Raw genomic sequence first — 478,685 nt, forward strand, 5'->3', positions numbered from 1 at the left:
CTGACCTGACCTGTCTCACTTCAGTTCTTTTCCTCACTGTGCCTTCTATATGGATTCATGAAATCACGTGACTTGAACATCTTAATTTGGTCTGTGCAGCACTCTTCTGTTTGTGAGCTCTGCAATAGCTATGCTTGCAGTACACTTGGAGGCTTCGAAGTTAATTTCCCACGCAGTCCCATCAGGTGTCACAGTACAACAAAGACTCATGTTTAGCATGGGAAGAGGATGACAATGTAAAGCACTCATTTGTTTTATTTCTTAAACTCCTTTTTTATCACATAAATATCTTTGAGTTGTTAAGCAACGTGTTGAAAAGTGACAGGTGTGGCAATCATTTGAGGCATGACTGACGTGATCCCATAACACAGGGCTGGAAGAGGTGCCAGGGCAGGATTCAAGGAGAATGGAAGTTGATGTTAGGTGAACCAAAGTTGGATGAATGGGAACTAGTACATGGTCAGTTAATTAAAGTTTATTGTAATTTTATTAGAACCTGGGGTTAATTATACAATCTCAGATAAAGTCTTGTGTGGGTGCCAAGACCCCATTGGCTGTACCTTTAGAGTCAATGGATTCAAGTAAAACCCATTTTGGTTAAGAAAAGGAAAAAGTGGTATTTTTGAGAAGACAAGTTGCATTTGATAACTTGACCATCACACAACTGTTAATTAGAACCCAAATCTCCAAATTTAAATAGTCTCCATCAATAAAATGTGGTAACATTGTTCAAAAATGATGGTTTATTGCACTACCATTAGACCATGCAACATCAAACAGGTGAATTCAGCTATAAATATTCGTCACAAACAAAAGCATATAAACTTTGCACCAAATGCAAATCAACAACTTCCATCTAGTACAATTTAAATGTTGGAGGAAAACTTGGCTCTGTGGGATTAGCACAATATAAGATAATACACACACAAACATAGTTCCTCTACTTTATGAGTACATAGAATGTCAAAGGTATTTGAGCTACATATCACAACTTTAAAGCTGATCCTATTTAAATGAGGCTCTGATCTCTCTTCAAGGGGTTTATAGGAGGAGAAGGCAAACCCCAAGTTCTGAGCTCCCATTTCCACATTTCTGGTAAGGAAACCAGAAGTTAGACCACCTCTTTGGCTTCTCAGCCAGTGTTGTTGAGAGCTCACTGTGCAGGCTTCTCCCTGCTTGAGAGCACCAATTAGGATTAAGGGATGGAAATACAGTCTCCATCAAACTCTCCTTTTGTAGGAGCTTGAGAAGATTCTGCACTAACTTTAGGAGGCTATAGGAAAGCTGTGGTCATGAAGGATTTCGATGAAGTTGAGGGATAAATTATATAAGTACTTAATGAAGAAGGTGGAATGTCAAATCGCAACAAAAATAGAATTCAATCTGTAAAATTATACATTCCTGTGGATTGAGTTATAAGAGCTTTTGGGAAAATTAGAAGGTTAGTAATTAGAGAGATGGAGCTAGGAATGACTTTAAAAATCCAAGGAGTTGCTTGTTCTTTCATTCCCTAGGCAATAATCATCGAACACCTTTTATGTACAGCTAGCATGTTATTGGCATATTAAGTGCATTATATTAAAAAGAAAAAATGTCAGGTGTGACTGTAGGCACAGCTACTCAGGAGGTGGAAGGAGGAGGATAAGGAAGGAAGGGAGGAAGGAAGGAAGGAAAGAAGGAAAGAAGGAAGGAAGGAAAGAAGGAAAGAAGGAAGGAAGGAAGAGAGAGAAAGAGCTGCCACTTTTCTTCCTCCTAACATGGCCAGAGGATGAAGAAGAATGCAAGCAGAAGAAGTGGCCTATATAGAGCATCCTTTAGCAGTATTTTGAACTGATATATATTACAGTCTCTCAAAGAATGAAAAGGAAATCACTAAAATTGTTTATACAGTTTGAATATCCCTTATCCAAAATGCTTGCAACCAGAAGCATTTCAGATTGCAGAGTTTTTTCAATTCATAGGCCTTACTAGTTAAGCATCCCTAGCCTGAAAATCCAAAATTTGAAAGGCTCCAAAATCTACATTTTCAGATTAGGGATGCTCAACATGTAGTAAAAGACCAATGGATATGGAAGGCAATAAATGCATATAAAGAATTTCCTAGATTTGGTCTGGATTTTTAAGACAAGGATCATGGCAAACAGCTGAATGATCCAGACTCAAGACTAAGTCTGTGGCAGTGAGCAGTTTTATTTTAGGAAGACTTTTCCTCATATTGGTGTATCGCCAAAAACAGAGCTGACTCAGAGCTACATCTCATTAACCTTCAATAAACCTTTGTGTGCCCTCAACATGTCTATATTACAAGTTGTGAAAAAAACTCATGCTGAAGATAGCAAATGATTTTCACATATAAAGGTCATTATTTACTGATCTTTAATTATATGCCAGCCAACTGAGGGTTTACTTTATTTCATGTTTTTAAAAAATCAAAATTCTCACATTCTTAAGTTTTAATTAGTGTTTTTTTTTTTAAGTATTAGGAATGGAACCCGGGGCTGTTGCATTGAGTTATACCCAGCCTTTAAAAATTTTTATTTTTTATTTTGAGACAAGGTCTTGAATTTGTGATCCTCCTGCCTCAGCCTCCCAGAATGCTGGGATTACAGGTGTACACCACTGTGCCCAGCTAGGTTTTAAAATCTTAACATATTATTTTCCCTCAAACATGAGAAGTATTTGAGGATTTATTCCCTGTGCTCACACTTTAGCAGGCAGCCCTGTTTCTGGCCTGCCTCTCAGGGCTGTTCTCGCTGTCCCTCTATCACACTAATGAAGTAGCTACAATATTCATATAGCTTTATTTTTAAAGCCATCTCCTGAAGTGAAAGCTGCTTGAAAGTTAGACAATGAATTGATAATTACACAGCAGAGCACATACAAAGGCTTTCTACTGTGCTTTGGAGTTACTGTCCTCGCCTAACAAATTTGGGATTCTAATCCACAACAGCTTTAGGACCCTGGACCAACTTCTTATCTTTCTGTTCCCAATTTTCTTTTATGATGAAAATCTTTTAGAAAACAGGGAATATAATAATAGTGACTTCAAAGGGTACCTTGGAAATTGGATTAGGATGATGGACTTGGACGTCAGTACTATTTGGCTTTTGCTTTTCCCTCTACCATATCTGTGGTTGTAATCCACCATCTCAGACTAGACTAAAAGTTACGCAAGGCACTAGGGTTTCCAGTTATCGCCATCTTTTAGATTAGTAACCTTTTTGCCAGATTCCAAAAGAAGTTGTCAACCAGTGTCCGCTCAACCTCCTCAAATCAGATTTATTTTATAGCTCATTGTACGAATATGGTGAATACAAGAGGAAAAAATACATTTGTTTTCAATTTACATGAATTTAACTTAGTCTAGTGGAAATAAGATGAGTTTAAGTTAAAACAAATCAGAAATAAAATTCTAGCTCCTCTTTTTACACTTTCCCTAAGCCTTAGCTGCCCTGGGTATAAAAGTGGGTGTAACATACTTTTTTCTTTTCTTTTTTTTTTGGTACCAGGGATCAAACTCGGGTCCTTGTGCTTTCAAGACAGGTGCCGGAACCACTGAGCTAAATCCCTGGCCCTTTTCTTTTCTTTTTTAAAAAGAATATACAGTATATTGGGAGTATTAAAAAGCAAGAAGGAATTGAACTTTTCAAATTTCACATCTGGGCCAGGGATTTAGCTCAGTGGCACCGCACCTGCCTCACAAGAGCAAGGTTGTGAGGTTGATCCCCGGTACCAAAAAACAAAAACCCCAAAAAACCCCTCACATTAAGTTGTGCATGGTGGTGTATGCCTGTAATCTCAGTACTTTGGGAGGTTGAGGTAGGAAGTAGATTAAGTCCTACCTGAGCAGTTTAGCTAGACTCTGTCTCAAAATTAAAAACAACTAAAGCAGCTGGCAGCATAGCTCAGTGCCGGAACACCTATCAGTTGGATCCTAAGTACCACAAAAAAGAGGAGCTTTTACCACCTGATGGGGTCGTCAAGCAGTGTGCACACAATTTCCTGCAAGGCCCCCTTGACTTTTAGTTCCTATAATACATGACTGTGTTCTGAATTCGGACCAGCCCTACCCTGAAGCTGACAGTGTAGATTGTGGGATTTGCCAACTCTTAATTTCCAAATGGGCTTTCCTCCTCTAGCTCTTTCTACCTTAGAAGTCCCCTTGGTGGGAGCTATTGATTTTGAAGCAGTTCACACAGGGGTGTGAATCCCATCTCTCATTTTTGTTATCAGTCTGGAACTCCATGTGTGAGGAAAGCTTATTTTAGCCTCTCCTCCTCTGTACTCTGCTATCAGCCACAGCCTCCTCCTTCACACCCACTCCAGAGCCCCTTTGCAGATGTCTTCCCAGTGCTACCTGTCTTCCCTTCTTTCCACTCCCCCAACACTCCCAAACACTCTTAGAGTGCCATTGCTCTCTTACTTCTTCTTTCTATGTCTATAGCACTCACGAGAATTTCTATAAGAAGCGTCTAGAAGTGCAGCCATTGGCCTCTAGAATTTTTGCAGGACTTGGAGTTATTTCCACCAGATCCCCTGAAGCCACTGAGCCCGTTTAGAAACTCTGTTGGGTGCCGCCCTCCTAGGCCTCCTTTTGACCTCCTCCCTCCTTCCTCCCGTTCACCTATGAACACTGAACACATTGGTCTTCCCATAAAATCTCCTGCCAGGCTCTGACTTTTCCCGACCATGATCTCAGCCTGCTGTGATTTCTTGTTGTTGTTGTTTTTGGTACCGGGTATCAGACTCAGGACCTGGTGCTTTCCAGGTAGTCACTGTGCCACTGAGCTATATTCCTGGCCCAGCCTGCTGTGATTTTGGACTTATTGCCAGCTCTTCTCACTGGACAGAAATGAGGGAAAATGGAGCTGGCTCATGGTGAGCCTTGGTGTGCATTTCCACCTGTAAGTGTCCCCCAGTCTTTTCTGCAAACAGATGCTTTTAGCCTTTGTGTTTCACTCAGTGCTGAGTATAAAATAGGTTGTGGAGGGAGAGAGAAAATATGCAGCAGATTACCGTGTCAAGCAGAGCCCCACTCGTGTTTTCTGGAGTAATTTTGAGTCCTGAGCAATGCTTCTACCCTTCAGTAACTCTTCTTCCCTAGCATTAGCTCATTTTCATTCATTCTTAAGGTGTAATAGTTTACCCCAGGAATCTTTCCTTGTGTACTTCAAGGCAACTGACCATCTGAATCACAAATGACTAAAGATAGAAAGGCTACTCCATGTTCTGTGGCACTTATGTGTCAGGCCTGAGAAGGGCTAATGTTCAGTCCAGTATTCCGGTATCTGCTGTGTGTGAAATGATCCGTGACACACATCACGATGGGTCTTGGATACACTGGCTGCTGCTTCTCCTTAGACATGTGAGCTGTCTGCACTCCCTGGCTGGGAAGACCTGGCATCCCCACAGAGAGCTAAGGGCTGCATTCACAGTGACAATGAAAGGCTCTGTGTCTCAGGAAAGCTGTGAAAAGACTTCCCTCCAGGTGAGCCCAGGCAGGGTCTGGCTAGGAAGGAGGAATGAGAAAAGGGAGATAACAGGAACCTCCCTCAAGGGTTAAAGCCTAAAGGAGAGGAGGGGTATTCAGAAGATAATCAGACTTGGGAAATCAGGGAGTGCAGTCACCCCGGGGACTACAGTAACCCCAGGAGACCTGACAGGTCTTCTGCCTCAGACCAAAAACTGAGGCTTCTAAGAAATGGAAACAGCCCAAGGGAGCAAAAGGCCTGCAACCCAGGCCTTTGAGAGGAAGTCAGGACTGCCAGAAACCCAAAACTACAGCAGAGAAATAAAATCTCTGAGAGGCAGTAAAACCCAGAAGTGACATTGAGGTTAATTGACAGAGCGGTGTGGGAAAAACACTTCACAAGCCAATGAAACATATGAAATGTGCAAAAGACCTGAGAAAGGAACAACATGGGGGAGAAGGCAGAAGAAGTCAAAATAGGCAGGGGTTGAAACCAGGGATAGCCTCTGAGGTATAGAACAGAATAGCCAGAAACCCTGGCCAGATGCAGATCAGAACTGTAGAGACATGGGCAGAGCAGTGCTCCCTGCATTCCAGGAAGAAGAGTGAAAAAGGACCTTCACATGTCCATGCAGGAGGACCTTGGGAGCTGTGATTGAAAGCTTGAGTATCCAGCCAGAGAAGCCCCCAGCTGCCCAAATCTAGACGTTAACAGAGTTCTTCTCCGCAACCTTCCATTCCAAGTTGCAGGGACCAGAAGTGCTTTAGCTTTAGGGAGAAATGTTACAATTCCAAACTTTTGTCCTCACTAGCTTTGTTGGTTTTGAATATGTGAACTCCTGTCACTAAACCAACCAAGCACCTTCCAGTGTGATAAAGCCCAGGGCTCACAAAGCCGTCAGTAAGGAGCTCATAGCTACTCATCCAGTGCCATTTCTGTGGTGTGCAGCCCTTTGCAGCTCAGCATGGCCCATTACGAAATTCAGATGACAGTGTGGTGGCCTTCTTCCAGTTATCTCAGTGATAATGAGCATTGCAGCGTGGGCCCCTGTAACTAGAAAGAAACTTTAAAAAATGTGTCTTCTTTTCTGCAAACTACCCCAAACAATCCAATGGCCTTTTAAAAAATTCCAGCATTGAAGGTCTAAAGTTATGCAACTTTAAAAACAATAACCAAAGTCACTAGTTTTCTTTTAAAGGAAAAGATAAACCAACTGGTCATAGAATTATTTGCTGTTGAGCAGCCTTTATGTGTCATTTGTAATCTAGGACTTTGTGAACCACTAGTGTTAAATCTGCTCAATTACTCTGGGGGAAAATGAAATGGGAAAAGGTGAGGAATGAACACTAAAACCTGAGCCTGAGAGGGGATGGGGCTGGAGGGCTCCATCTTCACATATAAGTAGATGTGAATGCTGGTTATGCACTGATGAATATCTAGTATATCCTACAACAGGCACACATTACATACTTAGAAAAGAAATATGTGTTTTTCTTTCTGAATGAAAGGTCAAGGCACAGGATACTGTCTTCTCCTCTGGGTTGGCTTTGTGCCTGTGTGAGACTTTATGTGCAAAGGTACAAAGGGTTTTCTCATCTGAGAAGGTTTGAGCCAGGGAATCCTGCATCTCTGGGAACTGAGGTGTGTGTATACTAATGTTTCCTAATTTTTTTGTTAGGGAGACAGCTACATTTCAGATCACAGCCATGAGACATTTCCCCTATTATATTCTGATATGATTGAGCTTCCTCAAAAGAGGTAGACCTTGAGGAGAAGTGAGACTTGCCAGCCCCCTCCTCCCGCCCAAGGAAACGTGTTATTAGCTGGGAATTCTTTACAGCCTGGCTGGAGGAAGTTTTTGGCTGTAAACTGTCATGCACTGCAGCCTTCCTTGAAAAGGCCTAGGGAGTGGACCTGGTCCTGAGAACCCAGGAGAGAAGATCAGAAATCAGACACAGAAGGGTGGGGGGTTGGGATGTGAAAGGAGACTCCACACTTGGACCCCTGCACCAACTTCCAAAGCCACCTTCTTCTGGATTGTGCGCTTCAATACTTGGGATGTCTTCTGGAGCATAGAAATATAGGATCATTTCCTGCTTCAGTTTTATTCTTAATTGGCTGTGCCCCTCCCGCTCAGAAGGCCGTTTGTAGAAGAATCTTCCTGAGTTTCCCGGACTTCAGGAAAATCGACCACCACGTTACCCTGGCGTTCCGAAGGCGGCTCCTGGAAGGGGTGTAGAGAGAGACAAGAGCTTCGGACTCGCTCTCCTTCTGTCTCCACAGCCCCTCCGCTTTGCCCCTTTATTTCAGGTGCGGAGATTCAGGGGTCTCAGGCCACAGACACTCCTAGAATGGAAACTGAGTTGCGTCCATAAGTTTCCTGGGAGCTGGTGGCAGGCTGATGAGCTGGCTGCAGGAAGATCTGGAGGGTCCGGTGTCGGGAGCAAATGAGGTCCTTTTGGTGTCTCTGCCATAGGAAACTCCCCCTCTGGACAGCCCCCTGGGAATTTCCATCCCTCCCAGACAACAAAAGACACCCAGCGCGGTGGAGTGCAATGAGGTGCTCTCACCTCCCGACTCCACTGGTCAATTTCCGAGTAGAAGAGGGGCAGGAGGAGTCGCAGGAGGGTTTCCAGTTCATCTGAAGGCCTCAGGACCAGTCCGGGGGCTGGCTCCTGGGCGACCTTCTCCCAGGAGGGAGACAGGCAGAACCCGAGGGCCCCGACAACTTCCCTGGGGAGAGAGGCCGGTTACCCGGGCACAGCTCCCTTACTCAGGCTTAGGGCTGGCAGAACCGGGGCCCACCTGAGGCAGTGGCGTCTTTCCCAGGGCGTGGGACTGGGGTATGCGCGGAGTCAGGGCTGGGCCTCAAGTCCTTGTTAAAGTGCCAAGCACCGTGTTCAGAGTGAGCTCAAAGGGAGCGCTGGCGGAGCCTCTGCTTCCTTTCCCCTGGTCAGGCTCCCGTTTTAAAGGAATGTTATTGTTTAAAGAGACCCCATTGAACTACTTCCTGCTCATTGTCACCTTCTCCTCGCTCTCCCCGCGGAAGTTCTCACCGAAAGGTAATAAACCAGCTGCTGCGGACACCGCTTGGCGCTGCGGCCGGTGGGGCGACGCGCCCACCCTCAGCAAAAGCCTTTGCAGGACAACGGAGCCCAGCGCACCCCGGGCCACTCCATGCACTTGCGGACCTCTCCGTCAAATTCCTGTTCGTATGTGGGAAGCGAGGAAGTCTCCTCGATCGGGTCCTTACCCCCGTCCGTTTCCCTCCCTCTCTGGACAGGTGAGGGCTGCCGGCCCAACGACGCCAGGTGGGCTGATCTGCGGTGCCGCGCGCGAGTGGAGCCCGCCAAGGCGCAGCGGGTGGAGGGACGCGGCCAGAGAGGGCCGGGGAAGCAGCTCGACTGCAGGGCTGCGCTTCGGGGAGAGGCCGACGGGATGCACCAAGCACGAGGGCGGCCTCGGCCTGAGCGCAGGCGTTCGCCTGGGACCCGCCCAGCCGGACTAGGAGGGGTCGCTAGCGGCCGGACGACCCTCGACACTGCGCCTCGCTCCCCGCCTTCCTCCCCGGCCCGCCCCGCCGCTTTGATGGAGGTGCAAACATTTGTGGGAGGGCGGGGGTGTAGGGCCCGGCCGGCGCGGAGGCTGGGGCTCAGGATTTACAGGAAACGGCGCTCGGGGGTCATTGTTGGGCCCCGGGCTCCCGGGCCCGCCCGGCCGGGTCTGATATGGCCGCGCGCGGCCAATGGGCGGCTGTCCCGCACTTCAAAGGATGCGCGGCCCAATCCGCCGCGCCCCCCTCCCGGGCCGCCGCCGCTCTATTTATGGGGAGGGGACAGAATTTCTCTCCCCAGAGACCTACTCTAGTCGCGCCTCGAGGGAGTTCAAGTGGAACCACCTCTCCCCCAACCCCTCTCCCCTACCCCGCCCCCTCCCCCCGCATCCCGGCCCGGTCCCTTCTCAGGCTCCGAGCTGGGACCCGGTGTGGTCCCGGGTCTTGGCCCAAGAGACTCTTTTTCTCGGAAGTCGGCGGCCGAGAGGGGTGAAGGTGGCTGTAGGGTAGCGAATCCGGGTCGGGAGCGGTGGGGAGGGCCCGGGGAGGATGAACTCCCCGGGCGCGGAGAGCTCGGGGAAGAGCCAGCAGTACCGCGTGGACCACCTGCTGAGCGCCGTGGAGAGTGAGCTGCAGGCCGGCAGCGAGAAGGGCGACCCCACCGAGCGCGAGCTGCGCGTGGGCCTGGAGGAGAGCGAGCTGTGGCTGCGCTTCAAGGAGCTCACCAACGAGATGATTGTGACCAAGAACGGCAGGTAGGTGCCTGCCGAGACCCGCGCAGGGAGTCGGAACGCCTCGCCCCGAGGACACTATTTCTGCCTCCGGGGAGGGCTTTTGGTTCCCGCTGCGTTAGCCACTACTGGATCCCTAACCTTCACTCTTCTGGGGCTTCCCCTGGAGAAGTTTAGGGAAGGTAGGACTCAGAACGGTCTCCAGGACCTTGAGCCACGCCTGGGTCCAGTTCGTCCCCACTGGGTTTGGCCTCCCCATCCGAAAGGCTAGCCAGGTCCTCTCCACTCTGCCTCAGGCCCTGGATATGGAGGGTTCAGACAGGGGCCCTTTGAGAGACCCCTGTGAAAGTTCGCAGGGTGGCTCCCCTCTGCCAAGGTTCCCGCGCCTACCTCATGGTTTAGATCCAGGTCCTCCTGCTCGTCCCTGTCTTCTGCAGGAGAATGTTTCCAGTGCTGAAGGTGAACGTGTCCGGGCTGGACCCCAATGCCATGTACTCCTTCCTGCTGGACTTCGTGGCGGCCGACAACCACCGCTGGAAGTATGTGAATGGGGAGTGGGTTCCTGGGGGCAAGCCTGAGCCGCAGGCGCCCAGCTGCGTCTACATTCACCCCGACTCGCCCAATTTCGGGGCCCACTGGATGAAGGCCCCCGTCTCCTTCAGCAAAGTCAAGCTCACCAACAAGCTGAATGGAGGAGGCCAGGTAGGCGCCATGGAGCCTGGAGGGGCTGGGACAGAGGACACTGCGCCTGTATTGCTGCTCCAGAGGGATCTCTTGGCTGGGACAGGAGGCCACCTCTGCCCTGGAGAAACTGCCACTGCCCCCCCCCCATTAAATCTTTAGTAGCTGTTTATATTAAGCTGATAAAGGTCACACCAAGGCCTGGAGAACAGGAGTGGGAGCCCTCATCTTTGAGGATTTCCTGCAGGTCTGGAGTTGGAGAACCTTTCTGTTCTAGCCCATCTCTCCTGAGGGTGAAGAGAAGGGCTTCAATGGTAAAGTCACATTAAAGCTAATAAACACATGTGGTGGGAATATTTGCGGAAGTCTGAACAAGTTTGGCTCCTTTTCCAAAGAACATTCTTTAGTTCAACACTTTCTGGAGGACAATCGAGCTCAGGCTTTTGAAGGTGCCTGCAGCTGTCCTGGTGTCCTGGGCACCAGGGCAAAGGATTTTGTCATGGGCATTCACTGCCTTTAGTGGTACTGGCAGCTCACAGCTGTGGGAAGCAGCAGGTCTTAGCCAATGAGAAATGTCACCTGAGGACTCCCTTGTCCATCCCTCAACAGTAAGACACTTTCTTGGGAGCTGTAGGATTTCTGAGGCTTGGATGTGTTTTTCTCCTTGGCAGTAGGTCGAATGGATATTTTGCTGTTTTAAGTGGGACTTAGGTTGCTGTGTGTGTCTCCTTCAGATCATGTTGAACTCCTTACATAAGTACGAGCCTCGGATTCACATAGTGAGAGTCGGAGGTCCGCAGCGCATGATCACCAGCCACTGTTTTCCTGAGACCCAGTTCATAGCAGTGACTGCTTATCAGAATGAGGAGGTAAGAGTGTCAGGGAGGAAACTTTCTTAGTGTGTGGCCCTCCAGGGAACCTGGGGATGAGTAGATGTTTGGGGGACAACAGTTTGGGGGACACCAGTGTTCAGTGCCTTTTCTGATTTACCACCACAACCTGAAGTCAGGACAAAGGGGAGAAAGGTATAAAATAAACCCTCATTCAAAAAAATTCTCTTTTAAATTTTCCATAAAAGTGTCTAAACTAGAAATATATACCAGATGCTTGAAATAAAGAATGCATGAAACATTTCAGTTAAGTGCTTTGAGAATTTTTGAGTGAAAGATTTCCGCTTTGGAAACCATCCTGACAGGATGGGTCATAGGGTCCTGCTTCTTTATGCACTGTGAAGACTCCACTGCATACCAATGCTGGCTAGATGCCTGTACAGAAAACTTGTTCAGTAGTCAGTGTTGACCACCAACAGGCAGCAGATAAGTATTTCTTTGGCAGCCCTGGTTATGGTTTGAGTCACTTTGATTTATACACATGGAATATTGGTGGTAGGTTAAATTTATTGTGAATTTCACTTAGAAAATTAATATTCAAAAGTTTTCATAAATGTACTCTTCTTTGCAATTTCTCAGCTACATCAGACCCAAACCAAAAAAAGACACCTTGAAAGAATTCTGTTAGGTTTTGAATATTCCAAGATGATGCTTCTCAATTTCTTGGTGCCAAGAAATGGTTAATGATAAATACAATAGTAAATACAATTATAAATACAATTTCTTTTTTTCAGATCACAGCTCTTAAAATTAAATACAACCCATTTGCAAAAGCTTTTCTGGATGCAAAAGAAAGGTGAGAATATCCAAACTCTGCCCCTTGGCCAAAGAAGTAGGCATAAAGAAGACCTATTATTACACATTCTTAATTTCTGATGTTTCTCCTTGACAATGTGATACGCTTTTTTGACAGAAGTGATCACAAAGATGTGATGGAAGAAGCAGGGGACAGCCAACAGCCTGGATATTCCCAATGTATGGTTTGTTGCACCCTGTGCCCCCTGGGTGCTTTGTTTCAGGAATAATCTTGCTGATGGCAGCCAGTTTCTGGGTATGGCGGGGGGAGCAGAATGCCCTGGTCTGTGTGCCAAGGCCCATGGCCTCTGATGGAGCGGTGACCGGCCACTAACTGGGGTGTGGGTGCTTACCCTGTCTTGAACAACTCACCTAGGCTCTTTTGTTCTATGCTGAGGCAACTGCACTGTACCTGAGGCAGAGATCTCTGGGACCTTGGGGGGCATTTAGGCTTGGTAGGAAAGAAGAGAGTCTAGCTTGTCATATCTTCTTCAAGATGATTTCTACTTTTGGCTGTAGTTGAATGCTGAAAGCCTATCTTGGGTTGATGCTTATGAATAGTTTGTTACCCTGAGCCTGCTTTGGTTCTGGGGATGGATCATGAATTCTGGTTTTGGTAAAAAACTTGGCTAATAAGATGGGTACTTCTGCTTCAAGACTGGCTTCCTTTAGGAGATCCATGAGTTTGAGCAGGTGCAGGTCTCTAGGGTGTTGTCTATGAGGAAAAATCCTCCACTCAGGGAGGGATGTGGAGATGTTGAACTATCTGTAGGGGTGGAAAGGGCAGTGCTTGCTGTACCTTCAAAGGCTTCTGGAACCAGTCTAGCATTCTCCTCCAACTATCCTCTTCCATTCTGAATGGGTGTTTTTAAATAATCTTCTAGGTGAGTCTAACAGCTAATTTAATAATCAGGTCCCCACAATGACTCAAGGGCAGCCACATGTAGGGAAGGTGTACAATGCAGGTGAGGGGCTCTGCAGTACAGCCACATAGTTTCCTTCCCTCCTTTAAGTATTGTCTGCAAAATTCATTAGTTTAAAGCAGAGTAGTTCTCTCCCTAAATATTGTTTTTCAATTAAACAAATTTTTAAAAAGAACAAAGAAGAAATTGGGATTTTAGAGGATGATGGGATAGTCTCCTAGCAACTTTCTGATGCTTAGGAGGGAAGAATGTGGGGAGGCGTTGGGGAGCTTGAAGCAGAAGAGGAAGCAGGAAGTGTTCCACCCCAGATGGACCCACAGAGCAGGAGCCTGAGTGGGCAGCAGAATAGCAGAAGAGGAGGAGGAGGAGGAGGAGGAGGAGGAGGAGGAGGAGGAGGAGGACCACCCACAGCCTGTAACCCCTTGGGCTGTAGACTGTGCACTGAATATTGAAAGCTATTTCCCAAGGACTGTGAGGAAAAAACCCAGTTATGGGTTTTTGCTGTGCCCTCCTTGGAATATACAGTCCTTACCAACACCAGTCACTCAGCATTCTCTCCTCACAGCAGGGGGCTGGCTTATTCCTGGAACCAGCACACTCTGCCCACCCGCCAGCCCCCACCCTCAGTTTGGAGGAGCCCTCTCTCTGCCTTCCACACATGGTTGTGAAAGGTACCCATCCCTGAGGAGCCACCGAGCAGCACCCTACCCCAGTCCCTACTCTCATCGGAACAACTCTCCAAGTAGGTCACAAGTTTAAGTCCCCTGGGCCAGGTGGGTGGCTGGAAGCCCCTTCCCCAAAGGCATTCTGCAAGTACCAGAACCAGAAAGGAGACCCTCTTCTGGAAGCCAGTTCTGTGGCTCCAGAAAGACGTGCATCTCATGTTCACACGCCTGCTGGGTCCACCTCAGAGGTCCAGGTGGGAGCTTGTCATGCCCAGGGTGCCTTGGAGTGATAGTTTTCTCTGGTTCTCTCCAAAGAACTGTAGGTCTCCAGAGTGGAGCAGGCCTGGGTGCTTAATAGCCCCCTGTAAAGTGGTTGCTTTGGGCCAGACAAGCACAAGAACTTTTCACTAGACATGACTTTCCCCGTGTGCTCCTCTGAAGCAGTGGCATCAGCATCACTGAAAACTGGCTGGGGTCTTGTCTCAATCCCCACCCAGATGCCAGGGCCAGGTAGGGGGCAGCCCTCCAGGTGGTCTGATGCCTCCAGTCACGTCCTGAACCCTGAGCAGCCCGTAAAGACCCCAGGCCTAATTCTCTCTGACACTCTGTTCCCAGACTTACTTTTGTTTCCTCCAAAAGAAGGAAAATAGCTAAAGAACACCATAAAGCAATTAAGCAATTACGACTGATTTGAAATGAAAGGAAATAGCTCTTGGGACTTGTTCAGCCAGCAGCTAGACTCTGAGGCTGGAAGATCATATTTTTAATTTGCCTGGAGTAATTGTTTCCATAACCCATTTAACTTATGAAATAATCCTTGAGGACAAGGCAGATTAAAGTGATATTTATTTTTGTTTTTAAAGGTAAATAATTTGGGCTGGGAATGTAGCTCAGTGGTAGGGCACTTGTCTAACATGCCCAACGCCTTGGGTTTGATCTCCAACGTGGAAAAAAACCCAAGATATAAAATCTCCGTCCTCAAGTGACTAGAATTCATTTTTTATAGATCATCCACTGGTCTGATGGTAAAGGAAAAATCTTGGGTTTACAGGGATAGATTTTCACATAAATACATTTGGCAATAAACTTGTGCATTGGTGACCAGTGAAGCTGGCTGATAGATTGTTTCCCATGTTTAATATCTCATATACCAGTTGTTTTCAGTGTTGAGTATTTCAGTTATAGTAACATTTCAATGTATATTGTTGCTCTTGGAAGACCCCCAACTAGTAACCATGCTCTAATGTTCCTAAGCCTACTCAGACAATTCATCTGCATGCCTGTCTGTGCTGCAATCCCATGACAACTGGTCCAGCCTTGGAGTACCCAGCCACACCAGTATGCTCCCCATGAGTCATAGTGCCAGCCCTTCCACTGGCCCTAGGTATGTATGTGTGAAAAGTGATGTACACCCTCTTGTGACCTGATGCTGGTTCCATTCCTCCTGCCTTTTCTCTTTAATCTACCTTGTATGTGTGGGTGGTTGGATGGATTTATTTATTTATTTCAGCACTGAGGATTGAACTCAGGGTCTTCGGACTAAGCTACAACTCCTATCCCTTTTTAATTGTTTTTATTTTGAGACTGGTCACCCTAAGTTGCTAAGTGGCCCAGGCTGGGCTTGAAATTGCAATTCTCCCACCTCAGTCTCCCAGAGTGCTGGGATTGTACACCATGCATCTTGGCTTGGGTTTTTACTTATTATTCTACTAACAGCTGGGTATGTGCAGGGGCACCTGGTTCCATGACTGCTGAGTTTCTGCTTGAAATCTATCCCCTGAGCTGGCCTCAATCATATTCTAACAAAACCAGGGCCTCTGTCTTTGCTGTTCTGTGTGCTAGTTCTATGATGGACAATCTCTTAACTTCTCTAAGCCAGGAATTCTCCATATGTAAAAAGACACTTAGTAACCCCAACTTCAGCCTGGTCTTACAGGGTTGTTGGGACCACTGGATGCTGTGTAAAGAAATGTTATAGAAACTTATCCAGCAGGAGCTGCCTATTCAGTTAAGGAAATAAATTTGCTGGCTTTTCTGTGGATATAGGATCAAAGTCCTTAACACATTTGCTGGATAGCAGGTAACGAATGATGGCTGCTTTATTAATCTGCAAATTATGTAGAGGAGAATGACTTAAAAACCAAGCAGCTGACTGAAAAGTGATACATTTCCTTCATTTACAAAGTCAAATGCAATTGAAGTATAGGACATAGCTTGGTACATAATATAGCAATATTATGCTTATTATTCATTTATAGAACTCTATAACTTTTATCCATACAAAATTTTCATGCCCTGTAACAGCGTTCACTTCTAATGTTCTCAGACCAGCCGGTACAATACTCATTTCCAACTTATTTATACATTGGGAAATGGCTTAGAAACAGTCAAAGGCCCAGTCTAATGCAGGACAGCTACTGAAAGGGAGAGCTAGGGGTGAGCCCCTGGTCCAGCTCGGTGGTCCCTCCCTGGACTGTCCATGCTGGCACCAACCCACTGAGCAGGACAACATGCAAGCAGTGGCACACTGCTAGAGTTCTCCAGAGGATGTTTCTCCACCCTCCAGTCTAGGAACTCTGGTCGTGGTCATGAGAATGATTGTGGTGGGGGCAGGGAGGTACTAGTTAAAAAGCATGTACTTCAGCCCATCCTCTGGAAGGTACTATTCTGCATGTCTGAGAATTCTGCATTCTTAAACACTGTCTCTAGCCTAGTTTTAACAGTGCTCTGCATGAGCTATGTATATGCAAACCATCTTTAGTTTACTCCCTAGTGATTTTTGTTCTTGTTAATAAATATAACAACAACTTCTATATACCTCAGAAAGTGGTTGGGAGTTACAAAACAGAGAAAATGACCTGTTTGAAAGCTGTATAATGTTGTAATGCAATCATTAGGGATAGATTCAGAACACTGGTTTTTCCCTGACTTCTGTTTTCCCTTCCAGCCAGTATCCCAGCTTGTGGTCTGTGAGCAATGGCACCATCACTCCTGGCTCCCAGGCAGCAGGAGTGTCCAATGGGCTGGGGGCCCAGTTCTTCCGAGGATCCCCTGCACACTACCCATCCCTCTCGCATGCAGTCCCAGCTGCCTCATCCTCGAGCTCACCCTTGTATGAAGGGGCGGCCACTGTCACAGACATTCCTGATAGCCAGTATGACGCCTCGGCCCAAGGCCGCCTCATAGCCTCATGGACGCCTGTGTCGCCTCCTTCCATGTGACCCAGCCCTTGTCTCAGAGGCTCAAGGACTTCTCCACTGTGGTGACCAGTGTTGATCTGCTCCACCTCTGAGGCACAGATTGCAGGCTCATGGGTGCAGGGACAGAAACCAGGAGACAAAGCCTGGTTGACCTCATTCTAAAGTAAGAGGAGGAATACATGCTTTGCTATTTGCTGAGTCCCACCAGCCCAGCTTGCTAGAATCTGTATATGGGGGACAATTGGCCCCATTCCCCAAGATTCACAGGCAAAAATTGTTTGCCAGGGTCCTAAAACTCCTCATACAGCATGTAGGTGATTTTGGCACACCTGAATTTGTAATGTCCACTGGTTCTACTTTAGTAAGACACAAAGCACACTTTTAATTCTCTTCCCTGTTGCTTAAGAGTAGTTAGAGTTGAGCTGTTAAGGACAGAGTAAAGTCATAGGGAGAACAGCAGATTTTAGTTGAACTGGTGATTTTGACTCCTGCCCACTAGGTTTTTATTTTAAGCATATTCAGCTAATCTCTTGTATTGTGAACCAATTGTTTTATATTTTTCTTTTGACAAAATAGCCAAAGACAATCGGCAGAAAGCATTTTCTGCAAAATAAAGGCAATATTCAAGATCTGATTGGTCTAGTTATTCAAACCTCTCTTTTGGGGTGAGTTTATTTTTTGCTGTTTATTATAGCTTTCTCATTAAGCATTTTAATCTATTGTGAACTTTGATGTTTATATTTAATCTGTTGCAGGGCTGGGACCGAAATTTGAATATACTTAGTGCTAATAGCTGCAAAAATGGAAATGATGTTAAATGATTTTCAGGAAGTTTAAATAACACTGAATCATAGATGAATGTGGATAATGACAGGATGTAAACATTCAGATGTCATAAAAGATTAATAGTGTCCACCGGATGCCAGTGAAAGTACACAAAATGAGTTGATAAAAAGTTACTGTTTATCAGCATAAAGCATAGTTGCCATAGTAACCTGAACAAACTTGAATTTGTAAGTATCTTTGCTGCTCCTTGTTTCCATCAGTAGGACAGACCGGTGGTTCTGTTGGCTTGGGGTAATTTCTCCATCTAGTGGCAGAATCCTTAACATTGACCCCATTTCCAGCTGACTATTCTACTTTCTAAAAGCAGAATGCATGCAATTGGAATTCAGTAATGCCAGAGTGGAGTGGTACTGACTACATGCGGTAATGTGGACATTAAAGGTAAAGTTGGGAATCGCGGAGGGGCTCTGGAACTTCCAAAGCATAGGACAGTTCATTCTTCCATGCTGGCATTGCTGTTCACCACTTAGTCCAGTCCTGGTTTCTTCAGACTAACATTTCTAGGACATGAAATAATATTTTTTGCCTTTTTGAGAACAAATCTAGAATCTAAGAGTAGTTAAGGGATTCTTATTGTAATCTGTGTCTGCTTTTCCAGAGTAATGTGTTAATTGTAAATTACAACTTATTATTACTTAGGTAGAAGCACTTCCATATGCGGAGGTTTGTTGATAGTATGTAGGAAGAACATTTTTTGAGTAAATCCACTGTCTGGGTAGAACTGAGAAACAAAACCTGCCCAGGTGTCTAGACTAGTGGTCCTCACCAGAGTGGGTGCTGGTTCTGCTGGAGAAGGAATGGGGACACTGGGGAGGAGCCAGGTGAGGCAGGTGCCACCTTGTGGCCTCATAGAGTTTGGTGCCTCCCTCACTATAAGCCCCTCCTTGCCTGTTGGGATGGGGATCAGGGTTTTATACTCAGGGTCTCTGGAGCCCTTCAGTGGTATGAATATTGTGGAATGAGGAGGTTTACTGAGTTGTTTTTAGACGATCCTCTGGGGATGGAATTCAAATCCAGAGAAGTAATATTTTAAAAATCTGAAGAGTTCCCAGTGATGTTGTGGAGACAGTGGGAATATAAAAAGGAAAGAACATGGAATTTGGTGTAAAAGCCCTGCATTTGAATTCAGTAACCTCCTTATCCAAGACCTCTATGGATGTCTGAAATGAAGCAGACAGCCCCCAACCCTGTATCACTCTCTTCCCTGATGCATACACATGATAAAGTTCAATTCATAAATTAGGCATAGCAAGAGATTAGTAAAATAACTAATAATAATGATAATAGCAGTATACTGTAACAAATTGGCCAACGTCACTAGTCCTATGCTTGGGGGCCATTGTTAAGTAAAATCACAGTTACTTAAAACAGTGACCATGATCTAATAAGATGGCTACTCAGTGACCAGAGGGCAGGTGCAAACTGTATGCCATGGAGAGCAGAAGGTACATGTCCCGTAGGTTTTGATTTTGCCCTAGCCAGAAGTGGAGAGTATGTATGCTCATTCATAATGTTACAGTTTACTTAAAAAATTTCCAGCCAGATTGAAAAGTAAAGTCATCAACTTTTGTTGCAAGAAAAGCTGAGACTCTGGCTCAGAGATGATATTTTATTAAAAATAACAAAGAGGATCATATAAGGCATTATAATTTGTTCTTTTGTTACAATAATACTGATGAAATAGTCTTTCAAATATATCACCAAAGAAGTCCATAAAGTCCGTGAAGCTGAAATGTTGGACAAACAATGCATAATGTATATATAAAGTCAAAACTGGAAAGTAAATTCTGGTGAATATTATAAAACCAACAAACCTTATGACCAAAGAAAGAAATTGGAAAATAAATTTTTATTATTTAACTTCCTCTAAAAGACAATTGACTGTTAAACAAAAATGACAATAATGTTGGATTTATCATAGGTTTAAGCAAATATATGACAAAAATAACTGACTGTGGAAGAGAAATTTTAATATAAGGTTCTTAACACTATAGCTACATATAGAAGTATAATACTTTAATTTAGTGGTGGTGCTGGTAACACAGTAGGGACTTGGAGGGTATAGGATAGAACACAGGGCCTCACACATGCAAGGTGAGCACTCTACCACTGAGACACACCTTAGGGCAGGTACAATATCTTTTTTAGGTGCATACAGTGAGAAACTATAAGATAGTGATTAGTTCATAAATGAAGCAGCCAGTTTATACATAAAATTTAGAAGGAATGTAGGTAGTCCAGAACTTGCTGGAAAAATAAAATGATTTCTTATTTTCAGTCTGTAGAGACTGGGGGCAAAAAGCAAATCAAGAGTACCGCCAGGCATTTCAGTTTCAGGATAAAGACTAAAAAACTGAGAAGGAAATGACCCCTACCATGTCTGAAATGGATGATGGTAGATTCTAGAAAATGCTCTGTCTGGAAAAAAGCTCTCCTAAAAGTCTTAGGGGCACAGTCTCACAATGGCCTGAGGTATCCGGGTGGTCACAGTCTCAGAATCCCTCTTGTGCTGGTGTTTTCTGGGGTAATTGTTTGTCATGGGACTGAGGTGGTGATGAAGAGGGTGTGAGGGAGAAGCAGACTGGAGAAGCAGCCACTCATCCCACCCCAGAAATATTCTATATCTCTGACTCTTCCTGAAGGAGGAACGTGGCACAGAGCTGCACTGGGGTCGAGGTAGAGAGAGAGGGGGCAACCAGAGGGATGTTCGTGATCAACTTTCAAATCAGTGTTTGCACTTGTCAAAGCCACTCATCGCAGATTTAGCAAGGAAGGTGTCAGGTCCCAATTCTGGAGTGGGGATGCAGGACCCACGAACAAGTCTGACTTGGGGATGCACGCTCTGCAGTGACAGGTAAGGTCTGTCCTGCCGGTGAGGCCAACAGATAGGTGCTGTGAAATCTTATCAATAATATGACAAATAACCTAAAAGTCACTAGTTCAATCAACAGTGAACAAAGAAAAAGAGAATTGTCTGATAGCAGAGGAAGAAAACAGAGTGTGAAATTGAGAGTGAGAAGTAGAAATGCTAATAGAAATAGAATCGAAAGTGAGGGGACCTGCCTCACAAGCACAAGGTCCCGAGTTCGATCCCAGTACCAAAAAAAAAAAAAAAAAAAGAAAGTGAGGGGAGAAGATTTTGGATGTAGAGGAGGCTCTCAGACTAGACTTAGGAGGGCCATCTACATTCAATATTAGAGTAGTAACTAAATATAAAATAAAATAAATCCCCATGTGAAATGGAGACATCAACCATGACTCTTAGATGAAATGGTGGGGCTTGTCTTTGGACTCAATGCTCAGGTCATGAAGAATTCAGTCTGAAGCTGATAGAAATGTGCTGCTTTCCATGTCAGATCCCACAGCTGATAAAGTGAAGGGACAGCGAACAGTCAAAAATCTGTAGAAATGTTACCAGTCTATAAAGAATTCACTAACTCTGAAAAACTAAAGCCACTTTGATGAATTAAAAGAAGAGAAAGCCAAATGTGAACTTCTTTGGTACCAACAGAGAGAGAGAGAGAGAGAGAGAGAGAGAGAGAGAGAGAGAGAGAGAGAGAGAGAGAAAGACAGAGAGAGAGAGAGAGAGTGCAAAGGGCACAGAGCCATAGCTACCAAGAACAGAAGGCAGAACAGAACAAGCTCTGGGCGGAGAGCAGGTGGCCAGGAAAGACTCGGAATACCAAGGAGCCTGCCTTTCACTGAAGGGAAAATGGACGGGTCCAATCTTAACTTCTAGGGCAGGGGGAAAAATTGTGCCAGTGGAATGAATGAGGCAATGAAGACTGCTGATCACTAGAATGGGAAATATAAATTCTAGAAGAAAAAGCGAAAATATTTTCTGGGTCAATCATATCAACAATAGAAGCTAAGAGAACATGCAGTCAGAACTGAGTGAGGAAAATTTTCATTTAGGTGAGACCCTGGTGAATTCTGTCCTGGTCAGTTGGCAGAAGCTCCTCTGACAGTGAATGGCAGCACCTGAGGCTGAGAATGGATTTTTTTTTTTTTTTTTTTAATGAAGTTCATGAGAAGAGAGCACTGTCTTTGAAGAATCACTAGGGTGGAGGCTTGAAAAGGGAGACACAGAAATTCAAAATGTGTTTTCCAATACCTTTCAAAATGGAGATTTTAAATCATTAGGTATTTATTTTAATAAGAAGTAATAATAAGAGAGGGTGATTCCTAGACTGCTCTTTGTATTGTAAGAAAGAAGAGTAGTGGGCAGATGAAGCCAGAAATGATTTAAGACCAGAGCCAGAAATGAATCCAGCTAAGACATTGCCACTTGTCAGCGATCAGACTGTGACTGACCTCACCAAGTTCCAATCAGCAGGTCATTCCAGGAGAGAACTTCTCAGTCACAGCATGGGCAAATCCTCCTGCCTGAGCCTCCTAGAGTGCTGGGATTGCAAGTGTGTACCACTGTGACCAGCTGATGTTTTTCTGTCTTCAGTCTTCATGGTTTGGCCTACTTGTGTTAATGGTAGGTAACTTTCAGGCTAGAAGACCAACCTAATCTTTTCAAGGTCTTGTTTCAGAAAGGACTTTGTTCTGATATTCCCTCTTTCCTTTGTAGAAACAGCAAATAATTCACCCCTAATGAATGAGGAAATCACTTTGTGGCACCCTCTTCTACTCTGCTTCTAAGAATAAAGCTTACATTCACACCTCAGTAGTGGGATTGGGATCCCTGATCCTGTGGTGTCCTATGTGATATCTCTACAAACATTTGGCCCATGTCCAGCCTCTATGTACCTTTGCCAGGTATGGGACTCTGAGTGTTCTATTTATACGAAGAATTTCATGAGCTTTGAGGCTGATAGTAAGTTTCATGTTGCATGCTAAATTCTCCATTTTGTAAAACTTCCTTCTGCCTGTGAGCTGTGTGAATTGGGTTTTGATGTGCTCATGCTGTTAAACAACCTCCAGATTTCAAGAGCTCCCAGAACAAATACTGGGTTCTCCCTCCCATGGCAGGTTGGCAGCTGTGGAGAGGAGGGCCCTGGCTCCAGTCTAGTGGGGTGATCGCACCTGAGTCTTTTCACTGAAGACCAGGCTTAAGGAACCTGGCATCTGGGTACCCTGTACTGGTGTGGAGGGTGGGAACTGGAGGGCAACTGGCAGAAGCTTGCTGTACTTCCTAAGTCTGGGCTCAAGTTGGCAGGTTTTCATGTCTACCCATTGGAGTGGCAAGAGCAAGCCACATAGCCAAGAACTCCACATGGGATTTGGAGAGAGAGTGAATATTTGGAGGACAATAATATAATATAATATAATTTATCGCCAACTGTTCAACTTAGAATCACACAATTCAGTCCCAAGTACAATGCAATTTTTTTCTCACTGTAAGTGGGTGCCACTTTTTAAGGGGTAGTTTACAAAGCTTTTAATGTGTGTAATTAAAAAAATACTCAGTTTAACTCGGTGTAGTAACACATGCCTGTAATCCCAGCACCCTGGGAGGCTGAGGCAGGAAGATTGCAAGTTTGAACACAGTCTGGGAAACTTAACAACTTAAGGAGACCCTGCCTCAAAATAAAAAAATAAAAGGTGTAGCTCAGTGCAAAGGCTCTGGCTTAAATCCCCAGTACTAAAAAAAAGATTTTCAGTTTAAGTTCTAAGTAATGCAAGCCATGTATTTGGTAATGACTTTAAAGTTATTTAATAAATGACTTTAAATGTCATTAAAATATACTATTTTAAAAATCATTATAAAACACAAAGAACACAGGTAAATTTTGGAGGTGATGGATGTATTTAGTATCTTGATTGTGGTGATGATATCTCAAGGTGTCGGCATATGTCCAAACTCACTGAGAAGTGTACATTCAGTAAGTACAATTTTTGTATCTTATTTATGCCTCAATAAAGCTTTAAAAAGTCCTCATAAAAGGAAAGTCCATCCTCTTTCTTATTCTTTCTTTAATTTTTAGCCTGTAATTGTATACTACTGATTTATGGAGGACCGGTAAAAATAAGTATTATTCTCAGAATAAGGTTTGGTTTCCAAAACATGGAAGAAACATTTAATGACAAAAACATTTATTAATATTAATAGCATTGGCCGGGGATTTAGGTCAGTGGTTCTGCCACCTGCCACACAAATGCAAGGACTGGAGTTCGATACCCAGTACAAAAAAACATATTGATAGCAAAATCCCTTAGAAAATAATGCAAACCAAATAATACTTGAAGCTGGAGGCTGTGTGTGGGAAGGCAGATGTTTCTTGGGACATGCCCAGGAAGGGAGGCTTGGCACTGTATGTCATCTACACAGTGGCTGAGGTGGGGGACCTCACCCACTTTTCTCTGCAGGGGTTTTTTTCTGATGAAAGGTTGATGAAAAGGGTTTCTTAGGCCCTCAGCATTCATATGTGCTCTTTCCTAAGATGAATATGCCTGAGAGGTCCCTAAGGTGGAGGCTCTCCCCTCTAGTCCATCATGCTCCCTGCTGCTGTCTTCCACTTGCAGAAGACTCCTGCAGACCCTCAGGAGCTCGCATTGGCTCACAGGTAAGCATCACTGAACTGCAAACACAAGGATAGTCAGGGAACTCCAAGGCATTATGAAGGCCCCAATAAATCCTAATAAGAATCCGTAGGGTAGGGGATGCATACACTCCAGCACCTGATTGTGTATAGCTTTAGTTCTGGTCACCCCTAGAAGTAAATCTGTTGATCTGAATCTCTATTTTTAATTCTGCGGACATAATAACAGCTATTGTTTTGGGTGGTTATTGTGTGCTTGTCACTGTTCTAAGTATATCACATACATTGACCAACTTTAGAGGGGCCTATTCTTGTTCTATAGAAGAAGGAGCTCAGAGGGGTAAATGTCTTGTCCAAGGCCAGTGTGAGCTTCGGTAACTGGATCTCACACTGTCTACCAGTATGAATTTGACTCAGAAAAAATAAGATGGGCAGACTTCCCTGATGTGGTCATATGTGAAGGCAGCAAATCCAAGCAGATGCAATGTGATTGCATGGTTAGAGGAAGAAGGCCCGGTGGGTTGCTAAAATCCTAAGAGGTATCCAGTACCTCAGAAAACAGCCTGAGAAAACCTAGGACTGGCTGCTGGTGTGGAAGGAGGTGGTTGGAGGAAGAGGTAGATGGAGGTGGGAGGGTTTGGTGAAAGTGAAGGAATAACAAGCTACTGACAGTGTGAAAGGTTGAGGTGGTGCACAGAAACCCCAGGGCCTTTGCTGCATGTAAGTGCAGCTCCCCGAGACTCCCTGGGGCTGCTGTTGCCTTGGCTGTCCTGCCTCCACCCCCAGTGTATAATGAAGACATGTTATGGGCTGGCCACCATGTTGTGTGTCAGGGGCAGAGAGGAATAATGGCAGTGTTGTTTATCCCACTCTCTCTGTATTGTCCAACCCCAGTGGAGACCCACACTCAACATTCAGATCATGGTAAGTGGGAAGGAGAAAATGAGCACTGTCCTGGGGAAGAGAGTGACCTGGAGAGGGGCACATTCGTGACAGTTATCAGGAAGGGCTTCTCTGAGGGGGTGATGTTGAAGCCGACACTTGAAAGGTGAAAAGATGAGACCTGTGGAGGTCTGTGAAAGAGCATTCATGGGGTGAAGGATGCTGGGAGGAGGGGGGAGGAAAAGGAGGAGGACTGGCTCTTCAAGGTCAAAGACCTGGATGTCAGATGTTCAGGGTGGAGAGAGACAGGAAGGGACTGGGTTGGAAAACGGTCAGCAAGGGCAGAACCAGCCCAGCCAAGCATCAGTACTTTGCAGCTGGTGCCTCGAAATTGCGTGAAGCTGTTTTCTTTTTTTTTTGATATGGGGGATCGAACTCAGGACCTTGTGGTTCTGAGGGAGGCTTAGTGCCACTGAGCTAAATCCACAGCCCTGAAGCTGCTTTCTGCAGGCGTAATGATGAGAATTCTATAGGATGTACCCCCCGTTCCTTCCTCCTCTCCATTCTCCCTCACCACACTATTATTTCTGGAACACCTTGGTGGAGGGAAGTAGGCACAGGGGACAAAGTTAGGAGGTTACTACTATTTCTCCTGAGGTATGTCAGTGCTGTAACCAAAGTTCAACAGATGTTTTTGCCTGCCCTTCAAATAGTTATAAAAACTTTATAGTCTCTTGAACATTTTTTAAATTGGCAAGTGAGAATCTGATTAAAAGCTTTTATTGTTGTGAAGGTTGTTATTTCCAGCATGTATTTCTACACTGACATTTAAAATAAAGAGGGTACAAAGCTTCAAATGTATCCAGTGAAATCTAGTTTTATAAAAGACAATTATTCCATGGATTGGAGGAAGGGGATGGTTTCAGGATGATTCAGATAAATTACATTTATTGTGTACTTTTTTCTATTATTATTACAATATTATAATATATAATGAAATAATTGTACAACTCTCCATAGTGCAGAATCAGTGGGAATCCTGACCTTGTTTTCGTGCAATTAGATGCTCTCATCTGGGGATGATGGCAGTGACACCCAAAGTATTTTACTTATGTCCAGTCCACTCATTAATCTCATTTTCATTCCTATCACTGCAGAAAACCCTGCTTCACAAAGGCATGGTGTTGGAAATGGAAGCAAGCTTGGTAGTGCTTTTGTGGCAATCTCAGAATATTCTGCTTGGATTTTAATTCAGATCATATAGAAACTTGAAATTGTCTCACACATACTGTTAAGGCCAACATCATTTTCTGTCTTAAGCACTTGATCCTCTTCTAGCAAGGACAAAATCAGTTTACCTGGCTTATTCACAAATGGGTCACAGGCCCATTCCTTCCCAGATAGGAAGGAGGGGGTTTTTCATAGGTAGTAGTGCTTAAACTCTTGAAGAGTGAGAGATAATCACATACCAGCTGGGAGAAAGAAGGCTCAATCTCCTTCAAAATCTCTACTAATGTCTGAAACATGTAAAAAATTCTAACGTTTTCTCATTGCCCCTATAATTAAGTTTGGCTTTGAATATAGCCACTTTATCTGCCAACTTGAACATAATTGTTCTTCCCTGAAGGACAGATTGAGTTCATTGAGCAGGTTGAATATGTCAGATGGGAAAGTTTTGTGACCCATTCTGTGTCACTGAAATGTGCTACTAGCGATGGCTGTTTTTCTAAAAGAAATCTATAAAGCAGCTCTTGTAACTTAAAAACTCTGGCCGGTGATATATCTTTAGAAAGCTATCTCATTTCTGTGTATAAGAGAAAATGTGTGCACTCTGTGTCCATCTCTTTCAGAGCTGCATGGACAAATGTGGTTAAGGGGATGTACTTCAATGTTGTTGATAATTTGAATCATATCCTCCAAAATGTTACGTTCAAAAGACATTTTTTGAGTAGCCCACATTTCTATGTGGATGATACAGTATGTAGATTCACATATAGAAATATCTTTGACTCGAGTAGTGAAACCAGAAAGCTATCTGGTCATGGCAGCCATGTATATACTGACATGTTCTCTTCAGTTTCTGGGTCAGGATAAGGCTTCTCTTACGAGTGCTTTGTAAAATCTACTGGTGAAGTCATATGGACCTGAAATTCTCTTTATGGCAAAGCTTTTGATTAATAATTTACATTTCTAAGGAACCTCTTCGGATTTTATTTCTTCTTTTTTTTTTTTTGGTACTGGGGATAGAACTCAGGTCCTTGCACTTGCAAGTCAGGCAGCAGAACCACTAAGCTAAATCCCCAACCCTTTATTTCTTCTAAATATGGTTACTTGGGTCTTTTAAAAGATTTGTCCATTTACTGTAAGTTATTGGATTTGTAAAATTTTTCATAAGATTCATATTCTTCTGAGTATTGAACTCTGGAAATATTGCTTCTTTGACTACTAGACTTGCCAATTTGTGCATTCTCTTATTATTTTGATCACTGTAGAGATAACTTCTCCCTGCTGCAGGTGGAATCGTACATATTGATGTTATCCTCAATTCTTTTTCATTGCCTTGAAGTTTTACCTAGTTTCTTGAAACCAAACACTCTATCTTATTTTTCTTTTTTAATTCTTTTATTAGTACATTTTAGGTATACAATACATTTACATTTATCATTGGGTGCTTGTACATGTACATGATGTATCTTGGTTCTTATTTTTTCCCCATTACCTGTGTGCCCTTCACCCCCTCCACCCTTCCCTGTTTACATAGATTTCATTTTCATTTTTTTCTTTTCTCATAATTTTTCCTTTCCCTTCTTCCCTTTCCCCTTCCCCTCCCACCACCCCTATACCTTTGGACCTTTTCCTATTTCAAATTATCAATTATTCATTTTAATAATTTTAATCCTTATTTACACTTTCAATTTCTCACACTAGAGAAACTGTTTGGTATTTATACATGTGTGTCCTATTTATTTCACTTAAGAGTATGGTCTCAATATGCATCCATTTAGCCATAAATGTCTCTAGTTTCTCGTTCTTTATGGCTGAGTAGTACTCCATTTTATAAAAAACCCACACCTTCTTTATCCAGTTTCCATTGATGGGCACTTGGGCTGTTTCTAAGCTTTAGATATTATCTATCTTATTTTTCTACCAGTAACTTTCCTTAATAATATCCTAAGAGGACAAATCAGAAATGACTGGAGACATCATTACATGAAATGTTGAGACAGGTTTCTTTAATGTCCTTGCCCTTAGAATAATTTCCTCTAAACCAAGTAGGGTATCTAAAAATGCCTGATTCTACTGTGATTTTTGGGGGGTGATTTTCCCTATAGGAAGCATGTAAGGTTTTTCTGGCATAATATGTTCATGCTACTTTCAGGTCAAAGATCAAGCTTTTGTTAAAATCATTTGGTTTGCACTACAGGAGTAAGAAAACACCTCCCAGACACAGAGCTGCAGCCTCCTCTGGGAGGCTTTGCAGATCTTCACCCCACAGTAGCACACACGGGGGAATGTGATGCAGGCTACAACCCTCCGAGGCTTTTTCTGTTCACTCTGTTCTTAGAGACCAAGTGTTGGAAATGCATGCCATTCCTCACCTAGGTAGGAGAATGTCCTCATCGAGAAAACACAGTTCAGACGAGCCTGAGGAAAATTCCTCCAGTCTAAGTGATTGATGGCAGAGGGAACAAGAACTAGGAGGTTGTGTGTATTCCAATTAAATGGTGCAATATTTGAAGAAAGTGACACATCTTAATAGTATCTTAAGGACTTTTTTTTGGACATGGATCATTAACTTGGTGTGAACCATGCCATATTTAATTTCATTGTAAAGTGTCTCTGATGGAAACAACTGACATTCATGTGACTTGCTTTTAATTTTTACTTTCATGTTGGTGCAAAGATTTTGAGGCACTTGCATATCTTTAAGTACATAGCTAAAGAACAATATTTCATTAACTGAAATGCTTGTAATTTGATTATACATTGCAATGTATTGTGATAAAATTAAAGAAAAACATATTAAATAATATTAGAATAAAAACATTAGTTACGTTATTTAAAAAAAAGAATACTGCTATATTATATTAAAAAGCAAGAAAGAATTGCATTTTAACAATCCTATTTTAACCAAGGTATGGTGGTACACCCCTGTAATCCTAGCAGTGAGTGAGGGTGAGGCAGGAGGATTACAAGTTCAATCCCTCCTGGGATACTTAGCCAGGCCCTATATCAAAAATAAAAAACAAAAACAAGGGGCTCAGTGATAGAGTGCTCCTTGCAGAAAAAATCTTACATTAAGAATATTATTGTAGTGTGTGCAGATCCTGGTGAGCAGCGGTGTGGACCAGAGGGGTGCAGCTGCAGACAGGTCCAGCCAGGGCCTCACCCTAACCCCAGCCACTTGGGCACACAGGCTCAAGCCAAGGGCCCACCTGGAAAAGAGATGAACAGGCTCACAAGCAGCAGCCTGTGGCTCGCCCTGATACCATCTGCAAGTGTGTGGAGACCCTAGTCAGAAGATTGCTCAGACACCGGGGACTGGGGTGCACAGCCCCCAGCCAGAGGCACACCTAGATACCATCCCAAGTGTGCACAGGCCCCAGCCAGAAGCCCACCCAGACAACAGGTCAGCTCTGCGATCCAGAAGGCCATCATTCTGAACCCAGGAATTGGTGCACTGGTGAGCAGTAGACAAAAGGCTGCTCAGTGGCTTGCTGAGCATTGAAGGCCAGTGGGTGAGCAAAAAGTTGCCTCAACAAAGGCTCAGCAGGCTGCCTCTTTTGAAATGAGAAGACATGGAAACAAGTCTCAAAATCAGACTTCCAGATCACCTAAGGCAACCCTGAAGGGAAACAAGATGGAACAACCTGATGCTCAACCACTTGGACTCCCTGAACTGGCAACAAAAGAGCTGGAAAAAATGAAAGCAGAAATAATTTTTCAGATAACAACAGAGATTGTGCCCATAGTGCAAGACATGATTAATAAATCTAGAACAGATACAGATAAAAAAAATAGAGGAGCTGAGGAACATGATGGAATCCCAACACAGGAAACAAATGGAATCCATAAAACAGATGCAAATATTTCTAGGAGATTAAAAATTCCATTGAAAGTTTACACAGCATAATGAGCCAATGTGGACAGAATTTCAGATATAGAAGACAGGATTGCAATTAGTTACCAGGAAAAGAAAAATTTCTTAAAAATAGTAAGGGACCATGAGAATCCAATTCAGCAGCTGCTAGATGATGCAAAGAAGAATAACATAAGACTTATTGGAGTCAATGAAGAAACAGGAGAGAGTGCAGATGACATAAGAATATTTTAAGCACTCACTAAAATTGTTATAATATTTAATTTAATATGGTATCAGAAGTGTTTTATGTTTTTTAGGATGAAATCCAGGGCCTTGCAGTGAGAACTACATCTCCAGAGCTTTTTATTTTTTATTTTGAGACAAGATCTGTCTAAGTTGTTCAGGCTGGACTTGAGTTTTTGATCCTACTGCATCAGCCTCCAGAGTAGCTGGGACTACAGGTATATACCACCATGACTGGGATCAAATCAAATATTTTGAGTGTTACTTAATTAAATGCTCCAATTCTTGATTTTGAAATGATGATCACTATATATGTTAAGTTTCACAAGAAACGTAAAAGTGTGAATCTGAATGAATTGTTTCACATACCTTGTTTCATTTCTGTATTGGCACCATCATGGACAACTACACTAAATGTACTCACATGCATTCTATTTCATTAGTCTTATTCCTTGTCTGAATATCTTTCAGTGATATGGATATTTCCCCCTCTTCTTCTCTATCTTGTCATCTCCTGTTCTTTTCAGAATGCCTTTTTCACATCTTCAATTTTTTGTCTATTATTGATCTTGGCTCTTCAAAAAAATCTGATAGGACCTTGAAAAAATGTTGATGATAGCTAACATGTAAGGACTTCTGATTCTGGAATCTATGCAACAAGGCCTCTCTGTTTTATCTCTTTAGGAACCTGTTGAGACAGATGTTATTACTGTTTATTATGAAAGTGCATTTTATAAAGCAGAAATAGTGGGAGCTATAAGAGGGACACCATGTTCCAAAATTCCAGATGTGTACTTTCCAAATACTAGGGAAAAAGGTGGGATATCAACAGATTAGCATTATGTCAAGCAGGTGCTTCCCCAAAGCTGTTTTCCCCCACCGCATCCTGGATGAGAGAGATGCCAGATAGCTCTACTTTTATAGTGAAATGAGAGCTTAGAGAAGTAGATGCTTGCCCATGCTTAACTTGTTAAGGTCACACCCAGATATGTTTGTCCACAAGTAATTGGAAACAATAATAAAGAAATATACCTTTGGATACCCATCCAAAAACTCCTAAGTAATCTGTACAGAAAAACATTAGCCCGCCGCTGCAGTGATTCTGGACATTTGTATTTGTTGTAGCAGTTACTTTTTTGACTGTACATTTCTACTTTATGGTGCATTTCTTTATACTCACAAACAACAGTTTAGTGGGTGGAGACTCCGCTGGCCCCTTAGTGAATGTTCTCCTTTTTCAGGTCCTCTGTAGACAGTGTGATCTATCTCCAGAATCCTTTTCAGTGGATGTAGTGGGCTTTTCAGTCTAAAGAGTACATTTAAAAAGTATTATAAGCATGTAACCTATAGCTGCTGCTGCGGCTTCTCCCTCCCCCTCCCTCTCATTCTCCTCTCCCTCTCCTCCTCACCTCTCTCCCGCTGCTTCTATTCTTCCTTTTTCTAAATTGCAGCTTGACCTCCTGTTCTGTTATGCAGGTTCTCCTTTTGGGAGCATCCATTAAACATTTATTTGATTTCCTTGGGATGTTTTTGAATATATCCTTTTTACATTTAATTTTTTAAGGTATTATTCTTTTTGGTTTTATTTTACTAGCTTTTCTCCTAGTCCTGTGGTAAATTTCTTCCACTGTGTTTTAAGCATTTTTCTTCCCACCCACCATCCTCTCCCAAGTTTATCTGTGGATGAACTGATGTTGACCTCGGAAGTCTTTTTGACCATGGATAGAATTGATAAGTTTTATGGAGAAGAAATGTAGAACTTGGGCTCTAACACCATAGTGGATCTTCCAAACATAACTTAAACTGTCTCCTTCAGGATTTTTACATTAGAGAAAATCCAACTGCAATCTTTTAGCTGACTCCAATTGGAGTTTTCTATTTTATTTTGTAATATGTGTCTCCTACATGATGTAACATGGACATAATTTATATTATGGGCATTTACTTTATCCCTAATACAGTTCTGCAAAACATTGTTCAGGTAAATAATTGAATATCTAGATGAACATATAGTATGTTCATGGACTAATATTGTTAAGATGTCTAGTCTCTTCAAATTGACCTATAGATTCAAGAGAACTCTAATAAAATCCCAGCAGATTCTTTCTGTTATCGAGAAGCTAATTCTAAAATTTAAATGGAAATGCAAATGACACACTATGATCAAAATAACATTAAAAAGAATAAAGTTAGATAATTTATCCTATGTAATTTGAAGACAGTATAAAATGACACAAATCAACATTATATGGCTTTGGAATAAAGTTAGAAAAAGAAATCAATTAAATAGAAAGTAAAGGAATGAGCATACATACCAAAGATGAATTGATTTTTGACAAAGTTACCAAGGCAGTTCAAGACAAATCTCTAAAAACGTTGTTCAGTCAATTGGATAGCTATATGAAAATCAAAAAGCAAACCTAAAATATAGATCTTTACTACACAAAATTTAAAACATCATCTTGAAATAGGTCATAGGCTCAAATGTAGTAGAACCCCCCCCCACAAAACTTCTAACTATAAAACTATAAAATCTCAGTAATGCAAAACTACAAAACCTAAAATTAAAGACCCAGTCAAGAAATGGGCAAGAGAAATGAACAGACCTTCAGAGAGGAAGAAATACAAATGGTCAACAAATATATGAATGCAAATTAAAACAATCCTAAGATTCTGTCTTACTCCAGAAAGAATGGCAAGCATTACAAAATCAAATAGTAACAAATGCTGGCATGGCTGTGGTGAAAAAGGAACACTTCTTTATTGTTGGTAGAATGTAAATGAATATAACCATTATGGAAATCACTGTGGAGGTTTCTCAAAGAATTGAAATTAGAAATTCCATATGACCCAGATAGTCTCCCTTCTAGATATCTTCCCCAAAGATCTTAAGACATACTACAGTGTTGTACATGCATGCCGATGTTTATAGCAGCACAATTCATAATAAATAAATCCTGGAAGCAGTCTGTATATCCATCAATAGACAATTGGCTAAAGAAAATGTGGTATCCATCTAAAATGGAATACTACTCAGCTATAAAGAATGACAAATTTGAGACATTTGTAGAAAAATGGATGCACCTTGAGAGTATAATGTTGAGTGAAATAAACCCGACACACAAACTTAAATACTTTATGGTATCTCTCAATTGAGTGAGGCAAAGTACAAACAAAGAGAATAATAAAGGAGAGATTGAAGGGGGCCAGGGGATGTATGTCTTATAATACAGAAGAGGACCAAGGGAACAAGGCTAGGGGTTAGGAGAAGGGAGAGAGGAAAGAAGAAGAATAAAGATAGCCATGCACAGGAACCTAATAACCTCAATTAATGTAGACATTATATGCCACAGATGAGCCAAGATTAATAATATCAACAAGAATGAAAATTGGGATAGAGGAATTAGAGGATGAAGGAGGGAGGGAGGAGGGAAGGGGAAGGGGATTGAAAAAAGAAACAAGCTGTAGTATGTACATGTACCCACTCCCCAAGATGACTGTAAACTGCATGTACTGTAAACGTGTACTAATAAAATAAAATTTAAAAATCAAAATTTAAAAAAGAGAAAAATCTGAGGGATTTTTGGATTTGGAAAAAAACCTTCTCTAACAAGACCTCAAAGCCACAAACTAAAAAGCACACAAAAAAATCAATAAATTTGGCTTATTCAAAAATTAATCCTTTTCTTTTCAAAACACATGGCTATGAAAATTAGAAGGTGAGCCAGAGAACTGGAGTGAACATTTGCTTTGTTTTGTTTATTCATAAAGTTTATTGGTACATTTTACGTATACAATATGATGACATTCATCACTGGGGATTTGTACCTTTATATGATAAATCTTGGTTCTTATTTTTTCCCCATTCCCCTGCCCTCCCTTCAACCCCTCCACCCCTCCCTATTTACAAAGATTTTGTTCCCGTTTTTCCTTTTCTCATATTTTTTTCCTTTCCCTTCTTTCCTTTCCCCTACCCCTCCCACTTCCCCTTCTCCTTCCCCTTTGGACATTTCCTTCCTATTTTACCTTATCTATTATACATTTTGATCCTTATTTACACTTCCAGTTTTTCACACTAGAGAAACTATTCGGTATTTACACATGTGTGTCCCATTTATTTCACTTAAGAGTATGGCCTCCATGTGCATCCACTTAGCTATAAATGTCTCTAGTTTCTCATTCTTTATGGCTGAGTAGTACTCTATTTTATAAAAAAAAAAGCACTTATTTTTTATCCAGTCACCAGCTGATGGGCATTTAGGTTGTTTCTAAGATTTACCTATTACAAACTGTGCTGCTATAAACATGGGTGCACATATATAGCTGTAGTATGATACTTTTAATTCTTTTGGGAAGATACCCAGCAGGGGAATAGCTAGGTCAAATGGGACCTCTAATCATAGTTTTTTCAGGTATTGGAGAGAACATTTGTAAAAATATTTACACACCTTGGAAAACATATACCGAACAAGAATTCTTACTACTAAATTATAAAAAGAAATCAACCAAGAAAAATGGGCAGATGATTTAGATAGGCCAGGGAATAAGATAAAATAGATAACAAAGAAGAAAACAAAAAAATCCTAAACATAATTATTATAGAAATGCAAATTGAAAAGAGAGAAAACACTACATATCTACTATACTGGCTAAAATTAAAAAGATCGATCACATTAAGTGTTGACAAAGATGTGGAACCATGGTAACATTTGCACACTGATGGTAGCAATGTAAAATTCCACACCTACTTTAGAAAATGTTTGGTGATTTCTTTAAAAATTAAAGCTATATCTGCCGTATGGTCTAACCTTTTAATTCTTAGATATTCTTAGATACTCAAGAGAAATGGAAATTTATTTCTTGAAACACTGTAACAGAAGTGTTTAAAGAAGCTTTGCTCATCATACCTACTTATCTAAAACAGCCCAAATATCCATCAACAGGTGAATGCATAAGCATATTTTGATATATCCACACAATACAATAGTACTCATTGATAGAAAAAGAACATATTTTTGATACATGCTGCAATACTGAAGAATCTCAAGATAGTTATGTTGTGTGTAAGAAGACACAAAAATACAGTGCATTGCCAAGTTTATATTTTAATATTTAGTTAAGAAAGCATGCCTGTGGTTGTCTGCAGGTTGGGAGGTTCAGAGGAGACATGGACCCCAAGGTGTAGGAGGAAACATGTGCATGAAAGGATTCATTCATTGTCTTGACTTTGGTAATAACTTCCCAGAAGTATACCTATGTCAAATTCACAAAAGTGTACAAGAAAATATGTGAAGTTTATTGTCTATTTCTTATGTAACAATAAGGCCATATAAACTTAAATATAAAGGGGATGATCATTTGTACAGTGGGAAAGTGGCAGATTTGGGAAGGTGCATGGCATAGATGAGGCTCTGGGCAATGACCACTGGGATGACAAGTGAACAGGATGTCTGGGCTAAAAGGACCAGTTATGAGTATCTGTGGGGGGAGGTTGGTGGTCTGTTCAAGGTGGATCACCTGGTCACACGGTACACATTCTTTCCCACAATCACTGCTGTGCCTACCAAAAGATAGCATGACCTCCATCAGGTACGGTCTCTTAGAGGAAGGCAGGACTGGAAGAGCTTTCTCTACCTGCAATGCCTTGACTGATGGGGAGCTTGGCCACTTAGGACAGGTAACAAAGAAGTGATCATGTAGTAGTCATTTCACATAAACCTATTCATATTTATGTATGTGCACATACATGTCCACACAGCACAATTTGCATTTCACACACACATGTACAAGTCACACATGTGCATACACATATACATATAACACCCACATAGGCACATACATATCACACATGTACATGACCTAGCAATACATATATACATATCCACACAAGTGTACATGCACAATCTACATATCCATATATACATACATTATAACATTCATATTTGGACACACCCATTTACATTTTCAAATATGTATTCATGTAACATGCACATATGCACATAAGCACACATAATAGTCACATGCATGTTAATATGTATACAAAATATTACATCTGTATATTCATATGTAATATTCATATTCGATATTTATATTCACATGAGTAGTCATACTCATGATATACATATATAGATATATACATCATACACACACACTTGTATTTGCTTCATATCACCATTTTGCCAATGAGAGAAACATTTCAGAGTTAGTTTGCTCACTAATAATGCATAATCAATACTAATCAATTGGTAATTCATGCATCAGTTTGATCTCCCTCTTCAGTGTATGTAGAGCTTCCCTATGTGAACATTTTAGAAGCCACATCCTGAGCATTCTGGTGGCACATATCCTGTTCTCCTGGGGTGCAGCCAGCTTAGCTATTCCTGCTCATGAAGGGACCCTTGTGCCTAGGCTTTGGGGCCATGCCTATTCCCTGCTCTGTCTTCAGCCTTCCCACCTCTCTTGTACCTCTTCCTCCCAGCTGTGACTCAGCTTCTCCAACTCTGGGCTCCACAGTGGCCATCAGGGTTTGAGGGTAAAATCTGTCATTTTATCCATGGCCTCTTCCCACAGCAGTGTGGCTGGCGAGGACAGTGTGGGAGATCTGGGTTTTGAGAAAGCAAATGAGCTTCCGTATTGCATTTTTTAAATTTACCCTCCCCTCCTCTTAGAGTGTGGGCAATTGACTCAGCTGTTAGGGAAGGTGGTAGTTACTCTTCTCACCCAAGCGGCTGAGAGTCACAGGCAGAAAAGTATCTTAGCATGCAAACCTGAGAGATGACCATGTATAGGTGGGAAGGGAAAGGTGCTGACAGGAGAGAAAAGACAAACTGTAAGGCCAATGAGCTGAAAGATGAAAAAAGAATCCTTCAATAAGGACGGAGGGATCCACTGTAAGAAAGACAACATTGTGATAGATGAGGACTAAACTTTTGAGCCAATCAATAAGAATCTCATTGTTATGGCTGTGTCTAGATGTCCCCTCAAAGCCTCATTCAGTCATAGGTGGGGCTTTTTCAGAGGTGGCTGGATGTAGAGTGTATGATGCTGGAATTGATTCATGGTGCAATGCTAGGATCAAGGACCCTAGGATTAAGGGTGTGAATACTACTCGCCCCAAGTAGCCTGGATAAAATATAATGGATAGAAAGAGCTGTTGTTCCTCTATGTTACTTTGCTACCTTCTGCCCTCCATAAACTGTTTCTCCTCTGAGATGCCTTTCTGCCTTGCCACCCTGCCTTGGAGCCAGCTGGCTATGAACTGAAACCTCTTCAAACTATGAGCTGAATAAACCTTTTCTCCTTTGCCTTTGTGTGTTGGATATTTTGTCTCAGCAATGAGAAAGGTAACTAAGACATTGGTTTAGCCAGGTGTGGTGACATGTCTATAATTCCAGCACTCCAGGAGGCTGAGGCAGGAGGATCTAAAGTTAGAGCACAGCCAGGGCAACTTAGTGAGATTCTGTCTCAAAAAATATTTTTGTTTTTTAAGAGCTGGGGATGTAGCTCAGTGACAAGGCCTTAAGCTCAATTCCTGGTACTGAAAAAAAGAAAGAATCTCATTTAAATTAAAGCTTGCTAGAATTATCTACTGTCCTCTCATTCATTCTTATTTATTTGCACATCAGCCATTGCTATTAATCTTGCTTTTTCTCTGACATCTTCCTCAGGATGTTCTACATCAGCATTAAAAACCAGGAAGCCATGTATGCTCACCAGCTTACCAATTCCAATTCTGTGGGGACTAAGCATGGTTATCATGAACTATCAGGAAGCCAGTTAGTTTCTGCTATATTTTTAAGGTTTTAAAAGCACAAAGGTAGTCTGGCTATCTAATGCCTCTGGGTCCATGGCTGCTTCCTGGCTGTGATTTTGGCTCAGTCTACATGCACCAATGCTGATTAGATGGTGGAAACATCCTGAAGTTTTATTTTTTTGTGTATGATGTGCAAAGATTGAAGCAAGAAGTAAATAACAGTCTCCATAGGAATGCAGAGAAACTGGAAGTGTCTGGGGAAAATGATGCAGGGTTGCTAGGGACTAGCTACTGTTTCCAGTGGAAGTTGTGAGTCACCAAGAACCAGCAAAACCTTCACAGTCCTGTGTGAGCCAGGGAGAGAACCTGGCTATACCTTCTCAGATGGGCAGATGGCATCTCTCTGTGAAACAACAGCCCTAGTCACAGAACAAATGGCCATCGCAGGGCTTCATCTCTCTGCATTCCATCTGATTCCCTGCCCATCCATCCCAGGGAGAGCAGCACCCCAGCAGGAACACTCTCCTAGTGGATCCCATCCTGTCACTGGCTGAAAAGAACCTTTGGGAGCACTTGCATTTACTAACATTATAAAGTTTTTCAAATCAGTAGCTTTAACCCTGAGACCCACTGATGGATTAAGGGAGATTTGTAGACTTGTGAGAGCACATCAAATGGGTGATCTTTTTTCCTGTGTACTTATCTTCAAATAATTTATTATAATATTAATATATACAAAAATTTCAAAGAATTATGTAATAAACACCTGATAGCATAAAAGTGGACTAGAAGTGTAGTTGAAGTCACTAATGCATATTTGCTCTGGTGTATTCTCTGTGGTTCTGATCATTCTCCTGAATTTGGGGCTCATTTTCATTTAAATAGCTATATACACATATTTATTCTAAATCTGTATGGTATTTTAATGTTTTATTTGGTAATAATTTTAGACTTAAAATTATTGCAAATATAGTACAGAGTTCCCATATATGCTTTACTGAGGAAGCTTAATACATATTAATACATTAATATTAACAAATCAAGAAATCAACATTAATACCATACTATTAATTCAACCATAGGCCATATTCAAATTTTGTCATTCAATTTGTTTTATAGATTATTCCATATTAACTGTGATAGTTAATCTTTATTGGCTTGGGAGATGGCCAGGAAATTATTAAAGCACATGCCTCAGCGTATCTGGGTGGGTCATGGGATCATGGTCATGAGGAGTATATCTGGTCCTTGGCCCTTTTCTCTTGGACTCTCCTGCACTCTACTTCTTGGTTGGTGTGAGGGGAGCAGCTTTTCTCCACCACACCTTTCCATCATGTGTTTCTGCCTTGGAGCCACTTGGTCATGGACTGAACCCTCTGAAGCCATTAGCCTAATAAACCTCTCCTCCTTTAAGTTGTGTCAGGTATTTTGTCCCAGCAACAAAAAGGAAGCTGATACATTAACACACATAGACTTGCCAAATATTTATCCTATCTATCTATTTATTTAAATTTTAGTAGTAGAAAATTTTTTGTAAATGCAGAAATTCTGGATCATATTAAATATAATAGCAATTATAAGATTCCCCCTGAAAGAGGTTGTGCAATTTGCACAACCTCCTTCAGTAGAAAGGATACTTAATTACCTACTACACTTTTGTCAATACTATGTATTATAAAACTTTTAGACATTATTGTTCTGATAGTAAAAATTGCTGCCTCTTTCTGTCAATAACTACTTTGTTGAAAAAATATTCACATATCTTAAATTTGATCTTTTTATATACACAATTCAGCAGAGGTTTTTTTTTTTAGTATATTCAAGGTTGTACAATCATTATCCCTATCTACTTTTAGATATTTCATCACTCATTCTGATTGGCAGTCACTCCTCATTTGTCCCTCCCTATGCTCTGGAAGTCACCAATCTGTTTTCAGTCTCCATGTGCCTATTCTGTACATTTCATATAAATAGAATTTTGCAGAATGTGGTCTGGCTTCTCTCATTTAACAATGCTTTAAAATTCACCCAAGTTGTAGTGTATCTGTATTCATCCTTTTGTACTGCTCAATAGTATTCCACTGGATGGCTGTATTACAATTTGTTTCTCCATTTATCCTCCAATGAATGTGTAGGTTATTTCCACTTTTCAGCTATTATGATAATGCAGCTGTGGACATTTGTGTACAAATTTTAATATGGAATATATTTTCATTTCTGTTGGATATATTCCTAGGAGTAGCACTGTTGCATCATTATAGTGACTTTACCTTTAATATTTTGAAGAACTGCCAAGATGTTTCCAAAGTTGCTGCACCTTTTTACAATAGCATCTGCAATGCATGAGGATTCCAGTTTATCCAGATCCTCACCAACAATTGCTATTATTTTTCATTCTTCTTTTAGCCATTCTTCTTAATGTTAAGTTGTCTATCACAGTTCTTCTGAATTGCATTGCCCTATTGACTAATTATGTTGACTCTGCTTCATGTGCTCATTGTTTATTTCTATACTTTCTTTGGAAAAATACCTCTTAAATCCTTTGCCTGCTTAAAAAAGTTGGGCTGCTTGTCTTTTTATTGTTGTTAGGTTTCTTTATATATTGTGGATACAAATCCTTTGTCAGATACATGATTTTCAGATATTTCTTTCATTCTGTAGGGTATCTTTTACTTTATTGGTGATGTCTTTTGATGCACAAATTTCCCAATTATAATGAAGTCCAATTTTTCCATTTTTTGTTTATTTTGGTGTCATATTACAGAATCATTTTCCAACCCAAAGTAATGAAAATTCACTTCTATGTTTTTTAAGAGGATTTTTTTTAGCACTCCTATGTTGATCTTAGATACATTTGAATTAATTTTTGTATAGAGTGTGAGGAAGGGTTCCAATTTTATTCTTTTAGATATGGATATTATTTCCTCATTTTGTTTTCTTGGTATAAATAAAAAGGAATGTCACTTTATTTCATGTAGTTTTCCAACTTTTTACTCTTCTTCATAAATTACTTGCTATTGTTTACTTTTCAGAGTACACAAGCAGTTATCCATTATGTTTTATCCAGAAATTTTGTTTTTAATCAGCAGGAGATTAGAAAGCAGTGGCCACATGATATTACTGCAGAATTTCACCAGAAAGATGCACAGAAAAAGGTCCAAAAAACACCTGCATATACCAAGTGCATTGGCACACACCTACAATTACAGCACTCTGGGAGGCTGAGGCAGAAGTATCACCAGCAAGAGCCCAGCATGAGGAACTTAGTGACTTAGTGAGACCTTGTTGAAAGATATAAGAGGGCTGTGAAGATGCTGCTCAGTGTGAAGTGTCTGGGTTTCAATGTTCAGTACAGCAAACAAACAACTCCCCCTGTCCTCAACTACAAAAAATTTATATATTATTGCCAAAGCTTGAAAACAACCAAAAGGGTTTTCAGGCAGGTCCCTGAGAAAGACTCACTCACACGGCTTATTTGATCCAGTTCAGGGCTTTTAGAGTGGCAATATGGGGACATATGTCAAAGCAAATAAACTATAATTGTATAATATCACAATCGCCCGAGATGACATTACTAGTTTAAACAAACAAGCCAAATAAGGGAATTTCTAATTCTGCTTTTGAACTTGGACAGCCTGTTATTATACCTCCGTTGTGAATGGACAGAACAAGTTCAAGGAACTACAAGAAAAGCTTTGAGAATGGAACTGAAATTGGAAACTGCCCACAAGAAAGTAAGACTAAAGTTGGGGTTGGATCTAACTGTGTTGGTTGTCTTTTATGAGTATCAATATTCTCCAGAAAATTATAATGAGGAACAGAGTTAATATAATGCAACACTTACATTTCCATGATACAACCCCAAATTAATATATAAAGAATCAAGAAAATGTGACCAATTTTAAATGAAAACACAATCCACAGATACTGAACCCAATATATCAGTGTTGGCAGTATTAGACCAGGACTTTAAGGCAGCAATTATCACTAAGCTCCATGCAGAATAATGATAAATGCATTTGAGATAAACTGAGTGATGGGAGTTGACAGCAGAGAAATATAAATGATTCAAAGAAACAAAGTGAAAATTTGTATTTGGCAAATAAAATGGGCTGAAGTTAAAATCTCACTGCATGGGCTCAATAGAATGGAAAAGATAGAATAAAATGTCAGCAGACCTCAAAGTTAAGCCCCCTTTTTTTTAAAAAAAATGAAGACTAGAGAGAAATGTTATTTAAAAAAAGACAACCTTAGTGAGCTGTGGATAAGTATTAAAAGTTCTAAAATAAGTGACAGTGAGGTTCTAAAAGATCAAAAAGAGATCAATACAGGAAAAATGATGTGAAGAAATAGTTGAAAATTACCTAAATTTAGTGAAGGATATACTCAAAGAAAACTATTCTTAGTTACATTATAATCAAATTTTTGAAATGAAAAGATAGGGAACACCTCAACACAGCTAGAGAAAAACAAATTACATAAAGGGGACAATAATTTGAATTATCACGGATGTTGCATTAGAAACCATGAAAACTAGAAGACACTGGAATGACATGTTTAAAATGCCAAGACAAAATAACTTCTTATCTGGAATTCTATATTGACCAAACTAATCCTTTGGGAATGGAGGACAAATCAATGTTGCCTCAGATGAAGGAAAACCAAAAAAATATCACCAGCAGACTTGCTCTACTAGAAAGAGAAATGCATTTTTTTCATGTTGATGAAAAATGGCACCTAAGGGAAATTAGATTTGCACTGCCAGAGGCAAAGCAATGATAAATAGCATAGGTAATGTAAGTTCTTATTTTTTCTTCTTAGGTTCTTTAAAATGTATATGATTATTAAAAACAAAATGATAGCATTGCCTGCTGGGGTCTCAAGGTGCTGAAACATGATACTGGGACTGCAACAATAGGCCACTAGGGGATGATGGTGGTGGAGGGTCCAATATATCTGCAAGTTTTCTCTATTTTTACTCAGTGGGATATAAAGACAAAGACATATAGAGAGAAAAGAACCAAAAAAGATGTCCAGGAACAAACAGCAAGCAGGAGAAAGCTGGAGTGGTTGCTGCAGCATCAGAACATCACTAGAGACATTACTCATGACAGTGGCAATTCATCAGGAAGATTTTGAAATTATATATACATATGTGACTAATAACAGGGGGTTAGCTCCATAGAACAAACATGGGGAGAATTGGGAATAACCTCACAATTATAGCTAAGAGTTTTTCATATACTTCTTTCTACATCTCATAGAGAAAACAGACAAAACAATCAGTAAACCCGCCGTTCTCCATTGCACATGATTCACTCGCTAAGAGACAAGATGCTGAGGCATCAAACAAGTTTCATTAAAAGTTTCAAAAAATTTTGAAGTACATACTCTGAGCACAATGAAATTCAATTAGACATTAATAACAATAAGATATTCCAAACAGGGCCGAGGATGTAGCTCAGCGGCACAGCGCCCGCCTGGCAAAGACAAGGTCCTGAGTTTGATCCTCGGTACCGAAAAACAACAACAACAAAAGATATACCGGACAGTTCTCACATATCTGGCAATTATACAATACACTTTAAATGGTCTGTGAGCCTAAGATGAAATCAAGGGGAGATGGGAAAATATTTCAATCTGCGTGACAACAAAAATACAACACATCAAAATTTGTGGGCTACAACCAAAATTTGTGTTTGGAGAGAAGCTGGTCTCTTGAAAGACTTTTAGGAGGAGGGTATGCCGCGGAAAGAGATTCAGGCCTGAGATACAGACTTAGCAGGTGTTAGCTTCCAGCCACCATGGCCTAAGAAAACTGCAACATGGGAAGGCAGAAGCCAAAGTCAGCCTCAGGGAAGCACCACTTTAAGGGGACTAAAACGATACAGACAGAAAGACAGGTGTGAAAGGAGCAGGTAAACGTAGCAGGTTCTATTTGCCTTGTACTTAATTCTACCAGGAAATAAAGCAAGCGCAATCATCGAATTTATGTGGACCAACATAAATACTACTAAAATACTACGCGAGCTTCTAGATGCAATAGTCAAAAAGGCCACAAGATGGCAAGGTCGCATCGTCAAAGCTTCCTAGCCCTTACGGATTTTAGTTTTGCGACGTTAGCGCGCTCTCGCCCGAGCGCAAGCAAAAGATGTGTCCCTCCTTCCCAGTCCGGCGCTACGGGGTTGACCCTGTGCCAGAGGCTGGCTTGTCCAGGGGCGCCGTTGCGTTGCAGACAACAACCCCAGCAAATCAAAAAGGATGTTTAAGAGCGTGGTCCACGGTTTAAGAACAACAGAACTGGCACTGCTGAGCGCAAGTTGGCTGGTGGAAGCCCGGGACCTAGCCAGGACACGAGGTCTCAACCTTTGCCCTTCTCTGGGCTGCTGTGGGACTGACAGGAGCACTTATCAGAGCACCTCTGAGCAAACCCACATTTTGGCTTCTTGTCACCTTCCTGAGCTGAAATAAATGGCATTTGGGGGCCTGTTAATGATTTTATACTTTCTTGTTATGGAGCCACCTCCTTCCTTCCCCTCCCCCTCCCTCCCTCCTTCCCATCCATCCATCCATCCATCCATCCATCATCATCCTTCTATTCTATCAGCACTTTCTCATCAGCTCCCAGAGAGCTCACTGAGCTCCTGGGCCTCACTCCAGCCTAGACTCACCACGCCTGCATCTTCTCTGCAGCCAGCAGGGAGAGGGCCCAGATCTATTACGCACAGATCATTGGAGCCAAGCACACTAGACTTTCTGGGTGGACGACCCAGCATTGGGTGGTGACAGGAGTGGAGAGGCAGATACCCACTGATGAATTGAGTTGAAGGAGCTTGGGGCTATTGTCTAGAGAGAAGAAATCTCAGGGCCATGGGAGATCAGAGAGTCTCAGTGTATCCCAGGTCTGTGATCCCAAGGGGCAGGGCTGAAAAAAGCTGCAGGAAGGCAGTGAGTAAAGTTATGCTCCTCACACATGAGGGAAAGGAGAGTCCATTACCACTGCCCCAGAGCCTGGAGTGGAAATTGACCATGGACATGGCGGAGGCAAATACATGGGGCTGCAATAGATAAATGCTGAGAACCCCTCACCCTAAAATTCTCAGATTTCTAAGAGACATTGAGCAAGTCAGTACACAGTAGGAAGAGGAGCCAAGGAAAGAATGTAGATGAATTGACAATGTTGGAGCAAAGCTGAAAGAGTAAGCCTGGGGCCTGACAGTCAGGGAGGAGGCCCAGGAGCATGGGTCCTCAGTGTGCTTAGCGTTGCCACATTAGGGGTTGGAAGATGGTGCATTCATCCCAGAGCTTAAGGAAGGATTGAAGCCAGATTGCCAGGGGCCATGGAGAGTGTGCTGGTATTAGGATGGGTGTGGGACATGGGCTGTCTGGGGCACAAGAAGGAGGAAGCATGTCTCACTTGCTGAAGAACTTTGCAAGTGGAAAGAACTCACCTAGTCTGTGAGGTTGACCAGGAATCATTGAAGACCTATGTAATATGGAAATACTCAAATTTTCATGGACAACACCATTCTTCAAAGGAACACTGTTGTCTGTGATACTGCCATGGTGAGACAGAAGGGAGTGGAGAAGCAAGCTGGAATTTAAAACAATGCCACATCTTGACTCCAGCCTTTCCTCCACTATCCCATTGTCGGGACCACGGACAGGTCATATATTTGAAGGATCTTGGATTCCCATTCACCAAGGGACAATTAATTGATGCTACCATTCATGGAATGTTTACTAAGCCCCAGCTCTGTGTGGAGAAGGTGTTTTATTGAGTGGCCACTGAATTCTTATAAAAGGACTCCCTGAGACCATAAAACTGATGTAGTGGCTGGTGTTCTCTAGTTGGAATCCAGGCTTCTCTGGTTGCCTGCCTCCCTTGAACTTATTTTAAAGATTAACAGTGACTATCAAAATAGTTGTGATTGTCATAGTGGATCATGGCCTCCATGGTCCAGTAAATATACCAGTTTGAATATAGCCTAGTATTCTTAGTAACTATGCTTCATAGTAAACATATGATCAACTTCACTTTGGGGGCATTAGGTTGATTTTAGAACAGTTCTGTGATAATTCTATTATAAATCACTTAGAAAGGAAAGAAAATAATCTTCCTCCTTTAAAAAGTGTATGATGCCACCTCAACTTTTAAGCAGACACAAAATAAAATGCCCTTAGTTGAAAAGAGAATTTGACTGCCATTAACTGGACTCTCATCACCTCTTCCCTCCACTCCCACATTTTTCTTGGGCTGTTTTGTTTTCTTTCAGTCATTTGGCAGTGCTATACCCTGACTTCTAAGGCAATTCCCTGAATCTTCCCCTCTGTATTTGAGAAGTGACAACATGCTTGCTCTGTCCCTGCTCCCTCGTCTTCAAAGCAGGGACTGGGATGATCCTGACCTCAGGGTGTCTTGTTTTGGGAGCTGCTGTGATTATATGCAATGGGCACATTAGCTCACAGAGCTGAGACTGGAAGGTTTCTATCCCCCCAGTGTGCTTCTGGCTGACCTTAAATATCTCCCAGGCCTGTTGATGGTCTACAGTGGGAGCCATGCTAAGTTGCGAGCTCCTACCTGCAGTATGCCTCAAAGGAACCAGCTGTCAGCTTCCAAACAGAGGGCCTGGCAGGTTCCACCTTTTCTTGAGATAGATATCTGTGCATGGGCTCTGGTTTTCTCCCAGGGTCTACAGGGTCTTAGGCTACGTAACTGCCAAGGGAAAAGTTGGGAAGGGTTTATTGTTATAAGATTGTTTTTGCAAAGCAAAAAGTCAAAGAGCAACTTCAAGATCAAGAAGTAGTTGGTGTTGAGCCAAGTGTAGTAGTATACCCTTGTAATCTCAGTTCTCTGGGAGGCTGAAGCAGGAAGATCACAAATTACAGGCCAGCCTGGGCAAATCAGTGACTTAGTAAGAGCCTTTCTCAAAATTAAAAATTTTTAAAAGGCCGTGTATGTAGCTCAATGTGAAGTCCCTGGGTTTGTTGCCCAGTAACACACACACACACACACACACACACACACACACACACTCACGAGGTAGTTTATTATTCCACAGTTTAAGGGTTGTAATTACAAAAATGTGCTGTGGCACTTTGAGATATTCACTCACATGTATTTTTTGAGTCTCTAATCTGTATCAGTTACCTTAGCAGATGATTAGGATAAGAAGGTGAGCAAAAGGTAAAAAGTTAAAAAAAAAATCACAACAGTCTACCTTCATGAAGCCCACAGTCTGGTGGAAAAGGCCAGCCTCTGTCAGATAATAACAAAGGAAACACCCTATTGCGTTTGTGGCAAGTCACACAGAGCAGAGGTAGCAACAATTTCTCAGCGTGGAAACTGCTACCGGGAGACAACTGAGAGCTGAGGGAGGAGAATGGCACATCCTTTCAGAACTTTTGGACTCCACTCTTGGGCTTGATTTTTCTAGTTTATTCCTCACTGGTCTCTGAGTAGACTACAATCAGGAACAGACATAAAAACCAGAATTTATCTAGTTTTCTAGTTTCTGCTCCATTTTCCTCTGCCTCCTTCCCTTCCTTCCTCCCACTTCTTTCTCTGCTGGAACTTGAACCCAGGGCCCTGCACATACCAGGCATACATACCCCAACGAGCAGTACCCCAGCTGGAATCCCTACACTTTTCTGTACAACTTTCCCCTACTGTTACACCCTTAGGAATACTTTATGAAGATTGTATTTTTAAATTTTAAATTAATGAAAACAACTTTATTTCTAATTATAGAGATAGCACTGTTTTTAGAACATCCAAGCCGAGAAAACCCAAGAGGAGAAACTAAAATTACTTAAAACAACTTGTAACCCCTGGCTAACATTTCAGCAAACCCTTTTCAAATCTCTCTGCCCTAACACAGATACATGGGCCCCTGTGGCCTCTTGCCGGGTGGGCAGGTGTCTTCATGCCACCATATGCCACGAAGTGCAGGCCTGGTGGGTCACGTCCCACCATGAGGACAGGTTCCTCCAGTGGGACCCCATCCCATGTGAAGGACACAAATGAATTTCCAGTTTCCTATTATTTTTAAGATTGCTAAAATGAAAAGCTTTGCCTAGATATCTTTGTCCTCTTGTTTATCTCTTACAAGTAAATCAATAGATTCTTACTCTTAGTAATTAAACACATCCAGAAGATGACAGCAGGCTTTGAAGACTTTGATGAGGCTTCACAAGGGACCTTTGCCCTCGTGGCTTGTGGCTCCGGAGCTCTTGGAGTGGAGCCGCTGCTGCTGTCCTAGGGGCTGTGTTGCGGATCCTGGAACCCCATTCCATGGTCTCCTCTCTGGGGCCTTCCTGTTACTTGGTGAATCATTGTCTGTGTTCTTGCTCCCTTTCCATGTGGCAGCAGATGAGGAATGTCAGAAGGAATATTAGGAGAAGCAGAGGAGTTCCATGAGGAGATTCAGCCAGGGCACCTTGACCCCCAGAAGGAGGAGGACGTCCTGTCCTGGGGATCTCAGGGGTCACAGGTACTTGGAAACCTGGCAGGGATGTGTTCCATTGCCTTGGTGCTGGGCAGGGCTCCTTGGCTCAGTCCTTCTGATCGCCTGTGACAACCATCTGTGCTGCTTTGTTCTCTACACAGTCAACTGGTAAACAAAATAATAATAATAATGATAATTTTGTAACACTTGGGATTGAAGCCAAGGCCTTCACTCTGAGCTACATCCCCAGCCTTTTTTATTTTGAGATAGGCCTCACTAAGTCATCAGGTTGCCCAAACTAGACTTGAATCGAATCCTCCTGCCTCAGTCCCCCAGAGTGCTGGAACTGCAGGTGTATCCCACTACACCCAGCTGACAAAATACTATTGATCAATCACTGTATCATCATTCGTCTTGTCACTTTTTCTGGGCCACAGGCCTTAGATGGGTTCTTTCCTGTGTCTCAGCTGGACTCCCACCTGCTTTTGTTGCTTCAGACACTGTGGCTTGGACTCAGTGTGACTCTAAAGCACCACCAGAGGCTGTACCACCCACCTCCCACCCTTAATGTGCTCTGGGAGTGGGCCCCAGGATGCCTGCAGAATTTGCTGGTCAGAGCCCACACCTGTGAGGCCTTCTCCAAGGGATAACCTGAAGCACCATATTATTGCTATTGTAATTGTAAAATAGAATTAGGAGGTTGGATTTTTAGTTGTATTAAAATTTTCTGTTTTATAGACAGGGATTGTAACTCAGATTTAAAGGGGAAACAGGAAGAACATGGACTAAGGGAGAACATGGAGTTTGCTTTGTGTGCTCTGTTGAGGAGTGTGATGCGCTTTTCTTTAGGTTCCCTAGGGTTTAGGAAGAAGAGCTTTGCCAGTACTTCTCATGGGACTGTGTCAGAGTTCCAGTGCTGACTCTGCTTCAGATGAACAGGGACATTTGCCCCGTCTGCACATCATGGGAAAGGGCAGCCTGCAGGTGCCCCAGACAGGGTCTCCAATTGAAAGCCAACTGTCCTCTGAGACCTGGCTGTGACCAAAGTGCATGCAGAGATGAGCCCAGAGTTAAGGTCAAAGTCATCACTGTCTTGTATAAAACTTGAGGTAGATGACAGTAGTCAAATAAAGTCAAGTTTGGGGTTCTTTAGTCTTTTGAAAAAGATATATTTTATCTCAAAAATTACATATAGTAATGTCACAGGCTGAGCCTGAAGATGGCCCTTTGTCTCCTCCCTACTCCCTTTCTCCTCCATAGGCTAGGTAAGTCAAACAGAACAATCTGTTTGACTAAGATTGTAGACCCTGGATGGCACAGCCCCAGGAGACAGTGACATTATGTATCCTTCTTCCTTGTTCCCTTTCTGTGCATGCCCCAATCACAAGACAATCATGCTACATTCAGCCTAGGCCACATAGGCCACGTAGCATTAGTTACCCCACCTTCTCTTCCTGTTTGTCTTACATTATAAACAAAGAGCGTGCTGGACTCCAGGCAGCCATTAGCTTTTGACAGGCTATGGTTCCACCTGGTCCCAGCTTTCAAGCATAATCTTGGTGTTTTTCATTTTTCTTCATCTCCCACTGCTCTCCTGGCTTCCAATCCTGCACTATGTGGGTCGTGGCACAGTAAAATTTTTGGTGCATACTATTCTAGGGTGTTACACCTACATGGATTGTGTAACCAACACAAAGGGGGTCTAACACCAGCACCCTAGGAGTCCCTCTTGCTGCCGCATCCAGTCCCTGGCAACCACTGGCCTGCTCTGACCCTAGAGCTCTGACCTGGACCCTGTTGCAGAACATCACATGAAGGGAGTCTTCGGCGAGAGAGGTTTTGAGGCAGACTTCTCCCAGTCAGCACAACACATGTGAGGTCTGTTCAGTGTTTGTTTGAAACCACACTCTCTTTGTGCTCTTCTCTCAGGTCCTGCTCTTTCCCACAGCCCTCCATGCCACCTGCCTGTGGAAAAGGCACAGTTCTATCTCCAGCTTAGGGATTTCTTTAGAAATTCAAGTCTATTATATTGCCTTATGAATATCTCTTCTTAGACATTTCACAGGCAATTCAAATGCAACCCATCTAAAATATAATTTTAAAATATATATTCTTATTTCTAATTGACACCTAGTAATTATTCATATTTATGGGGCACAGTACGACATTTCAGTACATGCATACAACGTGTAATGATCAGACCTGGGTAATTGCCATATCTGTCACTTCAAATCTTTGTGTTAGGAACATTCACAATCCTCTTTATGAGCTATTTTAAAATATTCAATTAATTGTTGACAAATACAGTTATCCTACTGTGCTACAGAACACCAGAAGTTATTCCTCTTATCCAACTGTGCCCCTTTACCCATTAATCAACTTCTTCTCATGACTCCCTCTCATGCTTTCTTAGACTCTGGTAACTACTATTCTATTCTATATCTCTTTGATATCAACTTTTTAGCTTCATGGATAATAAGAACATGTGCCATTTGTCTTGCTGTACCTGGCTTATTTCAGTTGTTATAATGTCCTTCAGTTCCATCTATGTTGCTACAAATGAAAGAATTTCATCATTTTTATGATTGCTTAATATTTCACCATGCATACGTGCCATATTTTCTCTATCCATTCACCCGCTAATAACTACCTGGGTTGATTCCATCCACACCCTGGCTATTGTGAATAGTGCTGTGATAAACATAAGAGCAAGGTGTGACTTCAACATACTGATGTCATTTCCTCTGGATTTATACACAGGAATGGGATCTCTGAGCCTTAAGGAAGTTCTACTTTTAGTTTTTTGGGGTTTTTTTTGAGGAATCTCCATACTATTCTCCATAATGGCTGGACTGGCTTACATTTTCACAAAGTATATTGGAGTTTTCTTTTCTCCACAATCTCACTAGCATTTATTATTTTCTTTATTTTTCATTGTAGGTATTCTTCTTGGGATGAGATAATAGCTTATTTTGGTTTTTATGTGCATTTCCCTAATGATTAGTGATACTGAGCATTTTTTCATTTATTTGCTGGACATTGGTATATCCTCTTTTAAGAAATGTCTATTCAGACCATTGCTTATTTAAAAATCAGATTATCATCCTCCTCCTCCTTCTCTTTCTTTGCATCTTCATCATTTGGTTGACTTGTTTGAGTTCCTTATATATTTTGGATAGTAATCCCTCATCAGATGGATAGTATGTAAATATTTTTCCCATTCTGTAGGTTATCTCTTTTCTGTTGTTTCCTTTTCTGTACGGAAGCTGTTTATATGGTTTGACATAATTCCTTTTGTTGACTTTTGCTTTTGTTGGCTGAGCTTTTGGAGTCATATATAAAAATCATTGCTCAGACCAATGTTCTGAAGCATTTCCCTTATGTTTTCTTTTCTTTCTTTCTTTCTTTTTTGGGGAAGCAGTAGGAGGAATTGAGACAGTCTTGCTATGTAGTTGAGGCTGGTCTTGAACTCACTGTGTAGCCCAGGCTGGCCCTGAATTCAAACTCGTGGCAATTCTCCTGCCTCAGCCTCCTGAGTGCTGGGGTTACAGATGTGTGGCACAATATCTGGCTACCTCTTAAGTTTTCTTTTAGTAATTATTTTAGTCACTTTTTCTCATACTGAGACAAATACCCAACACCCACAAGTTAAAGGAGGAAAGGTTTATTTTGGTTCACTGTTTTAACCTATGGTCAGCTGGCACCAATGCAGAGAAGGTGTGGTGGAAGCATCCAGCAGAGGAGAGCTACTCATTTCATGGTGATCATTAGTCTATATATATGTTTTTATGCCAGGACCATGCTGTTTGGTTACTATAGCTTTGTAGTATGTTTTGAAGTCAAGCAGTTTGATGTCTTCAGGCTTGTTCTTTAAAAAAAATTTTTTTTCTGGTACCTGGGGTCAAATTCAGGACCCTGCACTTGTGAGGCAGGCGTGGGGCCACTGAGCTAAATCCTCAGTCCTAGGTTTGTTCTTTTCTTGCTGAGGATTTCTTCAGCTATTTTGGGTCCTTTGTGGTTCCATCCAAATTTTACAAGTTTCATTGTATTTCTGTGAAGAATATCATTGGGATTTTGGTAAGATCGTAGGTTATTTTAGGAAGTAAAAAGAGCATCTTAAGCATAGGACATTTAGGGTATTTAAAAATAATAATAATTACAATCAATGAGCATGAGATATCTTTCCATTTGTTTGTATATTCTTCAATTTCTTTCATCCATGTTTTGTAATTTTCATTATAGAGGTAATTTACTTCCTTGATTAAGTTATTCCCAGGTATTTTATTTTATTTTTGTTGCTGTTGTGAGTGGGATTGCTTACTTGATTTCATTTTCAGCATTTTTGTTATTGGTATATAAAATCTACTGACTCCTGTTGATTTTTTTATCCCATAATTTCGGTGAATTTGTTTATCAGTTCTAACAGTATTTTAGGAGAGTCTTTCAGTTTTCTACAAACAGGAGTATTTTGAACTCCTCATTTTTATTTGTATACACTTCATTTCTTTCTTTTGCCTTATTGCTCTGGCTGAGAATACTATATTGATAAGGATGATTGGAGTGGATAGCCTGGCCTTATTCCTGATCTTAGAGGAAATGATTTCAACTTTTCTATATTCAGTATATTGTTGGCTGTGGGTTTATCATATACAGCCTTTCTTGTTCTGAGGTGTGTTCTTTCTACACCTGGTTTTTTGAAAGCTTTTATCATTAAAGGATGTTGAATTTTTTTTACATGACTTTTCTGTTAGTATTGAGATTATCATGTTTTTTTCCTCCATTAAGGCAATGATTACAGTCATTGATTTTTGTTTGCTGAACTCTCCTTGCATCCTTGGTATAAATACCACTCAATCATGACGTATTATCTTTTTGATATGCTGTTGAAATTGATTTGTTAGCATTTTTAAAAAATTTTGCATCTATGCTCATCAGGGTTACTGGTCTGTAGTGTGTGTGTGTGTGTGTGTGTGTGTGTGTGTCCTTGTCTGATTTTGATATCAAGATAAACTGGCCTCATGGAATGAATGTGGAAAGGTTTCCTCCCTTTCAGTTCTTTAAAATAGTTTGAGAATTAGCCTCAGTTCTTCTTCAAGGCTTGGTAAAATTGGTAGTGAAGTTGTATTGTTCTGGGCTTCTCTTTCTTGGGAAACTTGTTATTTGTCTGTTCAGATGTTCTACTTCCTCATGGTTTAATTGTGGTTGGTTGCATGTGTTCAGAAACCCCCTTTTCTGCTAAATTTTCTAATTTGTTGGCACATAGTTGATAATAGTTCTTAATGATCCTTTGTATTTCTGTGGTATCCATTGTAATGTGACTTTGCTGTATAAATTACCCCTGACAAAGGGCCTTGGTGGCCACCCATTCAGGGCCTCTCCTGGAAATCCAGGAGCTATTCTTTTTTCCAATCAAAACTCACCTAACTTCCTCCACTGGCTCATGATTTGATTCCTCAATGTGTGAGACCACAGATTTGGCACATCTGACATCTAGCAGGTCCAAAGTTATATTTTTCCTATATCACCATGAAGTGTGCTAATAATTTTCCTTTGCTCTTTGAATATTTATCATGTGCCTACTATATAGCTGAGGTGTTGTGCCAGGTGCTGGAGCCAAGATTAACTAAAGTAATCTAAGTCCAACCCTGCTGGGACTCACTCCTGGGCAAACAAATGGGATTCTCATGACAGAGCAGAAAAGGGAACTAATTTCTTATGGTGTGATATATTGTTAGGACCTAAAGTGTGAGAAGACTTCTTCAATGAATAGTTTAGATAAGAGGATTCCAGTCAGAGAAAGCAGTGTGTGTGAAAGGTCATTAATTTAAAAAATAATTTGGCATATTCTAGGAACTGATGAAATGTTCCTTGAGTGAGCTGGAGAAAGAGTAAGTCATGAGTTGGAAGGAGAGAGGGGAGGGCTTGTAAGATATGCAGTGTCTAAAAGGCCAGGGTGAGGAATTTACAAAACCACTGAATGGCCATTCAAAAAGACAAAGAGGTTGACTGGTCAACCCAGAAAGACAGGTGGCACATTCTGGAAATCAATGGGCTAGGTTTGCTTTGAATTGGATGGGAGAAGGGGACTTGGTACAGTGCTGATTTCTGTCGGAGTGACAGGGGAAGGAGGCCTTGTGGACCGAACAGGAAAGACTGGGTGTCAAATGCACGTTTCAGAGAATTTCCTTGAAGACATACTGCCTTTGAAATGTCTGATACCAGCTGAAGCTTGGAAGAAAATCTTGGTTTGCGTTAATCTGTGGAGCCCAAAGAATAAAGGCAGTGATTGGATTCCTAGGAGAGATGAGGAGGTGGGTTAGCACCGCACAGCACTCAGGGCTCAGGAAGGGGTGGAGAATCTTGCGGAAGGATGGAGAAGGAGTAACTACCCTGGTGGAAGGGAACCCGGAGGAGTCCTGGCCACGTGGAGGAGGTCAGGGAGGAGGGAGGAGCGCTACTCCAGGGACCACCAGGACAGAAATGTAACAAAAGGGAAGCTGCGTCTGATGTGATTACACAAGACATCAGCCGCATAGTGCGGGTAGAATGTAGACTGAAGGTGGAAAGACATAAATAGGTAAAAATAAAGGCAGCGTGTGGAAAGGGTTGCTTAGGGAGAAAGCAGAACTGAGATGTAAAATCAGGTGGAGCCTTTTACAGAGAACTGACTGGTGCAGGGGGTGGAACCACCGAGCCCAGCCCCCCCACTCCCCTCTCCTGGCTACGCACGTGCTGGTGCCGTCGCGCGCGCCCCCTGCCGGAGGCTGGTCCTCAATGAGAGCTGCTCATCAAGAGGAGGAAACGTCTGACCCCGAGGTGAAAGGCTGCGCCCCGCGCGCGTGGAAAGCAGGATTCAGAGCCAAGGTGCCGGGGGTCCGTGTCCTCCACGCAGGATGCGCCCCGAGGGCACGGTGGCCCTCACTGCGAGCGTGCCTGCCTGGCGCCTGGTCCCAGCCCCACGCCGCACCGACAGCGGGGGACACTGGGGCCGGGTGTCGCCGCCCTCATTAATCACACTGTCCATGGCCGAAACAGAGAAGGGTGAGGCGCGCATTTCCTCCGCTGCCTGCTCAGGGCCGCAGCTGTCTGCAGAGGCGGAGGACGCGCGGAGAGCACTCCCCCAGCTTGAGCCCTGGGCGAATTCCAAACTGAAATGGCTTCAGTACAATGACAAAAGAGCAAGGTGAACGGATTAAAATTCTATTAACACACATTAATTACACATATGAATGGAATTCAGTGTGATAATGCCATACATGCGTAAAATGTACACGGATCAAATCCAACCTCCCTTATCACATCCTCTCCCTTCCAAGCTATGGTTACCACTCGTCTACTTTCAGGTTGATATTTTTAGCTTCTACATATGAGAGAGAACATGGAGTACTTGCCTTTATGTCTGTGGCTTATTGCTAAAATAAGTAACTGTTTTTGTTTTTGAGGGGCTGGAACCCAGGATCTTGAGCCTTGTAAAAACAAATGCTCTACCATTAAGTTACAGTCTCAATAAGGTAAGTGGACTTTAAATTCCCCTCTTAATACTTTTTCAAGCTTGTAGCTACTCTGCTTAATTCTTGGGTACTTTATAAATACACCTATGATTAGCATTGTGTGTGTGTGATTTTATGGTGACCTTTGGAAAATATGTCCCTCCCTCCATCCTTTCTTCTAGATACTCCTCTCATTCCTCTTTCTCTGGCCAGCAAAAAGGTACAAATTGGACACTTGGGGAACTGAGTCTACAGTTTATCTTTGTAATCTCTTGGCCCATCAAAGTTTTCAAAGTCCGTATTTGTAATGGTAAGATATTCCAGGAAAAAAGGATAATCCCAAGTCCTTACCAGAAAAAAGAAAGAAAGAAAGAAAAAAAACAACTTTGAAAGCTAACGCTTATGGTAGTCTGTGTTCCCCACTCAGCACTTACTTATTTGTGTATTTGTTGTAGTAGGGATTTGAATCAAGGGCACCATGCAAATATTCTCCCACTGAGCTCCTTTCTCAAATATTTTTGTTTTTGGGACAGGGTCTTGTTAAATAACCCAGGCTGGTCTACATCTCCTGCCTCGAGAGTGACTGACCCTACAGGCACAACTACCAAAGCTGGCTCCCCTTCATTTTTCAGAAGTGGTAGGCAGGTGTCATCTCTGCAGGCAGGTCTGTGGGTGACAGAGGAACAAAGCCACACATGGGACTGCCCTGCAAAATCTTTTGTCTGGTCCTGTATTTCCAATGGAGACTGTTTGTGGTTAAACCATTTGCTAACTTTTGGATGTTACCTGAGATTTTCCAAAAGCAGCTGACTTTCTGCAGGATATAAATTAAATTTCCAAGGTGGGCACCTCCCCTCCACACGTTGGCTCAGTTCTTTCAAGTTCAAGGAAATAAAATCATTGTTAGCCTGCTCATGTCATTTTTAAAATAGCAGGGCTCTTATTTCACACACAAATCCACACAGACTGAAAACATAATTAGAATCAGGTTCAATTTTAGACTTCAGTAAGAAAGGAAGACCATGTTCTCATGAGGAGGGAGTTCTGTGCTGGGCCACAGACTCACGGCTCAGCATCGTCTTTCCTTGAACTGAAGCAGGAAATCATGTCCTGTGTGCTGGCATTCACAGGCACAGTGACCCTAAGCTACACAAAACCCCATTTTGGTATTGTCAATGAATGTCCCATATGGCTACTGGCATGGTATTGAATGTGTCCCTCAAAAGCCTGCCTTGCAGAGTTGTATCTTTGCGGCTGTGTGGGGAGGTGGGGCCTCCAGGTGGGCTGAGCCAGGAGGGCTCTACTCTCAGGACCTGTTAGCGCTGAGAAAGGCCTCAGGCTGTATACTCTGGTTCTTGTCCTTCTTGCCCATGGCATGCCTTCTGCCATGGAATGACACAACAAGAAGGTCCTCACTCGATGTAGCCCCTTGATCTTGGGGTGAAGTAAGGAAGTAAGTGCTTTTCTTTATAAACTACCCAGTTTGTAGTATTTTGCTATAGCAATATGAAACAGATGAAGATAGCTATATTTTCTATACTCAAGTGAAAAAAATTGGGGGAAACCTTGGTGATACTCATATCCTCTGTGTATCATACACTTTCACTGTAAGCAGCCTCTCCTGTCTTTCCTGGACCTAAAATACACACTTAAGCACCGCCCCCCCCGCCCCCCCGCCCCCCCCCCCCCGCCACGCTATGCAATCTCAAGTACCTGTGTGTGTACCCCTCTCTGGGCAGACTAGACTTTTTTATTTGGTAGTATTGGCAATTGAATCTAGGGCATTTGCACTGAACTACACCCCTAGCCCTTTTTAATTTTTAAATTTTGAGACAGGGTCTTGCTAAGTTGCCCAGGCAGGACTCCAAATTGTGATCTTCTTGCCTCAGTCTCCCCAAGTGCTTAGATTATATGCATGTGCCATGGCACTTGGCTTAGAAATGTTTAATAAGAACTTCCACATCAGGAGGGCAATGTGATATTAGTCAGGCACTGGTGTGAAACAGACCTTTGTGATCTTGGCTCATCTTCTGACCAACAAGTTATACTTTCTGACTTTTAATATCTTTAACTATAAGTGGAGGATCCTATCTAGCTGGTGGGTCATTGTGCAATTCCCTTACTGGACCTTATTAGTAGGCCTCCCTCATTTCTTGCATGCCATGTGACTGAGAACTGAAGGTTCTCTGAATGCTTCCTTTTTGGGCAGGAGGTGGGACCCAGAACATGTCTCACTGTTTGCCACATTGCTCATAACTGTTCAGTCTTCAAGTCCAGTGTCTTAGTCACCTTCCTGTGATAGAACAAAACACCTGACACTTACAGAGTTTAAAGTCAGAGAGGTTTATTTTGGATCATAGTTGCAGAGGGTTTAGTGCATGGTCAGCTGGCTCCAAGGCAGAAACAGCATGTTGAAGAGCCTGGTGGAGGAAAGCTGCTCACCTCATGGCAACCAGGAAGCAGAGAGGCCGAGAAAGAACTGGAACAAGAATGTACTCTTCCAGGTTACATCCCCAGTAATCCTCCTCCAATCAGGCCCCAGCTCCTAACAGGAGATTTAGCTATGAGCTTGTGGATCAATACACTGATAAGTATAGCACCCTACAATTCAATCACCTTCCAAAAGCCCCATCCTAAACACAGGAGTCTTTTGAGGCACATTCTACATCTAAAAGTAAATCCCCTATTTTTCAGACATACTTGGCCATAACAAATCATTTGTGTAGCAATGACTGGGAGGCCATGGCACACATGATACTGTGTTTCTTTCCCTCCTGGTCTCATGGCTTGCCCTGCAAGTCAGGAGCCATGTGATGGGGTACACACCAGTGGACAGATGCTACCCACCACTTTAGGCTTGGTTTCTAACTGTGACATTTTTCCTGACATCTGAATGAATATCGAGGGGCAGGAGCTTGAAGCTCAGGGCAGGTGTGCATTGAGGAGGAAGGAGCCTGCCCTTAACAGCAGATAAGAAGCCCATGTCCATGACCACAAGTGAGGACTGCACTGCAGCAGGAAGGCTGGGTGGACCCCATAACTAATGTGAATCACAAACTTCACATGAGGTGCTAAAATGAACAAGGAGGTGGTCTTTGAACTCACACCTATTCTAGAGAATCCAGGGCATAACATTTAAGTATGGTGGATTTAATAGTATTCTTGGCTGCCCTCGCTACTGGAGTATAAACCAGAAGAAATGAGCCATATGTGAATTATGGGGAAACTCAGTGAAACCTGAAAAACACAACCCAGGTCCTCCTCATTGCTCTGTCCTATTTCTGATCAAAGAATTGAATGCATTTTCCCTCTCAGTAGTGATTTTGGCAATGGCATTTGATTCCTCTCTAAAGTGCATTCACTCTCCTTTGTTCTCCTGGTGTGCCTTGCTCAGTGGCCATTGCAAGCCTAGAGAGCCCTGCTGCCTAGGGTTAGCATCCTTGCTGCACCTGTGTCAGCGTGGTTCCCAGAAGGGTGGAATCAGCCCCTCCCCCCAGGAGCTGGTTAGGTAGGTGGCATCTCTGGTCCAGACCTGCTCCATCAAAATCAACACTTTAACAAGTGATTTGGATGCACATTAACCTTGGAATTTTGATTTTTTTTTCCTGTTTTACAACATGCTATCATGTACCCGGTCATTTGTGTTGTAGATTAAGAAATTGAAGCAATGAGAAAACATATTTCCTCCCAAGAATGAGGTTTTCCTTGAACTCAAGGTACTTTGATTTTATTTCTTTTCATAAAACACAGCCCCTGATTTATTAGATTGCATGTTTGATGTAGGCTTAAATCAAACTTCATTGTGCACTGAAATATAAAACCTATACATATACGGACAATATCAACATAGCAGGCCACATATAATTTGGGAGAAATACTTAAATCTAGGACCTTCGCACTGAGCTACATCATCAGCTTTTTTAAATTTTCATTTTGAGACAGGGCCTCAGTAAATTGCTGAGTTCTCCATTCTGGGCTTGAAAGCACAGTCTTCCTGCCTCAGCCTCCCAGAGCGCTGGGATTACAGGCCATTGTGCCCAGCTATCACAAAATATTGATAGATCTGTATTTCTGAGAGTCCTTTAGTGGTTATTCTGAGTCTCACCATCACCTCATTACCTTTTCTCTAACTCTGAAGTGCTTCTCTGACCCAGCCCGGGACAACCTGATTTGTGCTGCTTTCGTCAAAATGTAGAATGTTCTGGAAAGGCAGATCTTGTCACTCAGTGATCACCTGAAATGCAAACGGTGTCACTTGCCTACTTTGCATTATTTTCTACTGGCAGCAACTGCAGGCCTGGGACACCTCACTAGGAGCTGAGCCCTTTGCGCATGATCTCAGCCTACCTGTGTCTGGGACAGGAGAGGCTTTCTCTGCCCTCACTCTCCTTTAAAAAAAGGTTTAGGCAGTCGCCACTTTCTACCTCTAAACTGGCCCTGAAGATGTACTGGGAAGTTTGAGAAAATGGCCAGTCATATGACACAACTGATGGGGGAAGGGAAAGTTGAGTTGTTTGCTTTTGCAAGTGGAGAATGTACCCACATTCATGGAAAAACTCACAGCTGTGTCTCTTAAAGCATAGGGCCTCTTTCCTCCACCAAAAGGGCATGTGCCAGCCCCTTCCCCAGCCGTAATAGCTATGGGCGAGCTTTCAGAGTGTAGAGAGGCAGTGCATTTTATAGTATTGATTCCAAAACTCAGACTTTTTCCTAGGACATCTCAACAGCCAATAAAATTTGTCAGAGGAGGCTGCTCAGGAGCCCAGCAGCATTCTTAAGGATATGGGAGGGTTTAAAAACAGATGCAGAAGATAATAAAAAGGAGAAAACTAGAAGGCTAGAGAAGGCTTATATAATTTGAGGCTCTTGAATTTAGGATAGCACATAGGAAGAGATGTTGTGGAGATCCTATAACAAGCATGACAATGGCTTTTTTTTTTTTTTGCTACCGGGGATCGAACTCAGAACTTTGCACTTGAGAGGCAAGAGGCAGAACCACTGAGCTAAATCCCCAGCCTGACAGTGGCTTTCTTGACCTGACATTTCTCGTCCTCTGCCTGTGTTGACATAGCACTTTGTGGGCAGAATTGGTTTCACTTCCAGTATTGTTTTTGTTGCTTGGAGTCATTTTATGAGTGAGGAACTGATAATTTGCAGATGAGCCAACAGTTTTAGAGGATGCGCACTGCCTGTTTCCGGGAGTAGCAGTCTGCATACGGATTTGGTACTTGAGGTGTGTGGTTTTGAACGATCTGCCACCTCCTACAGTCAGCTCCAGAATCTGGCTGTTGGTGAGCATGTGGAATGCCTCAAAAAAATGAAGGCAGAGTATTTCACGTGTTTATGAACATTTAAATTTCTTTTAATGTTTGATATTGGTAAAAATGATCTCTTAGAAAAAAAGAATCAGATGGATGTTACTCTATTGCTAAGCAGTACTAATCCCGTTTCTCTTTTTAATGCAGAGAATGTGCTATAACTAAAGATAAATTTTTATTGACTTTGAAAGGCTGAGAATAAATATGTGAACACATGTATGTACTCATGTATATGTGCATTATACACATATATGAACATTGTATATGTATATTATATATGTATATGTATATTTACATGTATTTGTTGCATATGCATATATTGTATATGCATTTACACAATGCATATGTATATTTTATGTAAATGAGCACATGCATATTCTATGTGTATGTGTACTTGCTACATATAAGCATATTGTTTATGCAAGTGCACGTTTATTATACATGCATATTGAAAATGTATTAATATTTATATGAAACAGAATCATGCACTTACATATTGATGCAAACAGTGAGAATCATTGCCACATAAAAGTTACCAAAACTTGAAATCTTAGATTAATCTTACTACCTTGGAGATTAATTTATTCAATATGTAGAAATGTGATTTTTAGCAAGCAATGCAGCAACTTAGTGGAGAAATCTGAACCCAAATAGCTTCTTAGTGTGTTTGCCATGGCATTATTTTTTGGCTGGTACCTACACTGCCTGTTCCTCTGCATAGTTTGTATGTTTCTGTCATGGACTGTGTTCATTTTATAGGCCATTTAAAACCAGCAACCTATGCCCGGAACTCTACCTGGGACAACATGGCACATAGGGAACTTGTGATGTTTTCCATGAGAATTGAAGTGTGGAAAGCATGCTAAATCTCCATGTCTCAGGATAATAGGAGGTGGAGAACCAGCCTCAAACTGATTTTGCTCCTTTTCCTGTCTTTTCATGCTTTTTCTACATTTCCTTCTTGTTTTTATATTTGAATGTCCTAATTCTTCTACTTCTCATGAAACTTCATCAAATTTGGAGGGTTGTCTTTTGAAAGCATTGTAAGGATTCCAAATTGTAAAACAACTTGGAAAAAAGATCTGTGTTTATGTGGGCTTTAAAAAGTTTATAAGGCCATGTTGCTAAGTGATATTAATTCATCTATGAGTTTGAATATATTGGGTCTTACCAGGAGCTGTTCTGAAGGACACTGGCAGGAAGAGGAGGGTGCATTTTACCCTTAGGGACTAACAATTTATGGGATACGCTGGTAAGCAAAAGCCTTGACCATGAACAGTGTTGCTTGAGGGTGAAGGAAGCACTTCAGGCCACACTGAGCCAATGTGGTCACTTCTACTGGCAACCATGACCAGATGTGTTTCTCTTGCTTTGTGTGAGGCACTTGAACTTTCAACATGTGATTTGAGTATCAAGAATCTTGGAAGATAGATGTTATTTTCAACCAAATTTATAGATAAGGGCAGAGAAGATTGTGAAGTGATGCCATGTCAGTTAGCTAGTAGGGACTGAGCCAAGAGCTAAGTCCTAGCCTAAAATGATAGTCAGAACTTTACATTTTTATTATTTTACATATTTAATTTTATTATAGAACTGAAGATGTTCATCAAAAATTTCAGGAAAGTATAAGGAAGAAATAATTAAATTTTCACCAGACAAATTTTCTTACCCCAGTTTCTTTTTCTTAAGTTTGAGATAAGGTCTCACTAAGTCACCAAACTGCCTAGGCTGGACTGGGGCTTGAGATCGTCCAGCCACAGTGTCTCGGGGTGCTGGAATCACAGGCATGTGCCATCATACTCTGCTAGTCTGTTTTTTGGGGGGGAGGTGGGGGGTCCTGATGTTTCACTCAGCTAGCTTTTGCAGAGACTTTTAATGTTATAAATTTATATTCAAAGCTTTTTAATTGTGGTGTCCATGGGGCCCACTTGCATTCAAAGAAGCACAGTCTAACAACCAAGAATAATTTGCAAAGAAGTTCAGTGTCTAGAAGTTTCCTGAAAGTACGCTAGAAGAGGTCACATCCTGCCCCACAGTAGCACTGGTCTATCTAGAAGTATCCTGGTGTTGCCCATTGCTCATTATCATGGCTTGGGAGATGCTGCTGTGCCTGTGTTGGGTCCAGAAAGCACAAACACATTCAAACTATTTACTTGTGTGCAGCCTTGGGCAGCCCTCAGAAAGTCTGTATTCATTCTTTTTTTTTTTTTGTATTAAATTCTTTTATTGGCACATTGTAGGTATACAACACAATTACATTTCTCCTTGGGAATTGTACCTTTACATACTGCATCTTGGTTCTTATTTTTTCCCCATTCCTAGCCCTCCCTTCACCCCCTCCACCCTTCCCTATTTACAAAGATTTTATTTCCATTTTTTCCATTTCTCATCATTTTTCCTTTCCCTTCTTTCCTTTCCCCTGCCCCTCCCACTACCCCTACCCCTTTGGACCTTTTCTTCCTATTTTACATTATCGATTATTCATTCTAATCATTGGTACATTTTAGGTATACAATATAATGACATTCATCCTTGGAAATTTGCACCTTTACATAGTCTCTCTTGGTTCTTATTTTTCACCCTTGCCCAGACCTCCCTTCAACCCCTCCAGTCCTCCCTATTTACAAAGATTTTGTTCCTATTTTTCCATTTTCTCATATTAATCCCATTCCCTTCTGTCCTTTCCCCTAGCCCTCCCACTTCCTTCCCCTTTGCCCCTTTTCTTCCTATTTCACATGACCTATTATACATTTAGTCCTTATTTACACTTTCAGTTTCTCACACCAGAGAAACTATTCGGTATTTACACATGTGTGTCCTATTTGTTTCACTTAAGAGTATCGCCTCAATGTGCATCCACTTAGCTATAAATGTCTCTAATTTCTCATTTTTTATGGCTGAGTAGTACTCCATTTTATAAAAAAACTACATTTTCTTTATCCAGTCTCCAGTTGATGGGCATTTGGGCTGTTTCCAAGTTTTAGCTATTACAAACTGCGCTGCTATGAACATGGGTGCACATATATCACTGTGGTATGATTCTTTTAATTCTTTGGGGAAGATCCCCAGCAGTGGAATAGCGGGGTCCAATGGGACTTCCAGTCCTAGTTCTTTGAGGTATCTCCATACTGATTTCCACAGTGGTTGCACCAGTCTACACTCCCACCAGCAGTGGAGCAGGGTTCCTCTTTCCCCACAGCCCCGACAGCATTTGTTATTGGTGGATTTCATGATAGCAGCCATTCTTTCTGGAGTGAAGTGGAATCTCAGTGTTGTTTTCATTTGCATCTCTGGAATGACCAGTGATGTTGAAAATTTTTTCATGTATTTATTTGCTGTTTCTACTTCTTTGTCTGAGAAATGTCTGTTCATTTCAGATGCCCATTTTTGTATTGGGTCTTTAAATTTGGGAGGTCTCATCTTTTAAAGTTCTTTATAGATTTGAGATAGTAGACCTTTGTCTGAGGAAGAGCAGGTGAAGATTTTTTCCCACATTGTGGGTTGTCTCTTCACACTGCTGATGGTTTCTCTTGCTGTGCAGAAGCCTTTTAATAAGAAGGGATCCCACTTGTTGACTGTTTGTGCTAGTTCATGGGCAACTGAGGTTTTGTTCATAAAATCTTTTCCTACATCGATGTCTTCAAGGGTTCTACCTAACCTCTGTTCCAACTGGTTCAGAGTTTCTATTTTAATATTTAGATCTTTAATCCATTTTGATTTTAGTTTAGTGCATGGTGAGAGATACAGGTCTAGTTTTAATCTTTGGCAAGTTGAAGCCCAATTTTTCCAGCACCATTTATTAAAGAGGCTATCTTTCCTCCAGTGAGGGTGTTTGGCTCCTTTGTTGAAGATGAGATGGCTGAGTGTGTCTGGCGTTGTTTCTGCATCTTCTAATCTGTTCCACTGGTCCTGAAGTCTGTTTCTTTGCCAGTACCATGCTGTTTTTATCACAGTAGCTTTGTAGTAGAGTTGCAGGTTGGGGATTGTGATACCCCCTGCCATGTCTCTGTTACCTAGAATTGCTTTTGCTATTCTGGGTCTCTTCTTGTTCCGAATGAATTTTTGGATTGTTTTCTCAAGGTCTATGAAGTATGCTGCTGGGATCTCAATTGGAATTGCATTAAATCTATATAGCAGTTTTGGAAGTATGGCCATTTTCACTATATTAATCCTTCCTACCCAGGAGCAGGGGATGTCTGTCCATTTTCTGATATCATCTTCAACCTCTCTTTTCAGAGTGCCATAGTTTTCAGAGAAGAGGTCTTTGATTTCTTTCATTAGGATGATTCCTAGGTATTTCGGTTTTTAGGATGCTATTGTGAAAGGAATTATTTGCCCTATTTCTCTCTCAGTGAGTCTATCATTGGTATAGAGGAAAGCTATTGATTTTTGTGTGTTGACCTTGTAACCAGCTACTTGACTGAATTTGGTTATTAAGTCTAGAAGACTTTTGGTGGAGTTCTTGGGGTCTTCTATATAGAGCATCATGTCATCTGCAAATAATGACAATTTGACTTCTTCATTTCCTGTCTTTATTCCTTTTATTTCTTTCTCTTGTCTAGTTGCCATGGCTAATGTTTCCAGAACTATATTGAACAAGAGTGGTGACAGTGGACATCCTTGTCTTGTTGCTGAGTTTAGTGTGAAGGATTTCAGTTTTTGACCATTTAGTATGATATTGGCTGTTGGTGTTTCATAGATGGCTTCTATCAGTTTGAGGTAGAGACCATCTATTCCAATTTTTTGGAGGGTTTTTATCACAAATGCATGTTGGATTTTGTCAAATGCTTTTTCTGCATCTATGGAGATAATCATATGGTTTTTGTCCTTGCCTCCATTGATATAGTGTATTACATTGATTGATTTGCGTATACTGAACCATCCCTACATCCCTGGAATGAATCCCACTTGATCAGGGTGTATGATCTTCTGGATGATCTTCTGCATTCTGTTTGCCATTATCTTATTAAGGATTTTTGCATCTATGTTCATTAGCGAGATTGGCCTATAGTTCTCTTTTTCAGTTGGGTCTTTCTCTGCTTTGGGGATCAAGGTGATGCTTGCTTCCAGGAATGAATTTGAGAGTATTGCTTCCCTTTCAATTTCACTGAAGAGTTTAAACAGTAGTGGCAGCAGTTCCTCTCTAAATGTCCTGTAGAATTCAGCCGTGAAGCCATCAGGGCCCCGGCTTTTCTTAGGTGATAAGTTTTTAATTACACTTTCAATTTCATTGGTTGATATTGGGTTGTTCAGAATTTTTAGGTCTTCTTCGTTCAACTTGGGTAATTCATACATGTGTAGGAATCTGTCCATTTCTTCTGTGTTGTCCATCTTATTGGCGTATAGGTTCTGGAAGTAAATATTGATGATCCTCTGGATTTCTGCTGGGTCTGTTGTCATTTCACCCTTTTCATTCCTAATTGCATGGATTTGGGTCTTTTCTTTCCTTTTCTGACAAGGTTGGCTAAAGGTATGTTAATTTTGTTGATTCTTTTGAAGAACCAAGTCTTGGCTTCATTGATTTTTTGTATCATTCTCTTAGTCTCCATTGCATTGATTTCTGCTCTGATCTTTATAATTTCCTCCCTTGTATGAGCTTTGGGGTTGTCCTGCTCTTCTTTTTCTAGAAGCTTGAGGTTCAGCATCAGGTTGGTTAATTGGGCTCGTTCTGTTTTCCTAATATGTGTATTCACTGCTATGAATTTCCCTCATAAGACTGCTTTCATTGTGTCCCATAGATTGCGATATGTTATACTGGCATTGTCATTTAATTGAAGGAACTGATTTCTTCTTTAATTTCCTCTGTGACCCATTGGTTATTCAGAAGTGTGTTGTTCAATTTCCACGTGTTTATGAAATTTTTTGAGTTTCTACTGCTATGGATCTCCCATTTCATCGCACTATAGTCTGATAATGTACAGGGCATAACTTCAATTCCTTTGCACTTACTTAAACATGTTCTATGTGTGAGTATGTGGTCTATTTTTGAGAATGACCCATGTGCAGCTGAGAAGAATGTGTATTCTGATTTTGTGGGGTGGAAGACTCTGTAAACATCTGTTAAGTTCATTTGTTCAAGAGTTCGATTGAGTTCTAGTATTTCATTATTTATGTTTAGTCTAGTTGATCTATCTATTTGTGACAGTGGGGTGTTGAGGTCCCCCACTACAATTGTGTTAGTGCATATATGACTTTTCATGTCCGTTAGTCTTTGTTTTATACAGTTGGGTGCACTAGTGTTTGGTTCATAGATATTTATGATTGCAATCTCTTCCTCTTGGATTCTTCCCTTTACAAGGATGTAGTGTCCTTCTTTGTGTCTCTTAATCAGTGTTGGTTTGAAATCTACTTGATCTGCAAAGAGGATAGCTACTCCTGCTTTTTTTCTGTTCCTGTCGCATGGAGTATTGTTTTCCACCCTTTAACTTTCAGTCTGTGAGTTTCCTTTTGAATTAAGTGTGTTTCTTGTATGCAGCATATTGTTGGATTTTGCTTCTTGACCCATTCTGCCAGTCTATTTCTTTTGATTGGTGAATTGAGACCATTAACATTGATGGTTATAACTGAAAGGTATTGACTTGTCATTGCCATGACTTTTTCTTTTTCTTGGGTTCTCCCCCTTTCCATTTAATTTCTTGTCATGCCAGATGGGTTCATTCTGCTTTGCTTCTTGGGGTTGTGATCCTCAATGTCTGTTCCTAGGATATTGTGTAAAATTCTTTGGAGTGCTGGTTTGGTATTCACGCAGTTCCTAAGGTGCTCTTTGTCATGAAAGTATCTTATTTCTCCATCCATTTTGAACGAGAGTTTTGCAGGGTACATCAATCTGGGTTGGAGGCTGTTTTCTTTGAGGGCTTGGAATATGTCCCTCCAAGCTCTTCATGCCTTGAGGGTTTGTGTTGAGAAGTCTGCTGTGATTCTGATGGGCTTTCCTTTGTATGTGATTTTGCTTCTTTTCTCTGACTGCTTGGAGAACTTTGTTCTTCTGTTGTGTTTCTGGAATCTTAACAATTATAGGCCTATGTGTAGAGTTTTTTTGATCAAGGCTATTTGGAGTCCTATATGGGTGACTTATCTGTATGTCAAGCTCTTTTTCCCTGCTTGGGAAGATTTCTGCCATTATTTCTGTGAAGAGATTTTTTTATGTCATCTCCACTCTCCCCTGTTTCTTCTTTGAGCCCAATCAGTCTTATGTTATTCTTTTTTGTATCACCTAGCAGCTGCTGGATTGATTTCTCATGTTCCCTTTTAATTTTGAAGCAATTTTTCTTTTCCTGGTCACTAATTGCAATCTTATCTTCTATATCTGAAATTCTGTCCTCACATTGGCTCATTCTGCTGTGTAGACTTTCAATGGGGTTTTTCATGTCCTGGAAATCTATTTGCACCTGTTTTATGGATTCCATTTGTTTCTTATGTTGGGATTCCATCATGTTCCTGAGCTCCTCTCTAGATTTATTAATCATGTCTTGCACTAGGGGCACAATTTCTCCTGTTATCTGAGATTATTTCTGATTTCATTTTTTCCAGATCCCCTTTTGTTGCCAGTTCAGTGGGTCCGGGTGGTTGAGTATCAGAGTGTTCCATCTCATTTCCCTTTGGGGTTGCTGTAGTTGATCTGGAAGTCTGGTTTTGAGACTTATTTATGTGTTTTCTCATTTCGACTGGGCCAGGGGGCTGTTAGTGCCTGCACGGATTACCTCCTCCGAGCTGGGTGAGGTGGACCAGGGGCCGTGAGCAGCGGTAGGGATGATGACCCAAAAGCCCTGTCCTGTGGGATTGAAGCAGCCGGAGGGATGGTGGCTGGGAAGCCCCGTCCTCTGGACCAGGAGCAGTGGGACGACGCCTCAGAAGCCCCTATCTCTGGTCCGGGAACAGCGGGACTCAGTACCTTGGTCTGGTGGTCTGGTGTCTTCTGCGTTTTTGTAGTGTGGAACCAGGTGGCTGCCTGTCTGCAGCAGGGTGATTCGGTGTCTTACGCGTGACTCAGGACCTCGGTAGGGCGTCACAGACCTGCCTGTCTGTAGCAGGCTGATTCGGCATGTTCTCCAAAGATATAATTTATTGCAGTTCTGAATGCCAGCAAAGGAAAGAGATAGACGAGACACCAAGAGCAGCAGTCCTCCTTCTGTAGTCTCCTTCTCGGGTTCGGGCAATCCTCCAGTGGTGAGTGGATCTCTTTGTCTTGTTGGGGAGCCTAGGAAATTAGTCCCAGGGGTGCGCCTTTCCTCTCAAGGAGACAGAGAGCCGCTCCCTCCGTTGGGGTTCAGGCCGATGCCCAAAAGGGCTATTTCATTCCCGATTCCCGGCTAATGCACCAAATGTTGTGGAAATCTCTGAAAGAAATACACAGAGACACAGAATTCAGATAAAATAATAAAATTTCTTCTCCCGAGCAGACAGGAATGCCAGTCTGGTCAATATCTGTCTGTATTCATTCTTTAAGAGGGGTCTAATGATGCCTAATGGGATAATGTGTGAATAATGCCTGACTCAAGCTACATAAATAAATAAATAAATAAATGTTCTGTTTTGGTTTTTCTTTCTCTCTTGCTCTCCAAATGCTTTTCACACTAAAAATACCTATTTCACAATACACTGATGAGAACAAGGTAGGACCCAGAAATTCTAGTTAAGGAGAAAAGACCCAAGTACCCGAGAGTCAAAGGCAATGAAGAGAGTTTGGCACAGGAGAAAGGAGGCTAGTGGTCATGTCTCTGTCCAGGGAGGTCCCGAGATGTCATCCTTACCCCAGTGACTCATGGAACTCCCCACCCCAATGGTTAGTTGCATGTGAAAAGAGTCTAAGGATTTTCAGCTGGAGTTGAAGGTTACACTGGATTGAAAAATGTCCTCCCCAAGCTCATGCATACCACAAACCTCAGAATGAGACCCACCTTGAAATAGGATGTTTGCAGATGTAATCAGTCAGTTAAGGTGAGGTCATACTGGAGTAGGGTCGGCCCTAATCCAATGCCTCAGTGTCCTTAGGAGAAGAAAATTTTGATACAGACAAACAAAAAGACCCAGAACATACAACGTTGATCCAAACCTTCATTCTAGGCAGTTTTTAAACCCAGACTTGACTTAGTGGGACTGCTCAGTTTACTAAGCTAAACTCAGCTTGGTCAGCTTTGCTTTCTCAGGAAAATCTTGGCTCAGTCCTCAGAATTTCCCGTGGGGGCTCAGTAGCCTTGACCTACCCAGAGGATGGCAGCCAGCCTGCATGTTGCCTAAATGTGTGCAGCCCTCCAGGTCCTCCTGCCAGAATATCAGGCAGCAGGGGAACTCTGTTGCATTATTTTGACCCCAAATAGATTTCTTTCACTAAACTATGCAATGGCTGTTGTACCTTAAGTCTACATCAAAGTCTACCTTGAATTTTCTGTGCAAGTTTTTCTTAATGTGTAGATATTGCCAAGGACATTGTTTATTATATCACAAAGAATTATTGGTATGTACTGGTAAAATATGATTCAGTTAAATTAGTTTGTGTTTCTTTGGAAAAATGAATTTTTCTTATTTTGTGTGCACTGATTACGTTTTTCTCTTTTCATTGAATGACTGGGAGTACAAAGTCAAATTTCTAAGTGTTGGTGCCTTGCAGTCTCTATTTTGTGTACTTGCCTCACTCACCACCTTTCTTATGTTTTCTCTCTCATTGTTTCATGTCCTCACATGCCTATTATTCATTTCTAGTTGTATGCATATTTTTCTTTGCCTTTGTGTTCTCATAGCTTCTAGTATTTTTCTTTTGTCATAATGAGTGCTTTATTGAACATGTTCATTTTCTATCAAAGCACGAACTGTCCTCCACTCTCCTGAGTCTTCTACAAAAGACTTTTGTGCCAGAGAAGTCCTCCTCTAGCTTAGCTTCCTGGAAAATTTTTAATTACTTTTCAAGACTCAGTTCAAAGATGGTGAATAACTTTGTAAGTCTCTGCAGCCTTTAAGGAAAATTCAAGTGTGCTGTTTCTGTACCTTCTGTTGTTATCCTTTCCCTTCCAAACTGAATGTCTGACCTGTCTTTATTGCATAGCAAGTGTAACAGAATGATGATGGAGTGATTACAGTTTCTGCTGACGGTAGTTTACACATGTTCTATTTCTCACTAACAGGGCTGTGTTATCTTTTTATTACTGATGGCAGCTGTTCATTTCCTTGTCTCCCAGCTGCCCCACCTAGACCGTAGCAGGGAAATTCTGTATTTTGTCAATATCTATGTCCGCACACACCAAAGATGCTCAATAGTCTTATGTTTAACCAAGGATCTAGTAATAGTTTTGGGTTGTTTTGTATGTTCCTAAAACTGTGACCCAAATTACCAAAAAGAAGCTTTTAAAATGTATTGTAGTCGAAATTCATGATTACTTTCAGTGAGCAGCTTCCTGGTTTTGGTTACTAAGGAGCCAGTGTGGATGCTTACAGTGCAGTAAGTTACTCAGAGCTAGGAGTTTCCTCGGAGATTTGGCAGGGAATTCTGGTCCTTTTACATGTGCAAATACTAAAATTGTAGAATGTGCAATATTTGTTACCCTAGTTATTTCTACATGGTACTGAAATAGCATAATTCCTAAGTTACAGCCTATAAACTGAGACCATTTGCATGCCCACCACATTCTACATGTCCTTGTGTTCTTATAAAAATTGTTTTTCAAATGCTGGAGGAGAAGAAATCCAAGAAATTGAAGATACCAACAAAATTTGGTTCAGAAAAATCTGTGGAACAAATCACTTGGTGTTTGAAATTTTTAGCATTCATACATCTAAGCATTTATGATTTTAACGAGGGTCCATTTCACAAGACTCATAGCACCTCATGAATGCTTATGAGACATTATTGTAGGATGTATGGTCTAAGATTATTTTCTAAGAAGAGAGGTAAAACCAAAGAAATTGTTTGTTTTATATAATGGCTGTATTAGTTAGCTTTTCTATTTCTGAGACACAATACCCAATACCACAAACTTAAAAAAAAGGAGACATTTCAGCTCATGGTCTGGGGGTGGGGATTCAGTCCATGGTTAGATGGTTCCAAAGCAGGAACATCACAGGTAAAGCTCTTCAGTTCATGGTAGCTGAGAAACAGAGCAGGGGAACAGCTCCAGAGAGAAAGGATGAGGGAGAGTATATAGTACCCAAGACCACCCCTACAGATACACCGGAAGTACACTCTACTAATCTGCTATATGTTTCTTAATCCAATGAAGTTGACATATTAAGTTTAAAGATCACAATGGTATTCGCTGAAATTTTCAGTTTGTGTTGAAGTCCTGGAATTTTTAGTATAGGAAAACACTTCTAGAAGAGTGTAAAAGATAGTCATTATTTCAAGAGTAATGTTTTAGAAAAATTACAGAAGTTTTACTATTTGGTTAACAGAGAATGGGGGAAGAAGTTGAAGATGTGAGTTTAGCCTGTTTGGCCATTGTCTTTTGAGAGTAGATAAAAGGCCTTCCAGACTTGTCCCCTTTGGACATTCTCTCGATTCTGGAGATAGGAGTGTCTCCTTGAGTGCAATCTACTTCTTTTTCTTCTCCCCTCCAGTATTGGGGTAGAACCCAGGGCCTTGTACATGCTTGGTGAGTGCTCTGCCATTGAGCTCACCCCAGCCCAATCTCTTCGTGTATCCTGATTAGGAAAATTGGGTGCAGATACCAAGGATTCTTGCTTATCAAAGAAAGGTACAAATAGAAACTAGGTAGTCCAGGAGTTTGCAGGCATCCTTATGACAGTAACCCCCAAACTCCTGGCACCCTGAAGCCACTCAGCCTCTGGATCCAAGTTACCGGCTTTCCGTCCTACTAGAGATCAGTACAATAAGCAAGTTGGCTCCTGAGTGGAAGGACACTGCACCAGTGTGTGTTGAAATGCGTTCTGGGTTTAAAATGTCATCAGGGCTAGCAGAAGCTATTTCTCACATTCCAGATGAAGATTTAAAAAAGACAAAAACTCAAAATAAGTGGGAGACTTTGTGGGCCAAATTCCTTTTAGGGGACTTGTTTATAAATACTGCAATTGCTGGGTGTATTTGTTTTTTGTTGGAAATAAAATTGAAATTAAGATGCTGTATGTATTATAGAAGTTAGACTCAGATCTGAGTGTTCTTTTAGGACAATAACTTGCATGCAGTGTAAGGGAAGAAAGTATACAGAGTATTCCCTATGATGAATGTGATCATTATGTTTATCAAGAGTGTGCCAATAAAATTAATTAAAAAAAAGAAAGTTGAAGGTTCAGGAGGTGAAGGTGTGTAGCTTAATACAGTAATTAAAAGATTTTATTAAAAGCTTTGCAGGACTTCAGATGGGGTAGAATTCATTTTTCCATCTTGTATGAATTATGTTTTGTGCTTACTAAAGGATTCTAATCTTACATCATTTTGGGTACATAAATGAGAAACAAGTGGAATAAGTTCTAAGAGTATTTCTACAAAAAAGCTAAAATTAAAAAGCAGGGGGGGGGGCTGAGGATGTAGCTTAAGTACTGTGTTTAATCCCCAGTGAAAAAAATTACCATGTACCGTACCAGAAGAAAGTATCTAGTAAGAAACCAAAGCACGAACACAAGCAAACAAAACCCTTGCTATTTTTTCTAGGGCAGAACATGGAAAATAATACATTCACTACTGGAACACAGCTAGTTGCTTGAACTATCTTCTTATCATGACTGTGTTCTTCCAAATCTGATCTCTCTTCAGCCCCTACCCCATTACTCTGTTAATCATAAACTATGTGCTGTGTTCAGGCACAATGTTTTCTTCTGATTCCCAAATTGTCAACTGTATGCTTTGATCAACATCAAATAAAAATAAGGTGAGGAGAAAAATTGGTTCTTAGAAAATATACTTTTATCTTCATTGTGATGTACTTATTCAAAATTTCTGTTTGTATTTCAGTAAGTTACTTTGATTTCAAATTTTAACAATAAGCAAAGCAAGCAAAAATAAACTTCATAAGTTCTTTGATCAGATACTTTCAATATTTAGTCTTTATCATTTTTTATCTATGTCTGTCATTTATAGGACATTCTCTGACTTTCAATCAGAGTAAATTGTTCTAGCTAAACTGATCTTAAGCAAATTCCCACTCAATCAAAGCATGTTGTTTAAAAAATGTCTTTTGAAAGTTGTACAGGACAAACACTTTTTTACAAAATCAAGGTCAATGAAAGACAAAGAGAGACAGAGGAGATGTCCCAGATTAAAGGAAGCTGAAGAGATGAGACCACCAGCTGCAGACAAAATGCTAGATTGGAGCTTGGCTGGAATCCTGTCTGCTTGTTTGTTTCTCTCTAAGGAACATGAGTGGGACATTTAGGAACATTTGAGAAGTTCTACCGATTAGATGTAAGTGCTGCATGAGATTAGGTCCTTGTTCTAATCATTGCACTCTGGATGAAGGACAGCATATGCTTGTTTTAGGAAATGCACACTAAGGTGTCTGTGGGTGAAATATGTTGAATCTGCAGCCTCCTGTCCGTAATGTGGAGGGAGGATTTAAAAAATGAGCACAGTTAAAGAAGGAAGACTCAAATACATTAGGTTTGCAGTTTGAGAATGCTATGTAATCAAAGGCAGAGAAGAGATTGAAAAAGTATAAGCATATGTTCTGTACAGTTCTATAATTAAAGCTAGGAAATTAGGTCACATTATCAAGTCAGACTCACAAGAGTCAGAAATTCCTCAGTACACTTTACTAGTCATTCTGAAAGTACAGGTCATTGAAAGACCTTGGTTAAGTTAGATGAATATCACTACTTCAGTTCCCAGGTTCTTGCTTGCCTGGATTTTTCATACAAGGTTCTAGTCCTGGGCAGCTCCATTTTATACCTGAATAATAGCATAATTGACATAGACACTTTCCAGGGGCTCATGTGCAGTGTAAATCTATAAACCATATGTTTGTTTACAATAAGCAATTCAGATCAACCAGGTACAGCCTGCCAAACAGGCTATACATGAGGACTGTTCTATACATGAGGACTCTCAATGATCTTTCTACTGGCAAATATCATGAGGAAGTTTGCTTAGCATATGTACCAAGAAATCTTTTTCCTTCACCTTCTCTGGGTCTCTAAGAGAGAAGGGGTTGCAGCAGCAGCTAACACTTTCCTTCTTAAGGTCTACAACATCCCTGGCTTGTCTAGGAGTGTCTTGTTTTATATTTGTTTACTTGATATTCATCTAGTTAGTGCTGACTTTTATACTCAAAAGTGCTCTGCTTTGGAAAATAAATTACTTGGTCATTGTACCTGTAGTCATGACATAAATAAATAAATGGCACCAGGCCTAGGTAGTTTTATGCAAATAATTTCAAAAACTTAAAGAAGATTATTGTGAGTTATGTATAAGTTCAGAGTGTCATAGATATGACAGAAGTTTTTTTTAATAGTTTGCTTTATATAACAAGAACAGCCTTGACACTGTGATAGGACAAATTGCACAAATAAAAATTACTCTGGATCAATCTACATTTATTGGTTCTTGTAGCACAGCTAGATATAGAGAGTGATTGATCAAATAAAGAGTCAGTCTTGGTTGTGTAATTTGCTGCCAATTTCCTTTGTATTGGCTGCATCCTATGGGTTATAATCCTCATGAATGTACCAATTACCTAATGCATATAAATAAGAGAAATATTTATCTTGAAAACTATCTGCCACCATCCACCTCAATGTTTCCTTTTGTGTTAATAACATAACTCCATTTTGAACCTTCTTAAGATCATAATAAACATATAAAGGCAATAAAGGCAAAGTCAATGGCCACTCTGAAATCTTGGTCACATAATGTTTTGATAGCAGTAATTCTCATTGAGCAGACAGTAAACTCCTTAGCTCCTTAGGAACTCTGGCAACATATCTGTATCTACATTTAACTATTTTTATGTATGTCTCTATTGCATCCCACACTGCCATTTATCATGAAAACTTCTGAAGAAGGTGATCTGTCTACTGGATTGTGCATCTTCCAGGAAAGGAGGCAGTTTTTTTTAACCCAAATGTTTAAATCTGCTTTATGAAGAAGACGGTATCATCTCAAAAGTGGGAAAAACCCAATTAAAAGTCCCCCAGGAATCACACTGTCACTTACAATTTATGTTCCGTAACATGTCAAATAAAATGCCTATTCAGGGAGAACTGAGGGGTGGTTGGTCTTCCAGACTTTAAAGGTCAAGGCTTTCTGTGTCAATCAGTATCCACTAGAGAAACAAATATAACACAAGATTCACAGACATATAAGAATTTGCAAGATTAGCTTAGAGTGGTCACCCACAGAGTTGGATGAGGAAGAGTCCAGAGGGTCTGTCTGCACACCACAGATCCAAGGATTTAGCTGAAGGTCTGGAGCTCAGTGTAGTGTCCCATGCAAGTCTATATCAGGAGGCTGATGGGTCTGTGATGGAAGGCTGAAGAGTCTACAGCAGAAGGCTGAAAGATCTCCACTGAAACCTGAAGAGTCTGTGCTGGAAGCCAAGAGATGTCGTCTAAGGTGAAGATGGGAGCTCCTCCAAAGGAACAGAAACAGCCGCATCCTTCCTCATTTCCCCTTTATAACATCCAGAGAGGAGCCACCCTAGGGTGGACTCCATGCCCTAGGGTGTGGAATTGCTGAGCCAATTTAGCTATGCTTCTCTTAACCAAACTTCTCAAGTTGACACAATCAATCAACCATCACAATCCATCCCTTGTCAACTTGGCAACCAGACACATTTCTTTAAACCAGTCTTCAGATATGAAGATGAGCTCATAATTACGCCAATGTTCAAGTTATGAAATGTTAGGGTAAGAGTATCACTCAAAGAAAACTTGTCTTATATTCTAGGGAGGCAATTAGTAGGTTTAAGTTTTTGTCTCCCCAAATGCTCTTTACACACAGGCAGCAGATATATGTTTATGCAATGAATGAATGAATCTGTCATTCATATATATGAAGCATAGATACTAGAATCTTGAAAAAAGTTCTTATAAGTCCAGGTGGGCTCTGCTTAAACACAGAAATAGTTTTTCAGAAAGAATGTACCTTACTGAATGAGGGAGAGCTGCTAAGACACTCTCATCAGGTTGAGAAATGGATGCACGTGAGCAGTCGGTTTGTAGAAGGTCCTCACTAAATATTTCTCATGTTTTGACCTATGACTGAAATCAGGCTAAGAAGAAACCAGGTCTACTATGGCCACTGGCCACTCACCCCACAGATCTAAGGCGTAGCCCACATCTAGCAGGTTCCAGTAGCTCTTGGGCTCCCTCGTTCCTGGCACTGGCCTTATTTTTGCTTACTCTGTTATTCCTCCTACCCATTGTCTCTTTCTCTGGGCATGGCCTTGAGATTTGCTAGGAGGGCCCACTCCCTGTACCCGTCTCCCTTCTGCTACCACCTTAGACTGACTCCTGTCCCTATTTCATAAGAAGAGGTGTCAGTGGTAGCTCCAATGGTCCTACTGCCCTAGGCTCTGTGGTAGACACTTACCCTTGAATGAGGCCCAATCCCGGTGTGGCCTATTGGGGTCGAGGTGAGGTTTCTATAGTGTAAACTATAGCATAGCAAACAGCTTTCAGAGTCTGTTGGTAACATGGTTATCATTAGTGATAGGAGATGGGTTACCATCTCTGCAACCTGGCACCAGGTAGACTGTTGTAAAAAATGGCTACAATTAACTTCTACTCACATACAAGGACTGATTAAAACATACAGTATGCCTTTAAACAAAAACTTATTACAGTAAAACACACATTGCCATTAATCTTGCTCAAAATACTCCCCTGGTTTCAAGCACATTTATCTCATCCTTCTTGCCACTTTCTGAAGCATTTGTAGAAGTCCTCTTTGTGTCTTTATAAGGTGTGATAAAAAAACACAACAGTGAATGTTGCTGCCTAGTGCCATCCAATGTAAAGGAAGCCTCATAAAAATAGTATGGTGTGTCCTTATCCATTGCATTCATGGGATCTGGAACCATAACATTTCTGATTCTTCTCCAAAGTCAAAATGACCACAATAGATAAAAGTTTTGAATTGATTCAGGGCATCAAGGCAGCCATGACAGAAAAATTGGCACTCATGAAAGAGGACTGCTTTCAGAAAGTGGCAAGAACAATAGGATGTGTGTCCAAAGTGAGGAAGACTGATGGCAGCACATCTTTTCTGTAATAACTTTAAAAAATGTAAACATGCACAGTAGTTTTCAATCATACTTCATATGTTATTAACAAACAGACCCTAAGCAAGATATACAACTGGTTTTGTGTTTCTGATGGAGTCCTTTCTTTATGTCCTCAGTTATAAGTGATGATCTCAATAATTCCTCAGTGTCAAGATCAGTCCAGTGTTCTCTTGGATGAGGACAGGGAGCCACTGTCCTTAGCCCTTGTCAGATGAAGAATTTCAGACCTAGAACCCATTCCATATGTCTCAGGTGACCAGGTATACCAAATCTTTATACCTTGACCATGCAAAGGCAGTCAAACCTACAAAACCTTCTTACTGAATTGCATTTGTTGAAAATTGTTTATCATACCAAGCAAAGTTTGTTAATTAAAGACATTTCTGTGGCATATTTTTGTAACAATGTTTTCTATCTGATTATAGCCACCTCTGAATTACAGATTTCTGATGAGCTAGTTGCTTGCTAAGTATCCTTAGGCATTAAGTTAAAATTAGCTTTCATGCAAACGCACATACCACTCTTTATTATGAAGTAGTTAAAAACTTGTTATGCATGGTGATCTGTATGTCAGGTGCCATGTTTAGCTGCTTTTAGTATTCTTGGGGAGGGAAAGAAAAAAAAGGAAAGGAAAGAACAGAAAAGAAAAGGAAAGGAATGGAAAGGGGAAAAAAGGAAAAGAAAAGAGAATGATAAAAGGCACTGTAAGAGTTTCATCATGTACCAATCCTGTCCAAAAAGGAAATGAAATGATCAAGACATGGTTGATTACTGAACTCAGTGGAACTAATGTGAACAAATGCACTAATAGTTCAGGAGAGCACTGGGCTAAGATCAAGTGACTCACAAATCTACCTTGTCTTTTGTCATTTTGAAAATAGAAATCTGACAAATATGTTCTGTTTTTCTGACTTCTAGAATTTCCCAGGTGATATACAGTTTTCCATCCATTTTATACAGAGGTATTTTCCACACTCTTAGAAATAGTTTGTTTAGTCAAAGAGCCTCAAATTCACTTACAGTAACAATTTTAAGAGTCCTTTCTCTATGTTGAAACTTGCTGCCATTTAACTCTTCCTTCGTAGTTTTACCAGAGGACAGTTCTGGGTATCCATCATTTAGAAGATGGGTACCTGAGTGGGCAGCTGAGTGTGCAGGAGTGGCCGCCACCCCAGTTTCCTCTCCTCTCTCTGTTGGCACTTGCTGAGCACCTGAAGCTCAGAGCAGACAGAAAGAGAGTCCAAGAAATCTCTAAGCCAAACAAGAGGCCCACAGAGTCAGGCGCATCATTACTGAGCAGCTTTTTTCTCCCAGATGAAATTATTCTGATATAAAGAAAAAACAACCGAGTGCTGAAATGCTAACTACACAATGATACCTATTTAAAAGGAGCAGTGTTCTCAATTTAAGTTAAGGAATTTTCTATTTCTACGATGAGAAGCTGGTCCCACTGCTGTGCGTGTGGACTGTCCGGTCTCCATTGCCTGTGGGTTTGCCCTCCCAGAAGTGTGGACACCTGTAAGCAAGAGCCTTGGGCAGAGGCTGGGAACTCACACAGCTTGAACAATACAGGAGTCTAAGGGCAAAGCTTTATCCCCTGACCAAGGAGGAATACAATAAAACTGAGCCGTTTTCCATGGGCTGGGCAACGGTGACTCACTATTACCATTACTATGCTTTATTTCTGACACTTGCAATTTAGGGTGCTAAAGGGCAATATATATTAGGTGTAAAAATGGTCACTGCATAGAGAGGAGGCAGATAGGTTTCCTTGTGGCCTCCTAGCCAGGAAGGAGACCAATGATGACAGATGCCTGAATTTGATAAGTTCAACCAAAAACTGCCTACACTACCAGGCAGCATGACTCATATAGAAACAGAAATAAAAAGGTGGGAAGCAAGTGGAATTTGAGAGAAAGAGGAATAGAATTCTAAAAACAGTTATGCCAAAAATAAGTGTTTCATTTACTCCTTTAATCAAAATCTTTGAAACTGTTTTATCCATGTATTTAATTGGCATGCATTACATACATGCAAATATAACATTTGAAAATATGTCTTTTTCCTCAACAGAACTCCAAGACTCAGACAGTTTTATTGATGAGTTCTACTAAACTTCAAGAAACAATTAATTCTGACTTAATGCCAGTAATTTTTTTCCCAGAAAATAAAAGGACCCCAAACTGACTTTCCATTCTATACTAAATGAGGACAATCTAAGAGAAGAAAATTACATACATAGTTCATTTTGAACATAGGTGTCAATATCCATGTAAATAAGACCTAAGAAAAATCCTATAGTATGCTAAAAAGACAATAAGTAAATATGATTTATTTATAAATGGACAGTATACTATCTGAAAATATGCCAATGGATTCATTATATCAACTAAGAATAAAGTATAAAGTCCATGATTATCTGAATTGATGTAGAAAATGTTCCTGACAAATTCAACATGTATTTATAGTAAAAATTGTTAACAAGCTAGAAATAGAAAGGAACAACTTCAACTTGTTAAAGTTATATGCTCTAAAAGTTACAGCACACATTACAATTATTAAAGGAACTTAAACATTTTTCTCTAAAATTTTGGTCAAGGTAATGACATTTCCCATCAGTCTCATTATTTAACATTTGTATATATGCTCCTGACCAATGCTGTAAGGAAAGAAAATGAAATCAGTGATATTAAAAAAGGAGAGATGTAAAAGAGTAGATAAAACTGTTAAATATAATTTATTTATGGAAAATATAATTATCTACATCCCCAAATCCAAGTATTAGAATGAGTAAAATAGTTTATAACCTTTTCAGATAAAAGAACAATTTGTAAAATCATAGAAGTACATTGACAATATTAACCAGAAAGCATAACACAAATACTATTCTAAATAGCAACCATCACTCCAGGGCATTTAAGAATTGATAAAATTATTGATCCATAGGGACTTTTATTTAAATTTTTAAAAAATGTTAATGAGTGTCCTATAATGATATGGAGATACAACCCTATGCTATGGCATAGGACATATTAATGTAAAGATGGTAGATTTTGCAAGTTTAATTGTAAATTCAGGGCAATTCCAGTGTGAGTTCTAGTTGAATTTTCTTGCGGGGGGGGGGGATGCAAAGTCTCATCATAAAATTTATATGTGAATTTAAAAGTCCACACAAAGATAAGTAAAGTTTGGAAAATTGTATAAATAGATGAGATCTATCCTAGCAGATATGAAGACACACTCTACTGTTAAAGATAATAAAGAATGCATATTTTACCAAGAACAGATAAAATCCAGTGGAAAAATAAAGTGTGTTCAGAGATGGATCCATGTCTGAGCATTTAGTACATAATCAAGCTGGGGACACAAACCAATTGAAAGAGCAGATTATTTGGTAGATGGTGTTTGGAAAATTGGCTCACAATATGGAGAAAAATACAGCAGGATCCCTACCTCACACCATTTTCTTTTTTCTTTTTTCTTTTTTTTTTGGTTTTTGTTTTTTGGTGCCAGGGATCGAACTCAGATCCTTGCGCTTGCGCAGCAGGAGGTGAAACCACTGAGCTAAATCCCCGGTCCCCTCACACCATTTTCAAAGGTGGATTGCAACTGAGTAAAGACAAATGTTAAAGCTTAAATTACAAAGATAATATAATTATTATGATGTAATGTAATATAATATAATATAGGAGATTATCTTTGTGACATGGAGCTGGGGACAAAATTGTTAAAAACTCAAAAATACAAACTACCAGGAAAAAAAATGATGAATTTACTTCATTTAAAGGGCATCAGAGATAGTGATGACAGATGTGTAAAAGATCTTGGTAATATCTAAAATCATCAATAGCTATGATAGATAGTATTTCTTGGAGTTGACTGAGGCAACTCCAAACTGGGCAAAGACACTTAAAATAGGCAGTTTTCAGAAAAGGAAACCCTAAAGTTTGACAAGCATATGAAGAAGAGCTCAAGCCCATTTGTGATCAGAAAAGTGCAGCAAAGAGAAACAATAATCATCCCTGGGCATTTTGGGGGAGGTGGTTCAAGGCCTCCCTTTCACTCCTGGAAACACAATGTAAATAGCTGTTACCACATTGTATTGTTTAGGGAACAATGTCAATGTAAAAGTACATGGTCAGCACAGATTCAGGTATTTCTCTATTTTCTAAATAACTTTTGAATGTTTTCTACACGAGTAGAAGATTGAGTCTGTGGATACAGAACTTATAAATACAGAGGGCTGACTGCATATCATTTGATACTTATTAGATTACAAAATTAAAAATGTAATAAATAGTGCCAGAATGGAATATAGGAGATCCCAGGCATCAACTGGAATAATCAGTTTGGAGAGTGGCCTGGCAATGTTAATGAGATTAATATGTATTTCTAAAGACATTCTCATGTACATACAGGGTGGGACACGCCTAAGGATGTTCACTGCAGTGTTGTTTACTGGGGCAGGAGTTTGGAAACAGTGGTTGATAAATACAGTGTAAACACATGATGGTGTAAAAGGTGTAGTTAGAAGTGAAATGAATAGATCCTAAAAACATAGGAGTAATTAATTAAGAGAAGAAACAGAATAGGAGCTATAGTACTACCCCTTACCTGTAAATTAAAATACACAATACAACACACATGTGTGCACACATATCAAATTGTTCACATTTCATGGAAAGATATGATGCACAAAATAATACATTGTATTAGAAATATTGAACAACTTCAGTAATATAAATTCATATAGAGCCAGAAATAGAAGCCCCATTTGCATTTACTCTTTTTTTTTTGTATTAAATTCTTTTATTGGTACATTGTAGGTATACAACACAATTACATTTCTCATTGGGAATTGTACCTTTACATGATGCATCTTGGTTCTTATTTTTCCCCATTCCTAGCCCTCCCTTCACCCCCTCCACCCTTCCCTATTTACAAAGACTTTATTTCCATTTTTTCCATTTCTCATCATTTTTCCTTTCCCTTCTTTCCTTTTCCCTGCCCCTCCCACTACCCCTACACCTTGGGGCCTTTTCTTCCTATTTTACATTATCGATTATTCATTCTAATCATTGGTACATTTTAGGTATACAATATAATGACATTCATCATTGGAAATTTGCACCTTTACATAGTCTCTCTTGGTTCTTATTTTTCACCCTTGCCCAGCCCTCCCTTCAACCCCTCCAGTCCTCCCTATTTACAAAGATTTTCTTCCTATTTTTCCATTTTCTCATATTAATCCTATTCCCTTCTATCCTTTCCCCTAGCCCTCCCACTTCCTTCCCCTTTGCCCCTTTTCTTCCTATTTCACATGACCTATTATACATTTAGTCCTTATTTACACTTTCAGTTTCTCACACCAGAGAAACTATTCGGTATTTACACATGTGTGTCCTATTTGTTTCACTTAAGAGTATCGCCTCAATGTGCATCCACTTAGCTATAAATGTCTCTAATTTCTCATTTTTTATGGCTTAGTAGTACTCCATTTTATTAAAAAACCACATTTTGTTTATCCAGTCTCCAGTTGATGGGCATTTGGGCTGTTTCCAAGTTTTAGCTATTACAAACTGTGCTGCTATGAACATGGGCGCACATATATCAATGTGGTATGATTCTTTTAATTCTCTGGGGAAGATCCCCAGCAGTGGAGTAGTGGGGTCAAATGGGACTTCCAGTCCTAGTTCTTTGAGGTATCTCCATACTGATTTCCACAGTGTGTGCCCCAGTCTACACTCCCACCAGCAGTGGAGCAGGGTTCCTCTTTCCCCACAGCCCCGCCAGCATTTGTTATTGGTGGAGTTCATGATAGCAGCCATTCTTTCGGGAGTGAAGTGGAATCTCAGCGCCGTTTTTCACTTGCATCTCTCAAATATCCAGTGATGTTGAACATTTTTTCATGTATTTATTTGCTATTTCTACTTCTTTGTCTGAGAAATGTCTGTTCATTTCAGATGCCCATTTTTGGATTGGGTCTTTAAATTTGGGAGGTCTGATCTTTTTAAGTTCTTTATAGATTCGAGATAGTGGACCTTTGTCTGAGGAAGAGCAGGTGAAGATTTTTTCCCACATTGTGGGTTGTCTCTTCACACTGCTGGTGGTTTCTCTTGCTGTGCAGAAGCCTTTTAATAAGAAGAGATCCCACTTGTTGACTGTTTGTGCTAGTTCATGGGCAACTGAGGTTTTGTTCATAAAATCTTTTCCTACACCGATGTCTTCAAGGGTTCTATCTAACCTCTGTTCCAACTGGTTCAGAGTTTCTATTTTAATATTTAGATCTTTAATCCATTTTGATTTTAGTTTAGTGCATGGTGAGAGATACAGGTCTAGTTTTAATCTTTGGCAAGTTGAAGCCCAATTTTTCCAGCACCATTTATTAAAGAGGCTATCTTTCCTCCAGTGAGGGTGTTTGGCTCCTTTGTCGAAGATGAGATGTCTGAGTGTGTCTGGCATTGTTTCTGCATCTTCTAATGTGTTCCACTGGTCCTGAAGTCTGTTTCTTTGCCAGTACCATGCTGTTTATATCACAAGAGCTTTGTAGTATAATTGCAGGTTGGGGATTGTGATACCCCCTCCCATGTCTCTGTTATCTAGAATTGCTTTTGCTATTCTGGGTCTCTTCTTGTTCTGAATGAATTTTTGGATTGTTTTCTCAAGGTCTATGAAGTATGCTGCTGGGATCTCAATTGGAATTGCATTAAATCTATATAGCAGTTTTGGAAGTATGGCCATTTTCACTCTATTAATCCTTCCTACCCAGGAGCAGGGGATGTCTGTCCATTTTCTGATATCATCTTCAATCTCTCTTTTCAGAGTGCCACAGTTTTCAGAGAAGAGGCCTTTGATTTCTTTCATTAGGATGATTCCTAGGTATTTCAGAGTTTTGGATGCTATTGTGAAAGGAATTATTTGCCCTATTTCTCTCTCAGTGAGTCTGTCATTGGTGTAGAGGAAAGCTATTGATTTTTGTGTCTTGACCTTGTAACCAGCTACTTGACTGAATTCGGTTATTAAGTCTAGAAGACTTTTGGTGGAGTTCTTGGGGTCTTCTATATAGAGTATCATGTCATCTGCAAATAATGACAATTTGACTTCTTCATTTCCTATCTTTATTCCTTTTATTTCTTTCTCTTGTCTAATTGCTGTGGCTAATGTTTCCAGAACTATATTGAACAAGAGTGGTGATAGTGGACATCCTTGTCTTGTTCCTGATTTGAGTGTGAAGGATTTCAGTTTTTGACCATTTAGTATGATATTGGCTGTTGGTGTTTCATAGATGGCTTCTATTAGTTTGAGGTAGAGACCATCTATTCCAATTTTTTGGAGGGTTTTTATCATAAATGCATGTTGGATTTTGTCAAATGCTTTTTCTGCGTCTATGGAGAGAATCATATGGTTTTTGTTCTTGGTTCTATTGATATAGTGTATTACATTAATTGATTTGCATATATTGAACCATCCCTGCATCCCTGGGATGAATCCCATTTGATCAGGGTGTATGATCTTCTTGATGATCTTCTGCATTCTGTTTGCCATTATCTTATAAAGGATTTTTGCATCTATGTTCATTAGTGAGATTGGCCTATAGTTCTCCCTTTCAGTTGGGTCTTTCTCTGCTTTGGGGATCAAGGTGATGCTTGCTTCCAGGAATGAATTTGGGAGTATTGCTTCCCTTTCAATTTCATTGTGAAGAGTTTAAACAGTAGTGGCAGCAGTTCTTCTCTAAATGTCTTATAGAATTCAGCAGTGAAGCCATCAGGGCCCGGGCTTTTCTTAGTTGATAAGGTTTTAATTACATTTTCACTTTCATTGGTTGATACTGGGTTGTTCAGAATTTTCAGGTCTTCTTCCCTCAACTTTGATAATCCATATGTATGTAGGAATCTGTCCATTTCTTCTGTGTTGTCCATCTTATTGGCATATAGGTTCTGGAAGTAGGTATTGATGATCCTCTGGATTTCTGCTGGGTCTGTTGTCATTTCACCCTTTTCATTCCTAATTGCATGGATTTGGGCCTTTTCTTTCCTTTTTCTGACAAGGTTGGCTAAAGGTTTGTCAATTTTGTTGATTCCTTCGAAGAACCAACTCTTGGCTTCATTGATTTTTTGTATCATTCTCTTAGTCTCCATTGCATTGATTTCTGGTCTGATCTTTATAATTTCCTCCCTTGTATGAGCTTTGGGGTTGTCCTGCTCTTCTTTTTCTAGAAGCTTGAGGTTCAGCATGAGGCTGTTTAATTGGGCTTGTTCTGTTTTCCTAATATGTGCATTCACTGCTATGAATTTCCCTCATAAGACAGCTTTCATTGTGTCCCATAGATTCTGATATGTTGTATTGTCATTGTCATTTAATTGAAGGAACTGTCTGATTTCTTCTTTAATTTCCTCTGTGACCCATTGGTTATTCAGAAGTGTGTTGTTCAATTTCCACATGTTTATGAAATTTTTTGAGTTTCTACTGCTATGGATCTCCCATTTCATCGCACTGTGGCCTAATAATATACAGGGCATAACTTCAATTCCTTTGCACTTACTTAAACATGTTCTATGTGTGAGTATATGGTCTGTTTTGGAGAATGACCCATGTGCAGCTGAGAAGAATGTGTATTCTGATTTTGTGGGGTGGAAGACTCTGTAAACATCTGTTAAGTTCATTTGTTCAAGAGTTTTATTGAGTTCTAGTATTTCATTACTTATTTTTAGTCTAGTTGATCTATCCATTTGTGACAGTGGGGTGTTGAGGTCCCCCACTACAATTGTATTAGTGCATATATGACTTTTCATGTCTGTTAGTCTTTGTTTTATACAGTTGGGTGAACTAGTGTTTGGTTCATAGATATTTATGATTGCAATCTCTTCCTCTTGGATTCTTCCCTTTACAAGGATGTAGTGTCCTTCTTTGTGTCTCTTAATCAGTGTTGGTTTGAAATCTACTTGATCTGCAAAGAGGATAGCTACTCCTGCTTTTTTTCTGTTCCTGTCGCATGGAGTATTGTTTTCCACCCTTTAACTTTCAGTCTGTGAGTTTCCTTTTGAATTGTGTTTCTTGTATGCAGCATATTGTTGGATTTTGCTTCTTGACCCATTCTGCCCGTCTATTTCTTTTGATTGGTGAATTGAGACCATTAACGTTGATGGTTATAACTGAAACGTATTGACTTGTCATTGCCATGACTTTTTCTTTTTGTTGAGTTCTTCCCCTTTACATTTAATTTCTTGTCATGCCAGATGGGTTCATTCTGCTTTGCTTCTTGGGGTTGTGATCCTCAATGTCTGTTCCTAGGATATTGTGTAAAATTCTTTGGAGTGCTGGTTTGGTATTCACGAAGTTCCTAAGGTGCTCTTTGCCATGAAAGTATCTTATTTCTCCATCCATTTTGAAAGAGAGTTTTGCAGGGTACATCAATCTGGGTTGGAGGCTGTTTTCTTTTAGGGTTTGGAGTATGTCCCTCCAAGCTCTTCTTGCCTTGATGGTTTGTGTTGAGAAGTCTGCTGTGATTCTGATGGGCTTTCCTTTGTATGTGATTTGTTTCTTTTCTCTGACTGCTTGGAGAACTTTGTTCTTCTGTTGTGTTTCAGGAATCTTAACAATTATATGCCTATGTGTAGAATTTTTTTGATGAAGGCTATTTGGAGTCCTATGTGCCTCACTTATCTGTATGTCAAGCTCTTTTCCCCTGCTTGGGAAGATTTCTGCCATTATTTCTGTGAAGAGATTTTTTTATGTCATCTCCACTCTCTCATGTTTCTTCATTGAGCCCAATCAGTCTTATGTTATTCTTCTTTGCATCATCTAGCAGCTGCTGGATTGATTTCTTGTGTTCCCTTCTAATTTTGAAGCAATTTTTCTTTTCCTGGTCACTAATTGCAATCTTATCTTCTATATCTGAAATTCTTTCCTCACATTGGCTCATTCTGCTGTGTAGACTTTCAGTGGAGTTTTTCATGTCCTGGAACTCTATTTGCATCTGTTTTATGGATTCCATTTGTTTCCTATGTTGGGATTCCATCATGTTCCTGAGCTCCTCTCTAGATTTATTAATCATGTCTTGCACTAGTGGCACAATTTCTCCTGTTATCTGAGAAATTATTTCTGATTTCATTTTTTCCAGATCCCCTTTTGTTGCCCGTTCAGTGGGTCCGGGTGGTTGAGTATCCGAGTCTTCCATCTTATTTCCCTTTGGGGTTGCTGTAGGTGATCTGGAAGTCTGGTTTTGGAGTTATTTACGTGTTTTCTCATTTCGACTGGGGCGGGGGGCTGTTAGCGCCTGCATGGATTACCTCCTCTGAGCTGGGTGAGGTGGGCCAGGGGCCACGAGCAGAGGTAGGGATGGTGACCCAAAAGCCCTTTCCTGTGGGCTGGGAGCAGTGGGAGGGATGGTGGCCGGGAAGCCCCTTTCTCTGAACCAGGAGCAGTGGGATGGTGGCTCAGAAGCCCCTCCCTCTGGGCCGGGAGTGGTGGGAGGGATGGTGTCCTGGAAGCCCCTTCCTCTGGGCCAGGAGCAGCGGGACACAAGGTTGCCCAAACGCCCTTTCCTCTTGGCTGGGAGCAGCGGGAGGGATGGTGACTGGGAAGCCTCGTCCTCTGGACCAGGAGCAGTGGGACGACGGCTCAGAAGCCCCTACCTCTGGTCCAGGAACAGCGGGACTCAGTACCTGGTCTGGTGGTCTGGTGTCCTCTGTGTCTTTGTAGTGTGGAACCAGGTGGCTGCCTGTCTGCAGTGGGGTGATTTGGTGTCTTCCATGTGACTCAGGACCTTGGTAGGGTGTTCACAGACCTTCCTCTGTGCAGCGGGCTGATTCGGAGTGTTCTGTACGACTCAGGACCTCGGTAGGGCGTGCCCAGACCTGCCTGTCTGCATGTCTGCCCTGGGCTGATTTGGCGTGTTCTGTGCGACTCAGGACCTGGATAAGGCATGAGCAGACCTGCCTGTCTGCAGCGGGGTGATTTGGCGTCTTCTGCGCTACTCAGGACCTCGGTAGGGCGTGGGCAGACCTGCCTGTCTGCAACGGGCTGATTCGGCGTGTTTTATGCGACCTACATTTACTCTTTAACTGAATGATATGTCCTATTCAACTGTTCATCAGGTGAGTTTCTGTGAGTGACATTGAACATTTAGCGTCCTTGACCTCCCTTGCTCTACAGGGGACATGAGATACAGGTCACCAAGGCAGTGGTTGGTCAGGTACCAGCTACAAGATGAGAAATGCAAGGGAAGAAAAGAATAGAGGAAGACAGAGACACTAGGTATGCCTTTGCCTGAGACAGATGGGCTTCCATTGAGGCTCCATCTACAGGTGAGGGGGCAGGACAGCACTGGGAGGACAAAGCCCAGCACTGGGCTTCCCATCCACTGAGGACTAAGGCTCCCAGATCCAGATTTTTTGTCACACACTGGAGGCACAGCCAGATCCTGTCACGACATCAATAAATAAATAAGGCCCAGCTCCTCACACTTATCAGAGGACTGTGACCACACAGAGACACTTGTGTGTGCCCAGGGCTTCTGTGCCCAGGGCTTCTGTGCCCCACCTCACTTCTCCCACCTTTTTACAGCCAGGCTAGATCTATCTCAGGGAAGTTTCCAGAACAAGTCTTCAGCTCAGCAGTATGGGCCCGATGTTTCTACCTACAGCTGTTGAAACTAGAGGCAGTGCACCAAACATGAAAGGTGGAAAACCTCTCCTCTGCTCTGTCCTCTGGGGCTCACTCCAGGAAGATGCCTCAAAGTCACACAGTCTGTGTCTGCTGGGCAAAACAGAGTTCTCTAGAGAACTGAACCAATAAGGCATATATCTGTCTGCCTACCTATCTAAAAAGTAATATATATAAATACATACAATTTTTTTTTAAAGGAATGGCTCACATGATTGTAGGGACTGGTAAGGTCAAAATTTGTAATATGAGCCACTAGGCCAGAAAATCAGATGCAATTTCTGTGTTGCAATCTGAAAGCAGAATTTCTTCTTTCCAGGTAAAACTCAGCTTGTTTTGTTTTGTTTTGCTTGTTTTTACTTTTTTTGTCTTTTCGACCTTCAACAACTGAGTGCACTAGGGTCACCCACTTTAGGTTAATCTCTTATACTTTAAGTGGAATGATTATAGAAATAGATCTATACAATGGAATGATTGTAGAAATTAAATAGATCTACAAAGTATCTTCACAGCAACACTAGATTAATGTTTGATTAAGACAATGGGTACTGTCAGCACATAAAATTACTATCACACTAACTAAACAACATTTATAGTATTAACTAGTAGATTGCTTATATTGGTAACTATTATGTTATTTGCCAGCAAGTATGGAAGTATTCCAGTGAGCTCCCTTACAGTCCTGGATCCATAGCTAAATATCACTCCTGGACTCAAGTTGAATGTATGAAATTATAAGGCAGGGAAAGGATGTGGAGAGTGGGGATGAAAAGAATACATAAATAAGTAAATAAATAAACCAAGGGCTTTGCATGGGTAATGATGATATAGTGCCAAGAACTAAGCACATTGATTTGTGGGGGGGAATGGGGAGATGTTCTTAACCTTGTATACTTGATGTCCCAAACAGAAACTTAAAAAAAATTCCGGTATGACCCTAGGCATTTATTTAGAAAAAATGCTGATCAGTGACCTGGGGATATCAGGATCTGATGGCATTGACATTGGAAACAAAACTTTTCTCTTTTTACTACATTAAAATCCTCAGCATTTGACAATAGTTATTATGTCTCCTTTTTGGTTCCTTAAGCTGAATGTCACCAGTTTCTTTAGCCTTTCCCAATAAACAACATTTTAAAAATTCTGCTTCTTTCACCTGGCACCAAGTGACCTATAAATGGACTTGGCTGTGTTTTCCAATATCCCCTTTAAAATGTGCCTACAGACCCCACAATAGTTCTGAGTGGAACAGAGTCAAGATTCATCTCTTTTTTCTCTTGGACCTCTTCTGAGGTGCCCCAGGAGCACACAGTCTTGGGTTTTTGGTCAGGGAATTATTCTACAAGTTCCCTAGGAATTTCAAAATTTTTAAATCCTAAAATTCTTTAATCACAAACTACTGCTAAGTAGTGCTATTCTAATGAAGGATTCAAGTGCCACATTTCATACAATCTTTACCAAGCTTTGTTGTTTGGGATTTAGACCACCAGCACGGATTACTGAGTTTAGGGGGTATGCACAGATTACTGAGCTTGGTTTCTAATCAATCTACATATTCACTGTCCATCAGAGATTTCTATCTTGAATAAACATGACAAGTGGACCATTTTCTTTCAGGACCTATTCCTAAGACTGCTCTCAAACTCTGCGGTATCCCACAAGGGAGCTCCTTCCATGTGATTCTATTCCATCCATCACTATACTGAACTTGTGATCTACCTGGTCCTGACCTCACAATCACCCTACTTATGTGGAAAGAGTTTCTGTCTATAAATAAGGATTGTAAACTTAAAAATATCAAATATGCCAAGAGGCAGATTTCATGATTGTTAATGTGAATTTTATTCTTCTTTTGTACAAATTTTCTTTCTGTACAAAGGTATGTCTGAAATTACCATTGAAATTAATGAGAAAATGTGACTCTGATACCCTTCATTGGCAGATATGTTTTCAGAAAAAGCTAGGTGATGACACAGACAAGATTTGGCTAAGGAGGGGCTGTTGAAGCCTCGGAGTCTCCTTGGAAAGGTTTAGATGAGTCAGATGTGCAGAACTCAGGAGTGAGCAGTAGAGTCAGAGGCAGGACGTGTGTCGCTCTGTCCTGCTGTGAGTCCTCAGGGGCTGGCTTGCTGCTGTGCCTCCATGATGCCTGGGAGCATGATCCAATCAGTGCTCTAAGCAGTGCTTGTCCAGTTCCTTTTCCAGTGACAGGACTTGGGACTGGATCCATGCGAGAGGACTGAGGCCAGGAGTGAAGGATGGAGGAATAACATGGAGAGTGATTAAAATCAGAGGCTTCAAAGAAATGAAGGATTGGGCCGGGGATTTAGCTCAGTGGTTCTGCTGCCTGCCTTGCAAGTGGGAAGTCCTGATTTCGATCCCGGTACCAAAAAAGAAAAAGAAAAAAAAGAAATGAAGGATTGGTGTGAGTGCCCCTAGAGGTGGAAGGGAATCAGGGCTAAAAAGACACACAGAAATGGGGAGCCCAGGCAAGCTCAGAGTCCAACACTGAGGGAGGAGAAAACAGGAGAAACCAGGCTAGGTATTATTAACTTTTATCGAAGTTAAAAACTAGTGAAGCCTGTGAGAGTCCAGGAGTATGGTGAGAGTGAACATACATGAGGAAGTTGAGGGAGAGGTGAAGCAGCAGTCACTGTTACTCAGAATGTAGGAAAGAGAATTGAGGAAAAAGACAGTTACTCCAGCACCTCACAGAAAGGCTGAGATTGTAAGAATCCAGAGCTGTGCCTGGTCAGCAACATAGCTTTTCACCTTGCCTTTGTCTACTTTTGTTTTTGGAGTGTAGGTTCTGGCCTCCGTATCTTGTGATTAAATTGGATTGCCAATGTGACAGGAGAAATTTTAGATGAACACAAATGCTTGCATAAGTCTTCATTCTAAGAAAACATTTCCTATTTACATAATGAATTGTTCTAGTCTTGTTTTTCTCACCCAATGATATACTACAATGTCATGAGTTTCCCTGTGTGCTTTTATTTATGTGGTCCCTTTGCACATCCTAGTGGCCAAGAGGTGCATCATTTCATATACTTGAATGAGGCAGTGCTGGGTCTTCACAGGCACACTGAAAACAAAGGGCAACATCCTGGACCTCAGTGCACAAGCAGAAGGAATTGATAAATCAATTGCAATGTCTGCAGTCAAGTGCTTTGTTCTGCCTGATAGCTCTGTGTGAAAATTTCCACTTTCCTTTCTGATAAAAAAAGTGAAATTACAATGGAATGGATTTAGAAGTTAAAAAATTAATCTCTTGAGCAATAAATGTGTAACTAAAAGTGTCATCAATTGGAATAGTTCCACTTAATTCCTGTATTTTTTTTTGTTGGCATAGGCAAAGGTTGAGAAGAATACAACCCAGGAGTTTGTAAAGGCCACGTGCTTCCTGGTGAAAAAACACCCAAAACGGTAGAAGATGAATGTGAACACTGAGAAGCAGAAGTTGGTTGATAACACTGGATGGGAATGAGAAGTGTGTGGGAGGCAGGCTGAGTGTGAGCTTCTTCCCGGGGGCTCTGCCAATTGACGTCAGCCGTCGAAGCCTCCCCCAGATCCTGCAGACCAGCTGGGCTGGCCAACTGTGCAGCCTTCAGGAGAGGCCTGGAATGTTTGGCTGTGGCCACTGAGAGCAAACGGAGTTAGAATCACATACTGGCTTCAGCACTAACAGAAGCCAGGGACAGTAAACACCCATGAGAGAAAGTGTTCTCTTGGATTCATTGTCATCAGTCTTACAAGTCAGAAAAGTTCTTCATTTTAAATCCGGTTTAAGCAGATTGATAAGATCAATGAATTCACAGCTTTTGAAACCAAATTATTTCATAAGTCACATTTAAATGGTGAGAAATATGACTTTCCAGTGTGTGGACGAGAATCAGGAGACCATTAAAGTTGGGAGGCACATTTTGAGGAAGCTCAGGGTCTCTAAGTCACTGATGGACTCCACAGGTAATCCTTGTGCACTTATGATAGGACAAGCCACCTTCTAGGCACTTGAGCACACCCAGTGCATGATACAAACATAATTCCCTGCTCTCATGCAGTTGGCAGCCCACGGGAGGAGCCAGAAAATAAAATCTGGACACAAGTAAACTATTTAGCATAAGATGGAAATATTCTGAAAACAGAGCAGAATAGGGGATTTGGAGGAGGTAGATGAGGAGGGGCAGAGGGAATCAGAACAGGAGGGCACAGGTGCAGATCACCTTGAGAGAGAGCTACTCAGGCAGTGCAGAAATCTGGGAAGAGTGTGCCAGGTGAGGGGGGCACAAAGGCCTTGGGTTGGGCCCACACAATGAAGAGCTGGTGCTGCCAGAGGTGGAGAGGAAAATGTGATCAGAGGCTGTTGGGAAGAACTGCCAGGACTCAAGGGCCTTCATCAAGCCTTGTTCTTTACTCTGAAATGGAGAACAATGAGAAGAGTTTGAGTGCAGGAGTCAGAATGATGTGAGCCAACTTATATTTTTAAAGGGTCGTTTTGGTGGAAGTCAGGAGACTCACGCCAGTGAGGGCAGTGGTGGTAATGGGAATTGGTAGAGTCTGGATACATCTCGCTATGAAGGGGCACCAGCCAAGTGAGGAAGGGTATGCATGTGGCATGGGAGATACGTTGAGTGTACCTCGATATTTGTGTCCTGAGCTACTTAAGAGAAGTGGCGCCACCCCCACCCACAGAGATAGGTGGGGCCTGGAGCACTATTCTGTCACCCGTCATGTGGCAAGCACAGAGCCAGGCACTGACTCTCTGAGCACAGGCCAGCTCAGTGCCATTCCATTTCCAGTTCATGACTAATTAGGTTATCAAAATGCAGTGATTCTCCATTCAGTTTTAAAATATAAATGGGACAACTCGAATATTTTGGTGTTCTACCAGTTCCCTGAAGGGAGTACTGTGAAAATTGATGCCCACCAGTAGCATCTGTGACCGCAGGGGCCCCTTGCCGGGGAAGGAGAGCAGCCAGTGCTAGCTAGTGGGATGCAGAAGGCTGGGCCAGAGTGAAGAAGAGGTACAGCTTCCTCTTCTGGAAAAGAGACAATGGTGACAGCTGTTGAAGTCCAGCTAGGGGTGTGGCTGGAGTTGCTGGGAACAGAGAACTGTGTGTGGATAAGAAAGAGAAAGAGAATGTAGAAAATGCAGGTCCTAAAGCCTGCACAAAGCAGGGAGTGATGTGGGACTTCGAATGTGGCTGCCTGAGACTCTCATTTCTGTGCACACACATGTCACTGGCTTGGAGGACTGCTGGGGTCTCTGAATGAGGTGTAGGCTACCTCATGTCACAGGGGTAACATGGGTTATGACAAATCTCCTTCAACATCCAGATGGTTGCATGGCTCATGTGACATTTTCCAGGGAATTCTACAGCATAAATCTATAGATTTTGGGTTGATCACAGGCTTACATTCATCCCAAAACATTCAGTATATACAAACTCGTCTAGAAATGAAAACTTGTCAGGAGGTTCAGCTATCCATATGCTAAGAAAGAGACTAGACTGTGTCATCTATCTAACTTCTTTCCTGAGTCTCCCTCTAATCTCCTACTCTCCCTGGAGCTCTGTTCAGGACACAAGATGTAACACCGTGGCAAGAACTCCAAAAGGTAATGCAAAAATAAATCTAGGCTGACTCAGAACTTGGGAAATGAGGGCTTTTTCTATTAAGTGAAAGAGGAATTCCAAAACTTATGTGTTAAGTGGTGGAGGGAGGGAATCTTAGAAAAGGAATGAACGAATATACTACCTAAGTGCAGAAAACCCACAAGCAGTTTTTTGGAATTCTCATCTGCTATGTTAATGCAGATTGTGAGGGGAACACCCACTCCCAGCCCAGATGAGGTAACAGTGACTAGATTTATTCTCTCATTTTTGATAACTATAAGCCCAGACAAAATATAGAACAATGGTTTATAGACATTGGACAGCAGGCAATATAAGGATGAGGTCATTGGAAGGAGGAAAATCAATGAAAGCACTCTGTGCATATTTCATAACAGCCCAGATGCAGTTTCCAGTCTTCAGGGCTGAGGTGAAACGAGTCATAGGCTGCAGTCCTACAAAGTGTAGAAGACATCTATTGGGTTTTAGGTAAGTCGAAGAGGCCAGAATTTGTAGGTGCTGCTATAGTTTGACAGTGGCACATTCTCCAAAGTTTCATGTGAAAGAAGATTTGGTCCTCAGGGTGTGTAGTTGGGAGGTGGTAGAACCTTTAAAAGGTGGTGTTTAGAGGGAGGTCTTCAGGTAACTGAGGGTTTACCCTGAAAGGGGATGATGAGATTCCAGTTCCCTTCTCTTTCTCTCTTTTGCTCCCCAGCCATGAAGAGGGAGGTTCTGTTTATCACACTCCCATACCATGAAGAGCTACCACAGGCACAGAAACAAAGGGAGCAAGTGGTCATGGACTGCAGCCTCCAAACAGTGAGCCAAAACAAAGCTCTCCTCTTCATAAGTTAATTATCTCAAGTATTTGTGATAATGAGAGGAGGCTAATACAGGTACAAAATATGAAAGGTGATCAAAATATATGGTGGCTGTTTAAATAAAAAAACAATAAAAGACACATTGCCATTAATCCTCCTCAAAATTCTCCTCTCACTTTGAAAACGCTTGTCACATTGATCTTGTCACTTTCTGAAACAGTTCTGAGAGTCCTCTTTTGTGAGTGTCTTTACAAGATTTAATCAAAGAAATAGTGAATGCTGCTGCCTTGTGCCATCCAGTGGAAAGGCAGGTTCATAAAACATTATAGTGTGTCCTCATTAATTTTATTCATCAGATATGGCACTATGCCACTTCTGGCTCTTTCCCAAGGTCAAAATGACCATGCAAGATAAAAATTTTGAACACATTCAGGACGTGAAGGCAGCCATGACAGCACAATGAAAGACACTCCCCAAAGAGGACTTCCAGAACTGCTTCAGAAATGGCAAGAATGATGGGATGTGTGTTTGAAGTGAGTAGGAGTATATTGAGAGGGACTAATGGCAATGTGTCTTTTACTCTAATAAGTTTTAGAAATTTAAACATTCACTATATAATTTGATAACTCCTTGTATTGATGAAGGTAGAGGTAAACATGAGTGTGAGGAAGAAATAAAAGACATAAAAGAGATAGAAGTTGAATTCCTACAGATGACAAATACAGTATCAGAAAGTAATGATATATTGGATGGGATTGATAATTCTATTCCATAAAATGGAATTATTAAAATTCCTTTAACCCAAAAGAAAAGAAGGACTAGGACAAATAGCAACCACATAGCAAAGTGGTAATTTTTAGTCTATCCATATTGATAATCATCTGAAATATAAATGATCTAAGCTCTAATTAAAATTAAATGTCAGAGATTGACACATTATATTGAAAAGCAAGGTAAAACTATATGTTGTCTACAAGAAACTCACTTTGAACATAAAACTACAAGTTAAAAGGAAAAGAATGGAATATTGTATCTCATGAAAGCCCAAATCAAAAGAAAGTTGGAATGGCTATGTTAATGACAAAGTGATCTCATTAACTAGAGATCAAAAGGGACATTTCCCAAGGAGGAAAGGGACAATTCATCAAGAGAACACACTAGGGTGAAACATACAACAGAAGTACAACTGACAGAGGTACAAAATACATAAACTGAAAATGGCTAGAACTGCAATAAAAAAAAACTAGAGTTACAGTTATAGTTGGAAACTTGACATCCTTTCATTCATGAATAAATGGACAAACTAAGTAACACTTTATCTGTATAACAACTGAATTCTAGTTAAATACATTCCCACAGACAAACAAAACCCTCCAGGCCCAGAATGTGGCTAGTGGTTTGAGTGGTAAAGTTATTTACTTAAGGAGGTTTGGGAGAGTCTGCATTGCCAGAAATAGACTTGAATGCTAACTCCTAGGGCCAGCACCACATCTTTCGATGGTCTCTCGTCTGGGTAGCAAGTCCTGGAATGTGAATCATGCTTTCGAGCTGGCCTATATCACCACTAGCTGGCTACCACTTCTTTACATCTCTAGAATGCACTAAGTTACCCACCTCAAGGGGATTTAGTGAGAAAAAAAAAAGGAAATAGATGATTATTTGAAAGTTCTCAAATGAAAATTGTCCTGCTGAGTCAGATATGATTATCATTGTTATTGATATTATAGATAGTAATTTACATGCATGACATAAAATGTGACACTTTTGTTTTAGTTTAAATTTAAATTGCACATTTCTATTTTTATGACTTATGCTAAAGGGAAAGTTTCTTCTCTAAACAGAATTCAATGGACACGAAATACTTGGGCATTTTATGGTAGATTTTTTTTAGATGACATTTCTATTGGGAACATTTTTCTTTTTGGAAAAGGCTTTAGAACGAAGGAGAAGACCATATAGGCTTTTTTTTCTTCTGAGAAAAATAAGATATTTGCAGGTAGCTTCCAGTTGACATTTCAGCATTTTCCTCAATTTCAATGGAAACACATCTCTGATGGCTCCTGGTGTTACCAGTCAGGAACACAGATTCTTGATGCACTAGATGGTGCCCTGTGTCTGAGATCCAGGTACCAAACAGTAATTACTCATGATGAAATAATGTGGTGGTACTTTTGTTTAATCTAAACTAAGGAAGAAATACCATCCTGCTTAATGTAAAATAAGGAAGAAAGAGATTTAAATATGATATGGCCCACTGCTTGGTTTTGCAGATCACAAAGTCGAGGTTCAAAGACTTCAGCTCCTTCCTTCAGTTCATCCTTCCCTTTCTTCTTTCCGAAGCTACTCTGCCATACTTGGTCTCCCCAGTGTTCGCTCTTCCTTATGTCCATTTCTGATGTGAGTGGAACCAAATTGCACCACAGAAAATGTAGGATGCATCACATGTGAGTTCAGTTTGACCCTCCCTGTCCCACTGTCACGGTGTAGGCACTGGTCTGTACCCCACTGGAGAAACACCCTCAAGCCTTCTTCTTTGTTATGGAATTAGCTCCCCTGGTCTGGTCTGGTCTGGTCTGGTCTGGTCTTGTCTTTCCCTCCCCTCCTCTTCTCTCTTCTCTTCTCTTCTTTACTTCTTTTCTTTTTGTACCAGAGATTGAACTAGGGACCTTGTTCTTGCCAGGCAGGCAGTGGCACCACTGAGCTAAATCCCCAGCCCTGGCCATTTCTTTTTTCCTGAATGCACCCAAACAAGGAACAGCTTCAAGCTCTCTCCCTGTCCCAACTCTCACCCCTGAGGATGCTATTGACCTCATTGGATGCAACCCCCCACCCCCCACCCCACCCCCCACCCCCTAACTCCTCAGCCTGGAGCGAGATGGCTGCCAAACCACTGACTCTTGCTCTGAAACGATTCTGGGCTCCTCGTGTCTCAGGAGTCTTTATTTATTTATTTAGCGTAAATTCTTTTATTGGTACATTTTAGGTAAACAAAACATTTACATGTATCATTGGGTGCTTGTACCTGTACATAGTGCATCTTGGTTCTTATTTTTTCCCCATGTCTTGTCCTCCCTTCCCTATTTACATAAACTTTGTTTCCATTTTTTTCTTTTCTCATAATTATTCCTTTCCCTTCTTTCTTTTCCCCTTCCCCTCCCACTCCCCCTACCCCTTTGGGCCTTGTCTTCCTATTTCAAATTATCAATTATTCATTTTACTTGTTTTAATCCTTATTTACACTTTCAGTTTCTCACACTAGAGAAACTATTCAGTATTTACACATGTGTATCCTATTTATTTCACTTAAGAGTAGACCTTGGGCTGGGGATTTAGCTCAGTGGTTTCGCTGCCTGCTGCGCAAGCGCAAGGACCCGAGTTCAATCCCCAGTACCAAAAAAAAAAAAAAAAAAGAGTAGGCCTTGATATGCATCCATTTAGCTATAAATGTCTCTAGTTTCTCATTCTTTATGGCTGAGTAGCACTCCATTTTATAAAAAAACCCCACATCTTCTTATCCAGTTTCCAGTTGATGGGCACTTGGGCTGTTTCCAAGCTTTAGCTATTATGAACTGTGCCACTATAAACATGGGTGCACATATATCGCTGTGGAATGATTCTTTTAATGCTTTGGGGAAGATACCCAGGGAATAGCTGGGTCAAATGGCACCTCTAGTCCTAGTTCTTAGAGGTATCTCCATACTGACTTCTACAGTGGTTGCACCAGTCTGCACTCCCACCAACAATGGAGAAGGAAGGGTTACTTTCTCCCCACACCCCTGCCAGCATTTGTTATTGGTTGATTTCTTGATAGCAGCCATTCTTTCTGGGGTGAGGTGGAATCTCAGTGTTGTTTTCATCTGCTTCTCTTGAATGACAAGTGATGTTGAACATTTTTTCTTATGTTTATTTGATGCTTTTACTTCTTTGTCTGAGAAATGTCTGTTCATTTCAGATGCCCATTTTTGAATTGGGTCTTTGAATTTGGGGGTCTGATTTTTTTCAGTTCTTTATATATTCTAGATAGAGGTCCTTTGTCTGAGGTACAGCTGCTAAAAATTTTTTCCCACATTGTATGTTGTCTGTTAGCTCTGCTGGTGGTTTCTCTTGCAGTGCAGAAGCTTTTTAATAAGATGAGATCCCAGTTGTTGGTTCTTTGTGCTAGTTCTCTTGCTACTGAGATTATTGTTCATAAAGTCTTTTCCTATGCCAGTGTCTTCAAGAGTTCTACCTAACTTATCTTCCAGCAAGTTTAGTGTTTCTGTTTTAATATTTAGATCTTTAATCCACTTCAATCTTAGTTTAGTGCATGGTGATAGGTATGGTCCTAGTTTTAATCTTTGGCGGGTTGAAATCCAGTTTTTCCAACACCATTTATTAAATAGGCTATCTTTCCTCCAATGAGGGAGGTTGGCTCCTTTGTCAAAGATGAGGTGGCTGAGTATGTCTGGAGTTGTTTCTGCATCTTCTAATCTATTCCACTGATCCTTGGGTCTGTTTCTTTGCCAGTGCCATGCTGTTTTTATCACAGTAGCTTTGTAGTATAGTTTCAAGTTTGGGATTGTGATGCCCCCAGCCATGTCTCTGTTGCCTAGAATTGCTTTTGTTGTTCTAGGTCTCTTCTGATTCCAATTGAATTTTTGGATTGTTTTCTCTAGTTCTGTGAGGTATATTGTTGGAATTTCAATTGACATTGCATTAAATCTATGTAGCAGTTTTGGAAGTATGGCCATTTTCACTATATTGGTTCTTCCTACCCAGCAGCAAGGGATGTCTTTCCATTTTCTTATATCCTCCTTGATCTCCTTTTTCAGGGTGCTGTAGTTTTCAGCATAGAAGTCTTTTGCTTCCTTTGTTAGATTGACTCCTGGATATTTCATTTTTTTGGATGCTATTGTAAAAGGAATTGTTTCCCTAATTTCTATCTCAATGAGTCTGCTATTTGTGTATAAGAAGGCTATTGTTTTTTGAGTGTTGACCTTATATCCAGCTACTCTACTGAATCTGGCAATTAAGTCCAGAAGTCTTTTGGTAGAGTTTTTTGGGTCTTTTATGTAAAGTATTATATCATCGGCAAATAATGAAAGTTTCACTTCTTCCTTTCCTATCTTTATTCCTTTTATTTCTTTCTCTTTTCTAATTGCTGTGGCTAATGTTTCCAGAACTATATTGAACAGGAGTGGTGATAGTGGGCATCCTTGCCTTGTTCCTGATTTTAGAGTGAAAGTTTTCAGTTTTTGACCATTTAGTATGATGTTGGCTGTTGGTTTTTCATAGATAGCCTTAATCAGGTTGAGATAAAGACCTTCTATTCCAGTTTTCTGTAGGGTTTGTATCATGAATGGGTGTTGGATTTTGTCGAATGCCTTTTCTGCATCTATTGAGATGATCATATGGTTTTTGTCCTTGGCTCTGTTAATATAGTGTATTACATTTATTGATTTATGAATGTTGAACCATCCTTGCATCCCTGGGATAAATCCAACTTGGTCAGGGTGTATGATCTTCTTGATGACTCTCTGTATTCTGTTTGCCAGTATGTTGTTGGGGATTTTTGCATCTATGTTCATTAGGGAGATTGGCCTGTAGTTCTATTTTTTTGGTTGAGTCTTTCCCTGATTTTGGAATCAAAGTCACACTTGCTTCCAGGAATGAATTTGGAAGCCTTGCTTCCCTTTCAATTTCCTTTATGAATTTAAAGAGTAATGGTGGGACCTGCTTGCTCTGGCTTGCTCCAGCAGCTTGCCACCAGGACAGGGTGAGGAGGACCCTCCCCACACATGGGCAGGCCCACCAGCTTGGCCATGCAGGTGCCTCCAACAACACCCCTCCCCCCCGCCTCTGGCCTTTTGGCTATGCAGCTACTTGGTTACACACTGCAGAGGCACAGGAGGACATAAAAGCCATTGTCCTGAGTGCCAGAAGTGAACAACAGAGAGAGCACCTGTCTCAGGCTCCCTGATGAAAACAAGTCCACTGGAAAAGTGAAGGGAATCTCTGCAATAAAGGCCCACCAGACTACCGTGATTGGTAAGTTGGAGGGATCATCAGCTCCCATCAGAAACTAGACTTTCTTCAGGAGAAAAGCAGCTGAAACCTGCAGTAGAAACTTACAGAGTACAACCCTGATGGAGGACAGGGAGCTCAACTTGGGACTTGCAACCAGAAACCTGACCGAATCTCATGGGTCTGGGGCTAGCTTACTGAGACTCATTGACTTACAACTGCACACTGCTGCCCATGTTGTCTATTGTGACAGCAGAGACATACCCTGAGGGAGGCCCTTTATTTTTTAAAGATGATAGATTAATAACTACCACAAAGTGTCATTCTCTAAGAGGTATTTGATGCTATGTTGTTGTTGATTGTATCATTTGGGTTAAGGTGTTGTGATTAATCTAAACAGTTTTCCTTCCTGGTATAATGAAAAAGAGATAGCCTCAGAGTCATTAGAAACTCAAAACTTAAAGACCAGCTATATCTGGAAGACACCTCTGAAAAACAATCAATCCATAAGTGTTTTAAATACATCAACAAAGATATTTACAATAAACAACTTCAAAATATCAACCCAGGAACTAAACCAAGGACAGTACCAAAAACAAAAATGAGAAGGCATTTAAGCAAGTCACAAACCCAGACTTCCACCCCACAAAAGGCAATTTCTGGGGGAAAAGAGGTGCAAAAAGCTGATAATCAACCACCTGGACAGCCTGAACAGATAGCACAGGAAGTAACAAAACAGATGAATGAGGCTCTAGAAAAATTCAAAGCAGAAATAGTCTCCCAGATAACTACAGAGATGGTGAGCAGAGTGAAAGACATGATTAGAGGCTCTAGAACAGAAACTGATAAAAAAAAAATAGATGAGCTCAGAAACTTGCTGGAAGCCAGGAATGCCCAGCATAAGAAAGAAATGGAAACCATGATCGCCCAACATAAGAAAGAAATGGAATCCATGAAAGAGATTCAAACAGATATTCAGGAGATTAAAAACTCCATTGAAAGCATGCAGAGCAGATTAAGAGAATCTGAAGATAGAATATCACATATAGAAGATAGGATTGTGGTGAAGGACCATGAAAACAGAGATTTCTTAAAAATTGTAAGGGACCATGAGAAATCAATTCAACAGCTGCTAGATGATGCAAAGAAGAATAACATAAGACCGATAAGAGTCCACAAAAAAACAGGAGAAAGTACAATTGACATAAAAAAAACTGTTCATAGAAGTAATAGTAGAAAACTTCCCAGAGAGAGGTGAATTGGACATACATATAAGTGAGGCATATAGAACTCCACCAAGCCAAGATAAAAAAAAATCTACACCTAGACATATAATAGTCAAGATCCCAGAAACCCAACAGAAGAACAAAATCCTACAGGCAGTTATAGAAAAGAAACAAATCACCTATAAAGGAAAGCCCACCAGAATCACAGCAGACTTCTCAACACAAACCCTCAAATCAAGGAGAGCCTGGAGTGAAGTATTTCAACCCTAAAAGAAAATAACTTCCAACCCAGACTATTGTATCCTGCAAAATTATCTTTCAAAATCGATGGGGAAATTAGATACTTCCATGACAAAGAACACCTGAGAAATTTCATGAACACCAAACCAGCACTCCAAACAATTCTAAGCAGTATCCTAGAAAAAGGCAATGAAGGTCACAACTCCATGAGGCTCAACAGAGGGAAGCCACCAGGAAAGGCAAGAAACTAAAGGGAAAGGGGGAAAAAGAAATAAGAGCCAACAACAGTAAAACATCATGACAAGGATGAGTCAATATCTGTCAATTATAACTATCAATGTTAATGGCCTCAATTCACCAATCAAAAAAAGTAGACTGCCAGAATGGATTAAGAAGCAAAATCCAGCAATATGCTGTATAGAAGAAACACACTTAACTCAAAAAGAAATTCATAGACTGAAAGTAAAAGGATGGAAAACGGCTCTACACTCAACAGGAACCCACAGAAAAGCAAGGGTAGCAATCTTATTTGCTGACAAAGTAGATTTCAAACCAAAACTAATTAAGAGAGACAAAGATGGTCACTACATCCTTGTGAAGGGAACAATCCAAGAGGAAGAGATGACAATCATAAATATATATGCACCAAATACGAATGTCCCCAAATAAACAAAACAAATATTAATGGACATGAAAAACCAAATAATCACTAATATGGTTGTAGTGGGGGACCTCAATACCCCACTATGACAAACAGACAAATCATTTAGACAAAAAAAGCTTCCAAATTCATTCCTGGAAGCAAGTGTGACTTTGATTCCAAAATCAGGGAAAGACTCAACCAAAAAAATAGAACTACAGGCCAATCTCCCTAATGAACATAGATGCAAAAATCCCCAACAACATACTGGCAAACAGAATACAGAGAGTCATCAAGAAGATCATACACCCTGACCAAGTTGGATTTATCCCAGGGATGCAAGGATGGTTCAACATTCATAAATCAATAAATGTAATACACTATATTAACAGAGCCAAGGACAAAAACCATATGATCATCTCAATAGATGCAGAAAAGGCATTCGACAAAATCCAACACCCATTCATGATACAAACCCTACAGAAAACTGGAATAGAAGGTCTTTATCTCAACCTGATTAAGGCTATCTATGAAAAACCAACAGCCAACATCATACTAAATGGTCAAAAACTGAAAACTTTCACTCTAAAATCAGGAACAAGGCAAGGATGCCCACTATCACCACTCCTGTTCAATATAGTTCTGGAAACATTAGCCACAGCAATTAGAAAAGAGAAAGAAATAAAAGGAATAAAGATAGGAAAGGAAGAAGTGAAACTTTCATTATTTGCCGATGATATAATACTTTACATAAAAGACCCAAAAAACTCTACCAAAAGACTTCTGGACTTAATTGCCAGATTCAGTAGAGTAGCTGGATATAAGGTCAACACTCAAAAAACAATAGCCTTCTTATACACAAATAGCAGACTCATTGAGATAGAAATTAGGGAAACAATTCCTTTTACAATAGCATCCAAAAAAATGAAATATCCAGGAGTCAATCTAACAAAGGAAGCAAAAGACTTCTATGCTGAAAACTACAGCACCCTGAAAAAGGAGATCAAGGAGGATATAAGAAAATGGAAAGACATCCCTTGCTGCTGGGTAGGAAGAACCAATATAGTGAAAATGGCCATACTTCCAAAACTGCTACATAGATTTAATGCAATGTCAATTGAAATTCCAACAATATACCTCACAGAACTAGAGAAAACAATCCAAAAATTCAATTGGAATCAGAAGAGACCTAGAACAACAAAAGCAATTCTAGGCAACAGAGACATGGCTGGGGGCATCACAATCCCAAACTTGAAACTATACTACAAAGCTACTGTGATAAAAACAGCATGGCACTGGCAAAGAAACAGACCCAAGGATCAGTGGAATAGATTAGAAGATGCAGAAACAACTCCAGACATACTCAGCCACCTCATCTTTGACAAAGGAGCCAACCTCCCTCATTGGAGGAAAGATAGCCTATTTAATAAATGGTGTTGGAAAAACTGGATTTCAACCCGCCAAAGATTAAAACTAGGACCATACCTATCACCATGCACTAAACTAAGATTGAAGTGGATTAAAGATCTAAATATTAAAACAGAAACACTAAACTTGCTGGAAGATAAGTTAGGTAGAACTCTTGAAGACACTGGCATAGGAAAAGACTTTATGAACAATAATCTCAGTAGCAAGAGAACTAGCACAAAGAACCAACAACTGGGATCTCATCTTATTAAAAAGCTTCTGCACTGCAAGAGAAACCACCAGCAGAGCTAACAGACAACATACAATGTGGGAAAAAATTTTTAGCAGCTGTACCTCAGACAAAGGACCTCTATCTAGAATATATAAAGAACTGAAAAAAATCAGACCCCCAAATTCAAAGACCCAATTCAAAAATGGGCATCTGAAATGAACAGACATTTCCCAGACAAAGAAGTAAAAGCATCAAATAAACATAAGAAAAAATGTTCAACATCACTTGTCATTCAAGAGAAGCAGATGAAAACAACACTGAGATTCCACCTCACCCCAGAAAGAATGGCTGCTATCAAGAAATCAACCAATAACAAATGCTGGCGGGGGTGTGGGGAGAAAGTAACCCTTCCTTCTCCATTGTTGGTGGGAGTGCAGACTGGTGCAACCACTATGGAAATCAGTGTGGAGATACCTCAAAGAACTAGGGCTGGATCTCCCATTTGACCCAGCTGTTCTCCTGCTGTCTATTTTCCCAAAAGAATTAAAGGAATCATACCACAGTGATATATGTGTACCCATGTTTATAGTGGCACAGTTCATAATAGCTAAAGCTTGGAAACAGCCCAAGTGCCCATCAACTGGAAACTGGATAAAGGAGATGTGGGGCTTTTTAATAAAATGGAGTACTACTCAACCATAAAGCATGAGAAACTACAGTCATTTATAGCTAAATAGATGCACATTGAGGCCATACTCTTAAGTGAAATAAATAAGACACACATGTGTAAATACCATATTGTTTCTCTAGTGTGAGAAACTGAGAGTGTAATAAGGACTAAAAGGATTAATAACTAATAATTGATACTTTGAAATAGGAAACGGTCTAAAGCAGTAGGGGTGGTGGGAGGAGATAGGGAAAGGAAAGAATGGAAAGGAAAAATTATGGGAAAAGAAAAAATAATAATGGAAACGAAGTATGTAAATAGGGAAGGGTGGAGGGGTGAAGGGTGCACAGGTAATGGGGCAGAAATAAGAACCAAGATACATCATGTACAGGTACAAGCACCCAATGATAAATGTAAATGTATTGTGTACCTAAAATGTACCAATAAAAGAATTTAAGCAAAAAGAAAAATAAATAAAGAGTAATAGCGATCGTTCTTCTTTAAATGTCTTGTAGAATTCATCAGTGAATGCATCAGGACCTGGGGTTTTCTTTGTTGGTACATTTTTTATTACATTTTCAGTTTCACTGATTGTAATTGGGGTGTTTAGAATTTCTATATCTTCTTCATTTAACTTTGGTAATTCATATGTATCTAGGAATCTGTCCATTTCTTCTGTGTTTTCCATTTTATTAGAGTACAGGTTCTCAAAGTAGGTATTGATGATAATCTGGATTTCTGCTGGTTCTGTTGTGACTTCCCCTTTTTTGTTCTTAATTGCATGGATTTGAGCCTTTTCTTTCTTTTTTCTTTTTGATAAGGCTGGCTAAAGGTTTATTGATTTTATTTATTCTTTCAAAAAACCAACTCTCTGATTCATTAATTTTTTTTTCTCTTAGTCTCCATTGCATTGATTTCTGCTCTGATCTTTATAATTTCCTCTCTTGTATGAGCTTTGGGTTTGTTATTCTCTTCTTTTTCTAGGAGCTTGAGGTTCTGCATTAGTTTATTTATTTGAGTTCTCTCTGTTTTCCTAATATGGGCATTCACTGCTATGAATTTCCTGCATAGAACTGCTTTCATTGGATCCCATAGATTCCTGTATGTTTTACTGGCATTATCATTTACTTGTAGAAACTGTCTAATTTCTTCTTTAATTTCCTCTGTGACCCATTGGTTTTCCAGGAGGGTGTCATTCAATTTCCATGTGTTTGTGGGAGTTTTGAGGTTTTTTATGTTATTGACCTTCAATGTTATTGTACTCTGGTCTGATAATATACAGGGGGTAACTTCAGTTCTTTTACATTGACTTAGACATGTCCTGTGGGCTAGTATGTGATCTATTTTGGAGAATGACCTGTGTGCAGCTGAAAAGAATGTGTATTCTGATTTTGTGGGGTGAAACACTCTGTAAACATCTATTAAGTCCATTTGTTCAAAAGCTTGGTTCAGTTCTAGACTTTCATTGTTAATTTTTTGTCTAGATGATCTGTCTATTTGCAACAGTGGGGTATTGAGGTTTCCCACTACAATTCTATTAGTGCTTATTTGGTTTTTCGTGTCCATTAATATTTGTTTTGTATAGTTGGGGGCATTTGTATTTGGTGCATATATATTTATGATTGTCATCTCTTCATCTTGGATTGTTCCCTTCACAAGGATGTAGTGACCATCTTTGTCTCTCTTAATTAATTTTGCTTTGAAATCTACTTTGTCTGCAAATACTATTGCTACCCCTGCTTTTTTGTGGGTTCCTGTCACATGTAGAACTGTTTTCCATCCTTTTACTTTCAGTCTATGAATTTCTTTTTAAGTTAGGTGTGTTTCTTGTATACAGCATATTGTTGGATTTTACTCCTTAAAATGCATTCTGCCAGTCTATTTCTTTTGATTGGTGAATTGAGAACGTGAACATTGATGGTTATAATTGATAGATATTGACTCATCCCTGTCATGATGTTTTACTTTGTTGGCTATTTTATTTCTTATTTTTCCCACTTTCCCTTTAGTTTCTTGCCTTTCCTGGTGGCTTTCCTCTGTTGGCCTCATGGAGCTGTGACTTTCACTCTCTTTTTCTAGGATATTGTTTAGAATTATTTGGAGTGCTGTTTTGGTGTTCATGAAATTTCTCATGTGTTCTTTGTCATGGAAGTACCAAATTTCCCCACTGATTTTTGAAAGGTAATTTTGCAGGATACAACAGTCTAGGTTGGAAGTTATTTTCTTTTAGGGTTGAAATACTTCACTCCAGGCTCTCCTTGATTTGAGGGTTTGTGTTGAGAAGTCTGCTGTGATTCTGATGGGCTTTCCTTTGTAGGTGATTTGTTTCTTTTCTCTAACTGCTTGTTGGGTTTCTGGGATCTTGGCTATTATATGTCTAGCTGTAGATATTTTTTTTGATCATGGCTAGTTGGAGTTCTATGTGCTTCACTTATCTGTATGTCGAATTCTCTACCTCTGCCTGGGAAGTTTTCTACTATTACTTCTATGAACAGTTTTTTTAATGTCAATTGTACTTTCTCCTGTTTTTGCATTATCTAGCAGCTGCTGGATTGATTTCTTGTGGTTCCTTACTTTTTTAAAGAAATCTGTTTTCATGGTCATTAACCACAATCCTGTCTTCTATTTCTGATATTCTATCTTCACATTCCCTTAATCTGTTGTGCATACTTTCAGTGGAATTTTTAATCTCCTGGATATCTGTTTGAATGTTTCATGTATTCCATTTCTTTGCTATGCTGGGCATTCATGGCTTCAAGCATGTTTCTGAGCTCATCTATTTTTTTTATCTGTTTGTGTTCTAGAGCCTCTAATCATGTCTTTCACTCTGCTCACCATCTCTGTAGTTATCTGGAAGATTATTTCTACTTTGAATTTTTCTAGAGCCTCATTCATCTGTTTTGTTACTTCCTATGTTATCAGTTCAGGCTGTCCAGGTGTTTGATTATCAGACTTTTCCACCTTGTTTCCACCAGAATTTGCCTTTTGTTGGGAGGAGGAGTCTGAGTTTATGCCTTGCTTAAATGCCTTCTCATTTTTGTTTTTGGTATTGTCCTTGGTTTAATTCCTGGGTTGATATTTTGAAGTTGCTTATTGTAAGTATCTTTGTTGCTTGTAGTTAGAACCCTTATGGAATGATTGCTTTTCAGAGGTGTCTTCCAGATATAGGTGGTCTTAGGTTTTGAGTCTCTAATGGCTCTGAGGCTATCTCATTTTCATTATACGAGGAAGGACAACTGATTAGATCAATCACAACACCTTAGCCCAAGTGATACAGTCAGCAGCACCATAGGATCAAGTACATCTTAGAAAATGACAATTTGTGGTAATTATTAATCTATCACCTTTAACTGTGTGAATTAAAGCAAAATTGAGGACAAACCCAACATATGTTTATAGTGAATAAACTCTTCAATATAGCAACTTTACTCTTCAGGATGGGGAGTTGGAAGGAATTGGGGAGGGAGCGATAGGTAGGTAGAAGGATAGGGGAAGGTTAGCAGTGAAGCCAGAGGACCCAGGTGAGAGAAAGAAAAATGAAGAAGAAATACAAATTAGGGCCAGAACAGGAACACAAAGGGAGGTGAAGAACAATATGGGACAGCACGGGAGCTAGTGAGAGAGAGAGAGAGAAAGAAAAGGGAAAAGAAAGAAAAAAAGAGAAAAATAAAAAATTGAAAAGAGTAGGAAAAAAATTAAAAATAAGAGTGAAAAATACTAATAATAATTTTGAAAATAACAAATAAAAGATAAAAATGAAGGGCCTCCTTCAGGGTATGTCTCTGCTGTCACAGTAGACAACATGGGCAGCAGTGTGCAGATATAAGTCATTAAGTCTCAGCAAGCCAGTGTCAGACCTGTGAAATTCAGGCAGATTTCTGGCTACAAGTCCCAAGTTGAGCTCCCTGTCCTCCTGCAGGGTTAAACTCTGCAAGACTCTATTGCAGGTTCCAGTTGACCTTCCCCTGAAGATAGTCCAGGTTCCTACGGGAGGTGATGTTCCCTCCAACTTACCAAGTATGGTTGTCTGGTGTGCCTTTGTTGTAGAGATTCTCTTCACTTTTCCAGTGGGCTTCAGTTTTCATCAAGGCGCCTGAGAGAGGGCCTCTATCTGTTGTTCACTTCTGCAGCTCAGGACAATGGCCTTTATGCCTCCCTGTGCCTCTGTAGTGTGGAACCAGGTATTGGCACACCCAGGAGGCCGGGGTGGGGGGCGGGGTTTGCTCGTTGCTGGTGGGAGTGCAAAGTTGTTCTCACTGTCTTGCTGGTCGCAGGTTGGTGTGGTGAGCCAGCCGGAGCAGGGCTCCAGACAGCCAGGGACCTCTCGGCCCATGCGCCACTCAGGCTGCTTTAGAAATACAGTTCCTCCAGTCACCAGTGTTTCTAAAAAAGTTTGGTGAAAAATAATCCCAAGGGGGCCAGTCAACTATAGAAGGCTGACAGATGGGGTCTTCCTAAGGTCCCACTGCCTTTGTGCCAGGCTCTGCCCTGATGGAACAGCTACTCCATAGGGTCACTTGAACATACGTCCCCTGTGTACCCTATAAATTAAGGGTCCTTTCCCTGAGAGTAAAGGAGAGAGCAATAACTTTGGCAAGTTTTCAGTAAAGGTGCCATTTTTGGTGAAAGAATACACACTGACATTCAACTCAGAATTCTCCCCTCTCTATGAAAACAGTGCATGTCACATGACTTTTCTCACATTTAGTTACCCACAGGTGTGCATCCACGTGAGTCATAGAAAGTAGACTTCAGTGCTTAGTGAAAAGACGTGTCTGTAAGGTGAAGGGTAATCTGAATTCCTAAGGGTAACAACTCCTAGGCAACAGACATGTGACCCTTTGCTTTTAGCTAACCACAGGAGAAAGAGAGGAAGCATTTCCTAAAAGGAATCAGAGGGAAGCTCCCACCAGAGTGAAAGACTAAGCCCAGCCAACAGGACAGCTTGAGTGGCTGTGGTCACCATACAGAGAGGCACTTGCACTCAATCAAAAGGTCCTGGGCCTCCACTGATGACTCACAGGAAAAACTGGGAAAGGGAGGAGACCCAGGCACTTCCCTGGGTGCTGCATATAGGCCAAATGCCAGAAGGAGCAGCTGGGGTGCCACCTACTTCCCTATACCTTGCAAAGCAGAAGTCTAAGCCCTAGAAGAGTGGACAGAAACTCTGTCTCCTCCAGGACATGGGCAAAGACCCACCATAGTTTAAGGAAGGGAGGAGGACATTTTCTTGCCTAAGGGCAGAATGCTCTGCTGATAACACTGCTGCAGTGTTATCAGGAGATTTTTCAATTCAAGGGAGAGGCAGATGGTCCTTCCAAGAATCTTCTACAGATAACTGGTTTTACTGCCTGCAGAGGGAGGCAAGGATGTGGAGGAAGGCTTGTCCCCAGGCCCTAGCACACAGTTCTTCTCCACCTGAAATGGGATCAGGACAGGAGAGGAACCCACAGTCCCACAACAAGGCAGCCCTGCTTAGGAAGGGGAAGTACTGAATGGGAAATTTCTCTCTCCAGGCAGATGATCAGGGACAGTTGACAGCTGGAGAGGGAACTGTGGAGTAGCAGGCCATCTTGCACATACCCTGTGTGTCTGTAGAGATTTATGGTCACCAAGAGGACAGCTTTGGCTCCGGTGAGTCTCTCTGTGTGGCTGGTTGAGGGTATCTAGTCTCTCTTGTTTTGGTGTCACTCTGCTGATTTTCTAGCCAGTTGCTGGCTGCTCTGTCAATAGTCCTGCTCAGGCTGGCTGAACTGCTGCTCTTCTGCATGTATGTTTGTCACTGCTATATCTGACAATGTCCCTGGGATTGGAGTTTCTGTTGTTTGTTTGCTTACTTTGCCCTGCACTCCAAACTGATCCAGTGCTCTCTCCCCTCAGAAAAGCTTCTAGTTCCATGGTGTGATAGTTAACTGTGGTGGCAATTTGAATAAAAAACACCTGACAGAATTCTAGGTGAGACTGGATGACTGACTCACTGCAGAGGGAAGGCACACTCTGGGTGGGAGTGGAATTAACCAATAAGGTTGTAGCCTGGACGGAATAAAAAGGGTAAGAAGCAAGTCATGCTTCTGCTTCTTTGTTTTCTAATTAAATTCTTTTATTGGTACATTGTAGGTATACAACACAATTACATTTCTCATTGGGAATTGTACCTTTACATAATGCATCTTGGTTCTTATTTTTTCCCCATTCCTAGCCCTGCCTTCACCCCCTCCACCCTCCCCTATTTACAAAGATTTCATTTCCATTTTTTCCATTTCTCATTATTTTCCTTTCCCTTCTTTCCTTTCCCCTGCCCCTCCCACTATCCCTACCCCTTTGGACCTTTTCTTCCTATTTTACATTATCGATTATTCATTCTAATCATTGGTACATTTTAGGTATACAATATAATGACATTCATCATTGGAAATTTGCACCTTTACATAGTCTCTCTTGGTTCTTATTTTTCACCCTTGCCCAGCCCTCCCTTCAACCCCTCCAGTCCTCCCTATTTACAAAGATTTTCTTCCTATTTTTCTATTTTCTCATATTAATCCCATTCCCTTCTATCCTTTCCCCTAGCCCTCCTACTTCCTTCCCCTTTGCCCCTTTTCTTCCTATTTCACATTACCTATTATACATTTAGTCCTTATTTACACTTTCAGTTTCTCACACCAGAGAAACTATTCGGTATTTACACATGTGTGTCCTATTTATTTCACTTAAGAGTATCGCCTCAATGTGCATCCACTTAGGTATAAATGTCTCTAATTTCTCATTTTTTATGGCTGAGTAATACTCCATTTTATTAAAAAACCACATTTTCTTGATCCAGTCTCCAGTTGATGGGCATTTGGGCTGTTTCCAAGTTTTAGCTATTACAAACTGCGCTGCTATGAACATGGGTGCACATATATCACTGTGGTATGATTCTTTTCATTCTTTGGGGAAGATCCCCAGCAAGGGAATAGCAGGGTCAAATGGGACTTCCAGTCCTAGTTCTTTGAGGTATCTCCATACTGATTTCCACAGTGGTTGCACCAGTCTACACTCCCATCAGCAGTGGAGCAGGGCTCCTCTTTCCCCACAGCCCTGCCAGCATTTGTTATTGGTGGATTTTATGATAGCAGCCATTCTTTCTGGAGTGAAGTGGAATCTCAGTGTTATTTTCATTTGCATCTCTGGAATGACCAGTGATATTGAACATTTTTTCATGCATTTATTTGCTATTTCTACTTCTTTGTCTGAGAAATGCCTGTTCATTTCAGATGCCCATTTTTGGATTGGGTCTTTAAATTTGGGAGGTCTGATCTTTTTAAGTTCTTTATAGATTCGAGATAGTAGACCTTTGTCTGAGGAAGAGCAGGTGAAGATTTTTTCCCACATTGTGGGTTGTCTCTTCACACTGCTGGTGTTTTCTCTTGCTGTGCAGAAGCCTTTTGATAAGAAGAGATCCCATTTGTTGATTGTTTGTGCTAGTTCACGGGCAACTGAGGTTTTGTTCATAAAATCTTTTCCTACACCAATGTCTTCAAGGGTTCTACCTAACCTCTATCCCAACTGGTTCAGAGTTTCTATTTTAATATTTAGATCTTTAATCCATTTTGATTTTAGTTTAGTGCATGGTGAGAGATACAGGTCTAGTTTTAATCTTTGGCAAGTTGAAGCCCAATTTTTCCAGCACCATTTATTAAAGAGGCTATCTTTCCTCCAGTGAGGGTGTTTGGCTCCTTTATCAAAGATGATATGGCTGAGCGTGTCTGGCGTTGTTTCTGCATCTTCTAATCTGTTCCACTGGTCCTGAAGTCTGTTTCTTTGCCAGTAGCATGCTATTTTTATCACAGTAGCTTTGTAGTAGAGTTGCAGGTTGGGGATTGTGATACCCCCTCCCATGTCTCTGTTACCTAGAATTGCTTTTGCTATTCTGGGTCTCTTCTTGCTCCAAATGAATTTTTGGATTGTTTTCTCAAGGTCCATGAGGTATGCTGCTGGGATCTCAATTGGAATTACATTAAATCTATATAGCAGTTTTGGATGTATGGCCATTTTCACTCTATTAATCCTTCCTACCCAGGAGCAGGGGATGTCTGTCCATTTTCTGATATCATCTTCAATCTCTCTTTTCAGAGTGCCATAGTTTTCAGAGAAGAGGTCTTTGATTTCTTTTGTTAGGATGATTCCTAGGTATTTCAGATTTTTGGATGCTATTGTGAAAGGAATTATTTGCCCTATTTCTCTCTCAGTGAGTCTGTCATTGGTGTAGAGGAAAGCTATTGATTTTTGTGTGGTGACCTTGTAACCAGCTACTTGACTGAATTTGGTTATTAAGTCTAGAAGACTTTTGGTGGAGTTCTTGGGGTCTTCTATATAGAGTATCATGTCATCTGCAAATAATGACAATTTGACTTCTTCATTTCCTATCTTTATTCCTTTTATTTCTTTCTCTTGTCTAATTGCTGTGGCTAATGTTTCCAGAACTATATTGAACAAGAGTGGTGATAGTGGACATCCTTGTCTTGTTCCTGATTTGAGTGTGAAGGATTTCAGTTTTTGACCATTTAGTATGATATTGGCTGTTGGTGTTTCATAGATGGCTTCTATTAGTTTGAGGTAGAGACCATCTATTCCAATTTTTTGGAGGGTTTTTATCATAAATGCATGTTGGATTTTGTCAAATGCTTTTTCTGCGTCTATGGAGAGAATCATATGGTTTTTGTTCTTGGTTCTATTGATATAGTGTATTACATTAATTGATTTGCATATATTGAACCATCCCTGCATCCCTGGGATGAATCCCATTTGATCAGGGTGTATGATCTTCTTGATGATCTTCTGCATTCTGTTTGCCATTATCTTATAAAGGATTTTTGCATCTATGTTCATTAGTGAGATTGGCCTATAGTTCTCCCTTTCAGTTGGGTCTTTCTCTGCTTTGGGGATCAAGGTGATGCTTGCTTCCAGGAATGAATTTGGGAGTATTGCTTCCCTTTCAATTTCATTGTGAAGAGTTTAAACAGTAGTGGCAGCAGTTCTTCTCTAAATGTCTTATAGAATTCAGCAGTGAAGCCATCAGGGCCCGGGCTTTTCTTAGTTGATAAGGTTTTAATTACATTTTCACTTTCATTGGTTGATACTGGGTTGTTCAGAATTTTCAGGTCTTCTTCCCTCAACTTTGATAATCCATATGTATGTAGGAATCTGTCCATTTCTTCTATGTTGTCCATCTTATTGGCATATAGGTTCTGGAAGTAGGTATTGATGATCCTCTGGATTTCTGCTGGGTCTGTTGTCATTTCACCCTTTTCATTCCTAATTGCATGGATTTGGGCCTTTTCTTTCCTTTTTCTGACAAGGTTGGCTAAAGGTTTGTCAATTTTGTTGATTCTTTCGAAGAACCAACTCTTGGCTTCATTGAATTTTTGTATCATTGTCTTAGTCTCCATTGCATTGATTTCTGGTCTGATCTTTATAATTTCCTCCCTTGTATGAGCTTTCGGGTTGTCCTGTTCTTCTTTTTCTAGAAGCTTGAGGTTCAGTATGAGGTTGTTTAATTGGGCTTGTTCTGTTTTCCTAATATGCATATTCACTGCTATGAATTTCCCTCATAAGACTGTTTTCATTGTGTCCCATAGATTCCATTATGTTGTATTGTCATTGTCATTTAATTGAAGGAACTGTCTGATTTCTTCTTTAATTTCCTCTGTGACCCATTGGTTATTCAGAAGTGTGTTGTTCAATTTCCACGTGTTTATGAATTTTTTTCAGTTTCTATTGCTATGGATCTCCCATTTCATCGCACTATGGCCTGATAATATGCAGGGGATAACTTCAATTCCTTTGTACTTACTTAAACATGTTCTGTGTGTGAGTATGTGGTCTGTTTTGTAAAATGACCCATGTGCAGCTGAGAAGAATGTGTATTCTGATTTTGTGGGGTGGAAGACTCTGTAAACATCTGTTAAGTTCATTTGTTCAAGAGTTTGATTGAGTTCTAGTATTTCATTACTTATTTTTAGTCTAGTTGATCTATCTATTTGTGACAGTGGGGTGTTGAGGTCCCCCACTACAATTGTATTAGTCCATATATGATTTTTCATGTCCGTTAGTCTTTGTTTTATACAGTTGGGTGCACTAGTGTTTGGTGCATAGATATTTATGAATGTCATCTCTTCATCTTGGATTCTTCCCTTTACAAGGATGTAGTGTCCTTCTTCATGTCTCTTAATCAGTGTTGGTTTGAAATCTACTTGATCTGCAAAGAGGATAGCTACTCCTGCTTTTTTTCGTGTTCCTGTCACATGGAGTATTGTTTTCCACCCTTTAACTTTCAGTCTGTGAGTTTCCTTTTGAATTAAGTGTGTTTCTTGTATGCAGCATATTGTTGGATTTTGCTTCTTGACTCATTCTGCCAGTCTATTTCTTTTGATTGGTGAATTGAGACCATTAACGTTGATGGTTATAACTGAAACGTATTGACTTGTCATTGCCATGACTTTTTCTTTTTGTTGAGTTCTTCCCCTTTACATTTAATTTCTTGTCATGCCAGATGGGTTCATTCTGCTTTGCTTCCTGGGGTTGTGATCCTCAATGTCTGTTCCTAGGATATTGTGTAAAATTCTTTGGAGAGCTGGTTTGGTATTCACGCAGTTCCTAAGGTGCTCTTTGTCATGAAAGTATCTTATTTCTCCATCCATTTTGAAAGATAGTTTTGCAGGGTACATCAATCTGGGTTGGAGGCTGTTTTCTTTTAGGGCTTGGAATATGTCCCTCCAAGCTCTTGTTGCCTTGATGGTTTGTGTTGAGAAGTCTGCTGTGATTCTGATGGGCTTTCCTTTGTATATGATTTGTTTCTTTTCTCTAACTGTTTGCAGAACTTTATGCTTCTGTTGAGTTTCTGCAATCTTAACAATTATATGCCTATGTGTAGATGTGTTTTGATGAAGGCTATTTGGAGTCCTATATGCCTCACTTATCTGTATGTCAAGCCCTTTTCCCCTGCTTGGAATGTTTTCTACCATTATTTCTGTGAAGAGATTTTTTTATGTCATCTGCACTCTCTCCTGTTTCTTCATTGAGTCCAATAAGTCTTATGTTATCCTTCTTTGTATCATCTAGCGCTGCTGGATTGATTTCTCATGTTCCCTTATATTTTTGAAGCAATTTTTCTTTTCCTGGTCACTATTTGCAATTTTATCTTCTATATCTGAAATTCTGTCCTCACATTGGCCCATTCTGCTGTGTAGACTTTCAATGGAGCTTTTCATGTCCTGGAAATCTATTTGCATCTGTTTTATGGATTCCATTTGTTTCCTATGTTGGGATTCCATCATGTTCCTGAGCTCCTCTCTAGATTTATTAATCATGTCTTGCACTAGTGGCACAATTTCTCCTGTTATCTGAGAAATTATTTCTGATTTCCTTTTTTCCAGATCCCCTTTTGTTGCCAGTTCAGTGGGTCCAGGTGGTTGAGTATCAGAGTGTTCCATCTCATTTCCCTTTGGGGTTGCTGTAGGTGATCTGGAAGTCTGGTTTTGAGACTTGTTTACGTGTTTTCTCATTTCAACTGTGGGGGCAGGGGGGATGCTGTTGGTGCCCATGAGGATCACCTCCTCTGAGCTGGGAGAGTTGGGACAGGGGCCGGGAGCAGCAGTAGGGATGGTGGCCCAAATGCCCTTTCCTGTGGCCTGGGAGCAGCGGGAGGGTTGGTGGCTGGGAAGCCCCTTCTTCTGGACCAGGATCAGTGGGACAGTGGCTCAGAAGCCCCTACTTCTGGGCCGGGAGCAGCGGGACTCAGTACTGTGGTCTGGTGGTCTGTTGTCCTCTGCGTCTTTGTAGTGTGGAACCAGGTGGCTGCCTCTCTGCAGCAGGGTGATTCAGCATGTTCCCCGTGACTCAGGACCTTGGTGGGGCATGCACAGACCTGCCTGTCTGCAGCGGGCTTGCTTCTGCTTCTTCAGAGGAGCTCTGGTCTTCATTATGTCTTTGGATGTCTATTTCCAAGCTTCCAGTGCAGACTCTTCAACCTTCAACTGCAGACACTTCAGCTTTCCAATATGGATTCTCATAGGACTCTGCACTGAGCTCCAGGCCTTTGACTTTGACTAGCTCCTCTAGCTTTTCAGAGCACACATGGGCTTTTTTCATTCATGTATATTAATCTGTTTCTCTGGTGAACCTTAACTGATGTGGTTTGCCTCAAATTCACTATTGAGAGAAATGGGAAAGGGTAGGATCAGTCTCATGCAAGATTGTCAGTCTCCCACAAATTTTACCTGAGGCTCAATAGGTTTTCATAAATATTCACTTTTGAACTTGTTACATACCTTTGGTCAATTTCCAGAGTCCTAAAAAAAAAACAAAACAAAGAACTGTGTCCAGTATTGTTTCTTTTGGGGACAGAATTTGTTATATTAAGGAAAATTTCAGAATTAAACAATAAATTGTATTCATCCTTTTTTATCTCCTCTTTCATAATTTTGAATAATTCAGCTGTGTGACTTTTGATTTCCTCCCCCTCTATGCCCATGGATCAGCTTTGGGGAAGTTGGGAGCTTTGGAAGGCATTTTATTGGCTGGTCTTCTCATGTTTCTTTTATTTTTGTTTTTTTTTTTGGTGTGTGTGTGGGCACATGAAGAAGTTTGTGAATTGATCATAATGGAAAGACCTTGTTGCTAGTATGGAGACCTCTTTAGTTAGTGTCTGCTTTTCACTGATGCATTATAAGCATGGCTACCTATGGGCCTTTGCCTCTGCTCCAAGATCCAACCACCTCCATTAATTTGGGAAAGGAGGCTGCAGTATAATTGGCCAGGAACCCTGAACTGTGATACTGTTAACAACACAAAGGCAATTCAGATATTGACATACAGAGAAAATAATTTAATAGCAACAAGTGTGCCACCCTGGCAATAAAAACAAAATCAGCAAACATAATAGCACCAAAGACAAATTTGATTTTGATATACCATAAAAACTAATAATGGAGGGCCAGGGATGTAGCTTAGTGGTGCTGTGTCAGCTTGGCAAGTGCAAGGTCCTGAGTTTGATCTCTGGTACCAGGAAAAAAAAAGAGAGAATTAATAATGGACTACCCTTAACCATAGAAAAGAGATCTACAATTATAATTTAAGTGCTAAGACAAACCAAATATTGGCATGTAGTAAACATCTACTAAATGCAATAACTATACTTCCACTAATAATATAAAAGAATTTAACAGTAATAGCACATAGTTAACAATCTAAAGATTAATAAAGCTTAATGGTTATACTAAGGGGGTGGGGAATGGTAGAATAAAAAAAGTAAAATTTGAAAAAGTAAGCAATGAAAGATGACAAGGAGGAGAAAAAAGTGAAATAAAAGATCCTATTAAGTAGTAAAAGGAAATTAATAGAATTAGATAAAAGTAACAGAAAATAACAACAATAAAAAGAGGAAAAATGAAAAAAACAAAGAGCAAAATAAAGAGAAAAAATAAAATAAGAAAGAAAAAATTCAAAGAAAAAAGGGGGAACCCCTAATCCCCCACAAACCAATGAAGGAAAAGAAAAAACAAACAAAAAAAAACAAGGCCAAAAAAGTTTCCTCTGTGCTTTTGGATGAGTTGTTTCTTTCCAAGATCTACAGTCTTGGAATTCAGCAGTCACAGTTTTCTCCACCTAGCTTTATGAGCTGTGGGTTTGTGAGGTGGGCCCCTGCTCCAGAGATCCTTCTATCCATACACCCCAGGTTATGGAAATTGTCCAAACCAAGGTGTGTCCTTGCTCATGTTGGTAGGTGGGGAAAGCAAAGACCAGCAGTCTGGGTAACACTGGAAACCCTAAAGTTCAATTGTTCTGAGACTCAGTCATAAACAATTAACCCCTTCCCCAAATGGTTCCTAATTAAACTCTCTCAGATATGGAAGGTATTGCACTGGATTTCTTCTCCAACTCTAGTCTGCTGTGTGGGAGGAGTCACTTTTGGAGTAAAACCCCATGCTGTTTTTGAAGTTTACAATATCATAAGCTCTTCTTGGAGCTATTGCCGCTGACGCAGTCTGTTCTTTCTCCCTGGAGCTGCTGATGCTCTGGGCTTACCTTCTCTCCCTAGGTTTTGCCCTTGTCCACTGTTATGGTTTATATCTAGATAGCCCTCCAAAGCCTCATGTGTTTATAGCTAGGTCATGCACCATGACTTGATCATGGGTGTGTGATACTCATCACTGGATTAATCCACTGATGAGTTTACAGGTAATGTGATGTTGGCAGGTGAAGCCTGCTGGCAAGAGGTAGGTCGCTATAGGTGTGGCCTGGAAGGGTGCGTATCCTTCCTCCTCACTTGATCTTCCTCTACTTCCTGCCTGGCATGCCATAGTTCTCCTCTGCCATGCCATCCTGCATTGGAACCAGCTGACTATGGACTGAAACCTCTACAAACCTTGAGCCAAAATAAGCCACTTCTCTTTGAACTCGCAGGTGTTGAGTATTCTATCCCGGCAATGAGAAAGTACATAAGATATACACAATCAACAACATATTTTAAATTGTCTTTTTGAGTAGTGTGATGAACCCTGGTTCATCATACTCTGTTCCACCTGCATTGTGAGTCATCTTTTTGTCCTGAGTATACATGGTGTATATACTACCCATCCCATGGCAAATGAGAGACACACTGTTTGCATAACTTATATTATAGTATAATGTTATAATTGTTTTATTTTATAATTACTATTTAGCTTTATTTATATTATTCGGCCTTCCCATTGCTGAACACAATACCCAATACTCACAATTTAAAGGAGTATACATTTAATTTAGCTCACATTTATCAGAAGATTCAGTTCACGGTTGGTTTCATGGCAGAAGGGCATGGAAGAGAAAAGCTTACCTCATGGCAGCCAGGAAGCTGAGAGAGAGCCAGGGAGGGAGATATACCCTCCAGGGGCATGCCAAGGTGATACACCTCTTTCAATCAGACCCCACCTCCTAACAACATGCTTAGCTATAAGTTCATTAATGGACAAATCCACTGATGAGTATAATGCCCCCATGACCCAATCACCTTCCAAAAACCTCCCTCTGCACACATGAGACTTTGAGGGCCATTCCAGATCTACACCATAATATTATCATAAGTATGTATGTATAAGGAAAAACAGGATCTATAGCTGCTCCTTAACTACAATGGGGTTATGTCTTCATAAACTCATTGTAAATAAAAAATGCATTTAATACACTGATAAACACATCAGAAAGTTTGGAAATCTTAAATTGAACCCTTGTAAGTCCAGAGGTTCCTCAGTTTAGAATTGGTAAACACATCTTAAAGTGAAAAACAAGTTAGTTTAAACCAACATGGATCAAAGACTATCCACAGTTTCAGACTTGGAACCCATTCCCCATGGATAAGGAGAGACTAATGTGAATCTTGCCCTGCTTAGGATAATTTTTATTGGTGTTCTAAAAATGATTTTCCAATATTTTAGTATTAGCATCTCTGAATATATATACCATATATAGTATATATTATAGCTCTTTTAACTGAATTATTTATAACTATGGCCCCTAACCAAATACCACTACCTGGTTTTATAAAAAAATTTAATTTCACTGGAACACAGCCTTGCCAATTCATTTGTGAAATGCCTATGCCTGATATTTTGCTGCAATTGCAGAATTTTTATAGTCACAGCAGAGATTATGTTACATAAGAGATGATACAAGGCATAAAATGTTTATTATCTGGCTTTGACAGAAATTCTTGATTGCTTGCATTTACTCAGGTTATCTATGGATTTGTGTTTAAATCTACTGTCTTGCTATCTGTTTTGGCTTTATTCCCTCTGTTACTTGTATTTTCCCCTCTTTTTGTCTTCTTTTGCACTCAATATTTTTAAATAATTCAGTGTTACTGTCACAACTGGCTTCTTAGCTCTACTTCTTCCTGGGTATGTCTGGAAGCTCTGAGGTATACTCTATATCTCAAGTTCATCAAATTCACTACTTTTAGTATATTATACACTTTGGGAGAAACTTTTGACAATTTCTTGTTTCTATTCCTTGCTCTTTTATACCTGTTCTGCCACATTTCACTTTGTCGAAAGTTGTTAACCTCCATATACATTTGTTATTCCTGTTTTAAACAATCAATATCTTTAAATCTAATTTTAAAAAAAGAATTCAACTTTATTCATCTTTTCAATTTTCTAAATTGAAGTGTAAACATAGTCACCATCTCCTAGTATGATTTTTAATGCTAAATTTTGATAACATTTCAAATTCAAAATCCACAAATAAAAATTTCATATCTGTAATATCCAGACACTTTCTGGGCTTTCCTCACACAACATGACATATAACCCTTCTAGGAGGAGTGTAGAGTCACTCATAGTTCCTAGATCAGAGGCTGAGCATGTCTATCATCAGCCTTGTGAGGGCATTGATACTGGATGAGGTTCACTGTCAATTTCAATGATTCCTATAGGATTGCTGTAAAAATTTAATATTCAATGGAGAATTGTGAAGGATCCAGGATTTTCTCTACTTTCAAGGTAAAAAATAACCATCTCTGGATGCTGGTTTAGACCAAGGACAGTTTTTCACTCACAGCATCTGTGATAGCCAAATTATTTTTGCTTCAGGAACATTTTCTATCTGAAATGCTGATTTTTTGACATCTGGTTGGCATCTGTCTTAAGATTTAAGAGCACTGAAGGAAAAGATCCAGATGAGTTAGATATTTTATCTCTAGATTTGTTACAGTTGTTTGCATTTATAAAACTCAGTTCTTTATAGTTAAAATTTGTTCTTTCTAGTTAAAATTTGTTTGTATGTTTGTTTTGGCAGTGTTGGGGATTGAACCTAGGGCCTCATACATGCTAGGCAAGTTCTCAGACCATTTTTAGTTTCAGTTAAAACTTATTTTGGATTTTCCTTTCATAAGCCATCACTCAAGCTGTTAGGACTCACTCCTTAGTGCTGTGACTTGTAGGAGGGCATGCAGCTGAGAGAGTGATTGGCTGAAATCCTAGGATATTTACTTTGGCCTTATCCTCTTTCTCTGATACTTTACATCTCTTTTGTGTGGGCCCACAAGAGGTAATTTATTGTTATCTGATAGCAATATTCATTGGGATTTCATCTCATCCAAGATGTAGTACAGTATCATTACCATCAGATATCAAATCAAAGAGGACAGTTAAACTGCAAATCCTAGATTTTTTTAAACTCAAGCATCCAACTTGGTGTCTATATTGACAAGCTTATGATAAGAGTTGAATCACAATTTCTCATCTTTTTTCTCAGATATGTTTATAGTGTCTATCTGTGGAAAACAGACTTGCATTTTGAATTATTTTGTATGAAATAGCATCAAACACAGCTCAAGAATTTTATAGTAACTTAGGAAATGCATGAAATCAATACCTGCTCTACCTCCTTGGCCTTTCTCCTGAGAACAGCTGGAGAATCCTGTGTGGCTTATTGGCTATTTAGTAGTATGATAAACACATAATTCATCTCATATAGATCATTTTGTTTTAGGGTGATAATTGCAAATTAAAATATTCTAACACCTCAAACAAAACTCTGAAGTTTAAATTATACTGTGCTTTTTAAGGAAAATGTAACAAGCTGTGTATATAAAAACATTTATAAGACCTCCTATTACCCAAGCTCTTAATTTTTCCTGCATACATAGAAAGTCTCCAGAGTGAAATTGCCCTCGAGATTATTTCACTCATACACATCTTAGTATAGACACCAATCTATATCAACATTCACCTTACTCCCCAGCCCCTGTGGTCAGAGACCATATTACCATATGCTCACGGTGTCAAGAGAAGATCTCTTTTTTTCATTGTAAATACTCGGGAGGACATATTAAAGTGTAAAGTAAAAGGAACACACACAGAGAGACACATAAAGACACACATGATCTTCCTTCTGCAGAACAACCACAGTTGACACAGGCTACGTTAGAGAAAGTTGTTCTTTTTGGTAATAACATGAGAAGGAGATAGATAAGAATTTACCCTTAGTCTCTTCCTGGACTGAAGCCAGAGTAGAATCTGGTCGTTTTACTTTCTTGTTGGAGTTTGAGTAACTGCATTTATCTGGAGACATGTGGGGAACTGGCATGAGAAACACTGACCTGGCCCTTAGTCCTTACCAGCACCAGAAGGTACAGGAGATTCTAAGAAAATTAGTGCTCAGATCATGCACCCCATGTTATCTGCCACTGCCCTTCCCCAGGGTCATACCTGCCCACAGCTCACTGTGTACAATGTGGGGTTGCAAAGAGCTCTGTTCTGCAAAGTGAATTAGAAGGAAGAGGGTACCCTTCACTAAACCCTGGTTCTTGGATCCTGGGGGATATTGTGGTGCAGCTGCTACGCCCTGCTTTGAATTATAATTGTGAGGTCAGGTGTAAGTGTACCATTCTGAGAGAAGCATTACATAAGGGCATATGAGCCTGTGTGTACCACAAGTACCCTGGTGCATGGAGGAGGGTGAGAAATACCCCATAGATGCTCACTCATGGACAAGACTCAAAGCAAGTGAAATACTGGCTAAAATACATACTGGGATGCATTTGAAATCCGTGGAAAGCTTTGGAAGTTACAATTGTCCTAGATGTGGCTCTTGGAAATCTATTGTGGAAGAAAGGTCTCTATTTGATGTGGACACCATAAGAACTGGCTTTAAGAGTGCTTCTTACAGTGTGAACCTCAGACCTGCTGCTCTTGGGGGAGGAGCCATGAATAACGAGGTCCCCTTCACTATACCAGAGCTCCTGTAAATGTCTCAATTCTGTGCCCTGGGGACAGCTACCCTGAGTAGTCAGGGAACTCTTAGCCTCCTGCCTCCATCCAGGATGGGCTCGGCGGCAAAGGCTTGCTCCTGAGCCGGGGCAGAACTGATCTGCAGCTGACATGCATCTTGGCTTCACTACTCTTCTACCTCGAAGCTTCCTCTGGCAGCCTTTCCTCATTAACCTCACCAGTAGAAACTGGGAGCAGGAGCCCTGCCTGAGACCACAGGCTGCACCTGGGAACTGGTTAGAAATGCAGCCTCCCACTGCTCATGAACATTGCAGGTCCTCAGGTGATCTATCTGTACCTTGGCTGAAGAGGAGCAGGGCTGGGAGGCTAAGCTCAGAAGTGCCAGGAGACCGCTTCTCAGCACAGGTGCACACGACCAGGTGTTTGTGGTCAGGGGTCCACCAGGATCTCCCCACATCATTCTAGTTCTCTGTAGGTGAGCTCCTTTTAAACGAAATAGATGCTTTAAAAACAACAACAACAACAACAACAACAACGCAGCCAGAAGCATGTGTGTGGAAAGATCATTTCATAGAGCAGATGGCAGGGTAGGGCAGGGCCTACTGTCCTAGAGGTTTGAGCACTTTAGAGTTTACCAAGAGAGGTTGGGAAAATATGGAAAACTTGATGTAATTAGAGATTTAACTAAATGCCAACAAAACATGACATTACTTCTACCGGTTATCTGCAATTTAACTAAGCCCATATATATTTAACCCCATTTACTGTCGGATGTAGTGAATTTTGAATCTGTTTGCTCTATTGGGGTTTACAGCCTTGATAACTAAGAATGCCCAAAGGTATGAGACACTAACACGGCTCTGGGAAGAGTTAACGCAGGACCTGCTTTGCAGTTGGGAGGGAGAGCTGCACCTGTCACCTGTCCCTCTTCCCCAGCTTCAGGCTATGAGGAGCCCCAGACAAGAGGCAGATCTAAGAGCTTGGGGCAAGATGCACAGGGAGGGTAGCAAGAGGCCACCAAGGGCTTAGTTTTTCACTGTCTTGCCGCTTTCAGAGGTGCCAAGCAGAAGGGAGCTGCATGGTATGGAGCCCTCTCTGCATTCTCAGCTTCTCTTTTGTTCTGTTGCTTCAGGTTGCCCCTGACTGGTATGTCCCTTCTCTTCCACTAAGTAGTAATGTCAGGGTCACCTGAAAGAATCTAGGGTGCTTTCTACAAAGCATGGCCCATTTGAGGTGCACAATGACAGGTTGCTTCTGGTTGCCCCTCCCAGCAGGCTCAGTATAGATCCAAGAGTTGCCATTTGGTTTGTTATTTACAGCCTGTTGTGGTAACTCACACTGTTTAACTTCACTTTCCTTTTATAAAAATTCACTTTATTAACTTTATTTTAACTTGGTTAAAGTAAATTTTCATACACAGCAACAGACCCCAGCAAACTGTACAGTCTGATTAGTTTTGACAAATGCATATAGCAGAGCAACCACCAGCATAATCCAATTATGGGATATTTCCATCGCCCTAAAACATTCCTTAGCAATCTGCTCTTTATGACAAGCAGGGATTTATCTGCTTCCAGGAGTTGGACTTTTTTTCTCTAAAATTTCAGAGAAATGTAGGCATACATTTTATACTTAGTTATATCAGGTGTCTTTGCCAATGCAGAGTGCTATTAAAATTAATCCATTGCTATGGACTGAATGTTTCTATCTTCCCCCACACATTCATATTTTGAAGCCTAATCCCCAATGAGATGATGGTATTCAGAGGTACAGTCCTTGGAAGTAATTAGGCTATGGAGTTGGAGCCCTTATGATGTGGTTAGAGCCCTCATTCAAAGAGGAGGGAACAAAGGATATCTCTGCCCTCCACACAGTGAGAGTACGAAGGTAGAGCATGGGTTACATGCAAACCAAGAGTTGGGACCTCACCAGACCCTGGATCTACAAGCACTTTGACCTTGGACTTTAGCCGCCAGAACCATGATAATGTAGTTTTGCTGTTTAAGCCATCAGCCTATGGTATTTGTAATATAGCAACCTGAACTAAGACATCTGCATTGCTGTATTTCCAAGTAATTTCCTCTCATCTGATGCTGAAGCTGAGTACTGTACACACAGACCATAACTTGTTTATTCTATCATTCATTCAGGCACAGTATGATTGAGTCTAGCTTTGGCTAGTTATAATTAAGCATGCTAAGAACATTTCATCTGTAGATGTACTTTCATTTCTCCTGGGGAAACACCAAGTAGTGGAATAGCTGGGTCATATGTGTGAACACTCAACTCCTCTATATTTTGAAAAAGTTTATGGAAGACTGGCATTTACTTTTCCTTACTTCACCCCTTATCTTTCTTCCCAGAGCTGATATTTTGAGTTCTCTTGCCAACTCGAATAATTTCTTTGCATAGTATAGCTCTATAGTTTACTTTACATATGAATTATCATAGATGTGACCTGAGGATTGTTTCCTTCCTTCTGCTGTTTTTTATATTTCTTTTGCTAATTAGTTTCTCTTGAGTTGAGATCCTGCATGGTGCAGGCTAAATGCATATGTATAATGGATTTCTTCTAGTTGAAATTTGATACTTGTGATCATTATACATTTGTGGTATTGCTATGGTGGGATATGTTATCAGTGATGTTGCACCTGAGAGCCGAATTATGTGTAGTGAGCAATCTTCTGATGCTCATTATCCAGAAGATCTCAATGGGTCTATCTGCACCATTGCTTGTCAATCAAAATTGAGTGTGAGGATCTACTCTACAAGCTATTTCTGATGTGCTGTCATGTGCTTTCTGGTAGCTGTCTCATTTAATTACACTGTATTTGAAGGCTGTCCTGGATCACAGTACCTGAGGGTTTCCTAACGTCTGCTTTATGGGTTTAGTTTTTGTTTATTTGTTTGTTTTTCTTTTTGAGATAGGATCTTCCTCTGTAATTCAGGTTGGCCTTGAACTCACTATATAGCCCAGGATGGCCTTGAGCTGATGGTGATCCTCCTGCCTCAGCCTCTGGAGTGCTGAGATTCCAGGCATCCACCACCTGGCATTATGGGGTTAGCTTGTAAGTGAATTGTTCTTAGTATTTCTGTCAATAGTCCTGTTATTGTAATAGAACATAGTTTGCCAAATTGATGTCAATAGTGCCATTACTGAGTATGCTGTTGATAGCTGGAAAGCATTTAGCTTCTCTTTGAAGTTAAATGTTTGTCTTAAGATCCTGAGTTTTTGCCCCATATAACCTCATAATTGCTAAATTTTCTAGTATGACTCCAAACAATTGTAGGGGTTTTCTTAGGTATATTTGCCAATGAGTGGTGGTTCAGGTAGGTTGTATGGAGTTGTATTATATTCTTTAAACATTGCACAAGGTGGCATCACTTTTGCTGGGACAAAATCATCTTCTCTAAATTTTATGTAGATCACAGTTGGTATTGGTTTATAGATAGATTATTTTGATTGAGAATTGCATCGGGGTTCACATAGATTGGGTTTATAAAGTTTTGGTGTAGGATCTATAGTGAGGTGTCTGTTCAGGTCTTTTGCCCAGTTTTAAATCTAGTTGCTAGTTTTCTTTTTGTTGAGTTTTAAGCGTTCTTTGCATATGTTGTGTAGTAGTCCTTTATCAGACATGCCTCTCATAGTTTTCTCCCAGTCTATGGCCTGTCTTCTCATTTTCTGGACATTGGCTTTCACAGAATATTTTTAATTTTACTTAGGTCAAACTTGTCAATTTCACAATTTCTTTCATGAATTGTCCCTTTGGTATTGTATCTAAAATTTCACCACCCCACTCAAAGTTATCTAGGTTTTTTTCCTAGATTGTCTTCTGGGAGTTTTGTAGTTTTATGTTTTACATTTATCTCCATGATCCATTTTGAGTTAATTTTGTGGTGGGTTTAAGACTGGTATCTTGATTTTTTTTTTTTTAGTGTAGATGTCCAATTTTCTAATACTGTTTTTTTGGAAAAAGCTGTCTTTACTACTGTACTGCCTTTGTCCCATAGTAAAGACCAGCTGACTATATTTCTGGGAGTCAATTTCTGGGCTTTGTATTCTGTCCTGATTTTCTTGTTTTTAGCTGTTCTTTCATTAATACTAATTAACTTGATCACTGCAGGTTTGTAGCAAGTCTGGAAGTCAGATTGTGTCCCATAACTTTGTTCTTCTCCCTTATCAATATTGGGATAACTATTGGCTATTTTGAATCTTTTGTCTCCACGTAATTGTATCCAAATAGTTACCACTCCACTCAAGGTTATTTAGGTTTTCTACTGTATTGTTTTCTAGGAGTTTTATAGTTTTATGTTTTACATTTAAGTCCATGTAGTATCCACATGTCAACATTCCAAAAATAACCTGCTGGGATTTTGATTGGGATTTCATTGAAGCTACAGATTCAATGGGAAGAATTGTCACTTTTACAATATTGAGCATTTCTCTCCATGAACAGAATCTATTTAGTTTAATTTATTTAGTTCTTTGATATATTTCACCAGAGTTTAATTTTTTCCTTCACAATCCTTCCTTTTAATTTCTTACTACATTACCGAGGGCATCTGGTATGATATTGAAAAGCAATGGTGAAAGATGAGATCTTTGCCTCATTTCTGATTTTAGTGGGATAGCTTCTAGTTTCTTACTATTAGACCTGTAGGTTTTTGGTGGTTGTTATTATGGAGTTGAGAAAATGTCCTTCTATTTCTAGTTTTCCGAGACTTTAGAAAAATCATGTATTTAATTTGACAAAATTTTGCTTAGGATATTTGCATCTATGCTCATTAGAGGTATCAATCTACAGTTTTCTTTTCTTGTAATGTGTTTGTGTGGCTTGGGTACTAGGATACTTCTGGTCTCCTAAAATAATTTAGGAGGTGTTCCTTCTGCTTCTATCTACCAGAAGAAATTGTAAAGAATTAGTAAAATTGTTTTCTTAAATATTTGGTAGAATTTATCAGTGAACCCATTTGGGCATAGTGCTTCTATTTTGGAAGATTATTATTATTTATTCAATTTCCTTCATAGACATAGGCTTCTTCACATGATCAGTTTCTTCTTATGTAAGTTTTGACAGATTTTGCCTTTGAAGGAAATGGTCCATTTCATTTAGGTTACCAAAATTATGAGCACAGAGTTTTTCAAAGTATCCATTTTTTATCTTTTTAATGCCCATGGGAGCTACAATGTTCTCTCTGTTCTTTTCTGATATTAGTAATATATGTTATTGCTTCTTTTTCTCCTTAGTTGACCTGATTAGAGGCTTAAAATTTGACTGATTTTTCAAAGAATCACCTGATCGTTTTGCTTTGCCAATTTCCTCCTTTTAACTCCATTGGTTTCTGCTCTTAATTTTCATTATTACTTTTCTTTTGTTCACTTTTGACTTAATTTTCTTTCTCTAGTTTCTAAAACCAGAAGCTAAGGTTATTAGCTCTAGATCTTTCTTGTTTTCTGATATATACAATTACTGCTATGAATTTCCCTTTAAGCACTGCTTTTGCTATATCTCACAAATTTTAGTAAGTCTTATTTTCATTTAGTTCAAAATATTTTAAAATTTCTCTTGATATTTCTTTTTGTCCCGTTTTATAAGTATGTTGTTCAATCTTCAAGTATTTGAAGATTTCCCAGCTATTTTTTTCTGGATTGGCTTCTAGTTTACTTTTATTGTCATCTGACGTAGTTTAATGTGTCCCTTTAGAATTCAAGTTGGAAGCTAAAACCCAACATGATGGTATTAAGTGGGAAGCTCTTTAGGAAGTGATTAGGAAATGAGGGCTCTGCCCTCATAGATGCCTCCGAACCTTAAGAGTGCTGTAGCACATATTGCCTACCTGACAAAAGCTCAAAATTAAACATCTGAAGTACTGTTTATTTTAAATGTGTATCACTTTCACACCATTGTAAATTTAAAAACTGTTAAGTTGAAACTTCATAAACTGAGGACCATCTAGAATTAATTCAGCATACATAATATATATCTTTCCAAAATTTCTTCTTCACCTAGGGTTAGTTTTATGATTTGTGGCTTTCAAGGAATTTCTTCGCTTTATATTATTTGTCAAATTTCTTGTCATAGGTTGCTTTCAATAATCCTTTGTTATTCTTTTAATGTCTGTATGATCTTCATGGTACTGCTTTCACTCCTGATATTGGTAATATTATTCTCTTCTCTTTCACTCATTAGGATGGGTAAACATTTATCAGTTTTAAATGATCTTTTTAAAGAATCAGTTTGGTTAAATTGATTTTATTTCTTTCTTTCTTTTCTTTTTATTCCCGGTACTGGGGATCGAACTCAAGACCTTGTGCTTGCCAGGCAGGCGCAGCTCCACTGAGCTACATCCCTGGCCGTGGTTAGAGTGTTTTCCACTCTTGTTTCTACATTTCACAGTTTGATCTCTAATAATATTCCTTTTTGTAGTCTATTTGTCTGGCAATACTTTAACTATTCCAGTTTTCTTATGTTTGCTGTTTGTATAATATATCTGTCCTTAATTTTGTACCTTCTATATATGTGTGTATATGCACATATGTATGCACAAATGTTTGAATTAAAGTACATTTCTTGTAGAACACATAAAAGTAGGTCTTGCTTTTTCATCCAGTCAGATAATCTCTACTATTTGACTAGAGTGACATTTGAGATTTGACATTTAATATAAATATTAATATGGTTACATTTAGATCTGCCATGTTGTTTTTAATTTTTAATATCTCATTTGCTTTTATTTTCTTAGTTCCTGCTTTCTTTTGTGTTAAATGTTACTTCTAGTACATAATCTTAAAATCTGTGTTGACATTTTTCCGTTAATATATTAGTACTTATTCTAAGGAATAAAATATGCAACTTCCATAAATCAAATAGCCTCTAATTTTTATTATGAATGCTATTATTGAAAATGATAATTGTACACAGTGTTTCTCCCAAGGGTTCATATGTTGGAAGCTTAGTCCCAGCATAAGAGTGGTGAGGTGGGGCCTACTGGAAGGTCATTTGATCATAGAAATTCTCGGTCCTCATGAGTAGATTAACAGTGTCTTGAGGGAGTGGGTCAGGTCTTGTGTGAATGGATTAGTTCTCAGAAGACCAGGTTGTTACAGGGTGAGGACACCTCATGGTTGACTGCTTTTGTATATAGCTGGTACCTTTTTCACTTCTTTGCCATGTTGTAATGCAGATGGGGCCCTTACCAGAACATTTATTCTATTTTGTTCTAGCAATACAAAACAGACTAAGACAGTACTTCATTATATATACATATCACATTTTAAAAATCCATTCATCCATTGATGGACACTTAAGTTTATTTCATTTCTTGACTAGAGAATAATGCTTAAAAAAACATGGTTGCACAGACACTTCTTTGACATTAATTTCAGTTCCTTTGGAACACATTCCTTTGGGTATATCCTCAGAAGTCTGATTACTGGATCATATTATAGTCTTAAAACATTCTCTGACTTAACACTGACTTGGTTTCAGTAAAATATAAGAATTCTACATGAATATAATAGTGACCTTGCTACTTTGTGTTAATATTGTTATATACAATGTCTTTATTTACCTTATAACCTTAATAATATAGTGTTTAAAGTCTTGTCCTATATAGTAATATGAGAGAATACACATATAAAGATACACACATGTACACAAACAGTATTATCTGTTATATTTACCAGGTAATGTTTTTTTTGGTACCGGGAATCAAATTCAGGACCTTCTGCTTGCCAGGCAGGCATGGCACTGCTCAGCTAAATCCCTGACCCTACCAAATAATTCTTATCTAGTGTTATTTTTAGTTGGAAAGTTTCTTTTGGAACTTACTGTAGCATAAGTGTCATAGTCACAAGTTTTCTGAGCTTTTATTTATTTAGAAATGTCTCTTTTTTCACCTTCATATTTGCCAGTTTCTTCAGGAATATAATTCTTAGTTGTTTGTATTTTACTTCAACTCATAGAATATATCATTCCAACATTTTTTTATCTTCCATTATTTCTGATAAGAAATCAGTTATTAAATATATCATTTTCTCAGCGTATGTAATGTGTAATAATGTGTAATTTTCCCCTTGGTGATTCAATATTTTTTCTTTGCTTTTGTCTTTCAGCAGTTTGACTACAAAATGTTTAAGAACAGTTGGGTTTTGTCCTATTTGTGGTTTAAAGTACTTATTGGATGTTTGATTTAATGTTTTTTCCAAAACATGAATACACACACACACACACACACACATATAAAATTTTCTCTCAGGAATATGAGATATGAAGACCTATTATACTGCATTTGATAGTGTTCTATAAGTCCCTGAGACTCTGTTCATTTATCATTAATCTTTTATTGCTCTTCTTCAGATTAGGTAATTTCTAAGTTCTCTTTATGTTCACTAATTTTTCCCCTGGCATTCCTAATAAGTGGCTTCAAGCTTTACATTTCAGTTATTACACTTATTGCTTGTAGAATTTTTATTTTAATAGTTTATTTATTTTTTATATATTTATATTTATATTTATTTTATATTTATATATATTTATTTTTATATTTTTATTTATTTTTATTTTTTCTGGTACCGGGGATTGAACTTGGGTCCTTGTGCTTGCAAGGCAGGCAGCGGAACCACTGAGCTAAATCCCCAGCCCTTTTATTTGTTTTTAATAGTTCTCATATTTATGTTGAGATTTTTTACTATGTCACTTATTCCATATTTTGTCTTAGCTTTTTGCACATACATATTCATGATGTCTGCTCTGAAGTTTTTGCTACGCAATACATCATCAAAATAGACATAGATAATGTGTTCCATCAATTCTGTTTTGCTCTTTTGAGGGTTAGGTTTTCTCAGTAGGAATAACGCACCTGGAACTGAACTATCATCTTTGCACTATGTAGCCACTGATTGCTCTGATAAGTTCCTTATTAGTGTGGTGTCCAGTTGTGAACTAGTCATGTGCAACAGGAAACCTGCAATAGTGTAAGATAAGTCTGTCAACTTAATTATATAGTATATGAAAATCTAAGAGATGTGAATATTTATTTCCCCTTCTTTTACAATCACACCAATTCTTAATCAAGCCTAATTTTAAAATTTAGTTTAATGTTATTATCTAAATTAGAGAAGTGAACTTTTTTTTGTACTGGGAATCAAACTCAGGACCTTGAGCTTGCCAGCGCGACACCACTGAACTACATTCCTGGGCTGTTACTTATTTTTACTCCCAAATTTTTAGTGATATAATAATCTTCACTGGATTTTTTTTTTATGGAATCAAGTTATTTGAACCTTTTGAATGCAGCTTTAGGAAATCCCAGTGATGAAAATGGGAGTTGGTCTAAAGATGTGAACGCCAAACTATCACCAGTATTACATGTAATAAAATTAAAATTAATAAATGCATTAATTATTTAATTTGTTCAGTACTTTCTCCCAGTGAAATCCTTACAAAATTCATGTATAGCCAATATAAATAACTAATTTTTGATTTTTCAATGGTTTCAGTTTGTTGTTGTGTTGTCATAATCAGTGGTTAAGTGCTAAAATCAGAGAGTACTTTTTGCAGAGATCCACTGCCTAACAAGGCAATGAAGCCATCTAAACTCTAGTGGCCCTTACATGCAAAATAAAACAATGAAGTCTAAAAACCCAAACAGAACTCCTTGAAGGAAAGAGTATTAGAATTAAAATTTAACAGGAGCAGATACTCAGTCTGGTACAAATAACACTGGTGCATTGTAGGACTTCTTGCAAATGGACAAAGTGATGGACAAAGATAAATGAGACTACAGATGTGGCTTTTCTACCAAAGTATGATAGGCTTAAGCTATCCATGAATAAGTTTGAGAAACAGCGGAAAGAGAGAATGGGAAAGAGAGAAGAAGAAAGAATGAGTGGTGAGGACAGAAAACATAGGCACCACGGCAAATAGTAATCACATGTACTCTTACTTCTGCAAGGGCTTTGACTTCAGCCTTCACCTCTGAGGGAAATGCAGACTCAACTGATGGAGCATGGATCAGGGGAATGATGTGATCTGGTTTACATTTCCAAAGGATGTCTCCAGCCAACGTGCAGAGAATGAGCTGGAGGAAAGCAAAAGCCATGGCAATCACCAGCATGGAGAGCAGCTGGAGCCATGGATAACAGGTTGGGAGGTTTGAGAGCAACTTACTCTTCGATCTCATAACTAATCCAACATGTTGTCCTGTTAGTCCAGCTGTGCTTTCCACCTTAAATTATTTATACTACAAGGCATATTGTGGATGATACAATCCTCCACAGTGTTACACAATTCAGAGCTAGTTGTGTTTGCTGGAAAGGAAGCCAAAAGAATTCATTCATGCCACCATTGTGTTCAAATCACACATGTACTGAAAGGTTGCCAGACTGGTACTGCACATGCTGTCATCAAGTTGCAATAAAAAAATTCTACTAAGGATTATCTTCCTGAAGTTTATTTTCCATAGCATTAATTAGTTTCTGAGTATGTGGTTCTACTAGGGCTTATCAAAATATATAGTATGTGTTTATATCTTTAAAAATGCTTGTATAATGAAAGACACATGGCCATTAATCTCACTCAAAATGCTCCTCCTTACTTTAAACATACTGTGCCATCATTTTTGTCACTTTCTAAAGCAGTTCTTGAAGTCCTCTTTACTGACTGTCTTTATGAAGTGTGATAAAAAATATGGTGAATGCTGCCCCCAAATGCTACCAACAGAAAGACAGCCCCATAAGAACATTACAGTGTGTGCTCTGGAGCTATGCCACTTCTGACTCTTCCCTAAAGCCAAATGACCATGAAAGAGGAATGTTTTGAATAGACTCAAGACATTGAGGCAGCCATGATGGCACAACCAAAGACACTGAGGAAAGAGGACTTCCAGAACTGCTTCAGAAAGTGTCAAGGACTATTTAAACATTAACCATAATTTTCAATCACTTTGTCATTGACAGGTGGGACATGAGCTACCTTATTTGACAGATCCCCCAGCATTTCCAGGCACACCTCTCTGATGCCGGCTTTCCCTAGTGTTTCAACAGAAGCACAGGATGCTTCAGTCTCATCCATCTAGTACTTCTTTGCAAGTGAAAGCAAATACAAACACACATGAGATGTAAAAATGCCTTGCAGAAATCATGGAAAAAAATAAAATGTAAGGATTGCTATCATGTTTAAAAATAATTTTCCCCAAAGTTTCAAACAATGATATACTAAGAGAGGCAGGAGTGTCAAGAGATTTATGTCTTTTAAGAAATAAATACTGACATAATTCCACAGAACTACATTTGACACTTCTTTTAGCAAAAACATTTGCATCTGCAGCCATGAGATCTTTCTAGTCTTTCTGTCTCAATATTTCATTGGAGAAAAGAACTTTTACAAAACAGTTATAAAATGCTTTCATGCTTTGTGTGCCTTTTCCTCCTCTTTAGTCCTTCCTCTCAATTAATAAAATTGAAATATATCAAGACCATCTAGCTAGAGTCATGGCAGGGCTGGGGACTTGCCTAATCAGCAGTGCCCAAAAGAAGCAGGGAGCATCCAATCCGTTTGATTTATTGCAGCAGAACAAAGCATGAGGTGAGGTACAGACGTCAGCAGAGCTGGAACAGAGACTTCTAATGCACAAATCACATCTTTGGCTCCAAGGTGCCCTCTCTTCCCACACTGAGGGGTTTGACAGGAATCCAGATGCTAGAGGATACAGGAATAAGGAAAACACAGAGATGCATTGGAGAATGAATTATAGACAGGGGATGTTTTCTAGACTCAGTCTTCACACAAAACTGTCGCATGTTTCTGAGTGTGTCTGTGTGTAGGGTGCACTTCCAGGGTGCGCGCGCCCGCGCGCGCACACACACACACACACACACACACGCAGTTTATGGTCCTCCTGAAAGGAAAGAAAAGAAATGAGCACATTTAATTTCTCCCTTGTAGAGCACAGTTTTCTTTCACGTGTTCCTGTTCTGAGGGCACTGCTGCAAACCTCGTTTGTTGCTTCCTGGGCTCCTGGCGTGCACCCGGGCAGCCCCCGCTAAATAGAGCAGCGCATCCTGCAGTGAGCACCGCCGCTGCGACTAGTGGCTGTTCTGGTCGCTCTCAGTGCGCAAAGGCTAAGGTGGCTCCCCAGGCAGGGAGTAACAACTGCGACAATGACGCTGCTGTTAAGCAGCAAGGGGCGTGGCCGGCTGCAGGCGGGAACCTCCCATCCCGTCCTGTCCTTGGTGAAAGTCAGCAGAAGGACCCACTCCTCTGCCCTTACTAGACTCTTCACTTTCTTCAAAATGGGCCCTAGTCTTCGGTCTCTTCGAGGAACACATGGACACCAACATCTGTACGTACTGCAAAAATGTGTCATTTTGCCCCTGTTTGCAATGTGAAGAAAAGAAAGGAGACTAATATTTTCTAGCAGAATTCCTATGTCAGCCTCCTTAATCTTGTCTAAATAAATAGATTGGAATAGGATAAATTTTAACTTTTATGTAATGTGCAGGCTGCATAAAATGGCATCTTCTACTGATGTCTGTCCCTCAACATTTTAATAAGTGTTTTGTATTTATTAGAGCTAATCTCCTTTTGCTGAGTGGTTATCATTCTAATGAGCCCATGGGCTCAGGCCTGATATGGGGACAGTCCCTTAAGACTTCCATGTGCTCATGCTAATTTCTTTTTCATTGTACACCCGAGATGGCCAAGTATCAATATAAAAGATCATCCTCAGCATCAAAGGGTCACATCTTGATGATGTATTAATTTGTCTTTTCCTGTCTCCTTGCTCCAACCCTTCCTGAGCCTTGGACTCTCCCTTTTCCAGCACCTCATCCCTCCTTCTTGCAAGGGTGGAAGAATGTGGAGAAAGGTGGCCAGCTGATGGTTTATTAAAATATATCACCCATCTCCTCTAACTTGACTTATTAACCCCTATGAAAAATGTTCCTACAAATCCACAGGACTTGCCCTGATGTAAAAATGCAGTGAGAAGCAGATGAGGTGGTTGGAGCAGTACTGCTCTGAGGCAGCCAGGTGCCCATTCTGTGGTAGCCAAGCCAGGTCAAGGTCTTCAACTCAGGCCTCTGTTGCTTTAACCCATTACAACCAGGACTCCAGACAGATTTCAAAGAACAGAACTGCTTCACTTGCTCTCTCTTTATGATCTTGGAGGGAATGGGGGGGGGGTGGAATAGAAAACACAGGCTGGAGAAAAGGAGTTAATATTATTAAAAGTTTATGATAATGAGGCTACCTTCTACAGATACTTTATTCTGAGGTCTAGATGCTCTCTGTTCCTGACAGGTGGGCCATATATAACTGACAGCTATGGCTTGTGCTCTGCAAAGTTTCTGGTGGGCCCAGAGGTTCCCAAGGAGATAGCCTAATCACAAGCAGAAGAGTTTCATCAGGGGAGCCCCTGCAGCCAACCAGATTACCAGTTTGCAGACCTTCCTGTAGGACAATCCCCCAAGAGTACAGGCTGCTTCCAAAAAGTGGTTCCTGAGAGAAGGAACATGTTTTCTGTGTCCACCTCTGGGAGTTGGGACCTTCCTCTCCCAGGTGCCTACTCTGCCCACCTAGTCCCTGGGCTTCCTTTGACAATGCTGGGGGTCCACTCTATGGTTGAGTTGGACAGAAATAGGGGAGGGGCTCTTGTGATATTTGGGGGCAGAAGTGTTGATAATCTGGGCTTTCCACCTGCCAGGGATGACAAGGGCTAAACAACTTGGCTGTTGGAGGACAGCCATGAAGATTTCATTGAAGATTCATCTTATTACATATCTGCATGTATGTCACATTAGAATGCAAAACACTTAGGATTCCTACTGCTTCAGATTGCTTTGCCAGCTGACGTCTTTGCACCTTGATTTGCATTCATAGATAGGGTTTTGTTTTGTGTCAATAACACACTCTCACCAGCATAGGAGATGCTGCAAAATATGCATGAACACGACCCACCAATCCACCTGATACTGCATGTAGCCCACTTCTGTTGCACCAGCCTGAAACATCTGCCAGTCCCTTTCAACTACCCTATTTGCCTGAAACCCCCATTTGTTTTTTTTTTTTTACCCCAAGCTCTAATAAGGGAGGTATTTGCATAACAGAACCATTCTTGAGCCACCATTCCCTTTGACCAGGGGGTCTGGCTTTGCACTTCTTTTTAACTGTGCCAGCTACTGCAGCTAGCGTGCTCGGTGCATATCTGCAGTTCTCCAAATGTAAAGATAAAATATTTAAAGTTTTTTCCAATAAAGAAAGAAAGGCAACTCTAGCTCCCCCTCCCATCCCTTTGCTGCAGGGGCTGGGCGGGGGTGTTGGCCACGTGCCCAGCCTGACGGCCTAAAGGTTTGATTTATGAGTCTGATAATAAAAATCCCATTAGGCTCCCCTCATTGAGAAAAAGGAGCAGGAGAAAAAAGCTGCCTGTGTCACCAGAGCAGCATTGACGCAGGGAGCTCTGACGCCAGCAGCCTAGAAGGGGGTGGGGGCGCAGGGGGTCTTCGAGGGGCGCGCGAGGGCCGACAGCCCAGGAGCAGGGCCCGCTGGCCGTCCCTGCATCGTCCCCCTGCCGCCCCACTGCAGCCACCCTGCCACCCTGATGTGGCACTGCCTCTCCTCTGTCGCCCTTCTGTCTCCAGGGTCCCTTCCCCACCCTGCAGCCCCTCTGGAGTGTGCTACCCCCATGGGACCCTGGCAATCCCTAGAGCCCTCCACCTCCTCGCCCCCCCCCCCCGCCCCAGCTCCCTCTGCCCCAAAAGTAAATGGAGCAGGGCTGGGGGTTGCAAGTTGCAGCCACAGAGGAAAAAGTGTAGGGCTGGGTGCTCTGGAGAGCTCATGCAGGGGGGTGGGATGTGGGGCTGGGTATTCTGTTCTCAAAGGACCTCAAGTTGCCACCCAGGGAAACTCCCCCCACACAAACACACATGGATCCCCCAGCCCCCTTCCCTGCAAGCTCCCTTGTTCACAACCTGAGAACACACTGGAGTCAGAGTTAATTTTCTATTTAAAATTTAAGACTGGAATAAAAGGTTAGTGTGGTATGTCAGGTATGGGCAGCATGGATCCAGGCTGCTGTCTGTGCCCCAAGCCTGGAGAGAGGCTTCCTGGCAGCTTGCAGACCTGGGCATCTGACAGCCCAGACTGGTGGATGCACTGCTGTGAATGCTGTAATGCAAGTGGATGCAGCTTCCTGTATCAAAACTGAACAAGCTGGGACAGTGCATGCATACCTGGATTTCTCACTGTCTCCTGAACAGAAAGATTCTGGACAGATACACTCCTTCCGGAGTATGGCTAGAAAAGCAGTGTGATAGCGTCAGCCTGAACTCGGGAGCTAGCACTGAGCCCTTGGTCCTTAAATTCCCTCCTCTACATTCTCACATGCAGAAGGTGATGTCCTGTGTAAAAGACGTTAACCCATAGCAGCAGGTAGCACCATGTTAGGGGAACCTCTTGTTATAGCTCCCTTCTCATTTCCACTGGGCTCTGCATCCCTAGAAAACCACAAATGTCTGAGTCTCCTAAACCACCCTTTGTGGCAGCCAGTGGTGGCAAACCTGTGGCACACATGTTGTTTGTTTTTCTTTTAAGACAAAAGATGGTAATGTATATGCTGTTTTTTCTAGACTAAAACCTCAGTATTAGGTTCAATTGTTGTGTTGGCACTTTGCAATAAATACATAGGTTTTGGCTGCAGTTTGGCCACGCATCTCTGAAAGGTTCACCATTATACATAGCAGCTGGAGGTGGAAACCACCCAAGTGCCCATCCACCCAATGAAGGATGCACCCAATGTTGCTTATCCATGGGCCAGATGTTACCCAACCATGCAAAGGAATGACACACTGACACTAGCTGCCAAGGGGATGAGCCCTAGGACATTCTGCCAAGGGAAAGGAGCCAATCACAAAGGGACAAATCCTGAAAGATTCCACTTGTATGAGGGAATCTCCCAGTGTCAAGTTCATAGACTCACAGTGTAGACTGGAGGCTGCCAAGGCCTAGAGGAAGGAGGGGAAGTAAGAAGTCACTATTGAATGGAACAGTGTTTCTGTTTGGGATGATGACAAAAATTTTAGAAGTAGATAATAGTGATGTTTTCATAATATTGTGAGTTTAATCCGGGTGACCAAATTGTATACTTAACAATGGCTAAAATGGTACAATTTTTGAGATACACATATATATGTAAATTATAGATACATACATATATATTATATACACATATATATATCTACCACTATAAGCACAAGCATGGATACCTGTTGGAGTGTTTTTAGCCATTAGGAAATGGAAATCTAAGCAACACTGAGACTCTATCTTATTCCATTAAGAATGGCCATCAGGGACTCAATAAACACCAAATGCTGGCAAGGATGTGGGGGAAAAGGAACCCTTCCATATCAGTGGTGGGAATGTAAACTAGTATAAACTACTATGGAAATTTGTGTGGAGATTCTTCAAAAGCTAAGGACAGAAATTCTCTTTAACCCAGCTATAACTCTTCTGGGTTTTTTCTTGAAAAAGTTAAAGTCATCATATTACAGTGATACATATACACCCATATGTATAGCAGCTCAATTCACAATAGCTCAATTATGGAAGTGGCTTATATGCCTATCAACAGATGAATGGATAAAGAAAATGTGGTATATACACACAATGAAGTCTCATTCAATCAAAAAGAAGGATAAATTTGAGTCATTTGTAGGAAAATGGATGGGTCTTGAGATCATAATGCTAAGTCAAATAAGTCAGACATGGGTTAAATATCTCATAATTTCTCTAATATGAGAAACCCAAAATATAAATAATTTAAAGAACAAAATAAAGAGAGATAGGAAATAGGAAGCTAGACTCTGTGGAAACAGGAAAGGGATTTGGGGAAGGAGTGAGAAAGTAGGGTAGGGAAAAGGGGAGTAAAAATAATTAAGATGCAACATGTGTATGTACGAAATCCCCAAGATGAATATACTTATTATGCACTGTAAGCATACTAACAAAAAGAATGGTATATTCACCCAGGTTTCCTCTTCAAAATCGATTCTGGCAGCTGTATCTTAGGACTTAGTGTCAGCTGCAGACACCCTGCTCAAAGGAGCCTCTGCTTCCTTAGAGACAAGTGAGATAGATGCCCCAAGTCAAGGTGACAAGGTGAGATAAGATGTCATGAGTCACCAAGGGCCTCTTGCCCTTTCACACTTGCCCAAAATATCTTCTCATCTATGAGAATGTTTGAGCATGGACTAGCTTCCTATATTCTGTGGTCTTTTCTTTGGTATGCCTTACCATGAGCACCCCAAAGCCCTTCCTCTAACATTATCACAGGCACATTAATACAATGGATTTTTGAGAATAAAGATAATTTTAATACTCTTGGTAACTGCTAACTTAAGCATATTCTTTTTCATTTGCTGCTGTAACAGATAACAACAAATTTGGTGGCTTAAAACAACAGAAATTTTTTTTTTACAGTTCCAAATTTCCCCTGGCTACATTCCTTCTGGAGAGTCTGAGAAGAGTTTGTTCTCCATCTTCTTCTGGCTTTGAGAGGTGCTGCATCCCTTGGCTCATGGCGTCTTCCTCCACCTTCAGAGCCAACAACTCTTTGATTCTCTGTGACTACAGTGGGGAAAGGTTCTTTTCTTTTCAGTGTTTCTGGGTTTAGGGTGGAGTGGTCCAGTTTAGGCTGGTCTCTCTATTGAAAGATTCATACCCTTGATCAAATCTGCCAAGTTTAAGTTCCCTTTGACATGTTAGGTGACATGATCCCAGGCTCTGGTTATCTTTGGGGTCATCTTTCTGCCAACCATATTAAGGAACCTGTTATAGTTTATGATTTTATAGATATTGCTCTCCAGGAACTCAGAAGCATCCAAGCCAGCTTGCTCAAAATTCATAAATATTCAGGGAAGGAATTAACCAAAGCTCTCCTTTTTTTTTTTTTTTTTGGTCTTTTTAAAGTAGCTTGATCTCATTGTAGAATCCTGGCATGGTCAATTTGCCCCCTGTCTCCTCTGAGTAAGTTTCCTTGTTGGCTAGTCACTCTTGTCATCGTGGCCTGTCTTAGTTACTTTTCTTGTTGGTGAGACAAAATACCTGACAACTAAAGTTAAAGGAGGAAAGATATGTTTCAGCTCACAGTTTGTAGAGATTTCAGTCCATATTTGGCTGGCTTAAAGGCAGGGCTGCATGGCAGAGGGGCATGGAAGAGGAGAAATAATTCACGGCATGGCAAGAAGAAGACAATGAGCAGCAAGCAGCAGCAGAAGCGAGCTTGCTCTTTCTGCCCCTTTATATTCCATCCAGGCTACCTATTGATTGGAGCCACCCACATCCAGGGTGGGGCTTCCATTTTATACACCCTTAATCTCAGTATCACACCCTTAATCCATATTCACATATCCTAAATCCAGCCACCTCTGAAAAGCACCACCTATGACCATATGAGGCTTTTGGGGGACATTTAGACACAAGCCATAACATAGTTACTCTCATGGAATGAGCAGTGAATCATGATCATGGCTTCCTTTTGCAGCTCAGACCCTGATGAGCATCAGAGTACAGCTTGCTTATGGTCAGGGGGAGGTATAGCTGCCCAGGCACAAGCTTAGTACTGCTGGGGAATGCAGGGTGGATGAAGGTGAGCGTCACGGGCCTGTACCCCAGGACTCCAGGGCCTCAGGCTTGCTACTTGGAGCCACCTTCTTGAAATTCTCATTCTCTCTCTGTCTCTGTCTCTCTTCAGTGCTGGGGATTAAACCCAGGGCTTCATATATGCTAGGCATGTAAGCTACCACTGAGTTACATCTCCAGCCTGAAACTCTTAATAATTTTTGTGTAAAGGCCTTGAAGTTCTATGCTGGTCCTGGGTGGACAGATGCACTGCCTAACTGGGGATTATTTCTACTTGGGGTGGCAAAGTTCCTGCAGGTTCTGCTGTGGGGCATCTAAGAGCCAGGAGGATACAGCTGGCCATTCCTCTGCCCTTGTCACTTAGCACCAACAGCTCTGCTGCTATCATAGGAAACCCTGAAGTGAAGTGACTCACCATCCTCTCACTGGTTGTGACCAGTCCTGAGTCCTGGCAGCCCAAGGTTTCCAAGTCTGTGCCCATCAGAGGCACTGCAGGCGGCAGGGACAGGACAAAAGCTCAGCTAACACCAGACCTTGGAACTTCTGTCCCCATGATTTAAGAGAACTTGTTGTGGGGTGGCCACATCTCACTTCAAGGAAGCTTGGACACGCATTGCCTGTACCAGCTCTAATTGGTCTACTGAGGCAGAAGAGAAGGAAGACTTTGTGGCCTGTCTTGGCCATGCCAGCAGCTTCCCCCTCCTGCTCTAATATGTCACTTTTGGGCATGTTACCCACACAGTGGGTCCTGCCCTTGTTCCCTTCCCATTCCCACAGACTTTGCAGCATCCTCGCATTCTTTTCCTTTGAGTGTGGACGTAATTAGACTCTTTTTAAAAAACTTCTCATGTTTTAGGGTTTGGTGCAATCCAGAGAGACTGCCAGGGATTCTGTGTGTTCTCTCAAAACATCCAAAGATAATACTGGATTGATTACATGGATAGAAGAGAGAAGAGACCACAGGGCCTTTGGAGAGCAGAAAGTAATTGATACTTTTGAGCTGAAAGTCTTTGATGACCACCAGGTGCCTTAGGCTAGGTCTAATCCTAAGGGCCTCTGTCAAGGCCTGCACTCTCCAGTCTTTTCCCTTCCTCACCATGTCCTACCCTGTTCTCTGCTCACCTTCTTTCAGCACCTATATGCCTTTCCTCCCTTCTTCCTGCTGCTCATTGTTTTGAAAGATCACTTTAAAGAAAATTTTTCTTGCCATTTCCACCCCAACCCAGCACACAGCTTTATTGTGATCCACGACTGCACAATATAATTTCCCTTCACAGCATGCTATTTCAACTTGCATTGACTGTATCCTTCCCTTCACCCCAGCCCATGTCCCAACCCCCAGAATGGTCTACTCCACCAGGCTCTGGCCAGGCTCTTTTATTCTAGCCATCCCTGCATCTTGCCCAGCTCTCTGCCTAGACACGGGTGGTGCTCAACAAATATGTTTTCTATGACTAAATGAGTAACAGAAAGATCTGGAGGCCCCTAGGATGAGCTCAAACTCGGGCATCTGGGGGAGAGGTAGAGACAGATAGAGATACAGATGAGAGAAAGAGAGAGAGAGAGAGAGACAGAGAGAGAGAGAGAGAGAATGAGTGTGTTCTGATCCCAGCCCTCTGTCAGTCATGGTTACTATAGAAAGATCAATCCTATCCCTTTCCTTCAGGCTGCTCTAATAACATCTGGTCAAATGTCCCACTTTCTTTTTTTGCATCCTCACTTTTCTTCCTACGTACAGTGTGTTTCACATTTTCTGTCATCAAAGAACTCTGCTAAGTATATTATTTCCTTTTACAATTACTTGCAGATGAAATATTTTATTGGCTATTTTCAGCTTGTATTGATGATAAACATGAATCAAAATATAAAAGACAATTAGTAGGCCTAGGCAACTTTTTAAAAAAGGAACTTAGAGATATTTAAAATAAATTAAACATATTAATTGCTACCCTTCCTTGATTTATATAGTTTCCTCAAACATGTGGTTGTGTAAAGTTTTCCATCTCTCACCAGGTTGACCATATATATATATATATATATGCATGCTATATTCCTCTTACAAATTCATTGTATACATTTGTGTTATAGTAATATTGCTATGCTTACCAAAAGGAGTAACTGAAAAAAGTTTTTTTGATCAAAGGTCAAGTTGTAAATAAGTTCCATGCCGTGACAGTATGTTTTTTTTATTTGTATATTAGTAAAATATCTTAGCACTTCTCAATGGAAAATTCCAGATTTGCAAGAGATTCTACAATATTTCAAACCTTAGACAGTGTTGAGAACCATCTCTAATCTGTGAGAAATAACTTCACAACTTTCAATGACATATTCATTTATGTTTCATGTAAGAGAACCCGTATATTGAGTTGCTCAAAGACCATGGGGGAAGTGAATCAGAACACTGAAAACCTTAATAAATAACAGAGATGGTGCATATTTCCAACTAGCTCCAAGTTTTAGTACGAATTTACATGTGTGTGCTACTTACACTTTATTAAAAACCTAATTCATTCCCCAGAGGCACTATGGTCAAACATTGTAGTCCAATTTAAATTTGAGTAAAATTTTATCTTTTCTCATCTACAGAAAGAGACACATTGTTATGCTAGCTAGCATTTAACCTAGCACTTTTTACTTTTTTGACATTTCTGTTCCTTAAGACATTTAGCCTCTAATTTATCAGTGGTGCTTCTGCTGTGTCATATCAGTGGCTATTATAACAATCAAGGTGTTTTGAAATATGATAGCTCTTTCTTATCACAAATTGGTCAAAATTTTCAGTCACTATTGGAGACTAAGAGTGAAATCTCATGAGGAAATTGAAGTCATTGGAAAAATACTTTATGCCAAATGAAAACATGTGGAGCATAATGAGCACAATGTGTGTGGTATGTAACTCAGGCCTGGCAACCATGTGAATATTATTTCATTCCAAGATAGGTGAAAATTTAAGTGGTAAAACCATAAGCCCCTTTAGCTTTGATCTGACCAGCTTTGATTTGCTATCTCTTGTGAGCCAGGACTCAGACTGCTGGAGACAAGTACTTGAGGTGGACTTAATGGGGAACAGGATTGGTTGCATGTCCAAGTTCTGCTCTCTCCTTTCTCTTTTTAATAGATCATTGGCTCTTGTACTTATCTCAGTGAAGAAGTGATTTTACCTCCTATGTCTGCAACACAGTCCTGGCCAATCAGGTGTTAGCAGTCTTTTAAAAGTCTCTGGATCCAGGTGTGGTGGTGCATGCCTATAATCCTAGCACTGGGGAGACTGAGGCAGGAAGATAGCCATGAGTTGGAGGCCAGCCTGAACAACATAGTGAGACTCTGCCTCAAAAAAAGTCTCTGGAAATATTTAATTTTTCTCGTAAGAGCTAGAGATGTCAGTCGATGTGTCTCTCTTCACTTATCGCCAGATCTTGAACTCAAAGTGACACTGGATCCTTCCAGTCAGTTTTGCTCAAGGAGGGATAGAAAAGGGAGGAGGAAAAGGCAAGGGGACCCCAAGGGGAAGGAGCTGGCTTAGGCCTTTCAGAGACTCTGACCAGCAGCAACAAGTGCCTACTTTCAGACTTACTGTTCTTCATGACTTGAGGCTGGGGTTTCTGTTACTCATAGCAGATCACATTGTTTACACATGCATGTACACACACACACACACACACACTGATTGCAACAATGCATTGAGAAAAAGCATGCCAACGTGCTCTCCTGACTTCATGCCAAGGAGGAGGACAGAGCATGAGAACTTCCAGAACCGAGCCCCAAAGAAGGAAACAGGACCCGCTGGCAGGAGCAGAACATATGCTAAGGTAGAGGCCATAAGGAGTTGGTGTGTCTGAGGAAATTCAGGTGCTTGATATGGCTGGAGAAGGAGATATTCAAGGCAGTTGGAGAAGGACCAAGCTGGAGAACTGAGCATGAGCCAGTTTGAGGGGCTTTCTGTCCTTATAACAGCTGGAGATTCTCTTTACGGGTCTTATCTGATGGTGTTGAAGCAACCCTATTTTGTTGTTATGCAACCAAATAGTCCTGGGCTGGGGCAAGACAGAGGAAGGCGATGTTTTAGATGGATTCCACGGGGTCTAAGTTGAAAACAGATTCTAAACCAGGTCAGTGGTGTTGAGCATGTCACTGACTTGAAAGTCAGGCTTGGTTTGTGATGGGTCAGAGGTAGATAGGAGAGAGAGAGGCCTCTATGCGCTATGGCTTCCCAGTTGGGCATAGAGTGAGAAGTTCTGTGGGAGTCACTAGGAAAGAGAAGGGAGGGAACATATAGGCGGTACTCAGGGCTCAGCTAGGATTGAAGATGTTAGACCTCTGTATGGCACAGGACCTGAGAGTGAAATCCCATGGGACTGTAATGGCAAGCAGATGGCACATGCGCCACGGCAGTGTTCAGAGCCCTCTCTGTGAGGAAGTCACAAGTTGTATGAGTTGTTTTTTTCTAAGCTAAAGCCTCACTATTCAGGTTTAACTGCAGTATTGGCACTTTGTGGTAAATAGGTGGGTTTGGGGTTGCAGTTCAGGCACTCAGTGTCTAAAACATTTGCCATCACTGTCATGGGCATCCAAAGCCAGAGCTCGTGGGTTTGGTAACATGGCTGGGAAGCCTCATTCTGGAAGAGGGCACCTCTTTAGAATCAGGACTTTGAAATCTCTGGTGAAGGCGAATTTTAAAATTACACATAAACCGTATCCATGTATTCCCTCTAATTTCCAACTTCACCTTCACATTCTTCCTCTTTCCTAAAAGGTAATGAGAGGAAACATCCAGAATATCCCCTCAACACTTTTTCAGTACAGCCTTTTTTTTTTTTTGCCAGCCAACTGTATTATTTGCCAGCTTTCTGTCACAAGGTGCAATACCTGACACCCAGACATTAAAGGAGGAAAGTTTTAATTTTGGCTCATGGTTTATGGTAAACTGGCTCTAAGATAGAAACATCATGGTAGAATGGCATGGTAGAGCAAAGCTGCTCAGTTCATGACAACTGGGAAGCAGAGCAGGGGAACAGTGCCAGAGAGGAAGAGGTGAGGTGAGGGACCAGACATAGTCTCCAAGGTGATGTCTGATTGACCCACCCAGCAAAAACAAACCAAACCAAGCCAAACCAAAACATCAAGGTTTCCTAGATCTCGGTTAACTGTTCTTTCTCTTCACTGTCTTTGAAGTAGGATATTTCAAAGAGTTTAGACATGTAGAGACATAAGTTGCTGGGAGAGAAGTGTGTAGATACAAGGGAGAAAGGTAGATAGATCATGAGTAGATGGATGGATTAATAGATGAAATATAATAAATGATAGATAATGTATAGCTAGAAGATTGATAGATAATAGAATGATTGATAGGTATTTAGATGATAAATATATAGATGTCAGAAAGATAGATGATAAGTAGATAGTAAAACATTGTGATTCGTGCCTATAAATGATGTAACTGATTCTTACAATAAACCTGTTGACTAATTGTAGAAAATATTTTTAACTCCATTTGACAGTAAAGAACACAGAAGCTACGGTCACATTGAATAACTGCCAAACTCACAGATCAAGAACCTGATGTAATTGAGAAAAGAAAACATATCTGACTCCAATTTATTTATTTCTATTATATTTTATTACACACTGTAGAGGATACTCTGTTGAAATTTTACCTGCTCAATTTAGAGACAGTATTATAGAAACGTATTTATAGTATATCTTGTTAAGGTCACCATGTCCCAAGCTGCCTGGGGATGAAGTATCCCCTAGACCACAACCATTTCAGCTTAGTGGATCAAATAACAGTCTTAAAACTCATTATACATTTTTTAATTAATGGAAATCTGTTCATACTTTGCAAACTTTATTCAATGTGCTTTAGGAAAGAAGATCATTGTGAATAATAAATGGCTACAAACCTTTTGACTAAGAATTTGACAACATCTAATAAAACTATTTGTTTTGAATTATGCCCCAGCACCTCCACTTCTGGGAATTTACCAAGGTTGTACCTTTCATAGTGTGAACATATGAAGGCACGAAATAATTGAGGCATTATTTGTAGTTGTAAAATCTTTGAAATTAGCTACTAAATGCTTCAGCACAGGAACTTGGCTGGCTAAAGTGTCATCCACATGCACAATGGAGCACTATGCAGCTGTGAAACAGAAAAGAAGAGGACCGTACTGATAAACTGAAGAGAAACTATTCCCAGGAAATGGCATTGAGTGAAAAACAGCAAATTGCAAAAGAGCATGTAAATAGCATTCTGAATTTTGTGAATGAAAAAGGGAAAATACAAAAGCAAACATACATCTTCTCACTTTGATAAAGAGAAATGAAGTTGAGATATACTTGAAAATAGTGAAATTGGTGTCCTGCCGCCTCAGGGAAGGATGGAGTGAAAACAAGCAGAAGAGAAGGACTTTTCTCCCTGTTGATCTGAAAGGACAGTTTTGACTTTTAGAAGTGTATTCGAACATACATATTTGAACAATGCAATTAAATCACTAAGTGTGTGGAAAAGAAAACATCACAGAACCTAAAGGAAGCTGACACATATGAACCCAGTCATTCCAAAGAGAGGCAATGGAAGGGAGACAAAGATGAAGGAACCAATCCAAGTACCTCTGACCACAGACTCTGACTGTGGAGCCTCTGGATTTTGCATCACATGGTGAGAGGGACTGAGGACTGGTATAAACAAAACTGACCTTTTCCTGGTAGTTAGCGTCTTGCACTGGTCTGGACAAAGCAATAAAGACATGATTTTAGATACTTTATAGACTCAATCAGGGGAAAAATACACTGATATTGCTGAAACCAGAGATGTCACTCTGATAAAAAGGACATAGACAGTTGTAATAGACACAGGCAAGAAAGAGTCCTGGTTTTCAAATATGTAAATGTATGTTATGTGCACCATGAGTCTGTTTGAAGCTGTGTGTGTGTGTGTGTGTGTGTGTGCACGCCTATACAGGGTATGTACATGCATTTAGTGCCTCTATCTGTCTGCTGCGGGGTGACACAGGAAAGACGTCCAGAAGCAATGGGCACACTCAGTATTTAGAGCCTGACTTCTAATCCATTAAAAGGAGCCAACATTCTCCCTAAAAAGGGCTGATTCCAGGGCTCGGTAAGTTAGGTACAAGATGATCCTGAAGTGTCTTATGAAAGAAAATAAGGAAGTGCTCACAAGTGATTGGAGGGCACTCAGAGGAGCCAGCTGGAATGGATTCTCACTGTATCTTTTAAGAGATCAGATATGAGCACCGAAATAATTACATAAAGGAATGGATTGCAGGATATTAAAAATAGGAATTGATGAGTCTATATACTAATACTGCTAATACATAGATAAATAAATTAGTGGATGAGGGGAAGGGAAGAAGGGAAGTTTTATCCTGATATGGAGGAAGTGCTGAGCTCAAACATCACTGAATAGGAGTGGACCAAGCAAGTCATCAGTGGGTGCTGACTCTAGGAGGGAATTGGGATGAGAAGTAGAATATTGCCTCACAAATGTATCTCCTCATAGACTGGCTATTAATTGCAAGAAACAAAAAAGGAGCGGAGAAATCAGGCCACACCTTGATCAGAGTTCACACTGTGCCAGTAGGGAGCAGAAGGACAGAAGCTCTGGAAGTGGCATTCTTCAGAGAACACAGCCCTGCCTCTGTCAGCACCAGCTGAGATGTTCCACCTGGTCTGGCCATGAGGCACAGCGAGCGGCCCACATACAGACATGCTTGTGAAACATGGAGGGAGGAGCTGTATTCTTCAAAAACACCCAGGTCATAAAGACAAAGATTCTGGAAATTCTATAGGTTGAAGGAAATTCTATAGGGGTCTAAAATTAAGACAATTAAATGCACTGCTTGGCTCTAGATTGCATTCCATTCTGGGGGTGGGGTACCCTAAAATACATTATTGGGTTAATTGACCAAACAAACATGTGCACTAAAGGACTGTGCCAATGATATAATTAGCTGATGTTGATAACAGTACTGTGCTTTTGTAAGAAAATGTCTTTTTTCTTAGGAAATACACAGTAAAGTGTTTTGGGGAGTAAAGGGCAAAGAGGTATGTATCTTACACTCAGCTGATTATAAAATAGAGAAGTGGGCGGGGAAGTGATGAAGTAAAGGGGAATAAAATGCTAACAAGGTGACTCTGGAAACAGGTTATGGGAGTTTTAGCTACTAATTTTATCTTGTAACTCTATCGTAAATTTGAAATTCTTTCCAAATAAAAAGTACAAAAATGTAAGAGACGAAATCTAAACAGATATACATATTTAGGATAACTAAGATATGACACTTTGGGCAGCAGAGACATAGTTAATGTTTCTGGACTATACAATTGGCTTGGAAATTGGAATAGTGGGTATCTACAGTATCTCTCCTTTAACAAAAAAGCTACCTACAAGCCCACCACCTGCTTCCTGTGGTGTATAATTTGCCCTAATTTTCCCATTTATCATGGTATCTGAGGGCTAGAAGATTACACTCTTTAAATAATGTAATGTTTCTTTCAACTCTAAGAATCAATTATTAGATTTTGAATCTATATATTTGAATTTAACCCACTCACAACTTTAAGTAAACTACTTTCAGGTGGTCTGTGTCTTCTATACTCATTTGAAAATAATTTCCCACATCTTAGAAATTCCCTTAAGTATACAAATTATTGTGCTAAGATCATCAGTGTAATGTGGTGTCTTAGTCCATTTTGTGCTGATATCACAGAATACCTGAGTTTGGGAAACTGCATAGAATAGAAACTCATTTCTTACTATTCTGGAGGCTGAGGAGTCCAATGTCAAGATGCCAGTATTTGGTGAGGGCCCTCTTGCTTCCTTGCGCGGCAGAAGGCAGAGGGGCAAACCACCTGCAAAGTCCTTTTTATGGCAATATTAACACATGCACAAGGGTGGAGCCATCCTGTTAGGCCCACCTCCCCACACTGTTGGGTTGGGGATTAAATTTCCAGCACATGATGAGGGGGCATTCAGACCTTAGCATGGCAGAAACATCAGCTTTTCTAAGGATGGATAGAAGATCAATGGATACTGTTCATAGGGCAATATTCTTTGTCAAGCTACTTTGTTTTTCCCTATCTTTTCTGCACTGTTCTTTGAAAGGGGTCAGAAGATCTCTCTTCACAGAGTGAGAAGAACCTGGAAATTTTCTTTTGAAGAAAAGAGCAAAGGAAAAGTTCAGGCCATGGGAAGCAGCTCTCATACCAAAGCCAAGTTCTTTTCAGTGTCCTCAGGGTCTTTTATTTTTAAAGATCTTATTAAAATCCTGGGCAGTCATTTAGCCAGCAATAACATGGGGGTGAGGAAGTGACCTGGGGGTGAAGAAGTGAGGAGAAAGTCAAGAGGAGGCTGTTGCAGGCCAGAGGAAGTCAGCTGTGACCACTCCTGTGGGTGCCCCTGGCCTCAGAGTATCAAGGTGACATCATTTGGAAAACTGCACACCCCTTCTAGCTCATGTCAGTAACTTGTCCTTATCCCCTTCACCCCTTCGGGGGCCCTGAAGTGTAACTTGTTACCTTGACACAGGGATGGGTGTTTGGAATAAAGGAAGACCACACTCTAGTCCTCACAAAGACCTAGCCTCACTGTCAAGAAAGGAGGTGATTCCGGCTCACACATCATTCAGTCATGGTCTCCACCTATGCTCCTCCACTCTCTATCTGCTGAGATTTGATTAGAAAAAGGAGTTTGCAGCACTTGGCTGTGGGCCCATACCTCTCCTTCACTGGGCTGGGAGATTCCGAGCCAGATGCCAGGACTTCATGCCAAGGGCCCTAGAAGAAATGTTTGGCTCATAGTTTGGGCATCCACAGCTTCAGGAATCTTTCTTTTCTGGGTGAGAAGGGGTGAGAATCCACTGAAACAGAACTGTAGGGAAGGGGCAGTGCCGGCAGGTCCCTTGATATCCAGGGCAGCCTCAGGCTTGGGCAGAAAAGGCCAATAGAGAGAAGAAAAGAGAAAAAAAAAGGAAAGAAGGAAGATGAAGAAGGGATTGAAGAAGAAAGTAAGAAAGATAGAGAGAATGCTACAGTATTTCTTGAGAATCACCAGAGATGTGATGAACCTCTGGCAGAGGGTTTTGCATATATATATATATATACATTTATATATATAAATGTATACATATATTTTAATTTAAGAGACTGCTATGGCAGAGAAGGCTGTCCCCAGCCCCAAGCTCATCTTGTTATTTGCCAGAAGACTAGGCAGCCTCTCTGGAACATGTGGTGAGAGGGAAGGACTTTGCATGAGGTTGAGTAGTTTTTATGTAACTGAAATTGAAGGCAAAAATCCTTGTGATCCGGATGCTGACAGTTTACAGGAGAAAGAATAAGCAAGGTGAATAAGGGGCCCATGAGCCATGAATGGAGAGAAATAGAGCAGGAAAGGGGTAGGAGTGCTAGGGTGGACTCTGGAGGAAAGGGGACAGATGTTGAAATAAAAGAAGATAGCTCCACAGACAATGGAATATTTGGGGAGAGGAACCAGCCACTGCAGAGGCCTTGAGCTGGGAGGGAACTTGGGGGCTCTGGAAAGGCCCACGTGGCTGGGGACACAAGCCAGGCAGGAGTGAGAGGGACAGGGCTAGAGAGATGTCAGGACATTGCAGGTCAGTAGAGGACTCTGGCTGTCACTGGGTAGTGAAGAAGTTGAGAAGCATCATGATCATATTTTAACAGAGCGACCCTGGGTGTTGTGAATGGTGTGGCAGATGTAGGCAGAGCGGGGAGCCCAGACAGACACGAAGGCATCAGTGTCAGGTGGGGTCAGTGGGGATCATGACAGGCACCTGGAACCTATGTAAGGAAGGAACGGGTGTTAAGACCGAAGAGTCAACCTTGTTCCTATGGTTTTGACCAAAGGGCAACAACAAGCAAGCATTTCTACCTACTGGATCTGTGTTGGGTAACTCCAAGAGATGCTGCCTTCTAGGAACCCAATGAGAGCTGGTGGTGAGCCTGAGTCTAGAGTTTAGGGGAGAGGTCTGAGCTAAACTTATAAATCAAAGGTCATCAGCATTGAGATGGTATTCACAACCATGAGGGTGAGAAGGCCAACGGAGGAAGTCGTGATTGAAAATGGAGAGGTTCATGGATGAGTCCAAAGGCAGGACCTAGTTTAGGAGGGCAGTGTGCTGAAGCCTCCCGAAGGTGGGTTTATTTATAGGAGGAGGAAGGCTGAAGCATGTCTTCTACTGCAGTAAGTCATCAGGGAGGACCAAGAATTGACCCAAGGATGGAGCGGAATGGGGTGAATGGCATGGAAACACCTATTTTGCAAAGCTGCAGAAGAGGTTCCGAGGGCAGTGTTGGGGAACTGGCTCCGGGGCCAGTGAGAGGGAGAACTCAGAACTGGACCTGGACAATGACTCCACTCTCCAACTCAGGCGTCTGTTGTGAAGGAACATGGAGAAAGGGAGTCAGGAGTCAGGAATGCTTTCTTCTTTTCTTTTTCAGGGGAGAAGTACTCTGTGTATGCCAGGAGGGGATCTAGCCCAGGACGGCAAAGGGCTTCTCTCTGACAGCACAGGGGTAGAATCCAGAGCCAGCTGGCCATTTCTGGGGCCAAGCACCAGGTGGAGGCCAAAGAAGTGGCACCGGTGGTACAGCTTTTCCCTCCTACAGGCTGCTCACGGAGGGCTTGTTGCCATTAGCCACAGCGCTCCTGGACTCTGCTGTCCCTAGCTCCATGCACCAGCCCGATGCTCTACGAAAGCCTTTGGAGGCGTCTGCCCGCCGCTGGGCCCCTCAAGGTTTTAGGTTTCCCAGTGATAAGTGGGGCCCATGTCCAGAGGAGGTGTGGCACTGGGATCCTCCAGGACCCTACAGGCTCTCCAGCTGAGCGAGGGTGGGGACCTGGCACCAAGCTCCCCTGCACGGCCCTCCTCTCTCGGGGAGGGAGAAGCACCCCTGGATACTCAGGAGAGGTGGGGCCCCGGTGTCCTGGGAAGGAGTGCGCAGAGACGGATACTCCTGTCCTTAGCCAATGCCTCGCGGTTGCTGCTGTTCCGGATGCAGAAGGGTCCAGGTTCCACCTGGCTTTCCGTGGTGCGGGGGCTGAAAGTAACTACCAGCTTTCTGCCTCCTAGAACCGCAGGGGAAGAGAAAATAAAACAAAAACACCCTGGAGTGGATCGGAGGGGAGGGAGAGGTCAGGCCTTTGGCCTCTTAAAGGTGATCCTTTGGGGTCCCCTCCCACCCCTAGGCCAGAGTACAAGTCACCAGTGGGAAAGGCGCCCCCTCGCCGGCGCCTGCGAGCCTTGAGGACCCAGTGGTCCCCGAGCGCGGGCATTCATCCATTCATTGCGTTCCCAGAGCGCGAATCCGCGACTCCCACCGAATCTATGAATGGGGAGAGGAATTCGAGGCAACGTCTGTTTCCGCCCTGCTTCCCCGCCCCCTCCTCCCTTCAGGCCAAGCAGCTCCGTGCAAAGAGACAAGGGCGGGGGCGGAGGCCCTGGGGGGGGGGGCGCACGAGAAGGTGCGGGTCTGGCTGGAAACCGCGCTATTTATATACCCCGGGGCTCCTGGATGAGGAGACAGGTCGGAGTCACTCCTCCCCCAGCCCCAGCGGCTCCCCCACCCCGCCCCCGGCTTGGCAGGTGCGGGGGTGGGAGCCCGAGGTCCGGCTGCTGACGTCCGAGCGCCTGCTCTGTCAATGAACGGCAGCAGCAGCCTGGGGACTGTTCTGGCAACGAGGCTACAGACGTCATCGCCTCCTGTTGGACTCGGGGGGGTGTCCAGGCAGCGTCGCCGGCTTAAAGGAAAACTCTCTAAGTTCAGGCAGCCAGAGAGTCGTTCCTGAGAGTGCATGCACCCTCAAATGTCAAGCGCGCGAGCACACACACACACACACACACACACACACACGCACACACGCGTGCACCCACGCACACACAGGCGCTCAGTGCACTCCTAGGTGTGTGGGTCCAAAGTTTGCTGCGGCTTCGAGTTTGGGCTGAGATGGACCGGTCTTCTTGGCCCCTGGAGCACTAGGGGCTGCCTTCCTCGGGACTCCCAAATGGAAAGGAGGGGACGTCTGTCACCTGTCTTTCAGGGTAATGCCCCCCTGCTGCGAGAAGATCAGCGCGGAAGCGCAGAGTGCTCAGAGCCCTTGGAAGGTGCCTGCTGCCTGGAGCAGATGCCAGCGTCCTGGACTGTTTCCGAACTTGGGTCACTCCGGCTCGGCAACTTATTTTGCACCGTTCTGGTTGGACCCTGGACGCCCTGGTCCGGGCGTTTTGTCCTTCCACCCGCCCCTTTTGAATGTATGAACTGGAAATGAAGCAGAGAGCAGATAGGCGCTTCAGTATACTTTGGCCGGTAAGTTGATAATTCATTTTACCTATCATTTAACCCTTGAGAGTCCAGAAAAACTTAATTCCAACTGCTCTTTATACTTAAAAAAAACTTTCCAGCGTTTTCCTCCATCCTTATTGGCAATAAGAAAATGCGTGCGCGCGTTTTATGTTGGTGGATCTGACTGTTTGGGGGACCGAGGGATAAGCAAGAGGGACAAAGAGGAAACTGGAGTTTAGAAGGCTGGGGACTCTGGGCTTTGCAGAGGAGGTAAGACCACCGCCGACCCCAAGGCCTAGCGATTACCTAGGGGTGCAGACCTGACGGAGGAGTTTCCAGCTCCAAGTTGGAGAAGACAGCGCGCCAGCTGCAAACCGCAGCGCCGCCGCGCCAGCCCGCAGGTGCCTCTGAAGGCGGCCTGCAGAAGGGCTGGCCTCCCTCAACTTCCTTCCCCCTTCAGCTCGCCCTTCTCGGCTTCCCAATGGGGACAAGACCTCCCCGCCCTTGCCATCCTCCCTGCTTCTGCCTCCTCTCTCTTCTGTCCTCTACCTTCAGCCTCTCTCCAAAAAAAAAAAAAAACAACCCTATGATGTCATAGGAGGAGGGGGTCCTGAGTCCCTAGGGCCCAAAGCCTCGCTATGTGGCATTTTGCAGCATTTTATATTCTTCTTTCCATCCAAATTTTCTTGCAATCCACTGAAAACATAACCCTACCAAGCACTGCACACATCATGGTCCCCCCACAGCCAAAAGCCAGGCTGCTTCTAACTAGACAGGGCTAGGAGTCCTGACAGAGAGCAGCCCAGCCACCCCGGCCCCCTCCCAAATTAGGAGGAAATCCACTGAGGGGGCCAAGGAGCCTCTTCTCTCTGGTTGTGATCTCTCCTCCCCTCTTTGCTTAGTCTTTTTATTGAAGGAAAAAGAGGAAGAGGAGACAAGAGAGAGGAAGAGGGAGAAAGAGGAGAGAGGAGAGGAGAGGAGAGGGGAGGGGAGGAGAGGAGAGGGGAGCAGAGGAGAGGGGAGGAGAGGAGAGCAGCCCTAGACCTAGAGCTGCACTGATGGAACTGATTGTGGATTTCTGCACCCAGTCCTGGCCCCTCCTGCCTTCCTGCCACTCCAGTGTCCCTTCCCCTCTTTCAGCTGCAGTTTCTTTCCATCTCCCTCCCTAATCTATTTTCCCCACCCCTTTCCTCTCCTTCTAACCCCCTCCACTCCACCTAACCCCACCTTCACTCTCCTCTCCGAGGGGGGAGGGCCAGGGGGTGGGGAAAGAAAACCCCAAACCCCAGCCCTGGGCAGAGATGTCGAAGAAACGCAAAGCTCTCGAGGGTGGAGGAGGTGGAGGAGAATCCCGGCTCCCAGAGGAGGACCCCACTGCCTGGTTTGGGGGCAGCAGCGAGGAGCAAGGTAGGGGGAGGAGGAGGAGGCAAAGGACCGATCACAGGCAGGAGAGGTTGGGAGTGGAGATCCTTTGCAAGAATGCCCAGCTGCCCTCATCACAGCTCCCTATGGCAAGACAACTCCAGAAGAATCCCCCCCAACAAATGGGATTTTACGTGTCTCCAGGAAATTGGGGGTGGGGTGGGGATGAGCTGATTAGGCCAATGCTGGAGACCCGGATCAGAGTGCTCCTGAAGCTGTGTAGGAAGAAGGGGAGAGAGGGGTGAGATAGAGAGGTGGCAGGAGGAGGCCTGGGGGTACTAGCTGGGGATAGCTGGCCTTTTTCCCTCCCTGCCTGCCTTGTCCTGTGCTCTGGGGTAGATGAACTGTCCTATGGATGTATGGCCTGTGTCGATGTCTGTGTGCAGGACCCCTGTGTCCAGAGGGTAGGGTGCTGGTGATGTCCATGTCCTCCTAGTGTCTGCTGCCGATGAAGGGCAGCAGGCAGGGCCATTGCCTTCTTCTGTGCTTCTCCAGATCAGGGATGCTGAGTTTTGTCATGAGGAATCTTCATCCCCTGCCCAGGCATCTTCCTGAAGTTGGAAGTGAGGGTTGAGCCAATGGAATGATGTGTTTGATTCAAGGGGGGATGGAATGAGAAAGCAGTTGGGTGCTTCTTTGCCTGGAATGATACCAGTAGAAACGTGAAGATGGAAAATTTCCTCGGGAAACAAAAGTGATACTTGGAGATCTGATTTCCACATAAAAGAAACCCAGACAGACACCTTTTATTTTACTTAAAGCATTCTGGATTTGGCTGAAAGTAGGCCCAGAGGAAGTAGTCAAGTCTTTTGTGGACTGTAGTTAAAATGCAGAAGAAAAATGAACTGGATGGAAAGGTTCTGTTGTTGGTTAAACTGTGGAAGATTAGGTGCTAGGACACGAGGGGAATGATCAATGATCAGAACCCAGGTAGGCAGGTAGGTGGGAAGAACGGTTGTGTGTGCTGGCTTTCCTGTCTGCAGCCAGCCTATGGCCAAGGCTGGTGGCAGGACTGGGAAGAGCCTCAGGACCGAAGGCCGGTGTCTCCAAAATGGAGCCAGTGGTTCTTCTTCTTTGACGTCACAAGAGACACAAAGTCACAAGAGTCCTTTGCTCATGGAGAACATGCATCTCTGTGTGCACTGGGGGTCTTTAGCATGCCCTGCATGCATTTTAAACAAAGGCGTGGTTTCAGCAGAAATAGTCTAGTGCAATGGTGCCTGCTTACCTCAAATGAGGTGGTATTTAAATAACTCTATTTTAACTTTCTTTGCTCAGTTATAATTTTAGAGCAAACCAAGGCATATATTAAATTAATTTTACTGATAAAAAGATATTTGGTAAGAAATTCAGATATTGCAAATGGCTTTATTTGTATGGTTGATATTTTTCCATCTTTGGGGGGAACAATTTGCCATGAGTGTCTGGCAAATTCATCATCTCTATATACAGTACTGGTTTTGACCTGGGTTGATCTGCAAAAGTACATATCTTTTCCTTTGGCATAAGAACTAATTAAGTCTATGGGAACCGGCACACCACTATTAAGGTAAATAACAACTTAAATATATGATTTGCTATTTTCATAATGAATGTATAGCCGCAAGTTCTAAAACAAGAAATAAGTATTGTGTTTTAACCAACATTTCTCATCTTGTTTTTGTGGAAAATGTGGTATTAGAACAAAATAAAAAGCTAGGCTATAGGGGGCCTGTACTATCAAGTAGGAAATACTTCCTGCCTTCCCCAGGTACTAGGACTGTGCAGAGAATAGTGTGCAAGTCAAGATAGGCAACAATAACTACTTATATTCACAGGTTATCATAATTTTATAATATCTTATACAAATTGAGGTTTTTAGAACTAAAGATTTGACTGTAGACTTTATATTTGGCAAATACAAATTCTACTTTATAATTGGGAATAATGAACTGTAGGAACTATTAAGGGGTAAACACTCAACCACCATCCTGTTGTGAATACATTTGTTTGGAAGATGGAAGCCACCATCCATGTCTAGTGTGATACAAATACATCTGTATGTACATGTGCATGGCTGTGCATGGATGAGACTCTCCCTTTGATGATGAGAGAAGGGACACCAAGTGGGTGCCATTGTTTGACTGGGACTGATGGTGACAGGGGATCTTTACACATGAGTAAGAATCGGGAGCTCCTCTACCTCTATGACGCAATGCTATTGCTGTTTCTTCATTGTTCTCTGAGCCAAATTAATACCCTGCATGCTGAAAAATAGAGAGAAGGGCTTGCTGACCTTCACTACCAAAGGGGGCTTCTTTCAAGTTCCAACAATTTGGAAGGTGATATGTTTGTTCATTTCAACAATTGCAACTATATTAAATTAAGGAAATTGGAAATTGAATTTCAGCTATAGTCTTTGATTTCAAGACCTCCTATCAGCAGCTTGATCTGATACAAAGTTTTATATAGCTGATAAACATGTAGGCCGCTGGAGAAGAGTGTGAGGGGGAGTTAGAACCCCCAAACTCCTTGATGCTTTTCATGGCCTCACCTGCCATCAATCCACATCAGGTGTGTGGAGCCCATGTTGTGGCTGGCAGGTGCATTCAAGGTCCTGTGCCGATGTCTCTTTGTGATGGTCTTGCGGTGGCATTTCTTTAGTGTGTATTAGTTTTACAGAATGATGGGCTTCATTTTGGCATATTTAATGTGATGTAACTTGGATCATTTCGGCCCCTATTACCCTCCTTGCCCTTCTTTTACCCCTCCTCTCATTCCCTTCCTCTTTTCTAGTAGTTCCTCTTCTACTTTCTCTTTTCCCTCTCTAGATTTTATGCATGAGAGAAAACATGTCTCATTTGCCTGAGTCTGGCTTGTTTTGCCTAATGTAATGATCTCCAGTTCTACCAATTTTCCTTCAAATGATAGGATTTCATTCTTTATGGCTGAGTAATACTCCACTGTGTATATATGCTGCATTTTCCTTATCATCTCATCAGTTCACAAGCACAAAGGGTATATCAATATCTTAACTATTTTGAATTGCACTGCAATAAACATGGGTATACAGGTTTCTCTACAGTATGCTGCCTTTAATTATTTCAAGAATATGCTGAAGAGTGATATAGCTGTATCAAATGGTAACTTTATTTTTAATTTCTTGAGGAGCCTCTGTGCTGATTTGCATAGTGGCTATACTAATTTAAATTCCTACAAATATTAAAGATTCTTCCCCTCCTGCATTCTCACCAGCATTTATTGCTTTTAATATTCTCAATGATAGCCATACTGACTGGGGTAAGATGGATTTCACTGTAATTCTTTATAATTTAAAAAATTTTTAACACAGAATACAATTTATTAAGAACTTAACAGACAGACAAGACAGAAGCCTGTCTCAGGCAGCAGCAAGACAGGATTGCTAGACTCTGAGACAGGAGGAAGGGGCATATATATTAAGCTAGAGACAGGTATGTATGAAGGCTTTGTCAAAAATGAATAACATATAGGAGAAATCAGTGAAGAAACAGTTCGGGCATCAGTGGCTGGCAAAAGATCCTCAGTTGAGTGTCTTCAGAATTTTACCTGGTAGAATTTAGGATGTGAACCAGGGACACCTGATGGGCAAGATGGTAGTTAAAGATGCAGAGCCAGAAATTCTAAGATTTCTTCCCTTGAGTACTCTCAACATAATGTGAGTCACATTTCTCTGAGGCCAAGCTGTTGAACATTTTTTCATATACTTATTGGCCATTTGTATTTCTTCTTTTGAGAAGTGTCTGCTCAATTCATCTGCCAATTTATCACTGATTGGATATTTTTGGGTGTGTTTTGAGTTCTTTATGTAGTATGGATGTTACTTATATGTTGGAAGAGTAGATGGCCAAGATTTCCCCCTTCAGACTGTCTCCTTTGCTGCACAGAACTTTTGCTTGAGGTGTCACAATACCTGATTTCAAAATATACGACAAAGCCATAGTAACCAAAACATTATGGTGCTGGCATAAAAATAGACATGTAAACCAGAATAGAAGAGAGGACATAGAAACAAACCCACACAACTACAGCCATCTGATTCTTGACAAACATGCCAAAAATACATGTCGGAGAAAGGACAGCCAGTCTTTTTAACAAGTAGAGCTGGGATAACTAGATATTCACATATAGAAGATTGGAACAAGATCCTTATCTCTCATGCTGTACAAAAATCAACTAAAAATGGATCAAAGACCAGAAACTTTGAAACTGCTAGGAGAAAACAGAGAAACATTTGAAGCCATAGGCACAGGCAAGGACTTCCTGAATAGGACTCCAATAGCACAGGGAATAATAGTAAGAATCAACAAATGGGATTGCACCAAATTGAAAAGCAGTGGCATTCTTGTTAGCTTCTCTTAGGAAATTCTTTATGAAGTTGGAAGCGGGATAAAAAATGGGTTATTGAGTGCTCCCTTTGGCAGCACATATGCTAAAAATGGGTTATTGAACACACACCAGATGATTTTAGTTTCTTCTTTGACCTTGATACTTTTATTTTACCTAACTGAGTAAAAGGGAAAATGAAGTATGTTATGATGCATTTGAGTGAACATTTATTTTGGTGTATCATTAAAATTATTTAACACGTGTGTATATATGTATGTGTGTGTCTATATAAATGGTCACAGTATGGTCTTTATGGACCACTTACAGATCTACAGCTGGATCTGTGTCTGGCTTGTGTGAAGACAATATTAATGGGAAATATTTGTAACTATGTTAAACTTATAAAGGTTTCATCTTTATAACTTAGAGAAATTGGTGTGCAAATGGACAATGTCAACCACAATTTTCATTGTTTCTACTTTTCTTCATTGCTTTGAGCTTGGACGTATGTAACAATGTTCAGTGAACTGTGTAGACAGTGGATATGGTGAAGTCTGTAGGGGAAGTGTCTGTGACAAAAACATTGAATGATTTATCTCACAGCTTAAGAACAGACTACAAAAACTTTTTCCCCTTTGTGTTCTTTTCATAGTAGTCTCTTTTCAAAGCATTATTCCTTAAGAACTTTGGTTTAATCACAGGGTACCTCACTCACCTCTGTATGTTCTCTGCAGTACAATTTTAATTTCCCCAACCCTACCATAATTGGTCTATATGGTTTTGTCTTCAAGCCCCCCAACTCCCATTTCTTTTAAGATGGATTTTGGACATGAAATAATATCAGTTTTCCATTTTCATATTAAATTAATATAATGAGTGTTTTAAAAATAGGTAGTTTCTGTTTTGGAGAAATTAGTTAAGCTGCTCTGTGGCTCAGTTTTCTGGGTTCCTGCCATTTAGTGTTTAAAGTCAAGTAAAGAGGAGCCTCTGGCCTAATGAATCCAGGAAAGGTTTGAATAGGACCTATTCATAATTTTCATTGTTGGTATTTCTTGAACCATAGTGAACCCTTGCATAAGTAGCTTTTCCATGTCCCATGAATCAGTGACCTGCATAAGCAGATGGTTAATTATGATGGTGTACCTCTCTCATATTAGAGTAACACTTGGATTTGGGGGATATTCTGGTATCATTAATGGGTTGCAGGCTCTGGAGGAAGAGGCTGAAATGGGGATGTAGGAAATAAGATAAATTGTTGCTTCTGAAACTATTTAAAAGTGAATGTGTAAATTCACTAGAAGTGACTTATATCTAGACCATTCCCTGAAATTAGCTGGGCTGATCTTTCCAACAGATTAATGTTTTAAATAATTAATTTAAAAATTAATTTAATTAAAAAATTAATCAGATGAACCATTTTTTATATATTAAGAAAAAAATCTCTTTTTCATAATATATAAAAATAGGTGATTTATAATCATTAATATTCAGGAATGGTCAGGACCCTTGGGGGGAAAAATCAGTGTTAAAAAAAAACAACCACACACATTCTCTGTTTACTGTATTTGATTAAAAAAGAGTTATAATCCAAGTATATCTTTTTTAAGTCTTTGTGTTAGATTCTTTGGCTGATACAAGAATGTCCATTGTCACTGAGTGGGTCAAAGAAGGTGGAGAAGAGAGATAAGTTTGAAGGAAAAACAATGAAAGAATGGAGGCTTAGTCCTCAAACTTGGACCTGATCAACTTTTTGATTCACACAGAAAGGAAATTGTATCCACAAGACAAGAGGCACCCCATGTGCCTCTCTCCTCATCTGTGAAATAACAAGTTGAGTTAGATGACCTTGATAATCAAATTTGATCACCTTGATTATGATTGTGCAAAGAATGGATAAACCATTACCACACTCTAACCTAAATGGCAACTGACAAGGAAAGCAAAAGAGGAGCAGTTATCAGAAAAGCAGGAGCAGGAAGGATAATTTCTTTTGGATCCAGCGGTATCTCTGAGCATCTCGGGGCAATGATACAGGGCACCTTTTGACCTACAGTTTAGCATCAACCCATTTTTACATGGCAGAGAGAAGTGGAAAGCCTTTGCCATCCCTCTTCTGTCCCCAGAAACATATTCCTGTCCCTGATCCACCAAGTACACAGGACTGCAGATAAACAGAGCTGAAAGTTATGTAACATCACTGCCTCCTAGCTCTTCTATGGCTAGACTGAGTAATACAAAGGGAACATTTGCTTCTCAGGTAAGTAGAAATTATCTTCACCTTCTTACTGGAGGAGCATTTAAATAAAAGAACAGCTCAACCATGACCAACAGCATCTTTGTTAAAAGTTCTTTAGCTTTCTTTTTTCTTCCTTGATGAATACAAGATGGCAATCACAATGACCAATATAATGATTACATATCTTTATACAATATATGATATATAATATGCACACATTAATTCACATAAAATCAAATATCATAAGAAGATGCACAAAGATGTGTAGTCCATCTTCTCTACCTCCATTTACTTTTCCTCCATTTACTTTTCCCTCCATTTACTTTCACCACTGTCAATAAAGTTACAGGTGACTAACTAGAAGTATCCTGTGGTTTGCAGATCTTTATATGTGATGCCCTGTCTTATTTGTGCACAAGCACCCATGCACATTTTTCTCCTTGAACCTTGCTTTATTCACTGACCTGTATTTTACAAATTTATCAACATATACAAATCTACTTTAAAAATTTTTTCTGTATAATATCACATGGTACAAGTACTATAATACATTCAGTTAATCCTTTTAATATTCAAGATACTAATCTATTGCTTTAACAAATAATAAGCAACCACACAGTATGTTTTGAACACCTGTGGACATTTACATGCTGATAAAGTTCCAGATAGAGAACTTGAGTCAAAGAGGTGATAAAAATTAAAACTCCTCCAAAGGCCAACTTTCCCACATGTGTCCTGGTTTTTTGCTAGTTTGAGTTAGTTTGAGCTGTTCTTAGTATAGACACCACATCTTGGAGACTCAAAATTAGGGTATACGGCAAATATAAGCATGTTCTTCAAAATAATGCCTAAAATATTTGACATGTGAACTGCCTTTGTTCCTTTCTTGTTGCTCAGACAAAATACTGGACACTCAAAATACTGGACATTGAAAGTTAAAGGAGAGAATGTTTATTATAGCTCAGCTTGTAGAAGTTTCAGTTCATAATTGGCTGATTCCAAGACATGGCATGGCGGAGGGGCATCACAGAGGAGAAACAGTTCATGGTGAGCAGAAGGGAGCAAAGCAGCAACATAGTGAAGAAGCAGCAGTTGAGGACAGCAGCCCTCTTTCTAGCCCTTCTATTCAGGCTACCCACCCTTAGGGTGGGCCTTCCTATTATCCACACCCAGAACTATGCCAAACCAATCAGTGGACTAATTTAGTAATCACACACCCTTAATCCCAGCATCACACACTTAATTCCACCATCACACATTCTAGATCCAGCCACCTCTGAAAAGCCCCACACATGACCACATGAGGCTTTAGGGGAACATCTAGACACAAGCCATAACATAAATAGTCACAGATGTATGGTGATCACACCTACAGTGGATTTTAGAGTTTATGAAACTATTTTTATTCTCCTACTCTCTGGTTAAAGTAGATGTTGGGTTGACAAATATTATTTTCTACTCCTTTTGCTTATGATAAATAGGTACAACTTTGTGATTCTGCTATAGAATGAACTTGAGGGAATTTAAGTAATGATATAGAAAGAATTGCAATATTAAAATGTGTATTATTTTTAACATGTGATATTAATATTCTTTATGGAGAGTTCTGAAAATTTCAATTAGTATAAATATTACTCTTGAATTCTCACATAACCTAACGATAAGTCATGGTGTTATGACTTTTCCAAATTTTATATGTTTAAGAATTCTTAATTTTGTCAGTCAGAATATAAAGTCACAAAGGGCTGGGGTGAGTAGTAATTGATCAATTCACATGCCTTCACCTGGGAACTGGACAACTGTCTTGTAAATTATTTTATCCCTACCTTAATATTGTGCCAAGACATAGTGGGCAGTTGGTCATTTCTTGTTGAATGAAATGGTGAATATTTTCTAAGTGAAGCAACTTGAGTGGCTAAGTACCCTATTTAATAGTAGTCATAATATTTCTACTTATAAATGGCCATAGATAAGAAAGAATAGTCACATTAAGCTGTAAAAGTTTTTATTCATGAAAGAAAATCTGCTCTGATATTTAATCGCCCACAGGTGTTTAAAATATAGCATTGTATATCTGTGAAAGTAGATTTTCCTTAGGACTGAATTTTAAGGTTTGTATGCTTGATATGAATGGGTGAGACAGTAGAAATAGATTTCTCAACTACCTTTATCCAGGGGTCATAGCTGTCACATGGTCCTTACTTTGGTGCCAATTGAAGTCCAGTCCACGCTGGGCCTGTCCCATGCTCAGAAACCCTCCCCCACCACCTCCCAACCACAATAAATCCCAAGCCTGTCTCTATCTCTCAAGCCATTTCCAGATATGCTCAGGAGTAAACTCTACTGTCCTTAGAGAGCCTCATTATGTGTACAATAAACTTCTCATATTCTCTGGGTGGATGTATCACTTGTCTTAACATCTGAACTACATATCAGTTGGAGGCCATCTTGCTGTAGTTGGAGTGTTAATGGCAAATGCATTGCTACATCCTCTAAGATCAAGGCATTGCTTGACTGGACCACAATCCAACCTGCACAGAGAATAGTAACACTGATATAGCAACATTATCTAGTGTGAGGTTGTATTTGTGTTTTCCAAATAGTAGCCTATTTATTATTTATTATAGTAGTTATTTCCTCAATGTGGGATCCAATCAAGAATTGTATATGGCATTTAGTTGTCATATATTTTTTAATCCAGTAAAATTTCATGATATTAACATTTTGAAGCATGCAACCCATTCATCATTCAGAATTCCCCCATTGGATTCATCTGATATTTCACAATGATTAGGTTCAAGTTAAATATATTGGAGAAGGGCATTACATGGGTGACACCATGTGCCACTTGGCATATCACATCAAAAGACACATGATGTCAGCTGGTCCCATCATTGGTGATGGGAAGTTTGATCTCTTGGTTAAAGTGCTATCTGCCAGGCTTCTTGACTATAAAGAGAAAAATCATCAGACTTTTATTATTCATTGCCTGTACCATGGCAAAATCTGCCCCAAAGTGTATAATGTTGAACACTAAAATCTACAATAAAAGTCAGTTCATAATTATATAAATTTAGTTTTTGTTTACATGTCAGTATTTTTCTTATTCATTAAGCTGTCATGGTTTTAGAAAGTTTGTAGTCTGAAGTGAATAGCTCAGGTAAATTTTAGGGGAACAACTTAATGGGTTCTAACATAATTCACATACCCAGATCAAGGGGTCTAACATGCTAGCACTCCATGAGGCTTCCTTGTCCCTCCATAAAGCTGCTCCTCAGAGGGAACTATTATTTATCATTCGGACTTCTGTCACTCAATTCATTGCTTGCCTTTGGAATCAAGTAGTACATAAGAGATATGATTGAAAAATAGTTTGTGTTTAAATGTTTAAAATTGATTATAGTAAATGACATATTACTTTTCAACAGCACCGTCAAGTCTTCACTGGGTGTTCTGGGAAGAAGCTGTGACCATTAATCCTAATATGTCATCTTCATTGGATTAAGAAACACCCAGCAGATTAGTAAATCATGCTCCTGGGTGTGTCTGGGTGGGTCATGGGGGTGTACTTTGGGTACCACATACGCCTTTGTCCCTTCCTCTCTGGCACTGTTCCTTGCTCTACTTCCTAGCTGCCATGAATTGAGAAGCTTTGCTCCACCATACTCTTCCACAGTGATATTTTTGCCTTGGAGCCAGTTGACCATGGATTGAATCCCCCCGGATGTGAGCCAAATTAAGGCTCTCCTCCTGTAAGTTATAGGTATTGTGTCCCACTGACAGGAAAGTGACTAATACAGAAGCATAAAAGTGTCCCAGAAATAACTTTTCTTTAATGACTGAAGGACTGGAAAACAGATGAGGTGGAGTGAGAAGAGAAGAAGGTCCACCTTGGGTGCTTGTCCATGCAGCAAGCTCCAGGTTCATGGGACAGAGTCCCTTCCTTGTCTTTGCAGGTAGCGATCCCACCAGTGACTAAGATTCTTATCTCCCTGCAAATAGAACAGAGCAGGACAGAATGTTCTCCATCTGCCTCCATGACATCAATTTTATGCTCTCAAAACTTTTCACACCTAATCCCAGATCTTTATACCAATGTGCTTGGAGAATAATTATGCTCTTTTTCTTTGAGTGAGAGTCTTTTGGGCTTCCTTTGTTCCAGAGCATAGCTTTTCTTTTCACCCCCTCACACCTTAGGAGTCTGGACTGTGGCTTCTATTATTTCTGCCTTGATTGCTACTTTCTGAGGTATCACTCTTTATTTTATACTTTAACATGCTTAAAGTTAAACCTGAATCAAAATGAGAGTACATATAGTTCTTTTATTTTTTTCCCATCATGAGTGAAATCTGGTTAGTCTGTATTTGATAGGTAGAGGTAAAATAATGAAATAAATAAAAGCTCTATGACTGCCTACATAACAATTTGCAAAAATTAATGCCAAATTGTTTTTGGAAATATCTAGCACAGGTGTGTTTTTAACTGCTTCAATTACCGGGCCTGATAATTTAAACTTTTGTAGTTCTCTTTTTAAACATTAGAAGCACTAAATTACTATTGTCTTACCACCTTTCCTCCCATCATCAGTAAAATATATATGTAAAGCCTGGTGCTTAGTTGGCAAGGCACCATTAACAACGTAGGTCTGGGAGTGGTCAAAAGAGAAATAAAAGAGAAAGAATATTTCACAATCACATGTTCACTATGTGCAAAGCACCAGAGAATCAGAATGACTGATGTTCTCTCTTTCTCTCTCTCTCTCTCTCTCTCTCTCTCTCGTATTTCACTAAGTAGATCAGGCTCACCTTGAACTCAATGTGATCCTCCTGTCTCAGTCTCTCAAATTCTGGGATTATAGGCCTCTGCTATCATGTTCAGCAGGGAAGTTTCAATCTTTTAGGAAGATAAGAATGTGTTGCATGAACTAGTAAGGGAGCAGCTTTAGGGGAGTCATGCAAAACCGTACAGACGATTCTAGCAGGGAGTGATCCATTTAACTGGGTGAGTCTTGGACAGCCTTGAACTTCCAGCTTGACCTGCTTCTGAGTCACAAGGTACCCTCAGTCATGTTTAGCATGGTGGATTTTACAACCAGAATCCATTTCTGCACAGTGTTTTGTTTTATGGCCTTAATTTTTGTTATTCTCTTTAATAGCAATTTTTATGCATTCAACAGGGCCCCCTGAAAATTCCTTTTTCATTATCAGATTATGAATGGGGTTTGATTCATCTTCTGAAAATGCTTTCTTCAGTGCACTGTTTTCACTGATTTAATCTTATTTATTTTGGGGGTAAAAATAAATGCAACCGATAAATATTCAAAATACAGAACATATGTATTGTTTCATTCAATAATATTTTCTTTATGGAGATCTAGCCCCTTTCCTCTAAGTTTATCCTGAGGTGTGTTTATCTCTTTTGTATTCCCCTTAATAGATGAAATAATTTGTTTCATAAACTCTTTAAATGGCATTTTTTTGTATCTGATGAATATTATGAATATTTTTATAAACAAATTTTTACATTTTGAAACAATCTCAAATTTGACAAACTTTTCAAGAATGTTTTTTTTTCTTGAACCATTACACCAAATATTTAGAGTCTTTTCTGCAAACAAGGGTGCTCCCTCACTAGACCGAAATATAACTACCCAGATCAGGACATTAGCCTTGATGTGTCTCTATCATCAAATCTTCAGATCCTGCTCAAGTTTTGCCAGCCTCCTTGGGAAGGAAAGTATCTGTCCCAGGGCTACACACTGCACTGGTCTGGAGAAATTTTTGTCCTTCATAGTTTCATAACTTTGTCGTGCAATTGATTTTATAGGTTGTCTCTTGGCTTGAGGCAGTTTTGGTGTGTGTTTATGTTTGATCAGGTTGTACCCTGGGGGGAGAATACCACTGAAATGATGCAGTGTTTATTTGTCCCAATACAGGGGCAGCGCTCACTTTGATCACCTGATCACTTGACAAGGTCGAGCCTCCCATGGCTTTCCATTACAAAGCCATACTCTTCTGCCTTATGGTTGTTAAAGAGTTTGGGAAAAGTTACTCTGAAACACTAGAAATATTCTCTTTCTTTTCAAACTTTCAATTATTCCTTTGTTGATTTACATGGAATATTTTCCTATTTTATTCAGTGGGTTGCAATACATTATTGCTGCTTATTTTGAAGCTTAAATTGTCCTAGATTTGGTAGTAGATATCTCTTGCAAGTGGCTTCTGTGTCTTTTGACCTAGTTCTCTTCCTCTCTCCTCTCTGCATCACTACAAAGACTGAGCCACGCATGTTCAAACACATTTGCAGGTGTTTTATTTCTCTATTTGTTTTGATTAAAAATTGGAATATCATACCAAGCCCTCCACTCCAGACCAGTGCCATCAGATTTTCTCCTTTCAGAATCTGTAACAGTCTTCCCTGATGACAGGACATCCAGTTACAGGTACTGCTGAATCTCGCTTGCTCAGTGTTTCTGTGCAGGGCCCTTTTGCTATAATGGCTGCCTTCTTCAGTAATTTCTTGTGTCACTTGTGTTTGTTCTTTGAATTATTTTTTCCAAGTAGCTCACAGCATACTTTGCATGATAGTAACTTTCTTTTCCAAATGTTATTCCTCATGTCTTGCTTATCTCATTGTATTGTCTGAAACTTCTAGAATTCCATTAAACAATAATCGGAGTAATAACTTTATGGGAATGCTTCTTGGGTTTCCCATTTATCTCACAGGTGACTTTTGGGGAGAGAGGTGAATAAATTTCATCAAGGTGACAATTCTGAAGTGGAACCTCACCCCCTTGCACCCCAGTGTTAAACTTCTATTTGGACTCCTGTTGGTCTTGAGGAGTCCTTAAGTCTCTTCATGTGGCCTGGGAGACCCCGCTTATTCCCATTTCTGCCTTCTCCAGCCTTGACTCAACTATTTTGTTAATCAAGAGTAGATGTTGAAAATAGAATGTTTATCAAGTTGTTTTCCAGTTCCTATAGAGATGATAAAGCTCCTTATTTACCAGGAAACCACAGATTAGACACACTGGAGTTTTTCACATCACTTGGTCAGGATTAAGGAATCTCAAAGGATTGAGTTCACTCCTCCTCTTTCTGTGTCAGTTGTAACCCCTTGCCACGTGACACTTTGGTGTAGCATGTCTGATTTTACTCCTCCCTGGCCAAAAGAAAATCAATTTCTCCAGTACCTTTGGCCCAAGTTCTAGAAATCTGTTTTGGGTAAGGGGCTCACTTGTGCTGGAACAGACCTCTGGAGTTGTTCTGGCATGTTGATAAGGCTGTCTTCATGCTTGCCAATGAGAACTGCTTCACCGATTGTGCCTCAGTGGGTTTAATATTGATTCCTTACACATAAAACCAATGCCTTTGCCTTAGGTACACTGGGTTTAGTGCCGGCCCAGCTGTAAATTCCTGCAGCACCCTAGATGTCTTGCCTCCCCATGAGTCCTCTTGGCCTGTTTCTTAAACAGCCCCTTAGAGCAGATGGCTCTGTGATTTTCTCTTGGAGCAGGAGCTCTCCAAGACTGCTCCTCTTTGTCTTGGCCTTTCTGTGCCACCTTCCTGTTGCTTCTGAATGATGACCAGCATCCTTACCTGCATCTCCCCTTAGTTTTTGAAGTCTCTGATGCTCTTATTGCCTGGCCTCTGCACCAGATAGCTCTCATCTTTTAGGGAGGGCAGCAGAGCATGGCTTTGAGGAAGGCCATGTGAGATCCAGGAGGAGACATGTGTGGAAGCAGGTGCTCATCTGCTTGTTCCTTGAATGGGACATGGCACTTGCTTCTCTTTTCTGTGACCAAGTGGAAGCTGGTCAGGCTGGGAACAGTAGCACCTGGGCAAGCACTGCAATGTTTCTATGCAGCACAGCAACCAGAGCCATAGTTCAAAATCAGATGCCTGCTGTCAAGGAGGATGCTCAAGACAGTTTTCTTCTTTCTGTCCTATGTCCTTCCTGTACGCTTGCTCATCCCTGATTTAAATTATCGCTCTTTTCCTCGTTTGTTGATAAAAGACTTTTCTATAGTTTAGGGGAAAAGAGGTCAATACCAGTGGTTTTCAAAATTTTGGAGGGCTAAATAATTTGATTGTTTAGAGTCAAGATTCCTTTTCTACTAAATGTTGCAGCTTGTGACCCAGGCTCAGAGGTGATAATCAAAACCCAGGACCTCTATGCAGATCTCTGGGACCCAGTGGGGTCAACGGGCACATTGTTCCCTTATATTTTCTGCTCCCTCTTGTTCTAGGAGCTCAGCACTCCCATTTCGGTCTCTTCTCTAGAGAGTCTCAGGGCTGCTGAGGGCTCCCCTACCACATCTGGTTTCACTTCATCTCACCTCCACACCCTCCTGGGTTTAGTTTTTCTTATCTATTTATTTTAGACCTTATTTTTTCTTGCTCTACTGTGTACATTTTTATAAGCTGCCTACAATCTCTTTTGGCCTAGAATCAGAGTACAGAAACACGAATACCCACAGGGAAGAGAATAAGAACACTGGACTTGTGGTCTCCTCTTTCACTCAGGTATGTGCTGGTTGTCCCTGCATCCCAGGCCCGCAGCTGGCAACACTCATAGACACAGGACAGTGCCTCAGACTGCAGTGAGAAGCTAGTTAAGGACATGGATGCAAAGGAGAGAATGAGCAGAGTGGTGTTAACTCAGTTGGGTGTGAAAACCACACCCGCTGCTTGATGCAGTGTGCAGGAGACCACTATCCCTGACAAGCATAGCCCACAGTGACCCTGGCTCCCTCAAGCCACCCCTGGGAGCAGAGTGGGAAGGCAGCATTCATTTTTTAAACATTCTTTTATTGGTACATTTTAGGTAAACAATATGTTTACATTTATCATTGGGTGCTTGTACCTGTACATGATGTATCTTGGTTCTTATTTTTCCCCATTACCTGTGGGCCCTTCCCTATTTACATAGATTGCATTTCCATTTTTTTCTTTCTCATAATTTTTCCTTTCCCTTCTTCCCTTTCCCTTTCCCCTCCCACCACCACTACACCTTTGGACCTTTTCCTATTTCAAATTCTCAATTATTCATTTTAATCATTCTAACCCTTATTTACACTTTCAGTTTCTCACACTAGAGAAACTATTCAGTATTTACACATGTGTGTCCTATTTATTTCACTTAAGAGTATGCTCAATATGCATCCATTTATCTATAAATGTCTCTAATTTCTTGTTCTTTATGGCTCAGTAGTACCCCATTTTATAGAAAACCCCCACATCTTCTTTATCCAGTTTCCAGTTGATGGGCACTTGGGCTGTTTCCAAGCTTTAGCTATTGCAAACTGTGCCGCTATAAACGTGGGTGCACATATATCTCTGTGGTATGACTCTTTTAATTCTTCTGGGAAGATACCCAGCAGAGGAATAGCTGGGTCAAATGGGACCTCCAGCCCTAGTTCTTTGAGGTATCGCCATACTGATTTTCACAGTGGTTGCACCAGTCTGCACTCCCACCAACAATGGAGAAGGAAGGGTTACTTTCTCCCCACACCCCTGCCAGCATTTGTTATTGGTTGATTTCTTGATAGCAGCCATTCTTTCTGGGGTGAGGTGGAATCTCAGTGTTGTTTTCATCTGCGTCTCTTGAATGACCAGTGATGATGAACATTTTTTCTTATGCTTATTTGCTGCTTTTACTTCTTTGCCTGAGAAATGTCTGTTCATTTCAGATGCCCATTTTTGAACTGGGTCTTTGAATTTGGGGTGTCTGATTTTTTTCAATTCTTCATATATTCTTGATAGTAGACCTTTGTCTGAGGTACAGCTGCTAAAAAATATTTTCCACATTGTAGGTTGTCTCTTAGCTCTGCTGGTGGTTTCTCTTGCAGTGCAGAAGCTTTTTTAATAAGATGAGATCCCAGTTGTTGATTCTTTGCGCTAGCTCCTGTGCTACTGAGGTTTTGTTCATAAAGTCTTTTCCTATGCCAATGTCTTCAAGAGCTCTACCTAACTTATCTTCTAGCAATTTTAGTGTTTCTGTTCTAATATTTAGATCTTTAATCCACTTTGATTTTAGTTTAGTTCATGGTGATAGATATGGGTCTAGTTTTAATCTTTGGCAGGTTGAAATCCAGTTTTTCCAACACCATTTATTAAATAGGCTATCTTTCCTCCAATGGGAGTGGTTGGCTCCTTTGTCAAAGATGAGGTGGCTGAGTATGTCTGGAGTTGTTTCTGCATCTTCTAATCTATTCCACTGATCCTCGGGTCTGTTTCTTTGCCAGTACCATACTGTTTTTATCACAGTAGCTTTGTAGTGTAGTTTCAAATTGGGCATTGTAATACCCCCAGCCATGTCTCTGGTTGCCTAGAATTGCTTTTGCTATTCTAGGTCTCTTCTGGTTCCAAATGAATTTTTGGATTGTTTTCTCCAGTTTTGTGAAGTATATTGTTGGAATTTCAATTGGTATTGCATTAAATCTAGTTTTGGAAGTATTGCTATTTTCACTATATTGGTTCTTCCTACCCAGGAACAATGGATGTCTTTCCATTTTCTTATATCCTCCTCAATCTCTTTTTCAGAGGCAGCATTCATTCTTTCTGCAGACATTGCAGTCCCATATTCCCTGCCCTCTCCTTACCCTTGGTTCTTACTGGAGGCTGGAGTGAAGTTCCAGTGTCCCAGATGATAGCTCTTGAAAGGTAGGCCCTATTTCTGCAGCTTTCTGGTTTGGTGAAGGAGGCCTGTGTGTGCAGGTGTTTGGCCATGTTTTCTAATGACCATGATGCCCCTAAACACATTTATCAAATAGAATGTAACAGAATTTACATTTTATACCTGATTATATAGTTTACTGAATATTTTACATCATCGTGACCAAAATTCACGAAAGGACCAAAGCTGTTAATCCCAATTCATTTAGACTGTAGTTGGGTCCCCCTTCAGGGCCATATGCTGAAATCAGGGCACACTCCAAAGCTGTGTTCAGAGAGGTCACCATTGCCAAGTCAGCATACACCTTTGTGTTGCTGTTTAAAATCAGGCCTAGACCAGCTCACGTAGAGACATGGAGTTTTCAGTTGGGAATACAACCCTCAAGCCAACAGTATGTTCTATTTCCTGTGCAGTAAAATGTTCCACAAACCTGTTAATGACTCAGAAAGAGAAGAACTCAAGAAGGAGGGTGATGGGATGTCCTAGGAACCAAACCCAAGAGGTGAGAGTATAGACTGAAATGAAGTTCCATCCCATTTTGATGGAATGGTAAGACCTTCACTCCAGAACCTACTTCAGCTCCACATCCCTAAATGAATGCCCTCATTGTATACCTTCACCCATATTTTCACTCAGACTCATTGAAAGTGCACTGGACCTGTGTCAGCTTCTTCTGTGGTCTCTCAGCACCAGAACCTGACCATACCACTTGCCATGTTACCCATCCAGACCTGGGAGCATCCCTTCTGCACAGTGGTGTGATCTCTGCCTCCTCTCTTCCTCGGTCTCTTACATCTTTCCCATTGCTAAAGTTTTAATTCCGATCCATATCATCTCTCATTTAGAAGATTCAGGTTTCCTTTTTGGCTTCATATGCTTTTCATGCAATCTCTATACTACTTCTTGCAAAATAAAAGATGATCATATCACATCCTTGTTAGACACTTTTATGTTGCTAGACTTCAGGGTTAAGTTTGGCAAAGGGGTCCTTCATTTACCCCTCCCCCTCAGCCACTACCTCTAACCCAACTGAGTATTTGATGCTTCTTTGCCATGATTCCACTCTTCTCTGCTCTTTGATCCTCCTTTTTGGCCTGGAGAACTTCTCTTCTTTAATAACCATGTTTGTGTCTTCTTTATAAAGTGGTGCTTGACTTTTCTCAAGCAGAGATTCCACTGTTTCCTGTGTGTTACCTTACACACGTTTCTTATCATCTCACGGTTGACTGGTGTGTCCAGGATGTTGTAAAGGCTTAAGATATACCGGCATTGGTTTCTTCATTTGCATATCTCTCTGGGAATGATCTTCACGTATACTTGGGCACTACTTCCTCATGGGCTTGTATCTTACTCTAGCATAGTAGCTGGCACATGGGAAGTGTTCCAGACATTTTTGATGATGATGGACAGACACAAAGATTATAACTTGTCTCATGGTAAATTCCACTAGCATCACTCAAGTAGAATTGATTGGAAAATTTTGTAAAATTATGACTAAAATATTATGTCCAGGTTTTATCTCCACATTTTCAAAAAGTGCAGTCCAACTGGTAATGACAAAAAAAGAACAGGCAACAAACAACTAGGCTAAAGAATATACATCAAAGAGAAAAAAAGAGTATTTGAGTTTCCCTTACCCTCTCTACGTGTTACTTTTGCTGCTGCTACAGAATGAGGGGATGACAGTTGTTTGCTATGTTTTCTTCCAGTCTGTAACAACTGATGCTGGCTGGCTGACAGGACAAGGGAAGATGAATATTTAGAGTAGACACCTGCAATTTGGTCCTTATGGCTCTAATGTTGATAACGAAGACACAGATTGAATTTTACAGAGAGGACTTATATATAAAGTGAAGAATTTCTTGGCAGTAAAAGAGAAAATAATGTGAATAGCTGGCTAAGCAAAGCCTTTGTTTCTGTACATTTTAAATAAAGAGGTTCTTGTTTTTGAAGGCACCTGCAAGGGGCCAAATACCTTTGTTCTTGTGGGGAATCCCTGAGTTCGGTGACTCCTGTTCTCCTTCCTACAGGCTCTGATGGTGGCTGGGGCCCAGGGGCTGAGTCCAGCACATAGCAGCAGTGGAAGAGATTATAGGAGCCACCTCCCGCCATGCTGTGACAGGGATGCCAGCAGCTAGAAGACATGTGGGTGCCCAGGTGGCCAAGGGGCAGGGCCTGCACTGGGTAGCAATGCTAGCAGAAAAAGGAATGCAGGTGTCTGTATATGGGGAGCACAGGGCAGGTGCCTCGCTTTTCTGCAGTTAGCCAGCAGCTTGAGTTGGGGTGACCTTTCCCGTTTCTACCACGTACAGATGGGAAAGCTCCAGATTAGTCACACTTTTCTTTATTAGAAAAATCACCTGTCTGTAATCAAATGCATCCTGAGTACTTTCTATAAAATTTTCACCACAGTCCTCTGGTAGTAGATTTTGTCCTCCCATTTCAGATGAGGAAAGTATAACCGAACGATGTTAAATATTTTTGAAAGGTCACATGGCTAGTGGAGAGTGAAGCTGGATTTGAAGCCAGAGCTGTATGGTTCCTGCTATTCTTAAAAACATCAACTTGGGGGCCGGTTTTTTAGCTCAGTGGTTCCGCCACCTGCCTCACAAGTGCAAGGTCCAGAGTTTGATCCCCGGTACCAAAAAAATAAACAACAACAATAAAAAACCCCATCAACATGGGGTTTGTAAAAATGAGGATGACCATACATGCCAGGCCTATGTAAGAATCAAGTGAGAGAGTGCTGAGAAGCTATTTGTAAAACTGTGAAGCATTATTTTAAGGTAAACTGTTAGTAAGTTAGCCAGGTGTGTGTCATAAGCAGAGATTTCAACCTGCCCAGAGACTGGTTCTGTTTCCTTGTGTAGGTGTATATGTGTGTATGTGTGTGTATGCTGGCTCATGTATGAATACGTATATGTGAGTGTGTTAGTTTATATGTGTTGCATGTGTGTGTGTGTGTTAGTTTATATGTACTGGCTGTTAGAACATTCCCTGAGGATGACCACAGGCCTGGCCCAGCACAGATGGACTTCTTCTGCCCCATGAAGTGTTAGAATAGTCCCAGTAGCCACTGCCTGGCATCTCACAGAGTTTATGATGGAAACTTAAAGACATAATGAGAAGGACAGTTAGTGTTCCTGGCTAGTTTGGGACTGCGTTTGATATAACCACAGCCATGCAGAGGCTTACATTCTTAGTGGAGTCCTGTCGTTGCTTTATAAAATGAACCAAAATGTGCATGGCTGACATTGTGCCAGGCGATTAGAGAAACAGAGACCCAGACCTTATCATACCTTTTCTGGCCAATGGAAAACTTCTTTCTCCATGGTTTTGTCAGAATGTTCATTCCCATTTGAGTTCTGCAGGGTGGTAAAGCTGAATAGCCAAGTGACTGAACCACCATGAGCTGGACCTGCAAGTTCCTGAGGGCAAACTGTGGAATGAGTCAGAGTGTGTGGACTATATTCCTGCTGCAGCCTTATTATGTCCCCATCCAAGCTACCCCCATACACTGGTCTTTGTGATGGTTAAGCCTAAATGGTTGACTTTAGAGTTGCCTCAGAGATTGGTGAAGCATATTTCTGTGTGTATCTGGGTGTGTCATGAAGTGTGTCTTGTCCCCTTCTTCTCCGACACTGTTCCTCTCCTTTGCTTCCTATCTGCCACAAACTGAGCAACTTTCCTTTGTTATGCCTTTGTGTCATGACGATCTTTCCTAGGAGTCAGCTTTCCATGGACTGAATCCTCTGAAACCATGAGCCAAATAAATCTCTCCTCCTTTAAGTTGAGGTGGAGGGTTGACTTTGGAGACTATGCTAACACCATGAGTAAAGCATTCTAATCTTGAGGGAGCCAGAAAAGTCCTGTCCTCTCCATGGCTTTTGTATACCAGAGTAGTAAACTATGGCATGTTTTTCAGGCCTGGTGAGGGATATCCAGCTTCTTTACAATTTGCTTTATTTAATCTGACTCCCTTGTGAAGTAGGACATGACAGTGTAGAAACTATTATCCTAGTTCTATACAGAAGGAAGATTCATGATATGCTTGAATCATATATTAGTGATCTCATCATGGGACTTGTAGGCAGAGCCAGAATTTGATGCAGTGATTTCCTAGTCATTCTGGGGGCACTGACATTCAAAGGGTGCAAAGCTTTTAAGTGCTAGCTTGAAAAGACAAGACTGAACTGTGAGGCTCTCAACAACTGCATTTCTGTCCAGGTCTCTTGGCCTGGGCTGGAGATTGATGGGTTGGGAAGAAGCCAGAAACCTCAGGTTGCCAGCCCCACAGTGGACATGGATCTGAGCAGCCCCGCCTGGACCAAGTGTACTTTCCTTCATGGTGATGCTCCCACTTGTGTTTTGCCTGCATCTTGTCTTCCATGGATTTCAGGATGCAGCTGTTTCTTTGCCCTCATCTCCAGTGTCTCTTCATTTGCTGCCCTCATCCCTTCCTGGATCAATATGCTTAGTGGCTGTCTGTTTTGTAAATTACTCCCTGGGCAGTGCAGCCCTTCCCAGCTGCTTCCTACCACTCCCTGCACCACAGCCCAGCTTCTCCTTGTGCTTGGGGTGCTAAAACCTGAAGGTAGCCTGTCCAGGTGTGGGCTGACAATGTTATCCTGCTTGGAATTCCTTGAGCTCTTAGTTTTCCTGTCTGGGAGATCCAGTGCCTAGCCCCTCTACCCTCTCCCTGCTGTCCTGCTGATGGTGTCTGATGGGTCCTGTATATATTTATAGCTCTGTGTATAATGTTCTTCCAAAACTTTGTGCTGTGTTCTGAGGGAGTTACTTTGCAAGAACTGCCACTGTATTAATTTGATCTCGGTGGCTACTCTACATTTAAGAATTATTCTATTGTAAGGCTAGAACTTTCCTCTCTATAACCCCTGTTGATTCTTGTTTATTATGCCTTTTCTCATGGTTTTAGAGATGCAGTAGCTACTTTAATCTCTGAGTAGGTTAGACAGACTAACATAAAGTCCCTGTTTCGGTCCTCAGTGGCTCTCGCTCTGTTTTACACGTCAGGTTTGTTGTCTCTATGTGATGTGACCCCTACCAGGCCATCTTTTGCTCAGGCAGTCTGCTGGAGGGACCTGGAGATGGAGCAGGTAGCATATGGGCATGTGCTCTGCCTTGATGTCAATGCAAGGGGAAGGGTCAGGGTGTGTGGTGGCAGAGTATTTGGGGTTGGCTGCTCTGATCACCTCCTGGGTTGCCATCCCCATGCAAGGACCTGGGCAGCCCCCAGTGGAAGATGCAGGGAGGATGGAGAGGTGGGTGGATGTGCTGGCCCTGCTCCTGGGGTCCTGGAGCGTGGCCTCTCCCTGGGTGTCAGGCTAAGCTCTCTGTCACCCACAGCTCTTATTCCCCACCTCATGTTCTTTTTTTCCAAGGACTGTGGAATATCCCCCAGGACATTGAGTTTTAGGCTGACTTTCATGAATCTTCTAAAAATAGTCAGTTCCTGAAATTAATGCAAAAACTGGATGTAAATTGCTTTGCAGCTCTGATTCCGTTCATATAGAAATGGTATGTAATACTGTTCATAGGGAGGGAAGTGGCTCACCATGTTTTTTAGGATTAAACACCATACATTTTCCCACATTGACACACATCATCATTAAGCTAGATCTTAGGCCACTCTGCTTTCTTCTCCACCTGGTCTTCATCCCTTGCCTTGTCCTTCCCTACTCCACTCCACTCCAAGTGAAACTAGTTTCTGATAAGCCCATATGGAAAGCATTGCTTGGAAATGAGGAGCTGAACATTTTTGAGAAATGGCCTCACCCTGGCTTCCACAGGACATATTGCAAATATTTCCCTCTGTTCTATATGGATGGTATTTGCCAAGAACAGCTTGGGGCAGAGGTGTTGAGCCTCAAAGTCTACTGGTTCAGGATCAAATGGTGACACATTGCTATTTTCCACATCATATAGCCTGTTGGGAATCTGACCTGCTGGTCTAGGGACCCCAGCCCTTGGGATAGTGAAAGTGATGGGAAAGAAGCATCCAGAAAACAGAACCCTACAGTTTTGGTAGGAGGTGAGACTGTCCCTTTTTATTTTATTTATTTTATTTTTTGGTGTTGGAGATGGAATCCAGGAACTCATCCATGTTAGGCCAGTGCACTACCACTCAGCTACAAACCCACCCTGGCTGTTTTGCACCTTATTTGCATGGCCAGCATGTGAATGTCCAGCCTTCATGTCTGTTGCAGCTCAGTTTTATTTTATGAAGTGGAGAACCTGGGAGGCTACAGTGAGACCTGTTGGGATTCACAGGCAGTTCCTAGAGATTCTGGGTCTCTGCTTGTCAAACCTTGGCAGCGGACTTTTTGCTTTTCTTGCTAAGTGAGACAGTCACTCTGGGAGTTCTCATCTTGCAAAGAAGGATCAGAGGTATGAGTTCTAGTGGTTTCCCACTGGGGCCATTGCTGAGAAAGACTTTTAACAGCAGGCATGGAACCCAACCCACCACCCACCCCGGAACAGAAGCCTGTGTCACTGTGGTAGAGAAATCAGGACATGCCACAGAATCAAAGGGCCAGTGGGATCCCGAAACACCTGCAGGCCAATGATTTACCTCCAGACCCATCCTCTGCTAAAAGGCAGTTTACTGCTTGGGTCACAAGCCCGTTCCACCCACACATAGTGCAGGACGTCATAGGGCTGTGTGGAGGTGGGTGGGTGAATCCTTGGAGTGAGGGAGGAGTGCTGTGAGCTGAGCTGGGGACAAATCCCCGAGCAGTGTTGATGAGGCTGCATATGAGAGTTTTAGGACAATGACTTTCATCTGTATAAGCTCCATCATGGTGGATACCCACCCCTGTGCACTCAGCAAAACCCACAGAGCTACACAATGCACAGAGCAAACTCCAATACAAAGAGTGGACTTTAGTTTGAATAGTGTGGGTTTGTCACTTATAGTAAATGCATAGTGCTAATGCAAGATGTAAGTAATAGGGGAAACTGGTGACGATGAGGTCATATGTGGGGACTTTGCACTATCTGCTCAATCTTCTATCAGCCTGTAACTGCTCCAAAAATAGTCCATCAAATTTGTAAGGAAGTATTAACAAAAAAAATCCTTCTTGTGTCCCTTAGAGCAACAAATATGCTAGGAATTAATATTTTATCTATCATATACTTGAAGGGATGGGGAGGCAACGTTGTTAACAACAGTTTGGATGTCCTGCCATAACAGCAGGGAGGACAGAGGACCAAAGCCACAGAGCTAGAGGTAATAGCAAAATCTAATATGTACATTTGAATCACTAAGTTTCAACTGATGCAAAAATGGCAGTTAAATAGCAGGCTCCCAAAACCGATGTTCATTTTAGAAGTTCCATTCCACAATTTCCACTAATGCTGGATTTAAAACATCCATTCTGGGTGGGACCTCAGAGAAGTTGCAGTGGTTTCACAGTTGTGAGAGGCAAGAACCCACAGCCTGTAGTCAGAAATTCACTTTGGCCATTCTTCCTTCTTACAAAAATAAGAAGTGGCCAAGGACATGCATGTGGAAAACTGACTTAGTGTGAGATGGAGCCAAGTGTGACAGAATAAGGCCTGTGAGCTGGAAGCAGTAGATCAAGGGCTGGCCTGAGAGGTTGGGCTGGACGCCCAGGCCTGAGTTGCTGAGACAGCGACCCCAGCTTGTGGTTTGCCACTTCTCCCAGTTTCTCAGACATCAAGGGGACTTTTCTCCACGTCTTATGAAAACAAAAGTAAAGGTTAGAAATTTTATGGCCTTGGTAATATGTGAGCAGCCACTCCAGTGAAGCCTGCAGGTTGTAGAATTGAGGTGGCCAGTGAGTATATGTGTGTGTGTGTGTGTGTGTGTGTGTGTGTGTGCGCGCACGAGTGATGTGGGGCTACCCTGCCCCAGAGTTTCTCCACAGCGCATGAAAGTTAAGCTCATGTCCTTGGAAGCATGGCCAAGGTTCCAGAGTCTAACTTCGGCAGAAGTTGATTGTGTTGACACTCAAACTAAGCATGGCCTGCAGGAGCTGTGTTCTGTCACAGACAGAGTATCTGAAAGTAAATTTGGGAAACTCAATGTGCATTAGTGGAAGAGTCTAAAACAGTGAAGAACAGTTACTGGCACTAATGCCATAGAGCAGCTCCAGCCCAGAGGTACCTGGATGTCACCTTCCAACCCTGGCCAGACACGGTTCAAGTGTGTGGCCTGGGAAGGTTGTTTAAGTTCTCCACACACACTGCTTCACAGGAGAAGGGAGAGATAATAATAGTTACTGTCTTGGAAGGGTGTCGGAAGAAGTGAACTGCACACATGCTGGATAACACCGACAACATTGCTGGGCACTGGTGCTCTTGATGAACATTAGCTGTTTGTTATAAATTAACAGAACAAGTGTGTGGTGAAATGCCAGCTAAGTAGTCCTGACAGCTAGCAGGAACAGTGCCCAGCCCGACAGATCCTCCAGTTCAAGTTTGTGAGGTGAATAAAAAGGAAAATGGATGGTAGGAGAGCAAGGCTACCACTTGTGTGGAAAGTATGCCTTGGCTTGGATTGAGAGATTCAAACTGTGGGAGGTGAAAGGAGAGTGAAAAGCTAAACTAGAAGAAATGGCACACAGAGGACATTGCTGAGAGTTGCTCCCCAGACCCATCTGAATAGAGATGTAGGATCAGCAGGCGATTCGGCAGGCAGGGAGAGCTGGAGCAGTGGAGGAGGACTTTTCTTGAGTGTTCAAATGAGGTTCCTCACCACACATCTGTGCCTGCTGCATAGCAGCTCCATTTAATACCACCGAGCCAGTGAGGACCAGCCAGAAAGGAAATTGGCATTGAGACTGGGTGGAAACCAGCAGGGCAGCTGCGTGCTTCTGTGGGAGATACGTGGAAAGGAAATGAGGGTGGTTCGAGTTTAAATCAGAAACATCTTGAGGTCAGGTCTCAGGCTGTTTGGAACAAAGTGTGGAGGAGTGACTCAATCTAAACTGGAGCTCTGCAGAGCTCCAAGTGAGAATAGAGCCAGATCTGGTGACACATGCCTGTAATCTCAGCAATCACTGAAGCTGAGGCAAGAGGACCACAAGTTCCAGTTCAGCCTGTGCAATTTAGTAGAATAGTGAAAGCCTGTCTCAAAATACATATAAGAGAGTCCTGGGGATGTTGCTCAGTGTTCTAACCCTAGGTTCAATTCCACACACATACACACACACACACACACACACACACACACACACACACACACACACACACATACACCCTAGCAGAGGATGCAGGATGATTTGGAAATGGTGTGAATATGGTCACATTTGTTATGTTGACTGTGACCGCAATGATTTACTTTGCCACTTTCCAGGACCTATAAATCCAGGGTGATTCCATGTCAGCTCAGATGTGAGTTTCTGATCCCTAATTGCCAAATATTGCTCAGGTTATTCTGGGCTGGCACAGTGACCTGTGGCCTTTCCCCATACCATGGACTAACAATGTGTGACACACAAGAAATAAGACAATCCTGCTTAATCATTCCCATTGTCTTAGGCACTTTTCTCATTGCTAGAACAAATACCTGATACCTGAAAATTAAAGGAGTGGAGGTTTGTTTTGGCTCTTGTTCATAGCTGGCTCCATCCAAGGCAGGAGGGCAAGGTAGAAGGATCTGGCGGAGGGGAGGTGCTCATGTCATGGAAGCCAGGAAGCAGAGTGAAGGGAGGAGTTGGGGAAGGGAGATATGCCTTTCAAGGTGACAACTCCAGTGACCTGCCTCTTCCAACCAAACTTTGGTTCTTAACAGCAAGTCAGTGACACCACCCCCATAATCTGATCACCAAAACTTTGGAGGTCATTTTAGATCCAAACCATAATACCTACTGATAAGAGAGATTAATATTCAATGAAATCACTACCATACTTTCCAGAAACATGTACATTTCACTAAATCAGGGTGAGATTGGATCTCCCAAATTGTTTGCCTATTTGACATTATTTCATTGCATGTTGCCCATGGGTTTTGTTTACATGGGATTCTGCTTCAAGTCCGGGCATTTAACCAGCTCAGGGCTGAGCCATTCCTTATGCAGACTTCCCCTTTCACTGCTTTGGACATCCAAGTTTTTGCTGAGACCAGTGTAATTAAAGGTCTCCTTATGTTGGTCACTGTCCCCAGGTTGCTTCTTTCCTTCTGACTTGAAGACACTTTCTACATCCTACTGGGCCTGGTCTTCTGAGTATTAGGGTGTCCTGGGAATGGCCTTGGCCTGGTTCACTAGGTGTTGGAGTTTCCCAGGAAAGGTCACTTGCCATGTATCCTGTGTGGAGCAAAGGGTGGTCCTGAGAGAAGAGCAGGCTGTGGGAAGGCCTTGTGTGAACTGAAGCTCTGGCCAGGAGTCCTTCCTAGGGCCCTTGTAGACAAAGGACAGGTAGATCTCACACATATACCGCCCCCCTTAAGACAGAGTTCAAAGGAAGCCAGCTTGTCTCTCAGTCTCTTGGCAAACATCATAAGCTAAAAATGACAAGAGCTCTCAGTGTGCAAATATAAAATGTTAAATGCTCCTGCAGACCATGTTTCTGTGAGTGAATTACGTTGGATTAAAAACATAAATTATCAGCCATAAGCCATTAAAACATAGCCAAGATGGCACTGTTGTTTATGTAGGAAGGATAAATATTATAGTATTTTCTGGGTTCTCCAGTTTAAATTATAGAGTATATTCCATTTTATTTTTATTTTAGTCAATTAAAATATGTGAAACAAGTCATATTTTTCAAGTCAATTTAACTGGATCTTTAAGGGAGTTAATACAACTACAATAAAGAAATCCAGTTTCATAAAGGTAAAGGAAAAGACATGAGACTGGACTAAATTCATTAAAATGATAATTATTTCACCTTCACAGTTCATTCCTGTATCATATTTTATTTTTTGATTTCCCATTTTTCCTAAGGTCACTTTTACTTCCTATCAACAACAAAAATATCTAGGATGATGTTGGAACTCAAGAGATAACTGCAAATGACATATTTGTTCTTTGGATGAGTTTGATTTTCTTCTTCTTGGTGCATTTTTCTTCTTGGTGCATTTCTGGACACTGCTAATGAAACACTGAAATAAATACTTTTATTTACTATTCCCCCTAACAGTTTTTAAGACACAATTATGTGATCTGTAGCTCACAATGAATGTGTACCATATTTGTAGGAAATAAGGTTCTTTAAAAAATATTTCTTCAGTATTTATGTGTGAACAGTTTTTTATGCAGGGTATTCCCAGGTGAGGCGACACTTTGTAAAGCCTGCTGGCATCTCTCCCAATAGCTATCCCATGCATTGCACCAGTTCTACCTGTGGTTAGCTTGTGATGCTGCTCCCCTTACAGGTTTGTGCTCATAGATGGCTGCCATATGCATCATTTGAAGCAAGATACCAAGAGAGTCAAAGAATTGAAGAATGGGCCGGGGATTTAGCTCAGTGGTTCCGCTGCCTGCCTTGCAAGCGGAAGGATCTGAATTCAATCCCCGGTATCAAAAAAAAAAAAAAAAAAAAAAAAGAATTGAAGAATAAATTCTTACTTCTGGTCTCAAAGTATTATTTTTAAAAAGTAGAAAAAGATTTTGCAGTTTAGAGATCTTTTTTCTTTTTTTTTCCAGTACCGGAGATTGAACTCAGGACCTTGGGCTTGCGAGGCAGGCGCAGTGCCACTGAGCTAAATCCACAGCCTAGAGATCTTTTTTCTACCTAGAGAAGACTTGGCTTTCATGACCACTATTTTTCCAGGGACTAAAGAACGATGATTTTGAGATTCAGAGTTGACCAGTGGCCTCCTTGGTCTGGAAGCTTCTTCTGTTGTGACACAGTATGAAGTACACATATCAGCAAATGTTTAGCTCGAGTCCATCCAGCCTATAGCCCTGCCTTCCACTGTAAAGGAGATATGGGAGACTGAGCAGCAAACTAAGTGGCTCCATGAGAAAATACTTAGGCAAATCCACAAGATCGGGGCGGTCTTTTCCACCACTTAATGCCATTACAAAAGGTTTTGTTAGATTAAAAGCAACCCAACGTCCAACAACTCATTCATGATTGGATACTGATTTGGAAACCAATTGTCAAAAGTATTTTGGGCAACTGGGTAAATCTGAACATAGAGTAGGTATTAGATAGATAAGATGAAGACTGATTGAAATGGAAATATGAAACATGTTAATTGAAAAAAGTATTTACAAAATAGGCATTCAAAATAATTTTTAAGTATGCATGTGTGTGCATACATGGAAAAGATATGCATTATATTCAATAGTATTTACAGTAGTGAAATCTGAATATCTTTATTTTAATCAACAGATAAAATTATTATCTGTTTATCATGTACAATATGTTTTGAAATACATATACATTGTCATTGCCCAAATCAAGCTTCAACATATGTCTATCATTTTTGTGGTGAGAACACTTAAAATCTACTCCCTTAGCATCTTTTGAGAAGACAGTGCAAAAAACCAAGTTGGTGGTTGTCCTCTTGAACTTATTCCTTCCATCTAACTGAAATTGGGTAAACTTTGACCAACATAGAGGAAATGCTCAATGGTACTAGTCTGAACAGTGATTTTTGGAAAAGATCTCAGAAAACACAGGCAACAAAAATCAAAATAAACAAGTGGGATGATATCAAATTAAAAAGCTTCTGCACAGCCAGGGAGATAACCAACTGAATGACACTGTAAGGGCAATAATAGCATATTGTGGTTGTTTGGCATTTTACAGTCATTACAATGCATCATATACATTTCTTTGCTTGTTCAGAATCACTTCCTTATAAAGTGAATGGGGTAAATATCATGCCTGCTTGCTACATAGAGAGAAGTACAGTGGACCCTCAAATTACCACCAGCCCGACATATGAACAACTTGGGTTAATTAGGGTAATGGAAGATTCATCTGCCTCTTGTTATGCATAGTGTGTACCCAGGTAAACATCCAGATCTCAGCCATATTGACTTACAATCAATTTGAGTTACAACCAGCCCTCAGGAGCCAATCGAGTTTGTAAGTCAAGGACCTATTGTATATGACTAAATAAATCTATTGCTGCCTTAATAAATGTCTTAGTCTGTTCCTATTGCCATAATAAAATCATAAACTGGATGGCTTATGAACCACAGACATTTATTTCTCATGGTTCTAGAGGCTAGAATTCCAAGATCAAAGACTTAACAGATTTCATGTCTGATGAGGGCTGCTTTTGGGTCATAGGTGGCAGCTTCTCAGGGTGTCTTCACATGGCTGAAAGGGCAAACAAGCTTCTTTGGGCTTCTTATATGCTTATGCATGAGGCTCCACCCTCCTGACTTAACCACTTCCCAAAAGGACCCACCTCCTAATAGCTTCACCTTGGGGTTAAGATTTCAATATGAATTTGTGCAAGGCACAAACATTTAAAGCATAACCACACATTACCTCCCAAAACTTACTGACATAAAACAAGAAGTATTTATTATTTCCCAATTTCTGAGGGTCAGGGAGTGACCCTCCCTGACAGGAGCAAGGAACTGGATAACTTGAGGCTCAGGGTCTGTGATGAGATTTTTCTCACCAGGGTGCAGCAGCACTGTCACTGGATGCTCTGGTGATGGCGCCCTCACACACATGCTGTCAGGGGCCCTGAGCTCCTCCCCAGGGCCCTCTTCACAGGGCTGGTTTCCTAAAGAAAGACCAAGAAGACTAAAGATCATCAAAGGAGAAGGCCTGCCATGTCTTTAGATCCTACTCTGGAATGGCACACCATCACATCTGCTGGGTTCTATTGGTCACACACCAACCCTGTGCAGTGTGGAGGGGATCACACAGGGCTGTGAGCACCAGGACTGGAACTCACCACAGCCACTGTGCAGCTGGCAGCTGCATTCAAGAATGAGCCAGCTGGCTGAGCCAGGGATGGGACCCAGTTACTCTGGCACAGGCTGGATGATTTCATCCATACACTTTAAAGGAATTGAGCCTCCTTAAGTCTGGAGGGATTTTTCTTTTCCTTGGAGGGTAGTTAGTTCAGAATAAAGCCTACTTAGACTGAATCCACTTCAAGTAGGTACAATTTTTCCTAAAAAAGAGGTCACAATGCTGACAGTTATGGTTTTCAGATTTATTCCAAAGGAAACTTCCTAGAACTCAGAATCTGATCCACCTGACTTACCAGTTGGATGAGAATAAAGAGGATGGGATTTTTTCCCTCTTAATAAAGAGGATGGGTTTTTTTCCTCTTAATAAAGAGGATGGATTTTTTTCTTAATGGTTCTAGGGAATGAACCCAGGGCCTCATGCATGCTAGCGCATATTCTACCTCTGAGCTATATCCCCAGCCTGAGAATTTGTTAGAATCTAAATTTTAAAAATAAAAAGCATAGAGATGTTTTATTTTATTTATAACAAAATTACATATGAATGTCTTGAATAAACAACACAAGCAATTCATTGTAATTTTCATTTAGTATTTTTTTCAACAAAATTATATGGCAACATCTGTCTTTCTCTGCATTTATATAGTGTCATTTTGATAAAAATTCTGTAGGGTTTTATCATTTTCTTAGTACTATTAATAATGTGTTGATATTAAAATCATCTCATGAGAAGACTGTCTGTCGTTACCTTTCACTCTTGAAGTGGTCTGTGAAGCAGACCTCTGCCAGCCACCGAAGCAAATGGTGAGTCCATTCTGAGGCCATCTTCCTGAGACCCATCTCTCAAGACAGCAGCAATATCACTGTGCAAATGATTGGCATGGACTTTGTCCTAATGTGCCCACACTGGTGAGAGCAAAGCTGGCAAGCAGAGCCCTGGAGGTGCAGCTGGGGCAAGTGTTCCTATTAAGAGGGCTCACTAAGCATTCAGTTCACAGGGGAAAGTGTGTCCTGAGCATGTTTGATTTCTTTCCCAAACTTGGAACCCAGGGGAATCAGGCCCTGAGTTCTAGGAGTATTTCTCTTAGAATGACTCTGAAAGTGGTAAACACCAGCCCTGACCTCAGCAGGAAGCAAATTAATACTGTCACCCCAAGGAGAGATCAGCTTCAATCTTCCCCTTGTTCAGAAGGCTGTGACCATGACATCTAAGGAATCCTTGCTCCAAGGCAGGCAGATGGGCAGGGTCACTGTCAGTGGGCCTGTGTTTTAGGCCCTGACCTGATATTATTTCCCTTTGTATTTAATAATTTCTTCACACTCTCTTTCCTTACTGGGTCATTTTCTGTATGAACATGTTGTGGACTAGGGCTTCTTTTATCCTGGTATGTCCAGGTCTTCCCTGAGGGCTAGGTTAGAACACATGCTGGGGTGGCACCCAGAACTCCACATTTCTAACCAGCTCCCTGATGAAGCCAATCAGTGGGTTTGTGGTCTGGTCCCTGGAAATCCTTTCCCAAACACTCTCTCCATGGCTGATTTCCAGTGGCCAACTTGACATCACTAAAGGCAGAGTTGAGAATACATACAATCTGTTCTTCCCAGTAAGTTGGGAATGAGTGAGCCCCAGCATAAACAAGTAGTTAGTTCTGCAGTAAGACAGTGTGTCAGTCAGCTTTCTATTCTGTAACAAAAAACTAAGATGATTAATTTAAGAAGAGGGGAGATTCACTTTGACTCATAGTTTTAGAGTTTCAATGTATGGCCAATTGGCCCCATTACTTTTGGCCTGTAGGGAGGTAGTAAATCATGGTGGGAGTGTGTGGCAGAGCAGAAATTCTTGCTTCATGACCGGGAACCAAAGGAGAAAAGAAAATAAAAAATGAAAAGGGGTTAGGGCTCTCTGAGTGACCTATGGAACCCCACTAGGCCCCACCTTTAAAGGTTTCAGTACCTGGCAAGAGTGCCACCTTTAGGACTAAGGCTTTAATAGGACCAAGGAGCCAGTAGGGGACATTCCTGATCCAAACTATAGCAGATGAAATGTGCATTTATAATACTTAATATGTAATGCAAAAGTAAGCATCAAAACCACAGGGTTTGTAGGAAAATTGGCGAGTGACACAAAATTCAAAAACTTTATTAGTGACACATAATGAAAGGATAAGACCCCAATAATGATAGCAGAGTTTATACATGTTATGCAGAAATACTGCAATAAAGGTGTCACTTTGAAAATGTCACCTGGGAAAAGACGTTCATTTTGTTGTAGATGTGAGTGGAGACATACATGCCTGGCCCACCTTGCCCTCCACCTGGCTGTTAGAAGAGGAGAACAGAAGCAAGATAGAAAGAGGAAAAGGGCAGAAAATAGAAGGAGAAATATGAAATAGGAGAGAGAAAAGAGAGGAAAAGAAAAGTGAAGAGAAAACATGGGACCATGCATCCAGGCTGGCAGTTGAAAGGGTTGTAGCCTGTGTCACAATGAAGGGCTGGAAGGACCTTGATAGTTAATTTCAGGTGCCACCTAGAGGCAAGAGGAGGTGATTCAAGGCCCAAGGGCTAGAGCACAGGAGCCAGCACTCATAAGCAGACAGGTATGGGACCCACTGTAGAGAGAGACCTGAGTAGAATCTTCTAGAACATATCTAATCACCTTCAAAGTACAAAGAAACTTTAAAAATAATGTGCTGCAAATTCTTAGCATCTTTGGTGGTTATTTTCAAAATGGAAACAAAACAGAACAACAGGACACTCTATTGAGACTACTTATTTTGTGAAGGCACACACATATCTTTTCATCATCATTTGGTGAAACCCCACCACCCTGCCCATGGCCCCTCCATGCACATATGGCACTCCCTACTGCAACTGAAGTGCTTATTTTCAGTGGGTCCCACCTTCCAATAGAAATGGTTTTGATGGGTTTTCCCTGATGATACTATAAACTTGGTCTGGGTGTTGGCAAGTAGCCTGCCTAATGTTTGTGTGCTCTCCAAGTTAGCTTACATCTCACATGTTTCAATGTAGTGTTCCCTTTCCACATTTATTCAGGCTCAGCCTGTCTGCAAAGATGCAGTTAATACAAATGTGAGTCTGGGTACCTCAGGCTGGAAGCCAGCTAAAGACACTACAACATGTTGCTGAAAGAATCTTTATTTTGAATGCAAAGTAGCCAACTAGTAAATGATTCTTGAATAGTAAAACAACCTACATCCCTATGCTCAGTTGAAATGCTCCCATTCTGAAGCTTAGCTGCTGTCCCAGCGTTAGGTTTCCAGGTGCCTCCATGCCCCCCCACCATGTGGGGCTTTCCAGAACTGGGAATCTCAGTGCCAGCACCTCCTCTGCTGCCCCAGCACTTGGTAGTGAGTGGAACCAGAGGAACCCAAGTGTATTTTGTAGCAGTCTCACAACATGGAGAAAATTCACATATGGCAGAAGCCTTCTGTGAACAGTGAAAAGGATTTTGGAGTCAGATAGAGTCAAGCTACAGATCCAATCCTGTGGGCTATGAGTTAAGGAAGCTTAAGCAAGTGACTTCTCCACAGGGAGCACTGTTTTTCTTATCCACGTCTCCTCTCAGGGTTAGTACAGGACAAGGTAATGCATGTAAATGTCAAAAGCTTTGTCTAATGTGCAAACTGTGAGCACAGGAACAAAAATACCAGAAGAAACCAAGGGGTGCAAATTTAAAACAGTTCACTTCTTTCATCTCTTTATTAAATTGTACAGAGAGATTTATTATATGTATTTACACAAATATTTAGTAAATGCAAACATGAGATCTCACAATGCTGATTGACAGACATGAGTGCCTATGTGTAGACTTGTACATGTGCAGCATCCCTGGCTATGTGAAATCTCACTATTTGAACCTGCTACTGAACTGGAGAGCAAGAGGATTTAGAGTGAAAAGATACTTGTGTGCAGGTGTGCATTCACATATACCCACACCCATATCTAAACACACATTATCTGCATGGTTTGTTTTACAAAAGAAAGATGCTACACATAGTTTCTGTACAATGGCTCCATTAAGAGAGCTTCCTGAAGTGTCTTGAAGCCAGCTGGCATATTCTAACCACCTCTTTGCACAGTATTCTGCAGTGTAACTGCACCATATGTTACTCAGCCTTCTCTCTATCAGTGGGCATTAAGTCACTTTCCAGTTTTCTGATGCTACCTGTGACACTCCAGTAAATATTCCTGTTCATAAATCCAGTGTACTGAAAATTTCACTTCTCTAAATAGAATTTCATTTTCCATTTTATCCAACTTGCCCTTCTAAATACTCTTGTAGTCATTCGTCAGCTTCTTTGAGGTACTCTGAGGGCCTGAATGGGACCCAAGGATGAGGCTTTGTTGTCCAATGAGCTTTTGTCCCTAGGCACCTTCACCAGAAACTCTTCCTAACTTTATCATACTAAAGCCCAAAGTCAGCTTTACTGCATTATTTCATTAAAAAGTTACATCTGATAAAATAAGCTATAAATAGAATAATCATCTTAATTAAAACATCAAGATATGAGTTGGTATTTCCTGCCTGTATTCCAGTTAGAGACTGACCACATATCTATGTGTTCAGAAATGCCATAATTATCAATTCCACCTTGCCAAGCCTCCCTGCTTCTTCACAAAGATTCTTGAATTATTGGGAAGGTAAAATATGATGCATGTACACTTCTGATACTTGTGGTCTGAAGCCTGTGAGATCTGTGGCGATGTCTGGAGTTTAAGACATTCTGTATCCGCGTTATACATCAAGAGCCAAAGGTACAATGTGAAGCCAAAGGTGTGTAGAGACCCCCGAAGTTTGGAGAAGCCAGGAGCATGGATCATCTGAGGAAAACTGCAAGGAAGGAGCAGCCAGCCCCAGAGAAGAGCCATGGGAGCTACCACCTCAGGCAATGCCACTGGGGCGGAGCCACTCGAACCCCTTGGAGTTCACAACTTGCCACAGATTCCCGGCACACTAGAAGTAGAACTGTGGGATGTTATGTTTGCCCTGATGGATCTTGGACTTGCTTTGCTCTCATTCCTTTGCATCCCTGTTTGTAGCTTTTGGAATGGAAATGTCTATCTTGTGCCATTAAATGTTGGAAGTGTTTAACTTTCTTCTCATTTGTACAGGGGCTTGCAGCTAAGAATTTGCCTTAAATCTCAGCAGACTTCAGAGTTGGACTTTTCAGCAATGTTGAAACTGTCAGGTCTTTGACAGCTCTTGGAGATGGACTAAATACCTTTTGCATAAAGGGATATGCATGAGTCTTTGGGGGGTCAGGGGAAGAATGTTATGGCTTGCGTTTTAGATGTCCCTCCAAAGCCTCCTGTGGTTCTAGGTGGGGCTTTTTCAGAGGTGGCTGGATCTAGAGTATGTGTCACTAGAATTGATTCACGGTGCAATGCTAAGCTCAAGGACACTAGGATGAAGGGTGTGAGTGATACCTGCCCTAAGTAGCGTGGATACAATATAAGGGACAGAAAGAGGCCCATCTTCACCCTTGTTTCTTTGCTGTCTTCCACTGCTATAAACTGTTGCCCCTCTGCCATGTGCCAGCCTTCCTTGGAGCCAGACAATTATGGACTGAAACCTCTAAAAACTGAGCTAAATAAACTTTTCCTTCTTTAAATTTGGGTACTGGGGTTTTTGTCTCAGCAAGGAGAAAAGTAACTAAGACACATGGGTACAATCCTCAGTACCACAAAATAGAAAAGCCAAACAGAAGAAAAAAGAAAGGTGCCGGGGATAGTGAGAGTCCTGCTGGGATCTCCACACATCTCCTCCACCGGCTGCCCTCCTGTGGGCCACGTGGCCAGCTCTCGCTCTGATTTAGAGTGTGGCAAGCTCATTCTTCTTGGTCACACTCATCCTCCTCTCCTTTTCTTTCTCAGATAGCCACGATAGTTATTTCTACTTCTTCCTAGCCTGCGCCAGTCCCACCACCACACTGTATATACAGCCAGTGGCAAGGGCACACTCCTCTTGTGATACCAGACCCGGTGTCTACCAGAGGATCATCTGTTTGATTCTCACATCCATCTCTTTCTTCTCAGGTGTCTCTCTTGGGTTCCTTGGCATCCTGGAATTCTCTTGCTTGTTCTCCTTCTCCCTGTCTGTGTTCATTACTTTCCTTTTTCTGCCCAACTTCAATGAGGGTCCTGTACTACATCTTACTTCTCACTTTGTGTTCGTCACACCCAATCCTCTGCCTTCAACAACCTCAATTCTACATCCCCAGGCCACTACCACCCGGTCCACCTAGATCTGCCAGAGGCACAGTATATGAGGAGTGCGTGGAACTAAATGTGTATTCTCTCTTTCCAATGGCCCCTCTTCCCCGCTGTCTCACCATCTGCTTCTCTTCTCTGGTATTAAAGGTGTTATCATCCTGAAACCTTCAGGAGTCGAAAACCTGGAATCCATCTTGATAATTTTCTCTCATCACCTATACCCAAACAATCCCCAAACACTATTTTTATTTTGCCATTAAAAGTTTCCTTGCATATCCCTTCCATCTCTGCTCCCATGGTTCTGGTTGAGTTTAGGCCCTAATCATCTCTTTCAGGGCTTCCTGCCCACATTCTCCTTCCTTGGAGAGCCTTCTCTTTACTGTCAAAAAGTAAATTTGCTAAATAGGGAAGGGTGGAGGGGGTGAAGGGAGGGCTAGGAATGGGGAAAAAATAAGAACCAAGATGCATTATGTAAAGGTACAATTCCCAATGAGAAATGTAATTGTGTTGTATACCTACAATGTACCAATTAAATAATTTAATAAAGTGCAAACAACAACAACAGCAAAAAAGTAAATTTGGCCCTATCGTTCTCCCAGTTAAAGCCTGCAGTGACTCCTCAGCTGGCAGCAATGCCCTTTACCCTTCAGCACTGTCTGCTATCCCATTGAGTCTGGCATAAACTTCCACTTCTTGGGTGTCTCTATGCTTTGCACACATATTTTCTTGTTTTGGAGTCACTTCCTCCTACTCCTTCCCTTCTTCCCTAAGCCCCTACAGTCTTCTTATTCTGCAGAGAGTCCACCCAAAGACAGCTCACTCACAGTGCTCTCCAGGGTCCTCCTGCTAGGAAAGTGAGCTTCTCCCTTCCCTGCAACCTTCCCCAGTCCTGGTGGTCCTTCTTAATGGAACTGCACCTGCTGGCTTCCATGTCTGTAGCCACCTGTCATCATGAGCTTCCTGAGGGAAGGGCTATGTCATACTCATCTTTGCATCTTCCTGGCAGCAATGTCAGAACACAATTGTCATGTCCTGTCATGCTTTCTGGCAACCTGACTGGGGTTCATGTTCTTCCCTTTATAGTGGTATGGAGGTAATACTACCTGCCCCATCAACCACAAAGTTATGTGACACTAAATGTGACAGTGTACATGGAAATTTCACTCAGACTAAAGCTCTTATCTAAAAGCAAGATATATTGTTAATCATCTTGTTCTGTCCTACTTTCTTGTGTTGGAGCCAAACACACATTGAGAGGCAGCCATGGTGTTGCAGAAAGTGTCAGCTATGAAAATCCCACCACTCTGAGAGACAGCTGAGTTAGGAAAGTGCAGTACCACACAGAATCCTTCTTTTGCTTTCAAATGAGTATTTGCTTTAATAACAATTTGTTTATAGCAATTCAGAGATGCCAACAATAAAGCAGAGCATAATAAGTACACTATCAGAAAATGTGGTACAAAGAGAAAATGAAAATTATGGAGAAAGATGGACCCAGAGTCACTGTTGTCTCTAGTTGTGAAGATTGATGGTAGTGTAGACAAGTCAGGGGATGAAGCCCCAATTTCAGGAAAGGTAGTAATCCAGCTTTCTGAATTTGGTGTAGCTAAAGACACCTTTGCAAGAAGACAATGAGAAATAAAAGAAGTGATGGGACATTTCAACATGAGAAACTGAAAAAGGAAGCTTTGCTTGTGTCCCAAAGTTTATGTTCATCAGTTTCCCAGGCAGTCACAACCACCACAGTCCTGAGCTTGTGCTAACCATACCTGGAACATAAGCCTGAGGCTACCTTATTCTGGAATGTTGTATTGAATTTTTGTTGGATATTAGTTTTTCCTATATAAATACTAGTCCAAAGTGTTGTATTGAATGATCTGTACATTCCATGGAGTACAGGCTGTAAACATCAAGAAGCACACTAGTGACAATTCTTTATCTAGGGGGATCTTCCTTAGAGAGAGTTCCTTTAATCCTATCTATCTCTCTATCTATCATCTATTTTTGCAATGCTGGGGTCAGAAACCAAAGCTTTGCACGTGCCTGGCAAGTGCTCTACCACTGTGCCACACACACCCATTCCTATATACACTTATTTATTTATTTATTTATTTATTTGGTACCAGGGATCAAACTCGGGTCCTTGCGCTTGTGCAGCAGGGGGCAAAACCACTGAGCTAAATCTCTGGCCCCCTATATACATTTTAAAATGAATTCTCAGGTCTTAGCATCCATCCTCTATAAGTTTAAATGAATGTGCATAGGAAGTGGGAAGTGATATTTTATTTTTGTTTCCATACAGGTGGCCTATATTTTTCAGGAAGGAATATCAAAGATCCTCTTGCTTTAAGTTCTTTTGTCCTCCACTGATGCCTAGAACACTGAAATACAAACACCCAGGCCTCTCCAGTAATAAACAGGTTCATTGCTTGTTGGATGTGTGCAGTGTGCTAGACACTCACAGGGTGCCTAAAAAGATAAGTAGTTTTTAGCATCTGTCCTAAAGGAATCCACAGCATACAGGCTGGCATGTGAATGCCTGAGGAACAACTTACTCCTTGTGTGGCCCTGCTCATGGGGATGGAGAAGACAGAGCCCACTTGCTATGAGAAATCAAGGAGCAGGTGTGTGCAGAAGTGATGGGTTCTTCCTGGTAACCTCCCTCCACCTCCCTCCCCTGTTGTTCACCCCCCTACGGGGACTAGAGACACTGGGTGCACAGGCCAGGCCCCAAATGGCTGCACAGAGTACGTGCCAATCTTTTCTGTCTGATCAGGGAAACTTCTATGGGGCTGTCACCTCATCTTGAGATGCTCTCTTATCTTTTGCATATGAAAACTCCTCATTTTGCTACTCCTGCAAACAATATCAGCACTGACTGAGTGAAGGTCGAAGTAGGGACTCACAAAGAAAGAGCATGAAGCCTACACCTTTAGTGTTCAATAGCTGAACTTAGTATGATCTTGAGCTCCACTCCCACGAGCTATTCTCACAAATTCCAAGCCACCATATGCATGGTATCGGCCAGTGCAGCACATCCTCTGGATGGTGCACAGCACAGGGAGGAAGGTGGGTGATGGGCTTGAGTCCACAGTTGCTGGAGAGCACAATGTCTTTCTTGGTCTTCTGCCTTCAGACTCTTCCCACTGAATCACAGATTCCCATGGCTGCTGGTATGAGGAATATCTTTTCAGTGTCTTTGGTCACTAACCTGTGCTTTGGGCACCCTTCCTTAAGGATGGGAGTTATGTCATTACCTGTTGTCTTAACCTGGTTTCTGCTGCTAAAACAAAATCCCCAACACTGGGAACTTTATAAACAAAAGAGGTTTATTTTCATTCATTCTTTTGAGTGTGAGGGAGTTCAAGAGCATGGTGTCAGCCTCTGTGTTGTTTCAGATGAGAATCCTCTGCTTAGTCATAACGTGAAGGAGCAGAGGGGGAAGTAAGGGTGTGCAAAGAGGATCCACACATACAAGAGGGAGCACAGGACACTAGATGCCCTAGCAACAACCCACTCTCTGGGAACCACAGTGATCCCTTCATGAGGTGGAGCCCATGATCCTGTTACACCTAAAATGTCCATCACCTCTTAGTACTGTTCCATTAGGGATTAAACCTCTAGCACATGAATCTTTGGAGAACACACCACTTCCAAACTGTGATGCTGGGCAGGGCTGTATTACCACACAGCTGGACCATCCCTGTTTGGTGACTGTTCACCTGCTCTTCCCAGGACTGCTCTGTGTCTCCACTCACCTGCCTCTCTAAGGGACTCAGCCTATCTTCCACCACATGCCACTGACCAGAACTGTGGGGACTTAGCCTCCCAGTGGCCTGGCTCACCCTCAACTAGCTCAGCCCTTGTTCCCAGCCATCTCCTGGAGCTCTTTCCTCTGCTAAAGCTCCTGTGTTTGGAAGGGTGGCTCTACATAATTTTCTGTACAGTAGCACCTGGGTTCATGAATTTAATTCTCAGTTCACGATCTGCAAGCAAATTCGGTTGTAACCAGAATCATGGGACGAATGCTATGGCCAGTATTGTAGAACGAATTATTCATGAACTGAGGTACCACTGTACTTGGAGTTGGGAAAAGGAAAAACGGCTGTTGAAAAACCAGTCCATAGAAGAGCTGGACTTTCTGTTGGGTTGTTTTTTGTTGTTGTTGTTTTGTTTTGTTTCTGGTACTGGGGATCGAACTCAGGACCTTGTGCTTGTGAGGCAGGCATGGTACCACTGAACTAAATTCCCTGCTATTGGGTTGTTTTTAAAGGAACAATGGAGCTCTTTATGTATGTTTTATAGCCTTTCCCATACAGAAGACCCTGGCCTTCTCCCAGAGCTATGAGACAAGGAATAAAAGTGTCAGTGACAATGTTTGAAGGCTTCCAGTTCCTGTAAGGTTGCTGCCCAGGAGAAAAATAATTTTAAACCTTTAAACACCTTAACTACTTCCCACCTTATTCTATATTCACATTTGCACATAACAGGCACTCAATAAAATTTCATAACAATTATTTATGCCTCAAGTCCTTATGGAATGAGGTGTGAGTAGTATACAGATGTGAACAAGCATGAATCCCATCCACTCCCACAGAGGGAATGCCTGCCTTTCTTCCATTTTCTCTCTCAGTAACTAAGTACTGAACACCTCACATATGTCTGTTATTTCTCCAGACAGACGCAGTATCTACTCTTGTTAGCAGACAGTGAAGCCACAAATGAATATATGAGACATAAAGTGTAGGGAAGGAAATATAACAGGGAGTTAAAGGACCTGGTCAGAGCTGCTGCCTTAGCTGGGTAGGCAGAGGGCAGACAGATCCCTGAGGTGGGCGTGTATCAGCTGGGGACTGAAGGCGGCCACCCTGAGAAGATAGAAGGAAACAAAGGGAATACATTATTCTGTAAAATGAACGTGTGAGACTGCCATCTAATACTGTGGCACACTGTGGTTCAGACTGGCAGTGCCACTGGCCCAAGCCATCTTGCAGATCTGGTGAGTCCTCTCTGCATCCTCGTGTACAATCAGCAAATGGTTGGTTCCAGCTCCTGGGCTGGGTCAGGCTGGAAGGCCAGTGCTCTATCCCATGGGAAACCAGGCTCAGGGTGCCTCTGTGGGTGAAAGACAGTGTGGGCCTCTCCCTTAACTCTCCACAGTTCTTACCCAAAGGCCCACTGCTCCCAGGATGAGCAATTGAAAGGCTCAAGTCTTCACTAAAAACATTCCAAATGCACCCTGGGAGGCTGAGGCAAGAGGATCACAAGTTTGAGCCTTGCCTGGGCAACCTAGTGCCTTAGTGATATCCTGTCCCAAAATAAAAAATAAAAAAGGGCTGAAGATGCAGCTTATTGTGAAGGTCCTGGGTTCAATCTCCAGTACTGGAAAAAAAGGAAATCAAGTAAGCTACTTTTTAAAATAATACAGGTATAATAGAGTCTGTTTCTGTCTCTTGCTTCCACATATGGTAATTTTTAAAATCAGCAACATTTGGATAAGAAATGCACAGCATGGGCTCATTTGAACACTGATAGAAAGAAAACCTTGAATATCTTTTGAGGAAACGTATCTGACCTGTGGAACTCTGAGCTGACTCTGGGCATGTTTAAGGAGAGGGAAACTGCATGCTGTTAGTCACTTCTCGGTCTCCCGCTTGGTTCCACCATGGGCCCCAGAAGCACATGTGGAAGAAGACAGCCACTCTCCTCTGCTTGTTGGCCACCAAGGGCTTTCTTCTCTGGACCCACCATGCTTAGCTCCTCTCCTCATAAAACCCCTGGCTGTCCTTGGGAGCTCATGAAGGCTCAGAGAGCTACCAGAGCTCTACTCACGCATCCCTGGCTTTCTTAGAGAATGTCAAGAATCAAAGGCCATGGTTTCCTCAGTCAGCCACTGGTGAGCTGCAAGTGTCCCCATGGCCATTTTTCTGCCTGGAGCTGACCGGCTGCTGGGCTTCCAGAGCTTGACTCCTCTGTTTATGCACAGCAGCTTTGTTCCCACTTGATACCAGTGCCATCCTCTTGTGCCACTGTCCTGGGTCAGATTTTCCTGAACAAGGATGGCCCCATTCAGGCTGCCAGGAGCTTGAAATACCTACATGTATTAAAATTCAGTAGTAGTGGATCCTGCTGAGAATTTTTGACTTCACTATTTTCTAATACCAGACTCAAAGCACGTGTCCAAGTCTCCATACACAAAAGGCTATGAAATGGGGCAGGGTGGAGTGTTTTAGCCTCAGGAATTGGCTGCTCTGCATAATGTGAGCAGTGCATCTACACAGTTATTGGAATGTTTCTTATGTCAGCATAACCCATGGAAATTATGAAACTTAGCCAAAATACTGGGGCAAGAGAAATAACGTTCCTCATATCAACTCTGTCCTCTGACAAATAGTGTCAGAAGGAAGAATCATTTACCCCATTTTTACTCTTTCTCCATTTCCAGCTCCTTCATATACTATCATATCTAATCCTGGACAAGGACACTGCTTCCTGCCTTCCAAGTGTCTCGTTTTATTTCTATGCCAATTGCTTTATCCACATTACTCAATATCCATAAGTGAGGCTGTGCCTTGAGCTAACTTTGTTATGGTTCAGATCCAGAATATTCCCCCAAAGGCTCATATATTCAGAGATGGGGCTTTTGGAAGGTGGTAGGATCAAAGGAGCACTGAGTTTATCAGTGGACTGATCCACTGATGAGTTTGTGGCTGAGTGTGCTGTTGGGAGGCAGGGCCTGGTTGGAGTTGGGTCACTGGTGGACAGACTTGGAAGGGTATATCTCCCTCCTGGACTCTTCCCTTTTCTCTCTGCTATCTCCACTATGCCCCTCTGCTGTGCCATTTTGTGTTTAAACCTGCTGACCATGTATTGAAAATTCTGAAACTGTGAGCTAAAATAAACCTCTCCTCCTTTAAGTTGTAGGTGTTGGGTATTATATCTCAGTGATGAGAAAGTGATAAAGCAAATTTGTTTCTTGGTGAATGGCTATTGTGTCCAGACTTTGCCCATCCAATTTTGCTTTTTCCTCACAATGGAAATAGCTGAAGTACCAGAAGCTCCAAGAGGCTTACTCACTTGCTGAGGACACACAGCTCCAGTTTAGGGGAAGAACCTAGTGGGATAAAACTGTAGGACTTTTATGTGAGTTCTTCCCCTTGTTGAGTTCATCTCTCATCCCCCAAAACTGCCCTGGGAACAGCTCTTCCAGAAGGATTGTAGCTCGTCCTCCTCTATCTCCTGAGCACATTTTAGGGTACTAGTGTGGGAGAGATAGAGCAATTGCTTGTTGGGGAAAAGTTTCATTCCTCCCTGAGGCCTAGTGTACCCCACAGCTCCTAACACCTAGAAGAAGGTGCTAAGCAAGGTCTGTTGAGTGTAGAATGAATGTGAGAGAGTCAAAGACAGTCTAGGCCTCAGTGGCCAACTCCTGGAGTGCTGCCCCACTAGGCTTTTACAAGTAAGTGCAGTATCACTCTTTCTCTGTGGAGTGTGTTTCTCAAGAGCCTTCCCCCTTCTGTCCACCATTGTCCTCCTTTCAACACCTCGGTCCTTTAATTCTAGCAGGTAGCAAGATTTGGAGGGCCAGCTCTAATTCCAGGTGGGAGGCTCAGGAGCTTACTGCTCTGCACTTGGCCAGTGGGATGGGGGTATTGGTGTTTTGCTGGCCTGGGGCTGCTCAGATCATGCACAATGGCTTCTAGAAGATTCTGTGGTAGCTATGGAGAACTTATGCTTCTCTCTGCCTCTCTGATTCCTTGAATCCTGTGTTAGTCTCATTCTCCAACCAATCCACTCATAGCACAGATAAGGATTCCTACTGGAGTACTTATCTGTGATCCAAATGGAGCCCCTTACACTGGTGCCTTAGGGAATGTCCAAGCTTGCCTAAGTACTTTCCTTCTCTGCCCATTTCTAGAGCTTTAGTATATTTACCTTAAATGTATATCACATACTTTTTCTATTACATAAAAATATTACATATAAATATCAACAGTGTATTTATAAATGTATTTATCACTCATATCATAATACACATTATTTAGCATATAAAATTATATAATTATACATACATCATATTACACCTAATTATACGGAAGTTATATATATACATAAGTTAAATCAAACATACATAAGTTAAATCAAATTATGCATTTAATAAAGTATAATTTAAAATATATATTGTGTTTTTAAGTTAACATATATAAAAGAAAAATGAGAAAATAAAAATATAAGCAGAACCAAATACTGTACAAGACCTCTCCAGTGTTACCCACAGACCACATATATAATACCTTTGTGCATATTCTTCAAACCTTCTGGATATAGTTATTTACACACTCAGATTTTCCAAAGTAATGCGTTATTATAGTTACTATTTATAAGCTGCCTTTAAAGAACTTACTGTATTATAATGATCTTTCCATGTCAGTAAAATAGTTTTATATTATCATTTTAATACTTAAGTGTAACTAATCTGTTTAACCAATCTGACATTCTTAGCTTTGAGGCTGTGTCTAACAGCACTATAATGAACATCCTCCTGGCTGACTCCTTATGTGCATCCTTAATGATCTTCTTAGGGAGAGTCCTTGTAGTTTAAGTCTGGCATGCTCCTTTTGAAGACTCTTAACAGACTGCCAGGAAGTTTGTCTCTGTGCTAGTAGATGGACTTCTATAGCCTTTCTCCTGCCCTGCCAAATCCTTTATATCAAGTTCAATCACAAGCCAACATATTTTCATTAGAAGTCCTTTTTGATGTTAAGTACACATCTTCATTAGCAAATAGAAATATTTTCAGTAGCCTTGAGACTTCAGATCTTTCACAGCCCATGAAGCCATTGGAGGATAAAGGAACTCAGTCTTCCTGGCATGTTGCTGGTATTTGACATCAGGTGGGATTGTGTGGAAAGTCTGACTATTCTTGGGTTGGGTACTGTGCTCTAATTGCTGGTGGCTGGGAGCCTGGCTTGTGTTTGAGCAGTGTGTGAACTTAGGGCGTGTCTGATTTCATGGCTAGCAGCTCCAAATTAACTGCAAATTCTGTATAATGGTCAAACTTTTCTTGTTTGATTTTTCCATTTAAAACACAACTTTTGTCTTTGAGGATGTAGGCATTGACATAAACACCCAAGAAGAAGTCAAAATAGAGGAACTTTCTCAGCGCCAAAGGACACATGGGTATCTAACTCTGGATTCACATGATAGAGTGAGTGTGTCTTTTGCCAAATAAGAAGGGATGGTTTACAGCTCCAAGCCAAAGTTGGGTGACTTGTTACGGTAGTTGGTTCTATCAGTCAACACCTCAAGTTCTGTGTGTCTTGGAGATTCATCTGCAGAAGAAATCAGAGATGACAGCACCAGCCATATGTCACTATCCTCACTCACTCTACTTTTCCAGGGAGTTGGCCAGGCAGAAAACACCCAGGAAGCTGGTATCTCAGGAACTGTCTCTCCCCAGAGAAACAAATGCACTGCCCATTGTTTGTTCGATATGATTTAAAAATATTTATTATGAGATATGGATTCTATGCTGTTGCCAAAAAAAAAAAAGTTCTGTTTACCCTTCCCCAATGGCAGCCCATTGCATAACTACAGTAGTCCAACATCACAGGCAGGACACTAGCATTGCTACAAGTCATCTACTTTGCTCAGATTTCCCAGTTCTGCTTTCATTCACTTGTTTGAATGTCTAAAGTTGTACATGATTTCATCACATGGCAGGATTGTTGGATCACCGCCATGGTCAAGGATGATTTGGTTCTCACACTAACAAACCAGTCCAAAACAACGTGGTTTTAATCTTGTTTTCTGGTGGCTAATGCTGTTGAACATCTTGTCATGTGTGTATTTGCCCTCTCTTGTCCTCTTCAGTGAGATGATGGTTATTTTCTGTTTCTGTTTTTTACTCTTGAATATTGAGAACTCTATATATTTTAGATACAAGGCCCTTCTTGGTGATATGGCTTGTAAATATTTTTTCTCAATCTGTAGCTTGCCTGTTCTTCTTCAGAGTCTTTTGCACAGAAGAAGGGTTTAATTTTGATCATGTCTTAGTCCATTTTCTGCTGTTATAATGGAATAGCTGAGAGTGGTTAATGAATAATGAACAGAAATTTATTTGACTTATGATTCTGGAGTCTGGGAAGTTCAAGAGCTTTGGATTAGAGTCTTTTAAGAGTGACAATTTCATTTTACATTAATGTGTACAAATTATACATATGAATAGAGTTCAGTATGCTATGCAACACATGCATACAGCAGGCGCTGGTCAAATCCAACCTCTCTTTATTTATCCTCCCACACTCTTCACAACCTCTAGTAATGGCAAGTGCTTTCGTGCTGCATCCTTCCATGGTGGAGGGTGAGAGAGTCAGGGAGAGCACAAGAAGGAAGTAGGCAAGAGGGGGCTGAACTCATTCTTACAGCTGATCTACCTGCACAATAATGGCTTCAATTCATTCTGGGGGCAGAGCCCTCAGGCCCTAATCACCTATTATTTTGGTCCCACACATAACACAGTTGCACTGGGGGCTAAATTTCCATCACATGAACTTTGGGGGACATTTTTGGACTGTGGGGCCCAGCTCATCAATTTTCCCCTTAATGGGTCAAGCTTGTTGTCAATTTGAGAACTCTGTGCTTGCCCCTGTATCCCCAAGATTTCTTCATATGTTTTTCTAGATGTTTTCTAATAAATTTTACATTTATGTTTGTGATCCATTTTGAGTAAATTTTTGTATATGATGCAAACTTATCTACATCTTTTATCTGTGAAGTAGGAACTCAAATGTCTGTAATACCTTCCTGAAAGACAGATTATAAAGAACAAATTATAGTAATACCTCAGTTCACGAGCACCTCTGTTCTTAAACAATTTAGTCCACAAGGAGAAGTGTTCAGCAAAACTTTGCTTCCATTTGCGGGGTCTGCATCAGGTGACAAACATGGCTGTGACCATCTTCCCCAGAATCATGGAATGAATTAAGTTTGTGAACTGAGGTACCACTGCATATGAGGGAGATGAAAAAGCCAAAATCTGCATGTCAGGAACCATTCTAACCTATCTTAGGCTACTTGGATACAGGTAACAATAACTTAATCATTGAGAATCTCAAAACCTTAATTCTTATCCCTTTGGACACACCCAAGTGCTTCCACATCATTCAATACAGAGTTGATTTTGGCCAAATTAGCAAGCTCAATCCTAAAATTATGAATAGGAGTAAATGTACAGAGTGGCAGATCAAGTGCCATGCAACAGTAGGGAAGGCCACCTATTAGTCACCTTTATGTTACTGGGACAAAATACCTGACCTACCCAATTTAGAAGGTGGAGAGGTTTGTTTTGGCTCATGCCATCAGAGGTTTCAATCCATCGTCAGCTGACTCCAAGGCAGAAGCATTATGGTGGAAAGGCCTGGTAGAGGAAAACTGCTTACCTCATGGGAGTTAGGAAGCAGAGAGTTGAAAAACAACCAGAGTGGGGGAAGGTGAGAGAGACAACTCCACCTCCACCCTTGTAGGTTATGTCCCAGTGACCTTCTTCCATCCGGCCCCCACTTCCTAATAGCACAGTCAGTTAGGAACTCATCAATGGACTAATCTCCCACTAATTCAGCCATTTTTCAAAAGGCCTACCTCTGAATACAGGAGACTTTGGGGGGACATTTTTGATCTAAACTATAACATCTGCTTATCCATGGGAAGGAAGGGTCTGTGGGTGACAGCCCATCCCCACAGTTAGGACTGGTGGGGATCTCCAGAGAATGCATGCAGAGAGTGAACAACAACCATGGAGCAGAGGATGACTCTTTTCTCAGTCTTTTCTTTCTAGATGAAATGGCTTTGATCTACTCAACCACCTTGACCTTTCTTCTCCATACATTTTCCGTGAGAAATTTCACCTTATTCTGCTCTATGAGCTGGCTTTGTTTACTCCACAGCCTGACCTTCTGCATCTTTTCAGAAACTAAGGCATAACCTACATCTACTTCTTCATGCAGACCTTGTTATCAAGAAGAAAATAGAGGATGTCACACACTTTGCATCTCTGCAGATGCTGCCCTTTCTCCAGGGACAGTGCCAACCTCTCCATCTCCCCTGGACTCCTTTAGTGGTTGAGAGATTCAAGTCAAGCACCACATCCTTCACAATTCTCTCCTCATCTCAGAAAATTTTGCTCTGAATTTCTGCCCCCAGAAGATGCTATGTATTGTCCCAGCTTTCTCTCTTTGTTTCGTGTGTATATAACATCTTGCTCACAAGATCCCAGAGGGCTGGAGGAAGGGGCCACTTGGACATTTTTGCCCCTTTGGCTGCTTTTGCAAGGCACGTGCAAGGAAGGACTCCAAAAAGTGCCTGCTGGATGATACCATGTTCTGAGCTCAGGTGGTGGCACAGGCCCTTGCACACTTCAATGGCTGAGCACATGAGGGAGCGACTGGTTTTCACAGAAGAACTCTTGTCTCCAACAGCACACTCATTACTCCCTAGGGTACCCTGTACCCAGAACTAACTAAACCTTTGCCATTTTACCCTCTCTAAAGCTGAAGTTCGAAAACCAAAAATCACCTTTAATTGTAGATAGAATTTTACATTTCCTTCAAATGAGGAATCGGCATAGACTGCTGGTTAAATTTATGCATTGTTCTTTGTTTTAAAAACTGTTTATTTTAAACTAGAGGTAATATACCCTAAGAATATAGTCCCAAATTGCACAACTGTTTCCTTCTCAGAGTGATTTTTTTTGTCTGTTTATGTGGGTTGGGCATTTTCATATTTTGGTCCCTAAGGCCATCTACTTCGCCCATGCTGAACAGCAGGGTATCTAATTAAATTTGTCCTAGTATTTAGACCACCAGACCCCTGAGTCCTCACTTCACAAATGGCTGTACAGAGCTCAGCTCACAGAGCAGCTGGAACTCCTGCAGTTGCTCTGTCTCTCCTTGCATATGACCATTGACTGTACCTTTCTGACATCCATTCACTAGGTTCAACCAAATGTTCCCAGACTAAGAAAACTTCTGGATGCAGACCTATCTATGTGTTGTCATAGTTGGCACACTGTTTTTTTGACTCAAATCAGTGTTGGTTCTCATAGGAATGGTCAGGATGCTCTGAGTTTAATCCTCAAATTTTCATAATTTCTCACATGCTTTTTCACAGTGCCATCTTAGGGGACTTTGCTAATATTGGAAATTGGAGCCATTGATCAGTTGGAGACTAAACAGATCAAGATAGTTAAAAAAGAAACAGATTATTTCCCACATTGAAGATAATTTTTATTTATTGTATTGACTTTTAATTTCAAGATTTACAAATTCAGCTAATAGTCCAAGCTGGAGACATCCCTCACAGACCCTACTTGTCTAGGGGAAGCCCTAATCTCACTGTGGTGACCTGAACACTAATTAGACTCTGTAATTTACACTTCCCAGAGTTTAGTTCACCCTCTTGACTCCTACAGGCCCACACCTTTTCGTCTGCCTTGCTTCCCTCTTCCCAGGCTCCTACCTCCCTCTGCCTGTCTCCTACCTTCTCTCTACTTGCCCATCAGGCTGAGGTGTTATGACATTCTCCACGACATCCCTGAAACAATCTCCCCTTTCCCTCCATGATGTTCTTTCTGAGCCAGATTGTTCCTATCCCCTTACAGATAAGCTGGGACTTTGTACATCTAGAAATTTCTCTTGACTCTTCTTCCCTTCCCCTACTGGGCTATGTATTTTGTTTTTGCAGTATACTCCTTCAAGAGATGTCTGTGTTCAACAACTTCATCCTTTTATTCTCTGTGCCCCAGGGTTCTCTCCAGTCAGACTCTTGACACCACCACTGACCCCACCGCTCACTGACCACAGGCTGCTCAGTCTTGCGGCTGAAACTTGGTTCTCTTTTTTGTTGTCTGTGCTCCTTTGCTGGAGCTACAAGGCCTCCCTCCCCTGGTCCTGAGATGCCCCTCCCTTGGCTGCTGTTCACACTATTAGCCTCCTCAGGCCCCTTAATGGGCTCCTCTTTACCTCAGACCTCTGATGCTGGTCTGCCCCAGGTCCCACCCTCTCTCATCACAGTCTCCACTTCTCCCCATGGAATGACTGTATCCACACTGCTAACACTCAGAAAATCTGCCCACCAGCAACTTCCAGGTGTATCTCTCTAGTCCAGACTATTGTTCTCACCTCTAGCCTTATACATCTTCCTGCTTGGCATCTCCTTGGATTTCTAGTAGATACCTCAAATATGCATGTCTAAATTGGAGGTGAAACTCTGTCACTTAAAGCACTGTTGATCTTCCGCCTTACCTATCTCAGCTGATGGCAATTCCTTCTATTTGTCTGCTCAGGCCAAAAATATCGAAGCTTTCTTTGACTCTTTTCTTTCTTTCACACCTAGTACAAGACCCATTCAGAAAATCCATGGACTCCCCAGTCACAGTGCATCTGGCATTTTCCCACTTCCCATTGTATCCTGTTCACTCCTAAGGACCCTGGACCATCCCACTGCCAATGCTCCGAGCTGGCTCCTCTTACTACTGGTCTCTACTTCTGTCCTCTCTTTCTGCTGCCTGACCTCAATAGGGTGTTCCAGCTACACTGTGAGTCAGACCTCACTCTTTAGCTCACAGCTTGTCTATACTTCTATCTCACTCAAAGTCAAAGCCAAAGTCCTATAAAAGGTCCTCAAGGTTCTTATAGACCAGCTCTGCCTGTCCTCCTCTGGGCCTACCGTGTGATGCCCAACAGGCTCCCATGTTATTACACACACACACAACCCTGTCCTGCTCAGGGCTGCTGCACTTGATGTTCCCTGTGCCTGGAACATCTTCCCCCATTGTTCCCTTCTCTCATTCCTTCAGCCCTTCTAAACTGTGCTCAAATGCCATCTTCCTGATGAGCTCGGCCACCCACACTGCATCCTAGCACCCTCACCACAGTATGCACAGTCTTCCTTACCACACCATATACCATCTTCTAACACACCAAACACTTTCTACCTTAGGATGCTAGTGCTATTACCTGGCCTCACCCTCAGTCTCTAGACTGAAAGTTCCATAAGGACAAGGGTCATTGTTTTTTTTGCTCCTAGAGCCCTTTATGCCAAATATTCATTGAATAAACCACCAGCAACAACAGGTTGTTGTTTCTGTGCTTTGCAAAATGACCCTGTGGGATTAACCTTCTTCTGAACGTAAGTCTGATTCCTGCATAGCTGAAACCTCATGACTGTATCTGAGGCCTCAGTTGTTGGTGATATTCCAGAGAGGCAGTCAGAGGTACGGCAGAGCTGGGGAAATTTGAGACCCAGGCTGTTCTCGTGGCAGGAGGCTGCCTGTGCATCTATATCCCTTGTGCCCCCTCCCCACTCCACTGATTTTAGTGTACACCAGAGGAGACCATCCTTGCTTAAAAAGCAGTGGCAAAATGAGCCTTTAGGAGATTTTCACAGCTTTGTGAGTATATAAAATTCTTTCTTCCAAGCAAATTTTGATCATACAGAGATTGAAAAGGGTGCTAATTTGTGTCTTAAAGATCAACCTATTTAACTAGTATTTACTGTGGTCAAGACACTCTTCCAAATAATGGAGATATGGTGGAATAACATCCTTGACCTGTATGGTGTACTCTCAGGGGTTATTCAGAGGGAATCAAGTAAACAAGCAACCAAGCAAAACCAAGCAAATAAGAGCCAAAAGAGATATGGGCACAGAAGAAGCAGTGAAAACATCAAGAACATTTTAAATATCAATTTCATAATATGACAAGAGTTGAGACTGGCCAATTCCTGGCTTTGAGTTTTATCCTGAAATTTATAATAAGCAGAGGGGTGAACATGAACATGTGTGTGTGTGTGTGTGTGTGTGTGTGTGCGCATATGTGTGTAAACATTTTGATTGTAATTCAAAGTATGTATACCAGAATAGATGACCAATGGTCTCACTCATAAAGATAAGGTTCCCTTTCCTACAATACATTTCATTCCCTGGACTAACAACCTGCAATGAACATAGAAGATTATCAACTAAAACTTATGAATGGAGGAGTAAGTGTTAGACTGACTGTGTGAGGTTAAATAAAATATAAGTTGTAAAGTAGATAACACACTAAATGAATGTCTTAATCCTGCTTTTCTGTTAGAACTGAAGTCAGGATTTTTTCCAGTGAAAGGCCAGCAGAATGTTGTAGCATCTATGGGCATTATGATTTCTATTCCAACTGCTCAACTCCACCAATAGATCATGAAAACAACACACAGCCAAGTGACTGTGACTGCGTATCAGAAACTTTGTTAACAAAACAGGCAGAAAACAAACAAGAGTTTGCTGACATTAGATTAGATTCTTAAAGAGTTTCCAAAGGTATGTAATGATATAAAGCATGCATTTCTAAGAAAAATGACAAAAGGCTCCAGGGAATGCAGATGCTGGCTCATCAGTGAAGTGCCCTCACTGGTGTCATGCCTCTGAGATTATCAGTGGACCATCTTCTACTTCTGTCAGTCCTCCATTGGAGTGTTAACTTTTGCTTTTAGGGGTGCAGTAAAGTTCAGGGAAAGTGGGGGAGATCATATTGCAGAGCAGCAAGAGGTTACAGTTCTTAGAACAGAGTTGCAGTGCTGAGTCAGAATGCTTTGGCCAGGTATGGCAGGACAGTGCACCCCTGGCCTGTGCTGGTATGGCTCACTAGCTAAGCATGGCTTTCACGTCTCAATGGGTGGGAATAGAAAGAAAGAGAGAAGGAGATAGGAAGTAAAAGAAGAAGAAGGACAAGAAAGCAAGAACAGGTGGAAGGGAAAGGAGGGAAAAGGGGCAGAGGCCATATGTGGCCTGCAAAGCCCTAACACTTGGTTAGCAAATGTTTTTAGAAAAAGTGTGCCAATCCCTGGCTGCAGAATAGAAAGAATGAGGTGATAGAGAATAAAACAAAAAACTTGGTCTGTGGAACAACAAATCTCTCTCCATTAACAACTAAAAATGAAGGCTGTCCCAGGGTGGGCTAGAGGGGGGCCTAGACAACTCAGTCCTGAACACACACAGAAAAATACACACACACACACACACACACACACACACACGGCACTTGGGGCCAGAACCACCTCCAAGTTGTGGCCTCAAGCCCATGCAGTTGCCCCACCCAACAGGCAGTGTGGATTTGTGCTTACTAACAAATCCATAGAGAGAAGTAAAGTTGTCATTACCACAAAGGATAATGTTGGAAGGTTCTAGAACTCCTTTATTTTTCTCTTAATTCAAGAACGGAGTCAGCCCTTACACCTTGACAGATTGCCATGTCTGTGGGTGCAAGGCCCTCCCTGAAAGAATGTGATTTACATTTATGTTTTTCCCATCGGGTGGGAACAAATTCCTGTCATCTGTCATTACAAACAGCTCTCCTCCACTCACCATCAGGACACAAACACCTCTGCAGAGGAAGACTGGGGCTTGCATCATTCACAGCACTGTTAACATCCCAGGGGCCACACTGACTCCCCCAGCAGAGGCCCCATGTAGGGGGAAGTGTACACAAAGTGTGTCTGGCTAGACATTTTGCGTGAAGCTGTTCTAATACTTTCAGGCATGGTCAGAGTGGTTTTAAATGCAAACAAATATGCTTATATATTACCAGAGCTTGAGCATTGCTATAGGTATATACATATATCTAAAATGGAATATTTAAATCTGTTTTACGGAAGGCATATAATTTAAGCACAAAACTAGTTTGTCATTTAAGCAATTCTACGAAAAAGAGTTGTAAATCTCAATTGATCTCTTGGCTACTAAAATAATAATTATTGTTTGGAAAGGAGAATTTCTGCAACTCCTTCACAATCATTTAAGTACTATAAAATTAAATCTCAACTTAGTAGAAATTAAATGGTGGTTTGAGGTATAGTCTGAATGGAAAATAAGCCAAAACATTCTATTCACTTTTTAAAAAATCCTAAAAACATATATTATATTTAAATTATCTGTATTTTGAAACACTTTTGGTAATTTAAGAATATAGTCTGTGTGGGTGGGGAAGGGCACATATGGAAAATCTCTGTACTTTGCACTTAATTTTTCTGTGAACCTAGCTCTTAAAAAATAAAGTCTATTAAAAAATGAACAAATATGCTTAATCCAGCCTTCTAGAAAATTCTATTCATAATGAGACCATTGTGATTTAAAAATTTCTACAGCTTCTAATATGTGGTATTCCAGTTTATTGGTTTGTTCTTTGTCTCATACCATCACCCTGGCATTGATGTATTACAATGTTATTTTCCTTTTTAGAACATTAAGTGAATTGATTCTAGTGGACATTTTGTATTTCCTGGGGATGAGGAGTTCTGGGCCCTATGTTTGGGCACAGCTTTGGTAGGGACCTCAGGGGGTCTTAGGAAGAAGCATGGGGATGAGTGTGCCCAAAGCACAGTGGGGAGGAGGTAATGCTAGGCCGAGCTTGCAAAAAAAGAGCCAAGTTTGACCTTGAGGAGCCTGGGAAGGACACACTGCAAGAAGACTGCGGGCAGCACTGACTAGGCTGGGCTCACCAAGACCCAGCTTCCTGCCTACGTCACTGAAATGACACATAGGACATCTGTTAGCTTTTCTATTTTAGCTAATTTCCCCTCTTAACCATTTTGGGAGGATAGCACATTGATCTGCAATTGTAGAGGCCAAAGTCATAATGCTAAATTTGCCCTGAGTCTGCTTTAGAACCAAGCAATAGATTTCAGCCTCTGTGGGTGTGTGTGAGGGGGTGATGGTGCCTGGCTGTGTCACAGACACTTTCACACCACGCTCTTGCTCTACTTCTTTGGCTCTGGCACAGCCTAGGCTGTGTCTAGGATTTTGCCTCCAGGGTATACTGGGAGGATGGATCCCTTCTAGGCCAGGGTTAAATTATAGTTGATCTGAGTCAGTTGTGGCAATTTTCTTCTCCTTGTGTGCCACAGTCCTGGGCATACAAATCAGCCCTGGTCTCTGAGGCAGGAGTAGGTGTCAGCGGGGGCCCCTAGGAGAAGGTTTTCTCCAAAATACAAAGAGGAGTCAGGAGTGGAGGCATGAGCCTGCCCTTCCCTGTGTCTGAACTTGCATCTGAGCAGTGGTCCCGGACGTCACTGCTGCCATCTTATCACAGTGGAAGAAATGCCAAGGAGTGGCAGAGAAGCTCAACTGGAGCTCTGATATATTTGAGATATTGAATTCATTTGATCTCAAGACTTCTTGGGAGAAGTACTAAATTTTACCCCTATAAATTATTTCTCATTGATTTCCTGCTGCCTGTTACTGAACATGCCCACTGAATGGAACTGGGTGAAGGGAGGATTTGGCAAAGATCCCCATGTTGGGGTGCAGGAAGTGGACAGAGCATAGGAGCAGAGGAGCTTGTGCCTCGATTTATTATAATGGTAATTTGGTTGGCCACATCCCACAGAGCAAGTCAAAATTAATTTGTATAACACTACATAGAAGAGACAGAAACGCCAGTAATTGCTGACCAAAAAGAATCAGTGTTTTGCTTTGTTTTGTTTATTTCTTTTTACAATCTCTTAACCCAGCACCACAATCAATATAAATGAAAGTTCAGCATGTGTGTGAAGCTGGCAGAGAAGGAGCCAAGCAGCAGGGGGAAAGGAATATACTGTTGTTTTCCTTTCTCCTTTGTCACTAGTGTTGGCTATTGTGTTGTCATGTCATGTAAGACGTGGCTGGCAGTACAGGCGGCCTTAAATTTCACTTCTGGTCTGCATACTAATGAACTCAGTCATACCAAAGAACATGTGGAAATCATACTTGAATTAGGTCATGATGTCTCATGATCCTGGCATCTTACCTTTTGGGTACTGGCAGGTTTCGTAGAAATGTGTGGGGATCAACAGATTGCAGATTAGGAAGTGCCATTAGTTCTGACAGTTGCTGACAACATTTCTAAAGAATATCTAAAGTGGAATCATTATATGTTCCAAAATTAATGTTCCCATAGCAATGTTAGCTCAGCAGCTTTTTGCAAATGCAATTGCTCAGAGATTGCTGTTGTTTAGATCTTTAAAAGTGCAGTGTCCGGGACTGCTGGCACCCTCAGAGTGGATGTTCTCAGGAATACCCATACCAACACTTCTTTTTCTGGTGGACTCAATCACATTGTACCTCGAGGCCTGTCTTTGATATTGGGTTGTTTCAGAAGTACGTACCCAAATAGGAAGGAAAGCAATGGCTGTGAAACCCCAAAGCAATACCTGCAGATAGCCCCAGAGTTGGAGCTTTCTGAGCAAGTCATCCAAGGAAACAAGAAAGGGAAGAAGCCAGGATGCATAGAAGACCACGGCTTAGGTTCTAGTGATCAACTCACCAAAGGAAGCAAGTCTGGGGTCACATGACCCGGGAAGTGTCATCCTGACTGTAGGTTCCATGTCTGGGGCCTTGCTCCTAGTGCTTCTGGCTTCTAGGGCTTTCCTGACCACTGAAAAGGGACAGTGAGGCAGAGACCTTTGGCAGAGACTCACACTCCATACTTGGCAAGGGAATAGTCACATTAGTTCTGTGACTGACAGCAGGTATGGAGCAACTGCCTGCTTCACCGGCCCTCTGAGATTTCTAAAGGTTCACTCTGAACTTCAAAGGGAATCCAGGGTCTATTTCAGGTTTTATGATTTCTTATATTTTCTTGTCTTATTCTCAAATTACTTTTCTTTTATCATAACATTTTAAATCTGCAATTTTGTTTTGTTATTAAGTACTACAGACTTGAAAGAAGGGGCTCTGACTGGCCTTGGCTGTTTCCTCCCTCCATGTCAGACTTAGCATTTGGATGAGCCATGAATCTGGCCCTTGGTGGAATCCTGGGTTCCTACACTCCTAGCTATACACAGGCAGCTTGATGACACATCTCTCTTTTGCAAAAAATAGTTGATTTTGGACACATGTTAATTGTACATTTTTGAGTCAGAGCTCCATGCTGTTTGTTGAAAACCCTCTTTGGGTCAATTATGGGGTGCCTCAATAAACCTGATTGTTTTGGAGACAAAACGTGTATTAGGACAAAGACTCTGTGACTTGAAAGCAGAGGAATAATGTTTCATCCTCTAAATTTCATTTCTTTCTCTAGAAATGTCCTGTCACTCCAAAAGACTCTAGTTGTGAGAGGAATTGGGAAAGAGCATAGGATGGGAATCTCCTTTGCAATTCCAGGATTCTGGCCTTAAGTGTTCCTTAAAATGCCCTGCCTTCCAGTAGCCCTCTCTTTCCCACACTTGTGCCCTAGTGTGACATCTTCCCTTCTGAGAGGCCACTCACAGGAACAGGGTTGTCACAGGATAAGGGTGATGGGTCTGTCCTTGTGCTTTGGTAGTCACTTGATTTGAGAAAGGAAGAACTGGCTGGGGTTGTTCATACACCTTGTAAGCTTTTTCCTGAATGATCCCTTAGGCCTGGGTGGGTGACCATATCCCTGGACACTTCCCCCCAGTTCTCTCTATGCCTCCATATACTCGCTTCTTACTTCTTCCACACTATCATATCTTTACTTTGGCATCTGCTCTGCAGCTAGAAAACCCCCACAGGAGACCTGAGAGTTACATTGGTGGGTGTTTATAAGTTCCCGTAAGGTGAAGAATGTTCTAACAGGTGAAATTTAGAAATAAGGTTTATGAAATGGTCTCACCATTCTCCATGAAGCCAAGCTTGGCTCTTTGACCCTATCAGATTTGGATACAACTTTAAGATGTGGGTGTATCCAGAAGTAAATGTCTGTGTGTTTTCTAAGTTAGTTTAGCTCATTAGTGACATCATAAAATCACCATCACCTAGGCGATGGGATGTGTTGCTATGGGGATGACAGAGCTGTATGATAACACAGCTCCCAAATCTTGACAGTGCACTGCAAGCCAGCAGGGGTAGATATGTAAAGGATGAGTATTTTGTTTAAAATATCGGCACTTAGCATTTGTTAATATGAACTGTTTGGGAATAAGTAATTTGTGACACTAAAAATATTTAGAATATCGAAATTTTTAGAAAAGTATTACTACTATACTCAGCTGCATTAGAAGAAGCAAGCCCTTATATTCTGGAACTGTCATAAGCCTGACAAAGTCATTGTGTTATAAGAAAGATAAGAAAAATCTACCAAACCTACTAGAAGCCTCTGGCTTGCAGGGTGGCCAGCTCATGTATGCCTCACATGAGTTGGAGCTTGGAAGATTAATTCTCACACAACCCCTTTGTGCTGCTCTTTCTGTGCCTTCCCTTCCCATCTCCAGAGAACTCCTGACTTCACTCTGCATGTTCTTGAATCACAAGTCTCCTCTGAGGAAGCCATGGTCCAAGCTATGTGCCACATTCTCCCATACATGCTTACATGTTGGTACATACATACATGTGCATATGTGTGTGAAATGTGTGTATATCTATGTATACGTATAGCTGGCTCTTGTTATTTGAGGTATTTGTCTTATGAAGTCACTCAAAATACTAAATTAGTCAATACTGATGCCCTTTGCTCCCAGGGGAAAATACTGAGTTAAATTCCTGAAAGCCTCTGGTCACATTTTCATCCACTGATTAATACATAATTTTGTCTTGCTTGTGTTTCTGCTTAAAGACACCTCACTGAATACAGTGCTGATTCACCAACAGTGTACCCACATGGGCAGCACTACAGCCATCACTCACTATCATCACTATCGTTATCACCACTGGCACTCCAATGCCTCTCCCTATCAGTGTAGGCTGAAGAAGCATCTGTAACTCACGCTGTTCAGGGAGGCATGTCCCAGCAGTGCAATCCTGTACATCACAGCACTCAACACCTCAGCACAATGCTTGGAGGCCTTTATAGACAGCAAGATTACCAATGAAAGGAACCAAATGTAAAAAACATAGCACTAACTAGACCACAAAGAAGACAGTTATTTGCAGTGTGAGGAGAGAGGGAAAGGCCTAAGCATGGTTTCAGCTGACCCCAGTGAGATTTAGATTTCTAACCCAACATGCAAGTCCAAAGTTATCAAAGGCAATATGAGTGTTAATTTGGGTGCTACAAAGAACTTTTTAAAGAGTATGTTTGCTCACAGATGTGGTATCCATAAATAAAGAGGGTCAACTACATGTGTGTATACATATATATATGTGTGTGTGTGTGTTTGTGCATATTTTTACACATACCTAAAGACCCGGTGGTGTCTATTGGAAGGGAAAGATGGGGAAAGTGCACACTCCCTGGCCCCCAATGCCTTCCTCTGATCACACCCCAGAGCTAAGGCTGCTCCCTAGCCCCTTGAGCAAATGTTCTGTCTTTACCTGGCACATGCTGTCCTTCCACCCTCCAGGCAAGTGGAAGGCAGTCTAGGGCTGGAAAGAGCTGGCTGCAGTCCTCAGCACCACAGTGATCCTCCATACCTTTTGGGGCCTTCGTGGCATGAGGGAGGTCTTTCCTTCCATTGGATGCTGTTTTCTCCTACCTGTGTTCCAGCTATAGCACAGATGGCCGTGAACACACGGGGCCAGAGTTGGGAGACCACATGCAAGTATCGCCTCTACAACCAGAGAGAAGCTGGGCTTTAAGTGTCTCATTTGTAGAACGAATAATTTATTTAGGACAATTCTATGGTTCTGTGGCCCATTTTAAAAAGTTTTTTGGTAATTATGTAGTTCTAAAGCTGAAAGTTGTTTACAGGGTTTTTGTGTGCCATCTTAGAAGTTGCTTTCTATGAGTGTTCAGGTAATGATGCTATGCATGGTTTTATGTCCTACATTACAACATAGTTTAGTAGACAGCATTGTTTCAGAGAAGGATGTATTGATGGCTGATGTTGCTGTTTGCAGTTTTTTGCATTATAATAATAAAATAATAATAGAGTCATGATTCCTTAAAAATCCTTTCATAACATTACATTACATAGGCTGGTTATTACATTTTGGGTTTTTTTTTGTAATGAAGAAAGCATGGATTATCAGCCACCATTTTGGAGCCTAGGATGTGTGCTGAGTGCTCTACCAGACACTGTAGCTATACCAGTTCTGGTATCTAAATATCATGGTGAACGTTGTGATGCCCAGTTCTTCCAATTCTGAATCCTAGGCTAAGATAGATAGTATGGGTTGTGAGCTGAAATTGAAACCCTTCTGTGCCTGATTCAAAATCTAAAATTCTCTTTCTTTGGCTCTGTAAAGTGTGACATGCTAAATATAAGCTAGATTTGTATTCATTTAATTTAGGAACATTTTTTTGCAATTTTAAACTCCAGGATAGTTACAAGATTTTCTAGTATATTGGCAGTTGGAACAAAGAAATTGGGGAAGTAAATTCATTTTACTAGGCACTAAAGTTTCATCCTCTTTGCAGAACCAAATTACACTTCCATAAAAAGATGTTATTAAAATAAACTTTCAAATATAGTTTTTATTCTGGCAGTATTGCTTTTAAACTGGTATGCACTGTGTATATTTATACATGTATGTATTATCTGCCTTGTGTTCTTTCCAGACAGAAAGCTCTGTACTTAGCAGATTTGTCAGCAATTTATTTAGATGCAGTTTGACTATTTGGTGAGCAATCAAAACATTTCCATCTGTGCGTTAAGGAGGGAGTGTGGATATAAACATACATCTCTCTGTTAGCTCCTGGCCACTGCTTCAGATGTCCTGGTTTTCTGGCATTACTGTCTACCTTGTGACCAGCATCCCAGTCAGCAACATTCCAGCACTTTGCTGAGTCCTGCACACCCCTGTCCGCTTTACCTCAATGTCTCCCGTTATGGTGTGGTTGTTCTATTTTATTGTGCTGCACCCATTGTTTGACCTGTGTTTGTTAGACATGGTTCTAGGCACTGAGAAACAGCAAAGACAGGTAGTGTGAAATTCTGCCTGGGACTTATATTCTAGTGGAGAAAAGAGAAAATAAACAAGATGTGTACCTTTAAAAATATATTAACAAGAGTAGACAGGTGTTCTGTATTGGGCAGTTGGAGAGTGAGCAGTGGGTGTCTCAGGGAGAAGGGAGAGATCAGAGGGTACTGAGGTGCAATGAAGGGTCTGAAGGATGAGGAGGAGTCAGGTGGCAGGAGAGAGCCTAGTGAGGGAATGTCAAAGATGCACCTCTCTTATGATTTAAATGGTCCTGTTGTCCTCAGTCACAGTTGATGGGAAGCAGTCTATGATATGAAGAAGAAGGTAGATAAGAAATCAGAAAATATTAAGAAAGAGAAGCTTTCAGGTTTTCACTGATCCAGGGTGCTGTTAAAAACATGTTGCAAGTCTCTACCCTGGAAAGGCACTAGTCAGAAGATGTGTCTATCACTGGCTTATGACTCTAGGGTTTCCATGTTTCAGGGAAGACATTGTCTATCCCCTTGGGCAAGCTGCATTTCATCTGGAAAAATGGCATCTAATACATCACTCTTGTCTGAGAAGACATGTAATTTGCACTGGGGACACCTTGGCTTTTCCAGAATTATCCTAACATTAATCACATACAGTTGCGCTTTTAAAGCTTACAGTTCTTGGCCCCAGCACCCTGTGCTGTGTTGAATATGGATGCCCTTCAGGGATAGGACCTCTTCTTAGAGCTGGCAATGGAGAATGATTATAACAGGCAACTCCTGAGCAAAAGGAAGGATTGCTATTCCTTAGAATCACTTACTCTTTTCTTTGGCTTTCTCCAACCCAACAGTGGCCCAAGATGCTTTGGTGGGTGTTAATGTCTGACTTCTGCTCAGGAAAGACCATGTTCTAGGGTAGTCTTTCTAGGTTTTTTAGCCCTTTTGCCTCTCACTCTTGGCTAGCTGTGTAGCTGCTGTTGGCGTCTGCAGTCCGCTGTCCTGTAGCCCAAGGAGAGCCCTGGACATGCTGCTCCATGCGCCACTTGAGAAGATAAGCGTACATCTTCTGGAGTTGAGACCCCTGTCCTCACAGCCCTCCCCATTCTGCCCTTCAGGGTGGAGCTATCTCCTTCATCTTCACTTCCTCCTTCTCTCTTAGACATTTCTGTAACGATTCCTTTGGGCTGCAAATCCAAATCTTCTCACACTGTCCTGTTCCTCCTCTCCCATGTGTCTCCTGGAATGAGTGCTCCCTCCTCTTAGAAACATTTCCTTCTGCTCCTATCTTGACTCCTGAACAAAGGGTGTTTAGCAGTGGCCCTTCTTGTTCTATGGGCCACAGATATCCCCTAGCTTGGCAGGTAGTTTCTTTGGTGTATTTGCTTCAAGGGCTGATCAAAATGTACAGTGAATTTTATTACAGTAAAAGACACATAGCCATAAATCCTCCTTGAACTACTTCCCCCAGCTTCAAGCACACTTATCCCTTCATTCTTGCAACTCCCTGCAACAGCTCTGGAAGTACTTCTTTTGTATGATGACATTCATATGCACACTGCCCCCAGGATCTTACAGTCTCTGAAATTCAGGTAAAAATCTGGGTGGAAGGCACTGCCAGTGAGGTGTGCAAACAGAAGCAGCAGCTGGGCCTGAGAATGCCTGAACAGGAGCTTTTATACATGCTCCTGTGTGGGTGCTGTGTGAGGACCCTGCAGGTCTGCATCCTACCAGTTCACTTGAGTCATTATAATTAAAATCTTGCTCAAGTGGATGACTCCCTGTCACCTGATCTGCTGTGCTGTCTCTTGCAGACATAGCAGGCTAGTAAAGAATATGTTCAGGATGTCTGTTCTGGACTGGAGTTGTCATAATTTGTTGGCTGCTACCTTTCCTAGGAATTGTGCTTTGCCAATGGCCCTCTCTCACATGTGTACCAATAGCCAAAGCAGCCTCCAAAATGGTGCCCACTCTTATTGTCTGAGACCCATACTCTGATGGCTTCTGTGTGTTTCTGGATATTGCATCCTCTTTATTTAGCCTCTGCTAAATGTCCATGAGTATTTCCCCATTGCTGGGGGGGTGAAGGCCAGACCCATAGTCACTGGTCTGCACTACAGCCCCTTGGATTGCCTAGACCAGTGGTGGTGAACATATGACACATGTGCAGCATCCAGCTGTTTATTATCATCGAAAGCTCTAAAAATTTTACCATCACTGGCCTAGGCCTTCACCATTTCAGAGGTGGTCAGCCTCACCTTGGAGTCTGTTCTGGGTTCTCACTGCAGCTTCCCTGCCACCTGTCGAAAAATCAGCTGTGGAATAGAGAGCCAGACAGATTGGCCTGGGTTCTACACTTGGCCTTGAAGATCGTTTAGAACCAACTCCAAATGTCAACCCATTAGTTGGTCATGAAATTAATTTAGTGGATCCTTGCTAGGAATTATTCCCATAGAACAGAATGGAAAATGGTTTGGACTGGGGCAAAGAGCAAAGAATGATGTAGGAATGGGATAAATTGGTGACTAGGTAGGGAAGGGGTCTGTGGAGGGTCCCCAAGCAGGTGCCAAAGAATGTACGGATTGGGAGGAAAAGGAGCCAGTGGAACAGAGAAAATCCAGAATATGAGGAGTCAGGGAGGCAGGGAGAATCTCACTAAATGACTTAAGTAGGAGGGACACAAAAGTGTAAGACGACTTGTTTTTAGAACCCTGACATTTGGCATATCCATAGGCTGGCTTTGGTTGCATGTAATCTTTTTAACTTTCTAAGACCAGCAGTTTTTAATACTGTGTTTGATATTTGAATACCATTTAGCATTTTCTAATAGTCACCTTTATTTTAATTTAATTTTATTTTTTGGTACCAGGGATAGAACTTGGGTCCTTGCGCTTGTGCAGCAGGCAGTGAAACCACTGAGCTAAATCTCCAGGCCCAGTCACCTTTATTTTTAAGGCATTTTTTTCATTTTCAGAAGCATTTTAGGTTTCATGTAGAAATTGAAGAAAAGAAAAATAATTTTTAAAATTACCGTGTAAACAGTTATTTAAAATAGATCATTATATATATTTTTAAACTTTTAATGCATTTATGTATTCACGTATATTTTAGACTTTTTACAAGTACGAACATGACATTGACAATAAAGTGTTAATAAAATTAATTATGTATACACAAAATTTTTAATGATTCTTATGGAAAGATTAATACATTTAAAAGATGAAAATTGTTAAGGACTGAGTTGCTTTTAATTGTGTCTATGTGAACTTAGGCTAGGAATAATTTAGTCATCTCCAGTAATTAAAACAACTCGGCATAGACTTATGGACATGGATATAATAAAACATCATATCTTTACAATATTCTAAAATTTCACTTTTTTCCACATTTCAGTTGGTTGAAATTAGCAAGGTTTTTTTCTGTAGTGTAAATAGTTTATTTGCTCAGATGTGTGAAAAGACCAGAAAAGTAACATGAATTGCTTTTATAAAAATTTTTTCTAATATTGGTAAGAAGCAGGCCCATTAGTAAGGTTTTATTATGAAAACCTCACTACTTTTGTAAAGGCAAAGAAACTAATTCTTGTGTCTGAAAGGCACTGGCTGTGTGTGATCATTCTTCACAAACATCAGCACCATGGCAGCCTGGAAGCCGGGTGGTGGTGGGCCCAATGTGTAGTAAATCACAGATTCTATTACAGTGCCCATGAGGGCAACTGGGCATGGTGGCATATGCCTATAATCCCAGAACTCTCGGAAGCTGAGAAAGGAGAATCTTAAGTTAGAGCCCAGTCTGGACAACTTAATAAATTATTGAGACCCTGTCTCAAAATAAAAAATAAAGAAAGGTCTAGGGATATAGCTCAGTGTGAAGGCCATGGGTTCAATCCCCAGTACTGCAAAAATAGGGAGGGGGTGATGGATAAAACAATAAGAACTATGAAATATCTATATCAAAAAGGATAAAAGGATTTAGGGCCATGTTAGATAAGAGCTGAAATCATAAACAAAAACTTAAACCCACTAATTTGTTGACATAAATTGCCTTGTGATAGATATTGTTCACTGAAAATCTGTGAATGTGACATATCTCTTGCTGATGAAATAGAACATGACACATACTGGATTAAATAATTTTTGGATAACAATCCATGTTTATGCACAATGAAATACCAAGTGGAGAAAACAAGTGAAATTCATGAAAAATGAAACATACTAACTTAAGAAAACCTAAAGTGTAAAGAGAATACTTCTTTTATCAAAGTTTACATTTATTTGTTCAATAAGCTAAAATACAGGAGAACTTTGCCACCAAAGATACTTGTAACTACAAATGTTTGCTGAACGAGAGTCTATCTGACCTCGGGACCAAAATAGTACTGTAAACAGGGAAAGTACTGAGAGGGACTTTATGTTGAAAAGTTAAAGTCATTATATCTTTTTTTTTTTTGGTACCAGGGATTGAACTCGGGATCTTGTGCTTATGAGGCAGGCAGTGGAACCATTGAGGTAAATCCCCGGCCCTCAAGTCATTATATCTTATATTCTATAAAAATTGAATATTAGTTTTAATTATGGGTTAGTTCTTAAATAGAATCAATCACATAGCATCTTTATCTGTCTCCTGACCCGTATGTGCCCACAGTGGCTCTGTGTCCCTTCTGTTCAGCAGATAGGATGTTCAGGATCCACCCTCTCTTTGGGGCTGTGTCTGGAATTCTCCTGCCATGACAGCTAATAGTGTTGTCAACTTGAATAAGAAATGTTTAGCAGATTGGTTTAGCACAGTTCTGGGTGTGTCTGGATGACTGACTTACTGAAAAGGGAAGACCCATCCAAGGAAGTCTCCATCTCCCTTTTCGCTTCTTTGGAGGAGCTCCAGTCTTTGTTATTACCCTTGGACATCTGTCTCCAGGTTTCCAGCTCGGACTCTCCAGCCTATGCTCCAGCCTTCCAAAGAAGACCCTTCAGCTTCCCCATATGGACTTGCACTGCCCTCTGGACCTCCCACCAGGCAAACCCAAGAAAGATACTCAGTTCTCTCCTCCCTTCATCTGTACCACCCTCCCAGACCAGTGCATCTCAGTAAATCGCACCAACCGCCAAGCAGAACTCCACACCTGTCCCTCCCTCCCTCTCTGTTTCCTGTGCCTGTCACAGCCAAACCTCAGAGTCCTATCACCTTTACTTCCCAAATAAATTCTAAGTCCATCTCTGTCTCCCCTTCCTCACTGCTACTGGCCTAGTCTAACTCCCATGTCCATTGTCTTCCTCCATGTCCTGCCACAGTATAGTTACAGCATCCAGAGAAATTTTAAAAATTGAAGCCATAGGAAACTTCATTAATTAATATTCTCCAATAGGGGCTCTATGTGCAAGAACAAAAACCCAAACTTTTTCAAAATCCTATCAAAGCAGAACCGCAACTAATTAACACCCTTCACCCTACCTTAGCTTCACTGAAGAAGTGAAGTGCAAGACTTGGGGATGAGTTAAACACAAGGCAAAAGAAAAGAGCATCTCAGGAAACATCTACCCTCTGCCTGGCTCAGTCTGAAAGTGTTTTAGCAACAGTAGTCCTTGCTGGTGCAACAAATGGGCCTTGGAGAAGACTTAGACACAGGAGACCATGATGGTACATAACTGTAATCCCAGCACTCTGGGAGGAGAGAGAGGAGGATCATAAGTTTGAGCTCAACCTGGAGAATTTAGTGACTTATTGAGATACCACACCAAAATAAAAAAGGGCTGGAGAGGAGGCTCAGAAGGCCTTAAGTTCAATATCCAGTACCAAAAAAAAAAAAAAAAAAAAGGGCTCAGATGCAAGGAAAGTTATTTCTGGTTCATATAACAGCATAAAATGTGTGGTATATTCCTGGTCAGGGCACCTTTCAGAAACTTGGGGAGTTAGGCCTCTTGCTGTGTTCCCCAACCACTCCAGAGCCCCACTTTCTTCTGCAACCAGACAGTGGACAGATAGAGAGTGGGGAAAAGACACATCCGCCCTCAAGTCGTAGCCTGGAATCCCAGGAACGACTCTGGCGCTTCTGCTCACATTCCTCTGGCAAGGACCAGACAGGAGGCCAGTGCTGGGTTCGAGGGAGCTGGGAAATCATCCCTACAGGGGTAGGGAGCATAAGTCCCAGCTGCCCGCTAGCCATCTCTGCCACAGACACCGTCCTCTGAGGTGGAGGAGGCCAGTCCTGGGAGGGAGCAACCCGGGTCCACTCGATCTCAAGCATGGCCCGGGAGCAGCAGTGTTTCAGGCACATGATGCCCCGGGTGACAGGCAGTTTAGACAAAATCCCAGTCATCCAACAATGACCTGAGTGAGACATTGAATCTAGGAAGAGAAGTCAGAGGAAAACACCTGTTCTGTGTAAGCACCACACAAATTCAGCCACAAAGCACAGATTTAAATCACGACATAGATTGTGTGGGTCTGTGAGAAACGAGAGCAGCAGCCCAAAGGGTGGCCAAGTGATAAATATGGAGTGGGCTTCCTTGGACAGAGATTCTGAGAAGGCAAAGGATTTATAAAACAGATTTGAATGTGTGTGCGCGTGCATGTGTGTGTGTGTGTGTGTGTGTGTGTGTATGAGATCAATGCAGTTATTTAAAAAACTTGATTATGTTTTTATTCAATTTGGAAATAATTGTTGATCATCATTTCCTCCATCTCACAAAAACAGTGTAAGAACAAAGGTGAGACATAAGTTACTAGAGGATGGAGACTATTTGGAAAGCCATCTTGACAATGGAATTCATTATTGACCCTAGACGCTCTGACCTCAACAGTGAATATCAGATCAGCTAGTGTCTGTTGAATAATTTTATGTAATAGGGATAGGCCCAGTAGTAGGGATAGAGGAAGTGAGAAAAGCCATTCCCCTCTGGAGAATGCACTATGTCATAGGGAGGGCCAGACTCAAATGGTTCTCTTGTGCCTTCTGACAGGTACTAAGGCCAGCACAGGGAGCTGCAGGGACAGACAGGTGCCCGACAAGACTTTCTAGAATACAGTGTCCATAAATTGAACATTATAAGAGGACCTGAGGAGTCAGGATGGGCATCTCAGGCAAAGAAGAGTGGAATGAAGATTTGCATACAGATTGGTGTGGTGCTGTGAGAGGTGGTCGGCTGGGGTGAGGTGCAGACACAAGGTGGAGGGGCCGCAGGCAGGCAGAGCAAGCCTTAGCTTTGCTGAGTGTGGCTTTCTTCTGGGTACTGAGGGAGTCACTGAAGTTTCCAAATCAGAGGAGAGAGATAGTTGCATTTAATTTTGGATGAATTGCTTTAGTAAGTGATTGGGTGGGGGAGGGAGCACTGTGGATTGAATCCAAGCCCTTTGCACTGAGCTATAGCCCCAGCCCCTTTTAAAAATATTTTATTTTTAGACAGTCTTTCTAAGTCCAGGCTGGGCTCAAACTTGTAAGATTCCTGCCTCAGCTTCCCAGAGTGCTAGGATCATAGCTGTGTGCCACCTCAACTGGCTGAGAAAGTAAATTTGAAGAGATCTCTAGCATAGAGTCACAAATAACAGAGAGAAGGACATTCTTTCCTTGATGGTGGGTGTGCAGTTTCATTCATTCCACAGGCATGGAGGAAGCATTGAGTGTGTGCTAGGAATCAGGCCAGATTCTGGGGATTGGGACAGAGCAAGCTCTGTCCTGTGTGTCCCTCATGAAACCTGTATCAAGAATGAGGTTGATGATTCAGCAGGATGTAGTGGTGGAGCCTGCTAGGGTTTTAAACACTTGTTCCCGCATTGCCCAAGCTTTTCTTCTCATTACTACATCTGCATGATGACAGTGACCTCCAGCTGAATTTCACTCTGTAACTAGAGAGGTCCAGGTCTGGGTTTTACCACTAACTTGTTCACATCTTTAATCAGACACCTGTTAGCAATATTCTAGTTAGTGAAGGGACTCACCCATTTTACTCCACATGATAGTCACTGTATTAACCAGTAACCAATGATAGGTGTGAGTGTCCTGAATGAAGGTGAAGTGGCCATTTTGCTTTACAAGATCAATCGCTGAACTTGGCCTTGAGAAGGGGCTTTGGTGGGGACACTAAACTTGTCACTGATTTATCCTGTACCCCCTTTTCTATAACTAACCAGTACTTTCTGGATTGGAGAGGAAGGTCTTCAATGTCTGTCTCTCATCCTTTCTAAATAGGCGTATATATGTATGAAGGAGGGGAAAGCAGAGGGAGAGGAAGGAAAGGGACAGAGGTAATTCATGCTCACTGGTCGAAAGTCTTCATGTTTGAGAGACTGGAAAGATCTTGTGTTTCTGGAGTACAGAACACAGCTTTCTGAAGCTCTGCTTCAGCCCCAGCTTTTCACACAAGCCATGTTGCAGGAGATCACAGACTCTGCAGGGGTGGCTGGGGTAAGCAGCATGTGTAGGAGACTTCCCACCTCCCCCAGCATCCTGGTCTCCCTAGCTTTGCCTGCATCACTTACCAGATTGAACTGACCAATCAGCCCTTCCAGACTAATTACCAATAGGACCAATGAAAATTAGTGTACAAGGAGATTCAAAAAGAAAGAGGAAAAAGCCAGGTTGCTGAGCAACCCAACTCCATATGCAGAGGGAGATGCTATTTTTACACTGAGAAGGTGGCTGCAGTGGATTTTGCAGCAAACTCCTAGGAGAGCCCAGGGAAATGATGTCCTGAAGACCAAGAAAGACCACATGCCAGTGACCTGGGATAGCCTGTAAACAAGACCACCTTGGGTCCCCAGTCTCAGGCTGAATGTGACTTCCCCTGAAAGGATTCCAGTCCATGAAGTCCCTCAGACCTCCCTGTGCTTCCCTGTATAGCACTCATCAAAATTCACAATCAGGAATGTGTTTTTGAGGTTGTTGCACAATGTCCTACTGACCCCTGGACTAGAAGCTCATCAAGGGGAGAAGCATCTCCTGAACACCCCATGCATTTACCCTGGCTATTCATGGTGACTTTACACCAATCTTGTGGGATGAGCTAGTAAACACCTGAAAAATAGGGTGCTCGTATTGGAGCTGATCCTTAAATGTCTACTAGAGTCAAAATGTGGGAGAGATTGTCATGATCTCAATGTTTTTACCCTCAGTTTCTAACAGAGGTACCTTTCAGCAATAAAACACTCATGTTCTAGCAATTATATGGTTGAAATCTAACCCCCAAATTATCTAATATGCTTGCTCCAAGCTGCAGTCATCACTAGCCACACCATTGTACCAGGTTTCCTTCTAGATGCTGGGGAGAGGTTCACCAATCATTAGAGCCCAGTGCCTATGGAACTTCCGCTACCACAAAGGGAGAGAGAGCACTGACCAGTGAGTGCAGAGCTGCCAGGGACCTTACTCTGTAGAACTGGGGGCAAATGTGCAATGGTGGGCAGCTGACTGTGTGGCCAGGCATGTGGGGTCTGGGTTGCCTTTTAATCAGGGGACTTTGAGAAGAGACCCAAAGAAGTGGGTGAGTGCTGCAAACTGACGTCTGGAGAAAGAAGGAGTGAAGCAGTAGGTGGTCATGAGGAGGGAACAAAGGAGGAGGGAGGGAGATATATCCTTCCAGATCATGTCCCCAGTGACCCACCTCTTCCAAGTAGGCTTCCCTTCCCAATATCACATTTAGCTGTAAACTCATCAATGGATTAATCCAGTGGTGAGAATCATGCCCCAAGATCCAATTGCCTTCCCAAAGCCCCACCTATAGAATGCATGAGGCTTTGGAGGGACATAGATGTAAACCATAATAAGAGAGGTGTAGGACCCAAAGGCACAAAGGAAGTCAGATGGGTAAGAGGCTTGAAGGCCATGATGGACTCTGGCTAACACTCTACATGAGGTGGAAAAGAAGTGGTGAGCTATGGGAGAAGCGGCCCATGACTGGACAGATTTATAAAGGATGATTGGCTGGGGGTAAGGAGGACCTGAGGGGAAGCCTGAATGATATTCGGGAAGTAGCTTGTGCGAGGGTGGCAGGGGCTCATGGGTGTGGTAGACAGAGGCTCACACAAGGTGGGGCAAGAGTCATCAGAGCCTGGGAGTTATGAGCCTAAGCACCTGCAGAGGGAGTGACAGTCATGGAAGAGAGCCACTCCGGAAGCTACCAAGATGCTTCCCAGGCATGTTGGACACTCTCTGTCTCAAAGGCCATGTGGTCTAGAGGGGAGAAGAAACATACATATTACAGACCAACCTACAACACCCAGCAGCATTCCCGGGGGAGCAGCAGCCTCCCATCAGAATTCCAAAGTGAACCAGCTACTTCAGGACATGCACTCTTTTGGGCAGATCTTCCTGTCCTCAGCTCTACAGTTGAGGCTGCATCTCCAGCATGTCAGGAAGCCATCAATGGTGGGGGACACTCAGTCCTGACAGGGATCGCTGTCCTTGGCTGGGCTGCACCAGTCCAGTCTCTGCCTCAACTTCACAGGGCTGTCTCTGAGGATCAGCGTCTCTCTGTGGTCACATGACCCTGTCCTCCCTGTGTCTCTGTTTTCTCTACTTACAGGACACACCAGTCCTGGTAGACCTGTTGGACTGCCCCTTTCCCCATGGAGTGCGCCTTCCTTTTAACATGATTACATCTACAAAGACCCTCTTTCCAGCTGCATTTAAAGGGAGCTGTGTGTTAGGAGTTTCACACATGTTTTAGGGCATTAGAGTTCAACCCACAAGCAGACAGTGGAAATGAGGCAGGAAGGATGATGGCAGCAAATCCTGGCTGCTCTGAAATCCAGGCTGAGGAACTCAGACTTCTACCTTCAGCTCGGGGCTCTAAGTCCTAGCTACTCCTTAGAATTGCCTGGGCACCTTACAAATGCAGGCATGGACACCACACCCATCCTGTGGAATCTGGGTCCTCCCTGGGTGTGGAACCTGTGAAGCTGAGAGGTGTTGCTGATCCTCACCCAGAGCCCAGAGCTACCACTGTATCCAATGAAGGCCTGTAGAAAGCTTTCCCTTTTCATGATGACAGTTTTAGGACAGTCTTGGCTAAGCATTTACAAGTGCTTTGAAGTGTTTCTATCTTGAAATGTTCCCTTTGAATTGAATGTAATCCTTGAGATATTGCATGAGCAAAGTGAGATGGTTCCATCTGCTCTGCTTCTTCCTCTGAGTGTCTTGGGGTTGTAGAACTTCCCCCGTAGCAGGTCTATCCTTGGCTGTGAGTAGAGTCTTTGACCTATTAAAGTTCCTCCCTCATCTTTTGTGCAGGAACAGCTACAAATCCCAGTTTCCTTGCCCAGTCCTCAGGCATCTGACTTTTGGAACCTATTTCAGGCCTTGATATTCACCTCTGTTTAATTTCATTTTGTGGTTTCAGCTGAGCATTCTGCCTGTGGAGGCCTTCCATGGCTCCAGTCTGTCTTTTATCATGTGAGCTCCATCTCATAAATTTGTCATCTGCAGATTTGATAAATGTATCTTTTCTGGACTCACCCAAATTGCTGAAAAACATGCTATTCAGGTCCCAGAGAGAGAGAGAGAGACATCTGGCATTTCTTCAGAACTTGCCCCCTTGGCAAGTGCTCTAGGTGTGTAACCCTAAGTCAGCTGTCAGATGGAGCCAACTGGTCTTCAAGCTGTGTGATTCCCTCAGAATGCAACCAGAAGGTCCTGCCAAAGCACTGGTCCTAAAGCACATGAGGAGACTAGAGTGAGGGAGGCTGACGAGGGCCATGAGCACACCAGCTGGCCTGCATCAAGGAAGGTTAATCATATATAATGAATATCCAATATCAACTGGCCTAAAGGAATTAATGAGTCAGCTAGGCACTAAGTAACCATTGCTAAGGGACAAATTCAAAGGACTGATGTTGGATGATTTGGAAGCCTAAAACTCAAGGACTCTATTAGGTATTAATGTTGCTGCAAATTCAAGTACTGTTTAAGTTTTAAGAAGTACCTGGAGTCAGAGACCTTTGGGAACTCCTGCTATTCATTTACCATGGGGCTGACTGCTCTGGAATGCATTAATATGTGGACACATGAGGAAGAAAAAAAATTCAGGAATGTGGGGTGGGCAGTTGGAGGTCTAGCTGCCCACTTGTGCAAATGTATAAGGTGGGAATTCAGCCTTTGAAGATGGATGGATCTGGTTCAAACATTGAAAGGGACAGAAATACTATCCACAGAATGCAGCTACCAGTCTGAACAATAAACTGAAGATTTTCCTATTTTAAAATGACAATCTACTGAAAAAAAAACTATATTGAGACCATGGGGAAAGTCTCCTGCTAGTTTCCTGCCAGAATCTGAGGGGTTGGATTAGCAGTTTGGCCATGGCATGGCAAGTAGACCTAGCATCCTGTGCCAACCTGTCCTGTGACGGCTCTGTGGGAGTGGGGGAATCCCCTTAGCAGGACAGAAGTGAGATCCTTGTTTCCTTCTAAACTCTGAGAAGACAATGAATGATGCCCTTCTCTCTTAGGTGGAGCAGTGTCTAAGGTAACAGGGAACTGAGATAGTAACGCCCTGACTCATGGTCTTTCCCCATTCTTCTAATGGTCTCACTTAGAACTCTGCTCTAGCTTTGCATTTATCATGTCCTAATTTCTCTAAGAACAGCAAGAAAATCCTAAGTACATGTCAGGGTCCATTGAGAAACATGGAGACATCATGGGTATCCTCTGCTTGCCTAAAAGGAAAGGGGTAACTTGTACCTGTCCATTCATGTGTCCATCCCAAGAAGGTCAGCAGTTACCAATGACACTTTTCAGCTCCAATGAGGCATAAACTTAGTGCATGGCAGAAAGGTCAAGGACTTAAGACATGAAATCACTAACACCATTGTTCCAGGGAAACTAAGAATACTGAGGTATAATTTGTCCCCTTTCTCCTTCATCTAGACATCCTAAATTTTTTCTTCTTAAAAAGTAAATTTTGCTGCCATCCACCAGAAATAGAAGCAGCTGTCTCTGCTCTGCAGAACCATTTGTATTTACATAATGATGGCACAGAGCCCCCCTAGTGTCTGTGTAAAAGCCTGAATTACATCCAGTTGAAGTCACAGGAAACTGTTCTTTTTTTTTTTCTTTTGGTACCGGGGATCAAACTCAAGACCTTGCGCTTTCGAGGTAGGCACCAGAACCACTGAGCTAAATCTCCGGCCCAGGAAACTGTTCTTGAGTGAAGAGTGAGTAAATGTGTGAAGAAGGAGCCAATGGAGACCCCAGTAAAGGAGTCATGTGCCTCTAAGTTCCCTACCAGGGAAAGTTACTGAGCTGTTGGTCCAGAAGGTCCCAGATACTTCTCAGCAATAGATGTGACCCTGGGTAAAGGGAATTTTGACTCTTGTTGCTGCTAGTAAGAAGAGGTGAAGTCCAGGAAAGTACCCACCTCGGTTGTGTTTCCCAATTGTGCTCTGTTAGAGTTAGCAGCTCACAAGTATCTCATGAACTAAGGATGACAGGGGCTGTCTGCATCCAGATGAATGTGGAACACCCCAAGGGTATCAAAAGGCGTGGTGAAATCATTTACTTTTCTTGTATTTCACCAAGAGGACATGTGGAGGTCACACATGAGGATGTGCTACCCACAGATGTGCACAGCAGCAGGGAGTTCCTGTGTCAGTGACCACTGAGGTGAACAACAAGCTGTCCAAGGCCCTGTCTTTAGAGATCCCAGGAGCCCACATTTCTCAACAAGATACATAGGGTCATGATGTACAGCGCAGATCTTGCATCCTGAAAGTGGGGGAGATGAACCCCAAAGAGGCAAAAACTGGTTCTTGGAGGAGGGACAAAAATAATTAAATATCAGTTTGTGGCCTTCCAAAGCTCAACCCTACCCAACAAAATCTTACTTCTTAGTATTCAATTTATCTCATTATATTTGCTTTAAATAGTGCTCCCCTCCCACTGAAGCTCCAAGTAGACATATGCTAGATCTTTCACTCTTTCACATGTAACTCCAAGTTGTGTTTGTCCCAAGTGGTTCTTATGTAATTTCTCAAAGCCACACACTTTTCAAAGAACTTGAAAAACATTAATGAATGAAACACACAAAATCACCTCACCTAGTAGAGGATATATTCAGGCAGAAGAAGTTGGACAATGAGAAAAAAGCCCCAAGGATATGTGAATTATACAGAATGCTGGAAGGTAATAAGTCCTGTATCTAAAACAGAAAAGGTAAGGCTCATGTGAGAGTCCGGAATGCTGGAATGGAGGGATGGAGCTGGAAAAGCATTCAAAGGGTCCTCTGTGAGAAGGTAGCAGCTAAGACATTAGGAGGGGTGGGAATGAGCTCACTAAACATCTGGTAGAAGAGTGTCCCATGCAGAGAGAACAGACACTGCAAAGATCTTATGGAGGAGCTTCCTTGGCCTGTCTGAGAAGCAAGAAGGCCAGTGTGGCTGAAGTGACTTTCATGAGAAGAGAGAATACAAGAGACTAGTCAGGGAGCCAAAGAGGGAGTCAGGGGGCCATTGCTGTGGCTTTGTCTTTTTTACTGATCATAACTGTGGACACTGGACTGTTTAAATGTGATTTGCATTTAGACAGACTCATTCTGGCTACCATGATGGTAAAGAGCTCAGTGTAAAAACAGGAGATCAGCCAGATGGTGGCTGTTAGTAATCTGGGTGAAAAAGTGTTGGCTTGCGAATGAAGGTGAGTGAAGGTGGGGAGAAGTTCTCAGGTTCCGAGTGTGTCTTGGGGGTAGGACCAACATGATTTGACTATGAATGGGAGATGATGTGAGAAAGACAGATGACGCAAGTAGTCTAAGCATTTTGGTCTTAGCAACTGGAAGTGCACTGGGAGAAGGAGCCTAGGAAGCATCTCGTGAGAGGTCTGGGCGGGGGCGGGGGTGTGTGTGTGTGTGTCAGTGCTGTCCCCTGAGAATAAGAGCATGATTCAGCCTCAGTACGCAGGTGAAGGGAAGGTGGAGAGACTGGGTTAATGATAAGAGCTTCTCTGTATGCTCTGCTTCACAGGTGAGATGGTTTTAGACGTTGAGGAAGGTTGAGAGCAGGGAATACACAGAGCTCTTAAGGAGATGAATCTAGAGATGAGGGGTGATCTAAGGCTCTAAAGGTTCTCCTGATGATGACATTAATGCAGATAGGGCAAAATGAAGATGTCCTGAGAGCTTCCACCACATGGTAGCATTAGTGAGGCTGTGAGAGTTGTGGTGGAAAGGGTTTGCCTTTGGCTCCTCTTCATCCTGATGTGGAGAAGAAAGTCTGGGGAAGCAGGATCTCAGACCCCAAGTACAAGACTCACTGTCTTCACCCTTGCTCTTCACTTCTCTAAGCCTCTCTTCAGCTATGTCTACACCACTGTTAAATCCATGTAGTGACTACTGGCTTCCTTTTAAGTGATTTATTTTTAGTCTCCTTCATCTTTTAAAATACCTTCTTATATTTTTCTTTATTCTTTAAACATAACAAATATGTTTATTTACTTAAAACTCCCCTGAATTTCATTCCTGGCATCCCATTTCTGAGGTAAGGGCATGACAGACTCTACTGCCTAAGGTTCTTAGTGACTCCCACCCAAGATAGAATGCTCCTCATGGACATCATGTGCAGTGCGACATCATCTGTGGTCCCTCCTGGAGCTGTGAGGGGCAGGTGTATCTCTCCAGAGATGCTCTCCATTTCAATTTTCTAAACACTCTTTGGCATTACTGATCTGCAACACTTTTACCACATTTGAACCCCAAATCAGGCTAGCCTGTAACTGGAGATCCCCAGGGGAAGCCTGTGTCAGCTCTGCATTTAAAAAGGATTTTTAAATTTTGTTTTCGCTTTGGTTTCTTTTTTTTTTTTTTTTTTTGTTGTTGTTTGGTACTGAGAATCAAACTTGGGCCCTTGTGCTTGCTCAGCAGGCAGCGAAACCACTGAGCTAAATCCCCAGCCCTTTTTTTTTTTTTTTGACAGAGTCTCACTATGTATTCCAGACTGGCCTCGGACTCACTATATAGCCCAGGCTGGCCTCAAACTCACAGGGATCCTCCTCCCTCAGCCTCTGAAGTGCTGGGATTACAAGTGTGCACCACCACGCCCAGACTTGAAAGGATTTGGAAACATTTTATCTTGCTTGTTTGCAACAGGAGAGCCCTCAGACCATCTATACTGTAATTAATTAGCTTTGGATGCAATTTTATTCATCTTTATGGTTTCACTGGCATAATGCATAGCTCATGACAGGCACTCAGCAGTTACTGATGAGATTAATAAATGTACACAGTAATATGAAACATATAATCACCCAGACCTACACTTAGTTATTTGCATGGTTCCCCTCTCTCTGGTTCTCATCCCCTCAGCCTCTCTCCCTTCCTACCTGACCAAAAAGCCAAATATGCATTGCACATAGTCTTTTTGGCTTCCCTTCCAGCACATACACATGCACACATGCATGCACTCACACACACGCATTCACTCACACACGCATATACATGTTCATTAGATGTACAGATCTAGAAGAGAACTGTAGTGCATACTGCTTGTGCAGTGGTTCCCATTGGCTGGACCACAGGTCAGGGGCTGGGTATTGGAGCAACCTAGGGGCTTTGTAAAACTGTACCTATCACCCTGGCCAGTGTCATGAATCTCTACAGTTTATAGCTGACTTCTCTTTCCTCCAAGAGGCTTTCTTCAATGCTGCTTCTCTCAGATCTCATGATCAGAACCACCACAGGCAGTTCTGAGTCTCATCCAGCCTGCTATGCTTCACAGGCCCACTGTATAACAGCCTTTCCTTTCTACAGTTCCTGCCTTATCCTCCTCCATGTCTCAAATTGATTTGGAAAAGAGATGTTAACATGCATCTCAGAATCTTCCTAAGTCTAGAAAAATCACAGTACATAGAGATCATATTTCTAGCTCTGCTTTAGCCAGCTTCTTTCTCTGGTGCATGTCTCCACCTCGTGGTGGACAGCTGCACACACCGGCAGGCTGCACCTTACTGCACAGTCGCCCCAGAATTTCATCATTACTCCCACAGGGGCCAATGCATGGGAACCCTGTAATTACACACCACATCTGCTCTGTCCGCCCCCCTTCTGTGTTTACAGCCTTCCCCTGTATTATTCCCGTGTTGTGTCCAATTATCCTTTAGGCTGCACATTTGAAGATGTGCATAATAATTTTCTTAAACAAAGCCTAGTACCTCTTAGTGTTCAGTTAATGCAGTACACTACCACAGTTGTGATTAAAAGATCAATCAGACTCCATTGAACTTCATGTCTGTGTTTCTCATTAAGTGTGTGAAAGGACACCATATGCGTAATTCCTTTCCAGTAGCAGCCAAATGAAACAGGCTTTGTCAACTTAGGTTTCTGTGTATGTTTCAAACAAACCCATGTAGCCAAATTGACTGACTTTATCCGTGCAGGTTGTTTTTAAAATGAGAAAGCAACTGGGCATGGTGGTACACACCTGTAATCCTAGCACTTGGTAGGCTGAGGCAAGAGAATCACAAGTGCAAGGCCAGCCTGGACTATACAGCGAGATCCCATATCAAGGAAAAAAATAATCAAAAAACATTTTTAAATAGTTGAAAATTTCAGAGGGGAACCATTGTAGGAAAAGTAGAAAAACAATGGCTCCTTGGCATTTGGTTCCAGCTCTGTCCTCACCCAGCTCATTGAACTTTTGGCAGGTCGTATCCCCTATCTGTGTCTGTGTGCCACAGCCCCAATTAGAGGTTTCTGTCATCTGGAGTTGAATCCCCGCAACCACTCTCCTGTGATCTTTTAAGTACTACCTAAGATAGGAATCAAATGGGTGTAAAAAAATTGACAGTTTTTTTTTAAATCATGATATTATGACGTTTGGGGGAAGAAACATCTGCTCCCCCCTGCTTTGGTGTTGGGGATGAGGAATTGTTTCTTGCTCACACATTCATACCTCACCAGTGCTGCACTATTAAGCACTGGACACTGCTGATAACCTTGCTGTGGTGACAGAGATGCCCTTGAGGATCCAGTATAGTTGCTGAAACAGAGAAGTCAACAGAGAGGGAAGAATTTTTGAAAATATCTGTCCAGCAACTGTTAGGACCAAAGCTTGGTCTTCTGACTAGGGCAGCAGTCTCTATAGAGTGCGAATTTGCCACATGTTTTAGTTTCTTTAATGGGTGAACTGTGTCACTACGATCAAGGTTCTTTTGTCAGAGAGCTAGTTCCTGTGAGTCAGTTATCTGATGAAATGAGGGACAGACCCATTGCCAATAAAATCATGCCCAGGTCAAGCAGGGTTAAGCAAAATCTCTTCCATCTGCACAGGATACTAATAACATCACTGGGGGTGCTTTTTCCAAGTGACTAGTAGTTTTGAAGTAAGGAGAAGAACTACACATCTGTTTGGAGCAGAGGACAGTCCATGAGGCAGAGTGGGAGGAATCATATGTGGCTGCTTGGAATGAAGCACTGGTTAACTTTTTCACCTTGTGTGTGGAATCACCTGGCCCAGCCTGGCTTGATGAAGCGGATTGTCACCATGTCCTCAGCTAGGAAACTGTTGGTAAAGGATGTTATTTGTTTGTGTTTAGAGACTATATTATGGTCTTGCTGGATGGGATTTACATGTTATTTATTTAAATATTTCTAGTTTTGAAGTGTTTATTTTTATTTTTATTTTTTTAAATTTTTATTTATTTTATTTTATTTTTTCCCCATTCCTAGCCCTCCTTTCATTCCCTCCACCCTTCCCTATTTTCAAACACTTTATTTCTATTTTTTCCATTTCTCATCATTTTTCCTTTCCCTTCTTTCCTTTCCCCTGCCCTTCCCACTACCCCTACCCCGTTGGACCTTTTCTTCCTATTTTACATTATCAATTATTCATTCTAATCATTGGTACATTTTAGGTATACAATATAATGACATTCATCATTGGAAATTTGCACCTTTACATAGTCTCTCTTGGTTCTTATTTTTCACCCTTGCCCAGCCCTCCCTTCAACCCCTCCATTCCTCCCTATTTACAAAGATTTTGTTCCTATTTTTCCATTTTCTCATATTAATCCCATTCCCTTCTTTCCTTTCCCCAGCCCTCCCACTTCCTTCCCCTTTGCCACTTTTCTTCCTATTTCACATTACCTATTATACATTTAGTCCTTATTTACACTTTCAGTTTCTCACACCAGAGAAACTATTTGGAATTTATTCATGTGTGTCCTATTTATTTCACTTAAGAGTATCACCTCAATGTGCATCCACTTAGGTATAAATGTCTCCAATTTCTCATTTTTTATGGCTGAGTAGTACTCCATTTTATTAAAAAACCACATTTTCTTGATCCAGTCTCCAGTTGATGGGCATTTGGGCTGTCTCCAAGTTTTAGCTATTACAAACTGTGCTGCTATGAACATGGGTGCACATATATCACTGTGGTATGATTCTTTTAATTCTTTGGGGAAGATCTCCAGCAGTGGAATAGTGGGGTCAAATGGGACTTCCAGTCCTAGTTCTTTGAGGAATCTCCATACTGATTTCCACAGTGCGTGCCCCAGTCTACACTCCCACCAGCCGTGGAGCAGGGTTCCTCTTTCCCCATAGCCCCACCAGCATTTGTTATTGGTTGATTTCATGATAGCAGCCATTCTTTCTGGAGTGAAGTGGAATCTCAGCGTTGTTTTCATTTGCATCTCTCGAATGATCAGTGATGTGGAACATTTTTTCATGTATTTATTTGCTATTTCTACTTCTTTGTCTGAGAAATGTCTGTTCATTTCAGATGCCCATTTTCGGATTGGGTCTTTAAATTTGGGAGGTCTGATCTTTTAAAGTTCTTTATAGATTCGAGATAGTAGACCTTTGTCTGAGGAAGAGCAGGTGAAGATTTTTTCCCACATTGTGGGTTGTCTCTTCACACTGCTGGTGGTTTCTCTTGCTGTGCAGAAGCCTTTTAATAAGAAGAGATCCCACTTGTTGATTGTTTGTGCTAGTTCATGGGCAACTGAGGTTTTGTTCATAAAATCTTTTCCTACACCGATGTCTTCAAGGGTTCTACCTAACCTCTGTTCCAACTGGCTCAGAGTTTCTATTTTAATATTTAGATCTTTAATCCATTTTGATTTTACTTTAGTGCATGGTGAGAGATACAGATCTAGTTTTAATCTTTGGCAAGTTGAAGCCCAATTTTTCCAGCACCATTTATTAAAGAGGCTATCTTTCCTCCAGTGAGGGTGTTTGGCTCCTTTGTCAAAGATGAGATGGCTGAGTGTGTCTGGCATTGTTTCTGCATCTTCTGATCTGTTCCACTGGTCCTCAAGTCTGTTTCTTTGCCAGTACCATGCTGTTTTTATCACAGTAGCTTTGTAGTAGAGTTGCAGGTTGGGGATTGTGATACCCCCTGCCATGTCTCTGTTACCTAGAATTGCTTTTGCTACACTGGGTCTCTTCTTATTCCAAATGAATCTTTGGATTCTTTTCTCAAGGTGTATGAAGTATGTTGCTGGATCTCAATTGGAATTACATTAAATCTATATAGCAGTTTTGGAAGTATGGCCGTTTTCACTATATTAATCCTTCCTACCCAGGAGCAGGGAATGTCTGTCCATTTTCTGATATCATCTTCAATCTCTCTTTTCAGAGTGCCATAGTTTTCAGAGAAGAGGTCTTTCGTTTCTTTTGTTAGGATGATTCCTAGGTATTTCAGTTTTTTGGATGCTATTGTGAAAGGAATTATTTGCCCTATTTCTCTCTCAGTGAGTCTATCATTTGTGTAGAGGAAAGCTATTGATTTTTGTGTGTTAACCTTGTAACTAGCTACTTGACTGAATTTGGTTATTAAGTCTAGAAGACTTTTGGTGGAGTTCTTGGGGTCTTCTATATAGAGTATCATGTCATCTGCAAATAATGATAGTTTGACTTCTTCATTACCTATCTTTATTCCTTTTATTTCTTTCTCTTGTCTAGTTGCCGTGGCTAATGTTTCCAGAACTATATTGAACAAGAGTGGTGATAGTGAACATCCTTGTCTTGTTGCTGATTTGAGTGTGAAGGATTTCAGTTTTTGACCATTTAGTATGATATTGACTGTTGGTTTTTCATAGATGGCTTCTATTAGTTTGAGGTAGAGACCATCTATTCCAATTTTTTGTAGGGTTTTTATCATAAATGCATGTTGGATTTTGTCAAATGCTTTTTCTGTGTCTATGGAGATAATCATATGGTTTTTGTCCTTGGCTCTATTGATATAGTGTATTACATTGATTGATTTTCATATATTGAACCATCCCTACATCCCTGGGATGAATCCCTCTTGATCAGGGTGTATGATCTTCTGGATGATCTTCTGCATTCTGTTTGCCATTATCTTATTAAGGATTTTTGCATCTATGTTCATTAGTGAGATTGGCCTATAGTTCTCTTTTTCAGTTGGGTCTTTCTCTGCTTTTGGGATCAAGTTGATACTTGCTTCCAGGAATGAATTTGGGAGTATTGCTTCCCTTTCAATTTCACTGAAGAGTTTAAACAGTAGTGGCAGCAGTTCCTCTCTAAATGTCTTGTAGAGTTCAGCAGTGAAGCCATCAGGGTCCGGGCTTTTTTCAGTTGATAAGTTTTTAATTACATTTTCAATTTCATTGGTTGATATTGGGTTGTTCAGAATTTTTAGGTCTTCTTCATTCAACTTTGGTAATTCATATGTATTTAGGAATCTGTCCATTTCTTCTGTGTTGTCCATCTTATTGGCGTATAGGTTCTGGAAGTAGGTATTGATGATCCTCTGGATTTCTGCTGGGTCTGTTGTCATTTCATCCTTTTCATTCCTAATTGCATGGATTTGGGCCTTTTCTTTCCTTTTTCTGACAAGGTTGGATAAAGGTCTGTCAATTTTGTTGATTCTTTCGAAGAACCAAGTCTTGGCTTCATTGATTTTTTTGTATCGTTCCCTTAGTCTCCATTGCATTGATTTCTCCTCTGATCTTTATACTTTCTTCCCTTGTATGAGCTTTGGGGTTGTCTTGCTCTTCTTTTTCTAGAAGCTTGAGGTTCAGCATCATGTTGTTTAATTGGGCTCGTTCTGTTTTCCTAATATGCATATTCACTGCTCTGAATTTCCCTCGTAAGACTGCTTTCATTTTGTCCCATAGATTCTGATATGTTGTATTGTCATTGTCATTTAATTGAAGGAACTGTCTGATTTCTTCTTTAATTTCCTCTGTGACCCATTGGTTATTCAGAAGTGTGTTGTTCAATTTCCACATGTTTATGAAATTTTTTGAGTTTCTTTTGCTATGGATCTCCAATTTCCTCACACTATGGTCTGATAATATACAGGGGATAACTTCAATTCCTTTGCACTTACTTAAACATGTTCTATGTGTGAGTATGTGGTCTAGTTTGGAGAATGACCCATGTGAAGCTGAGAAGAATGTGTATTTTGATTTTGTGGGGTGGAAAACTCTGTAAACATCTGTTAAGTTCATCTGTTCAAGAGTTCGATTGAGTGCTAGTATTTCATTACTTATTTTTAGTCTAGTTGATCTATCTATTTGTGACAGTGGGGTGTTGAGGTCCCCCACTACAATTGTCTTAGTGCATATATGACTTTTCATGTCCATTAGTATTTGTTTTATATAGTTGGGTGCACTCGTGTTTGGTGCATAGATATTTATGATTGTCATCTCTTCCTCTTGGATTCTTCCCTTTACAAGGATGTAGTGTCTTTCTTCATCTCTCTTAGTCAGTGTTGGTTTGAAATCTACTTCATCTGCAAAGAGGATAGCTACTCCTGCTTTTTTACTGTTCCTGTCACATGGAGTATTGTTTTCCACCCTTTAACTTTCAGTCTGTGAGTTTCCTTTCGAATTAAGTGTGTTTCTTATATGCAGCATATTGTTGGATTTTGCTTCTTGACCCATTCTGCCAGTCTATTTCTTTTGATTGGTGAATTGAGACCATTAACGTTGATAGTTATAACTGAAACGTATTGACTTGTCATTGCTGTGACATTTTCTTTTTGTTGAGTTCTTCCCCTTTACATTTAATTTCTTGTCATGCCAGATGGGTTCATTCTGCTTTGCTTCTTGGGGTTGTGATCCTCAATGTCTGTTCCTAGGATATTGTGTAAAATTCTTTGGAGTGCTGGTTTGGTATTCATGAAGTTCCTAAGGTGCTCTTTTTCATGAAAGTATCTTATTTCTCCATCCATTTTGAAAGAGAGTTTTGCAGGGTACATCAATCTGGGTTGGAGGCTGTTTTCTTTTAGGGCTTGGAATATGTCACTCCAAGCTCTTCTTGCCTTGATAGTTTGTGTTGAGAAGTCTGCTGTGATTCTGATGGGCTTTCCTTTGTATGTGATTTGTTTCTTTTCTCTGACTGATTGGAGAACTTTGTTGTTCTGTTGTGTTTCTGGAATCTTAACAATTATATGCCTATGTGTAGAATTTTTTTGATCAAGGCTATTTGGAGTCCTATATGCCTCACTTATCTGTATGTCAAGCTCTTTTCCCCTGCTTGGGACATTTTCTGCCATTATTTCTGTGAAGAGATTTTTTTATGTCATCTCCACTCTCTCCTGTTTCTTCATTGAGCCCCATCTGTCTTATGTTATTCTTCTTTGCATCATCTAGCAGCTGCTGGATTGATTTCTCATATTCCCTTATAATTTTGAAGCAATTTTCTTTTCCTGGTCACTAATTGCAATCTTATCTTCTATATCTGAAATTCTGTCCTCACATTGGCTCATTCTGCTGTGTAGACTTTCAGTGGAGTTTTTCATGTCCTGGAAATCTATTTGCATCTGTTTTATGGATTCCATTTGTTTCTTATGTTGGGATTCCATCATGTTCCTGAGGTCCTCTCTAGATTTATTAATCATGTCTTGCACTAGGGGCACAATTTCTCCTGTTATCTGAGAAATTATTTCTGATTTCATTTTTTCCAAATCCCCTTTTGTTGTCAGTTCAGTGGGTTCAGGTGGTTGAGTATCAGAGTGTTCCATCTCATTTCCCTTTGGGATTGCTGTAGGTGATGTGGAAGTCTGGTTTTGAGACCTATTTACGTGTTTTCTCATTTCGACTGGGGCGGGGGGCTGTTAGCGCCTGCATGGATTACCTCCTCTGAGCTGGGAGAGTTGGGACAGGGGCCGGGAGCAGCAGTAGGGATGGTGACCCAAGAGCTCTTTCCTGTGTGCTGAGAGCAGCAGGAGGGATGGTGGCCAGGAAGCCCCTTCCTCTGAACCAGGAACAAGCAGTAGGATGGCTGCTCAGAAGCCCCTACCTCTAGGCCAGGAGCAGTCTGAGGGATGATGGCCCAGAAACCCCTTCCTCTGGGCCAGGAGCAGCGGGACAGAAGGTGGCCCAAAAGCCCTTTCCTCTGGGTTAGGAGTAACGGGAGTGATGGTGACCGGGAAGCCCCTTCCTCTGGACCAGGAGCAGTGGGATGGCGGCTCAGAAGCCCCTACCTCTGGGCTGGGAGCAGCGGGACTCAGTACCTTGGTCTGGTGGTCTGGTGTCCTCTGTGTCTTTGTAGTGTGGAACCAGGTGGCTGCCTGTCTGCAGTGGGGTGATTCGGTGTTTTCCAAGTGACTTGGGATCTCGGTTGGGCGGGCACAGACCTGCCTGTCTGCAGCGGGCTGATTCGGCATGTTCTGTGCCGAAGTGCTTATTTTTAAAAATTAGTTGAAAGTTTCCATTCCTACTAACCAAAGCATTGCTCTGTTTTTGTAAAGAAGGAGGGGTGTAGAAGACAAACCTACAGTTCATTGTAGGACCTTATGTGTTCTGAAAATATGAGAAACCAAAGTCTTTAAAACTGGCTTTACTATTTTTCCTTTTTGTTAAAAAATGTGGCTTTGTGGTTTAAAAATCAAAAAGAAATGCTTATGAAACTACACAGAAGGCTTTTTAAACATCAAAAGTTCTTATAAAATGACAAAATGTTGAGTTAAGTGTGAATGAATGAGAGACATATGGATTCAATTTCCCTTGAAATGTGCATTGTTTAAAAATGAGGAGGACAGAGCACTTGGCAAAATGTGCTTAGGGTTTTCCTGGGCCCAGAAGTTCTGATAAATGATTTGAAGCATTTTGACAAACCGCGTCAGTTGCTTGCTGAGCCTGTTCCCAAGGGAAAATCTCCCCGGGATGTGATTTTGTGATTGCAATCTAGTAACACTTAATGACAGAGAAAGATGGTATCACAGCATATCATAAGCCCTTGGCAAAGGCAGAGGCAGAGAGATCGGGGGACAAAAGTAGACAGAAGGAGCCTACACTTTCAGAACTGCAGGAAGAGTGGGTGGTGGAAATGTGCCAGTCAAAAAAGGGGCTTTTAAATTACACTGAATCCCACTGAAAACAGAAGTGTCCAGGGAAACATGATACACACTTGTTTGCATCCAGCAGGGGGCCCAACAACACTGTGTTCTGAATTCTGAAAAGCTATATACTGTATCTCCACTGTGACCAGGAACCCATGTGGCTTCAAACTGTGCTCCTAGTACCATTTCTTGACCCGTCTGGTCCGATCAGGCCAGAGAGCCACAGATTAATTTGAACAGGTGAAATTTACACTACAGCAGTACTTGTAAAGATCTAATTTAGCATCAGACAATGTAGAAAATATACTGGCATTGGTTCTATGTCTACTTCTAAAGACGCGTACTGAGTGTGTCAAACAGAGCAAAGGCATCAAATAGCATAGTGGTTAGGAGAGCTGCCCCACATGCTACAGCAGGGCCTTAGGAGGTGACCCCGCTTTGGTCTGTGTATTCAAGGACTGGTAATCCTTGCTACCTCCTGGGCTATTGTGACAGTATTTCGAAGTGACTAGAGAAAAAGCCTTGCACAGGGCCCAGTGAACAATACCATCATTATTCTGTCTTAGTTTCTAGTATATCCTCCATACACCAGGACCATTAGTGAAGCCTGGGCCAGAAGGAGGACTCATCTGCATGTACGCTGGACCCTTCTTGGCATATGTAATTTGAGAGATGACAGAATCATTTACAACTATCTCCACATTCTGATGCTCACCATTAAAGTTTCATTCTCAATTTATAGATCTTGTGTAATTTTAGAAAGAAATAACAAATATATTTTTAAAATAAGCATAGTGTTATTCTCTAAAATGAAAACAAAGTGCAGCCATCCCTGGGGTGTGCACCAGATCTTGGTTTCTCCTCAGCAAAGCTGGCTATGTTTGAAGGTAGGTGAGCCCCGAGTGTCCTCGGGGCAGATGGTAGGAGAGGACGGGCTTGTAGGACAGACGTGGAAGATGCCTGAACAGCAGTGTTAATTCAGTGTTGGTAAGAAATGGAACTGGGAAATACTGCTTTTGAGTAGAAAAGCCAGACCAAATATTTCAGCTCTTTAATTTTTAATTTTTCTCAAATAATATCATCAGGAAAGGCAAGGATTCTAGAGATTCAGCCTTTGCTATTTACAAGAGGAAGGTTAAAAAAAAACACAACCCCTGTTGTTATGGCTTGCTCATATGATCATGAATCCAAGCGGCATTTTTCCAGAGAGATCATCAACATAGCACCAAGCAGACTTGCCAAAAGCACAGGAACAATGTCACCCTGGATACCAAACATGTAGCAGCCTTGCACTGGACATTGAACTTGGTTTGAGGAATAGTTAATGATGGTACAGTTCCTAAAGAACTGGACATATATAGGTGGAAGACCTGTAGCTTTCCCAGTATTTGGGGGTTTTAAACAATTTTACTGGTCTATTTAGGGTTCACAAATGCAAGCAAGGTACAACGTAGGTTTCTGTGTTCCATGTATTCAGAACCCAAAGGATGGCTCTCCTAAGAACCCTATTCCTAAGGTCCCTCCACCCATGTAATGACATCTTAGTCCTCAGCTTGCCCCATGGAGTGTGCATACCTGGCTCTCTAAAGTGGCATCTTCTATAGAAATCCTGTTGCATGCATGTGGCTTAAAATAGACCACCTTCCATCCCCTAGAATGGCTGCTGTAGTCCCGTTGACACCACCCCTGCTGAGGTGGTGCTGAGCTATTCACCCATCTAGTTGCCCCAATAGTTTAAAGCACTCCCCACCCCCTTCCCTGGCCTTGATCATTCGTATTCTCATGAAAACATTGTCTTCATCATACACATAATCAATAGATTTAAAGTAAAACTAGTGCAGTATCAGGCCTTGCCAATGAAAAGAAACCAAGGAGAAGCAGAGAATGTTTTCAAACATGATTTCTTCCCATTATTTGCCCTAGAGAGCCAAGAAGAGCCCTACGAAGTAATGACTTAGAAAAATCGATAGACTTTCATTCAAGCTTGAGTTTGGCCTTGCCTCCCACAACCTTAAAGCTTGAGCAAGTTTTTTTTTTTAAACTCGTTGGCCTTAAATTTCCTTTTATACAGGCAGGGATCCAAATTCCAGCTAACAAGTTTATTGTTAAGATTAAACAAAATGCCATATGCTATGTATTTAGCAGATGGCTCAAGCATAGTAGATAATCAAACTATGGATATCATTTTTCCTGCTTTCTCTGCTGCAGGATGTTTCTAAATGCTCCCCCTCAATCTGAACATCCAGGGTTCCCAGTAAGGGTCATCCCTTCCTTTCCTTGGACTTCACGGGCATCCATATGTGTGCTGAGCCTTACCCAGAGGAAGAGGAGGCCAGTAGGGAGGCCTTGCTGTACCTGAAGAGGAGTGCACAGTATGGACAGTGCTCAGGGCAGTTAGAAATGGCAGCTCTGCCTTGTTTCAGCTCAACCATACCCCTGCAAGGACCTGGAAGAGTCAAGAGACCTGAAAGAGTCAGGGTTCAGAGGCCTCCTGCTCCTCTTACAGCATCCAGGCTCTCTTCCACTCAGTCTTTCACATCTCCCCTGACTTAAAGCTGTAAGCTCTAAAGTGCCTGAAACCAGCTGGTCTATGTTAGTGTGTGTGTTTCCTGAGATGCCATAATCAAGTACCATGATCTGGATGGTATAAAACCAGAAATATTTTCTCTCACAGAAACTGAGGCTGGAAGTCTGAAAGCAAGATGTGAGCAGGGCTGTAAATTCTGCATCCTCCAGCTTCCAGTGGTTGCTAGTGCTCCTTGGTTGCAGCTGCACCTATGCTAAGCCAAATGCACACCCAGGATGAAGGGACTGGGCACAGCTCACAAACATAGCCAGTTTTAACACCATCATGGCACCCTGATAAGCCTAAGTCCCACACAAGCCTTTCAAGAGGAAACAGAAAGAAATGCTCCCATGGAAACTTCTAGAAACCAGGCTGATTTATAGAACTTTGCTTCTCAGAAATTAATAATTTCTTCATCATAAACTTTTTACTTTATTGGAGTTGATGGATCATACTGGAGATGAGCTTGACAGAATATATTTCCTAACATTACCAAGTTAAAGAATGTCCAGCCAAAATTCATACCCACCCAGAACCTGTGAGTGTGACCTTATTTGGACATATGGACTTTGCAGATGAGGTCATACTGGATTAGGGTGCGCCTCATCCAGTGTGACTGGCATTTTTATAAGAGGGCCATGCAAAGAGACAGAGATACCATATTGGTTAGGTTTCTCTAGAGGAACAGAGATATATATTTGGTGTGATCACAAAATCTGGTAAATGTGTCAAGTAAAAGACACATTGCCTCTAGAAACACTGTCCTTCACTTTGAACAAACTTAGCCCATCTTTATTGGCACTTTTTGAAGCAGCTGTGGAAGTCCTCTTTCATGTCTTTAATTGTGCTGCCATGGCTGCCTCAATGTCCTGAATTGATTCAAAATGTTACCTTAAATGGTCATTTTGATTTTGGGAAAGAGCCAGAAGTTGCACTGTGCCAGATCAGGTGAATGAGGTGGATAGGGATATGTCATAATGTTTTTGGGAGCCTGCCTTTCTGTTGGATGGCATTTGACAGCAACATTCACTGTATTTTTTTTTTTGATCACACCTCATGAAGACATGAAAGAAAACTTCAGAACTTCCTCATAAAATGGAAGAGATGATGGAATGTTTTTCACATGAAGGATATTAATGGCAATGTGTCTTTTACTATAATACATTTTAAAAATTTAAACATTCATTCACTGTATATTTTAATGTATATAGGTAATTACGCAAGGGAATTTACTATAGCAGTGGGACAGTCCACCATGGCCGTCTGTGTGGAGAGCCAGAGGATCTAGTAGTTGCTCAGTCCAAGGAGCTGGAAGCCTCAGAAAAAGAAGGACCAATGCTGCAGCACCAGTCCAAGGCTGAGGGCCTAAGAGCTCCCTGAAGAATCACTGTATGATTTCAAGTTGAAAGGTTGAAGAAGCTGGAGTCTGACGTCCATAGGCAATAACAGTAGCAAAAGACCCACTTGAGCAGAATGGAACTTTTAAAATGTAGGCCTGCTTCTTCCTTCTTCCCCTCTCATTCCTTTCGGGCTGCAAGCCTTTTGAATGGTACCACCCGCAATCAAATGGGTCTTCCCCCACGCAGTTTGCTGGTCTGCATGCCAATTGGGCCTGGAAATACCCCCCACAGACAGACCAGAGGAGTGTTTTATTGATCTGCTAGGCATCTCTTAACCCAGTCAAAGTAATAATCAATATAAACCACCATAGACCCAGGGATAAGGTGGCCATGTAACAATGAACGAAGAGATAGGGTGTCAATGACTTTTCCGCTTTGTGAATCCTCAAAAATTACTCGAACTGTAGTGAGCTAAGATTTCAAATGTTCAGAAGTTTGTACTCCATTAGCAATTTTAATAAAAGTCTCCATTTCAAAAATAAAATACAATTAATGCACTTGTAACCATTGTGTTGATAAATTACACCTTTAAGACACAGCACAATAATAGTGAATCAAATTATATATAATGCAATTTTTTGTCCTAATTTTTCAGGTGACTAAACCTATAAAAGATGTTGACAGATGTTATGTTCAGTTCAATTTCACCCCTAAACTTTAGGCACACATCTATATTGGTTTCCTATTGCTGATGTGATAAATTACTATGGACTTTGCTCAAAGTAATACAAATTTATTATCTGAATAGTCCTGAGTAGTCTGAAATGGATCTCCCTGGGCATTAGCAGGTGTCAGTAGGCTTTACCTTCTGGAGACTCTGGGGACCACCTTGTTTTTTGTCCAGTTGTCCAGCAGTTCAAGGCACTTACATCCTAGCCATTAGAGGCACGTGTATCCCTGGGCTAGTGGCTACTTTCTCCAACTTCAGAGTGTATTACTATAATCTTTGTCTGGATGGTCACATTCCCTTTATTTGCCTTTGACCCATTTGCCTTCCTCTTATAAGGATGTGATTATATTTGGTCCACCTGGATAATGCAGGATAATTACTCCATCTTAAGATCCTTCTTAATCACATCAGCAAAGTCATTGATGCCCTGTAAGGTCCAACATTCACAGCTTTTGTTCAGGTTTTGGGGGAGCCATGTCTATAACATCTTCTTAAACTAGAAAAAGTAATTCACCAATTCTTTAAGATTTCAGAATACATCACATTTACATCCTTTATCCTTAACCTTGGGGCCTGTACAATATTTTAGGATCACCCCAAGTTACACTGATGACTGTATAGTGCAGAAGCGATTGACACTTTGGAATCAATGTTTGGTCTGTTTACTGACCCCATGAATATTGGTGACATCAATCAGCTTTCTATTGATGTGACAAAATATCTGAAGAAAAACCAATTTAAAGGAGGAAAGGTTTATCTTTGGTTCACAGTCTCAAAGGTTTCAGCCCTTGGTCAGCTGATTCCCTTGCTTTTAGGTCTGTAGTAAAGCAGAAACATTCTGGTGAAAGAGTGTGGTGTAGTAAAGCTGCTCACCTCATAACAACCAGGAAGCAAAGAGATCATGGAAAGACCATGGACAAGATATATCCTTTGGCAACACCCCTAGTTACCTACTTGCTATAACTAGGCCTACCTTATAAAGCTTTCAGCATCTCCCAATAATGCCATCAGATCACAAATCCATCAATGGATTCATCCACTGATGAGGTCAGAGCCCTCATGATCAGTTGTTTCACAAGAGGCCCACCTCTGAACACTGCTGCATTGAACATCAAGCCTCCAACATGGGGGGCATTTTAGATCCAAGCCGTTAACAGTGGTGTTAAAAAATCCTTAATGATACCTTGTTTTCTGGCTATTTAATTCTTCCTTTTAAAACAGCAATATGCATCTGATAGCTACGGATGATTGGAGGGGAAATTCTCAGGAAAGACACAGGCAGTTAAGCTACTGCTATAACTGTCTAAGCAAGAATGAAAGCCTGTCTGATTTGGTTTCCAATCTGATTCTCAGAGATTTGACAGATTTATTGTGTAGTCAGTGCCATCTCACAGGGACTGTGCAACAATAACTCGAGGTGGATTTTTTTTTTCAAGGTGGATTTTTGACCTCACTAAACGTCTTTTAAAAACTGGTGGCATCTTTATTTACTTGGACTCTTGAGTGTTGAATGGCTTACTTCTATGTTATATAGTGTGTGCCTTTCTTTAAAAAAAATCTGTTGGAATCCCAGGGCCACTGCTTACTAAGTGTGCAATTTTTGGAAAATTAGTTCTTTAAGACTTTGTTTTCCATTTTTTTATATAACAGGGACGGTAATCTCACCTTCCTCAGAGGGTTATAAGTAAAGAATAAACAGGGTAAGATATAAGCCATTTCATTCAGTGAAACTCTTACATTATACTTAATTTTATTAAAAGATTTGTGAAGAGGTAGGGTAAGTAGAATTTTCACTTGGGCACTTAAAAAATTCTAATTTCAAATGTGATTTTAATAAAACATCTCATTAAGATTTTTTAAAAGAATAACTTTACTCATATGAGGTAATGCATGTTAATCAGCTCATCTGAGCCATTCAGTAATTATACATATTTCATAATGCCATGTTATACAGGATAAATACATACAATTTTTCACAACTTAGATATTTGGAAGTGAAAAGAACATTTCAAGATTTGAAGAACAACTGAGTGGGCAAAGCTCAGAGTGGTCACCGAGTAAACCTAGGCGTAGTTGTGGTGCAGGAAGGAATGAGGTGAGGGCAAATGGGAAGGACATTTCCACCGTAACTGCTCTCAGAGGCAATGAAGGAAGAAGGGGGCTGGCAGGAGCCTTTGGGGGCTGGAGCATCCTAACTGATCAGACCCCATGTGGAATCCATCACCAGGGCAAATCCAGGGCAGGAAGACATGCATCATTTTTGAAAGGAGACCAAATCTTGGGGCTTGTTAATGAGTCATACATTCGAGACCCACACATAGGTCCAAACAATGCTTCATTCTAAAACAGACAGTGCCTTAAGAAAGAAATAAGAGAAATAATTTTTTGAATTATTTTATCAACACCAAAATCATTCAGCACACATGTTGCAGGATCCAGGCTACTGGTATTCTGAGTTCAGGTGTTCTGAATACTTCTGAGTACTTGAACTCTAAGTTTCAGATTCATAAGACTGGATTAGAGACACCAAACTGACTCTCAACAGACAAGTAAGATGTATGGAAGGTGAGATTTCATCTAAAAGTTTTCTTAAAGCTGCTCCTCCATTTGCAGCTTCCCAGTATAGGACTTCAGCTGCTCTCCCATCAAAGCCAGTTCAAGCCAGGATCTCTGAGGAGCAGGCAGACAGATTGCAATGCACAGTTTAGTCTCCAAGCAATTCTCCCTGGGCCATTAGGATCATTTGCAGGATTTCTTCTCCATGACGCACAGAGGTTTGGCAGCAACTCTTAAAGAGAACTGGGAGCCTGTTGGTTTTTAACCATTGAAGACCCCAAATAGTAGTATCTCATGCAGCAGTGACTTCTACCTTTGGGGTAAAAAAGAATCTCATAGAGAATATTTGGAAATGTCGTCTTCATGTCCTTTGCTACCAGAACTCTGGCTTCTGTGTTTTTCTATTCTTAGACAGGAATAGTCGGCATGAATAGCCAATGCCATGAGTCTTTTAGCCACTTTTGCTTGCTTCCTCAAGTTCCCGCAAGTGGTACTGTTTGTGGCTTCAATTTAAGTATTTACTTCACAACATTAGGCTTCCTTGGAATGATAGAGACTAATTGGGTTCCAGATTAGATTGACATGTGTCCTTACTTAAACATGCCAGCAGCAATTGAAGTAATCCATGTTTAGATTTTCTTTTTTCCTCATTTGATAATATTTACAATAAATTATTGGGCTTGTTTTTTTTTTTCCTGGAAAGAACATATCCATTTCAGAACAGACTCCTCTCTTGCTGGTCTAATGCCCCCAGGGAAGGCAGGCTGAGTTTAATTAGTCCCAAAGCCCCAGAACTTCTCCTGGAACTTGGCACAGATCACATACGCATCATAGATGCTGATGGTGTTAATTAATTCATGAGTTCCTAAACCACTTTCAAAGATGAGAGAGTCATTTAAATTCTGATAGTGGCAGCTGCATACATAGATCTATATCATGTTAGCCATAGAGGGATTTTCTGCAACGTGAGGCTCTGGAGGAGTCCTGGACCTGAAGTCAGGAGTGCCACATCTCAGCCTGTTCTGTTCTGCAGAGTTGGGTCCCCATACATGAGCCACTTAATGTCTCCAAAACCTAGGGCCACCACTAAAAAACCAGGAGAAGAAGGCAGACAAACCCTCAGACATTCTATGGATTAAATATTCTGAGTTGAAATAAAGCATCAAACGAAAACAGATCCTACTAGAAATAAAAAATAAATGTCTGGGAATGTAGCTCAGTGGTAGAGTACAAGCCCAGCATGCATGAAGCCCTAGGTTCAATCTCCAGTATTAAAAAAGTAAAAAATCTCAGTGAATTACTTTGGTTCTGGTAATGACAGGTACAGAAAAACGGCCCAATGTATGTTTCAGGAAGGTCTGAAATGTGGGGCTTTGTGGAACTACAACCTGATTGTTTTCCTGAGGAAAAACTTGGGAAATGAACAGCTGTACCTTGTGTTCATTGGTTGGCATGCAACACTTTGATATTTTGGGAGACGATAAGGTAAATTCCCTGGAAGGTTTAAAAACCATCCTTAATACCTATCAAATATCACAGCACGAAGGTGAGCAGCAGAAGAAATTACTGAGCACCCTCTGTATACCTGGTGTAGGTCTGGCAGAACTGGCCATGGGGGTGATTAAAAAATAGACAACCCAGGTGGCATTTCTGTGATTTCTGTAGTACCTCATTATACAGATCTCAGGACAGCAAAGCACACCATGATCAGATCAAATGATGCACAGTCCAATTGCTTCCACTGTGTGAATGACTCAAGGGGGAAATGATAGAGCTGCCACCTGTCCTGATGTCACCCTCATTATAGGGAGGTTAAATGCAGAAGTATGTCCTAAATCAATGCTTTGGAAGAATTACAGAGAGAGAGAGAGAGGGAGGGAAAGAGAAAGGGGGAGATAGCGGGGGGGGGGAGAAAGAGACGGGAGGGGGAAGGGAAGGGACAGGAGAGGGAAAGAGAGGGAGGGAGAGGGAGAGAAGAGGGAGAGACCCAGACAGCTGACCTCACCTCCACCAGCAATCCCTCCGAGCACCTCTCAGTAATTGCACACCCTCACCTCTTTACACTAATCTTAAAAATCGTACATGTTTCTTTGCTTCAAATATATTTTCCCACTTTTTGTTCCTCTCTAGGGAACTGATTACTAGTTTCATATTAACTGAAATATCGAAGTCCCTACAGATCTAGTGTCCCTTCCTGGACTAAATTCTTTGTTTCATTTTGAGCCCTGGGAAGATGAGGAAACAGGGTTATAAGCAGCCTTTGGGAATTTGGGTTCTGCTTCCTGGAGGAATTTTGACATCCCAGTACAGATGAAGTGCGTCATCCTTGATCTCAGACATACTGCCAAGGCTTTGATGGAATTTTTTATGGACTTGAAGTCTATTTTACTTTTTGACTCTACATCCCAATTTCAGTTGAGAATACTTTGGACTCTACAGATTTCTGCAAATAGTATTGAGAGGACAAATAAAAATACATACTATTTAATGTTTATCACTGGCACCTTTCTTTGCATAAAAATTATTAATTTAAAATTTATTTTGTATCCATTCAGTGATAATTTCTGAAAATATCAGTTTTTGAAAAAAACCTTACTGTCATCATTCTTGTCTTTCATAAAAGAAGAAATTAATTCAGAAAATAAATTCATGCCATCATCAGCATGTCACAGGAGAGGGACCTCACATCTGAGGAGCAAGGTCATGCACCCTGTTCATTCTTAGTGAATAATTAAAAAAATAAGTTATTTTACTTCATGTCAATTCCTTGTGCCTAAGAAAAAACTACATTTTTTCCAGAAGCAAGTAGATTCATTAGTTATGACTCCCAACTTTGAATCTGAGTCTCCACATTTGTTAAACAGATTTGATGAAGGCCAAAAAAAAAATTCAGTGCAGTGTTAACTGTGAAACTAGAAGCATATATGTAAGATGTGATTCTGCTAAGATTTTTATCAGCCTTCCTGTGAGGAAGGATGAGTTCAGGCTGTTTTTATTTTCTGGTTGGTTGGCCTTTGCCATGATATCCTGTGATGCTTCATTTTCTCACACAATGCTGTTTGCCACGACTCAGAGAATGAAGCTACAGCTTCATTCCCTTGGGGGAAGGTGGGAATAATAGGAACTTGTATTTGTATGATGTTTTCCATTTATGGAAGAAGAATTTTCATTGGAATTTTTAACAGAGCCTTTAAACGTGCACACACTTTGAATTCCTGAATGATTATTATTTAAAAACCTAGTATGCATGAATAGTTTATTTTCAGATATTTATATATTTTCCTTCATAGTATCCCTTTCACTGATTGTTGAGAAAAGTAAAAAAGCACAACTCTGTCTTATTTTTATCATCAAATTAAAGAAAGCATTTCTTTTTGATTCTAAGTATTAAAAAATACATCCTTTACAATTTTAGAAACATGGCTGTATAGAAAGAATTTGATGTCAAATTCAAACTGAGCTTGATCCCAAATAAGTTCATTTGTTTTAAGTTAACACAATGCTTTAAAAACATCAAGTAAGGGTTCTCTGTAATACAAAGGCAGATTTTAAAATGAGATCAGTAGAAGTTTGCACTCTCTGAGGTTGGGGGGTGGGGTGAATTAAAGAAAACTGTCACCTTCTGATTCATAGTGCGAGATGGTAAATTATGACCATTTTGCCAATGTTCAAAAGTAAACAGAGAGGGTGAGAGGCTGTCCTGCAGAGCAAGCTCAGGGAGCAGAGACCAGGAAAGCAAAGCTGCCCACTGCGATCGGTTCCTTCTGCTTCCCATAAGGTACTCTAGACATTACTTTATTTTGAATGGGTTGGCGACTCGCCATTTGAAGAGTTCTAAGAACTGGTGGTTGAGGGACAGAGATTTAAAACAAAGAACATTTTCACACCATTTTTCCTGAGTAGCAATTCAGATTCGAGACTTGTTATTCAGTGTCAGACACCAGAAGCCAAACGTGCTAAGCTCGGTCCAGCCCAGGAGATCTGACTCTGGAACCCGTTCTGTCAGAGGCAGGGAATCCTGTCCCATGGGGAGGTTCTGGTACTTCTCCTAGACAGCAATCTCTGAACAGTAGCATGAATGGTTCTTGATCCCACTATTTTGTACTCCCAGGATGGGAACGTCCGCTGCAGAAAAGAGCTGCTGTGAACACCTTGGGATTTCAATTGCATCCCTCTCCTCCTTAGTGAAGTCACAGCTCTCCTCATCCTCCACCCAAGCTCATTACTGGGGCCAAAAGAATGAAATGTACCTGTGGACTCTTGGTGCTGGGCCAGCTCACCCTGGAACTCACGTGGGTGCGATCCCACCTGGACCATGGCGTGCAGCATGGCACCATGCCTGCAAAAAAGGGAGGACGGTAATAAAGAGGAGCCCATGCGTGTCCCCCAGCCCTTACTAAAGTGCTCACTGATCCATAAGCTGGAAGCTGCTCAAGCAGAGTAAAACTCATCATGGAGTGACAGAAGGTCCAGGTTTCCCACCACTCAGAAGGGCTTTTTGCTACAGTTCAGTGAACACTGCACCCCTTGGCAGGTTTTCTGCACACAGGTGGAGGATCCCCTACCAAAACTCTGGGGACCAGAAGTGTTTCGATTTCAGATCTCATTTGTATTTCAGGAGATTTGTGTATATGTAATGGAATATTTTGGAGATGGAGCCCAAATCTAAACTCAGAATTCACTAATGCTTCATGTCCACTGTATGTACACAGCCTGGAGCTGATTTTATATGATATTTTTAATGTGCCTGTGTTTTGACCGTGACCCATCACACGAGGTCAGGTGCAGGATTTTCCACCTGTACTGTCACATTGACCCTCAGAAAGCTTCAGATTTTAGATATGTAGATTAGGAAAGTTCAACCTATATTGATTTTTAAAAAAGGAGGAGGAATGTTTTGTTTACTTGCTTTCTTTATTAAATGTGTGGGGCATAGACTATGACAAATCAAATGTGCATATTGCAAATATAGAAAGATGATTAATGCAGCTAAGAGAATAATGATGCAACAGAAATATGTGCTACGTTACTTCATAGTTATTTCATAAATTCCAGCTGCTTTGGAGTCACCCTCTGTGGAGACCTTATTAGGGTAGGAACAGAGCAAATTAGACGCAGGAGCATAAGGCGACATCCTAAATTCTGGGCAACCCTCCTGACATCCAGCTCCTACACCATCTCTAGAACAATGCTCTGAGTTCACTATGAGAGCTTGCACCGAGTAACACTTTGCCCAGCTGATGCTTTCTAGAAAACACTTTGATTTCCACCTTTGACCATGTGTCCCCTCATCCCTCTCAGAAAGCTCCCACTCTGCAACCCTCAGGGCACCAAGTCCTTCCCAGAATCCAGCCCTATTCCCTCTGGAAGCTTCTTCTAGCCTCAGTGGCCAACCTAGAGTTGATGCTCAGGCCTGGGTTTGCACTCTCTCCCAACACTCACCCTGTCTAGAAAGAACGTCCACAACTCCTCCACCACCTAAAATGTCAGCAGTGTGGATTCTCGCCTTATAGCTCCAATCCCTGGGGTCCCTCCAGTGCAGCCTTTCCAAACCTGCCCTCCTCTAGCTAATCCTCTCAAAGTGCCTTCCACTGAGGCATTCTCTTGATACAGCCCTGGGGAGGGCTGGGTCCCTCTCCCTCCATCTCTCTCCTTTCTCTGCACCCACCTGCCAGGTGTCTCAGGTCCCCCGTTCCCAGGGGATCCTCCATGACCCCCACCACTTCAGCCCTTCACCTTTAAAACATTGTAGCTCTTCTTTCCTATGGTTCTAGCTTTAAAAGCCAAGTACATATTTTAGAGAACACTAAAAATATCAAGAAAGGCATGAGCATAAATATCACAACCCCTCTGTAATCCCTAGTTATGGTTTCACTGTCCTGAATGCTGCTGTAGAGGTTGTATTATATGGTGGTCTTTTTCTATCATATCACATCTTATTAGAAACAATTTTCTGTGTAACTGAATTTTCTCCGTTTGATCTTTTTTGTTATCATTTAAGATTCTTTTTTTTTTGTATTAAATTCTTTTATTGGTACATTGTAGGTATACAATACAATTACATTTCTCATTGGGAATTGTACCTTTACATAATGCATCTTGGTTCTTATTTTTTCCCCATTCCTAGCCCTCCCTTCACCCCCCCCACCATTCCCTATTTACAAAGACTTTATTTCCATTTTTTCCATTTCTCATCGTGTTTTCCTTTCCCTTCTTTCCTTTCCCCTGTGCCTCCCACTACCCCTACCCCTTTGGACCTTTTCTTCCTATTTTACATTATCAATTATTCATTCTAATCATTGGTACATTTTAGGTATACAATATAATGACATTCATCATTGGAAATTTGCATCTTTACATAGTCTCTCTTGGTTCTTATTTTTCACCTTTGTCCAGCCCTCACTTCAACCCCTCCAGCCCTCCCTATTTACAAAGATTTTGTTCCTATTTTTCCATTTTCTCATATTAATCCCATTCCCTTCTTTCCTTTCCCCAGCCCTCCCACTTCCTTCCCCTTTGCCCCTTTTCTTCCTATCTCACATGACCTATTATACATTTAGTCCTTATTTACACTCTCAGTTTCTCACACCAGAGAAACTATTCGGTATTTACACATCTGTGTCCTATTTATTTCACTTAAGAGTATCGCCTCAATGTGCATCCACTTAGCTATAAATGTCTCTAATTTCTGATATTTTATGGCTGAGTAGTACTCCATTTTATAAAAAAAACACATTTTCTTGATCCAGTCTCCAGTTGATGGGCATTTGGGCTGTTTCCAAGTTTTAGCTATTACAAACTGTGCTGCTATGAACATGGGTGCACATATATCACTGTGGTATGATTCTTTTAATTCTTTGGGGAAGATCCCCAGCAGTGGAATAGCGGGGTCAAATGGGACTTGCAGTCCTAGTTCTTTGAGGTATCTCCATACTGATTTCCACAGTGCTTGCACCAGTCTACACTCCCACCAGCAGTGGAGCAGGGTTCCTCTTTCCCCACAGCCCAGCCAGCATTGGTTATTGGTTGATTTCATGATAGCAGCCATTCTTTCTGGAGTGAAGTGGAATCTCAGCATTGTTTTCATTTGCATCTCTCCAATGACCAGTGACGTTCAACATTTTTTCATGTATTTATTTGCTATCTCTACTTCTTTGTCTGAGAAATGTCTGTTCATTTCAGATGCCCATTTTCGGATTGGGTCTTTAAATTTGGGAGATCTGATCTTTTTAAGTTCTTTATAGATTTGAGATAGTAGACCTTTGTCTGAGGAAGAGCAGGTGAAGATTTTTTCCCACATTGTGGGTTGTCTCTTCACACTGCTGGTGGTTTCTCTTGCTGTGCAGAAGCTTTTTAATAAGAAGAGATCCCATTTGTTGATTGTTTGTGCTAGTTCACAGGCAACTGAGGTTTTGTTCATAAAATCTTTTCCTACACCGATGTCTTCAAGGGTTCTACCTAACCTCTGTTCCAACTGGTTCAGAGTTTCTATTTTAATATTTAGATCTTTAATCCATTTTGATTTTAGTTTAGTGCATGGTGAGAGATACAGGTCTAGTTTTAATCTTTGGCAAGTTGAAGCCCAATTTTTCCAGCACCATTTATTAAAGAGGCTATCTTTCCTCCAGTGAGGGTGGTTGGCTCCTTTATCGAAGATGAGATGGCTGAGTGTGTCTGGCGTTGTTTCTGCATCTTCTAATCTGTTCCACTGGTCCTCAGGCCTGTTTCTTTGCCAGTACCATGCTGTTTTTATCACAGTAGCTTTGTAGTAGAGTTGCAGGTTGGGGATTGTGATACCCCCTGCCATGTCTCTGTTATCTAGAATTGCTTTTGCTATTCTGGGTCTCTTCTTATTCCAAATGAATTTTTGGATTGTTTTCTCGAGGTCTATGAAGTATGCTGCTGAGATTTCAATTGGAATTGCATTAAATCTATATAGCAGTTTTGGAAGTATGGCCATTTTCACTCTATTAATCCTTCCTACCCAGGAGCAGGGGATGTCTGTCCATTTTCTGATATCATCTTCAATCTCTCTTTTCAGAGTGCCATAGTTTTCAGAGAAGAGGTCTTCGATTTCTTTCATTAGGATGATTCCTAGGTATTTCAGTTTTTTGGATGCTATTGTGAAAGGAATTATTTGCCCTATTTCTCTCTCAGTGAGTCTGTCATTGGTGTAGAGGAAAGCTATTGATTTTTGTGTGGTGACCTTGTAACCAGCTACTTGACTGAATTTGGTTATTAAGTCTAGAAGACTTTTGGTGGAGTTCTTGGGGTCTTCTATATAGAGTATCATGTCATCTGCAAATAATGACAATTTGACTTCTTCATTTCCTGTCTTTATTCCTTTTATTTCTTTCTCTTGTCTAATTGCTGTGGCTAATGTTTCCAGAACTATATTGAACAAGAGTGGTGATAGTGAACATCCTTGTCTTGTTCCTGATTTGAGTGTGAAGGATTTCAGTTTTTGACCATTTAGTATGATATTGGCTGTTGGTTTTTCATAGATGGCTTCTATCAGTTTGAGGTAGAGACCATCTATTCCAATTTTTTGTAGGGCTTTTATCATAAATGCATGTTGGATTTTGTCAAATGCTTTTTCTGTGTCTATGGAGATAATCATATGGTTTTTGTCCTTGGCTCTATTGATATAGTGTATTACATTAATTGATTTTCGTATATTGAACCATCCCTGCATCCCTGGGATGAATCCCACTTGATCAGGGTGTATGATCTTCTTGATGATCTTCTGCATTCTGTTTGCCAGTATCTTATTAAGGATTTTTGCATCTATGTTTATTAGTGAGATTGGCCTATAGTTCTCTTTTTCACTTAGGTCTTTCTCTGCTTTGGGGATCAAGGTGATGCTTGCTTCCAGCAATGAATTTGGGAGTATTGCTTCTCTTTCAATTTCATTGAAGAGTTTAAACAGTAGTGGCAGCAGTTCCTCTCTAAATGTCTTGTAGAATTCAGCAGTGAAGCCATCAGGGCCCGGGCTTTTCTTAGTTGATAAGTTTCTAATGACATTTTCAATTTCATTGGTTGACATTAGGTTGTTCAGAATTTTTAGGTCTTCTTCGTTCAACTTTGGTAATTCATATGTATCTAGGAATCTGTCCATGTCTTCTGTGTTGTCCATCTTATTGGCGTATGGGTTCTGGAAGTAGGTATTGATGATCCTCTGGATTTCTGCTGGGTCTGTTGTCATTTCACCCTTTTCATTTCTAATTGCATGGATTTGGGCCTTTTCTTTCCTTTTTCTGACAAGGTTGGCTAAAGGTTTGTCAATTTTGTTGATTCTTTTGAAGAACCAACTCTTGGCTTCATTGATTTTTTTGTATTGTTCTCTTAGTCTCCATTGCATTGATTTCTGCTCTGATCTTTATAATTTCCTCCCTTGTATGAGCTTTGGGGTTGTCTTGCTTTTCTTTTTCTAGAAGCTTGAGGTTCAGCATGAGGTTGTTTAATTGGGCTTGTTCTGTTTTCCTAATATGCATATTCACTGCTATGAATTTCCCTTGTAAGACTGCTTTCATTGTGTCCCATAGATTCTGATATGTTGTATTGTCCTTGTCATTTAATTGAAGGAACTGTCTGATTTCTTCTTTAATTTCCTCTGTGACCCATTGGTTATTCAGAAGTGTGTTGTTCAATTTCCACGTGTTTATGAAATTTTTTGTTTCTTTTGCTATGGATCTCCCATTTCATTGCACTATGGTCTGATAATATACAGGGGATAACTTCAATTCCTTTGCACTTACTTAAACATGTTCTATGTGTGAGTATGTGGTCTATTTTGGAGAATGACCCATGTGCAGCTGAGAAGAATGTGTATCCTGATTTTGTGGGGTGGAAGACTCTGTAAACATCTGTTAAGTTCATTTGTTCAAGAGTTCGATTGAGTGCTAGTATTTCATTACTTATTTTCAGTCTAGTTGACCTCCCTATTTGTGACAGTGGGGTGTTAAGGTCCCCCACTACAATTGTATTAGTGCATATATGACTTTTCATGTCTGTTAGTATTTGTTTTATATAGTTGGGTGCAGTAGTGTTTGGTGCATAGATATTTCTGATTGTCATCTCTTCCTCTTGGATTCTTCCCTTTACAAGGATGTAGTGTCCTTCTTTGTCTCTCTTAATCAGTGTTGGTTTGAAATCTACTTGATCTGCCAAGAGGATAGCTACTCCTGCTTTTTATCGGGTTCCTGTCACATGCAGTATTGTTTTCCGTTCTTTAACTTTCAGTCTATGAGTTTGCTTTTGAATTAAGTGTGTTTCTTGTATGCAGCATATTGTTAGATTTTGCTTCTTGACCCATTCTGCCAGTCTATTTCTTTTGATTGGTGAATTGAGACCATTAACATTGATGGTTATAACTGAAAGGTATTGACTTGTCATTGCCATAACTTTTTTTTTTGTTGGGTTCTCCCCCTTTACATTAAATTTCTTGTCATGCCAGATGGGTTCATTCTGCTTTGCTTCTTGGGGTTGTGATCCTCAATGTCTGTTCCTAGGCTATTGTGTAAAATTCTTTGGAGTGCTGGTTTGGTATTCATGAAGTTCCTAAGGTGCTCTTTTTCATGAAAGTATCTTATTTCTCCATCCATTTTGAAAGAGAGTTTTGCAGGGTACATCAATCTGGGTTGGAGGCTGTTTTCTTTTAGGGTTTGGAGTATGTCCCTCCAAGCTCTTCTTGCCTTGATGGTTTGTGTTGAGAAGTCTGCTGTGATTCTGATGGGCTTTCCTTTGTATGTGATTTGTTTCTTTTCTCTGACTGATTGGAGAACTTTGTTCTTCTGTTGTGTTTCTGGAATCTTAACAATTATATGCCTATGTGTAGAATTTTTTTGATGAAGGCTATTTGGAGTCCTATGTGCCTCACTTATCTGTATGTCAAGCTCTTTTCCCCTGCTTGGGAAGATTTCTGCCATTATTTCTGTGAAGAGATTTTTTTATGTCATCTCCACTCTCTCATGTTTCTTCATTGAGCCCAATCAGTCTTATGTTATTCTTCTTTGCATCATCTAGCAGCTGCTGGATTGATTTCTCATGTTTCCTTATAATTTTGAAGCAATTTTTCTTTTCCTGGTCACTAATTGCAATCTTATCTTCTATATCTGAAATTCTGTCCTCACATTGGCTCATTCTGCTGTGTAGACTTTCAATGGAGTTTTTCATGTCCTGGAACTCTATTTGCATCTGTTTTATGGATTCCATTTGTTTCCTATGTTGGGATTCCATCATGTTCCTGAGCTCCTCTCTAGATTTATTAATCATGTCTTGCACTAGGGGCACAATTTCTCCTGTTATCTGAGAAATTATTTCTGATTTCATTTTTTCCAGATCCCCTTTTGTTGCCAGTTCAGTGGGTCCAGGTGGTTGAGTATCAGAGGGTTCCATCTCATTTCCCTTTGAGGTTGCTGTAGGTGATCTGGAAGTCTGGTTTTGAGACTTATTTATGTGTTTTCTCATTTCGACTGGGGCGGGGGGCTGTTAGCGCCTGCACGGATTACCTTCTCTGAGCTGGGTGAGGTGGGACAGGGGCCGGGAGCAGCGGTAGGGATGGTGACCCAAAAGCCCTTTCCTGTGGGTTGGGAGCAGCGGGAGGGATGGTGACTGGGAAGCCCCTTCCTCTGGACCAGGAGCAGTGGGACGGGACGACGGCTCAGAAGCCCCTACCTCTGGGCCGGGAACAGTGGGAGTCAGTACCTTGGTCTGGTGGTCTGGTGTCCTCTGCGCCTTGGTAATGTGGAATCAGGTGGCTGCCTGTCTGCAGTGGGGTGATTCGGTGTCTTCCTCATGACTCAGGACCTCAGTAGGGTGTGCACAGACCTGCCTGTCTGCAGCGGGGCTCATTTAAGATTCTTGCACAATTTTCTTCATCATTGTCCTGTTTGCGGACATTTAGATTTTGTTATTGTCAATAACACGGGTGAACAACTTTATACAGATATGTTTGTCTGCATGTTGACTTTTGGGGCTAAACTCCTAGAAATAGAATTAATAGATTAAAGTAAATAAATGTCCCTAATAAATGTCAACACACTTGCTATGGCTTTGATAAAAGGTGAACTCAGCTTCCCTGACTGGTCTCCCATAGGCTCCAGGCTCCTCTGTGAAGCACTACACTGAGCATTTGACATTCTATGCTACCTTGAAGGATGGGAAAGCTAGTTCTTTCATGTTTTAGTTCTTGACTGATAGTATCAACACATTATTATCTCATTTGATGTTTATTCTAGTAATTTTGTACCCAACCAACCCATGTTGGGGCTGGGGTCAGGTGCTGATCACGGTGCAGGAGCTTGGAACCCAGGAACCCATGTCCTATTTGTAAGAAACACATTTTTCCTATTTGGCTCTTTGCCTTTTAATTTCATTTATGGTTTCTTCCTCCTCCTCCTCAGGTACAATAGCATATCAATTTGTTAAAGTCCTTTATATTCTTTTCTCACAAACTCTAAGATCAATAGAAAGTCTTTAAATTATTTGGGGGGAGGCAGAGGAGAGGTCTGACCCCAGTGCCTTCATAGTGAGCTATATTCCCAGCCCATGTTTCAATTTTTTAAAATTTTGAGACAAGATCTCAAAGTCATTAAATTGTCCCAGCTAGCCTCAAGCTGGCAATCCTCCTGCCTCAGCTTCTCAGTGTTCTGGGATTACAGGTGTGCACCATCACACCCAGCTTGTAGGTGGCAAGGTTAGATTTTCTTTTGAAAAATATCACTCTGTTGCTGTGCAGAGTGAGAAGGCTCATTAGGAGCAGCAGAGCAGGTGGGGTCCCTGGGCAGGGCAGACAGCACCCCTTCACATCTGTGGCATTCACTCTGCCCATCCTTTGTGATCACCTTTCCTTTTGATGGTTAGTACTGGTCAACGGTAACATGGCCACACTCTGTACAACTATATTTTGGTCCCTTGGTTGACAGCCTATGGCCACCTATTCATTCACATTTCAAGTTTGTCTTTAACAATGGCATCATATGGGCTGGGGATTTAGCTCAGTGGTTCCACCACCTGCCTCACAAGCAGAAGGACCAGAGTTCAATTCCCGGTACCAAAACCCAAAACAAAACAAAACAAAAAAAACCAATGGCATCACAAAAGTTCACATTATTTCTGGATTTGTGAGTGCCTTGTAAACACCCACATTTTTGTAGTCTGTCTTTTATCTGTAAGAGCTACTGTAGTAGGTTGTTATTGATCCATAGTGAGGCATGTTATCAATGATTTCCATAGGATAACATAATTGTGAAATATAAATAAGAATTTAAAAATTAGCAGCAAAACAATTATAAATTAGAAAAGCTGAGTGAAAAGGAAGAAAAGAAGAGAAAATGCTGTGCTGCATTAGGTGGCTGATATACTTTGCTTCAACCAAAACTCCATGCATCCTTCCAGAAGGAGGACAGACATGCAGCTCCTGGGGCTGAATGCCCACCCTTTCCAGGGGAATGTGCCTAATTTCACATGGGCCTTCATTTCAGGCTCACTGAGGAAGAAAGAGTGTGCCCACTACCTCCAGGCATATGCTGTGTGAGCTTTAGAGGACTGCTTCTCAGAAGGCCTGTAATAGCCACTTTCCCATCATCGGGACACAATACTTGATACCCACAACTTAAAGGAGGAAACATTTATTTTGGCTCACAGTTCCAGAGGATTCAGTCCATGGAGAGACTCCAAGGCAGAAACAGCAAGATGGACAGCCCTGAGCAGAGAAAAGCTGCTCAATGTTTGGCAGCCAGAAAGCAGCAAGAGAAGGGAAGGGCCGGGGATGACCACATCCTCAGTGTCCACCTCCAACTAGGCCCCACCTGACAACACATTCAGCTATGAAATCATCAATGGATGAATTCACTGATGAATATAGTGCCCCATGACCCATTCGCCTTCCAGATGCCTTCCATTTGCAGTACATTTTAGATTTAAACCATAATAGGGCCCCCTGCTGAAGACTGAGAGTATAAAAAAATCAAAAAACTAAAGTGCAAGAGAAAGACTTGAAGCACTTGAATGGGGTCCCAGAATGCAGCATGGTGCTCCTAGAAGATACCACAGCTGCATGTAGAGGCCACCAGCTCCACAGACACAGCTGTTTACTTCTTCTGTGGACAAATGGATCAGTCCTCTCAGAGCCTAGGTTTGCTTGTAACTGAAGGCATTGTGGAGATTGCTCTGGGTTGCTAGAGTTTAGGATTGGTGAGTAGAAATTCATGTGTGTGTGACTGAGCTGCTGGACTGAGTCCTACCAGAGTGCACAGCTCACACTGTGCATGGGAGAGGCAGGCTGCTCTGCTGCTGGGATGCTGGGGTGTTGCCTGAGGTCTTCAGGGTCTTGCTCACTGCATCCCTGCCCCCTCCCCCCGCCCCCAGAATGAAGCCTCCTATGTTGGCGTCATTGCATTTTCAGCTTTCAAGGGTGGTTGGGTGATCCTCTGTGCTGGTCACCACCGGACTCCTCAAACACCATCCCCAAGATGTCAGCTGCACCCTGACACCACTCCTCAGAGTGCCATGCCCTAACATCTTCCTGACATTACACAGCCTGTGAACTTGGGCTGTGCAAAAAAGGAGCAACATAGGCACAAGCTGGCTGAGGGAGCTCACTGGATCGCTTTTAAATGCTTTGGGGAAATTTTTTTTTTTTTTGGTACCGAGGATCGAACTCAGGTCCTTGCGCTTGCGCAGCAGGCGGCAAAACCACTGAGCTAAATCCCCGGCCCCCAGGGAAATTTTTTAATAATACAAAATCATTTATCTAAGTTCAAAAGAAATGATATTTTTCTAGTCATCCTCTTATTCTTTGTTGTCACAATTCCTCTCTGTGGGGGCTGTAGGGACGGGTGAATAGGGGAGCCCAAGGGTCCTGGCCTCACCCAGTAGCCAACACCAGGACACCCGAGTGCATACCTGGCCTGTCACTGGGGTGAGGTGGCTCCAACCATGCAGCTTGGTTCTGGAACCCAGCTGGAGCCCACCGAGGTGCTTCCTGCCCTTTGTGTCAGTGCAGGAAAGAACACAGTGGAGGGGACAGTCACACATTGCCACTGTTTCCACCAGGAGTATGTCTCCTTACCACGCACACGAAGGAAGTGAATAGTGTGATTCCCACACCAATCTGGCCAGGCGATCAGCAGGAGACATCATTGTGGATTTTGTTTAAGAAGATTTAAAAATCATTCCATGATGCAGACAATTCTAGAAAGGGCTATTCCCATGACTTCTAATAATAGATCTCAGTAAAATGTTCAGTGCCTCAGATGGGTTATTTTTACTAAGGATCAAATAACATTACTTTTGAAGGCATCTGAGTATTTTTTTTTAATAAGGCCAATCACGAGGAACGAGATGATTTCCCTCCTTGTCAAAATTGAAGACATATTATTGGGAATACATTTTTCCCTTTTTTGTTTATTACTATTTTAATCGTAATTTGTATGGGATACAATGGGATAATTCAATATATGTGTATATTGCATGCTGACCAAATCAGAGTAGTTACAATTTCCATTTCCTTAAATGTTTCTTAAAATTTTTGATTAACATGTAATAATACTTACACATATTTATCCTGTATAGTATGATATTTCAAGTACCTATCTACAGTATATTCTTATCAAGTCACAGTAATTATCACTTCTATCTCCTCATCATTACCTTGTGTTTGGAGGCTCTGAGCTCCTCTCTTTCAGTTATTTATAAATTTATAATAGATTATTGAGAATGATAGTCCCCCCCCAGTATAATGTGCTGCTGAACACTAGAGCTTATTGAGAATATTTTTAAGCTAAAGCCACATGCTCTAATAAGCCTTAGGTGTATTTTGCAAAGTCCAGTGAGGAATCTGCTGGCCACTTTGTCCTAGTTGAACCATCGAGCATGTGATCTGTTGACTGGCTTAGCACACACAGGCATGTGGAACCTGGGCAAACTCTACACCAGAACCCTCTATGACAGTCTCCCAACAGCTGGCCTCGGCCAGGGCGCTCCAGGGAAGTATCACTTCCTGCTTGGATAGAGGTCCATCGGAAGAAGGCCTGGACCACACATTAGTGAGCAAGTGTGGACAGCTGGGTGAGGGAAGTGTTACAGACATCACCACCTCCCTTATGAATTCTAAAGTATTTTTTATAGTTGATTATTTTTTAAAGGTGGTGCTTCATTATTCTTCCTAGCTTTTGTTCATTTGTCCACATGGAAAACACCATTCTCCCATTTCTGCTTTTATAACCACAACAATTTCCAAGGACCAATTTAAATTTCACCTCCCAGGTGATGAAATCTTCATCTTCAACACCCAAACTAATATCCCGAAAGTGCCACAAAGCTGGCCTTGGTCTGGCAGTACTAGGGAATGACTGGGTAATCAAGGACTGGAAATGCACCTATTAATCTTTACCCTGTTCCAAAGGCTGGTGTGTGTGTCATACACTAAGTGCTCTGTTAATGCGCAGTGACCCATGTATAGCACATATGCATTTGGGTAAGAAAATGTCAGGGAAGGACCAACACACCTCCTCAAGCACACAGTCTGATGGAACCAAACCAATTCCATATCATCCTGTGTAAAATGGTTCAATAGCTTTTCTGTATTTTGTAAAGGATGACCAGTGCCCCAAACCTAGGTAACTCCTAAAAAATCTGAAGACCACCATGTCATGTGCGTGAACGTGGGGTGGGGACAGCTGTGGATGTTCAGGTAGCGATACAAGCAGGAAGCGATGTCTTGTATGGAAATAGGAGCTTTCTTTCAGTACCTGGTTTTCTCTTATCTCAGTTACCTGTTCACTTTCCTCCCCTCCTGCACAATCTAAATGTCCAACACAGGAAGAATGACTATCCGAGCATAGTTACTACTTTTGGGTTTCGCTTTTAAATTTCCTTGTGATATGTCTGGACCTGTTTCAGATAAATGAACATTATCAAGTATTTTAAATTGAATTCGATTCTGAAAAAAAAATTGATTCTTTAAAAATATTTCAACTATGGAGAACCACATTATCAGAAGTAATTAACACATGTGGCTGCACAAGCTTGAATGCCTTGAATGGGCTTCTAAGGGGACATTGAAAGGATCAGTGTGCTGCTTCAGTTTGGGGAATTCTGAGCCAGCACTTCCCAGGATGACCACTAGAGGGCACCACTGCCCAGGCCTGGTGCCTCCATTACCCAACCAAAGTACAAGGGAGAAAAAGCAAAGCTGGTTCCTCTAGGAATTTATTTCAGAAGAAGTTATATTTCCAAGAAAGAGCATATAACTGAAGTTAGCTAATTTATCATGGTTTTACAGTATGCGAGGGGAGCACAGACTTCCCAGCCTTGATAATAAGAGAAGGAAAGGAACAGGGGCTTGGCTTTCTTCCGCATTCTGTTCTGCCAACATAGTCCATGGAGTCTGAGGATCCCAACTCATTTTCAGAGGGTCTAGAAGGCTGTATGTCTTTTCATAGAAATGGGAAGGGATCCTTTTCTTTTTCTGTGTTGTTTGTGCTGAGGGCACACAGGAAGGGTGGGTAGGCATGGAGCAGCACAGGGTTCACCTACCTGGTCATACCTGTGCTCAGAACAAAGCCAACTTGGCAATCTCAGTGAGGGGAATGCTGAAGGAGCAGCAAGTACTGTATGGTCATCCTGCTAGCTTGTGACATTCGTGTGGCTCCTGGTAATCTTTCATGTGAGGAGAGGGACGGCTGCGTTAAATACCTTTGCTGCTCTAAATGACAGGGGGAGTTTCTGGGAGGGGCGGCCTGGCACACCCGTGAGATCCCCGATGGGCCCCTTCTTGTAGCCCACAGGCTGGATGGGAGCTTTCACGTTGTACATCTCAGTGAGTCAACACTTCCTGCGGCAGAGGAGTGGGGCTGACCTCGGAGTGTCGAGAAGCCCTCCTCCTCAGGTGCCAGGCAGAACTCCGGGTCAGTGTACTGGAGAACACAAAAGTCACCAGGGTGGCATCAGACCCCACATCACCCTGCTGTCATGAAGCTGCCTCTCTTGAGTGTGGGCATGGTATCAAAGCAGGATGGCCACATTTCTCGAGAAAGCATTTAAAATGCCCCTCTCTCTTCTGTGTCTCCGTGAAGCCAACTTGTCTCCCTCGACTCTGAGCAGTGCAGAGCATCTCCGCAGGGCAGCATGGGGCATGTGAAGAGCCACGGTCTTCTACAGCGCCACACTTTGGGATTTGAAAACTGGAAAGCAATGCATTCTCCTTCCCAATGCTTTTCTGTTTTTCATGGCGATGTATTGTGTATATTAACATGTACTAGGCTTATTTGTTATTTTATATGAATTAATACATAGTTATAAATGTTTGTAGTGTTAATTTCTACTATGGTTGATAATAACACATAAAACCCACATAAACAAAAGCTATTGGGGTCCTTAGGAATCTTCAAGAACATAAAGGGGACTCAGAGACCCAGGAGCATGAAAGCAGCTGGTGGGCACCTCAGTGGGATGAGGAAGGGCCCAGGAGAAGACACATCATCCTCCTGAGGACACCAAGGCCACTAAGACCTAGCAGGGGAGCACAGTTGGTGCCAAAAGGAGTAAGTGGAATACTCAGTCAGTGCCAAGAGTCCAAACTGCAGAGTCTCAACTCCCACAGGGTCCAGGAGAGACACACAAGCCAAGGGAGGAGGTGAGGGGGTAGCAGCCAGGGAGGGCCAGACAAGGATGAATGAAAGAGGCCACAACACAGGACACCATATGTTGGTTGGGATCACTCACAGAAACTCACTCACATTTCTGGAAGTCTGAAGTCTGAGATCATGGCAGCCAAAGCTGTATCTGTGGAGGCTGTGAAGGAGACTGCCAAGCCTCTTTTCTGCCTTCTGGTGGATGCTGGCCATCTTTGGTAAAGCTTGGCTTTTAGACTTGTCACTTTGATCTTTGCCTTCATCTTCACATGGTGTATTCATGTGTGTTTGTGTTAGTGTATGTGTGTGATTGTGTGTGTGTGTGTGTTTCCAAATGCCCAATTTCGTGAGAACCTCCATTATATTGGGTTAGAGGCCTACTCTCTAACCCAATAATTGGGTTATAATAGTGGGTTATTATATCGAGTTAGAGGCTTATCCTCCTCCAGGATGATTTCACTTTAACTAATTACCTCTGCAGTGATTCTATTTCCAGATAAATTCCCATTCTGAGATAAAGAAGGTTAAGACTTCAAGGTATGGACTTTGGATGGGACATAATTCAACCCACAGCAAGGCCTGAGCCAATCTTCTAGCCCCAAGTGCTTGTCTGTAGGCCTAGCCATTGGCATGGATGTGTCATGCCCTGTTGGACAGGTTTAACTCAGCAGTCTCGGGTCCCCCAGCTGTCAAAAGGTGCAGAGAAACACAAGGGTGGGCTTGATGCCTGTGAGGAAGAGGTGTCTCCCCTGCCATCCCCTGGCATGACCTCCCCATTGTCCCTGGCCATGAGGAATCATTGGAATAAGCAGTGTTATGGTTTAAATTTGAAATGTTCCTTAAAACTCATGTGCTAAGGGCTTGGTTGTTGGTTGATGGGTGTTTGGTGAGCAAAAGGCCACAAGGTGAGCAGTTTTCTTCTGCCACACTCTTCCAACATGATGCTCTGCCTCGCAGCAGACCCAGAAATGACAGTGTCAAAGGACTATGAACTAAAACTTCCCTCTGGAACCATGAAGCAAAGCAGCCTGTTTTTCTTTTAAGTTCTTTATGTGAGGTATTTTGTCACAGTGACAGAAAGCTGACTAACACAGCAACTCTCCATGGTGTTTATGGAGAAGTATGGTTGGCCTACCCAATATGACCACACACATAGTGAACCAGGAGAGTCCACTGGACACAGCCCAACCTACAGCTGATTTTATTTTCATGACAGAAAAACATCTGCCCGCTGAATCGAGAAGCATCCAGCTGTGGAAAATGACAATTCCATCAAGACCAAGTACTTAAAATACCATCAGTTAGTTACTAGTAGTTAAAATTAGGACACCACAGGTATATGTCTAGACTTCTGTACTCCAGGGAAGTTGGAATCTCTGACCATCCTGTTGATAAATGGCTGGATTGCCCAGGAGATTTCCTGTTCTCACATCTTCCCTCTCCCTGACACTGGAACTTAAAAGAACTGGGTTGGGCAGGGAGGAATTGATGTTTGTACCAGTTACAAAATGATAAACCAGGACCACAAGTTCCAGAATGAGAGAGAGCGTATTTCTTAGTAGAAGGAAAAATTATCCCTAACGGGTTTGACACCTGGACTGCTCTCTTTGTTTCTAACATTTCTCTGAATTACCTGAGGCATTGGAATTGTAATGTCTGACTCCAGTAACCTCAAGAGAGGGCCAGATGATACCAGGGGGACCAGAGCAAGATGGTCGGGACAGTAAGTTGAGAATATAGGGCCATGCTTCTGCATGAGCTCCAGCTGTATGGGGAAGAGTGTGCCCAAAGTTTTGTTCTACTGGCATCTTCTTATGAGATACTCAAAGACACCCTGTGTCTCTGTGTCATAGACAACTGTGTCCATTCAATAAACTATTACTTGGAGCAGTGACTGTGAAATACAAAAGTAGAAAACAATGTGAGTTATGAGCAATAAACTAAAGCCAAGCTGTTCTTTCAGGGTTCATGACATGGTATATGGGTAATTGTGATTTGGATGAAAGTGATGGTTTTGTATTGATTTCCTACTGTGGCTATAATAAATCTCCCCACAGGTAGTGACTCAAAGAGCATAAATTTATTACTTTGTAGTGCTGGAGGTTCAAGGTCTCACTGGGCTAAAATGCAGCTGTCAGCAAGTCTTGCCCCTTTGGCAAGCTTAGAGAGAACCTGTATTCTCTCCTTCTTCAACTTCTGGAGGTGGCCACATTCCTTGGCTCTGGGACCATCTTTGGTCTCCTAAGCCAGCAATGGCAGCTGTCTTTTTCATATCACAGAAACGCCCTTGTCTCCTTGTTTCACTTAAAAGAACCCACAATGGCACAGCCCTGCTGGATGATGCAGGCTGGTGACCAGCCTATCTTAATCCCGTCTGCTTCTCTCCTTGCCATGTAAGGAACATATTCACAGATCCTAGGGATGAGTGCGTGGATACTTAGGGCCCATTATTCTTCCACCATGTGCTTTATGGCCTTAGTTTGTGCAGACCCAAGGGAACATGGCTCGAAGCTCTACTAGGAGGTGGTCGTGGGCCCCCATCCACCCTCATCTTCTGATAGCACTCCCACATTGTGTGCAAAGTGAGTCACCAGGAAAGTCTTAAAGGATGATTTGTGAGCGTTGTGTTTAAGGCTCTCAGTGTAAATTAAATGCATTGGGGCACATACTAAATGCCAGCTGCATTATTTTGTAGTCATAAGAGAGCTATGAAGAGTTGGCCTCAAAGAAGAAAGTGAGGCTTGGAGCCCTGAGATGCCCTGCCACTATCTTCCATGGCATGTGGCAGTGTGGCGCTATGGCTATAGTCCTGGACTCCACAGCCTGGACCTTTGGCCACTTCCCTTGCGCCTCCATAGTAGGAAGCAAGGAGACAATGGTCCACTTGGCACATGGACCAGAAAACTTAAAAGAAGACAGTGATTAATGATGCTCATATCGCTGTAGAACTCAAACATTAAAAATGAGGGAATATGCTTTTATTTCGACAGCTTAATTTTATGTGGTTTGAGTATAGCCTCAAATTTCAAAATCACCCAATCTTGTTATTTTCTCCTTCAGGACAAATATAGGACCCACTCATTCCTCACCATTCCCCTGGCCTCCCCAGGGCGCCCCTTTCCTTGGTCGCTGCTGCCACCTCCCTCTTCCTGTCTCTGTGTCCAGCCTTGAGCCCTGGGTCTCTTCTCAGCACAGCAGAGAGGGAAGCCCTAGAGTACAAGCTGAGGAGAAGGAAGGTCAGAGTCCTCCCTCTGAGGCCACTACCTCATGGTTACCATCTCTATTGACAGGGAATGAAACGACTCCCCCCTTCCAGCTCACACAGACAGTCCTGGTGTTCCTGTCCTCACCCCGGACATGTCCTCCAAAGTGCTACTGAGTGAACAACTCCCTAGAGGAAAGCCGGACAGATGGATGGGTGGGGAATATGGCTTATGGTGTGCGCTCTCCTTGTCCCGGTACACAGGGAAGTTCCTAGCACACAGGAAGCACTCCATGAATTCCTGTCCAGTGAATGAGCCGAAGAAGGAACCAGCAGGTCTGTGTGTGTTGATTTCCCTGCATGGGACATTTATTTCTTTTTGAATCCCAGGAAAAAGGAATGGAGTAGTGATCACACAAATGGCTTTGCAAACTCCACCTGGCAATGTGTTGTTGGCCAGTGGGATCAATAAAGAGAAATGCTTTGCTAATTGGCACAGTGTATCTCTTCTGCAAGATCCCTGAGACAGTCACAGTTTTGACTCAACAGCTGAAATACAACCCCTGATTAATACAATAACATGTAACCAAAAGATCCAGTGAAATGAAATCGCGATCTGAGTTCAGACAGATTTGTTAAGATTTAAGGAAACATGCTAATTCATATTTAAATATTCCAGATTTAAGTTAATTTTTTTCTTATCTACTTGGTAACTACAAAACTCAGAAAAAAAAACCTAGAAAAATAAAAAATCTGACCTTTTCTTTTAACTGCTGTCAAAAATAAACCCAAATAAAAAAAAAATAAACACATCCACTAGCTAACAACGTGGGATTTGGCTTGTTTCAAAGCGGGACATTTATCTTGAGAAATGATGTGAGAGGCAGGCTTGTGTATTTGACGCAGCTATTTGCATTTCAATGATTTTGCACTTTGATTTAGGTTACAGCCCATTGGTTTGATCACAAAGTCTCTTCCTATGTTCTTTTGATATGCTTCAGTGCTGACTGGCTCCTACTCTTCCATCAGATCATGGTTACATAAGGCAACAATTTTTACAATTCTTTGGTGCTTTGTAAGTGTTATTTGTATTGTGTATTCTAACAATGCCAGGCCATATTCTTATTACACAAATATATCCAACAAATCAGAAGTTATCAGCTTTCAGTAATTTATATATTTATATCCCTTGTGTCAGCTTAATCACAGTGACTGTGTCAGCATAAAGAATGGCTTGGGGGCCGGAGATTTAGCTCAGTGGTTCTACTGCCTGCTTCACAAGCACGAGGTCCTGAGTTCAATCACCGATACCAAAAAAAAAAAAAGAATGGCTTGGATTTTGTAGTTATCCTGACTGATGTCCACAAGTTCTGCCTGGTCCTCCAGAACACAGTGAGTGGCTCATTATCCAGTGCCCCACAGCCCAGTGCCCACAGCTTTAATGATTACTGCCCAGTGTCGGCAGCCTAGTGACGATTTCCCAGTGCCCACAGTCCAATGCTCCACAGCCCAGTGATCATAGCCTAGTGCCACACAGCCCAGTGCCCACAGCCAGGCAACCTATGTACTCCCTTGAACATGGTGCCCTTATCTCTGTGTGTGTGCCAGCTCTCTGTGTGTGGAGCCATCAGCCACTTTCCAGGCACTCGATAGGAGGAAGTGAGTGGAAGCGTAGCTAGCTCTGTCTGCAGTGATTAGATTTATATGGTAGGATAAGAAATTAATCACTCATTTGGGAGATCTGTCAGAACAGGGTGCTGCTGTTGGCAAAGGGCTCTGCCATCTGCTGAAATGAATCCACCAGCATGTGTGTCCTCGGGGTTCATTCTATCTAAACCCCATTGTTCATTCAGTTTGAACCTGGCTGGAAAGTATTTCAGAAGTAAAAGCACCATCCACTGGGTCTAAAGAAGACAGAACTAGGAGAGAGAGGACAGTCTCTCAGGGTAACAGGACAGATGCTTCAGGCTGTGGGAAAGGAGGGCAGGAAGAGTGCAGAGTCACTCGCCTCCCACTGATGTGCAGCCTTCCCTTCTCATTCATGCAGCTCTCCAGGCTCTCCAGATTGCTCATCTTCACTGCTTGTATCCCACTTCCACAGACTGTTTAAAGGAGCAATAGCAGCTCTCCATTTGCAGACTCTTAGGGAAGTTTTATGTCCTTAGTGTTTGAATTATACCAGGCAATTGAGATGGGAAGCCTGCAAGGGAGGCATCGAGGCAAACCAACCTTGGTGCCCAATGGGACACAACAGCTTCAATCTCAGAAGTCCTCCTAGTGCCCTGAACCTGGCACACACCCACCCTTGTGCCAGGTGGTAGGTTAGCCAAAGCTGTTTTTGTTTGTAAACAGAATAATTAACCACTTGGGGAGATTTCGCTTTTATGAACAAAATTTTCAGGTAACACAACTTTGTTGATTTAATGTAACTGCATCTTTTTTAAGCAGTTCTGGGGAGGGAGAGGGAAAAGTAACCATAGGCTGCTCTGAAAATTTGGGAGCTCTTTCTGGATCTACAAATCACAGAGAATAACCCAGACCCATATTCTACAGGCAGAGCATCCCCAGCCTTCTGGGAGAAATGATAGAACTTACTTTAACAAATCTCATTCACTTAAGCACCAGCCAGGCACAAGGAGCTCAATTTCTGTTCAGTGCCATAAGCTTTACACCCCTCAAAGATATATACTGATTATGGGACATCACATACTCTGAAAACCGCTTGAAGGATCCACCCTCCTCCACTTCTGGTCCCCAAATTCAGATACCTCTTTCTATTTCTTCACCCACTGCCAGAACAGCTACATTCCAGATAGCTGCAGTGGGGAAATATATTTGTTGCATTGAGATATTCTTGTTTAATTAATTAATGAGGGTTTGGAGGTCTCATACCTGGTCACTGATCAGATTTATGTTCTTCTAATTAAACATGCTAAAGAAAATATAATAAATCACTTACATATTTAGCAAATGTTGGCAGATTTATGTACCTTAGGAAGTAACATGTCAAATGGCACAATTTAATGCTTGTTTCCTATGTTCAGTTGATTCTAGATAGCTTTAATATTTTCCTTATGAGGTTTAACAGCACATAAATAATATCCCATAAGGAAGCTCTAAGCTTGAAAAAGAGGCACAGCCCTTGAAGTGACCATAGCTCTGTAAACATATTGGCTGACTCCTGACAGTAATGATTAGTGCTGGCACTAATTTTCTAAATAAGTGGGTGAAATGGTTTGCTCTATGAACCAAGAGTGAAACCAGTTAAAGATGTGTCCTGTCTGATGTATCTTTCTGCTTTCAATTCTTTCTCATACTTGCTCAAATTTTACCTTTTCCTTTTTCTTGAGAATGTGGTTTGTGAAGTCCCCTTTTATAAGCTACTCTCATTAAGAATTGCATTAACAAACCATCTTGACCTTGACCTTTGTCATTTTGGTGTCACTTGTAGAAAAACATGTCAAGATGCCTTTTCCCCCTTCCCTTCAGGTAGGTTCCCTCTGTGATGCACTTCTAGGAATAAAAATATGTTGCTAACACCATCCCATATGTGATTAAATTTGCATTGCCTGCTTTTGTATCTTGAGTTTTCTGGAATCTTCACAGCTCAGACCCTGCAGCATTAGAGAGAAGATTTCTCACACACTCTTATCTCAGAAAGAAGCTATGTTTCCAGCATAACATGGCAAGTCAGAGTGAGATCATAGCCTACTACATAAACAATAAGTATTTTTTAAATTGGCAGAAGTTATTACATTCAGAATTATATCATCTATTTATATTTTATATAACTCTTCCATAAGCTGCCTTGATGTTAATAAACAGAATAGCTGATATTTCCAGAAACATAAAACTGAGAATATAGAGCAGTCTAACAAAAAGTGTGTCCAAGGGGGCTGGGGATTTAGCTCAGTGGTTCCACCTCCTGCCTTGCAAGCAGAAGGACCTGAGTTCGATCCCCAGTTCCAAAACAACAACAACAACAACAAAAAAGTGTGTCCAAGGTTTAATTTCTAAAAAAATGTTTTAAAGGAGCTATGTTGGTCAGAGCCTAGATAGGCTAAATCCACTGGGGTTGGGGGGACTAAGAGAGTTACATTTTACCAGGTTATCAGGTAATGCCATGTTTTGCTTTGTTATTGGTTTTGTTTTTGTGATAAAGGGGATTGAGCCCAGGTACAGTTTTTATACTGGAATTTATGACTTCCTGTGTTATTGAATGATGGAAATATTATATTGTAATTTTAAAAATTCTTTACAATCTTCTTAAATTACAACTAAAGAATAAAAACCAGAATTTGGGACAACTGTGAAAGATAGAATAAAATTCATTAAGTCAAAATGAACATAGCTTAAAAGCTACTTTTATCCTGTTTTGTGGTTTTAAGACATATTGAACTTTTAACTCTTACATAAAGAACTTAAAATTCTAGATTTATGGTAATTTATAAGACATTTTCAAACTCACGTTCATGAGAGGGTGTTAGATGATCATCAGGTATTCGGTTTTAAAGATGGGGAGTGGAATGATGGGAAGACCTCAGCTGCTCCCTGTTCAAGTTCACTAATTTTCATTTGCATATTACACAACACTTTTTTGGAATCTATGACCTGCTCTGAGTACTGCCTCTAGAATGTGGATCTGCACCCATAATGGGCCAGGCTTCCTCCATCCTTAACTCTGCTCCACAGACTCTCAGAATCCTGAGGCCCTTTGACCATGACCTTAGCAATGACCTTGATGGAAACTATGACCTCCGACTCCACATCTCATGCCCTGGCCTAGCTCCTGCTGCCCTCTAGCACAGGTTCCCAGGGCCTCCTGACTTCTCCACTGGGATAATAGTTTGAGGAAAATCAAAGTCATTCTGAAATGATCTTTAGCTTTTTCCCCTTTCCCTCAAATACTTCCCATTGGCCCGGGCCCTACTGATACCCTCTGTGGAATCTGGCTCCTCACTTCTCACCTCACTCTCCCAATGTCAGCATCATGTAGAGATGTGTGACCTCACTCTGTGACTGTTGGATCTCCCTTACCTGGGCACCAGTTTGGCATTTTGCTCCCCCACTGTGGCCCGCAGGACTGTCCAGCCCCTCAGGGCTAACTCTGCTCCCCATTCCCATGCCCTGCTGTAATCTGAATGTATGTTTCCCTCCAAAATTCAAGTTGACACCTAATCCCCATTTCGATAATATTGAGCCATGCCTTTAGGAAGTTATCAGGTCCTGAGAACTCTGCCATCCTAAATGAGATTAATGCCCTTATAAAAGAGGCTTGCATGAGCCCATTTGTCTCTCCATCATGGGAAGAACAGAGTTACACAGCACCAGATCTGCTGGCATCTTTATCTAGTACTTCTCAGTCTCAGAACTGTAAGTAATAAATGTTTACTTTTTATAAAGTACCCAGTCAGTCTCTACTGTTTTGTAAAGTAGGAGGAAAGGACTAAGATCCTCCCACTCCCTGGAGAGAAGCCCCCTCCTTCAGGGGGTCTTAGTCAGGAGTGGTCTCTGCTGGCTTCTATTCTGTCCAGTCCTCTCTGTCTTTGCAGAGTCACTTCCTGAGGCCACACTGACATCTTCCTCACCTGAATTCCTGTTACTGGTACTGTAGGTTGCAGTCACTGCAGGCTGGCTTGAACCTTGTATAGATCAGGATTTTGGTCCCAGCACAGGGCACCTCCTGGAGCCGTGTCTGTCACATTCTGGTGTATTTTTGTGCCACACCTTTCTCCTTCAAAAATAACCTATGTTTGTGTGCCTGGTCTCAGTTTTCAAGGATCTCTCCAATCTGTACAGCAGCCCTGGGGGTGCAGGAAAGACAGACAGTGTGATTCAGTTCATTGAGGAGGCTCCAAGCCTCAGAGGTGTGGAATGAATTGTGTAACAGTAGCTCAAGATTAGTAAGTGTTTGAATGGGAAGAAGTGAGGGCAGACTCTCTTCCCATGTTTGTTCTAATGGCCTGTTAAAGTATCTGCCCTCATATGTGTGAATCTTGCTGTGTGAGCCATGACAAGTCACTTCACCCCTATGTGCCTTGTGAGATAGTGACGAAGATAAAAAATAATCCAGGCAAAGTTCTTACCACTCTTCTTGGCCTACAGTAATCACTGGACATAACCAGGTAACATCACTACAACTAGTCAAGATTTTCACCTGTCTCACACTCTCAAGGAGGATGGATGGATTTCCACAGCCAACTTGAGGTGTCTTTGTTACTCATTTTAACTCACTTGGAAATTAAAGCAGGGTGGCGGGAGCCAGTAGGCAGGGAAGCTGGAGTCAAATATGAATGCCTACATTTCTTTAGCATATGAAGAGATTGAATGCCAAACTCTTTATGATAGTAATTAAGGAGCACTGAGGGAGGGACTCTAGTGGGTACATTTGTGGCACTAAGTGGCTCATTTAATGGAAGTTATGCCAGTTACATCAGCAGGATCGATGAAAATAGAGAGAAGAATGTTGCGATCTCTAACTCTAGATTACTTGGTTTTTGTCTGGTTGATTGATTGTGACATTCTTAACATTTTAAAAATGTATAACATTACTTTTCTAGTTTTTAATGTGTCAAAGAAAAGCACATTAAGGTTTTGTTTAGATTAAGCTATCAAGTATATATAATTTTGAGGGGGAAAAGCCATTGTCACATTACACAAGTTCACTTTTTTGGCACATCTATGAAATCTTTCCTACTTGTGCATATACTTTTTTTAATCAAAGTTTTCTTGAAAGGAGCTTCATGGAAGCAGGTGGTACTGAGAAGTACCAATATTACTTAGCAATTCAAACAGCATAAATCACAATAAAGATGAGGAACTCATGGTGCAGCTTGCATCATAGTTTAAATAACTGAAGCCCTATGCAGCTCTGACTATTAAATTACCAAGATGAGGAAATTCAGTAACAGGTTCTATGTTTTTATCATGCATTTATCCCAGGGCAGTGTACTTCCCTTAGGCAAGAACAACCTAACTTTCTTTCAGATAGCAAGGAAGACCTTAGCAATGCCACCAACCAGCTCTTGGAACAACTTAGGGTAATTATGAGCCTCAGATGGCAAGGCAGTGTACAAGTGCTAAGTGGAGGCAAGAAACACCACCTGCTCACAGGGTGAGAGCTAATTTCAGGTGTCCTCTGCTCAAAGCCAGCAAGGGGTTTTATACTGGGAGACAGTGAAGGAGACAACATCCACATGCTCAGATGGACTGGAGCCAACAGGGGGCAGCCACGCTCAGAGGTCAACAGGTAAAAAATAACCAGCTCTGGCCAGCCCAGTACCCAAGAGCAGATGGATGTGACAGAGATGGAGATGGACGTGAGGATGATGGAGATAGGAATGGAGGTGGGGATGAAGATAAGGATGGAGACTGGGAGGGTAGAGGTTGGTTGGAGGTGGGAAGGAGATGTGAGCATGGAAACTCTTTATGAGGTGGGGGCAAGGCTCAGCCCGGCTGAGGATCCCATAATCACTCTGACCGTAGGTCTGGGGAGATTATACCCTCTCAGCTTTTTGGAAATGTTTCCCCATAAGAAATGGAGATTAAGAATCTCCAGAAGTTGTAAAGGTCATGGTGGTTAGTCAAATCTATTGGGAATAAGCTTGGAAGAAAAGAAATCTATTCTAAGTTTTATGCACATTTCTTTTTTTAAAAATTTCATATTCAGATTCTTGACCACTTGTTGAAGGGAACATTTGCCATTGTAGTCAGTTTCTCATTAAAAGTTTGAGATGAACATGACAGTTCTTAAGGAATCTCTTTATCACCTCTTGTGCAGCTCCAGTGATTATAATTCTTTGAGCTCCTTGGCTGAAAGGCACTATTTAAAGCACAAAGTACTTCTGAATATTAGCTCATGAATTCTAACAACACCCATGTGGGGAAGGTAGGTGGCAAAATGACTCATTCAAGGTCATGTTAGTAAGTCAGTGATAGAGTTTGGCATGTGGAAGAAGAGTTTCTGGACTTTCTGAAGTGTTCTTTTCACTGAACTTGGCATATTGTTCTGGGACAGGATTGCTAGCACAGAAAACTCATGGACAGCCACTGATGTCATATGTGTCATTCATCCTACATGCCAGACAGCTTTCTTGCTTGAAAACTATGGAAACCAACCCAGAAGCAGAAAAGAACTGATTGGAGGACACTAGCTACCTCATGGTGGCATGGGGCATCAGAGCCAGGTCAGATATAGGGCATGGAGCAAGGGAGGCTGAGTATCAGACCACAGCTAGGGCCAGTCTAAACCGTGGAAACTATGGACAGCAGGGAATAAATCTTACACACTCTGTCCCTTTGCACCAGTCATTCAAAATCTCAGAATAAGCATCTGCTTAACTGAATCTAGAGAATACCAGGTTTTTGACCAAAAGAAAAACAACAAGCAGTTAAGCAGTATTGACTGCATCCCATGTGTTGGGCCCTGGATAGTGTGGTGAAATACAGCCTGTTCTCCAGCAGCACAGACACAGCCAAAAGAGACAATGGAGAGATTAGAGGGACCACAGCTAGGGAGTGAGGGGCAGAATGTTGGGTTGGGAGGATCTAGAAGGGATTCCTGAAGGAGATGAGATGGACCTAGGTCTTAAAGAATGAATGACCTCTTATCATCCAGGAGGAATAGGTGAAGAAATTCCTTCAGACCCCAGAAAGGCAAAATCAATGGTGGGAACCAGCCAGCTTTACTGTATAACCAAAGCACAATTCACACCACAGAGTAGGTGGTGGCAGAATCTGAACAAAGTAAGCCGGAAACAGTGTGAATGCCCTGTAGAATGTCCTGGAGACCAGAGGCTTTGCCTGAGAATGAAAGGAGAGTGACTGATTTGAGAGAGTTTCTTAAAGTGTTCTGCGGATGAGTCCACACTGAGGTGAGCACAGCCATGAGGTCCTAGTCAATCTCTGCCTCCTCAGTGGGGCCTGGGGCTGCAGGTGCCCTCACACTGGAGGGTAAACAATCGTCTGAGGTGGGGCCCTATCCACAGGGAACTGCTGCCCTCCTCTATCAGAAAGCAGTGCTGGCCTTTACCCTTGAAGTTGTGCCCAGAGCCCTGTGAGCCAGGCTTTGAAACCTGTGCCCTCCCATGGTTCTCACAACCTACCCAATCAGTGCCATAGTCCTCATTCCCAAAATGCCAAGGGGAGGGTAAGCTCCAGGGGCTGCCTATTCACCCAGGCTGGAGGGACCCACGGGAACTGGAACCCATGTCTTCTGTACCCTCAAGTACCCACTTCACCATCCCATGTGCTTCCAAAGCTGCCAGAATATTCCTAAAGAAATGCTCAGTGAGTTCAAACAGATGGCCTTACAAGTAGGAATTGCCTGGGCTAGGTAGGAGAAGCAAGGGGAGACTGCAAAGGAGTGTGAGGTTTCTCTTGGGGCTGATAGATGTGTTCTGGGATTACTGGTGATGGTTACAGAAATTTGCAAATACACAAGATGTGAGGAAAAAATATGGTGAAAGTTTAAATTTTAAAAACTTGATTGCATTAAAAGACACATTATCATGATCAATGGGACAAATGTGTTCGAAGCTAGGGAGAATATTTTGAGGAGAATTAATAGCAATATGTCTTTTATTATAGTAATTTTTAAAACATTCATTGTATTGTTTGATCGTACTTCCTACTAAGAACCACAAAATTGTACATTTTTAAAGGGGTAAATCTTGTGGCATGTGACTTGTATTTAAATTTAAAAATAAAAAATATAATGCCCCAAAGAAAGCAAATTGTCTTGCACCAAGAATAATAAAGGTAAAGATATATCTCAGATAACTCTAATTTATAGTTGTCATTTCCTGGCTTAATTTCATTTTGGCCAAAAGGGGAGTCCATTAATGTGGGCTTTTCATTAACTATAAGAAATGATGAATGGGATGCCATGGGTTTACAGTGAAATGTTGTTCTCCCAAAGGGCTTGAGTGAAGTTGCACACTGTAGGAAGGAATGCAGTTGTCTTCCGACATTGTGGGAGCCCTGGAATTACCAGACCACAGGTCCTTTCCAGCTCTCGGGCACTGGGAGGTTGACATTCAGCAGCTCCTTACCCATTTTCTCTGCTGGATTTAAAACCAGAGAAAAACAACGAACCTCTAAATTGTCAGACTACTTAGGGGAACTTCTGTTCTCCCTGTTAGGACACTCACAGCTAGGGAGGTTACCTGCATCAATCTATTGTCAAAAATAAAATCTGGCAACAGATGCCTAATTACATTTTCCAATGAAAAACTTGGGCAAAGATTAAGCATGGGACCAACATAGTTGGTCCAGCAAGACAGGGAATATTTGAAAGCAGAGAAAGTAAAATAGTTAATAAAAAGGGGGAAAGTTACAGAGTAAAACACTAAATAATTTCAACTCTGTGGCCACACAAGGCTCCATAATAGTGTTTCCAGACTTGCTGGGTGGGTATGTTGGTTATGGTCTTAGGCTATGTTAGAATTTTGCATTTCCTTGTAGACGTCTTTTTCTGGGACCTTGGTTTCCCTAAGCAGAGTTTTCACTACTCTCATTTTGAAGATGTCAGGTACCACAGATGAGTATCCTCCCAACCCCTGCTTTTTCCCTCCTCCCTGAGAGGCAGTATGTCCCCAAGATGGAGGAAATCAAAACCTTTGGTGTTACTTGGCCTGGGATATTAAACGGTCACTGTGGTGTGCATATTCTCTCAATGAACATCTGGAAGATGCCCTGGAACACAGGCTAGCTAGTGTTGACATAGGATTAACTGTAAAGTAATAAAGATTACAAAGAGTAACCGGGAGCAGAAAGAGCATGCTACTAAGCAAGTAAGATCCGCAGGCCGGCGTGAGAATCCAGATATTGTCCCAGAGCCCCAAGAGTACATCCCATGCTTCAGGCAGGCAAGGAAGGTTTGGAGAGGTGACCAACTCACACGACAGGAGTGGAGTGGGTGCTGATGCCTGTCACTTGGGAGAGAGCCTAAAAGTACCCTAGCACGTTTCAGGAAATAATTATTTGTTCAGTAAGCCCTGTGAGTAGGAATGTGACATCAGGGAGAAGTGTGCTGTCACTCTGGATGAGCCACATCCCTCTTTTGAGTCCAGGAATCTCACCAGTGACAACAATCCAGTAACTATCATGGGAATGTCCTGGTACCTAACCAGAAGAAGCACCTACAGCTGGGGAGATGAAGGCTTGGAACGGGGGAATGGGAGCACTCTAGACTCGTCAGAAGTCTTGGGCAGTCAGGAAGGAGTCCTTCCTGGCAGGGAGAAGGCTGCTTTTTTAGGAGTTTGAGCTGCAAGAGGACAGCCTGTCCAGCTGTAAGGCTGACCTGAGTTAGGCTGAACCATGTGAAATTACTACTCATTGACTATTTTTTTTTTATCTGCAGATGTGATTTCTGGGAGATTGACTTAGTATATTGAGCAGTCTTTGCGTTTGTTGTTTGGGCCAGAACTATTGAAGGTGTCATTGTGGAGTTGGCCAGCAGTCCTGTTTTTGGACTCCCCTGCTGCCTGGCTCTGCCTTCATCCCTCCTGCTCCTTTTCTGGACACTGCTGTGAATTCCAGGCTGTCCTGCTCTTCCAGGTTCTCTGTTCTCCAGCTTCTGTGCAGAAGCAGCCAGGTGGCACAGTGCTGCAGAGATCGAGGCAATGCTGCCCTCACCTTTGCTGCCTGAGGCTTGAGGGACACAAGGAATCAGGCTGCAGAAGGCAGTCCTTTGACAGTGGCCAGCAGAGTGGGGACCAGGGCAGCCTCAGCCTGCCACACCTGTCAAAGCCTGGCCTTCGAATAGGAACATCCCAGGGAGGAAGTGAGGAAAGAGCAAGGAAAAAAATGGATTTCAATCCTATTGTTGTCCAGTGTTATGGGTTGCAGGTTTCCGGGGAAGGTGGTGTGGTTATTGCTGCAGTTTGACTGCAAGGCCTTTCTGGACTCCTGACACATCCGGGCATTCCTGAGGCTGAAGGCTCCCTCCCTACCTCTGTATTGCCTGAGATTGTCACAGATTGTGCCTATGTGACCTCTGTCCATCTGTGCTGATTTTTAATGCACCTGCCCATCCTCTCACTCACAAGCTCCTGGCCCTGGCCAGTCCCCCTATTTAAGTTCTGCTGCCCTAACCCTGAGGAGCAGGGCCAGCTCTTCTTGCTGACTTTATTCCAAGGCCTCTTGTAGGAATCCATCAGGGCTCCACTTGGTCTACCCACCCTTCTAGGAGCAGCAAGCAGGAACTCTGGCACTTCATGGACTCCATTTCTATGGACTCATCAGTCCCCTGACTGACTTGGAGTCAGTCAGCTGATGGGCAGCTCAGCCCCAATCGATTTCTCTCTCTCTCTCTCTCTCTCTCTCTCTCTCTCTCTCTCTCTCTCTCTCTCTCTCTTCCTCTTTTAGTAAGGGGATTGAACCCAGGGCCTTTGCATTGAGCTTTACCCCCTATTTTTATGTTTTATTTTGAGACAGGGTTTCCCTAAGTGGCTAAGTTGCTCAGGCTGGTTTAAACTTGTGATCTTCCTTCCTCAGCCTCTCGAGTACTGGGATCAGAGGCATGTGCCACTATGTCTGGCTCCCAGCCACTCTCTCTTGAGACTCTAGGACCGAGCCAAGGCTTGGGCCACAGGACACTGAGTAGCTGAGGGAGGGATCAGGTCTTTCTGTTGCTGATAAGCAGGTCACTGGCCGAGCAAACCACCTGAGGATGGTAGATGGCACCGATTGCCCCATACCCACCCCTGAAGCTTAGGGGTCTGAGGCATCCCAAATCCTGCTGGGGTCCGGGCCATGATGTGTTGCCTCCTGGATGCCAAGAAAGGGCCAAGATACAAGGCTCACAGAGACTGTTTCCTCAGCCTTCTCTCTCTCTGCAGCAGCTCCAGATGTCCTCTTCACCTCACTGCCTCGGAACATTGAGACTCATGGAGGACAGATCATGTCACATTTGTGCACACAGCCTCCCAGGCTGGAGAATCATAGCCAGGGTTCACTCCTCGGCAGGACGGCCAAGCCCCACACCAAGTAGAGAATAAAACCCCTTGGGCTCTTTCAAAGACAACGAATTTGTGTTGTTTAACATCCTCAGAAGTCACAGGCACATCTGGGAATGTCACTTTATAAATAACAAATTCCATATCTAAATGGAAGGAAGATGAAGCCTGAAATGAAAATCAGGATGAGCTAATTGTATTGTTTGTGATGATCAATGGTGTTCATTATTTTGCTGATCTGGTGGCCCCAAGATGGTCCCTGGCACACGTGACTCCATTAGCTCCCCCAGGCAAGGCATGGCTGGTGATGATTTTGCCGGACAGCTTTGTCCCATCCCCTAGCTGGGACCATCCACCAAGGAAGAGGTGATGCTATGGGCTGTCAGGAGCTGTTAAGGGCCTCAGAAGTCAGGGGGTCTGAGTGGCGGGGTCCAAGGTGGGGCTGAAGGCAGAGGCTTCTCCTGACCAGTACACTCCTAGCTCTGTCCAGGGCCAGCCACGGCTCCGTGTGCTTCCAAGCATCTCCAGTACAAGAGACGCCACAAACACAGAAGTGTTAAAAAATCAGGAATCTAGGGGCCAGGGATTTAGCTCAGTGGTTTCAACGCCTGCTACGAAAGCGCGAGGACCCGAGTTTGATCCCTGGTACCAAAAAAAAAAAAAAAATCAGGAATCTAAGTCCAGTTCCATAATAATTTGCTTTGTAAATGTGAGCAGAAAGCAAGTAACCTCTTTATGTCAAGTTTCCTTTTTGGTCAATTTGGGAGGTTGAGTGAGGGCAGCGGCACTGTCTCTTTCTCCGGAAGGTTCCTCCCACCTGCCCTTGGGATGCTTGTGTCTGATGGGCATAAGGACAGCTAAGCCTTTCCCTTTGGGGCTTAGGAATGAGTATAGGTGTATATACTAAAGAATACCTTAGAGCCTCGCCTAGGGTATAAACTGAAGATACCAAAAATACAGTTTCTTGCTTGAGTTCCCTAGTGTTTCATTGTCAGACAAAACAAAAGGAGTTCTTTCATGTCTCTTCTGATTTTCTGTTGGCCCTGTCATTGGGTATTTCTGTGTTTTAAAATTTTTTTGTCTTAAAATGGAAAAAACAACTCAATAGGACAATTTGAAGAGTGTGAGAGAGAACACAATTGTGGAGGAAGAAATACGTCAGTAAGCACCCAACATACCAGTAAAAACGGAGGTGACCCTTTTAATAAGAAATGACTCCTGCTGTTTTTAAGAATGCAAAAGCCTGAAAGGAATAAATATGAGAAAAGAAAAAAACAGAAACAAAGTCTTTGTAAATAGGGAGGGGTGGAAGAGTTGAAGGGAGGGCAAAGAATAGGGAAAAAAAATAAGAACCAAGATATATCATGTAAAGGTACAAATTCCCAATGATGAATGTCATCATACTGTATACCTAAAATGTACTAATAAACTTAATGAATAAAAAAAAGTACATTCAGAGGAGAATTCCTTTCTTGCCAATTATTTCTTGCCAAAGGGACTGAGTACTTGTTTGACAGGAAGAACCTGTCTAAAAGACTAAGCTATGCATTTTACACAGATTAAATGTTGTCTGGTTGGGAGTCGGGGTGTGATAGGAGGGCCCCAGAGAGAAGCGAAAGGGCGTTTTTACAACTCAAAGTTTAGAGCTGCTTGTTTAGGTTGCAGCAGAAGAACAGATGTTAAAGATCTAACAACGACAAATGGCTAGGGATGAACACTTCAAATTCCATTTTTGGATTTTGTGAGGATTCCTCATTTGTAGGAACCCGACTCCAGTAATGTGTATATTCTCTGCAAAAAAAAAAAAAAGGAGGCGGGGTAGGGGGGGAGAGGAAGCTTAGCGAGCTCCCCATTTAGTGGTGTCAGGCGCTCAGATTCTCTCTCCGTGATGGAAATTGAACATCTGTTCTTTATAATCCACACAAAGGACAGAACCTTAAAGACAAACAGGACCTCAAGGCCACTGGCCTAGGTCCCTAAGCAGAGTTTCAGCCTTGCACAGTTGCTTCATGATGCTACAGTTCCTTGGGGCCACAGCACAGGCTTCTCCTGTATCTGACTGTGGAGCCCCAGCTGGCATCCACTTCCCAGTACCCTGTAGAAGACACTGGCATCCAACTGAGTCACTTCTGGAAGGGACCAGAACAGCTGGCTTCTGAGTGTATACTAGGTGGATGTTCAATTTCATTATTTGCCGTGGAAGGTTGTTACTGTTTTTGCTGTTTTCTCAATATTTAGGTAGCATAGCTGCCACTTAAACCGAGAAAGCTGGATGGCAGTGGAAAGAGTGTGTCTGGAGACAAAGTTAGGAGTCAGGAGCCTCAGTAGAGCATCCAAAAAGCATTTAATATTGACAATGATGCTAGCAATAAGGCAAATGGATTATTCTATTTTCTTTATAACTTGTCAGAAAGTTTCTTTTTTTTAATCTCCAAACATGAAACAGCATTTTATCCCTCCCAGACGCTCACCAATCTTGAAGCTATATGCAAGATACTGAACCCTTATATCTCATCCGCTCACTGATTAAATAAGATTTTCATATTATGGGGGGGATATCTGGAGTTTCCACTTATTACTACTATGATGGAAGCAAATTCTAAATTCACATGTTTGTGTTTGCTAGTGTTCATGTTAGAATTCTTCCCAGAGCATGTGTGCCTGCTCATGTGGGTGGCTTGTCTTTCTCCCCATGTTGCTGTGTGCATTAAGGGGGGTTCTGCCTTGCTCCCACTGAGGATCTGGTATACTGATATAGCGATCACTGACTTGTCACATAAAACAAAGAAAACCCCTCCTCCATGGTAGATATCAATAGGAAAGACCACTGGGTCTGCCAACAAAAGCAATCACTGCTCAGAAGTGCTAGAGTAGGATCTGTGTGGGATGAAAATCACTATTTCTCTTTTGAGCTGGTCACTTCTGCCTGGGATAAGCTGTCGTTTATGCTGTCAAGGTCAGTGGCCCTACATGGTGGGTTTGTGTGTGACTTCAGATACCACATTTCACATGTCATGTTCTTGCTGGTGAAAATGTGCTCCTTCTGGGACAGTAGGCTCCTTCTAGGAAGTCTTGGAGGAATGGAGCCTGTGAATGCTTTGGGCCCAAGGGATGCTTCTAGAGGCTGAAGCTGAAAGAAACTAATGACAATTTATGATATCATTTCACTTATGGAGAAAATGCAGAATATGAATTCCTAACTTTGCACACTGACTTTGCGTGGCAGAGCACTTGCTTTGCAGTGGGACTGCATGTGTGATAAAATTGCTCATTTTTTAATGACTGTCAGGAACACGAGAGAGCAGATATAAAAATGCATCAGGTAAGAGCTAGGCATGGTGGTGCATGTAGGAAGTCCCATCACTCAAGAGGCTGAAGCAGGAGGATTGTAGGTTCAAGGCCACCCTGGGCTACATAGCAAGACATTGTCTCAAAACCAAACAAAATTTTAAAATGCATCAGACATACCTGAGTGGCACAACCAGGGAAGTGGTAACATCAGGTAATGGGCTCTTAGCAGTGGCCAGCGGGCTTCCAATGGGCTTATTCTAACCAAAGGGACAGCAGGAGTGCCCTGGACATTGGGAATAAGACTCAGGACATTTCCTTGCCCTTTGTCTTGTCCTTCGTTAACTTTTCTCTTTGGGTGAGGCCCTCTCCACTTCATCTCCCTGACCCCTGCCTTGCCTAGCACTAACCCAGAAGGCACTAACTGAAGGGAGGCAGGTTCTAATAGATCTGTTGCTTTTGTGATACTTCATGGATGATTGACTATTCTGAGCGTGTTATTTTAAAGCAGCCTTTTGTCTCCTCCAAGATTGAAAGCTTTCTCTTTGTTAAAGAAATGCCAAGCAGCAGCAGGGAAGGAGATGCCCAAGGGTAGGTAGCTGGCTCTACCCACCCAACTGCACAGAATACTGACCAGGTGCTCAAGGTGAGGCCCTGGGAGGCACCGGTACTCTGGCACCCGGAGGCCCCTCCAGTTGTTACTGTGGGCTGAACCATTTGTTAGCAGAGCCCTCAGTAAGACTTACTTAAGCAAACAGCTTTAAGGAACAGACAAACGAGTGTTCACATTTTCATATAGTAGTTTTTCTATATACTATTGTGCTTTTTAATCAATTCCTCTGAACTGTGATGGAGATCCTACCATCTTTTTTCTGGGTTGATAAAGATGTGTATGTGTGTATGCACATGAATAAACACAGTTTAAAATGTACACGTATATGGACTTGTACTCAAATACCCATGTACTTATGGATATATAGTTACTTGAGTTTCACAATTTTTTTAACCTTCACTTTTCTCCTAAGACCCCAGATAATACATTTAATTTTCGTTCCTAATTTACTCTGATGGGTAAGGAATGATTTGCACCCCCTGGATTTGAACTTCTCAGCAAGGAGTTTACTCATTCTCTGTCTGTATTCCATCCCTACCACCAAGTCTTACCTATAATAGTGGGCATTCAGGAAATTAAATAACAACATATGGTTCTAATTACAGGGTTTCCGGCAAAGGAGTGTGCCTTAGAACCATTTTCTCTAGCTGGAAGTATTTCTCTCATTAAGGTTGTATGTTGTAATATTAATTTTGAATATTTTTGTTCTGAAAAAGGGTAGCCCAGCCAGGAGCAAGCTGGGATTTGTTGCCCCAAGCACCCTACTCTGAGCTGAGAATCAGTTTTTCCAATTAACCTTAAAATGCATTAGAAAGAAAGTAGACTTAAAATCATGCATCAAAATAAGTAACGTGTGTTTATTGGCATGAGCATCTCATTCTAATCCCTAAAATGCCATTGTGCTTGGTCCACACAAGGACTGAAATCCCTTCCTGAATGTAACTTTCTGTAATTGTTGGTCACAGTCCTCCTTGTTGTTTAGAGGAGGCAGCAGTGGAAAGTGTGGAGAGACATTTTCCAGGTTGAAGTGAGATCTTTGTGGACTCACCAGGAGGATTTCTTAGGAGAATTTGCATGCAGATGTGTACATCTCTACATCTCCTGCTCCACTCCAAGCCTTCAGTAGGTCCACTCAAGTGGTGCAGAGTGCTTGAAATTCTGTACCTGGTTTGATGTCATCCCTGTTCTTGCTGCTGGTTGTAGAGAAGACCCTGGGCTGGCCATGCTGCTGTCCAAGCAATGAGAGAAAGGCAAGATGTTTCAAGGGCCAATATGATGAAAACTCTTGTGTTCGTAACCCTGTGATAAGGGGGAACATGAATTGAGGTTATCTAGAGCTCATTTCTAAAAGCTAGCAAGGACAGTTTTTAGAATACTTCTTTATCTTTTGAAACAGTGTTATTGGTCAAATCATAACAATAATGGTTTAGGACTTTTTAAAAAAAGACTTTCTTATTAGCTTTTTTTTTTTTTCTATTGAACCCAGGATCTTTGCACTGAGCTGCATCCCCAACCCATTTTATTTTTCTGTATTTTTTATTTTACTTTATGTTTTGAGACAGGGTCTCACCATATTGCTAAACTTCCCTGGCTGGCCTCAAATTTGTAATCCTCGTGCTTCAGCCTCTCAGAGTGCTGGGATTACAGGTGTGTGTCATCATGCCCAGCAGTTATCTTTAATTTTCAAAGGAATGTCTCAGTAAGAAAGCTCTAGACAGACAAGGAATGATAAAAGACAAGCCATGGGGAGTAGAGCTGCAGGCAGCTTCCTAATGGAGGCTTAACAAAGGCCTTGGGCTAAGGCTTTCTGCAGAGGCCAGAGAGGCAGCTCAGGTGCCCTGTGCCCTGAAGGCTGGCCCACTGGGGATGCCCAAGACATACCACACAGCTGTTCACTGACCTCCAGGGAGGTGGTCCACTGATCAAAAAAGGAGGAAAGGTAGGTCCAGAGACAGGACTGTGATCTCTTATGCCAGTCTCATGGGCAGTATGTTTTTGTTGCTCTCTACTCTGTGGCTGCCCAGATGGTGTGAAGAACTCAGCTAGAAGCTTCTTCAGACAAAATGCAAGGGATGGGCTCCAAGTGCCCAGTGTTGTGTTTCCTGCCTCAAATGTCATGGAACCACATCATGGCTAGACTGTCTCCATTCCATCTAAACTGGAGCTTGGGGATCACACAGCTTGAGACCACATGCACGAGCGATGCGTTACAGTGACACTGGACCACTCCATCCTCTGTTGGGCAATTAGCAAGCATCTTACAGAGGACATATCAGAGCTCCACCTGGCTACCAGACACACTAACTGCTCTTCAGAGTACTCTGCCAGGTGGCTTCAGGTCTCTTCCCATGACAAGGAGGAACTTAACCAAACACTGTCAATGCATTCCACCTTTGATGAGGGGACATCTTTGATAATGATGCAGCAGTGTTAAAAAAATTCAGTAAAAATGAAATTAAAATTATTTTTTGTAAGAAATAGACAATGGTAGATTTTTTTAAAATCCAAATGTGGAATACTAAAAAATTCCCAAGAAACACCAAGAGGACACAAAATCCCTTTGTGCCTTGATGCATCAACAAAGGTCTTTGTGCCAGGTTGCTGTCTGCAAACACAAGCAACAAGATATTCCTTGTTCCAAGGTAAAGATTGGCATAGTATGACTTGTGGCATGTCAAGGTCATATGTGGTTGGTGGATACAATAGGTGAGCCACTAGAAGACAGGGACTAAGAATGTAGTGGTAAGGTAAAGACAGATGGTCAGGAAAGTACATTTTAAAAATATATGCATTGGCAAATTATATACCAATTGTATAATTGTTACCCCAAATGAAAGCTTCTCGGATTCATACTACCCCATTCAAAAACTCATTAAAAACTTCAACATGTTGTCTGATGTTCTGGGTTGGAACTTCTTCTTTGCAAGTAATTTTTTAAAATCGTCTTTACCAAATTTAAACTTGTGATTCTTTGGGGAAAGACTCAGACTTTTTGAAAATTCACTGACTATCAAAAATGAAGTTTTAATGAAAGTAATCTGTTATAGGTGAATACAACTGTGATTTACAAACATGTAGTAGGTGCTTGTCTGTTTCCACCTGGCGTTTCTGGAAGCATCTCCACCATCTTCTGCAGGAGGCACTTGACAGCTCCCAGGAGATGAAGTAACTTTCTGAGGGTCACAGGGATTTAAATATCAGAACCACAGGTTTAACCTAGGCATTTCTGAATTCAAAATCTTCAGGAATTTTAACTAGGCAAATCAATGAAAATATTTTACACAGCAGCAAGAAATATTGCCATCTGTGAATTTGGACGCAGTGGAATGCACATAGATTCAAAACACAAATATTTAAGTCTGGAGGCATGAGGTTAAGAACAGTTTTTGTCCAGTGCAGAAGATTCACATTCACTAATCAGATTTCTGAGGTCACCTCTGGCTGACAGTTCCATGACTCCACTCTTCACCCTGCAGGAAAGAATGTAACCGTTTCTAGTGGCAAGACAAAGAACAAATCCCACCACTCAAGTCACTTCAGTTGACTGTGAATGTTAATACTCTATCAAAAATTACAGGCAAGTTAAACACATTAGCATAGTTTAAACTTGTCTCCCACATTTAAATAATGCCATCTTCCATGTTCTTCTGTAGTATAATAATTATCAGTAATTAAAATATCAAATGTTTCATCATTTGGTTTCTTCTTTTCTCCTATAATGTCAAGATAATGATTTTTAGCTTTTGTTCTGAAGGATGAACAGGGAAGGAAAGTTCAGAGTGACAAGCAGCAGGTAGGGAAATCGCCTGAGAGGGCATAACTGTTTGAGGCTAAGGCAACATTATTTAAGCACCATTAGCCTGTGTTATAAATCCAGGTCAGAATCTGTAGCTAGAATCTGAGGCTCATTAGTCTGTAATTATTTGCTGCTGCCCCTTTCTTTCAATGCCGGGACCTGCTTGGTCAGGAGGCAGCCACATAACTGTGAACAGCCACCACCTTCCCGACCCAGCCCCATTCCCCATAATTCCTTTCCTTCTATCAATCAGTGGCTCATATTTCTGAGGAAGAGAGAGAAAGATGAGGAAGTTTTTTATGCATTTGTAAGACAGATCCTTAATCAAGGTGTCTAAGTCTACAGCATCTATTTGCTCTCTCACCAAGCGGATACTGAGTGCTTACTATCTGTCAGGTTCTCCTCTAGGTACATGTTCCTGCTGAGATCACAGCAATTTGCACCATGCTAGGTAGATATTACACTGTAATATGTGTCTAAGGTGGGAAACTGAACTACTGTTGTGTTTTTTTCTGAAAATGAAACAAATGAGTAAAAGTGACAAGTGCTCAGTTGTGAAGAGTTTGGGCATTTTGTGTGTGTGTGTGTGTGTGTGTGTGCGCGCGCACACAGGCAATGGAAAAGAAGTCTGCTGGCTCTGTTTGAAGCACTTAGATGCTGACTGCTGCGGAAGAGAAGCTGCAGCATAGTCTCTGCCGGAGGAAGAAGGATAAGCCACTCACTGTGGGAAATTTGCACAACTGGGGGAAAAAAAAAAAGCAAAGAGCAGGCATTCTGGGGAGTCCACATAGTCAGCAGTTTGCAAAATCATTCCCAGTGCTACTATTTATTTAATTCAACAATTTATTGAACATCCATTCTGTGTCTTGCACTTCTCAAAATGCTGGTGGTAAAATATCCAGAAGGCATAGACTCTCTCTTGAAACTTATAATGAAAGGGGCAGGTCAGAAAGAAAAGAAAAACTAATCAAAAGAAAAATTATCACTGGGTCTCCCTGCTGTCCTCTGGGTCCCTGATAGAATCAGCGGAATAAGAAAATCTCTTCAAATGATTTTATGGCAGTTTCTCTAGATGTGGTCAAATATTTCTGTTTCATATAATCATTCTGAGGGAGCTGTCCTTCTTGTAAAAATCCGTAATTTACTAAACTTCCTGGAATTTGGGTAAAAGTTTAGGAATTAGTGTAGGGCTGAGATTTGTTTTTTGGGAGAGGATTTCTAATATACATAATTTTAAGTTGAATATGCTTGCTCTAACAATGAAGTAATTTTTTCCCCCCAAAAAAGTTAGTTCCAAGATCCTGTTCTGTGCAAAAGCCAGTCAATTACTGTCTTCTTAAACTTCAGGTTTTGAGGGATTGTTATCTAAGGAAATTATATTATCCCAGGTACTCTCTATCTGTCAAATACCGGAATAGATTTATAATCCCACATTGGCTAAATCTTTTGTTTAAAATGGTTGAATTGATTGCCACTTAATAAATAGCTTTTAGCAGTTTTGGAGTGGTCTCTGAGTTTAAAATGCTGACAGCACAGTTAATTTGATGTAAGTCTAATAGAACAGTATTATAATGTGTATTGATTCCAAATTATGAATAGCTGGTCTTACATGTATTTCCCCCACTCCCCAGACCTTACCATCTACCCAAATGTTAAGGCTATTGATTGTCACTACAAAGAACATTATAATAGGGGATTATTTTGAGCAAAATGTAGCTCAATTATGAAAGACTGTTTTGAGGAAAAAATTTATCAGAAAACAGAGCTGGTTAATCAGAGAAAGCACCAAGGCTCAGAAATATATTATTTATCTTCCTTTATGCTGAAGTAATCTCTTTTGTGCTTGAAGCATCAGTGCAGGAGGGCTGGGGTGTGGGGCCCTGTGATGCTGCTCAAGATCATCCGCATCTTCTCTCCAGGATGCTCTAAGCTGCAGGAATTGGCTTCAGGTGTTTGCTTACTCAGATCTAAATAAACCTGGAAAATCAGGGTGCAAAGTCAATTATGGAGCTTGTAAAACTTAATTGTAGGAATCATAAAGAGAAATATAGATCTCAGGAACTATGAAGTTTTAAAATAATTCTGCTGATTTGTAGGAGATACAAAAGAATACTATTATTTTTTCCTTAAGCATTAATGCACATTTACTATAGACTATAGAACATCTTCAGAATACAGGTAATAAAAAATAAAAGTCACCCTTAGTCCTACCTTGGGGATGATAGTCCTGTTAAAACCTTTTGCTATAGATTTTTGTGGTTTATTCATGTACATATGTTTAATAAAAGTGAAGTCACATCATATATTTTTATCACATTTTTCTACTTAATGTAGAAACACTTTTCTAAATCATTTTAATGGTTGGTTTGTAGTAAAACTCATATATTTTTTTCCTTAAATTCTTTTATTGGTACATTTTAGATATATAATACATTTACATTTATCATTGGGTACTTGTACCTGTACATGATGTATCTTGGCTCTTATTTTTTCCCATTTTTGAAAAATATAATTTATAATATTCAGATGATATTTCATTTAAAAAATCCCTGCCCAAATTTTACATTACTAACTTGTGTTTGAGGAGGTTAAAAAAAGACTTTGAAAACTCATGCTCTGTTTCACTGAATACAGTATTTACCAGGTTAGTAAATACAAAGAAAGCAGAATAACAGTATGCTGGGAATGTGATCGCTTCAGGCCATCTTCCTCTGCTCATTCAGTGAAAGCAAATACATGTACATGAACACGTACAAGAGGAAGGAAGGTCTCCAAGAACATGTTCTCCTGGAACGTGTATGTGAGGTAGGAAGGTCTCCAAGAGAAACAGTGCTGGTGCATGTGGAGGACAGTGGCAGGCACTGAAAACTCAAGGCATATGGAAACACTGGGTGGGTGTGGTGGGTAGATGCAATAGCCAATGTGAGCTGATACCAAGCTTGTGGGTTACCCAGTGGAACAGGCACTTTTAAAGAAGCAAGAAATACTTAGGATGTAGAAGTAATGAGACTTGGCAACTGACAAAGTGTGGAAATAGAGAGGAGTCAAAATTTGTACCAAGGGGGCAGGGGATTTACCTCTGAGGTGGCACGCTGCACCTGCTTTGAAAGTGCAAGGTCCTGAGGTCCTGAGTTTGATTCCTGGTACCACAGGAAAAAAAAAACCAGAAAAAAATTGTACCAAGGTGTGCTAATTGAGTACAGAATGATGAAAAATACAGGCAAGGAAATAGGTCTAGAGATGAACTTGGTTTTGTAGATGCCCATAGGTCATCCAACAGCCAGTGGAAAGGTAGGACTCAAGCAGAGCAGAGGTTTCATAAATGGATATAATAAATGCATGTATTTTCACCCACGTATCAAATTTCTTGTTAAACTCCTTCCATTTTACATAGTCCTAATTGATATTTTATATCTGGAAATAGAGACATCATGAGGTTTATCTTTTCTTTAATGTTTTATTTTAAAATTAATTTTATTGGTACATTATATTGGTACATTTTAGGTATACAATTCATTTACATTTATCACTGGGTGTTTGTACCTGTACATGATATATCTTGGTTCTTATTTTTTTCCCCATTACCTGTGCACCCTTCACCCCCTCCACCCTTCCCTATTTACATAGATTTCATTTCCATTTTTTTTTCTTTTCTCATAGTTTTTAATTTCCCTCTTTTCCTTTTCCCTTCCCTTCCCTTCACTCCTTCGCCTTTGGACCTTTTTTCCTATATCAAATTATCAATTATTCATTTTAATCATTCTAACTCTTGTTTACACTATCAGTTGCTCACACTAGTGAAACTATTTGGTATTTACACATGTATGTCCTATTTATTTCACTTAAGAGTATGGCCTCGATATGCATCCATTTAGCTATAAATGACTCTAGTTTTTCATTCTTTATGGCTGAGTAGTACTCCATTTTATAAAAAAATCACATTTTCTTTATCCCATTTCCAGTTGATGGGCACTTGGGCTGCTTCTAAGCTTTAGCTATTAAAAACTGTGCCGCTATGAACATAGGTACACATATATCACTGTAGTATGATTCTTTTAATTCTTTTGGGAAGATACCCAGCAGGGGAATAGCTGGGGCAAATGGTACCTCTAGTCCTAGTTCTTTGAGGTATCTCCATACTGATTTCCACAGTGGTTGCACCAGTCTGCACTCCCACCAACAATGGAGAAGGGTTCCTTTCTCCCCACACCCCAGCCAGCATTTGTTATTGGTTGATTTCTTGATAGCAGCCATTCTTTCTGGGGTAAGATGGAATCTCAGGGTCGTTTTCATCTGTATCTCTCAAATGATGAGTGATGTTGAACATTTTTTCATATATTTGTTAGCGGCTTTTACTTCTTTGAGAAATGTCTGTTCATTTCAGATGCTCATTTTTTTTTGTATTAAATTCTTTTATTGGTACATTGTAGGTATACAACACAATTACATTTCTCATTGGGAATTGTACCTTTATATAATGCATCTTGGTTCTTACTTTTTCCCCATTCCTAGCCCTCTCTTCACGCCCTCCTCCCTTCCCTATTTACAAAGACTTTATTTCCATTTTTTCCATTTCTCATCATTTTTTCCTTTCCCTTCTTTCTTTTCCCCTGCCCCTCCCACTACCCCTACCCCTTTGGACCTTTTCTTCCTATTTTACATTATCGATTATTCATTCTAATAATTGGTACATTTTAGGTATACAATATAATGACATTCATGCTCATTTTTGAATTGGGTCTTTGAATTTGGGGGGTCTGATTTTTTTCAATTCTTTATATATTCTAGCTAGTAGTCCTTTGTCTGACGTACAACTGCTAAAAATTTTTTCCCATATTGTAGGTTGTCTCTTAGCTCTGTTGGTGGTTTCTTTTGGAGTGCAAAAGCTTTTTAATAAGATGAGATCCCAGTTGTTGATTCTTTCTGCTAGTTCCCGTGCTGCTGAGGTTTTGTTCATGAAGTCTTTTCCTATGCCAATGTCTTCAAGAGTTCTACCTAACTTATCTTCCAGCAAGTTTAGTGTTTCTGTCTTAATATTTAGATCTTTAATCCACTTCAAGCTTAGTTTAGTGCATGGTGATAGGTATGAGTCTAGTTTTAATCTTTGGCAGGTTGAAATCCAGTTTTTCCACCACCATTTATTAAATAGGCTATCTTTCCTCCAATGATGGTGGTTGGCTCCTTTTTCAAAGATGAGGTGGCTGAGCATGTCTGGAGTTGTTTCTGCATCTTCTAATCTATTCCACTGATCCTCAGGCCTGTTCCTTTGCCAGTACCATGCTGATTTTATCACAGTAGCTTAGTAGTATAGTTCCAAGTTGGGGATTGTGATACCCCCAGCCATGTCTCTGTTGCTTAGAACTGCTTTAGCTATTCTAGGTCTCTTCTGGTTCCAAATGAATTTTTGGATTGTTTTCTCTAGTTCTGTGAAGTATATTGTTGGAATTTCAATTGGCATTGCATTGAATCTATCTAGTAGTTTTGGAAGTATGGCCATTTTCACAATATTGGTTCTTCCTACCCAGGACCAAGGGATGTCTTTCCATTTTCTTGTATCCTCTTCAATCTCTTTTTTCAGAGTGCTGTAGTTTTCAGTGTAGAGGTCTTTTGCTTCCTTTGTTAGATTGATTCCTGGATATTTCATATTTTGGATGCTATTGTTAAAGGAATTGTTTCCCTAATTTCTCTCTCAGTGAGTCTATTTGTGTACAAGAAGGGTATTGTTTTTTGAGTGTTGACCTTGTATCCAGCTACTCTACTGAATCTTGTCAATTAAGTCTAGAAGTCTTCTGGCGGAGTTTTTTGGGTCTTCTTTGTAAAGTATCATATCATCAGCAAATAATGACAGTTTCACTTCTTCCTTTCTTATCTTTATTCCTTTTATCTCTTTCTCTTTTCTAATTGCTGTGGCTAATGATTCCAGAACTATATTGAACAGGAGTGGTGATAGTGGGCATCCTTGTCTTGCTCCTGATTTTAGTGTGAAAGTTTTCAGTTTTTGACCATTTAGTATGATGTTGGCTGTTGGTTTTCATAGATAACCTTAATTAGGTTAAGGTAAAGACCTTCTATTTCAATTTTCTGTAGGGTTTTTATCATGAGTGGGTGCTGGATTTTGTCGAATGCTTTTTCTGCATCTATTGAGATGATCGTATGGTTTTTGTCCTTGGCTCTGTTAATATGGTGTATTACATTTATTGATTTATGAATGTTGAACCAGCCTTGCATCCCTAGGATAAATCCTACTTGGTCAGGGTGTATGACCTTCTTGATGACCCTCTGTATTCAGTTTGCCAGTATATTGTTGAGGATTTTTGCATCTGTGTTCATTAGGGAGATTGGCCTGTAGTTCTCTTTTTGGGTTGGGTCTTTCCCTGGTTTTGGAATGAAAGTAACACTTGCTTCCAGGAATGAATTTGAAAGTATTGCTTCCCTTTCAATTTCCTTGATGAGTTTAAAGAGTAATGGCGTTAGTTCTTCTTTAAATGTCTTGTAAAATTTAGCAGTGAAGCCATCAGGACCTGGGCTTTTCTTTGTTGGTAAATATTTTATTACATTTTCAATTTCACTCATTGTAATTGGGGTGTATAGAATTTCTATATCTTCTTCATTTAACTTTGGCAATTCATATGTATCTAGGTATCTGCCCATTTCTTCTGTGTTTTCCATTTTATTGGAGTAGAGGTTCTTGAAGTAGGTATTGATGATCCTCTGGATTTCTGTTGGATCTGTTGTGACTTCACCTTTTTCATTCTTAATTGCATGTATTTGTGCCTTTGCTTTCCTTTTTTTGATAAGGTTGGCTAAAGCTTTATCGATTTTATTTATTCTTTCAAAAAACCAATTCTTTGATTCATTGATTTTTTGTATCATTCTCTTAGTCTCCATTGTATTGATTTCTGCCCTGATCTTTATAATTTCCTCTCTTGTATTTGTTTTGCTCTTCTTTTTCTAGGAGCTTGAGGTTCTGCATTAGGTTATTTATCTGAGTTTTCTCTGTTTTCCTAATATGGGCATTCACTGCTATGAATTTCCTGCATAGAACTGCTTTCATTGTGTCCCATAGATTCCTGTATGTTCTACTGGCATTTTCATTTACTTGTAGAAACTGTCTAATTTCTTCTTTAATTACTTCTGTGACCCATTGGTTGTTCAAGAAGGTGTTATTCAGTTTCCATGTGTTTGTTGGGGTTTTGCGGTTTCTTATGCTATTTATCTCCAATTTCATTGCAGTATGGTCTGATAATATACAGGGGGTAACTTCTATTCTTTTACATTTACTTAGAGATGTCCTATGAGCTAGCATGTGGTCTATTCTGGAGAATGACCCTTGTGCAGCCAAAAAGAATGTGTATTCCGATTTTGTGGGGTGGAACACTCTGAAAACATTAAGTCCATTTATTCAATAGCTTGGTTCAGTTTTAGAATTTCCTTGTTAACTTTTTGTCTAGATGATCTGTCTATTTGTGATAGAGGGGTATTGAGGTCCCCCACTACAATTGTGTTAGTGTTTATTTGTTTTTTCATGTCTATTAATATTTGTTTTGTATAGTTGGGGGCATTCGTATTTGGTGCATATATATTTAGGATTGTCATCTCTTCCTCTTTGATTGTTCCTTTCACAAGGATATAGTGACCATCTTTGTCTCTCTTAATTAGTTTTGGTTTGAAATTTACTTTGCCTGCAAACAAGATTGCTACCCCTGCTTTCTTCTGGGTTCCTGTGGCGTGGAGAACTGTTTTCCATCCTTTTACTTTCAGTCTATGAGTTTCTTTTTGAGTTAGGTGTGTTTCTTGTATACAGCATATTGTTGCATTTTCCTTTTTAATCCACTCTGCCAGTCTATTTCTTTTGATTGGTGACTTGAGGCCATTAACATTGAGGGTTATAATTGATAGACATTGATTTATCTTTGTCATGATGTTTTATTTTTGTTGGCTCTTTTATTTCTTATTTTTCCCCCTTTCCCTTTAGTGTCTTACCTTGCCTGGTGGCTTCCCTCTGTTGGGCCTCATGGAGTTGTGGCCTTCACTGCTTTTTTGTAGGATGTTGTTTAGAATTGCTTATAGTGCTGGTTTGGTGATCATGAAATTTCTCAGGTGTTCTTTGTCATGGAAATATCTAATTTCCCCATCTATTTTGAAAGATAATTTTGCAGGATACAACAGTCTAGGTTGGAAGTTATTTTCTTTTAGGGCTTGAAATACTTCACTCCAGGCTATCCTTGATTTGAGGATTTGTGTTGAGAAGTCTGCTGTGATTCTGATGGGCTTTCCTTTGTTGGTGATTTGTTTCTTTTCTCTAATTGCTTGTAGGATTTTGTTTTTCTAGTGGGTTTCTGGGATCTTGACTATTGTATATCTAGATGTAGATTTTTTTTTTTAATCATGGCTGGGTAGAGTTCTATATGCCTCACTTATCTGTATGTCCAGTTCTCTGTCTGGGAAGTTTTCCACTATTACTTCTGTGAACAGTTTTTTATGTCAATTGTGCTTTCTTCTGTTTTTTCATGGACTCCTATCAGTCTTATGTTATTCTTCTTTGCATCGTCTAGCAGCTGTTGGATTGATTTTTTATGGTCCCTTACTATTTTTAAGAAATCTCTATTTTCATGGTCTCTAACTGCAATTCTGTCTTCCATATCTGATATTCTATCTTCAGATTCTCTTAATCTGCTGTGGATACTTTCAATGGAGTTTTTGATCTCCTGAATATCTGTTTGAATCTGTTTCATGGATTCCCTTTCTTTCTTATGCTGGGCGCTCATAGTTTCCATTTCTTTCTTATGCTGTGTATTCATGGCTTCCAGCACGTTTCTGAGCTCATCTATTTTTTTATCTGTTTCTGTTGTAGATCCTCTAATCATGTCTTTCACTCTGATCACCATCTCTATAGATATCTGGGAGATTATTTCTGCTTTGAATTTTTCTACAGCCTCATTCATCTGTTTTGTTACTTCCTGTGCTCTCAGTTCAGGGTATCCAGGTGGTTGGTTATGGGACTTTTCCATCTCATTTCCCCCAGGATTTACCCTTGGTGAGATGGAAGTCTGAGTTTGTGCCTTGCTGAAATGTCTTCTCATTTTTGTGTTTGTTACTGTCCTTGGCTTAACTCCTGGGTCAATAGTTTGAAATTGCTTATTGTAGGTATCTTTGTTGCTTGTAATTAGAACCCTTATGGAATGATTGCTTCTTAGAGGTGTCTTCCACATATAGCTGGTCTTATGCTTTGAGTCTCTAATGACTCTAAAGCTATCTCATTTTCCTTATACTAGGAAGGTTCATTGACCAGATCAATAACAACACCTTAGCCAAAGTGATACAATCAGCAACACCTCTGCATCAAGTACACCTTTGACAATGACATTTTGTGGTAGTTATTAATCTATCACCTTTAGTTGTGTGAATTAAATCAAGATTGAGGACCAACCCAACATATAGTGAATAAATTCTTCAATATAACAACTTTACCCTTGGGATGCAGAGTTAGAAGGGGCTGGCGAGGGAGGGACAGATGGGAAGAAGGATAGGGGAAGGTTAGCAGTGTGGCCAGAGGACACAGGTGAGAAAGAAAAAGAGAATAATAGGAAAATAAAGAAGAACTCTGAATGAGGACCAAAACAGGGACAAAAAGGGAAGATGAACAATGTGGGAGAGCAAGAGAGTGAATGTAAGAGAGAGAGAAAGGAAAGAGAAAAGAAAGAAGAAAAGAAAAGAAAAAAAGGAGAGAAAAAACAAGTATTTACAAAGAGTAGGGAAAAAATTAAAGATAAGAGGAGCAAAAGAAAAGAAAAGAGAAAAATACCCCTCTTAATACTAATTTTAGAAATTAAAAAAACCAATGAAGATGAAGGGCTTCTTTCAGGGTATGTCTCTGCTGTCACAATAGACAACGTGGGTAGCAGTGTGCAGATATAAGTCAATGAGTCTCAGCAAACTAGTCACAGACCCACGAGATTCAGGCAGATTTCTGGCTGCAAGTCCCAAGTTGAGCTCCCTGTCCTCCTGTAGAGTTGAACTATGCAGAGTTGTATTGCAGGTTCCAGCTGCCCTTCCCCTGAAGATAGACCTGGTCTTGATGGAAGGTGAAGATGACTCCAACTTACCCAGTACAGTGGTCTGGTGGTTCGGTGTCCTCTGCGTCTTTGTAGTGTGGAACCAGGTGGCAGTACAGAGAAAAGACCAGAGGAGCGGGGGTGGTGGTGGTGGTTGTGTCCAGTGGATTGCTGCCGGGGCACGGGCTGATTTGGTGTGTTCCATGCATCTCGCGACCTCCATGAGGTTTATCTTTTGTCAAGAGTTTAGACTAATTTGAAATTCACATCTGTTGAACATAAGGTAATATTGTCCAACAGAGCTGAGGTAAGCAGGATTTAATTCTCTTCTAGCTGTCACTTGAAGAGTTTTCATTATTTGTTAGGGTTTGCTCCAGAGACATTCTTCAGCCATCTTAGGAAGTCCTTTAGATTTTGGTGCCCATATGTAAGGTCCCTATGAAGTCAGCTCCACTTGATAATCTGAATCCACAAAACAATATAATGTTTTAAGTATTTGAGGTCTATTCTTTCATTTCCCACAGGCAAACTGACTAGAAAAAACTATCTCCACACTTCTAAAGCCAAACTGCAACTGATAATTTGTGTGCTTTTTTTCTTCATAAATTCTGGCTTTTGGTATCTGTGTTTGTCCAACTTTCCCCTGTGACCAATTTGAATTTAAAGACTTTAAGTTTGACTTTCGTTACAATTTCCCAGTGAGAAGCATTTCATTCCTTCATTGTTGCCAGTCAATTACCATGAAGGAAACACTCAGAAAAATAGACTGGCAGACATCCATTATTTTAAATTCTGTGTCCTTGTTCCTTTTTTCTCTTTCTGTTTCTTAGTTGTTTCCCATTTTGTTTTTCACTTGGAAGGGAGTTTGCAAGCAAAATGGGTCTCCCATGGAAAGAAGATAGGGTGGGATGGGGCTGGGACAGATGTCACAGGTGAATGAGCAGGTATGGGAACTACATGACATCTTGTAGATTTCTGTCAACCCTTGGCAAAATTTTAGTGGTAGTGGGGAAATGCTATTCCTCAGGTGTGCAGTGGTTCTGGTAAGATAGGTGTATTCTGTGCCCTACCTTTTATAGGGCTTTGCACAAGGACCAGAAACTCATGCATACTTGAATCATCCCAGAGAAGTCACCTGTACTCTATACTCTATGTCTGCTATTAACCATCTGACCTGACTTTGGAGTTTGTGTTCTCCCTCAGCTCCTCACATCTGTGGTGTAGGTGGGAGTGGCGGTGTTCCTGGTTTGTATACCTCCCTGGGAATTATTGCCAGCCTCTTCTGGGAATTATCCTGCCCTACCTGCAGCCCTCCCCTCTACAAGCCAGTCAGCTATAAGAGAAAGCTGCCTTCTTCCATACATAGCATTTGGTCTTGGGGTGTATCCTGACCTTTCTGGGTGAATGAATGTCTTCTCTGGGCTGGTATTACCAGGATAACCCTCTTTGGTGGCTGAAGCTGCCAGAGCTAAACTGTAGAGCTGTTGGTAATCCTGTTTTCACTCCTGTGGCCACTCCTGGTCAGCTGTGAGAAGAAAATGCAGCCATGCCTTAGAGAGAAGCAGAATGTGGAATGGAGAGACAATCCAATAGGCTCTGAGCTCTCCACTGCCGTGCTCTTTGCTCCCTGGAATTGCCCACTGCATTTCTCCCCTTTCTTGTTTTTCTTTTCTCCTAACACTGGCTGATGTTGAGTTCCTACCTTCACACCCAGAATCATTCTAACTATTGTAGCATTGCTTCTTTCTAGCTACTCACTGTTCTCTCGTAGGTCACATCTATCTTCCCCTCTTGGGGGCTTTCTTGTATCTACATTCCTTCTCCCACCCCACACCCAAGGTTTATCCACCAGCAAGAAGTTCCCTCTGTGAGTCCACTGTAGGGCTGGGCTTCTTTCTCCTGCTACATGCTGGGCACCCATGGCATGGGCTTATAGTCACAGCTTGATCACTAGCATCTGTGCTACTTTGGATATTTGACTGTTTCCTGTGTGTTATTTAGCAAACACATCTGCAGTGCTTCATATCTGCCGGGTTGTATTCTTAAAACTTTACAATATTAACTCATTTATCACTCATGTCACTGCTAAGAAAACTGAAGCAGAGCCCAAGTTCCCCGGCTGGGAGTGACACGGTGGGTTTCATACAAGGCAAACCCACACCTGCTGCAGGGCCTGCTTTACTATTTCCCAGGGCCTCCCTCCCAACAGAAAAGGACTTAACAAGCTACTGTACCAGTCCTTTAGTAACCTCTTGGAGGAACTAGCAGACTGAGGGTGTGAATAGTACCACAGCCAACTGGTGATTATTAAACTTCCTGATTACCCGATTTGAGTTCCCTTGCAGAGAACAGCAGCTTTGGGGATGCAGAGGATTCTGGAGGTGGGTACAGAGGAGGCCTGTGGTGTGCTGTTTAGCCAAGTGCGTTCAGGCTGTAAGTGAGGTATTCTGCACCCCAGTAAAACCATCCCTCATACCCATGGACCACAGAGAACTTAAGGCACAATATGGAAGGAATCAAAATCAGCTAGGGGAAGCAACTAGTGAAAAAAAAAATAGTACCTTTCTGTCAGCTGTGACCATATGTGAGGAAACAGACTTGAGTTGGTGAGCTAAATGCAATATTCACTAGCGAATCTGGGCATGAGTTCTCTCACCAGCACCTCAGCACCTTTATTTCAGTTTCCCTTCATCTGTATACACCTTCCCCAATGTGCACAGCTCTGCCTTGTGGCTCTGATGGAATACTATTAAGATTTCTAGGTCCTGGAGCAGTTCTCAGGCTGGGGAACAAGATCTCTGGTCCTCTCTTCCTACCCATCCTACCTCATCAGTGGCTGTTGTATGTGTCACCTCCTCTTTCTGGATCTTTCCTATAACACAATGTCACATGAGACTGGTGTTTTAACCTGGGTCAAAACTGAGATGTAGATTTCCTTTCGATTGTAAGGCCCGCTTGAAATATGGGCCTTAAGAAGAGAATGCCCCAAGTGCTGCGTGTTGTGGGGGTATTGCATAAGAGAGCTGTGACTGTCATTTGCTGCTGTCCATCCACTGGCTTGCTGGCTGACAGACACCTACTGTGAGGCTCAGTGTCTAAACAGCTGGCCACAGTGGCAAGCACGCACTGAGAGGTTTCATCTGTCACTGCATGTGGCATTGACCCTGACTGTGCTTATTTTTTTTTTTCCAAAAGGCAGAGACAAAATCACATTCGTTTCCTAACACTCAATCTTCTTTCAATCAGAGATGCAATAGAGTCCATTTCCATTGTGTGATTCATTCATCTTTCTGGTGCCAAGGAACATCATATAATAAATCACAGGGAGACTCAATATTTAATTTGTCAGCTACCATGTAATGTCAGGCTCACGGGGACACAGGCAGGAGACAGAGAAGATGCCACAGTTAGACATCAGAGTGATATCTTGCAGATCTAAGCAATGAAAGACTTTTCCTGCTTTCATTCATAGCTTTTCCTTATAAAAGGCCAGATTATTATTCATCCAAAAACATAATAGTTTTCCAGATAGGTTTGGCTCTTTTCATGTTTTAAATTTAACTATAGAAAATAACATCAAACCCAGGAGCAGGACTATGCAAAGAGGTTTCTAGAAGTTTTAGAGTTTTATTTCTACTTTATTAGATTTCTACATGAAGAAATTAGGGACTTTAAAATATTTATTGAATCAGAAGTCTGAGAGTATACAACTATGGTGAAAATGGCTATGAAATAATTTATCAAAAATAAATGACACATTGTCTTTCACCTTTCGTTTGATAATTTAACTTTAGGATGAGATTTCTTCAAAAATTAATAAATCCTTTTGTAGGATTTCTCATCTCATTTCATGTGTTTTTTTTTAAATTTTTATTTTATTGGTACATTTTAGGTATACAATATAATTACATTCATCCTTGGACATTTGCACCTTTACATAATCTCTCTTGGTTCTTATTTTTTCCCATTTCCCTGCCCTCCTTTTAACCCCTCCACCCCTCCCTATTTACAAAGATTTTGTTCCTATTTTTCCATTTTCTCATATTAATTCCATGCCCTTCTTTCTTTTCCCCTACCCCTCCCACTTCCCTTTCCCCTTTGCCCCTTTTCTTCCTATTTCACATGACCTATTATACATTTACTCCTTATTTACACTTTCAGTTTCTCACACCAGAGAAACTATTCGGTATTTACACATGTGTGTCCTATTTATTTCACTTAAGAGTATAGCCTCAATGTGCATCCACTTAGCTATAAATGTCTCTAATTTCTCATTTTTTATGGCTGAGTAGTACTCCATTTTATTTTTAGAAAACCACATTTTCTTGATCCAGTCTCCAGTTGTTGGACATTTGGGCGGCTTCCAAGTTTTAGCTAATATAAATTATGCTGCTATAAACATGGGTGCACATATATCACTGTGGTATGATTCTTTTAATTCTTTGGGGAAGATACCCAGCGGGGGAACAGCTCGGTCAAATGGAACTTCCAGTCCTAGTTCTTTGAGGTATCTTCATATTGATTTCCACAGTAGTTGCATCAGTCGACACTCCCACCAGCAGTGGAGCAGGGTTCCTCTTTCCCCACAGCCCCGCCAGCATTTGTTGTTGGTTAATTTCATGATAGAAGCCATTCTTTCTGCAGTAAGGTGGAATCTCAGCATTGTTTTCATTTGCATCTCTCGAATGACCAGTGATGTTGAACACTTTTTCATATGTTTATTTGCTATTTCTACTTCTTTTTCTGAGAAATGTCTGTTCATTTCAGATGCCCATTTTTGGATTGGGTCCTTAATTTGGGAGGTCTGATTTTTTTAAGTTCTTATAGATTCAAGATAGTAGACCTTTGTCTGAGGAAAATCAGGCAAAGATTTTTTCCCACATTGTGGGTTGTCTCTTCACACTGCTGGTGGTTTCTCTTGCTGTGCAGAAGCTTTTTAATAAGAAGAGATCCCACTTGCTGATTGTTCCTGCTAGTTCACAGGCAACTGAGGTTTTGTTCATAAAATCTTGTCCTACACCAATGTCTTCAAGAGTTCCATCCAACCTCTGTTCCAGCTGGTTCAGCGTTTCTATTTTAGTATTTAGATCTTTAATCCATTTCAATTTTGGCTTAGTGCATGGCAAGAGATATAGGTCTAGTTTTAATCTTTGACAAGTTGAAACCCAATTTTTCTAGCACCATTTTAAAGAGGGTATCTTTCCTCCAGTGAGGATGCTTAGCTCCTTTATCAAAGATGAGATGGCTGAGTGTGCCTGGAATTGTTTTGCCATCTTCTAATTTGTTCCACTGGACCTCAGATCTGTTTCTTTGTCAGTATTATGCTGTTTTTCTCACAGTAGCTTGGTAGTATAGTTTCAAGTTGGAGGATGTGATACCCCCTGCCATGTCTCTGTTACCTAGAATTGTTTTTGCTATTCTGGATCTCTTCCTGTTCCAAATGAATTTTAGGATTGTTTTCTCAATGTCCATGAAGTATTGTGCTGGGATTTCAATTGGGATTGCATTGAATCTATATAGCAGTTTTGGAAGTATAGCCATTTTCACTATGTTGATCCTTCCTACCCAGGAACAGGGAATGTTTTTCCATTTTCTGATATCATCTTCAATCTTTCTTTTCAGAGTGCTATAGTTTTCAGAGAAGAGGTCTTTGACTTCTTTTGTTAGGTTGATTCCTAGGTATTTCAGTTTCTTGGATCCTATTGTGAAAGGAATTGTTTGCCTTATTTCTGTCTCAGTGAGCCTATTGTTCATGTAGAGGAAAGCTATTGATTTTGTGCATTGACCTTGTATCCAGCTACTTTACTGAATTTGTTTATTAAGTATAGAAGACTTTTGGTGGTGTTCCTGGGATCTTCTATATAGAGTATCAGGTCATCTGCAAATAATGACAATTTGACTTCATTTCCTATCTTTATTACTTCTATTTCTTTCGCTTGTCTAATCACCATGGCTAATGTTTCCAAAACTATGTTGAACAGAAGTGGTGATAGTGAACATCCTTTTCTTTTTTCCTGATTTTACTGTGAAGGATTTCAGCTTTTGACCATTTAGTGTGATAATGGCTGTTGGTTTTTCATAGAGGGCTTTTATCAGTTTGTGGTAAAGACCATCTATTCCAATTTTTTGTAGGGTTTGTATCATAAATGCATGTTGGATTTTGTTAAATGCTTTTTCTGCATCTATTGAGATGATCATATAGTTTTGTCCTTGATTCTATTGATATAGTGTATTACATTGATTGATTTGTGTATGTTGAACCATCCCTGCATCCCTGGGATGAATCCCACTTGATCAGGGTGTATGATCTTCTTGATGATCTTCTGCATTCTGTTTGCCATTATCTTATTAAGGATTTTTGCATCTATGTTCCTTAGTGAGATTGGCCTATAATTCTGTTTTTTGGTTGGGTCTTTCTCTGCTTTGGGGACCAGGTGATGATTGCTTCCAAGAATGAATTTGGGAGTATTGCTTCCCTTTCAATTTCATTGAAGAGTTTAAACAGTAGTGGCAGTAGTTCTTCTCTAAATGTCTTGTAGAATTAATCAGTGAAGCCATCAGGACCTGGGCTTTTCTTAGTTGGTAAGTTTTTAATTATGTTTTCAATTTCATTGATTGATATTGGGTCATTTAGAATTTTTAGGTCTTCTTCATTCAACTTTGGTAATTCACACATATCTAGGAATCTATCCATTTCTTCTGTTTTCCATCTTATTGGGAAATAGGTTCTCAAAGTAGGTATTGATGATCCTCTGGATTTCTGCTGCGTCCACTGTAATATCATCCTTTTCATTCCTAATTGCATGCATTTGGGCCTTTTCTTTCCTTTTTTCTGATAAGGTTGGCTAAGGGTTTGTCAATTTTATTGATTCTTTTGACTCTTGGCTTCATTAATTTTTGTCTCATTCCCTTAGTCTCCATTGCATTGATTTCTCCTCTGATCTTTGTAATTTCCTCCCTTGTATGAGCTTTGGGTTTGTCCTGCTCTTCTTTTTCTAGAAGCTTGAGGTTCAGCATCAGGTTGTTTAATTGGGTTCACTCTGTTTTCCTCATATGAGTATTCATTGCTATGAGTTTCCCTCCTAAGACTGCTTTCATTGCGTACCATAAATTCTGATATGTCATATTGTCATTGTCATTTATTTGAAGAAACTGTCTAATTTCTTCTTTAATTTCCTCTATGACCCATTGGTTATTCAGAAGTGTGTTGCTCAATTTCCATGTGTTTAAGAACTTCTTGCAGTTTATTTTGCTATTGATCTCCAATTTCATCACACTATGGTCTGATAATATACAAGGGATAACTTCAATTCCTTTGCACTTACTTAGACACATTCTATGAGTGAGTATGTGGTCTATTTTGTAGAACGACCCATGTGCAGCTGAAAAGAATGTGTATTCTGATTGTGTGGGGTGGAAGACTCTGTAAACATCTGTTAAGTTCATTTTTTCAAGCATTTGATTGAGTTCTAGTGTTTCATTGCTTGTTTTTTGTCTAGCTGATCTATCTATTTGTGACAGTGGGGTATTGAGGTCCCTCACTACTATTGTATTAGTGCTTATTTGATTTTTCATGTCTGTTAGTATTTATTGTACATAGTTGAGTGCACTAGTGTTTAGTGCATATATGTTTATGATTGTCATCTCTTCGTATTGGATTGAAGGATGTAGTGTCCTTCTTTGTCTCTCTTAATAAGTGTTGGTTTGAAATTCACTTGATCTGCAAAGAGGATAGCTACTCATGCTTTTTTTTGGTTCCCATCACATTGAGTATTGTTTTCTATCCTTTAACTTTTATGAGTTTCTTCTTGAATTAATTGTTTTTCTTATATGCAGCATATTGTTAGATTTTCCTTCTTGACCCATTCTGCCAGTCTATATGTTTTGACTGGTGAATTGAGATCATTAACATTGATGGTTATAACTGATACATATTGAATTATCATTGTCATGACTTTTTCTTTTTGTTGGATTCTTCCCCTTTACATTTAATTCCTCTCGCGCCCAATGGATTCATTCTGCTGTGCTTCTGGCGGTTGTGATCCTCATTGTCTTTTCCTAGGATATTGTCTAAAATTTTTTGGAGTGCTGGTTTGGTATTCATGAAGTTCCTAAGGTGTGCTTTGTCATGAAAGTATCTTATTTCTCCATCAATTTTGAAAGATAGTTTTGCAGGGTACATCAATATGGGTTGGAGGCCGTTTTCCTTTAGGGCTTAAAATACATCACTGCAAGCTCTTCTTCCCTTGAGAGTTTGTGTTGAGAAGTCTGCTGTGATTCTGATGGGCTTTCCTTTGTATGTGATTTGTTTCTTTTCTTTAACTGCTTGTAGAATTTTGTTCTTCTGTTGGGTTTCTGGAATCTTAACGGTTGTATGCCTATGTATAAATTTTTTTTGATCAAGGCTAGTTGGAGTCCTATATGCCTCACTTATCTGTATATCAAGTTCTTTTCCCCTGCTTGGGAAGCTTTCTGCCATCACTTCTGTGAACAGTTTTTTTATGTCATCTGTACTTTCTCCTGTTTCATCTTTGACTCCAATCAGTCTTATGTTATTCTTCTCTGCATCATCTAGCAACTGCTGGATTGATTTTTCATGGTCTCTTACAATTTTGAAGCAATTTGTCTTTTCCTGGTCATTAATTGCAATCTTATCTTCTATATCTGAAATTCTGTCCTCACGTTGGCTCATTCTGCTGTGTAGACTTTCAACGGAGTTTTCAATCTCCTGGAAATCTGTTTGCATCTGTTTTATGGATTCCATTTGTTTCCTATGTTGGGATTCCACCGTGTTCCTCAGCTCCTCTCTAGATTTATCAATCGTGTCTTGCATTATGAGCACAATCTCTACTGTTATCTGGGAACTTATTTCTGATTTCATTTTTTCCAGACTCTCTTTTATTGCCAGTTCAGGGAGTCCAGGTGGTTGAGTATTAGAGTGTTCCATCTCATTTCCCTTTGGGGTTGCTGTAGGTGATCTGGAAGTCTGGTTTTGAGACTTATTTACATGTCTTCTCATTTTGATGGGGGTGGGGGGGCTTGCTGTTGATGCCCACACAGCTTAGCTCCTCTGCAATGGGAATGGTGGTACAGCGGCCCAGAAGCCCCTTCCTGTGGTCTGGGAGTGGTAGAATGGTGGTTCGGAGGCCTCTACCTCTGTGCTGGGAATGGTGGAACGGCGCCTAGGAGGCCCCTTCCTCTGGGCTGGGAGTGGTAGTGCAGCGGCCCTCATTTCATTTATTATTCGTCTTAGTCCTAGGCAGAGCACAGGGCTGGGGTTCTCTCAACCCACCTTGTGTTCAGGGGGAAGTATAGGGCACTGGAGCATGCAATCAGCCAGATGATGACAGCATCATAGCATGCTTGAGAGCCAGGTGGCTTGATCCAGTCTGGTTCCTCTTCCATCATCTTCCAGCCGCATGGCTAGGCTCTCATGGCCACAAGTGCTTCCAAATTTAGAATCTACTGGGTTTTTAAAAGATGATTAATATGCCAGATGTTTTAGAGCACTCTTGACACCTTCATATGAATTCAGACCACTTTGCTACATCCCCCAACCTGAGATGGAAGGTGACATCAGTTCATCACAGATGCTAAGCATTCCATTGGTGACAAAATCTAAAAACTAATCCCATGTTCCCCAACTCTATTTGCTACAAAACTTCTTTTTCACCAACACCTATTAATAATACAAGAAATGATTGCAAAACAATGTCTCTAGCACCTCTCTGTGATCCACCTGAATATTCATTTATGATGCAGTCAACACCATTTTCTTTTGGAGATTAACATTGCCCTGGGTTCTACATATTTCTAGATTGGAGGCTATTTATCATCCCTCATGTGTTTGAATTAGGAATCAACTTTGTTGTTATCCATTGAGTTAAAATCACATTTAAGGGGCTTTTTCTTTTTGCTTGCTGCATTGATCATATTATTAATAGTTTGGATGGTTATGATTTACAGACTATGTCCAGTTGCATTATCACCTGTAACTAGAGGAGACAAAGTAAAGAAGACACTGCTGCGAGCAGATAGGTGTGCTGAGCAATTGTCTGGGACTTAGAAAGGCAAATTAACATGTAGAGACCTCCACACATCTCCTCAACACTCCGCCATCATCAGCAGGTCACAAACAGATGACAGTAACAGATGCTCATGTACAAACAACCATCTTGGGTCCACAGAATGCTCTCAATCCATGCCTACTATAGTTATCTTGAATATTCCCCAAAAGTCTATGTAGTAAAGACCAGGTCCCTGGGGGAGATATCCGGAGATGATGGGACCTTTAAGAGTTGAGGGCCTATTGAGAGATCCTTGCATCATTGAAGGTGTAGTCATGAAGGGGACTAAGGTACTCTAGCCTTTTCTTCTCTCTCTTTTTGCTTCCTGGCTCATGAGTAGTTTGCTCCAACAGATACCCCCCATCATTGCCACACAGCATCCACACTAGAGGCTCAAAGCAAAAGGTTCACCCAGTCTTGGACTGGAACCTCCAAAACCATGAGTCAAAACAAACCATCTTTTTCACAAGGTAATCCATGTCAGGTACTTTATTTCAGGGACACACAGCTGACTACCACATTGCCAGTCCTGGGTTTCACTTCCCTTCTCCTCTGTGGATCTATGGAACAAGTTCAACTTTCCTTCAAAATATAAGTCTAGTGAAGTAGATGAGGTTTTAAAAAATACTGCATGCTTAAATTTGCAAACCATGTTCTAGTCTAAAGAGTAATGCAGATGGGAGGCTGAAATGAAATTCTACAGTGGCCACTCTGTTAGCTTCCCTGGACCTCATTTGGATCTGAAAGCAGCAGTGGGAATGTGTGCGTAGAATGTTCCATCCCATTGCCTGCTGCTACTTCATACCCAGGGAAACAATAGCTTTATTTATGCTATTCTCAGGCACTCCTTCAAATTCAGGAACTGGTAGGTATAGAAATTAGGGGTGGCTTTGTAGAGCATTGGAATGAGCCCAGGAGTTCTAGTCCACAGAACACAATCTAATGTCCCTCTCCCTCACATGCACTAGCAGTCGTTCAGGGAAAAGCCATCCACCCTCTCTGGCTCTGCTCCCTTCTAATGAGATAAGGACAAGTGTGCTGCCTTTATTGGCTGCTATGTAGGAAGTAGATGTGAAAATAAGGACATTCTAGTAGACCAGTAAATAGTCCTTTAATAAGTATGATATTTAGAATGTAAACTTTTTTTAAATTTTAATTTTGAATTTGTGTTTCACCACATAATTTTGCATGATGGCAGCTGCCTTAAACTTCACCTAAACAACTCTAAATTTTTGACAATTCACTCACTCTGCATTTTCAGATAGTTCCACTAATGAACCAATTTCAGTCTTGTGCTGTATGAACACTGCAAGTTAGTGTGCAAATGTCAGCGTCTCTAGAGTTTTAAGACACTTTGTGAGAGGACTTTTAATTGAATTTAGTTTACATTTTCTCTTTTGCCTTCAGGATCTTTGATATTCTTTGCTTAACAGTTGATCAATTTTACTGAAATTATTAAAAATCACTTTTTCTTTGAACAATGAAACTTGAGATTACAAATAACATACCTTTCCTAGGTGATATATTATTATCCTCTGAAAAATATTTAATACTTACTGTCTTTGTAGTACAGTATGTGAGTGGACAGAGATAGGTCTATGGCAGAATCATGATATACATGTACTTTCTCGACTTTTCTTAAAGGACCTAAGATGGTTTATAATAAAAACTGGTTCATTAAAACCATTGGCATAAGACAAATTAAAAGTAAGCAACTAAATAGTGGTAAAGGGGAGCGATGCATCAGAACATTTGACTATAGGACAACCTTAATTCCTGAGCACATACTGGTGCCTGGCTGTCCCCACAGCAGACCTGAGGGGTGAACACCATGGGGTTCATTTGTGGGTGACTTCACTATTCCACAGTTTCATGAGGAGTCAGGTTAGATCATCCAGAAAGCAGAAATGGCCTAGAGGTGGGACCTGCAAACAGTGGCCCAGGATGAATTTGGCAGGTGGAAGAACTAAATTGGCTTTCTGGAATGATATGTTTGATCAGGTGGACATGGGGGCCTAGTGTGGCTAGGGGCTGGAACAGAGAGTATTTCCCAAGACATGGCACAGGTTGGTGGTCACAATGGAGATTCCTGATGGGATAGGGGAAGTGGAGGGGATACAGTGGTCCCAGGGCATTTGTTAGAGACCTCTAATTCCAGTCTAAGCAGTGTGGACTTGCTTCTAGAAAGTGCTATGCTATCCCAGTAGTGTCTGCTTTGCTTGTTTCTTATTTTAGCTAGAAAAATGCTGAGTGAAGAAATACTTTAAGGGATTCATCTTCTGAGGGTTCCCAGGCTGGTGTGAGGAAAGGTGGCTTGAGCTGAAAGACCAGCTAGCTTCCATCACAGTTAGAGTCTGAGGAGAGACAGGGGCTGCAGGAAACCTTTCAAAGGGAAAGACCTAGAAGGTGGAAGGCTATAGGAGAGAAAGATGGGGAGAGGATGGAATAGGCTGGGCCTCTGCCAGTTGATGAGAACAAAGGCCATTCCATGTGGGAGATGTTGGCTGCTTCAGAGGTGATCAGCCATTCAATAGATCCTGGAGACAGTGTAGATGTTGGGGATGTGGCCAATGATAGTACATACATTTTAGAAATTACTGACATGGAAATTATAGTTGTTAAATGAGAGCTGAATATTCTAAAGCAAATAGCAAACTTTTTGGACCTGGGTGATCTGGGAAGAAAGGACATCAATGAGGAAGGGGAGCCCCAATCTATGTCCTCATGCAGAAGACCAGTAACATTTCTGAGATCACCAACAAGTAATCACAGTGCATGCTGCTTAATTAGGTTAGAATAGATTTTGGATGTTTTGTTGGAACAAAGAAAAGTAGAAATGGCAGTTGGACAAGATTCAAGATGATCAGATGTGGATTCCATAGCATGGCCAGCTTCTCCTTCTGCCCCGGAAGAACCTTGGGTTTTAAAACTCATGATTAGAGGGTGAGTCACACCAGCTACCCCCGCACCACTTGTCTTGCCAAATCCCAGCCTGGAGGGTGCCAAGGTGCAAGTCCTTATTTCTGGGTAGCAGGCCCTGCAAAGACCCCAAAAGCCGATAGGAAGGCTGTGTGCACTTGCATTATAGTCCTGGACATAAAAATAACAACATAATAATAACATGTCTGATGAAAAAAAATGTGCTTCAGAAGTCTGCATGAGTTAAAAATCAGGAAGATTTACTGTCAGAAGCTATTTGGGCCCAACACTGACAAAATGCTTGATATAGAATGCTCTCGTTATATTTATTGTCCCCATTCCCAGAGATACATAAAAGGATGTTAGCAAGCAAAGATGTCTTTTACTTCAAATGAATGAAAAATTTCAGCCTGCCATTTTAATATACAACCTTCATCAGTGTAAACTGAGAAGAGCATTTTCAAATCCATTCAAAGGATGCTTTCCATTTTGACCCATGTAAATGCTACAGCATAAAGCAATTGACCTAAGTGATAGCTTCCTGTTTCAGTCACTTTGGGTGGGTAGATACAAGAGGGTCTCTGTTCTGCCGGGCATTTAAAAGACTATACTTTAGAGTCATACATAATAGCAAGTTCCAGAAGCTGTGAGCTATGAGAAGTAGTTATCAGCAGCACTGCTGTCCCTTGGAGCCAAGTCACAGCAAGAGAGGAGATGGGATGGAATCACAGGCTAGAATAGAGGTCACCTAGTTCAACTTCTTCTGGTTCCCAGAGAGGACTGCTGGGCCAGGACAGACAGGCAGGTCTTAGAGCTGCCTGGTTAGGGTGGAACTGGTGCTGGACCCAGGTCACCACACCACTGGCCACAATTTTGACTATGTTACCTTCTGTGTGAGGGAGCTGCTTTGCTGTTGTGCTCATGTTATTGGGTGATTTGCTGAGCCAGGAGAACAGGGAGATGTTTCAGGAACCATACACCACTTCTGGGAGGACTATCAGAGTGACTGGAAACTGTGAGAAGCATAATTCATCATGTTAAAGGGTATGTGCCTGTTGTATTCAAGTCCATCCTCAAAAGTGACACTCAACAGATCACTCAGGGTCATCTGACAGGAATGTTCTCAAAAGCTTGGCCAGGAACCAGAGCTGGAGGGGAGCCAGGACTGATTCAGGAACCAACTCCAAACAGGAAGAAAAAGAAAGTAAAATCTGGACGGACAAGGCTTCATACAGTGGGACCCTGGAGGCTTCACTGAAATGTTTCACAAGGGATTTTGATCTATGAATCTTTCTCTTTATTTTGTGAAGTTCCTCCTCTCTCAACTCTATGGAAATTCTGTTCTCAGCATCCAGCATACTTCATGTAGTGCCAGAGAAATGTGACTGTAACTCTCAGACACATATGGAAGCAAGCATACGGCACACCTAATTCCAGAAACAATTACACTCAGCCAAGCAGTGTAAGCTGTCATCATAGACTTACAAGGGCCAGGCGCTGACCTCCACCTTGAACCCATGCCACAAGGAAGGCAGTCACTTGTGTATCTTCAACTTGAATCTGGATTCTAAAAGGACTTTGGGGAGCTAAACTATGTTCTTTTCAAATGTTTCTAAAGCTCTAAATAAATGAGAGGTTGATGGTGAACTTGTACTTTTTTATTTCCAATTTATGGTCAACATTTCCATGAGCCACAGGTCTCACTGAACCTCAGACCATGCCCAACCTCCAACTCCCCAGGCGTGTCCCTGCCTCCCTGCGTACCTGGTCCAGACTTTCCTCTCTGCTATATGTCAAACCTGCTGTCATCGCTGATTTCACAAAAAAGTCAGAATTCAGCCTTGGCTGCATGTGGGTGGGGTGCAGAGGCTGAGCTGAAGAGTGATACATGGAGCAACGTGTGTTTATTCTGAAGTTGCTGTCTGCTCATGGAAATGAAAGTGATCATCGTCTATTTATCTTTGAGAAGATCCCACAGATGAATCGACTTCTGGGCACTGTCAACAGGCATCCTGCTAGAGTCAAAAAAGAATAATGTGCATGAGTGCCTATATCTATGTACTTGACTTAGGAGTTCCGATGAATTATTTTCTCGTTGAGAGAGATAAAATCAAATATATAAATTAAGAAGAATTTGTAACACACTGAAGCAATGTCCTGTCAGCTTGTGCTGTCTCATTTGGATGGAAATATGATGTAAGCTGCAAAATCATGTGCTCACCCTACAAAGCTCTGTGATGGTAACATTAGAAATTGGCATCATATGCTACTGGCATCACTCCCAACCATTTAGAAATGGGCCACACCACAGCAATCGCACATGCTATGTATGTGGACTCATTCAGTGCCATGAAATGAGGCAGGTTAAGCTCTTTGATAGTAAGATTCTATGTTCAACCTTCCACTTAAATTTACTCAATAGACCTAGCATCTAAAGTAGTTGATTCAGGTTCTAAAGTTGCCTTTGTCATGCATGCTTGAGATCCTAGAAGGCTGCATTCAAAACATCTAAAGAAAAGCCTGGGTCCACTGGAAAGATGGGGTGGGGGAACTCTTCATAGAATTGCCTCTGAAGATGACCTCTCAGATCTAAGGATAGCCCCAATCCTTGGTTCAGCCAAGTGGTAGTCCACAAAGTGGCCAGAAAAACACATACAGGAGAGTCTGGTGCCAGCAACACCCAGAACAGCAAGCCTCAGGAGCCAGAAAAGTTCTCACATATGACAAGGAGCCACAGGGTCCACATTGCAAAGAACTAGGACAGTTTGGGAAGCACAGTATAAACTGAGTATGAATGAATCATTTAAAATAGGGGCTGCCAATGCTACAAGGGGCCAGGTCCCAGTTTTACATGGTGCCAAAAACTAAGACAGGTGAGCATGGAGTCAACAGCCTGCAGGATGGACAAAGAGGATCAGGGTCCCTGGACAAGTGTGTTCAGACTGAGGGGGAGTATACTGAGTGGGATTAATAGTGATGTGCCCTCTTACTGTAATAATTTTTTAAAAATTAATATCCACTGTATTTTTCAATTGCATCCCATAAATGTTACTATCAATGACACAGGGATCCTCTGTAGAAACCCCTCATTGTTTACGGGTTTGTCATTTCTATACACCCATGTTTAGAACTGTGCCTCGTACAAATGAGCATGGTGGTGTGGACGACTCAACTGGACACAGGCCCTGCAGATGCAGGGAGGCTAGAGAATGTCCTCCCTGATGCAGAAGGGAGACAAAATTCAGAGCACAAGCTCTCACCTGTTGGTGCTTTTTCTAAAAGGTCAAGCAAGTGCACAGTCATTCACTGAAGCTGTAACTATAAAACAGAATGATAAAAGTGAAATATAATACGCTTCAGGCCAATTGTGGTTGACTCAGTTGGAGCCTATTTAAGATACAACTTGAGGAAGAATTGGCTTCTCTAAATCAGAACATCCTAGTAACTCTGGAGAAAAAGGTTATTACTGAAGAATCTGTTTTATTTTTATTTATTTATTTATTTATTTATTTATTTTTATTACATTCTTTTATTGGTACACTGTAGGTATACAACACAATTACATTTCTCATTGGGAATTGTACCTTTACATAATGCATCCTGGCTCTTATTTTTTCCCCATTCCTAGCCCTCCCTTCATGCCCTCCACCCTTCCCTATTTACAAAGACTTTATTTCCATTTTTTCTATTTCTCATCATTTTTCCTTTCCTTTCTTTCCTTTCCCCTGCCCCTCCCACTACCCCTACCCCTTTGGACTTTTTCTTCCTATTTTACATTATCGATTATTCATTCTAATCATTGGTACATTTTAGGTATACAATATAATGACATTCATCATTGGAAATTTGCACCTTTACATAGTCTCTCTTGGTTCTTATTTTTCACCCTTGCCCAGCCCTCCCTTCAACCCCTCCAGTCCTCCCTATTTACAAAGATTTTGTTCCTATTTTTCCATTTTCTCATATTAATCCCATTCCCTTGTATCCTTTCCCCTAGCCCTCCCACTTCCTTCCCCTTTGCCCCTTTTCTTCCTATTTCACATTACCTATTATATATTTACTCCTTATTTACACTTTCAGTTTCTCACACCAGAAAAACTACTATTCAGTATTTATTCATGTGTGTCCAATTTATTTCACTTAAGAGTATCGCCTCAATGTGCATCCACTTAGTTATAAATGTCTCTAATTTCTCATTTTTTATGGCTGAGTAGTACTCCATTTTATTAAAAAACCACATTTTCTTGATCCAGTCTCCAGTTGATGGGCATTTGGGCTGTTTCCAAGTTTTAGCTATTACAAACTGCGCTGCTATGAACATGGGTGCACATATGCCACTGTGGTATGATTCTTTTAATTCTTTGGGGAAGATCCCCAGCAGTGGAATAGCAGGGTCAAATGGGACTTCCAGTCCTAGTTCTTTGAGGTATCTCCATACTGATTTCCACAGTGTGTGCCCCAGTCTACACTCCCACCAGCAGTGGAGCAGGGTTCCTCTTTCCCCACAGCCCCACCAACATTTGTTATTGGTTGATTTCATGATACCAGCCATTCTTTTTGGAGTGAAGTGGAATCTCAGTGTTGTTTTCATGTGCATCTCTCCAATGACCAGTGATGTTGAACATTTTTTCATGTATTTATTTGCTATTTCTACTTGTTTGTCTGAGAAATGTCTGTTCATTTCAGATGCCCATTTTCGGATTGGGTCTTTAAATTTGGGAGGTCTGATCTTTTTAAGTTCTTTATAGATTCGAGATAGTAGACCTTTGTCTGAGGAAGAGCAGGCGAAGATTTTTTCCCACATTGTGGGTTGTCTGTTCACACTGCTGGTGGTTTCTCTTGCTGTGCAGAAGCCTTCTAATAAGAAGAGATCCCATTTGTTGATTGTTTGTGTTAGTTCATGGGTAACTGAGGTTTTGTTCATAAAATCTTTTCCTACACCAATGTCTTCAAGGGTTCTACCTAACCTCTGTTCCAACTGGTTCAGAGTTTCTATTTTAATATTTAGATCTTTAATCCATTTTGATTTTACTTTAGTGCATGGTGAGAGGTACAGGTCTAGTTTTAATCTTTGGCAAATTGAAACCCAATTTTTCCAGCACCATTTATTAAAGAGGCTATCTTTCCTCCAGTGAGGGTGGTTGGCTCCTTTATCGAAGATGAGATGGCTGAGTGTGTCTGATGTTGTTTCTGCATCTTCTAATCGGTTCCACTGGTCTTCAGGTCTGTTTCTTTGCTGGTACCATGCTGTTTTTATCACAGTAGCTTTGTAGTATAGTTGCAGGTTGGGGATTGTGATACCCCCTGCCATGTCTCTGTTACCTAGAATTGCTTTTGCTATTCTGGGTCTCTTTTTGTTTCAAATGAATCTTTGGATTGTTTTCTCAAGGTCCTTGAAGTATGCTGCTGGAATCTCAATTGGAATTGCATTAAATCTATATAGCAGTTTTGGAAGTATGGCCAATTTTACTATATTAATCCTTCTTACCCAGGAGCAGGGGATGTCTGTCCAATTTCTGATATCGTCTTCAATCTCTCTTCTCAGAGTGCTATAGTTTCCAGTGAAGAGGTCTTTGATTTCTTTCATTAGGATGATTCCTAGGTATTTCAGTTTTTTAGATGCTCTTGTGAAAGAAATTAATTGCCCTATTTCTCTCTCAGTGAGTCTCTCATTTGTGTAGAGGAAAGCTATTGATCTTTGTGTGTTGACCTTGTAACCAGCTACTTGACTGAATTTGGTTATTAAGTCTAGAAGACTTTTGGTGGAGTTCTTGGGGTCTTCTATATAGAGTATCATGTCATTTGCAAATAATGACAATTTGACTTCTTCATTTCCTATCTTTATTCCTTTTATTTCTTTCTCTTGTCTAATTGCCATGGTTAATGTTTCCAAACTATATTGAACAAGAGTGGTGATAGTGGACATCCTTGTCTTGCTCCTGATTTTAGTGTGGAGGATTTCAGTTTTTGACCATTTAGTATGATATTGGCTCTTGGTTTTTCATAGATGGCTTCTTATTAGTTTGAATTAAAGACCATCTATTCCAATTTTTTGTAGGGTTTTTATCATAAATGCATGTTGGATTTTGTCAAATGCTTTTTCTGCATCTATGGAGATAATCATATGGTTTTTGTCCTTGGCTCTATTGATATAGTGTATTAAGTTAATTGATTTTCGTATATTGAACCATCCCTGCATCCCTGGGATGAATCCCACTTGGTCAGGGTGTATGATCTTCTTGATGATCTTCTGCATTCTGTTTGCCTTTATTGTATTAAGGATTTTTGCATCTATGTTCATTAGTGAGATTGGCCTATAGTTCTCTTTTTCACTTAGGTCTTTCTCTGCTTTGGGGATCAAGGTGATGCTTGCTTCCAGGAATGAATTTGGGAGTATTGCTTCCCTTTCAATTTCATTGAAGAGTTTAAACAGTAGTGGTAGCAGTTCCTCTCTAAATGTCTTGTAGAGTTCAGCAGTGAAGCAATCAGGGCCCAGGCTTTTCTTAGTTGATAAGGTTTTAATTACATTTTCAATTTCATTGGTTGATATTGGGTTGTTCAGAATTTTTAGGTCTTCTTCATTCAACTTTGGAATTCATATGTATCTAGGAATCTGTCCATTTCTTGTGTGTTGTCCATCTTATTGGCATATAGGTTCTGGAAGTAGGTATTGATGATCCTCTGGATTTCTGCTGGGTCTGTTGTCATTTCACCCTTTTCATTCCTAATTGCATGGATTTGGGCCTTTTCTTTCCTTTTTCTGACAAGGTTGCTAAAGGTTTGTCAATTTTGTTGATTCTTTTGAAGAACCAACTCTTGGCTTCATTGATTTTTTTGTATTGTTCTCTTAGTCTCCATTGCATTGATTTCTCCTCTGATCTTTATAATTTCCTCCCTTGTATGAGCTTTGGGGTTGTCCTGCTCTTCTTTTTCTAGAAGCTTGAGGTTCAGCATAAGGCTGTTTAATTGGGCTTGTTCTGTTTTCCTAATATGCGTATTCACTGCTCTGAATTTCCCTCGTAAGACTGCTTTCATTGTGTCCCATAGATTCTGATATGTTGTATTGTCATTGTCATTTAATTGAAGGAACTGTCTGATTTCTTCTTTAATTTCCTCTGTGACCCATTGGTTATTCAGAAGTGTGTTGTTCAATTTCCACATGTTTATGAAATTTTTTGGGTTTCTTTTGCTGTGGATCTCCAATTTCCTCACACTATGGTCTGATAATATACAAGGGATAACTTCAATTCCTTTGCACTTACTTAAACATGTTGTATGTGTGAGTATGTGATCTATTTTGGAGAATGACCTATGTGCAGCTGAGAAGAAAGTGTATTCTGATTTTGTGGGGTGGAAGACTCTGTAAACATCTGTTAAGTTCATTTTTTCAAGAGTTCGATTGAGTTCTAGTATTTCGTTGCTTGTTTTTTGTCTATTTGATCTATCTATTTGTGACAGTGGGCTGTTGAAGTCCCCCACTACAATTATATTAGTGCATATATGACTGTTCATGTCCTTTAGTCTTTGTTTTATATAGTTGGGCGCACTAGTGTTTGGTGCATAGATATTTATGATTGTCATCTCTTCCTCTTGGATTCTTCCCTTTACAAGGATGTTGTGTCCTTCTTCATCTGTCTGAATCAGTGTTGGTTTGAAATCTACTTGATCTGCCAAGAGGATAGCTACTCCTGCTTTTTTTCAGGTTCCTGTCACATGAAGTATTGTTTTCCACCCTTTAACTTTCAGTCTATGAGTTTCCTTTTGAATTAAGTGTGTTTCTTGTATGCAGCATATTGTTGGATTTTGCTTCTTGACCCATTCTGCCAGTCTATTTCTTTTGATTGGTGAATTGAGACCATTAACGTTGATGGTTATAACTGAAATGTATTGACTTGTCATTGCCATGACTTTTTCTTTTTCTTGTGTTCTCCCCCTTTACATTTAATTTCTTGTCATGCCAGATGGGTTCATTCTGCTTTGCTTCCTGGGGTTGTGATCCTCAATGTCTGTTCCTAGGATATTGTTTAAAATTCTTTGGAGTGCTGGTTTGGTATTCACGAAGTTCCTAAGGTGCTCTTTGTCATGAAAGTATCTTATTTCTCCATCCATTTTGAAAGAGAGTTTTGCAGGGTACATCAATCTGGGTTGGGGGCTGTTTTCTTTTAGGGCTTGGAATATGTCACTCCAAGCTCTTCTTGCCTTGATGGTTTGTGTTGAGAAGTCTGCTGTGATTCTGATGGGCTTTTCTTTGTATGTGATTTGTTTCTTTTCTCTGACTGCTTGGAGAACTTTGTTCTTCTGTTGTGTTTCTGGAATCTTAACAATTATATGCCTATGTGTAGATTTTTTTGATCAAGGCTATTTGGAGTCCTATATGCCTCACTTGTCTATATGTCAAGCTCTTTCCCCTTGCTTGGGAAGTTTTCTGCCATTATTTCTGGGAAGAGATTTTTTATGTCATCTCCACTCTCTCCTGTTTCTTCATTGAGCTCAATCTGTCTTATGTTATTCTGCTTTGCATCATCTAGAAGCTGCTGGATTGATTTCTCATGTTCCCTTATAATTTTGAAGCAATTTTTCTTTTCCTGGTCACTAATTGCAATCTTATCTTCTATATCTGAAATTCTGTCCTCACATTGGCTCATTCTGCTGTGTAGACTTTCAATGGAGTTTTTCATGTCCTGGAAATCTATTTGCATCTGTTTTATGGATTCCATTTGTTTCCTATGTTGGCATTCCATCATGTTCCTGAGCTCCCCTCTAGATTTATTAATCATGTCTTGCAGTAGGGGCACAATTCTCCTGTTATCTAAGAAATTATTTCTGATTTCCTTTTTTCCAGATCCCCTTTTGTTGCCAGTTCAGTGGGTCCAGGTGGTTGGGTATCAGAGTGTTCCATCTCATTTCCCTTTGGGGTTGCTGTAGGTGATCTGAAAGTCTGGTTTTGAGACTTATTTATGTGTTTTCTCATTTCGACCAGGGCGGGGGGGGGGCTGTTTGCGCCTGCATGGATTACCTCCTCTGAGCTGGGAGAGGTGGGACAGGGGCCGGGAGCAATGGTAGGGATGGTGACCCAAAAGCCTTTTCCTGTCGGCTGCGAGCAGTTGAAAGGATAGTGACCGGGAAGCCCCTTCCTCTGGACCAGAAGCAGTGAGAAGGTGGCTCAGAAGCCTCTATCTCTGGGCTGGGAGCAGTGGGACTCAGTACCTTGGTCTGGTTGTCTGCTGTCCTCTGAGTCTTTGTAGTGTGGAACCAGGTGGCTGCCTGTCTGCAGCGGGGTGATTCGGCATCTTCTGCGTGACTCAGGACCTCGATAGGACGTGCACAGATGTGCCTGTCTGCAGCAGGCAGATTTGGAATGTTCCGTGGGACTCAGGACCTCACTAGGGCATGGGCAGACCTGCCTGTCTGCAGCAGGCTGATTTGGCGTGTTCCTTGGGACTCGGGACCTCGGTAGGGTGTAGGCAGACCTGCCAGTCTGCAGCAGGGTGATTCGGTGTCTTCCGCATGACCAAGAATCTGTTTTAGTATGGAACAGAGACACCTCCAGAAATGTGACTTCATTTTATAAAACCTGGGTGATGTTATTTGTATTATTTTTCTCAGACATTTGATGTTTTATGAGCCCCTATGCTCAGTGGCCTGAGTTTTGGCAAACATGGAACTTTGCAAGAACATAACTCCCAGGAGTGGGGTCATCACATACAGATGGTTGGTGGAATCTGTGATCCAGCAAAAATGAGGTCATCAGTTAGGCCCACGTTGACGTTTACATTCTAAAGTTAACAATATTTATTTTAGTCATTATTGCCTACCACTGACAAGCCTTGAAGATCTAAAAGTTCCTAAAATTCACGTTTGGATTAAAAGAATGAGCATGAATCTGATGATCAAATTTCCAAGCTTAATGTGGTTCCCATTTCCAGTGGGTCCTGATGAGAAGGGAAAGCAGGCTCTTGATTGACAACAGATGTGTCCACATAAGCACAGGCTGACTGGGCACTGTGTGGGCACAAAATGGAGGAAGAATTCTGAAGTAAAATGCAGGCAAAGGAACGGACACAAACCTCAGGAGGGTGCTTGGAGAGCAGATCCTTAGCAGTCATCATCTCCTTTCTGTCCACTGGCCCTGCAGATAGAAAATGTCAGGAAGCACCATGAAAGTAGAAGGGGCAGGTTTCTTTTCCCCTCTAACAAATCTTTGTATATACCATATTCACGTAATGTTTCCACCTAATGGAAAGTAAAACTAAAATGATCAAAGAGAAGCTAGGAATTCTTAGCTGGGTCAGGTGAAAACAGAAAGATGCATTCTGGAAAAAGTACAGGCTGCAGGAATATGTGCATGTTAAAATGATCCAGGATGCAATAAGTAGATCATAGATTTTTCTTTTCCTGAAATCTCAGAATTCTACAACTCACTGAAAACTGTTTTCGCTGGAAACAGTCTCATTCACTTTGGACAGTGTGCCCAAGAAACAATTGTTCCTTGGAGAGGTCAAAGTAGTGTGATGCATCTAAGATCTGCTATTTAGGGAAAGTTTGGGAGGTGTGTGACCCATTTTTGTCTGGCCATCAACCATGACCCTGAAAAACACTTCAGGGTGGAGGGAGTAGAGTCTAACATGAAAGTACTTTTTCACTTAATGTTTTTAAGATTTCTGAGAATCCAGGATTATCCCTTTTTCTCTGGAGAAGGACACAGGGCGAGAGAGACTGAATCATGTGTGTGCTTCATGAATACTTCAGGAACTGGGCCAACGTGCTAACCCAGAACAGTGAGACCCTCACTGCCAGTCATCAGCCGCTCTGGTCCCAGGCTATGAACTTTTTATGTGTTGCTGCACAGACTCTCATTTAAATAAATGATTAATACGTTTAAATAAAATAAAGATAACACATTCCAAAAAGCACCAAGATGTCTTTGCCATATAACACCTAACTCGATAGAAACGGGAGAAAGACACATCATTCACTGACCCTGAGGACCCCTTAGTGAACTAAAGGATAGCCAGTGTCGAGGGAGGGGACCACGGAGGGGCCCTGGTGCAACCTGCCTTTCAGGGCCCCCTGGCTTCTTCTCCCTCATCTTTAAAAACAAGTTTGTATTAAATATTCTTGTACATAGAGTTAAAAGGAAGGGGTGGAGTTTAGAAATAGGGAGCAAAATATTTCATGAGGAAGATATGAGGAAGATTACTCCTGACCATCTGCTGGGGAACCTCGCTCTTATCCACTTCCAAATCTCTCCCCCCCCCTCCCCCCCACCCCTCCCTTCTCCCCATCCCTCTGGGCCCCGGAAGCAGAGTCCCGCTGAGATGCAATTTGAAGCGCACAAGGTGGGCCCAGTGGAGACGCTGGGAGGCCGCTCACTTGGCCGGCCCGCCCCTCTGCACCTGCGCCACAGTCCCGCTGGATGGCTTTGGTCCGGCACCGGCACCGGCCTTGGTGCTGGGCCACAGCTGGAGCTCTGCGACCCGAGGGTCCCCCTACTTGGAGAGAAGGGGCCGCGCCCTCCAGCCCACACAGGATGGCTCCCAGCGAAGGTTCCTTGGGCAGCGCTGTCATTGTCAGTCTCCGCCTGCCTCCACTGGGCTGTCTGCCCACCGCCTGCTGTTGCTCTTGACCCTGGGCTCACCTCTCACAGGAACGGCCTCCCACTGTAGCCCGGGAAGGCAGGCGGCCCCTCTCCCTCACCTCACAGGAGGTCGGGGAACTCACTGGCCCGCGCATCCCCGGGGTGGGGAGGGCACAGCTTCTCGCTCTCCAGAGGAAACTGACCCTTGACCACTTCACCTATACTCCCTTTCTAGGCATCCTTCTTTCAGAGATTATTTGTTGTCCTCTTGTCCCCTCTTTTTGATAAAACACATTGAACATTCTTTTCTTAGCATAGGGATAAAAAACAACAGAAATGAAGCAAATGGATGATCGAAGTGGGGAAATTATATTATCAGAGTAGAATTCGAAGCATTTTCCCTGAGCAGCTGTCAACATTTTAACATGGATTTAGAAGAAAATATTACAATTTGAGGTCCTTTGAATATAGGATGAGTCATTGTTTTGATAAAAATATTTCCCCTTAAATCTTTCTTATTGCTCTGCCCCACCAGCCCGTCCTGCAGACAAATCTATTTCTGTGATTTATTGGCATTTAACTTTGAAACCAATGTTTTCACTTATCAAAAGAGATTAAATCAAAGAAGAGGCTTTGGTTAAACACAGGTTCCTCCCCTTTAATTCTTTTTTCAGAAGCATCCACTTTGTAATTCTTGGCAAAGCTATGGCTCTTCCAATCAGTATGGAGATACCTCAAAGAACTAGGATTAGATGTCCCATTTGACCCAGCTATCCTCCTGCTGGGTATCTTTCCCAAAGAATTAAAAGAATCATATCACAGTGGTATATGTGCACCCATGTTCATAGCAGCGCAGTTGTAATAGCTAAAACTTGGAAACAGCCCAATTGTCTATCAACTGGAGACTGGATAAAGAAAATGTTGGGTTTTTTTTTTCTTTTTATAAAATGAAGTACTACTCAGCCATAAAGAATGAGAAACTAGAGACATGTATAGCTAAATGGATGCACATTGAGGCCTTACTCTTAAGTGAAATAAATAGGACACACATGTAAATACCAAATAGCTTCTGGTGTGAAAAACTAAAAGTGTAATAAGGTTCAAAATATATAATTGATAATGTGAAATGGGAAGGAAATGTCTAAAGAGTAGGGGAAGTGGGAGGGGTAGGGGAAAGGAAATAAGGGAAAAGAAAAAAATATGAGAAAAGGAAAAAATGGAGAAAAAGTCTTTGTAAATAGAGAGGGTGAAGGGGTTGAAGGGAGGGCAGGGGAAGGGGGAAAAATAAGAACCAAGAGAGATTATGTAAAGGTACAAATCTCCAATGCTGAATGTCATTATATTATATGCCTAAAATGTACCAATAAAATTAATTTTAAAAATCAAACTATGGCTCTTCCAGTAAAGAATATAGAGGAAAAAAAAAATGTAGGCTGCAAGATTTGTTACAAGGAGCCAAAGGTGGGTACACTGAGATGACCAAGCTCTAAAACCAAATCTAAAATGCCTTGTGGCCTGAACAAAGTCTTTTCTAGGGGGGAAGATGAGAGATTGTGACAATTGTGCCTGCATGTATGAAGACGTCTGTGGTGGGAAGGGGGAGTAGGATTTGGGTAAATATCTCAACCCAAAAACTGTCATGAATAGGCATGACACAGCATAGGACAGGAGACATTATGTGGAAGCTTCACATGGAATGAACATCCTTTTTGAGGGATTCTGGAGCTATCTCATACACATCAGTTGTTTGTTAATTTATTCATAGATATAGTCAAATCCCACTTTGTTCCAGATTCGGGTACATGTTGACCATATGAAGATGAACCAGGTTTATTTCACCTTGGGGTTGCTAATCACTTAGTACAAGGAAATAAACCGAAAAATGGGTTAACATTTTAAAGTAATTTTTCTTTTCTTCAGCTGCTCTTCTATATTTCTTTGTGGATTCATTTAAATACAAGGGGCATGGAGACTTAAAGGCGGAAATAGATGCAGGAGTTGGACTCACAAGGGAAAATTGTGAGCCAGAAATATATACCTGGAGGTCCAAAAAGTTGAAATCATGGGAGGAACTGAAATCATTTTTGCAGAATATGTAGGATGACAAGAATAAGTACATATTTCTAGAGAAATTTAGTGTTTAAGAAATAGATTTGGGAGAACACAAGTTTATAAGCAGAGGTTACTCATCTGGTAAGACTGGGGTCATTATAGGAAATTACATATCCTTCTGATTATAGCAAGCATTTATTGCAAATCATCAATTCAACCCTTTTTTCTGTCCATAACTTAATCATCAGTGATATGCTCAGTAGTAAGCAAGGTACCAAGACACCTGGATTGGAAAACAAAGCTCTGCCCTCTTGGAGTTTATAATATATAATAAATCTAAACTGGAATAATTGAAAAATTATGTAAGATGCTATATATAGTGCAGGATCCCTAAAAGCAGCATAATATTTCTCTGAAGAGAGCATTCATTCAGAACCATGTAGTGAGGAATATAAATTAGGACAGTCATTATGAAAAACAGTATGTTGGTTCCTTAAAATATTAAAAATAAAATTACCATATGATCCAGCAAGTCTGTGATTGGATATAAATCCAAAGGAAATGAAATTAGTATGTTCAAGAGACAGCTTCACTCTCATGTTTACCACAGATCGCTGCACTAGTCACAGTAGTCAAGAAACGGAAGTAACCTAAGTGTCCATCAAATGATGAATGGATTAGGAAAATATGGTACAAACACACAATGGAATATTACTCAGCTGTAAAAAATAAAGCAACATGGATGGAGATGGTGTTATTATGTTAAGTGAAATAAGCCAGGCACAGAAATTCAAGCACCACGTGATCTCACTCATATGTAGAATATGAAAAAGTTGATTTCATGAAAGTGAGAGTACAATGATAATTACTAGAAACTGGAAGAGGAAGGAGAGGGAGACATGAGAGAGAGTGATCTCAGGGCTACAGCTGATAATATTAAGCTATGTTATTAAGCTACAGTTGATAGTACCAAGATGTTCTGGAGTGCTATTGAAGAATAGGATGATTATAGATAATGATAATGAAGTGTACATTTCAAAAAGTTGCAAGAAATAATTGTTAATGTTTTCACTGTTAAATGATAAATGTTTGAGGGGACAGATATGGTTCACCTGATTTAAACACTGCACAATATATTCTTTTATCAAAACATCACATGGTATCCCCAAGATAGGTCCAAATTTTATGTTTTTAGGTACTAGTTAAAAATAAGTTTAAATAATAAAACAGGGTCAGGCATGTAGCTCAGTGCCCCTGCGCTTGCCTGGCAAGCTCAAAGTCCTGAGTTCGAGCCCCCATTAGGGCCCCCCCCAAAATATATAAATAATAAAAATGATTTTAGACAATGATTCAGAAAGTACCAATGATCCAGATCCAGATGACTGCAGAAAATCATGCCTTGACGATCAGCCTTTGATCCAGTACAGAACATTTTGTTCCAGACCAGGATCTAGAATGTGGAGCTTTTCATTCTAGAATTTGAACACTTGGCCAACCTTACAACACTGAAAGCCCTACATACGTCCTCTTAAGATGATGTTGCTTTATAAACAGATTTTAAATGGTGATATAGACTACATACTTGGAGAATCACTGCTTCTGACCACTTTCAGTCTGTTCCTCTCCAGGTACCAAGCTAGGTGTGTGTTCTAGCAAGGTTTGACCATGAACAAGTTACTTGACTGCTTTTATTTGCATTTTTATGTTAGATTCATTTGCATTTTTATGTTAGATTCCACAGTGTCTCCACCATACATCTCACCCTTCAGATAGAAGTGTGGGCTCCAGATTTCCGAGGCTCCCCTGGTTCCACAGGCTGAGCACTGCCACAACCAGTTTGCGGAAAAGGCTATGAGCCTCCCTGACACCACGTGTTGCTTCCTTTGGTGTGTGAGCTGGAGTGGGGACCTCACACTTCATTTGTGGCCACAGTTCTTTTGAGCTGATGTTGCCCCACCCAGCTGCCCACCCAGCTGCCCACCCATATTTCTGCACTTCTCAGGTGGAGCCTTCCTAGCTTATAATGTGCAATTTCCCAGTTTCCTCAGTTTTATAGGTGATTGTCCCCAGGGTGTTGTGACATAACATAGTTCTTTATGAGAAAATGGAGTCTGGTTTATGGATCTCTCAGCCCCTGACAAACAATAGAAAAGAAAATCTAAGATTATTTTTCTACTGCTCCATCCAGACCTCAACAGAATGACATGTCCTGCTGGGGAAATTGCATAAGCAGGCTTACCTTTTAAAAAGTTCCTTAACCTAGTTTCATGAAGCTATTAATCCTGGATTCTGAGAACATCTGCTTCAAAGAAGGTGCTAGGGGTCTCACTCTCAAACAAAGAGAGACTGAAATGTCCTCCTGGGGAAATTTAACATTCCAGGGCCCATGCTACTCATCTTTAATATGTGCTCACAGGACTGAAAATGGGAATCCCCTGACAGGCTTCCCTGGGGATCTGCAGGCCCATGCTATCCAGATAACCTGGTTAAGGACGCAAAGCATTGAACAGAATGGTAATCAAAACATGCTGCTTGGTATAATTTCCCACATGCAGAATTTTACTGTTTGTATTAGCCAGAGTTACGATCTATTTAGGAAGGACAGTAATATCTTCAGGTGATGGAGAGGGCCGCTCAAGTGAGTTTATTAGGTTCTTTTGTCATGAGTTAAAAAATAAAATCACCATCAATTTCTGTGGATGGCTAAAGATTGTATCGATAGCGCTTGGTTAAGATCTCAAGCAAACTGCTAAAATCTGGTGTGATACTACTCACAGATGCTTAACACTTACTTATTGAAAGGATGAACTGATTAAGCATTGATGAAACATGCTTTGAGGATTTCAGTACCACAAATTCCACACCGTGGACTGTCCAGAACCAAGTGATTTTTCACATCTATTTGAGAGAGGTTCTTCCCTACCGAATAAACTGCGCTGCTATTTGCTCTGTAGGAGAGGAGGGACACCATGAGATGAAGCTGTCACTGAGAAACAGGACCAAGAAATCTTCCTCAAACACCTTAAAAGTTTATCAAGAAAAATTATCTGCTTCTTTATTCTTCTTAGAAAACCTGCCCAGAATGATTCCTTTTGTAAGACCATAAACAACAACCAAAGGTGTCCAGGAAGCCCTGGCAGCCAGAAACCCAACTGGAGGAGGGGAAGTGTAGGGAAGTGCAGAGAATCTGTCCTTCCTCTCCCTACCTAGGTGTGAGCCCCAAATCCAGGTGAGCTTTGCTGGCTGTCCTGGAAACTTCTGCTTCTGAGTATCTTTGAATCTGTTTGGTCGAAACTTGAATTGGAGTGGCAAGTGTCTCTATGGAGTCTGTCTTTAACTTTATCATTAATAGTCACATCCTCATTCAGATTAAACATCCCTTAGTATGTGACAGTTTAACTTTTATGATTAGAATAATTAAAACATATTTTCATGGGACGCTTCTTCAATTTTCCTGTGAATGAGGCAGTTTTATATTTGGTGGAGAATTCCATATTCTTTGTTCCCAAGCACATTCTGCCTTTAGCCACCATTTAGAGAGGAGAGTGCTGTTTGCAACTCTGGGCAGTAGTTTCAGATTCTGTTAACATAGAAACGTTTGAATTTTTTCTTGTGAAGTTTAAAAGTGATCAAGATGGCCACATCCTGCCACACATAAGACTGAAGACCTCACTTTGGGACTCCTTAGGGATGGGTAACAGAAATGCATCAAATCTTCCAAAGGCCCCGGGGTTTGTGTCTTCCCCCCACAATGTCCCTGTTACAACTCTCACTTACAAGGACACAATTTCACAACATCTACCTTTAGTCAATTCCCATTAAAACCAATAGGCAGAACATAGCTAGGAACTTTACTGTATATTTATAGTTGCCTTTCATGATGATTGTATCATTTTTTTTTCAGATTGAGCCCCAGGGCTTCACAGTGAGCTACATCTCAGCACTTTTTTTATTCTGAAACAGATGTGTCTAAGTTGCTAAATTGTCTAGACTGAGCTCAAACTTGGGGTCCTCCTGCCTCAAATGGGATCCCAGGATTTTGAGATTGCAGGTATGCTCTACTTTGTCTACCTTGATGATGATGATGTTATTTTTGAGAAACACAGTAGTATTAATAAAATCTTGTACTTTAAGAGCCACCTAATTTTCCAGCCAAGCATGGCCGTATCTTTTTCTATTTTACATATTCCTCTTTAGTGTGTCCTAAAGAGGAGTGTAGTATCTAGCAACCTGAAGAGCTTCAGTATTTCTTAACTGAATGTAAATGAAGGAAAAACTTACCCTGTAAGACTTTCTTTTCAAGCTTTCCTCAGTACAAGAATGTGACTGTGTTTACCAACCCCATTGCCTTACCTAGTCTGCAGTATTCTGAGAATAATTAGATTGTATATCATAAAGTGGAGAAAAGAAAATAACACAAAAAACCCATTAAGAAGGAGCCCAGCCATGGTCCTGGAAGCACATGCCTCTACACTGTCCTCAGAAGAGGCATTTTTTGTGCAAATGTAACATTTGTATTTAATTATTTCAAGGCAAAACCAATGTCAAATATATTGTAGATAATACTTTCATTTAAAAACTTATCTTAGTGCTTTGATCATTTGCTAAATTTTCAGGCTACAGTACATTAGGATCATATTTAAAATGTACTTGCCATAAAAAAGAACAATTACTAAAACTAATTGTACAATATGGAATAAATAAATGATGTTGAGGCATGCTAATACTAAAAAGGCAGAAAACTATTGTTCTTCTGTTTGAGGTGACTGTCATTCTGAGCCCTTGTTTGAGATACTGTAACTAAAAGGAAAACATTTGCCCTGTCTTGTAGAAGGAACTATAGTTTACCCCCAGGTAGCGAGAAAAAGCTCATTATTTTAAAAAAGTGCACATTAATTTATGTAGAATATTTAAATGATATATTTAGAAAGCAAGCATTTTTCAACCCCCAAGGATATATCAGATTTGATAAAAATCATCTGGGGTTTGAGAACAAATAAAAACTACTGGAGAACACCATAGATATCCCTAAGGGGTGTTCCCCATAGTTACCTCACTAAGTGCTTCTTTTTTGCAAATGAAAAGCCATACTTATGCAACAGAGAAACCAGATGGTCACCATTAACCCAGGAATCAAACTGAACATCCGGATAGCTCACCAGGACACAGGCCACCTAGGAAGTGGCCTTGCCCAAAAGTTCACCTAAACAGAAGCAATACCAAGGGTCCTATGCTCTCCTTTGCAAGGACAGTCCTGCTCATGACTGTTATTTTGGTTCAGTCATTAGTAAGGCTTAGTTTTACTTTCATAATTACAGTGTTCCAGTTTGGTTAATTGTAGTGTTATCCTACTGCAGTTAACTTCTAATATATAGAAAAAGCTGGATCTAGAAGAACAAGTGAAGCGGTACCACGAGGAAACAATCAGTGAAACCCAGAAAGTGTAACATCCTGTGAAAGAGTAAGCCTAGTTTTCTCACAGTTGCAGTGTCATGAAATGAGGGGAGAAATGAGAGTGTGGTGGTGTGAAATCTTCTAAACAGGACTCAAGGGGCAAAACAACCAGAGGGTCGATCAAGAAGCTTAATTGGGTCTTGGTTTGGAATAGCAGACTATGAAAGCTTTGAGGAAGGTATTTGGGGATCATTGAGGATATTTGATTCTCAATGGCATTGGAGAATTCAGACTTCGTGAAGTCTACATGAAAGGGAGAATGCATTCTGGGCTTGACGGTGGCTTCCATCATGGGTGTTTACACCCAATAGTGGTGCTTTCGACATCCATCCAGTCAGGATCCCTGGGCAGGTCTGCTGGCTGCTAGCTTGACTTTGCCACTTTAGTGGGGAAGCTCTAAGGGCCCAGATAGGTCAGCAAATAACCAGGAATCACTTTTCCAAGTTGCAAGTGAATAGAGGAGGGATGCGTATGTACATTCAGTTAAAGAAGCTCCTCATGTTCAATTCAGAGACTTTTTATGAGCAAAGGTTTCAAATGAACATCGAGAAACTAAAAGCTAAAACATAACCCCCAAGCTCCAAAGTGCATATTGTAACTGCAGGGCCAACTCATGAAATGTTCTGAGTGTGCAGGAAGCGGCCAGCAGGATGATGCTATTCTTGTTGCATCTGTGTTTCCTGGCCAACGTTAGTGACTACATTGTCAGAGAGGGCAGGTGGATGCACTACCCACAGCCACAAGACTATGCTGGGGGCTTTGGCTCATTCTTATCCCAAGAAATTGGTCTCATGCAATGTATCTCAAGCCCTTTGAGCACCCAGTGTCAGCCATCTTAGTAATTGGAGGGTCAGTTGTTGATGGTCCCTAGCAAAGTAACCAGGACAAAGGAACTCAAGTGCAAACAGCCACATGGTCAACTGGCCATGAAAAGCACAGGACAGGTGTGAGAGCATTTACAGGAAGAAGAAAGGGAAGTAGAGAAGCAACAAAGGGAAAGACAAGAGTACCAGCATGTCACCCCTGGCGGGCGGGAGCAGGGAGTTTTAGTCTTTTCAGAACCACCTCCAGAAAAGTCACCCCAGGTTCTTGGAGATGACAGGAACAATAGCTGGGAGAGTGGGCTATGGAGATGGAGAGAAATTAACTCCCTTTTTGACATTATAATGACAGCTCTGTTTTGACAGAGCCCTAAAATAGGCCCATGTCACATAAGGTATTCTTTTATAAGAGAGTATCTATATAATTTTAAATATTCCTATTATAGGATGGTGTGCAGCACAAAACAATAGGTACGTTCATGTTTATTCATTAATAATCTTGTAGATCTTTCCACCAGTACTGTAAGTTCCTTATTCAAGAAAGTTTCACTTACTCTCAACTATTTATAGAATTCAGTGGTAGAATCATCACTTCAGGAAAGACCTTTCAAGGGTGACTGTGTCCAGGAGACTCAGGACATCTAATCATCTGTGTAGGATGGTACCTTTTTGGTAAATGAGAAAATAGTTATCTGTGTGTGAGTGTGTGTAGAACAATGCTGCATAATCATGAACAAGAGACTGTGCATGGGGCCAAAAAGCTCCTTTTGATCTCTCTCTCTCTCTCCCTCCCTCCCTCCCTCCCTCTCTCTCTCTCTCTCTCTCTCTCTCCCTCTCTCCCTCTGTCTCTCTGTTTCTTACTAGTTTTGATTTTAGTTTTGGGGAGACTCTATTACTATATTTGAAAAATAAAGATAAAAAGACATATTTTACAGTACTTCCATAAAAATTAAATGTAATATTGTGAGTAAAGTGCCAATCCCAATAACTGGTTCATAATAATGTCTAAAAATGTAAGTTACTGATATTTCATGTGTTTCCTTCCCCCACAGGTATTTTGCTATAGAAATCTTTAAAAATTGCTTTTTTCTTTCTTAATATCAGAGAGTCATAAACAGAAGTAAAACAGGAAAGGCTGGCCTCAGGCCTTTCTACACATCCATCCATCACCACCACATTTGCAGGTGGTGGTTTCTGGCTATGAAGAAGCTGCAGCCCTCTTCACCTAACATCACCGGGATGGGTGTTTTCCAGGCAAGGGCTTAGTACATGGTCTGATGTGAGCCAAAGAGCATCCAAAATACTGGGGATGCTTGCTGGTTTCTCTCCACTTTGTGTTTATCCAAACTTAGAACAGGAAGAAAACAACTCAGATGGACTTCCTCCTCCAGACAAGTGTTAGAGTGAGCGTTTCTGTAGCCGGGCCAGGCACTCTTCCCTGCAGTGTGAGGAAGTCTTGTCTGACATGTGGTTTCTTTCTCTCTCCTCTCCTTCTCCTGCGTGTTGCTGAGCATTTAACTAGAAAAAAATTGTGAATATAATTAGGAAAGTGGATGCTTTGCTTCCAGATTTTGCCACCTTCTTCCCATTAAAGTCAGACAAGCGTGAAACCACAAAATAATCTTACTGGGAATTAGAAAATCTCTCTGGAGAGTCACAGAAATCACGAAGAATTACACTTTCAACCTGTGATGACGAAAGTTCTGACATAACGGCAGCAGAAATTAGTGTGTCAAAGCCTCACATCTTCAGAGCTTTCATTCTTCCTGCCGAAAGGATGACACAATGTGACACTGACATATTCCCAAATGTAGCCTCTGTCTTCTCTCTCATCTCATTCACAAACATAACTTGATTATCACTTTAATTAAGAGTCAAATTATCAATAGTGCAGTGACCATGAGTAGACTATATTCATTTAAAGTAAAATAGCTCTTTTTATGATTATGATTATAAAGTGACTTTAGAATAGTCAGACTTTAAATTCTTTTAAAGTCCTTGTGGGTCAGAAAGGAACTTAGAAAATTATTAAAATCATATTTGATATTACCTCACAGAGTTATATTTTACCCTTTCAAAGAGTATAATGATCCACACACAGTGGCCTGCGATTTCCCCTAAGATAGCAGGGATGACTTTGCGTTCAGGACACAGCGTGTAATGGTGATGAGCACAGAGCTGAGTGGTCACCTCCAATGGGTGCCGGTAAGTTAACCTCTTGCTGAGGACTGTGAAGGTCTGTGCTAGTCTGTGTCTCAGAGTAGAAAACATGCTGGGCAATTTCTGGGCCAAAGAGCTTTCAAAGCATTTCTTCCTGTGGCCTTAGCTCAGGTTGTTCTGGTGCTGACCTCAGTACTGCTGACCAGCCATGGGGTGCACAACAAACAATTAGCAAATCCTCTGATGCCTATAAACTTCCTCCAAGTAAGATGATTTACAGGTCCTATAGTACAAGTGTAATGGGTTTTCTTCTAAGAGATAAGTGACTGGATAAGAAGAAACCAGGGCCAGGGATTTAGCTCAGTGGTTTCACTGCCTGCTGCGCAAGTGCAAGTGCAAAGGACCGGAGTTTGATCCCTGGTACCAAAAAAAAAAGAAAGCCGTAGTGAAGGTGTTGGATAACTCACTTTTCTGCGTGACGACTCATATGAGAAGCATTCTATGCAATAGTTCCCCTAATCCTTCTACACTCACCTATATTTATTATTTAACTCCTAGTACAAAGGAGAGATGATGATGCCCTACCTTCATCCAGTTGCTTATCTATTAAGTATTTCATTTATGCATACTTTCAGTAATTTTGGAGCGCTTTTTATGGACTCAGCATATTAAACCCCAGAGATGCAAAGAAAAAAGAAAGCATCCAGGAAGTAGCCTGAAGGCCATTGCTGGTAGAATCCAATCTTCACTCTTTGTGTTGGAAGACACTACTATTGTATTTTATTTCTCATAAAAAAGAATAATGATTACACTCAAAACTATTTGGCTCTTCTACCTCTAGAAATCTCTCTTTTTTCGATATGGGTTGTTTTAGTGGCTATTTATTAGTACTCTTTTTTTTTTTTTTTTGAGACAAGAGTCTTGTTATGTAGCTCAAGCTGGCCTTGAATTCACTGTGTAGCAGAGGCTGGCCTTGAACTTGCAGCAATCCTCCTACCTCAGCCTCCCAAGTGCTAGGATTACAGTCCTGCACCACCACACCCGGAAATTTATTAATACTTTAATGAGCATACCACTTTTTTATACTGCTACTTAGGAAATTAATCTTATCTTATTTCTTTAAGATAAGAAACAATGCTCTATTCTCTATGCTTTATTCATGGTTGCATGCTTTATATTATCAACTATAAGGCCTTATTCATTAAGTGGAATTTTTCAATCATTGTGAATAACTTTCAGTGAAAGACTGCATGTTTAATTATTCAGACTTGCTTTATCTAGGATAGAGGAAGAAAAATACTAATTCAAACTGTAGCATAGTTACTGGTAGAGTTGCTGTTACTATTATATGTAAAGATTTGATGTTTGTGACTTAGTTTAGAATAAGAAAATTATATTAATAAATATCAACAGTCTATTGTGTAATCAAGATTTTATGGCTCATGGAAAATCTATTCAGAGTTACTTTAGTCTTCTAATTTCAGGAATAGAAATGTTCTTCTATTCCTTTTTTTCTGATTAAAAGTAATTAATAGTTCCATAGGGCATCCGTAAAATCCTCAAACAAAAAGTAAAGTGCTAGATGGTTAGAATCATTGGCTCATTTATTTAAAAGAGCCATATTGTTGCCTCTATTTTATAAAAGCCACAGAAAGATACCTCCTCCCAGTTTTCCCATAAACAGTCATGTGGAAAATAAATCATGTAAAAAGAACAATGTGTTTTTAATGCATTTAAATTTAAATTATTTTGATGTTGATTCAGCTTACTGTTACCCTATCTTCAGATGAGTTAGTCGTGTTTTGGAAAATGGCATCTCCATCACAGAAAAGGACTCAAGATTTTATAACTCCTATTTTCACTCAGAGATTAGTGGGTTTAAGAGTACAGTTTTCTTTTCCTGAGTTTTGAATCTTGGTTCTTGAATAGATGATAACCTATCCTCATCTTTGAATTTGTCGTAACAGAAAAAGGCATTTGTATTTGAGGAGGTAAAGGATGATATTTGCTTTCAGTTTCTCCATAGAGGAACTCTACTTGGTACTGAAAAGTCATAGGCCCACCTTCACCTTATCCTTCTTATCTTGTCTCATGGACTCCAACTAACTCAAGTTTAGTCAGGTAAATCTAATTGTCTTTGTGACTTGCAATTACATCCCAATTAGTCACTTTTACTTTTTTTCATCTCAATTGTAAAAATGTTCTACCCAAACCCTGTTACAGACAGACCCCTTGAATCCATCTACATTTTCTCAATAACACTGACTGTCCTAACATACGTAAATTTCCCCACTATCTGTCCAGCAAATTTGGCTTGTGTAAAAAGAAGAAAACATCTAAATATTAAAATAGAAACACTGAATCACCTGGAACAGAGGTTAGGTAGAACTCTTAAAGACATTGGTGTAGGAAAAGATTTTATGAACAAAACCTCAGTTGCCCGTGAACTAGCACAAACAATCAACAAGTGGGATCTCTTCTTATTAAAAAGCTTCTGCACAGCAAGAGAAACCCCCAACAGTGTGAAGAGACAACCCACAATGTGGGAAAAAAATCTTCCCCTGGTGGTCCTCAGGCAAAGGTCTACTATCTCCAATCTATAAAGAACTTAAAAAAATCAGACCTCCCAAATTTAAAAACACAATCCAAAAATGGGCATCTGAAATGAACAGACATTTCTCAGACAAAGTAGAAATAGCAAATAAACATATGAAAAAGCGTTCAACATCACTGGTCATTCGAGAGATGCAAATGAAAACAATGCTGAGATTCTACCTCACTCCAGAAAGAATGGCTGCTATCATGAAATCAACCAATAACAAATGCTGGTGGGGCTGTGGAGAAAGAGGAACCCTGCTCCACTGCTGGTGGGAGTATAGACTGGTGCAACCGCTGTGGAAATCAGTATGGAGATACCTCAAAGAACTAGGACTGGAAGTCCCATTTGACCCAGCTATTCCCCTGCTGGGGATCTTCCCCAAAGAATTAAAAGAATCATACCACAGTGATATATGAGTACCCATGTTCATAGCAGCACAATTTGTAATAGCTAAAACTTGGAAGCAGCCAAAATGCCCATCAACTGGAGACTGGATGAAGAACATGTGGTCTTTTTATGAAATGGAGTCCTACTCAGCTATAAAAAATGAGAAACTAGCAACATTTATAGCTAAATGGATGCATATTGAGGCCATCCTCTTAAGTGAAATAAATAGGACACACGTGTAAATACCGACTAGTTTCTCTAGTGTGGGGAACTGAAAGTGTAAATGAGGACTAAAAGGTATAATAGATCATGTGAAATAGGAAGAAAAGGGCAAAGGGGAAGGGGAAGTGGGAGGGGTAGGGAAAAGGAAAGAAGGGAATGGAATCAATATGAGAAAATGAAAAAATGGAAACAAAGTCTTTGTAAATAGGGAGAGATAGAGGGGATGAAGGGAGGACAGGGGAAGGGAGAAAAATAAGAACCAAGAGAGATTATGTAAAGATGCAAATTTCCAGTGATGAATGTCATTATATTGTATACCTAAAATGCACCAATAAAATAAATTTTTTTTTAAAAAGGAGGAAAACATAAACAGAAATGATTGGAGACACTTGATCACCATTAGAAGGTTGCTGTTGGAATGGTAAAGTTCAAGTGCACATTTAAATAAGTGGCTTGGCTTGGCTTTCTACTATTTACATTTAACTTCTATTAAATATACAACAAATTGAATCAATATGAGTTTTCTTGTTCTACTTTCTATAATCAAGGTTTAAAATTTGACATTTAAATATCTTCCTTAAGTAGAAAGGGCTGAAATAGAAAAGAGAAGGAAGGATTTAATTATCAACTAGGAAGACAAGTAATATACTAAGCAAACAAGCAGGAGGTTAGTGTGGAGGAGTAGAAAGAATAGGTAAATACTGAGAAGACACATGGAGGTAAGTCGCTGATGAATGGAGGAGAAAGGCAGTTCATTAGTTTCTCTGAGTACTGAGGCAGAGCCCTTCGAATCCAATGGATTAAAGACACACTTTCCTGGCCCCACTGGATAGTAAATTACCAAAAAAAAAAAAAATTGGCTAAACAAAAAGAGGGACCAGGTGCATCAATGAAAGTGTGCCCTAAAGGATTAACCTTGTATAACAGAAGACTCCTATGAAACAAAAAGAATAAATACCTAAAATGCCTCAGCTCTCCATCCCCATTATCCTCACCTTCCTCTCCTTCCACCCCAGAATGGCCATGCTGGCAGCTCTGCTCTGAGGAAGAAACTTCAAGTCATATACTTATACAATTTTCTGAATCAAAAGAACTTCTGAAAACCCAGAGGGAAATGTAACTGAACAAATACTTCCTTTCTCAAACTGGGAATGTAGAGAAAGGAGAACAAGTATGTGTCAGAGGAAAAACCTCCTCAGGAAAGCAGCACACCAATGGCTCTCAATGACAAACTGTCAGACAGTCACTAAGCTCAGTTACTATCCAGTGGGACCGGCCTTCCTGAGACTTGAGGTTGTGGCCTGTATGGGAATTAGATCATTGTACCTATAGCTGTTAGTGTATCAAAGTAGCACTTGCCATTTTTAGGTACCAGCAGTGATAGGGTTTGGTGAGATTAGTGGTGAATTAGGCTTAATATTTTTCCCACTCTGAAATGTAAGAAGTTTGACAAATTTGTGCTTGTATTTGTTGAACACACCCTATTTTTGTTTTGTTTTGTTTAAGTAGACTTCTCAGGTCATGTGGGAACAAGAGGAATGCTTCTTGAAAAGAGGCCCTCAGATCTGCTTGAACACAGAGAGCATAGTAATTGTGCGTCAAAGGAGAAAACTTTCCTAAAGCTGCTTGTGTGACTTACATTTCTTAACCATGCTCCTTAACTAATGGGGCCTCTGCAGATAGCAAGGCTGCAGCCAAAGCTGAATGTAACATTCTACATTCTGGCTGTCACCTCCCAGAATTGACACTTTATAGAAATCAAATTTTTTCACTCTCACATACTTCAAATTCAAGTTTTTGGCTATAAATAGGTAAGGTTTGCAGGGTTTATAGTTTATATAGAGTTGTAGAGAAAAGTAACAGTAGTAATATCTCAATTTCATGATATAGTTTATGTATTGTCCCTGTGGTTAATCTGAAAAAGATTATTAGACATTTATAGAAAAACAAATTGCTACTTTGCTATTTTTCCTTTGGGAAGAAAGACATTTCAGTAATAATCATGGTTTCCTTTTTTGGTATTATTTCCCTATGCAAATAATTCTAGTTTTCTTTATCATGATGAAGCTTTGTTATTTTGCAGTCAGTAACAAGATCCTCATGCTTAGTATCTGGGAGGTTGTTTTAATGCCAGAAATGGTCAAGTAATTACATGCAGTATTCATGACCCTGTAATAAGCACACAATGTCAGTCTCTGAGATTAAACCTGTTAGTTCCTAAAAAAAAAGACACACTTTACCACACCCACCGCCTCTTCTGATCTGTCCATTCTACACCCTCACACCGACGTTAGACCTAGCATTCCAGCTAACTCGTACTTGAACTTCACAAATCATTTAACCAAATTTTTTCTTTCTTTTGTCTAAAATGGGGAGGACTGAATTAGAAGGACTCTGTCATTGCTTCTAGATTCCAAACAATGTTTTCAGAATTCTTCAATAGGCCAATGGACAGGTAGCCATGGACAGCTCTTCCTCTTCAGTAGTAGAGCACCAAGTGCAAGGTTTCACTAAACCAACAGTGTTGCTGTGTGCCAACCCTCTCCTTCCATATCTCTGGTTTGTCTCCTTGTGGAAGGAATCTCTTCTGGGATCTATCTACCACCACTTTAAAAGCCAGACTTAAAAGAGAATCATCAATCTACTAAGAATCCTCAATCTTAAGGAGTGGGCTCCTTTTGATTGTGCATAATTCTGTTTCTTAATCTTTTTCATTCTGTAGAAATGACCCAAGTGACTAAGAATGTTCCCTGTTACGTGCTGGGGATAGAATGTGGGGGTTCTAAACATCTTGTCCTAAACTTTAAAGATAACTCTTAGTAGAACTTATAAGACATATATTCAAAAATTGTGGGTAAAATTGTGCTGTGGTAGCAATTTGGACAGCACTTAGTCATAGCCCCTGGGAGCTGGGTGGCTGCCAAGTGTTCCAAGGTACTCTCTTTGATAGCTCTGTAACTCAGTGAAGGGTTTCAGGAATGGCACCTGAACACTTGCTAACTCAATGAAATACTTGAAACACGAGTACAGATTACTAGGTGGCCACAAATTACTTATTGCTTTTGAGGACAGTGTAATTTCTTTTTTTTTTATTAAATTATTTTATTGGTACACTGTAGGTACACAACACAATTGCATTTCTCATTGGGAATTGTACCTTTACATAATGCATCTTGGTTCTTATTTTTTCCCCATTCCTAGCCCTCCCTTCAACCCCTCCACCCTTTCCTATTTACAAAGACTTTGTTTCCATTTTTTCCATTTCTCATCATTTTTCCTTGCCCTTCTTTCCTTTCCCCTGCCCCTCCCACTACCCCTACCCCTTTGGACCTTTTCTTCCTATTTTGCATTATCGATTATTCATTCTAATCATTGGTACATTTTAGGTAGACAAAATAATGACATTCATCATTGGAAATTTGCACCTTTACATAATCTCTCTTGGTTCTTATTTTTCACCCTTGTCCAGCCCTCCCTTCAACCCCTCCAGTCCTCCCTATTTACAAAGATTTTGTTCCTACTTTTCCATTTTCTCATATTAATCCCATTCCCTTCTTTCCTTTCCCCTAGCCCTCCCACTTCCTTCCCCTTTGCCCCTTTTCTTCCTATCTCACATTACCTATTATACATTTTAAGGACAGTGTAATTTCATGAAGAGTATAGGTTACAAACTGCTGATCTGGGAAGGCAAAGAGGTAATGTCGAGCTGGATGTACCAGCACAGTGTGGACAAGTGCACACTGACCTGGACTTCCCCTTAGTAGAGTGCTTTGCTTCTTTTTTAAAATATCAGCAGTATTTAAAAAAAATTATATACACAATTTGCCCAAAAGAATTGAACTCAGATTTTTTAGTTTTGAAATTTTGTTATGAAAACATGTTTGAAGCACAGAATGATTATGTTTATCAGGGGGAGCTGGTATGTGTACTTAAAACATCTTAATTCTTCTTTAATTTTTGTTTTGTTTTGTTTTGTTGGTACCAGGGATTGAACTCAGGACCTTGCACTTTCGAGGCAGGCACTGGAACCACTGAGCTAAATCCCCGGCCCGTTCTTTAATTTTTATTCCCTACCTCTCCTCTCCCTCCCTACTTCTTCCAAGTCTTGGTTCCCTTCCTATTTTCAAAAGCTCTATTTTCATCATTTTTCCCTTCAATTCTTTTTTTCCATCCCTTTTCCCTCCTGCCCTCTCTTCCCTCCATCTCTTGTTTCCCTATCCATTTGAAAAAGATCTCCCTACTTCCTATTTATCTATCTTTCTTTCTCTATCTATCATTCATCTATCTATCTATCTATCTATCTATCTATCTATCTATCTATCTATCTATCTATCTTCAGTTTCTCATATAAGAGATGCCATGCAATATTTAAGCTTATGTGTTTGACTTATTTCATGTAATATTATGATCTTGGATTCCATCCATTTATTTACAAATGCCTCAAGTTTATCTTTCTTTATGACAGAGTACTACAGCATGGTGTATAAACACCACATTTTCTTTATCCATTCATCTGTTAATGTGCATATAGGTTGTTTCTGAGATTTAGCTACTGTAAATTGGCTGCTATAAACATGGGTATGCACATATCACTGTAATATCATGACTTTGACTCTTTCATAAAGATACAAAGAAGGGGAATAGCTGGGTCAAACAGAAATTCTACTTTTAGTGTTTTGAGGAATCTCCACACTGATTTCCATAGTGTTGTACTGTTTTACATTCCAACCACCAACGTAGAAGAATTCTTTTTCCCTTACATCCTTACCAGTATTTGTTATTATTTGATTTTGTAGTGAAAGCCATTCTTTTTGGAGTAAGACACTGTCTCAATGAGGTTTTAATTTCCATTTCCCTAATGGCCAGCCATGTTGAAGAGTTTTCATGTATTTATTGGCCATTTGTACTTCTGAGAAGTTTCTATTCATTTTGATTGCCTATTTTTTGATCAGATCTTTTGAGTTCCTTATATATTCTAGATGTTAGTCCTTTGTCTAAGGAATAGCTGGCAAAAAAATTTTTTCCCATTCTTTAGGTTGTATCTTCCCTCTGTTGGTTGCTGTGAAGAAGCTTTTTGATTTGATAGGACCCAATTTGTTGATTCTCAATATTATTTCCTATGCCCTTGAGGTTCTGTTCAGAAAGTCCTTGCCTATACATGTGTCTTCAAGAGTTTTACCTATTTTATCTTTCCTCAGATTAAGTGTTTCCATTTTAATATTTAGATCTTTGGTCCATTTTGATTTTAGTTTAGTATCTGGTGAGATATATAAGCCTAGACTCAATCTCCTGCATGTGAATGTCCAGTTTTCCCATTTGTTAAAGAAGCTATCTTTCCTCCAGGGTATGTTTTTGGCTCCTTTGTCAAAGATCAAATACCTGAATGTATCTAGGTTTGTTTCTGCTTCCTCTACTCTGTTCCATTAATCCACATGCTTATTTTAATGACAGTACCATGTCTGTTGTTTTTTTTTTTTTTTTGCTTAAATTCTTTTATTGGTACAGTTTAAGTATACAATACATTTACATTTATCATTGGGTGCTTGTACCTGTACATGATGTATCTTGGTTCTTATGTTTTCCCCATTACCTGTGTGCCCTTCACCCCCTCCACCCTTCCCTATTTACACAGACTTTGTTTCCATTTTGTTCTTTTTTCATAATTTTTCCTTTCCCTTCTTTCCTTTCCCCTTCCCCTCCCATTTCCCCTACCACTTTGGGCCTTTTCTTCCTATTTCAAATTATCAAATATTTGTTTTAATCCTTATTTACACTTTTGGTTTCTCACACTAGAGAAACTATTTGGTATTTACACATGTGTGTCCTATTTATTTCACTTAAGAGTATGGCCTCAATATGCACCCATTTAGCTATAAATGTCTCTAGTTTCTCATTCTTTATGTCTGATTAGTACTCCATTTTATAAAAAACCCCACACATCTTTATCCAGTTTCCAGTTGATGAACGCTTGGGCTGTATCCAAGCTTTAGCTATTATGAACTAGGCTGCTGTAAACCTGGTTGCTCATATATCACTGTGGTATGATTCTTTTAATTCTTTTAGGAAGATCCCCAGCAGGGGAATGGCTGGGGCAAATGAGACCTCTAGCCCTAGTTCTTTGAAGTATCTCCATACTGATTTCCACAGTGGTTGCACCAGTCTCCACTCCTACCAACAATGGAGAAGGGTTCCTTTCTCTCCACACCCCAGCCAACATTTGTCATTGGTTGATTTCTTGAAAGCAGCCATTCCTTCTGGGGTGAGATAGAATCTCAGCATTGTTTTTATCTGCATCGCTCAAATGACCAGTGATGCTGAACATTTTTTCATATATTTATTTGCTCCTTCTACTTCTTTGTCCAAGAAATGCCTGTTCATTTCAGATGCCCATTTTTGAATTGGGTCTTTGAATTTGGAGGGGTCTGATTTTTTTCAGTTCTTTATATATTCTCGATAGTAGACCTTTGTCTGAGGTACAGCTGCTAAAATTTTTTTCCCACATTATAGGTTGTCTCTTAGCTCTGTTGGTGGTTTCCCTTGCAGTGCAGAAGCTTTTTAATAAGATAAGATCCCAGTTGTTGATTCTTTGTGCTATTTCCCATGCTACTGAGGTTTTGTTCATGAAGTCTTTTACTATGTCAATGTCTTCAAGAGTTCTACCTAACTTATCTTCTGGCAAGTTTAATATTTAATATTATATTAATGTTTTAATATTTAGGTCTTTAATCAATACCACGTTGTTTTAATCAGAGTAACTTTGTAGTATAACTTCAAATCTGGGATTGCGATGCCTCCAGCTTTGCTTTTGTTACCCAAGATTGTTTTTGATATTCTGGATCTCTTCTCGTTCCATATGAATTTCAGAATTGTTTTCTCTAGGTCTATGAGAAATGTTGTTGGTATTTTGATTGAGATTGTTTTAAATCTGTATATCAGTTTTGGAAATATGGCCACTTTGATTATATCGTTTCTGGCTCTCCAGGAACAGGGGATATCTTTCCATTTTCTGATGTCCTCCTCAATTTTCTTTTTCAGTAGTGTAATTTTCATTGTAGAGGACTTTTACTTTCTGAATTAGGTTAATTCTTAAGTATTTGATTTTTCTTCATTCTACTATGAATAGTATTATTTTCCTAATTTCTTTCTCAGTGAATTCATTATTAATGTATAGGAATGCTATTGATTTTGATGTGTTTATTTTGTATCCTGCTACATTGCTGAATTTGGTTAATTCTAGGAGTCTTTCGGTTGAATTTTTTGGGTCTTATAAGTAGAGGATCATGTCATCTGCTAAAATGATGCTTTGACTTCAACCTTCCTTTTATTTCTTTCTCTTTCCTGATTGCTCTGGCTGAAGTTTGAAGGACTATGTTGAACAGGAGTGGTGATAGTGGACATCCTTGTCTTTGAACTCAGGTTTTTGAAGTCTACTCCCATTTCGCCCACCAATGATGCATTTCCAGAGCTGGTCTGTGGGACCAGCCAGTGTATCTGCCCACTGGGAGATGCAGGTCTTAATGCTTTTCTGGGCTGGCACATGGATTTGGGAACTGTTGATGATGGATCTTACCTTATATGTAGTCAGAGGAGGCAAGAGATGTGATCAAAATATAACATGAGTGCTTAAAATCTTAAAAATGTATTGCAGTAAAGAATACACTGCTGTTAATCTTCTTCAACACACTCTTTCCATCATTATTGCCACTTTCTGAAGCAGTTCTGGAAGTCCTGTTTCCCATTTTTAGTTTCAATGTTGTGGCTGCCTCAAAGTAATAAATCTATTCATATCCAAAACATCTACTTTTCATGGTCCTTTTAACTTTTGGGAAGAGACAGAAGTCACACGGTAGCATATCTGATGAATAAAGCAGATAAGTACACACCATAATATTTTTATTTAGCAGAAATTGCTGTAATCAGTTGATCAATGAAAGGTGATCAAAAATTACAGTAATTGTTTAAATTCTTTAAAAAATTATTACAATAAAAAACACTGCCATTAATCTCCCTTCAAAGCTACTCAAAATACCCCTCTCATTTTGAACACACTTATCCCATCATTCTTGGCAATATGTCTTTTAGTATAATAAATTTTTTAAAAAAGATTAAACATTCGCCATAGTTCTTAATCAGCCAGTGTATGCTGGACTGAGTCAGCAGAGTTCCAGGTTCCACCAGAAGTGTAAGGAGAGGGTGGGATAATTGAATCCAATGTTCCTCTCTGAAGGTCACATGAGAAACTGCAAAGCCACATTGATCTCCAACTCTGGATGCAGAACTTGTTCACGTCGGAACTGCTGCTGGGCTCAAGCTATTTTTTAGGCAGCTGGTATTACACATAATCAGATTTTCTGCACCCCAGCCCTGCCATGGACTCCCTGATGAGGTTACACAGTAATTTCCAGTTAGCTGGCCAGATACATTTCTGTAAATTGAAGTAAGATAGGATGTCTATGGCAATGCCTAAGAGGCAGACTTAAATGAACAATAGGATTTCTGTGAAGCAATAAATCAAATTCGTGAGGAGGATGACAGTAAGATCCCAGAGGACAATTAATGTATCAATGATTCACATGACTTAGTCCTTTTACTGAGCTATATGCTAACTTTGTGATTCAATTTGGGATTATTAAGGAACTTTTGATTTAGGGAATTCAAGGTGAGCATTCTTTAATTAGAGCCTTTAGGTTACACTTAGTTGAGGCAGTAAATCAGTTATCATTATTCTCATATTCTTGGATATTGTGCCTCTCTCTGGACCTTATTCCAGCAGTGTGGCTTCTCTCTTCCAGTGCAAATTTCAAATACCCCATGATTGTCATGCTCTTCCTTTAGCAATATGTGCAGCATCTCTGTTTTGATGTGGGTTGACTGTCTTTTCCCATGGGAATTAAGATTTTTTCTGTTTTTAGTAATTTTGGATTATATCCTGTGTATTGCTTCCCATATATGTGACCAAGCAAGAGGATGGGAGAAAGAGAAAAGTAGCAGAAATTCATCCAGTCTTGGCTCAGCTCTTCACAGATGAAGGGGAATGCTTGGCATTTTGACACCCTAGGTTGTCCTTACACTGCAGCCACACTGTCACCACCATTACCAGGAGACAGAGTGATCAGGAGGACAGAGAGAGGGGAGTGGTGTCCACAGTCTCCCCTGAAGTAGGACTCTCTCCATCCATAGCCAGGACGAAAGGACTCCTGGCCTATCCCTGGCAAGTGATGCTGACCTCTAAGGTTCAGACTGTGAGCATTAAGTAGGGGAGACAGATGGGGAGACTCTGGGCCTGTTCAGAGGTGCTTCAACTCCTCTGTCTTTCTATGATCCAGCTGGCATCACATAATTTTCAAAGTTCAAATCATTTCTTAGTTAAATCTGTCCAAGTTTTATAATTGTATTTAGCACAAGAGATTGGTTGGAAAATATTACTTACTCTTCTTCACCTTGAAAGGAAAACTTAGAGGTTTATAATCAGGGCCCTTACTATATTTTGTAATCTTTGTCAACTTTGGCTTTTGAATTTCTCTCTACCAAAGACAAAGAACAATGACTTACAGACAGTACTCCTTATCTATTTACATTCCTTTTTATGATTAGTAAATGTTAATAAAGGGCATCGCAAGCGTAAGTGATACACCAAACAAAAAGGCATAGAAGAAGAGTGTATTTGTTAGCTGCCCTGTTGCTGGACACAATATCTAATTGCCACAGTTAAAAGGAGTAGAAGTTTAATTTGATTGATGCTTTAAGGGGACTCAGTCCCTGATAAGCTGGCTCCAAGGTAGAAACACCATGGTGGAAAAGTGTGGTACACTGAAGCTGCTTATTTCATGGTGGCTGGGAAGCAGAGTAGGGGAAGAGTGCCAGAGGAAGAGAGGAGATAGTACTTCAGATCACACCTCTATAACTTATAGGCACATCCAGAAATGTGTTTCACCAATCCCCTGTATTGGTGGCTCCCAAGCCAATCATGTTGACAGAATCAATACAAATGTTCATTCCAGGAGAAGCAAGTTGCCTAGATGGAATAATTTTAATGTTGGCTTTGGTAAGTGTTGGACAAAGGCTGGCAAAATGGATTTCATCCTAACACCAACAAACAGAAGTGCCATGTCACTCCTTGGGAAGAGGGTCTGGCGGCCAGTGTATAGAATGAATAAAAGAGAGCTCCCTGCAGGGCATATCAAAGTGTTCCTCTGAATTAGGAAGGCTGAAATGAGACTTGGCAGGAGGGAATATGTGGAGTTGGCATTACGAGGGATCAGACAAGCAGGATTTAGTGATGGATTAAATAGCATAGTGGGAATGATTTTAAATTCCAAAATAATTTCTAAGATGATCATCCTGGAAATGAAAACAGAAATTATACTGAGTAACAGGGCAAAAATAATATTTATAATCTTAGGCATTTGAGAAATTACTGGGCTTTCCAGGTGGGGATGCAGAATAGAGGGTTGGAAAGAGAAAGAAGAGTTTGAGGAACAGGAAAAATTGGGGGGAATCATGACAGAGTTATGGGATTTAAGCTATATGAACAGATAAAATGGGATTTAAGCTATATGAACAGATAAAATTCATGAAAAAAGTAAACTAAAATATCAAGGATCAAAACAGAACTCTAGAGAAGCATTCAATTTTTGAAGGTGGAATGAAGAAAGTTAGAGAGGTGAGAGATAACCAACTGATGCCAGTCTCATAGAAACAAAATGGAGAGGTTCTGAGAAGCAACAAGGTACCAAATAAAATCTGCTCTCTGAGTGGCTAGTTAGGTGGATGGCAACAGTTTTCTGATGGACAGCTTCATGGACTAGAGACAGCTGTCCAGAGACAGTGAGGAAGCTGACGCATGAGCACTGTGCAGCCCATGACTGGAACAGAGAGCAGCGGAGGGGTAGGTTAGAACAGTGGAGACCCACAGACTTTGAAACTGAAATGGATGTACCAGTGGAGAGGAGGTGACATGAGAGGGAGGAGAGTGGAAAGCTGAGCTAGCACAAGGGGAGGGACAGCAGATAATGAAGCTCCCCATACTCACCACACTATTTCTGTTGGGTCTTTGCTTATGCTTTGTGTCCTCCATGGAACAGACCCTCTTTGCGTCAGTCAACTTCCTTCTGTACAACAAAATGCCAGAGATAATCAGTCTATAATAAGAAAAGGTTCATTATGTCTCATATTGTTGAGGTTCTGATTCATGATCACTTGGTCCTGATGTGGTAGAGGAAAGCCATTCACTTCATGGGCAGGGAGCCAAAGCAAGGAAGAAAAATAGACTGGAGCCCCACAGTCCACTTTGAGGGCATGACGCCAGTGATCTAAGACTTTTCACTAAGACTCACCTCCTATAGGTTCCACTACTGAGAGCCTCCTCCAGCCCTGAAGAGCAGAGCAGCCCCCGGCATCTAGGAGGTGAGCCTAGAGGGTGCCAGCATCAAACATCCCTATGTTGGTTGAAATGAGAAGACACATAAACAAGTTTCAAAAAAGACTCCCAGATCACCAAAAGTAACCCCAAAGGGAAATGAGATGGAACAATTTGATACTCAAACACCTGGACTTCCTGAACTGGCAACAAAAGAGTATCTGGAAAAAATGAAATCAGAAATAATTTCTCACATACCAGTAGAGATTGTGCACATAGTGCAAGACATGATTAATAAATCTAGAGAGGACACAGATAAAAAAAAATAGAGGAGCTGAGGAATAAAACAGATTTCCAAAGATTAAAAACTCCATTGAAAGTGTACACAGCAGAATGAGCCACTGTGAGGACAGAATTTCAGATACAGAAGATAAGATTGCAATTAGTGACCAGGAAAAGAGAAATTTCTTTCAAATAGTAAGGGAGCATGAGAAATCACTCCAGTAACTGTTAAATGATGCAAAGAATAGCAAAAGACTGATTGGAGTCAATGAAGAAACAGGAGAGAGTACAGGTGACATAAAAAAAAACTGTTCACAGAAGTGATGGCAGAAAACTTCCCAAGCAGGGGAAAAGAACTTGACATACAGATAAGTGAGGCACATAGGACTCCAAATAGCCTTGATCAAAAAAAATCTACTCATAGGCATATAATTGTTAAGATTCCAGAAACTCAACAGAAGAACAAAATTCTACAAACAGTTAAAGAAAAGAAACAAATCACATACAAAGGAAAGGCCATCAGAATCACAGCAGACTTCTCAACACAAACCCTCAAGGCAAGGAGAGCTTGGAGTGACATATTTTAAGCCCTAAAGGAAAATAGCCTCCAAACCCAGATTGATGTACCCTGCAAAACTCTCTTTCAAAATGGATGGAGAAATAAGATACTTTCATGACAAAGAGCACCTTAGGAACTTCGTGAATAGCAAACCAGCACTCCAAAAATTTTAGACAATATACTAAGAAAACACAATGAGGATCATAACCACAGGAAGCCCAGCAGCATGAATCCATCGGGCACAACAAGAAATTAACTGCAAAGGGGGAGAATGCAAATAAAAGAAAAAGTCAAAAAGATAAGTCAATATGTATCAGTTGTAACCATCAATGTTAATGGTCTCAATTCACCAATCAAAAGATACAGACTGGTAGAATGGTTTAAGAAGCAAGGTCCAAAAATATGCTGCATACAAGAAACATACTTAATTCAAAAAGAAATTCATAGGCTGAAAGTTAAAGGGTGGAAAACAATACTCCAGGCGATAGGAACCTGAAAAAAAGCAGGAGTAGCTATCCTCTTTGCAGATCAAGTAGATTTCAAATCAACACTGATTAAGAGAGAAAGAAGGACACTACATCTTTGTAAAGGGAACAATCAGACAGGAAGAGATGACAATCATAAATACCTATGCACCAAACACTAGTGCGCCCAACTATATAAAACACATACTAACAGACATGAAAAATCATATAAGCACTAATACAATAATAGTGGGGGACCTCAATACCCCACTGTCACATATAGATAGATCAACTAGGCAAAAAATAAGCAACGAAATATTAGAACTCAATCAAACTCTTGAACAAATGAACTTAACAGATGTTTACAGAGTGTTCCACCCCACACAATCAGAATACACCTTCTTTTCAGCTGCACATGGCTCATTCTCTAAAATAGACCACATACTCGCTCATAGAACATGTTTAAGTAAGTGCAAAGGAATTGAAGTTATTCCCTGTATATTATTAGACCATAGTGCAATGAAATTGGACATCATTAACAAAAGAAACTGCAACAATTTCATAAACTCATGGAAATTGAAAAACACACTTCTGAATAACCAGTGGGTCATAGAGGAAATTAAAGAAGAAATCAGATAGTTCCTTCAATTAAATGACAATGATAATACAACATATCGGAATATATGGGACACAATGAAAGCAGTTTTATGAGGGAAATTCAGAGCAGTGAATACTCATATTAGGAAAACAGAGTGAGCCCAATTAAACAACCTGATGCTGAACCTCAAGCTTCTACAAAAAGGAGAGCATGACAAACTCAAAGTTCATACAAGGGAGGAAATTATAAAGATCAGAACAGAAGTCAATGCGAAGGAGACTAAGAGAACAATACAAAAAAAATCAATGAAGCCAAGAGTTGGTTCTTTGAAAGAATAAACAAACCCTTAGCCAACCTTATCAGAAAAAGGAAAGAAAAAGCCCAAGCCCATGCAATTAGGAATGAATGAAAAGGATGACATTATAATGGACCCAGTAGATATCCAGAGGATCATCAACACCTACTTTGAGAACCTATATGCCCATAAGATGGAAAACAGAAGAAATGGCCAGATTCCTAGATATGTATGAATTACCAAAGTTGAACGAAGAAGCCCTAAAAATTCTAAACAACCCAATATCAATCAATGAAATTGAAAACATAATTAAAAACTTACCAACTAAGAAAAGTCTGGGTCCTGATGGCTTCACCACTGAATTCTACATTTAGAGAGGAACTACTGCCAGTACTATTTAAACTCTTCAATGAAATGGAAAGGGAACTAATACTCCCAAATTCATTCCTGGAAGCAAGCATCACCTTGATCCTCAAAGCAGAGAAAGGCTCAACCGAAAAAGAGAACTATAGTCCAATCTTACTAATGAAAATAGATGCAAAAATCCTATCTCAGATACTGGCAAATAGAATGCAGAAGATCATCAAGAAGATCATACACCCTGATCAAGTGGGATTCATCCCAGGGATGCAGGGATGGTTCAACATACACAAATCAATCAATGTAATACACTATATCAATAGAGCCAAGGACCAAAACCATGTGATCATCTCAATAGATGCAGAAAAAGCTTTTGACAAAATCCAACATGCATTTATGATAAAAACCCTACAAAAAATTAGAATAGACAGCCTCTACCTCAACCTGATAAAAGCCATCTATGAAAAACCAACAGCCAATATCATACTAAATGGTCAAAAACTGAACTCCTTCACACTAAAATTAGGAACAAGACGAGGATGTCCACTATCACCACTCTTGTTCAATATAGTTTTGGGAACATTATCCACAGCAATTAGACAAGAGAAAGAAATAAAAGGAATAAAGATAGGAAATGAAGAAGTCAAATTGTCATTATTTGGAGATAACATGATACTCTATATAGAAGACCCCAAGAACTCCACCAAAAGTCTTCTAGACTTAATAACCAAATTTAGTCAAGTAGCTGGTTACAAGGTCAGCACACAAAAATCAATAGCTTTCCTCTACACCAATGACAGACTCACTGAGAGAGAAATAGGGCAAATAATTACTTTTACAATAGCATCCAAAAAACTGAAATACCTAGGAATCAACTTAACAAAAGAAATCAAAGACCTCTTCACTGGAAACTATAGCACTCTGAGAAGAGAGATTGAAGATGATATCAGAAATTGGACAGACATCCCCTGCTCCTGGGTAAGAAAGGATTAATATAGTGAAAATGGCCATACTTCCAAAACTGCTATATAGATTTAATGCAATTCCAATTGAGATCCCAGCAGCATACTTCAAGGACCTTGAGAAAACAATCCAAAAATTCATTTGAAACAAGAAGAGACCCAGAATAGCAAAAGCAATTCTAGGTAACAGAGACATGGCAGGGGGTATCACAATCCCCAACTTGAAACTATACTATAAAGCTACTGTGATAAAAACAGCATGGAACTGGCAAAGAAACAGACCTGAGGTCCAGTGGAACAGATTAGAAGATGCAGAAACAATACCAGACACACTCAGCCATCTCATCTTTGATAAAGGAGCCCAACACCCTCACTGGAGGAAAGGTACCCTCTTTAATAAATGGTGCTGGAAAAATTGGGTTTCAATTTGCCAAACATTAAAACTAGACCTATATCTCTCACCATGCACCAAACTAAAATTGAATGGATTAAAGGTCTAAATATTAAAACAAAAACGCAGAACCCGCTGGAACAGAGGTTGGGTAGAACTCTTGAAGACATTGGTTTAGGAAAAGATTTTATGAACAAAACCTCAGTTGCCCATGAACTAGCACAAACAATCAACAAGTGGGATCTCTTCTTATTAAAAAGCTTCTGCACAGCAAGAGAAACCACCAGCAGTGTGAAGAGACAATCCAAAAAATTTTTCACCTGCTGTTCCTCAGACAAAGGTCTAGTATCTTGAAATCTATAAAGAACTTAAAAAAAATCAGACCTCCCAAATTTAAAGACCCAATCCAAAAATGGGCATCTGAAATGAACAGACATTTCTCAGACAAAGAAGTAGAAGTAGCAAATAAACATATGAAAAAATGTTCAACATCACTGGTCATTTGAGAGATGCAAATGAAAACAATGCTGAGATTCCACCTCAGCCCAGAAAGAATGGCTGCTATCAAGAAATCAACCAATAAGAAATGCTGGTGGGGGTGTGGTGAGAAAAGAACCTTTCTCCATTGTTGGTGGGAGTACAGACTGGTGCAACCACTGTGGAAATCAGTATGGAGATATCTCAAAGAACTAGGGCTAGAGGTCCTATTTGACCCAGTCATTCCCCTGCTGGGTATCTTCCCCCCAAAATTAAAAGAATCATACCACAGTGAAATATGTGCACCCATGTTCATAGCAGCACAATTTGTAATAGCTTAAACTTGGAAGCAGTCCATCAACTGGAGGCTGGATAAAGAAAATGTGGTATTTTAAGTAAAATTGAGTACTACTGAGCCATAAAAAATGAGAAATTAGAGACATTTATAGCTAAATGGATGCACATTGAGGCCATCCTCTTAAGTGAAATAAATAGGACACACAGGTCTAAATACCAAATAGTTTGTATAGTGAGAGAAACTGAAAGTGTAAATAAGGAGTAAATGTATAATAGGTCATGTGAAATTGGAAGAAAAGGGGCAAAGGGGAAGGGGAAGTGGGACAGGTAGGGGAAAGGAAAGAAGGGAATGGAATTAATGTGAGAAAATGAGAAAATGGAAACAAAGTCTTTGTAAATGGGGAGGGATTGAGGAGTTGAAGGGAGGACAGGGGAATGGGGAAAATAAGAACCGAGAGAAAGTATGTAAAGGTGCAAATTTCCAATGATGAATGTCATTGTATTGTATACCTAAAATGTACCAATAAAATAAAATTTTTAAAAAATCATATGACTGTTTTACATGGCATGGAAATATAGTTGTGGTGAAAGAGATTAGATGAGGTGGAGTAGTGCTGCTTTGAATCACAAATAAAACAGTACAACACAACTTGACCCAAAGAAGATCTAGTAGGATGTTGCTGTAATGATGTGACATTGAGGTATGGGGAAATCGCTTTTGCCTCAGAACGGTGACCTTTGGTTATGCACACATTCATAATACACTATAGAATTTCTTTCTGTTATTATAAGCTGAACAATGACTTCTTTCTCATTTAAGTGAGAAGGCCTCTTGCATAATCACCTGGAAAAGAAGATGACAAAAAGCCATTCAAGAAGTCATTTGGGGAATTTAGCTACGTAGGAAAAAAATAAAATTTATATTCCAATCTCACACCCACACCACCAACTTCTAATAGACTAAATGCTTAATTGTAGAAGGCAAGACTTGAAAATTTTTTAAATATAAGAATATCTTTATCAGTCTGGCAAGGGAAGGGCATGTTAAATAAGGCCTGAAAGCATTGCCCGCAGAAGAAATTATTTAAACTTCACTTTATTGCAATTAACAAGGCCTCCCCAAAAGCTGGCCATAAGAAGATGGAGATGCAGAGTATTATGGGGAAGGACACTGGCCACAATATTGTCCAGCAAAGGATCCATAACCAGAATACAAGAGGGACTCAAAGTCTATCTTAGGAAATGACAAGTCCAGCCAGAAAAAATGGGCAACATACACACCAGAATTCCACAGAGAAAGAAAGCCAAATGGCCAGTAAAATATGAAAAGATGCTAAGCCTTTGGCGTGTTCATTAGGGAAAACTTCACACACCTGTGCACTAGGACCTATGTTCAGGGATGCGATAATCCAGACACCCACAAGCAGGAGAGTGGGTGCATCAAAGGTCTGTAGTAACAAAATGGAATATTACTCAGAAATTAAGAGGACTCTCCCTACAGACTAAGACAGGGGTGAATCAGAGACAAAATGCTAATTGAAGCAGACATGTGGCAAAATATTCCTCATGGTAACATTTTTAAAATTTAAAGCTCAAACCAAGAAAAGCCCAACAATGTATCATTCAGAGGATAGATAGAAATGTGACAAAGCTGTTTTCATTTTATCATTACATATATGTAATACATGATGTTTTCATCGCTTGTGAGGATTCGGTACATGTATACAACATATCTTAATTCCTTTTTCTAATCCCATTTCCTTTATCTCTCTCCCCCTCCACTAATCCCTTGATCATTTTTCTTTTATCTTTTTACATGTTTGCAGTACATGTTCATCTTCTTGTGTGGAGTTGGTACCTGTATATAACACATTCACATTCCTTCTTTTACCCTTTATCCCTCTCTCCCTCCATGTCTCGACCCCCTTCCCTGCTGAGAACGATCTATCTCCTTACTTGCTATTATCTATCTTTTATTTTGCTCTTAATTTTTGCTCTGAGTTTCTCATATAAGAGAAACAATATGATATTAGATATTGCATTTAATGCAAATTAAAACAACACTGAGATTCCATCTTACTCCAGAAAGAATGGCCATCATCAAGAAATCAAATAATAACAAATGCTGGAGAGGCCACAGGGATAAAGGAATGCTTCTATGTTGTTGGTGGGAATGTAAATTACTACAGTCACTACAGAAATCAGTATGGAGATTCCTCAAAAAACTCAAATTAGAAATTCCATTTGACCTAGCTATTCCCCTTTTAGTGCTCTTCCAGAAACAGTTAAAGATGTCATATTATAGTGATACATGCACACTCATGTTTATAGCAGCACAATTCATAATAGCTAACTCTTTAAAGTGGCCTACATGTCCATCAACAGATGAATGAATAAAGAAACGTGGTATTAAGAAGTTTTTTTTTTAATATGCCATGAAGAAGTTTAGACTTGAGTCATTTGTAAGAAAATGGATGCACCGTGAGACTATAATATTAAGTGAAATAAGTCTGACAAGCAAACTTAAAGCTATGTTTTACAAAGAAGTAAAGATTAATACATTTGGGAGGAAGATACAAGGAGAAGCAGTCTAAGTAGCCATTCCGAGATTGCTGATTGATGCATGGCTGGAACTCATATCATTCAGGTCTCATAGAGTAGATACCTCAGTGTCCCTATCTCTGAAATGGAATGATGCTTGTCCTGCCCACAGCTGCCTCTCTGCGGACCTGACTGTAGACTTCTTTGGTGTCTTTCAGGGCTGAATATGGAGAGAGAGGTAGAAAGAAAAGAGGGCAGGAGGGAAGGAGCAGAGTGGAGGGAGGGAGGGTGGCAGGTCCTCTGCAGCCCTGTGCTAAGTCGCCCATGCAAGAATAGGCTTTGTAACTTTAGAGAGTGCTGCCCAACATTAAACTGACTAACAATTTTGCTCAGGTCATGATTACTGTATGCATGTCAAAAATTACTCCCCATGCCACAAGAAGTTAAAGTAAAAGCAGTACTTTCATATTTGCAAAATATTCTAATGCCTTGTAGATTTAACTGCTGAAGTTTGATTTCATAGAGATGAGCAAAACTGGTTTAATGAATGAATCCATTTCTGAACCTGTGGAATTTTGGGGGCATTACTGTAATTTGCAAGGAGAAAAGGGAAGCAGAAAGCCGCTCAACTGTTCTTATACTTATAAGCTTATTATACTACAGAAAATGTGTGCTAGACACATGCATAACTAATAAGAAAAGCTACTTGATGTATAGAATCAATAAGCTTTCATCTAAAACCAAGTTTATTTTAAGTAGTGTGTCACTGCTAAAAATCTTTAAAAAACAGTTTTTTTCTCACCAAGTGAGATGCTTGAAAATAGTTAATATAGGGGGAATTTCATACTTCTGGCCATTTTTTCCCAGTTCTCGAAAGTACCACCTAATAAAATTACTTACCGACTTTGCTACGTGGAAGCTGATTAAATTTCTTATTGAGGTGAAGTTGATAATAAAAACAATACCTTTCTAGAAATAATATAGTCAATTATGTATCTCTCTTATCTATCTGACCAATGATTATTCTCACTGATAATTTAAGTTTAAATATTGGCCTCTAAACCTAGTTACAAATTGGACATTAATTAATTTTGCATTTTTTCTAACCCTAAGATTTATAGGGATACTTCAGTAAGTAGCCTAAGAGCTAACCCAAAGTAATTTAACCTAGGGATTTAGCTCTGCCTCACAAGTCCAAGGTCCTGAGTTCAATCCCTGGTACCAAAAAAAAAAAAAAGTAATTTAAACACAATGATTTGTTTTCCATGTGCTTTATTCTTTCTCTTACTAGCAGTGTTACACACGCAAGCAAGCAATGTTTAGGGCATCTTTTTCTAATATCCTCAAAATAAATTTCTATTTTTCCATTAGAAAAATGTAAAAAACAAGTGTATTGTTTTTTCCTGAGCAGATCAAGCTTTCTGCCCCACAGTGTGAGAGGCACAATGGACCAAGTTGCGGGAGGGAGGTGAAGGAAGCCAAGCAGGCCTGTTTCCAACTGATGACCTTTAGGAAGTTCACCAACTGTGAATATTCTTCCTGTTGCCAAAATAAAGGATGGTTTCAAAGTCAGGGTGTAAATGGGTTGCTAAGGAAGTGTTATGGGATGTGTTGTGCTGCCAGAGTGGTTGCTATGGCCATTCTACACATTAGAAAAACGTCAGTTATTCTGAAGAGCTCAGATACTCTACCTGGCATCCGCTACACAGTGGAGGATGTGACATCAGCATTCTTGTTGTAGCAACAGCCCAACCTCAGAAATGTTTTTGAATAGTTTGCCTTTGTTTAACCCACTGACTATATTCTTGATAAAATTACCAAGATAAACTAGGGGAAAAAGGAGTTTCCACATGGTCAGCTGGAAATATTCACATTTCTGTATGATCGAATGGAATGTTTCCAGAGGTCACCAGTAATAGACGTGAACTCTCATGTCCCTCCAACAGTCATCACAGGATTCTTGCAGCCTGTCTCTCTTTTATTTCATAAATGATGCTAAAGATGTCTAATGCAGCTATGAGCTTCTGAAAGGTCTTAATGATCACTGTTCTTCTTGGTCATGGCCAGGGTGGTGTTTCCATGCTGGTACTCCATGGCATTTTTTAAACTATTAAAGAAACAAAAACCTGAAAAATAAAGTATTAGAAAAGAGCTCTACTCCAACCTCCTAGAATTGAGGATTATAATTTTACCACGTTAGCATCTCTTCTTTTCTGGTGAAGAAAGGGTCATTTGTAACAAGATCTTGAATCTCAGTCCTCTCCTTGTTCTGTACAAATGATGAGTGTCAGGAATTTAGTGACCTTCCCAGGTCATTTATACATACATAGAGAACAATATGTAGTTCTTTTATCTGATTTTTAAAGTACACAGAAATACACATTTATTTATATTCATTCCAGCAATTTGTTTTCTTCCCTCAACATTATCTTGAAAGATAAAATAATATCTACTGTTATAAATCTATTCTTAGAAGTTTTGCTATTTAACAGCAATTTTCAGAATGGAATTAAAATGAAAGCGCAAATGTTAAAGATAATCACTTTCAAGTCATATTCATTTTACTTTTCCATTGTTAGAAGTTCTTTCACTTACACTGACTCCTCATTTTAATTTTTTTCTATTTTGCATTCGGAGGGAATTGATGTTTTAATTTAAAAGATCTCTAACTATTAGGGGTACTTGAAAAGGATGGTGTTACATGTAAGTGAATTTTTCAGTCAATTTAAGTACCTGATCTCTCTTTTAATTAAAAGGTTTTGAAAGAAAACTCTCTAAAATAATGCCTTAAAGAACAAAATATCTTAACCTTTAAAAGGCCAAATACATTGAACACACTTACTTGAATCACAAATTGGGTGTAACACAATGTTGAAGATGCTCAAGGGGTCTGGGCAGGGCTGTTCTTCCTATCCTAAGTGGCTCCATCTAGATGTTACAGGGTTTTTTGTTTGTTTATTTGTTTGTTTTCTCATTTACTTGACACATTAGTAGCCATTTTTTACTCTCAACGGTGATAAAAACTCTGTAAACTCTCCTCTTCTTTTGCTAGCTTCTTAATAGATTGCTACCTGGAAATTTTGAGAATACCTAGCCAAGCCACTCTTTTATCACTAGTGAATTCATTTAGTGCTTAAGTTTCAGTCCAGGGCCTTTTTTCTTTTTTTCAGTTTTTGTTCCTGGTTCTGTCCTGGTTAAAGTATCTGAGCCTGAAGGCCTAGACATTTCTGGAATTTGATTTGTAGAAAGAAAAAAATAGGGGCCAGGGATTTAGCTCAGTGGTTCTGCCACCTGCCTGGCAAGCACAAGGTCCTGAGCTCAATCCCTGGTACCAAAAAAAAAAAAAGAAAAAAAGAAAGAAAAGAAAAAATAAATACTCCTAAACTAGAAATATTTTCTCTTTTTTTCTTATACTTTCTTTTAAGAACATAGAAGAGTAAGAATAAGAAGAAAAAGAAGCAGATGCCATCACCACCATAGGGTACAAGTTGTGATCACAGATATGAGAACAATATTTCAAGTGTAGATACCCTGGCAACACAAAGCAAGCCCTGCTGGACATCATTTCAGGTGTGGGAACATCGAAGAGGGCTCATGTGGTCAACATACTTTTCCCAAGTGCAAAATAAACAAAAGAAACTACAACTCTCTCTCTCAAAAAAAAAAAAAAAGAAACAATTATTTCTTCTGTTAAAGATGGAGGAGGGCAGATAGGCATGCGCACATTTCAAAATAAAGTATTGGTACTGTCTGAGTAGAAATAAGTAATTCATTTATCTGAATTCATTTATCTGAGTTAACTGAATTTATCAGATTCATTTATCTGAATCTGAATTAAGTGAAAGTTTGGAGGAATGCCTGCTCTCATGGATAGCTTTGCAACTTGTTTCAGTGGCCAAGGTCCCTGGCTTCCGGAAAGGGTGGGAGGGAAGAGGTCAGGATGCAGCACTCTGAGATGGAGGGCTTTGGAGGCACATGGAGACTCCGCCTGGGGCTTGGACAGAGGAGTAAAAGCATTGAGGTTTCCCTTCCTTCTTTCAGGACCGTACCATCTGAGAAACAGCAATGTAAATGTTGAGGAAACATAAAAATGAGCATTTAGCCCAACTGCTGTAATTAATCACTGACATTGAAAACACAGTGCTGTATTTTCCATCCTCACCAGTAGGCCTAAAAGCACTTTGATTGTTTAGGTTATCAGAGTTAAGCATTATTTTAGCTTCACAGAAGCACAAATATCCAAGGTGGTTCTTTAAAGAAGTGTGGGCACCAGGATAGAAGATGCAGTGAGTGTCCATGCCAAGCTTCGGGCAGGGGAGGTTCAGGGAAAATACTCACAAGTGACTGGCTGGCCACACTCACCTAGTGGCACCCGGCACCTCCCATCCCTGCCATCTACTTCCTCACTAAGGCCCAGGTGACACGTGGTGACAGCACACCTTCACAGTTTCCTTTATTTTGTTTGCGTTTGTGCTTTTAACTGGATATTTGACAGAAGTGAGACAGTTATTTTGAAATAGAAATTTTGGCCATTTCTGCAGAATTGTTTTATTTACGGAAGTGTTGAGCAAAAGTTCTAAGGAAGTGCATTCAGTTTTCTGCTTACTGCAGAGATCTCTCGCTGGCATCAGAATCGGTGGTGGGATGAGAACTCTGGGCAGTTCTGACCACCCAGCTCACAGAAGAGCTAGTCAGGCCCCAGGGCTGGGCCAGGCAGGATGGCTCTGGCATCAGGATGTCAGGCAGTACCCTAGAGCAAGCTGCCCAGCTCTGGACTCTGGGGCCAAGCAACTCAGCACTCACGGCCTTGTTATTCTATAATCCCACAGGGCCCTGTACAGACTGTCTGGGTCTTCTCACACTTTTTTAAAAAAAAAATTTATTAGCACATGTTTGGAGCACATAGTGTTTACATTTCTTGTGTGGAGTTGGTACCTGTACATAACACATTTTTAATTCTCTTTCATCCTTTCCTTCCTGTGCCCCCTCCTTCCACCTCTTGATTTCCTTTCCATTTCAGAAAGATCTATCTCCCTACTTCCTATTATTTATTATTTATCTTGTTCTTTATTTATCTTGGGTTTTTAATATAAAAGAAACCATGTGATATGTAAGCTTGTGTGTCTGATTTATTTCATTTAATATTATGGTCTCAAGGTACACCCATTTTCCTACAAGGTACATCTAGTTTCCATAAACTCGTTTATCTTTTTATGGCAGAATAGTACTCCATTTTATTTATATACTATATTATCTATTCATCTGTTGATGGACATATAGGTTGCTTCTTAGAGTTAGCTATTATGAATTGTGCTGCTATAAACATGGGTATGCATTTGTCACTATAAAATGATGTCTTTAACTCTTTCAGGAAATACCTAGCTGGGAATAGCTGGGTCAAATAGAATTTCTAGTTTAAGATATTTTAGGAATGTCCATATTGATTTCCACAGTGGTTGTATTAGTTTACACTACTATCAACAGAAGGGTTCCTTTTTCCCAGAGGTCTCCCCAGCATTTGTCATGATTTGATTTCTTGATAATGGCTATTTTTTCTGGGTAGGATGGAATTTCAGTGTTGTTTTAATTTGGAATTTCTGTAATGGCCAGCAATGTCGACCATATATATATTTTTTCTTTTTTTCAAAAAAAACTTGGGATTGAACTCAGGACCGTGCAGTTGCAAGGCAGGCACAGTGCCACTGAGCTAAATCCCTGACCCTTCGGGTATTTTATTTTGGTTGGCCAAAGTTTTTTGAGTTCTTTGTACATTCTAGACATGAGTCCTCTGTCTAAAGAATAGCTGGCAAAATTTTTTTTCCCATTCTATAGGTTTTCTTTTTAATTTGTTGGTTGTTTCTTTTGCCATACAGAAGCTTTCTATGATCTCATTTGTTTAGAGTTTAAGAGGTTGCCAGAAGTTAGGGCTGGCTTTCAGCCATGGGTAGTTCTGGCACCACAGATAAAAGCATCCACAGAACTTGGTGGGGTGGCACACGCCTGTAATGCTGGTGCTGTCAGAGACGGGGGCAGCAAAATCACAAGGTCGAGCCCAGCCTGGATAATTTAGCAACTAATCCATAAACTGTCTTGAAGTAAAAGGTTTTAAAGAAGCACTGGAGATGTAGTTCAGTGCAAAGGCCCTGGGTTGAGTCCTCAGTACCAAAAACAAAAAAAGAAAAGAAAGAAGACAGACAGTCAGGAAAGAAGGAAGGAAGGAGAAAGGAAGAAAGAAAGGAAGGAAGGATAAAAAGTATCCACAGTACATAGGCCTGCCCTGGACACCTCCCTCTATAAAGCCAGTCACAGAGGCAGTGAACATCACTTAGGAGAAGGATCTTGGGGCAAAGCCACACAGAGGTATGACCAGGCTGGCAATTCCTTTAGCATCCTTGCTCCCAAGGGAGAGTGTAGGGAGGTTTGTAGGCGAGCTTGGCAGCTTTTGAGCTGGCCCATTGCCAAGGGTGCCAGGGTGCATGTGTTCCTTGGTTCCAGAGCAGGGTCTCCAAGCCCCTCTGTGGGTGACTGGAACTTTCACAACTTCTTGCAATACGAAATTCCCTGTTACTGCATCTGTGGAGGACCCTCTATCACCTGTGTGCAGAAACCCCAGAAGAATGCCTGGAAAGAGTTTCGTTCAGGCAGTGGACATGGAGCTTGGGGCTCATTAGGGAGATTTGTGTTTTCTATTTAATCTCTCTCTCTCTGTCTCTCTCTCTATCTCTCTCTCTCCCTCTCTCTTATAAACATATTGTTTTCCAACTCCTGACTATCCCAGTAGTAAGTGATATGACTTTGCTGTTGATTGTGAGGCTCTTTCTTCTCAGGCAGAAGGCCTCAGGGAGCCTATCGTCTTCCTGAGTGGAAGCAACCACATTGCATCCCTGTGTTTGGGCATGTAGGTTTTCTTTCCTTTATTTTCTTGGGCAATACTTTGACTATGATGTTTGTATTTCTGTCCTTAATACAGGAATAGAGATGGGAACCAGGTCTTGCCAGGACTCGTCTTTGAGCAGAAAAGCCATTTTCTTAGATAATAATGTGTCTGTAAATATTTTCTTTTCAATAATTACATAATAAGAAAAAAATCAAAATTGGGTAATAGATTAAGGGTGATACATACATACATGCATACATATATGATATGTTATAAAAATTTCCTGTATTCCTATTGCATATAGAACTTCACAAGGAATGCTCTGTAAGTGGTAAGCTGACTACTAAAGCAGCACATTGAGGCCCTTCCCTCCTCCATCCAGGTTATAAAATGCCTGGTAATCTTCCTTTAGATGCCAGCCTCTGCACCTCTGTTCCCAGGCAGATTTGCTAATATCTTACAGTTCTATCTGCATGTCATTTCCATGATTATATGTTTTCTAGGATTTCCACAGGGTATAAAAGAAACTATTAGCAATTAAATTCTTATTTAATTTTAGCTACATGCTTGGTAGAATACAGGACACACCCAGCCAGAAGGTCACGTATATTCTTTTCTTTAGCAGAGAGGGAGAGTGACTCTAGTAATATGTATTGGTATTTAAATTAACTAACACATTATCCCAGAGGCTGTATCTCCACTTTTCACTTGTTTTGAAATAGGTTATAATTTCTACAGACTGTCCTGTTGACTCTAATATTCATTCTTGTGGTTTCTTGAGTAGATTACTAGCTACCAGATGGCTCAATATGATCATTAAGTTGTGCTATCCAACACAGAAGTCACTAGCTATGTGTAGTTATTTAACTTTAACTCACCTGAAGCTAGATGATAGGAAAAAATGTCATTCCTCTGCCATACTGGTCACATTTCAAGTTCTCAGTGGCCATGTGTGGCTAGTGACCAGAGCAGACCTTTACAAGGCTCTGTTGGACAGCATTGGGTTCCACACCTAGTCTGTAAAAAGGGTTGAGATGGAGAAACTTCAGTGGAGCTTGTAAAGTGCCACGAAGGTGCAGTTTCCTGTGTAATCTTTATAGAACAGAACAGAAGAATTTTATATAAACTTCAGATTTTTTAAGTAGGCACACTTTTTTTTTTTTTTTTTTACCATTTCCACTTTGGGCTGTAACATAAACTAATTTCATGGATATCAGCATTTGAGCCCATTTTGTTTGGCTTTCTTTTGGGCAAAGAGAGGAAAGTTTGCAGCTAACAGAGATGATATTTTCATGGTGTTTCTCTGAAATGAGACTGCAGCTATTCGCTCAACCTCAGCTTCAGGGTTGTGCAAGTGGAGTTACAAATTTCACTGCCCATCACTGGCATTCAGTACATACACTAATATCTCAGTTCACAAATGCTTCTGTTTGCAAAAAAATTTGGTTCTAAAATAAATGCATTCAACAAAATTCCACTTCAGTTCACAAACTCTACATCAAGTAATAAATACAACCACTTCCTTCTTCACTACAAAAATACAAACTCAGCCATCTTCCCCAAAACTGTAAAAGAAATTAAGTTCTTGAACCAAGGTACCACTGTGCTTCCAAATTATATACATTACCCGGAATGAGTGTAGTGTGTGGAACATATAAAGAACTCTTACAACTCAATCATAAAAAAACCCCAAATAAACCCTATTTTTAAATGAGCAAATGTGAGAAAGCAGGAGAAAGTACAAATGACATAAAAAAAAAAAACTCTTCACAGAATTAATGACAGAAAACTTCCCAAACAGAGCAAAAGAATTTGACATACAGGTAAGTGGGGCATATAGGACTCCAACTAGCCATGATCAAAAATAATCTACACCTAGACATATAATAATCAAGATCTCAGAAACCCAACGGAAGAACAAAATACTACAAGCAGTTAGAGAAAAGAAACAAATCACACACAAAGGAAAGCCCATCAGAATCATGGCAGACTTCTCAACACAAACCCTCAAGACAAGGAGTGACAACAGCCTGGAGTGAGGTATTTCAAGCCCTAAAAGAAAACAACCTCCAACCTAGATTGATGTATCCTGCAAAACTATCTTTCAAAAGTGATGGGGAAATAAGATAATTCCAAGACAAAGAACACCTGAGAAACTTCATGAATACCAAATCAGCACTCTAAACAATTCTTAAAAATATCCTAGAAAGAAACAATGAAGGTCACAACTCCATGAGGCCCAACAGAGCAAATCCATCAGGCAAAGCAAGAAATTAAAGGGAGAGGGGGAAAAATAAAAGAGTCAACACCAGGAAAACAATGTGACAATGATAAGTCAATACATATCAGTTATAACCATCAATGCTAATGGCCTCAATTCACAAATCAAAAGAAACAGACTGGCAGAATGAATTAAGAAGCAAAATCTAACAATATGCTGTATACAAGAAATGCACCTAGTTCAAAAAGAAACTCATAGACTGAAAGTAAAAGGATGGAAAACAGTTCTCCATGCAACAGGAACCTGGAAAAAAGCAAGGGTAGCTATCGTATTTGCAGACAAAGTAAATTTCAAATCAAAACTATTTAAGAGAGACAAAGAAGGTTACTACATCCTTGTAAAGGGAAGAATCCAAGAAAAAGAGATAACAATCATAAATATTTATGCACCAAATACTAAATCCCCAACTATATGAAACAAATATTAAGAGGCATGAAAAACCAAATAAGCACTAATACAATTGTAGTGGGGGACCTCAATACTCCACTGTCACAAATAGACAGATCATCTAGACAAAAAATCAACAATGAAATACTAGAACTGAACCAAGCTTTTGAACAAATGGACTTAATCAATGTTTACAGAGTGTTCCAACCCACAAAATCAGAATATACATTCTTTTCGACCATATATGGGTCATTCTCCAAAAGAGACAACATACCAGTTCATAGACCATGTTTAAGTAAATCCAAAGGAATTGAAGTTATTCCATGTATATTAACAGGCTATAGTCCAATTAAACCGGAGATCAATAGCATAAGAGACCACAAGTACTTCACAAACACATGGAAATTGAATAACACTCTCCTGAAAAACCAATGTGTCACAGAGTAAATTAAAGAAGAAATTAGACAGTTTTTACAATTAAACAATAATGCCAGTACAACATACAAGAATCTAAGAGAAACAATGAAAAAAGTTCTATGAGGGAAATTCATAGCAGTGAATACCCACACTAGGAAAACAGAGCTAGCTCAAAAAAACAACCTAATGCTGAATCTTAAGCTCTTAGAAAAAGAAGAGCAAGACAAACCCAAAGCTCATACAACAGAGGAAATTATAAAGATCAGAGCAGAAATCAATGCAATGGGGACTAAGAGAACAGTGCAAAAAAATCAGTGAATCAAAGAGTTGGTTTTTTGAAAGAATAAATAAAATTGAGCCAACCTTATCAAAAAAAGGAGAGAAAAGCCTCAAGTCCATGCAATTAGGAATGAAAAAGGTGAAGTCACAACAGACCCAGCAGAAATCCAGAGGATCATCAATACCTACTTTGAAAACCTGTACTCTAATAAAATGGGAACACAGAAGAAATGGACAGATTCCTAGATACATATGAATTGCTAAAGTTGAATGAAGCAGATATAAAAATTCTAAACACCCCAATTACAATCAGTGAAATTGGAAATGTAATTTAAAATTTACTGGCAAAGAAAAGTCCAGGTCCTGATGGATGCACTGTTGAATTCCAGAAGACATTTAGAGAAGAACTATTACCATTATTCTTTAAACTTTTCAATGAAATTGAAAGGGAAGCAATACTTCTGAATTCATTCCTGGAACCAAGTGTTACTTTGATTCCAAAATCAGGGAAAGACCCAACCAAAAAGGAGAGCTACAGGCCAATCTCCCTAATGAACATGATGCAAAAATCCTCAATAAGATACTGGCAAACTGAATACAGAGGGACATCAAGAAGATCATACACCCTGACCAAGTTGGATTTATCCCAGGGATGTAAGAATAGTTCAACATTTGTAAATCAATGAATGTAATACACTGTATTAACAGAGTCAAGGACAAAAGCCATATGATCATCTCAATAGATGGAGAAAAAGCTTTCAATAAAATTCAACACCCATTCATGATAAAAACCCTACAGAAAATTGGAATAGAAGGTCTTTATCTCAACTTGATAAAGGCAAATTATGAAAAACCAACAGACAACATCATATTAAATGGTCAAAAACTGAAAACCTTCACGCTAAACTCAGGAACAAGACAAGGATATTCACTATCACCACTCCTTTCAATTTAGTTTTGGAAACATAGCTACAGCAATTGGACAAGAGAATGAAATAAAAGGAATAAAGATTGGAAAGGAAGAAGTTAAACTGTCATTATTTGCTGATGATATGATATTCTACATAGAAGACTCAAAAAACTCTGCCAAAAGACTTCTAGACCTATTTGACAGATTCAGTAGAGTAGTTGGATACAAGGTCAACACTCAAAAATCAATAGCCTTCTTGTACACAGATAATAGACTCACTGAGAGAGAAACTAGCAAAACAATCCCTTTCACAATACCTTCCAAAAAAATAAAATGTTTAGGAATCAGTCTAAAAAGTGAACCAAAAGACCTCTACATTGAGAACTACAACATTCTGAAACAAGAGATTAAAAAGGATATAAGAAAATGGAAAGACATCCCTTGTTCCTGGGTAGGAAGAACCAATATAGTCTAAATAGCCACACTTCCAAAACTGCTGTATAGATTCAATGCAATCCCAATGAAATCCCAACAGTATATTTCACAGAAGTAGAGAAAACAATCCAAAAACTCACTTGGAACCAGAAGAGACCTAGAATAGCAAAAACAATTCTGGCAAGGAGTATCACAATCCCCAACTTGAAACTATACTACAAAACCACTGTGATAAAAACTGCATGGTACTGGCAAAGAAACATACCCGAGGATCAGTGGAATAGTGCACAAAATGCAGAAACAACTCCAGACATACTCAGCTACCTCATCATTGACAAAGGAGCCAACCATCCTCACTGCAGGAAAGATAGCCTCTTTCATAAATGGTGTTGGAAAAACTGGATTTCAACTTGCCAAAGATTAAAACTAGACCCCTATCTTTCACCGTGCACTCAACTAAAATCCAAGTGGATTAAAGATCTAAATATTAAAACAGAAACTTTCTGGAAGATAAGTTAGGTAGAACTCTTAAGGACATTGGCATGGGAAAGGACTTTATGAACAAATCCTCAGTAGCACGGGAACTAGCACAAAGAATCAACAACTGGGATCTCATCTTATTAAGAAGTTTCTGCACTGCAAAAGAAACCACCAACAGAGCTAAGAGACAACCTACAATATGGGAAAAAATTTTTACCAGCTGTTCCACAGACAAAGGTCTACTATGTAGAAAATATAAAGAACTCAAAATAATCAGATCCCCCAAATATAAAGTCCCAATTCAAAAATGGGCATCTGAAATGAGAAGATATTTCTCAGACAAAGAAATGGAAGCAGCAAATAAATACATGAAAAAATGTCCAATATCACTGGTCATTGGAGAGATGCAGGTGAAAACAATGCTGAGATTCTACCTCACCCCAGAAAGAATGGCTGCTATCATGAAATCAACCAATAACAAGTGCTGGCAGGGTTGTGGGGAGAAAGGAACCCTTCTTCATTGTTGGTGGGAGTGCAGACTGGTGCAGCCACTGTGGAAATCAATATGGAAATATCTCGAAGAACGAGGACTAGAAGTCCCATTTGACCCAGCTATTCCTCTGCTGAGTATCTTCCCCAAAGAATTAAAAGAATCATGCCACAATGATATATGCTCACCCGTGTTTGTAGTGGCACAGTTTGCACTAGCTAAAAGTTGGAAACAGCCCAACTGCCCATCAGCTGGAGACTGGATAATGAAGATGTGGGTTTTTTTATAAAATGGAGTACCACTCAGCCATAAAGGATGAGAAACTAGAGACATTTATAGCTAAATGGATGAACATTGAGGCCATAGTCTTGAGTGAAATAAATAGAACACAGATGTGTAAATACTGAATAGTTTCTCTGGTGTGAAAAAACGAAAAGTGTAAATAAACATCAAAATGTATAATTGATATTGTAAAATAGGAAGGAAATGTCTAAAGGAGTAGGAGAAATGGGAGGGGTAGGGAAAAGGAAAGAAGAGAAAAGAAAAATATGAGAAAAACATGGAAACAAATTCTTTGTAAATAGGGAAGGGTGGAGGGGGTGAAGGAAGAGCAGGGGAATGGGGAAAAAATAAGAACCAAGATACCTCATGTGAAGGTACAACATCCCAATGATGAATGTAATTGTATTGTATATGTAAAATTTACCAATAAATTAACTTAATGGAAAAAAAAAATAAAATGAGCAAATACCTAAATAGTCATTTTGCTAAGGAAAATAAAGTGGTCAATAAACGCATGAAAAAAGTTCAACTTCATCAATATTTAGAGAAATTTAAGCCAAAACCAGAATAAGATACCTTTCACTAAATAAAACAGCCAAATAGCTAAAATAATACAAGACAAAAATAAGTGTTGGCAATGAAGTGCAGAAATTAGAACCTTGTACATTGGTGGTAGAGATACAAAACTGATGCTACCCCTTTGGAAAACAGGTTAGCAGCTCCTCAGAAAATAGCACTTTATCCAAAGTTTCCACTATGGTATATACACAAGAAAGTGAAAGCACATGTTCATAGAGACATTTGTATTTGAATGTTCCTAGAAACATTATGAATAATAGTGAAAAAGTTAAAGTAATACAAATGTCCATCAAGCAATGAATAAACAAAATGTGTGAAAGCCATACAATGAACTATTATTTAACCAAAAAGAAATGTTCTGCTGATGCCTATTAAAACATGGATGAGCCTTGAAAACTTTATGCTCAGTGAAAGAAGCAAGATTCAGAAGACCAAATATCAGGTTAGTCTATTTCTGTGAACTGTCCAGAACAGGGACATCAATAGAGGCAGAAAATAGACTAGTGGGTTCCAGGGTTTGGGAACAAGATATAGAAATGACTGCTCAACAGCTCCCAGTACAGAGGAGCAGGCTTCCAGGTCGATGTGCCACAGCTCCCAGTTCAGAGTAGGAGACTTCCGTGCCAACCTACCACCACTCCCAGCAGAGGAGGCTTCCAGCTCAGCATGCCACAGGGCCCAGTACAGAGTGGGAGGTTTCCAGGCTAACCTACCACTGCTCCCACCACAGAAGAGGTGAGCTGCATGGATGCCAGCAGCACCCTCTTCCCCATCAAAATGAGAAGACACATAAACAAGCCTCAGAACCAGACTTCCAGATCACCTACAGCAACCCCAAAGTGAAATGAGAGGGAACACTCTGATACTCAAACACCTGGACTCCCTGAACTAGCAACAAAAGAGGATCTGGAAAAAATGAAATCAGAAATAATTTATCAGATAACAGCAGAGATTGTGCCCATAGTGCAAGACATGATTAATAAATCTAGAGAGGACACAGATAAAAAAATAGAGGAGCTGAGGAACATGATGGAATCCCAACATAGGAAACAAATGGAACTCATAAAACAGATGCAAACAGATTTCTAGGAGATTAAAAACTCCATTGAAAGTTTATGCAGCAAAATGAGCCAATCTGAGGACAGAATTTCAGATATAGAAGATAAGATTGCAATTAGTGACCAGGAAAAGAAAACTTGCTTCAAAATTGTAAGGGACCATGAGAAATCAATCCAGCAGCTGCTAGATGATGCAAAGAAGAATAACATAAGGCTTATTGGAATCAATGAAGAAACAAGAGAGAGTGCAGATGACATAAAAAAACTGTTCACAGAAGTAATGGCAGAAAACTTCCCAAGGAGGGGAAAAGAACTTGACATACAGATCAATGAGGCATATAGGACTCCAAATAGCCTTGATCAAAAAAATTCTACACATAGGCATATAATTGTTAAGATTCTGGAAACCCAACAGAAGAACAAAGTTCTACAAGCAGTTAAAGAAAAGAAACAAATCACATACAAAAGAAAGCCCATCAGAACCACACCAGACTTCTCAACACAAACCCTCAAGGCAAGAAGAGCTTGTTGTGACATATTGCAAGCCCTAAAGGAAAACAACCTCCAACCCAGATTCATGTACCCTGCAAAACTATCTTTCAAAATTAATGGAGAATGAAGAAACTTTCACAAGAAAGAGCACCTTAGGAACTTCATGAATACCAGACCAGCACTCCAAAAAATTTTAGACAATATCCTAGGAAAAGACAACAAGGATCACAACCTCAGGAAGCCCAGAGGAACGAATCCATTCAGCATGACAAGAAATTAAAAGCAAAGGGAGAGAATTTTAAAAAAAGAAAACGTCATGACAATGATAAGTCAATATGTATCAGTTATAACCATCAATGTTAATGGTCTCAACTCACCAAGCAAAAGAAATAGACTGGCAGAAACTGAAAGTGTAAATAAGGACTAAAAGGTATAATAGATAATGTGAAGTAGGAAGAAAAAGGGGCAAAGGGGAAGGGGAAGTGGGAGGGGTCAGAGAAAGGAAAGAAGGGAATGGAATTAATATGAGAAAATGAAAAAATGGAAACAAAGGGCCAGGGATTTAGCTCAGTGTTTCTGCTGCCTGCCTCGCAAGCTCAAGATCCCAAGTTCAATCCCCTGTACCAAACAAACAAACAAAAAATGGAAACAAAGTCTTTGTAAATAGTGAGGGATGGAGGGGTTGAAGGAAGGGCAGGGGGAGGGGGAAAAATAAGAACCAAGAGTGATTATGTAAAGGTGCAAATTTCCAATGATGAATGTCATTATATTGTATACCTAAAAAGTACAAATAAAATAAAATTTAAAAAATAATTTACTAATTAAAAAATTAAAAACTGAGAATTGGAAGAGCAAGAGCAAAGCCTTCCATTTGCCCTGAAAATACTTGCCAGACATGCTTGAAGCCGCACTGTTTCCCATGTGAAAACTCTCAGGTTATAGTCCTAACCCTAACTCCAAAGTTGTCCAGAAAATACTTTGCTTTTCTTATTACTTTCACATCACTCTAGCATACTGATAGTTTTTGGAAACAAGAGAGATAACCTCATGTATTGCATTCAGGTTTTAGTAGTGGCATTTCCATTTGCAAAATAGAATAATTCTATATTTTCACTGAAAATTAAATGAACACTGGCAGTGAGTTACACTCTTTTTCTAAATGGAAAATGGGTTAAAAGAACTGCCATAAAAAAAGAGAAATGAGTGCTCAGTGATAGGAAGTTTCTTTGGGGATGTTATGAAAATGCTCTAGGATTAGGTAGGGAGGATGAGTGTAAAACCTTGTAAATTTACTGAAAAGTACTGAATGGTATACCTTGAAAGATAGATTTTATGGTCTATCTAATGCCTCTGTAAAATATTTTAAAAATATATGTATGTTTATATGAATATAATTTTTATTATTCTTCTTAGCTACCCAACGTAACAATAAGTAATTTTTTTCAGTGACATATGACCCAATCTTTCAGGAAGTTTGAGGCAAAAAATGAAAAAGACTGGTAAGAACTAGTGTCAGAGTAAAATAAGAGCATAATCTAAAAGTCTGCATTCTTAGGTAGAAGCATAAAAAACATCTCTTTTCATTTTAGCTAAAGGTGTAAATTAAAAATAGGGCATGTTATTTGTGAGCTGGAAAATTTGATTATAAAACAATGGTAAGTTTGAAAGACTTCAGTAGTTAGTTTCTTTTAGTCAAAATTGCATGTTATATAATCTTTCAATGGCAATACTAAAAAAAGCTCTGCATCACATAGGCTATTCACATGTCCCTAAAGTTTTAGATAAATGGAATGGTGCTGAGTGCATTGACAGACTATTAAACACATTTTTTTCAATTTATCTGTCACTGTCTTTGCATTTGTGTTTAAATATCGTCCAAGTGCCTGCCCCGCTCAGGAAGAGCAGGTGGAGTTAGCACAGAGCTGTGTGTCTGCTGACCTCATCCCCTGGCTCTGCACAATTCCAGTCCTGGGCACATGGTCAGAGGAGTGTTTTCCACAAAAGCCAGGCTTGGGGGCACACATCTGTAATTCCAGCAATTTGGGACAGTGAAGCATAAAGATGAGCCCAGCCCGGGCAAATTAGTGACAGTCTGTCTCAAAATAAAAACAAAAATTAAAAGATTAGTGGTGTAGCTCATTGTGAAGGCCCTGGGTTCATTCCCCAGAGTGCACACATGTGCGTGCATGCACACATACACACACACCTAATAAAAATAACAATCAGTAAAACACAAAAGAACTTGACTAGTTTGCAAAATCAAGCAATTGCAGGGAGAATAGGCTTTAATATGCAGACACTATAAGATGCTCTGAGAGGATATCCTTCTGACAGGGAACTTTTCCAAGGGGTACTAAATCTTGGTTTCTGTTTCGAATTAATGCTAAAGACAAAATAAATCAAACCTCAAGATGAAATTGTTGCTAAGGCCTTGTAAGCAATGCTTAGGGACATGAGGTAATCACATAACAGGATGGACTTTTCAGGTCGAGCCCCAGAGCTTAGCTTTGAAGGAGTATGGTAAAAGCATCTCTTACACAGGGTGCACAAAACCTGCTAGAAATACACACTTTTCTCATAGCTCTGATCACACAAACTGTTGGTCACTGTTCTCCACCACATTCTCACACAGTCTCTTGCTGCTTCACCCAAGTGCTGTTTTGGAGAGTGGAGCTAAAGCCACAACAGGAGAAGAGAGGAGGAGGCCCAGTGCACCGCAGCTAAGATCTGAGAAAGGGTTTGCTGCTGGACCTTAATATTTAGGTTTGACTGACTCTATCCCTAAAATTATTTTCTTGGCATTTTAGAGGAAATTTTTTTTAAAATGCACTAGATTGTTTTAGAAAACTGGAAATAGAAAGTTTTCAACCAATTGCTCCACTGTTTATACCAATTGCTATATAATATGACAAAAGTTGTATCTAAACTTTGTAGATTTTCCCAAAAGGCATGAACCACTGTATTGGCCTAGCTACTAAGTTCGATTTTTTTGCAAACAGATTTTTAATATTCAAATATATTAAAGCAGTGCAATTTTCTAAATTGGTTCAGAGTAGCATTTCTCATATCTTGAGTATATAGGAAGAAAGTACTAAAATTATCCTTATTTTTCAGATGGTAGATCTAAAAGTTCACAAAGATAACTAATTCACCCCAGGGAAACAGGTTGTACCACAGTGGGGGCCTCCTCCCCAACTGTGCTGAGGTAGAGCCCAAATTCCCCTCCCTCTGGTGCAGAGCTCTGTCACCACCGCTGGAACTTGACATTCTCCTAGTTTTTCCCTTACCTTCTATTCCAAGTTCAATTTTGCTATGTAAAGGCAGCACCTTGTAGCAGTTAAACAAAGTACTCATTTCACCCCTTCCTGGCTGAGAAATGTTGGACTTAATTTTCTTCATGTGCAAAGTATAGAATGATACAACAGGAGGGTGACAAGTTCTACCTTACTATTGTTATCAAGATGAAATGAATTACCCCGAATGCATGGCTTAGAATTTTTGGGGAACACAGAAAGCATTCCCTAAGTGGTAGCCTGTACTCATACAAAACGCTTGCAATGCCTGCCACTCACAGACTGGAAGAGAAAATGAGGTCCACTAAGGGAAGCACTCCAGAGGGATGCTAACCAAGTTCCGTAATACACAGGAGGGGAAGTGTTGTGTGCACTGGACCAGGCATAGAGTTTGTGTTCAGTCTCTTAACCAGTGAGTGAAAGCTTTCCTGCTGCTCTCTCCTAACTCCCATTATACATATCAGTGAGTTACAAGATTTTGAACCAAGACTTATGTTAGTCTATGGCCAATGTTCAGTATAAAAGAAATCTCCTTTTCCCTTGTTCCAGGGCTTTTGGAAATTGTTTTTCTATTGAGTTAGAACTTATTTTTCTCTTTCTCTCCTTCCTTACTTCATTCATACGCTTGTGTGTGTATATGTTTGCCTGTTCATAAACACACAAGGTGGAGGACTTAAGCAGGAGGCACAGGCACCTGCTGTCAGGTTTGGAGCTGGTTGAAAGCTATCTCAGTGATCTGAAAAAAGCTAGACCTATGGTGCAGAGAAAAACAGTGCCAAGCATCTGTCTGAAGATGATCATTTGTTAGAGTCAAAGATTTCTTCAGTTCAAGGTTACATAAGAAAAAAAGTTGGTTACGTTTTTATGGAGTATTATTTGAGTTGTAATCATTATATATTTATGCTATAATATTTGTAATTATGTGAAATATGATTGTAAAATATAATTCCAGAATAGAGCTACCAGCTTAGACACTAGCCACTTTGTGTCTTCCTTTCTTTGAAGGGTGTTATTTCTTTAATTATTATCTTCATTACAGCATTTTTGATAAATATTCATTTCAAACATTATTTGTAATTTATATTTTTTGTACTAAAATGCTGGGGCTTTTGTATTTCACTAGTTTAACTCGAACTGTAGTTATAAAAACTGAGCATGCTCTTTTAGTCTTTTTTTTTTTTCTTTTCTGGATTGGTCATTGAATCCAGGGCTTTTTCACTGAACTACATGGCCAGTTCATTTTTAAATTTTCAAACAGAGGGCCAGGGATGTAGCTCAGTGGCACAGTGCCTGCCTGACAAGTGCAAGGTCCTGAGTTTGATACCTGATATCCAACCCCCTCCCCCCCCAAAATTAAATTTTCAGACAGGATCTCGGTAAGTTACCAAATTTGCCCAGTCAGAGCTTGAACCTGTGGCCCTTCTGTCTCAGCCTCCCAGAGTATTGGGATTTTAGGCTGTACCATCATTTTGATCTATTTTAAACTATCTATTTGTGACACGATGTTCATATTAACAATTTAAGAATTTAAAGAAAAAGCAGCTCAGTGTGAAAGCCTTGAATTTAATTCCCAGTACCAAAAAAAAAAAAAAAAGGAGGAAAGGAAGGGTGAGAAGGAGGAAGGAAGACAGGAAGCAGGCTGTGACAGCAAAAGTGAGAGGAAATGGAAGAACATGCTTGCAGAGATGTGATGGGCACAGCAGAGGTCCCACGGGTGACCAGGTTAAAGGAGTTTGGGGTGATGGGATTCAGACTGCTTAGCAAGAAACTTAACAGAAAGGGTAACCATTGCCTGCTTCCCAGTATCCATACAGTTGCCGCCTGCCCAAGGTCTACAGAGACATGTTTTGGGTAGAACTTTGTATAGCATTTTAATTTTGTATTAATAATAGCAAATTCAATGTCACTCCATATTAGCTTTTTGCTAGCTTGTTCATGTAGTCATCTTTACAGCTCGAGTTTGGCTCTATTGGAGCAGACTAGATAAAGCTTACAAGCCAGCTGGAGCTGCTATAGATCAAAACCCGCAACTGAATCCTATCCTTGCCACTTACTGTGTGGGCAGGGAGGGGGACCCTGGGATAAGTTATGCACTTTCTATCGACTGGATTTATTTACTTTAAAATGAAAATAATGGTACCTTGATCGAAGGGTTGTATGAGATGACATCCATGGAAGAGCTCAGAAAGGGCTCATAATCTCCCTTCTCTCTAGGAAGTGAGGGCTCTGCATGTAATTCTGGTTTCATTTTATTGTTGCTGTCGTTGTTTTGGGATTTTTTTTCAGTACTGAGGATTGATATCAGGTTCTTTGCACTGACCTATATCCTCAGTTCTTTTTTATCCTTTATTTTGAGATAGGGTCTCACTAAGTTGCAAAGCAGCCCAGGCTTGGCTTGAATTGGTTATCCTCCTGCCTCCGTGTCCCAGAGTGCTGGAATCACAGGTGTGTGTCACCATGCTCAGCTGACATATAAAACTTCTAAGTGCATCCAGCAAGTTATTTGACAAATGTAAGTCATTAATTCGTTCAGCAATTATTTATTGAAAATCTATTTGTGGTGTAATGAGGAAAATCTGGGGGAAAATATCAGAAAATCTAATCTAAACCACTAACCAGCCACACGAACTAAGAAACCTGATGAGCTTCCCAGGCCTCCATTTCCTCAGGTTTGAAGGGAAGTTGAACTACTGGGGAAGTAATAATTGTTTCTGGAAGTAAGAGAGGGAAGCAGGAAGGGAGGAAGGAAGGTTTTATGGTAGAGGAGGAGAGAAGAAACCAATGCCAAGGTCAAAAGAAACTTGTTATGCTAACTGTGAGTCAGAAAAACAAAAAAAACACTTGTTATAATCCAGAATGTGATCTGGGGTTAAAAAAATTAATCTGTATGAAATTATGCATCTTCAAGTGAAATTTCACAATTTAGGATAAAGAGAAAGAAAAGTACCATTTATTTTTCTACATAGAGCATCTATGAAAGGACAAGTCAATACTCTGGAAATCCAGAGTTTTGGACCAGAACAGGCGACCCCCATGGTTGGGCCATGCTCAAAGTGCTGGGTGAGGGAAGCCCCCACCACCTGGCTAAGTAGGCAAGAGAGGCTGGGCACACAGCAGTGCTCACAAAATATCAGTTCCAACAACAGTAGTCCTGGTCATTATAAGTTACTATTTGTATCATTAATTAGCATCATTCCGTTGGCTGGGACACACACAACCTATCACTCAACTGTAAAATAAATATTTTAAAAATGTAGAAAATACCCTACTTTCTAAATTTCCCCTTTGACTATACTAAAGCTCTTCAAATAAAATTTAATTTAGGAAAAAAAATTATGAGAATCTTGAAAGTCAACAATAAAGAAAAGGAAGAAAAGTGGCTAATGAATAGCAAAGAAATAAAATCTTGTACAGTAAGTGGTAGATCTTGCCCAGAAATCAGAAGTGGAGAGCGCTGGTAAACATTGGGGGAAAATATGTGGTAATTATGCATGGGTAGTCTGTAGTTGGCATCCACTGAACAGCTCAGTCCATGTTTGGGAAAATTAGCTTGGAAATGAGTTTTCAGTAACTCCCCCTGCATGGAGATTCCTTGGTGGCTGCGGGAAAGGCTCAGGAACAAGCAGCACAGGCTGGCCTGCCTTTAGATGGCCCAACTCCAGGCTGTGAGACAGTGTGGGAAGAATAAATTAAACCCCAGCTTCTTTGTAATTAGGATGAAAATCTTCACGACAGGGTTCTCTCTCTCTCTCTCTCTCTCTCTCTCTCTCTCTCTCTCTCTCTCTCTCTCAGCTGTGCATGCTAAAAGGACATAGTAGAATAATTCCAGAACTGTCTCTGCTCTTTTGCAAGAAGAAAAATTGTTTTCTCTGGATAAGGTTCTTGGCATTAAATTTCACACATTTTATTCTAGAACCAGATTTGATTTTATGTGAAAAATTGTAAAACTAACACAGCATCAGTTCAGTGCTTGCAACTAACTATAAAATTTTATATGAGATGAAGTAGGAGAGAAAATAACAACACTTCCTAGTTCACTTTTAGAGTTCACTTTAATAAAAAGTTAAAATAAGCTTGATTCAATGAAAATAGTGAGAAAACATGAAAGCAGGAAAAACATGCAGCCCCACATGTGCTTCAGGAAACCTGTGGAACCTGGCCTATCAACTCTTTTGGGTCTGATTTTCTGTTTTCAGTGAGGAGATTGGATTAGCTCATCTTCAGGAAAAGTCTGTCAGAAAGTTGTTTTATGATCTACAGTGGAAATGAAGAAATTTTATTAGTTGGAAGTTGTCAGAAACCTACAAACAAGGTGGTCCCTTTGGCATGTTATCCCTTAACATACTTTTCTTCCTACTGAGAGGGGATGTGGAGGCTGGACCCAGATCTTTGAAGAAGGAAATAAACTGAGAACTCTTCCAGAGCACCCCCTTCTCCTTCAAACCAGGCAGCCCACTATGGCCAGCTCTGGACCCCCCAAAACTGGGCAGGTCTAGAGTCATCTGATGGCAGTCTTGGACTCAGCCAAGGGACATATCTGGGCCACCCCTGGGCCACCTTCATATCTCTCACCACTAAGATCACCTCCGTTAGTGTGTGACTCAGGAAACATAAAAACCATCTGAGGTTATTAAAGACGTACCCCAAGACTACATAAAGCACTTCTCTCTGTGTATAATCTTCCTTTTAAAATGTGATTGTTGGGTTTGTCCCAGAAAAGTGTTTCCTGCTTGCTTGCTTGGTCAGAACCTGACACCGCAGGAGTTCTGACTGCCTGGGCCCTCCCTCCAGGAGGATGTCTGCCTTTCCTCACACTTGTAGTTGAACCAATTCTGTTGGCTTCTTTCTGTAAGTAAATGCATATTTGTTCAAAACCTTACAACATGGTGGTGAGAAGCTTCAGACTTTCAAAGCCAAAAAAAGCATGCATTTTATAAGCAATTAAAGTGGAGTCTTGGAACACATAAGATTTTGCAGCAGTGTTGGAAATGGAGGAAACTTTTTCAAGGTAGCCTTATCAAACATTTGAGTATTTTTTGATTGAAAAATCAAAACAGAGTCTGGGTGTGGTGGCACATGCTTATAATCCCAGCACTCAGGAAGCTAGGGTAGGAGGATCACCACAAGTTTGAGGCCAGCCTGGGCTATGAAGTGAGTTCAAGGCCAGCTTGAACTACATAGAAAGACAGTGTCTCAAAAAAAAACAGAGAGAGAGAGAAAGGAAGGAAGGAGGGAAAGAAGGAAGGAAGGAAGAAAGAAAGAAAGAAAGAAAGAAAGAAAGAAAGAAAGAAAGAAAGAAAGAAAGAAAAAAGTCAGGGAAACACAAACTCTAATTTTAAGGTTTTAATTTCAAACAAAATTCCAGATAATTTAGCCTCAGTCATGACCTTCCACTTCCTGTTAGGAATGAGAGTTCTGCTAAGGACTGTGTCAGCATCCAGGAAGGGATGCCCTTGGGAACCTCAATTTCCTGCCATTTTTATAGATTTGTTTCTGAAGACTCTGGAATAGGTTTTATATTATGGTAAGATTGACTAAAAGAAAAAATGTAGAAATCAAACAGAATATGATCTTTTTTAAGAATGCATATTGTAACGTTCTCAAGTCTCAATTACTTTTGTTGTCATTCCTATAAAAACATGGAAATTATTTTTAGGCAAGGTGATCCTACAGGTAATATGACTAAATAAACTAAAAAATTGATCCAGCAGAGATTAAAACATATTACAAAACCTCTGTAACTAAAGCATAATCCTGAAGCTGTACAGCAGACATACAAATCAGGGCAACAGAACAGACATGGCAGCAGATCCCAACACACAGGGAAGCAGTGTGTTCTGAGTGGGCTAGGCAATTAGTGCTATGAGAAAATATTGGTGTATATAGAAAAATGTATCAATGTTTCCTTCTGTATCTATGGATAGATTTCAAATGAAGAAAGGATTGAAGTGAAAAAATTTAAAAAGAAGTTGTAAAAATACTACCAAAACATAAAATTTCTCTTATAAATTCAGCTTCGAAATGACCTTTTGAACTATATTTCAAAGCCAGGAGCCATAAAGGTAAATTGAAATATCCAACTTAAAAATGTTTTTAATAAACTCCTAGAAGAAGAAGAGCAAGACAAACCCAAAGCATATACAAAGGAGGAAATTATAAATATCAGAGCAGAAATCAATGCAATGGAGACTAAGAGAATGATACAAAAAATCAATAAATCAAAGAGTTGGTTTTTCAAAAGAATGAATAAAATTGATAAACCCTTAGCCAACCTTATCAAAAATAGGAAAGAAAAGCCTCAAATACATGCAGTTAGGAATGAAAAAGGTGAAGTCACAACAGATGCAGCAGAAATCCAGAGAATCATCAATACTTACTTCGAGAACCTGTACTCTAATAAAATGGAAAACACAGAAGAAATGGACAGGTTCCTAGATACATATGAATTACCAAAGTTGAATGAAGAAGATGTAAAAATTCCAAACACCCTAATTACAATCAGTGAAATTAAAAACATAATTAAATATCTACCAACAAAGAAAAGCCCAGGTCCTGATGTATTCACTACTGAATTCTACAAAACATTTAGAGAAGAATTATTACCACTACTCTTTAAACTTTTAAATGAAATTGAAAGGGAAGCAATACTCCCAAATTCATTCCTGGAAGCAAGTGTTACTTTGATCCCAAACCAGGGAAAGACCCAACCAAAAAAGATCTCCCTAATGAACATAGATGCACAAATCCTCAATAAGATACTGGCAAACTGAATACAGAGGGACATCAAGAAGATCATACACCCTGACCAAGTTGGATTTATCCCAGGGATGTAAGAATAGTTCAACATTTGTAAATCAATGAATGTAATACACTATATTAACAGAGTCAAGGACAAAAGTCATATGATCATCTCAATAGATGCAGAAAAAGCATTCAGTAAAATCCAACACACATTCATGATAAAAACCCTACAGAAAATTGGAATAGAAGGTCTTTATCTCAACTTGATAAAGGCAGTCTATGAAAAACCAATAGCCAACATCATACTAAATGGTCAAAAACTGAAAACCTTCACGCTAAACTCAGGAAAAAGACAAGGATATTCACTATCAACACTGCTATTCAATATAGTTTTGTAAACATTAGCCATAGCAATTAGAAAAGAGAACAAAATAAAAGGAATAAAGATAGGAAAGGAAGAAGTTAAACTGTCATTATTTGCTGACGATATGATGCTCTACATAGAAGACCCAAAAAACTCGGCCAAAAGACTTCTAGACTTAATTGACAGATTCAGTGGAGTAGCTGGATACAAGGTCAACACTCAAAAATCAGTAGCCTTCTTGTGCTTAAGTAACAGACTTACTGAGAGAGAAATTAACAAAACAATCCCTTTCACAATACCGTCCAAAAAAAAAAAATGTTTAGGAATCAATCTAACAAAGGAAGCAAAATACCTCTACATTGAGAACTACAGCAATTTGAAAAAAGAGATTGAAGAGGATACAAGAAAATGAAAAGACATCCGTTGTTCCTGGGTAGGAAAAACCAATATAGTGAAAATAGCCACACTTCCAAAACTGCTATACAGATTCAATGCAATCCTGATGAAATCCTAGCAACATATTTCACAGAACTAGAGAAAATAATCCAAAAGTTCATCTGGAATGAGAAGAGACCTAGAATAGAAAAAGCAATTCTAGGCAACAGAGTCATGGCAGGGGGTATCACAATCCCCAACTTGAAACCATACTACAAAACTACAGTGATAAAAACAGCATGGTACTGGCAAAGAAACAGACCTGAGAATTGATGGAATAGTGCACAAAATTCAGAAACAACTCCAGACATACCCAGCTACCTCATCATTGACAAAGGAGCCAACCATCCTCACTGCAGGAAAGATAGCCTCTTTCATAAATGGTGTTGGAAAAACTGGATTTCAACTTGCCAAAGATTAAAACTAGACCCCTATCTTTCACCGTGCACTCAACTAAAATCCAAGTGGATTAAAGATCTAAATATTAAAACAGAAACTTGCTAGAAGACAAGTTAGGTAGAACTCTCAAAGACATTGGCATAGGAAAGAGCTTTATGAACAAATCCTCAGTAGCATGGGAACTAGCACAAAGAATCAACAACTGGGATCTCATCTTATTAAAAAGCTTCTGCACTGCAAGAGAAACCACCAACAGAGCTAAGAGACAACCTACAATATGGGAAAAAATTTTTACCAGCTGTTCCACAGACAAAGGTCTACTATGTAGAAAATATAAAGAACTCAAAATAATCAGACCCCCCAAATATAAAGTCCCAATTCAAAAATGGGCATCTGAAATGAGCAGACATTTCTCAGACAAAGAAATGGAAGCAGCAAATAAATATATGAAAAAATGTCCAGTATCACTGGTCATTAGAGAGATGCAGGTGAAAACAATGCTGAGATTCTACCTCACCCCAGAAAGAATGGCTGCTATCATGAAATCAACCAATAACAAGTGCTGGTAGGGTTGTGGGGAGAAAGGAACCCTTCCTCATTGTTGGTGGGAGTGCAGACTGGTGCAGCCACTGTGGAAATCAGTATGGAGATGCCTCAAACAACTAGGATTAGTCGCATTTGACCCAGCTATTCCTCTGCTGAGTATCTTCCCCAAAGAATTAAAAGAATCATACCACAGTGATATATGCTCACCCATGTTTATAGCGGCACAGTTTGCAATAGCTAAAGCTTGGAAACAGTCCAAGTGCCCATCAACTGGAAACTGAATAAAGAAAATGAGGTTTTTTTATAAAATGGAGTACTACTCAGCCATAAAGAACAAAAAACTAGAGTCATTTATGGCTAAATGGATGCATTTCGAGGCCATACTCTTAAGTGAAATAAATAGGACACACATGTGTAAATACCAAATAGTTTCTCTAGTGTGAGAAACTGAAAGTGTAAACAAGGGTTAAAATGATTAAAATGAATAATTGATAATTTGAAATAGGAAAAAAGGTCCAAAGATGAAAGGGTGAAAGGAGGGGAAGGGGAAAGGAAAGGAGAGAAAGGAAAAACTATGAGAAAAGAAAAAAAAAAAGGAAATGATGTCTATGTAAATAGGGAAGGGTGGAGGGGGTGAAGCGCACACAGGTACTGGGGAAAAAATAAGAACTAAGATATAGCATGTACAGGTACAAACATCCAATGATAAATGTAAACGAATTGTTTACCTAAAATGTACCAATAAAAGAACTTAAAAAAAAGATGTGATTTTACTTAAAGAGAGTCAAAGCTATAGATTTTTCAAAGATATTCAAAACTGTTGATATTTTGTTTGCATGGGTATTGCCAAACTACCCCCCTCCGTTAGCAATGTAGGAATATGCCTATTTTCCCACTCTCTTGCCAACTAAATTATGCAATATTTAGTTTTTCTAATCTTATGTGAAGAATGGCATCCCAGTGAGGGAGACCGAACCTCTTTCATGCATTAAAGAATCACCAGTATTTATTTTTCTGTGAAATGAATCATTTCATGGTCTTTGCTTCTATCCCCCCCTTTCCATTAGGATGTTGATCCATTTTTCTCAATTAATCCTTTTTCTTGTTACTTTGTGAGAACTGTGGTACTGACTACAATCACCCCTCCATTTTTCCCTTTGACTTTCAATTTTTTATGATGTATTTTCTATTAAAAATATTTTTTCCATTTAGTTTATTAGTACATTTTAGGTATACAATATAGTTATATTCATCATTGGGATCTTGTACCTTTGCATGATGTACCTTGGTTTTTATTTTTTCTCCATTCCCCTGCCCTCCCTTCACACTCTATAGCTTTGACTCTCTTTAAGTAACCTGTCTCATGTCACAACCCTGTGGTGCTGTCTGCAGTAGCAAAGGGGAGCAACATAAATGCTCATCAACCTGGAACCCTTCAGGGAGGTCTGCTATTTTTTTTTCTTAAATTCTTTTATTGGTACATTTTAGGTATGCAATACATTTACATGTATCATTGGGTGCTTGTACCTGTACATGATGTATTTTGGTTCTTATTTTTTCCCCATTACCTGTGTGCCCTTCACCCTCTCCCTATTTACAAAGACTTTGTTTCCATTTTTTTCTTTTCTCATAATTTTTCCTTTCCCTTTCCTTTCCCCTTCTCCTCCCACTTCCCCTACCCCTTTGAACCTTTTCTTCCTATTTCAAATTATCAATTATTCATCGGCTATTTTAACTCCCTGTCCATCCAGGCAGTGTAAGAAGAATGACCGATACAGACTTGAAACTGTCAAAGATTAGGAGGAATATAAGAGGAGAAATGGTGTTACAATAGGGAGTATATATTCGTACTTGTTTATACATACATAAAAACCGGAAAGGAAACTAACATCAGTGGTTAGCTGTTTTAGGAATAGGAAGTAGAAATGGTGAATGGGAAACATAGAAGGAGTGTTTATATGTGACCTTTTTATAATTTTTTAAATTTTGAATAATGAATGTATAATCATATTGAAAGCTAACTAATCATTATTAAAAATAGGAATTCAATAGAAGAAAAAAATCTGTATACCTATAGCTTCCCAAAAGGATTTTCCCAGTATTTTAAGTGAAATAAGTCAGACACACAAGCTTGAATATCACATAATTCTCTTATATGAGAGACCCAAAGTATAAATAACTTTAAAAACAAAATAAAAGATACTGTGGCACCGCAGTTAACAAACTTGATTCTTTCCACTGTTCTGGTTGCAAACCAAGTTGGTTGGGAACTGAATCAAATTCAGTGGTTAGGTTCAATGTTGACCTTACGGGAAAATTGGATTTGTTTTTTGTCCAGTTCGGTTTGCAACCAGAATTGTGGAGAGAATTGAGCTCATGAAGGGAGGTACCACTGTAGGCAATAGGAAATAGGGAGATCAATCTTTTCCAAATGGAAAGGGGATCTAGCGATGAAGGGAGGAAGGAAGAAGAAGGGGAATTAAAAGAATTAAATTATGTTTAGGACAAGTACCTATTCCCTAAGAAGCTAACCATTATATACTTCAAACATGTGGTAAAAATTGAAGTCAAAGAAATCTGTGTTTCCCCAGAGCCTAATCTATCCAGTGTTGCTTAAGTCATTTGGGCTGCTTTCAGTGTGGGATTTCTTGAGGACTGTAAGCACATTCAAGTGCCTGGGAAGGGCTTGCATGGCCCTGACAGGAACTTACACCCTGGAAAGTCAGTCTGCTCCATGCACTTACAGGAAATCAGTGGTGGACAGAGAACTGCTGAGAAATGTGCTCCAGACACTTCAACATGCACAACTGTGGGGTGAGCTATCCTGTCATAAGCTGTGTGACTTGATGAGGTGACAGCTGGATCCCCTATCGTGACACCCTAGAGTGGACATGTCCATATAGCAGCTGTCTGCACTTCTGCCTCCTTTCCAATGAGCCATTCTCTACTCCCCTTCCTTCCCTCCCCTTCCCCTCTCCTCTCCTGTCTTTTCCTCTCCTCGCCTTGTGCCTGTTCCCTCACCCCATCTTTCCCTTGATAGTCATCCAAAACTTAAAACCCTGTCATTCCTGGTCTAAATCACTGTTTATCAGCCACTTTCCAAATTGCTAGGTAAAGAACAGCTTCAAAGCCTATTTGATAAGGAGGATGAGACACCCTGTGTTTTGTGTGGTGTTTAAGGAGAAGAGTGTTTCTAATAGTTACATTTGTGAGTGATGCTAGAATGGCACGGATAAAGAGATGTTTGTTCTGCATGGTTCCACTGTGGGATCATTTCAAAGACCCGATTTCCCCAGGGCAACTGTTTATGCTACAAATCATTTAAGTAAGTCTAATTAGGCACTTCCAAGTTCATAACTTGTAATTATCATTTTACAATATGGTGGGAGTCAGGGACCCTATTAGCATGAAATAATAATTGCCACTAGGCAATTTCCTTAGAAGTATTTACTGCTTTTCATGGGAATCCAGGTCACTGTCAGCAAAGCATAGATTCAAGAATTGGATTCTTTTTCCAACCACAGGTCTTGTGGGGACCTCTTACTTGCCCTCTCCACTTTTTCTTTTCTTATTTATTTATTTATTTATTTATTTATTTATTTATTTATTTGTGCCGGGGATCAAACTCAGGACCTCTTGCTTGCCAGGCAGGAGCTATGCTGCTGAGCTAAATCCCCGGCCCTCCACTTTTTCTTCTGCGAAGGGGGGGGCACAATTACATTATAAGAGAAATTTAATTGAGAAGGATAAGTATATATGTGAAATAGCATATGGTTACCCACACCTATGAAAGTGTTCAATATGAAAATGTAGATCTGTTTTCCCCTAAGAGTACTTCCATAGCAACTTTTTCTCTAACAACCTTATGATGGAATGCTGTAATAATAGTGTGAGTATTTCATAGTATTAGTGTTTATTAGTAATACTAGGTCTTCATTTGTTCATGCCAGGAAAGGATTTGTAGTAGTTTGATTTCTGGACAGATGTTTCCAATCTATGTTTCAAAAACACTGGAGGTTCTGTTCCACAATCACTTATTAAACCCTAACTGTATGCCAGGTTCCAAGTTAAAATATGAGCAAGCCCTAGTTCCTGCAGAAGCCCAGAACTGGTAGAAAGAAAGACAAGTTAATAAATACTCAAAGAAGGGTAATTTTCACATATTGGTTGGAAAAATAAAATTTGCTGCAGGTGATCATAGGTGCACAAGATAACTGCATATCAAGTGTTTTTTTGTTGCTGTTTCCTCTATGAGCAGGATCTCAATTAGAATATAAATCACATGCTCTGTGAACATTCTGGGATTCATATAGTATTTCCTGGCTGAGAGGCATCATATGTGAAAGAGTTGGAGAAAGGGCTGCCAGTTATAACTACACATCATACTATTTTGACAGGCTGGGGTTCATTAATTTAAGATAATGACATAAACAATCGCCAAGGAATTATTGTCTATCTTTTCTTAGCTCTAACTAGTTGTCACTAGGCTGATTCCTATGTGGAGGAAAATTATTATTATTTCCAAGTGTGGCAACATTGTAGAATCTTGAGATTCCTTCACTTCTGTGGGTAAAATGAAATTCTGTCACTTGAAGGAAGTTATCCAAAATTTTAATAAGCCTATAATAAATTATCAAAAGTTAGTACTTAGATTTTTTTTCTCCACCACATATGCTAACTTGCTTAAATTTTTATCTAAATAACTTTTGATAACAGTAAGATCAGGTCCATTTTTTTCATTAAAATTTGAGAGTTCTTAATATTTTTAACTAAACAAAGCTGAAATTCTACATTTAGCTTTGTGGAAAAAAGAGAACTGTTGTCATATTAGCTTTCTGCAATGTGATATAAAATTCCTCCCTTAGAATTTGTGTGGGGATACTGCCTCTGTGTCTGACCCTGACAATACCATGGTGAACTCGACTTCTGATAAAGAGTCCAGAAGTCACTGGCCCACCCACTTGCCCTGACCACAGTGAAGCATCTCCCATCCACAAGTCTGCTAACTCCCTGGTGATGGCTGCTGGGGCTCATTATTCAATGACTACAGATTCAGTGTAAGTGCTAGTGACTTATACCAGGTAAGTTCCTAATGACTAGGTTGTTCATACAATTAAGTCTCACACATAATTTTAAGAATTTACTATTTAATTTAAATGCTATTAAAATTTCTTTAGAAAAAATCTAGGTCTTTTGTCTCAGTAAGGTATAAATTTCATGAGAGAAAGACTTTACAGTTATGCATCGATATATACATATATTTTCATATCTGTATGCATATTATAAAATAAATGGACATCACATGTCTAAGAGGATGCAGGTTTGGTAATGACTTTTCTCCTAGAAGGAAAGGAGATCATCAAAGGACATCTCTGGTTCCAGTAGCCAATGGTTTCCTTGTGGGCAGCTTTCCTAGGGCTCTGTCAACAGTGTGCAGTGCTAACCCATCAATATCCAAAGGCTGCTGCCTTGTGCTCAGGGGCCTTTCCTGCTCTAAACCTAAGAAAGACTGTGTGAGAAGTTGAAGTTCTCCTGCAGGGTCAATGCGACAATTAAGACTTTTGAGTCAAATGTAAGAAACATTTATATTACTTATTCATTACCGTATAACATCCCACTCTCTTCTCAGGGCCTGTGGCAGGGTCTCCACCACCTGGCCACCCCAGGCTCTGGCCTGTAGGCTGACCTCCTCAAATGGGCAGCTCCTAGCACACCCTAGGAGAGACAGGTCATGGTCCTTCATCACCTGATCTCACTGCTGAGTCTCCAGGTCTGCAGATCTTGTCCCCTCAGGAGGAAGACATCCATCACACAGCTGACTGGGATACACAGCAGCCCAGACTCTAGAAAGCTGATGTGCCAAAAAGCAAAGGTGATGTGCCAGGAACCAGGGATAGGGGTGGGGGGGCCTGTGGTTGAGATCAGAGGGAAGGTGCTTGGGGTGGCCTCTGCCCACCTGTGGATGAAGATAGTGCCCCACCCATCATGCTGTGTGTCTCCTCCTTCTCCTGCAGTACCTCCTGCCCTGCCCATGGCCTCAACCCATGGCCTGCCGGAGCCACCCTTGGGTACTGTCTAGTTTACTGCTGTGGTAGCTGACATCAGGGCACCTCAGAATCACCTTGCTTCTGCCCCCTGCAGCTGGGGATAGCGATGTGTCACCATAGCAGGGCTGTAGGAGTCCTTGCACTGGCCTGTGGGTGAGTTCAACATGAAGAGGGCTCTGAAGTCCCCCACTCCTCATGCTGCTACAAATGGGGTTGCACCCGAGGTCACCTGGTAAAAATTTGAGTCTCAGAGATGAGGCAAAAGATTGTGTCTTTGCTTGTAATCCCAGCACTTCAGAGGCTGAGGCAGGAAGATAGCAAGTTCAAGGCTACCCTGGTCTATACAGACTTGGGAAAAAAAAAAAAAGAGTGTAACTGAAATGAAACCCATAGAAACAAAGAGACTGCCTCAGAAAAGGGGAAATTCTCCAGACAGTTCAGAAGTGGAAGCAAAATGTGCACGACTTGAAAGTGAAGTTCACTTTGTGTCTGTGTGTTAATAAACACAGGCATGGCAGCGCAGCACTGAGGAACCCACTGTCATCATCTGCCATCAGTGCTGCGAAGGAGCCTCCCTACCCCACAGCTGAGAGTGGGTCTGGACTGTGGCATCATAGAGTGAAAGTGGCAGCCACGCTGCCGGCCAGACTGTACCCGCTGCACCTGCCTTTCCCATAGCCACAGAGGTGCCGTGTGGGTGCCACACAGGCTGTCTCCCCGAGACTCAAGCCTGGCCTGTACCTCCCTCAGCTAACACTTTTCAGGGACTCCATACAAATTCCTCAGAACTAACAGCTTTTGTACTTTTGACTTGCTGACATTTGAGCACTTTGTTTAGAGCGTCTTTGCTTTTTCAGCTTCCTAAATACCCGAGGCCCGTGCATTGATCTCTAGAGAATTAGGCCTCTCATCCCACACACCCTTCTTCTCTGGCTTTTTGTATGCCCCTGGAGCAAAGTCTTGCTCCCCTCCCCTCTTCCTACCCCACTTATGTGTCTGCCACTGTCTTCCACACCTCCCTGAGCCTCCAACCACCCATCCTGTGTGTGCCAGAGCAACACGTGCCCCCTGTTCAAATCTTACCCAGAGTCACATTCCTTCCCACTGGTCCAGGAGGACCAGGACTAATGCAATCAACAGCATCACACCAGGAACTTTCCACTTAAACGCAACTCTTCATGGTCATTGTCTGTGTCTTCATCACAGAGAGTATATAAGAGAAAACTTATCCCATGCAACTTCAGGAACTAAGTGTCCAGGGGAAGAATAAGGTAGGATTTGAATTGGAAGCTTGGAGCATTTAAGAATCAATGGTTGCTATTTGTCTTTGTCTATTTGGTAACAAGAATGATGTAATGTTTAACCTTACTTGTGTCAAGTGTATTCATTTAAGAAACACCCCGGGGATTACTAAAGCACACTTCCAGGTGTGTCTGGTGGGCCATGGAGGCATTGCCTTGGGTACCATATCTGGTCTTTGGCCCCTTCCTCTCAGGCACTGTTCCCCTGCTCTGCTTTTCAGGACATGCACTAAGCAACTTTGCTCCACCTCGGCCTTTTGCTGTGAGGTTTCTGATTTGGAGCTGGCTCACTGTGAACTGAACCACACCTTGAACTAAATTAAGCCTATCCCACTTTAAATTGTATTGGGTGTAGTGTCTCTTCAATGAGAAAGCTGACTAAAGTGAATGATAAGCACTAAAAAGTAGGATTTCGAAGAGGAAATGTTTGTCATACAGCAATGAGAATTTTTTCTCTTTATTAATATATTTGTGATAGTTAATAATTCCATTCATCTTGGAGAATTAGTACATATATATCACTTCTTGTTAAAAATGTTTATTATTTAAAATTTTTTAAAACTAGTATATGTTTGTGATACATAGTGTTTACATTCATTTTGGGAGTAGGTTCGTGTACTTAACATTTTTTGATTCCTTTTATTCCCCTTACCATCCCCTCTCTTCTCCCTGCAGCTCTAGATTCCCTTCCCCCATTTTCATTTTTTATTTCATGTTTGAGACACATATTTGGTACATGTACCCGACACATCTTACTTCTTTTTATGCACTCCCCACCCAATCTTTTGGTCTCCTTCCAATTTACAAAAGATATCTCCTGATTTCCTTATTTTCCTCTTTACTTATACTTTAGATTTCTCATATGAGAGAAATCACACAGTATTTAAGCTTATATATCTGATGTATTTCACTTAATTTTGCTTTCAAGGCATATCAATCTTCCTACAAATGATTTATCCTCTTTTTAGCCAAATTGTATTCCATTATGTATCAATATCAAATTTTCTTCATCTATTCATATGTTGAAGGATATACAGGCTGTTTCCAAGATTTAGCTATTATGAACTCTGCTGCTATAAATATTGGTAAGCATATATTGCTATAATATAATGTCTGCAATTATTTCAGGAAGATATCGAGTAGAATTCAGGAGAATAGCTGGGTTGCACGGAATTTTTAGTTTTAGTATTTTGAGGAATCTCTGTACTAATTTCCATAGGATCTGCTTACATTCTTACCAATAATATAGAAGGACTCTTTTTCCCCACAGCCTCATCAGCATTTGTTATTATTTGATTTTTTGATGATTGTCGTACTTCTGGAGTAAGATGGAATTGTATTTTTGTTTTAGTTCGCATTTCTTTAATGGCTAGTGAAGTCAAACAGTTTTTCATGTATTTATTGGCCATTTGGTATTTATTCTTCTGTGAAGTGTCTGTTCATTTCAGTTGTCCATTTTTGATTAGGTTTTTTTTGGGGGGGGGTCTAATTTTTTTTAATTCTTCGTATATTCCAGATATTAGTCCTCTATCCAAGGAATGCACCAATAAGAATCTAAAGAAATTACAACCAAAAGTGGCCAGAATTAATTCATGAGTGTATCATTAAGAGGTGCATAAAAGCGGCATCCGACAGAAATGTATTTGAGGTCTGACTAATATTTTAGTCTTTCCAGCTGCTGATGTATTGTTTCTTAATAACTTCACTGAAGAAATATCCCATGGATTATGATGATAATGATTATGATGTCAACTAAGATGATAGTGATGGCAATGATGGTGGTAATGATAGTGATAATGGCAGTGGTAAAGGTGGCAGTGGTGACAATGATATGATGTTGGTGGTGATGATAGTGATGATGGCAATGGTTATTGATGATGATGATGATGACAGAGGTGATGGTGATGATTATCATGGTGATGATGGTGGTGACAGTGACCAAAAAGATGATGATACTATGGTGAGGCTGGTTCTGATGATCATGATTGTGGCAACAGAGATGAGGATGACAGGTGTGTCTTTGTTGAGCACTTGGTATGTGCCAAATTCTGCCTTCATGTGTGATAACTAACATGCATTAACTAAGTTAAATCACATAGCAGTTTGACAAGATTGGTACTACTATTATCTTCTCTTTACACATGGGGAAACTGAGGCAGAGAGGGCCTAGGTAACTTTCTCAAGTCAAATGGTTGCAACGGGATAGGCTGGAGAGTCTACCCTGGAGTCTGTGAGTTAGCCACAGTCTTTGACCTCTCTAGAAGATCCCTAGGATTGTGTGATTCTGTGTTCTGGTCACAATGCCACTTCCCTGGCCAGGCACTATGCCATTGGCCCCCAAGCTTTCTGAACCTGTGTGTGCTCTATGCTTGTCTCTGTATCTGATGTTCTGTGAGGATTGTTGCTTCTCTTTCCAGACATTGGCCTCTCATCTTGTCCTTTGTGAGTCTTTGATGTCTGTGGTACTGGAAGTAGTTTGCTGAAATACCTTACACAGTTTATTAAATACTTTTGCCACAGATGAGAAAACATAAATATTTCCATCATGCTCTTGACACTGAAATAATCATGGTATTAGAGGAACCAGGAACCTTAAAGTAGACTGACAGAAAAATATTACAAAGGAGAACAATGTGAACCTTACAATTCAAGCACAAGGAAAATGTTTTGTGCTTGTATGTTGTGCTACCAGAAACCACATATCAGATTCAAAGCATAGGCCAGGGATGGCAGTGCACATGTGTAATCCCAGCTGCTTGGCAGACTGAGGCAAGAGGATTGTAAGTTTGGAGATCAGCTGAAGCAATTTAGCTAAACTGTGTCTGAAACTAAAATGTGATAATAAAAAGGGCTCTCATGGGCTAGGAATGCCAGCCATCCTGATGCTTCCCTGGCCAGTCTAAGTTGTACAGAGACACTGCCTCTGCTGCTCTGCCCGTGGTCAGTGTTGAGCCACACGCCCTCTGCTTTCACTGAGATGAGAGGTCGGGGGGAGAAAGGAGCCAGTCTGCACTGCCACTGACAAACTTTCAACCCACCTCTTCCTCTCTGTGCCTATCCTGGAACTCAACTTGGCCGCATGGGGACTCAGCCTGCAGCCAAATCCTGCCTGATAGGGGACTCCTGCTCAAGACTTAGCATATCCTCTGGGCCTGTGTCCACCTATGGGCTCATTTGCTTTCTGTCCAAGAAATGTGCTGAACTTCCTCATATGCTGATGTCCCCTTTGCATTATTTTCAACATCGTGGATTCATACATGTTACATTAAAAAATATTACTCTATCATTTTGAGCACAGACTTGAGACAGATTGCCTGAATTCAGGCATTAGTTCCTCTCCTTTAACTAACTAGCAGTGGGATCTTCTCTCAGTCTCCTTGTCTACAAAAAGCTAGAAGTGGTACCCACTTCACTCGGTTGTGCTAATTGAGTGAGCCAATGTAAACAAGGCATTGTGAACACTCTCTGATACCTCCTACTCTGTGTCTCCAAACATAAAGTGATCGTGGGCACAGGGGAGTGGAGACAAATGCACGTGCTGAGCCTGACGTCTTCAGTCAGAAGTCCATGTTTCCTTTGTAATTGAAAGGTGATATTTATTTATTTTAAGATATTCATCATTAATTGGTTGTAGGAGGTGCAATGAGTTGGAAACATGATGAGTGCCAGCAAATAGTTTTGGCTGGAAAGAGTAGCAAGTCACAAGGCAAAGGACACTGACAAGTTTTAGCCTGAGTATCAAGTACCAAACAAATGACAAGTGCCAAGACAAAACTCAAAGCTTTTCAAAGAAGGTGGGTACCAAGGTTTAATCCAAGCATGGCGGCACACTCTTGCAATCCCAGGTGGGAGGCTGAGGAGGATCGAAAGTTCAAAGAAGTTTGAAAATTCAAGGCCAACCTGGGCAATGTAACAACTTTGTGAGACCCTGTCTCAAAATAAAAAACAAATAAAGGCTGGGGATGGAGTTCAGTATGAAGAGCCTGAGTTCCATTCCCAAGAACAAACACAGAAAAATAGTTTCAGTTGTGTAAAATTAAATAAACACTTTTTAAAAATTGATACTTTTTTAAAGCAAAGAATGCAAAGGAACTATGCAAATGACTTTTTCTGGGTTGTAGTTTTATAGTGTTCTTTTCCTTGAAATTGTTATGACTCTTCCAAGTGTTATATAATAAATATACAGCATATTCTCATCAGAAAGAATAGAAAAATGTGTAAAGCAAGATTTGTAACAAGATCAAAAACTTTTTTGCATTTCATATTTATTTTAAAACTACTCATTCTTTAAAGAAACACTTTTAAAAGTAAAATTATGCAAGCAATATGTTAATGTATCCCAGAATCATGGGGGTTTTTAAAGACTTCATAATAAGTGTCAAAAACTTGCAGTTTTCTAAAACTTATTAGTTCTATATATATATCCTTATTTTGAAATATGGCAATCAAATATGAGCATAACTTGCCATGCTCCTAAATTTTCTTACATCACCTAAAAGCAAAACAGGAGAACTAGCTGGTTGTGTGGTTAGTTTAGCACCTCCTTTGTCCCCATCAACCTGACTATCCTGAGGGTCCCTTCTGCCCCTCATACCAGCCTGCACTGCCCAGGACAGAGATACCCAGGACCCCAGAGAACACTCTCCACCTCTGTAGCTCTAGTGTCTTGGGTCAGGCACACATTCACAATCCAGGAATTACAGTGCTTGCCAAAGGAAGGAAGAAACATTTTCGTTTCATTTGGAAATTGTTTTCTATAGCAGAGGCTGCTCTTTATTTTATCTAGTTGAATATTTGCTGATGTAAGAACATAAAACTGTGAGCTGAAGACTTTGTTCATCTCATTCAAGGCCATATTCCGAGGATTCTGTATAGTAGCTGCCACAAAAGTAATCTTGGACAGAATCTTTGATAAATAAATAAGTCTAAATTCTGTCCCCAACTTGACCCACACACATAATACTGTCTTTGTTTCTGCTATGCTACTCAGGCCTCCCTGGTAATTATTAATATTCTCTCTTTCGCTTGGTTAGAAAGTCTCAAAGATGTAGCTGCATTTGTGCCCCAAGCCTCTCTTGCCCTGGTTTATATTTGCTTATTGAAATTTCAGATTCCTGGGCTCTGAAATCTGAGTCTAAGAAAGTCAAAAAACCTGCACTTGTTGCCAAGTCTTCCATCTTGCTAGATGTGAAACCTTGGGATGACGAGACAGATATGGTAAAGTTAGAGGAGTGCATCCGCAGGATTCAAGCAGATGGTTTGGTCTGGGGCTCCTCTAAACTAGTTCCAGTGGGATATGGAATTAAAAAACTGCAAATACAGTGTGTAGTTGAAGATGATAAAGTTGGAACAGATATGCTGGAGGAGCAGATCACTGCCTTTGAGGACTATGTGAAGTCCATGGACATGGCTGCTTTTAACAAGATCTAAGATTCATCCTGGATCATTGCACTTCAATAAAGCTTGAAGAACAAAACCATTGGGAAAGGGCCCAACAAAACATATGCACATGTAGACGCATGCATATATATCAGCACCATAAATGTATTGCTAATTATAATGAACATTTATGTAACTTTCACCCAGTTTAAGATACATCAAAGTACTGATACCATGAGAATTCTATGTACTTCTTTCTCAATCTCCTGGCCCTTGTCCTGCACCAGGAGTAAGCACTGTCCAAAATTTGGTGTTTATCTTTCTCTCACATGTTCTTACACTTTTACAACATATGAGCATATATCTAAACAACAGTTGATAATATTTTGGAAATCTGAAACTATATATAAGTGGTCTTATATTTATTATTTTGCAACTTGCTTTTTCATATGTTGGTATACAGTGCTAAATGGTTTATTTTCCCATGTGGTTCAATTTTATTTATTTTTCTTCTGAAGAACTTTTTAAATTTTTACCCATCTAATGCAGGTAAAATACTATCTCATTTTTATTTTTACCAACTAATAATTTTTGAGGTAATTCTTTTTCCAACTTATGAATATGTTTGCTAATTTATTTTTCCAGTTTTATTAAAGTGCAACTGACAAATTAAATAATATGTATTTAGGGAATATCGCGAGTTGTTTTCCTATATGAATATAGTGTGAAATGATTACCAAACTAATTAATGTAGCCATCTCCTCACATAGTAGCCTTCGTGTGTATGTACTGAAAACATTTAAAATCTACTTACTCCTCAGCAAATTCCAAGTGTACAAGACTAATGGTACTCTTATTAACAGTGGTCACAGTGGTATACATCCAGAATTCATCTTGAGGGGCTGAAAGTTTGTGTCCTTTGACCAACATCTCCATTTCCCCCACAACCCTGGTCGCTAACAACCACCACTCAACCTTCTGCTTCTGTAAATTTGACCTCTTTATGTTCCACATATGAGGGAGATTATGTGACATTTGTCTTTCTGTGCTTGCTTTATTTCACCTAATTAATGTCCTCTAAGTTCATCCATTTTATTGCAAATCAAATGCTTATTTTGAAATTGGGTTGTTTTCTTATTATTGAGTTTTTTGTGTTCCATAAATACTTTGGATATTGCTCCCTTATCAGATGTATAGCTTGCAATTATTTTCTTCCATTCCACAGGTTGCGTCCTTTTCTGCACAAATTTTTTTTTAGTTTGTTGTGATCCCATTTGTCTATTTGTGTTTCTGTTGCCTGTGATCTGGGGGTTATATGTATAAAATCCAGCCTACACCAAATACAGGAAGTTTTATCCCTGTGTTTTCCTCTGATAGTTTTTATAATTTTAGGTCTTGTGTTTTTAAGTTTTTAATTCATTTAAATTGATTTTTGTGTATGGTGTGAGATAAGGGTCCAATTTTATTCTTCTGCCTGTGCATATTTATTTTTTCCAGAACCACTTATTAAAGTGATTAACATTTCCCACTGTGTATGTGTATTGTGGGTTTATTTCTAGGTTTTATATCCCCTTCAATTCATCTATATGTTTTCTTTTATACTTAACATATTTATTTGATTACCATAGTTTTGTAGAGTATTTTCTCATTAAGTTTATTGGTACATTTTAGGTATACAATACAGTTACATTCATTATTGGGAACTTGCACCTTTACATGATGTATCTTGGTTCTTATTTTTTCCCCATTCTCCTGCCCTCCCTTCAACCCCTCCACCCCTCCCTATTTACAGAGACTTTGTTTCCATTTTTCCTTTTCTCATATTTTTTCCTTGCCCTTCTTTCCTTTTTTGTAGAGTATTTTTGAAATCAAGTAATATGATGCCTCTAGCTTTTGTTCTTCGCGTGCAAGACTATATTGTCTATTATAAGTTTTTTATATCATTTCATGTCAGTTTTAGGGATTTTTCCTATTTCTGCAGAAAATGTCACTGAAATTTTGGTGGTGATTGCACTGAATCTATAGATTATAGGTAATATGGATAGTTTAACAATTTTAATTTTTCAAAAAATGAACCTAGAATAACTTTTATTTACGTTTCTTCTTCAATTTCTTTCATCAATCTTTTATAATTTTCATTGTATAGGTCTCTCACTTCCTTAGTTAAATTTGCTCCCCAGTATTTTTTTAAGGCTATTATAAATGGGATTGTTTTTCTTAATTCTTCTTTTGAATATTTGCTATTAGTGAATAGAAATGCAACTGACTTTTTAGGTTGACTTTGGATTCTGCAACTTTACTAAATTTTTAGTTCTAATGATCCTTTTTGAAATTGTTAGAGTTTTCTGTATATAAGATTATGTCATCTGTAAATGGAGTTTTTTTATAAGGATATCTTTCATTCTTTTTTCGTCTACTGGATAGGACTCCCAGTATTCTGTAAAATAAAAGTGGCAAGATTGGCCATCCTTATTTTGTTCCTGCTCTTACAGGAAAATCTTTCTGCTTTTCATCTTTGAGAATGATGCTAGTTCTGGGTTTGTTATTTATGGCTTTTATTGTGTTGAGGCAGTTTCCTTCTATACTTAATTTTTTAGGAGTTTTTTTTATTATAAAAGGATGTTAAATTTTCTCAGATTCCTTTTTTTGGATGTATTACATCTATTAAGATGATCATATGTTTTCATTATTAATTTTGTTAAAGTAGTATGTCACACTGATAAATTTGCATACATCAAAACATCCCTATGTTCCTGAGATAAATCTCATTTGATTATTCTAGATGATTTTTAATGTATTATTAAAATCTGAGTTTTCACTTTTTTTTCTTTGTTTATTTGCTTGGGTTTATTCATTTGTTTGTTTTATTTGTGTCTATGTCCTTCGAGAACATTAGCCTGAAATTTTATTTTCTTGTAGTGTTCTTTACAGGACTTTGGTTTCAGACTAACAGTGGCCTCATAAAGTGAGTTTGGAAGTTGTCCCCACTCTTTGATTTTTGGGAAAAGTTTGAGAAAAATTGTCATGAATTGTTCTTTAAATGCCTGGTTAGAATTCACAAATAAAATCGTCAAGTCTGGGGCTTTCCTTTGTTGGAATGTTCTTGATTACTAAATAGATCTCCTTACTCATTGATGTGTTCAGATTTACCATATTTCTTCATGATTCAGTCTTGGTAGGTTGCATGTTTCTGGGAATTTATCTATTTCTTCTAGATTATGAAATGTGTTGATTTATAATTGCTCATAATTTCCTATGAACCTTTGTGCTTTTGTTGTCTCAGTTATAACGTCTCCTCTTTCTATTATAATTTTTATTCTTTTTTCTTAGTCTAGCTTCATATTTGCCAATTTTGTCCTTTTAAGCAAACAATTATTAGTTTCACTAGTTTTGTTTTCTATTGCTTTTCTTGTTGCCATTTAATTTATTTTTTCTGATCTTTATTGTTTTCTTCCTACTGCTAAAATGGGCTTGGTTTGTTCTTCTCTGGTTCCTCAAGGTGTAAAGTTAAGTTGTTTATTTGAGGTATTTCTTCATTCTTAATTTAGGCTTTCTTCAGGATAGACTTCCCTCTTGGAACTGCTCTTGCTGCATCTCATAAGTCTCAGTATATTCTGTTTCTATTTTCACTTGTCTCAAAATACATATTTATTAAATTTCCCCTTTGATTTCTTCTTTGACTCATTAGTCAAAAGACCTGCATTCTGGGGCCTGCGAGGCCACTGCAGGGTCTACTGCCTGAGGCCTGGTGTTGGGGTACAGAGAGAGGTTGGAGCTTGCCACTCTCCTTCCCTCACATAACCCCCTCTAGCTCCCTCCCTCTTCTCTGTCTTTCTCCTCCCACCCCATACTGAACAGAGTTTGGGAGAAGGGCAGCACAGAAAATGTGACACTGTCCTTAGTATCCTCTTTGCTACATGCTTCCTTATTTCTGTACTCTGCCCAGGTGCTCTTACTTCTCACCTGGATTCCTTCTCTCAAGTGAAGGGATTTTGAGTGTGGTTGGCTGGTCAAATTGATGTTTCTCTGAGAAGTGCCTGGACTCCCTTTTGCCATTTTGCTGAAGCCACCCTTTGCTAGTCCCTTTAGATTTGCTCCTTTTTTGGGGTACTCGGGATGGAACCCCAGACCTTGTGCTTGTGAGGCAGGTGGCGGCACCACTGAGCTACATCCCCGGCTAGATTTGCTTTTGTGTGGCACCCACTTTCCACTCACTGCAGTTTTCAGGTCACTGAAGAATATCCTGCAGCTGTGGTCTAGGAGCTGGAAACTCTCTTAGCTAGCCTGTCTTTTTTTGTAATAGATTTATTTTGCTCTTGCATAATAGATTGAGCAAAATATTTTTGCTTTTATTTTTTCCTCAGAAATGTATAGGTATTATTCACATATTTTCTGATCTGTAAGAAGTTTCCTTAATCCTACATTTTGTTGAACAGTCTTCCCTTGTTATTTTAAAATTTCCCCTTTGTATTTTCTGTTGACTAATTTCACTAGTAAAGAATCTGTGATGGTTAATTTTATGTGTTATCTTGACTAAGTCATAGGCTGCTCAGATATTTGGTCAAATATTATTCTGAGTGTTTCTAGGGGTGCTTTGGCATCTGGTTAACATCAGATTGAATTGGAAGGCTTAGTACTACAAACTGCCTTTCATAGTTTGGAAAATCTCATTTAATTGCCTGAATAAAAACAAGGTGCTCCTGCCCAAGAGAAAGTTCTCCTGCCTGAAGACCCTAAGCTGGGATGTCAGCTCCTCCTGGCTTTACAGCAGCTTGCAGCTTTCAGATTTCAGCTGTGACATGGTTTCTACAGATGCTGGACTTGCCATCCTTTATTTAAATCTCTTTACATACCCATCCCTACCTACCTATCTATCTATTTATCTATCATCTATCTATCTATCTTATCTAATGTCTTACTGGTCTGTTTCTCTGGAGACCCCTGACTAACACAAAATCCAAATGTGGGTATTTGCCCTGCTTAGAATTTTCATGTTTCAGCAAGCTGGTGGTTTTTAATGTTTCAACAATTGTGAAAATTCTCCATCTTTATCTTTTTAAATATATAGTCTCCACCATTCCTTTGTTTTCTCTTTCTGATGTTCTGATTAAGAATATTCTACATGTTCCATGTCTCTTCACTTTTCTATCATATTTTCTAGCTCTTTACCATACAGCTATTTTCTCGGAAATCTTCATTTCCACCTTCAGGTTACTAATTCTTTCTCATCAATTTCTTCCATTATTTTTGTTTTAAATTTTTTATTTTATTCTATAAATGATTATTTTTTTTCAAAATGGAATATCTTTTTCTTCATAATGTTTTGTCCTTAATGGCTTTGAACACTTTTGTCTAGGAACTTTGAGTATAGGTATTTTCTTCTGCTTGCTTCTGAAATTTGGGAGTGCTGATCTTGTTTGATGTATGTACAAACTCTCTCAAGCGTATTTCTCCCTCCTGTCCATCATTGCTTCCTATGACATGTTTTCCTGTAGGGTCTGAGTATGGTGTAGGTGGTGGCATTGCCTCTCCAGAAGAACTTACTTCTGCTACTGGCAGGTAGTCCAGAAATCACACCTCCCTGAAACCTCTCCTGGGCCTTTTTGTTTCAAAGAATTTGGGCCTCATACCAGGCAAACACAGGTATGTTTAGGTTCCAGTCCCAGGTGAGGTACAGGTATCATGTCTTTATTTCCTGTGGCCTTTCTTTTCTGCAAGAGAACAGGAGGAGAGATGCTCCTTTGAAGTTCCTCTTCTCCATCAGTGGATCATGCTAGTTTTCTTTTCCTGTGGGGATATAGCCCTTCCAGAGGCCTGGTTCTACACAGCCAGCTCAGCTCCATCACACCCTCTTGCATAGACCCAGAGTCTCCACTATGTCCCTAAGTAGGACTGAAGAATTGCCTGGGCATGTGGATGGTGCACTTTGAGTCCTACACAGAACCTTAACTGCAGGTGCTAATATTGACAAAATGGCTTCTTCTTGAACCAGGCTGTTGCCTAGGGTGCACCTGTACATTAACTTTTTGACTATGGAGCTTTCCTGGCTTCAGTGAAAGTTCAGTGCAGGAAGAACAGATTGTGGGATATAGTAAGTAATGAGAAAGTGGCATTACATCTTTTGAGACAGAAGAACAGTTTAATTTTCTCCTGTCAAACAACTGGGTGTTTTAATAATCCCAGCCTTTTAAAGCCTCAGACTTTTAAGTCTCCTTACATCTTTGACATGATTTCTCTTTGCAATTCCACCCACTCTGAATGAGAATAATAACACGCTGTTTTATTCTTCTACTGTGCTTTTTATTCAGAGAACTCTAAGCACTTTATAGACATTGCCATTTATCCTCATGACACCTTTGCACACTGTGGTAGTGAGTTTGTTGGTAAAAGTCTGCTTTGTGGAAGGTGGAGACCATGCAGCCCAACAGAAATGATCCCGAGAACTGTCAGATGATACCTCAAGGACCAGCCACACATGTGACCTGGAAAGATAGGAAGCATCTTTCACTTCTCTCCAAGCCCAAGTAAGCCGTTTCCAGTCTAAAATTATGTATAATGGAGGTAAACCCCCATTCCAGATATTTGCCAGGGAAGAGACTTAATATGATAAGTTCTTTCCTGATCATGTTCCGCAGCTCAGGCCCCAGCATGGCTTGGGTAGTAAGGCTCTGCAGGGTGAGGGCAGCACTCACCAGGACACTCATGGCAGGGAAGATGGCGGGGAAGCTAATGTGGCCATTGTGCAGACCACAGCTGGGCTTGTAGGGCATGCCGTTTTTGGAACGATGCAGGATCCCTTGGCAATGAGCAACTTGGGATCTGGAGTCAGTGACAGTTAGTCATCCAGGCACTGGCTGGCATGCCGGAGAACTGTCACTGGGTGCCAGGGCCTAAGAGTCAGGCCAAGGTTCAAGTCCTGCAAAGGAGCCTTGTGGGGAAGGAGGGCCCTGACTCGGGAGGGGCAGCTCCATGCAGTGACCAACAGATAGATAACATCATCCAGGACAAGACTGGGGAAGACCGGATGGGGAAAGCTTGATTAGGAACTGGAGGCAAAGCTGGAGGCTACAGAGCTGCTGACTCTGAGTGTGTGTGTGTGCATGTGTGGGGTAGATCTGAGGCTGGGACTCAATGTACATAACACTGCCTGGTTTCTCCAGCTTCATCCACTTTACTTCTCTGTAACTCTGCAAAGTTTAAAGAGTATAGCTTCAGTGATTGACTTTGCTCTATTGTCAATGTTGAACTGGCCCCAATCAAAATCACCCAGGGAGATGCCACTCTCTGGGCTGGACAGGAGGGCTCACAAGACTGACTTGTGTCTGTCCCATCCTGGGGTCACTTAAGAGAGTCAGCAGTGTGTGTGGAAGACTGCCAGGGTACCACTTTGAGTTAGTTTAAACCATAAACATTCTGTATATAAAGCATGAAATAGCAGAGGGGCAGATGGGAGTGTGAAGGCACCGACCAAGGTCCAGCCATGGTGAAAGAGAAAACAGTGCTGCTTGGTTTGTTCAAAATGCAAGGGCTCTTTGGCACTTCTCTGTCTGTCCTGTGGGAGTATGCATCACAGTGGTGGTTTTTAAATAAAAGAATACTCATTTTCTGAGCCAGCAGCAAATATAGGAAAGTTAGTAGTGTACATTTCATATCCACTAACAACATGGGGACACGTTCTCAATGGCAGTTTCCCTAAAAATACAGAGATCTCTTTATGTGGCTACTTCTTACCTTGATTCTCCACACCAGGTGAAAACATAATATAAAATGTTTCTACTTCTGCAGATCTAACTTAATACAGAGACAGTGACTAAGTTTTGGGTGCTCAGCAGGGCTCCTCCTAATGCCTGTACGCATTCAGCAGCACCAGGCCATGTGCCTATGCTGCAAATGAAACCAAAGTCAGAAGCTCCAGCCCCTCGCCCAGGCCCATGCTGCTGAAACAGTGGCAGAAGGAGGACTTCAACCTGGAGGCCATCACCCCAGAGCCCCAGAGCAGAGGCAGAGCACTGAACTGCTCTGCCATTTCTTATGGGTCACTGAAGCCAGGCTACAGCTTCAAGAATGATCTCTAAGACGATTAAAGTTTGATCCCAAATGGCAATTCTTACTGATTTGCTGTTGTCATAAAAAATAGCAGTGAATTTCTTTCTATAAAGTCAGTGTGTTCCAGTGGCAGCATGTTCATTTTCTGCCCCTGGGCTCTCCTCCCTTGCTTTGAATTCCTCCCACTGAAAGACAAAGTCCTGCCCCCAGGCCTTTGCACTGGGTGGTTCAGCCGAAATCCTCTTCCCCAGAATGCATGAACCTCCTCTTCTTTTCCTCCTGAGTCAGCTCAGTCTTCCACTTTTCCAAGAGGCTGCCCTGTCCTCACCACTGCCTCTCACTGTTGCCCATCATGTTCTTTACTGAGTGTCCAGGCCCCACAGACCATGGCTTCCTCTGACAGTGCAGGCCACTGCTGGCCCTGGGCTGCTGGAGTGTTCTGCAGCTTGGCTGGGCACACAGGCTCTGCAGTACTGCTGTCCTTTTCAGTTGTAGGTGTGTTTGCACTTGTGTGTGAGTGCTGCAGCTCAGGACTTCGCAGAAAGCACACTGGGGTCAGAGGACACAACTTCTTTGACCTGGGGAACTGGGACTAAGGGACAACTTTAGAGAAAAATATCTTTTTAGTTAAACCATAGAGAGTAAGTTGACCTCTCCATAGAAATAACAAATGTGTAGCTGAAATACCATGAAGGAATTACGTCACTTGGTTCAATGTATGCTTGGCCTCAATCTCCCCAAGCAGTTCCTTGTATACAGTCTTGAGTGGCCGGTGTTTTGGTCTCTGTATTCTCACCTGTTAATTGGAGTGGATTTTTCATCACCTTTTCAAGATGGATACACAAGTGACATATGATTTTGTGCTTTTATTTTCATTCAAATGACAGTTTGGCTGCATAGATTCTTCTTCCACCAAAACCAGCAGAAATTATCCCACTTCTGGTAGTTTGTGTTGTATGCAGTTGGTCTGATCTTATCCTTCAGAAAAACCTGAGTGGTTTTCTTGTTTTTCTTTATTTTCTTTTCTTATTAAATTCTTTTATTGGTACATTGTAGGTATACAACACAATTACATTTCTCTTTGGGAATGGTACCTTTACATAATGCATCTTGGTTCTTATTTTTTCCCCATTCCTAGCCCTCCCCTTCACTCCCTCCACCCTTCTCTATTTACAAAGACTTTATCTCCATTTTTTTCCATTTCTCAGCATTTTTCCTTTCCCTTCTTTCCTTTCCCCTGCCCCCCTCCCCACTACCCCTACCCCTTTGGACCTTTTCTTCCTATTTTGCATTATCAATTATTCATTCTAATCATTGGTACATTTTAGGTATACAATATAATGACATTCATCATTGGAAATTTGCACCTTTACATAGTCTCCCTTGGTTCTTATTTTTCACCCTTGCCCAGCCCTCCCTTCAACCCCTCCAGTCCTCCCTATTTACAAAGATTTTGTTCCTATTTTTCCATTTGCTCATATTAAACTCATTCCCTTCTATCCTTTCCTCTAGCCCTCCCACTTCCTTCCCCTTTGCCACTTTTCTTCCTATTTCACATTACCTATTATACATTTAGTCCTTATTTACACTTTCAATTTCTCACACTAGAGAAACTATTCCGTATTTATTCATATGTGTCCTATTTATTTCACTTAAGAGTATCTCCTCAATGTACATCCACTTAGCTATAAATGTCTCTAATTTCTCATTTTTTATGGCTGAATAGTACTCCATTTTATAAAAAACTCCACATTTTCTTTATCCAGTCTCCAGTTGATGGGCATTTGGGCTGTTTCCAAGTTTTAGCTATCACAAACTGTGCTGCTATGAACATGGGTGCACATATATCACTGTGGTATGATTCTTTTAATTCTTTGGGGAAGATCCCCAGCAGTGGAATAGCGGGGTCAAATGGGACTTCCAGTCCTAGTTCTTTGAGGTATCTCCATACTGATTTCCACAGTGGTTGCACCAGTCTACACTCCCACCAGCAGTGGAGCAGGGTTCCTCTTTCCACACAGCCCCTCCAGTATTTGTTATTGGTGGATTTCATGATAGCAGCCATTCTTTCTGGAGTGAAGTGGAATCTCAGTGTTGTTTTCATTTGCATCTCTCGAATGACCAGTAATGTTGAACATTTTTTCATGTATTTATTTGCTATTTCTACTTCTTTGTCTGAGAAATGTCTGTTCATTTCAGATGCTCATTTTTGGATTGGGTCTTTAAATTTGGGAGGTCTGATCTTTTTAAGTTCTCTATAGATTCGAGATAGTAGACCTTTGTCTGAGGAAGAGCAGGTGAAGATTTTTTCCCACATTGTGGGTTGTCTCTTCACACTGCTGGTGGTTTCTCTTGCTGTGCAGAAGCCTTTTAATAAGAAGAGATCCCACTTGTTGATTGTTTGTGCTAGTTCACAGGCAACTGAGGTTTTGTTCATAAAATCTTTTCCTACACCGATGTCTTCAAGGGTTCTACCTAACTTCTGTTCCAACTGGTTCAGAGTTTCTATTTTAATATTTAGATCTTTAATCCATTTTGATTTTAGTTTACTGCATGGTAAGAGATAGAGGCCTAGTTTTAATCTTTGGCAAGTTGAAGCCCAATTTTTCCAGCACCATTTATTAAAGAGGCTATCTTTCCTCCAGTGAGGGTGTTTGGCACCTTTATTGAAGATGAGATGGCTGAGTGTGTCTGATGTTGTTTCTGCATCTTCTAATCTGTTCCACTGGTCCTCAAGTCTGTTTCTTTGCCAGTACCATGCTGTTTTTGTCACAGTAGCTTTGTAGTATAGTTGCAGGTTGAGGATTGTGATACCCCCTCCCATGTCTCTGATACCTAGAATTTCTTTTGCTATTCTGGGTCTCTTCTTGTTTCAAATGAATTTTTGGATTGTTTTGTCAAGGACCTTGAAGTATGCTGCTGGGATCTCAATTGGAATTGCATTAAATCTATATAGCAGTTTTGGAAGTATGGCCATTTTCACTCTATTAATCCTTCCTACCCAGGAGCAGGGGATGTCTGTCCATTTTCTGATATCATCTGCAATCTCTCTTTTCAGAATGCTATAGTTTTCAGAGAAGAGGTCTTTGATTTCTTTCATTAGGTTGATTCCTAGGTATTTCAGTTTTTGGGATGCTACTGTGAAAGGAATTATGTGCCCTATTTCTCTCTCAGTGAGACTGTCATTGGTGTAGAGGAAAGCTATTGATTTTTGTGTGCTGACCTTGTAACCAGCTACTTGACTAAATTTGGTTATTAAGTCTAGAAGACTTTTGGTGGAGTTCTTGGGGTCTTCTATATAGAGTATCATGTTATCTCCAAATAATGACAATTTGACTTCTTCATTTCCTATCTTTATTCCTTTTATTTCTTTCTCTTGTCTAATTGCCGTGGCTAATGTTTCCAGAACTATATTGAACAAGAATGGTGATAGTGGACATCCTTGTCTTGTTCCTGATTTGAGTGTGAAGGATTTCAGTTTTTGACCATTTAGTATGATACTGGCTGTTGGTTTTTCATAAATGGCTTTTAGCAATTTGTGGTAAAGACCATCTATTTCAATTTTTGTAGGGTTTTGATCATAAATGCATGTTGGATTTTGTCAAATGCTTTTTCTGTGTCTATGGAGATAATCATATGGTTTTTGTCCTTGGCTCTATTGATACAGTGTATTACATTGATTGATTTGCATATGTTGAGCCATCCCTGCATCCCTGGGATGAATCCCACTTGGTCAGGGTGTATGGTCTTCTTGATAATCTTCTGCCTTCTATTTGCCAGTATCTTATTAAGAATTTTTGCATCTATGTTCATTAGTGAGGTTGGCCTATGGTTCTCCTTTTTGGTTGGGCCTTTCTCTGCTTTGGGGATCAAGGTGATGCTTGCTTCCAGCAATGAATTTGGGAGTATTGCTTCCCTTTCAATTTCACTGAAGAGTTTAAACAGTAATGGCAGCAGTTCCTCTCTAAATGTCTTGTAGAATTCAGCAGTGAAGCCATCAGGGCCCAGGCTTTACTTAGTTGATAAATTTTTAATTACATTTTCAATTTCATTGGCTGATTTTGGGTTGTTCAGAATTTTTAGGTCTTCTTCATTCAACTTTGGTAATTCATATGTATCTAGGAATCTGTCCATTTCTTCTGTGTTGTCCATCTTATTGGCATATAGGTTCTAGAAGTAGGTATTGATGATCCTCTGGATTTCTGCTGGGTCTGTTGTCATTTCACCCTTTTCATTTCTAATTGCATGGATTTGGGCCTTTTCTTTCCTTTTTCTGACAAGGCTGGCTAAAGATTTGTCAATTTTGTTGATTCTTTCGAAGAACCAACTCTTTGCTTCATTAATTTTTTTGTATTGTTCTCTTAGTCTCCATTGCATTGATTTCTCCTCTGATCTTTATAATTTCCTCCCTTGTATGAGCTTTGGGGTTGTCTTGCTCTTCTTTTTCTAGAAGCTTGAGGTTCAGCATCATGTTGTTTAATTGGGCTCATTCTGTTTTCCTAATATGTGTATTCACTGCTCTGAATTTCCCTCATAAGACTGCTTTCATTGTGTCCCATAGATTCCGATATGTTGTATTGTTATTGTCATTTAATTGAAGGAACTGTCTGATTTCTTCTTTAATTTCCTCGTGACCCATTGGTTATTCAGAAGTGTGTTGTTCAATTTCCACATGTTTATGAAATTTTTTGAGTTTCTTTTGCTATGGATCTCCAATTTCATCGCACTATGGTCTGATAATATACAGGGGATAACTTCAATTCCTTTGCACTTACTTAAATATGTTCTATGTGTGAGTATGTGGTCTATTTTGGAGAATGACCCATGTGCAGCTGAGAAGAAAGTATATTCTGATTTTTTGGGTTGGAAGACTCTGTAAACATCTGTTAAGTTCATTTGTTCAAGAGTTTTATTGAGTTCTAATATTTCATTACTTATTTTTAGTCTAGTTAATCTATCTATTTGTGACAGTGGGGTGTTGAGGTCCCCCACTACAATTGTATTGGTGCATATATGACTTTTCATGTCCATTAGTATTTGTTTTATATAGTTGGGTGGACTAGTGTTTGATGCATAAATATTTATGATTGTCATCTCTTCCTCTTGGATTCTTCCCTTTACAAGGATGTAGTGTCCTTCTTCATTTCTCTTAATCAGTGTTGGTTTGAAATCTACTTGATCTGCCAAGAGGATAGCTACTCCTGCTTTTTTTCAGGTTCCTGTCACATGGAGTATTGTTTTCTTCCCTTTAACTTTCAGTCTATGAGTTTCCTTTTGAATGAAGTGTGTTTCTTGTATGCAGCATATTGTTGGATTTTGCTTCTTAACCCATTCTCCCAGTCTATTTCTTTTGATTGGTGAATTGAGACCATTAAGGTTGATGGTTATAACTGAAACGTACTGACTTGTCATTGCCATGACTTTTTCTTTTTGTTGGGTTCTCCCCCTTTACATTTAATTGATTGTCATGCCAGATGGGTTCATTCTGCTTTGCTTCCTGGGATTGTGATCCTCAATGTGTGTTCCTAGGATATTGTGTAAAATTCTTTGGAGTGCTGGTTTGTTATTCACAAAGTTCCTAAGGTGCTCTTTGTCATGAAAGTATCTTATTTCTCCATCCATATTGAAAGAGAGTTTTGCTGGGTACATCAATCTGGGTTGGAGGCTGTTTTCTTTTAGGGCTTGGAATATGTCACTCTAAGCTCTTCTTGCCTTGATGGTTTGTGTTGAGAAGTCTGCTGTGATTCTGATGGGCTTTCCTTTGTATGTGATTTGTTTCTTTTCTCTGACTGCTTGGAGAACTTTGTTATTCTGTTGTGTTTCTGGAATCTTAACAATTATATGCCTATGAGTAGATTTTTTTTTTATCAAGGCTATTTGGAGTCCTATATGGGTGACTTATCTGTATGTCAAGCTCTTTTCCCCTGCTTGGGACATTTTCTGCCATTATTTCTGGGAAGAGATTTTTTATGTCATCTCCACTCTCTCCTGTTTCTTCATTGAGTCCAATCAGTCTTATGTTATTCTTCTTTGCATCATCTAGCAGCTGCTGGATTGATTTCTCATGTTCCCTTATAATTTTGAAGCAATTTTTCTTTTCCTGGTCACTAATTGCAATCTTATCTTCTATATCTGAAATTCTGTCCTCACATTGGCTCATTCTGCTGTGTAGACTTTCAATGGGGTTTTTCATGTCCTGGAAATCTATTTGCATCTGTTTTATGGATTCCATTTGTTTCTTATGTTGGGATTCCATCATGTTCCTGAGCTCCTCTCTAGATTTAGTAATCATGTTTTGCACTAGGGGCACAATTTCTCCTGTTATCTAAGAAATTATTTCTGATTTCATTTTTTCCAGATCCCCTTTTGTTGCCAGTTCAGTGGGTCCGGTGGTTGGGTATCAGAGTGTTCCATCTCATTTCCCTTTGGGGTTGCTGTAGGTGATCTGGAAGTCTGGTTTTGAGACTTATTTATGTGTTTTCTCATTTTGACTGTGGTGGGGGGCTGTTTGCACCTGCATGGATTACCTCCTCTGAGCTGGGAGAGGTGGGACAGGGGCGGGGAGCAGTAGTAGGGATGGTGACCCAAAAGCCCTTTCCTGTGGGCTGGGAGCAGCGGGACAGAAGGTGGCCCAAAAGCCCTTTCCTCTGGGCTGGGAGCAGCGGGAGGGATGGTGATGGGGAATTCCCTTCCTCTGGACCAGGAGCAATGGGACTCAGTACCTTGGTCTGGTGGTCTGGTGTCCTCTGCTTCTTTGTAGTGTGGAACCAGGTGGCTGCCTGTCTGCAGAGGGGTGTTTCGGTGTCTTTCAAGTGACTTGCGACCTTGGTAGGGCGTGCACAGACCTGCCTGTCTGCAGAGGGCTGATTGGGCGTGTTCTGTGTGACTGGGGACCTCGGTAGGGCGTGGGCAGACCTGCCTGTCTGCAGCGGGGTGATTAGGTGTCTTCCGCGGGACTCAGGACCTCTATCCTCTGTCTCTTTAATGCTTTCTCTTCTCCATTTGGCTTTCAAAATCTAATTCATCTAAAGATAAATTTCTACTTCCTTCATGAAGCCAGCTTGCCCACAATCACAGTCTCAACTTCCCTGAGTGATTTTCTTTTCCTTTTAGTTATCTACAACAGCAATAGTTGTTTGGCAATAAATAAACCCAAGGACTTTCAACACTTGTTCTTTCACAAATTATTTAAAATGTTCCCCTCCAAAGTAGTGTAATTACTCTTGTAGGCCATACCGAGCATATGGTCTTAAAATACTTAACTTGAAGTTTTAAGATTGAGTTCCACTAATGCAAGGATCCACCATCACTTTGAACCAGGTAGGGCCCTGAGGTCCTGTGTCCAGGTGCTAAATTGGCTGAATTTTGGGTTGCTGCCTCCCAGTGGTAGGCGAGGGTAGTGCTTATTTATTAGTATGTAGTATGCATTTCCCAATACAATCCTTTATAAAATACATTTCCAACTCTCCACATCTAAGAAGTCTATTTTAAATAATGTATCCAGATATTTTTGTGAGGTTTTTTTAATCTCTTTATATATACAAGAGGATACAATTAGGTGAGAAAATAAATTGCTGCTATACTTTTGGGATTTCCCATTTGAAAAGTTTGGTGGTTCAATTTCAATAAAAATAAATTTCATTGGAAAGATTTAAACATATCAATTTTTGCCTAATCTCTTCCTTTGTTTAATTCCAAATAGTTCTTCCTCTTTTTATTAACTATATATGGATCTTACATAGTATAAATAGTCAGTCAAGTGAAGTCTCGAGGCCTAAGAACTCAGGACAGGCCACACCCTGCAGACTATCCTGTTTGACTCAAAAAGTGGTCCTCAAGTCCAAGACCACGGCTGTCCTGTACCAGACCTCACCTACAGTTTGGATGCCTTCAAGTGGATGTTTGCCTTAAAATGCAGTCATTTCAACATCTTCCTTTTTACCATCCCAACACTGCTGACTGTGGGAGTCATTCTTATTTTACTGCCTAAAGGGACATTTTTGGTATAGTAAATGACTTGCAGGTTGGAGTTGCAAAGAGATTCTTTCTCTTCAAACCATCCTATTTCTCAAGATGTGTACTTTTCTGGTAAATTCCAAGCAGTGACAAGAATCCAGCTTTTGGGTTGGGCCAGCATGTGCCCAGTGGGTGTCTGTACCAGGGGTAGGGATGGCATGTCTGGGACCTCCAGAGCAGCACTGCACACAGACAGGGCCCGCATGCCTCTTAGTTCAATCAGAAGCTGCTTGGCAGTGCACACATAGAGTGTGCTGTCCTACTGGTACGGGAAGGCATACAGGCCGCTCTTCTGCCAGGGCTACTGATGCTATGCTGGAGGTACGATTACTTCTAGGAGCACCGCATCATAGAACATGGAGCACATGTAGCAAGCCTATAGCCACCTTTATGCCACTCCTGCTTCATCAAAACACCGTGGGTGTTTTGGGGTGAGGAGATATTCTTTAGACTGTGGGATTTCATTTTTCCTAGTTTCCTACTAAGCACCAAGACCCATTTGTCTTGCCGAGAAAAAAAAAATTTAAACTTCTTTCTCCTTTTCCTCCCTCCTTCATCTCATTTTTGCAAACATACAAAGAAGCTTTGAGTTCTGTTCTTTCAGCAGGCTAAGATGAAAAGCAGCTGGACAAATGAAAAGACTTCACTGTTCTTTGGAAACATGGATTCTTCACGTTCTGTTTCATTAAAGAAACAAACAGACGAGGATTTTTCCTTGCAGTAAATCAAATGATTGGACAAGAATACACATGATTTATTCATTTTTTAAATAATTTCTGCTTCTCTGGCCATCTTCCTCCAGTCTCAACACCTCGAATCCGTGGGTGGACCACGGTGGCGTCAGCCTTAGGGAAATACTGGGAGAGCCGCCACTTTCTGAGGCCTCTCCGAGGCTCTGGGTCATCTGGGGTCAGCTTTCTCGTAGTCCTGCCTCTCCAGATTGGGACATTTTTCAGAGAGAGGTGAGAGAGGAGCAGACACCTCACCTTGTGTTTTTGTAAGCCCCTGGGACACTGATGAGGCCCCTAACCTTCAGCGAGACCTTCTCCATGCCGCACACTAGGAGGCAATATGATGGTCTGACAAGCTCTGTGCACTGTGCTCTGATGAGAGATCCTGAGTGAGAATCATGGTACCAAATGAAATAAAATATGACTCCCAAGTTGGGCACCATAGCACACACCTGTAATCTCAGCACTGAGAGGCAAGTCTGAGTCCATCCTGGATGACTTGGCAATTTAGCAAGATCCTGTCTCAAGAAAAAAAAAAATGAAAGAAAAATGAAAAAAATAAACTAGGAATGTAGCTCAGTACAAAGGCCCTGGGTTCAACTTCCAGTACTGCAAAACAAAACAGTGACTTCAGGCTTGCACATGGCTCTGAGGAGGAAAACACTGAGGAAGCTCAAGAAGTCCAAGTTCCCTCCATGAGACATGAAGCCCTGAGATCAGTGCCTCTGTCTGAAGCCCACTCCCCACAGCCTGTGGAGGCCGTTTGTGTGTGAACATCACAGCTGAGCAAATTTTGCTTCAGGGATGGAGCAAATAGCAGATTCTGCCCAGCAGAGCAAGACTAGGGGAGGGCAGACATGTGTCCCACATGCTTTTCTTTCCTGGGCTTATGGAAGAATTCCTCCATCACATGATGTTGCCTTTACATTCTCTTCTGGCAAGACATGGTGCCCATCTGTGTTTCTAGTTGCTTTCTGTTTTGTCTAGAGCACATGTGGGTTTCTCTGTAATCTTGTTTGGTCACAAGTACATTGGAGAACCTCTCTCAAGGGGAAATCAAAGTTTGTTTACCTTTGGCAGCCAACTGTTCCTGTAAAATAGTGGACTTCATGTCTGAATCAGCATGGGGAACCACCCAGGATGTTCTATGTCCAATAGGGAGGGAAGTGTTGGCCAGGGAAGTTGGTTCTCAGTTCTGTGTGAAACCTAAACATAGGCAGCACTCCTGCACTTACAGAGGAACCACCGATGGAGATGACAGGCCCAAATGTCATTCTGATGAGGTGTTTATCTCCCAGTGAGAACCAGAGAGGCAGCCAATGCCACAACTCTCCTCTTCCTCCTCTCCTTGCATATAAACCACTATGGTTCCAGCCTCTCCAACCCTGAGAAGGCATCTGCTAAGAAGGAGGACTTTGGAAGCCCACATTGTCTCTATGACTTGCACATGTTTCCCTGCTTGATTACACCCTTCCTTCAACTTTCTGTGTATTTTTCCTTCTGCCTGATTACTGATAACATAAGTAAACTTCATTTTACTACAGCCATTTTCCAGTAAATGAGATTTGAGCAAATTTCTGTTAACTACTCTTGTAAGAATACCTTAGAGAAAATATAAGGACCTGGCAGACATGATAAGAGAAACTTTGAAGTTACGCTTGGCACATCCAAAGACCCAGTGACTGATGGAGTCCACAGGGTACCAAAAAGGAACTCTCTAATGTGGAGTGGGCAAGACAAGATTGCAAGCCAAAATCTGAGGTAGTCTTTTTTGACAGTCCAGCTGTCTACTTATCGGTCTGTCATAACGATAACAGCAGTGGTATTTAATTTCTCATTTGTATAACTCTTCTAATTTTCTCAGTGCACTTTGCTTGTGGAACAGACTTCTCTGTGTCAAGATGGCCCTGAGAAGACTAGGAAAGATTTTATAACCTGAGCTTCCAGATTTGACTAGGTGACTTCTACTGTCTTTTCCAACTCTATCATTCTTGATTCTGTGAGTTCAAATAAACTCTCCAATTTTACAGGATAAGAATATGGTAAGGTCTCCCAACAGAAGACCTGAACAGTGAAAACTCTGTGAACACAAAAAAGGTAATTTATAGGTAGCATTTTCCTAACAAACTAGCAATCCTTGAATTTGAATGAATCATATGCTGCACATTTTCAGCCCATAGCATTCACTGACAATCCTGAACAACCTGGATTCTGGAATCGCTTACATAATTCACCAGATATGCTTCTCAGTGAAATTCTCCTTTTTCTTATTTCAGCCTCTCTCAGGGGGATTTTATTATTTTAACAAAATTCATACTTACCTCCAAGGGAAAATAAAGAATTAATCACATCTTTATTTTATTCCTTGTTTCCACATCTTTAACATTGACTTAAAAATGTTTAGGTAACCAGCTGGTGGCAACTAATCAGAAAAAAATGCATCATAAACAACACTCAAAATGTAGTAGTAAAATTCCTGTACTAACTTCTTTCTTTGGGGAAGTCTAGGCATTATTCATTTCCCTGCTGTTACTAAAGTATACAATTTAAGTATAGAATTGTTAGCAACTATAGCAAAATGTGCTCTATTTTGAGCCCTGTGAGATTGCGAATTCACACAGCCCAGCATGGGCTCTGGAATGTGGCAGACAGAACTCTAGCCAGAACTGTAGCCTTACTACTTCCACCTCTACTCCCAAGCAAATCCATCTTCCGAGTGTGAGCACACAGAATTTCATGTGAACTAGGATAGTGCAATTTCCCTATTTTTGTAGTGGATGGGATATTTATTATAAGTAGAAAGGATGTGGAGATGTCTATATATTTAATGGCAAGAGCACACCTCAGCCTATTGAGAAGAAACAGCACTGGCCAGAGGAGAAGCAGCTTCCTGGAGCAGTCATGAGCAAACCTCAGAACCTGAATTTTGCTACAGACCCAAGATCCACAGCTTTTGCCTGTCTCTCTCTCCTCCAGAGCTCTATTGTCGGTGAGGCTGTGTGGCCATTGCAACTGTTAACTTTGAAGGAATTAGCTGTGTATTTGTCTCACACCCCTGCTGACTTGTAAGTGACCAGAGCCCAGAGGGAGACCTGCTCTCTGAAGTGCAGTGTGCTCAGGGACAATGGTTCAAAAGAAATTTTTTCCCCAGTATCCGGAATTGAATTCAGGACCTTGCACTTGCCAGGCAGGCATAGAGCCACTGAGCATATTATCACCGGCCCAATGTGGTTGTTTTGAAAGGAGTGGAGTTTTTATTATGTTGACTTAGAGCAAAAAACATACTTCAAATTAAGTCTTTGGGTGTAAAATATATATTGTTTTGAACAAATTTTTTAAGAGATTTATAAAACAGTAGCCCTTTATATTGTTTTACTTGGAAAGGGGAAAGAAATATAATGCTAAGCCTGATGTAGCATGCTCAGCATAAGTAAAGCCTGCACATTATATGAAACATATATGTATCTATAACAGACTTCACAGATACCTTACTTTATCTGGTATTGTTTTAGCATGAGTATGGGTTAAATTAACCTTCTAAAACATGTATCGTGATTATATGCATGGAGAGCAGGATTAGAGCAAAAGAGATCATCTTCCACTCTCCACAAGGAGTAGTGAGCACAGCAAAGGAACTCTGTCACATCTGCTTTATATCATAGCACTGGACATGCTTTGGAAATAGTTTTGTGTAAAGTGTTCTAATATGAAGAAGAGATTGAGCAGATAGAATTGCCAAAAAATTACATAAATAATTCTGTAGCACTTAAAAATTGGAGAAAACACATCTTTGATTAAATATACAAATTTGGGGTTAAGAAATCTCTTTGGAATCCCCAGGTTTAGAAAATAGTATAATGCCATGAAATATATAATTTCAGCACCAGTGATTTGTCGCTAGGTGTGGTGAGATTGTAATGAGCAGTTCTCCATGGAAATTTTTAGCAGCTTTTGGCATTTTATTGGAGCCTTAGTTTCCCTTAATTTCTATATCAATATATTTCTTATTAGAGCTTATTTACTTTATGTCTTTCAAAACTTTCCAATCAATGAGTTAATTAAGAGGAGAGCAAATGTCTATGAGACCTGAGTAGTGCTTGCACAGATGATGCACCTGCATGTGGCGAGTGAGGACCTGCTGACTACAGACAGGAAGATCTCTCTTTTCTTTTTTTTTTTTTAATTCTTTTATTGGTGCATTTTAGGCATACAACACATTTACATTTCTCATTGAGAACTTGTACTTTTACATGATGCATCTTGGTTCTTATTTTTTCCCCATTCCTAGCCCTCCCTTCATCCCCTCCACCCTTCCCTATTTGCAAAGACTTTATTTCCATTTTTTCCATTTCTCATCATTTTTCCTTTCCCTTCTTTCCTTTCCTCTGCCCCCCTCCCCACTACCCCTACCCCTTTGGACCTTTTCTTCCTATTTTGCATTATTGATTATTCATTCTAATCATTGGTACATTTTAGGTATACAATATAATGGCATTCATCATTGGAAATTTGCACCTTTACATAGTCTCTCTTGGTTCCTATTTTTCACCCTTGCCCAGCCCTCCCTTCAACTCCTCCAGTCCTCCCTATTTACAAAAATTTTGTTCCTATTTTTCCATTTTCTCATATTAATCCGATTCCCTTCTTTCCTTTCCCCTACCCCTCCCACTTCCTTCCCCTTTGCCCCTTTTCTTCCTATTTCACATTACCTATTATACATTTAGTCCTTATTTATACTTTCAGTTTCTCACACCAGAGAAACAATCTGGTATTTATACATGTGTGTCCTATTTATTTCACTTAAGAATATCACCTCAATGTGCATCCCCTTAGCTATAAATGTCTCTAATTTCTCATTTTTTATGGCTGAGTAGTACTCCATTTATTAAAAAACCATATTTTCTTGATCCAGTCTCCAGTTTATGGGCATTTGGGCTGTTTCCAAGGTTTAGCTCTCACAAACTGTGCTGCTATGAACATGGGTGCACATATATCACTGTGGTATGATTCTTTTAATTCTTTGGGAAAGATCCCCAGCAGTGGAATAGCAGGGTCAAATGGGATTTCCAGTCCTAGTTCTTTGAGGTATCCCCATACTGATTTCCACAGTGGTCACACCAGTCTACACTCCCACCAGGAGTGGAGCAGGCTTACTCTTTCCCCACATCCCTGCAAGCATTTGTTATTGGTGGATTTCATGATAGCAGCCATTCTTTCTGGACTGAGGTGGAATCTCAGCGTTGTTTTCATTTGCAACTCTCAAATGACCAGTGATGTTGAACATTTTTTCATGTATTTATTTGCTATTTCTACTTCTTTGTCTGAGAAATGTCTGTTCATTTCAGATGCTCATTTTTGGATTGTGTCTTTAAATTTGGAAGGTCTGATCTTTTTAAGTTCTTTATAGATTCGAGATAGTAGACCTTTGTCTGAGGAAAAGCAGGTGAAGATATTTTCCCACATTGTGGGTTGTCTCTTCACATTGCTGGTGATTTCTCTTGCTGTGCAGAAGCTTTTTAATAAAAAGAGATCCCACTTGCTGATTGTTTGTGCTACTTCACGGGCAAGTAAGGTTTCGCTCATAAAATCTTTTCCTACACCAATGTCTTCAACAGTTCTACCTAACCTCTGTTCCAGCCAGTTCAGTTTTTCTATTTTAATATTTAGATCTTTAATCCATTTTGATTTTAGTTTAGTGCATGGCAAGAGATATAGGTCTAATTTTAATCTTTAGCAAGTTGAAACCCAATTTTTCCAGCATCATTTGTTAAAGAGGTTATCTTTCCTCCAGTCAGGGTGTTTGGCTCCTTTATCGAAGATGAGATGGCTGAGTGTATCTGGCATTGTTTCTGACTCTTCTAATCTGTTCCACTGGTCCTCAGGTCTGTTTCTTTTCTTTTCTTTTTTTTTTTTTTTTTTTTTTTTGGTATTGGGGATTGAACTCAGAACCTTGCACTTGCAAGGCAGGCGCCAGAACCACTGAGCTAAATCCCGAGCCCCTCAGGTCTGTTTCTTTGCCAGTACCATGCTGTTTTTGTCACAGTAGCTTTATAGTATAGTTTCAAGTTGGAGATTGTGATACCCCCTGCCATGTCTCTGTTACCTAGAATTGCTTTTGCTCTTCTGGGTTTCTTCTTGTTCCAAAAGAATTTTTGGATTGTTTTCTCAAGGTCTGTGAAGTATGCTGCTGGGAACTCAATTGGAATTGCATTGAATCTATATAGCAGTTTTGGAAGTAAGGCCATTTTCACTATATTAATCTTTCTTACTCAGGAGCAGGGGATGTCTGTCCAATTTCTACATTTGACCTTAGCCAAAAGGCCGAGAAGCGATGTCCAATTTCTGATATCATCTTCAATCTCTTTTTTCAGAGTGCTATAGTTTTCAGAGAAGAGGTCTTTGATTTCTTTTGTTAGGATGATTCCTAGGTATTTCAGGTTTTTGGATGCTATTGTGAAAGGAATTATTGGTCCTATTTCTCTCTCAGTAAGTCTATCATTCGTGTAGAGGAAAGCTATTGATTTTTGTGTGTTGATCTTGTAACCAGCTACTTGACTGAATTTGGTTATTAAGTCTAGAAGACTTTTGGTGGAGTTCTTGGGGTCTTCCATATACAGCATCATGTCATCTGCAAAAATGACAATTTCAATTCTTCATTTCCTATCTTTATCCCTTTTATTTCTTTCTCTTGTCTAATTGCTGTGGCTAATGTTTCCAAAGCTAAATTGAACAAGAGTGGTGATAGTGGACATCCTTGTCTTGTTCCTGATTTGAGTGTGAAGGATTTCAGTTTTTGACCATTTAGTATGATACTGGTTGTTGGTTTTTCATAAATGGCTTTTAGCAGTTTGTGGTAAAGACCATCTATTCCAATTTTTGTAGGGTTTTTATCATAAATGCATGTTGGATTTTGTCAAATGCTTTTTCTGTGTCTATGGAGATAATCATATGGTTTTTGTCCCTGGATCTATTGATATAGTATATTACATTGATTGATTTGCATATGTTGAGCCATCCCTGCATCCCTGGGATGAATCCCACTTGGTCAGGGTGTATGATCTTCTTGATGATCTTCTGCCTTCTATTTGCCAGTATCTTATTAAGAATTTTTGCATCTATGTTCATTAGTGAGGTTGGCCTATGGTTCTCCTTTTTGGTTGGGCCTTTCTCTGCTTTGGGGATCAAGGTGATGCTTACTTCCAGCAATGAATTTGGGAGTATTGCTTCCCTTTCAATTTCACTGAAGAGTTTAAACAGTAATGGCAGCAGTTCCTCTCTAAATGTCTTGTAGAATTCAGCAGTGAAGCCATCAGGACCCAGACTTTTCTGAGTTGATAAGTTTTTAATTACATTTTCAATTTCATTGTTTGATATTGAGTTGTTCAGAATTTTTAGATCTTCTTCGTTCAACTTTGGTAATTCATACATGTCTAGGAATCTGTCCATTTCTTCTGTGTTGTCCATCTTATTGGTGTATAGGTTCTGGAAGTAGGTATTGATGATCCTCTGGATTTCTACTGGGTCTGTTGTCATTTCACCCTTTTCATTCCTAATTGCATGGATTTGGGCCTTTTCTTTCCTTTTTCTGACAAGGTTGGCTAAAGGTCTGTCAATTTTGTTGATTCTTTCGAAGAACCAACTCTTGGCTTCATTGATTTTTTTGTATTGTTCTGTTAGTCTCCATTGCATTGATTTCTCCTCTGATCTTTATAATTTCCTCCCTTGTATGAGCTTTGGGGTTGTCCTGCTCTTCTTTTTCTAGAAGCTTGAGGTTCAACATCAGGTTGTTTAATTGGGCTTGTTCTGTTTTCCTAATATGCATATTCACTGCTCTGAATTTCCCTCATAAGACTGCTTTCATTGTGTCCCATAGATTCCGATATGTTGTATTGTTATTGTCATTTAATTGAAGGAACTGTCTGATTTCTTCTTTAATTTCCTCTGTGACCCATTGGTTATTCAGAAGTGTGTCATTCAATTTCCACATGTTTATGAAATTTTTCCAGTTTCTTTTGGTATGGATCTCCAATTTCATCACACTATGGTCTGGTAACATACAGGGCATAACTTCAATTCCTTTGCACTTACTTAAACATGTTCTATGTGTGAGTATGTGGTCTATTTTGGAGAATGACCCATGTGCAGCTGAGAAGAATGTGTATTCTGATTTTGTGGGGTGGAAGACTCTGTAAACATCTGTTAAGTTCATTTGTTCAAGAGTTCAATTGAGTTCTAGAATTTTATTACTTATTTTTTGTCTAGTTGATCTATCTATTTGTGACAGTGGGGTGTTGAGGTCCCCCACTACAATTGTATTAGTGCATATATGACTTTTCATGTCCGTTAGTATTTGTTTTATATAGTTAGGCGCACTAGTGTTTGGTGCATAGATATTTATGATTGTCATCTCTTCCCCTTTGATTGTCCCCTTTACAAGGATGTAGTGTCCTTGTTTGTCTCTCTTAATCAGTGTTGGTTTGATGTCTACTTGATCTGCAAAGAGGATAGCTACTCCTGCTTTTTTTAGGGTTCCTGTTGCATGGAGTATTATTTTCCACCCTTTAACCTTCAGTCTATGAGTTTCCTTTTGAATGAAGGGTGTTTCTTGTATGCAGCATATTGTTGGATTTTGCTTCTTGACCCATTCTGCCAGTCTATTTCTTTTGATTGGCAAATTGAGACCATTAACATTGGTGGTTATAACTGAAATGTATTGACTTATCATTATATCATTATCAAATATATTGAGTTTTTCTTTTTGTTAGGTTCTCCCCCTTTACATTTAATTTCTTGTCATGCCAGATGGGTTCATTCTGCTTTGCTTCTTGGGGTTGTGGTCATCATTGTCTGTTCCTAGGATATTGTGTAAAATTTTTTGGAGTGCTGGTTTGGTATTCATGAAGTTTCTAAGGTGCTCTTTGTCATGAAAGTATCTTATTTCTCCATCAATTTTGAAAAATAGTTTTGCAGGGTACATCAATCTGGATTGGAGGCTGTTTTCTTTTAGGGCTTGGAATAGGTCACTCCAAGCTCTTCTTGCCTTGATGGTTTGTGTTGAGAGGTCTGCTGTGATTCTGATGGGCTTTCCTTTGTATATGATTTGTTTCTTTTCTCTAACTGCTTGGAGAACTTTGTTCTTCCGTTGAGTTTCTGAAATCTTACCAATTATATGCCTATGTGTAGATAGTTTTTGATCAAGGCTATTTGGAATCCTATATGCCTCACTTATCTGTATGTCAAGGTCTTTTCCCCTGCTTGGGAAGTTTTCTGCCATTACTTCTGTGAGGAGTTTTTTTATGCCATCTCCACTCTCTCCTGTTTCTTCTTTGACTCCAATCAATCTTATGTTATTCTTCTTTGCATCATCTAGCAGCTGCTGGATTGATTTCTCATGGTCCTTTACAATTTTGAAGCAATTTTTCTTTTCCTGGTCATTAATTTCAATTTTATCTTCTATGTCTGAAATTCTGTCCTCACATTGGCTCATTCTGCTGTGTAGACTTTCAATGGAGTTTTTCATGTCCTGGAAATCTATTTGCATCTGTTTTATGGATTCCATTTGTTTTCTATGTTGGGATTTCATCATGTTCCTGAGCTCCTCTCTAGATTTATTAATCATGTCTTGCACTATGAGCACAATCTCTGCTGTTATGTGAGAAATTATTTCTGGTTTCATTTTTCCAGATCCCCTTTTGTTGCCAGTTGAGTGGGTCCATGTGGTTGAGTATCACAGTGTTCCATCTCATTTCTCCTTGGGGTTGCTGTAGGTGATCTGAAAGTCTGGTTTTGAGACTTATTTATGTGTCTTCTCATTTTGACCAGGTTTTGGGGAAGCAGGCTGTTGGCGCCCATGTGGCTGACCTCCTCTGAACTGGGAGAGGTGGGACAGGGGCTGGGTGTGGTGGGACAGATGGCGGCCCAAAAGCCCCTTTCTCTGTGCCAGGAGCTGTGGGGCAGCAGCTCAGAAGCCCCTTCCTCTGGGCTGGGAGTAGCGGGATGGACGGTGGCCTGTAAGCCCCTTCCTCTGGGCTGGGAGCAGTGAGACAGTGCCTAGAAGCCCCTTCCTCTAGGCCAGGAGTGGCGGGACAGATGGCACCCCAAAAGCCCTTTATTAAGATCTTTCTTGTATTTAAACAAACATGGTGGAGGACATGAATATCCTTCCTATAGAGAAGCTGTTTCCCCGGAAGAGCATCTAGACTGCATTGCTTCTTCATTCACTGTGAGCCCCAATGGAATCTGGACCCACTTAGTATGTCCCAGCCTATAAGTGGCACTTACCAAAGGGACAGGAAATGGGGTGCATGGCAGTCTCCTCTGAACAGAGGAGGAAGCCAAGTCCACCATCCTTCTTAGGATGTGCTCCTGGGACCCTCTCCAAACCCCATAATGTCATTTTCCTTGAAGCAAAGAAGAAGCTATGTAGTGTTCTCCAATGAAGAAGTAATAAATTGGATTGGAGATGAAATCACTCCTTATCAAACACTCAGATCAAATGTTTTTGACACATATTTTCACAGCTCTAGGTTCAAGAGAACTGATAAACCCATGAAATCATAAACTCACACAAGAGGTTGGTCTGGTCACATCCAAAAGTCCACATGTTTTGCTTCCCCTTCCACTCACAGGGGCCTGGTTTTCACCCCAACATGGCAACATAGTGCATTTGTTTTTGAAGAGGTCAGTCTTTCTTTTGCTTCAATCTCTGTCCATTTAACTCTTTAATCTTCTCCATTTAATAAAGGCCTGCCACTGAATAGTACTGTTCTGTATGATGTTCTTAATTTCTAGACTATTTGCAGATAACTGTTCATGAGCAGTCACCTGGGATTTCTCTTTGCCTTGTTAAAGGTTCTGATTTAAAATGACCTCCAAATCTGTGAATGTTGTGGACTTCCCCTTTGGGCATAATGACCTCCTTAGCCTTTTAGGAGTTGGAACTGAGAGTAGTACTGAATATGTGGTCTGGCTAAGGTGGACTAGGATCTTCTTCCATTTCTTTAGACTGTGCTTATTCATGCTAACATTGCATTAACACTTCCTGCCTCTGAGCAGCCACGTCACATCCCATCACTAGCTCACGCTGAACTCAGAACATGTAAAATGCCTACCTGTGCCTTCTTCCTTCCAGATAAGTGTTTATCCAGGTCAGTGAAATCTTCTATTATGCAAGGGTGTTTCTTAGAACATTAGATTGACTGGTGTTAATTTTGACCTTTATATATATTATTAAAGATGTTCACATTCAAACCAGAAGTTGGAAAATATCCCACAGCACATTTTTTTTACATAAGACTGTATCTTTTGCAAATTTCAGATCTATCTCTCATAGTCTTTTTCTTCCTCATCTCCCTCTCCTTTCCCCTTCTTCCTCTGGTTCACACTGCTATCATAACATCCAGGGCTGACATGTCAGAATGTCAGAACTGGGCTGCTGTGTGGTCTGTGTGTGCTTTGGCCTTGGGCTGCTTCTGCTCCAAAAGGGAGACTTTTCTTAACTAGCACATTGGGTCTTCTTTTTTCTTTGCTTGCTTTTCTTCTCTCTCTCTCTCTCCCTCCCTCCCTCTCCCTCTCCCTCTCTCTCTCCTCTTGTGTGTGGTACTAGGGATCAAACCCAGAACCTTTACACTCAGCTACACCACATTATTTCTTTATTTTTTATCTTGAGACAGAGTCTTACTAAGTTGCCCAAGCTGGGCTTAAACTTGCAATCTTCCTGCCTCAGACTCCCATACTGATACTAGGACTTTTCTAAACTAGCATTCACCCCAATAATACAGCATGCTGAAATTTTTTTAAAAAATAGATAAGTCCAAAAATCTCACAAAGCAAGATAAAACTATTTTTTAAAAAAATAAATTATATTTAAATGCTTATAACAAAATGCAAAAGCATCTTCCCTTTCTCCTCCCTGTTCCTCTGTCTTGTATCCAGAAAACAATCACTTCCAAGCCTCTTCTTTCTACTGTTATATTTATTTTTTTCTAGGTGATATATTGTATCACTATTTCTTGATGACTTCTTTGTTCTTTAGATAACATCTACTAAATTTCTATTGCACACACTCACCATGTACCCCCACCTTGGACACTCCCATAGGCTCAGGGTGGTGTGGTCACAATTATTGGTTAAGGTTACAATATTTGATTACTTGGTCCACATAAATATTCCCGTGTCTGAGCCAAATAGGGTACTTGGCTTCCATTTTTTCTCTTCTGTTATATTTTTGTGTGCTTCATTGTTTTAGCTGTTTCTAATTATTTTACCACATGCTTCCATAGGTCTGTCTTAGAGTTCACAATACAGTTTCCAGCCACATTCCAAACACATCATGAAGACTCTTTCAGCTCATCACTTTTCCCCTCAGAGTGTCTCCTACACCCTCAACTCTGCTTGGTGCATGAAGGCCACCCCATATACACATGTTGGCCCAGGGCCCCTATTGCCTTCATCCTGAAAACTTCCCTTGCTACTCCTGGCATTCATACTTTCCTTCTTCTTGGTTTACTCCTTCATGCCAGCAGTATATTCACCTAGTAGCTCCCCAACAAAGAGTACTTGAGAGGTCAACACTTTGAGACTATGTAAATTCTTTCTAAAAATTCCTTTCTTCAGGATATTTTGAGCATGTGGAAGATTCCAGGTGGAAAATCACTTCCCATCTGAAATCTTGACTCATTGCTCCAGCATCTTCTATCATCTAACATGTTTTGGGGAAACAGAGCACTGTTGCTATCCCCCTGCCTTCCTCTCTCGGAGCTCTTGAGCTCTTTTCTGGATCACTGCTTATAATAAATTCCATAATAGTGGGTGCTTTGGGGTCAGTGTGCTGCCTCATTGCTTTGAGCATGTGCTAGGTTATTCACATTCTTTTGTTCTGACTTATTTTCCTGTATTACTTCTTTGATAATTTCTTTCCCTCCATTACTTTCTTTTTTGTGATAAATTAATTCTCACATTGTCTTATATTTTCTCTCTTTTTGTATTTTTGTCCTATTTCCTGGAGGATTTTCAATTTTATTATGCAAACTTTATTAATTTTGAAATTTTCCAGTGTTCTGTCTTTAATTTCCAAAAACTCCTTATTGTTCTCCATTTGTCCCTTTTATAGCATATTTTTAAACCAAAAATGCAGTACTTTTTCTTATTCCTCTGACAATGTTATAATTGTAAGAACTCTTTTTTTTTCTTCCTCTAGGGCCTCTTTCCAAGTTCCTTTACCTTGTGCATTATTTTAGCCTCAGTCTCCTGAGTTGGAAGCTTTCCCTGATTATGTTGTTATTCTTTAGTGTCTTTCTCCACTTACAAGTGAGGCATCATAGTGCAGAATGAAGGCCCTGAAAAGTGGGGTAGGTGCCAGGAATCCTTGCCTGCTGAGCTCACTGTGGAGAAGTTGCCTGGAGAGATACTTGCCACCCCAAATTCCATAACTGCCCATCTTTTCCTGGTTCCAGGTCAGCTTCTCCAGAAACAGATTTCCTATCTCTTGCCAGGACCAGGGTGGGGACAGAAGTTTGTGCCCAGATGTAGGAAAGCAGGAGAGGTTGGGGCAGTGAGTGTGGGGCCTCTGGTCTGACAAACTGACAGTCACTGTGCTCTTGTCCCGTCTACAGCCCTACTCCCACCTTCTGTGCACAGTGTGTCTGGGACCAGAGTCTCTCTGGCTTAATTTTTCCAATGCATAAACCCTTTGTTTATTCTGGGGATAGAAAACAGAATGTTCTAAAGCAAATTTATTTCACATTTTTATGATAATCCATTTCTTTTAAGGATTTTCTTTCAATGCTTGCTTTATAGATACATTTAATAATATTGGATCAATACAGGGAAGATTAGCATCATTCCCCTATACAAGGATGCCATACAAATTCACGAAGTTTTATACATTAAAAAAAACTTGCTCAAAATGGACCAAAGACCTAAAAATAAGAGATAAAACTACAAAACTAGGGCCAGGGATTTAACTCAGTGGTTTCGTCACCTGCTGGGCCAAGCACAAGGACCCGAGTTCGATCCCTGGTACAAAAAAAAAAACAAAACTACAAAACTTTTAGAAGAAAATATAGGACAAAAGCTCTATGACCTTGGATTTGGCAATGATTTCTTGAATATGATGCCAAAATGCTAAGCAACAAAAGAAAAAAATGATAAAGTAGACTTCATCAAAGTTAAATGCACCAAAGAACACAGTACACAGAATGAAAAAGTAATGGAGAAAAAAGAATGGGAGAGAATGCCTGCAAATCATATATTTGAGAAGAGATTATCATCCAGACTGTAAAGAATTCCTACAACTCATCAACCACAACAAAAATATAAAAATTAAAAACAATCTGATTAAAAATTGGGCAAAGGACTTGAATAAACATTTCACCAAAAAAGACATCCAAATGTCCAGCAAGCTCATGAAAAGACATTCCACATCACACATCATTGGAGATGTGCAAACCAAAACCACAAGAAGTCATTACTTCACCCATTAGGATGGTTGTAATCAAAACCAACAAAGAAACAAACAAAAGCTAACAAGTGTTGATGAGGAAGTGGAAAAATTGGAACCCTTGTGCAGTGATGATGGGAATGGAAAATGTTGCAGCCACTGTAGAAAATAGGATGGCGACTTGTCAAAAGATTAAATATACAATTACCGTGTGATCCAGTAACTCCACTTACAGATATATGCCCACAAGAAATGAAGGCAGGCACATAGAAAGGTATTTGATCACCGTACTTACAGCAATATCATTTCCATAGCCAAAAGCCAGAGGAAATTCAAGTATCCATCAATGCATGAATGGACAAATTGTCATCTATATGTACAATAGAATATTATTCTTTCTGTAAGAGGAAGGAAACTCTAACAATGCTACAATGGGCATGAATCCTGAGAACTGTATTAAGTGAAATAACACAGCCACAAAAAGTATGTTGCATGATTTCACTTATATGAAGTAGCTACAGTATCAACATAGAAAGAAACAGAAGGTAAAGCAGGGCTTTCAGGAGAAGAGGGCAAAGGGGTTGAGGAATTCATGGGTAATGGGGACAATGTTTTAATTCTACATGATGAAGGGACAGATGGTGTTGATAGCTAAACAATGTGATGGTAACTAATGCCATAGAACCAAACACATTAAAATGGTTAAAATGGTAGATTTTATGTGATGCACAGTTTACCAAGATATTAAAAAGTAATTTTTAAATAACTCAAGACTAGTGACTAAACAGATTTTGTTTATAGATATTTCATTCCACTTCAACACACTGACCCATCTTGAGCACTTGCCCTCCCTATCTTTTTCGATCAGAGTTCTCTACCTGCTTCCATCTCCTTCTCTAAGTACAGAGGAAAAGAACAGCCTCTTTCACACATCCCCAGAAGCAAATGCCCTTAATCCTTCAGGCAGAGGTCATCAAGTGTGATAGTTCACTTTTTTCAAACCGACTCATCTCTCTATTCTACTGAAACTGTTCCCACTGAGACAGCATCTTGGGCTGGGGATGTAGCTCAGCAGCACCACACTTGCCTGGCAAATACAAGTGCAAGGTCCTGAGTTTGATCCTGGTACCAAAAAACAACAACAAAAAAATCCAGCCTCTTTTCTCTCAGACCCCTAGAAACCAGCTTAGGCCAGCGGGTCCCACAGCATCTGCCACTCCTTCCCATGGAACCCACTTTTTGTGGAGTCCTGGTGCCTCAGCTACCTCATTTCCATCCTGAAGCACTCTCTCTGCTTTGTCCTACAGTGTGCATGAGCATGGGTAGAGAAGAGAAGATGTTAAAAGCCAATTATAGTGTAAGCTTCAAAATGAAGTAAATTGTATTAATAAGAAATTTATGAATTTTTAGTTTCAAAGCTTACAACCCAGGGCTCAAAGTGAAAGCATCGGAACAGACATCTCTTGCAAATGGTCAGAAAGTCTCTGTGTGCTGAACTGGGTTGAGTTTCTGTAGCTGGGCTGGTGTACAGGCTGGATCCTGGACATCTAAGCCTCCTCTGCCCTGCATAAGGGAGCCCAGTCCAAGGCTTCTGCACTCTGGAGGTCTTTCTGCAGAGCAGTCCATCCTCCTTGGTGCTCCTTTATTCTTAGTGTGATGCTGGCTGTCTGGCCCCAGCTGAAAGAGGCATTTTGAGGGAAACAAGTCTGTGATTGATAATTACCTTGAACTCCCAGTTATGGTGTAGAGAAGGGATACCTACCTGTCTGGCATAATAGACATCAGCTAGGGGGAAGAAGCAGTAACTTGTGCAACACCAGCAGGAAGGAGACTCTGCTGGGATGTTAGGGCCAAGCCCATACTTGACCACAGTGCATAGCCATAGAGTAAGTGGGCGAACACCTGCTTTCTTCTGAGAAGGTTTATGTTCTCCCTTCCTTTCTGATCCTTAGTTCCCCTGAGCTGTCACACACTGGAAGAGGCTCAACACATGTATCTAATGTGTGTTTATATATGTGTGCAAGTGTACATGTTACGCATATGTGCGTGTGTGTGTGTGTGTGTCTGTTCCTTCGTTTCATAATTACCCTGGAATCCGTCACTTCTTCACAGGTTCCTCCTTTCCAGGAGTGGTCTTTGCTCTGATTCCAACAACAGCATTTCTGGAATCTGCTGAATGGTCATTTTGGGGAAAAATATCTAAAATCAACATTGGCTCAAATTTAGGGGTTGCTCATTTGATGCTCACAAAGCTCCTGCTGGAGGATTTCTGAGTGACAGGCAGTGTGTGGCTCTAGGACAGAGGTCTTCAATCTTACTATTAAACATTTTGAAACCCTAGTTTTCATCTGTACAAAACCTCAATGGCTTATCGCAAAAACCCTAGGCCTTGCCAGCTGCCCAGTGTGACTCACAGCCCAGTCCCAGTAGGCACAGAAACCCAGTACTCATGTCAGCAGCACCAAGCCCCACCTGGCCAAGGAAGTGCACTTGCTCTGCCCCCACCGCCAGGTGGGTTTGGTCTCTGCCAAGGGTGCATCCCTCTGCCCTGTCCCACCCAGGGTTCTGAGCTCATTCCGGGTCTGCTTGCTCAGGAGGGCTCTGCAGAAGAGGCAGGAGAGTGGACACCCAGGGTTCTCCTCACTAAGTTGCTAGGCAGAATGCACCCCACACAACAGACCTTTATGTGCCTGAACCTCAGTCCTTGACCCAGTTCATGTTCCATCCCCAAGAGGGTTCCTAGCCCCTGTCCCTGGGGTGTGCCTGCATCCTGTGGGGGCTTTGCCTCTCTCCTCCAAAGCACCCAGATTTGGACCATGCAATCCATCAACCTTCATTTATTTCTCTCTGCTATCTACATGGTTGGATTTCAGTTATGGTTATCCTCTAATGTAGAGGGGAAACTTGGTGTTGGTCTTTTAGATTCAAATATCATTGGACTGTACTGAAACTTGAAAGGAGTGTGAAGCTCAGAGACACAGGCCTGGAGGCTTGGGGCTCAGGAATGGCAAACATGTGTCTTCCCTGCTCCTCCCACCAAGGGTGGATGTGGCTAATCCATGCTGCCCTGTTCTGCAGAATAAGGTCCCATAAAATAGGAAATATTGACTGTGCGCCTGTGGCTTGATTTTAAACTTAAGGCCTGTAAAGTGACATGTCCAGTGCTGCCCAGGAGCTGTTGAGACCAGATCAGTGTGTCAGGTATCCGACTCAGCCTGTGTTTCTTGCTGTTTCATTTCCCCACCACCCTAAGTACTAGACATATGGTCCATGATGTGTCACATGATGACTGTGCTGTTTTATGCACAGTCAATGTATCACTCACACCTCAATAAAGCAGTCTTACAATATTTTGTGATATCAAGGGATACATTTCAATCCACAACATAATATTACATATCAAAAATCTTCCTCTGGAGAATAAAGCACTCAAAAATCTGTACATGGGACTTTAAAACTGTTCATAATGAGTTGTCATTAGATTTTTCACTTCACACTTCTATGACAGCAGCTTTGTCCAGTTATTTAACAAACAAATGACAATAATGAGAGTACAGAGACCGACAAACAGTTTACAGTCATGGTCTTAGCAAAGTAGAAGTCCTCACCCACCTCCCAGGAGAAGGACTGGACTCAGCATTTATAAAGGAATGATATTTGAGTTGTTTCTTCCAATGAACTCTGACACTAAGTCTCTTCATTCTGTCCCTTGCACCAGTGCACAGGGCTGGCGCCTCTGACCTTGTGCATTGCAGTTACCCTTCAAAGCAAACAGACTTCCATGGCAACCTCCCTGGGCTCCTTCTCCACTGTCTTTATTAGACACAGGGCTGCATATGGGATATACAATTTTGATGTTTCAAATACTAAACATTTCTGTGGTGTGACATGGGTAAGGATGTGTCCAGTAGTTTTCACCCCAGGATGTGACTAAAATGGACTGACACTCCTGTATTACGTTGTTCATACTGAAGCATTTCACAGGAAGTTGCTAAAAAAAACACCAGGAATCACCCTGTTGGAAAGATGCTTTTGAAATGATCTGAGGGTCCAACTCGTGACACACACAGCTGGGCTGTCCTCAGAGGTGTGCACCTGAGCTGAAACCAGTGTTAGAGGATCAGCAGGCTCTCTTAGCCTGGCTGTGTATGCACCTTCACACTCCTCTTCTTGTGTCACCAGCTCACTCACCTAGCGCCTAGCTGCATCCCATTTTGACTGTCTGGGTCCCTCTGGCGGCTCCAGAGAGCGTAGGCTGAAAGGAAGTTTCTGAGAGAACCCCCCAAGGGAAGTGGAATCTGTTTCCAACTTTCAGTCAGGTGGAAGGCCTCAAGGCTGATGTTTTAGTGAAGCATATTTCTAGTCTTTCCAGCTCTGAAGCTGTCATAGGGGCTGCATGGTGTGTGTGTGTGTGTGTGTGTTGTGTGTGTGTGTGTGTGTGGTGGGTTGGGGGTGGGCATTCTCATATCTGAGTTATCCTGTGTTACACCAACTAGTGTGGTCCCAAGGAGCCCCAAATGGAGGGAAGTGAGTACCCTGATCACACCACCACACCTCTGTGGATGGTCTCTCCAGACTGGGAGTCTTCAGGGAGACTCTCCTCCCAGTGTCATAGTGCATCTTAGTAATGAGCACTGTTAACACCACCTTTGTTGTTCTTTCCAGCCAGCTGCCTCCCCTTCACCCTCAAAGGTGGGAACAAAGGACCCACTTTGCTGGCACTGCGGAGCAGGACAGACAGCCGGGAGCAGATGAGCAATGACCCTGCAGAAGGCACCCTGGGCTCCTGCAATGCAATAGGTACTACGGAATGTGTGATGACATCCACACCCCAGGACTATACCTGCCTTTCCCTGCATGCTCTGTCATTCTCATATAGTGACAAAGTAGCTGAAAGAATTCCTCATAATTGGGAAGGACATGGTAATTGTCTTTGTTAAAATTGGGCACAGGAATAGAGAAGTGGCCTTATGAGAGTTTTCTGAAGCATCTTTGTGGTTCCTTTTCTCTTTCATTTTCTGAAGTGAGAGCAGTCACCTTCTGGGTAAATGTAACTGTGAAACTAGTAACTTACTGTGACAAGGAAGAATAACTTTCTCACTAACAAGCAAGGGCATTTTCAATGTGAAAATAATTTGCATTATTTTCATTTGATGCCTTTCCCTGCTAAACTAAGTATCCTGCTAAGATTTCCTGATTTTGTTGAAAGTGTCCATGAAATAGGATTATTAGAACCTGGGAAGTCAAGTTTCTGGAATACAAAACAGGTTTTTCTGTTTCTAAGGTAGAGAAGGTTGATGACCATCTTCAAAAGTAATCTGTGTGTGTGTGCACACACGTGCATGCGCGCAATTAGGTATGTTTATAACAGGAAAACACCTTTAGCTTCTTACATCCCTGTACGGATTCATAGAAGTCAAGACTTGGCCCATGACCAGGGAGGACTCTGTTCTGCTGGGAGTGCTGCCCCCATGGTCCTGTTAGTTCATTCTCCTGTAAGTGTATGGAGCCCTAAGATGTTTTGGCTAGTTCCAGAACTCTCAAAGGGACCAAGAATTCCCTGTCCCTGTCTCCAGGGTACCTGTGGGAGCCAACACCAAGAAGGGAGCTAACAGTGCTGTGCTTCAGAGAGTGATGGGTGACATGAAGAAAACTAAGCATGGATGGAGCACAAGTGAGCAAGGGCCAGGGGTGAAGAGTGGAGAGCAGTCCTTAAGGTCTCACTGGAAAGGTGGCTGAAAAGGGACAGGAGCACAGGATGAGAAGGCCTGGGAAGATAAGAGCAGTTGTCAGGGAGGTAAGGTGGCCAAAACACAGCACTAGCAGGAAGAGAGGCAGGGAGATCACAGGCATGGGAGGATCAAGGTCCTGTCTTCCTTGTAGCCCATGGGTTTCAGGCGTTTGGAAAACATATGCAAATTTGAAGCTAGATACCCTGCTTTGCCCAGAGAAGGTGAGCAGCTTCTCAGGTACCCCACCAGGGGGCAAGGAGTCTGCATGAAATATAGAGTTCTGGCAATAGGAGCTGAAGACATAAATGTAGGCCCCTAAGAAGATCCATGGCATGGAACTCATGTGTTGATTAATTTTCCCAGAGAGAGCCAGTCAGAGTGAGCAGTTGAGAAGTAAGTACTGGGTCCCAGCAGAACTCTGGGACTCAGGATAAAGACCCAACCAGGAAAGGCTAGGAAGGAGGAGGGGGGCTAGTGTGGACCCCCACACCTAGAAAAGGAAGCATGCAAAGAGAATGTGATGCTGTCAGGAGCTTCTGATGGCAAATGGTGATACAAAGACCTCAGTGACCTGGACCAGACTGTTCAGTGCAGGGGCAGGAGTGGGAGGAGGGAGACAGCAACTCTTCCAACAAATTTTGTTTTACAGCAGAAAAAAAGTGAGATAATAACCATCAGAAAAGCTGGGAAACAAGAGGGTGTTTTTTTGTTTGTTTGTTGAGACAGGATCTAACTACATAGTCAAAGCTGGTCTTGAACTCATGATCCTCCTGTTGGGTGTTTTGTTTTGTTTTCTGCTTTTTTGATCTATGTTTTCCCAGTACTGAGGATTGACAGTCTTTTCATTGAGCTATATCCCTGGCCAGTTTTTTTTTTTAGTTTATTTTGAAATAGGATCTTGCTAAGTTTCCCAGGCTGTACAGGAACTTGTGATCCTTCTGCCTCAACCTTCCAGAGTGCTAAGATTTTAGGTCTGTCCAGGAAAAATACCAGATTGGTTGGGTCCTACCAGGAGCACAACAGTGGAGAGACTTTCTTTTATCTATAGAAAGATCAAGAGCAAAATCAGAACCTGTGTTTTCAGCCTCGGTCACAAGTAAAAGCTGCTCATCCTGGATTCAAGACCCCTTAGTAAAAAAGTAACTCAGGAAGCTACAGACACACATGATCAGATCAGGCACACACTCATGCAAATGCATCAGCTTCAATCCTAGTGCGGAGACCAATGAAAATGCACTGACATGAGTATGTCACCACTTGTCATCTGTGGCAATTGTAACTCAAATTTAAATTAATTAAAACTCACTAAGATTAAAAATGCTGTTTGTCTGTCACATAGTCCCTCTTCAGGTGCTCCAGCAAGGCTATGTCCACCCTCACAGAAACTTCTAGCAGGTAGGGGTAGGAGAGGCCCAGCATGAGAGGAGCTCTGGGTCCCCTGCAGAAGAGACTGCTCAGTTCTGACTCAGTGGGGAATGTGAGCAGAATTCAGTGAAGTGGATTTGAAGAATTAGGAAGCACCCAAACCAGATGGTACCTGTGAAGACTTCAAAGGTGACCTCTATCTACATAGAGGACTACTAACCGGAGTCAAAGAGAAGAAGCAATTGAAAACAGTAAAATGTAGTAAAGGAAGCCCAGAAATTGAATTTCAAATTTTCCTTTGTGTTTCAGTTCCTTGCAACTCCAAACACAATTCCCTTGGAACTGAGACATATTTGTAAATCACAGAAGGGCTACCATCCCCCACTCACAGCATCCTGGAAGATGCTCTGTTAATGCCAGGAGGAAGTTCCCTGAAGGGCTGTCTCCAGGGTCCCTACCCCTACCCCTGTGTGAGCTACAAGTAAAGCTCATAAGCAGATCCCTAACCGGAGTCCCATCACTCCTGCCCCCCCCCCCCCCGCCAAGGTTTTGGCAGAGGGGAGCTGCAAGGCTCCACTTCCAGTAGGAGAGGACAGTACTAGGGGAGGGCTGGAGGGAAGAAAGGGAAGCTGCAGGAGCACAGAACAACCCAGACCCAAACAACATCTCTGTTTTGGGGGAAAATATTTCCTGTATTTAAACAATTGGCTTAAAAACTGAGCTTCTGGATCACAACATTTGTATGCTAATATCTCTAGTCCATGGGGTTGCCAGGTTATCATATTTCAAAGGCATAAGTAAATTCTAATCATACATTATTTCTTCTATAACACAGGACAGTGCCTTGTTTTATGCAATGAAATTCTGATAAGGCTGGCTCTGGGGTTAAGGCTTCATCTCTCATAAACTCTTTTGGAAAATGTGCTTTTCTGTGAGTGAAAACTAACAAATCTGTTACTCATAAATCTCTTTCTCCCTAAGGACTGGGTGGTGATTAAAGTAGGATTTAGTATTTCCTAATGTTGGTACCCAAAGAAACTTTTTACCAAGTAATGAGAATTAATTATCCTCCAAGTTTTCTCTTCTTGTCTTGACTACCTGGAAACACCTAGCAAAATCAGTCTTCGAGGTTTTAATAGGGAGACAGTATTAACACTGTGGCCAGGGAATGTCAAGATGCAAAGAGAGAGCGATAAGGACTGTGACTCTGGTTCAACTCTATCCTTAGCTTTATAGGATCAGAAACTGCACTTTATCAGTTAATTGCATAACTTACATTTACTGCTGCCTTACATATTCATCAGAACACCAATTTATGGGTTTATAGTAGCAATAATCACTTTCTATCAACCAGGGTGTTCCTGTCCATGATCCACAGAAACCTTCCTCCTGCCATTGAGATATCTAGGAAGCCAAAGGTGTAATCAGAAGTTTGCTTAGACAAAGAGGGAAAAAAATATCTTGAAGGATATTTCATCTATATCACAATACTATCATTGAAATTTTCTTGTTACCTAATTGAAAAACCTTTCTTTTTGGTACCGGGGATTGAACTCGGGTCCTTGCGCCTGCATAGCAGGCGGTGAAACCACTGAGCTAAATTCCTGGTCTGAAAAACCTTTCTAACGACTTGCTCCACCCTCCAGACTATTCCCCCTACCACCACCCCAAGCAGACCCAAGCATAACTGAGGTAAGCATTTCAGAAGCCAGTTTGGCTCCCTCAAGCCACCACTGTCCATGCTCCTGGGAAGTGATGTTACCTCTGCAGAACAAACACTTCCTTTCCTCCACATTCTGCAGGAGCATGTCACAATTCCCTCTGGGCGACTAACAATAGGACTGTTGTTGGTTAGAATTTGGATAAATTCTAACTTTTACCTCTTGTCTTACCTGTGTTATTACTGTAAGCAATCTCAGTTCTTTTTAGAGGGAGAGGGAAATTTACATTCTAATGCAAATAAGTAAAATTCCAATGATTGCTTTATTTATTTTCTTCACAGTATCCAGATAATTGTAATATTTTACAGTTATTGAGTTTTAAAAATTAGGCCTCATGTTTTGCCTTTTATCAAAATGATCTTCCATCTAAATTATAATAACCATCTTTTTCACATCTTTTTTAATTAGTGATATTGGTTATAAAAGTTAATGGTTTTTGGAGGGGTTGAAGGGAGGGCAAAGGAATAGGGAAAAAATAAGAACCAAGATACATATGTAAAGGTGCAAGTTCCCAATGATAAATGTAAATGTATTGTATATCTAAAATGTACCAATAAAAGAATTTATGAAAGTTAAAAAAAATGAAAAAAATTAATGGTTTAATTTTGGCAGATTCCTATATATACCTAACACATTTTGATCATTTTTACCCCTCTCAATAGTCATCTTATATATAAAAAAAGTACACCTGAAAGCTATGTGTGAATAATTTTCCAGTGAAAGTTCTACTTATTATCAAGTATATTTCACATAGCACAATTCTGTTATGATGGATTATTTGGCCAATACATGGGATTTGCCTTAGTACTCCAATAAGTATGTCTTCAACTACACTGCATTTGGCACGAAGTTAGATGCTATGGGAAACATCATGAAGTAAAAAACAATGTCTCTAGTTTGAAAGGTTTTGTCTTAGAAAGGACTGTACTCGCCCTGGGTACCACCTCAGGGGCTGTGTGTGGGACTGGCATCTGCGTGGTTAACAGGTTGCTCCACACTTGGGAAACTGCTCCCAGTACTTAGCAATACATAATCTGGCCAGTTGTTCACAGGTGAGATGATTTCTACCTGTTCCAGTCTTACCTGTCTCAGAATAGAGATCCAAACTCCAACAAACAGCTTCACTAAATTTTGCCCTGATCAAGTCACCCATTCTCCATCTGGTCACCCAGTGTCTTCTGGTGCCTGTGTGGCCCTGGGTGATGGCAGTATGTTGGGAAGCACCTGCTGTAGGACAAGGTTAGTGCTTTGGGCTGTCACATATGAGAACAGCACGTCTGCCTCAAAGAGGGGATGGCTTTCAAAAGGTCACAACAAGCAAGCAATCCAAACAGTAGGGGCAGAAGAGGATTGGCCGGGAAAATGAGGGAAACCCCAATGGACACCATGGTCTTCTGTCTGGCAGTGGGCTTTATCTACTGGCGTAGAATTAATGTTTTTTTAAGTATGCCTTTTTTCTTCTATGGCTCAAAAGCATAAAAATATCAAGTACATAACAAGAAAGATGTTTTCATTTATCTCTTTGGTTTTGCTTTCCTTACTCTTCTCATATAGATCCACAGACATTTCCTGAGCATAAGACCTACTCAACAGTGTTTGTTTGTTTGTTTGTTTTGCTGTTGATGAAATCTTATTACTTCTTATTTTCCTTTTCATAGTCAACAGCCATTACTCTTGGTGTATGCGCAAGTGTGATGGCAGGAATTGATGTGCCTCAGAGGGGTTCTAGTGGTGACAAGCAGGATAGTGTATGTGGATTCTGGGTGAAGTGTTCTTGGAAGATATTCCATTCAGAGAAACCACATCATTGTTCCTCCTGCGACAACGGAGTGGGCGAGGGTGTCCTGGCTGGTTCAACCTTGGCATGGGCATACCCTGTGTGCTTCCCAAGTCTTTCTCCCGACCACCCACCACTCTCTCTTTGAAGGAGCACAGTTGGGTCCTTCCAAAGCTGTTCCACTATGTGAGTCTGCTCATCTGGCTGTGGAGACTGTGCGGGGACTGCAGCCAACACCACCCACAGTTTGTTCTGGCCCCAAGCCAGGGGATGCGAGCCAGTTCTCAGTGCATACAGACTCTCTCTGTCACAGTGTGACATGCTGTTGAATGTGATGCTGCAACTGGGTTTACTCCTCTTCAGTGAGCTTGTGAATGTGTTTGGGTGAGTGTATGGCAGCCCTGGAACACGTGGAGAAAGACAATGCTAGAAGCTGCTTTATGTGTGATTTGAGGATTCCTGAGGCTCTCACATTCATTCATTTTACTGATCTGACTCTGTAACTTGAAAAGTCGCACCCTTGCTGTGGTGCCACCTCTAACATTCCTTCTTAGAGAATCTCAAGGGATTCAAAAACAAGGAGGGTTCTCATTCCCACACATTTCCCAGCCAGGAAGTGCAGTATGAAGTGCAGCTGAGGTGACAGCAAGAGGCAGAGACAGGACAGAGACAGGGAGACAGGAGGTCCCAGAAAGATCCAGTCATTCAAGGGATTGTCAAAATACACGGTGAGTGTTTAAATTTAAAAATTTATTTAAGTAAAAGACACAGTGCCATTAATCCCTCTCAAAATACTTCCCCTTGCTTTGAACACACTTATCTCTCAGGCTTGCCACTTTCCAAAGCATTCTGAAGTCTTTGTTCCTATGTTTGCAAGATATGATAAAAAGTAAAGTGAATGCTGCTGCCTAGGAAAGACAGGCTGCATACAAATATTACCATGTATCCTTATCCCTCTTATCCATCAGATCTGGCACAATGTGACCTCTGTCTCTTCTCCAAAGTCAAAATGATCATGAAAGATAAATATCTTGAGCCAATTCAGGGCACTGAGGCAGCAGCCATGGCAGTCCAACTAAAGACATTCATGAAAGAGGACTTCCAGAACTGCTTCAGAAAGTGGCAAGAATGATGAGATAACTGTGTACAAAATAAGTGAGATATTTTGAGAGAGATTAATGGCAATGTATCTTTTACTGTAATAAATGTTTTTAACTTAAATATTCACCATATATTTCAATCACACCTTGTACTTTATTACTTTGGGCCAATGGCCAATGTTCATAAAGCCAAGAGTTGTGGCATGATCTTTGGATTAAGTTAACAAATTAAACAGTTTCTGAGCACTGGCATGTGTAATTTTTCTTATCCATGTTCTTAAATGAGGGCATCAGATCCATCTCCATGCTTTTCTCACTTTATGTCTGAGATGACTTTTGAACTCATTTTTAAAGCTTTGAGCCAATCTGCCACCTCCGCAGTGGGTGGAGGAGAAGTGCGCGTTAGAAGCAAGCGTGAGTGACAAGAACTATCCAGTTGTCTTATCTGTGTTACTCACAAACTCTCGAACACCTCCAAAACCTAGTGAGATGACATGCATGCTTTTTGTCCCATCGCCTACACTAAAGGGACAGGTGGGGGCTAAAGCCACAATTGCATTAATTCTGCCCTCCATGCACAGACCTGAAATGGCTCTGCTTGGGAAAGGACTGTGGCCACTCCAGACCCCACCCCAGGTGAAAGACAAGATGACACAAAGGCTGAGTTCTGCTATTAGACTGAGTTGCTGCCATTTTGTCTAATTAAAAATAATTATATGCAAAGTTACAAATGAACTCAAGAACCTACTCTGGGAGCCCAGAATAGTCTTCACTTTTGCACAGTGAGCTGTTCTTAGAATAAGTGAAATCTGTGTACTTCACCTCTGAGAGATGTAAATGATTTTTAGGAAAATTGATTTCAATTTGCACAGGCTAGCAAGGGCAGTGGAAACTCAACACACTCAGGTCACCAAAGCTTGGGGTGTGGGGTCAGTGTTAGCTCAGTGGCCCCAAGATCCTGTGTCCTGCATGAAGAGCATCAGATCCTTATGTGGCTTGGTTCCCATGCAGAAAAGACAGAAGAGACCACTGCTGCAGCAAGGGGAGCCTGGGAGACCTGCTCCCTTGCTGTTTGAATGTGGACCTGTTGACTGTTCTCCTGGCTTCTTTGAGCCTCACATGCTTCAGTTTAGCGTGGTCCCACAGTTTAGTGTGCCTTCTGTTGCCACATTCTCACTGCAAATTAGTTGATCTTAACAAGTCATTCCTCATTGCTTAGACAGATTTCTCCGGTGCTAAAGTCCCTCTCTTTCATGGGCTAGTGCATACTTGTGTCCCCTGAAAAAGTAGCATTGACACTAGGCTGCTTCTGGCTGAGTGAATGTTGCTGCCCTTACCGTGCAGGGAAGGGCGTGAGATTTGCTCTGCAGCAAGGAGCCCATTGATATCAGCAAGCAGGGAACAAGATCTGGATTCACTGAGTTAGGAATGGTCCTTGTCAGAAAGATACTGAGAAAGGGTTGAGTGTCTTTAGAAAATTATACTTCAAAATGTGCCTGTTCTCCACCCTGCGTGGTTTTCCTCTGCAGTTCACTAGATCTGGAGTTTAGCCCTCTTGAGGTAAATCCTCTGCTGTCTCAGGGTGAGCTCCAAAGTAACTGACCAGGCATGAAGTAGTTCATACTTTCAGGGTGCCAACATTGTTTTCAGGGAAAATATAAATATAAACAAATTCAAATATAGCTGAACTGGCCCTGAGCACCCTCCTGGCCTCCTGCAGGGCTGGAATGCAGGCTGCTTCCTGGGCCCCACTCACCATCTCCCATATGTCCCCAGAGGGCTCCTCTACCCAAGGAATAACTCTGAGCACTGCTTCACTAACTGGCATTCTTCAGTGTTGATCACAAGTCTATGGGCCCTTCCCTGACTCATGTTCCAAACTCATACACACATGCACACACACACAGACAAGAACACATGCAGCAGACTACCACCACTTTGTGACACCAGAGTACATTATTCTTACGTTTCTTGCTGTCTGAAAAATTATGTAGCCCTCCTTCACCAGATGATTGCTTTCCCAGTGGCAGAGGCCACCTCACTCACTTTTATATCTCCAGCACCTAGCACAGAGCCAAGTCATGTTAGAAATTTAATGAAACAGATGTCATCAAATCAAAGAAAATGGCCTAGCCCAAGCTGTGCTACTGAATTCTTTCATTTACTGTAACATTTGCAAGATTTCCATGTTGTAGCATATACAAAAAGTTCTTTTTATAGCAAATTAATATTCCATTGTATGAATATGCCATATTTTTTCTCTCCATCTAGTATGGATGTTTGGGTTATTTCCATCTTTTTGACTACTATGATAAATGCTGCTATAAATTTATGTACCATTTGTTCCTCACTGATTTGTCTCTATTGTTTCTCTATTTTATGCTTTCATTCATTTCTGCTTTAATCTATAATTTTCTTTTTCTGATTGCTTTTAGTTTAGTTTGCTCTTTTTTGTTCAATTGTCCTAAATTGAAAAGTTAGGTAATTGAATCAAGATCTTTCTTTTTTTATTAGTGTAGACATTACAGGTATAAGTCTTCCTAAGCACTTCTTTAACTGCATCTCATAAATGTTGTCATGTTGTGTCTTCATTTTCATTTATTTCAAAAAGTATTTTCTTTTTTTTTTTGTATCTGGGATGGAACTCGGAACCTTGTGCTTGCAAGGCAGGCAGCAGAACCACTGAGCTAAATCCAGGCTCTCAAAAAGTATTTTCAAATTTCCCTTTTTATTATTGACTCATGAGTTGTTTAAGACTATGTTGTTTAATTTTCACATAGTTTTTGGCTTTCCATATTTCTCCATTATTGATTCCTAATTTCTCTAATTGTGGCTGAAGAAAATATTTTATATTTTAGCTTTTTGAATTTTTTGAGCTTTATTTTAGTGTATGATATGTCCTGGAGAATGTTTCATGTGCTCTCTTGAGAAATATATAGTGTTAGTAGGTGGAGTACTCCATAAATGTCTGTTAGGGCTAGTTGGTTCTACTTCTCTGTCTTGTTTTTCTATTCATAATTGAAATTGGAATAGTGAAGTCTCCAAATATTATTGAATTGCTCATTCTCTTTTCAGATTTTGTTTCCTGTGTTTTGGTGCTCTGTTGTTAGAGCACATATCTTTGTTATTTCTTGTACCTTCTTCATGGATTGATACCTTAATCATTATAAAATGTTCCTCTTTATTTATTTTATAAATTTGTTTTGATTTCAATGCAATACAATTAGAAATTAAATATACATAACACTCTTCTTACTTCTTTAAAAAATAAAACAAAAGTTCATAACAAAATAAGTGAATAACAATAGTTATACTGTGCATCATGATCTTATAAGAATGACCAAAATGTTAGTCAGAGCACATCACGAATAACAAAAAAGATTCTGTCTTACAAAGAAGAAACAAATAAAAAAACAAAACTTTCTTTTCAATGAATAAATGAAACTAGCAGTATAAATGAAAAAAAATTGCATTTATCTTAAAATATTTTTGAAACAACAGAATAGATAATTTGGGGAGTTATTTGAAATTTTCCCTGCTTCCTATTTATCTTCTGTTTTGCTCTTTATTTGTATATATATGTTTTGAGTTTCTTGTGTGAATGAAACCATTCAACATTTAAGCTTATGTAGCTGACTTATTTCACTTAACATTATGCTTTCAAGTTGGATTCACTTGCCTATGAATATTGCGAGCTTGTCTTTCTTTATGGCAGAGTAGTACTCCATTGTGTATAAAGACCACATTTTCTTTATGCATTCATCTATTGATGGACATATATGCTATTTCCAAGATCAAGATATAAATTGTACTGCTAAAGACATGGGTATGCACCCATTCTTGTAATATGAGGACCTTAACTGTTTTGGAAAAATACCTAGAGAAGGGATCAAATGGAATTTCTATTTTTAACTTTTTGAGGAATCCTCACACTGATTTCTATAGTGGTTGTACTAGTTTATATATCTACCAACAAAGTAGAAGATTCCTTTTTTCCATCATCCTCACCAGTATTTGTTATTATCTGATTTTTTGATGATGGCTCTTCTTTCTGGAGTAAGCTAGTATCTCAATGTATTTTTTATTTGCATTTTTCTAATGACCAGCAATGTTGAACATTTTTCACGTGTTTATTAGCCAGTTTTACTTCTTCTCAGAAGTTTCTATTCATTTCGGTTGCCCGTTTTTAATTGGGTCTTTTATTTTGGGGGGGTTCTTTACACAATGTAAACTTTAGTTCTCTGTCTCAGGAATACCTGATGAAATATTTTTCTTATTCTTTAGATTGTCTCTTCTGTTGGTTGTTTCCTTGGCTGTGCAGAAAACTTTTAATTTGATATGGTCTCATTTGTTGATTCTCAGTATTAGCTCTTGTTCTATTGGGGTTCTGTTCAGAAAGTCCTTGGCTATACATATGTTTTCAAGAGTTTTACCTATTTTATCTTTCATCATATTGTTTCTGTTTTAACATTTAGATCTTTGGTTCATTTTGATTTTAGTTTAAGTACATGGTGAGATATATGGGTCTAGACTCAATCTTCTGCATGTTGTTATCCAGTTATCCCAGCTCCATTTATTAAAAAGGCTGTCCTTGGCCAGGGATTTAGCTCACTGGTTTCGCCACGTACTGCTCAAGTGCAAAGACTAGAGTTCAATCCCTGGTACCAAAAAAATAAAAATAAATAAAATAAATTTTAAAATAGAAAAATAAATAAATAAGCTGTCCTTCTTCCAGGGTATGTCTTTTGAGCCTTTGACAAAGATCAAATAGCTGAGTATGTCTAGGTTTGTTGCTTCCTCTATTCCATTCCATTTATCCACATGCCTGTTTTTGTGCAAGTACCATGCTGTTTTAGTCAGAGTAGCTTTGTAGTATAACTTCAGATCTGGAATGTGGTGCCTCCTGCTTTTCTTTTGTTACCCAGGATTGCTTTAGCTATTCTGGGTCTCTTCTGGTTCCATATAAATTTTAGAATTATTTTCTTTACATCTGTGAGAAATGTTGTTGGTATTTTGACTGGGACTGTGTTAAATCTATATATCAGTTTTGAAAGTGTAGCCATTTTGATTATATTATTTCTGCCTATACAGGAACAGGGGATATCATTTCAACTTCTGATGTTCTCCTGGATTTCCTTTTTCAGAGTAATGTAATTTTCATTGCAGAAGACTTTCACTTCCTCGGTTACTTAGGTTAAATCCTAAGTATTTAATTTTTCTTGATGCTATTATAAATGGTACTGTTTTCCTAATTTTTTTCTCAGTGGATTTTGTTATTAGTATATAGGAACACTATTGATTGGAGGGGATTATTTTTGAAAAATTTTATCATATTGAGATTAGGTTCTTCTATACCTATTTTCTTCAGGATTTTTAACATGAAGCCTTCTTAGTCATGATGCATGATTTCTTTCTTTCTTTCTTTTTTCTTTTTCTTTTTTTTTTTTTTTGATGATTTGTTGCATTCTGTTAGTATCTTGTTGCAGATTTTTGCACCTATATTCATTAGAGAGATTGGCCTGTAATTCTTTTTGGTTGGATCTTTGTCTAGTTTTGGGTTCAAGGTAATGCTAGCTTCCATGAGTGATTGTGGAAATACCCCCAAATCTCTCAGTTTCATTAGAGTTTGAGGAGTATTGGTGTTAGATCTTCACTGAAATTCTTGTAGAATTTCACAGTGAATCTATTAGGTCTTGGGCTTTTCTTAATTGGTAGGCTTTTTTTTTATTACTGCTTCAATTTCATTTTTAGTTATTGCATTATTCAAGATTTTTAAGTTTTCTGGGTTCTGTTTTGGTAATTCATAGGAATCTATTATAAGTTCTTTAATGTTTTGCACATAGGTTTGTAACATAGTTGCTAATAATTTTCTGGATTTTGAAAGTGTGTGACTGTGAATATTTTTTATTTCTAATTGCATTGATTTTGTATTTTTTTAGTCTACTTTTCACTGATCTCTTCTCTGATGTTTTATAATTTCCCTCTGTGTACAAGCTCTTGTTCTTCTAGGACCTTGATATGCATCATTAGGCTGTTTATTTGGGCTCATTCTATTTTCCAGATGTGGGCACTTACAGCTTTAAACTTCCCTCATAGGACTGCTTTCATTGTGTCCCATAAGTTCTGGTATGTTGTGCTGGCATTATCACTTAATTCTAGGAACTGTCTTATTTCTTTCTTCATTTTTTCTGTGACTCATTGATTACTCAAGAGTGTGTTGTTTAATTTCCATACATTTGCATAGTCTCTGTGGTTTCTTTTGCTATGGGGTTTCTAGTTTCAGTGCACTAAAATCTGACAATATGAATTGTAAAATTTCAATTGTTTTGCATTTAATTAACCATGCTTTATTAGCTAGTATATGATCTATTTTGGAGAAAGTACCATATGCTGGCAAAAGGAATGTATATTCTGTTGTTGTTCGCTGGAACACTCTATAGGTATCTATTAAGTCCATTTCAAAGGTTTGGTTCAAAGATTTGGTTCAACTCAGATATTTCTTTGTTAATTTTTAAATTTTTTCTTTGTTCAATTGATCTGTCTATTTGTAACAGTGGGTAATGAGATCCTCCACTATAATTGTGTTGCTGTTTATCTGATGTTTTGTGTCTGTTAGTGTTTGTTTTATGAAGTTGGGTACACCATGGTTTGGTGCATATATGTTTATAATTGTTATCTCCTCCTTTTGTAAACTTCCTTTAACCAATATGTAATGTCCTTCTTTTTCTCTTTTGATCAGCTTTGGTTAAATGTCCACTTTGACTGAGTATAGGATAACTGCTCCTGTTTTTTTTAAGTTCCAGATGGATGGAATATTGTTTTTCATCCTTCAGTTTTTAATCTGTGAATTTCTTTTTGTGTTAGATATGTTTCTTATATACACCATACCATTGCATTTTGTTTCTTGATCCATTATGCTAAACTCTGTCTTTTGATTGGCAAGCTGAGTCCATTTATGTTGATAGTTCTAATTGATATGTATTGATTATTCCTAGTAACATTTTTGGTATGGTAATCTATTTTGTTTGATTTCAATTGAGCCACTCAGCTTTCCTGTGGTTGACTGATATTTACATTTCTATTATTTCATCTCTTACTTTAAATTTATTGGTATTATTACATCTAAATGTGTCTACATGTGTCATCCAAATGCACATATAGTTGAATCATTTTTTTATCCAGTGTGCCTTGTAATTGGATTAACCCATTCATAGTTAATTTGTTACTAATATTTCCATATTTATCTCTGATTCCTACATATTTTCACATCTCTTTTTTTCCTCCTTTACTTTTCTTCTCCTTTACTTCTTTCTTTATCTTTGAGTGGAAATTGTCTATGGTAGCATTTTAATTTAATTAATGATTTTTGTCTGTGTATTTTTGTCTGAATTTGAACACTGATGCTCATTTATTATTTCAAGCTGCCTCACATTTATGATTACATGTAGGATTTCCTCTGTATGGCTCCAGGCTAGATTTTTTGCCTTTCGTTAAGAGAGTGACCTCAGTAGGATTATTTATCTAAGTTTTCATTTTTATAACACTAGATAATGGATTATATTCAAAGCCTAACATAAGCCTTGTATAGAGACAGAGGAGATAGCCAGAACCTGGAAGTTCCTGCTTTCCCTGTGGCTGTCTCCATCAAAGTGCTCTTCAGCAACTAGTACTGTTATAACCTTCCTGGTGTTCAGGGGAAATTTTTATAGCATTTAACATTTATTTGGGTAAAGAGAACATGCTTTGTTTGTTTTTATATAAGAAGAGAAATCAAAGGGATAGGAAAAGAAAAATCTCACTTCATGGTATTAAGGCCAAAGCCTGAGGCATAAACAATACTCTGAGACACTCATCCTAAGGATTGACAAGAATAGTATTTATTAAGGAGAGTAGGAATGTTCCACGAGTAATATGAATAGGACTGTGCTATTTTCTTTTATCTTTTCCCTTGTAGTTGCACTTCTGTTTTTAAAATGTAGAAAAATATTGTCTTAGTTACTTTTCTCATTGCTGAGACAAAATACCCAACACCCAAAGTTAAAAGAGGAAAGGTTTATTTTGGCTTACAGTTTGTAGATGTTTCAGCCCATAATCAGCTGGCTCCAAGGCAGGGAGGCATGGCAGAGAGGCCTCACACAACAAGCAGCATCAACAGCAAGCAACAAGTGACAAGCAACAAGCAACCACGAGGGCAGCCCTCTTTCTGTCTCTTATATTTTATCCAGGCTACCAACCCTTTGGGCAGGTAGCACTCTCACCCTTAATCCTTAACATTGAACCTTGAATCAATCCTAGTATCACACCTTTGATCCCAGCATCACACACTCTAGATCCAGCCACCTTGAAAAAGCCCCACCTATGACCACATGAGGTTTTGGGAGAACATTTAGATACAAGCCATAACAAATATACATAACATAAAACCTACAATTTTAACTGTTTTTAAATATGCAGTTATGTCACATTAAGTTTTTTCAGTGTTTGCAACTATCACCACCATCCATCTCCAGAACATTTTCCTCTTCTCAAACCAAAACTCCATCTCTGTTAAACATTCTTGGGCCAGAGATTTAGCTCAGTGGTTCTACCACCTGCCTCAAAGGCGCAAGGACCCGAGTTCAATCCCCAGTACCCCCCCCGCCCAAAAGAATTCCTGATTGCTCCCTCCCACCAGCCCCAGAAACCACCATTCTAGTTTCTGTCTCTATGAATTCTCCTAGTATAGGAAAGACAGATAAGTGAAGTCATATAATATTTGTCTATAGGGGCCTGCCTTATTTCACTTAGCTTGTAGTTTTCAAGATTCATTCATATTTGTAGTATGTTTGCCCAAGTAGACTTGAATTACAGTCTGAGGTAATTTGCCATTAGCTTAAAGAACTTCCTTTGTGAGTAGGATGTGGTAGCATACACCAGTAATCTCAGCACTCTGGGAGGCTGAGACAGGAAGATCACAAGTTTGAGCTCAGTAACTTGGAATGCTCATGTCCCACAATAGAGGATAAAAAAGAGATGGTGATACTTCTGTGTGAAAGCCATAGTTTCATTCACTTCCCAGTACCAGAAAAAAAATTACAAAGTGGATCAACTAGCATAAAATGATCTCAGTTTTTGTTTATCTGGAAAAGTCCTTGCTTAGCCTTTAGTTTCTCCTTATGGATTTGTTGGATATACAATTGTTTGTTAGCAGGGTCTTTTCATTCAGCACCTTGAATATATTGTCCCATTGCTTATTAGCAACCATCATTCCTGCCAAGGAGTCATCTATTAACTTATCAGGGGTTCCCTTTTATGATGTATCATTTTTATCCTGCTACTTTTAAGACTTTTTCTCCTTGTATTTGACTTTAGAATTTTTACTATGATATGTCTTTCTAGAGTCTCTTTTATTTTATCCTATTTGGAAGTCATTACATTTCCTAGTTATTATTTTTCTGTACATTTGGGGATTATCAGCCATTATTTATTTTACTATTTTTTTCTTGCTGTTCTTCCTCCTTCTGGTACTTTCATTATGTGTCTTCTAGTGTGCCTAATGGTGCTCCATTTTCCTCTGAAGCTTGCTCATTTTTATTTATTCTGGTTTTCTGCATTCTTCATCTTGCATAGTCTTTATCAGTCATATTGTCTATCCTCCTGCCAGCTCACATCTGCTGTTTAGCCTCTTTACTGAGATTTTTATTTCAGTTACTGTATTTTTACCTCCATAAATCTTCTCTTCTTTACTTCTTCCTTATCTTTGTGTGTGTGTGGGGGGGGTTGATAGTCTCTACCAGCTAGGACATTGCCATTATGCCCCCTTTTACTTCTTTAATCATGGGTTCTGTGACCATATTTGTAATGGCTAGTTTGAATTCTCACCTGTCAAATCTGATTTTGATAAATCTCACAGGCAGTCTATATTGTGTTTTGTCTCCTGTGTTTCATCTTCTGCAGGTAAGTGTCACATTTTCCTGTTTCTTTATATGTCTCATGGTGGAGGTGGAAACTACATTTCTGCTAATGTAACAACTCTGAGTACTGGCTCTCCCTCTCCTCAGGGTTTATATTATTGCTATCTGCTTAGGTATTTGATTTGCTCCTCACCGTATTATTTTAATGACACCTGTTCTCTCCAGATACACACAGAGAGTATGCCTCTGGTGTTGTACTTCAGGGAGGGATAGCTTGAGGTATGTCAATCACCCCATGGTGGTAATAGAGCTAGTAGAACTCTAGCTGGATTATTTTCTTTTTCTTTTTCTTTTTTTTTTTTTTTTGGTACCAGGGCTCGAACTCGGGACCTTGCGCTTGCGAGACAGGAACCACTGAGCTAAATCCCTGGCTAGCTGGATTGTTTTCAATAATGCCCTAAGACATAAATTCCTTCACAAACTAATCAAATCAAAGTTCGGCTCCTTTGAAGGAATAGTTTCTGAGGTCAGTGTTTGATGTTTGTTCTGCCCTCAAGAGGGCTCCTGATAGTTGCTTCCTTCTCTGGTTCCCTCCTCCAAGCCAATCAGTAACATCTTGATGTCTCCTCATTGAAACCACACATTTTCTCTTCTTCCTTTCTCCATAACCTCCACTGTTCCTAGAGAGCTCTCCTGCTTAATTTTCTCCAGGCTCTGTTGCACATGAAGTCAGTTCCTCTGGGAAGAGAGAGGAACAATCTGCTTCACATCATGCTTTCCCCCTGTCCAAAATTCCAGAGCTGGATGAGGGAGAGTGATAAGCTTCTTTCTGAGTGATATTCCTGCTCTGGGAACCGAGCACTTGTTGTGGGAGAGGCAGCAACCTGGGGTTTCTTTGGCTCGCCTCTCCTCTTGATGAGGAAACATCACCTCACAGATGGGAAGGGCAAATGGGACCCTAGTATTCTCAGTATGCCAGGTACAAGGTAGAGCCTCCATTCCCTACATTGGGTCTAGACATAGGAAGAGACCTTACTGCTTGACTATAGTCAAATGGTAGCTACTCTCACAACAGGTAGCTGGGGGAGTTGAGAAACACTGAAGTCCAGCTCATCCTGGGAAACAGCCCCGCTATCTGTGTTCTGGGGACAATCCCCCCTCCCTGTATCTTTTTTTGAGGGGTAGGCTCCTCCTTCCCTCATCTTAGGGAAGCATCTATGTCCTTGGCTGCAGTCATTTGGCCTGCAGTCTTCTGCTCCTCCCTGAGCTGGGAGGAAGTGTTCTTATACCACAGAGGGTTGCCATTCCTTACCAAATTTTGAAAGATTTTCATGAATAGATGTTTCTTCATATACTGTTTGCTTCCAGGACCATTTCCAGAGGATTTAAGTGGGTTTTTAAAATAGTTTTCACCAGTGTGCCAGGAAGCAAATCCAAGGAGTTTGTGCACAACACCATGCCAGAAATCAGCGTCAAAGTGACTCACTGAGTATTATGGGTACTGTTTGTCTCAGGGGAAAGTCTCATTTATGCCTCTATGTAGAAAAATTGCTCACTTCAGGGAAAAATGTATTGCATAAATGTGGCTGTAAAATAAATGTAGTTTTGTATTGACTTCATTTTCAAATAAGAGCTTTATTCCTACGGGGGAAATCCTGTAATTGACTGGATTGAAGGCCATGACAACTGCAAGGACAGCAGCCAGTTTGTCAGGGTTTTGCTCCTAGGGGGTTAAAGCTCTTCTGAAAAGTGTTTTTGTGTTTCATTTTGGAGGTTGATTTCATTCTAATTTTGCATCTTCTCTTTATCTTCAACATTCCTCTCACTTATCATCTGTCCCAGATAGTTTAAAAATGAACTAATTAAGGCTCCACTGGATGAATGGTGCATAGACACCTACAGTTGGGTGGGGACTTAGAGTCACAGAGCAGCAGGATCCCTATTGGTCTTAGGAGGAAGTCCTCCCCTGCAGGCACTGCAGTTAATGTGCTTCATAACATCCTGAAAATTGTTTAATTACCAGGTTGAGAGTATGTTAGATGAAGTGGGTCCTCATGGTCACCTAGCAGGAAGAGGGGATCTCTCGCCCCCAGTTGCACCTGTGTGCCCACCTGTGGCTGTGGAGGTCACTTTGGGACTCAGAGCTGAAGGGCAGTGCATTCTGAACTGCAGCATTATAGGACCCAGTGTGGTTGCTTTCACCTCAGAGGCCCACCATCCTGTGGCAAAGGGCTCCTGTTTGTCTTCACTAGTTACCCTGTCTCCTCTTCATCTAAAGCAGTGCTATTCGGCACAGATGTGCTCTCTCACCATCCTTGCCTATAGTTACTGCCATTAATATGGTGCATAACAGCCCAGAAATTATTTAATTACAAGGCTGAGAGTATGTTAAACAAAATAAAAGCAATACTCTTTCTTTGATTTCATAAGTTTGTCTCTGTGTTTAATTAACTTAAAATGAGATATACCTGTGCAACACCCCAGGTCAGAGGATGAGACAAGCATTCATTCTGAACTATGATCTGTGATATATCTGCTAACAGTTTTACGTATAAGTGCTGTGTGGTTTTGCACAGTGTTTCCACTGGTACTCATTAAAAAGAAAATGTTTACTTCAAACTAGATATTATGAAATTCACAGTGCCTCTTAGAGAACTGAAATAAGTTGATTTCCTATAACTGTGTATTAAGTAGAAAAAAATCTAACATAGTTATGAATACTTATAACAACAGTTGAGTTTTCCTTGAAATCTAAGAATGGCTTCATGAAGGCCCTGTGAATGCAATGATACCTCAGTTGTAGAACTCAATTCGTTCCAAATTAGTGTTTGAACACTGAAAAGTTTGAGAACTGAATATATTTTTCCCATAAGAAATAATGGAAAACCAAATAATTGGCTCTGAGACCCAAAAATTACTCTTCTAAATTCAGTTTTTCAGGGCTTCAACAAATTTCACAATGATTTCTTTCTTTAACTCTATCTTGGTTCTCACAGTTTTCCTCTGAGCTTTACTGCTGGTGTCACTTTCTCGGGAGCCATGGTTACGATATTCTACTCAAATAAAGTGCAAAAAAAGCACAATGCCAAATATCTTAACACACTCCCACAAGCACTGTATGTTGTCTAGTCAAGAGCTGCACTTAGATTGAAGCATCACCCCTTTGTGGCCACAGGGAGAGGCATGACTCACTCTGGCCCTTACAGGTTTTTTCAAGTCAGATTTTCAATTTCACAATGAACACAGAGTAGATTTTCTTTTCAACTTTGCTGTTTGAGCAGTGGAAAGTTCGAGCTTGGAGCCATTGGGCAACCAAGGTATCACTATATGTTGTTACCTCCTTGCCTAAGCTTCATTGCTCCAAAAAAGAAAAATCACTTGCAGATGAATGTAACTTGTGCCAAGGCATGGGAAAAATGCAATGTTATTTTAGATGATGACCATTGTTCAAATGAATCAGGTCCTTTAAACCTTAAACTTATACACTCTTAAGTGGTATCTGTAAGTTTTGAAATGTTAATGCCAAGAGAGCTATGAGGGTGATGTGGAGTATCATACTTGTCTGGTACTCATATTCTAAACAATTTGCAATTTTCAATGTTTCAATTCAATTTCAATGTTTCAATTTTCAGTGTAACTAATGATTTAACGTCATATCCCTTGAATCAATGCAAATAAGTATCTGAATTAAACATTACCAAATATCTAGAGTGAAACCCAAGTCACTAAAACCAGAAAGTTAATACATCACTGATTCATAAATATCACTAGTTCAGAGCTGGCATATTCCCATGTCACTGATTTTAAACAAATTAGAGAATCTATGATTTTAAATAAAAATGTGACAACTGGCATATCTTTTGGATTACTGTAGTAATCTTCTAGATTGCTGATGGTTACATAGACGTATTCTCTCTCTCTCTCTCTCGCATACATGCTCTCTCTGATGTTAAAAAGATAAGAAAGGGACAGTTTTCTACAAAGTATAAAAATGTCACAAGCATAACTCTGTGGCATAGCCACTGTGGGTTGAATTGGAACCTGGAAATGAAATTAGCATTCCACTTCTCTTGGTCCATCAGACAGTGTGTTCCCTGTGTATAACAATTTTTATCCTATCAGGAAAGAAGAGAAGGATAGATACCATTTGATCAAAAATGCCAAGGGAATTTCTACATACAAATCAATTCCTACACACAAAGCCTCCTGTGAAAGGTCCACAGGGCTTGTTCAAATGCACGACACAACACTGCTAAGAGAGCACTCAGGGAGTGAGGCTTGGACCAGGTACCCTCACTGCTGTTGATGACTTTGTCCCTGCAGGGCTCCGCCACAAGCAGGCAGAAGGCTAGGCCAGTAGAGGAGAGGGACCTGCCACCTGTGACTGGAGCACCCACCTGTTCCACCCTGGACAGTGACCCTGAGGCTGGGCCTGTGTTGTAAAGACTGAGTTATCATTACACTAAGGCACACAACCCTGTCCTCCAGGTACAGGACAGAGGTTTCTTCCTCTGCCCTGGAGTGCAAACTGAGCCCTTTCCTCCACCCACCTGCTCTCTGAGGAATGGCTGATCCAAATGGAAGGCGAACTTAGCAGACACTATCCCAGCCTCAGCCTCATTTAAAATCTCCCCACAACTCTCTGGGGCAAGAATTGATTATTGCCTTTTCTGCCTCTTCTGCAGGCAGAGAGATCTGTCAAATGTGGGGCTGAGGGAATGTCTTCCTTCCTCAACTTCCCCAGCCTCATTGTCACACTGATAGCATTCAGATCTATGCCACTTATAAGGTACTTCTTAAATCAAATCTTCTAACTAAAAGTTAGTAAGCAAAAAGGGACTTAGACAAGGGATGATTCATTGTAAGAGCATCAAGGGATGACATAAGCTGCCTACTTATCAATTTACTCAATATGCATTCAAAAAATGCAAAGAATATAATTAAAGTTCACTAATTCCATAGGTACTTAATGAGTACTTATGTTAAAAACATTAGGATAAAAATGATAAAAAGGACACTTGGGGTTCATGAGCCAGTGGGACAGGAGAAGCCACTAGTCCACTCCAAGGCCAGGCAGCACTGTGAGGACATCAGGGTGATAGCTCAGGGAGGGCCCCTAGGGGTACCCCTGAGTGAGGCCAAGTGTGTGTGGACTATGCAAAGAAACATTCACAGTGTGTGTGTGTGCGCCCGCGTGCACACTCATGTGCCCGTGCGTGTGCACTTAGAGAAACAGAAAGTCTTGTTGTAAAGAATGGGCTCATAGCTATGGAGGCTGAGAAGTCCTGAGAGGGCTGAAGACCCAGGACAGGTGATGGTGTTAGTTCCAGTGCATGTGTGGAGGTGTAGGAAGCAGGAGAGCAAGGAGTCCATGGAATCTTGTGGCGATCTTAACCAAAAGCACCTCCCAGACACACCTTGAGTTCACCTTGGTCACAGGTCTAGGTACTCTATGGCCCAGTGGAGTTGGCCCATGAAATTAACCATCATAACAGTAAGATCATGAATAGCAGAATGGGAGGACTTGGAAAAGGGCTTGTGCAGATGCCTGGAGGCAAGATGAACCAGCACACTCAGGGCACTGAGAAGTTCTTGATATCTCAGCGTCTGTAGGTGTGAGAGGGGAGGCTGGAAAGCCTCAGAAATATTCTATGACACACAAGTCCCAGTTTGGACCCATCCCAGGGCAAAGGGGACTCTACAAGTTTGTGAGCTAGAGAATAATGAGAGCAGAGGTGAGATTTCCAGAGCTCACTTTGCTGTGGAAGGAAAAGAGAGCCAGGCAGAAGATAGAACAACCAGAAAGGAGGCAAGTGAGAGTGCTGGCAATCTGAAACCCTCTGATGTAGGAATTCATGGCAGAGTTCCAGCACTGCAGCTGAGCAGCCCAGTGCTGGAGGTGATCATCCTCTCTTGTGCTGAGACCATGCAGGACAGAGCCAATAGGAAGCTTGAAAGGCATTCCAGGAAACTAGTGGTCCCTGCAGTGGCCAACTGGGGCTTGAACTGAAGGTACTCAACAGTGAAGTGAAGCAAGAGGAAGCATGTGGGAGAAGAATGAGCTCGGTGTGAGACTGCCTTGCATTCACATCTTGCCTCTATAAATTGTGCTGTGTGAGCACAGGAAAAAGTGCAGCCTCATAAGGACAAGGCATCAAGATTCTTTAGCACAGCCTTACCAAACAAACTCTACAGTGCATCAAACACACCTGGAAAAAGGAGGCAGAAGTAAGCGAGCTTCCTGGTTGCAGGGAAGAGAGCAATGACAGCATCATAAATGCTGAAAGGACTATCAGTATGGAGAGTCCTCAAAAACTAACAGTAGCAATTTCATTCAACTCAGCTATTTTCCTTCTAGATATCTTCTTGAAAGAGTTAAAGACATCATATTACAGTAATTCATGCATACCTATGTTCATAGAAATAGAATTTATACAAGGCAGAGGCCTATATGCCCATCAACAGATGAATGGATAAAGAAAAAATGGTATTTACACACAGTGGAATACTACTTTCCATAAAGAAGAATAAATGTGAGTCATTTGTAAGAAAATAGATGTACCTTGAAGACTATGTTAAGTGAAATATATCAGACACAAAATCTTAAATCTCATCTCTTTTATGAGAAACCCAAAACATAAATAGAGAGCAAAATAAAAGATAGATAATAGGAAACCAGAAGATAGAGCTTTTGCAAATGGGAAGGAGACTGAGAGATGAAGGAAGGGTGGAAGGAAAGAAGGGGAAGGGGATGAAAAGGAATTAAGATGCATGCTGTACATGTACCAACTCCCCAGGAGGAATGTAGACATTATATACTGCAAACAAGTACTAATAAAAAATAAAAATTAGAGAAAAAAAATAATTGTTCTTCAGAGTCAGGGTACCCTGAAACTGCCCAGCATGTGAGCTCTATAAGTACAGTGCTCCCCGCCCTTGCACTTCTGCTATGTCTGTGACCCATGACCAAACACAGTCTGAAGATATGAAATGGAAAATTCCAGAAATAATGCATACGTTTTAAGTAGCAAATGATTCTGAGTTGTGGGATGAAATCTTATGACATCTAGCTCCACCCAGCCTGCTTGAGATATGATTATCCCTTTGTCCACCATATCCATACTATAGAAGCTACCCTCCCATTAGTTACTTAGTAATCATCTCAGTTTCTGTCAGTTTAACTGTCAAGATATCGCAGTGCTTCTATTCAAGAGACTTTATTTTACTTAACAATATCCCCAAAGTACAAGAGTAATGATACTTGCCATTTGAATATGCTAAAGAAGCAATTTAATGCTTTTTTTTAAGTGACGGGGTGACAGTTCTTGATTTAAGGAAAGAAAAATAGACAATATGCTGAGGTTGCTAAGGTGTACAATAAGAATGAATCTCTTACTGTGCCTAATATGTAAATTAAATGTTATCATAGGTGTGTGTGTACAGGAAAAGACACAGTATGTGTAGAAGTTAGCCCTGTTTATAGTCTTGTACATGAAGGTCTCAGTGCAGGGTCTTAGAATGTAACCTCACAGCTAAGGGAGCACTCTGGCAAGTCACCGTGCACTGAACACATACTATGGGCTGGGCACTTCAAGACATGACCTTGTAGAACTCTTGAATCAACCCTGGGGGTTAGGATTGTCGTATCTGTTTTAAATGCATCTAAGCCAAACTATCTCAAAGTTTATGTGACTTGACCGAAGTCACACAGCTAAAGCAAAACCTATGTTCCAACCCAGACAGACACATTTGATTGTCTTGCTTTATTCTATGTGAATTCGCTACATGTCCTGGGAAAACTCTGTCAAAGAAGGATGCTGTTTTTGTTTCTGTTATTCATCTAACATATGACTTATATTTTTAAAGAATGTTTAAAATTCATATGATTTGAAATGAAAACAATATAAAAAGGCATACTTTGAGAATTCTCACTCCTACCCTTACCCCTTCATGATTGTGCCATCTGTTAATAGAGACAGAGACAGATACTCATTTATTGATCAGATAGCTTTCAAGAGTTTGTTTATATGATGCATACAGATGTGGCTCTTTGTTTACATAAGAGGTAGTATTATATACTCATTCTTCTTTCCCTTGCTTTCCTCGATTGACAATGTGTCCTGGAGATCTTTTCAGACCAACATCTGGGTTAGTATGTGTTCCATTCCCTTATGCTGCTGCCCAGCGCTTGTTAACTAGAATTCGCTACCTTAGAGCAATGCCATGTGATGCCCCCCCTGGGACTGTGAGAGTGGCTCTTAGCCAACCTTGCTGATTTCACCGAGCCTGGGGAAGTCCCTGCGTCACCAGCTACAAAATCTGAAGCTTCATCAGTTATACTATTGAACCATTGCCCAGTCCTGGTGCGTGATTAGGGGTTGATGTGAGCCTTCAGATTTGAGATCCACTAAAATTGTGTTCACTAATGTCTCAGTTTGCAGTTTTCTTCCCCTGACCTCTTTTCAAAAGCATGTGAACTAGTTCTCTTTCAATTTATAAAATTTCGTCTCCATAGGAGGAAGAGGTGGAAATTAGATGCAACTTCTTGAAGTCTTCCTTTTTTAGGGGGCAAGTGTGTGTTTTTGTGTGCCCCCTGTCTAGTGCTTCCAGTTTCCAGGAGATAAAACAGCACAGTCTCTGCATTTGTGGTAGCCTGCATTTGTGTGCTGACCCGGAACATAAGCTATGGAATCAGTCAGCCAGGCTGAGAACTTACTTTAGGTGTCCGTGAACAAATTCCTAATCTTTGATGCTTTGCTTTTCTGATCCTCACATCTTGAGACCACCTGCAGTATCAATGAGTGAATGCTTGGGAAGCACTTAATATCTGGCAGAGTAAGTACCATGTTGTCTTTGTTTAAGAAACATCAAGCCCTATCACTTCTTGCTAATGGAACTAGGGGGAGTCAAATTGGTTAGACAATAAAGTTTATCTAAAGGTGAGGTAATTGTTCAGGGCCTACATCTCTTATTGCATGATCTCAGATTTTGAAGTTCTATGATTCTTACCAGAGTGGAATACAATGTAGTGATAGTTTACTTTTATTGTAAAGAACCATCCCAGATCCTTTCAGTTCGGTAACTTTAGATCATAGTTGAGAAACATCCTCAGTGATACAGATATGAAATTTCCTTCCAAAAACCATGCCTTCCGCAAGTGGGCATAGCTTCCCCTGAGTGCTGTTTGAGAGCCTAGCTGATGTGGTTATAGGTGCTTGGAAGAGGAAGATGATCCTTCCCACCAGAGTGTAGGTGAGGATGCAGGTGGAGAGATGGGCAGGCAAGGGCGATGGGAAGAAGCTGAGCTCTGAACTCACGGGCTAAAAACTCACCAGAGTTTAAAATGTTCCTCCCTAACTCATTGCAAGCAATCTGAATTCAGCAAATTTTTAAAGTCTGAAAGAGTAATTGTCTTAGCAAGTGTAATTCAAGTTACTCTTCCTACATCAGACTATTTTACACTTTCCAAAGCACTCCTGAAGCATAAATGATGATATTTAATGGGGCAGGTGGGGCTGCAGCCACACTCAGGGAGACCTAATGTACATAATGAGCTGTAAGATCCCACCTGCAACTGCTCAATACCAGTCACTACCACCAATGGGCTAATGATGCATGTGTTTGTGTTTGTATTTGTACTCTCATCCACATGGCTGATGTCTTCTGTACTCTCTAAGGGTTTTATAAAAAAACATGTACCAAAAATGTTGGAAACGTAAGAATCAATACAGATATAGTTAATGATTTCATTGAAAACACTGCTATTTCTCACTCTACAAATGCATGAGATATTGTTATAGCTTAAATCTAGTTGTTCCCCTAAAGCCTCATGCAATGACAAGTGAGGCTTTCCGAAGGTGGCTAGATCTGGAGTGTATGATGCTGGGATCAAGGATGCAATGCTAGGATTATGGGTGTCAGTGCTACCTGCTGTAAGGGTGGGTAGCCTGGATAAGATATATGAGATAAAAAGAGGCTTTTTTGCTTTTGCTTTCTGCCTGTGGCTTGTTTTCTTGCTTTGCTGCTTTCTGCCTGCCATGAATGGTTTCTCCTCAGCGATGTCCCTCTGCCATGCTACTAGAGCTAGTCAACTATGAACTGAAACCTCCATAAAGTGTGAGCTAGATAAATCTTTCTTCCTTTAACTTGGGGTGTCAGATATTTTGTCCCAGCAATGAGAAAAGTAACTAATACAGATGTTATGACCCTCCTTTTAGAAGTTGTTGTGCTCAGTCCTCCTTAAGGTAAATTTTAAATGTTGTCACTACAAAGATTCAGTATCCACTCTAATTTTTAAGTAAAAAATAAGAATAAGAAAATAGTCTGTAGGCATGTGGCCACAGCCACTCCCAAGCAGAAGGAATTTTGGGAAACCCATCTCTTTCCTTTTCCTGTTTTGACAACATAAATGCTTGTCCGCACACATTCCCCCTATGATTGCTGTCACCTGCCACCCTCACCAGAGTCAAAATTTGTGCCTAGCCCTGACCATGGACTTTGAACAGCTAAGACTGAGCTGAATAGACCTTTTGTCCATTATAATTTGCTGCAGTCTTTTTTTGTTGTTGTTGTTGTTGTAGTAATGTTAAATTGACTAAAACAAGAAGTAAAAAATAGTGCAGTTTGTGTTAGAAATGCTGTCTGGAAACGTGCATGGTATATTTTTTCCAAAGAAAAGGCAGGTATTCCTAACTCTCAGCCATTGCTAAGGAGAAGGCTGACTCTCCTTATTTAATTTGCAATCACAGTTAATAATGTGTCCCATTTCCTCTTGGCTAGCTCTGGAATTGTAACCTGAAACCTGGCCTTAGAAGAAAGCTGATGACCAAATCCAAGCACAGTACATACACACCCCCAGTCAGAGGCTGCAGTTCAGACTTATCTAAAAACTCAGGCATCTCTCTGATTGCTCTGTGGTGCTGATGACATAGTTCTCCTTGTGTGAATTTTTCAAATTTGATGTTAACAAATGCTGGCCACTCAGTTACTCTGAGCCTTAAACAGAAGCATAATTATTTACTATATTTTTACATGCATGCTGGTGATTCCGGTAGCCCACAATTAAATTTTTGGAGGAGAGAATTGAAAGATATTTTAAAATTACAAAGAGCAACATAATGCAGATTACATAGAAATACTTCTTAGCCTATTTCTTATACTAGTTAGTATCTTTAATTAAAAAAACCTCAGAAATTGCAGCTGTGTACATGGAGCTAACATCTAACTTTAAGGGAGTTAACCTCTGACTTCACTGATTTGACTGATTACAGTGCTGTCCTAAACACAATACTGATACAATAATAGATTATGAAAGGAATTTAAAGTTAACAAACAGTGAATAGAATTTTCAATGTGACAATAAAGTCAAATAAATTTTGTTAAAAGTCAAACTTCATACACTCATTATATTCAGTTAATCCTTGAATGTGGCCTTTGGCCAAAATCACTCCAATATCCAAGCTCATGTTCCTGAAAGGTCTCCTCAAACCACTGGAAAATGAGTACATGGCGAAAGCCACAAAGGGCCTGGGGCCACTACCTGGTAAAGCAGGAGTAATGGGATAATATTGTCAACACATTCCACAATTCAAATCATAGCAACAGCCATCATGAATATAGATGGCCAAAGAACCACAGCCCCACTAGCAGAGGGTGGCTTCAGTATCAGAATGATGGTGTGATTTGAGGAAAGTCATTGATTCATTTGCTTATTCTCTGAACAAATATTTATTGACTTCCAGGTGAGTGCATGATGAGAGCCATCACTTTGGTGCATAGAAGCTGATTTACTGTGTTTTCCCTTGGCAAAGAGAAGAGGGAGCTCTTTGGGACCTCTTTTATCAGGGGATTAATCTCATCCATGGGGGGTCCATCTTCATGACCAGTCACTTCTCAAAAGCTCCATCTCCTAACACTATCATATCTGTGGTTGTATTTAACGTATGAATTTGAGAAGGACACAACATTCAGTGTATAGCAATAGGTAAATTTGACTAATTTTATAGAACTGGTGGAAAATTAACAAATCAGAATCAGATCAAGGACAACCTAGAGGGATTTCATTATAATTACATGAAATACATATTCTGTAATTTCATCTATTGTTCTGGGAGACATCATGCTCTTTTTGGATAATACATAATTTTGAAAAAAAAGTAAACTCATTACCATGGTATAAGTGGGCATATTGCATCCAGTGGGTGTAGGATCTCAGTGAGCCTTTCCAAGTGTCTCACTGCCCTAGCAGCTCATCCACCTGCAGGACAAGCAGCAGTGGCAATGCTTGGTAAGACCAACCCTCCTGGTTCTCAAATAACATCCTCTCACTTTGGTAAATTGTGTGTACTGCAAACATGTACTAGTAAAAGTTTTAGGGTTAAAAAAATAGTCCAACCCATTCAGGGCACCATCCCTGAGGGTCTGCAGACTGGAGCTAATTCTGGGTGAACAGCCAGTGTATGTAGAACTCACTCACTGTTGTGAGTTATCTCCTGTCCATAGTTTTCTTTTCTTAGAAGAAGGGGAAAATATATAAAGTAATTGTAGATTCCTTTATGTTCTTAAAGTCATGGTCTTATGCTGGGCCAGAGCACCAGGATTACTAGGAAGTTGTCAGCAAAGCAAATTCTCAGCCCCACTCAGGGAAGAACATGTTTTTAAGAAATTTTCCAGATGATACTGAACCTGTTTTAAGGAAAAACATACACAGACACACACAGAGACACAAAACATATTTTTCCAAGACAATTGTTGAAGTTGGCATTGATGCCAAGAAAATGTAATTTTGAAATGTTTCTTTTAAAATTGTCATTTTTATTCATTAAGTTTATTGGTACATTTTGGGCATACAGTATGAAGACATTCATCATTGGGAATTTGTACCTTTACATGATAGATCTTGGTTCTTATTTTTTTCCACATTCCCCTGCTCTGCCTTCAACCCCTCCACCCCTCCCTTTTTACAGAGACTTTGTTTCCATTTTTTCCTTTTCTCATATTTTTTCCTTTCCCTTCCCCCTAATAAGATTTTCATTTTTAAAATAGCCACATAGAACTATGCATTAGGAAAATGGCTTTTATATTCCTTTTTTTTATATAGAGCTAAATTTCACCATCTGGACAACTAATTTAATTATATAGACTACAATCACACATATTACACAGGCATGTTGGATAGGATAAAATAGTACACAATCCTCTAAACATAGGCATTGTGATAATAAAAAAGATCCAAATGTGGGCCTCTAATATGCCAATATGGAAAGTCCCCTGTGAATTCTATCTATTAGCTTTTCACATGCAGTTTAGAAAGTAATTTGAGAACCTTCAGAATTACAGACTCCATGGCAATGTCAAGAAATTAGCACAGAGAAGTATTTTCTCCAAATTGTTCACCTTAAAATATTTAGGAGGAAATAGATAGTTTTAGGCAGACTATCATGAATTTTCGAAAAGAACTATTTTTTGTGTATGTGCTACACAGTATTAGAAATTGTCCAGTTTTCCCTTATCTTTACCTAAAAATTACAGATTATGACTCAAGTTCAAGGTCAATTTATGTAAGCATAGACGCCATTATTTTTTCTTATTGTACTTGCAAGATACCTATCTCCAAAGAAAACACCTCAAATTGTAGCTGGAAGTTTGCCTTCTGGAAAAGTGAAGAGTATAGTTTTCCCCATTGGTTTTCAGTGCAGGTTGCTACAGCTGAGTGTTGATCATTTTTGCTCTTTTGGCACAAACTCACTTACATTTAGAGCCTGCAAAATATCACATTTGGCTATAAGTATCCCTTTACTATATTATTTCCAAAACTTTAAGAGGAAATTTCATGATGAGGTTTTCTTAACATTTGAAGAAGATAATATACTCCTTAAGAGAAAAAGCAAAGCCCAGGATCTATGGGATTTTTTTTCTCCATCTCAGTCACATGGGTGTCCCTAAAAGTACCCAATGGGACCCATCATAGCACCCAAGAGTGTTCAAGAACCCCTACCATGTACCCAACAGTCCCCAGCAGCCCCACCATGGCACCCATCAGCAAGCAGCAGCACCCGCTATGGTACCCAAGGCCCTCACCAACACCCACCCCACCATGGTACCCAACAGTCCTCAACAGCACTCACCAAAGCATCAAACGGTCCTTAACAGTACCCATTCAATAGTTTTGTGATAATCACAGGATTGAGGCTATTCTAAAAGTGCAAACTTGTCTCTCTGCATCCATAAACTGAACCCATGAAATCTATGGTCCTATGTCCTAAAAGGAAAGAGGGAGCATAGCTAGATATGAGGCTGAATTCATGTATAGCATCACTGCTTAGGTCAAATCACCGGGATATTAGCTATTTCGTGGGCTCAACTTTACCATATATCTTTTCCCAAACTGTGAATTCGAATAGCTTTTAACCTGAAGAAGGCCATAAAGTGTCCCCCCTGCCTTTTTTTTTCTGTACTGGAGATTGAACTCAGGACCTTGCACTTGGGAGGCAGGCGCGGTGCCACTGAGCTAAATCCCCAGCCCAAGCGTTTCTCCCTGTTCCTGCCCTTTGCCAGCTTTGGGAGCCCAGGCTTGCTTCAAGATAGCATCACCAGAGGTCAAGTGGAAGCTCCATACTCCCTCAGGGCAGACAAGAGCTGGCTTAGAACCCAGAATTCCCTTCCCAATCTGACTCCTTCCCTGGTAAGGAAAGTTGGGAGGAGGATCTTCCCTTATTTTTACCTAAAATTGTCTGTAGATTATTACTCAAATTCAAGATCAGTTTGTATATCAACTTGAGATGCCCCTTTTTTTCTGCCAGTATCTGAGGCTCATGCTGCATTGAAGATGTTAAGGGATCAGGCCATCTTGGTTTTTTTGTTTTGTTTTGTTTTTTGTTTTTTGGTACAGTAGATCGAACTCAGGACCTTGTGCTTGTGAGGCAGGCTGCAGAACCACTGAGCTAAATCCCTGGCCCCTAGGTCATCTGGTTTTAACCCAAAATTTATCTGCCTAAATCATTTCTTAGATAGAGCTCAATAATTTCATCCTTCCCTTATCACTTCCAGTGATAAGATCTGTGCATCCTACCTGTGGGGCTGCTCTGAAGATAAGCTGAGTAGAACATTCAGCAACTCTCCTACTGACACTCAGGCGGTCACCTAAGCTGACCACGTGCTGCACACTGAAAGCATCTATCATACAGGAGATGGTTTCAAAATGTCCTTGGCGAGAGTCAGAACCTCCCCACAGATCATGGCAAAGGGACCTTTTTCCCTAGACAATCTCCCATCTTCCTCCATCTAAAAAGGCATTCCTCAACAGTAAAGAATTTGGAAAAGTCCGGATGTTTTAATTTCTAGAAGAAAACAGACCAGAGACCCTTGCTTGGTGACAGTTGATTTGGTGCCTGTTGCTAGGATAAGAATTTCTGCCACTTGTAAGAAAAAATGTGCATGCTAATTCATCATTCAGAAGGATTTTTTTTTCTTTTTGGTAAGAGCTAATGCACAAAACCTGTTAGAACAAAGGGAGGGAGAGGGAGGGAGAAGTTGAGTGTGGGTGAAGGAGGGCTGTGATCCAGTGGCTCTATGAGGGAGCTGGAGATGAATTACTGCTGCCAGCCACATGAGCTGGGACTTGGTTGGCATAGTGAGTGTGATGGAGAGAAAACTGTTTGACAGGCAATGAGGACAGGAGGGAGGGTATGGTCTTAAGAACTTTATTTTGGGATAGAAATAATTCTAGTTTAAATTTTTAAGAGAAACTCCAGAAAGCTACATATTCTGAGAAAATGAAAAGATATCTTTTCTCCCCAGGAATATACAAAGAGAAGTTCTGAATGCAAAGGTGGTGGGTTGATGACACAAAAAAAAATCCTAGGGAAACATCATCAATCAGAATTTTCCTGAGAAACAGAACCAGTGGGGAGATGTGTACACACACACACACACAAACATTTATACATGCATAAATATTTATGCATATATACAAACACACACCTATATGCACACAAATGTACACAATAAAACGTATGTATACAAACATACATAAATTCTTGGGAGTCTTGCAGTTTGTAGTTTGTCTGTCAAGGGTAAAAGCCACAGGGAAGGTTGTGTAGGGCAGGGAAGAACTGATGTTGAATCTCTAGTTGGAAGAATTCTGGAAGTAGGATTCTCTCTTCCCTAGTGAACCTCAGTTTTCACTTTTAAGATTTTCAGCTGATGAGGTGAGGCCCACTCACATTATGGAGGATCATCTGCATTACTGAAAGCCGATCAATCTGTTCATCTCATCTACAACACATCTTCAGGGCAATCTGAACTGGTGTTTGAACAAACAACTGGACACCATGACCCAGCCAAGTAGACCATCACAGGAAGGAGAAAAATAGGTCATTCAAACAAGACTTTGTACTTTTCTTTGAAAGGTATCAGAAAGGATTCATTTCTTTGGAATAATTGAGTGCCTGTGTTACCTGAGGAGACAGCCCATAATGTCTCTTAGTCCTTGTCCAAACTCTATGAAGGTCTTTAATTCTCTTCATTAACATGTTTCCAGGCCCATCCTGACATCTGGGGAGGGAAGCAATGGTGTACACAGCCACTCTGTTCACCACACAGCACCATGTCCTTTTAGCACAGTTCAGGGAAAAATGCACATGACATATGAATGATCAGATCATGCAAGCCCACAATATGCCCCCATTTTATGAAGAGTGAAAGCTCCATTCCACAGCCCATGACACATTCCATTCCCCCTTCCTTGTTTGCTTCGGGCAGGTGGACCTAAGTGCTTGTCCCTGAGGCCCTTCCCATTGGCTGTCTCTGCAACCTGGGCCTCTTGTCTCTCAGCTGCTTCTAGCCTGGGCTCACCAATCATGGGGCTCTGGCACATCGAGCTTCACCCCATGGCACCATTTATTTCTTCATGGTAATACTTGTTTTTTATTCTATGTTCTGAAATAGAAACTTAACAAGAGCAAAGATTCTGCCTGTTGGTTCACTCATGTGACCTAAGCACCTAGATCAATGTCTGATGTGCAACAGACATCCAGTTAATATTTACTAAATAGATGAATGCATGATTTTCTCGAATGGATAGGGGTAGGCAGTTAGCTGCCTCTAACCCCTCCAGCAACTCTCCTGGATTTTTCCTCATCACCTGAAGGAGATGACTCCAAAGGAATGGGAAAGTGTTTTCCATTCACAAATTCCCCCTGGAGACTCCATATTCAAATCCCTGAAAGCATTTGTATATCCTACTTAAACAGATCTTATTTTAACTATCTATAGAAAACAGAAATCTGTGAAATTTTTCAATTTAATATTTTAAAGCCTTCTTTCTCCTCAGTGCCCAGAATATATTTACAGAATGATATACTTCATTCTTGCCAAATAACAATGAATTTTTATTTATTGACCCATGCATAGATAAACACTATTCCTACCTTACCAGCCTATAGTCCAATTTTATTTATATTTCCCAAGAATGAAATGTGGAGTCTTATAGTTTGTCCTTTTTTCTTAACACACATCTTCCAAAACAAAACAAAAGAACAAAACTGATACATACATTTCAGGCTTGGAAAAAACATAGTATTTGCTTATTTGGAAAATAAACTTATATTGTAAATTTGATCAGATTTTTTAGGGCAAGCATAGGAGTAGGCAAACCAATGATGTGCTAGTACCAAATGATCCCGGCATCATCACCTTCCTCCTCAACATTGAGACTTATTCTGAAAACTCAAGCTTGATAGTGTTGATTCCTTATCCCCAAATTAAAGTTCCTGAGTGAGTAAGCCAAAGGCTCAGAGAGAGGGTCAGGGTCTAGGAGTGGACAAGAATAACTTCAAGAATAACTAGGAGTGGAGATAGAATAACTTCAAGCTTCTCCAAGCTTTAGCTTTGGGGATGGGGATCATCCACAAAGCAGGAGAGTCCTGATTGGAACTTAAGTGTTGGAAGGCAGTGTTCTGCCACTCAAAGATGACTGCTCATGCACACTTTCTGCCACTGTTGGGAAAAGCAGTCAAACCCCAGTGTTTGAAGCCACCAGTATTCTTATCTTGAGTGATGAGCTCAGGGGATTTCCTTAGCCCACACGGGTCCTCAGGAATAACCAGGAAGGCCACAGCTCATTAGCTGAAAGCACAGCCACAGTCTGAGTCCTCACATCACAGTCCTTAGAGACAGCAGGTCATAGTCATTGGGTATGGCTCTGCTAGGCACCAGTCACATACTTTCCATATACCTCACAGCTTCTACTTTATCCCCATTGACTATCCTGAAAAAACTCAGAATGTGAAATGATGCCTAGGGCAGCTAGAAGGGGTAGATCCAGAGTTCAAAACCAGTTCTGGTCTGACTATATTTCTTTACTATTTCTCTTGTTCTTCTCTTCCCTTCTCTTCCTTTCTCTTCTCTTCTTCCTCCTCCTTTTCTTCCTCTTTTTCCTAGTCTTCATCATTCTCCTGCTCCTTCCCTTTTTCCTCTTCTTCTTGGTAATATTTCTATCTGCTAAGGGCTTAAAACATGCCAGAGACCATTCTAGATATTTTATACACACAATCTTCTATATTTCAAAAAACATCAGGAAGAGGTGAATATTTTTCTTACTTCCATTCTAAAGATGGATGATGACACTCAGAACAGTTCTGTCCAGGGATACACAACAGGAAAGAGGCAAGAGCAAGATGAATCTAAAAGTGTCCCTTGACTTAGTAATTGTCTTACATGTTCTTGGGCCTATTAGTCTTCTTTTCAATGTGTGCATGTGATGATTGACCTTATAAAGTCTTGTAAGATAAATAAATGCATCTAATGCTGGAAAAATAAAAGACAGTGGAAGGAAGAGGAAAAGAATTGAAATGTTTATGTACATGTACCAATTCCCTACAATGAGTGTAATTATTGTGTACTGAAAATATATACTAATAAAAGTAAAAAACAAAACAAAACAAAAGAACTGCAGATCATTTAAAAAAAGATCTGAAGCTGGACAATGTGTCTTCAGAACAGACCTATCTCTGCTTCTGTGTGAATCATTTAGCTCAGCCTCTCTTTCCCCTGCCCAACAGTTAGAAAGTATAATCAGATGTGTGGGCACTAAAAACACTTTTTTTCTAAAATGTAAAATCAGAAATTTTACAGGTCACATTCTTTTATATAATCCAAAAATAAAATAATGTCAATAATCATTCTTATCTACTTGAAAATTAAGAAACGTGCTTTGATATACCCATGAATCAAAGAATATGGGTTAGTTAGGAAAAACTGAAATTTTAAATCATCTAGAAACATACAAAATGGGTAATACTTTATTCTGAAACCAATGGAATCTCTGTAAGTATAACTCATAAAAAATGTATGGGTGCAAATGTATTTAATATTGAAGAAGGAAGATTAAAACAAAGGAGTTGAATCCATATCATAAAAACTAAAAAACAAAAAATGAAAATGTGAAGATATGAAAGATGAAGTCATAAGTTATAAAATAAGAGACAGGAAAAATAAAGATAGAAACTAATTATTTGAAACCAGAAGTGGCTGGAGAGACCTGAGTTGTGGGGATAGAAGAAGTCTGAGGATTCCTGTTGAAGCACCTGACTGTTCTCTAGAAACCTGATTTTAACCCTTGCCTTTCCAAATCCACAGGGAAGCTACATTTGTCTAGTAAATATATACCTGTTGTGACATGGAGAAAAATGAAAAAGTAGATAATGGCCATGCTTTTCTTATTTTGGAATACTATGCATCAAGTGGGACAATAGACAGCTAGAAGAAACTATTTATGGGATGTTGACTTGTATACATCAAGTGCTGTATAAAATACACTACAAGGGTTTAGACTCATGGGGATTTGTGTCATATTTCTTTCCTTTCTCTTTCATTTTATTCATTCTACTGAAAAGTTCAAGTTTTCATAGATCCTATTTCCTATGTTCTCCAGAGTTATTTTGTGCTTCGTGATTGTTTTCTGGGTCAATTCAGCTAGATGTGACAGCTCTGGGCCTTAATTGTTTGGTTTAATCTTTGGTAAGCATGGTAGTGGTCATGCTGGTACTTTAGTTAACCCATTGTTCCAGGAAAAGGGGGAAATTCTTTAATGTCCAGTTAAGTCTAGCAACTCCAGTCAGCCACAGTGGATTGATAGAATGATTTTCAATGGCTTTGGGGAAGCTAAAGAGATTGCTTTATTCTAGTAGCAATGAACCTATGGCACATGTGCAATTTGTTTTTGTTTTAAGATAAAAGATGTTAATGTATGACTTTCTTTTTATAAACTAAAACTCCAGTATTCAAGTTTAATTGCAGAGCTGGCACTTTGCTATAGATAAGTGGGCTGTGGGTTGCAGTTTGGGGACTTGTCTCTAAAAGGTATGCCATCACTTGCTTATACCATGACCAATAAGATCCATATAAGTAATGCAAACTTTCACATAATTAATGAGTTTCTGATAAACTGTGGAAATCTTTTTAGAAATAGAATCAACTTCTAGATGCAAGGAGCAATCTTCAGTATTCAGGGGAATATTTTGGTGAGTCACAAGTTTCTCTTCCTTATACTGATTGCTCTTCTGAAAACTTATTTATATTGAATTTGTTTAAATCAGATTTCAAAAATATCAGACTTCAACTGTGTTTTAAGATATAAAGCTTGAATGAAGACAGATGGAATAGACTTTCATAGTGTATATTACTAACCCAGTTCTAAAATAGGCTATTTAGTGTATAATTTGCTTTTGTATGGAAGGGACATTTTAATTGAGACCCTTCTAAGGTGATGTCACCTTAGTAAATACAGAGATCTGGAAATACTGAAACTCCACAGCCTGCCTTAGAGAACAAGGCATAAAATATAGATCTGAAATCTCTAATTGGCACCATATATCTCCTTTTCATCAATTTTATAATCCATGTATGCAAAACTTACAAAATGGACCTAAATCTCAGCTGTTAAAGCTATCTATACAGGATGCATGTGAGAATAAATTGAGTCTTTTGTGTACAGTCATAATGGACACTTCATAAAGTGATACACAAAACAGCTAAAATGAAGTTGGCTGAATGAGCAATTTATCTTCCTTTCCTGGGTCAACAACCCGGAAGAAGTCATGTACATGGAGATGACCATCGTTTCTGGGTACTGAGTGGGGAAATGCCCCAGCTGGATAGTCTTTTGTGTTCATGCTTTGCAGCCCTTGTTGTACTTACTGTGTTTCTAAAAAGTAAGATTGCCAAGTTCACTGATCTCAGGAGAAAAGAGTTAAATTTAATAAAAAAGTTAAAAAAAAAAGAGGGCTTCTCTCTATACTTTCTGTGGATGATATTTACAGAAAAGTAGACATTGGACATTCATAGCAATGATCATTTGCTCTTGAGTCTTCAAAAATCATACAATGCTAGAAAAAAGGATTTTTTTTTTTGCCACAAAAAAAATGATGTTTGAGGGGATAGATATGTTTGACCTTATGTAAACATTACATGATGTATTCCTGTATCAAAACATCACATGATATGCCATAGACATCTACAATTTTTCTGTTTTTATAAAATCATTTAAAAATAAAATTTTAAAAAAAGTTTTATTTTTTTAGAAAAACAGAAGATAAGCATGACTTAACAGAACCCAGGTTATTGCCCACTGCTTTTTCTAGTCCTTGGCTTATTCATTCTCTACTCCATGGATATTTTGAGGACATCTCAGCTCCAATAGATAAGTTTCAGGTCTTACATGAAGCTACTTCCTTGGAGAATTACCTTCATTTCCTACCACTGTGTGGATGCCCCTGGTTATCATTCTGGCCCTCCCTCAGGCTCAACTTTCTGTTCCTGATAAACAAAGTTGGTGCTAATGTGATTTCCAGGCACTGGGGGAGGGGTTCTAGGGAGTGTTTAATGGGTATAGACTTTCAATTTGTGAGCAACAAAAGAAATCTAGAGATGAGAGGTGGCTACACGATGTTGTGAATGTAATTAGTGCTACAGAACTGCATACTTAGAAATGACTAAAATGGTTGTTTTTATGTTATGAATATCTTACTACAATAAAAAATTGGTGTTTATAAAAAAATAGCAAACTTCTTGCCAAAAAAGAATTATTCAACATGAATACATTGCAAACATTTTCTCACAAATTAGAGAGAAGGCCCTGAAAGGTAATCAACAGACACACTTTGTAGCTGAAAAAATGAGCAACTTCTCATTCAGAAGTTGAGATGATACTGTATCCCATCTTGATGGTTCCCATGCCACTTTAACTTCTCAATTTATTTTAATACATTTATTGCCACTCTCATCTTTACTGAGGGTGTGCATTACTGTTGGCAGTTTGGAGTATTCTAAGATTGCAGGAATCTTATGCTTCTCTACAACATCCAACCCGATAAGCTTTCCAGCAAACAATTCCACTGCTTCTAGGTAACTCCAGGGACTAAAAATACACATTAGAGGGAATAAATGTTTAAATGAATGCAATTATATCAAGACTTATCAATTGTATAAGATAGAGAAAAATCACAGTTATTTTTAGCTTGGCTCTAATTTTTTAATTCCATTTTTAAATCAATTAAGGGAATCATTCAGAAAGCATAAGATAACCTTGTCTAGACCTTTAGACTTTGATTGTTTAACTTTATCAAATGAGTTGAATCTGAGTTAATGATGTTTCCTTATATTTCCCAGTGTCCCTGTGGTAAGGCCTTTACGTTATGGATGGAAAAGCAGTTGCGGCTAAATGGTAACTATGGTATGATGGCCTTGAAGCCACATTTTGTTTCCTGCATTTTACTTAGATGCTGTGTTTGTTTGTTTTTGGAGACTCTATTAAAGGCATAGTAAGGCTAGGCCAGCCTGTGTACAATAAAACAAATTTCCTGAGTCAAGAAGTTCACTGTGGGACCAAAGGCCCACTGCTAGGCCTTTTGGGAAGGAGAGGAGGCTCCAGTCCACCCACAACATGCAAATGATCCGCCCATCTGGAGTCTTTCCTCTGTGACTCCCCTGGGACCACCTTAATCATCAGCAAGTGGGAGGATTACTTCCTCTTGCTCCCTGCCAGTTGGCTGGCTTGGGCAAAGGCCTCTAAGATGTCTCTTGCTACTCAACTCTATCACACACTTGACCTTAGGCCAGGTGGGTCCTTT

General features: G+C 40.8%; 1 protein-coding gene, 1 long non-coding RNA gene and 1 other non-coding gene across 4 annotated transcripts; all 3 read left to right on the plus strand.

The window, feature by feature from the left end:
- The first annotated feature begins 9,393 nt into the window (after positions 1-9,393).
- On the plus strand, positions 9,394-17,540 carry Tbxt (T-box transcription factor T). Of its 2 annotated transcripts, none has more exons than XM_013076690.3 (8): positions 9,394-9,779; positions 10,193-10,457; positions 11,171-11,305; positions 12,061-12,122; positions 12,240-12,301; positions 13,610-13,786; positions 14,964-15,093; positions 16,657-17,540. In XM_013076690.3, the coding sequence occupies exons 1-8, from the start codon at positions 9,574-9,576 to the stop codon at positions 16,928-16,930; spliced, it is 1,311 nt and encodes a 436-aa protein (XP_012932144.1). In that variant the 5' UTR covers positions 9,394-9,573; the 3' UTR covers positions 16,931-17,540. The 2 variants fall into 2 exon arrangements, with proteins under 2 accessions (XP_012932144.1, XP_004856989.1); XM_004856932.3 differs by having other exon boundaries at positions 13,613-13,786.
- A 140,343-nt stretch (positions 17,541-157,883) lies between these two features.
- On the plus strand, positions 157,884-478,255 carry LOC147823344 (uncharacterized). Its single transcript, XR_015444083.1, has 3 exons — positions 157,884-159,260; positions 438,634-438,768; positions 478,225-478,255. It is a non-coding gene; the product is annotated as an uncharacterized LOC147823344 (long non-coding RNA).
- LOC147823345 (U6 spliceosomal RNA) lies at positions 433,313-433,419 on the plus strand. The gene has a single exon (XR_015444090.1). It is a non-coding gene; the product is annotated as a U6 spliceosomal RNA (small nuclear RNA).
- Positions 478,256-478,685: the final 430 nt, after the last annotated feature.

Source organism: Heterocephalus glaber, unplaced genomic scaffold, assembly GCF_053883595.1.
Source record: "Heterocephalus glaber isolate CG9 unplaced genomic scaffold, H.glaber_assembly_v1.0 deba00001593, whole genome shotgun sequence".
Classification (NCBI taxonomy): Eukaryota; Metazoa; Chordata; class Mammalia; order Rodentia; family Bathyergidae; genus Heterocephalus; species Heterocephalus glaber.

Bases quoted from the DNA above. Each gene is read 5' to 3' on its own strand.
- Tbxt (XM_013076690.3), top strand. From the start codon at position 9,574: ATGAACTCCCCGGGCGCGGAGAGCTCGGGGAAGAGCCAGCAGTACCGC. The intron at 12,123-12,239 runs GTGAGAATATCC...CTTTTTTGACAG, and splicing joins TTTCTGGATGCAAAAGAAAG to AAGTGATCACAAAGATGTGA. The intron at 13,787-14,963 runs GTAGGTCACAAG...AATGTTCCTAAG, and splicing joins TCATCGGAACAACTCTCCAA to CCTACTCAGACAATTCATCT.